General features: G+C 40.8%; 6 protein-coding genes and 1 long non-coding RNA gene across 14 annotated transcripts; 2 read left to right on the top strand and 5 right to left on the bottom strand.

The window, feature by feature from the left end:
* Positions 1-81,915: 81,915 nt before the first annotated feature.
* Positions 81,916-101,309, bottom strand: LOC122555957 (uncharacterized). 3 transcript variants are annotated; one of them, XM_087993561.1, is made up of 3 exons: positions 101,193-101,309; positions 87,895-89,728; positions 81,916-86,204 (listed from the first exon to the last, which is right to left on the bottom strand). In XM_087993561.1, the coding sequence occupies exons 1-3, from the start codon at positions 101,270-101,272 to the stop codon at positions 86,136-86,138; spliced, it is 1,983 nt and encodes a 660-aa protein (XP_087849687.1). In that variant the 5' UTR covers positions 101,273-101,309; the 3' UTR covers positions 81,916-86,135. The 3 variants fall into 3 exon arrangements, with proteins under 3 accessions (XP_087849687.1, XP_087849686.1, XP_043558198.2); XM_087993560.1 differs by lacking the exon at positions 81,916-86,204 and adding an exon at positions 86,211-86,599; XM_043702263.2 differs by lacking the exon at positions 81,916-86,204 and having other exon boundaries at positions 87,206-89,728.
* Positions 101,310-108,575: 7,266 nt separating this feature from the next.
* On the bottom strand, positions 108,576-120,087 carry LOC122555959 (uncharacterized). Its single transcript, XM_043702268.2, has 3 exons — positions 119,978-120,087; positions 116,239-116,344; positions 108,576-116,154 (listed from the first exon to the last, which is right to left on the bottom strand). The coding sequence occupies exon 3, from the start codon at positions 116,147-116,149 to the stop codon at positions 114,209-114,211; it is 1,941 nt and encodes a 646-aa protein (XP_043558203.2). The 5' UTR covers positions 116,150-116,154; positions 116,239-116,344; positions 119,978-120,087; the 3' UTR covers positions 108,576-114,208.
* Positions 120,088-129,785: 9,698 nt separating this feature from the next.
* atp13a3 (ATPase 13A3) lies at positions 129,786-322,148 on the bottom strand. Of its 4 annotated transcripts, XM_087993558.1 has the most exons (35): positions 321,636-322,148; positions 306,850-306,935; positions 301,068-301,241; positions 272,820-273,011; positions 269,806-269,876; positions 269,505-269,585; positions 267,719-267,788; positions 240,543-240,677; positions 237,411-237,483; positions 234,701-234,832; positions 232,833-233,015; positions 226,010-226,167; positions 225,301-225,489; positions 220,666-220,727; positions 219,657-219,807; positions 218,494-218,610; positions 211,954-211,971; positions 211,712-211,865; positions 210,905-211,025; positions 199,741-199,865; positions 189,974-190,149; positions 186,134-186,262; positions 185,963-186,042; positions 182,974-183,016; positions 182,783-182,892; positions 182,505-182,529; positions 173,841-173,899; positions 168,279-168,375; positions 168,061-168,133; positions 166,168-166,345; positions 157,847-158,028; positions 152,790-152,878; positions 149,506-149,586; positions 136,983-137,069; positions 129,786-135,239 (listed from the first exon to the last, which is right to left on the bottom strand). In XM_087993558.1, exons 2-35 carry the CDS (start codon positions 306,898-306,900, stop codon positions 135,039-135,041), a joined length of 3,867 nt encoding a protein of 1,288 aa, XP_087849684.1. In that variant the 5' UTR covers positions 306,901-306,935; positions 321,636-322,148; the 3' UTR covers positions 129,786-135,038. The 4 variants fall into 4 exon arrangements, with proteins under 4 accessions (XP_087849684.1, XP_043558204.2, XP_087849685.1 ...); XM_043702269.2 differs by lacking the exons at positions 173,841-173,899; positions 182,505-182,529 and having other exon boundaries at positions 321,636-322,147; XM_087993559.1 differs by lacking the exons at positions 173,841-173,899; positions 182,505-182,529; positions 211,954-211,971.
* Positions 322,142-513,740, top strand: LOC148148307 (uncharacterized). The gene is made up of 5 exons (XR_015759181.1): positions 322,142-322,159; positions 357,292-357,430; positions 479,057-479,132; positions 509,594-509,747; positions 511,714-513,740. It is a non-coding gene; the product is annotated as an uncharacterized LOC148148307 (long non-coding RNA).
* Positions 331,535-385,258, bottom strand: tmem44 (transmembrane protein 44). 2 transcript variants are annotated; one of them, XM_043702275.2, is made up of 11 exons: positions 384,468-385,256; positions 365,341-365,467; positions 362,404-362,497; positions 357,333-357,487; positions 352,259-352,345; positions 350,973-351,143; positions 343,243-343,386; positions 342,115-342,219; positions 339,387-339,563; positions 334,066-334,098; positions 331,535-331,855 (listed from the first exon to the last, which is right to left on the bottom strand). In XM_043702275.2, exons 1-11 carry the CDS (start codon positions 384,653-384,655, stop codon positions 331,592-331,594), a joined length of 1,545 nt encoding a protein of 514 aa, XP_043558210.1. In that variant the 5' UTR covers positions 384,656-385,256; the 3' UTR covers positions 331,535-331,591. The 2 variants fall into 2 exon arrangements, with proteins under 2 accessions (XP_043558210.1, XP_043558211.1); XM_043702276.2 differs by lacking the exon at positions 334,066-334,098 and having other exon boundaries at positions 384,468-385,258.
* Positions 389,464-414,203, bottom strand: lsg1 (large 60S subunit nuclear export GTPase 1). 2 transcript variants are annotated; one of them, XM_043702281.2, is made up of 14 exons: positions 413,672-414,203; positions 413,150-413,276; positions 410,619-410,739; positions 408,360-408,446; positions 406,889-406,975; positions 403,390-403,450; positions 401,442-401,618; positions 398,306-398,737; positions 395,895-395,996; positions 395,122-395,205; positions 393,029-393,143; positions 390,975-391,054; positions 390,244-390,420; positions 389,464-389,897 (listed from the first exon to the last, which is right to left on the bottom strand). In XM_043702281.2, the coding sequence occupies exons 1-14, from the start codon at positions 413,774-413,776 to the stop codon at positions 389,718-389,720; spliced, it is 1,935 nt and encodes a 644-aa protein (XP_043558216.1). In that variant the 5' UTR covers positions 413,777-414,203; the 3' UTR covers positions 389,464-389,717. The 2 variants fall into 2 exon arrangements, with proteins under 2 accessions (XP_043558216.1, XP_043558215.1); XM_043702280.2 differs by having other exon boundaries at positions 393,029-393,152; positions 395,062-395,205; positions 413,672-414,198.
* fam43a (family with sequence similarity 43 member A) lies at positions 426,055-430,305 on the top strand. The gene has a single exon (XM_043702283.2). The coding sequence runs from the start codon at positions 426,316-426,318 to the stop codon at positions 427,381-427,383; it is 1,068 nt and encodes a 355-aa protein (XP_043558218.1). The 5' UTR covers positions 426,055-426,315; the 3' UTR covers positions 427,384-430,305.
* Positions 513,741-576,716: the final 62,976 nt, after the last annotated feature.

Here is a 576,716-nt window from a genome sequence, read left to right as displayed (position 1 = left end):
TAGTTTTGCTCACCTTAGCTAAGGAAAGATATATAGGCATTGGAGGCAATCCAGAGAAGATTAACTTGGTTGTTCCTGGTATGGAAGGATGTTCTTATGAGGAGAGGTTGAGTAGGCTCGGCCTGGACTCACTAGAGTTGCAAAGAATGAGAGATGACCTTACTGAAACATACAGCACTCTTAGGAAGTTTAGCAGGGTAGATAAGGAGAGTTTGTTTTTGTATGGGAGAGTCTAGAACCAGAGGCATAATCCCAGAGTGAGGGATTCCCCAGTTTAGGAGGATATGAGGAAGAATTTCATCTTTCAGAAAGTTGTAAATCTCTGGAATTCTTTACCTCAGAGTGCTGTCAAGGCTGGGTCATTAAATATATTCACGGATGAGAGAGACAGAATTTTAATCAGTAAGGGAAAAGGCAGGAAAGTAGAGTTGGGGATTATCAGATCAGCCATGATCTCATTGAATGGTGGGGTGGATTCAGTGGGCCAAATGGCCTACTTCTGTTCCTATGGCTTTATGAACTTCTCTCAGATTCTTTCATTTATATTCTTTACCATCCTCCAAAGAAACAGAGTGAAGGGCACTCGTAATGTGCCCAGTTTCTAATTTTTGAAAGCAGCAAATAAAGATCGTGCATAAAAAAACAAAAATCCTGTAATCAGAAATCTAGCCATAACATTCAATCCTCACAGTATACCTAAACTTTGGCTGTCTATTTTACACAAGCAAGCTGATTATATAGGACATTCCCACCAGGAAAATAATCGTGGAAATTATTGTTCCAAGATATAATTTTCATATTAAAATGCAACTCTTTAATCAAGAATATCCCTGAATGGTCTAGTAATTGAAGCAAGTGCCCTGCAATTTCAACAAAGGCTGGAGACAGAAACAAATATGGCTGCAAAAACTCTATAGCTCTGACAGCATCGATGGAGAGAAAGCAGAGTTAATGTTTTGAGTCCAGTGACACTTCTTCAGAATGGAGGTTGGAGCATATGGATCTGTATCCAATTCCTCAACCTTCACTTGATTATTCGGGGCTAATTTGAGTGATCTTATCATTTTAATAATCTATCCTCATAAACACATCAATACCAAATTACAGCATCTGTGAACAAAACTTTACTTTGGTTAAGTCAAGTAATCAAGCTCAAAATGGCTAAGAGAGTACCATAAATGTTGAATGGTATATTGTTCTGAAACAGATCTATCTACAGTCTTACTGATTTTGTATTAGTCCATTATTATTTTACTTTGATCCAGTATTATTCTATTATATTTTACTTTAGATTAAAGTTAGATTCCATAATTCAATTATTACAGAGACCTATATTATTTTAATACATTTTCAAATCATTCAAAGATTAATGCTATCATCTGAAATTCTAATCAACAATATAATTAGTAATTTTACATCTGATATGTCAGAGACATTTCAATCTAATCTGACATTTATTGTGTCACAAAACATCTAGAAGACAATACTATTTAAAGTCCTAAATCTTAATTTTACAAAGTAAAGTTAAACCAGAAATCTAAATCATGATTCTGTTATCTCTTCCCCGTTCACTCTGAATGAGCTCAGTTATTGTTGATTTTCAATGTCCTATTTATACTTCATCAAACAGTGCAAGCCTGAGAACATTTCAAACAATACATTGATTATCCAAGTTTTAAGCAGCTGCTTGCATACACGCGAAAAGCCAGACATGGATACAGCAAAATGTAGAACAACTTGCATTACTCACAATATATTTTCATTCTATATATTATGGATTGTTCACTTTGTAAAAAAGACACAACAGAAAATACATTGTATTTTAAATGGTTTTATAACATATTAAAGTATCACTTTCCTTTAGTGGAAGATAGTTCAGGGCTGGAGCGATGTTTTGCTAACAGAAAGGTTTGAGTACTTTATAATTGCGTGCTGGTATTAGCTATTGTTAATAGGAACTCAGTCTTTAAGGAGTGCACATAATCAGTTAGTGATGCTTAGAGGGCATTACTAACTAGTTACACAATAGAAGAAAAAAATAAGTCAAAGCAATTCCAAAATGTTTAGGAAATAATAGCATCTGGAGCATAAATCTTATTGATGGCAGATAAAATAGCCACCACGAGTCCTGAGCGCATTAGCTGCCTTGTTATTATCGCAGAGTTTTTCATCATTCTGAGGGCAGCCCCTGTGTTTGATTTCTTTGAAGAGAGCAGCAGGTAGCTTTGGCAGCCAGGGTCAGTGCACTGACCGTCCTTGAGCTCCATTGTGCAGGCTGCTCGCAGCATGTTGGCTGCAGATGTGAAAGGTCACTCTCCAGCAGAGACTCCATACCTGAGCTTTTGTTACCAGTGCCAGGGAAGTCTGCAATCTGAATTTTCCTTTGCAGGCTGCTTACTGCTACTTCATCCAGAAATACTTAACTGTTGACATTCCACTCCAAAAATAACATTTTGTTTAACATCTGAAAGGACATGCTTGACTATTAATTCTACTTTTGTTACAAACAAATTGGGTATCAAAAACAGGAGCAACCTGTGTGCCCTATTTTTACAACGTAAACATTCGTATCCTTAGAAATTTCTCTGCCAGATATTGCCTAACATTTTAATATTTCTCACAGATTATATTAATGCAAATATTTACTAAGTTCTTTGCCATCATTTTTCAAGATGGATGCCAGGGAGAAATTGTTTCTTATCCTGTGCACACTTTATTTTTAAAGTCATTAGCGCTCTTTATTCTTTTTTTGTTGAATTCTTCCAACGGGAAAATAAGTTTGTTTAATTTCTTTAGCTTAATTAAATACACAAAGTGTTGTAATGCTGTGAGCAATTTGCAACCTGACATTTATTTTGTGATTCAAATTATATTCCAGAACTAAACCTTTACAGTTCAAGAGCATATTGAAATAAAGTGTAGATTTTATTTTGAAATTAATAGCAGCTCTTTCTTAGTGGCCTAATCAGAGGTTGCTGACTGATTGCAATGAACAGCATGAGACTCACATGAAGTGAACTCTCAGCGTGAGGAAGAGGAGAGGTTGTACGGAGGTTACAGGTACTTTTCATACTGCCAGGCGGGAAAGCTCCAACATCCTGCTGCTAGAAATTTGTCTGCGCTGCAGCCATCAAATTTTTCTCAAAAGCCAGACACTGAAGTCTGTGACTGAGGGAGATTTGTTGATATGATAACTTGATTAGTCCTGGACAGATGACACAGTGGCAGAAAGTAAGATCAAAGGAATCTGTGCTCTTAGCCCTTAACCTCTCCTCAGGAGATGACAAATTATATCTGTTAAATTTATCAGCCCCCTGGTATCAAACAAATAAGTTGTCTGTTAAAATATATGCCAATCATAGGACTGCAAACATGGTTGTTTAAAAATCCTTTATAGTTAGAATAAACAACTCATCTGAACTTCCATAATAATAATTTGTAAAATAAATGATTTACTTTAGGAATCTTCTCTGACTTATAAGATATTTGAGATTTATTTTCTTGAGAAGTCTGTTCTTCTTATTTTGAACAGAGTAAGGTTATTTTGGAAATTGCCACAAGTGAATGTAAGAAATTGTTATTGCACTACCACAGGAGAATATATAACTTCAGTTTAATTCAATGCCAGGCAAAGGTTACATTCTTCTTTGCTAGATTGAAGAACAATTTCCCTTATAAAATTTGATTTTATTGTCCTCATCCTGATCAATTTCCCAACTGAAACAGGAAAAACATGACTTAAATTCCATAACATTAGGTATATCTTCTTGCTTTGGTTTGCCAGATCTTTTTTCCACTCTTTAGGTTTTCCTTTCCTGTATGGAATCTCTTCCACTTATGGTTTTAAATAGGTTAAGAGCATGTATACTGCACTCAGATGTATATTTTCATGTACGTATCTAGGCAATAAAAACTACCATTAGTTATCAATTGGAGTTGATATCAGTACAACATTAATAACTTACATTTATATGTCATCTTCAATGGAATAAAAACATGTTAAGGTTCTTCACAGAAGTATTATTGAACAAAACTTGGCATTGATTTCATAATGAAAGATTAAGACTAGTGGTCAAAACGTATCCAAAGGAGTAGGTGTTAAGGAACAAGAAGAAAAAAAGGAGGGTTAAGGGGAGAGAGGGAGGCTGATTTAGGGAGCGCATTCCAGAGCTTGATGAAATATTACCTTCTGTGTTCCTTCTAGTTGTGGTCACTCCTCGTCGCTTTCAGACTATTTCACAGAGAAAGTTCATTTATAGGTTATGAAGAAACAGGGTGGAATTCATAAAACTCACCTTGACAAGAATCACACTTACTTTTGATTGATGCAAACTACACCTGACAAAGGGGCAATAACTTGTGATTTCAATAAAACTCTTGGACTATAAGCTGGCATCATTTGACTTCTGACTTTATCAAGCCCAGTCCAACACCAGCACCTCCACATCATTGATTGATACAAATAGCAGCTTTAATATCAGTTGAGATGGAAACTGCAGTCTATTTGCATGAAAACAAATGCAGAGGAGGTAAAATGCTACAAAAACCACAATGAAAAATATTCCAGACGTAAAGATGTACCTCTGGAATGATGTTTTTAATCTGTAAAATGAAATGAGCATCAGAACCCCAATTTCACAATACCCAAGGTGATCTTTTGTGTGACAGTTTTCTGAGACAGCTTGAAAAAAGAATGATAAAATATTTCTCCAGTGTCAGAATCTACACATTGTTTAATATTATTTAATTGGGAAAGTTTAAGAATTGAATGTCAAATATTAAAGTTGATAATCATGATCCAGCATTTCCAGTCAGAACTGATCCCTGTAAGGAATGTATATGAGAAGATTACAAACATACAACTAGTACAAGGAAAAGAAGCACCAACATTCTACACTTTTTGTTGGAGTAGAGATATCTCCATTAATGATGGGAATTTTTTCTAGCAGAGGTTCCAGTTGTGTGACGGCTCACTTTATTTTATCTACCAGCTACAATTGTTTTGTTTGTATGCTTTATTGCTATAAGATGTGGTTTTCTTTGCTGGATAGACATGCTAGTGAAATGAAGAGTGTAACTGGACATTTAGGTCTCTCCAAAGACAATGCCACCATCTACTACAAGTGTAACCTATTCCTGCTAAACACTACTCATCGCTGACACTCGAATCTGTTATCCACTTGTTTCTTTCACTCCCGTTGGTATTGCTTACCTCTTCCTGCTACCTGAATTCCCCTTGTCAAAAGTTGAACTAGCTCATTTAATGTGAGTGAGCAATGCTCCATACAAGCAATATGTTTACAAGAATTAAAAATTTTCAGACACTCCCCAAAATAGTGAATTAGAGATTTAGGGCAGGATGTTCTTTGGAGGGTCGATAAAGACTCAATGGGCCAAATGACCTCCTTCTGCACTGTAGGGATTCTGTAATCTAACAAACAAATGTTCTCTAATCTTAATGTTCAACATTAAATTGAGCCTTGAAGTACTTTCACTCACTCGTCACAGAGCTGTTGATATAGTCTCTGATGACTAAGATAACAAAGTCAGCCACAATTACTATTCAAAATCCCTTGAATATTCAAAGAATGAATGACATTAAAATAAAATCTCTCATAATTATTATTATCACTCACAAGTTGTCATGAACCTTGGGTGTTTGCCCACATAAAACCAATCTGCCATTTACAATAAACTTCAAAAATATCTGTCAGCCTGTTTATACATGGTCAAGAGGGTGGTATGGGTATGGAATGAGCTGCCAAAGGAAGTGGTGGAGGCTGGTACAATTGCAACATTTAAGAGGGTATGTGAATAGGAAGGGTTTGGAGGGAAGTGGGCTGGGTGCTGGCAGGTGGGACTAGATTGGGTTGGAATATCCGGTCAGCATGGATGGGTTGGACCGAAGGGTCTGTTTCCATGCTGTACATCTCTGTGACTCTCTCTCTCTGTGACTCTAAATATTAAACTGATCAAATAGAAACGAATGAATTCCAAGTGATAAGCTAGTATGACATCTCCCTTCACAATATGTTGAGGTGGCCCTTTTACTGGCTATTCTAGATATTTATATAGATCACAGAAACAGTGAGCTCAAATTATTATCCCTATTCTCATGGCCTGTAAAAAAAAACCCAATAAATACTTTAAATAAATTAAGAAATTATCCATTTTCACATATTTCATTTTGTCACAAGGTCGTCCCTTGTTTAATATCATCTTTAGTAATTTCAGACCCTCATCTACCAAAGTTGAAATTTGGTCATTCATGTTCACATACAGAAAAAAGTTGGGACTATACAGCGGAACCTCGATTATCCGGCATTCGATTATCCGAATTTTGGATTATCTGGACAAGATCGCAAGGTCCCAATGCTTGGCTAAACTGTGTTATCTGGCGTTCAATTATTCGCACATTTGATTATCCAAACAAAATAACCCCACCCCATGTCGTTTAGATAATCGAGGTTCCTCTGTATTCAGGAGCAAAAACAGAAATTACTGCAAAAATTCAGCAGGTCAGGCAGCTTCAGTGACAGAAAGCAGAGTTAACATTTTGGGTCCCGTGATCCTTCTTCAGAACACTATTATCAGGGGTTTAATCTCTGTTTTTACCTTCAAACATACATCAATTGACATGATTTCCTCTTTTGAAAACTGTGGTATTGGAAAAACACAGCAGGTCAGGCAGCATCCGAGGAACAGGAGAATCGACATTTCGGGCATAAGCCCATCTTCAGGAATGAGGCTGGTGTGCCAAGCGGGCTGAGATGAAAGGTAGGGGGGAGGGAATTTGGGGGAGGGAATTTGGGAATACGATAGGTGGAAGTAGGTGAGGGTGAGGGTGATAGGCCGGAGATGGGGTGGGGGCAGAGAGGTCGGGAAGAAGATTGGAGGTCAAGAGGGCGTTGCTCAATCTGAGGGTTGGGACTGAGATAAGGTGGGGGGAGGGGAAATGAGGAACCTGGAGAAATTTACATTCTTACCGTGTGGTTGGAGGGTTTCTAGGCAGAAGATGAGGCACTCTTCCTCCAGGCATCGTGTGGCCAGGGTCTGGTAATGGAGGAGGCCAAGGACCTGCATGTCATTGGCGGAGTGGGAGGGGGAGCTAAAGTGTTCAGCCACGGCGCAGTTGGGCTGGTTGGTGCAGGTGTCCCAGAGGTGTTCCCTGAAACGTTCCACAAGTAGGCAGCCTGTCTCCCCAATGTAGAGGAAACCACATCGGGTGCAGCGGATACAGTAAATGATATGTGTGGAGGTGCAGGTGAATTTGTGACGGATATGGAAGGATCCCTTGGGGCCTTGGAGGGAAGTGAGGGGGGAGGTGTGGGCGCAAGTTTTGCACTTCTTGCGGTTGCAGGGGAAGGTGCCGGGAGTGGAGGTTGGGTTGGTGGGGGGTGTGGACCTGACGAGGGAGTCGCGGAGGGAGTGGTCACTCTGGAACGCTGATAGGGGAGGGGAGGGAAATATATCCCTGGTGGTGGGGTTTGTTTGGAGGTGGCGGAAATGACAAAGGATGATACGATGTATCCGGAGGTTGGTGGGGTGGTAGGTGAGGACCAGTGGGGTTCTGTCCTGGTGGCGATTGGAGGGGCGGGGTTCAAGGGCGGAGGAGCGGGGAGTGGAGGAGATGCGGTGGAGAGCATCATCAACCACGTCTGAAGGGAAATTGCGGTCTTTGAAGAAGGAGGCCATCTGGGTTGTTCGGTAGTGGAAATGGTCCTCTTGGGAGCAGATGCGGCAGAGGCAGAGGAATTGGAAATATGGAATGGCATTTACAGCGGGCTGGGTGGGAGGAGGTGTAATCTAGGTAACTGTGGGAGTCGGTCGGTTTGTAGTAAATGTCTGTGTTGAGTCAGTCACCTGAGATAGAAATGGAGAGGTCTAGGAAGGGGAGGGAGGAGACTGAGACGGTCCAAGTAAATTTGAGGTCGGGATGGAAGGTATTAGTAAAGTGGATGAACTGTTCAACCTTCTCGTGGGAGCACAAGGTAGCGCCAATACAATCATTGATGTAGCGGAGGAAAAGGTGGGCCCTGGTGCCAGTGTAGCTGCGGAAGATGGACTGTTCCACATATCCGATGAAGATTTCCTCTTTCTCAACTTTTCCAGGCTCTGATAGAGATGTGCAGCATTTCAGCAAGAGACATCTTCTTGCCTCTCGTTGTGTCATGACTATAGGTCAGAATCCCAAAACACTATGTTTATTTTTCACCTATGTTTCTATGATGGAAGACTGTAACAGAAAATCCATGTCTGCAAATTCAGTGGCTGTCTGGCAAAGAGCTGTGTGAAGCTCATGGAATTTTGCAGTTATACATTCTAAAGGGAACTTCAAACAGAGAGCGATATTTTCGAATCAATCAATTCAGAGATATAATTACACACTTCTGGAACAGGTGGGATTTAAACCTTGGGCCTTCTGGCCCAGAGGTGAACACTACCACTACACCACAAGAAACCACACAGGTAAATTCATTTGTCAGACAGCCATGCCATAAAGAGGTCTCAGGGCAGTTTACTGTAATTGCTAAACCAGATCAACATGCTGCGGGTCACCTTCTCAGACAGATCAGAATTTGTTTGAGAAATAGCAACCAGGCATTGGAAAATTGGCCAGTGGAAAAATCAGGTTTGATCAGCCTATACAGTGCTGAAAATGTGTTGCTGGAAAAGCGCAGCAGGTCAGGCAGCATCCAAGGAGCAGGAGAATCGACGTTTTGGGCATGAGCCCTTCTCCTGCTCCTTGGATGCTGCCTGACATGCTGCACTTTTCCAGCAACACATTTTCAGCTCTCATCTCCAGCATCTGCAGTCCTCACTTTCTCCTAGGGCCTATACAGTGCCTAGTTAACACCACAAAGAAAAACCTATCTCGAATGGTCTCTTCTGCTTTTAAGCCTCTTCAAACTGACAAGCCTTCATCAATCAGGGTTATTTTAACAAATGCTTTAAACCCAAATAATACTGCTCAGAAAACTAAGCCCAAGCATCTTTCCAAATACCGGAGTCAGTTAATTAACTGCGAATCCGATTTAGTCTGCAGTAATTTTGCATTTACTTTAAATATGTGTGGTCACATCAAATTGATAGAAATGCAGGGAAAAATGGAACTAAATTCTGCACATTCACAATATTTATTAGGAATCAAAGTATAATCTATCATTATAATGGAAGATCTTTAAAAAATAATAAACTTGTGCACAGGTTATATCTTATGCTTTGTAACATTGTTCAATAGTATGTATTCACAAAAAGAGTACTATATGTTGTTACAGAATCACAGAGGTTTATGGTACTGAAGGAAGCCATTCGGTTTTGGGTGTCTGCTTTGGTTCTCCAAAGACCATTGTGAGTAATGCCACTCTCCTGCCTTTCCCCAGTACCCTTGCACATTGATTCTATTCAAATCATCATCCAATGTCCTCTTGGCATCTCAATTCAAATTCTGGGCAGAGAATTCCAACCCGTAATATTCATTGTGTGAAAAAGTCTTTTCACTTCTTCTGTAAATTGCTTTAAATTTGTGCCCTCTCGTTCTTGATCTTATTATGACTGGGAGCAGTTTCTCCTTATCTACTCTCCCCATAATAATTGAATGCCAGATAACACAGTTTAGCCAAGCATTGGGACCTTGCGATCTTGTCCAGATAATCCAAAATTCGGATAATCGAATGCCGGATAATCGAGGTTCCGCTGTATAGTCCCAACTTTTTTCTGTATGTGAACATGAATGACCAAATTTCAACTTTGGTAGATGAGGGTCTGAAATTACTAAAGATGATATTAAACAAGGGACGACCTTGTGACAAAAATGAAATATGTGAAAATGGATAATTTCTAAATTTATTTAAAGTATTTATTGGGTTCTTTTTTACAGATCATGAGAATAGGGATAATAATTTGAGCTCACTGTTTCTGTGATCTATATAAATATCTAGAATAGCCAGTAAAAGGGCCACCTCAACATATTGTGAAGGGATATGTCATACTAGCTTATCACTTGGAATTCATTCATTTCTATTTGATCAGTTTAACATTTGACCATGTATAAACAGGCTGATAGATATTTTTGAAGTTTATTGTAAATGGCAGATTAGTTTTATGTGGACAAACACCCAAGGTTCATGACAACCTGTGAGTGATAATGATAATTATGAGAGATTTTAGTTTAATGTCATTCATTCTATGAATATTCAAGGGATTTTGAATGGTAATTGTGGCTGACTTTGTTATCTTAGTCATCAGAGACTATATCAACAGCTCTGTGACGAGTGAGTGAAAGTACTTCAAGGCATGGTTTTTAAAAACTTCGATCAAGTCTTCTCTCAACATTCTTTTCTCCAAAGAGAATAGTCCCAAACTCTCCAATCTATCTTCATAATTTAAGTTTCAAAACTCTGGAACCATTCTTGCAAATCTCTTCTAATTCTGTTCTAATTGTTGTGAAAATGGATGATCACATTCACTTTTGTCATTCGACTTTATATCTAAGACTTCCAACACTAAGGAATTTGAAAAGGACATTACAGACATAAAATGGCTGCAAGATGCACTTGACAATTCCAAGAAATTCCCAAGGAACATATGAAACCTGCTGCATCAGAATCAACATTTTAATGAAGAAATACTAAAACTCAGTGAGGCAATAATAAATTTGCAACTCTTGTTTTTATCATGCTTGTACAACTTCACGTGTTGGAGCTGCAAGGTTACTGGCAATGTGTTCGATTTGATAAAGGACTAGACTTCAAATAATATTTTAGTAGCTTACTTTGAACAACAACGGAGAGCATAAGAAATATGGATTGGTAACAACAAAGATACTGAAAGCTCTTTGCTATCTCTCTCTTAATCTCAGAAATCTAAAAGTCAACTTGGAAAAGTTATCTTTTGCTGAGAAATCAAGGTTATTTGTAAACTTCACCACTCCTAACGAAACAGGACAGCATTCGAATTGCTGGGATTGAGATTTTACATTTGCAACTAAAGGATTCTAAAAATTTAAATTTAAACTGTTTCTGTTTATATAGAGACCCTTCTCCTTCCACATTTCTTTTTAAGCTTATTATCAGCATTGTATTTTTGTGTTAAACATTGCATTTTATTATTTTTCTTCAGTTTAGTAAGTAATAACACTTCACTCTATTTCACTCAATAAAGCCTTAGAATTGGCGTTCCATCATTTTTGATCTCATTAGCTAAATTTAATTGAGTGCGATAGTTACATGCTAAAAAGAAAATAAAGATTTCAGTTGTCTGACTAAAGAGGAGTTTTATAAAGAGAGGAGCTGATCACACCTCTTTATTTGGTTGTAACACTGTAGCAATTATATTAAGCCAAATGTGATATCGAAATTATCAAAGAAGTTTGAAAGATAAATGCAAATCAAAAGTTGTGAACAGCAGTTACTTAGGTAAGTCTTACTGAATGAGTTTAAGTACAGTTTTTCTTTACTGTTCTGGCATTATTTGTTAGACAGACAACTTTGAAATGTATGTAAGTGTGTATTTGGTAATATTGTCATGAGTTAATTAGGTAATTAGCAATTAATATATTTTATTCAAATTTCTCAAGAAAATATTTATCAAGTGGAAAATGCTGAGCATACTGTACTATACATTTTATATCATAGCCATCCACTGCATAAATGAATGTGAAATTGTTAGGTGACAAGTTCATAAAATAACAAAGTAGAACAACAACATAAAAATAATGAGTGGTTAATTAAGTGGCCTTACACCAATTTTCTTATTATTCCAGTCAAAGTTACATGGAAAAATCTCCATGCTATGCAACTAGAATGGAATTTATCAGAAATATCTATTGGCTGATTTTTAAACTATACATGCAGATGAAGTTTGTTACGAACACACAAACATACACCTACATACACTTACCATATGGAGCACGGGAATTCAGACAATTGAGTTCACATTCTGTGTTACTAAACAACAGGGAGTTTTGAGTTCAGTAATGCTGAGAAACAGAACGAAAACACCCTTCAAAATGAGGTTTTGAAAAGGTTCAAAAGGCAGAAAACAAAGGCGTTCCTCTGTGTGTTTGAAGATACTTTCAGTTTATTGTTGCCTTAAACTTTCCAAGGCCTCTGTGTAAAGAGAGGGGCTGCTAACATTGCAAGTGGGAGTTTTAATGGTCTCTGTGGAACAATGTGGGCACATTCTGTGCAACCTCATTACCGAATCATCTGAAATGGATGAGGAACATTCCCACTGATTATCATAAATAGCATAAAAAGGTCTTTCATTGCAAAAGCAGGTTCCATCTGCCCTTCATGTGTCCTCACCTTAACTTTAAATAGTGAGCCACGCCCCCATGACAAAGGAAGAATTTTCTGTATCTGAACTCTATGCATGTACTCTTGAAAGTTATTCACTACAATATAAACATGGTTACTGGTAAACTGAATGTTTATTCATTGGCCAACCCTCTTCTTTCATGAGAGTCTTTAGCAATTGTACATGCTTTGCCGTTTTTCTTTCCCATTTTCTATGCTCCCAGAGTAGTCTGATAGCAGTCTGAGCTTTGCAAGTAGGCGTTCCATATCAATAGGTTCCTCAATGCTTTTCCACGCAATACTTTATGTGTAAAATATTCTAGATTAGAACACTGGAGTTGACAGTGATTGAGATGCATCTTAAAAGATTTAGTTTCCAATGTTTTAGCCTACAGTGCAACTTTTGAAAAGTTCCCAAACACAACAGACTAGAAATTGAACCCCACTGATCAAAACAAGTACATGAGGGGTAAATAGGGTGGGCAATGTGATTGAGCTCTTCTTGTGCCAGAAATGTATCATAATGGTCGATTGTTCAGGAAAGTTCTAGAGTGGATGTTGTATATTGTTGTAAATGTGATTGTGCTTCAATTGCACTGTTGTAGCAACAAATCAAAAGCTGAACCAGTTTGAAGCCCTTTTGAACAACTAGACGACAAACGACAACAGCAAGAACCAAGAAGTATTAGTGGGATCATTGAAGGCTGCCCACCAAAAGATGAGTTTAAATATTTTGTGCAACCAGGAGAAGGCAGAGTGCGTGCTCCTCACCCCTTCTGTTTGCTTCCTGCTGCGTCTCTCCTGAGTCACTTAGCTGGCATTTGATCTGGGTTGTTTTACATCACTATCCTGTGGCTGCCTCTGAACGTTGCAATGGTGCAAGCAGCTCCCAGTTCCAATTCTGAATGGCCAGAGAACTTATTTGTCAAAGTCTTGTCACTGGCCTCATTCAGCATACATAACACACCCCAATGTGAGCATGATTTAATTTCTAGACAATTATTGGACAATTCTTTAAAGTTTTTTTTAGTGCCTGAACATACCAAAGATTAATATATTTGTGTATTTTCCTGAAATGTTCGAGCGAAACTTAAACGTTACAATAATACTGTATTTTTAGCTATAATAATGATCTGGGAGTAATCACCAACGATTACATATTTAAAATAATAACCAAGCTACTAGAAAGGAATAGAATGGTAAGGAAAATGATGCAGTGATTCAACTGGTGCTATAATAAAATGTGAATCAATGAAGCTGATGCAGAGAAATAAAAAGTTTTAGTCTGAAATAAACCAACTTAACAATCTTCTTCATTTGGTTTTAGTTTTGGTTATTAGCATTTGTAGAAAAAAAAGTACAAGTCAATTCATTGCAGTTCAGTATTCCACTCAGTTTAGAAATTCAGTGAAAACTGCTCAAAACAAGTCCATTAGTGTAACCAAACACGTTGTTCTAAAAGTCACAAAGGATTAAACAGCATTATATGAGACTCTTGCCCAGGTGTTTAATTATAGAACGGAATAGTGGTCAGAATTATAGCCAAAAACAGCATATGTCACCTTAAGTTATATATTTTGTTCCTAGTTACACTCGAAAATCAGTTCTATGCTGTGGGCTACGAATAAGAAATAAAATTCATTGGTGTTAAACACACATTCACATGCACACAAACAGAACAAAGGTTCAGTTTTGGGGGAAGGTGCAATTAAAAACAATTACAATTCTTGATTAAGGAAATAATGTGTTGAGTTTGATCTAAAGTTTCCAATGGGGATTTTAGCTGAACTTGTTTAATTATTCATCTGGATGTGATTGCATTGACCAGATTTCTATGATTAAAAATCTCAATATATAACTGTTTTCTTCCCAGCCTTATCACTTTTGTAGAACTGAGCACACCATTTCCAAAGAAAGAGCATCTTTTTCTCGATATTTCTAGATGCTTTTCATACCAAAACCATGAGTTCCAAATCATGGCTATTCACAGTAAAGTTTCCGATATGAATAATGGCTATAGGCCCACCATGTGGACAATCCATTCCCAACAAAGTCCTCAGGTCAGGCCAAAACTCAGAACCTCTCCACTGTGGTGACAATGTTAAAAAAGTCAGAATCCTAAGTCCTGCCTCCAAATCCATAACTTTCCTTTCTCAGCAGAGTGGGGTCAGGGATCCTTTCAGGGTCAGGTGCCCTTTGGAAATGTAAACATTGTGTATAAATGGCACATAAAGCCAGTAGAATTGTCCAACTCAACAATATTTGTCAAGAAATGGTCAGAAGTGAAGTATCAGTAAGTGTCAATTTGTCACAGGATGCCATAAAGTGTCAAGGCTTTTTTTAAGTGTAATTGCTTTTCTCAATGGAGTGTACTATTTGATATATAAAATAAATAATAAAACTGTGTTTTGTCTCCCCCTTGTGTGTGGATATTCAATGAATTGGCATGGAAGGTAAAGGGAAACGTCTGGTGTGTGAATATAAGTGCTAAGCTGTCATACATGTATATGGAGCCACAGAGATTGTGAGAGGAACATAGACAATAGGCAAACTGACACAGGGTGGCAAAGAGGGCATTAAGCTTCAAGGAAAATGGTAGATTGGCATGAGGTTATAAGGGGCTATGAGAATGGGTAGAGGGGTATAGAATGATTTGGATGCAGCATGGGGAGTGGGCAAGGTTAAGGGGGAATGAGTAGGTGGGATGGTTTATGCCTTCATTTTGATCGTTAAAATAGGGCAGGAGTCACTAGGCAGGTTTTATGCGTGTACACACACACACACGTACAGGTTGCCATTTTTAAAGCTAGAGTTCACTGAACTGACATTTCCCTACCTATCCAAGAATAAAAATTGGGACAAAAGAGTTTTCATAAGCCATTGTCAGATTTCCACTGTCATTTTGAAAATGATGGAAGGGGGTTATTGTTGGTGATGGCATTCAATCCTCTTTTTGCATAACAAATCTTTGATTTAAGCCTTTGTTCCACCAATACCTGTACTGGAGAAGTGTCATGCCCACAGACATTTGAAGATCTCACTGTTAGCTATGCAGACCAGATAATTATTTTTTATGTTCAGGTAATTTCCCCTTGGAAAGCTTTTTCAGGATGCATGAGGCAGTTTCAGCCATGTTTTTAAATTCCTGTCGTGCTTGGCTTTTGGTAACTATTTTAAAGTGTCCCAGCACATTTTTCACTTTTTTTTCCCCCTCCAACCAAAGTTCAAAGCTATTAACTTAGTTGATCAGTTTTAAATAGTAAACATTTGTATTTAACATCATCACACTGTATATGGGTTGACAATTTTGTTCCAGGGTGGAAGAGGGTCAATTAGCTCAGTTAGCTGGACAGCTAGTTTGTGACACAGACTAATGCCAAAAGTCAGGGTTAATTCCCATGCCAGCTGTGGGTTACCCACTTTTTCAACCTCTCCCCTTGGTTGAGGCATGGTGACCCTCAGGTTAAATCATCCCCAGTCATCACTCTCTGATGAGAGTGCACCCCTATGGCCTAGTAGGACTGTAGCAACTTCACCTCTAAATGAAAGAGTGTTGTTTTATTGGACTGTGGAACAATTAATGGTGAATGAACTAATTTCATATGAGAAGCAGCCATTTTAATGATGAAACTGTAGGCTGACAATGCACACTACATTAGATCCAAAATATCCACCAATTACAAGTGAAAATAGGGATGGAAAACAACCCCTCACAATTAATACACTCATATTTTTTTCATCATCATTTATACATTCATGAGATTTTGTGTTACTGATAGGGAACATCACAGAGGGGTGGTAAACATAAGGCATTCAATTGTTTTTATCAATAACCACGACATTCAGTCATGCTGGCTGTTAATTCATAATAAAGAAAAATAGCCTTCTTCACATAAACAGTATTTTTGATTAGTGGTACCTAAAAGTTGTTAGACTCCGTGGAAGGTGTATTCATCAACGTTCAGATTCAGATAGTATCTGACACAATAAACAGAACTTTATCTGAATCCTGAATGTATGTAATTTTCTCAAGAGTTAGCTACCCATTTTGTTGTGGAATTCAGGTTTGTCAAAGTTGTTCCTGCAGTGTAATTGGGGAGCTGCTCTTTGGACAACAGAACAGCTTCATGCTCCGATTTCAAGCAGGAAATTATTGCCAGGGAATGAAGTGCTAAATAGAAAACTGCCCAAGAATAGCTATGATTAGTTGGTCCAAGACAAACTACAGCAGTCAAGCATGCTTCAAATGTAATTTTAACCGAGGTTGGGTTTAGTTGTGATTTTTAATGTTGCAGGCAATTAGCTTTTTGTAGTGGAATAGACCCATCAGTTTAAAGGATTTAAAAATGTGTTTGTTATGGGAATTGAAGGATAAATTATTATTTCTCATTGAAAGTTCATCAAGGAATACACTTAATGCTGTGTAAAAACGTCAAATGAAAGTTCATTGGCTGTAGAGACATATCAGCAAATTCTTAAAAACTTAAAATATATAAATTTCCCAGCCAGAATACTTTCAAATCAGGTATAAAGGTTTAAAAATGAAAACAATACTAAGGCTATTTTGGACTGCTTTGCAGAACACTTATGTTCTGACAACCAAAAAAGACCCTGAGCTTCCAGTTGCCTGCCATTTCAACACACCACCCTTGTCCCCCAGCCAACATCTCTGTCTCAGGCTTGCCGCAGTGCTCCAGCGAAGCTCAGCACAAGCTGGAAGAGCAGAACTTAATTTTCTGCTGGGAACCCTGCAACTCTCTGGACTCAATACTGAGTTCAATAATTTTAGAGCTTTTTCCATGTCCTTAGAACAATCCCACATTTGTTACCATATGGGTTGTTAACACTACCAATCCATTACAGCATCATCCACTAAAGGTCTCCAATAGCAGATATCAGTCTGGGAGAATGAATCTTTATCCATTCCTTTGTCTACCCAATTGATTTTCCTCTCTCCCTGTGCTCCATCTCCACCTATCATTTACTCCAACCCTTCCCCACCCAATCTTCAACATACATACCAACCTTTTCCCAACTACAGTCAGTTCTGAAGAAAGGTCACTGGACCAAAATGTTAACTTTGCTTTCTCTCCACAGATGCTGCTATACCTGCTAAGTTTTCCCAGCAATCGCTGATTTTCTTTCAGGTTTCCAGCATCCATGATTCTGATTTAAAAAAAAACATTTATGTCATGCAACTTCTGAAATGAGACTGGGAGAACTTCTGCCTCTAATATGTTTAAACTAGGACCAAAGTTCGTCAAGCACAGTCAGTTTTGATTTGGATGAACACAAATATTGGGTCTGCTTTGTATTTGAGCTGACATTGCAAATGAAGGGATAATTCAGTTACAGAATCAAATTTGCTCTTCCTACTAAAATATCACCTTAGATTTAAATATTTATACATCACTGGGTTAATTGAAATTGAAGTGTAAAAGTGATTTCTTGATGTAACACTGCTAAAAGAAATTGTCTGGTCATAATCACATTACTGATTTATGAGACCTTGTTCTGCAAATTGGCTGTTGCATTTCACACATTATAGCACAGTTAAAAAGCAATCATTGGCTAAAATGTTTTGGGATTTCCTGAGGTACTGAATAATCTGTATAAAAGCACAAGGTTTTTGTTCTTTACCTGGAATAAAATTATTTTTATTAGCTTCACTGAACAAAACACATAGTATGGTTCAACACTACACAACAATTGTGCTTAAAGAGATGAAACATTTTACTTTTAGATATAAATTGAAGTTGTTGTGAAGATGTCTTAGAGATGAAAAGAATCATAATCTGCTAGTTATTATTTTTTTCATACATCTCAATGTGGCCTATGTCTTAAAGTCTGTTTGCAGATGGGCAGCACGTGTTCAACCCACATCTCCGTTATTTGAGAAGCAGATAAGCAAGCAGCACAGCACAAGTATGCAGAGGTCAGTCCACAGTGCAAGAGGAAACTGGAAGGATAACACAGCCGAGGCACGTGTCAGATTGAAATCTAATTACATAGTGAAACTGGAGCATGTGTGGGAGTAGACAGGATTTCCACAGAGATAGTTGCATGTGATGATATTACAGGCACTCTGGGATATGTTGTTACATTTAACTGTAATTGTGAACCTCCAGACAATTGCATATTTGCCTGGGAACAAGTTACAAGTTGCATGAAACATTGTAAAACAACCAACATCATTGATAATCATAGATTGACATTTGGAATCTCACAAGATCATAAGTTACTCGTCTTGAACTTTTTCACCAAGGTTGTCCAAACTGCTTTTCTGAACACATCAAATGGATGTGAAAGATTACATTTTTATCATGGAAAGATGAGCATAGGTGAATTTAGCTGCATTGTTTGACTGTTCATTGACGTTCTTGATTATTTTCTTGATTTAGAAGAATATTGCTCAAATTTTGTTCACTTCTACCACACTCATTTTGTTTGCGTGGTGGTATTCTTGGTTCATTAAATTGGTTGCTGAGTCTTTGTTGTTATAAAAGTAGTTGGTGTAGTAATAAAAGTTGCTTTTTGAAATGTGGTCTTCAATGTAAAGTTTAGCTTCCCTTTACCAATATGGCACAAATATGGAGTTGAATAAATGAAGGTATTTCTTTATCATGACATATGAAGGATTTCTCTAAGATCTATGAATAGAAGCGTTCTCAAAATGGCTTCACTGATAAGATTCAATTATCTTTTTAAACCCATCTAAGATGGCTGCCACAGCCAAATAATTATTGAATTTTATCAATGATTGCTGTAGTGACACAATTCATACTGATTATTTTCTGAATCTGACACCACATGGTCAGATTCATAGATAATTCTTTTGTACTTTAATTAATAAAATTGGTAAAACTTCTAAATTGCTGTGCAAAACTTTGAATTTATCAGTCAACCCATTTAAATATAAAAGAAGACTTCTTTCATTGCTGTATTACTGTTGAGACTTTGAATTGCAATATCAATTCTTACTCCTAATTTTTCTTTATTTTTCAATCTATTTTCTTTTAATCTGTACCTGAAGAATTATCTTAATTTGCTGTTCTTCATTTTTTCAGTAGGTAAATTATTCAGGAATTTATTAACACTGTTAGAAGTCTTATCTGTGCTCCTCAGCCTAGTTTTTCATTGGAAAATGAAACCTGGTTGTGCCTTTCCTTAATGATGTTCAAATATTTTGCAGGTGCTCAATTCTGATTTATACTCGTAGCGGTTAGTGGTATTTTATAGCTCTCGCTTATTTTTAAAGGCTGGCTTCCCCTGTTACTGTCTATGAAAGGCCTTTGAAGACTTAGATCATTCAGAGATGTTTCTTTTACAGCAGCTGTGCAGTGCTGTAGCATTTCTGGCTGCAAGCTGGCCTGAACGCTGCCTCAATTAGTTCTTTAAAAATATTTTTTTAATTCTTCTCTTCTCCAGATGACCTCAGGTCTGCTTCTTGATCTTTTCTACTGGCATAGCTTTCTAGCCATTGCTGCCACAATTTTCTTTTTGGGTGATTCGATGCCACGCTATGAGCTTGGTTTTAAGACAGACTGATGAAGGAGAAGGCAAATTCAAGAACTGTCTTCAGGCTTAGATTTTAAAGTAACATTAAACACAGCTATACATTTTAATAATTAGGCTCAAAGGGTCAAATGACCTTCTCCTGCACCTATTTTCTATACCTTTCTCACATTTTATGGTTACATCAGATAAAGACAAAAACAGAAAATTATGGTAGGAGCTCAGCGTCTGTGGAGAGAAAACAAGAGTTAGTGTTTCACTGGATTCTGGGTAATCCAAGATGGAGGACGGGAAAAATTTCTGGCTGTAATAGCTGCTCCTTTTTTGAGGTGTTTTAGGTGCTGGAGGTGATTTCCTCGAATTGCAGGAGTAGCAATTACTGTTTCATATGCTGTTGCATTGTTTTGGAACGTTGGGGGGAAAAAAAGTCAAAAACGACAGCAGTTTTAAAAGGGAGAAGAACAGACAAACAGACAAAGGAAGCACATGGTGATGTCATTGCAGGAGAGAGAGAGAGAGAACCTGCACAGTTACTGCCTTTGATGTTTGAATTAGTGTATTAGTAACCTTTCATCAGAATGTTCTGTTTGTACGCAAAAAAGTATTTCTGAAATCTCTTTGGATGTCAATAAAGTTATTAAAGTAACTTGTGGTCCATCTTGACTTGGAATTTCAGACCAATGAGGCAGCTTGCTAACTTTACACATTCCCTATGGCTAAGTACCTCTGCTCAATCTCAGTCAAAGTTCTTGACATGAAATAGACCATTTATCATGCTCCATTACTTGCACTTGAATAAGGAGTGTTCCTAGCCTTATGTATGATGTATCTGTGGCTATTACAGTGAATATTTACATAACATAATAATACATACATCTTAGAGGATAATGTAAACAAACAAAAGGTAGAAATTACCATAGTTGGCATTCATTTTCCATTTCTGTTTTATTAAATGGAAGCTGATGCCATTTGTAGCCCACAAAACATATACCATTGGTAAATTCTCCTGAGTCACATATCTTGAAATTAATTGAAGTATTCATAAGGCTACAATATCACAGATTATAGATATAGTCTGGGTTCTATGCTTGCTGATGTTATTGTACATTACATAACCAACTGACCAAAGTGATCACCCAGAGAGAGTGACTGAAGGCAAGAAGAACAATATTAAATTTTCTGAAGCTATATAACCATCTCAAAAGGTACATTGCCTGTTGGGCTTGGAAATGTGCGCTAATAGAATACCAATCATTCCTGTGTACCAGTATGTAGCTTACTGCTTTGTGGAAAACCAGTGATATCTTAAGAACAGTCCAATATGCACTTAGATTGAGAGAGCCAAGTTCCATTTATCATTCCTTATTTGTTGTAACATCAAATAGGAAACTTTGTGGATGTTGGGTGGTCTTTTGCATGACAGGTGATATACTGAGTTCAGCAACAACAGCCATTTACCATTTTCTGTGACAGCAAGAACCCAAGTACTGATGGCAATACTTCTGGAAAGCTGCCAGTTAAGCTCAACCTCAGATGAGCAAGTGGAAGTTGAAGAAGAAAATCTTGCTTGATACTTCTGCACCTTTTTCAAATTTCATCCATTCTCTTTAATAACATTGTTAGAACAAATTCAAAACATAAGCTGGAATATTGTTATATTTATAGGAAAATGAAACGTGAGCAGAAAAGAAAAAGAAAAAAAATAAAAGTAAGAAAAACAGGAGAAAATTAGGTACAAAGGTTTCCTAAAGTTTGAGTCTTCACATCAGTTTCCACAGAGGAGATCTCATTCAAACTCAGTCATTGTAAGTGGAAGTTAGAATTCATAACAGATGGAGAATGTATTATATGGAAACTGATGGATGGAGCAAGAAATTCAACTTCTAACATTTCACCTGTGAATATCATAGATTATCTCCTGACTCTGACAGTCTGCAGCGATAGATACCACATGATCACCATTAACTACAAATGAGCATTGAATCCATTTTACCCTCTCTCCATCAACCTTCCCATTTCTAACAATTGATATATTTTTCTTTCATTCCACTCAGTTACATTAAGAGCCTCATTTCTCTTCAAGTTTGAATCAGATGTGTGTATTTTCAATATTTTCTGTTTCATTTCAAATTTCTAACTTTAGCAGTTTCTATCTATCCATTCTAGTTGGGCAACAGTTTGTGGTTTGTTGTTTTACTTGATCACTTTCCAAACTGTATTCCGTAAGGAATAGTGTTGCTATCTGTAGCTTGTGAGGTATATTTTACTACATTTGAGAAACCTATTAACAGTTCTTCTGATTTTTTTTAGACAACATTTGTTACACCATGCTCTACATAATTGCACTCTGAGCAATTAAAGTGCACATTATTCTGGATTGTAATTTTGATGGAAGTAACATTGCTCAGGATTTCATTTGGTGGTTAACAAGCTCAACAACAACAGCCCGCATTCATATAATGCCTTTAACATAATAAAAGGTCCAAAAGCATTTAAAATTATAAATACGTACAGATCTTTATTTGATTATTTTATATTCTTGTTTATCTATGTGTAAATCACCTTCACAGACAGCCAAAATAAAACTATGAAGTGTATCCATCTGGTTAATTTATATTTGTTTTCTATGTCAGATGTTTCATGCAAATATATTTTATTATACAGCTAAGCCTTAAGATAACATAGAGTCATAGTCATAGAGTCATAGAGATGTACAGCATGGAAACAGACCCTTCAGTCCAACCCGTCCATGCCGACTAGATATCCCAACCCAATCTAGTCCCACCTGCCAGCACCTGGCTCATATCCCTCCAAACCCTTCTGGAATTTTCAATCACCTGAGTGCCACAGTCCTATACAGTGTCTGTTTAGCTCCTTGTAATGAGCTTGGGAAATCCCAGTATTCTACTACTTGTCAGACTCTTTTCATAACCGAGAGCAATAGAGTCATAAAGTCAAAGAGATGTCCAGTATGGAAACAGACCCTTTGATCCAACGCGTCCATGTCAACCTGATATCCTAACCTAACCTAGTCCCTTTTTAAAAGATTACTTACAGTGTGGAAACAGGCCCTTCGGCCCAACAAGTCCACACCGACCCGCTGAAGCGCAACCCACCCAGACCCATTCCCCTACATTTACCCCTTCACCTAACATTACGGACAATTTAACATGGCCAATTCACCTAACCCGCACATTTTTGGACTGTGGGAGGAAACCGGAGCACCCGAAGGAAACCCACGCAAACATGGGGAGAATGTGCAAACTCCACACAGTCAGTCGCCTGAGGCGGGAATTGAACCCGGGTCTCTGGCGCTGTGAGGCAGCAGTGCTAACCGCTGTGCCACCATGCCGCCCACTTTTTTAGATTAGGTTATTTACAGTGTGGAAACAGGTCCTTTGGCCCAACAAGTCCACACCGAACCTCCGAAGAGCAACCCACCCAGAATCATTCCCCTGCTCCTGCATTTACCCCTTCACCTAACACTATGGGGAAATTTAGCATGGCCAATTCACCTAACCTGCACATTTTTGGACTGTGGGAGGAAACTCACGTGGACACGGGGAGAATGTACAAACTCCACACAGACAGTTGCCTGAGGTGGGAATTGAACGTGGGTCTCTGGTGCTGTGAGGCAGCTGTGCTAACCACTGTGCCACCGTGCTGCCTTTGCCATATCTCTCTAAACTCTTTAGTTCTGGACTCCCCCATCCTGGGGAAAAGACCTTGTCTATTTATCTTATCCATGCCCCTCATGATTTTATAAACCTCTATAAGGTCACCCCTCGGCCTCTGACGCTCCAAGGAAAACAGCCCCAGCCTATTCAGCCTCTCCCAATATTTCAAATCCTCCAACCCTGGAATAATTCTGCAAGAGAAATATTTTTTATCCCGGTACTCTGATGGAATAGTGGTTTTCATTTATGCATTACACTTGTAGTCTATTTGAAACTGCAGAATAATTTTATTCATACCATGTTCATGCATCTGAAAATCTCACCCTCCATCGCCTGAAGTCAAAAATGGAATTAACATGAAGTGGAGAGAAGTTCAGTTGCTGCAAGGGTACAGTATACTTTTAATGAGGTAAAGATAGAGGGGGAAAAAAACAAACAAACAATCTCAATTATATAACAACCATGATACCAAGTTTACACCAATGTAAGGAAAAGATTAGAATTTTACAGCACATCTTACAATACAGCTCCAACAACAGAAGAAATTACTCACACACTAAGGATGAATTGTAGATTGTGCAGAGGAGATTACAGTAATTCAAATTGTTTTATGTTTGCACAAAGAGTAGAAACGAAAAAATGAAATTTTCCGTGGAAGTAGATTTTATTTCCATTATTTACATTAGTCTTTAAATTTTTTTTGTGAGATTTTTACATGTTGCTATTAATATTTGTTTAAATCTTGAGTCATTTGGACATGTTTAATTTCCAGTCATAATATAAGGCAATCAAGTTACAGATTAAGCTTAATAAGACTAATAACATCCTCAGGATTGGCCAGTGTTTTCTGATAAAGATGTTTTTGAAGTTATTAGAACATTTATTTGTGTCATAATCAGAGTCATATCTGGAAAATACTTAAAACTGGACTTGGATTTTTTTTAAAGACCATATAAATAATTCTCCTTTCTCCCCTCCACCCCTTAAAATGTATCTTTAGGGGCTTGAAGCAGAAGTAAGAGCTGTTTGCATTACTGCTCCCAATCTGACCCATGCCAATGTGGCAAATTTAAAATACAAAATGGCACAATTAAATCATTTTATCACACAATTGTTGTGGGTCATCATTACAAGAACAACAAACTCTGCACTGGAGTTAGAATTTGTAATGAAGTTTGGAACCGCTATTATTGTAAACTCCAAATATTTTAATTTTTGTTGAGGCAACTATGTACTTCACTTTTGCCAACTCTGTCTTGGTTCACCCTTCATCAAATTTAGGGAGGAACCAACTTTTTCCATGTAATTTATAAATAATGGACATTTCAAATGAAAAATAACACAAATAGGTGATTTTCATTTGCATGTTTTAAAAGTTAATGGTGCGTTATAACCTTAAAACAACAGTGTGGATATAAAAACTAAGTATAGGCTTAATCCCAGAACTACCATATAAAATATCTGGTTTGTTTTATAGACAATTTTCTTAACCAGGGGCATCGATTATAGTTAATGACATCCATATGATAGATGGTTTCAGACTGGACTTGCATCGTTCATGATTTAATCACTATGCAGTAAACATCATATAAAAATCAGTTGAATACCAGGTTCATAAAACAATGATAAATGTGCTGACTTAAATCCTTAAAATGGTTGATTATTCAAAGTTGTTTAAAGAACCAGAGAAGTTTTAAAAGACTAGTAAATAGAGGGATATTAAACTTTATTAAAACACTGCTATTAAAATACCCCTGTCTTTTTATGCCTAGTCTTTGACAGACAAACCCAGACTGCCAATGTTGGCTGCAGACTGCCAAATTGAAAAGTCTTGTTTATAAAAGAGCAGAGATCAAGACAGAGCTATTTGACCCATTAAACCGATTCATTTCGCAAGCTGTGTATAATTCACTCCGTCACGGACTGTGCACAATCCCCTAAAACAATGATCAGCAAATGTTTTCTCTGTTTCAAAAAAGTGCTTGCATTAAAGTTGCAGAACTGTTGTCTAACCAGTGTCAGAAGGTCAGGGGTGTAGGCTTCCTTTTAGCATTTTATATAGAATGTACAGTACAGCAAAAATCACTCAGACCAGCTAACCATGCTGATTGCACTTGACACTGCAGTACATATATAAGGGAATGCCGCATAATTGTTGGTCCCATCGTTTGGATGGACACGAAATTGATTCTTCTTCAAACATCTCATGTGAATGCTGTTTCCCAGAAGACCTGGTCAATATTTACCCTTCAAGTGTTTGTCACTAAAACAGATGACCTCTCATTTATTGTATACATTTCTAATATCTTACTGGGTGTAAATAATCTGTTATCTTACCCTACATTACATCAGTGGCAATACCTTAAAAATTAACTCATAGTGTTATGACCAAATGAAGAGGGGTGAAGTGACTCCCCTATTTTCAACCTCCCTGACTGGCCACAATAAAGATTTAAGTTCCTTTAGCATGTGCCTATACCTCCCTCCAATTAAAAACAAACTGCTCCACCAAAAAACAAAAACAAATTGTAAGGTTTTCTTAAGTGAAAGAAAAACAATTATCCGCTAACATTGAAAAAAATAAAAAAGTATGATATCAATCAATCATTCATCCATACAGGTATGAAGGTACAAAGGGATAATGTTGGAACAAATGAAGACAAAAGAAAAGTGTTATTTAAAGTTCTTAGCGCAAATTTAAGAAGTACAGTTTTAATCCGAGACCACAGTTGTTTAATTGTGACTTGGATTATTTGAGTACCTCTGAACACTGGGAAGTCAAAGGATACACATCATCAGGAGAATCTCAGTTCACTCATTTGGCTGGACAGCTGGTTAATGGTGGAAAGCAACACAAACAGCAGGGCGTCAATTCCTCTACCGGCTGAGGTTACAATGAAGGTCTCACCATCCCAGCATTCCCCTGTGCCTGCAGTGTGGTGATCCTCGGGTTAAACTTACCACCAGTCAGCTCTCTCTAATGAGAGTGCAGTCCTCTGGTCCTCTGGGACTCTGGAGACTCTATTAGAAAGTCTGAGCAGACTAAAGAGCTTAATATTAGTCCAGACACAAAAGTACCACTGAATATTATTTATATTTGATAGTGAGCTATAACAAACATCTGTTGAAACTTTCAATACCAGTATGTCTTCTTATTTTATGAAAGATAACATGCGCTGCTACATCATGTAAAGAGATCCTGCTAGAGGCAAAATGAATATCATTGTCAAAAGTGGTAGCCGTTTATAAAAATTGTTCAAGATCTCCATAACAGATTCTTGAAGATCGAATTGAAGATCAGCTAGATAACTGAACTTTATAACGTAAAAGGGTTTTCAACAATAAGGAGGCTTACCTTTATCCAAAGGTTGATTCATAGAACATAGAACATAGAACATAGAACAATACAGCACAGAACAGGCCCTTCGGCCCACGATGTTGTGCCGAACTTCTAACCTAGATTAAGTACCCATCCATGTACCTATCCAAATGCCGCTTAAAGGTCGCCAATGATTCCGACTCTACCACTCCCACGGGCAGCGCATTCCATGCCCCCACCACTCTCTGGGTAAAGAACCCACCCCTGACATCTCCCCTATACCTTCCACCCTTCACCTTAAATTTATGTCCCCTTGTAACACTCTGTTGTACCCGGGGAAAAAGTTTCTGACTGTCTACTCTATCTATTCCTCTGATCATCTTATAAACCTCTATCAAGTCACCCCTCATCCTTCGCCGTTCCAACGAGAAAAGGCCGAGAACTCTCAACCTATCCTCGTACGACTTCCTCTCCATTCCAGGCAACATCCTGGTAAATCTTCTCTGCACCCTCTCCAAAGCTTCCACATCTTTCCTAAAGTGAGGCGACCAGAACTGCACACAGTACTCCAACTGTGGCCTAACCAAAGTCCTGTACAGCTGCAACATCACTTCACGACTCTTGAATTCAATCCCTCTGCTAATGAACGATAATACTCCATAGGCCTTCTTACAAACTCTATCCACCTGAGTGGCAACCTTCAAAGATCTATGTACATAGACCCCAAGATCCCTCTGTTCCTCCACCTGACTAAGAACCCTACCATTAACCCTGTATTCCGCATTCTTATTTGTTCTTCCAAAATGGACAACCTCACACTTGGCATGGTTGAACTCCATCTGCCACTCCTCAGCCCAGCTCTGCATCATATCTAAGTCCCTCTGCAGCCGACAACAGCCCTCCTCACTGTCCACAACTCCACCTATCTTCGTATCATCTGCAAATTTACTGACCCACCCTTCGACTCCCTCATCTAAGTCATTAATAAAAATTACAAACAGCAGAGGACCCAGAACTGATCCCTGCGGAACTCCACTTGTAACTGGGCTCCAGGCTGAATATTTACCATCTACCACCACTCTCTGCCTTCGACCGGTTAGCCAGTTTTCTATCCAATTGGCCAAATTTCCCTCTATCCCATGCCTCTTGACTTTCCGCATAAGCCTACCATGGGGAACCTTATCAAATGCCTTACTAAAATCCATGTACACTACATCCACTGCTCTTCCCTCATCCACATGCTTGGTCACCTCCTCGAAGAATTCAATAAGACTTGTAAGGCAAGACCTACCCTTCACAAATCCGTGCTGGCTGTCCCTAATCAAGCAGTGTCTTTCCAGATACTCATAAATCCTATCCCTCAGTACCCTTTCCATTACTTTGCCTACCACAGAAGTAAGACTAACAGGCCTGTAATTCCCGGGGTTATCCCTATTCCCTTTTTTGAACAGGGGCACAACATTCGCTACTCTCCAGTCCCCTGGTACCACCCCCGTTGCCAGTGAAGACGAGAAGATCATTGCCAACGGTACTGCAATTTCCTCTCTTGCTTCCCACATAATCCTAGGATATATCCCGTCAGGCCCGGGGGACTTGTCTATCCTCAAGTTGTTCAAAATGTCCAACACATCTTCCTTCCTAACAGGTATCTCTTCTAGCTTACCAGTCCATTTCACACTCTCCACTTCTACAATACGGTCCCTCTCGTTCGTAAATACTGAAGAGAAGTACTTGTTCAAGACCTCTCCTATCTCTTCCGACTCAATACACAGTCTCCCACTAATGTCCTTGATCGGACCTACCCTCGTTCTCGTCATTCTCAGGTTTCTCACATACGCATAAAATGCCTTGGGGTTATCCTTGATCCTATCCGCCAACGATTTTTCATGCCCTCTCTTAGCTCTCCTAATCCCTTTCTTCAGGTCCCTTCTGGCTATCCTGTATCCCTCCACTGCTCTGTCTGAATCCTGTTTCCTCAACCTTATGTAAGCCTCCTTCTTCCTCTTTACCAGACATTCAACCTCTCTCGTCAACCAAGGCTCCCTCACACGACCATTTCTTTCCTGCCTGATAGGTACATACATATCATGGACACGTCGTATCTGCTCTTCGAAAAAGTTCCACATTTCCACCACATCCTTCCCTGACAGCCTATGCTCCCAACGTATGCTCCTCAAATCCTGCCTTACAGCATCGTAATTTCCCTTCCCCCAATTATAAAATCTACCTTGTTGTGCGCACCTATCTCTCTCCATAACCAAGGTGAAAGTCACAGAATTGTGGTCACCATCACCAAAATGTTCACCCACTAACAAGCCCACCACTTGTCCCGGTTCATTACCGAGTACCAAATCCAATATGGCCTCCCCTCTGGTTGGACAATCTACATACTGCGTTAGAAAAGCTTCCTGGACACACTGCACAAACACCACCCCATCCAATCTACTTGATCTAAAGAGCTTCCAATCAATATTTGGGAAGTTGAAGTCGCCCATGACTACGACCCTGTGGCTTCTGCACCTTTCCAAAATCTGTTTGTCTCAACAAATTCATTTTGTTATTTGTCTCTTCAGATCAGTAACAAAATAGAGGGAAGCTCAGATAGTATCATCAGCCCTTATTTAGCCAAAACATGCAAGTATAAGCCTACAACTTTTGACCTTCAAGGCAGTAGTTCTTAAGATAACATTTGTAAAAGGACCAAGGCAAGTAAAAGAGTGGCAACAAGAAAAATGAAAGGAAACAAAAGCAAGAAAGACAAAAATGGAGAAAGAAGTCAAATAAACAAACAAATATTTTATTGCACTACCTCCTTTTTATCAAGAAATGGAAGCTAAACACTTAGTTATGGATCAGTCTTTCTGTGGACGATCAGAAAGACCCAGAAAAGATATTTGAAGACAAGCTCAGAGGAAGAATTAACGTTAGAATTAACCTACTCTTACAGAAGTAATACATATAGCAATTCAAAATATCTAAGATGATTATCATTATATTGATATAATAGCCTGAAAGTAAAGACGAGTTGAATAAATGGCCATATGTCGATCTCAATGTAGAGGTCAAATTATTGGAAAATGTTTGAGCACATTTCTCATAAAATTCTGGGTAAGGAACCACTAATAAGATTACTGTCTACAAACTATTTCAACTGGGTGAGTAATTGAGTTATCCATTTTAGTTTGATTTTCATTTTAAGTAACACATATCAATACTCAAATTTAGTATCTATAACGCAAGGCCTAAAATATTTAATCAACAATTTATACTAGCCTATAGACATCGTAGTTTATTCCAACTTCTATTTTACTAAGTACAATGTGACTAACACTTTTCCCAGTTGTATGTGTACAGGCATTGCTCATCAGTGATGAAGTGGCACGAAATTCAACTGTCATACTGGTGATTTTGATATATGTTTATAAATGGACTATGTGATACATGTCAACTATGTCATATTACAGACATTTGAGGCCTGTCAACTGATACCTTTAGATGAAATGCAAACCATTTGATGTGTGATGCTATTGTAGTTCTGAGCTATCACACAACATGCCTGGAGCATGTTTCTTGTTCCATCAGCTTAGAGATCAATTCAATTCATGAGTGAGTTTCAGGAACAAAGAATGGCTCTTTGCTTGGCCCAAGCACATTTGTCTCCATTTGAACATCATTTGATGAAAAAGCTTGGACTAATCAGTGTCCTATAGTAACTGTAAGCTCAATGGTAAGTTTTAGCCTTAATTGCAGATGCCAATAAAACCGCCGTAGTAATTGATCTCCTGTGACATTGCCCCAAAACAATTTAACATAGAACATAGAAGAATACAGCGCAGTACAGGCCCTTGGGCCCTCGATGTTGCGCCGATCCAAGCCCACCTAAACTACACTAACCCACTATCCTCCATATACCTATCCAATGCCCTCTTAAATGCCCATAAAGAGGGAGAGTCCACCACTGTTACTGGCAGGGCATTCCATGAACTAACGACTCGCTGAGTGAAGAACCTACCCCTAACATCAGTCCTATATCTACCCCCCCTTAATTTAAAGCTATGCCCCCTTGTAATACCCGACTCCATACGCGGGAAAAGGTTCATACTGTCGACCCTATCTAACCCCCTAATCATCTTGTACACCTCAATCAAGTCACCCCTAAACCTTCTTTTCTCTAGTGAAAACAGCCCCAAGTGCCTCAGTCTTTCCTCATACGGTTTTCCTTCCATACCAGGCAACATCCTGGTAAACCTCCTCTGCACCCGTTCCAATGCCTCCACATCCTTCCTATAGTATGGCGACCAAAACTGCACACAATATTCCAGATGCGGCCGTACCAGCGTCTTATACAACTGCATCATGACCTCAGGACTCCGGAACTCAATTCCTCTACCAATAAAAGCCAGTACGCCATATGCCTTCCTCACCGCACTATTTACCTGGGTGGCAACTTTCAGAGATCTGTGTACATGGACACCAAGATCCCTCTGCTCATCCACACTACCAAGTATCCGACCATTAGCCCAGTACCCCATCTTTTTGTTATTCTTCCCAAAGTGAATCACCTCGCACTTAGCTACATTGAATTCCATCTGCCACCTTTCTGCCCAGCTCTGCAGCTTCTCTATATCCTGCTGTAACCTGCCACATGCTTCCTCACTGTCAACAACTCCTCCGACTTTCGTATCATCCGCAAACTTGCTCACCCAACCTTCTAACCCCTCTTCCAGGTCATTTATAAAAATGACAAACAGCAATGGTCCCAAAACAGATCCTTGCGGAACACCGCTAGTGACGGCACTCCATGAAGAAACTTTGCCATCAACTACTACCCTCTGTCTTCTTCCATCCAGCCAATTCCTAATCCAAACCTCTAACTCACCCTCAATGCCATATCTCCGTATTTTCTGCAGTAGCCTACCATGGGGAACCTTATCAAACGCCTTACTAAAATCCATATATACCACATCTACCGCTTTCCCCTCATCAACCTCCTTCGTCACCTTTTCAAAGAATTCAATAAGGTTTGTGAGGCACGACTTGCCCTTCACAAAACCATGCTGACTATCCTTGATCACATTATTCCTATCGAGATGTGCATAAATCCTATCCCTTACAATTCTCTCTAAGACTTTGCCCACAACAGAAGTGAGACTCACCGGCCTATAGTTACTAGGGCTATCCCTACTCCCCTTTTTGAACAAGGGAACCACATTTGCTATCCTCCAGTCTTCTGGGACTACTCCTGTAGACAAAGAGGACATAAAAATCAAGGCCAATGGCTCTGCAATCTCCTCCCTTGCTTCCCAGAGAATCCTAGGATAAATGCCATCAGGCCCAGGGGACTTATCTATTTTCACCTTTTCCAGGATTTCCAACACCTCTTCTCTACATACCTCAAAGCCATCCATTCTACTTATTTGTGCCTCAGTATTCTCATCGACAACAATGCCCTGTTCCTGAGTGAATACTGAAGAAAAGTATTCATTCAGTGTCTCCCCAATCTCTTCCGCCTCCACACGCAACTTCCCCCTACTATCCTTGACTGGACCTATTCCTACCCTAGTCATTCTTTTATTCCTAACATACCTATAGAAAGCCTTAGGGTTTTCCCTAATCCTATCTACTAAGGACCTTTCATGTCCCCTCCTTGCTGCTTTTAGCTCTCTCTTCAGGTCCTTCCTGGCTACCCTATAACTCTCAATCGCCCCAATTGAACCTTCACGTCTCATCTTGAGATAGGCCGCCCTCTTCCATTTAACAAGGGATTCCAATTCCTTATTAAACCACGGCTCCCTCGCACGACCCTTTCCTTCCTGCCTGACAGGTACATAATTATCAAGGACACTCAATAGTTGCCCCTTGAACAAGTTCCACATATCAGTTACACTCTTGCCTTGGAGTCTACTTTTCCAAGCCACACATCCTAATTCATGCCTCACCGCATCATAATTTCCCTTACCCCAGCTATAATTCTTGCCCTGTAGTACACACTTATCCCTCTCCATCACGAGTGTAAAAATCACCGAATTATGGTCACTATCCCCAAAGTGCTCACCTACCTCTAATTCTAACACCTGGCCTGGTTCGTTACCCAGAACCAAATCCAGTATGGCCTCACCTCTTGTTGGCCTGTCTACATATTGTGTCAGGAAACTCTCCTGCACACATTGAACAAACACTGACCCATCTAACGAACTTGAGCTATAGCTTTCCCAATCAATATCAGGAAAGTTAAAGTCCCCCATAACAACCACCCTATTACTGTCACTCATCTCCTGAATCACCTTCCCAATCCTTTCTTCAATGATTCTAGGACTATTAGGAGGCCTGTAAAAGACTCCTAACAGGGTGACCTCACCTTTCCTATTCCTAACCTCAGCCCAAACTACCTCAGATGGCAAGTCCTCATCCATCGTCCTTTCCACCGCTGTAATACTATCTTTGACAAGCAATGCCACACCTCCCCCTCTTTTACCCCCACCTCTGACCCTACTAAAACATTTAAATCCCGGAACCTGCAACAGCCAATCCTGTCCCTGTTCTAGCCATGTCTCCGTAATAGCCACAACATCGAAGTCCCAGGTACCAACCAACGCTGCAAGTTCACCTACCTTATTTCGTATACTTCTTGCATTGAAGTATACACACTTCAAGCCACTTCCCTGTTTACAGGCACCCTCCTTGGAAATTGATGCCATGTTCCTCACCTCCCTACACTCCAGGCCCTGCACCCTGAAGCTACAATCTGGGTTCCCATGCCCCTGCCGAGTTAGTTTAAACCCCCCCCAAGAGCACTAGCAAACCTCCCCCCAAGGACACTGGTTCCCCTCAGGTTCAGATGTAGACCATCCTGTTTATAGAGGTCCCACCGTCCCCAGAAAGAACCCCAGTTATCCAAAAACTGGAACCCCTCCCTCCTGCACCATCCCTGAAGCCACGCATTTAATTGTTCTCTCTCCCTATTCCTCAAATCTCTATCACGTGGCACGGGTAACAAACCAGAGACAACAACTCTGTTTGTTCTAACTCCAAGCTTCCAACCTAGCTCCCTGAAAGCCTGTCTAACATCCTCAGCACTCCTCCTACCTATGTCGTTGGTGCCAATGTGGACCACGACTTCGGGTTGCTCCCCCTCCCCCTCCAGGACCCGGAAAACACGATCAGAGACATCACGTACCCTTGCACCTGGGAGGCAACATACCAAACGTGAGTCTCTCTCGTTCCCACAAAACCGCCTATCTGTGCCACGAACTATCGAGTCCCCAATTACTACTGCTCTGCTCTTCTTCACCCTTCCCTTCTGAGTAACGGGGACAGGCTCCGTGCCAGAGACCTGAGCCCCGTTACTTACCCCTGGTAAGTCATCCCCCCCACAAGTATCCAAAACGGTATACTTTCTTTTAAAACAAATTCTCTTGCAGGATTTTATTGCTACAATTTCCATCCAGACATTAATTTAAACTAGCTGGCATTTAGGGGTGTTTTGGATGGATAATTAATACAAGCCAAATGTTCTCATGGATAATGATCTTTAGATTAACTGAAAATACCACAAAAGATTTAAAGACACAAATTTTGGGTATATTCATAAATTAATCCTTTTTGTCAAAACATGATTGAAATACCCCAACAATTTCTGTTGAGTATAAAACATAGGTTGCATGCTCAACATTTTCACAGTGTGGTAATTTTTTTTTGACCAGTATAATGTAGGCAGGTTTTAAAAAATCATCTATGAACTTTCAAAGCAGCAACAGAAGAAGTCTACAATCAAATTCCACACTTACAGGGCAAGTATCATAGAGCTAAGGCAAAGATCAGAACACTGCAATCTAAACTGACAATGGTTCCTACTCACGTGTTCTACACATGAATTACTTGCTCATTAGTATGGTCCCTCTTAATGATATCTATATGATATGAAACAAATAGCTGATCATGAGTTTCCTCAACAGGATATTTTACTAAATGTTTCAATGTTCATGGTATCTCCCATAACATAAGAAACTGGGCTTCATTGTGATGGAATTGAAGAAATCAACAGCCATTTATTGCAACTAACTGCTATGTACAAACATTATAATCTTCTGGCACAAAAGTATCCAGGTTAATGTTAAGTTACTACATTACAACAGAGACACATGCTTTCATTGGAATGTCATGCTGCAAAGGATCCAAGATAAGATAGGGCACATGCTGCGATGCACTGACAAAATTATTCTGTCGTCATGTCTTTTAAAGGCATTCTAACATATAACTGTGAAACATAACACAATACCTGATTTCATCTATTCAAATAATTTAATTTGAAAGATGAACTGCATGAAAACACAATTAAAACTATGCTCACCAATAATTTACCGAGAGATTTTACTAATCAGTAGTCATAATGGCTCTGGAAGATTGGGAGAAAACTTAGATAAATGCATTAAACTGAACTGCTGCTGATCTTTCAAAGTTAGAGTGGATGCAGTTGAGTCTCTGAGTCTGCAGTGGGACATAGACAGGTTAGAGCTGAAAATGTGTTGCTGGAAAAGCGCAGCAGGTCAGGCAGCATCCAGGGAACAGGAGAATCGACGTTTCGGGCATAAGCCCTTCTTCAGGCTTATGCCCGAAACGTCGATTCTCCTGTTCCCTGGATGCTGCCTGACCTGCTGCGCTTTTCCAGCAACACATTTTCAGCTCTGATCTCCAGCATCTGCAGACCTCACTTTCTCGACATAGACAGGTTAAGCAAGTGGGCAAAAACTTTGCTGATGGAATTTAACATGGGAATATGTGATGTTATGCCCTTTGGCAGGAAATTAGAAAAGCTGAATATTCTTCATATAGAGAAAGACTGCAGAAAGCTTTAGCATAGAGAGGTTTTGAAGTCCTTGTACATGAATTACAAAAGGCTAGCACTCAAGTGTAGTGAGTAACAGAAGGCAAGTAGCCCTTATTTTAAAGAGAATGGAGTATAAAAATGGGAAGTTCTTGCTAAATCTATAGCAGGCACAAGTCAGACAACACCTGGAATAGAAAGCAGTTTATCATCTTTTCAAAGAAAATATATACCGGCACTGGAAACAGTCCTGAGAAAATTCATATGGTTAATTCCAGCTAAGGAGGGATTTTCTTAGAGGAGAGGTTGAGTAAGTTGGGCAGGTATTCACTGGAGTTTAGAAGAGTGAGAGGCAACCTTGTTGAAACATGTAAAGTTCTCAGGGAGGTTGACAAGGTAGATGTGGAGAAGTTTTTTTTCCCTTTGGGGAGTGTCTAGGAGCAGAGAGCATAACATCAGAGTACAGAGTCACCCTCATAAGGTAGGGGTGAGGAGAAATTACTTCTCTCAGAGCAAATTTTTATTAGAGAGGGCTGTTGAAGTTCACTTGTTTATCTCAGCATTAAGAGCACTGTCCTTAAGAGGTTTTTAAATAGTAAGGGAATGAAAGGTTGTGGGGATAAGGTGAAAAAGTAGAGTTGAAGATTATCAGATCTTCTATATAGATCACATTGAATGGTACAGCAGACTCGAAAGGCTGACTAGCCTATCTCTACTCCTGTATCTGCTGGTCTTATGGAAATGCTTGGCAGTTATATTTTAGTTGAGTTTTTAAAAATTAAATACAGCTGTTCCCTTCATTAAATAATGTTGAGGGGAACATCCAACATTGACAATTTCAAACTGGTTTCATCAGTCATATTGACAGACTCTAGTTTCATTCAAGCTAAAGATGTTGAGTGGATACTGGTGGACTTATTGTCACCATTTGACAGTGGTCTTCCCTTCATTAATCAACAATTGACCAGAACTTTTAAAAAAAATTACAAGGGCCCCTTTCACTTTATACAGCACGGAAACTGATATACAGCACACGTGTAAAGAAGAATATTACTTTATTTTTTCATACCATTTACTGTTAAATGTTAGGAATGGAATATTCAAATTGGGTCAAAATGTGTGAAATACTATAATTGTCCAACTCATAGCCCCTGGATTCTCAACTCATTTTGTACCCACTTCCAGCAAGTTCAAAAAGTTGAGTGAAACTTTTTTTTATTAATAGTATGTAGACTTGTGTTTCTTTTTTTATCCTATATTTAGGTACATGATACACCTGGTCTGGAAAGTTGTGCCCATAACAATCTTTCAGATGCAAGTTTTGAAGCAAATCAGAGTGCTGCATTACTTAATTAGCTGCTGTAATTAGTTGCAATTCCTTGCAAAGGAGTGCTTTGTTTGAATTGTAATTTTAGCCATCACTTAACTGATGAGTGATCCACTCATGTTCCAGTCTAAGACCGCAACACAAAGAGCAGCTGATGACAGACACACTAATAACAGGTTTTTACTACTGGGGTTTTGTTATTACCTGCTGGTGGCAAATGGCCCCTGACCTCCATTTACCAAGCAACAGATTGTACCAAGTAAACCTTCGCAAAGTCTTACTGAGCAAAAAAAAAACAAATGAAGGAATTACCTGCTACCCAGGTTTCACCTCTGTAACCTGCTCATTATTGCACAGTGCAAGATAACTTAGCCGAATTAGTACCATGATTATTTTGTTGTGAATACTTAAAACACAAAAACTGATGTACCAAAAACTTGTGTAAAACTTTCAAGTTCCAATTAATCTAATTTCATTTCTTAATACTTAGCTTCAATCCATTGTTACAAACATAATGTAGCATACAAAAACAAGGTATAAAGTAAGTTTGTACAGTGAACCCACACTCTGTTCCATATAATGCTATTCTTGTCCGATACAGTGCCATACTACGGTATTGTTCTTAAATTTTTGGAAATGTTTACTATTTGTCAACTGTGACATTGTAAATAAGGCTGAATCTGATCATTATAGTTACTTAACAAAATAATCTGACATCACAATAACTGGACCAACCTGTAAGACAAAAAATGGCATGTCCATAAATCTGAGATCATGTTTTAGTCTCTTTGATCAATAGTTCAAATCTGACCTTCAACGACTTTCTATTGAACAAGACATACATTTGAATACTTTATTCAGAAGGTAAAGAGTAGAACTGAAGTAATGGAAATCAATTGCATTAATGTGGGTTTGCAATAGATGAAGGAGCGGCGCTCTGAAAGCTAGTGCTTCCAATAAAACCTGTTGGACTATAACCTGGTGTTGTAAAAATAAAGTATAATATAGAGTTCAAGGATAAATGGGGCAGTTAATGGAAAATAAGAGCAAAATGTAAACTTTTACAGTTAAGGACACCATAGCTGTTCAGCATGTTACAAACATCAATCTGATCCTACCTTATCGTTAAATTATACCTTAACTCACGAGCTAAACTTTACATCATACTTGCTTATCATTGTCACTTTGTGATATGAAAGAATTTGAAACTTAGAATGAATCATTTTAGACCACATAAATGACCTGCTATTTCCATTTGACATGATCTGATTTGAGACCAGTCAGACAATTCATTGACCTAAATTTGTCACTCAACATATTCCGACTCACTTCAGATGATACTTTGTGTTTCAATGAACATATAACAAGAAACTAAAGGAAAGCAAAGGTCTTCTCTAATCCAGTTCTGTATAATGAAAGATTATTTTGATACTGGCCAACTCTACTGTATCAGTTAGTTATTATTGAAACAATTATCTGGATATGAAATTGTGACCAGATAATTAATATCATTAGGTTCAAACATTGTTATATGTTCAATTGACTAATTTAAAATATCATACTTACAAAAAAAAAGATATGATTTAATAGTGAGGCTAGATTGGAATTAAACTTGTCAATCCTGTGAAAATATAGATTTCTCTCTTGTTTAGTATTGTCGCAACTTGTCCTGATGCTTTTTATTCAGCACAAATCTAACCTTAAGTAGCATTAATGTTGAAATAGCTTTTTTGATTTTCACCAGTTACAGTTACAATCCACACATGTCACAAAGTTGTTTAATGACAGCTCATAATGAAGCCCAAAAATAGTCTTCACATAAAAATTATTCTCAAAAATTATTGAAAGTAACAATATTTGAATTGTATTTAATAGATCAGTCTTACTGACTGAATCTTAATTGTTACCTTGCTGCATCTCAAAGTCATAGGGGATAAAGACATGAGACCTGAGATCTGAAGTACACAGTCTAAAATAATCCTTTCCTGAAAGAAATTCCAGCTTTTCCAAATTTTTGCCATCTATATTTAACTTAGCACACATTAGCTTCAATCTTAAATTAATCTTCAAGCTACTTTTTGTTGTTTCTAAGTTTTACAGTTATAAGAAATAATCATTTTCAGTATTCATTGAGATAAATGTGGGGGACTTGCATGTAGTACACTTTTAAAAAGACATAAGGAACATTTATTCTTGTTCAGTTTTAATTTTACTATCAGGTTCCTCTTTTGAACATGACATCTTTATGCACACAAGCTCTCAAAAGCATTCACATAAATGGTGGCAATCTTAAAATTTGGGAGACAAATAAAAGATGATCTTGCTCTTTGCAATAGGCAGTTCACTTTCAATAGATTTTTTCCTTTGGTTGCTTCACAACAACCAGTTGGTAAAAAGAACTTTGAAATTTTGAGAAAGAGACTTTAAAGACATTTTTTTTCCCAAACCACTGTGTATGTGTCAGCACGTATTTGTGTGTGCTAACCACCAAATGAGGTTACTTCCCCAGTAAGTAAGCCAGGAATTGGGACAATGATTTTACTCACTGAACCCACAGAACTCACTAAAGAAAGAATGCCTTCTGTTAGCTTTATGGATTCTGCTTTGTGAGGAGTTGCAGCCGATTGGTGGAAATAACCACTAATCTAAGAAATAGCAGGCCTTGCCATGCTGCCGACCAAGCCTGCTCTGCCATTCAATGACATCATGGCTGATCTTCCCCTTAAACATTTTCTTGTACTATCTTCGAAACTCTTAATGTTTTCAAAATATAAAATCTATCAATATCGGTTTGCAATGTACTCAATAAATGAACATCCATAACTCTCTGGGCAGACAACTCCATTGACTCACCACCCTGTGAGTGAAGAAAATTCCTCATTATCTCAGTCCTAAATGCTCTGCCACCTATTCTGAGACTGTGACCATTGGTTTTAGAACCCCAACAGGTACACCATAAGTCTCCCGCATCAACCCTGCCAGACCATATAAGAGGTTTGTATATTAGCATAAGATAACCTCTCATTCTTCTTAATACAAAAGCAAAAAGGCCCAATCTATTTAATCTTTTCAAAAAGAAAATCCTAACTTCCAGGGATTAGTTTGGTGAGTCTCCATTTCACTTTCTTTATGGTTAGTGTCGATGTTCATAGTTAAGAAGATCAAAACTGGATAAAATAATCCAGCTCTGGTCTCACCAAGGCTCTACATAATTGCAGTAAAACACTTTTGCTCTTATATTTGGGTCCCCTTGCAATAGAAGCCAAAATATCATTTGACGTCTTAATAGCTTGGTATTACCCACATGTTAACTTTTAATGGCTTATAGAGGTTTACAAAATCATGAGGCAATGGATAAGGTAGGCTAGGGGAGTCCAAAACTACAGGGCATAGTGTTAAGGTGAGAGGGGAAAGATTTAAAAGGGTCTTGAGGGGCAACATTTTCACACAAAGGGTTTATGTATGGAATGAGCTACCAGAAGAAGTAGTAACAAAGAAGATTGATGAGGGCAGAGCCGTAGATGTGATCTATATGGACTTCAGTAAGGCGTTTGACAAGGTTCCCCATGGGAGACTAATTAGTAAGGTTAGATCTCATGGAATACAGGGAGAACTAGCCATTTGGATACAGAACTGGCTCAAAGGTAGAAGATGGAGGGTGGTGGTGGAGGGATGTTTTTCAGACTGAAGGCCTGTGACCAGTGGAGTGCCACAAGGATCGGTGCGGGGTCCTCTACTTTTTGTCATTTACATAAATGATATGGATGCGAGCATAAGAGGTACAGTTAGTAAGTTTGCAGATGACACCAAAATTGGAGGTGTAATGGACAGGGAAGAGGGTTACCTCAGATTACAACAGGATCTGGACCAGATGGGCCAATGGGCTGAGACGTGGCAGGTGGAGTTTAATTCAGATAAATGCGAGGTGCTGCATTTTGAGAAAGCAAATCTTAGCAGGACTTATACACTTAATGGTAAGGTCCTAGGGAGTGTTGCTGAACAAAGAGACCTTGGAGTGCAGGTTCATAGCTCCTTGAAAGTGGAGTCGCATGTAGAAAGGATAGTGAAGGCGGAGTTTGGTATGCTTTCCTTTATTGGTCAGAGTAGAGTATTGAGTACAGGAGTTGGGAGGTCAAGTTGCAGCTGTACAGGACTTTGGTTAGGCCACTGTTGGAATATTGCATGCAATTCTGGTCTCCTTCCTATCGGAAAGATGTTATGAAACTTGAAAGGGTTCAGAAAAGATTTACAGGGATATTGCCAGGGTTGGAGGATTTGAGCTATAGGGAGAGGCTGAATAGGCTGGGACTGTTTTCCCTGGAGCTTTGGAGGCTGAGGGGTGACCTTATAGAGGTTTACAAAATTATGAGGGGCATGGATAGGATAAATAGACAGTGTCTTTTCCCTGGGGTCGGGGAGTCCAGAACTAGAGGGCATAGGCTTAGGGTGAGAGGGGAAAGATATAAAAGAGACCTACAGGGCAACGTTTTCATGCAGAGAGTGGTACATGTATGGAATGAGCTGCCAGAAGATGTGGTGGAGGCTGGTTTACAATTGCAACATTTAAGGGGCATTTGGATGGGTATATGAATAGGAAGGGTTTGGAGGGATATGGGCCGGGTGCTGGCAGGTGGGACTAGATTGGGTTGGGATATCTTGTCGGCATGGACAGGTTGGTCCGAAGGGTCTGTTTCCATGCTGTACATCTCTATGACTCTATGACTCTAAGTAGTGAAGACTGGTACAAATACAACATTTAAAATACATCTGGGACATGAATGGGAAAAGCTTTGTCAATGTGGGCCAAATGCTTGGAAATGGAACTAGATCAGTTTAGGTTATCTGGTCGGTGCAGACAAGTTGGAACAAAGGATCTGTTTCCCTGCTGTACAGCTCTACAACTCAATGACTTATGAAGGAGGCTACCCAAATCCCTTTGAACTTTAACACTTCCTACTTCTCATCATTTAATAAATATTCTGTATTTTTGTTTTCCTATCAAAATGGATTACCTCATATTTCCCTGCATTGCATTTCTTCTTTCAATTATTTTGTGTATTCACTTCGCCAGTCTACATCACCTTAAAGTGTCTTTTTATCAGCTCAGCTACTATGTATCGTCCGTAGATTTGGAAACCTTACTTTAATCTTGACGTCTGAATTATTGGCATAGAGTGTGACTAGCTGGCACTCCAGCACTCGTGCTACCCCACTAATTACAGCCTGCCAACCTAAAATTCCCTATATATTCAAACTCTCTTTCTCTCATTAAATCCACGCCAACATATTCCCCCAATCTCATATGTTGTAATTTTTGTTTACCAACCTCTCATATGGAACCTTATTGAAAGCCTTCTAAAAATCTACTATATACCTCATCTACTAGGCCCCCATCTTCTCTAGTTACTAATCCAATACACTGATTAAATATTGTTAAAGTGTGTTGTAATATTAATGTATCAAGCGTGCCAGGACGAACAGCTTTACAATTCATTTGATATAGCATCAATGATAGAATTACAAACACTGGTTGGGCGATATTGGTCAATGTTGTAAACTGTCCTTTGACGGTTTAAACGGTAATCACTTCAGCATTGCAAAGTTACACTCTGGCATCTCAAAAATGACTTTCTGTACTTACTCTGGGTTTCCTGGCCATTAACCAATCCTCAGTCCTCAGTATTATATAACCTCACAGCTAGTTGAATGCTAATTTTGTGTAACAGCCTCTTTTGTGGTTTCTTATCGAATGCCTTCTAAAATTTCAAAAGTTACTGTTACCCCCTCATCAAAAACCCTCATAAAAACTCTCAAGATTTTCAGTTTTCAGTCTCCCTCTTGCCTCAAGCTCCCAAGTCTTCTTTACAAGTCTCAAGCCACTGCTAATTACAGAAGGGCCCAAATATCCAGCTCCCCCAGATTCCAAACACTCCCTAACTACTGACTATTTACAATTCCTGACTCCAAACCTCAACCAACTGAGGTTTCAACAAGTTCAATGGAAAAAGCTGCTTACTATGAAGAATGCATAACTCATTTTGTCTCCACGGGCAAAGCTGATAGTGAGAATACATATAAATGTACATCATTTATACACACGAAAACCCAATATTTTTTATTTTGTGCTTTGTGCAAATGTGGAAGAATATCTGTGTTCATAAAGCAACAATGCTAAAAAGACATATTGTCAATAATTGATGTCTACCTGACTACCCACACACAGGAAGTATGGTACACTTTTTATATTTTTATAAAATAAGTAATTGTGCAGATTAGACAAGGAAAGCAGACCTATGGTCTATGGTCCAGGAATAGTTGATAAGAGCTATTCTTATATTTGTCAAATAATGTTTTCGTCAATTAGTTTTGAAGTTTTTGGAATTAATTCACAATAAAATTCTAACTGATTTGAATGCACTATCATCTCTGATAAGGCTACTTTCCACAATGATTGAATCCTTGCAGTATTAATTATTCTATCTATTTGACATTGGGTTAGATGTGTAAAAATATAACTCTGCCTAGAATTGGTTTGAGGATGGTTCAAAACATGTCAACACATAAGTTAAGTCTTCATTTTTGTATTTTTATTTTCTTTCTGTCATTGCTGTCTCATTACTAAAAGTTATCATTTCCTCTCAGGCAGTGTGGTGCACGATGCAAGAAAATGTAGGCAGTCTTGCATCCGTTGTTGTACGATTATGCTAAATTTCCAAGTTAAGTAACTAAACAAGTTGCAGCATGGTATCCAGGCAGTGCCTCGTCAGACATTATTTTGGAGAAGGTATGAAACATGGGCACATCATGATTTCGTCTCAACGCCTTCTATGCTTGCTTTGAGCAGAATTTCGGCAGAAAGGTAACACCTACTCCAACAGGTCCTGACAAACTGATCCCAACAGTCACTGCATCGAAGGTCAGATCAGTTTTCCTTCATGTGAATCCAAAGAAAGCAATGGGATCAGACAGAATACCAGGCCATGCATTCAGAGCATGCACAGATCAACTGGCCGAGGTCTTCTTGGATATCTTCAACCTCTCCCTGCAGCAGGCCACTGTCCCTGCCTGTTTCAAGAGGGCCAATAGCATCCCTATGCCTAAGAGGGCTCATGTCTTAAATGACTACTGCCCAGTGGCCCTTATTTTGCTGGTCATGAAGTGCTATGAAAGGCTGGTCATGGCATTAATCAACTCCAGCCTCCCCCACTACTCTTGACCCACTCCAATTTGCCTATCAGACCAACAGATACACGTTAGTTGCCATATCACTTTCCCTTCACTCCTCCCAAAAACAGCTATGTAAGAATCCTACTCATTGACTACAGTTCAGTCTTCAACACTATTATCCCCTCGAGACTGATTACTAAACTTAGTGATCTCAATCTAAGCCCCACTCTCTGCAACTGGATCCTCAGTTTCCTGACCCACAGGCCACAATCTGTGAAGATTGGGGACAATTATTTCACCCTCACTAACACTCGACACTGGAGCCCTCAGGGGTGCGTACTCAGCCCCCTACTGTACTCACTGTATACCCATGACTGCCTCACCAAATACCATTTACAAGTTCGCTGATGACACCACCATAGTCGGTCGAATCTCAGATGACTGCAGATGGCAGGTGGAAGACCTGGAAAATGGTGCACTGAGAATAACCTAGCTCTTGATGCCAGAGAAACCAACAAACTCATTACTGATTTTCAGCAGGATGTTACTCATGCCCCCCCTACACATTAACAGCATAGAGGTGGACCAAATGGAGAGTGTCCATCCACATCAAGCTTACTTGGACTCTTCTTGTGGATGCCTTGGTTACAAAGGCCCAACAACGTCTCTTCTTCCTCAGGCAGCTGAGGAAATTTGACATGATGGCGAATACCCTTGCCAACTTTTATAGCTGCACCATCGAGAGTATTCTGTCTGGATGTATCACTACCTGGTATGGTAACTGATCGGAGATGGTTACAGAGAGTGGTGAACTCGGCCCAGACAATCACAAAGGCCTACCTCCTATCTATAGAATCCATCTACCAAGCCCGCTTTCAAGAAAAGGCCGCCAGCATTCTCAAAGAAACATCCCACCCTGGCAATGATTTTCTACAATCTCTACCATCAGGGAGGAGGTACAGAAGCCTGAACACACACACCAGCCGGTTTGAAACAGTTTCTACCCTACTGTTGTTAGAATACAAAATGGACTCACAAACTCTTAACATTCACCTGTACCTGTGTTTTTGTTTTTGCTGCTGTTTACCTATTATTTACTATCTATGCTAATTAACTCTGTGATCTGCCTGTATTGCTCGCAAGACAAAGCTTTTTACTGTGCCTCGGTACACATGAGAATAAGTTCAATTCAGTCAGCACGTGGCACAGATTTGATACCAGCAGAATAATATTCAGACTCAATCCTCCAACTCATTGTTTTTTTAAGCATGCACTGTAGTAAATGGTACAGCTGGAGCCATCTTTACAATGCTTGCATAAGCATTTGTTTACGGAATTGCACTTTATAAACAAACACCTCTTAACCCAACAACTACAGTGTCAATCTGTCTCCCTTTACAGTGGCTCACAAGTGCATTCCTTCAGTTAATGCTCACTACCTGCGAACAACTAAATACAATTAATATGCAATTATACAATTAATACACAAAGCTGGACATTTATCAAAAGCAAGGAGCCTCCCTTCCCCCCTCCAGTGCCAATTAAGTTGATTAACAATGGCTTTCAGGCTAGTTGATGATTGATTTCTTTAGGCTGTTGCTGAGTTTGGAGAAAGGCTGTTTGTTTTGTAGTGTCACTTAAAGTCAGTGAAGTCTATAGAGAATGGTGTTGTCTGGGGTGAAGGATTTAGTTCTGACTTCAAGGGTTTTGCTCAGACAGCTTGCTCCTGGTCATGCGTGCTATAGTTATCAATTTTCTTGGCCTGCAGCAGAACAGAAAAGAAGCAAGGGAGACACAGAGGACAGCAAAGTGCTTGCATAGAGAGGGGCTCTCAGCAGGACAACGTATCCACCAGGAACATTTAAGAAGCAAATTATTTATCGCTCATCTTCAGAGTGTAGCAATGTGTGGAAAGTCACCATTTTTTGAGTAGGGTGAAATCAGCTATCTTTCCAAGCTGACCTGCAGCCTCAGAGTGGGAGGGGAGGGGAGGGGTGCTACCAGTGGCTGGGAAGTGACTGTTACCTGCCAGGATGGAACTGACAACAATGCAAACATTTCCCAGTTTAGCCATTAATTGTAAGGGTGATTATTGATACTCTTTGTGCCAGGAGTGTGGATGGTGCGCTCTCTGACCAGAAAAAGGAGTCAAGGCACCCTTACAGCTTCAACAAGACGACTGGCCTGTCCCATGGTGCAGGATGCCATTGACTGAATACATATTTCAATGCAATATCCACAGGGCAATGCTGGAATGTGGTTCAACTGCAAGTGTTCCACTTTCTGAATGTGCAGTTGATATGCAACCCTGGTCAGCACATAATGTAAGTAAATGCCCCACTTTTATCACAGAAGCTTTTATACCTTTTATACCAGTTCACTATTATTAACATTTGAGCACAACTCAAGCACACATGGGTAGCTTTCATAAGAATGAGAGCAATGCTGCCATTCACAACACAATCTAACTGATCACTGAGGAGCTGAGGCAATCCCAGGAATGTACTGCAGGACAAACTGCTGGCTTGCTGTGAGACTCTGAACGTCCAGTTGAATACCAGTATCCTAAACCATATGTTGACAGTCGTTTGTATTTGTATGACAACTAACTTAATTTCCATGACCTCAGTCTGAGCTGCCTGCGCAGCACTCCAATGTTGGGTTGATTCCCCTTGAGCTGCAATGGCAGCTCAGACATTGGCCACCATCTGCATCATGGTTCCTTTCAAGTGATAATGAGCTTGACTGTCATTCCCATACTAGAAAGAATGGATACCAAGTTCTGCGTAAAGCCATGTACAAAGTTGATATCAGATTCCCACATGTTCCTTGACAGTGACCACTGGCTTTCTGGTAGGTCTCTGAATAAACAAAGCACTTCTTTACACTTGCCCATCAGCAATTTTTTTCCACTTCCATGCTCTGTTTCTATCTGCTTCTTATGCAACAGAATTTGTGTAAAATATTTCATCCAGGGAGCTGGACCTGCATTCTACTTCCTGGTGCAGGCGACTTGTGCACATGTGCAGATCCCACCTCTGTGCTACCCTCCAAATTACATGCAATGTCAGTGCAGCAACTTTTTTTTTTACAATATTAAGTTCATAAAATAAAGATAAGAATGGATCCTATCTGCGTGTTTATAGAAGAGGAATTCCAACTGTATATGGCTGTAAGTTTCCAAATAGCAGAGTTCAGCAACTGATAGATGTGAAACCAATGCAACGATTTGTTTGGTTTGTGATCTAGCTTAAACCTTTCCAAATTTGTTATCAGTATGTGAACATCGATGCAGGCTCAATGATAATTATAATCACAGCATCTGGACACAGAACAAGAAGCAGCTTTCACTTGAATCTACAAACTAGCAACAATGATTTAATATGCTTTGGAAGTCTTCAATTCAACTGGGACATTGTGCTGAACCTTACCTTTTTTTCCATTAATTATGAGTTGCATTGAATATTTTTGGAGAGATTTCCACCACAAAGCTGAATGAGATTTCTCACCATATCTTACCAAACTCCTCGCATTAATGAAGTACCCCATCACTATATCAACCCTTATCCATTCTAGCCCCATCAACTTGTCACTCACTGAGAATCTACTGATGCACTAGTACTCCTTGCAGCCATGTAGTTCTGAAGAAGAGTCACTGGACTCAAAACATTAACTCAGTCTTCTTTCCACGGATGCTACCGTGCCTATTGAGTTTCTTTAGCTTCTTTCAGTCCTTTGCTTTATAACAGCATATTGCAAATTGCATTTGACAAGCATCTGACCCCTAAGCGTCTTCACTCTGTATGCATTGCAAATGGGTGATGAAATGATTGCATACTAAATGTAATTGAGTTTACAGAAGCTTGCTTCATGCATTTCTTGCTACAATGTCCTAGCATCCAGTAAACATGAATCCCATGCTCTCACTCATTGAACTGACATTTACTCTGTCCAGCCTGGGCATTGACCCAGTCATTTTCTAACATCACAAAGCATCTAGAGAGCAGGCAAGCGACGGCAGGGAGCACGGCTCGTGATGGACAATGTCAGCACCTAGTATCTCCTTGTTGCCAGGAAACCCCAGCCCCCCCCCCCTCTCAAAAGATTTCATGTCCCTTGTATGTTGCATTACCCCAAGCTCATTTCAACCCATCCAGTACATGTGAAGACTCACCACATTGAACTTTATTCCAACTGTCCTCCCTACCCTTGGACCCTGCCATACACCATAATAATGCCTAGCCTGCTTCTCTATACTATGTCTGTGTAGCCCATGGCAGTTGTCATTGCCACAGCATGCTCTTCCCCATTTCCATCAAATGTAGCCCCATGCACTTTGAGTTTCCTTCCATCACCACCCTTGTTCCCACCTCCACAAATCTGCCTCCCCCTTAGCCTTGACTTCTACACCACCTTTGGTAGTGATTTTGACATTCATTAAGATGTCCTCATGGCACAACCCAGCAGCATGTCTGTATGTCTGCACTCATAAACAACTCAAAGCTACAGTATTAATATCCTTTGTTCTTGCTTAAACACCGACTTGTTGAAAGACAACTATTTTACTCTGATCGAGCACTCACCATCGAAACAACATTCCTTATGGAAGGATCATCACCCAAGGAATGAGCAGCACCAGACAATCTGACACTAGTTCTATAGAAGGTTACCGAACTCGAAACGTTAACTCTGATTTCTCTTCACAGATGTTGCCAAACCTGCTGAGTTTTTCCAGCATTTCTGTTTTTGTTTCTGATTTACAACATCTGCAGTTCTTTCAGTTTTTAAACTGACACCAATACCCATCCAGGTCATTAAATGAGTTTAATGCTTCAGAAATAATTGATGAAATGCAAGTACAGAGTCTCTTGAAAGTGGTACAGTCTAAAATTAACAACATTGTTCATGAATAATAACTTTCATGTTGACCAGGTATATTGAGTGACATGAGAAATCCATAACTACCAATGACAGTGCATGACTTTATTTTTGTTTCTCTTGTAAAAATAAAAGAACATTTATTTGTACATCATGCACTAATCAGCTTACCATTGTCATATGGGTTCCACTCCTCTTGAAATTTGCTTTCACTTTAGTATGTGTCTGCCATTTAAACACATCATTTGGAGAAAAAAAAAATAAACACATCATTTGGAATAAAGATCTTCACAAGGTGTCAATTCTGGCCGGACATATGCCACGAGATGTAATCGTTATCACATGATCTCCCACTTTGAACTATTCTTGTCCCACATTCCTGCCATTGGTCCAGCCAAAATGTCAATTATCAAAGAGTTCCAGCTTCACATGGTCTTTAATTGGTGCCAGTTTTTGAAAAACTAGTCACCTCCACTTCACTGACCTTATCCATTCATAATTCACAGTATTTTAATTCAGTATCTCGGCAGCATGTTTCATTGAACTTTTTCTTAATTCAAAACAATACTTTATTCATAAAAAATCTTTATATATGTACACAGTTACTGAAACAGATCTGTATAGTCTTTGCACATGAATAATAAACAAACATTGGAATTTGGCAATCCATGCAGTTCCTGCTGCACCTTTGGAAGACACTGTGATAGATGACACTCTCGACACTACGGTCAGAGAAGTTTCCTCTGATATTGCATTATCTGATGACCATGTTTTCATAAGTTTCTGAAAATGCTTTCAGGATATCATTTTTATCTGCAAATCTTTTCTGAAGTAGATGCATTTTCTAATTCCAAAGTAAAGTTTGTAAATAATAAAGAGACATGGTTCACAATAATACAATTACATAGCAGCTGAATTTTGTTTTATATCATGTAACGCTTTTGCTAAAACTTTAAGTTGAAGACTTAGTCTCATTGAAAAGTCTGCACTCAATTTTGCTACCTTTATCCAGCATTATGATATTGAGCTGAATGTGAACTATGCAGACTTAGGGCATACAGTTCTCACGGTACATCTGTGTGCGTCAGTCTTTTGCCTGAATTTTTTTTCTATAAATTTCTACTCAGTAGCATTTCTTCAAATGATATGGAAAAACAAAAGAACAACTTGCAATAATTCTTTTTAAATGCGAGGCATAGTGTGTTCGAGCATGTGTGAGAGAATGAGAAAAACAAGTGATAATTCTGATCACAGATCTATTCATTTCAATAAGCTTCAAAAAGTGTATTAAATTGAGCAAGGAAAAGTGGACTAGCAAGAAAGAAGGTGTGTATGTGAGAGACAGAGAAAGAAACAAAGAGCACGTTTATACATACATAATAAATTGAATTTGAAACTGATTTTTCATTTATGTTTGCTATTGGAAACGGTAATTGTTAATTCTTTACACCTGGGAGATAGAGGCTTACACTGCAAATACTTATCAGAGTTGGAGAGCGCGAATAAGAGGTTTTATGTATTTACTATAATTAAAAATAGTCTTTCTGACAAAAATGTCATCTTGATTGAACTGTACAATAATCAAACAAAATTTATATTAAAATTTAATCTGAAACTAAAAGAGATCAGAAAACAAGCAGATCAATTGCATACGCTTCAGTTTGATTCACAAATGTAGCTCCTCTGTTTCAAATTAGTTAATTTCATTCTGAAAGATGTTTAAGTTAAATGGAGTGATCTGAATCCAAGAATGTTGGGAGGCATTTGTGTCTCTTTGTTCAAAGTTCCCAGTAATTGTAAACATTGCCAAATCTTTTTTTGTGTTTTTGTGTTTTGAAAAGTGGAATGTGCATATTCATAAAAGCTTGATCCTTTGTCTTCCTGTTTCCAGCCACATGATACATGGCCTGTCATGTAAATTAAATACATACATCACAGTCTACTTTATGTTGTTAACTATGTTGGTTAGTCGCTAAATGGTGACAGATTCGAATGAGGCTTAGATTGATGTGGAATGCAATTTCCCTTCTGAAATCAGTGGTTTAAACACATTACAGACAAATCTAGGCAACCTCTCTTTGAGTTCTTAATTCACTTTTATTTCATTGAGTAACATTTCTGGCAGCATTCAGTAAATAAATTCGCAAATCACAATGATCAAATACAGATAAATATATTAAGAGTAACTTATTGATGAAAAAGTGGTGAATATTTTCAAACTCCACCCACAGTGTGCAGGAAATGTACAGAGTTTCTAAACTGAACTGCGGTCGACTCACAAGATGCTCAAACCATTTTTAGGTGTGGGCTACATCATATGCAGCTAGTGAGCTTTGGACTCTAAAGTGAGCGCTGTTTTGTGAGTGAGTGGGAATCCAGCTGATATCCACCTTGAGGCAGGTGTCAGTTTGGACTTGGGGAGCAGTAGTTAATTTCAGATGGATTGAGAATCTGTCGGTAGGTGGGCTGCAGTATAACAGTAGATTCAGGATCAGATGTCTTGTACCCGGAAAACTAAAAGCAAAAGACTGTTTGGAAAACTTGTCAGGAGCATTCATCAGCAGGTCCCCTTAAGTTTGAGATTTGGTCCTTGACATGTATGTAGCAGAATCCTAGAGGCAGCTGCAAGAGGTGAACAGGGATGGGACAAAGCCTCTGTTGAAGTTAGCTTGGGTGGGTATTCAATATTGAAACCCAGTTGGCATATTGTTTTTTCACAGTTAAGTAGCTTACATTCCAAATAAACAGAGAAGCCTGTGATCTATTTAGGTGTACAAGCTACAGCCAAAGTTGGCTTTTCAGTTTCCCTACCAGCCATCTGATTCGCAGGTAAAAACAGAAATATATGTTGTATTTATATAGTGCTGTTCACTGTACACATTCTCAAAGTGTTGTAGTGCATCTCACATTAGTTATGGAAGTTTGATGATCAAACAGAGGAAGCTGTAATAGCTAATTAGGTTCATTAGAAAACAGAATCAAGACTATTGTCCTGTAATGAGGCTAAATGGCCCAAATTTTGTGTTATAGTCATAGAGATGTACAGCATGGAAGCAGGCCCTCTTTATGTTGAATTGTTTAATTTAAAGGTATAAATAGTATAAGTCTGAATTCACACCAACACCAAATATTATTAAAATTGAAACTCTTCAGTATCATAATAAGGGGATAAAGAACTGTCTTGTGGATCCCTTTCCGAACCCTTGAATATTGCCATTGATCGACTGCATTCACAGAGTCATAGAGGTCTATTGCATAGAACAAGCCCCTTCAGCTCATCATGTCAGTGCTGTATTAAAGCAACTACCTAACTATTCTAGTCTTATGCTCCAGCATTTGGCTGATAGCCTTGGATGACTTGGCCTTGCAGAATAACCAGATTATCACAGTTTGACATTCAATCCTTAAAGAAGTTATTGACCACAAAGTCAGTTACTTCAAAATATTTTACCTGAATATGGAGCTTTGTGATTCTGAGGATCTGAATGAAAAAAACAAAATATTTGTTACACAGAAAATGAAAGACAACTGCAATCCATTACGATCACATTTCACTTAATGACTTAATGAACTGTTGAATATATGAAAAACAAACATAATTATTTTACTATAGTAGATAATGAGAACTCAATTTATTGATTTTCTTGGAATTACTAAAATATTTACTTTACTACTCTGTAGTGGATCTGTTACAAATGTCTTTCACATTCTTTCAGTGGAGACATGAACCTCTCACCTGAACTCACCCTCAACTCCTTTATTTCTGGCAGCTCAGTATCTGGCTGATCATGAGAAATGCCTGTCAGGTCATAGAGACAGAGATATACAGCACAGAAACAGACCCTTCAATGGTCTGCCAGAAACATTGCATTTCTTAATCTAGAACACTTATATGTCTGTAGACTCATGGTTTAGAGATGAGTGTTTAATTTCTATTCATATGTAATTTACAGATTGTTTCAGATTGGTCTAATGTGAGGGTGTGAGACTTTACATTTTGAAATAATTAAATAAACTTTTAATCTAATGTAAATTGAACTTTAAAAATCTTCCTATAATGCTTCGTCTGCCCTCAAGTATTTTCTTCACTATGTGTATTCAATGTAGCACAAACAGAAACACATTGTTCCATAATTTTTGGAACTGATTGTGCGAGACAATCAACATAAAGTAAAATGTAATCAGGATGACTGAATCTACATTACCTCAGGTTTGAAAGTATTCCAGTTGTACATTCAGGATATTTTCCTGAAGATATTCCAACTAGTGTGTTATTTTCCAGGATACCATGGCTCATTACCAGATCGTGGTCAGTTCTTTTTTGGTGAAATCATTAAAAAGCAGAACTGTTATTTATTTCCAAAGTGTTTTTTATACTCATAAAGTTTCAAGATGTCAATGCTAGCAAAGGAAACATGGTCTTCTTTTGGACAGCAGTATGAATTCCCAGCTTGAGAGTAGCATTTCTATTCCCAAATGAATTTTCTTTTGAAGTAACTATAATTTATCATGAATAATGAACAGTTTTATCATGGGATCCTATCCATGGCTGAGTTTATCCAATTTGTACTTTGCATCCTCCAAGCAGAGAGGAAGTATTTTCAATGTTCTCCAATCCTAAAATGAAGACCAGTCCTGATCCATTGCATCAATCCATAAACTAACATATTATCCTGTTAAGCTCACATTTTTATTAATGGTCTAATTAGAACCAACTTCCTAAATTTAGAACTTCTTGGCATATAATCTGCAGGTGGACAAATAATCTGCAGTTGGAGATGACACATGCAAAGTTTCTTAGTGGGTATTTTTTCTTGTTCCTGCTTAACATATTCTAGAGTCAAATTAAATACAATTTGCTAACACTTCAAATAAGACTTGGGGTAAGTGGAACAAGCTCCCAAACGGATGAGAAAAGCTTCTTCCAACATTGAACTAAGCTATAGAGACCGAAGATTTGATCCCGAGAATAGAACAACTATAATTAATATGCATGAGTTAAGATGGCGGAGCATCAAAAGAAATACCTTCACCACATTGAACACCTGATGAAAAGTGGATGCTTGTGGATAGCAGGTGAGAACAGGATCAGGTTCAGTTATAGTTCACTGACAATACATTGTCAAAGAGCACACATGAACAATAACAGCGAGTGTGTGATTTTTGGAAAATGCTGCATTTGTGAACCTTAGCAACAGTTAGTACAGTCAAAATTGTTAGGAGAAAAAAAAAGGAAAGTAAGAAAATTAAATAAATAATTGCTATTGATGCAAATTAAACTTTATTTGAACCAATATGTGATTAACTGGAGTCTGAAATGTAAGCCAAATCACAAAATAGGAAATTCAAGTAATATTGATGCTGCATCCAGTGTGGATTTGAAATTGACTGGTCATCGCTGAAAAAAAGGTGAAGAATTCAAAAATTAACACTCATTTCCATTAATACTAGATTACACTTTTTGAAAAACAATGTTAGAGATGTTATGACTGTTAGAGGAATTGTGATTTGCCAGCAATTCAAGCCTCCATAAATATGATGCTAATTACATTTGAATCTCTTTGATCCAGAGAAAATTTGAGGGTGGTTTGTTCAGACCTCAAAAGTAAATTCTTGTGGCTGTTAAAATATGTTTTCAATGTAGATTTCAGCCTTGTGTCATAAATTATAATTTAATCCTCAAAGAAAACACTTATTAAAACATAAAACTTATCAAAATCAAGGAATTGCCTCTGAACTTTAAGCAATTTAAATGGATGAATATAACCTCCAGAGCAAAGGTAGCTGCATTGTACTAGAAATAAATAATCCTCTCTGCTATCCCATTAAATGTCTTGACATCTCATTAACCAGAATCTTTTTCACTGTGGCCCCATAGAGGCTTTGTGAAAGATTTTATCTGCGTGACAGCTGGCCCAAGTGTTGTAGCATGAGTACAATGCTCCTGAAATAGTCAACGTAGGCAGATTAAATTTAGGCTGCTTTTAAATTATTTTGGTCACACAAATGCAACAATGTTTAGGAACAATGCAGAAATATGTTGATTATTATCTGCAGACGTGTAAAAAATGAACTTTTAGAACTTAAAATGAACAAAATTAGTTAAAATAAGGAAGCTGATTTCTGCTATTCTGGCATAAACCTGGAGGGTAAAACCTGAGAGCCCATCCCCCACCCAAAACGAAGTATGGAGATTGTAATATAAGCTTAATTTGCACCCCTATATTCTGATGCATGCTGCATGCAAATATGCTATTCAGCGGCTGCACACTCAGCTCCAGTCCCAAGTTTGTGTGACTGAAAATTAACATTCACTATTTAATGCCTGTCTGGTCTGCACCTCTTAAAGCTAAAGAGTATTCTTGCTGTTGAAGGTGTGGGACGGTACTCGGAAAAATGACCAAGCAGAGCATAGAGTGGGCTTTAAAGTTCTCTGCTGCAGCACTGGGAGACCTGGGGCGAGAAGTGGACAGGAACAATGAGCTCCTTCATCCTCAGGGGCGAAAGAGCCCTCCAAACATATGCTGAGAAGGTAGGAAAAGCAGATTACACCGTTAATACCAGCAGTTTATGAGGTCATGAATGTTAGATTCAATTTGATTTGGTTTGATTTATTATTGTCACTTGTACTGAGATAGAGTGAAAAGTATTGTGTTGCCTGCTAACTAGACAAATCATACCTTAGGAAGTACATCAGGGTAATAGAACAGAATGTAGAATATAGTGTTACTGCTACAGGGAAGTGCAGAGAAAGATCAACTCTAATAATTGAGAGGTCTGTTCAACAAAGAAGAAGCTGATCTTCTAAAATGTGATCCTTCGTGTAGTTCAATGACCTCATGAGAGTGGCCAGCGTTCATGAATTCATCTTCCAGATGCTGCAGCCTATCACAGAACTATGAACAGCATAAGTTTTGTCATCATTGGTCATTATCAACAATTTTATCATTTTTTGTGTAAGGAAATGGTTTTGCAAGGGTTAATACTGAAGATTTGTATTAAGCTCCACCAAATCTGATGAAGTTATAATGATATGGGAAAGGGCAGGACATCTTGTAATTTCCTGAGGGACAGAGGGGTTGTCCTGAGTCACCAATGGTCTTTTTAACAATGCATATATTATCAATGTATTGTGTACTGTATTGCTATCGTGCAAGAAACTGCATCTTATTTAAGACAAGAACCTGTACTTATTAGACTACCTCATGCTTTCTTCTACTATTTTACACCAAATTGACCCTATAGGCACAGTCAGAAAAGGAGGATGGTGGCATCCTTCTGACTAGATGTTGGCAGTGATTGGCATCCCATGCTCATATGACATGGTAGGCAATGGTGTGAATTGGAATTTGACTTAACTGACTGAGTGAGTACCAGCAAACTCAGAAGAAACTTTTTGTTATATTTAAGGGCAAATTAGGCAGACAGTCAGCTGCACAAAGAACTGAATAGCCCTGCAGCAAACAAATTTAGGGCAAGTTTCCATAAGACAGAATCTACAGTCAGAAGGAAAAGACATTACAGTCCTGATAAGACAAGTGCAGAAGTGAGTGTGAAGTAGAAGCTATATGGAGCTGATACAGATGATATCAGATACCGATGAAATATTTGAGCCAATAGACGTTCAGCCAAAGAGAAGAAAGAGACATCAGAAGCTCCGTGAGTAAAATTAAAGTCTCAGCTGAGCAAGGGGAAAGATTTTTAAAATGTGCAATTACAGACTGGAAAGCACAGAAGTTAAAAAGATGTATTGTAGCTCAGATGGAGTGATGCCACTATAGAGGATAGATACCACAGGGCACAGGTACAGGAAGGGAAATCAAGGGCTATAATAGTAATTTAAACCAAAGATGCAGCACAGAGAATGTCACAAATGCAGAATCAAAGTGATACAGGTACAATTTAGAAAGCAGATACAGTATGATGGAAATGAAGGAGTAAGGAGACAAGTGAGGCTGCAATGAGAGCAAGTGGTTCATAATTGAAGCTATGGTAGGCAGAACTCAGGCCTTAGGCCTCAAAATTGAAATGGTCATTAAAGTGAATGGGATTATTTTCTTAAAATTGTGAGGTAATGAATATTATTAGAAACTCTGCAGACGTCATAAATCATCGAGGAATGATTTAAGCAAACAAATTTATCTTTAAGGATGCAGGAATTGTTTGCTAAAGTTGAGGAAAATGACAGAAATTAATTAATAGTTCACAAAAGACAGGACGTCATCTATTTTTCTAGCAAAAGCATGGGAAGTTTTCATTTTGGGCATAAAACCACAGAAAAATCCACCAATAAGCAGGACAGCGGAGAGGCATTTCTATAGTGCTTATCTAAAATACTTTAAAAGAGGAAAATAAAGCAGCATTGCTATTTTACAGGATTACAAACCTTTAAAGCAACAAAAGTAAAGCAGCAATGACACATTTTAGAATTGAAAAGCTTTTTAACTAAAAATATTGAATGATCACATTGGGATGAAATGGCAGGAGAAACAACATTGCCAGGAAGATTTAATTCCAGAGATAGACCAAATATAAAACTGACTTGCAGATCTTACAATTTTAAAATATGGAATTGCTTCCACACTAGTTGCTAAATCAGAAACTGAACAAGTAAACATGCTTTTGAATTTGATTTGAATTATTGCCGATGATATTAAAGTTAGCTAAGATATTAAAGAAGGCACAGATATTTTTGATGAAAGCTTTTAGCAACTACTTTAATCTGAGAATAAATGTAACTCTTGAAGGAGTAAGATTAAATGGCAGAGTTCAGAATACAGGGAAATGCATAGAAAAATTCATAAATGATTTCTACAATTGGAAACATACGGAGGAAAAATATGAATATGGATCTTTAAGATCAAAATTCATAAGAAACGGAATTGTTTTGGGAATTACTGATGAATCGTTCTCAGATTTATGACAGTACAAGGTAAATTTGACTTTGGCAAAGCCATTCAGATGATGAGGAAGTCAAAAAAATGCACAAGAAATCCTAAAAGAAAAAATTCAACCTTTTCACTGGAAATGTGTAGAATTCAATCAGTTTAGAACATATTAAAACCCTAAAGGGACACTTGATAAGCCAGCCCAAACAGTAGGCCAGACTCTTGATATTAATGTCAGAACTTTGGAACAAGGAGCCCACAGGCACCAGCGGTAACCAGCTACTTAAGAAATGAATACCATAGCTGTAAAGGAATAGATTACTTCCAGAAGATATGCAGAACTAAACCACAGTTACAAAATATCAGAAGCACATCACCATATAAATATGTTAGTGAGGTACAGTAAGCTGCAATAAAAAAGATATTGAATTATTCCTCTGGAAAAAATAGCTAATCCAATCAATTTGTTTTGATAAGAAACAATCTTTGCCAATCAACATCTCATTAATTTTAAGTTCAATACCAGGGAACATCTCTGCAGGAGTTCCTCAGGGTAGTGTCCTAGGCCCAATTATCTCAGCTACTTCATCAATGACATTCCCACCATCATAAGGTCAGAAATAGAGATGTTCACTGATTACTGCGCAATGTTTGTCACCATTGTAACTCCTTGAAACAATCCATCTTCGAATGCAGCAAGATCTGGACAATATCCAGCCTTGAGTTGAAAAGTGGCAAGTAACATTTGTGTCACATAAATGCCAGGCTATGACCATCACCAATAAGAGGCAATTAATCACCACCCCTGACATTCAATGGTGTTACCATAATTGATTCCTTTACAATTAACATACTCGGAGTTTCCATTGACCAAAAACTGAACTGAACTAGTTATATAAATACAGTGGCTACAAACCAGGCAAGAGACTAGAAATACTGCAGCAAGTACCTCACTTCCTGACTGTCCAAAGTCTGTTCCCCATTCAGAGGTTACAAGTCTAGAGTGTGATGGAATACTCCCCATTTGCCTTGATGAGTGCAATTCCAACAACACTCCAGAATCTTGACACCATCCAGGACAAAGCAGCTTGCTTGATTGGCACCACATCCACAAGCATCCACTCCCTCTACAGCCAATGCTTAGCAGCAGCAGCAGAAGTGTCTACTATCTACAAGATGCACTGCAGAAAATCACCATAGATCATCAGACAGCACCTTCCTAACTCACGACTACTTCCATCTGTAAGGTCGCACGCAGCAGATACATGGGAACACCACCATCTGCAAGATACTCCCAAGCCACTCACCATCTTGACTTTGAAATATATCGCTGCACTTGCATTGCCATTGGGTCAAAATTCTTGGACTTCCTTCCTAACAACATTGTGGTCTTGATACAGCACTGGGACTGCTGCTGTTCAAGAAAGTAGTTTACCACTACCTTCTCAAGGACAACTGGGAACAGACAATAAATGCTGGCCAGCCAACAATGCTCATATCCCATAATTAAATAAAAAATAAAATGGCCATCATGACCATCTAAATTATCCCCAGTGAAAGTCAGTAGATTTCCACCAATTACGATGTGGCCACACAGTGTCAGAACATGAGGATAAGCAAAATGGAACGCAGATGCAAAGAATGTTTATTTGATATTTGTGTGGAATATTGAATGATTCATTTAATACAATTGGTTCAGTGTGTTTGTTGTGACGTTGTTTGTATTTCAGCACAATGGCTGAGAAGATACCATGATGATCTGTAGGATGTGGATCTGATTTTAAATTGGGAAGGAGGATATGTTCACAGGTATTAACGATGAATGAGGAGGACATGGAGATCCTGTACTGGACCCTTCTCCCTCCTCTTCAGTAGCTTGCCATACCTGGATGCCAGGGATGTGCTTTCATGATTGGGAGGCTTTGCACCATGCAACAGGCCTTGGTGAATCATGCAACCTGCTCTGGAGTAAAGTGCAGGATTCCCCTGGAGTGGACCAGGCAGTGAAGTGCTGCTTTCTGAGTACTCTGAGGTCTGCTGTATGGCAATTCCTGTGACAACATGGCTTTTGATGTATATGCAACGGTCACATTGCATTGGTTGCGCACTGGAGTCCTGAGCCAAGTGGTCAGTCCATAGCATTTGATACCCAATAGCCATGTCCCAGTTTTTCATACCAGAGAAAGATAGGAGAATTTCTTTCTGAACACTCAGGATGGCTACAGTCACCTGCAGAGAGAGAATGTGTCCCCCTGTTCCACCTCTACCTTTGCCATGTTTACTCTCTGCTGTGATACTGCTGCTCATTCTCCTTGCTAGCTCATACATTAAGGTGGATAGAAAATAACATATAGACTGTAGGTGACATCTTGCAAAATGTCCATATTACAGAGGAGGAAGTGCTGGGTATCTTGAAATGCATAAAAGTGGATAAACCCCCAAGACCTGATCAGGTGTACCCTACAACTCTGTGGGAAGCTAGAGAAGTGATTGCTGGGTCTCTTGCTGAGCTATTTGTATTATTGATGGTCACAGGTGAGGTGCCGGAAGACTGGAGGTTGGTTAACGTGGTGCCACTGTTTAAGAAGGATGGTAAGGACAAGCCAGGGAACTACAAAACAGTGAGCCTGACGTCAGTGGTGGGCAAGTTGTTGGAGGGAATCCTAAGGGATAGGATGTACATGTATTTGGAAAGGCAAGGACTGATTAGGGATAGTCAACATGGCTTTGTGCGTGGGAAATCATGTCTCACAAATTTGATTGAGTTTTTTGAAGAAGTAACAAAGAGGATTGATGAGGGCAGAGCGGTAGATATGATCTATATGGACTTCGGTAAGGCGTTCGACAAGGTTCCCCATGGGAGATTGGTTAGCAAGGTTAGATCTCACGGAACACAGGGAACACAGGGAGAACTAGCCATTTGGCTACAGAACTGGCTCAAAGGTAGAAGACAGAGGGTGGTGGTGGAGGGTTATTTTTCAGACTGAAGGCCTGTGACCAGTGGAGTGCCACAAGGATCGGTGCTGGGTCAACTACTTTTTTTCATTTACATAAATCTTAGCAGGACTTTTACACTTAATGGTAAGATCTTAGGGAGTGTTGCTGAACAAAGAGACCTTGGAGTGCAGGTTCATAGCTCCTTGAAAGTGGATTCGCAGGTAGATAGGATAGTGAAGAAAGGCGTTTGGTATGCTTTCCTTTATTGATCAGAGCATTGAGTACAGGAGTTAGGAGGTCATGTTGCAGCTGTACAGGACATTGGTTAGGCCATTGTTGGAATATTGTGTGCAATTCTGGTCTCCTTCCTAACGGAAAGATGTTGTGAAATTTGAAAGGGTTCAGAAAAGATTTACAAGGATGTTGCCAGGGTTGGAGGATTTGAGCCACAGGGAGAGGCTGAACAGGCTGGGGCTGTTTTCTCTGGAGCGTCGGAGACTGAGGGGTGACCTTATAGAGATTTACAAAATTATGAGGGGCATAGATAAGATAACTAGACAAAATCTTTTCCCTGGGGTCAGGGAGTCCAGAACTAGAGGGCATAGTTTTAGGGTGAGAGGGGAAAGATATAAAAGAGACCTCAGGGGCGACTTTTTTATGCAGAGGGTGGTACATGTATGGAATAAGCTGCCAGAGGAAGTGGTGGAGGCTGGTATAATTGCAACATTTAAAAGGCATTTGGATGGGTAATATGAATAGGAATGTTTTGGAGGGATATGGGCCAGGTGCTGGAAGGTGGGACAAGATTGGGGTGGGATATCTGGTCAGCATGGACAGGTTAGACCGAAGGGTCTGTTTCCATGTTGTACATCTCTATGACTCTAATTCGCCTGCACAGAACCATTGATGTCAGAATCAATGATTTCACAACATACCGTACAACTCTGTGTAGACTGCAGCTAATTAAACTGGCAGAACAAACTTCAAACACTTCAATCACCATTACCTGCAGTTACTTCACTCTGAAGTATCTCACCCTAGTATATACTGATTGGCCAGAAAGCTGTCTGCAATGGCAGGTCTTTGAGCTTCCAAAGAAGAGTGATATTGGACTTGAAACATCTCACTCCGTAGATGCTGCTAGACTTGTTGGGTTTCTTGAGACCTTTTGATTCATATTTCCAGCATTTCCAATATTTTGCTTTTAATTTATTTGTTATTTTTCTTGAATAGTGAAAATACAAAACTGATATTAACCATTGAATTGTATCAGCTTGTATAATAGACTGCCTTATTCACATTGACAGGCCTTATTTAGATCTTTAGATTTTGCACTGAAAGATCAGATTTCTGCCCACAGCTTGTGTTGCACCCATTTAAAGCAGATGCTTCTAAGTCCTGGAACTGCTCAACTGAAGCAGAATTCATAATTTAAATTTATGTGATGGTTAATGGGCGATGTGGATGTAAGAATAATTGATCCAAGCTCATTTTGCTTTGTCTCCCACAGTTATACCTCTCGCCTCGAAGGAAGCCATTGCCTATATGTCATTGCTGCATTATTTTGAATATCTACCCACTGCTTTTTCACTCTACAGCTACTCTATTAGTGGCACACTGCAGGAGTTAAAGAACTGTTTCTTCAACAATTTATTTGTAGTTTCCCAGCTAGTCGTGCTATGTATCGAGCTCTCTGGGCTAATAACTTATTCAGAAAAAAGAGCAGGTCCCCGACTTAAATACTGAGTATAGCCTGCTTTCCGAATCTGCAGCACAGATAAGTTTAAATTGATCTCCAGCTTAAACTTTTGCCATTATCAGGAAATCCAAACCATAAGAAGAAACCTAACTTCCAAATGAATAATGAAATATTTTAGATTGAGATGTAATGCTGTGTGGTATCCTTTCAGAAAAGGTGAGGGCAAGATTACCTTTTGTTTTGTCAAGAAGCAGCCATTTTCTAATTCTAGTTCCAGGTTCAGTTGCAGTTTGTGTTGCCCATACAAGAATTAAATACTGAGACATGATCGAACTCTGTTCTGGAAAACAGACCTCTTATTATTGCCATATGCAGTTTCCTGCATGAACACACTAAAAAGACTTGAGGCATTCCAAGAATTTATATGTTTTCCTCAACAAGCTAGAGATTGTTGAAATTTATCCCTAGCTACTCAGCAATGTAAAACTCAACTTGACCATGCCCATGACTTATCGGGCAAGAATGTGTAAATTTGACTTGCATTCTTGGCAGAACACTAACAATTGTGGCTTTGTAAGTAACTAACCAAAAACTCTGATAAGTGTCTACTGAGAGGACTAAAGATTTAAATGCTAAAAGTGCTTAGACTTAGGATTCTATCAAAATATCTTGAATTCTCACACAGAATTTGGAAATTTGGCTTTGTGTTTTCTCATGGGCTTTGGGAACAAATGCGGAGTTCCTGAGCCCACATTGACTGACAGTGAAACCAACTGTGCAGTTATCTAGAAGGCAGCCACCTCTCGATCCGTCACAGTATACACCACCCTCTTAAGTATGGCAGGCGAGTTGTCAATTTTGCAGGCTTGGCCACAGGGTTTCCTCCACAGCCACACCCAGGAGAGGTGGACACTTCAGGGGCAGCTCAGAAATCACAAGGCCACCTCAACATAGAGACACACTCAAAGGCATGGATCAAAACCAAACTGATGAATGCCAAATCAATCGGCCATTCAGAGAGGAAATCCCTCAGGGGGAGTTAGTTCATCCACAGGTTTGGTCCTGCCCTGGGGACGTGGAGATTTCTGGCTTTGCTACACCCTCATCTTGTTGCAGCAACATGGTCTCCACTGATTTGGCAACTTCCACACACAGCATTGGCAAAATTACCTCTAAATTGGGGTTAACCAAATTAGTTGGCTGCCCACAGCCATGGAGTAAGCAGTGATTGTATTTGCAGCCTATCATAGGTAGGTTCTTCACAGCAGGTCTGCATTAAGGATCCACTTTATGTCAACTCCTACATCCATCTCCACCCCCGCTGCAGCGCCCCCCCCCCCCCCCCCCCCCCCCCCCGCCCCCAACCACCACCTCCTATCCCAACACCAATCAATTGGAAAATTCTAAGCTTGATATTTGCAGACTGATCAACCGGAAATATATCCTAACGATGAGAGAGTGCAGAAACAGTTTACTGAACCAATAAGAAGGATAAGTGACTCCAGTTCTGTGGAGAGTCTAGTAGCCTAGGGACATTCTTCTTTCAAGTAGAGAATGTTAAGGGAATATTTGGTAAAGATGTTCAAAATAATGACTGGTTTTAAATGAGGAGAATCATTTTCCAGTTGCTGGAGGAGCAGTAGCCAGAAGGTCCAGATATAAGGTGATTAATAATAGAACCAGAGATGATATAAGGAAATATTTCTTAGACAGTGGGTTGTGATCTAAAATGTGCAATGTGAAAAGCTGATAGAAGCAGATTCAACAGTGAGAGTTGAAAGAGAATGGACAAATGTTTTCAGGAAAAAAACAAATGACAGAGCTTTTGGGAAAGAATAGGGAAATGAGTTTAATTGGAAAATTCTCTCAAAGAGTTGACTCAGGCACAATTGGTTAAATAGTCTCCTGTATCTCATGTTTACGATTGTTTGATGCATTTCAGAAGATCGTATGTTTCCCTGAATTCTGAACACATTGCCCACAACTTCGTTGTTAAGCTGATTCATTTACATTATTCTTCTTTTTCCCAACATTTTCTCATTTACTATTACATTATCTGCATTTCCAACTAACTGCTAGACGTATTTAGGCCACAGCCAGCTCTGGGTTACATTATTTTTCTTATAGCTTTTCAAGAATGCTACAATTTAACAAATAAACAGCAAGCATCTGGATTTGATCTTTCCTATGTCATGATTTTGAAAAGTACTTTGTTACATGGATACTAATCCTGAGCAACATTAAAAAGATGGTTAACATTGCAAAGGTGTTTCTGAAAATAGTGACATGGCGACAAGACAGATAGGTATAGGAAATGGGTTCTAGAATGCTAGATATTATGACAGGAAGATTCACAGAGACCAGTGAAGAGGATGTGGCAGAAAATACATAGCAAGGTTGGAAAAAGTGGAAGTGCATGGTGACCTGAATAAAGTTGCCTTGGTAGAGAGATAGGGCAGCAAAATTCTCATGAATCTGCGACTTATGTCAAGTAGAATGGAAGAGGGTGGTAGGATAGTACTGAAGATCTTCAGATTAGTGAAGCCATGACGAGATTCGGAAATTATATCAAGGAATTAATGTCACTGGACGAGCTATTAGGAGTTAACGTTTTCAGGAGAATAGGGTTGATAGAGGTTTCAGAAGAGTGCAAATGGTACAAGACATGCAACAGAGTGGCAGGAAATTTGGAATTTGAAATTTTTGTTATGACTGTTAAAGAGACAGATAAAAAGAACATCATAAAAACAAAGTTATGAGGTAGAAGCGGTGTAGATGGAGGTTTCAGTGATGATGATCAAGCAGCAACATAAACAGTATGGTAGCAGATTTAGCAAAGCAGTGGTGATAGACTCGATGTTATATTAATGTTTGGTTCAGTTCTGTAAGATGACCAGGGATTGCCATTAGGTTCAACTTGATCGGGTAAATGAAAATGGGCATGGAGAAAGCAGCTTCATGTTTTCTTTCTAAAATGCTAAATTGCCCCATCAACATCATTGTCTTCAAGTTTTTTGCATTCAAATAATTATCTCTTAAATGAACACTGTTTCTTTACAAAATCTTGCTTTGAATCTGTTAGTCATCATATCTGTGTGTCTCTAATCCTCTGAAGAATAATCTAAGTATGGCTTAATGGAAAATTCAGTCATAAAGTTGAATATATATGCCTGTGTAGGAGATCAACCATCATGTCCTGAATCACAGCGAACACTGCACAGGAAGAATATTTGATAGCAGGGATTGTGATGAATATGAACACACCACAAAGCAGATCACGCATCTATTTTACAATAAAATATGCCAGTCATTTTAAATTTCAGCTATTGCAAGTGAAGGGTGTTACTGTTCACATGAGAACAGGTTGATTCAATTACCAAACTGTGGCGAAGTATGTAACATTTTGCACAAACCCCTTCCTAACATTCATTTGGAAGTTTCTAAACTGTCTCAGTTTATGCAGTAAGGTTGTTATGATACATATATATTCCCATAAAAAGGAAATTTCTGTATTGTTTAAAAGGACTCTTCTGATAGCCAACAAAAATAAATCAGAGTAGAGCTTGCGTTTAATCCAAAGATTTCAAATGCACAGTTTTTTTATGCACAGTTATTTCATAGCCTTTTATCTTTCTGCTTTCTCAATTTTTCTAAGATTTGTAATTCCTAGTAAAGATAAGAGGATTACATTGATGTTATTTGAAACCTTTAAAACCCTAATAAAATAGTTTTCTGTCACAGATTATTTCAAAAGAAAAGAACTACTTCTCCCTAACTGTGTGTCGGTGTGAAGTCATGTTTGTTGCTAGAATTATTCACCTTGCGTGAAACTTAAGACTAAAGTTACTCTTACACTTTGATTCGTACTCTTTAGTTTCATAATAAAGATAAAGCTGATGATCGGTATTAATTCAAAGACATCAAAGTAAAAGAATTGCACTGCAATCAAAATCTGCATTGATAAATACAAAAAAACTGTAGTGTTCAAATATCTTTGTACTGAATGCCTTTTCAAGAGTTTATTCATCAGCTTCTGCCTGTTTGAGTAAAAGGCCCACAGATGTTGACATTATTTTCAATGGTTTAAGATGGTTCCTATTGGCTTTTATTAACATTTGTTACTTCTTTATTATCCGAGAGTTTTTTTCATCATTTTGAAAGCCGTGCTTTTTGCAGCTCTGAAGAGAGCAGCAGGTAGCTTTGGCAGCCAGGGTCAGTGCGCTGACCAACTTTGAGTTCCATTGTGCAGCATGCTCACAGTTCATTCGCTGCAGATGTGAAAGGTCAGCCTCCAGCAGAGATTCCATACCTGGGCTTTTGTGTTGCCTGCCAGGAGATTCTCACGAAAAAATAATTTAACGGAAAGCAATCTGCAAAAATATCCGCTCTCTGCTGTGTCATCGAACGCCAAAGTATTGTACTAAAATCTACAATCTTCTAGCTACAAAAATAATCTTTGGTTCTCTTGTTTTATTTTCAAGCAATTCAGAGGCTAAAACTAAACAGTGAATCAATATGTGAAAAGTAACTTGCATTATTTTTCAAATATTTGCAGAAATTCCACTGCAAAATACGGTTCTTTAATCATTCTGCTTTTCAAAACTATATCTGACCATTAACTTGGAAAAGATAAAAGATCTAAATAATGAACGCTTACTAACAAACACAAGTAACTAACAAACAAAGAAACAAACACAAAAAGCTTACAATTTTCTGTATCTTTACACTCTCTCTTTGCCATCTTTTTGCAATAGAATCGAATATTTGTTGACCTTGGAATTGGGCGTTACAGATACACATTAACACTAGTAAAAATTATAGTTCTCTTTCTCTTGCTCATTAATGCCACACAGCCTCAAAAAGAAAGATCAGTAACTCGGATAAGAATTTACTCTCTTATGTTGATTGTGTGCATAAGTGGGAATTGAAAGAAAGATATAATTCTGGAAATCTACGAGTGCTCATTAATGACATGCAGTGCATTTACTTCCTTGATGATACTTGATACCGAAGTGTATTCTCAACTAAGTTTGGCATTGATGCAAAAGTGAACGAACAGATAATGTAAATAGCTGTCAGTATTGAGGCTCCATTTCTAATTAGATTCCAGTTGTCTTAAATTGGCACTTCTCATTTAATTTCAATGGGACATGCCATTTTATGACAGCTTAACCCTGAATGGAATTGAGCCTCTGGTCTTCAGAAGCTTTCAAAAAGACCCCAGGGTGGAAAGTTGTAATTAGCTGTTTCTGCAGTGCTAGTATTAAAATGTGAAGCCTTGTAGGAAACCCTTTGTGTTAGAGAAATGCCATTTATTCTTTCGTGTGGTTTTTGCGCTCTGCAATGCTTTTAGTTAGTGTCCGAAAAGACATTATAACTACTCATGGGGCCCTGATGTAATCAATGTTTAAAGAAAGAATGTCAATGCTTCACATTTAGGAGAGAAAAAACACTTACATGTAAATTTCCCTTATCACTGCATAAAATCAGAGAAAACAACAATAGAATTTCATGTTATTTTTCAAGTCCTCTAAGCTTAGCATCTCATTCATGGGATTCAATTGCAAAGAGCAAGGTTTTGTAACCAAATAGTTGTAGTGTATCTTAATCTGAATTGTATATCTGATGATGAATAGGAACAGCCCCCTCAATGTAGCTCTGGCTTAATCAGAGGTTGCTGACTGATTGCAATGAACAGCATGAGACTCACACGAAGTGAACTCTCAGCGTGAGGGAGAGGAGAGGTTGTACGGAGGTTTCAGGTACTTTTCATACTGCCAGGCGGGAAAGCTCCAACATCCTGCTGCTAGAAATTTGTCTGCGCTGCAGCCATCAAATTTTTCTCAAAAGCCAGACACTGAAATCTGTGACTGAGGGAGATTTGTTGATATGATAACTTGATTAGTCCTGGACAGATGACACAGCAGCAAAGAGCCAGCTCAAAGGAATCTGTGCTCTTAGCCCTTAACCTCTCCTCAGGAGATGACAAATTATATGTGGTAATTAGACTATTATTCTACAAGTGTCTTCAGAAAACTTTTAAGGAACATTGCCAAGAAACTACTAGTTTGTGCATTCCCGATGAGACTAAAATCATATTTAACATGTCTAAACCCTGCAAGAAGACAGAAGAATGCACATCAGGAGCATTTAGATATATACAAATCATTGCTAAAAATCATGCTCATGATTCAACTATTGTGTATTGATATTAAATAGAAATATTAATGCTTTGTGGAAAATCAGGGTATGGAGTGTGCATAATAGTAACAATATTTTTAATAAGTCAATTTAGTTTGATGTGGAATGAATGCTTTTGTTCACAATATATCTTGTTTCCTGTCTTTACAAAACTAGCAAGAGTTCTTATATTGCTAATTCCCAGAAGTAAGGAACATTTCTAGTTGCCAGGATCCTTACCGCTATATTGTATTTAAACTTGTTTGTATTATCTCTTAAGCTGCTAGCTGATGTAAGTTTGATAAATCAGAAAGTGAAACTTGCCATGAAGAACCTACTGGCATAATTCACAAAACTGTGGTTGGATTAGGACACAATGTAACAGTTTCAGATTATAGCAAAAAATGTATGATCCATTGGTTGTATTAGCATTCTAATCGTAATTTCTGCAAGCCAGCTAATTAAATGTTCAAACATGTCATGAACAGTGTAAAAATATGTTTATAGTATATTACAAGAAAATGTGGACAAATTCACCTAAAGCATGCTTTATTTGCAATTTCCCCATTACTAATCAAATGGAACAAATGAGGAAGTTGCTTGAAAACTTAAGAAAATGTAACCCAACTAGCTATCTTTTAGCAAGTAAACTTAATCTCAAAGTTAATGAACGATACTGAACAGAATGACCAAAAATTCTTTTAGCTAGGCATTTTGCAAGAAAACTGAAAATGAATGAAAGTTAGGTTTGATTTGTACTGTGCATCAACAGAGCAGAAACTGGGATATCTGAGATAACATTCAGGTCTTTACGGAGAACAGAAACAAGTGTGTTCAACAACTCTATGCCTTACAGGATGATTGAAAGGATTATGAATACGTCAAGAATGCTTAACGATGATTGCATTTTAACTATGTTCTTATAAAGTCATAGGCATTATACCCATCCTTAAAAACATCACTAGAATTGCTTACTTTGTGAAAAAGTTGCTCAACTATCTTACCTCAAAGAAATTGCCATACCGATCTGCATCAACAATAGAGCAATTAACTCAAAAGTATATTTCTATATGAAGACATCTGCAGCATTATAACATAACTGTGCAGAATGCTCTGAGAAGGTCGGTGCATGTTGTGTGTATGGATTTGACATCTGACACTTCTGAATAAAACCTCGATAGCCTGAAGAGGGAGATGCTTTAATTCAGTTGAATGCACAAATGGACAAGTCACAGTCCAGTGTAGCTTTTCAACTAATGCTCACATTTTCAATGGCTTTAAATATATTTAATCTGAATAAAGCTCAGCCCTCCCCACAACACTACAAATGCTGTTAAACCAACATAAATTGGGAGCAGCACAAAGGCGTTCTGCTCTGTCCAACGATACCTTCATTTTATTGTTGCTTTAAACTTTCCAAGGCCTCTATATAAAGAGAGGGGCTGCTAATGTTGCAAGTGGGAGTTTTAATGGTCTCTGTGGAACAATGTAGGCGCATTCTATGCAAGCTCATTACTGAATCATCTGAAATGCATGAGGAATGTTCCCACTGATTATCATAAATAGCATAAAAAAGTCTTTCATTGCAAAAGCAGGTTCCATCTGCCCCTCATGTCCCCTCACCTTATCTTTAAATAGAAAGTCACTCCCCCATGACAAAGAACAAACCTTTTATACTTTGATCTGGTTCATGTATACTTTATAAGTGAACACAAACATAATATACAATGTAGAGCACATCACTTATCAAGGAGAGTGGAAGGCTATTTTGTGGTTGAGAAAATGATATGACATGATCTAAGGCAGTTTTTGAAAAAGAAAATATGCACTTTGGTACATTAAGGTTTTAAACACACTTTCAACTAAATCTTTATACATTACCTTGCACAGAGATTCTCAGAGAGTCAAAGAGATGTACAGCATGGAAACAGACCCTTCGGTCCAACCTGTCCATGCCGACCAGATATCCCAACCCAATCTAGTCCCACCTGCCAGCACCCGGCCCATATCCCTCCAAACCCTTCCTATTCATATACCTCTTAAATGTTGCAATTGTACCAGCCTCCACCACTTCCTCTGGCAGCTTATTCCATACACATACCACCCTCTGCGTGAAAATGTTGCCCCTTAGGTCTCTTTTATATCTTTCCCCTCTCACCCTAAACCTATGCCCTCTACTTCTGGACTCCCCGACCCCAGGAAAAAGACTTTGTCTATTTATCCTATCCATGCCCCTCATAATTTTATAAACATCTATAAGGTCTCCCCTCAGCCTCCGACGCTCCAGGGAAAACAGCCCCAGCCTGTTCAGCCTCTCCCTGTAGCTCAGACCCTCCAACCCTGGCAACATCCTTGTAAATCTTTTCTGAACCCTTTCAAGTTTCACAACATCTTTCCGATAGGAAGGAGACCAGAATTGCATGCAATATTTCAATAGTGGCCTAACCAATGTCCTGTACAGCCACAACATGACCTCCCAACTCCTGTACTCAATACTCTGGCCAATAAAGGAAAGCATACCAAACGCCTTCTTCACTATCCTATCTACCTGCGACTCCACTTTCAAGGAGCTATGAACCTGCACTCCAAGGTCTCTTTGTTCAGCAACACCCCCATAAGGACCTTACCATTAAGTGTATAAGTCCTGCTAAGATTTGCTTTCCAAAAATGCAGCACCTTGCATTTATCTGAATTAAGCTCCATCTGCCACTTCTCAGCCCATTGGCCCATCTGGTCCAGATCCTGTTGTAATCTGAGGTAACCCTCTTCCCTGTCCACTACACCTCCAATTTTGGTGTCATCTGCAAACCTACTAACTGTACCTCTTATGCTCGCATCCAAATCATTCATGTAAATGACAAAAAGTAGAGGGCCCAGCACCGATCCTTGTGGCACTCCACTGGTCACAGGCCTCCAGTCTGAAAAACAATCCTCCATCTTCTACCTTTGAGCCAGTTCTGTATCCAAATGGCTAGTTCTCCCTGTATTCCATGTGATCTAATCTTGCTAATCAGTCTCCCATGGGGAACCTTGTCGAACGCCTAAAGTGAGTTACTTGCTGAAGAATACAAAACCTCTAGCCTACTCTTGCCACCATTGTATTTGGGTTGTCTAAGTTTCTAGTCAATGGTGTCTCCAGGGAGTTGATAGTAAGGATTTCTGCATTGGAAATTCCTTTGAATGTCATGGGGATTCTCTCTCATTGAAGATTGCCATTGTCTAGTAGTTGTGTGGCACCTATGTTACCTGCCCAGTATCTGTCTAAATCTGAATGTAGCCCAGGCTGTGAAATTCTTTATTTTCTGAGAGTTTGTAAATGGAATTGAAAACTGTGAAATCATCTGTGAACATGTCCACTTACAAGCTGCTGATGTAAGAAAGGAACTTGAAATAGAAGTTGAAGACAGGTAAGCCCAGGATATCACCCTGAGGAACTCCTTCAAAGATGTTCTGTAACTGACCTCCAACAACCACCGCAATGTTTTGCTGAGCTTGGTATGACTCCAAACAGTGGAGGGCTTTTCCTCCTGATTCCAATTATTTTCAATTTTTTAAAAGTTCCTTGATAACACACTTGGTCAAATGTTGCTTTGATGCCACTGGTCAGTCTCACCTCTCCACTAGAAATAAAGTCTTTTGTTCAAACAATGGTCGTGCGAGGTCCAGGACTGATTGGTCCTGGCAGAAGCCAAGTTCAGCACAATGAAGAGGTCCTTGCTTAATGATTCCCCCGATAATAAAGTGAATCACGTTGCTGCTAATTAAGTGTGCACTGCTGTGGCAATAATTGAGAGGATTGGATTTGGCCTGCTTCTTGGAGATAATTATTCCTGGGAGATTTTCCACTCTTTCAGGCAGGTCCCCGATTGTTGTTGTATTTGGACGGTTTGCCTGAGGAATGGAAAGTTCTGGAGCATAATAATTCAGTGCTACAACTAAGTTGTTATTAGATTCATTGCATTTGTTCAATCTGCCTTTAGATGTTTCTTGAAATCTCATGAATTGAATCAAATTATCTGACTGGATGGTATTTTGGTAGGAAAGAGGCTGAGTGGACAATTCACTTGGCACTTCTTGCTAAAGATTAATCCTTCAGCCTTACCTTTCACATTGAGTCTCGTCCTGCAATTAATTGAACAGAAGTTGATGCTGAGAGATTCTTAGAGAGTAATACTGGTCTCAAGGACTACAAGGGCAGTATGTCCTTGAGAGCACAACTCCTTGCAAATTCCCTCCTTGTGCTAACTGTAAACTTTATTGCTGTTCCTTTGTTGTTCCTTATCAGAATTCTTGGTGTGAATTGGATGGAATGGGTGGGCAATGTTATCCAGCAGCAGGCAAACTAACTGGAAAAGGGAAGTTAAGAGAAGAGAATGAGACTGTTGGGGTTTGTTACTAATAACGATGCAGCAGCACATGCATCAATGAGCCATTAACATGACCATGTAAAATTGTGTAATTCAAATCGTGTAAGTGCCTTATCATTGTATATCATGTGGATTCCCATGAAGCATTACCACCAACTTTACAAAAATCTACTAACAACAGGATGTCCATGTTTAGCATCACTTGAGTCCTGTTATGGATATTAACTTTCCTGAGTATTTGGAGATTTAATAAAAGGAATATTGTGCAGCTTTGTTGTTTTCACAACCAAAAGGCTCGAACAAACATAAAGTGTGTATGTCATGGAAAGAAAGAACATATTACAATGTCATGACACAAGACAATGGTTATGAAAACATCAACTAGAGAGAGAGGATTTTTGTGAAGGTTAAGACACTATTTTAAATTGTTAGACAACAGTTAGAATGTTTAAATGACAATGTTATAAAATATATGAGTTAGAAATTTGCACTATAATTTTAATAAATTTATTTTGTTGTTCTAAATGGTTCATGAATTTCAGAATTCAAAATTTCAGTTCTCATCTTAAATTCATGCATAAAGGTTGCAAACTGGATTTGTAAATAAGTTAATATTTTGCTAATCACCCAGTGGGTCTAGTTTGTAGCTGATATTGAGTTTACTCTGAATTCAGCTGAGATTTAGCTGGGTTTTGAACAAGTGGACAGTGGCTCACCCCTTCTCATGTTATGAATGAAACCCATATTATTTTAATTCCCTGTTCTCACTTAACTTCCTACTTCTAAATTCCCACCAGATATGGAAATTAAGTAATGAACAATTGCATATCCAGAAATTGTTCTCCAACACAAAATGGTGATTAAATAGGCTTCCGAGTTGACATGCAGGTGTTTCATCTGAGAGTAAGGGGGCTGGGGAGGTTGGGGGGTGGTGGGGAGGTTGGGGGGGGTGGGTGGGGTTGATCTGTGTCCTCACTCTAGCAACAGACAATTGAGCTGTCCTTGTGGTGGAGGATCAGGAGAGCAGTTTGTGCAGCATCACTCCTGGCATTGCGTATCTTAAATGAGTTTTGAAGGTTGAGGTGCGGCCAAACTATCTTGCTGTTGCTAATATTTAGTTTCGCAATCTTGCACAAATCTCTTTTTAGGTGTTCAGTAGAAGTTCTTGGTAATTAAGAGATTTCAGTCTTTATTTGCAAAATACGCTTGGTGTATACTCATGCATTCAGCTGGGGTGTGAACTGCTGACATGAATTTCAATGAAGAAAGAACAACTTCTATCGAACAAAGAGCAACAGTTTTATTTTTGCTCAACATCTTCTTGTAAAGAGAAATACAAATGTATTATTTAGCAAAAAGCTGTCCTATAACCTCTTTTCAAAAGATTTAAAGATACAAGATCCTTTTGTTGGCCAACTTGTTTCAATTGTAAGGTATGAGAAATGTGACACAGAAAACATTTTTTGAACAAACTCAATCTCTGTACCAAGTTTTTGTATCATTTTTTAACTTTGTTGATGATAACTCTCCTTAACCCTTGAAGGACTAGTCATCTAATTTGTAGCACAAAATTTACTAAACTTTTTTTATTTAGAAGCATTATTAAAATATGAATGCCTTTTTTGTTTACATTAGATTCATTTAGAAATGTACTGCTTTTAAATGCAATCTATAATTACACTATATAATTACCTACAACATGAGCCATTGAGATATTTAAAAGGTGGATCCTTTTCACTCTCTAGTAATTGGAATTTTTAAAAGTTTGACTGCTAAATGATTGCTTGAAGTTATCGTTAGCTTAGTGAGATTGATTTCATTTCATTTAAGTTACTTCACAATTGTATTAATTATCAGAAGGCAAGTCGAATTATCTTTACTGTTCAATTGGCAGGACACAATTAATATTGATGAGCAAAGCCCAGCATGAAGTGGGGATAAGAAACAGAATTACAGACAATAAAGTCTGTGGTCTTTGATTAAAACAGTGACTATGTGATGTAGAGGTCTGTTCTGCTTCAACAAGTTTCCTCCTATGATTCAGAAAGGACTTGTGTAGTTTCACAAGACTAGGACCTCTTCAGCTATTGGTTCATATCCTATACAAGGTGAATGAAGTGCCACAGCTGGGGGCAGAGGAGAGAAAATGGACTCAGATGTAGTCTGAATGAGTAAGAAAAACTAGTCACTCAGTCTCCATTTTTACCCTAATTAAGCAGAAAAGTTATGTGTGACCCAGCTCTACCACTTAATGGCCTTTCAGAGATCCAGGCTATCTTTTATTCTCGTGTTGTAATAGAATACCAGTTGATCATATTTTCTATTTCATTAAAGAGGCAGCAACTCTTGTTTCATTTGCCTGAACTGAGAAATGCAATATAAATGTTGTGTAGAGCATTCTTACCCATTTAACGTGAATGTTAAGAAGTTGAGTTAATCACTAACTGTCATGTATTAAATAGTGAATGAAGAATTATACAAGACAGCCGACAACAGTTTTTCTGCTGTTTTTAATGGTCAAAACATTTCTACTTTCTGAACAACATATTTCTAAATACTCATGTATTTAAGTAAGTTTCCATTGAATTTTTTTGATATCTTCTGCCAGATTCTGGTCATGATTTTATTCTGTGATAACATTATTTGAACAAATTAGAAAATTAAGGTATACAAATAAAGCAATCACTGATTTTTTTGTTAATGTGTCTGTAAATAATGTAATTCAGATCTATATCATAGATAATTTGGAAACAAAACTTCAAAACTAAATTAGTTAACACTTTCAAACATTTAATTGTTTTAAGAAAACAGAAGGATGTACATGCACAGAGCGATAGAGGTAGAGAGCCACCTGCAGGACAGTATGTAAGTTGCGCCAAAAAATGGCTCGATTCCGAGATGATTCTCAAAACAATGGGCTAAGTTTTCCAAGGAGAAAGTGAGTAAGCTTTCCAAGCCCTTATATAATGGAGGCAATGGCAAGTCAGTTGGGAGAAAATGGCAGAGATTGGAAAAATAAAGGCAGATACTTCTAGTGGCATGAGTGATGTGGGCTATGGCGAGATTTATGGTACGGTCAGGCAAAAAGTTGAGCAATCCACATTCTCAAAACAAGCTAGTAATCTATTCTCCAGCAGATTGGAAAGAGTGCTGAAACACCACATTGACTGGAATGCCAATGGTTCAAAAGATACTGTTCTTCTAATGATGACAACATTCATGCTCCTACCAAAGTCACTCCCTCATGTCCTTACTTTGCCTTTATCCAATCAACCCACCCAATTGGTACTGTCAGAAACTGGGCTCCCAAAGCCTAGAGTTCAGTGCATTAATCTTCCAAAACTTTCTACACAGTCTCCACCACAACAATAAGTGGCCTTCCACCAGCCATTTTGTTTCCACTGAGGGAGCATAGTATAAGAGGACTGATACAGGATGGTTGGCATGGCTTTGTGCGTGGGAGGTCATGTCTCGCAAACTTGATTGAGTTCTTTGAACAAGTAACAAAGACGAGGCAAGCTGGTTGGCAGGATTTGGTCTCATGGAGTGCAGGGAGGGCTAGCTGTTTGGATGCAGGGCTGACTCAGGGGTGAGGGAGTGGGGGTGATGGGTGGGTGGTTGTTTTCAGGCTGGAGGCCTGTGGCCAGTGGTGTGACAAGGGGATCGGCGCTGGGTCCACTAGTTTTCATCATTTGTATGGATGATTTGGATGTGAGCTTAGGAGGCGTGATTGGTGGGTTTGCAGATGACAGCAGGGTTGGGCTTGTGGTGGACGGCGAAAAGGGTTGCCTTGGATTGTGACGGGGTCTTGATCGGATGGGCCGGTGGGCTGGGGAGTGGCAGATGGAGTTTGGTTTGGATGGATGCAGGGTGCTGCATTTTGGGAAGGCGAATCTTGGCAGGACTTCTACACTCAATGGTAAGATCCTAGGGAGTGTTGCTGAACAAAGAGACCTTGGAGTGCAGGTTCATAGTTCCTTGAAAGTAGAGTTGCAAGTAGATAGGATAGTGAAGAAGGCATTTGATATGCTTTCATTTATTGGTCAAAGTACTGAGTACAGGAGTTGGGAGGTCATGTTGTGGCTGTACAGGACATTGGTTAGACCACTGTTGCAATATTGCATGCAATTCTGGTCTCCTTCCTATCGGAAAGATGTTGTGAAAATTGAAATGGTTCAAAAAAGGTTTACAAGGGTATTGCCAGTGTTGGAGGATTTGAGCTATAGGTAGAGGCTGAACAGGCTGGGGCTGTTTTCCTGGAGGGTCGGAGGCTGAGGGGTGACCTCATAGAGGTTTATAAAATCATGAGGGGCATGGATAGGATAAATAGACAAAGTCTTTTCCCTGGGTTGCGGGGGAGTCCAGAACTAGAGGGTATAGGTTTAGGGTGAGAGGGGAAAGATGTAAAAGGGACCTAAGTGGCAATGTTTTCACACAGAGGGTGGTGCATATATGGAATGAGCTTCCCAAGGAAGTTGTGGAGGCTGATACAATTACAACATTTAAAAGGCATCTGGATGGTTATATGAATAGGCAGGGTTTAGAGGGATATGGGCCAAGTGCTGGCAAATGGGATGAGATTTGGTTAGGATATCTGGTCGGCATGGCCAAGTTGGACTGAATGGTCTGTTTCCATGCTGTACATCTCTATGACTCTATGACACTAAGTTCTATCTTGACCTTAGGAGCAACTTGCTGCATCTTTTGTGTATCTGCCAATCAGCAAGGCACAACTCTCACTCTGTAGTGGTGAGTTGCCAGAGAAGGGAAATTATCGCTAATTAAACACCTTATTAATGCCACGTCTCACCTCATTAGTACTCAGCTTCTTTTCCTACCAAACAGGCCAAGCAAGCCAGATGTTGAAATTTCTCCACATGACAGTCAGAGGGAAACCTGATGGCTGTGGCCAGGATCTGTGTTGCTCAGTGTCTAACAGCATTGCAGGGCATGGCCTATGGCCATGAACTGCTTTATCCCTTGTCCATGGACTTAACATTTGCCCATCTCTTATGACTATCTGATACCTCTCTGATCCACTTGCAAGTTGCTTCAGAAGTATAGATCTGTATCACAGATTGCATCAGTAGCTAGCATTGAAATGCAGCTGCAAGGACACTTTGCATGCATGGACAGGCACCTAGCTACTGATCAGCCCAAGCTGCATCTCAGGGCTGATTGCAGGCTCTTTTAGCACATACTCATTTAGTGGGCCTGTCTCCACACTCAGAGCATCCATGCCCTGCCTTATCTTGCCTGTTAGCGTGTTGGAAACCAAAGGCTACCTTTACTGCTGCATTGAGATGCCCCTGTGTGCAGACAGACAGGCTGCTTGTCAAGCTTGTCAGTAGGGATTTAACTGGGTGGCAACATCTTGATGTACGGTCCATAAACATCAATCTAAAACCTACAGTGTATTCCAGCTGCTTATGCAATGCCACCCTGAGCAGATGCCTAAACATGGCTGAAGCCCACCACTGGTATTGGTATCAGCCCTTGACTAATCATTCTGCTCTCCCTCATTCAGATGCACCCCCCCACCCCCACCCCAGACTTCTCTGAGGCACACTCCCCTAAGACTTTGAGACCATCCAACTGCTTGCAGTAGATGCATTGGGTTTGACATGAATGCTGCTGCCACATGGTACAGGTGTGGAATAGGATGTGGCATACTGCTGTGCAGCCACCTTTAAAGTGCCCTTGACTGAAGATTGCTGAGCAGCATGACCAGCTGCCTGGTTATATGACTATGCCAATTTGCACTGTGGGACTACCGTTAGATGCCAAGTGAATGGGCACTAAGACAGTGTGTGAGCAGTGCAAGTAGGCAGCCTGGTCCAAGCCATGGGCTGGGTGTCTGTTCTTGTTAAATACTTGGACCGAATTCAACCATGCGCCACTGGTTGCTGGTGTGCCCCACAATGCAAAACTAGCCTTCCTGGGCACACTGCCAAGTCATCGGCAAAGTGCCAGCATGGTGGCGAGGATTAGCTGAAGGTCAGATGCTATGCCCATGGATGAAGGATATGTGTGTTTGGTGCCCATAGGGTATGCCCTGGGCTGCAGCTTGGCTGTGGGCAACATGGGAGTCGTTCGGACATAGTAGAGGGATGAATCCACCAGACACCCGCTTCAATTTCCATGCCAGGTGCTCCTGAGGGCTAGTTTATTGAGTGTATGATGAGAAGTAGAATTTAATTAGATGAGTTGGGCCATTAACATGGAGCTTATCAACAAGGGCCATTGTGACCACAACTGTCACCAACCTCATCACATCTGGGTATCTCCCCTGGACAGTCTCGCAGCTCATAGTCCCTGAATCCTGCACTGCTCACTTCTACCTACTCCCACCAACAGGACTGTCCAGGCAGACCAATTGTTTCTACTGTTCCTGTGTCATGGAATTTATCTTTTCCTATCTTGACTTGACTTTGTTTCTCCCAGTGTCCAGTTCCTTTCTATTTACATCTGCAGTTCTTCTGATGCTGTACATCAGTGTCAGACCTTCCAACAAGCGAGAGGTCATGCTTTCAAGGTGAGTGGTGGAAAGTTTAAAAGGGATACACACGGCAAGTACTTCACACAGAGGGTGGTGGGCATTTGGAACGCGCTGCCAGCAGAGGTGGTAGAGACAGGCACGGTAGATTCATTTAAGATGCGTCTGGACAGATGCGTGACGATGTGGGGAGCAGATGCTTAGGAATTGACCGACAGGTTTAGACAGTACATTTGGATCGGTTCAGGCTTGGAGAGCTGAAGGGCCTGTTCCTGGGCTGTAAATTTTCTTTGTTCTTTGGTCATAAACAGGCGAATATAATGCACTTCAAAATGATGTGCTGGTTGCCATGGGCACCATCCACGACACTAATTAAACACTTAGACAATCTTCAGCAAGCCCTGCGTCAAACATGGATTGATTGTGGGCAGCTTGTAAAGCAGCTATTCCCAGGGTTCCAAGCACAGAAATGGCCTTGCAGATCATATATTAACTCATTGGTTGAGGACGCTGATAGGCCAATCCCTCTGGTGTGTTAGAGTCTTAGAGTCATAGAGATGTACAGCATGGAAACAGACCCTTCGATCCAACCCGTCCATGCCGACCAGATATCCCAACCCAATCTAGTCCCACCTGCCAGCACCCGGCCCATATCCCTCCAAACCCTTCCTATTCATATACCCATCCAAATGCCTCTTAAATGTTGCAATGTTTGAGGAATTTGACTCTACAGCCGCTGAACAACAACTGCAGTATTGAGAAAAGTGACCCTTTGTTTTGAAAAGAGACAATCTGATATAAAAAAAGGAGCCACAGCAGAATCCTGAGGGAAAAGTGTGTGAAATGGAAAACTTCACCCTCAAGGCAGAGTAAAGCAGGAGGGAAAGAATAGACCAGGGTGCTCAGCTCCGGGGACAGGAGAGAAATGCTACAAATGTGACAAGAAGTGGCAGTTTAAATGGGCCTGCAGGGATCCAAGCAAAACTTCTCCAATAAATGGAGGAAAGGAAGAGGAGGTTTTGACTCTGAAAAATGGAGGAACTATGCTGAGAGGTAGCTGAACTCAGAGGGTCAATGGGGAAGGTCCCTGCCCAGAGTGGGAGAGAGGGAATCTCCTCCTCTGCCCTGCCTTTGGTGACATTCTGAAGGGGCTCTGCCCATCGCGAATTTAAGTGTGCCATGATGGACAACGAATGCAGAATTCCCTGTGCCCTGTGTGTGTGCGCGGAGGAATAGAGAACATATTGAGTCGACACTGGTGCACCATTCATCAAATCCACTGAAATTTGCAATGGACAACCATACCAACTGCAGAGTTTCACAGGTGACTTGGCCATTGGAGATAAATCAAAGTCTTTGAGACTAAGGATGGGGCCCTCAAGACTCAATACTACTGCATGTAAACAATATGGGGTAACTTTACTAAGGGACTGTGAGGTACAGATTGGCTCATTGCTCACAACAGTGAATGGGGCTGGATGTGGAGGCCCATGTGAAAGGATATTTGGTCTACCTATACAAGAACCCTGAATGCCTCCCCTCCCCTCCCAGATCAGGAAGATTAAATATGGAGTTTCACAAATGGTTATGATGATCCGTACAGATGGATTTTATTGGTCTTCTACCAATGACCCAAAAGGAAACAAGTATTGCCTGGTCCTGGTGGATAATTTTACAAATGGGTGAAGGCTCTTCCCTGTAGGTCTGCCTCAGCTGTGTGAACAGTATGAATCCTCATAAAAAAGTGCTTTAAAGGTGGGGTTTGCACAATATGGTGGAATCAGAGCAAGGAAGCCATTTTACGGACAGATGATGTGAATGACATTACAGTTGCTAATGATAAAGGACAAATGGCATATGTGTCACAATTCTCAAACTTTAGGAATAGTGGAGTATATGAACAGGACCATTTTCTCTCCTCTGACCTTAAAAATGTGCCCCTAGTTTTGAAATCCCCCATCCTAGTGTAATGATGCTGTTCCTTTAACAAGGTTATGTTGTCCTCGGCTTTTTTTCAGAGAGGTCATAAAGGGCACAGGTTCTGAAAAGTCAGAGTTGGATGGGTTTTAGGGCCAATTTAATTGTAGCTAACAGATACCGCCTCAGGCAAACAACTTCCAAGCTTTAAAAAAACACTTGTACAATGAGTATAATTACAAAGTTTAAAAGACATTTGGATAGATACATGAATAGGAAAGATTTGGAAGGATATGGGCCAGGAGCAGGATGGTGGGACTAGTTTGATTTGGGATTATGTTTGGCATGGACTGGTTGGATTGAAGTGTTTGTTTCTTGCTGTACGACTCGACGACTCTATAAAAGTTTATAAAATCACAAGGGATATAGATAGGGTTAATGGTAGGTGTCTTTTCCCTAGTATTATGTACTACCAGTTCGCCCAGTTCAGCTTTTTTCTGGTTTGGTTTGGTTTTAACAGTCTGGCTGTTCACTGAAAGCAGTCAGTCAGTTATGAGGCTGCTAGTCTAAGAAACAGTTACATGGAAGAAAGTATTCCATGCTGCCACCTGTCTCTGTCCTGTAAGACCCTGTGTTTGCTTTTACTTGTTGTGTCAAGGAGTTTTTAGGGAGATTGCTACAAGTATTTGGAACAGTATCATTAAGTTGGGATGATCTGTTGAGTTTTCAGACAGATTAAGTTAGTCTGTATTCTGATCACTTTTGTTTGTGTTTCATTTGGTAATCTTGTAAATAAATTCTGTTTTGTTTAAACCTAAGTAGTTTGACCAGCTACATCCCTCCTAAAATATCCACTCGACACCTGCTTAAAACAACTAGCAAAGTTAGAAATCAGTCTACTTTCTTGAAATGTTTTGAGGGGTCTGGTCTGGTTTGATCCATAATACTAGGGAAAAGACACCTACCATTAACCCTATCTATATCCCTTGTGATTTTATAAACTTTTATAGAGTCGTCGAGTCGTACAGCAAGAAACAAACACTTCAATCCAACCAGTCCATGCCAAACATAATCCCAAATCAAACTAGTCCCACCATCCTGCTCCTGGCCCATATCCTTCCAAATCTTTCCTATTCATGTATCTATCCAAATGTCTTTTAAACTTTGTAATTATACTCATATCCATCAGTTTTTCAGGAAGTTCATTCCATATGCGAACCACCCTCTGTGCAAAGAATTTTTCTCTGATGTCTTTCTTAAATCTCTCCCCTCTCACCTTAAAAATGTGCCCCCAAGTCTTGAAATCCACCATCCTGGGGAAAAGGCAACTACCATTCACTCTATCTCCACCTCTCATTACTTTATTAATTTCTGCCAGATCTCCTCCCAAACTCCTACACTCAAGTGAAAAAATAATCCCAGTCTATCCAGCGTTCCTTTATAACTCAAACCTTCCATATCCAGCAATATCCTGGTAAATCTCTTCTGAACCCTCTCCAGCTTAATAATATCCTCCCTACAATAGAATGGCCAGAACTGGATACAGTATTCCAGAAGACGTCTCACCAATGTCCTCAACATGACTTCCTAACTCCTATACTCAAAGGACTGAGCAATGAAGGCAGGCATGCCAAATGCTTTTTTAACCACCTTGTCTATATAGGACATAGAACATTAGAACATTACAGCGCAGTACAGGCCCTTCAGCCCTCGATGTTACGCCGACCAGTCATACCAATCTGAAGCCCATCTAACCTACACTATTCCATGTACGTCCATATGCTTGTCCAATGACGACTTAAATGTACTTAAAGTTGGCGAATCTACTACCATTGCAGGCAAAGCATTCCATACCCTTACTACTCTCTGAGTAAAGAAACTACCTCTGACATCTGTCCTATATTTATCACCCCTCAATTTAAAGCTATGCCCCCTTGTGCTCGCCGTCACGATTCTTGGAAAAAGGCTCGCCCTGTCCACCCTATCTAACCCTCTGATTATCTTATATGTCTCTATTAAGTCACCTCTCAACCTCTTCTCCCTAACGAAAACAGCCTCAGGTTCCTCAGCCTTTCCTCGTAAGACCTTCCCTCCATACCAGGCAACATCCTAGTAAATCTCCTCTGCACCCTTTCCAAAGCTTCCACCTCCTTTTTATAATGCGGTGACCAGAACTGTACACAATACTCCAAGTGCAGCCGCACCAGAGCTTTGTACAGCTGCAGCATAACCTCATGGTTCCAGAACTCGATCCCTCTATTAATAAAATCTAAAACACTGTATGCCTTCTTAACAACCCTGTCAACCTGGGTGACAACTTTCAAGGACCTGTGTACATGGACACCGAGATTTCTCTGCTCATCTACACTACCAAGAATCTTACTTTGCATTCCGGTTACTCAGACCAAAGTGAATCACCTCACACTTGTCCGCATTAAACTCCATTTGCCACTTCTCAGTCCAGCTCTGCAGCTTATCTATGTCTCTCTGTAACCTACAACATCCTTGGTCACTATCCACAACTCCACTGACCTTACTGTCGTCTGCAAATTTACTAATCCACCCTTCTACGCCCTCATTCAGGTCGTTTACAAAAATGACGAACAGCAGTGGAATCAACACCGACCCTTGCGGTACACCACTGGTAACTGGACTCCAGGATGAACATTTCCCATCAATCACCATCCTCTGTCTTCTTTCAGCAAGCCAATTACTGATCCAAACTGCTATATCTCCCACTACTATCCTTGATTGGCCCTAATCTTACTCTTGTCATTCTTTTATTCCTTAAATACCTCTAGAAAGTCTTAGGGTTTACCCTGATCCTATCCGCCAACAACTTCTCATGTCTCCTCCTGGCTCTTCTGAGCTCTCTCTTTAGGTCTTTCCTGGCTACTTTGTAGCCCTCAAACGCCCTGAGCCTTCACATCTCCTCCTAACATAAGCCTTCTTCTTCCTCTTCACCAGAGATTCCGCTTCCTTCGTAAACCACGGCTTCCGCTCTCTACAGCCTCCTTCCTGCCTGACAGGTACAAACTTATCTAGGACACACAGTAGCTATTCCTTGAATATACTCCACATTTCTAACGTGCCTATCCCCTGCAGTTTCCTTCCCCATCCTATGCTTCCTAAATCTTGCCTATGTGACATAAACTTCAAAGAATTATGTACTTTAATCCCTAGGTCCTCTGTTCTACAACATTATCCAAGGAGAAAGTGAGGTCTGCAGATGCTGGAGATCAAAGTTGAAACTTTATTGCTGGAACAGCACAGCAGGTCAGGCAGCATCCAGGGAACATTATCCAAGGCCCTACCATTAACTATGTAAGCCCTACCCTTGTTTGTTGTACCAAAATGTAATACCTCACATATATCCAGGTTGAGCTCCATCTGCCATTTTTCAGCCCACTGACTTATTTGATCAAGATCCCTTTGTAATCTTAGTAAACCTTCTTAACTGTCTACTATGCCACCCATTTTGGGTGTCATCCACAAAGTTTCTAACCATGCCTTCTATATTATCATCCAAATCATTTATATAAACAACAAACAAAAGAGAATCCAGAACCAATCCCTGTGGAACACTGCTGATGACAGGCCTCCAGTCCAAAAATCAACCCTCCACTACCTTTCTTTATTTCCTGCCGTAAAGCCAATTTTGTATCCAATTGGCAAGCTCACGCTGAATCCCATGTGATCTAACTTTACTATTTAGTCTGCTATGCAGAACATTGTCAAAGGCTTTATTAAAGTCCTCCATCAATCCTTTTGGTAATTTCCTTAAAAGAACTCAAACATTTTGTGATACACAATTTTCCTCACATAAAACCATGCTGACTATCCCTAATTAATTTTTGCCTCTCTAAATGCCCATAAATCCTATTTTTTATGATCTCCTCCAACAACTTAACCTCAACCGAAGTCAGACTCATAGGTCCATAGTTTCCCAATTTCTCCTTACAAACATTTTTCAACAAAAACACATTAATCACGCTCCAGTCATCATACACCTCATCCATAGTCATAGATGATGCAAATATTTCTGCAAGGGATCTCGCAATTTCCTCCCTTACTTCCCATAACATGCTAGGATACGTTAGATCAGGTACCAGAGATGTATCCACCTTTGTATTCTATAAGACCTGCAGAAGCTTCTCTTCTGTAATGTGAACTATTTTTAAAAATCAACGTTTATTTCTTCATGTTCTCTAGCCTGTCACTATCTGTTTATCATTTCCCCTATTAATACTTTGCTCTTTGCACTTAAGTCAATCCCTTGATTTTCCACATCTTCATGAATTTGACTCCTTGCACTCCCTATTCAAGTTAAAATCCTCTTTGCTTCCCTTGATATGCGATTGACAAGAACACCAACCCCACCATGATTCAGGTGGAGACTGTCCAACTTTCCCCAGTCCTTCTGTCTATGCCCCACAAAGCAGAACCCACTTCTACTGCACCCATCTTTGAGCCACACCTTCATCACTCTGATCTGATTTGTCCAATGTCAATTGCATGTTGCTGAAGTAATAGTGTGGAGATTATGACCTTTGAATCCTGTGTCTTAATTTGGCACCTTGCTCCTCAGAGTGACTATACAAAAGCTCCTTCTTTATCCTGCCCACATCACTGGTACATACATGCATCACAACAATTGGATCCTTCTCCTCCCACTCCAAGTTCCTCTTCGAGCGTTGAGCAGATGTTCTGAAGTCTGTTATCGGGCAGTGTTCAGTGGCAGAGAGAGAGAGAGTTAGGATGAGCTTGGAGAGGGAAAATGTGGCCACTTATCTTTGCAGAATGAAGAAGATCATTGACTTTCAGGCATAGCAGACCACCTGACCACACAGTGGGGGTGACACTGACCTGGGCAGTAGCCTCAGAGAAGGCTGGCAGGATCTGGTGACACAGCATCTTCTGCCAGTGCACAGAGAAGAGGACTGCCCTCCTCTACACCACTCCATCCATCAGGATGGCAGTGCCATCTTCCCCTTCTCTAGGATGTTCAGGTCCTGTTCATCAATGAGCAGGGAATCTTTGGAATGCCAGTGAGTCTAAGTGCATTATGGTGTTCGGGTGAATCTCCACTGAGTGGTAGGTTGGGTTGGGCTGGAAACAACAGATGATAAGATGGTGTAAAAATTGAACGTAAAAGAGATACCATCAGTATGTGTTAGTCACTTAATGTAATTTTAGAAAGATACACTGAGAGACATCACTAGGCCTCACAGCAACAAACCCTCCAGTAAAGTTAACACAACTTTAGCCAAAAAAATGGAAATCAGTGATAACACTTAATCAGTGATGGGAGACAATCTGGAGTAGAAAATATATTGAGTCAATGTGAAGAGTTTGTTGTCACTAGTGGGGCCATAAGACTGAGGATCATTAAAAGAAAATAGTATTGATAAACTAAATCTGAGATAAGGAGCAATGTTTGCTCTTAGGGAGCAGCTAAAATGTGGGATTTGTCAAAACAGGATGTGTTTAAGAGTCAGTAGCTTAGATGCTGTCAAAAATAAACAAAATGATAAGATGGCGTGTGTTGAAAGACTCAGATCAGAGCATAAATACCAGCACTGCCTGGTTTGGTTGACGGCCATTTCTCTGCTGTTAGTTTTGGAATTCTGCATCTTGGGAATGTATGTAAATATGGAATTGTCCACCTTATTCTTCAAAATATGAAGAAAACCTTCCAATAAAACCTGCAATATCTCGGTTTGTACATTTTTATTAGATCAATACAACACGGTATTGGTGTTCCAATTGTCCTATCCGTATTTGCATTCAGGAATGTTGTAATGCAGTTACATTGGAAAGAATATTGAAGACCAAGAAACAATTTTTTGCTGTTAAATTATTTACTGCGTTCTTGAATAATTAATTAATCTAATTGAGATCTTATTTGTCATTCCATTGAAAAGTGAATTGTAAATGTTGTATACAAACCACAGAAGAACTGATGTGAAGATTATTTGAAACACTAGCAGTGTTAGATATAATTGTGCTATTAACTTGCAGGTTCCTCTTTCATTGGAAACCATTGTTTTTCTTGGATAAGGCAATGGGATTGTATTTTTCCCACCAAATGTCTCGGTAGGAGTCAAACTGAAAACTGAACTTGAGGTGGTTCTTGTCTGCATGGACTCATTATCAGTTGGACTTCCTGGAGTGTAAGTACTAAGAATTATTGGAGTTGAAATAGTGGATGTATCTACCTGTGGAGCTAAAGTAGAGTGGTAGATTGTATCCATTGTAGATGAACCCACTTCCTGTGTACTCTCAGTCTCCAGTGAAGTGCTCCTTGGCACTATGGATGACCAAGGAATATGAAGCACAAAAGGTGATGATTGCTTGGATGTTATGCTGGTAGTTGTAAAAATCATTGTTGTGGCTGTACTCACACTTTCAGTAGCAGAAGTTATAATTTCTGGAGTAGTGGTCTGTTCTGTTGTCATTGCAGTACTGGGAACAGAAAATAATGTAGTCGCAACAGAAGTTGAAATTGCTGGAATCGTGGTCTGTTTTGTTGCTGTCGCTGTTGTTGTCGTGCAGGGGGTCGATAATATTGGAGTCACGGTTGGGAGTAAAATCTCTGTAGTCGTTAATAGCTCTGTTAATAATTCAGTTGTCACTATAGTAGGGGCTGTTGATGTCTTCATAGATGCAGTTGATGCCACCAAAGAGCTGCTCTGCTCTGTTGTGAACTCTGTTGTTAATGTGGAAATGGGAGTAGATACCCAAGTGGTCACACTAGAAGTTGAAATCTCTGTGGTGCTGAGCTGTTCTGTTGTCAATTCTGTTGTAGTTGTACTAATCCCAGTAGATGTCAACATGGCCGTGGTAGAAGTTGAAATTTCTGCAGTTGTGCTTTTCTCTGTTGTAGTTAGGCAGATTAGTTCTTCTTCCCTTAAAGAGTGAATAACCCTTGTAGTAAGATCATCAGGCATGTAACACTTCATCTCAGAATATGATTTCACTTTATTTTCATTCGACTTCATCCAATTTCTAAGGTACAATAAGTGACAGTCACAGACGAAATGATTATGTAGCAGATTGAGTCCAGATGAAGCCAGGTTTCTCAAATTATCAAATGTTCCATCAGGTACATCAGATAGTTGATTTGAAGCAAGGTCAAGCCTTTTCAAAAGGTGTAAGTTTTTAAAAATGTCTTTATCTAAGGTAACAAGTTTATTTTCATTCAGCTGAAGTTGAGTTAATTTCTCAAGGCCATTGAAAGCTTTCTTTGGAAGATGAGTAATCTGATTCTGGCTCAATATCAGAGTTTTTAAATTAGGCAGTTTACTGAGCATATCATCAGGAATAGTGCTGAGTTTGTTTTCAGTCAGTGAAAGTGTAATGAGATTTGGTGTTAATCCAAATAAACTAGTAGGAAGACTTGAGAGCATGTTAGATTCAAGTTTCAATTTAGATATTTTTGTTAAATTATGTAACAGTCCAAATGGAAGCTCTGTGATTCTGTTGTGGTTCAAATATAGTTTCTGTAATTGAAGCAGTTTGGAAAAGATTCCAGGTGGGAGATGTGTTACACTGTTATTTGTCAAAGAAAGTTCCACTAATTCAGGAAGATTATCAAAAATACCTTCCTGGAGATCAGTGAGCTGATTATGGGAAAGTTTGAGCTGCATGAGTTTGGAAAGATTTTCAAATATTCCCGAAGGCAGATTGCTTATCTGATTTTTAGCCAAATGCAGTCTTTTAAGCAGTGTCAATTTGTCAAATATCTGAGCAGGAAGGACTTGTATTTCATTCTCAAACAATCTCAGCTCAACTAAATTGGGAAGATTATCAAATAATCCACTATCCAGGATATTGATCTTGTTTTCAGACAGATAGAGGTTTTTCATTTGTGGAAAGTTGTCAAACATTCCCGTGCTCAATCTTTCCAATGGATTACCTGTTATCTCAAGTTGTGTCAGGTTTGTAAGATCATCCAAAGCTCCAATTTCTATTTTATGTATATTATTATCATTAAATGCAAGCATTGTCAGTGAAGCTGAATAATTCTGAAGGACTCCAGCTCTTACGACAGAAATATTGGTGTTCAAAAATGTTAATCGAGTTGTATTTGATGGTATAGTTGCTGGCATTTCGGTTATTAATTTGCCACTACAGAAAAGGACTTCTGAACTAAAGTCACACTTAGGAATGCAATTGGCAAAACCAAACAACTGAGTAATAAACAGGAAGCCCAAGAAATGTATCCAAGTCATTTTTCTGCAAAACAAAATAATGAAAAGTAGATTTAGAAAGTAAATACTTCCAATTTACAGAGCAAACTGCAAATAGAATAGAAAATTATGATTATCATAAATCAAAAGTTAAATGCTTTTAAGAAGTGAGCATAATAATTAAATTCCCTTTGAAGATCATGCTCAAAGGTACACAAGCAATAAACTGCAAAATATGCTCATTGTCCAATAATTTTGGCACTGTGGGATCAACACAGCATCCACAATGCTCATGCAAATTATATCAAAATTTAAATCAAATGTAAGTTTTGAACCATTATTTTCAAATTTACAGCCTCAAGTCACACCTCTTAAACACGTGCTCTGAAACAAAAATAGCATTCATTATTGCTAGTTAAAGAGGTTTCCTGATGATCAGTGTTCTGTTACAGACACAACTCCTCAGATACTGAAGCATGCAGCAGAGTCTAGACACCATTCAGACTTGGGTTGATATTGAGCAAGTAACATCTATGTTACATCTGCCAGGCAATGACTAACACAATTAATCCTGTCCATCATCTACAGACAAAACTCAGGTGTATGATGGAATACTTCAACTCCAACAACACTCAAGAAATATCATCGAAATATAACTCCACCAGTTAAGTTTCTGACAGACTGGGAAAAAAAGGTGTGTAGAATGGGCGGAGGTGTGTTTTTTGAGATGGTCCTGCTGGTTTGTCAAGACATTCAGCTTGTGAACTCGTCTCCAAACATTTTCACTTGCTTGCAGGAGATATAAGGTTTTCCTTCAATAAACTTGATTTTTAAAACAATTCTTTTCCATTTCAGTCCACAATCAAATATACAGAAAAAGTAGTAGCTTTGTTCTTTACTGCTGCCAGTCCTTTCTCATAATCTCTCTTTGCTTCTACTAGTCTTTTTAATTCAGCTTCCTTTTGATCATTTTACATGCAAATTGTTCTCCATGTATTTTTTTAACCTGACACGTATCATAAGCACACTAATAGATTTATACAGCATAGAAAAGGCCCTTTGGCACATCAAGTCTGCATGGACATAATTATCACTAAAAGTGCATTAATCCCAATTTCCTGCACATCTTAATTCTTGGATGATGTGAGAGTTGAAGTGCTCATCAATTTTTTTTAAAGATTGGAAGGTTTCTGGTCTCCATTACCTTCCCAGGGGCTGACCAGACCTCCCAGTCACTACCGATTTTAATTCCCCTTCCCACTCCCTTTCTGACATGACTATCCTTTGTCCACTCCATTGCCATAATGTACCAACCGTAAATTAGAGGAACAACACCTCATCTTCTGCATGGACAGCCTACACCTCAGAGGACTCAACAATGAATTTTCCAATTTCAAATAACCTCCCTTCCCAGGCCCTCCCTCTCCCTTCCACTCCTCTCATCAACTCTTCCTTCCAGGTACCAACCGGATTTATTCCTCCCATTGACCAATGAGGTCGCACCATTTACCTGTGTTCCCGTATCCCCACTTCATCCCCCTGACCCCCACCCCCCCCCCCCTTTATCTGCAGCTCCCCTTACACCCAAAGTCCTGAAGAAGGGTTATACCTGAAATGTTGACTTCTCCACCTCCTGAATGCTACCTGGCTTACTGTGTTCTTTCAGCGTCCTGTCTGTCTACCTACACTACCTTCCCTGGCCATGCATTTCAGACTCCCACTATGCACTGAATGAAAAAGGTTTTTGCCCAAATCCCCTTAATCACCTGTCCCTTACCATAAAACTATGCTGCCTCTTAATTGAACCCTGAAACAAGGGAAACTGCGGCTCTCTATTTACTCTGTCCATACCCCTCATAAACGTATACAGCCCAAACATTTACACCCCCACCCCCAGTCTTCTCAGCTCTAATGAAAACAATCCAAGTCTATCTATTACGAGCAGAGTATTGGTGTGGATAGAGGATTGGCTGAGTGAAAGAAAGCATAGGATTGTTATAAATGAGTCCTTCTCTGGATGGTGAATTGCAACTTGTGTGGTGCCTCGACCTTAATTGTTTACAATCTATATGAATAATCTGCAATCAGGGACAGAATGAAACATAGCAAAATTCACGGATGATAATAAAATAGATGATAAAACAGGCTGTGATGAGATGAAGAATTTACAGATGAATATTGACAGGCTTAGAGAATGGGACAGAAGCTGGCAAATGCCTATTTTGGCAGGAAAAATAAAAGGCAAATTATTATTTAAATGGAAAGCAGATTCAAACTGCATCATTGATGAAGGATCTGGGTATCTTTGAACATGAATCTCAAAGTAGGCATGCAGGTTCAGCGTATAATAAAATGGGCAAACAAAATTCTGGCATTTATTGCAAAAGGACTAGATTATAAAAATAAAGAAGTGTTGTTATAATTAAATAATGCTTTGGTGAGACCACACCTGGAATATTGCATCCAGTTTTGGTCTCCTTACTTGAGGAAGGATATGGTGGCACTGGAGGCAGTTCAGAGGAGGTTCAGCAGGGTGATTCCTGGGGTGGAAGGGCTGTCGTACGAGGAACAGTTGATTGGCTTGGGCTTGTACTCACTGGAGTTCAGAAGAAAGGGGTGCAGGTGGTGGGATCTGATTGAGGAACATAAAATGCTGAAGGAGAAAAAGATATACCTATAGCGTGAGAGGAGGTACGTTCAAAACTGGGATGAGGAGAAACTGATTCTCTTAGTGGATTGTGAATCTGTGGAACTCACTGCCTCAGAGTGCAGTGGAGGCAGATTAATTGACAGATTCAAGAAAGAAATATATATATATTTCTGAGGGAGTAGACTCAGTGGGCTGAACTGAAATACTCCCACATCTAATTCCTATGTTCTTACGTTGTTCCATCTGCAGTTCTTTAGCTTTTAGACACTGTTGATGGTTAGGGTTCGGTTGAGGGAGGTGAAGGCTTGCTCAATGTGTGGAGAGCAAGACAATAATGTGGAGATAAGACCGTAATCAGGTCTTGTTGATTGCCAGAGTCAGCTTGAAAACTACAGAGCAAAAAGTATAGTGCTGGAAAAGCACAGCAAGTTAGGCAGCATCCAAGGAGCAGGAGAATCGATGTTTGAGCATAAGCTCTTTCTCAGGAATGTTGGGGGGTGGGATGGATGTCGGGGGAGGGGGGCAAGAGGGCTGGGAGATAATGGGAGGGGTGTGAGGCTGGGGGGATGTTAACTGGGAATGCGATGGTTACATGAAGGTGGGGGGTGTTGGTGATAGGTCGGAGTGGAGGATGGACAGTTCAACAGGACAGTGCCAAGTTGGAGGGTTGAATCTGGGATAAAGTGAGAAGAAGGGAAATCAGGAAACTGGTGAAATCAACATTGATCCTGTGTGGTTGGAGGGTCCCGAGGCAGAAAATGAGGTGTTCTTCCTCTAGTCATTGGGTGGTGAGAATTTAGCGATGGATGAGGCCCAGGATTAGCATGTCTTTGTTAGAGTGGGAGGGGGAGTTGTAGTGTTTTGCCACAGGATGTTGGGGTTGATTGGAGAGTGTGTCTGGAGATGTTCTCTGAAACATTCTGCAAGTTGGTGTCCTGTCTCTCCAGTGTAGAGGAGACCATTGACATCAAAAGACACAGGAGATGAAATGTTTGGAGGTGCAGGAAAATCTCTGCTGGATGTGGAAGAACACATCCTGCAGAGTGACCAATGTTCTGCCAAACATTAAATACTCCCTCATCTTGTTTCATCTTCCAATCTTACACTTTTCCAGGGGAAATACCATCCCCCAGTTGTCTGCCCATCTGACCGAGACATTTATATCTTCTTGTAACCTACAACCACCTTCATCACTATTAATCACTACCAAACTTCATGTCATCTGCAAACTTCTTTAATGTTCCCCAACATTTCCATCTACATCAGTTATAGTATATAACAATAAGGGGCCCAATACTGCTGGACAAAGGGCTCAAATTACTCAAACAGCCTTCTACTTCTACCCTGGTGTCCTATGACTGAGCCAGTTTCTGATTCACCTCACCGCGTTTCCTTGTATTCCATGTGCTTTAACCTTCTCAATCAGTCTCCCACGTGGGACCTTGTCAAAACCTTTGCTAAAATCCCTACAAATTACATCAAATGAACTTCCCTCATCAACACACTTCTCCACATTTTCAAAAATTTCTAACTTATTTGTTAGGCATGGCCTCCCTCTGACAAAGCCATTCTGACTATCCCTAATTAACTCGTAGCTTTCCGATTGTGTATTAATGCACTCCTTCAGAATTTTCTCCAATACTTCACCCACCACTGATGTGAGACTCATCAATCTGTAATTTACTGGTTCATCTCTACCACCCTTCTTAAAAGGTGGAGCCACATTTATGGTCCTCCAGTCTTCAGGCATTTCCCTCATGGTCAGAGAGGAGTTAAAAATTTGTGTCTGGGCTTTTGCAATTTCCTGCCTCACACTCACAGCAGCCTGGGATCATCCAAGCCAAGGGATTTGTCTGTTTTCAAGCCCCTCAGGGACTGCAATAACTCCCAATTTCCTATGTCAAACTGTGCAAGTTCCTACCGTCCCTTTTCCTGAATTCTGGACATACATTCTCCTTTTCCACAGTGAAGACCAAAGAGAAGCATTCATTCAACACCCTTCCGATATCCAGCAGCTTCACACACAGGTTGCCCACTTGGTCACTAATGGGCCCTATTCTTTCCCTGGTTAACCTCTTCCCTTTAATGTATTTATAAAATATGTTAGGATTCTCCCTAATCCCTGTTCACTAGTCATTTTTCATGGCCCTCTTTTGCTCTTCTAATTGCTTTCTAAAGTTCCCTCATTTACTTCCTGTATCGCTTTAGGGTCACAGCTGAATTGTACCGTTTGGACTTGCTGAATATGCTACTCTTCTTCCTTACCCAGTGCTGAATTGGCCAGATATCCAGGCTTCTCCAAACTCATTGCTGCTACATTTCCCTCTGAAGGCTATGTGTTGGAACTCTATACTCCACAGCTCCTTTTGAATGGCCCCTCTTTTGCTCCGCTGTAGACTTACCCACAAGGAGCTGTACCCAGTCTACTGTGGCCAGGTCTTGCTTTATATTAATAAAATCTGCCTTTCCTAGTCATCTTATGCAGGCCATCATTTTTCCTTGTCCAGAATAAACTTGAATTGTACTGTATTGTGGTCACTATTGCGAAGATGTTCCCCACTGCCACAGCGAACGCCTGTCCAGCTTCTTTCCCCAGAACCAGATCTAGCACTGTGCTGCTACTTGTTGGGCCTTCTACAAAAATCTCTACTGGATAGATTTCAAGAAATCCATCCCCTCTTAACACTTAACACTATGACTATCCCAAATTAAGTTGGGAAAGTTGAAATCCCTGAGGATAAATACTTGATTATTACTCTAACACACCTCTGTGAACTATCTACATATTTGCTCTTCTATTTCCCATTGACTGACAATGCACTCCCAGCAAAAGTAGTTGTCTCCTTAACATTCCAGAGTTCCATGCACACAGCTTTGTTTGAGGACCCTTCCAAGGCACAATCTCTGCTTGTTGCAGTAGAGTCATAGAGGTGTACAGCATGGAAATAGACCCTTTGGCCCAACCCGTCCATGCCGACCAGATATCTCAACCCTATCTAGTCCGACCTGCCATCACCCGGCCCATATCCCTCCAAACCCTTCCTATTCATATATCCATCCAAATGCCTTTTAAATGTTGCAATTGTACTAGCCTCCACCACTTCCTGTGGCAGCTCATTCCATACACATACCACCCTCTGCGTGAAAATGTTGCCCCTTAGGTCTCTTTTAAATCTTTCCTCTCTTACCCTACACCTATGCCCTCTAGTTCTGGACTCCCCCACCACAGGGATAAAACTTTGTCTATTTATCCTATCCATGCCCCTCATACTATTATAAACTGCTATAAGGTCACCCCTCAGCCTCCGATGCTCCAGGGAAACCAGTCCTAGCCTGTTCAGCCTCTCCCTATAGCTCAAATCCTCCAACCCTGGCAACATCCTTGTAAATATTTCCTGAACCCTTTCAGGTTTCGCAACATCTTTCTGATACGAAGGAGACCAGAATGCACACAATATTCAACAGTGGCCTAACCAATGTCCTATACAGCCACAACATGACCTCCCAACTCCTGTACTCAATACTCTGGCCAATAAAAGAAAGCATTCCACATGCCTTCTTCACTATCCGATCTACCTACGACTTCACTTTCAAGGAGCTATGAACCTGCAATCCAAGGTCTCTTTGTTCAGCAACAATCCCTCGGACCTTACCATTAAGTGTATAAGTCCTGCTAAGATTTGCTTTCCCAAAATGCAGCACCTTGCATTTGTCTGAATTAAACTCCATCTGCCACTTCTCAGCCCATTGGCCCATCTGGTCCAGATCCTGTTGTAATCTGAAGTAACCTTCTTCGCTGTCCACAACACCTCCAATTTTGGTGTCATCTGCAAACTTACTAACTGTACCTCTAATGCTTGCATCCAAATCATTTATGTAAATGACAAAAAGTAGAGGACCCCGCACCAATCCTTGTGGCACTCCACTGGTCACAGGCCTCCAGTCTGAAAAACAACCCTTAATCACCACCTTCTGTCTTCTACCTTTGAGCCAGTTCTGTACCCAAATGGCTAGTTCTCCCTTTATTCCATGAGATCTAACCTTGCTAACCAGTCTCCCATGGGGAACCTTGTCGAACACCTTACTTGAAGTCCATATAGATCACATCTACCGCTCTGGCCTCATCAATCCTCTTTGTTACTTCTTCAAAAGACTCAATCGAGTTTGTGAGACATGATTTTCCCCACACAAAGCCATGTTGACTATCCCTAATCAGTCCTTGCCTTTCCAAATATATGTACATCCTGTCCCTCAGGATTCCCTCCAACAACTTGCCCACCACCAACATCAGGCTCACTGGTCTATAGTTCCCTGGCTTGTAATTGACCCCTTAGTTAATAGTGCTACACCACTAGCCTTTTCCTATCCTCCTCTGTCTTACCTAAAGATCCTCGACCCCAGAATGTTAAGTTACCAGTACAGTCCTTCCCTCAACCATCTGATGGCAAAAATATCATACTTCCATGTGTCAATGGAAGTACCTATTACACTGCTAACACTAAAGTAAAGACCATCTAGCCTTGCCTTCCTCACTTGACACTCAACACAGCTAAACTCATTGTGACTTATTTCCTTTGCTATATGATGATGCCTCTCTGTTTCATTAATATTCTGAATCCTTTGCCCTCTAGGCTAGTTTAAACACTTTCCAACTGCATTAGCAAACCTACCTGCAAGGATGTTGATCCCAAAGTGGTTCAGGTGTAGACTGTCCCTTTTGTACTTATCCCACCTTCCCCAAAAATGGTCCCAGTGATCCAGGAACATAAAACCCTTCCTCCTGCGCCAACTATTGGGCTACACGTTCACCTGTCTTATTTTACTATTTTTAAACTTGCTAGCACTCTATTTCTTAACTCACAGGCATTGGGAGTAATCTTGATATTACAACTATTCAATTATTGCTTTTTAATCTACTGCCTAGCTCCCTGAATTCTTGAAGCAAGCCCTTATGCTTCACCTTGCCTACATTATTGCTATCAACAGGTACCATGATCTCTAGCTCATCATACACCTGTTTCAGGTTCTTAATTTCTACCTCCTTTTCATCTTGGGAGCTCTGGTCTTGCTTGTCCTACCCTTCCCTTTTGAGGGTAAAAATCTTAACTATATCTGAACCATCTCTTATTGCAAGTTGCCCATTTTTAGTGATAGTCCTGCCAAAGCTTTCTTCCAATTGACTTAGCCCCGCTCCATCCTTGCCACATTGAAATTAACTCTTCCCCACTTAACTCTTACTCTGAATTGTTCACTGTCATTGGAATGGCAAGACTGCAGAAAGTAGCTCACTTATTATTAGATAATACAGTGAATGTTAGCATTCTTAGGGCACTTAGTCAAAGAAATAGGAATCACTGTTGATCGACAGAAAACAAAACCCAATAGAGAGTCACCCAAAGATGTCACAGAACTGCTGATGTTCATGGGAATGGGCTTTTTTTTAAATACACTTAACACAAATCAATAAAACCCTGATACAGCCTTTCAGCGAGAGAAGGGATGCTGCTGAAAACAGCAATATTAAGTAAATTCTGATCCTAGCTCACCATAAACCTCAGCTATTACTACTGTGTGGGTAATGAATCACCAAACAGACAGAGAATAGTTTTCGTCCAGATTTTTAAAAAATTATCAATGATTGGCTGACAATGCATCAAAGTCCTTAACTTGAACCAAATCCAGATTCTAATTTGGAAAACAAAGTGCTTGCAACAACGTGGACTGGCAATAAATTCTCTAACTATGTTGTGGCCAATGGGCTAAGCAAGGCCTGGTGAAATACAAACAGGTCAATGTTTCCACAAATCAGAATCCAACCAGGAGCAGCCTGGACTTATTTTGAACACAGATAGTCGGCTTCAACAATGGGAGAGTCAATATGACCCAAAATCATCCAGGGGTACTCAGCCAGAAGAATAAGGAGAGGCATTATTTTTGTGTACTCTCTAGCTTTGGACAGAATTCTTGGCAACATGGCATAATCATATCTTGAAAAGGGGTTGGGTACCCTACCAAAACCCGGCCTTACCTCATCTGGTGCTGTGACCCCTGCCTTGTGATCCCACAAAGCCAGAGAACATTCCAGAAGAGCACAGAAAGTGGGTAGAAGGTACAGTCATTCCCTTAGGGAAGACTTGGCCGATGAAGAATCTGTGTGAGACCCACCTTCGTACCAAGAAGACCCTGAGTACCCTGTCAATGCAGCCCTATCAAGTTCACTAGAGGGGGTAGTTTATGTGTTTGTCAGGCGCTCAACATAGTTTGTGAAAAAGTTAACTTAATTTGCTGTGTAAAATTGTTTCTTTAATTTGCAAGAGTTTTAACAAAACTAAGTTTGAACTGCAGTTTCACAAAGGAAGAGCATTTGTGTAAATATGTTTTTGAGGATTAAAATATCAGAAGTGTCCATGTGGAATATTTCACAGGCATCAATGATCTAAGATTGGATTTCAAGATTGAAGCCAATCATAAGGCACTAATGACTTTACAAAATATCACAGAAGGTGCCAACAGAGGTCCAAAGATTCAGATTGAGCGTGATCTGTTATGATATTATTACTGAGCAGATGCAGGGAAAAATACCAAATTACAACTGGCACTGACAAAAACACACACTTACTGTCCATAGCAGGAACAGAAGATCTTCATTGAAAAAGTAGAATCACTTACAGTCCTAAGTACAAACCACATGTCAATCATGTCAAGCAAATCCACTTGATTCAAAAATATGCAACATGTTCCAGTCCAGCAGCAGGAGGAAAAAATAAGATCAAAGAACAAATATGACTTTGGAGAATATGGATCCTTGACAACATCAGCAAGAACTTTGTGCAAGTACAGGGAGATTGGTGAAGTCATCACAAAGAGCAATGTTGTAGAAACAGAAGTTCGATGGAGTGATATATCAGAGGATGAATGGATATAATCTGCAGAGATAAGACATAGATGTGGTGGGTATGTAAGGTAAAGGGTTAACTCTGGCACTAACTAGTTAGCATGTACAGTACATCGGAAGCCATTATTAATGATGTCATGGGCATATGAGAACATAGGATCTCTGAGGAATTAGCACCAGCTCAAACTTCATGTTGCGCTAGAGTAGAGGGTATTACCCAGAAGTGTCTTCAGCTGAAAGCCAGGTCTCTTACACAGAGCAGCGCATTATGTAGCTTTGAAGATTTGCAAGCAATAAAATCTGTGTGTAAGGTTTGCAGCTGCATTAAATTTACATAGTTGCAGAAATGGTTTGAATGTGAAGTCTGAGTCAAACCGAATTAAGAATGTTGATAAATCGTGAAGGGCTGGGTAGGAGGTGGTAAATTAGACAGTGTGAGGTACTAGTGGTACATTTGGACATATGTGGCAGTCTCTGTCTTTGACCACAGATGCCAGGTCTCTAAACCTCTATCTGCATCCCATCCAAGTCCAAGGCCCTGGTAGGTCATTCTGGAATTGGCAGGGACGGTGCCTCACTAGAGGATGTCCTATGTAGATGGAAGACACCTCTTCTCCTATCCAGCTCTAACATCAAGAATTCTAGCACTGCTTCAGAGAAAACCCAAGCCTCCTGCCTGCAATGTTCTGCCTTTTCTGATCTATTTCCTGCTTAGACTTTTGAAGTCTTCCTCAACCACGTTCTGCACCATTAGCAATCAGAAGGTTTTTCCCCTTTCAGAGCTGCTGACTGTTTTTTTTTATTTGTCTAGGGTCAATTTAACTGGTGATGACCTTGTGCTGTACTGCTGTAGTCATGAGAAGCAGGAGCAGGTGTATGCCCTTCAGCACTTTGAGGCATTTGGAAATGCCAGAACGATTCTCATTTAATTACAGGAAATATTGCCAATTGGAGAAAGTTAAACATGTATTGCAGATGACCAAGTCTGCATCACTTCAGACACAGCCAGAGCAACCACTGGGGATGATGGGCAGTGACAGAGGCAAGTGAGAACTGCTAGTGAAGTCCAGACAAAGTTATAGAGACACGAACTGAAAGGAAAAATTTAACAAGCTGGAGATCCTTTGTATAGAAAACAGAAGGCTTCAAAATGCTATCAATCGTGGCCTTTAAGAATATAAAAGACTTTGTCACGATAAGTAAAGAGAATATGTGGGTGAGATGAAAAATGCAAATCAGCAAGCTTATATCTAATAATCATTTCTTTCCACAAAGATACAGATGTGTTTCAGAGAGAAAATCTATATACATAGACATTCCAAGAGTTTCTCATAAATGGCTTCCATCCTAATTCTGTTTTTCAAATGAATGTGAAATACCACAGCTCTTTCTATATTTTTCTCATGTTCTATCCTAAATAATGCAGTAAATACTAACACCTCTTTGGGTGGTATTTATTTAAGTTCACAGATTCCAACACAAATTCAAGATGTAACTAAAACTTGGAGCTAAAAGTTAGAATTTAGTTAATTATTGGATACAGGATGAAGGTTCAGGTGGACTATGGTAACTGAACATTCCAATTATTTGAAATATATCACTGAAATTACACATCCGCTCGAACAAACTTCATTCCAGCAGCATCCAAGTTCATAATCAAGACAGTTTTCTTTGAAGAAATAATCTTATTTATCTGGAAAATGTTGTTAAAAGTGACTGATCACTAAAGGCAGTACTCTGTCAGCTTATTAACACAGTTGAAAAACCTGACTTATTTAGAAATTTTAATTCAGTTGTCAAGGTGTTATATTCTTGGTGATAGCAAACTTTGAAAACAAAACAAGTGGCAATTGATTTATGATTATATTTGAGAAACTTATTTTCTCTAAACCACTAACCCCAATTAACAATTAAGAGACTTAAAACAACCATTAGTACATTTTAATATTCTACAACAAGACTTGCCTTGTTACTGAGTAATGTCCTGACGAAAAAGATTCAAAGACCATTGTTACAAATACCATCCACGGTTTTGAGAAAGACATGGAGTATGTTATCCTTTGCCCAAAAACTCATGGTGAAGTTGTTTACTTCATCTGCAATACATGCTGCCACACCCCTTAGCTAGATAAACTCATCGGCAACTAAAGATATCACAATCTAATCTAAACACCTTCATTTTTTGCTGTTAAAAGTTGTTTTCCTTTCTCTCCCTGCTCTCAAGATGGGATTGGATGGCTTCGCTGCTTGGTTCCATGTATTTCAGCACCTTTACTGATACTTTATACCTCTGTGTCTCAAAAAGAGATGGTCAAAAGGCAGTGATGTGTTGGCATAATGCCAGGGTCCAATTGATCGGGAGACCTAACTGTTGAATACAAATGCCTTGGCTGAGTTAAATAGCCACTGACAGAGTATTGTTTTAGTTTGTAGTTTCTTAATGCCCTGGTTGCTTCCCCTCACTCTGACAGGTATAAACTGTAAAATGCAGCCTGTTGGCTGTTGCTGGTGAATGATTCCAAATGTTTTAACAGCTCTCCTGTAAAGAGCTCATGATCATGATTCATTCTGAGTCTTAGAAATTTGGTGCTGAATTGTTTCAATCCCTCCAGGAATTTTGCATATCTCGCTGCAAAATCATGTTTAAAGATCAGGACGACCCTTTCCCCTACAGAAATGATCAGAACCACACCCCACACAAACCTTTTCCTCTGATGAAACATTTACCCTACTTACTCTGTGCAGTTGAAGGTCCATCCATCCATCCATCCGTCCATCCATCCATCCATCCAATAATATGTCCATCCATCCATAAATCCATCCAATAATACATCCGTCCATCCATCCATCCATCCATCCATCCATCCATACATCCATCCATCCATCCATCCATCCATCCAATAATACGTCCACATCCATCCATCCAATAATACGTCCATCCATCCATCCAATAATACGTCCATCCATCCATCCATCCAATAATACGTCCATCCATCCATCCAATAATACGTCCATCCATCCATCCATCCATCCATCCATCCATCCATCCATCCATCCATCCAATAATACGTTCATGTTTCCAAGTATTTTTTTTTCTTTTTTTTTCTTTTTTTCTCCTTTTTTAACCCCCACACTACCACCTAAGTGCGGTAGTGCTTTTTTTTCCCCCAGCACCCATGGTGTGTGCATGCAGGTGTGAGACACAGTGAGAGACACAAAGTGCACCAATCTTTATTCAAATTTCACTACCAGGAAGATAGGAAAACACCTGGTTGGCCAGTGACAAGTACTGTCCTTCACATCATGTTTCCAAGTATTAAGTGAAGATTCCTCATGAGGACCAATATCAGCAGTGCTTCTGTTCCAGATATCGCTGGGACTATTGAAGAGCTTCTAGTCTGATTGGCTGTCAGCTTCTAGGGGTGGGATTTCTGCATTGCTCGGGTCGTTTTTTTTGATAGAAAGCTTGATGCTGTCTGGGTAATGCCCGATTCTAACTAAATTCTTCTGTGACTGCCAATAATGCTGAGGTTCCTGTTATTTAAGGTGATTAACTCTCTCAGAACCAATGTGGAGGAGTGCACTAAGCACCGGCCAATATTATGATACCTTCTGGAATTGGGAAGACAACAGTTCTGGATCTTAAAGGACACAGACTACCATGTAGTTCCCCCCATAATAATGGGCAGAATTTTCAGCAATATGTCCAACTGTGAGAAATCTGGGACTAAAAATACCAGAATGTCAATGTCAGGAAAAAAAATGTTCCAATAGAACGCTTAATTCTGAATCTCACTAATAAGCAGCTATCACCTTATTTCTGCACATTTACATTTCATTATGAGCTCATCTCAACCCATTTCTATTCAGCTCACTGTCTCCTCTCCCAAACAACCAAATGGGCTAATTCCCGACATGGATATGGGATTACTGGTCTGGTAGCAGCATCAACCTGCTGTTTGTTTCTCTAAGCCATGAGGGCACAAAGTTCCTCAGTGGTTAGCACCGCTGCCTCACAGTGCCAAGGCCCCAGGTTCAATTCCAGCCTCAGGCGACAGTCCGTATGGAGTTTGCATATTCTCCGTGTTAGCGTGGGTTTCCCCCCCAGGTGCTCTAGTTTCCTCCCACAGTCCAAAGATTGCAGGTTAGGTGGATTCGACATGCTAAATTGCCTATAGTGTTCAGGGATGTGCAGGCTAGGTGGATTAGCTATGGGAAATGTTGTGTTACAGGGATGGTGTGTGATGCTCTTCAGAGGGACGGTGTTGATTTGATGGTTCAAATGACCTTCTACTACATTGTAAGGATTCTGTGACATCAGTGTTTCCACCAACACTACCATTTCCCTGCACGATCCATGGATGTTATTCCCTTCCACCTCCCTCCACATGAGTGGACAGCAGCAAACCATCAACCTCGCTATCACGTCACCTGATGACGCAAAGTAGTAATACATTTATCAATGCAGGCTCATCTCTCAGTGGCCCTCTTTGTAAGGCATTCAGCCTTTGAAATGAAGCAGGAACTTGAGAGTGATCAAGGATGGAAGCTTCACAGCAGCTTCTAGGTTATGTGGTACAGCCCTCTGAGATGGTGTATAGTTGACAACAGATGACGTGCATATTGACCTGAATGGAGTCCTTTTCCATTGATGGAGTCAGCCACTAAATGATATAGTGCACTCAGTGTGATGTGTGAGCAGTCTACCAAACCCTTCAGTTAGCTGGAACCTCCTACATTCAACCTGATCACGGGGAAATGAGATGAAGAGCGTGAATTTGAACAGCCTTGATACATTTGCCAATCTAGGTGAACTCATTCCTGCATTCCTATCCCACCTCCCTATCCCCCAAAGCTTTCTTTTTTGGAGTGTCTGTTGAAATCATCAGTTCTGAGTTTTCACATGTTCTTATCCATTTCTTTCACTTAAGTCTTCCCCAATTTATTTCACAAGCTCTAGATGTTTAGTTACAACACCATAGAAGCCAGGATGGTGGTGACTATTAATGGTGCCCCATTAATATCTGTCTATGCAAAAGGCAAAGTCAGACAGAAGTATTGCAATGCTGTAGGTTCTGAACAATGCAGCTCTGTGCAAAGATTCCAGGCAAGGCAGGGATGCCATGAGCACACTAATTGGCATGAAATAACTGAGCACTGAGAAAGCAGTGAAGCCTTGTGATGCACCCAGCTCCTTTGCATGAGATGGGTACCTCCCTGTATGTAATGTGGCCTGGCAGCAGCATTGCAATGAAAGATGTCAATGTGTACCACTGTGCAATATTGGACAAACTGAGTTCTAAGTGAGTTAGAGATGTGCCACAAAGATGTAGTAAGGCTTGTGTGATACCAACCTCCTTGGATGAAAGCTGCATGTATTCACTGCCCATTTAGCGTCCCCTGAGTCATTGGATGAATGTTTGCCAAGATGGAGCTTCAGAGGAGCTGTCAGATTTTCATGCCAGTAATTGTCAGCATCTAGTTTCTCCCTCTTCCTGGGAAAATAGCAAACTGAATGTAAATGAGGCCAAATTAGAGAATAATGAGATGTTAATACATGCAAGTAGACCTGTCATTGTTCACTAGCAGGATTCTCACTGTACTGGTAAAACCTTGAGTGGAAAGTCAACCTTTCTTTCTTGATATTGCAATTCTAATTTTTCCAATTTCACCAAGTTTTCCCAACTGACTCACCATTGGCCACCAGTGGCTTATCAGGAGTTGCGAGTAAACAAATATTATTAACTTAAAATGTATTACTTGATGTTGTTACAAAAACATAATGAATATGTCATGAAATATTGTAAGATGCCATTCTGTTAAAGGAAACATGATTTAATTTTGATCAAAAATTTTGAGGAGGTGATTGTATGTGTTTGAGGGTCTTCCAGGTGATGTAGTCAACATAGACTCCAGTAAGGCATTTTGACAAGGCCTCACATGGCTGACTGGATAAGACTCTAAGAGAAATGGAAACTGAAATTTCTGGAGAAATTCAGCAGGTATAACAGCAACTGTGGAGAAATAGCAGAGTTAATCGTTCTGGCCCAGTGACCCTTCTGTCCTGAAGAACAGAGTTAGAGATTTTCAGTTCAGATTTCCAGCATCCACACAGCTTTTTGTTAAGAATCTAAGCATCCTTAGGATCCAGGACAATTTGCCAAATTGGATTAAAAATTGACTTGCTGACAGGAAGCAGAAATTAATGCTTGAGGGGTGTTTTTGTGATGGGAAGCCTGTGTCCAATACCATGGGATTTGGTGCTGGATCCTATGCTGTTCTTTTTGTGTAGACTAATGACCTAGACATGAATGGAGGAGGTATGAACAGCAGTTTGGCAGATTACAAGAAAGTTGGTGGCATGATAAATAGCAAGGAGAAAAGTCATAGACCACAGGGTGATATAGATGGGCTAGCTAGATTGACTAAACATTGGCAAAATGGAATTTAATCTTGAGAAGTGTGAGGTGAAGCATTTTGGGAGCACTGACAATGCAAGGGCATGCACTTTGAAGGGTAGGACCCCAGGTAATACAGGGGAACAAGGGGTCTCAACTTTAAGGAAAGAAACTAGAAGTTTAGAGAGGAGTTGAGAAAACATTTTTTTCACCCAAAGGATGTTGCATGTTTGCAGGTGACTACCTAAAAGGGAGGTAGAGGTATTTCAGAAGTATTCAGATAAGGACTTAAAATTCCACTGCATTCAAGGCTATGGGCCAAGTGCTGGAAAGTGGGATTATAATGGGTAGATGCTTGATGACTGATGTGGACACGATGAGCAAAAGAATCTCTTTCTGTATTGTATTTTTATTTTTGTTCTTTTGAAGAATAAGATCCTCTGTAGCTCATTTTGTCCATACTTCTCTGTAATATATCATATTTACTGGACAGTTTTCTGTTAAAACCCATAATTAAGATATTAAACCCTTCCTCAGTCAATTGATTCCATTTGACATTTTAAACATTTGTGTTAAATTTATGAAAACTTAGAATGAGAACACCCAAAGACCGCAGCACAAACATTAACGCCTTGCCTATGCTGTCTCTGCTAGCTGCAGCCCACAGAACTAGCTTGATAATGTTTATCATTAAACTGGTGACCAGACTGTCTCTTATCTGTTTGTGTCACCCCACTTGTAGCTCCTGAAGTCCTTATTGTTTATCTCCAGTTGGATACCATTCTGTAAGGAACCAGAAGCAAAGATCATGTAATCATTAATATACTCACTCAAAGTTTGAGAAGCAAAAGGAAGAAATCAAATGAAAACAAGAAAAAGGATAACTGATGAATTAAGAGTTAAAAGACAAAGCAGAAATATTAAAAAAGGAAAACACCAACAAAAATAGAAAAATTGACAAAACAAAAAACAAGAAACAAAGAAGCTATAGTCAAGAAATGAGTTTTGTATAAGATTGGTCTAACTAGTTTGCTGACAAGTTGACAGGATGAAGTTTTATACCCTAAGGGTCTCATGGGAATTTATATTATAATTCTAATAGATTATTAATAACCCTGTTTTGAAAACTTATTCCTGTGGGTTACAGCTGGCAGAATCAGCACAGTCAAGGGTTGTAATGACAGTGCTGAGGTATTGTGATTAGACTGAGTGCCAGAGGAACCAGTGCTGATGGAAGTGCTTGAGATGGCATATATCACAGCAGGACATAATCAACAACTCGGCACCTTCTTAGAGTGTGGCAAGAATACAGCTTTGTACACTTGGAGTTTGGTTGGTGCAGTGAGGCTGTGTTTGCTTCATATTCACTTGTAGAGTCTGCTGAATGTGCTGCTTGCTTTAGAAAGTCTCGTGACCATTTCCTTGTGTATGGAGCATTAAATGAGATGATGCTCCATAAATAGATAACTTGCCTCATCACTTCCAGCTCAGTTTCCTAATGGCAATGTTTGGTAGTATATATTTGTTTTGAGGTACAGGCTGATGCAGAACCTCAGTTCTCTTTAACCTGATTTTTCATCCAGTGTTGTGCCACCTGAGAAAAACTTGTAAAACAGCAGGTCTGATTATCTATACACCAGAAAAGTGCAGACCACAGTGAAAAATGAATGAGCCTGAAGATGCCTGACATTGAAAAGGCCTCCATTAGTTCAGCAACAGTGTTCATAAATAGGAAAGGCTTAGAGGAATATGGGCAAATGAAGGTAAGTGGGACTAGTCTGGTTTAAGATTATGTTCGGCATGGACTGGTTGGACCCAAGGGTGCATTTCCATTCTGTATGATTCTCTGACAGAAAGGAGGTTGGTTCTATAATTGTTGAAGTTGTTTAACTTTTGCCCCTTTCATTATACAAGGTATAATGGCAACATAAAGATCCAATGGGAATTTCTGCAATGTTCCCAGCAAGCCATAAAAATCTCATGGACCTTGAAATGCAGAGCAGGGCTAAGGTGCTTAAAAGGTTCAAATAGAATTTCATCAGTGCTGATGGGGTCGACAAGCAAGAAATAAATATGGAGGTTGCAGGAGACCCTTTGATTACGTGAGCTTGTGACTCACTCTGCCAAGCATGAGCTGCAGTGCCTTCCATACTCATGCAAATCATAAATGCATAGGGGAATTGGAGGATTGTTGTGAGCACCCTTGAGTAGGCAGAGTAAGTGCTTTATTTCAGTCTACGCAGGTGTTCTATGCATGAGCAACATGAGGCTTTTCAAGAGGCAATTGTACAGATTGAAAGATCTGCTAGACTGCACTCATGTCATACTATGAGCACCTTATCATAATGTAACTGACCTCCTCAATAGAAAAGGATCCCATTCCAACATCATGGAGATCTGTGCCAAGGACCCTCGCAACTGCCTTGATGTCTATGCCCTTACAAACTCTCATGCTCCTGCTTCATTTCAAAGGTTGGACTCCTTATAAGGATGAAACAAGGTCTACTTTCTGCAACCATGACTGATGAATTTGTTGCACAACTTCCTGACTGAGTATAGATGCAATGCGGCCATCCTTCAACCGGGACTATCATGAAGTAGATAATGGAGCCACGAAAAGTGAGGCTGTGATGATTGGCATGTTCAGGAGGACCTTGTGGTTCACTGTGGACAGAATGTTCCATATAAATGAGCATGCTGTGCTCTACACAATTAAACTAGGCAAGGAGAGGCTGTGATGGAGGCTGAAGAGACGGGAGAGCAGCAGCAGTCTTCCTTGGAGGAAGATGAGAAATTGAGCAGGGAGATCATCACCTTCAGTGTCACAGAGTGTGACAGCTTCAGGCAGAGACAAGTTAACTGGCACCTGCTTCCAAAAGATGATGTTAACTATAAATAAAGGCTTTATTAATGTATATCAGTTGAGAAGTCAAAGAAAAACACCTTTTACATTTGAAAGCATTGGTTTTATTTTTCTAGCTGTGCATGAACAATATTCACAAGAGATTATATTACTGTTACAATGTGGAATGTTATACATTGCAGAACAATCATATCAGATAATCAAGCTTTTGGTGCACGTAGCAAGTTGCTGCAGCAGCTACTGGAAGTATTTTTTAAAACCGTATACTTGAAGTAGCATTTACAAATAACAACAATACAGATTGACTAGAATTGTAAATTACACATACAACCAGTTGGAGTTTGTTCCATTGCTACCTGTGAGGAATCCACCAATTATGAAGTCTTTAGAAGTTGACAGCATTTAACAAACCAGAAAATTTGTAATTTTTAACCAATACAACTATTCTAAAAATATTTGAAACATGGCTAGTGATGTGAAAGAGCAGCCAATGGGTTTAATTTTGAATTACTTAAACAAAAAGCTTGCACACAATGTAGGCAGGAGACAGGCAAATGTCAATACACCTGGAACAGAAGTATGCCTCCCAAGTAAATGACTCCTTAGAGGCTTTTTGGTTTTTTACCATTTTATGTCTGCTTTTTAAATTGCAACTCTGTTGCTGATGTGATCAGGTCCTTAACCTCTGCTACTCCCATTTCAGTTAAGAATTGACTACTTTGATACGTTGAAAAGCAATAAAATCGAACAGATATCGTAAAAATTGACAATAGAATTTTAAATACATTTTGACAGTGTTTTAATTACAGACTGTCATTTAATACATGTCCTCTGTGCAGATATGGAGAATGACAATGTTGACAAAAATCCATTGGATCATTTCAAAGGCATTCCCTTTCCTGCCTCAGAGAGTTTTGCCAAAGCATGAAGTTGTGACAAAAAGTCAACTGCATTTTACTGATACATCACCAGTTCAGTGCTATTTCTGTCCTGATTAGGAAATTATTATAGCAATGTCATACTCCTATAATATAAATGTAAGCGATGACTGGAATTTTCCAGTTAGCACACATTCTGAGGAAAGAATAGCACCTATTCAAAGAAACGAAAAAGCACTATTTCAAAAATCATATTGATCTCAAAACATTAACCATATTTTTCTTTCCACTGTTGCTAGAACTGTTGAACTTTTTTTCAACATTTTGTCTCCATTTCAGACCTCCAGCATCCACATTATTTCATTTTTACATTACTATCAAACAGAAGATTACACATTTTATTCAAAAGTTTCATTTAGGGTGACATTTAGTTCAATTGGTTTCAAATTAAACACTTACTTCAGATTACAAAAATTATCCTTTCTAAAATAAACTGGTTGACACAATATAATGACCTGACTGGTTTCAGTGGTGTGGACCTTTTTTTAATTAAATGTACTTCAGAATCAGCAGATGGAAAGCTTTTGCACAGCTTATAGATCTTGAGTTAATCCCAAGAGGTTGTCATGGACTTGTAGCAGCCAGCATTTCACAAAGTCCAGCCTTTGGAGCAGGAAGCACTTGGTCAAGTCATAAAACACTTTTGCTGTATGCTGCCACCAGAGGAAGCACTGGATGCTAAACAGCGGACACATTACTTTTAGAGAAATAACATTTGGCTGAATTGAAGTTACATTGTGTTCAGACAATATTCTTGATGTGTAATTGCTCAATGTTATAGAGGATGAAAGCTACATGATTTAAGTCAGTTGAATAAATCCAGTACAAGTTAATATTATTTGTTGATTTCCAAATGTTGTTGAGCATAGTTAATGCAATATTATACAAAGAGATTATTTGGTCAGTATCATTTTTCTGAGTCTGAGTGCTCTCTTTGTGCAAATTGGCCACTGTATTCTTTACAGTACAACAGTGACAGCACTTCAAAAGAATTTTATTACACTGAGCTTTTGGGTCAATCAAAAGACAGCATAGTTTTGAGATAAGGGGCAGTAAATTTGGGGCAAAAGGTTTTTCACTCAGCAAATGGTGGGAATGCAGTGACTGGGAAGGCAGTGGAACATATAACATAGAACATTATAGTACAGGTCCCTTTGGCCCTCGATGCTTTTATCCTACTCTAAGATCAAACTAACCTCCATGTCCTTCATTGTACTATCTTCCATGTGCCTATCCAAGAGTCGCTTAAATGTCCCTAATGTGTCTGACTCTATTACCACCACTGGCAGTACATTCCACGCACCCACCACTCTTGTGTAAAGGACCTACCTCTGACATCTCCCGTAAACCTTCCTCCAATCCCCGTAAAATTATGCCTCTTCAGGATAGCCATTTCTGCCCTGGGAAAAGTCTCTGGCTATCCACTCTATCTATGCCTCTCATCATCTTGTACATCTCTATCAAGTCACCTCTTATCCTTCTTCACTCCAATGGGAAAAGCTCTAGCTCCCTCAATCTTTTTTCATAAACCATGCCCTCCAGTCCAGGCAGAATCCTGGTAAATCTCCTCTGCACCCTCTCTAAAGCTTCAGCATCCTTCCTATAATGAGGCAACCAGAACTGAACACAGTATTCCAAGTGTGGTCTAACCAGAGCTTTTATAGGGTTGCAGCATAACCTCACAGCTCTTAAACTCAAACGCCCTGCTAATGAAAGCCAACACACCATACGCTTTTTTAACAACCCTATCAACTTGGGTGGCAACTTTGAGGAATCTATGGACATAGACCCTAAGATCCCTCTGTTCTTCCACACTGCCAAGAATCCTGCCTTTAACCTTGTAATCTGCATTCAAATTCGATCTTCCAAAATGAATCACTTCCCACTTTTTCAGGTTGAACTCCATCTGCCACTTCTCAGCCCATCTCTGTATCCTGTCAATGCCCCGTTGCAACTTACAACAGCCCTCCAACTCCATCAACCTTCGTGTCATCAGCAAACTTACTAATCCACCCTTCTACTTGCTCATCCAGATCATTTATAAAAATCACAAAGAGCAGAGGTCCCTAAACACCACAGGTCACTGAGCTCCAGGCTGAATACTTTCCATCTACTACCACCTTCTGTCTTCTAATTCTGTATCCAGACAGTCAGATTTCCCTGTATCCCATGCCTTCTTACTCCCTAAATGAGCCTATCATGGGGAACCTTATTAAACGGCTTACTAAAATTGATATACAACACATCCACTGCTCTACCTTCATCAGTGCATTTTGTCACATCCTCAATGAATTCAGTAAGGCTTGTGAGGCATGACCTGCCCCTCATAAAGCCATGTTAACTATCCCTATTCAAGCAATGCTCTTCCAAATAATCATAAATCCTGTCTCTCAGAATCCTCTCCAATATTTTGCCCAACACCGACGTAAGGCTGACTGGTCTATAATTCCCAGGATTATCCCTATTCTCTTTCTTGAACAAGGAAACAACATTTGCCACCCTCCAATCATCTGGTACTACTGTAATGGACAGTGAGGACACAAAGATCATCGCCAAGGGTGCAGCAATCTCTGCCCTCACTTCCTGTAGTAACCTTGGGTATATCCTGTCTGGCCCAGAGAACTTATCTATCCTCATGTTTTTCAAACTTTCTAGCACATCCTTCTTCTTAACATCAACTTGTTTGAGCATTATAGCCTGTTCATGCTGTCCTCACAAACGACAAAGTCTCTCTCACTAGTGGATACTGAAGCAATGTATTCATTAAGGACCTCCCCTACCTCCTCCGACTCCAGGCACAACTTCACTCCACTATCCCTGATCAGACCTACCTTCACTCTGGCCATCCTCTTGCTCTTTACAAAGTGTTGAATGCCTTGCGTTTTCTTTAATCATACCTGCCAAGGCTTTTTCATGCCCCCTTCTTGCTCTCCTAAGTCCATTATTCAGTTCCTTCTGGCTACCGTGTTACCTTCTGGATCCCTCTGTGATCCTGACTTCCTTAAGTAAGCTTCCTTCTTCCTCTTAATTAGATGTTCCATATCTCTTGTCATCCAAGGTTCCTTCATCCTACTCTCCCTTCCTTGCCTCAGTGGGACAAACCTATCCAGCACTCGCAGCAAGTCGTCCCTAAACAACCTCCACATTTCTGTCATGCATTTCCCTGCGAACATCTGTTCCCAAGTTATGCTCCACACCTCCTGCCTGATGGCTCTGTAATTGCTCATCCCCCAATTAAATACTTTCCCATACCATCTACTATAGTCATGGAGAGGGATAGGAGCAAAGTTGAAGAAATCCTGATCACTATCAACAAAATGCTCTCCCACTGAATGATTTGACACCTGACCTGGTTCATAGCCAAGCACCAAATCCAAGATGGCCTCCCCTCTCGTCAGCCTATCTACATATTGAGTCAGGAATCCTTCCTGGTCACATTTGACAAAATCTGCTCAGTCCAAACTATTTGCATTAAGGAGATTCCAATCAATATTAGGGATTCTAATTCTGAAAGTTGAAGTCACCCATGATAACAACCCTTTCCAAAATCTGCCAGAAACCTTACAACCTTTAAAAAAAAAATATTTGGATGAGCACTTCAAATATCATAACATTCAGGGATATGGGACAAATGCAGGAAATTGTGGTTAGCACACATTTAGTGATAGTCATGTCAGCGCAGACTCAATGGGCCAAAGGACCTTTTCTATGCTGTATGAATCTATGAGATATCCTGTAACCATGAAATGACAAGGCTTTCTCTCTTTCTGTACTTGTTGACTGATAGCAGCATACAAATTTTCACCCTTTGTAATAGGACAGCACCATCAGAAATATTACAAATCCTAACTATATTAATTGACCACCAATAGTTGAAGTGCCTTTTTAAATTTTCTCCTTATCTAAATCTGTAACTGGTCTCTGAGAAAAGAACAATGAGTTTGGATCCAGTGATAGGATCTGCAGTTGATTAGGTAAATTGGAAAAGTTGGTGAGGGTTGGTGACAAACGGTTGAGAGGATATTAGATAGGGATATTCAAAATCCAGGGGTCTCAACAGAAGAAGTAAAAAAATACTGTTTTTCACTGGCAGAAAGGCTAAGAACTAAACTACACAATTTCAAAGTCATAAAATATCTGTGACATGACAGCAAGCTGCTTAATGCACTCGTCACAGATTCACTTGCGGTTTTCAAAGTGAATATGATAAATACTGAAAGGAAAATACTTTTCAGGCCATGACAAAATGCAGGAAATGTTACTAGCTGCAGTTCTCTTGCAGAGATCCTGAACAACGCAACTGGATAAATGGCCTCCTTCCATTTTGCAACCATTCTATGATCGCTCTGAGGCATCCTTCCTGTCTAGCTTTATCGTTCTTCCCTACCGATAGAAAATGCTTCCCAATTTCTCAGAATAGGTCATTCTAAAATCAATGTCACAAAACATTTCAGGACATTGCAAGTGGGCAAAAAAATGCTTGTCGAATGAATGGCTGTAGAAGAATATTTGGAAATACCAATAACAAAAGCAATAATTACCTCATATCTGCTCATTTAAATTACTTACACTTACAATGACAAATGTAACAACTGCAGACACCTACGTTTTTATGTTAACAACATTTAGAGAGTCAATTTCCAACATCTAAAACATGAAATTGTATTGCTTTTCAAATTATGTAGTAATAGTTCTGTTAAGAAAGGGCTTTTGTGTGTCCATCATCTGCCATACATGAGTGAAGGCCTATTGTACAAATTCTTCATCCAAACCTGTCATAAGTTATGCCTCATTCACACCTAAGTAATTCTGTCCTGTGGCATTTGGGAAACTTTCTGAAAGCCTCAAAAGAACAACAGGTACAGTGAATGTGCTAATCTGATAAAACAGCATTTTTCTAACAGCAAACACAACATATAAAGTTATAAGTATAAAGCATAATTGTATAGCACCCAGAACAATATACAAAAGCAAAATTATTTTACAAGGGATTCTTGCAGATCCCAGATTCTTGATCTTCTTCATTTTCTCAATATGGAATATTGTTATTTTTGTTGAGTTGCTGTTAATTACCACAGCTGAAGAAAGATCATGTGCTGCGGTAAAGCTCATTGTCTTTATAGAGCTATCTTCCCTGGTGAGTTTGGTAGAATCTGTAGCTTTCTGAATGGATGCCAATGTCACAGCTCCTGTTTGCAATGATTTTGATTGTACAGTGCGCATAGAACTATGCTGTTTTGTTGAGGTCATGCTTGTTTGAAGGTAAACATCCAGTTTTGATGTAACATTTGTCAGTGAAAAATTGCAGCTCAACTGGCTTTCACTCAATGTTAGAATAAGCTGATTATAGAAATCCACCGGAGTTTTACATCTTAATTCATTGAGCTTAGCAACCTTATTTTTGTTTTCCAAAATCCAATTTTTCAAATAAAAAATCCAACAGTCACAGTTCCAAATATTATCGTACAAGCGAACTTTCTCTATATTTGGTAAGAAATCAAACAGTCCTTGTGGGATATTTTGCAACCTGTTATTATCTAACAGAATGGTGGTCAGCTGATTCAGGTTGTTAAAAATGTTTCCAGAAAGACAGTACAGTTTGTTAGAAGAGAGTGAGAGGCATTTCAGTTTCTGAAAGTTACTAAATACATTGTCACTTAAAAAAGTAAGCTGGTTGTTATGGAGGTAAAGCTCTTGAAGGTCATTAATGCCATTAAATGTATGCATTGAAAGGTTGGCAAGTTTGTTTTGGTTCAAGGACAATAATTTTAAGTTAGTCAAATTGCAAAATATATTATCTGGAAGAGTGATGAGCTGATTATCATGTAAATACAATTTCTCCAATTTCTTCATCTTACCAAATATGCTGTCTGGAAGTTGCACCAATTTATTAGAATACATTGATAATAGACGAAGATTGAGCAAGTTATGAAAAATTGTTGGTTGCACTTCAACTATTCTATTTTTGGCGATAATTAATTTGTTCAGATTCTGCAATTGAGAAAAGGTATCACTAGAAAGATTTCCAATATAATTAAACTGAAGTAAAAGTTCAGTGAGATTTAATAGTTTATCAAAGAGACCTGAAGGAATGTAATTAAGTTGATTTTCATATAGTCTGAGAATTTGAAGATTTCTTAGTTTGTCAAATATGTTTGCTGGAAGAACACTAATTTGGTTCCCCCCTAAATGCAATTTAGTAAGACACCCAAGATTGTCAAAAATGCCATTGGGAAGAGCTTCTAATTTATTTCGATATAAATAAAGTTCTTCTAGGTTTTTAAGATAATCAAATAGATCCGGATCTACTTTGGCCAGATTACTCTTAATTAAATAAAGTTGTTTAAGATTAACCAATGTGTCCAGAACTCCAAGAGGCAATACCTCCAGTAAACTGTTTGCCACCATTAGTGATTTAAGATTGTGTAGGTGTTTGAAAGCTCCTTCCGAAACTTCTGTCAGGAGGCTGCCATTCAACACAAGTTGCTTCAAAGCTTTTTGCCCTGTAAAACTGTTGTCTTCTAGCTTGGCAATCTGTGTGTTTACCAAGAACAGTGACGATACATTTGCTGGTAAAGGCCCAGGTACTTTTGTGAGTATCTTTCCTCTTTGTTTTCCACAGGTAGCTTTAATCGTGGAGCAATCACATTCTTCAGGACAGCCAAAGTATTGATTGATCACTTGCAAACTTATGAAGAGATATAATAACAGTACTGTAGCCATTTCACCTGCAAATTGAATGGATGTCAATATTCCAGTAAGAATGCCTCAGTAAAATTGAGGAGATTTTAGTATCTTTTTTTAGTTGTTACCTGGATATGATAATATAAAATGAGATTGGGAGATGCAGACAAGCACCAGTCAGAAATGTAGTGAATTTCTGGAGTATTCTGGGATAGTTTCCTACAGCGAGATGTCCTGAATGCAAGAAGGGGACAAGAAATGTTTAATAATGAGTATTGAGCTAGATTTAATTAGTAACCTAATTGTACACAAACATTTATCAAATAGTGATATGCCCGAAAGTATAAAGCACGAATCAGCTGCTTGTGTCTTTGATTCAGGTAAGGCAACTTTAACAAGATGAGACAGAGACTGCCCACAGTAAACTGAGAAAATCTGCTGATGGGCAAAACAACTGAATGACAATGGAGGACGTTTAAAGAAACACTTAGCATAAAACAAAATCAGTTTGTACCCTGTGAGGGAGAAACAGCCATGGACAACTAAGAGATAAGGAATAGAAACGCAAAACCAGGCACAGAGTCTGCTGAATGGGAAAATACAAAGACTAACAAAGGGCCACAAAGCAGCTTATAAGAGCTACTAAAAGGGATGATGAGAGGAAACTTGCCAGCCAGATCTAAATTGATAAGAAAAAAATGTATAGTTACATAAATGGAAAGCATGTGGTCAAGAGCAACATTAGACCATTAAAGTGTGATATTGATAATGACAATGGGAAAATGACAGATATTATAAAATAATTACTTTGCCTCAGTATTCACGGTAGAAAAGAAGGATAGCTTGCTGGAAGTCCCAAGGAAATTAATAGTGGATCAGACACAGGGACCGGATAGAATTACCATAAGTAAAACATTTTTAATAAAGACACTTATGGAATTAAAGAGTGGCAATTCCCCAAGATCTCATACTTTCCATCTAAGGATGTTAAAGAATATAAGTTGAACACATTGTAGATTCCCTAACCATAATCTGTCAAAGTTCCCTAGATACAGCAGCTGTCCCTCTAAATTAGAAAATTGCACATCACTCCACCTTTTAAAAAAGGTGAAAGAAGAAAACCAGGGAATTACACATCATTAGTCTAACATCTCTAGTGGGGAATTGATTGTGGCCCTTATTCAAGGATGGGGTAACTGAACACCTTAAAAATATTCAATCATGGAGAGCCAACATAGATTCAGGACAGGTCATGCCTACAAACCTCACTGAATTTTTTGAAGAGATGACTGAGGTGGTGAACAGGGAATGTCTATGGATGTTGTTTATATGGACCTCCAAAGACATTTGATAAAATCCCACATAAGAGACTGTTAACTAAGAGTCCACAGACCTGAGGGCAAATTACTGACATGGCTGGGAAATTGGTTGAGTGGCAGGCAGCAAAATGTAGGGATAATGGATAGGTACTGAAGTTGGCAGGATGTGGCCAGTGGTTTCCCACAATGATCTGTATTAGGTCTGCAATTATTCACGTTAATTATTCATGACTTGGATAATAGCATGGAAAGTCAGATATTCAAATTTCCTAATGACACAAAGCTTGGTGGCATTATAGACAGTGAAGATGATAGTATAGTACAAAAAGATATTGGTAGAATAGGTGAATGGGCAAAACTGTGGCAGATGGAGTTCAATATAAGCAAGTGTGAGGTTATCCATTTTAGATCAAGAAAGAATAGATCAAAGTATGTTCTAGATTGCATGAAGTTAAATACAGAGGATGCCCAAAGAGACTCGAGGGTTAAGGTGCACAAATATTTAAAATGTCACAAACTGGTGTAAAAAATAATCAAGAAAGCTAATGATATGCTGGCCTTTACATCTAGAGAAGTGTAAGGATGCAGACGTTGTGCTGCAGTTACTTGGAGTACTGTAAGCAGATCTTGGCACCACTCCTTAGGAAGGAAATATTAGCTTTGTAGGGAGTACAATGTAGACTTACAAGAATGATACCTGGATCTCAAGAGTCAAGTTACGAGGAGACTTTATACAAATTGAGCCCCTTTTCTCTTGAATTTGGAAGGTTAAGGGGTGATCTGATCAAAATCTTCAAGACATTAACTGGAAAAGGCAGAGTAGATAAAGAGAAACTATTTCCATTGTTTGGGGTTTCTAGGACTAGGGGTCATTGTCTGAGAATAAGAGTCGGACCATCAGAAGAGATGTTAGGAAGCACGTTTACACACAAAAAGTGATTGGAAAATCTTTAATGGCAATGGATGCAATGATAGTTGTTAATTTTAAATATTAATACCTGCATTCCTGTTCCGTAAAGGTATTAAGGGACATAGACCAAAGGCAGCTATGTGGAGTTAGGCTACAGATCAGCCATGATCTTGTTGTGTGATGGAATGGGCTTGCAATGCTAAACTTCCTACTTTTATTCCTACAAGAAAATAAACTTACTGCTCCAATGCAGATTTGTAAGGACAAGTTAAACGCTGAGTTTGAACATTCACAGAAAAGGAATTGAAGAGGCTGAAGGTACCTCATGGGAGAAAATTTAAAATTTAGTCAATATAAATATGGATCCACAAAACTGCAATTGCTACAAAATAATGCGTTTCACAAATTTGAAAAAAGTTTTTTTATTTTCATAAAAGTTTTTACTTTCACTATATATAATTGTTATTTGCTGGAAATCATAATCTGAGTGGAGAGAATAGATGAAAATAGATGAAAATAGAGGAAGTTCAGTTGGTGGAAGGTGTTCTCCTTAAGATATTCCTCTTTAACTTGTTCAGGGATAGTCGAATGCAGCTTTGCAACAGGTGGGACTTGAACCTGTCTCGCTTGTGTCAGGGTACATACACTACTACTACAAACCTGGAAAGGTGAAGTTTGATTAACCTCATGATTCTCAAGTGACAGCATCAATTGTGACTTTTTTTTGGTTATGGAGTAGGTCTGCTATTATTGTTCCCAGTTTTTTAAACCCTTAGAAACTGAATATAGGTTACATCTTCAATTTTTTTTCCCTGATGCTCCTCTGTAAGAACAAAGGATTATTTCAAACATGCCTAACCCTCGCTCCAGTGAATTGTATATATTTTTCTTTTTAGAAGTCACCTAATTTTGTTTTTGATATTATGGCCATTTTCAAAACTTTAACAGAAATTGGCAGTTTTGCCACAATAGCTCAGTTGGACAAATGTTGCATCTACATTTGAATTGAGCTCTGCAGGGTGGAAAAGGCAAATAGTTACAGTGTCATATTTGTATTGACATCTCATTCCAGCCAAAATGATTAAAGGGTCATGATAACTTTAATGCCTCTATGTTTGGGAACAAGTGGTAGTGGAGATGTGAGGGAAAGCGACTGCTGTGTGACTTCCAAACCAATCGACTAAAATTTCTAGTATTGCAGTTTGGGAGCACTCCAAATTATTAGAGTTCACAGACGATACTAGATCAAATTCTATTTTAAACATGTTTCAAATAGCTTTCTCTCCACCTGCATAACAGCATTGACAGCTCCTGAGACGTTGGGCTCTTTATTATAACCAGTTGTGCCAGAATCATTAAGGTAACTTTTTATTTTCACTAGGAATAACAGTTTGCTCAGTGTTTTCAATTTGCTTTTAATTCAGATTGTCATCACTTATAATTTATATATTTCCTGAAGAATTTTGTTTCCTGTCTCAATGTACTAAACTTTTATTCTATCTGGCATGTTTTATTGCAGCCATGTCATTTTTAGAAGTTATTTGAATATTACTCTCCCCTAAACTGTTCGTTTGGACAGAAGCTGTACTTTCCAGAAATTTTATATTACATTACAAAAGTAAAATTTGAATGCCTTACCTCCACTTGAAAGTAGGTTCAGTTCACAGAAGAGTGAATCTATTTTAATAAATGACAGTTCTTAAACAAGCAATATAAGGCAATCCAAGTCAATGACTTTGTAAGTTTCAAACGGATGTATGGTTTTAACACTCATATAGTCATAGAAACATGATAAAGAAATAGACAGGAAATCTTGCAAACAAGGAATTCGCTATGCACAACATAAGAGATAAACAGTTGTTTAGCCCAAGCTATTATTACAAATACATAGCAGGGTGGTGGGGGAGGAATTTATGAAGTTACAGAGAGGGTAATGTGACATGCAAGGTGACTGAATTAGCTATGAACTGATATTTTGGTTTTCTTAACAATAAATTGAGGTTCAGAGATTAGTGTTTGTGAAGAGTTGGGCCTCCTGGTAGTTTCTCACTCATGTTGTCTCCCTCTAGCTCAGCAGCACAGGGGGCATTAGCAATGTAAGATGGCAGAAAGGGTGAGTCTGGGAGGGAGAATGTGCCACTTGGTACCACAAACGCTGCAGCTGGCATTCATTGCTTGTAAATTTGTTGTCATTAAAAAGGCAAGTAACTGCTATTTCATCTTGAAGCAAATGCAGTTTACTTTTGGTTAAATAACTCAAAAGGAAACAAAAGAGAACTCCACAACTTCAAAGCATGACTTTTGTCCTCTGTCCCACTGTAAACCCCACACCCCAAGTCATGTCTTCTTCGAGTCTTATTGACTTTATGCTCAGCAGAGTGCATCCATTTTCTCGTTTTCACATTTGAATAAAGGCAAAATATTGCAGATGCTGGAAATCTGAAACAAGCACAGAAAATGCTGAAGAGAAGCAGCAAATCTGGCAGCCCAAATTTCTCAGCCCCCAATGCCTTATCTTCACCATGGACATCCAGTCCCTATACAGCTCCATCCCCCATCACAAAGGCCTCAAAGCCCTCTGCTTCTTTCTTTCCCACTGAACCAACCAGTACCCTTCCACTGACACCCTCCTTCAACTGACTGAACTGGTCCTCACTCTGAACAACTTCTCTTTCCAATCCTCCCACTTCCTCCAAACCAAAGGAGTAGCCATGCATCGATGACTGTATCGGCGCTACCTCGGGCTCCCACGAGGAGGTTGAACAGTTCATCCACTTTACTAACACCTTCCACCCCGACCTCAAATTTACCTGGACCGTCTCAGACTCCTCCCTCCCCTTCCTAGACCTCTCCATTTCTATCTCGGGCGACCGACTCAACACGGACATTTACTATAAACCGACCGACTCCCACAGCTACCTAGATTACACCTCCTCCCACCCTGCCCCCTGTAAAAATGCCATCCCATATTCCCAATTCCTTCGCCTCCGCCACATCTGCTCCCAGGAGAACCAATTCTAATACCGAACAACCCAGATGGCCTCCTTCTTCAAAGACCGCAATTTCCCCTCAGACGTGGTTGATGATGCTCTCCACTGCATCTCCTCCACTTCCCGCTCCTCTGCCCTTGAACCCTGCCCCTCCAATCGCCACCAGGACAGAACCCCACTGGTCCTCACCTACCACCCCACCAACCTCCAGATACATCGTATCATCCTTCGTCATTTCCACCACCTCCAACCAGACCTCACCACAAGGATACACTTCCCTCCCCTCCCTTATCAGCGTTCCGGAAAGACCACTCCCTCCGCGACTCTCTCGTCAGGTCCACACCCCCCACCAACCCAACCTCCACTCCCAGCACCTTACCCTGCAACCGCAAGAAATGCAAAACGTGCGCCCACACCTCCCCCCAACTTCCCTCCAAGGCCTCAAGGGATCCTTCCATATCCGTCACAAATTCACCTGCACCTCCACACACATAATTTACTGCATCCGCTGCACCCGATGTGGCCTCCTCTACATTAGGGAGACAGGCCACCTACTTGCAGAACGTTTCAGAGAACACCTTTGGGACACCTGCACCAACCAACCCAACCGCCCCGTGGCTGAACACTTTAACTCCCCCTCCCACTCGGCCAAGGACATGCAGGTCCTTGGCCTCCTCCATTGCCAGACCATGGCAACACGATGCCTGGAGGAAGAGCGCCTCGTCTTCCGCCTAGGAACCCTCCAACCACAAGGGATGAATGCAGATTTCTCCAGCTTCCTCATTACCCCTACCCCCACCATATCTCAGTCCCAACCCTCGGACTCAGCACCACCTTCTTGACCTACAATCTTCTTCCCGACCTCTCCGCCCCCACCCCCTCTCCGGCCTATCACCCTCACCTTAACCTCTTTCCACCTATTGCATTCCCAAATCCCCTCCCCCAAGTCCCTCCTCCCTACCTTTTTTCTTAGCCTGCTTGGCACACCTTCCTCATTCCTGGAGAAGGGCTTATGCCCGAAACATCGATTCTCCTGCTCCTTGGATGCTGCCTGACCTGCTGCGCTTTTCCAGCAACACACCTTTCAGCCCAAATTTAGCCTTGCTCATCTTTTTCTTTTCACATACCAATAGCATCTTTGAACAGTCATTCCTTTGTGTTCCTTGATAAATTCAACCTAAGTTATGATTTTCCTCTCCTGATCAATGTTCACCTTAGCCACTCTTTGTATATAAAGCAGAGTGGTTAAGGTAAACATTTGTCCTTTAAAGAAGGAGAAGAGGGATTTAATGAGAAATGGCCAAGGTGTTGAACAGGTATTTTGTGTCAGTCTTCACAATAATTGATCACAAAGAGACTATGGCAGATGAGGACCTAGAAACCATCATTACCACTAAAGAGTTAATGTTGGGCAAGGTAATGGAGCTAAAGGTAGGCCAGTCTCCTGGCCCTGATGGGATGCATCCCAAAATACTAAAAGTACGACAGGGGAAATAGCAAATGCCCTTGTGGTAATTTACCAAAATTCACTGAACTCTTGGGCAGTTCTAGTAAATTGGAAAACAGCAAATATGACTCTGCTGATTAAGAAAGGAGGTAGACAAAACATAGGTAACCACAGGCCCATTAGCTAACTTCTGCAATGGAAAAAGTGCTTGAATCGATCAAGAAAGAAATAACGAGATATCTGGATTTAAATTGTCCCATTTGCAGATGCAGCATGAGTTCATGAAACATAGATTATGTTTAACTAATTTACTGAGATTCTTTGAGGATGTCACGAGCGCAATGGACAATGGAGAACCGGTGGATGTAGTCTAACTGGATTTCCACAAGGCATTCGATAAGGTGCCACACAAAAGGCTGCTGCATAAGATAAAGGTGCATTTTGTTATGGGTGATGTATTACCGCAGATAGAAGATTGCTTACATAACAGAAAGAAAATTGTGAGGATAAATTGGTATTTTTCTGATTGGCTATCAGTGGCTAGTGGTGTAATTCAGGGATCAGCATTGGGACTGCAATTGTTTACAATTTACGTAGATGGGTTGGAGTTGGGGACCAAGCATAGTGTGTCAAAATTTGCAAACTGCACTGAGTGGTACAGGAAAGTGTACAGAGGACACTGAAAGTCTGCAGAGGGTTATAGACATATTACTCTGTGGATTGTCACCTTGTCATTGTGGAGAAGCTTATGTGGTCCTGAGAACTCGTGAGCGATGCCATCTGGAGTTATGCTGGTCTAGATTAGAATGGTGCTGGAAAAGCACAGCAGTTCAGGCAGCATCCAAGGAGCAGTAAAATCGACGTTTTGGGCTAAAGCCCTTCATCAGGAATGCAGGCAGAGAGCCTGAAGGGTGGAGAGATAAATGAGAGGAGGGTGGGGGTGGGGAGAAAGTAGCATAGTGTGCAATAGGTGAGTGGGGGAGGGGATGAAGGTGATAAGTCAGGGGGGAGGGGAGTGGAGTGGATAGGTGGAAAAGAAGATAGGCAGGTAGGACAAGTCATGGGGACAGTGCTGAGCTGGAAGTTTGGAACTAGGGTGAGGTGGGGGAAGGGGAAATGAGGAAACTGTTTTCAACCCCAGGGCATCAATGTGGACTTCAACAGTTTCCTGATGAAGAGCTTTTGCCCGAAACATCGATTTTACTGCTCCTTAGATGCTGCCTGAACTGCTGTGCTTTTCCAGCACCATTCTAATCTAGACTCTGGTTTCCAGCATCTGCAGTCATTGTTTTTACCATGGCAGTAAGGTGGAGGATGAAGTCCCTGACAAAGAACTATAGCCCATCCTGTCTGGAAAGCCACGTCCAGAGGAATCACCATTATGTGGTCAGAAAACATCGAGATGTGAAACTATGGAACTTGGAAGCTGGAATATACGAACTCTGATGGATAACCTAAACTCAGACCGGCCAGAGAGAACTTCTTTTATTGCTCAGGAACTCCAAAAATTCAACTTTGACATTGTTGCTCTGAGTGAGACCCGTAAAGCTGAAGAAGGGCAACTAAAGGAACAGCAAGGTCAATACACCTTTTTCTGGAAAGGACTTGATCCTGAACAACCGAGGATCCATGGATTAGGTTTTGCCATCCAAAACAGCCTACTTCAGAAGCTGACAGAGCAACCACTGGGAATCTATGACTCTGCGAATCCAGCTCGTCAAGAACCAGCATGCCGCAACCACCATCAGCACCTACGCTCCAACTCTGGGTGTTGAAGACGAAGTAAAGGAGAACTTCTATGCCCAACTTGATGACATCCTTTCCTCTGTTCCCAACAACGACAAGATCATTCTCTTGGGTGACTTTAATGCCAGAGTTGGGAAAGATCCGAGGCTCTGGACTGAAATAACAGGCAAAGAAGGAATTGGCAAGGTCAATGTCAATGGAACAGTCCTCCTCACAAAATGTGCTGAACACAATCTGGTGATTACAAACACCCTATTTCACCAGAAAAACAGGTATAGAGTCTCCTGGCAGCATCCACACTCCAAACACCGGCATCTTATCGACTACATTATCATACGATCTCGAGACCAACAAGATGTACTAATAACAAGGACTGTTACTGGTGCTGACGAGTGCTGGCCAGACCATCGACTCATCTCATCCACCATGAGAACGAAACAGCAAAATCAGAACACTATCAAAAAATTCAATATTTACATCCTCCCAGACATCAACCATGTACAGAAGGTTCAACAAAATCTTCAAGAACAACAGCCTCAACAAATCCCAGCATCTGTAGTACTGGAATCACTGAAGAACGCTATCATCACCGCCTGCAAAGAAACAATTGGGTTCAAGGCGAAAAACATCAGGATTGGTTCGATAATAATGACAAACTATTCCAACAACTTATTGATGAAAAGAGAAAAGCTTTCAGCACCTTCCAAAATGACCATTAATCAGCTACCAAAAGGAAACGCTATCAGGAATGCATGGCTGAGGTCCAGAAGAGCACCCAAAACCTGAAAAACCAAATGGTGGAGGAAGAAAGCTCAGGAAATTCAACAACCAGCAGACGCCAATGATACTTGAGGCTTCTTCAACACAACTGAAGCTATCTTTGGCCCATCCACTCATGGTCAAACCCTTCTCAAAAGCAAAGAAGGTTCAACCATTCTGAAGAGCAATGCTGACATTAATTCTAGATGGAGGGAGCACTTCTAAGATCTTCTAAATCAAACCGTCCCATTTGACAGGAATGTGGTCAACAACATCTCAAAACAGTTCATTGACAACTCCCTAAGCAAAGTACCAACACTTGAAGTAGTCAGGAAGCCATCAAAGCCTGAAAAACAAGGCTGCTGGATTTGCTGGAATACCAGCCGAGGTCAACAAAATTGGAGGTAACCTGCTTCATTACTAACTGCATCAACTTCTCATCCAGATCTGGATAAATGAAGACATACCACCAGACTTTAGATACTCAGCAATCATTACCATCTACAAAAGGAAAGGCAATCGATCTGAATGTAGAAACTATTGTGGAATTTCCCTGTTGGCAACAGCAGAAAAGAACCTCACTCGCATCATGAACAACCAGCTCAAGCCTTTAGCCAAGAAAGTAGATCATCACGTAGAACAATCTACATGATCTTCACTATGCGACAACTACAAGAAAAATGTCATGAGCAACTTCAACCTTTGTATATGGCATTCACTGACCTTATCAAAGTATCAAGGGAACACCTATGGATGCCCTGAAGAGTACATTTGAATCCTGAGACTCTTCCATGATGGCATGCTTGCCACAATTATGGAGAGCAACAGTAACTGTGAGACTTTTCAAGTGAGAGCAGGAGGAGAAGAGGGATGTGTGATTACCCCAACTTTGTTCACCATCTTTATTGTGTCAATCATCCACATCATCAAGGACAGCCTATCCTCAGGAATCAAAATTGTCTACAGAATAGATGGCTGACTTTTCAATCTTGCCCATCTTAAGTCCAAAAACAAGACATCTATGAGTTCCCTTGTTGAGATCCAATATGCAGATGACAATTGTTGCAGCTCTCTCAGAAAACCACCTATAACAGTTTCTGACTGCCTTCAACCATGCATACACAAAACTTGAACTTACCATCAATTCCAAGAAACTTGACTATCAACTGTCACCAAATGAGACAAATTGGACAGAACCGTCAATTCAGCTTGGCGAAACAATCCTGGAAAACGTGGACTACTTTCCGTATCTTGGAAGTCACTTCTCCTCCAATGTCGACCCTAATGATGAGATCCAACATTGTCTTAAATGTATTGGAACAGCTTTTGGACGTCAAGAGTCTTTCATGATCATGACATCCGGACAGGCACCAAAATGTTAGTCCACAAAGCAGTGGTGATCCCAATGCTCTTGTATGCTTCAGAAACTTGGGCAACGTACTGACGACATCTGAAGGCACTTGAAAAGTTCCACCAATGATGCCTTCGAAACATCTTGAATATCAGCTGGGAAGATAGAAGGACCAACATCAGCGTGCTGAATGCAGCAAAAACAACAAGCATTGAAGCCTACATTATCAAGAACCAAATAAGATGGAGCGGTCATATTGTTTGGATGTAAGACGAATGTCTACCAAAACAAATCTTCTACTCCCAGCTTAAAGAAGGCAAATATAAAACAGGCAGACAACAGAAGATATTCATAGCCATTTTAAAAGTCAAAATGAAGAAATGTAACATCGACATCAATAATTGGGATACCAAGGCCAAGGACAGGAATCTCTGGCAAACCATCATCTGAGAAGGAACAGCAACTTTCGAAGCCAACAGATGTGAAGAACTCGAAGAAGAGAAGAAAATGGAAAGTGAGGCAGCAACCACCAAAACCCGATCTGCTATCTGGAACTAGTTGTCCAGAACGCGGAAGAACTTTCAAAACCAAGATTGGACTCATAAGCCACCTGAGAGCCCATGAATAGATTAGCAGAACAAATACCATCATTCTTAAGGGATAGCCACTATGATAGATAGGTTAAGTGAGTGGACAAAGTTCTGACAGATGGAGTACAAATTTGGTAAATGTGAGACCTTGAGACTTTGGAAGAATAACAGCAAAATCGACTATTATTTAAATGGTGAAAAAATGCAGCATGCTGTTGTGCATAGGGAACTGGGTATCCTTGTGCATGAATCGCAACAAGTTGATTGGCAGCAGGCAATTAAGAAGCCAAATGGAATATTGTCCTTCATTGCTACAGAGATGGAGTTTAAAAACAGGGAGGTTATGCTGCAGCTGTATAGGGTGCCGGTGATGCCACATCTTGAGTATTGTGTAAAAGTTTTGGTCTCCTTACTAGAGAAAGGATATACTTGCACTGGAGGGGGTGTAGATGAAGTTCTCAGAGTGTGTGGTAAAGGGGGCAATCCTGTAGTTATTACCCTCAAGGTCTAACTTTCAATTTACTCCCTAGCCTCCGGAAATGTCTTTTAGGACGTGATCTCCTTCTTACCTAAGTCATTAGTAGCAATGTGAACCACAATCTCTGGCTATTCACGCACCTCCACGACAATATCCTGCCACTGCTCTGACATCTTTTGCCTTGATTCTGGAGTCACATCTACAGTGATAGAAACTGTCTGTTTTGCTAACCAGGCCTCTGCTATCACTAATACTGTTCCATGCTTCTTCTCTTGTGCAACTGAGACAACTGTAGCACCATGGACATGAACTTAGACAATTGGCTGCACTTCTGTGAGGAATCATTGCCTTGACCAGGATCTAAAGCAGAATCTCCTTCATGAGTGGCAAATAGAGAAGATATCAAATACATCAAAATGACCAAGAAATTGACGAAGTGAAGATAGAATAAGAGTAAACAAGATAGATACACAAAACAGATAATAAAACGCTCTATAGATGTATAGAAGAGAGATTAGTAAAAGGACCACTAAAGATGCGAAATTATAATGGGAAATTGAAGGAATTATAGATATTATGTTAAATAAATAAATAGGATAAAAGACACAAACTCATCTAGAAAAACAAATAGGTCTAGTTCAAGAAATTGTTTCACCATCATTTTTCCAAGGACATCAATTTGGATTGTCAGTGACATTTATATGAATTAATCAAATAATTTATAAATTTATTTCTAACTAGACCTATTAGTATTTCAAGATGTTTTTCTGTCTTTTATCCAAGCAAACATCACCTCTTCAAAACATTCCAGCACTGGATAGTTTTACATAAAGAAATCTGTGCTTGCTGTCTTTAATTAATTAATCCACATTTGTTTGTGGGACTGATAATTCTATCCAATAACCATTGTTTTATTATAGCCAGGTCCTCAGTTTTCTGCCATGGAGCTTAATATAACTGAATAGTCGATTCTTGAATCTCAAATCTTTGCATGCATGGAGCGGCATTTCCCAGGAGGTGGGCAAGTTATTGCCATCTTGAATGATTGGCAGAAAGCCTGGCCCAGTGATTAATGTGTATATTACTATACTTCAAGGATAACTTCAGAATACCCCTGAAGCATTCTGTTTGTCCTCTCTGGAACAGTGGAAACAGGATCTGGCAGGTGAGATACTTTTTGGCTATCAAAAGTGTCTGGTCCATCCAAGTTGATGGCAAATGAGTTTTTTCTGAACCCATGTGGAGCTAGCTTCAAGGTCAGTATTTTTTGACACTGAACCCAGAGGATGCTGCACTGATATTACTGATACATCAGACAACTATAAAAATTGTATCACAGAAATATAGTCCAGGTTTCAGTAAGTATAAAAATATGATAATGTCAACTGTGTTAAACATTAGGACTTCTGTTGACTTTTTTTTTAAGATTATCTAAAGTGTGGAAACCCACGCAGACATGGGGAGAATGTGCAAACTCCAAACAGACACTTGCCCAAGGCTGGAATTGAACCTGGTACCATGCTGCTGTGAGGCAGCAGTGCTAACCACTGTGCCACCCCTGTGACGATCTTGTAGTGATCTTTGCTGTTAAACAATTACAGCTGGAGTTTGTAAAAGGTTGAGCTAACACAGCTTATCCAGTGCTGAATCATTTTGTCAATGGCAGCCTCAGAGAGGTGACTGCCAACAATAAAGGAAATACTCAACACATTCCCAAGTCCCTTTCTCAATACAATTGAGGGATAGATTATTTAGCTTATGGGTAAATTAATAATGAAGCTTTGTTTTGGCAAAATTCAAGGACAGATAGTTTCTTGCATGGAGAATTGAAGAGTTTGACAATGGTGTGCACATATGATTCAGATGGGCAAGGCAACAAAATTGCAAACTATCTATACCCATAATGGAGTATAACTTTGGGACAGAAGTGACCAAAGTTGAAGAGTTTTCCTTCTATCTTGAATATAATCCAATACTGTTAAAACACTTTTACAAAATTAAGATGAATGCATTGTCTTTGTCAGAGTTTAAATACATTTCTTTCCCCACACTGAAATAAAAAATAATCTAAAGCTATGGTCACAGATTTGTAAAATGTTTATTCTTTTGTAATAAACCATAAGAATAACTTAGAAGATTTGGGTCATGATCAGAATAGTGTGACATGACGTAAGGGCACACTATAATGAAACTGAATGAATGTTAAGAATTTACATAAAGGAAATCTACTATCAAACATATACATCACAATTAAGATCTATGCAAATCAAAATAAATAGAATAAATTACAGATAGAAAATGTCATCTTATATACAAAATGTTGCAAAAAGTTAAAATGTTCATTTTAAGATAGCACATTTGGGAAGCTAGAATGTCTTACTTAGATAAATATTTTCAGGCATAGTTTGTATTTTAGAATTTTCAGCACGGTATGAATTTGAAAGCATTAAAATAATTAGATTTTTAAACAAAAAACAACAGTCCTACAACTGACATATCCTAAAATAAAAATTTCCCTGAGGAATAAGGTTTAAAAAATCAAATTACAAAACATATTTTTACTCAAAATTGAAATGATATTTTGTTCTTTGTAAAATGATTCCTACATCAGTGTATTATTGGCTCCCATTATCACCCAAATAAACAAAGTAGTTTCAATGGTTAATTGCCAAATTAGCGCATAGTAGGTAATGCTCTTATTCAAATATATATATATTTATCAAAAAATACAGCATTCCAAGATTTTAACATAAAACAAACAAATTATTGAACGTGACAGATTCCATCAGGATGAAACTGATACGCATGCAAAGTTGGGTTTCTGCTAAAAATCTTGAAATCACTTTGAACTTAAAAAATAAACATACTACTGTTTAACTAACTGCTTACTCTATTTTTTAAAAGATGTTTCTGCAGCATAGAACTGATCAAGAAACAGAAACGAAACAGTAAATAGTTGTCTATTGTAAGTCAGCACATTAAAAAAGGTTAAATTATATATTTCATGTAAAGATATCCCATTTTATGACAACTAGTTTTAAAGATAACATAAGGCTTGACTTTTATGACGTTGTCTCAAAAGCACTGAAATAATTTCACTTTCTAGAAATACTTATTGAATGTGGAGTGTTGCAACTTAATTAAACAAAATTTTATACCAAGCCACAAGATATAAACACAGATAAACAAATTGGTTAAGAAAATATGTCTAAGAAATGTCTTCAAGGCAAACAAGAGAGGTAGCAAGGTATTCAGATTGAGGGAAGGTACAGCAGAACCTACAGTTTTGGTAGAACCTACAACCTTGGGAGTGTACCAGATTAGCAGGCTTACATTTATTCTTCTGAAGGGAAATCACTCCGGACTGACTCTGAGCCAATCTCTTATTACAGCGAATGGAACAATTCCAAGACACAAACAGCAACAACACACAACTTAGATCAAAAAATGACAAAGGATGGTAGCATCGCAGATAGGCCTGGTCAATTTCTATTAAAGGTACACATATTTGTAGCTGAGGAGCTATTTTGCATAAAATAGTTATTTTCACAGGACTTCCTCACTTCCATTTTATATTGGATCAAAATCTTTGATAGACAAATAATAAAATGTATTTTTATGAAATTAAAATGCATTCATTGTTTTAAACATGAACTGTATTAAGTCAAAACATGAAGTTGCAGATAAACAGTGAACATTGTGCAACATAAATACAAAAGACTTGCTCATGGAGGATTGATTCCTCAGCAATGAGTTATGTAAGATGCAAATTTATTAAAAATAAAATGGGCACTTGCCTCTTTCAAGACGTTTTCAGTGTATTCTGTTGAAAACCTCAGGATAAGGTCAAATGAAAACTGACACACAAAAACAAGTGTTGAAATTGTAAATGGCAGGATGGGTAGAGGTGGGAATTAATGCATGAATCTATATTTGTTCATTATGATTCATGAATGACTAACAATAGTGATATATAAAACAGGCGAAACTACACACCTGTCTTGAATCTATTTGAGCATAAATATAATTAATCATTTAAAATTTTAAAAGTTAATAAAATACTAATAATAGGATAGGTTGCATAAATTCCCCAAAACAATTTTGAACTGCATGTGTTTGAGATTAACCAAATAGAAGATTATAGAATGCTTTGTTTTTGATCCACAATCTGAACAAATTTATGTTATCAATCCTAATGATGAAATTCATTTTAGCAGTGACCAGTCTTGGACCTGGTCCAACAGAAGAGAAGCTGAATTTATTAATAATAGATCATCTTGATCCTGTGATAGCAATGAACAGTTGTCCCCCTGAAATCTATTTAGTTTTATCCTATAAGGAACAGATCAGAAAGATGCCATTTCAATTTCTTGAACTAAACTGAAATCAGATGCTACTTTAGTTAAGAATCCTTATAGGATATCAGGATAGGAAATCGATTCTCAGTGAAAATTGTTTAACATTTCCTACATTGTCCTTAGTTGCACTTCTTACCATGTTTACATATATGAAAATTTTGACAAAAAAAACTTCCTTAATTCCTTAATTGCTACTAGTTGCAACAATCTTAAACACTGAATCTACCTGGTATATACAAATCGTTTAAGCCAAATTGATGGGATAATTTAAAAGTTACACTGCAAATGCATGTTGACATATCTATCCTCTATCATGATAAACAGCAAAATGAAACAAGTGCTAATTAGTCAAAGAACTCTAAATTTACTGTTGCAAAGAGTTTAAAGAAATATAATCAATACAATTTTATTTTGTACATAGTTGATTTTCACAATTTGGAAATAGAGTAGTTGATAGGTATTTTTACCATATTAACCTCTTCTCACTCTAATTGCTTCTTACTACTCTTCCCTCTGCATCATTTTATTACCACTACCTCGTGAGTGAATCCAACCATTCCTAGCCTGCATCAATGATGTCTGTTTCAAACACTTGCAGTAATATCACACCTCAAATGCAAAAAAAATCCCAAAGTAGTTTAGAGAAATATAACCAAATAGAAACTAACACCACACCAAAGTAAGAATAAGTGACCAAAAGCCTGATCATAAAGGAAGAATATAGATTCGGAGGCTTAAGGAGATAATTTCAGAGAATAGGGCTTGAATAGCAGAAGGCACTATTGGCATAGGTGGAGAGAAGGATGCAGTGCAATTTGTGGTTAGGGAACAGATTTTCTGGCACGGTCAAAGACATAATCATCCCACCCACTGGAAGAGTGAGTTCTACATGTTCATAATTCATTATGAGAAGGAATTTCTACTAAATTCTATATTTACTTTGTCAATAGCTAACATTTATTTATGACTCCTTGTTCAGGACTCACCATAAATGTTCTTCATTTTGACTGTATCAGCCTTTCAGAATTTTAATTTTATAATTTACTATGAATAGGTTATTCTTAGATAACATGCGTTCCAGCAGCACTGTATGCTTATAACATTGCTGAGGAATTAATGTACAGGAGTTTTAAGAACGCTTATCTCGGTTTGCAAAAGTATGATCCCAGTTTTGATTGTTTCGCACGCTTCACTCTGCGCACACACCAATGTCCGTGCCAAAGTCTCCGCGAATGCACCGATGTCAGCGCCAGTATTTGTGCTGTTCTGCGCATGTGCCAGTGTCAGCTGCCAACAGAGCAGCTTTCTGAAAGAGATACTGTACAGGGAGCAGCTTTCTAAGAGAGATACATTGAGCAGCTTCCTGTGAAAGGTACTCTACTCTTGGATTGTCCCTGTTTTTGAAAAAATGAAGAGGCATAGTGACAAGAATGTTAGCAAGAAGTGGTGTGGTGATAAAATTGCAGGTGGTAAATGCTAAAGAAAGGCTATAACACTGGAAGAGAAGCTAGATATTCTAAAGTGTTTTGCATGTAAGGAGACAATAATGTGATATAGCTAGCTTAACAGGAGTAAAGGAGTCTACCTTACACATCATGATGACCATCTGTCCCTGCACTAACAATATTTTTTTTAAATGTACTGTGTTTAATTTATTTTTGTTTCATTGATAAACATGATTTCTACCTTCATTCAGGCTGTGCTATACTTTGTGTTAGACTTTTGGGTGATTTTTGAATGATCATGAATGTTATTATTTTGCTGATCTGCCCCCAACCCAACTTTTCCCATAGTCCCCATTATTTATAATTAGTGATTTTCTATTAAGAGACAATTCGGCAACTACGGCATTACAGGAGAACTACCTGTACTCTATTAGGTACCCTCCTAATGCTCTTTCCCAGATAAAATATGGCTTGACTAACACAATTTCTGCAAGTTATATTCTTTCAATACTGGTAACTTCTTCTAAAAAAAAATTTCTGCACTAAACATTTGTATTAAAACATTTGCATAAATTTTCCAAGCATCGTTTGGATGCATCTCCCTGATGGCAGGAATATAAGTCCAATAAACCATTCTGAGGAAGTAGGAAAAGTACTTACTCATTTGCTCTTTGCACAAGAATTTCACTCACAGAAGCACCTATTGAGAAATTATGTGTCCCTTACTTAACTCTCAAGCCATGAAAATTCATGCATTAAATGCTGTGGACTCCTTGCAAGTAAGCATCTGTACTACATTACTTGATTGACATAATTGCAGCAAACGTTTAAATCTATATAATTGTAAAACTCCAATACAATACTGTTGATTTTAGTTTGGATTCAGTAAGGAAAGCCAGTAAGAAAATTTGGCTTTCTGCTGCAATTAGTTTTCATAAAGTGTAGCTTTTTTGTAAAGGAGAAAGAAATCTGATGTCCAATATAATAGGTTTTAGTTTCTAATAACGTAATTACTTTTTCTTATTTGATTTTTACAATGTGGAGAACTTGAATTGGTGTTTAGACACTGGTTGGCTGAGTTGCATACATGCAGGTCAGTACACACAAGAAGCTTTTCCTTCCTTCAAACAACTGTACAACCTTGCTTGCTTGCTACAATTATTATTAAAAATTATTAAAAATATATATTACTTTTTGGCTTGAACACAATACTAATGAAAATAATTCCGTTATGAAAATTGACCAATTGTTACATAAAATATTCATCCAATTTTTTTTTAAAACAATACTACTTTAAGCTTATTTTAAAAAATATATTAAAATTGCTTCATCTCCACCTCAAATTTATTTTTGAAAACATGCTTCTGCAAAACCTCGAAGTCCCTCAACCCCAACAGGTAGAATTAATTGCTAAATTACAAATGCTTCAAATATAGTTTACATAATCTTGGCTAATCACTTTGCCCTTTCTCATTATTGTTATATCAGACTATGATGTCAAAATATTGTGTTGTTGATTGAAATCAAAGTACATTTTATTCATCTACAGTAATTATTTGGCATGCATTGTTCTCGTGGAATTTTGTTATTGCTTCTGTGGTTGTTCTGGGCTTTGGAGGCCAATCAGGATCCAGCAATAATTCCTGGGCTACATTCATATACTTGGCCTTTGGTCTTCGTTTATTAGAGCAGAAGACAAACGATAAGCATCTCTTGCCTTTCCGATCAAGGATCTCCTTTAAGATGCAAAATAAAATGCTAATATTAAGATGTTTATTTAATTAAAACATTAAAAAAAAAGTTGTATTTACTTCATGGTAGCAATCTAAGGCTTGTACTGATTTTCATTTCAATTGTCTCCATGAACCATGATTAGCCATACCACAAATTCCAAAGTTTCTAAAGCCTTGTTCTATCATCAGCTCTATTTACCAAAAATTTATCCAGGATGAGTTATACAACCTTACGAAATGAATATAATAATCCATAAGGGGTTTGTTTATCTGGCTTAACTGTCCTCAATCCAACTGGGATCTTTATGAGGATTGTGCCTTGAACAGTACACCATAGAGAGAGAATGTTAGCCAAGTTGTTGGTCAAAGTGTTTCTTATGTTCAAACTGAAAGACACAAAATGTACCAGAGCAAAAGGTTCTAGTTGTTTTCCATTCATATTGTTACTGCTCCAATATCTAACAATGTAATACTGCAATTAAGGACACTGTGATGTGATTTCTCGCATTCTCTTCAATTTGCAGTAGGTAGGACTTCACTTTTTTTTATTCACTCATGGGACATGGGCGTCACTAGTTGGTCAGCATTTATTACCTGCCCTCAGTTGCCCTTGAGAAGGTAGTAATGGTGAGCTGCCTTCTAGAACTGCTGCAATCCATATGCTGAAAATTGAGCCACAATGCCCTAAGGGAGAGAATTCAAGGATTGTTTTGAGGAAGAGCCAGTAGATCCAGAACATTGGCTCTGCTCTCTCTCCGCAGATGCTGCCAGACCTGCTGAGTTTCTCCACAATTTCTGTTTTGCTTTCAGATTTCCAGCACCTGCGGTTCTTTGGTCTTTGTTTTAATCACATGAAGCACACGACTTTTTGTATATACTTATTTTGCAAGGAACTGGAAGGGTTTGCCACAATGGTATTTAGATGCAGGTCTGTCAATAAAACTCGGTGCCACATTTTCTTCCCTAGGGTGTGCATCTCAAGAAACTATCTTTGGTTATTTCCAAATGGGGGTATCCTGGCAAAAAGCTCACGGAGACAGCTGGAATTAGTCATCGTTAATCCACGTGCAGTGGTATTCCACACAAAAGAATTCAAGACTATTCAGAACATATATGGATATTTTTGTTAAATTCAAATACCTGTACATTTTTCTTTAAAACTACTTGCACCACCTCAAGCATAGGTTTATTCTGAATGAAAAAATTAGCTTTTTTCTGACATGCACACACAGACTGTATAAAATAGTTGCAAATATGATCACACAATAACTGAATTGGCAGCAATACTCACATCCTATGAACAAGGAAACAGTAACTGCCAAAATGAAAGTGGCAAAAAAATTAAATAAGTTTCAATTATTCTACCAATGTAAAACTGAACACACGAAACTGTCAAACATTGATCAGAGATGTTTGACAGTAAAAGTAGAGATGTTGAAATTTTTAAAAAGTCCAAAATACAAACACCGCTTTGAAATAAATTAGAAGTGCATCCCAGCTCTCTCAATGTTTTACTTGTAAAGTGAAGCTTAGTTTTTCATAAAAAAACAAACAAAATGACTAAGTCCTTCAAGTGTGATTAAACTGGTTAGACGAGGGGATCTTCTAGCAATGTAACTAAAACAACAAATAACAGGAGAGGGTAAAAAGCAGACAAAAAAAAATCATGCTTTTTCTTTCAAGGATAAGTAATATGGAGTTATGTACTGAATTACAGGAAAACAACAGGAGAATGTAAAGTCCAACCTGTTCATAAGTGGCTGTGAAGTGATTAGGTTCGAGTCCCTGTCTCTTGAACACAAGTTTCCACAGGACCAGGTCAAGTAGAATAGTCTGTGACATATTGCAGGAGGTGGGAAGAATTAAGACTAAGTAAAAATTAATTTCAGCATGCAAATGATCAATGTGTAACATTCAATTAATAGCAACAGTGTAAATCATTAAGCAAATGCTGGCAGTGATTTCTAAGGGTTTGGGGGCCAGAATTTAGCTACCAAGGCAGGTAGCTCAAGTCAGGATGCGGAGCAGATCAGAGATTGTGTGTGAGCTGAAGAAGGTTGTTTAGAAGGCTCACAAAGGTTCTTTTGGATTTTGTACCATACTGTCTCTTACATGTCCATATGGTGCCTCATCCACTAAATTTACCATCATACCTTCCATGCCATACTCATGCCAACGCAAGCCTCCATCATATTTCAATAAATCCCAATACAGTATCCACATGGGCAGACCTCAGGAGTCATAGAGATGTACAGCATGGAAACAGATCCTTCATTTCGTCAACTCCTCCTCGCCGACCAGATATCCAAAACCAATCTAATCTCATTTGCCAGCACTTGGCCCATATCCCTCTAAAGCTTTCCTCTTCATATACACATCCAGGTGCCTTTTAAGTGTTGTAATTGTACCAGCCTCCACCACTTCCTCTGGGCAGCTCACTCTATACACATACCACCCTCTGCTTGAAAATATTGCCCCTTAAGTACTGAAGAATTCCAAAATAAAATAAACTTAACTATCTACTACAGCTCTCACTTCTACTTACTTGAAGTCAGGGAAAAAAATCCTACTCAAAAAACCCATTCAGAACTTTTAAATCTCGAGTGGTTAATCTCTAATAAAGCCAAACTTCTTTTCAGGTCCAATAATGGTATCTAATCCTTTTGCAGGCTCTTCACATTCTTAACAAATTGTAAACACAACTGCTTGCTGATATAAATAGGCTTGTTTGAAACTCAGCCAATCATTCATAATCGCATAACAATAGCCCTTAGAACTCCAACTAAATTACATGACTAGAAACTAACTTACAATGTCTAGATTAGAATGGTGCTGGAAAAGCACAGCAGTTCAGGCAGCATCCGATGAGCAGTAAATCGACGTTTCGGGCAAAAGCCCTTCATCAGGAATACAGGCAGAGAGCCTGAAGGGTGGAGAGATAAGTGAGAGGAGGGTGGGGGCTCCACTTTCTCCCCACCCCCACCCTCCTCTCACGTATCTCTCCACCCTTCAGGGGCTCTCTGCCTGTATTCCTGATGAAGGGCTTTTGCCCGAAACGTCGATTTTACTGCTCCTCGGATGCTGCCTGAACTGCTGTGCTTTTCCAGCACCACTCTAATTTAGACTCTGGTTTCCAGCATCTGCAGTCATTGTTTTTACCTAACTAACTTACACTGTCAATCAAAACAGTGCAACAGAAATTATTTACTGCTCCAGCTTACTTTTCTGAAGTTTAAAGAGTGGATCATTTAAAAACTTCAGATCATAGTAAGTACGCAGAACTTTGGGATTTCCCCCAATGTGAGTCATGTCTCATCCCCTTTACCCTACAGAAATCAAAAAATAAGATCTGTTATAAATTGGGGTGGCATATCCACTTCTGGGTTCCGCTTGCACTTCTGAAAGATTCTGGAGTTTCCCTGACTCTGCTAAAATATGGCCCAAAGTGTACATATCAATTTATAGTTAATAAATATTGAAAAAAAAAACAAAATGATTTTCAACTGTTGATATGACAATGTCTAATTATAATGTTCAAAAATACTGCAACCAAAAACAATCACAGAAATCACAAAGGCATTAGTGAATGTGATATTAAGGGATAATCTGTGAAATATTTACTATGAGACATTGTAAGTAATAAGAATATATCTTTATTTTAAGAGCTATTTAGCTCTAAAGGAGAAATTAAATCAAAGAAAGTGCATTCTTCAAAACAACTAGCTTCATTGCATCCAGAGAAAATCTTGACGTATTTGGTCAGGAAATACAGTTGTTTCACAGATTCAGTGCTATTCAGCAAACTGCACTTGATAATCAACTGTACTATGATTCAACTTACAGGGAAGGATTGTTCATGTCCCCGAGAGCTCCATTTACTACATTAAAGACTAGTACATCAAATAATCCTGATATCCAATAAGGAGTCATGTATAAGATGAGCGTATTGCAATACCAGCCGCTAACCTAGTTGATTAGGCAGGTTGTGAATGCTTCTCTCCAAGACGGTAAATGCATCTGCTTATGTTTTATACAATATACATAGCAGAGCAACAGAGAGGAAAGAATGAATGTTGAGTGTAAGAGATTGTACTTATACTACAAAGATTATACTTCAACAACCCTCTGTTACTTCCAAAAGATCAGATAAGTCAAATATGATCATTCTTTAGAACCAGACACAACATGACAAGGGGGACGCCTGCCATGGGAGGGAAATCTGTTCATCAGTACTGGGAGCTGCTGGAAAGGTGAGCAACTGTATTTGTAAGAAGGTGATATGGTACAGCATGGATGGGTGCAAGGAAATGCAAGGAAAGGAGTTCCTTGTAATGCAAGGAAAGGAGTTCATCTACGATCAGAAGCAAGCTGGCTTCACAGAGGAAATTGTGTATGATCACATCTGGATTGGTCAATTAATTTGCCAGGGGCTGGGGGGAGAAATGGTGTGCAGATGAAGACTAATGTAGACAGGTTGGGTGGGAACCTGGGGAGGTGTGAGGCCTATGGGATTCACAGAAAGGGCAATCACAATTTACGAATGAGGGGCCTGTACTAACATGAAGCCACGTACTGAACAAGATACAGACCTGAACAATCCCCAATGCCTGGTGAGCCTAATACTTTGGCTCCATGTAAGCATTACAGCTCCCTGAACAAGACAAGGCTGACCACCTCCTTCACACCAACACCTTTAGGGAATCTTCAGAACAAGGAGCAGTGGTGTAAGCAGAACCCATAGCCCGATATATGCCTTGATCGTCTTGCTTCCATTCGTTGGAGCAGCCTCTCAACACAGAATATCAAGCCATGGCACATCCTGAACAGATTAAGCACCATGTTGGCACAGTCATATTTGGGATTATACTAAGTCACATAGATTGATGTATTACAAAGACATTAGAAAATACGATACCTAACAGCCTGTATAACATCACCTATTCCACAAAAGTGCCCTCAACTGGTTTTCTTCTTGCTCTGCATAGCAATATATCTCAGTGCTGTCTCACATACTGTAGCTGGGGTGGAGTGAGCATGCTCATTCTTTTGGGTCTTGGATTTTTGTCCTTGAACGTTTGTTCTGGACACTCCAGACACGCTGAGGATCTTGTAGCCAGATGTAAGTGAATCCTCTGTGGCTGAAAGTCGAGGTGGATGTGGAGGGCCTCGCCACCTCTGGAGTGTCCTGAGCAGAGACCTCTGAGGGGATGAGAGTCTCTTGGCACCTGAGGAAGGAGCACCTGGACTGCTCACCAGGTTCCCTGTACACCTATCACTAAGTCTTTGGTTTTGAATAACAATGGTTAGGGTGATCCAGTGTTGCCGCATGTTCCTCTCCAGGAGACCAGGAGTATGCTGGACCTAGCTCTCCATCGCAGCAGCTAACTTATCTATAGAGGCAGGCAGACGGTCACATGCTTGGGCAAGTAGATCCCCATAGCGTAGCAGCACACCTGCCACCTCCAGGTAATGAGGGCCACTGCCTATCAAATACCTATCTGCCATTCTTGTCCCTCCCTACACGTGTGGGTAAAGTCCCTGGCTGCCAATGCCTGCCTGGGGCAGAGCAGGTGGCTGGTTTCTATCAGACCCAAAATGCTGGTGGCCTTTCTTTGACCCACTGCAAACAGAGTAATCTTTCTGTTAATAATGAAACTTGTTTGAACTGCCTTGATCATGAATGCCACTCAATCAGGCAGGCTGATCACCTTGATGGTTTAATTGGGTACTAACACAATTATTATGACTGGTGGAATCGTGAGGCTAATGGGTGCACTCTTCCCAGTTAAGTCATAACAAAATTTTGAGGGCTCAGGATCCAGGATCTTTAATTGAGGACAATGTCAGAATAGATGAGAAGTAAGGGTTATTGGTAAAGAATAAAAGGTCAGATGCCAGATTAAAATACAATTTAAAGGCAAAGTCATCATAGTCTGACCAGACCACAGGCTATGCTCTCATTAGGAAGAGACAACTCGTGGTGGTTTAAACTGAGGGTCACCATGCTTCAGAGAAGGGGAGAAATTGAGAAGCAGGATCCTTCATGGTAACCTCATCCAATGTCAGAATTTAAATCAGAGAGCAGTAGATGCAGCTGAAACCATCCTCAGTTGGAAGAGTTATCCCTGATGGATTTACAGGAATTAACAAATGCCAGATAGAACTTGCAAATATGTTAGAGGTGGAATTGCCTGCTGGCAGGATGAAGAAAGCAGAGATAACTGAAACATTTGCAAAGTATCTAGGACTGGAGGAAAAGAAAACAGAAGGGACTAGGTACACTGAATGGTGAGTCACTTGCTTTTGCAAGAATTCAATGGCTGTTGAAGTTGTTTGAAATGAATAAGTGTTTCTGAGAGGGGAAAGGACACAAGAAAGAATATAAGAGCCACAGAGAAAAGTATAAAAGGTAAAAGAGGAGAGGGGAAAGGAATACACATTTAAAATGAGGAAGGGAGAAAGAGAGACCAGATGGCAAAGGATGAGGAAAATCCCTGTCAAAATCTAAGACCCTGTAGGGAAATGTTTAAATTTGTACTGGCCCAGTGAAAGTTGAGAGTCAGAGTTGGACAGCATGGAAACAGAGCCTTCGGTCCAATTCGTCCATGCTGACCAGAAAGCCTAAATTAATCTAGTCCCATTTACCAGCATTTGGCCCGTATCCTTCTAAACCCTTCCTATTCATGGAACCATCAAATGCCTTTTAAATGTTGTCGTCATACCAGTCTCCACTATTTTCTCTGGCAGCTCATTCAATACACACACCATCCTCTACATGAAAAAGTTTCCCCTTTGGTCCCTTTTAAACATTTTTCCTTCTCACCTAAAACCTTCACAAATCTTGCTAAAACCTATGCCTTGGCTATTCACTCTATCCATTCCCCTCACCATTTTATAAATCTCTCTAAGGTCACGCCTTTGCCTCCAATGCCCCAGAGAAAATAGCCCCATCCTTTTCAGGCTCTCCCGATACATCAAACCCGCCAACCTGGAAATATCCTTGTAAATCTTTTATGAACCCTTTCAAGTTTAACAACAGCAGGGAGACCAGAATTGAGAGCCATATTCCAAAAGTGGCCTAACCAAAGTATTGCACAGCCACAACACTCCTTTACTCAATGCACTGACCAACAAAGGAAAGCATACTAAATGCCTTCTTCACTACCCTGTCTACATGCAACTTCACCTTCCAGGAACTATGAACCTGCACCCCAAGGTCTCTTTGTTAGGCAACACTCCCCAGGACCCTACCATTAACTGATTAAGGCCTGCCCCGATTTGCCTTACCACAATGCAACACTGCATATTTAAATAAATTAAACTTCATCTGCCAGTCCTCAGCCCATCTGATCAAGGTCCCGTTGTACTCTGAGATGACCCTCTTCACTGTCCACTATACCATCAACTTTGGTATCATCTGCAAATTTACTAACCATTCCTCCTATATTCATATCCAAATTGTTTACATAAATGACAAAAAGCAATGAACCTAGCACCGATGCTTGCAGCACACAGCTGGTCACAGGCCTCCATTCTGAAAATCAACCCTCCACCACCACTATCTGACTTCACCTCCACCACCACTACCTTCAAGCCAAATGTTGAGGAAAAGAATATGGAGGCATTTCATGTCATTTGAGAAAGTAGGATAACTAATGAAGTGGAATAAATTGATAGGTAAAGCAAATGAAATTTTTGCATTATTTTCAAAATGAGGTTGCTATGGGTTATGATGCTGGATAAAAGACTACACTGCGTGCACATTAGTTCCTGGAGTTGGCAGGATGAAGTTTTAAAATTTGAAGAAACAGCTAGGCAAAACCTATATTGGATTTGAAAAGGGAAATCAATTTTAATAGGTTTATACAGACAATAGGAGTAAATACCACATATGGAACTCTGAAGGATCATTGCATCAAACCCTGTGTAGCAATTCATTCCTGTAAGTTTATCAATTTCAGCTGTATTATCTCTTGTATTAAGACATATTTCAATCACAGGCTAGTCTTTGTGTTTTTTCTCCCTCCATCTAATTCCTGTCCTTTCTATATTAGTTATCCTGTTGTTATTTATCCTTTCTTGGTTTCTATGACCTTATCTCTCCTCTACTGTAAGGTACCCCTTCCACAAAATTTAAACTCTCCTGACAGTGCTAGTTAACTTTGGTCTGAAGGCATTCCTCCTATTCAGGGCAACCAAGCTTGTACACTTTCCTCTCACCCAATAACTGTTCTTAATACCCCAGAAATCTGATGGCCTAAAAATTAAAACATATTTTATGGAAGAAAACACTTAATTTAACATAACCATGTTACAATGAACAGGAGTTTTGGTTGCAGTACTTTTAAAATCCACAAGAGGTTTGTGTTCATTACAGAGTTAGATTCTTAGATTAAAGCATTTTAGAATTTTTCTGAGATTAATAAGAATTAAAATAGTATTTCTGATTTTGATTAACTAAAGAAGTTGGAATAAAAGGAGCAAGATAGACAGACCTGCACTTACTGATCTACATGGCAATCCCATTGAAAAAAAGGTCTAACTTTGAGATTGTAACGACAGCAAATTGTCAATATGCATTATCATTTTACTATGAAACTTGCAGCAGCTCCTGACACCGGACAAATGCAATGAAATGTGAAAATCCAAAAGCAGTCACTGACACCCCAATGCTTCTCAAAATGCACAACTGAATTTCTCACAGGTGTAAATCTTTAGGAAACATTGGACTGACGCGAACATCCACTTCTTGTGCATTATTTTCACTGTATCCTTCAAAATGTTAAGCCTTTTTGAATAAGGTGCAACGGAGTTTCTAATGTTAAACATTTCTGAATGACTTCAGTTGGTGTTAAATTATAACTTTATACTTGCAGAAGGTCAAATGTCTTCATTGATAAAACTTTAAAACTGTTTTTGATAATAAAAGATTTTTTTATAAAGTTTATTTACAATATTCCACTTTTAAGTATATTTCCTTATATACATCCCAAATGTTTTTTTTTTGCAAAATCTGAAAAGGAAAACTCTCCTTGTTACTCTCTGCTTCCTCCTGTGTGAGAAAATTTTTCACTGTGTTACTGTTTAGTATATTTCCTGGCATGGCAGTTCGAATTACCTACAGCTCCCACTGAAATGAAATTAAGATTTGGAAAAATTAAATTCCTAGCTTTGTGCTTGCTGGATCTATATTAGCGGTTTTCTTTAAAGTCACTTTGCTGTTGAATGCAAAATCGGTACTATAATTTGCATTATTCAAATACTTATTCAATTCTAAACAGGAAAATACAAGCTTAACCTAGGTGGCAACACATATTTAATACATTTGTTCATGTTCCATAAAAAATGGTGAATAGATAGAAATTGATAAATTGATTCAAGTTTCACGATATTCCTGCTTCCCACTGAGGATAAATTGATCAGCTGTCATATTATTAAATTTAGAATCATAGAATTTCTACTACAGAAGCAGGCCATTTGGTCCATTGATTCCAGACAGAGCTCCAGAGAGCTCGCACCCAGACCTACCTTATCCCCGTAATCCTGAATTTCCCAAGGCTCATCCACTTAGCCTGCACATCCCTGGACTCTATGGGCAATTGAACATAGCCAGTTCACCTAACCTGCACATCTTTGGACTGTGAGAGCAAACTGGAGCATCCAGAAGAAATCAATAAAGACACAGGGAGAATGTGTAAGTTTTACATAGACAGTTGCCTGAGGTTGAAAGCGAACCTGGATCCATGGCACTGTGAGGCAGCAGTGCTAACCACTGAGCCACTGTGTCTCCCCCAATTTAGAAATATTCTACATGCACTTCTCCCTCTATCTTTTTTTGTAAAAAGTAACATGACAAGTTCTTTCAAATCGAGCAATTTTTATTGTTTGGTTACACAGGTCCATAGTAGGCAGAGTATTGCTGAAAATGCAACTTCCAGGTCTTCAGGGTCAACATTTACATCAAGAAAGTACAATTAATCTATTAACTGAGAAAGCAATTCTTTAAAATCATGTAATCGTTGCACTCATCACCTTGCAAAATAAATAATACCCTTGCTTAGCCTTTGACAGCTGCACAGAAGAGCAAATATTTGTGTCAGGGTGTAAAATTTTAAAGTGGGGGCATTGTCATTTTACACCTGAGTTATGGATTTCAGCTGATGAACATCACATATTGGTAGCGGCACACTGCACCTTCCAATAACTTGTGTTTTGCTTCAATACTTGTGACATGCTGAACATAGAGATGGCCTTGTGTCACCCTATTTCAACCTACTGCGAATCCTCTTACAAGGATGCCTTCCTTGAAGAAGCTCTCTGCCTCTCTCTACAAAGATTTCAGTGAGTCCCTCTCTCACTGCACACCCCAGGTCATCTCCTCTGCACAGAAGCTCTTCAGCCACATTCTGAAGCAGACTCGTTACCACAGCCATATCTCCTTTCTCAGCACCTGCCTACGGAACCGACTGATCCCCCATGGACTCCAGATCACCTTCCGACCAACACAATTTGGACCCAACCAGGACTACCAGTACCTGCAACAAATCCGCAGCCTCCAGCAACGGACCTCCCTCCGGATCCTCCACTCCACGCTTGCAGCCATGCGCCGGTACCTACATTCCCTGCAACTCGACCTACCCCAGCTCAGGACAACTCTCTCACAGACCTGTAAAGGACCTCTACTGTTCTTCATTTACAGAAGAATCCATAGACTGAACAAACAGTTCTTTCCAGCCATATCGGAAATTAAAGGCAGTAAGTACCAAAAACTTTCATGCACTTACCCCCAAACTCCGGATTCCTCAACCGTTCCAGAAACTTCCATCGGCCTCCGAAACCAGTCCGGCGCCATTACACACGCGGCCGCTACAGCGCCCGCGGCAATAGCCGCAGACGCCGCCGACGATGACGTCAGCAACCTACATTTGGACCACATCGCCGCATGTGTCTCCGCCCCCCCGCCGCGTTCCGTCACCACGCCTAACCCCGCCCCCCCGCCGCGTTCCGTCACCACGCCTAACCCCGCCCCCCCACTGCGTTCCGTCACCGCACCTAACTCCGCCCCCACGCCACGTTCCGCCACCACGCCTAACTCCGCCCCCCGGCCGAGTTCCGTCACCGCGCCTAACCCCGCCCCCCCGCCGGTCTCCATCACCATGTCCAACTCCGCCCCCACGCCGACCTCTGTCCCCGCCCCCAGGCCTAACCCCGCCCCCACATCCAGCTCCAGTCCCACACCAGGTCCTAGCTCCCCGTCCTGCCGTGTGTTCACCATCCCTCCAGACTTGCCCCTCTCTGAGGATGAAAGATCAGTCCTCAGCAGAGGTCTCACCTTCGTTCCCACACGTTCTCTGGTCAATGAATTCAATACACGGAGTGACATCGAACAATTCTTCCGCCGCCTTCGCCTCCTTGCCTTCTTCTTCAATCAAGACTCTCGCCCACCCTCTGACGACCCCTTCTCCCACCTCCAACACACCCCGTCCACCTGGACACCCCGTGCTGGCCTCCTACCTGCCCTCGACCTCTTCATAGCAAACTGCCGCCGCGATATTAACCGCTACCTGAACTCCCACACCCCTCCCACCCACTCCAACCTCTCACCCTCAGAACGCGCAGCCCTCCACTCCCTCCGTTCCAACCCCAACCTCACCATCAAACCAGCTGACAAGGGAGGTGCAGTAGTAGTTTGGCGCACTGACCTTTACACCGCTGAGGCCAAACGCCAGCTCGCAGATACCTCCTCCTACCGTCCCCTTGACCATGACCCCACCCCCCACCACCAAACCATCATCTCCCAGACCATCCATAACCTCATCACCTCAGGGGACCTCCCATCCACCGCCTCCAACCTCATAGTCCCACAACCCCGCACCGCCCGTTTCTACCTCCTGCCCAAAATCCACAAACCTGACTGCCCCGGACGACCCATCGTCTCAGCCTGCTCCTGCCCAACCGAACTCATCTCGGCATACCTCGACACGGTCCTGTCCCCATTAGTCCAAGAACTCCCCACCTGCGTTCGTGACACCACCCACGCCCTCCACCTCCTCCAGGATTTCCGCTTCCCCGGTCCCCAACGCCTCATCTTCACCATGGACATCCAGTCCCTGTACACCTCCATCCCCCATCACGAAGGACTCAAAGCACTCCGCTTCTTCCTTTCCCGCCGTACCACCCAGTACCCTTCCACCGACACCCTCCTTCGACTGACCGAACTGGTCCTCACCCTGAACAACTTTTCTTTCCAATCCTCCCACTTTCTCCAAACAAAAGGAGTAGCCATGGGCACCCGCATGGGCCCCAGCTATGCCTGCCTCTTCGTAGGGTATGTGGAACAATCCATCTTCCGCAACTACACTGGCCCCACCCCCCATCTTTTCCTTCGCTACATTGATGACTGTATCGGCGCTACCTCGTGCTCCCACGAGGAGGTTGAACAGTTCATCCACTACACTAACACCTTCCACCCCGACCTCAAATTCACCTGGACAGTCTCGGACTCCTCCCTCCCCTTCCTAGACCTTTCTGTTTCTATCTCAGGCGACCGAATCAACACGGACATCTACTACAAACCAACCGACTCCCACAGCTACCTGGACTACACCTCCTCCCATCCTGCCCCCTGTAAAAACGCCATCCCATTCTCCCAATTTCTTCGTCTCCGCCGCATCTGCTCCCAGGAGGACCAGTTCAAAATACGTACAACACAGATGGCCTCCTTCTTCAAGGACCGCAATTTCCCCCCCGACGTGGTCGACGGTGCCCTCCACCGCATCTCCTCCACTTCCCGCTCCTCCGCCCTTGAGCCCCGCCCCTCCAACCGCCACCAGGACAGAACCCCACTGGTCCTCACCTACCACCCCACCAATCTCCATGTACAGCGCATCATCCGCCGTCACTTCCGCCACCTCCAAACAGACCCCAGCACCAAGGATATATTTCCCTCCCCTCCCCTATCAGCTTTCCGTAGAGACCACTCCCTCCGCGACTCCCTTGTCAGATCCACACCCCCCACCGACCCAACCTCCACTCCCGGCACCTTCCCTTGCAACCGCAGGAGGTGCAACACTTGCGCCCACACCTCCCCCCTCACTTCTCTCCAAGGCCCCAAAGGAAACTTCCATATCCGCCACAGATTCACCTGCACCTCCACCCACATCATCTACTGCATCCGCTGCAGCCGGTATGGCCTCCTCTATATTGGGGAGAGAGGCCGCCTACTTGCGGAGCGATTCAGAGAGCACCTCTGGGCCACCCGGACGAACCAACCCAACCACCCTGTAGCACAGCATTTCAACTCCCCCTCCCACTCCACCGAGGATATGCAGGTCATTGGACTCATCCACCGCCAAACCACAACAATGCGACGGTCGGAGGAGGAGCGTCTTATCTTCCGACTAGGAACCCTCCAACCACAGGGGATGAACTTGGACTTCACCAGTTTCTTCATCCCCCCTCCCCCCACCTTGTCTCAGCCGAATCCCTCCAGCCCGGCACCGCCTTCCTGACCTGCAGTCTTCTTCTTGACCTCTCCGCCTCCATCCTACTCCGACCTATCACCCTCACCTTGACCTCTTTCCACCTATCACATTTCCAACGCCCCTCCTCCAAGTCCCTCCTCCCTACCTTTTATCTTCTCCTGCTGAACACTCTCTGCTCATTCCTGAAGAAGGGCCTGTGCCCGAAACGTCGAATCTCCTGTTCCCCGGATGCTGCCTGACCTGCTGTGCTGTTCCAGCAATAAAGTTTCAACTTTGATCTCCAGCATCTGCAGACCTCACTTTCTCCTCACCCTAGGATAGGCCTTGGTACTTGTTGCTTGGAAAGGTGCCCAAAGTAAAACAAATAGATGTCAATTTTTGTGTACTTTTGACTCAAAGATTTGAAACTTAATGATCAGAGATTTTCTTCTAGTTCTATGCTGAGAATTTGAGGGAACAGGAACTTGTCTTGTAAACAAGCATTCATAGCACTCATTTTAGAAAAACTGAAATCCAGTCATATCCATTCAATACATGGTCAAAAACTGCCAATAAATGTCACCAAACTGACATCAATGCAGATTTATCCTTAAATATACAAAACTCTGTAGTACAGAACTAAGGCAATGGATTGAAAAACTAGTCGCTACACGAAATAGGCAAAGATATCCCTACTTTAAACAGATTTCCTATTTTATGATAACACAGAAATTAAGCAGAAAAATATTGCAGTTAGAACTGAATATTATTAAAGTATGAAACTTTAAATCACATTGTTTACTTACCTCAGTTAAGAAAGAGACAACTGCATTTACTAGTATTAAAAGGACCATTGTAAACCTCCAACTATAAGGAACACAAACCAGCTGTAAAGCAATACAAATTATTACATTTGATATTGCCATTAACCATTTCAATTTACTCTCAACCTATTTCTATTTAATCAAATACATTTTAGTTTTAATGATTTTGAAATGTTACTTCTAAATACATTATAATTAGACATTGCATATGAGAGATTGCATATGAAAGATGATAGATTATAGTGCAGATATACAACACATTTTCTCTTTGTTCAATACAAATTGCTAATGTTAGCATCAGCATTCATAAGTCACTATAACATGAAACTTTTTAAATTAATTCAATTTCCCTTGATGCTGAGATGCTCCATTTATAATGCAGATTTGACACAATGGGACATTTATACAGTTGCAATTAGTTAACTATGTAGATATCTGAAACAGTTTTGCTTCATTAACTGAAACTATTCAAGATTTAGAATAATTGTCAAATTTCTTCTCAATCCTTTTTGGAAAGAGAACAATTCCAACTTCCCCAATATCTCAGTATAACTGAAGTTACTCATCCTTTGTGCCATTCTCAATTATTTCCTTGACCTCTTCTGATGCCTTGTCAACCTTTCGTAAAATATGATTCAACATAATTCAAAATAATATTCCAATTGAGGTCAAGGGTAAGCTGCTCACTGAAGCAAAGGGTATGGCAGAGGTACTAAATGAGTACTTTACTTCTGTCTTTACTAAATTAGAAAATGATGACAATGACCCAATTGAAAATATGGGTGTTGAGAAAATGATCAGTATATTGATAGATAGAGATGCTAAAAAGGCTGGCAGCACTCAAAGTAGAGAAGTCAGCAAGCCTAGCTAGAATATATCCAAGATTGCTGAGAAAGGTAAGGGAACAAATTGTGGAGCCATTGTTAGAAATTCTCCAGGCCTCTCTGAACACAGGATTAGTCTGGGGGACTAGAGGATTACGAATGTGACACTGTTGTTTAAGAAAAAGGCAAAAGTTAACCCAGGAAACTACAGATTTATCAACTTGACATCGATAGTGGGAAAACTGATGGAGGGATAAGATCAATATACACTTAGAGAAAAAAAACTAATACTAGACAGTCAACATGGCTTTGTCAAGGGCAGGTCATGTCTGACATATTTAATTGAGTTCTTTGATGAGGTGACACGGGCAGAGGATGAGAGTAGTGTTGCGGATGATGTGTATTTTGGACTATCAAAGTATTTGATATGGTGCCACATAGAAGGTTGGTTAGCAAATTATAAATGTTTGGAATTGATGTATCCTTTGCAGCATAGATTAGAAGTTGGCTAAAGATAATAAACAGTGGGTAGGTATAGATGGGCATGTCTCACACTGGATTGTGTTGCAAGTGGTTTTCCCCAGGGAGTGGTGTTGGGATACTTGTTTTTCCCAATTTTATATAGACAATTTGGAGATGGGCATTGAAGGCAAAATCTGAAATTTACAGATAATACTAAGCCAGGGAGAACAGCGGATTGTAAGGAGGATGCTGAGCGACTTCAGAGGGACATGGAATGCTTAAATGGGAAGAAACTGGCAGATGAATTTCAACGTAGAGAACTATAAGGAAATGCATTAATAGAAGAAAACATGGAGAGACAGCCTTAATAGTACAAATTTGGGGGAGATACAGGAGCAAGGGTATCAGGGTTCAACTGCATAATTCTCTGAAGGTGTCCAGGTCAGTTGAACAGTTGTTAATGTGGCTTATAGGATCCTTGGGTTTATAATTAGAGGTATAGAGTACAAAAGGAAGGAAGTGTCATGAAGCAACACCTCTACAAATCATTGGCCAGACCACATTTGGAGAAGTGTGTTCAGTTTGGGGCAACTTACTTAAGGAAGGATGTTAGAGCCTGAGGGAGAATGCAAAGGACATTTACTAGAATAATACCAGGACTGAGGTATTTTAGATACAAGGAAAGATTAGAGAAATTGGACTTTACCCTTGGAGCAGAGATTAAGAAGTGAGTTTATTTAGGTACAGTCCTTCAGTGGCATTACCCACAAATATTGAGGAAAGTCTGAAAGATTATGGTCAGAACCTCTGTAATTTCTATTTATACCTCCCTCAATAACTTGGAATGAACCCATCTGGATTATGTGGCTTTTTACTTTAATTATTGCCAACCTTTCACATGCCTTTGCTATTTTTATCTTTTTAAATTTCAATTCTACCTCCTTTACATCTATATTAGCATCAATGCCTCCTCTAGTGAAGTCTGATGAAGCGTATTTGCTTAGTAACCAAATCAGGCATCTTAATAAGATTTTCTTTTTACCACAATCAGCCCAATAGCCATAGAGTTATACAGCATGGAAACAGACCCTCCGGCCCAACTCATCCATGCTGACACGATATCCTGAACTGATTTAATCCCATTTTCCGGCATACCCCTCTAAACTATTCCTATTCATGTACCATCCAGATGACTTTTAAATGTTGTAATTGTACCAGCCTCCACCACTTTCTGTGGCAGCTCATTCCATCTGTGTGAAAAGGTTGTCCCTTTTAAATCTTTTCCCTTTCACCTTAAACCTACAATCTCTGGTTTGGGCTCCCCTACCTTGGGGAAAAAAACCTTGGCTAATCACCCTATCCATGTCTCTCAAAGTTAAAAATCACACAACACCAGGTTAAAGTCCGACAGGTTTAATTGGAAGCACACTAGCTTTCGGAGCGTCGCTCCTTCATCAGGTGGTAGTGGAGGGCTCAATCCTAACACAGAATTTATAGCAAAAATTTACAGTGTGATGTAACTGAAATTATACATTGAAAAATTGATTGTCTGTTAAGCCTTTCATCTATTAGAATACCATGATAGTTTCACTTCTTTCATGTGTAAATCACAAAACCTTTTTTTAAAAAAGTTGCATTCTTGGGTTAGCTGTTAACAATGGTGATAGCTAGACAATATGTTGAAGGTGTTGACCTGGTGTGTTCTCTGTCTATGCTATGATGTTTAGATTGTTTCTAATCTAAAAAGTGAGATAATGGAGTTCTACATGAATGCATGCAGTTTTTGAGCAAAGTACTTGCCATTGGAGGGACCAGAAAAATCCTTATTATTGACATCACTGATATCAAGTACTTTACATGACAGGATTTTCAATGAAAATATTGCCAAAAATAATGCACAAGACACATCTTAAAATGATAATGTCAAGTTACTTTAAATAATAGTATTCTTTAAAACTCAGAATTTAAATTGACTCTTACCTGTAGAGCTTGATCAATCACCTCAATTCGAAAAATCATTATGAAAAATATAAAGGTATAAAGAAGTACCAGTGTGACCACAAAAGGATCTGTTAGGACAACAAAAAGTACTTCATACAACAATTCTCATTTATATCGGACATTAAAGTAGTAAAGATCACAAGACTCTTCGCAGAAGCATACATAGGCAAAATTTGGCACTGCACCAAAGGAAACAGAACAAATAGCAAAAGGCTGGTCTTAAAGGAGAAAGAAACAGAAAAATAAAGAGTGTTAGGGAGGGCCTTACAGAGATTAAGAGGCCTACAGGACTGAAAGTATGGTATTCAATACTGGAGTGAAATAAGTGATTGAGCAAGAATTCACAACTGGAAGTAGTGAAGTCTTTGGAAGGTTCTGGGCTGGAAGTGATTATAGAAATAGAGAGGGTGCAAGGGAATGGATGAATTTAAAGACAAGTATGAAAAGTGGGAGCATTGAAGATATCGCAGTCGACAGCAAACAAATGCAGAAGGTGGGTGGCCCACAACCTCTCTGCATTGTCAAATATATTAACTTTGCTACTGACAAAGCATCACTTTCACAACATCACCATGGCTCAAACTCAAATTCATGTCATGGAGTTGATCATTATACAGCAGAAAAGGCCACTTGTCAGCCAGAAACTATGAATGAGCAAGATAGACAAGTGATGCAAAACAACAATATTTTTGTGGATCATATATAAACTACAACATACATATACTCATGTAACTGGTAATCTTGAAACTTCCTATTTGTGTATGGAATAAACTGTGCTATCAGTTCCAATAGAGGGTGGCTGCTCAAATACCTGTTCTGACTACTGAGTTGGTCTTGATTAATAAAATCTGGGTTTTGAGCCCATGACAGTCTTGCCAACAACTGCCTTATCTGCAATTGTGTGGTGACAGACTCAGACACTGCAGCACATGGCTGTACTTGTTGTACTGACCAAAGTGATGTCAACTGATGAGAAAGGAAGCACTTTGTACTGACTTCTCAGTTATATGCTCCTTTTCATCACTATCCCATTCAACTTTCCTGCAATTTGCTGCATGAGCACAGTCATGCTCAAGATGGACTCCTCCAACTTCTCTGCAACGATTCAGTGTGGTTGGAACACATACAATACACTAGAGTTTATTTGCTGCTATTTAAAACAACCTGTTCATCAATGATTTGCCAGGTATATCATCTGTTCCAGCAGAGCAGAGATTGGAGAATGCTGCACCCTCTAATGAAGAGTCTCTCTGAAGTCTTTGAGTTTATATTCTTCATAAATCCTGTGACCAAACAACCTCCAAGGACCGATCTCCTTGAGGAGTTGGTAACACTGGCTGTACCAGTTTCTGCAGGATAAGTGGAGGTCTTGTAGAATATTGGGTAAAAAAAAATCAGATCAAGTTAGGAATGTCTAAATCTACCATTATACCTGATCATATTTCACGCATTGTTGACAAGAGGTCAATACAATCCTGTTTCAATTGCGTATTTATTGTATTTAACTGTAAGCATGTGGTGGGCATTCACTGGTGTCTACAAAGTAACATAAATTGCAACTGCAGTTACTGATTTTGAAAATGTGTGTTTGTAATCAAATAAGTAAATGTTTCAAAAAATGTTTAAAGTTAGGCAACTGTTATGTCCTGCTGACATTCAATTGGCATTTTGGAATATAGTGCTAGGCACTGAATGTATGAGTCATTGGTCACTTTCTATTTCTTATCTACGAGTTGCCCCTTGGCAACAGCATCAGAAAGGACAATCTTAGTTTTCACAAACTTCACATGTAGCTCTAACTCACTACTGCATCTTTCAATTCCTTCACATGTGTTAAGTTGTGAAACAGTTCAGCCACCATCAAGTACTGATGATCAGAATTTCCTCCAATTAAACACTGGGAAGACTCATGTCATTGTCTTCAATTTCCCACTCACCAAATCCATTTCTCTCACTATCATCATTCTGAGAATGAGACCTCCTATTTCCAGGTTTGTAACATTATCCAATGCCACTATTGAGTTCATCTGCTGCTGAAACCCTGATTCATGCCTTCATTACCTATAAACCCAACTATTCTAACAAACTCTTGGCTGGTCTCCGACACTATAATCCCCCATGGGTGGCACAGATGTTCAATGGTTAGCGCTCTTGCCTCACAATTCCAAGGAACCAGGTTTGATTGCACCCCTGGGTGACCAACTGGGGACTTTGCAAGTTCTCTCTGTGTCTGTGTGGGGTTCCTCCAGGTGCTCCGGTTTCCTCCCACAGTCCAAAGATGTGCAGGTTAGGTGGATTGTCCCAGCTAAATTTCCTATAATGTGTAGAGATATGCAGGCTAAGTGGAGTAGCAAGGGGAAACACAGGGTTACAGGGCTGGGGTACGAAGTGGGTCCAGGTGGGATGCTCTCCGGAGGGTCAGTATAAACTTGATGGGCCTGCTTCCACACTATATGGATTATATAATTCTACGAGTTGGCACACAAAACACTGCTGCTTTTCTCTAAATTTGCAGTATGTTCCATTCTCCCACTCTGTGTTTCCGACCTATAATGGCTACATGGTCGAAATGATTTTGAAGCAACTTGATTGTGAAATCCTTGTCCTTATTTTCAAACCCATGTAAGACCTCACGAACCCACTCCCATCTCCTCAAGCCCTAGAACCCTCTGAGATATCTGTACTTTTCCGATTCTGGCCTATTAATCATCTTTGATTTTAATTGCTCCAAACTACTGGCCATGCTTAAATTTCATAAGCTCCAAGTTCTGGACCACTCATTCTATATATATCCAACTCACCTTCTCCCTTTGAAAGGCTCTTTAAAATCTCTCTTTGACTATGCTTTTGATCATCAAAACTAATTTCCTCCATCTGGAGCTGTGTCATCTTTGTTTTATTGTGCTCCTTTAAAAAACACTTTGGAACCCTTCATTAAGGCTCCATAGAAAATGTTGTTTTAGCGATGTTGATTTAATGACAGCAGTTGAATTCATCTATGATGTTTTACTTACTTCTGACTAATATCAATGGAGCTCCGTTTCATGTAACACACAGAGAAAATAATCTCAAGACAGATCTTGTTATGATGATGATGAAAAAAGTTAAATATTATAGAAAGACAAAATCACAAAATACATGTGATTTATCTGAATTTTTAGAGACTGAAACCACAAGGAGGAGGATATGGAAGATATAGACTGTAGGGAAATAGATGGTGACATCTTGCAAAATGAATGTCTTGAAACGGGTAAAGGTGGCTAAATCCCCAGGACCTGATCAGGTGTACCCTAGAACTCTGTGGGAAGCTAGAGAAGTGATTGATGGGCCTCTTGCTGAGATATTTAGTATCATCGATAGTCACAGGTGAGGTGCCAGAAGACTGGAGGTTGGCTAACTTGGTGCCACTGTTTAAGAAGGGTGGTAAGGACAAGCCAGGGAACTACAAAACAGTGAGCATGACGTCAGTGATGAGCAAGTTGTTGGAGGGAATCCTGAGGGACAGGATGTACATGTATTTGGAAAGGCAAGGACTGATTAGGGATAGTCAACACGGTTTTGTGCATGGGAAATCATGTCTTACAAACTTGATTGAGTTTTTTGAAGAAGTAACAAAGAGGATTGATGAGGGCAGAGTGGCAGATGTGATCTATATGGACTTCAGTAAGGCGTTCAACAAGGTTCCCCATGGGAGACTGATTAGCAAGATTAGATCTCACGGAATACAGGGAGAACTAGCCATTTGGATTCAGAACTGGCTCAGAGGTAGAAGACAAGAGGGTGGTGGTGGAGGGTTGTTTTTCAGACTGGAGGCCTGTGACCAGTGGAGTGCCACAAGGATCGGTCCTGGGTCCTCTACTTTTTGTCATTTACATAAATGATTTGGATGTGAGCATAAGAGGTACAGTTAGTAAGTTTGCAGATGACACCAAAATTGGAGGTGTGGTGGACAGCAAAGAGGGTTACCTCCGATTACAACAGGATCTTGACCAGATTGGCTAATGGGCAGAGAAGTGGCAGATGAAGTTTAATTCAGATAAATGCGGGATGCTGCATTTTGGGAAAGCAAATCTTAGCAGGACTTATACATTTGATGGTAAGGTCCTAGGGAGTGTTGCTGAACAAAGAGACCTTGGAGTGCAGGCTCATAGCTCCTTGAAAGTGGAGTCGCAGTTAGATAGGATAGTGAAGAAGGCTTCCCTTTATTGGTCAGAGTATTGAGTACAGGAGTTGGGAGGTCATGTTGCGGCTGTACAGGAAATTGGTTAGGCCACTGTTGGAATATTGCATGCATTTCTGGTCTCCTTCCTATCGGAAAGATGTTGTGAAACTTGAAAGGGTTCAGAAAAGATTTACAAGGATGTTACAAGGGTTGGAGGATTTGAGCTATCGAGAGAAGCTGAACATGCTGGGGGTGTTTTCCCTGGAGCGTTGGAGGTTGAGGAGTGACCTTATAGAGGTATACAAAATTATGAGGGGCATGCATAGAGTAAATAGGCAAAGTCTTTTCCTTGGGGTCGGGAGTCCAGAACTAGAGAACATAGGTTTAGGGTGAGAGAGGAAAGATATAAAAGAGACCTACGGGGCAACGTTTTCACACAGAGGGTAGTACGTGTATGGAATGAGCTGCCAGAGGAAGTGGTGGAGGCTGGTACAATTGCAACATTTGAGAGGCATTTGGATGGGTATATGAATAGGAAGGGTTTGGAGGGATATGGGACGGGTACTGCCAGGTGGGACTAGATTGGGTTGGGATATCTGGTCGGCATGGACGGGTTGGACCGAAGGGTCTGTTTCCATGCTGTACATCTCTATGACTCTATAACTGTACTTAGAAAAATCTAACACACGGTGAAATTAACACATAATAGCAAATTTCCACATAAGGAAGAATTCCAACAGAAAAATGTAGTGCTATTCTCTGGTCTCAGGTTTAATATAAATACTTTCTTAACTAGCAGAAAGCACAGGAATTCTGCTGTGAACTTCACTCGGGGAAACACAAATCGTGTAAATAAAATATACAATTAACTTACAGTTCTTGTAACTAGGTTGTCGAAATGGTTTTCCTTTAGAAAACACAATAGCCACAATGAGGTACTGAAAGCATGAAATAAAAAACACCGTAATATTTTCATAGTTCTTAATATTCTTTTCATCGTGAGGATATGTATCATTGTGCTCCAGCGTGAAGTTCAATTTTGACGAACTGCAGGCACTGAAATAAAACAGTAACAAATATGTAACCTCTACAAAGCTTTTCAAAAAGAAATTAGTAATTCAGCATAGTGTAATCCAAATAATTTATCTTTATCCCAACTCTGACTTTGATCATTTCATCAAGATGACTTTTTTCAGAATAACAGAAAGATCGATGAAATAGTTTTGAACTTGCAGCGTTGGTTGGTACCTGGGACTTCGATGTTGTGGCTATTACGGAGACATGGCTAGAACAGGGACAGGATTGGCTGTTGCAGGTTCCGGGATTTAAATGTTTTAGTAGGTTTAGAGGTGGGGGTAAAAGAGGGGGAGGTGTGGCATTGCTTGTCAAAGACAGTATTACAGCGGTGGAAAGGACGATGGATGAGGACTTGCCATCTGAGGTAGTTTGGGCTGAGGTTAGGAATAGGAAAGGTGAGGTCACCCTGTTAGGAGTCTTTTACAGGCCTCCTAATAGTCCTAGAATCATTGAAGAAAGGATAGGGAAGGTGATTCAGGAGATGAGTGACAGTAATAGGGTGGTTGTTATGGGGGACTTTAACTTTCCTGATATTGATTGGGAAAGCTATAGCTCAAGTTCGTTAGATGGGTCAGTGTTTGTTCAATGTGTGCAGGAGAGTTTCCTGACACAATATGTAGACAGGCCAACAAGAGGTGAGGCCATACTGGATTTGGTTCTGGGTAACGAACCAGGCCAGGTGTTAGAATTAGAGGTAGGTGAGCACTTTGGGGATAGTGACCATAATTCGGTGATTTTTACACTCGTGATGGAGAGGGATAAGTGTGTACTACAGGGCAAGAATTATAGCTGGGGTAAGGGAAATTATGATGCGGTGAGGCATGACTTGGGATGTGTGGCTTGGAAAAGTAGACTCCAAGGCAAGAGTGTAAATGATATGTGGAACTTGTTCAAGGGGCAACTATTGAGTGTCCTTGATAATTATGTACCTGTCAGGCAGGTAGGAAAGGGTCGTGCGAGGGAGCCGTGGTTTAATAAGGAATTGGAATCCCTTGTTAAATGGAAGAGGGCGGCCTATCTCAAGATGAGACGTGAAGGTTCAATTGGGGCGATTGAGAGTTATAGGGTAGCCAGGAAGGACCTGAAGAGAGAGCTAAAAGCAGCAAGGAGGGGACATGAAAGGTCCTTAGTAGATAGGATTAGGGAAAACCCTAAGGCTTTCTATAGGTATGTTAGGAATAAAAGAATGACTAGGGTAGGAATAGGTCCAGTCAAGGATAGTAGGGGGAAGTTGCGTGTGGAGGCGGAAGAGATTGGGGAGACAATGAATGAATACTTTTCTTCAGTATTCACTCAGGAACAGGGCATTGTTGTCGATGAGAATACTGAGGCACAAATAAGTAGAATGGATGGCTTTGAGGTATGTAGAGAAGAGGTGTTGGAAATCCTGGAAAAGGTGAAAATAGATAAGTCCCCTGGGCCTGATGGCATTTATCCTAGGATTCTCTGGGAAGCAAGGGAGGAGATTGCAGAGCCATTGGCCTTGATTTTTATGTCCTCTTTGTCTACAGGAGTAGTCCCAGAAGACTGGAGGATAGCAAATGTGGTTCCCTTGTTCAAAAAGGGGAGTAGGGATAGCCCTAGTAACTATAGGCCGGTGAGTCTCACTTCTGTTGTGGGCAAAGTCTTAGAGAGAATTGTAAGGGATAGGATTTATGCACATCTAGATAGGAATAATGTGATCAAGGATAGTCAGCATGGTTTTGTGAAGGGCAAGTCGTGCCTCACAAACCTTATTGAATTCTTTGAAAAGGTGACGAAGGAGGTTGATGAGGGGAAAGCGGTAGATGTGGTATATATGGATTTTAGTAAGGCGTTTGATAAGGTTCCCCATGGTAGGCTACTGCAGAAAATACGGAGATATGGCATTGAGGGTGAGTTGGAGGTTTGGATTAGGAATTGGCTGGATGGAAGAAGACAGAGGGTAGTAGTTGATGGCAAAGTTTCTTCATGGAGTGCCGTCACTAGCGGTGTTCCGCAAGGATCTGTTTTGGGACCATTGCTGTTTGTCATTTTTATAAATGACCTGGAAGAGGGGTTAGAAGGTTGGGTGAGCAAGTTTGCGGATGACACGAAAGTCGGAGGAGTTGTTGACAGTGAGGAAGCATGTGGCAGGTTACAGCAGGATATAGAGAAGCTGCAGAGCTGGGCAGAAAGGTGGCAGATGGAATTCAATGTAGCTAAGTGCGAGGTGATTCACTTTGGGAAGAATAACAAAAAGATGGGGTACTGGGCTAATGGTCGGATACTTGGTAGTGTGGATGAGCAGAGGGATCTTGGTGTCCATGTACACAGATCTCTGAAAGTTGCCACCCAGGTAAATAGTGCGGTGAGGAAGGCATATGGCGTACTGGCTTTTATTGGTAGAGGAATTGAGTTCCGGAGTCCTGAGGTCATGATGCAGTTGTATAAGACTCTGGTACGGCCGCATCTGGAATATTGTGTGCAGTTTTGGTCGCCATACTATAGGAAGGATGTGGAGGCATTGGAACGGGTGCAGAGGAGGTTTACCAGGATGTTGCCTGGTATGGAAGGAAAATCGTATGAGGAAAGACTGAGGCACTTGGGGCTGTTTTCACTAGAGAAAAGAAGGTTTAGGGGTGACTTGATTGAGGTGTACAAGATGATTAGGGGGTTAGATAGGGTCGACAGTATGAACCTTTTCCCGCGTATTGAGTCGGGTATTACAAGGGGGCATAGCTTTAAATTAAGGGGGGGTAGATATAGGACTGATGTTAGGGGTAGGTTCTTCACTCAGCGAGTCGTTAGTTCATGGAATGCCCTGCCAGTAACAGTGGTGGACTCTCCCTCTTTATGGGCATTTAAGAGGGCATTGGATAGGTATATGGAGGATAGTGGGTTAGTGTAGTTTAGGTGGGCTTGGATCGGCGCAACATCGAGGGCCCAAGGGCCTGTACTGCGCTGTATTCTTCTAGTTTAATCCAGATTCCAAACTGAAATTCTTAATGTTATTATTTACAACATCAGACAGGGGTAGGTGATGGCTGAGTGGTATTATCACTGGACTATTAATTCAGAAACTTAGCTAATATTCTGGGGACCCAGGTTTGAACCTTGTCACGTCAGAAGGTGGAATTTGAATTCAATAGAACAATCTGGTATCAATAATCCACTGCTCACCATGAAACCACTGTCAATTGTCAGAAAAACCAATTTCATTCACAGATATCATTCACAGAAGTAAATCTGTCATCCTCACCTGGTCTGGCCTACATGTGATTCCAGACCTACAGTAATGGGGTTGACTCTCACTTACCTCTGAAAAGGCCTAGCAAGCCATTCAGTTGTATCAATTGCTAGAAAGTCTCAAAGAAATTAAACCGGAAGGATCACCTGGCATCGATCTAGACATGGAAAAAAACCCATGGCAGAAACAGCCCTGTCAACCCTGCAAAGTACTCTTCACTAACATCTGAGGGCTCGTACCAAAGTTGGGAGAGCTGTCTCACAGACTAGTCAGAGACAAAAAAAAACTGCAGATACTTGAATCCAAAGTAGACAGGCAGGAGGCTGGTAGAATACAGCAAGCCAGGCAGCTGGAGAAGTCAACATTTCGGGTATAACCCTTCTTCAGGACTGGGGGTGGGTTTAGGGGGACCTGCAGATAAAGGGGGTGGTAGAGGCATGGTGGTGAAGTGGGGATAGGTGAAGACAGATAGAGGGTACAACCTGGTATGTCAATGGGAGAAGTGAATCCGATTGGTGGTAGGGAGGAGTGGAAGGGAGGTATAGGGGCTGGGAAGAGAGATTATTTGAAACAGATTAGTTGAGCAACAGCCAGAGGTAGTTATACTCATGAAATCATACCTTACAGACAATGTCCCAGACCACCATCACTATCCCTGGATAATGTCCTGTCTCACCGGTAGGACAGACCCAACAGAAGTGGCAGCACAGTGGTATACAGTCATGTGGGAGTCACTCTGAGTGTCTTCAACATTGACTCTGGACTCCATGAAATCTCATGGCTTCAGGTTAAACATGGTCAAGGAAACCTCCTGCTGATTATCATGTATCATCCTCCCTCGCTGATGAATCAGTGCTCCTCCATCTTGAACAACACTTCGAAGAAGCATTGAAGATGGCAAGGGCACAAAATGTACTTTGGGTGGAGGATTTCAATGTTCACCACCAAGAGTGGTTCGGCAGCAGTATTACAAATCAAGCTGATTGGGTCCTAAAGGATGTAGCTGCTAGACTGGGTCTGTAGCTGGTGGTGAAGAAATCAACAAGATGGAAAAACGTACTTGACCTCAGCCTTACCAATCTGCCAGCTGCAGGTGCAACTGGCCAAGGTAGTACCCAAGGTAGTGACCACCACACAATCCTTGTCGAGACTAAATCCCACCTTCACATTGAAAATAACGGCCATCATGTTTTGTGGCACTATCACTATGCTAAATTGGACAGCCTTGGATCAGATCTAGCAACTCAAGACCGGACATCCATGAGACACTGTCGGCCATCATGGGCAGCAGAATTGTACTCCAGCATGATCTGTAACCTTATGGCCCAGCATATCCCCCACTCAACCATTACCATCAAGCGAGGGAATCAACCCTGGTTCAATGGAGAGTGTAGGAGGTCATGCCCGGAACAGCACCAGGCATATTTGAAAATAAGGTGTCAACTTGGTGAAGCCACCAAATAGGACTATTTGTATACCGAACAGCAAGTGATAGAGCTAAGTGATCCCACAACCAACGGATCAGATATAAGCTCTGCAGTTCTGCCATATCCAGTCATGAATGATAGTGGACAATTAAACAACAGACTGGAGAAGAATGCTCCACAAATATCCCCATCCTCAACAATGGAAGAGCCAAGAATATCAGTGCAAAAGAGAAAGCTTAAGCTTTCACAGCAACCTTCAGGCAGCAGTGCCAAGTGGATGATCCATCTCGGCCTCCCCCAGTGGCACCAGCATTACACATCCCAGTCTGCAGCCAATTCAATTCACTCCACAAGAAACAGCTGGAGACACTGGATACTGGAACGGCTACGGGCCTTGACAACACTCTGGAAATAGTACTGAAGACTTGTCCTCCAGAACTTGCCACTCCCCTAGTCAAGCTGTTCAAGAACACTTACAACACTGGTATTAACCTGACAATGTGGAAAATTGCCCAAGTATGTCTTGTACATTAAAAGCAGGGACAAATCCAACCCAGCCAATTACTGCACTAACAGTCTCCTCTCGCTCATAAGTAAATTGATGGAAGGTGTCACCAGTAGTTCTATCAAACAGCACATGATCAGCAATAATCCGCTCAGTGATTCCCAGTTTGGGTAGCACTGGGATCACTCAGCTCTGGACCTCATTACAGTCTTGGACAAGAAAGGTGAATTCCAGAGGTAAGATGACAGTGACAGCCTTTGACATGAAGGCTACATTCAACTGAGCATGGCATCAAGGAGCCCCAGCAAACCTGGAATCAATGGGTATCGGGGGCAAACTCTCCGGTGGTTGCAGTCATACCTGACACATAGAAAGATGTTTGTGGTTGTTGGAGGTCAGTTATCTCAGCGCTAGGACATCTCTGCAGGAGTTCCTCAGAGTAGTGTCCTCAGCCCAACCATCTTCAGCTGCTTCATCAATGATCTTCCCTCCATCACAATGTCAGAAGAGGGGATGTTCACCAATGATTGCACAATGTTCAGCACCATTCATGACTCCTCAAATTCTGAGATACTCAGATACTACAGATACTCAGATACTTCTGTGTTCAAATGTAACAAGAATATCCAGGTTTGGGCTGACAAATGGCAAGTGACATTTATGCCATACAAATGCCAGACTATGCCCATCATGAATAAAAGACAAATCTAACTGCTTCCCCTTGGCACTCAACAGTGTTATCATCACTGAGTTCCTGACTATCAACATCCTGGTGGTTATCATTGACCAGAAACTCAACTAGACTCACCAGATAAACACAGTGGCTACAAAAGCAGGTCAGAAGTTAGGAATAGTGTGGCGTGTAACTTACCTCCTGACTCCTCAAAGCCTGTCCAAGATCTACAAGGCACAAGTCAGGAGTGTGATGGAACACTCCCCACTTGCTTTGCCTTGATGAGTGCTACTCCAACAACACTCAAGAAGCTTGACACCATCCAGGACAAAGCAGCCTGCTTGATTGGCACCACATCCACAAGCATCCATTCCCTTTACCACCAATGCTCAGTAACAGCAGTATGTATTATCTACAAGATGCACTGTAGAAATTCACCAAAGATCCTCAGATATCACCTTCCAAACTCACAACAACTTCCATCTAGAAAGATAAGGGCAGCAGACATATGGGAACACTACCACCTTGAAGATCCCTTCCTAGACACTTACCATCCTGATTTGGAAATATATCACCATTCCTTCACTGTTGCTGGCTAAAAATCCTGGAATTTCCTCCCTGGTAGCATTGTGGGTCAACCCATAGCAGATGGACTGCAGCGGTTCAAGAAGGCAGCTCACCACCACGTTCTCAAGGGCAACTAGGGATGGGCAGTAAATGCTGGCCAATCAGCAATGCCCACATTCCACAAATGAATTTTTAAAAAAACAGAAATACTTCAGGCCCAAATGATTATCTCAAGTGTTAAATTGTTCAAATGCAGTCAGTAGATAACTTTGGCAGCCAAATGACACAATCACAAAACCTCCCAAAAATAAATGAGCTTTAGTTTCCATTCCAAATTGCTATCCAATGATCCTTGCTGCAAATTTGTACATAGAGTCAGTCATAGTGATATACAGCACGGAAACAGACTCTTCGGTCCAACCTGGCTTTGCTGACCAGATATCCCACCCCAATCTAGTCCCATCTGTCAGCACCCGGCACAGATGTCCAAGCAACATTTAGACCATAAGACACAGGAGTGGAGCTGGAGCTGGACACGCTCCACTGCCAGTATGTCCTTCTTGAGGTGCAGGGCTCAAAATTGGACTCAATATTCTAAATAGGGCCCAACTAGAGCTTTATAAAGTCACAGTAGCACATTGCTGCTTTTATATTCCAATCGTCTTGAGATAAATGACAACATTACATTTGCTTTCTTAATCACAGACTCAACCTGCAAGTCAACCTTTAGAGAATCTTGGACTAGCACTCTCAGATCCCTTTGTACTTTGGCTTTATGAATGTTCTCACCGTTTAGAAAATAGTCCATGCCTGTATTCTTCTTTCCAAAGTGCAAGACCTCGCATTTGCTCACTTTGAAATTCATTAGCCATTTCCTGGACCACTCTCCTAAACTGTTTAAATCTTTCTGCAGCCTCCCCACCAGCTCAGACTACCTGTCTGTCCGCCTAACTTTGCATCATCGGCAAACTTCGCCAGAATGCCTCCAATCCCTTCATCCAGATCACTAATATATAAAGTGAACAGCTGTGGCCCCAACAGTGAATCCCGCGGGACACCACTTGTCACTAGCTGCCATTATGAAAAAGAACCTATTATCCCAACTCTCTGCCTTGGGAGAAGGTTGCCTTGGGATCTTTCAAGGACAGGGTCCTTGCTTTGGTTTGATGACAGCATGAAAACCATGCTTTACAATCCAAGTTCATGCATGTTAAGTATGAGATGGCTATTGTTGTATGAAACGTCATATCTGATTAGAACATTTCATTTTCATGAAGAAAGAACTAAAAGATGATAACTTTAAAAAGAATAAGAATAAAATGCTACTTTCATATTCTTAATTCTGAATAAAACTTGAAACCCCTGCTGGTTCACATACTATTCTCCTGTAACTTGCAATTGCAAATCCAGTAAGTTTAGACTGATGTCTTCTGATTTCTCAGTTAGTGAATTTAATAAACCTGTACAGACCAGCAAGGAAGAGGTTAATTTCCTATTAGTCTTAGGTAAGTCAAGGAATGTTAGCAGTGACGCTCTCCATGTTCCTAGATTAGAGGAGAAAAGTCCCTGAAGAGTTGCACTCTTGATCACAATTAAAAATTCCAAGTAGATGTGTGCATTTACTATCAAATACTCAAAGTACCATAAAGCAACTGATGCCTTTGGAACAGCAATGCAGTCCTGGATCCTTTTTACAAAAATATATCACTTAAAGAAATGCAATTGTTTTTGAACTTACTCAGAATTTGGAGTCCATACTTCATACCAGGTTTGTTGCTTCACCAAAAGAAATCCTGTTGTCTGGAACACAGCACTGATAACAATTTGAGACAGTACTGAAAATATCAGTGAAGCAGAGATTAGGCCGGATGGCAGTTTCTGTGGATCAAGATCTTTCCATGCAGTATTCAGACTCACTAAATGAAAACAAGAACAATATATTTCCTATACAGTTGTGAAGGAAACAATCCACAATTATGTGAGAAAAAACTTTTTTTTGTGATTTAATCAATTAGAATTCCTTTCCGATACTTTTTTTTCCCCTACAGTGCAAAATGGATATCAATGACCCTGTTGAACAAATCCTTTGATAAATTATAGATGGGACACATGTTTACCCATGGTCATTTCATCTAAATAAGGCAATTTATGAAAAATCATACAGTAATTACAAATGAGAATAGTAATTCAGCTTACTTTGGTTCTGCCATCTAGAGTAGCTCTAAAGATTCCCAATTCTACATTATTATAATTTATGGTGGTTATAAAATTATCATAGATTGGGACTGAAACTTTAAACTGAAGGTAATTGAAGAGGCTTGTGTGAATTGCCGAATTTGCCCCTCAGTATATCTGGGTTATTTAATCTTTAAAAATCGAAGTAAGACTCAGATTATTTTCATGAGGACAGTGCCACTTAAAGGCAATGCAGCAATTTCTAAAGTCTACAAGGTATTGTAATTATAAAATTGTAAAAGTTACACTGTAAACTATTCCTTCACTTCTAAGGTGAAATGATGTTGGGATCAAAGATAACTGATTAGCACTTTTACTTAAATAAAAATGGCAGAGAGAGTTATTTTGAGATCAGATTATAGGCTTCCCTATATAGGATCCTAAAGTAGAAATTATCACAGAGAGACACAATTGCAGCTTCGACTTGTGAATCTGCAGCTAAATGAGAAGTATAGCATTTGAGATGGAATTGGCTAGTGCTGCACCTACAGCATAGAAAATGCTGGTTCTTATCGTTTACCAAGCAGAAAGTAGGGAGGCTCTTGCACTTGGTTTAAAGACCAAGTTTGTGAGAAGTTTAGAGAGGCTGTTAGATAATCTAGCTTGAAGCTGGAGGAAAATATCCAGAGAGGCTTTCAGTGTTATACTATTTGATTGTTAAATAATTGTCCAGTATTTGCTTCTACTGCTACATGAAACTCCATTCAATGTACCGTTCAGTCTATGAAATAAGAATTCTCTTTTGATTTTTGCTAATTTGAACCTTTGGTGTCTTGTCCTATTCTTGGCAATTTAAATTAAGCTTCCGCATTCATTATCTTCCATACCATATTCTATCTTTTATACTTCTGTTAGAATGCTTTGGTTATTAATTTTCAAATGGTGCCATGGTCTCTATTACCTCAACCCATAGGGCAGGTGAGGATCCTGATTTAACATCTCAACTGACACATAAGCACACTGTAGTACAAAACTAATGTCTCAACCAATTTCCTTTTGTGCTCAAGTGTCTCGAGTGGGACTTTATCCAGCATTTTATTACTCGTGTCAAATTACAGACCATTGATCCATTTTAAATAATAGAAATCTAATTTTATTTGAAATGTGTCTACTGAAATGATGCCAACACCAAAGAATATACATATGAGAGTTTGGTCCAGCCCAACTGATTACCATTTTCTGATCCATATAATTAAAATCACAATAAAATATTGGAGTTTACACCACATTCAATAAAAAAAGATGTTGGTAAGTGATGCACATTCATCAAAATATGTACTAAAGTTATAAGTACATAGTTCTGATCTACTTCACCACACAACACAAGCTATTAGACAGAACACCAACACTAGGCATATTTTGATAAACGTGTTGCTTCAACAGTCTCAACACTTACTTGTAAAGACAATGGATAGAATGATAGCCAAGTCGATGAAAAGAAATTGTAAATCTCCAAGATTACTGAGTATCTATAAAGGGTTAGAAAGGACAATTATATAAATTATACAATCAAAACTAATATCAAAGAAAAGTACTTGTACCTATTTTGAACTTAACAAGTTTACACGAACAAATTAATGCTTAAAGTTAACTTAAAATAAAACAAATACTTACAGAATACAGTAAGGTAACGGTTAGATACTGGATTATACTGTACAGTGCCATGAACTTGAAAACACAGAATGATGTCATCAAAGCAGCTCTTCCTTCCCTGTTTGACATAAAATAAAGTTTTATCTTCATCTAAATAGTTCAAAAAGAAAATCATCTTAATTTAGATTCATTTTTGCAACTCCAATTACAGGCTACAGAAATTTACTACAGTCATTCATCACTAAACAATAAGACCATAAGAAATAGGAGCCAATTGGCTTCTCAAGCTTACTCTGCCACTCAATAAGATCGCGGCTGATAATACAAGTAAAATAGTTATATTTAGCATACCATGTTGTGAGTATTTACATACTAATTATTTAAATGTGTAATCTAGCAAATTATGCTTTCAAATGTATACTAGAATGGAAGACAGCATCACTTTTGAGGTTTACGTTAGCAGAAGGATTAAGTTAACACTACAACATGAAACAATGAAAATCACCTTGTTTGCTACGTAATAAGAATCAGACACAAGTTTGTTTGCATTAAACATGTAGACAATAGGACTGCTCACAATGAGATTCAGATGCCTGAACCATTCAGGTGATGTAGAGTAATATACCTACAGATGTAGTTTCCCATATCATCGCAGTGTGCTGATGTCTCCACAATCTCACTTAGCAAAGTTAGGGGAGGGCAGATGTACATCTTGGGAGAGGAAGAGATGAAGGACTCAGTGGCATCCTCCAATGAAGTACAGAATGACAATGGTCACTTAGTGAGAGGAAGGAGGTAGGGCAGTGGCTGACAGATGTGAAAACTTTACTAGGAACAAATTCCAGGCCGAATGAGCCAAGAATAATTGTTTCTTCTGTTATGATTTAAAAACCTGGTCATTGGGAAGCTCTTACGTACATTTATTACATTGAATGAGGAGATGTAATTCAACTTCCCTCTTTTTAATCCTCTCAGTCAATCGCAATAAATACTTTTGGTTCTTTTTAGTATGCAGCCATATCACAGACTAACCAAAACCAAAGGTAATCAGATTAAAAAGGAAGGAGGCAATGAGAAGGCTTTCCGAGGTGAAAAAAAAATTTATTACCTAATCCCAGGAAAAACAATAAAAACATTTCAACAAAAGCATGTAATAGATTTAAAAGGGGATGAATGGCTTGAAGAATTAAGACTATCTATGTGTGGAACCAGAGGTGATAGGCAAGAAACTAAACTATTGGTTTGCATCAGTATTTATTATGGAGAACTTAGGGAAATAAATAGTGATATCTTCAAAAGTGTCCATATCACAGAAGCGGTAGTGCTGGACACCTTAAAATGTATAAAGGTGGATAAATCCCTGGGACCCAGGTGCATTCCAGAACTTTGAGGGAAACTAGGGTATAGAGATTGCTGAGCCTTTTGCTGAGATTTTGTAATTGATAGCCGGAAGACTGGAGTTGACTAATGTGGTGCCATTATTTAAGAAAGGCAGGAAGGAAAAGTCAGGGAACTATGGCGAGTCTGAAGTCGATGGTGGGTAAGTTGTTGAAGGAAATTGAGGGACAGGATTTACATGTATTTGGAAAGGCAAGAGCTAATTCGGGATAGTCAACATGGGTTTGTAGATGGTAAATTGTGTCTCACTAACTTGACTGAGTTTTTTGAAGAAGTGACAAAGACAACTGATGACGGCAGAGCATTAGACATTACCTATATGGACTTCAGCAAGGCGTTTGACAAGGTTCTGCATGGTAGACTGGTTAGCAATATTAGATCACATGGAATCCAGGGGAGCTAGCTAATTGGATACAAAATTGGTTTGAAGGTATGAGATAGAGGGTGATGACGGAGGGCTACTCTTTGGACTGGAGGCCTGTGACCAGTGGAGTGCCGCAAGGATTGGTATTGGGTCCACAGTTTTTTGCCATTTATATAAATGATATGGCTCTGAATATAGAAGGCATTCTCAGTAGGTTTGCAAATGACACCAAAATTGGTGGTGTAGTGGATAGTGAAGAAAGTTATCTCAGAGTACAAGGGGACCTTTATCAGATGGACTGACAGGCCGAGGAGTGGCAGACGGAGTTTAATTTAGATAATTGTGAGGTGTTGCATTCTGGTAAGGCAAATCAGGGCAGGACTTATACAGTTGATGCTAGGGTACTGGAGAGTGTTGCTGAATAAACAGGCCTTGGAGTGCAGGTTCATTGTTTTTTGAAGGTGGAGACAGAGGTAGACAGGGTAGTGAAGAAGGCTTGCCTTCATTGGTCAGTGCATTGAATATAGGAGTTGGGAGGTCATGTCATGGCTGTACAGGATATTGGTGAGGTCAATTTTAGAATACTGCATTCAAGTCTGGTTGCATGGATTGGAGAGCTTGAGCTGTAGGAGGAGCTGAATAGCCTGGGGATTTTGTCCCCCTGGAGCATTGGACGCTGTGGGGTGATCTTAGAGAGATTTATAAAATCATGATAAACTTCTTCTTTCCTAGGTAACGAGAACATTAAACACACATTGCTGATGATATGAGACAATAAATGGTGTACTGATGTCAAAAAAGATCTAAGGGGAGGACTCACCACCCATGGTTAAATAAAGAAGTTAAGGAAAACCCATTCAATTGCAGAAAGGTGAATGGCAGAAGGTCAGTTGATTGGACAGAAAGTAAAGAACAGCACAGAATGACTAATTTATTTTTCCTGATTAATCTTTTAGAATGCAAGAGGAAGCTAGCTGAAAATGTAAAATGGATAATAAGAACTTCTTATGATATTTAAAAAGGAAAAGAATAAATAGAGAGAGTGTTAGTCCAATAGAGAATGAGAATGGTGAATTAACAGTAGATAATATAGAAATGATGAAATGAACAAATATTTTGGTTCAGTCTTCACTACACAGGATATAAAAAACTTTGGAGTAACATAAAGGAAAATACATTCATAAGAGCATTGACTGGCTGGCAGACTGGTTGAACTCTGGTGGAGAATTACCATGGAATGCACAGTAGAACGTATACTTTTGGGTTCCTTGAGAAATGTATCTTCAATGAAATGATCCTTACATATTTCCATTATGTAAGATAAGTACATTTGATACATTTAAAAGCACAGCTGAATGTTGTGGTCCTGTTAGCCGAGCTGGGAATTTGTGTTGCAGACATTTCGTCCCCTGTCTAGGTGACATCCTCAGTGCTTGGGAGCCTCGTGTGAAGCGCTTCTGTGATGTTTCCGCCGGCATTTATAGTGATTTGTATCTGCCGCTTCCGGTTGTCAGTTCCAGCTGTCCACTGCAGTGGCCGGTATATTGGGTCCAGGTCGATGTGCTTATTGATTGAATCTGTGGATGAATGCCATGCCTCTAGGAATTCCCTAGCTGTTCTCTGTTTGGCTTGTCCTATAATAGTAGTGTTGTCCCAGTCGAACGCATGTTGCTTGTCATCAGAGTGTGTGACTACTAAGGATAGCTGGTCATGTCGTTTCATGGCTAGTTGGTGTTCATGGATGTGGATCATTAGCTGTCTTCCTGTTTGTCCTATGTAGTGTTTTGTGCAGTCCTTGCATGGGATTTTGTACACTACTGGAACTGACAACCGGAAGCGGCAGATACAAATCACTATAAATGCCGGAGGAAACATCACAGAAGCGCTTCACAGGAGGCTCCCATGCACTGAGGAAGTCGCCTAGACAGGGGATGAAACATCTGCAACACAAATTCCCAGCTCTGCGAACAGAACCACAACAACGAGCACCCGAGCTACAAATCTTCTCACAAACTTTGAGCACAGCTGAATGTTAGAATTTCTTTATACATCTTAATGAGCTCCAACCTGTGCTTAAATTTACGTTTAAAATGAAGCAGCCTAATGTGTTCCCTTATCCCAGTTGAGAAATCAGCTAGGAATTCTCTAGAACTGTCTACCAGAAGCCAATTTTCACTGGTTAACAAACACACTGGGATTCTCATAGTTTCACATCACAATACTTTTGTAAACAGTAACCCCATAAGTCTTGAACCATTCGTTCATCTTGTAAGCGTGATGCTGAAGAGGATACATCAAAACCATCCTGCGGGATAAAGACTATCCCAATCAGATGATTTCTCCCTGTATATCACACAACTCATGAACAGGCCTAAGACTATCACCTTTGGTCCTGAAAATGCCCAGTCTACCTCAGAATACCATGGATAAGATAACTCAAATGTTTAGCAACAGGTGAAACTGTTTTAGGTTGTTCCGATGCAATAGCAACCCAGGTCAAGTTTGCTACCAAAAGGATGCCACGTACAAACAGACCCTACCATCAGTGATACATTTCTCTCCCCAACCCTATCTGCGTTCAGTAAAGACCATTCCCTCCAGGACTTTCTTGCCAGGTCCCCCCACTAACCCACTCTCCAATCCTGGTACCTTCCCCTACCACCGCAAGAATTGCAAAACCTGTGCCCACACCTTCTCCCTCACCTCTGTCCAAGGCCCCAAAGGAGTCTTCCACATCCATCAGAGATTTTCCTGAACTTAACCACACATCATTTACTGTATCTGTTGCTCCCAATGTGGTCTCCTCTACACAGGGAAGACAGGAGGTCTACGTGCGGAATGCTTCAGAGAACATCTCTGACACACGCACATGAAGCAACCCCACTGCCCCGTGGCCAAACACTTTAACTCCCCCTCACACTCCCCTAAGGACCTGGGCCTCCTCCATCGCCAAACCCTTACTACCTGTCGCCTGAAAGAAGAACACCTTGTCTTCTGCCTTGGGACCCTCCAACCATATGAGATCAATGTGAATTTCACCAGTTTCCTCATTTCCCCTCCACCCACCTTATCCTAGTTCCAAACTTCCAACTCGGCACCACCCTCTTGAACTGTCAATCTTCCTTTCCACCTATCCGCTCCACCCTCCTCTCCGACCTATCACCTTCACTCCCACCTTCATCTACCTATCGCACTCCCTTTACATTTTTTGCATGGCCATACATGTGGAATAACTTAAATAGTTGACATGTGCATGACTATCATCATTTAGAGGAAATAATATGTGATAAAACTCTTGTCTCTGGGTCAGAAGATCATGTTTCACTTTAGGATCAGAGCAACAAAATCAAAAATGACACTCCAGTACAATGCTGAGGGCGTGCTGCATTGCCAAAAGATGCCATCTCATAAATCAAGTGCTAAAACAAGGTCCCAGCTGCCCTCTTAGGTGGGAATAAATCATCTCATTACATTATTTTTAGGAAAAGTAGAAAAGATACTCCTAGTCATCTGGCCAATATTCAAAATGTAATTAAACTACTAAACATATCTACTCATTATTAGACTGTTACTTGTGAGTAGATGTCACATGTAAATTGGCAACCCATTTCCTTTATTACAACAGTGACTACACTTCATTGGATGCAATGCACTTTGGGACATCTGTGGTCATAAAAGACTCTGGGTAAGAGCAAGTATTTCTTTGGTCATGCAACTTGTCCAATGGAGTTGCCAGAATAATAGTCAACAGAAAGCCAGAGCTCCTCACCACCTGGGAGAGCAACCACCACATTAAGTAGAGACAACATCACCCAGTTCACCTCATGCAAGTACCAATGTTGCAATTCACTGCCAGGTGAACTTCCAAATCCACTGTTTTCTGGAAAGATCAAAAGAAAATAAGAAGGATCCATTTAGTCAGTGGAGTCTGACAAAACAATAACTTGCATTTATATAGCCCCTTCGATATAGTAAAACATCTCAAGGTACTTAACAATTGCTTGTTTGAAGGGGAATGCTGTTGGAGCATCAAGACATCAGTTTCCAGCAAGAGCAACATACATGGCTTCTAATGTATATTTAGTATCTGTCTTCACAAAAGACAGGCACTATACAGATATTGTGGTTAAGGAGGAGGACTGCGAAGAACTGGATATAATAAACATAAGCAGAGTAGAAATCTTAATGAATTTGCGTCTCTGAAAGCAGATAAACCACAAGGGTCAGATAAAATACATCACAGATTATTAAATGAAACCAGGGAGGCAATAGCAGAAGGTTTGACCATTACTTTGCAATCCTCACTGGATACAGGTGTAGCGCCAAAGGATTGGAAAGTACTGGAATTGATCAAATAATTTCAGGCCAATAGAGGCACCTCAGTACAGAGCAAATTACTGTAATCAGTTCTAGGAGATGAGATAAGCCTAAAATGGCACGGATTAATCAAGATTGTTCAGCATGGATTTAGTAGGGAAGATGATGTATGACTAACTTGAATAAATGTTTTGAGAAAGTAACAAGGAGGATTGATGAGGGTAGAACAGTTGATACGGCCTACTGAATTTTTACAAAAGTTTCTGAAAATATCCATATGGCAGACTTGTTTTAAAAAAATGACATCCAGAGTCAAACTGGATACAAAACTTATCTTTTGCAAAAAAACAAAGACTAATTGTTGATGGCTGGCTTTTAGGTCTGGAGGACTTTGCAGTAGCGTTCCACAACAATTAGCTTGTCAGTTTCAGTTAGTTAACGATTAAAATTTGAACGAATGATTTTATTTCCATGTGTATTTTACAGTGAGAAAAACAGTAAAATACAGTGAGAAAGCTTTTCCAAGGTTGTCACAATCCAGTGCCATTTTAAATAGTTTTAAGAATAAGAAAGAAAAAGAAATAAATAGCTGAAAGACAGTCTTTTAGTCCTGAGCCAGCTCATGATCAATGACACCTGTGCCGCCATCCCTCCTCCACCTCCTCGCCATCATCTACACTGGACCCAACAAGCATTGCAGTCACCACTCTTCAGGCACCATCTTTCGCCAATGGTCCAATTCTCCTCTGCCACCATCTTGCTGCTACCTGAGCTGGACTGACGAACATCGCAGTTGCAAGTCTCATGGATGCGCTCACCCCAATGTCGTGGTGCCCTTCTGCCACCACTTTGTCGCTGCCAGCATCGGGTCCAATCAACAATGAATTCGCAATCCTCAGGCGCCATCTTTCGCTGCTGGGCCTACCTCACCAACATCATCTCTGCTGATGTAGCAACCACTGATTCCAATGCCAGGTCCCGTGCTCACCCTGGAAAAGTACAATTCAAATCTGCACTGAACTCACTAACTGCTGCCACAAGCCTGTGTTAGGCTCACTCGCCGCCGCGGGGTCTGCGCTGGGCCAACTTGAGTCCGTGCTAGGCTTCCTCACCGCTGCCATGAAGTCGTCACTGGGCTCACTCGCGACCAGGCTGGATTCCATCACCATTGAAATAAGGTCTGTGCTGGGCCCATTCGAGTTCATACTGGGCTCCCTCACTGCCACCACGTGGTCCACACTGGGCCCAATGGCTGCCACCATGAGGTCTGCGCTGGGCCCACTGGCTACCACCACAAGGTCCATGCTGGGCCCACTCACTGCCACCATGACGTCTGCATTGGGCTCCCTCACTGCTTTCATGAGGTTCGCACTGGGCTGGCTCCCTTACCACTGGCATGAGGTCCATCGTGGGCCCATTTGAGTGTATGCTGGGCCCTCTCAAGTCCATGCTGCGGTTCTTTGCAACTGCAATTGCTGTTTAAGCTCAGGACAAGAGGTAAGCATAAAGAAAAAAAGATAAAAGTAGTCAGCAGATGACCTTGCTCAAGAGCCCTACTCTGCTGCCATCTTGATGACACTTCAGCCAAAGTGGTTTTAAGTAAATAGGACAATGTTGAAGAACCACAACAGGATAGGGATGGGAACACAGCAAGCGCAGGGGTGCAGTGATAAGTTAGTAATAAGATGTCTGGAACAGCTAGGCCACACAATCAGGAAAGATAAAGGCAATCTTGGGTAAATATAAACCGCCCATTGCATGCATTGTGGGAAATTAGTAAACTGCGACATTTGTCAATGTACATTGCAAATTGACCTGATAAAGAATTGAATATGTAACCTGTTATGTATAAAATCCAGAAACCTGCAGACTTTATAGAGTTTGGTCTTAGATTCATTTGGCTTGCTCTCCTTACATTTCCTTAAATAAACCATCATTGACCTTGCAATCACAGTCACAGCGGCCAGGTTTCTGGCACTGAGCCTGGCTCTATGACTCAGAAGGAAAGGGGAGAGAATAGGAGAGTGATAATGATAGGAGATTCAATCATGGGAGGAACAGACACATAGTGATAGAAGATTCAATCGTGAGAGGAACAGACAGGAGATTCTGTAGTCTCAGGCGAGGCTCACGGATGGTATGTTGCCTCCTGGTTGCCAAGATCAGGGATGTCTCGAATCGAGTCTACAGGATTCTTAAGTGGGAGGAAGAGCAGCCCGAAGTTGTGGTACACATTGGTAACAATGACATAGGTAGGGAAAGGAAGGAGGACCTGATAGCAAGTTAGATTGGAAGCTAGAAGGCAAGACAAGCAGTGTAATAATCTCAGGATTGCTACCAGTGCCATGTGCTAGTGAGGCTAAGAATAGACAGAGAGTAAAGATGAACGTTTGGCTGCAGGGCTGGTGTAGGAGTGAGGGCATCAGATATATGGATCATTGGGATACTATCTTCTGTGGAAGGCAGAACCTGTACAAGAAGGATTGATTGCACCTGAAGTGGAGGGGCACCAATATCCTGGTCAGGAGGTTTCCCAAGCTCTTTGGGAGGGTTTAAACTAGATTGGCGGTGGGGGGGGGGGGGGGGGGGGGGTATGTCCAGGAAGAGTTCCTGACGCAATATGTAGATAGGCTGACGAGAGGGTAGGCCATTTTGGATTTGGTGCTTGGCAGGTATCAAATCTCTCGATGGGAAACCATTTCGATGATAGTGATCACACTTCCCTGACCTTTATTATACAGATGGTTTGGGAAATTGGGGGAAGGGGAATTACAATGCTATTAGGCAGAACTGGGATGCCTAAATTGGGAACAGATTTTCTCAGGGATATGCACAATAGAAATGTGGAGGTTGATTAGGAAGCACTTGCTGATAGTGCTGGTCAGGTTTGTCCCACTGAGGCAAGAAAGGGATGGTCGATTGAAAGAATCTTGGCTGACAAGGGATATGGAACATCTAGTCAAGAGGTAGAAGGAAGCTTATTTGAAGGTTGAGGAGGCAAGGATCAGACAAGGCTTTTGAGGGTTATAAGGTAGCCCGGAAGGAACTGACAAATGGACTTAGGAGCGCTAGAAGGGGGCATGAAAAAACTTTAGCGGGTAGGATTAAGGAAAACCCGAAGGTATTCTACACTTGCGTGGGAAACAAAAGGATGGCCAGAGTGAGGGTAGGGCCATTCAGGGACAGTGGCGGGAAATTGCGCCTGGAGTCGGAGGAAGTAGGAGAGGTCCTTGGTGAATACTTTGCTTCAGTATTCACTACTGAGAGGGACCTTGACATTTCTGAAGACAGTGTGAAAAAGACTGATAGGTTAGAACAGGCTAATATTGGAAGGAGGATTTGCTGGAAACTTTGAAAAACATGAGGATAGAAAAATCTCCTGGGCTAGACGGGATATACCCTAGGTTACTACAGGAAGAGAGGGAAGAGATTGCTGCATCTTTGGTAATGAACTTTGCGTCCTCACTGTCCACTGAACAGTGCCAGATGATTGGAGGGTGGCAAATGTTATTCCCTTGTTCAAGAAATGTAATAGGGATAATCCTGAGAATTACATACCAGTTAGTTTTACGTCAGTGGTGGACAAAATATTGGAGAGGATTCTGAGAGACAGGATTTATGATAACTTGGAAAATCATAGTTGATTAGAGATAGTCAGCATGGCTTTATGAAGGGCAGGTCATGCCTCACAAACCTTATTGAATTCTTTGAGGATGTGACAAAACACATTGATGAAGTAGAGCAGTGTGGATGTGGTGTACATGGATTTTAGTGTGGTGTTTGATAAGGCTCCCCATGGTAGGCTCATTCAGAAAGTAAGGAGATATGGGATACAGGGAAATCTGGCTGTGTGGATACAGAATTGTGGTTCCAGAACCGCTCCATACAGAACACCACTGGTCACTGAGCTCTAGGCTGAATACTTTCCATCTACAACCACCCTCTATTTTCTATGGGCCAGCCAATTTAGAGGAGATGTCACAGGTGGGTTCTTTACACAGAGAGTGGTGGGTGTGCGGAATGCACTGCCAGCAGTGGTGATAGAGTCAGATATATTAGGGACATTGAAGTGAGTCTTGGATAGGCACATGCAAGATAGTACAATGAACGGTATGTAGATTAGTCTGATCTTAGAGTAGGATAAAAGACCGGCACAACATCGAGGGCTGACAGGCCTGTGCTGTATGTCCTATCTATACTTGAGTCTCATATTAATTTGTCAGGCTAAACAACAAGTGGCTGCAGTAGTTGGCATGATCTCGTGTCACACACCTGGTACCGGCACTGCATTCAGGTATGTTCTAATTTACTACCCATAATCAGGAAAGAGGGGCGCACCAGACTGACATGGATGAGACCCAAAGGATCTGAAGGAAGACTCAGGGCAGGAGATGACAGATAAAGAGGCCAAACCATGCTGGTGGGACGGGAGAGCCAAACTGCACAGATAGGTCAGACTTCTCGGAGCCCGTCACAGAGCAGATGAGCTAAAAGCTATGCCAGTCAAGAAATTAAGACCGCTGGACAGGCAACTATCTTTGAAAAAGACAAGATGTGTTTTCTGGGGAGAAGTCAGAAAGCAATATTTACAATAGAATTTGTTCAAGGTCACAAAATATTTTGGAATGTACATGAGCTACTAGGTTTATCTGTGTATTCTTTGTTCCTTTTCCTGGGCAACCATCAAAAACAAAATCAAGAAAAAGAAATAAAAGAAATAATAATTGAGTCCAGTCAACCATACATGGATAATTTTAATGAAAACAAGTTCAGAAGAATAATGTAGGTTATATTGAAGGGAAAATGCAGATGAAATTGCATTGGGACATTTGAAAGCTTGGGAACTATAATAAGAATAGTAAGGAATATCTGTAAACTGGATACCGTTTAAGAGAACTTTAATATCTTTTAGGTCATTTGATTGGGAAGTTAAAAAATTTGTGTCTAAATTCCAACAATCAAGAATTGTGTAACAGAATGATATCAGGTGACTTAAACAGTAGATGGGCAAAACTACCACAGAAATGGAATGAGCAGTTCTGATGTCTAGTATCCTAATGGGACTCAGTGGAGCACTCAGTTTAATAACAATGAAGTAGGGGCTGTGAGAGAATTAAACGATTTGTGAGAAAATTGTGCAAGCATCAGTATGGACTGAGAAAGAGAGTTAGGTATGTTCACATCAAATATGACATGGAAGTAGAGGTAGGAACAGAATAGGTTGAGGAGATAGTTTGGAGATTTTAGGAGATAAGATCATTTTAGGAGATAAGATCATGGCAAAGATTGTGCTGGAGAAGCTTGAATTCATGGCAAAGTAGATAGGACCTTATGAAGTGAACATAATTAGTGATACATTTGCCTATATAGACACAAAAGGAAACAGGTACTTGGGAGCAGTGGTCACAGTTGAAACTTATTACTAAATGATTTTGTTTATTAGCATTGACCACAACCAATCTGTGACAACTGGGAGGTCATTTACTTACTGCCAGCAGCATGTTCGTGTACTGATGGCCATGGATATGGTGGCAAAAAACAGAGTTCAAATGGCATTCATCAAGAAACAGGACCTCCCAGGGGAAAAAAAAGATGGCCTCACATTCCAGACTAGTGACTGGGAAGAATCCCAGAGTACTGGACAAAGGCCTTGGCCCATTAGAACATCAAACCATTACACCACACCACATCACAACAGTATTAACTACGAAGAAAAAGATGCTGAGACTACAAATAATTGACCCTCACCTTCCAGCTTTAAACCCAGGACCAGAAAATGGACTGGTGTTGGTTAAGTATGATAAAATTCTATATATTACGTCATGAACTAGTACCCATTGATCTAAACATCTCCAATACTAGGTTTCTTAAGTGATTTCATACTCAAGCATGAAATACAGCTTTGGTAAAACAAGTGACAACACAGGTGGCTTGGTTTAATGGTGGAGATTTAATAGCTGCATTCTGTTCGAGGAAACAGTCGACTGAAACACAGCCTGGTCAATGATGTCACGGTAACATTTAACACAGGGATCTCAGTAGTAAATTTTATTGAGTTGGCAACAGAGGACTAAAAGGTTCATAAACTTAAGAAAATTCAGGAAAAAGGACAATGGATTCAGAATATTCAACCCGATACAGACTAAAAGCTGATATACATAATTCAGAGCTTGCCTAGAGAGAGTACTAGAGAGTCATGCAGGGACCATTAATAGATTGATTAATATACAGGAAAATCTTTCAAACTATGCAGTCAAGAATGATGTCTGAGCACTCATGGATCATGGATTTTCAAGCAGACAAGGAAACCCTGAAAAAAACTGATGAGAGAAAGATACTCCTGTGGATAATAAAGGTGTGTTTGTTTAGTTTGTCATGGTACAGGGAACATGGCCTGTTCCACTGCCCTTTGAGGGGTTTAATGTCAATATAAAACTGACATGGACCATGTCATACATAATAATATGTTAATCAACATTGTTTTGGCAATCTCAGTTATTCCAGAATCACCACTTACTAAAACATTATATAGAGGAGAGAATATTAGAGTAATTAGAGGAGATTGTTATTTGAGTTATCGCAATATACTGCCATTTGCAGCAGACACAGAAGGTAATATAAAAAGCATCACTTTAGATAGTTGCAGTGTAGAAGCTACTTTTGCAGTGTGCCCACATTTGAAATATGAGACAGAAGAAGCAAAGTTTGGTTTAACACAACAGCAAACTGTACAATGGAAGTTATATGGGCTGCAATGGAAACAACTTACGTTGTACATTGCACAAGGTTGTGTTCATACAGGGAGATATAGCATTGTCACATCACAAAAGTACCACCAATAAGGAAATATTCGATCCTGTTTTATAACCAGCCCTGTGACCTGTCAATACCCACAGGTTCTAGCTGTGTGGGCAAGATAGAACTGGTGGAAATCTACTGGAGAGACGGCGCAAAGACAGGATAGATTAGACCCGGTCTCCTTGGCACAAAAAAGACTAAGGGAAGATTTGATTGAGATGTACAAAATTGTAAGGGTCCTGACTAGAGTAGACAAGGAGGGCCGCCTTTGTATCTTAGTTGAGTGGTCAGTAACTCAGGACCTAGATTTAAGATGATTGATAAAAAGGTTGGAAGGGAGATGAGGAAAAGTGTTTTCAGCCAGAGAATGGTAGAAGTCTGGAACTCAAAACTTGAATAGGTAGTTGAGGCAGAAATCCTCGACTCATTTCAAAAGTGCCTGGATATATGTCTCAAGTATGACAGCCCAAGGGCTATAGACTAAAATGCTAGAAAATGGGCTTAGGTTGAATGGTATGCTTTTCAACTGACAGAGGCATGATGGGGCAAGTAGCCTCTTTAGAGACATAAATCCTCAGATTTTCTATGTAGATTGCTGATGTCTAAATCTTCCTCAGCTATAGAATCTTCATAGGTGATGGTGTAGTTGAAAAACAAATCCAGAATTTTACTATAAGACTTCTGTTAGAACAACAAAAGAGTATGTGGAAACGAAAACAAAAAGGAGTCAGAATGAGATTAATCTGCTTATCCAACTGCTTTTTATTTAACTTTAACAACAAAACACATGTATGAAGCAAACTGTGGAGAGTTCTACGTAAGTGTTTAGGATTTGAAAGAAAGTTTGCACAAGAGGCTACCAGTTAATTCAAAGACATTGAGATTCAATGTAAAATTTAGAACTGAATACAGAATTATTAGAGGAATTACCTGACAAGAGTGCATTGAGTGGAGTTTCCAAGAAATCAGTTTTGGACTGCTGTTGTTTTTCATTAGCATTGACAAATTTAATTCAGAAACTGAACAAAAGTTGCTTCAATATGCAAACTAGAAAAGGCAGGCAATTCTACAAAGTGCTCATGATCATGAAAAAAATTGATAATTAAAATGTGTCAGCGAACAAAATATCTACTGAAACTGAACATGGTCAAATCCACAGTATAGCACATAACAAAAAAAATATGTACAACGTAAGTACTCCATAAAATATGTCAAAAGAACTAACAATAAAGGTGAGCAACATGAAGAGCCGTTGTTTAAAATATCCAACTACTATGAATCAGCAATCAACAAAGCAAGTAAGGTGTTAAACTCTACAGGTCAAGCAGCAGTGCAGACGTGCATATGCGAAAGCCAAATAGTTTTCTTACCTTTGTCAAGAAACATGATACCAGCCTTTTGATTAATAAAAAAGGCACAAGTAAAATACAGAGGAAGGAAATCTACTAAAACAATATAGCTAAAATAAAGGTAGGAAAGCTATTTGGTTTTAGCAGTGAGAGTAGAACCCTAGCAGATAATTACAAAATTCCATAAGTTTAAAACAAATTTTGATGATATGTGGCATACATTATTGAAACAAAAGGATCAAGTAATCTACCATGTGTAAAGATTCTAGAGCTCTAAGGATTAAATAAAAAAAAGTTACCTGATCAGGTTTGGTACACATGCAATGTTTGGAGTTTTTGATGTGAATGGCGATGCTACGGAAGCCTCTAATTCAGACAATGAGATGCCACTGTGTGCTCGCTTTAGTGCCTGTAAATCACATTTATGTTTTACACATTTCCAAAATAGTTAGGAATGTTAACAATCTAAAAATGATAAAAAGAAACTTACACCACAATCATTGGCACCATCTCCACACATTCCCACGTAATAGCTGTCAGAACAAGGATTCAAACAAGATATTAAATATTACTCTTCAGTGTATTACTGTTTTCTAATGTGGTGAACTAAATCCACAAATATAATTTCTAAACAATGTTTAAATTATTGCTAACCTGTAATAATTTGGTATTGTGGTGGTATTATTGTATGAGGAATCCAGTGAAGGCTAACCATTTAGGGGTTTGGGTTTGAATCTCATCATGTCAGATGGTGGAATTTCAATTTAATTAATAAATCAAAAATTAAAAACTAGTCTAATTGTGAGCATGAAGCTATTATCAATTTTCATGAAAGCCCATGTAACCCACCAAAGTGATTCAGAAAAGAAAAAATGTGACATTCTCCTCTGGTCTGGCCTACATATGATTCCAGATCCACAACAATGTGGTTGACTCTTAACTACTCTTTGTAGAAGTCTAGTAAGCTCAACTGCATCTAACAATTATGAAGTCTAATAAAAGGACTGTAACGGTGCATAACCCAGTACCGAACAAAGCGCTGGAAAGACAATGGCATACTGTCCTGTTAATCATGCAAAGTCTTCCTGCCCTACATTCAGGGGCTTGTGTCAGAATTGGGAGACTAACACATATATAAGTCAAGAACAATCTGACATAGTCATTTTCAAAGAACCACACTTTACAACTTCCCAGACACCATAATTAACATCCCTGAGTATGTTTGTCCCACCATCACAATAAACAAAGTGGCAGCACCATACTATAGGGTTGAGAAGGAGTTCTTCTGGAAGCCATAGAATCCCCACAGTGTGGAAACAGGCCACTTGGCCCAATAAGTCCTCACTGAACCTCCAAATAGTAACCCAACCAAACCCCATTCCCCTACCCTATTACTCTGCATTTACTCCTGACTAATGCACCTCACCTACACATCCCTAAACACTAGGGCAATTTAGCATGGCCAATTCACCTAGCCTGCACATCTTTGGACTGTAGGAAGAAACCAGAGCACCTGAAGGAAATCAATGCAGACATGAGGAGAATGTGCAAACTCTACACAGACAGTCAAAGTCCTCAACATTGACTTTGGATCCCATGAAGTCTCATGGCATCAGGACAAAAATCAGCAAGGAAACCTCTTGCTGACTGCCACTGACCACTACCCTACCAGGGAATGAGAATTGTGGTGAAAACTCTCTTCTGGTTCAAGGCATACAAGGCATAGCGCAAAGGAAAATGGTTATAGCTATTAGTTAGTCATCTCAGCTCTGGGACGTAAGTGCCATGTTATTGATGGAGCAACTGGAGATGCTTGGGCATAGGGCATTCCTATGCCCAACCATCTCCAGTTGCTCCATCATTAACATGGCAAAAGTGAGTACTGCAGATGCTGGAGATTAGAGTCAAGAGTGTGGTGCTGGAAAAGCACAACAGGTCATGCAGTATCTGAGGAGCAGGTAAATTGAGATTTTGGGGAAAAGCCCTTCATCCTTCAATAACATGCCCTACATCATAAAGTCAGAGATGGAATGTTTGATAATGATTGAACAATCTTCAGCACTACCTATAACTCCTCAGATATTCAGCAGTCCACATCAAAACACAGCAATCTGCACAATATTTAAGTTTGAGCTGATAAGTGCCAGGCAATGACCATCTCCAACAAAAGAGAATCCAATCATTATTCCTAAGATATTCAATTGTATTACCATTGCCGAATCCCCAATACCAACATCTTAGAGGACTATCATTGACAACAGCTGCAATGGACAAGTCAAGTAAATACTATGGATACAACAGCAGGTCAGCGTCTAGGGTTCTGCACATTGACTCACCTCTTGTCCACCATCATCAAGGCACAAAGCCATGAGTGCTAATGAAAACCGGCCACTTGTGTTGATGAGTGTGATTCTAAACAAAACAAAAGAGATTTGCCACTACCCAGGACAAAGCAGACTATTTGATTGGTACTCTATCTATTAACTTGAACATTAACTCACTCAGCCACCAATGTACAGTGTGTACCATCTACAAGATGTACTGGAATAACACAGCAAGGTCCTTCAACAGTGCCTTCCAAACTGGGGATCTCTACCACCTAGGACAAAGGTAACAGAAACAGGCAACACCAGAACCTTCAAAATTCCCTCCAAACCATACACCATCCTGCTACTTCACTGCTGCTGGAACAAAACCTTGGAACTTCCTTTCTAATACCATGACAGACATACCTATGTCACATCGACCCCAACAGTTCATGCAGACAGTTCATCACCATTCTCAAGAGCAATTAGGGATGAGCAATAAATGCTGGCCTAACCATCAAAGCCTACATCTCATGCTTTGTGATAAAAATAATGATCAAAGTATTTCTGGAGCAGAAAATTCTAAAAGGTAGTACTTTTTGTCTGAGTCACGTATTCTGGGTTCAAGTCCCACTCCAGGATTTGAGAAAACAATTAGGGCTGACTCTTCAATAAAGTATTATCGCATGTAATATTGTTTGGATGAGACTTTAAATCAAAGTCCCTTCTGCCTGCTTGGATGAATATAAAAGAATCCACGGCATTATTTTCAAAGAACAGCACAGGAGTTACCCCTGGTATACTGCCTAAAATTCATCCACGATTCATTATCACATTATTGCTAGTGGGAGTTTGCCCCAAGCAAATTGGCTACCATACCCCCAATATTACAAGTGACCACTCTTTAATGTGCTTCATTGGTTATAACAATCTTTGAGAGGTTTAATGGTCCAGAAAAGTAACATATTAACGCAGGTTTTATAACCTGTCAAGGAAAGAAATACATTACTATTTATGCACTTGTGCATGTAAAATGAGAACGGTAACAACATTAAACGAGCAAATTTAATTCTGAAATTTATCATAAATGTATTAAAAGTATATTGAATTATTATTCCTCTTTGCCCACCTGTCTAATATTTTCCAAATTGAAAATAGCAATTTAGTACTCACTCTACATTTTGAAATGCTTCTACCAGCTGTGTTTTTTGATCTGGAGCCATGCGAGCAAATACCGTCCCATTTAGTATCAACTGAGATGAACAAAAGGACATTTTAGTTGTGTATAGTCGAAAATATCTATAGCCAAAGTTATTCAGAAAACATCAGTTGCCAATTACTGACTTTTGAAAGCAGATCCTGAAAATGTTCATTTATAACAGAAAAGGATTTGCCATCCATTGCAAAATGATAATGGTTCATCTGATGGAGACCATCTCCAGAGCCCTCATTTTCTGCTTTAATGTCGATGGCCTATAAAGGGAAGATAGTTCAAATCAAAAACAAAATTAATGATTTAAAACCAACATATTTATCTACTTGCAAAATGAACAAAGCATCTATATCATGTTACGCTGGAGTCCAATTGGCCTATCATGTCTGAGTTCACAGTACTCTTTGATTGGAGCCTTGGAGCCCCCATATTAATTTCACATCACTTCTTTTAACTCCACCCCCAACCCTTCCACCCCACAAATTTATCTTCTTGTTCTTCCTTTTGATATATCATCCAATTTCCTTTTATGTTACTTCCATTTATAACTTGTTTGGTGCAGAAGAGACAGCCATTTGACCCATTGTGACCATGCCAATAAACAAATATCTGACTACTCAGCAACTTAAGTGGATTTTTAAAGACTGTTTAAATGTTCAGTGTTTCTGACTCAACCTTTCAAATAGTGAGTACTAGACTCCCACCAAACTCAGTAAAAAAAATCTATTCTTCTCTACTTTTAACCTTCTACTTTTTAGATAAATCTTATTCAGCATTTTCTCCTAACCATATGCCATCCAGGCCTCTCAATTGAAGAGGAAGGCACTGAAGTTTGGTAAACTAGAAATTCGATGTTCTTAGTCAGGGTGTTATTGTGGAGCCGAGATCTGGCATTTGCCTTCCCTGTCAAACCAAACTCTTTGCAGGTGTAAGATAGATTGCCCATTTGCAGCTGAAGGTGCTCCTTGGTAGTGTGACATCATCAAAGTACAGCAACTCACTGATGAGGATTTGGTGCAACTTTGTCTCAGATCTCAGATGAGCAAGTTTGCATTGTGGATGTTTTGATATGTAAATGGACACCTTTGCAGATTACCTGATGCATATGAAGCAGAAAAGGCAACATGATTCTTTTTAAGTTCTCTGGCAATCATAATGGGTTCTGAGATTTCCTAGTCATTGCTGACCTTACCCATTATCTTTTCATGGAAACCCAAGTTCACACTGAGCAGCTTCAGCAGGTGACCAAATTTTTCTAGCATCTCAAATACACTAACTCTGCTCACATTGATCAAATAAAGTCATAGAGCTATACAGCATTGAATCAGACCCTTCGGTCCAACTCGTCCATGCCGACCAGATATCCTAAATAATGTCTTGGTAAGCAAATATAGTTGTTTACATTGTTCACAGCATTTCACTTATAGCTACTGGACCGAGATCTCATCAACTGCAAATCTTTCAGTTCTGAGAAAAGCACACTGGGATTCAGGTTAGATGTGTTCAGCCAAAATGTGCAGTCTGACAAGGGCAATACAGGCAGCAACTTTCCCAACAACTATTAAAATGTCCAACTAATCTTGTTAGCCTTCTGTCAGAGATACCAAAAACAACAAGAGAATTTATAAAATTGCAATATATGTGCCTATAGTGAGGGGGTTCCACTGACAAATATTCAGTGCAGCTAAGTATGAAGTAATCTGCTTTGGACTGAAAACATAGTACATCCAAATAACAGAGATACAAAGAGATTGAGCAGTACATGTACATATCGCATGAAAATAAAGTAGTCATATACAAACAAATAATCATAAAGAACTACATGCAGGACTGACTAATTCAGCCCCTTGGACATGCTCCTCCATTTAATGTAATCGTGGCTCATCTCATCTCGGCCTCAACTTTATTTCCTTGGTCATTTCCAATGACTCTTTAATCCTTTGCTAGGTAAAAATCTGTCTAAGTCTTCCTCAAATTTATTTAGTGTCTCGGTGTCTATCACTGTCTGGATAGTGAATGCCATAGATTCCCACACTTTGAGAAAAGTACTTCCTCCTCATCTGTTTTACAACTGCCACCCCTTAACTTAAAATTATGACTTCACGTTCTGGATTGCACCACAAGAGGAGGCAATGGCCTAATGGCATTATCTGTGGATTTTAATCCAGAGACCGAGGTAATGTTCTGGGGAACCAAGTTTGAATCCCGCCACCGCAGATGGTGGAATTTGAATTCAATAATAAAATAAATCTGAAATTAAGAATCTAATGTTGACCACAAATGCATTGCTGATTGTCGAAAAAACCCATCACTAACATCCTTGAGGGAAAGAAACTGCCATCCTTACCTAATCTGGCTTACATCTGACTCCAGAACCACAGCAATGTGGTTGACTCTTAACTGCCCTCTGGGCAATTAGGGATATGCAATAAATGCTGGGCTAGCCAGTGGTGCCCTCATCCTGTGAATGAATTTAAAAATCCATTCCATGTCTATTTTGTCAATTGCCTTTAGCATCTTATATACCTCAATTAGATCTTCTCTCATAGTTCTAAACTGCACCCAAAGCTGCTAAATCTCCCCTCATAAAACAAACTTTTCAACTCTGAAATTAATCTAGTGAACCTTTTCTGAACTGCTGCCAATGCAATTACATTCTTGAAATGTTAGCTTTCATAATTGGATGGCTAGAATATAAAAAGTAAGTAGTTTTACCAAGCTGCACAAGCCTCAGCTAGAAATATCTGTGGTACTGTGAATAGCTCTGAGCTTTAGAAAAGAGATATTGGCTTTGACGAAGTGTTGCACAGATTGACCAGTCTGATATCAGCATTCCAAAGGTACAGTTTAAGGTGTCACAATATGAACTAATTTTGTATTACATAAACATGCACACTATTTATGGGTGATTTGATTAAGGTTTTTAGGATTTAGAAGGAAAGTGACAGAAGGAAACTTTCCCTGCTGTAGTGGTAACAGCTGAGCTACCAAAACATGCAATGCTTGTAACTGCTGGCTTTCACTAACCGAGCAGTTTCTAGATTGCTCCGGCATCTCTTGCTGCATGCCTGACAGATTGAGGTGCAATCAGGTGAAATTACAACGATTTTGCTAGAATGTGATTACTTGAGTCTTGTTTTGCTGGCATTTTAACAATTGAGAGCAGGTGTACCTGTCTATTCACCGGATTTCCAATTTACACTCCAGTTGGCCAAAAAATTCAAACAGCAAACCGTGTCCTTTGCCATACAAAAACTTTCAGTAATTTTGTTATTCTTTCAGCAGCTGAGATTCAGCTTGCTGGCTGGCGAGTTCAAGTAACAACCTATCTACCAAATGACCCACCATCTTCCCCACAATTCTGTTCCATTCTCAGTGGTTCGTCATCCATTTTGCTGAGACCTTCCATCCTTCACTCTGACAATCATTGTCAACATTGTTGTTCCTAACTTTGCCCTGAACATTAAGATTATGGGGAATAAGTTAGAAGGGTACCTTGGTACATGAATAGCACAAGATTATGTACAAGTATGTCAAATAATTTGGAACATTAATAGAATGTTATCATTTACCATGAGAGGAACTGAATACAACAACAGGGAAGTTACACAGAGCATTGTTGAGGCCACAGCTGGAGTATTGTATATCATATTGCTTTCCTTATTTAAAGAAAGAATTAAATGTGTTGGAAGCAGTTCCAAGAAGGTCCCTAGTATAGACTAGTAAAGAGACTACATCTTTTAATTTTTCTGTATTTTTGATTGTGGACTGCAATAGGTAAAGGGCTCTTCAGAACCAAGGATTGTGGAAGAAATTGCTGTGCTCAATGTGTCTAAACAATCAATAAATAAGCAATTACGCAGATTTTTCTCACTCATTTAAAAAACTCTACATTTTTTATTTGATCGAAATCCATACAGATTCTTCTATAACCTTTATTTACCAATTAAGAAGAAAATGGGATATCATACCTCTGAAGCTGCAGTGGATATATCAAGGTGTCTTGGAGTATTATCTGCATACAGCCAATGTATTTGTGCATTCTTTCCATCTTTTGGAGGCAAAGCATCTGCAATAATTACTTTATCCTGAGGTAAAATCATCCCAGAATTTCTGGCTACAGAAATTGCTGTAAGCATATTATCTCCTGGTAGAACACAAAAGTATAATTAAGCAATGAATATGCAATAGAATCTTTCCTTTTTCGATTATGGATAAAATCAATTCAAATTTTTCATTTTATTCTTTTCAGGTTTAGAAACAGAACTAAATTTTGATTGATGTTGTTATAGCTTTGATGAATTTACCCTCACTTCTGATTAAAATTTACACAAACAGGAAAATACTTAATACTTTAGGAACCCATCTCTAATCTTATGACCAGAGTCAAGAGTGTGTTGCCGGGAAAGCACAGCAGGTCAGGCAGCATCTGAGGAGCAGGAAAATCAACGTTTCGGGCAAAAGCCCTTCATCACCTGATGTGCTTTCCCGGCAACATACTCTTGACTCTAATCTCCAGTATCCACTGCCCTCACCTTCGTCTAATCTTATGACATCTGTACAATGCAAATCAATGACCAATCCTTTGACACATAAATTATAACACAAATTATTTGTATCGATATACTAATGTTCGCATCTGAAACAGAATCAATTAACTGCACTGAAATTCCTTGTGATGTCACCCACAACAGTGAGTCAATGACCATGCTACAAGTTAAATAATTTATTTTTTCACTATGACTTGATGGTGGGAGCATTCCTCAGGCAAACCGCTTATAATTATTAGCAGATACATTGAAAAAAAACCTTCAGTGTTTGATTCTAATATTACATATGAAGTGAAATGTTCTGTTTCTATATAGTGGTATTCTTTGATTTGTAAGGAAAAAGAAATTTAACAAAAATAAAATCACAAATAATACTAAATATAAATGGTCATTTAAATGTTCTTGAAATGCAGACACAAATATTATAAGTGATAGGTGATAGATGTTTTAGCTCATGTAATGCCAGCTTATATTTCCTAATTAGTCTTGGATTTTTTTTACATACTTTCCCTCATTTTAACGAAGGACATGACACCATTTTTTTGTCAAGATTAACCCCATAAGACCATAAGATGTCACAACAGAAGCAGCTCATCAGGTCTGCTCTGCCATTCAATTACATTTTGGCTGAAATAATCCTTAGATCCACTTTCCTGCATTTTCACCATAACCCTTGATGCTCTTACTGATTAAAGACCAATCTTTTCACAGCCTTGTATATACTTAGCAACCCAGCCTCTGTATTAAAGAAATCCACTGATTCATTACCTTCTGAGAGAAGAAAGTCCTCATATGTCTTAAAAATAATTATGTAATCTGTTTGCAGTCACTCCTACAAGGGAAAACAAACTCTCAGCATCTACTCTGTCAAGCCCCCTAAGAATCTTGCATTCTTCAATATCACCTCTCATTCTTCTAACACCCAATGAGTACAGGCTCAACCTATTCAACTTCTCATGAGAACATCTTTCTATACCTTGGACCAATCTAGTGAATGTTCTTTCGACTGCCCCCAATGCTACTTCCTTAGATGTGGTCTAACTTGTATAGTTTCAGTAAGATTTCCCTATTTTTATATTCAATTCCCTTTGAAATAATGGCCAAGATTCAATTTGCCTTCCCTATTATCTCCTGAACTTGGACATTAGCTTTTTGTGATTCATGCACAAGCACCCCCAAATTCTATGCTGCAGCTTTCTGAAGTCTTTCTCCACTTAAATAATACTTAGCTTTTTGATCCTTCCTGCCAAAGTGCATGATTTCATATTCCCTACATATTCCATGTGACAAGATGTTGCCACTTTCTCAACTTGTCTATATTTTTCTGTGGATTCTGTGTCATCTTTACTACTTGCCTTCAGACCTATTATTCATCTGCACATTTGATATATGCACTTACCTCATCCAACTTATGAATAGATAACGTACTGTGGCACCCCATTAATTATAGGTTGCCATCCTGAATTTGCCTCCCCTTCTCATCTTATCTTTTATTAATTAGCTAATCATCGATACATGTTTGAATCTTATCAAATGCCTTTTTAAAATCCAAATATACTACATTTTCTGCTTCCCATCTATTTATCTGCTAGTTAATCCTTCAAAGAATTCTAATAAATTTATCAGATATGATTTCCTCTTCATAACTTTGCTTGATTATATCAGGCTGAATTTTCTGAGGAGTGCAAACTTCCTCAAGTTGCCAATCCAGCCTTTCCTTCTTAAGAAAGATGGAGGCTCCACATTTCTAAGAGGAAATTCTTCTCAACGCTCCCTCAGAAGTACATAAGTGTGATGATAGGGTGGTAGGAGGGCAGATGGGTAGGAGAGAAGGAAGCCTACAGTCTGCTAGCTGGGAAGGGTACCAGCTGGGGAAGGAGCAGGTTGCCAGGGGTACAAAGCAAATGAGTATGGAATAGGATGATGGGTTTGTAGGGTGTCATCTGGGAAGTGGTTGGGATATCAGATGGAGTAGAATGTCAAGTGGGGAGAGGGGGAACAAAGTGCCAAGTAGTAAGAGAGATAGGGTGCAAAGTACTAATGCAGAGTTGAGGGTAGGTTGGTGTAGATTGGTAGGAGATTGGGAGGGAAGGGTGGCATTGGGAGGGAAGGATGCGAACTAGCTCTGGGGATTCTGACCTGGGGGCAGGAGCTCCTTTTTGGGGTTGGGGGCGTGCAACATTACAGAAGGGTGTCAGTTCTGCTCTGACAGAGACTTAAGTTGAATAGGGTTAACCCCAGCAGGTGGCAGTGTCAGTGCACAGTAGGTTCAGGGTATTGGGTCAGGGTCTGGTGATTTAACAGATCTGCAGTTGCCTAGTTGAGCTAAGTTAAATAGTTCCTCAGGAGTTTATAACATGTTAGTAGTCTGGCATTTCATGAGTATCTATTTTGGTCAGCACCCTCCCATGTCTTCGATTTAAACAGACACTTTTGGAGAATGCATGGTATGGATGAACTGCCCAGTGGAAAATTTGATTGGGCATTCTGCAACGTCTACATGCATACCCCTGATCTACAACGGAAGCATAACAGAAAATCCAGGCCATTATGTATTTCTAAATGCTCTGCTATCTTTCTCAATTTCAGATGTTAAGCTAACTGGTCTATAGTAACCATATCTTATCTTCCTCCTTTTTCTTAAAACAAAGTGCTACATTAGCAGTTTGCCAATCCTCTGGAACTGTTGAGAATCTAAAGATTCTTGGAAGATAGCAGTTGCCCTGTTAATTATCTCCTAAATATCTTTGGATGCAATTTGTCAGGCCCAAGGGCCTTTAGATCGGTTAACTCCCTCATACTCCTCTTCTAGTGTTAGTTGCTGAATTTATTTCCTCTACTACGCACTCCCCTCCCAGCTGCCTTTTGTCCCTTAGTTATTTAATAGAAGCATCTTCTACCATGAAGACTGGTGCAAAGTATTCATTCACCTCGTGTTATTCTTTGGGTCTCCATTGCTTTTTCCCCATGCCTCGTTCTCTAACGAAGTTAAGCTCATTTTGGCCTTTCTCTTCCTTTTTCTGCATTTAAAAGAGCTCTCCCTGTTCATTTTGATATTACTTGCTCATTTACCCTCAAAGTTTAGTTTTGTCCATCCACTTAACTTATCTGTCACGAATTACAGCTACGTCAGTGTTATGTGATCTGATGTTATCAACAACATTCTTCACTGATGTGATCTAAATTATCCCAGAAGAGCAAACTTTTTTCGTTGCATAGTCCACCAGTTCGTAAATTCCAAACTTCCTCCATCCATTTTCCACGTCCACCTTCATCCACCTAGCCTTGTGAATGCACATGGATGATAATTCTTTTTGGAAATTTCTCCTTTGGCAAAGTTTTTCCCTTAAAAACAACCATCAGTTTTAACTTAGTGCCATCAGCCATACAAGAAAGAACTAAAGTAAATCTATCTTTCTCATGGTCAGTGGTTTGCACTAATACTGTTTTTTTTCTCCTTTTTGGTTCACAGTTCGATTCTCCAACATGCCTAGAGTAATAGGCGTATTATCCATGTTTCCAATGCACTGTAACCTTTTGCCAATTTCTGATTACAAACTGGTGAACCTGTAAGATCTTTTGGTCGGCGGCTTTTGAGCAATCTTAGTTCTCTGCCAAAATAGAAAGCCATGCTTCTCATGAATCTTGTGCACAATCCAGCACTTGCCTTATAATTTGAAATCTCATCCTTCTTTGATTTGTGTCGTGCATGGATTTGGATGACTTCATGACTAATACAATCTTCCATTTTGATGATTTTCAAGTACCCACTCAGCAATTTTTTTCCCCAATTGCAGCCACTCTGTTGGCACACTTATATTTCAGCATTGTCTGAAGTTGGTTCGATATCTTTCTCCGGTCTCCCTCAAGTTTCTCTGAAATATAAAATTCTCTTGCTGCTCCAGAGTTATTTGTCTTCTCTGCAACTTCAATAAATTTCAGTTTAAATGCTGCTGCATATTTTTTGTTTTTTTCCAGAGGGCATTTTACATAAATGATGAAGAAATTTCAAAACCTCAACTAGGTATACAACTATCCCATGAGGTTGGTTGTCACCTGACTCTTTCGCGCTGAATTGGTGTAAATTGTAGAGTAAATCACACAGTAAGACGAAAAAAATCCATTTCCTCATCCTAACATTTTCGTACAGGATATTAGCTTGACTCACAAATGTTGACCTGTTATCTGTGAAGAACTGGGATTGACTTTTACATGAGATATTTGGAAAATTCCACATCTTCTGGTCAAAAATAGGGGGGGGTCGACTTTTATATGAGATCGACGACAACTTGAGTACGTACGGTACAACCCAACATTCTCAATGTTTTTTCTAAGATTTTGGACACTCTCAGTCTGTTGAACACTGCCAACTATAAATACTTTGATTTGGAGATGCCAGTGTTGGACTGGGGTGTACAAAGTTAAAAATCACACAACATCAGGTTATAGTCCAACAGGTTTAGTTGGAAGCACACTAGCTTTCAGAGTGCCGCTCCTTCATCAGGTGGTAGTGGCGGGCTCAATCCTAACACACAGAATTTATAGCAAAAATTTAGTGTGATGTAACTGAAATTATACATTGAAAAATTGATTGTCTGTTAAGCCTTTCATCCGTTAGAATACCATGACAGTTTTACTTCTTTCATGTGTAAATCACAAAACCATGATGTTTAGATTAATTCTAATCTAAAAAGTGAGATAATGGAGTTTTACAGACACACGCACAGACAGACAAAGACCCACATGCACACATATACTTTGTGGGGTGAATTTGTACTTGCAGGGTTACATTGTACTTTGCTCAAAAACTGCATGAATTAATGTAAAACTCCGTTATCTCACTTTTTAGATTAGAATAAATCTAAACATCATGGCACAGACAGAGAACACAGTGGGCTAACACCTTCAACATATTGTCTAGCTATCACCATTGTTAACAGTTAACCTGAGAATGCAACATTTTAAAAAAAAGGTTTTGTGATTTACACATGAAAGAAGTGAAACTGTCATGGTATTCTAACAGATGAAAGGCTTAACAATCAATTTTTCAATGTATAATTTCAGTTACATCACACTGTAAATTTTTGCTAAAAATTGTGTGTGTTAGGATTGAGCCCTCCACTACCACCTGAAGGAGCGACACTCCGAAAGCTAGTGTGCTTCCAATTAAACCTGTTGGACTATAACCTGGTGTCATGTGATTTTTAACTAAGTAAATACTTTGCACCTTCTTCCCAGCAAAACAAGCTTAACTCCCTCTAAATTTCTCACAATTTTTCTTTTAATTCACTTGAGACTTGGGAGTTGCTGGCTGGCCAGCACTGATAGTCTATCCCTATTTGCCCTTGAGAAAGTGGTAGTGAGCTACCTTCTTGAATCGCTGCAGTCCACTTGCTTTGGTTGACCCACAATGTTGGTAGGGAGAGAATTCCAGGATTTTGACCCAACGACTGTGGTATATTTCTGAAGTCAGGGTGGTAAGTGGCTTGGAGGGAAACGTGCAGGTAGTGGTGTTTCCAAGTACCTGCTGCCCTTGTCCTTCTAGGTGGAAGTGGTTGTGGGTTTGGAAGGTGCTGTCTAAGGATCTTTGGTGAACTTCTGTAGTGCATCTTGTAAATAGTACACACTGCTGCTACTGAGCGCCGGTTGTGGAGGGATTGCATGTTTGTAAATGTGGTGCCATTCAAGCGGGTTGCTTTGGGCTGGATGGTGCCAAGTTTGTTGAGTGTTGTTGGAGCTACACCCATCCAGGCAAGTGGGGAGTATTCAATCACACTCCTGACTTGTGCCTTGTAGATTGTGGATAGACTTCGAGGTGTCAGGAGGTGAGTTACTCGCCGCAGTATTCCTAGTCTCTGACCTGCTCTTGTAGCCACAGTGTTGATGTGGTAAGTCCAGTTGAGTTTCTGGTCAATGGTAACCCCCAAGGATGTTGACAGTGGAGAATTCAGTGATGATAATACTTTTGAATGTCAAGGGGTGGTGGGTAGAGTGTCTCTTTTGGTGATGGTCATTGTCTGGCATTTGTGTGGCGCGAATGTTACTTGTCACTTGTCAGCCCAAGATATTGCCCAGATCTTGTTGCATTTGAGCACAAACTGCTTCAGTATCTGAGGAATTGCAAATGGTGCTGAACACTGTGCAATCATCGGTGAACATTCCCACTTCTGATTTATGACAGAGGAAAAGTCATTGATGAAGCAGCTTAAGATCGTTGAGCGTAGGACACTAACCTGAGGAACTCCTGCAGAGATGCCCTGAAGCTGAAATGACTGCCCACCCACAACCATAACCATCTTCCTTTGTGCTAGGTATGACTTTAACCAGTGGAGTGTTTGTCCCCTGATACCCATTGAATCCAGTTTTGCCAGGGCTTCTTGATGCCATACTTGTTTAAATGCGGCCTTGATGCCAAGGGCTGTCACTCTCACCTAATCTCTGGAATTAAGCTCTTTTGTCCATGTTTGAACCAAGGCTGTAATGAGATTAGGAGCTGAGTGACCCTAGCAAAACTCAAACTGGGCGTCACTGAGGAGGCTGTTGCTGAGCATCACTTTACTGATGTTGGAGAGTAGACTGATTAGGCGGTAATTGGCCGGGTTGGGTTTGTCCTGCATTTTGGGTACCGGACATACCTGGGCAATTTTCCACATTGTCAGATAGATGCCAGTGTTGTAACTGTACTGGAAGAGCTTGGCTAGGGGAGCAGCAAGTTCAGAAGCACACCTCTTCAGTACCATTGTCAGAATATTATCAGGGCCCATTGCCTTTGCAGTGTCCAGTGCCTCCAGTCTTTTCTTGATATCACACTGAGTGAATCGAATTGGCTGGAGACCGTGATGCTGGGGACCCTGAAGGAGCCAGAGATGGATCATCCACTTGGCACTTCTGACTACAGATGGTTGCGAATGCATCAGCCGTTTCTTTTGCACTAATGTGCGGGGCTCCTTCATCATTGAGGATTGGGATATCTGTGGAGTCTCCTCCTCCAGTGAGCTGTTTAATTGTTCACGACTGGATGTGGAAAGACTGCAGAGCTTAGATCTGATCTATTGGTTGTGGGATCACTTAGCTCTGTATATCACTTGCTGTTTATGCCATTTGGCACGTACGTAGTCCTGTTAGGCAGCTTCACCAGGTTGACACCTCATTTTCAGTTATGCCTGATGCTCGTCCTGGCATGCCATCCTGCACTCTCCATTGAACCAGGGTTGATCCTCTGGCTTGATGGTAATGGTTGAGTGTCAGGCCGTGAGCTTACAGATTGTGCTGGAGTACAGTTCTGCTCTGTTGATAGCCCATAGCGCCTCACAGATGCCCGTCTTGAGCTGCTAGATCAGTTCGAAGTCTGTACCATTTAGCACGGTGATAGTGCCACACAACACAATGGACGTTATTCTTAATGTGAAGGCAGGACTTTGTCTCCACAAGGACAGTGCAGTAGTCACTTTTACCTATACTGTCATGGGCAGATGTTTCTGCAGCCAGCAGGTTAGTAAGTTTGAGGTCAAGTATGTTTTTTCCTCTTGTTGATTCCTTCACCCAGTCTAGCTGCTATATCCTTTAGGACCAAACCAGCTCGATCAATAATGCTGCTACCGAGCCACTCTTGATGGTGGACATTGAAATCCCCCCACCTGGAGTACATTTTGTGCCTGTGCCACCCTCAACATGGAGTACTGAATCATTAGCTGAAGGTGGACAGTACGTGGTGACCAGTAAGAGGTTTCCTTGCCCTTGTTTAACCTGAAGCCATGAGAATTCATGGGGTCCGGAATCAATGTCAAGGACTCCTAGGGCAACTCCCTCCTGACTGTATACCACTATGCCACTAGCCAGTGGGACAGAACTTATCCAGGGATGGTAATGATGGTGTCAGGGGTGTTATCTGTAAGGTATGATTCCGTAAGAATGACTATGTCGGGCTGTTGCTTGACTAGTCTGTGAGACAGCTCTCCCAATTTTGGCACTAGCCCCTAGATGTTAGACTTCGCATGGTTGACAGGGCTGTTTGTGTTTTTGCCGTTGTCTTTTCCAGTTCCAAAGTCGATGCTAGGTAATCCATTTGGTTTCATTTTTTTGTTGTGACTTTCTAGCGATTGATACAATTGGGTGGCTTGCTAGGCCTTTTCAGTGGGCAGTTGAGAGTCAACCATATTGCTGTGGCTCTGGAGTCACATGTAGGTCAGACAAGGTAAGGATGGCAGATTTCCTTCCCTAAAGGACATAGTGAACCAGATGGGTTTTCCCAAATCATTGACAATGGTTTCTTGGTCATCAGTCGACGATTAATTCCAGATATTTTTTATTGAATTGAAATTCCACCATCTGCCATGGCAGGATTCAATCCAGGTCCCCAGAACATTATTCTGGGTTTCTGGATTAAGAGTCAAATAATCTTACCCCCAAAGCTAACTCAAGCCACAAATCCTCTTCGCGTTACTTTAAAGGTAGTCCCAAAACATAACCTTATTAAATGCACAAGTGTATCAATCAACTGTTAGCCTTAGAATGGTAAGTGTAGTTTCATTATATCGCATGCAGAAATACTACAGCAGCCAGCCAGAACAGCTGCATTCAAACAAATATACTATCGCAAATCTTTTAATTGTTGCATTAAGCCTTTATTAATTGAGCAGCCAATGGACAGCTACGAAATGAAAGGCATTTACTCCTCATGCCTATAACTCTTATATTGTCATTCGAATGAAAAAGATCACGGTGGCTCACAGCACCAGGGTCCCAGGTTCGATTTCAGCCTTGGGTGACTGTCTGTGTGGAGTTTGCACATTCTCCCTGTGTCTGTGTGGGTTTCCTCCGAGTGCTCTGGTTTCCTCCCACAGTCCAAAGATGTGCAGGTCAGGTGAATTGGCCAGGCTAAATTGCCCTTAGTACTAGGTGCATTAGTCAGAGGGGGGTGGGTTACTCTTCGGAGGGTCAGTGTGGACTAGTTGGGCTGAAGGGCCTGTTTCCACACTGTAGGGAATCTAATCTAATCATAGCACTTTGTAGACTGCTGCAAATGCTAATAATACTTTGCTAATAATTATACAGGGCGATTGCCACTACAAAAGACAGCATGTGATAAATATGGAAGGGCTTTTAAAATTCTATAAAGCAATTATTGAAATCCTGGCAAAATATGAAGTACTCATACAATTGCAGCTGCTGTAAATAAAAGACATTACCTGTAAGCATAACTGTGCGAATATTGGCTTTTCTCAGTTTTTCAAGGACACTAGACGAATCAGGTTTTAGCTTGTTTTGCATTATAATAAAGCCCATAAACTCCATGTTGCTTTCAATGACATCCCTGTCAAGAGCAAGGTTTGTTAAGTATTCAATTTCACAATTCATTACTGCACAATGCAAATAACTTTAAAACTGCATAAGCCATAGATAAGATGATGTCAATAACTTAGCGTTTCAGTGTCACAGATAAAAAGTATGAGGCTCCTTTGTCCCCCTATGATCAGTACATATTATGATGAAAGAGACTTTGTTTTATTACCCTGAGAGTGTTGGATGCAATTAAATAATTCCAGCAGTGAGCTTTTGTGAGTTTAACGGAAAGCTATTTTCATATACTTACCCTGAGATTTCTCCATCTCTTTTTCTTACACACACACAGATTAGATACAGATGAAGGTAATATATCAATACAACTTATGATTATCTGAATTTCTTTCACGGCAGATCTTTACTGTCAGATGAATCAGATATTTTAAAGTTGATCAAGGGTCTTGTAAAAGTGAAGGAGTTTCAGCGGTTTGTGCAGCTTAATTTTTAATAAGTTAGTTCACGACTGAAGCCGAAGTTGGAATAGGTTGAGAGAATCCTTCCTTCTATTGTGAGCCCTGATTACAAAGTATTGCTGTCAACTAATTTGGCTATTTTATGACTTAGTTAATTCAACAGCTTTTGATGGAAGTTGCGTGCACAAAATAACTTCTGTTGATTTTAAAAGCAGACAAAAAGGAAGGCTGTCTCATCATGTGATATTTCACATGCGCAAAGCTCTGTTCCAAAAAAGATGAGTGGGCTATATTGATAACTTATTCTGTGTTATCACCTTGAGTGCTCAAGATGGTTAGAGTCTTTGTACTTTAATGACACATTCAATTTTATGGTTTGTTTTCATCTAATCAACCTGTTCAGGAATGTTATTACACACGTCTAGAGCAGGTGAAATTGAACATAGGCCTCCTAGCTTAGAGGTAGGAACACTACTACTGTGCCACAACAGTCCTTTCAATTTGATGATCAAACCATCTTGCATTGGTTTCAGGGAAAGATATTGATTAATAGCAGTCAGAATTGTTCAGGAGAATGATTCCAATTCACATAAGAAACCACCTTTTGCAGTCTTTTGTAGATATTAAAATAAGTTGAATTTCAGAATGTACTGATATATTGGTATGACATAAAACATGCAGAGAGACTTTGCAGCAATCCAAATTAGAGAAAACAATAAACCATTAATAAAACAAGTTACGCTAATCCTTCCATTAAATTTAAATATATGCAGCATGGTGGCTCAGTGGTTAGCACTGCTGCCTATGAGTACCAGGGAGGCCAGTTCGATTCCACCCTCAGGCGACTATTTGTGTAGAGTTTGCACATTCTCCCAGTGTCTGCATTGGTGTGCTCCAGATGATTCAGTTTCCTCCCACAGTCCAAAGACATGCAGGTTAGGTGTACTGGCCATGTTAAATTGCCCATAATGTCCAGAGATGTGCAGGCTAGGTGGGTTACCTATGGAGAATGCAGGGTTACTGGTAGGGTCAAGGGTTGGCTGGGATGCTCTTCGGAGGGTTGGTGTGGACTCGATGGGCCAAATGGCCTGGTTCCACACTCTAGGGATTCTATGATTCTACGATATTCAATATGATAGGTTAAATCATTCTAATAAAACTGCACATCTGAAGCTTGCATTATAATTTGCTCTATAATTTGATTATTTCATTAATATATTTTTGAATAAAAGTGCTTTCATTACTGTAAAGCTCTAGAATGTAGATTTATTAAACAAATGACTAACAAAGGCAAGGAGACAAAAAGCAGGAAACTATGGGCCTATCAGCTTTGCATCTTTCATAGGGAAGATGTTAAAAGCTAAGAAGCTATAGCAGGGCACTTAGAAAAGTACAAGATAATCAGGCAGCATCGACATGGTTTTGTGAAAGTAAAATCATGTTTAACCAATTCATTGGAGTGCTTTGAGGAAGAACCGGTAGATGTACACTCAGATTTCTAAGGCATCTGTGAAGGTGCCACATCAATGACTATTGCGCTCAAAGCAGATCAGAGAAGGTTTGCTAGACTAATACCTGGAATGAGTGGGGCTGTCTTATTAAAGGTTGTATCTACTGGAGTTTGGGAGATTAAGAGGCAACTTGATTGAAACATACAGGATCCAGATAGGTCAAGATAGTTCATGTCGAAAGGGTATTTCCTCTTACAGGAGAATTAGAAACTAAGGCTTCAGTTTCAAAATAAGGGATTGACCATTTATGAGAAGTAAGAAGAGGTTTTTTCACTAAGTGAATTATGAGTCTTTGGAACTCTCTTCCTCAAAAGGTGCTGCAAGCAAAGTCTCTGAACAATTTTTGAGAGAGATAGGTGTAATTTTTATAAGCAAGGAGTTAAAAGGTCAATGAGACCATGTAAGAACATGGAATAATTTGATTGGTTATGATCCTATTGAAGGCTCTGCTTCTAATTTGTACATTCATAAAAATAGAGAATCAATAGCCTAAAACATTCTGGTCTGCATTCAGGCAGACCTGGCACAGATTTTAGCAGGGATCCAATGAGAATATTCTCCTACATATTTGCCTGACCCATAAAGTAAAATTTGGCATTAAATAACTGCAAGTATAGCAGCATTATCTTTCATTCTGATTTCTACATGTTAAATGGATACACAGGCTTAAATTGATGTTGTTTAAAAAACATTCTAGTAAAATGTTGGGCGGCACGGTGGCACAGCAGTTAGCACTGCTGCCTCACAGCGCCTGAGACCCGGGTTCAATTCCCGCCTCAGGCGACTGACTGTGTGGAGTTTGCACATTCTCCCCGTGTCTGCGTGGGTTTCCTCCGGGTGCTCCGGTTTCCTCCCACAGTCCAAAGATGTGTAGGTCAGGTGAATTGGCCATGCTAAATTGTCCGTAGTGTTAGGTAAGGGGTAAATGTAGAGGTATGGGTGGTTTGCGCTTTGGCGGGTCGGTGTAGGGCCTGTTTCCACACTGTAATCTAATCTAATCTTTGTGGGCGGCACGGTGGCACAGTGGTTAGCACTGCTGCCTCACAGCGCCAGAGACCCGGGTTCAATTCCCGACTCAGGCGACTGACTGTGTGGAGTTTGCACATTCTCCCCGTGTCTGCGTGGGTTTCCTCCGGGTGCTCCGGTTTCCTCCCACAGTCACAAAGATGTGCGGGTTAGGTGAATTGGCCATGCTAAATTGCCCGTAGTGTTAGGTTAAAGAGGTAAATGTAGGGGTATGGGTGGGTTGCGCTTCGGCGGGTCGGTGTGGACTTGTTGGGCCAAAGGGCCTGTTTCCACACTGTAAGTAATCTAATCTAAAAAGGGACAAGAAAGACTGAAGATAAAAAAAGTCTGAGTTTTTTTTTAAATAAGTAATTACGTACATATTTTGGCAAAAAAAGCAAAGACATAGTGTGAGGAGTCAGAAAGTATATCATTTCTTAGGATCTGTGGTGATATGGTTGGAATTGTAATGGGTGGAATTGTAAAAGTACTGTGATTTGACTACAGTTAGCTCATTTCTAAACTTGAGATCTACCAGCTTCATTAACTGGCTAAGATGCTGACATTCCTGTTATAAAGGCACAGAATGTAGGCCTAACCAAAGAAATCGGTCACAGGGCAATGGGGGGTGCCTAGGAAATGGGCAGGAGCTGGTGAAAGCTGGACCGGAAATTGGAAAGCAGAATGGGACCGGAAAGGCTGGCAGTAAATAGGAGTGGAAGAAGGGATTGGACAGAGGAAGGGAAAAGAGAAGGGGAGAGAGGGAAAGAAGGGTCCAAATTTCTGCTGAGTCAAGTTGATTGAACTTTCAAACTTTTACCAGGTCTTTCAAGAGTGACAATGGGTATGAGCTTTAACAGCATCCAAAATGGGAAATTCTTAAGATCTAATGCCTGGCATTAGAGACTGATGATTTTAAGAAGATCCCCAATGTGCTTGCACCCTAAACGTGAAAATAGCTTATCAAGATGCTATGGCCAAAAGCTCATTCAAGGAACTACAGGATGAAATAATGGTCCTGGAAGAAGAGGATATAATTTATACCAGGTATCATTTCATATCAAACTGTCCAGCACCAAAATTCCAAGTCCATTTGCAGACAATCTTCATTACTTTTACCAAAAGGTTCAGTTGGAAAAGGGAAAGGAACCCAGCTATCAGTCCACAGCATATTTAGTATTTACAAGAGTAAAAGAGTGGGCCCGAGTTAATCTGTTATGCCACCAAAGCCTGGGGCCAGTATATAATCCAAACAAATACAGAGGCTAAGGTGGCAGTAATACAAAGAGAGGAGTCTGGTCTGCCTAAGAAACTTGCAAATTTGTTGTATCCAATACAATTGGCTAAATATGTCCATGATTGCCATAGTAAGCATGGAGAGCAAGAGGCTGACAAGGAGAGCAAGTCCCCATTTCCCACCATCTCTGTCTGTATACAAATAAGCTCCAACCCACAAGAACAGTGTCCAAAGAGGAGTCAGTGGTAAAAACCATGAGGATTGGATAGGTAACTAAAAGGGTAGTTATGGTGGCAACCCAACATCCCAAGCTAACAAACCAACTCCACTTTGACTCCTAACAGCCTCTAAGGAAAAGATAGTGCTCCCTCTCCAGCAATAACATGGGAGACTGTTAGTTTGGAATGTTGATAGAGAATGTTGCCAGTAACTAACACTGGATGTTTACTATAAACCGACCGACTTCCACAGCTACCTAGACTACACCTCCTCCCACCATGCCCCCCTGTAAAAACGCCATCCCATATTCCCAATTCCTTCGTCTCCGCCGCATCTGCTCCCAGGAGGACCAGTTCCAATACCGTACAACCCAGATGGCCTCCTTCTTCAAAGACCGCAATTTCCCCCCAGACGTGATCGACGATGCCCTCCACCGCATCTCCTCCACTTCCCGCTCCTCCGCCCTTGAGCCCCACCCCTCCAATCGCCACCAGGACAGAACCCCATTGGTCCTCACTTACCATCCCACCAACCTCCATATACAGCGTATCATCCGTCGTCATTTCCGCCACCTCCAAACGGACCCCACCACCAGGGATATATTTCCCTCCCCTCTACTATCAGCATTCCGAAAAGGCCACTCCCTCCGTGACTCCCTCGTCAGGTCCACACCCCCCACCAACCCAACCTCCACTCCCGGCACCTTACCCTGCAACCGCAAGAAATGTAAACCTTGCGCTCACACCTCCCCCCTTACTTCCCTCCAAGGCCCCAAGGGATCCTTCCATATCCGCCACAAATTCACCTGCACCTCCACACACATCATTTATTGCATCCGCTGCACCCGATGTGGCTTCCTCTATATTGGGGAGACAGGCTGCCTACTTGCGGAACGTTTCAGAGAACACCTCTGGGACACCCGGACCAACCAACCCAACCACCCCGTGGCTCAACACTTCAACTCCCCCTCCCACTCCACCAAGGACATGCAGGTCCTTGGACTCCTCCATTGCCAGACCATAGCAACACGATGGTTGGAGGAAGAGCGCCTCATCTACCGCCTAGGAACCCTCCAACCACAAGGGATGAACTCAGATTTCTCCAGTTTCCTCATTTCCCCTCCCCCCACCTTGTCTCAGTCAAATCCCTCAAACTCAGCACTGCCTTCCTAACCTGCAATCTTCTTCCTGACCTCTCCGCCCCCACCCCCACTCCGGCATATCACCCTCATCTTGACCTCCTTCCACCTATCGCATTTCCAACGCCCCTCCCCAAGTCCCTCCTCCCTACCTTTTATCTGAAGTCGTGGTCCACATTGGCACCAATGACATAGGTAGGAGGAGCGCTGAGGATGTTAGGCAGGCTTTCAGGGAGCTAGGTTGGAAGCTCAGAGTTAGAACGAACAGAGTTGTTGTCTCTGGTTTGTTACCCGTGCCACGTGATAGAGAGTCGAGGAATAGGGAGAGAGAACAGTTAAATGCGTGGCTACAGGGATGGTGCAGGAGGGAGGGATTCCGGTATTTGGATAACTGGGGTTCTTTCTGGGGAAGGTGGGACCTCTATAAACAGGATGGTCTACACCTGAACCTGAGGGGCACCAGTATCCTTGGTGGGAGATTTGCTAGTGCTCTTGGGGGGGGTTTAAACTAACTCTGCAGGGGCATGGGAACCCAGACTGTAGCTTTAGGGTGCAGGACCTGGAATGTAGGGAGGTTAGGAACATGGCATCAATTTCAAAGGAGGGTGCCTGTAAACAGGAAAGTGGTTTGAAGTGTGTATACTTCAATGCAAGAAGTATACGAAATAAGGTAGGTGAACTTGCAGCGTGGGTTGGTACCTGGGACTTCGATGTTGTGGCTATTACGGAGACATGGGTAGAACAGGGACAGGATTGGCTGTTGCAGGTTCCAGGGTTTAAATGTTTTAGTAGGGTCAGAGGTGGGGGTAAAAGAGGGGGAGGTGTTGCATTGCTTGTCAAAGATAGTATTACAGCTGTGGAAAGGACGATGGATGAAGACTCGCCATCTGAGGTAGTTTGGGCTGAGGTTAGGAATAGGAAAGGTGAGCTCACCCTGTTAGGAGTTTTTTACAGGCCTCCTAATAGTCCTAGAAACGTAGAAGAAAGGATTGCGAGGATGATTCAAGAGAAGAGTGAAAGTAATAGGGTGGTTGTTATGGGGGACTTTAACTTTCCTGATATTAATTGGGAAAGCTATAGCTCAAGTTCGTTAGATGGGTCAGTGTTTGTCCAATGTGTGCAGGAGGGTTTCCTGACACAATATGTAGATAGGCCAACAAGAGGTGAGGCCATACTGGATTTGGTTCTGGGTAATGAACCAGGCCAGGTGTTAGAATTAGAGGTAGGTGAGCACTTTGGGGACAGTGACCACAATTCGGTGACCTTTACTCTAGTGATGGAGAGGGATAAGTGTGCACTACAGGGCAAGAGTTATAGATGGGGGCAGGGAAATTATGATGCTGTGAGGCATGACTTAGGATGTGTGGCCTGGAAAAGTAAGCTTCAAGGCAAGGGTGTAATTGATATGTGGAGCTTGTTCAAGGAGCAACTATTGAGTGTCCTTGATAAGTATGTGCCCGTCAGGCAGGGAGGAAAGGGTCGTGTGAGGGAGCCGTGGTTTAATAAGGAATTGGAATCCCTTGTTAAATGGAAGAGGGCGGCCTATGTAAAGATGAGGCGTGAAGGTTCAATTGGGGCGATTGAGAGTTATAAGGTAGCCAGGAAGGACCTGAAGAGAGAGCTAAGAGCAGCAAGGAGGGGACATGAAAGGTCCTTAGTTGGTAGGATTAGGGAAAACCCTAAGGCTTTCTATAGGTATGTCAGGAATAAAAGAATGACGAGGGTAGGAATAGGTCCAGTCAAGGATAGTAGTGGGAAGTTGCGTGTGGAGGCTGAAGAGATTGGGGAGACACTGAATGAATACTTTTCGTCAGTATTCAATCAGGAACAGGACATTGTTGTCAATGTGAGTACTGAGTCACAACTAAGTAGAATGGATGGCTTTGAGGTATGTAGAGAAGAGGTGTTGGAAATTCTGGAAAGGGTGAAAATAGATACGTCCCCTGGGCCTGATGGCATTTATCCTAGGATTCTCTGGGAAGCAAGGGAAGAGATTGCAGAGCCATTGGCCTTGATTTTTATGTCCTCGTTGTCTACAGGAGTAGTGCCAGAAGATTGGAGGCTAGCAAATGTGGTTCCCTTGTTCAAGAAGGGGAGTAGGGATAACCCTAGTAACTATAGGCCGGTGAGTCTCACTTCTGTTGTGGGCAAAATCTTAGAGAGAATTGTAAGGGATAGGATTTATGAACATCTGGATAGGAATAATGTGATCAAGGATAGTCAGCATGGTTTTGTGAAGGGCAGGTCGTCACAAACCTTATTGAATTCTTTGAGAAGGTGACTAAGGAGGTGGACGAGGGGAAAGCAGTAGATGTGGTGTATATGGATTTTAGTAAGGCGTTTGATAAGGTTCCCTATGGTAGACTACTGCAAATAATACGGAGGTATGGCATTTAGGGTGAGTTGGAGGTTTGGATTAGGAGTTGGCTGGCTGGAAGAAGACAGAGGGTAGTAGTTGATGGCAAAGGTTCATCTTGGAGTGCCGTCACTAGCGGTGTTCCGCAAGGATCTGTTTTGGGACCATTGCTGTTTGTCATTTTTATAAATGACCTGGAGGAGGGTTTAGAAGGTTGGGTGAGTAAGTTTGCGGATGATACGAAAGTCGGAGGAGTTGTAGACAGTGAGGAAGGATGTGGCAGGTTACAGCGGGATATAGATAAGCTGCAGAACTGGGCAGAAAGGTGGCAAATGGAGTTCAATGTAGCTAAGTGTGAGGTGATTCACTTTGGTAAGAGTAATAAAAAGATGGGGTACTGGGCTAACGGTCGGATACTTGGTAGTGTGGATGAGCAGAGGGATCTTGGTGTCCATGTACACAAATCTTTGAAAGTTGCCACCCAGGTAAATAGTGCGGTGAAGAAGGCATATGGCGTACTGGCTTTTATTGGTAGAGGAATTGAGTTCCAGAGTACTGAGGTCATGTTGCAGTTGTATAAGACTCTGGTGCGGCCACATCTGGAGTATTGTGTGCAGTTTTGGTCGCCATACTATAGGAAGGATGTGGAGGCACTGGAATGTGTGCAGAGGAGGTTTACAGGATGTTGCCTGGTATGGTAGAAAGATCATATGAGGAAAGGCTGAGGCACTTGGGGTTGTTTTCATTGGAGAAAAGAAGGTTTAAGGGTGACTTGATAGAGGTGTATAAGATGATTAGGGGTTTAGATAGGGTCAACAGTGAGAATCTTTTTCCACGTATGGAGTCAGCTATTACAAGGGGGCATAGCTTTAAATTAAGGGGGGGTAGGTATAGGACAGATGTTCGGGGTAGGTTCTTTACTCAGCGAGTCGTGAGTTCATGGAATGCCCTGCCAGTAGCAGTGGTGGACTCTCCCTCATTATGGGCATTTAAGCGGGCATTGGATAGGCATATGGAGGATAGTGGGCTAGTGTAGGTTAGGTGGGCTTGGATCGGCCCGAAGGGCCTGTACTGCGCTGTATTCTTCTATGTTCTATGTTCTATCTTAGCCTGCTGGACACACTTTCCTCATTCCTGAAGAAGGGCTCATGCCCGAAATGTTGATTCTCCTGCTCCTTGGATGCTGCCTGATCTGCTGGCTTTTCCAGAAACACATTTTCAGCAGTAACTAACACTACTTGACTCTGGCTACCCCCCCAACCATTATCGATGACATCTGCCCAGGGGCCACAAGAGGTTCACCAGAAATCTTGATAGGTTTCTGCAATTCAGCTCAGAATACAGGGCTCCAAATCCAAAGTAAATTTTAGACAGGATCCAAGTCACCAAATCATCCAAATATACATTGCAACTGATAAAGAATTTAGTGAAATATTTAAAATTCCTTGGGTGGAAGGTACCCAGTGTGCAATAAATTGAGAGTATGCTCGATAGGCAGTCCAACAGAGAAATATGTTGGAAAATCTCTGGAGTGGGTAAACTGCTGTGCTTCAGTATGGACTTTATACTATGTCCAAAGCATAATGCAGCTCCAAGAGTGTACAGCTGTGGTTGAGAGACAGGATAAAGAATTCTGACAACTAAAACGTATGAGGCGAGAAAAAAGAAGTTATCTTCGCCTCCTGTTTTCAATGCCAAAGCAAGTAAAAACTCACAACGTGAAACAGAATTCTTCCCAAATTTAGCTAAACTTGAACCAACCCCACCAGGCAGAAATCTGAAAACAGGTCACCAGCTGAAATTACTTTCTTGAGAAACAAGGCAAGTGACCTTGGAATTCCTTGGGGCTGAGAGAGGAAGCAATTCCTTCCATGATTCCAGCTGATTTGGAGCGTAGTCGAAAATGCTTATCCCCCTGCTTCACCTCTCCAGTCGAGCAAGGTGGACTGGCATGCAAATAGACCCAAGAAAGAGTAAGGACAGAGGGAGAAAGGGCTGGCAATGCTATTTTAAGCTTGCTCAAATCCCTTTCTCCCAAAGAAGTTAAAGAATTTCTCAGTAGAAATCAGATTGTATTTGCAGGGAGATTCCAAAGAGCATAACTTAAATTCGATTTAAGTCATTGCTAAAAAAAAAGGTGCTGTTTACAAACACTGGATTGAGAAACAAGTTAAAAAGTTCACATACACTTGAAATAATCTGAAATGTTGTGACTTTTTGTGCCATAATGTCTGAGAAATGTTGCAATTATTTCTAAAATATAATGCACGTGGTTTCGATAGAAATCCAATTTGAACTCGGAGGTAGAGAAGAAAGACAAGAGATATGGGAAAGATACCACTCCTTTCTACAATTAGTCCACAAGACTGTAGCATAGTTTTTGTTTAAACTTGTGTCCCTCTTTAATTCTTCTGGTCTTAGAATCCTGATTATCATAAAAATCTTGAGTGAGAAATATAAAATGCAAAAAGGTTTTGAGGCAACTGGAATATATTGGCAAAGTCAAAGATAATGATTTTTTAAAAATTAAATTTTCTTCGAAGTCCTTTGCTTCTTAGAGCAAAATAACAAAATTATGACATGGCATAATTTGGTGAATGCTTTGTCACGCCACTTTCAGATCATGAAGTTAACTCTAAAGTCACCTTAGTCACAATAGGGTTGCTATAGAGACAAATGGTGGTGAGTTTAACCCGAGGTCACAATGCCTGAGGAGAGGGATGAGATTGAGAAGGTGAGACATTCATGATGACCTCGTGGCCTCTTCAGGTATTCATGAAGAAAGACTCAAGGAAATAGAGAATAGCTCAATCACACTGATAACACTTCACACAGGTTTAGTGTTTTGTTCAAAACCAAGTTCAGATTAATTTTTTTATTCCATTATTTTGAACATATTTCTGATTGTCCGTGCCTGTGGGACCCTGTGACAGCCTCCTTCCACCCAAATATTTGCCCACATCTATCATTCCTGCAAGTTTCAGGTAGGAATTCAAATCAAAATATGTAAATTATGCTCCAACACTAAAATCTCACTGGGGTTCATTGTGTGCATATGCCTCTCCTCCTAATCACACTCACATGCCAATCTCAATTTGAAGTGCAAATAATCAGAAAATTAGCACTATTACCTGCTGACATTCTGCACTTTGTGCCAAGTTAGTTTAGACCCTAATTTCCTGTGTGCAAGTGCTATGACTCGGAGGCCTTGTTTTGTATAATTCTTCAATACATCAGAAAAACCTGGAGGAACTGGAAAAAAACCCAACAGAAAAACCATTGTATGAACATCAAATAACAAGAAGAACAAACAAATTATAAGCATGATGTAATATAAAGGCCTTGATATACTCATTAATTTCCTTCCTCTGCTGGCAGCATGGTGGTTCAGTGGTTAGCATGACTGTCTCACAATGCAAGGGACCTGGGTTTAATTCCAGCCTTAGGTGACTCTCTGCATGGAGTTTGCACAATCTCCCTGTGTCTGCATGTGTTTCTGCCAGAGTTTCTGCTCCAGTTCCCTCTCACCTTCCAAAAACTTGTAGGTTAGGTGGATTGGCCAGACTAAATTGCCCGTAGTGTCCAGGAATGTGCAGGCTAGGTGGATCAGCCATGGTGAAAGCAGGGTTACGGGGATAAAGTAGGGGGGCAGGTCTGGGTGGGATACTCTTTGGAGGGTTGGTGCAGACTCAATGGGCCAAATGGTCTCTTTCTTCATGTATGGATTCTATCTTAAAGAGATGTCAACCATTTAAAATAAATTCTGTTCATATTTCCCATTTGATAAGGAGAAGTGGAATTTGACAGGAACAGGTTTGAACAGTATTCTTACAAATGTCAGGAAAGCATTCTACTAAAACATATTTCAATTTAGTACCATGTACAATATACAGCATTATTCATTAAAGAGAAATAGTAAATTGCACGTATTACTTTACCTGTCTCTGCCTTGCATAACTTAACAACCATCTCAGGTGCACCTTTTAAGTAAGCATCCATGTGTTTTTCACCCAACACTCTGACTATGACACTCATTCGTTGTAGAGCAGAAGAAAATGGAAATTGCCTTACAATACCTATTTCATATGATGCCTGGACAGAAATTACATGAGTTAATACTCAACATGGCAACTGTTACTGAATAAAATAGATCTGAAATCTTTCCAAAATTTGTACTTACAGGGAGGTCATACATTTCCTATTTAAAAAAACAGAATATTAAATACATTATATTTTAATTTTCCATTTAACTACACTATACACTAATAACATTAAGAGTATGCTTTCTAAACTCCTATGCAAGCTGCTGTGTATGTTAGGACCGACATTTCAACACTGCAAAATGTTTTGTGTACTGTACTTCTCACTTAAGATCTATTCTACATGTTACAATTAATAATTACAAATTAAATAGAAAAACTGTTTCAATTTAATAAAATGGGAAAGGTGACTGACCATGGTTAACAAGGGCAATTAGTGGGGAAAATTCTAAAGTCTATTATGAAAAATTCAATAGCAAAGCATTTAGAAAACAACAACTGGAATGGACAGAGTTATTATGGATTTAGGGAAGTGAAATCATGCTTGACTAATATTATGGAAACTTTTGAGGATGAATTAATGGAATTAACATATGGGAGCCAGTGGCTAAAAGATTAATATGTAAAATTAAAATGCACCAGATTGGGGTAGTGTACAGACATGGCAGGCAGAAAACAAACAGTAGGAATAAATGGGTAATTTTTCCGAATGGTAGGCAGCGATTAGTGAGGTACCACGAGGATCAGCATTATTCACAGCTACTCAAAATAAATATTATGATTTAGACAAGAGAATTTAATGTAATATCTCCAAACTTGCAAAGTTGGTGAAGGGTAAATTCTGAGGACACAGGAATGCTCCAGTGCGATTTGAAGTTGAGTGAGCGGCAAGTACATGGCAGATAAAGTATGATGTTATGTTGTTATCTACTTTGATAGTAAAAACAGGAAGAAAGATTATCATCTGAATGGCAATGGATTGGAAAAGGGGGAAGGTGCAACAAGACTTGAATGTCCTTCTACCAGTCTCTGAAAGTAACTAAGCAGGCAGTGAAGGTAATAAATCATATGTCAGTCTTCATAATGAAAGGATTAAAGGGGCCGGAATGTCTTGCTGCAATTGTACATTGCATGGTGAGAATACACCTGGAGTATTGTATGCCGTTTTATTCACCTGCTATATAAAGGAGATTCTGGTTACAGAGGAAGTGCAACGAAAGTTTACCAATCTGAGTTGTGGGATGGCAGGACTGACGTATGAAGAGAGACAGGATGAGTTAAGACTATATTCAATGGAATTTAAATAAATTAGGAGATTCTCGTAGAAACTATAAATTCTGACAGTACTAGACAGGGTCAATGCAGGAAGGATGCTCAGAGAGCATTAAGAGATAAGACTGAGAGGTAAAACAATGGAAGGTGGGACAAGAGAGAAAGGGTGAGAAATGGCATTGATATTCATATCACAGAGAAAGCAGTCTGGAGAAACAACATAAAAGATTTCAGAGATGCAGTGAGATGACAAAATGCTTTAAGGACAAGTGCAAGGATTTTTAGAACTGGTTTCAAAAGCTAGTCCAGATGAAGGCAATCAGGAGAGATAGACAATTGGGGTTTCATACATGCCATACATGTAGCAGAGTTTGTGATAGATAACATGCTTACGTTTTGGGCAATTTAGAGCTTCTGAAAAACGATGAATGAAAAATCTACAAGGAGATCATAACAATAACTGATGAAAGAAGTGACAATCAGGGAGGAGGAGCTGTGTGGTAGAAGGGCTGTTCCAGGTGGAAAAGGTTAATATTGGTCTTGTTGTAGACTGGATATGTAATTTATAGCTCAGCTCAGAATCACAAGTTCAGAACAATGTAGAAAGCTTTATTTAGTGGTTTTACTATAAAACATACTTCCAGTAACAATGGAAATGATTTGAAATGCAAACAGAAATAATGGCTCTGTTCTTCACTATATTGAGCTGTTGTAGTTTCTTAACGAACAGATTAGACCAAAGACAGCCAATGGATGTTATCTACCTGGACTTCAAGAAGGCCTTTGACAAGGTTCCGCGCAGGAGGCTGCTGAGTAAGATAAGGGCACATGGTGTTAGAGGCAGGGTGCTAGCATGGATGGAAGATTGGTTGTCTAGCAGAAAGCAGAGAGTGGTGACAAAAGGGTCTTTCTCAGAATGGCAGCTGATGACAAGTGGTGTTCTGCAAGGGTCAATGTTGGGACCACAACTTTTCACTTTATACATTAATGATCTAGATGAAGGAACTGAGGGCATTCTGGCTGAGTTTGCAGATGATACAAAGATAGATAGTATTGAGGATGTGGGGAGGCTGCAGAAGGATTTTGACAGTTCAAAGTTTGTGAGAAGATTTGTAGCTCGGGTGCTCGTTGCTGTGGTTCTGTTCGCCGAGCTGGAAGTTTTTCTTGCAAACGTTTCGTCCCCTGTCTAGGTGACATCCTCAGTGCTTGGGAGCCTCCTGTGAAGCGATTCTGTGGTGTTTCCTCCGGCATTTATAGTGGCCTGTCCCTGCCGCTTCCGGTTGTCAGTTTCAGCTGTCCGCTGTAGTGGCCGGTATATTGGGTCCAGGTCGATGTGTTTGTTGATGGAGTTTGTGGATGAGTGCCATGCTTCTAGGAATTCCCTGGCTGTTCTTTGTTTCGCTTGCCCTATAATGGTAGTGTTGTCCCAGTCAAATTCATGTTGCTTGTCGTCTGCGTGTGTGGCTACTCGGGATAGCTGGTCGTGTCACGAAACTAGCCACGAAATGACACGACCAGCTATCCCTAGTAGCCACACACGCAGACGATAAGCAACATGAATTTGACTGGGACAAAACTACCATTATAGGGCAAACGAAACAAAGAACAGCCAGGGAATTCCTAGAAGCATGGCACTCATCCACAAACTCCATCAACAAACACATCGACCTGGACCCAATATACCGGCCACTACAGCGGACAGCTGAAACTGACAACCGGAAGCGGCAGGGACAGGCCATTATGAATGCCGGAGGAAACACCACAGAAGCGCTTCACAGGAGGCTCCCAAGCACTGAGGATGTCACGTAGACAGGGGACGAAACGTTTGCAACAAAAACTTCCAGCTTGGCGAACAGAACCACAGCAGATTTTGACAGGTTAGGAGATTGGGCAAAGAAGTGACAGATGGAGCACAAGCTGGGAAAGTGTGAGGTCATTCATTTTGGTAAGAGTAATAAAAGTGCAGACTATTTTCTAAATGGGGAGAAAATCCAGAAGTCTGAAGTGCAAAGACACTCAGGATCTCTAGTCCAGGATTCTCTCAAGGTAAACTTGCAGGTTGAGTCAGTAGTTAGGAAGGCAAATGCAATGTTGGATTTATTTTAAGATGATTTGAATATAAGAACAGGGATGTACTTCTGAGGCTCTAGTCTGAGTCGAGAGTGTGGTGCTGGAAAAGCACAGCCAGTCAGGCAGCATCCCAAGGAGCAGGAGAATCGACATTTCAGGCATAAACCCTTCATCAGAAAGGAGGCTTGTGGGCCAGGGGGCTGAGATATAAATGCGAGGGGGTGGTAGCTGAGAATGTGGTAGGTAGATGAAGGTGGGGGGAGAAGGTGATAGGTCAGAGAGGAGGGTGGAGCAAATAGATGGGAAAGGTGATGGAGAAGTCAAGAGAGCAGTGCCAAGTTTGAGTCTTGGGACTGGGATAATGTGGGGGGAGGGGAAGTGAGGAAACTGGTGAAACTCACATTAATCCCATGTGATTGCAAGGTCCCAAGGCGGAAGATGAGGCATTCTTCCTCCAGATGTCGGGTGGTTAAGGTTTGTCAATGGAGGTGGTCCAGGACCTGCATGTCCTTGGTGGAGTGGGAGGGGGTGTTGAAGTGTTCAGTCACGGGACAGTGGGGTTGGTTGGTGCGGGTGTCCCAGAGGTGTTTTCTGAAACGATCCACAAGTTGGCGTTCACTCTCCCTGATGGAGAAGAGACCACATCGGGTGCAACGGACACAGTAGATGACATTGGTGGAGGTGCAGGTAAATTTCCTTTGGGGCCTTGGTCGGAGGTGGGTGGGGGGGGCGTGCAGGTTTTGAACTTCCTGCGCTGGCAGGGGAAGGTGCTGTAAGTGGAGTTTTGTCAGGTAGATGGTGTGGATCTGACGAGGGAGTGGTGGAAGGAATGGTCTCTATGGAATGCTGATAGGGGTGGGGAGGGAAATATATCCATAGTCGTGGGTTCTGTTTGTAGGTAGCGGAAGTAGCAGAGAATGATGCAATGTATATGGAGGTTGGTGGGTGGAAAGTGAGGACCGGGGGTTCGGTCCTTGTTGATTTGGGAGGGGTGGGATTCAAGGGCAGAGGTGCAGGAAGTGAAAAAGGTGTGCTGGAGGACATCGTTGACCACGTGAGAGGGGAAATTGCAATCATTGAAGAAGAAGGCCATCTAGGATTTTCTAAGGTGGAATTGATCATCCTGGAAAAGATGCGGCAAAGGCGGAGGAATTAAGTATAAGGGATGATGTTTTTACAGGAGGCAGAGTGGGAGGAGGTATAGTCCAGGTAGCTGTGGGAGTCGGTGGGTTTGTAGTAGATGTCCATGGTTAGTCAGTTGCCAGAGATGGAGAGGTCCAGGAAGTGGAGAGAGGTGTCTAAGGTAGTCCAGATGAATTGGAGTTCGGTCGCAAGGTGTTAGTGAAGTTGATGAACTGTTCAACCTCAATGAGGGAGCACAAAATGGCCCCGATATAGTCATCAATGTAGCGGAGGAAAGGTGGGGGCTGGTGCCAGTGTAGCTGCAGAAGATGGATTGTTCCACGTACCTTACAAAGAGGTAGGCATAGCTGGGCCCATGAGGTGCCCATGGCTACCCTTTGGTTTGGAGGAAGTGGGAGGATTGGGAGAAGTTGTTAAGCATGAGGACCAGTTCAGCCAGACAGATGACGGTGTCAGTGGAAGGGTACTGGTTGGGACAGTGTGAGAGGAAGAAACGGAGGGCTTGGAGGCCTTCGTCATGGCAGATAGACATGTACAGGGACTGGATGTCCAGATGAAGATAAGGCATAGGGGGCCGAGGAAACACAAGTCTTGGAGTAGGTGAAGGGCATGGGTGGTGTCCCGAACATCGGTGTGAGTTCCTGGACTAAAGGGGAACAGGACAGCGTCAAGGTATGCAGAAATGAGCTCAGTGGGAGAGGAACAGGCTGAGACAATGAGTCGAGCGGGGAAGTCAGGTTTGTGGATCTTCCGTAGGAGGTAGAATTGGCCAGTGTGGGGTTCGTGGACAATAAGGTCGGAGACTGTGGATTGGAGAACCCCAGAGGTAATGAGGTTGTGGATGGTTTGGGAGATGATGGTTTGATGATGGGAGGTGAAGTCATGGTCAAGGGAGCAGTAGGAGGAGGAGTCTGCGAGTTGGTGCCTGGCTTCTGTGGTGTAGAGGTCAGCGTGCCAAACTACCCCCCACCCCCCCTCACCTTCTGGGTTTAATGGTGATGTTGGGGTTGGAGCGGAGGGACTGGAGGGCTGCTCGTTGTGAGGGCTGGAGGTTGGAGTGGGTGATGCGGGTGGAAAGGTTGAGGCAGTCAATGTCACGGCGGCAGTTAGAAATGAAGAGGTCAAGGGCGGGTAACAGTCCAGTACTAGGTGTCCAGATGGATGGGGTGTTTTGGAGACAAGAGAAATGGTCCTCAGTGGATGGGCGGGAGTCTTGATTGAAAAAGTGGGTCTGGAGGCAGAGGTAGACATTTTCCAGCACCACACTCTCAACTCTGATCTCCAGCATCTACAGTCCTCACTTTCTCCTAGTCTCTGGTCAGACCACATTTAGAGTATTGTGCACAGTTTTAGGCCCATATCTCAGGAAGGATGTCCTGGCCCTGGAGTGAGTTCAGAGGAGGTTCACGAGGATGGTCCCAGAAATGAAAAGCTTAACATATAAGGAATGTCTGAGGACTCTGGGACTATACTCATTAAAGTTTAGAAGGATGAGAAGGGGATTCTAATTGAAATGCTCAGAGTACTGAATGGCCTGGACAGAGTGGATGTTGGGAAGATGTTTCGTTGGTAGGAGAGACTGGGACCAGAGGGCACAACCTTAGAATAAAGGGAAGACCTTTTAGAACACAGATAAGGAGAAACTTCTTCAGCCAGAGAGTGGTGAATCTATGGAATTCACTACCACGAAGGCTGTGGAGTATATTCAAGACAGCAATGGATAGGCTCTTGAGTATCAAGGGGATCAAGTAGGAGAGAAAGTAGGAGAATGGGGTTGAGAAACTTATCAGACATGACTGAATGGCACAGCAGACTTGATGGCTGAATGGCCTAATTTCTGCTCCTATGCCTTATGGTCTTAACTGCATATACAAAGTGTATACAAATTACTGCATGTTTTTCTTTGTATTTTATCAATAATAGTGCCCTACAGATTCCACCTCAATAAGTATGTGCTTCTGCCTGCCAATTGAGGGCCTAAAAGGTCACTTAGCACACAAGAAATGCGCTTTGGATAACAATTTCTATGTTAATATTCTCTGTAGTCTTTTACAATTATTCTGAAAACTGAACAAAAGTAAACATTATGATATGGTTAGAGTTTATAAGATTAGGAAAGACAAACATTGACTATCCTGCCAGTTATAGTTAAAAGTAATTTTAAAAATTTAAAGCCTTTTTTAAAAAAAAGGTACCATGTCATGATCTATCACTGCCTCATTTGCAAGGAAGAGTTGTTTCGTAGGCCGAACTACAGTGGGCATGATTGGATTATGTAAAGCAGTTTCTTCCTCAGTTGCTTCCTCAAGAACCTTTAATAAATAACATAACAAACAGTATTACGCTTATGACATCTTGTCAATATTACTGCTACAAAAAGCCCATATACTTCTGATGCCAAACTGAACACTGACTTAAATTTGAAGACAGTGGTGAACAAATTTTTCCAGCCATTTATTTTAGTTACATCATCTGTGGGCATTCACACTAACTTGCAGTAATTAGAGATTTAAAACAGTGCTGTGTCTTCCACAAAAGTTCTAGGATGTGTGTGAATAAGGCAAACTATATTTTGTTTCCTTAACTGATCAGAATTACTGAGGGAATGCAGAATTTAAGCCAGCAAGCACAAGTTATAATATCTAATTTAATGACAAATTAAGTTTAGAAATCCAAAGGAAGAAATGAGGGATAAACAAAAAAATTTAAAAGTAAAGGGAAAGCATATTTTTAAAAATCCTGAACAAATCACTGAAATCTGAAAGGAGGTGGTTTCTTAAAAATACTTTAAAAAACTTAAAAATAAATATTCAATGCCAGGGATTGTTTAGCAACAATTAGCTCACCTTACCAAAAAATTTACTTATACATGATGGACTTAACCCAACTTCTTCTAGCACATTTAGTGAGTGGCTAGTTGACAACTACTGCAACTTCGCGCCTCATCATGTATCTGAATGCCAAGTCTCTCCACAATATACAGAGGAATGATATAACTTGGACAGCAACTTTTGGATTATTGTCCTTCTATGGTTGTTTGATGCACTCTGAATGGGAATGCTGATCATCTCATCATTACTTTAATAGTAAACTCAAGGTCAATGTGATTAAACCAACTCACTTTGTCATCCTACTGAATATCAACAATATGTTTTGAATACTACAAAGCACAGCTAATTAAAATGCCAAAATAACTTTGTCAATATTTCTTGGTAAAATACCAGGCTTGTGAGCAAAATTTGGCAACAAGCACTTATTACTGTTCGATATATTTTAATTGATTCAATTTGCTAATAAGCCACATGAAAAAGATTGCAGTCTAAAATATATACTTAGTTATTGAATAAATAAAACTCACCCAGCCAGTCTCTTCAAACATTTTTAAATCCAATGGATCACCAGATAACTTTCCATCAATTTTAGTAAGTGTGTGGCATGTTGCCATGCAAGCCATAAAGTGTGACTTCACCAAGCTTTCCTTACAAACACTTTGTTCAGATGGCAAAAAGCTAAAATTAGAACAAAACATGCTTCAAATCTCTCACTATTTTTGAAATGCATCAATATGGAAGATTTTTCAAATAAAGTGAATGCAAATTTCCATAATCCGATAAAAAAAATTACAAAATTGTTTAGAGTGAAAGTAATTGTTCTTGACAATGATTGTATTTGATAGTAAATTTATTTAAGGATTGCTATTGCTACAGTACCATTAAAACACTAAACCTTAATAGGTATTGAATTAATCTCCTCAGTCTCAATTTATCCATCTCGATTAATTATAAAAATGTCACTAATATTTAACACCAATTTCTGATGCCTTTTAAGAAGCAATCTTATCCTTAGTTCTAAACTGATAAAACTCCTATCTAATGATCCAATGATCAAACTAAGTTACAATAATTTCAAACATTTAGGGATGCTGAGAGAATGAAATTGCCGAAACAAACTTAATTTCTGAGAATGCTGTGTACAACTAGCTCAGTTGGCAGGATGTCTGATTTGTGATGCAGAGTGATGCCAACAATGCAGATTCAATTCCCACACCAGTGAAATCGCAATGAAGGACTCTTCTTCTCAACCTCACCCCCCACATGAGGTGTGGTGACGCTCAGCTTAAATCACCACCAGCCGTTTTTCTCTTTCTCTCTAACAAGACAGCAGCCCTACAGTCAAATAAGACTATGGCAACTTTATGTTTACAACTTTAGCATCCAAACTTTGACTGACAAGCGAAAGACTTGAAATATTAACATCACTCATACTCTCAATAAAAACTTCCATAACCTGTGCCTATGCCATCAGATTAAGATTTTGAGTACTGTAAGAAGGCTGAATATTATGTATATAATAATGATGCTCCAGACCTATTATCTTTTACTCTTTGTATGCCCCAAATGTCCAGGCCATCTTCAGTAAGTGTTCCAGTCTAAAGACAAGAAAGTATATGTTATAAAAATTAAAATTAACTTTACAAAAACCTATAATGCAATTATTAGAATTGTAATAGAAAGTGCATCATTTATATATATATATATATATATATATATATATTGCTGTGGTTCTGTTCGCCGAGATGGGAGTTTTTGTTGCAAACGTTTTGTCCCCTGTCTAGGTGACATCCTCAGTGCTTGGGAGCCTCCTGTGAAGCGCTTCTGTGGTGTTTCCTCCGGCATTTATAGTGGCCTGATCCTGCCGCTTCCGGTTGTCAGTTTCAGCTGTCCGCTGTAGTGGCCGGTATATTGGGTCCAGGTCGATGTGTTTGTTGATGGAGTTTGTGGATGAGTGCCATGCTTCTAGGAATTCCCTGGCTGTTCTTTGTTTCGCTTGCCCTATAATGGTAGTGTTGTCCCAGTCAAATTCATGTTGCTTGTCGTCTGCATGTGTGGCTACTAGGGATAGCTGGTCGTGTCACAAAACTAACCACGAAACGACACGACCAGCTATCCCTAGTAGCCACACACGCAGACGACAAGCAACATGAATTTGACTGGGACAACACTACCATTATAGGGCAAGCGAAACAAAGAACAGCCAGGGAATTCCTAGAAGCATGGCACTCATCCACAAACTCCATCAACAAACACATCGACCTGGACCCAATATACCGGCCACTACAGCGGACAGCTGAAACTGACAACCGGAAGCGGCAGGGACAGGCCATTATAAATGCCGGAGGAAACACCACAGAAGCGCTTCACAGGAGGCTCCCAAGCACTGAGGATGTCACCTAGACAAGGGACGAAACGTTTGCAAGAAAAACTTCCAGCTCGGCAAACAGAACCACAGCAACGAGCACCCGAGCTACAAATCTTCTCACAAACTTTGAATATATATATATTAATAACACATCTTAGAGTTTGTATTTTGAACTGAGGACATGTGGGCTTTAGTCAATGCATATGAGAGGATTTAATCATGGTCAATCTTTCTTGAATCAAAAAGCACACAACACCAGGTTATAGTCCAACAGGTTTATTTGGAAGCACTAGCTTTCGGAACACCACTCCTTCTTCAGGTGGCCGTGGAGATTAAGGTCATACTCACAGAATTTGTAGTCAAAGGAGTCCATGGTCATGGAGATGTGATATGGTAAACAATCTTAGATTAAAACTTTCATCTTTTATAATGGGATATGCTGGTTTCTGTTCTTTGATATGTAAATCCCAGAACTTCCCACAAGCTCACTCTCATATGCACATACATACACCCCCTGCACTCTCACTGACACACGCACCCTCTCACACATACCCCACTGCACTCACACACAGACACACACACTCTATCACGTGCATACACACCCAGATGCACCATTCACATGCACACTAAATCTCTTACATGTGCTCCTACATGTGCACACGTAAGCTTATGGGGTGAATTTGTTTTTGCAGAATTACATTTTATTTTGCTCAAAAACTGCATGAATCCATGTAAAACTCTGTAAAACTATACAGAGGCTTTGTCAGTTTGACTTAGCATTGGGACACAGACAGATTTCACACCTATTGTTTAAAAATCTGAACTATTTTGAGAACATTATTTAAAAGTAGTTCTGGGATTTACACATCAAAGAACAGAAACCAGTATATCCCATTATAAAAGATGAAAGTTTTAATTTAAGATTGTTTACTGTATCACATCTCCATGACCATGGACTCCTTTGGCTATAAATTCTGTGAGCATGATCTTAACCTCCACAGCCACCTGATGAAGGAGCACCGCTCTGAAAGCTAGTGCTTCCAAATAAACCTGTTGGACTATAACCTGGTATCGTGTGATGTTTAACTTTGTCCACCCTAGTCCAATATCGGCATCTTCAAGTCATGGCGACAATCTTTCGTGAGCTATTAATTTAAAGCAGTATATGTCAGACTATGAGAAGGGAGACTCCTGAAGTAATGAGAATTTGTTTGTATTATGAGAGGTTTAAAACTGGAGAATACTAATATTGAAAGGTGTTTGTTTGCTCAACTGAGAGTCACAAAGTGATTTTTGCTTGGAAATAACCCACAGATTACCGAGGAACCTTGATTACCTGAAAGAGATGGGCGAGCACCATCTCGATCAGATAATTGCTTATTCGGTTAATTGATTCAATACCTCTCCTCTGGGGCTGCGTTTTCTGAAGTCTCCTCTTTCCTCGCTCTGCCTGCTTAGCTCCCTCTCTCTGTATCAGAGTTTGTTTCTGAGCAGCCACACACTTCTGTGTAAGGGACCGGCAGCATTGCTAAAGCCTCCTGCACCCCCCATCAGTTCAATGGGATTGACACAGCGAGCATTTGCTAAGTCCGCGCTCTGTTCAAGAGACTAGGCAGCAGCATACCGTGCGCCCCCCCAACCCCCCCCCCCCCTCCCCGGCCAACCAACCCCCATGTGCCCCACACACATCAGCACCCTGTCTGCCCCTTCCCCCATTTGCCCCCCTTCCCCTCCCCCGTCCACACCCCTCCCCCTCTTCAGGGCAGTCAGACTGGACACCAATAGTAAGACCGCTGCTGCCTTAGAGGGGTGAGTCTCAAAATAGCATACACAAAAACACAACCACACACACAACTTTTTACTGCAACGCTTTGACAAGTTCCACCTTTTCCTGTACAGGACAATGTTGCAGAGCTTATCTGGGGAAGGGAGGTTTAGGGTACACACCCGTGTAGAACTCCAGGGAAAGTGTTGGAGGAGAGAGACAGCGAGAGAACGCGAAAGACAGAGCGAGCAAGAGCGGTCAGTCATTTGAAGACAGTGCCTGGGCTACCATCAATATCAGCATTTCAGTAAGCCAAGTTCATTTTTAATCATTGTCAACAAACGGCACGCTCAGTGTTGGAAATATCTCTCTGATGTAATGTTTCTATCGGGACCTTGAGATCTTCTTCGGATAATCCGAAATTCAGATAATTGATATTTGGATAATCGAGGTTCCTCTGTAGCAAATGTTTGCTGTCAGCTAACAGAAGAACTTGCTGCGGTCAAATGTAAGAATATAGTATCTTCTGAAAAAATAAGTTCAGAATGGTTAGGAAATAGATTACCCCAGTGTAAAGGTTTTAGTTTGAAAATTCCAAACAGAAGTGTTTGGCAAGAACCCTGGAGTTATTTGAAGCTAAAAAAGTTTAGGTTCAGTTTTCTGAATAATCAAGAAAGAACTACCAAACCCTCAAGTTCTATTTTAATCTTTAATTTTGTGTGTAATAAACTTCTGTTTTATTGTTAACCATTTTTATTGTTATCTGCAGCTTTGCATGATTACTTTTCAGTGAATGCTCCCATTAAATTTTTAAAAAGCTATCAAGCCAGATTTTTACCTGGGATCTGACCAATGGTAACATCAGCTTGGATTGTAATGCTATACAAAACAACATTGTTAACCATTATTGACTCTGTGGATAAATGCCTTAAGCTTCTGAAGGGTTATTCCTTAGTTTCAATATTGAACTTGCATTTATATTTTGTCTTAGAAAGTGTAAGATCATTCCAATAATAAGAATGAAAAATGCTGGAAATTCACAGCAGGTGAGTCAACAATGAAAAGACGTTATGATCTTTACGGATTTCAGTAGAACTGAAAGATAAATTAGCATTTCAGTCAAACTCAAAAAGTAGGAAACTGTAGAAACAGATACAATTGTACTTACATAAAAAGTTTAAAGCAGTAAAATGTCCTAAGTGCTTCACCGGGCTGTTAAGCAAAACTGAATACATGTCACATAAGGATGATATTAGAATGGGTTGATCAAGTAGGTAGGTTTTAAGGAGTTTCTCAAAGCAAGCAAGAAAGAAAGGGAGTGTGGTTTGGGGAGGAAATTGCTGATTTTAGGGCTGGAGCATCAGAACGTACAACCCCTAGTGGTAAGGATCAAAATCATGGAGGCTGAAGAGGCCTGATTTAGAGAAGTACAGATATCTTAGGTTGTATGGCTAAAAGATATTATAGTGACAGGGAAAAAGGAGGCCCTGTGAAATGTGAAACCAAGCACAAGAATTTTAAAAATGAGTTCAATCAGGAACCAATGCAATTCAATGAGTACAAGGGATGTGGTTAATGTGACATGGTACAAAGTTAGGATACGGACAAGTGAATTTTTAATTTCAGAGAATTAATTGGTTAAATGGCTGCAAAATGAATAACAGGTGACTGATACTGAAATACTGGTTTATCTTCCAATGTTTTAATACTAAAGAATACTTAAAGAGTCATTTCTCTGTTCTCTGCAGATACTGAACCACTGTTTGCATAACTTAAGCATTTCATGTTCTTGTTTTGGATTTCTAACCTCTGAATTTAATTAATTTTTTTAGCATTGATTAATTAATTTAAAACAAACAACCCACATAGTGCAAACAGATAGCTTTTTAAAGATAATAAAATATTTTTGTTACCTACAAGATGTTCTGTGCAGCACTTTTCTATGGAATAGCTCATGTCTATTTTAAAATTGCAATGATGTATTCCCTACTCTTTGTCAATATTATTAATTGAGGGTATGAACTTCACAGTTCCTAACCTTGTCAAAGCAGATCAGATTAAGTTGTCCACAGATGTTTATTCTCTGAGGACTGGTGCAGGAAATGCCCAATGTCTTTAATCGACGTTGTGCAAATACAATACCAACAGTCAATGCTGCTGGAAGAGCAGGTGGAACAGTAATAGTGATGATGTCAAGTGACTCAATAATGATTGTGCCAACTCCAACCTGCAATATAAAGGAAACAGAAAAGAAATAATGGAGATTATTTTGAAGCATATCATGAAAAAATAGAATTTTGAGAGGTATGAGTGGGCAAGATTCTTAGTGTTTTTTGTCATTGTGCCGATTAATTGCAGATTTAAAATGTCTGATTTAAATTATCATTCAACATTTATTTCTGGTGAATAGCCTCTATTAAAACAATAAAATAAAGGGTACAAAGAGATATGTATCAATGCACAATTTAGAATCTGTTGGTTTTGGACATAAAATTAAGCATACAAGTTGCCCTTTCATAGTACCAAAGCCGAAAAAATTTTAACATTATGTTAAATTAAAATTTACAATAATATAGCTTTTGGTTTGATCTTTAATTTTAAAATAATTAATCTAGCAGGACTTATATTTTAATGAATAGCGTTTTCAGTTATCGAACTAAATATAAAGCTCGCTAACTAAATTTGGAAAACACATGATTTTCCCTTCCTTTAAGAAGTTCAACTCAGAAAAAAGAGCAAAGACATACCCCGTTCAAAACACTGTTGATAACTGTGTATAAAAATCCAACCCCTGCTATACCAACAAGGCAGAACAGGAAGAGATAAGCATCTCTGTAAAGTTTAAAATCTGTTGGTTTTGGATACAAGATTGAGCGTACAAGGTGTCCTTTCGTAGTACCAAAACCTTTAAAAAAAAATTGAAAATTATAAGTTATACTGCAGTACTTTATATGAATAATCCTCCTTTATATTTAATAATTTGGGAAGCACTAACTTAAATGTAAACCTATTTTGCAGAAGGTGACTTTCTGAAGTTATTCTATACACCAGCATATACTTGTGTAAAATTTGACCCCACGATTTTTTAACAGGTATATTTTTTGGGACAAACAGTAAAATCTTGTGTATTACATGTAAATAGACAGAAGATTAAACAGGTGAAATAACAAACTCTGCGAATTTGAAACTTCTGAATACAATCATAGTTACATTAATAATGTTCCGTGTTGTCAAAGGTTGAAAAAATGACAAGATGTCCAGAAGAAACATGCTGTGCTGAACATTTCTATTTGGACCATAATCCTACATGGTAATCAATTTCAGTTTGAGAACTCAGAAAGGAGGCGCAATTTCCAATTAGTAACAATGGGCAGACCATGGAAATAGGAGGCTCAATAAAAGAGCTCAGAGCGATGGACAGCCAAAAACCCAAGTACATGAGATGACCACTGTTGAAGGAGGCAGGAGACCACGGCAGTGCCTCAAAATGGAAGTCTTTTCATGGAATTGTGAATATTAAAAATTGTGTATGATACAGTTGCCAGGCCATCATAGTGGTATTCCTACAAAGAATTGGGCCTGATGCCATTGTTATGACCTTTGTTTCACTGCCCCATTGACAAGATACTGTAGCTCCATGCAGGGATGATCAAAAGGATAGGTCCTGACCCTCAGCCCAAAAACAGGAAGCCATCTTCAGTTACTGCTGGTGGCAGCAATGGTGGGCTGGGATTTGCAACAATGGTAGTGTCATCAAAGCTTCTTCAAATGGATCATTAATGGCTGCCAGGCAGGTAGATAAGTAACTCTAATTACATTGACCATGGGCAGCACAGTGGCTCAGTGGTTAGTACTGCTGTTTCACAGCGTCAGGAACTCAGTTTGATTCCAACCTTGGGTGACTGTCTGTGTGGAGTATCTACATTCTGCCCATGTATGCGTAGTTTCCTCCAACAGTCCAAATTTGTGCAAGTTAGGTGCATTGGCTATGTGCAATTACCTATGGATATGCATGAATATACAACCTTTGCTATAGATCTCACATTCCCCCTCCAATCGTAGACAGCTGGAAAAAGAGTCCAAATTGGTCCTGGAGATTTGTTTCAGATGCAATATCTATCACAAACTGGGAATTGGAGGTGGAGTTAAAATGATAAAGTATATTTGTTCAGGGTTACATTTGTGAAAAAAACAGAACTGTTCAACAAAATTTATCACTTAAGAGTACATTGTGTCACACATGGTTGTGCAGCCCTGAAAATTGGTTGGAATAGATGAATGTGTAGGTGTTGCAACTTCTGCATTTGCATGGAAAGGCCAATTCACAAACGCGAAAGAAAGTTCCTATGTGAAATGGCACAGGAACAGGAAAACATGTGTGGCAGTGGGGACTGATATCCACGACATCACCAAAAGCTTCCACCCACAGAATCATCCACACTTTAGACAGGAGATATCCCAGCTATGCTTTTATCGTTTCTAAACTTAACTATTCAAAATCTTTCCTGGTCCCTTCCATTGCCACACTCAACTTATCTCAAGATTGACAGCAAAACATTCCGTATGCATCAGCAACTTTACATCCAATACCATTATGGATGGTATTGGATGTAAAAATTCTTAGCCTAAAATGGTTCTCAATATTGCAATGCCTGAAATTTAAAATTCCCACCATTGTGCTCCATGGCCTTGTCCCTCCTTCCCTCCCAATTTTTGAAATCTCCTCCATTAAACCAACCCTGAGATTATCTGCACTGCTCCATCTCTGCCCTCTTTTCCATTGCAATTTCCTTTTTCCTCAATTTGCTGTGTGCCTCCAGTCATCTAGATTCTGAGCTTGCAAATTCCTCCCATAATCACTCCAATTCTTTAATATGGTCCTTCAAATGTACTAGGAGAAAGTGAGGTCTGCAGATGCTGGAGATCAAAGTTGAAACTTTATTGCTGGAACAGCACAGCAGGTCAGGCAGCATCCAGAGAACAGGAGATTCGACGTTTCGGGCACAGGCCCTTCTTCAAATGTACTGTTTTGATCAACATTGGTCTCTTATCCTAATATGTAGGGCATTGTCAAATTCAACCTGCTTATCTGCTTGCAAAATATTTTGGACATTTTATTATATTGTATAGTTTTGCTGTGGGTAACAGAAACAGTAGATGAATATGCGATGAATACTGAGGTTTTTAAAATGGAAAGAACGAACTGGGATATTCCATTAGGGTTGTTGGTGGGGGCTAGGGAACCAAGTTAGGCAGTCAGTATTAGGGGAAACACAAGAGTTGGGATTTTTCCCAAAGGTTATGTTGATCATTGCAGAAGGAAATTCTTAGCTGAAAAAAAATTGACACTTTTACCTGGTGTTAACTTTATTCTAAAGGGAAAATACCTACCAGAAATGAGGCATCCTTAATTGGTATGTTATTCACTGAGCCTGTAACATTCCAGCGTATTAAGTTAAATTTTCAGCTTAAACATCATGACAAACAAACACATCATATCATTATATAATAACACAAGAAAGGGATTTGTTGCTCTACACAGTCTGTAAGGAGCACAATTCTGAAAGAGACTTTAGCTGAGTGAGATGAAGGCCAAGCGAGTGAACTGGAAATTTGGTTCAAGTGGGAATTTGATACAAAGGGGCAGAGCTGCTTTAACTAAGAATGACTACAAGATGTAAATTCTCCAGAATCAGAGCAAGTCAGAGAGGTTAGCAAGTATGGGATCAAGTGGCCTACCTGCAGTTAGACAAGTGTCAAAGTGACATCACAAAATAAAACATGATACTAGTACATGTAAAGATGAGTAGGATTGGTTAAGATTTCTAGTCTTTAAATTAAAAATAAAATCTTCCAGTGTCGTTCTTTTTTATTTACTAAACAATAGCTAGTTAACTATAAGAATGATTTTGGTGATTTTTTTTTAATAAATATGTAATTACAATAAAGTGTAAAGAGCAGGGAATCTGAAATAATTAATTTATTATTTAAACCAATATGATAACGATGGCAGGATTGGTGATGTGTTGATGTACTGTATGTGGAAGCTGCTGGACTCCAAGTTGCTCCAGAGGTCATACAGTTCAGAAACTAGTCCATGTTGAACATAATGCCAAACAACAGTAGAGCCCACCTGCCTGATCCTGGCCCATATCCCTCCAAATCTTTCCAATTCATGTCCAGAGGAAACTTGATTATTCGAAGGACATGAGCGATAAGTATTTCAATCGGTTAATCAAATTCTGGATAATCGAATGCCAGATAACATAGTTTAGCCGTGCATCGGGACCTTGCAATCTTGCCAGATAAGCCGATATTCAGATAATGGAATGCCAGATAATCGAGGTTCCTCTGTACTTACCTAAGTGTCTTATAAATGTTGTAACTGTGCCCACACCCACCACTTCTTCAGGAAGTTCATTCCAAATACAAGCAACTCTGTGTAAAAAATTTGCCCCTCAAGTCTTTTTTAAATCTCTTTGCTCTACTTGAAATCCCCCATCCTCGGGAAAAGACACCCACCATTAACCCTATCTTTACTCCTCACGATTTCATAAACTTTTATAAGGTCACCTCTCAACCTCCAACTCTCAAGTGAAAAGGTCCCAGCCTATCCTTTCTTTGTAACTCAAACCTTCCATACAAGGCAACAGCCTGGTAAATTGCCTCTGAACCCTCTCTAGCTTAATAGTATCCTTCCTTAATAAATAAATAAAGAGGACCTTTGAATTCAAGCTGAAGAGATGCAGTCTGAGCTGCAGACATTGTGCCACATCAGGGAAGGGAAATTTACCTGGACACTTTGCTCCAGAGAGTGGTCATATCCCTCAGACTAGGTAATTCAAATTTGTGAGTAGGGAGGGTGTAGCTGCAGGCGAAGCGGCAGGTCAGGACATGGGGTTACCTTCGAAGAGTCTTGGCCTCTGTAATTTTCCAACAATTACTAGGTTCTTGCACACTGTGTGGTGGATGAGGGAACTGACCATGGCCCCACTGTAGACAAGAGCCATTTAAATGGGGTGAGGAAATAGGAATATAGTAGTGATAGCAACCAATATAATTAGGGGGATAAATTCTCTACTGTGCAGCCATCATTCTAAAAGACAAAAACTGTGTTGCCAGAGCAAAGGATATCCTCTTGGGGATGCCAAACTTGGCATGGGAGAGTATGGGTCCAGTTGTCACCATCCAAATTAATACTGGTGACATTCACATCTTTAGAAAGGACAAAATGAACAGTTAGGAGCTAAATTAGAAAGCAGAACCTCCAAAGCAATAACTTCTTGATTCCTATTCAAGCCATGGGCAAAGTGGCATATATAAATAAATTCAAGGAATTAAGTGCATGGCTCAAAAACTAGTGTGTGAGGAATGAGATTTGGTTCACGGAATACTGGCATTAGTACTGGAATAGAAGGGAGGTCTTCGAGTGGGACCAGTGCCTTGGCAAACTAAATAATTAGGGTTGCAAAAAACGGGCTTCAAACTAATTTGGGTTGGCGGGGGGACACTGAAGGGCTCAAAAGGGGGGAAATGTAGGTTTGCCAACAAAAGGTTCAGGCAGCACTCTAGACAGCTGTTTGAATAAAGATATCCCAGTGTGGAACATACAGGGACAGTATACAATCAAAAAATGAGCAATAAATAAAGTCCATGGGAGAAAATTGATAAAAAGGCAACTCTAATTGTTCTTCACTTGAACATACATGTTACTTGAAACAAAGTTAATGAAATAAAGGCAAAACTGAAAGTTAATTTAGATGAACATATAGCCATTACAGGTATGGTTACAAGGAGATCAAAGCTGGCAACTAAGTATTTTGGATATGTGACGTTCAGAAGGGCAGGAAGGAAGAAAAGTTTATTAGTACACGATGGATAAAGTACATTAGCAATAAATGATCCTGTATTGGAAGAAGTACGATTCGTGTGACTGGAAGTAACAAGAGGAAGAAGGGGTAATCTACAAGTACTTATAGGACAGAGAGTAAATCAAGAGATACTGAGGGCATGTAAAACAAGCTGTATATAAATCAAGAGCAACTTTAATCTTCACATAGATTGCAAAAATTAGATTGGCAGAGGGAGCCATGAGGAAGAATTCATGGAGTGTACTCAGGACATTTTCCCAGAACCATATGTTGTGGACCCAACCAAGGCTCAGGGCATTTTGGATCCGGTGATTTGTCATGAGGCAAACTTAACAAATGATCTCGGACCAGATTGAGAAAATCTTAGCTGGACTTATACATTTAATAGTAAGGTCCTCGGGAGTGTTGCTGAACAAAGAGACCTTGGAGTGCAGGTTCATAGCTCCTTGAAAGTGGAGTCGCAGGTAGATAGGATAGTGAAGAATGCGTTTGGTGTGCTTTCCTTTATTGGTCAGAGTATTGAGTACAGGAATTGGGAGGTCATGTTGCAGCTGTACAGGACATTGGTTAGGCCATTTTTGGAGTATTGCATGCAATTCTGGTCTTCTTCCTATCGGAAGAATGTTGCGAAATGTGAAAGGGTTCAGAAAAGATTTACAAGAATGTTGCCAGGGTTGGAAGATTTGAGCTATAGGAAAAGGTTGAAAGCGGCTGTTGCTGTTTTCCCTGTAGCATCGGAAGCTGAGGGGTGATCTTATAGAGGTTTATAAAATCATGAAGGGCATGGATAGGGCAAGTAGACAAAGTCCCTTCCCTAGAATGGGGGAGTCCAGAACTAGAGGGCATAGGTTTAGGGTGAGAGGGGAAAGATATAGAAGAAATCTAAGGGGCAAATTTTTAACGCAGAGAGTGGCACATGTATGAAATGAGCTGCCAGAGTAAGTGGTGGAACTAGCACAACTGCAACGTTTGAAAGGCACCTAGATGGGTATAAGAATAGGAAGGGTTTGGAGGGATGCGAGCCGGTGCTGGCAGGTGGGACTAGATTGGGTTGGGATATCTGGTTGGCATGGATGAGTTGAACCGAAGGCATATACCGTGCTGTACATCTTATGACTCTATGACCAGATATTCCCATAGGAGATAGTAACCATAAGATGTTAGAATTTGCCATTTGGTTTGAGAAGGAGAAACTTGGGTTAGAGCAACTGTGTTCAAATCACATAAGGACAATTACAATGGATAGAGAGCAGATCTAGCTGGAGTGGCCTGGGAAAGGAGCTTAACAGCAAAGAGAGTTGAGGAAAGTCCATGACTCATGACAAAGATATATTTCAGTGAGAAAAAAAGGTTTGAGGTTTCCTGATACAACAGGAAAAGCATTTTTCTTCCCTGAAATGTAACTTGTGTCCTTTGTTCCCATATGCCCTCTTCCTCTTCACTTTATCATTATAATTTTCCCTGTAATTACTCAAGTCAAATTCATTTCCACAATTCTGCAATAAACCTATCACTAATCAGGTATTATTTATGTGAATGCGCTGCAATTGTTTCAAACATGTCAATCTTTCACAAGTAATGAGTTACAGCAATTATATACATAATCTCTATTTATACATAAAAAGTCATCCACACAAATTTTCTCTCAGTTTATACAATAGCTGGTTTCTAACCAGTCTACTTGTGAAAAGTAACTTACCTGTTCTGACTACAATAGCTCTGACAGGTTCCCCAGTATAAAACCGTGTCTGGATTACAGTACTACCACAGAAGAGTGTGTACCGTTTGTGCTTTTCTGGATTGTAGATTTCGTCTTCTTCTAGACCTTTGAAACTGTTATTTGGATTTGGTAAATTGATTTTTGTTACAGGAACACTTTCACCTTTATTAAAAGGAAAAGTAATGATCATCTGTGTGCCTTTACCATATTTCACATCAGTAATTGAACAACAGCAGCCAATGTTGTATTAATGTGCCAACAAGAAGTTGGGCTGAATGTGCTAAAACTAATTTCAGTCTGAGCTGAATTCAACCCCAAAATGTTATGAATAAATATAACAGCTAACAGTTAATGGCAAAGCATGAATGTTTCTGAAGGACTTTGCACTCCAACTATAACTGAACTGATATTCATGCAGGACAATTTATCTTCAAAAGTATAAACTAGAAAAATGGTTATTAAACGCTTGGTCTGAATTGCATTGAAACATGAATCAGTTATTCAGCCCGTTGAACTTGCTCTGATATTCAACAAGGTAACTGTTGATCTGTACCATAACTCTATTTATCAGCCTTTGATTGATAATTCAGTGTCTATATAAAACAAAGCATTCTGACAAATTTTGTTGTTCGATCAGATGGGATATTGAGAGCCAATGAAGTATCTGTAATTCTGCCACATTAAAAATCTCAAAGAAAAAATATTTGTCTATTGCTAAATTAAGCGGTAATTTAAAACACAATGGCTCTAGGGATTTAAATTTCTCAAGAATACATGCATCACTGTATACTATCTGAAAAACATCTACAATAACTAGAATATTAATAATCAGAAATGAAGTCAGTAAATTAGCAGTATCATTGAACGACCGGTTTTCAATATTCTTTCACAGATATGGTGTTACTGGTTAGGCCAGCATTTACTGACCATCCCTAATTAGGGATGGTCAGTAAATGTTGGTGGTAAGTCACCTTTGTGAACTGCTGCAGACTATATGGTACAGGTACACCCACAATGCTATTAGGAAGGGAGTTCCAGAATTCTGATCTAACCACAGTTAGGGAATGGCAATTTGGTTCCAAGACAAGTGGCTTGATAAGGAACCTACAGCTGGTAATGTTCCATATATCAACTTCCCTTGTCCATCCAGGTGGTATTTTATTTAATACTTCATTACAATTATTTAAAACCCTGTTTCTGCTGTATTTTAGGCATATAAAAATGCAGGTTCTGAAAATCTTCTAAAGCGGACTTGACCAATGACAGAAACTAAAACTTTTCAATCAACCACTTCTTCAAATATGTTGCCAATTACTGTAAATCTTCCCCACACTGTTAGGTGCCATTGCTTCCCTGTCCAACACCATCACCAATCCTCTGTACAAAGCCATTAGTAATAAACTGTGCTGTATCTTTGGCTTTCTCCTCTGCTTGAACCATTTCCTTGGTTTTAGAGCTTGTGTCAATGTGAAAGATATTACAGGTTATTCTGCTACAATGCACGTTTCATGAACGCAAATTCGCTGGTAATTTGACAGACGAAGTGGGGACAGTTTCTAAAGCGTGAACTTTTAAAATGTGTATTGGCTGTGCGCAAATTCATTGCCAACACTTTAAACACTATTTCTGAAGCGCGATTTTACTATACATGCGAGGTTGTACAACAACGCAATCATCAAATTATAGAAGAACTATCTGTGTTAGAGCTCAATTTCACTACTCCTATTAAGAATAAGGAAAAGCTGAATGATATCTTCCTTCAGAATTTAACGGAATGCAGCCATTATTTTCAGAATTAACCACAGAACCATGCACAATTTAATTCCACGCATTGCATAATTAATTACCTGTCAACATGCTTTCATTGACAATGCAAGTGCCATTAAGCAGTACTGAATCACAAGGCATTATGGTCCCATTCGTTGGAATGACTATAATGTCACCAGGCACAAGATCTGTAGACAAAGTTTCTTCTATTTCTGAAAGATTTAATAAACCAGGGAATTTTATTTCCCATTGTTTGTGCAACAGCAAAATACAAATTACTTACTTTAAATTTTATGCACAAATTCAATTAAACTAGATGAATTAACATGCATTCTACAGAAGCTTTTTAATTCCTTCTGTTCCACATTTCCCAATTCATCTTTGCTGCTTTGGATATAGGAATAGAATTAGGATATTGGTCCATTGAGTCTGCTCCACCTTTTGATCATGGCTGATATGTTTTTCAATACCATTCTCCTGTCTACTCCCCGTAACCTTTTATTCCTTTACTAATCAAGAACCTATCTATGTCTTAAACACACTCAATGACTTAGCCTCCATGGCATTCTGTGGCAATGGGTTCTACAAATTCACTATCCTCTGGCTGAAGAAATTCCTCATCTCAGTTCCAATGGTCATCCTTCATTCTAAAGTAGTGTTCTTAGAACCTAGTCTCTTCTACGAGTAGAAACATCTTCTCCATATCCACTATATCCAAGCCTCTCAGTATTCTCTAAGTTCCAATGAGATTCCTCCTCATCCTTCTAAATGCCATTGAATGCAGATCTAGAGTCCTCAACTGTTTCCTCAAATGACAAGCTCTTCATTCCCAGGATCATTCTTGTAAGACTCTTCTGGACTCTCTCCAATGCCAGGAGATCCTTTCTTAGGTACAGGCCCAAAACTGCACATAATATTCCAAATGAAATCTGTCCAGAGCCTTATGCAGCCTCAGCTGTACACTTTTGCTTTTGAACTCGAGTCCTCTTGAAATGAATGCTAACAGAACCCGCATATTAACCACAAGAGAATCCTGAACTAGGACTCCCACGTTCCTTTGTGCCTCAGATTTTTGAAGCCTATCCCCATTTAGAAAATAGTCTACACCTCTATTATTTTTATCAAAGTGTGTAACCTCACACTCTCTCACATTTAATTCTATCTGCCACTTTTTGCCAATTTCCTAGCCTGTCCAAGTCCTTCTGCAGCCTCCCTACTTCCTCAACACTACCTGCCCCTCCACCTATCTTTACGTCATCTGCAAACTTAGCAACAATTCTCTCAGTTCCTTTGTCTAGATTGTTAATGGTGATATGAGCAGTACTTCTGTACTTTATTTCGTATGGTGTAGATATTTTGCAGCATATGCAACTTAAAAGCTGTGATTAATATGGCTAGGAAAAATGCAGACTTCTGTGGAATTGGTGACCATTAGATTCTAATTGGCTTACATAACAGATGTCAATGACATAAATAAACGAGGAAACATCTGTCCAAACTAGATTTATTTGCTCACTGCATTTGATCAGGAAATAATTGTGTCAAAAACTCATTTAGTGGTTGGGGTGGATTACTTCAAAGATTAATTGTTGCAGACTGACCATGGTATAGAGAAAATTAATACTGCATCTACCACCACAATACTGGAAAGCCATGTATCTGCTGCTATCACAGGATCTAACTGAATTGATTTGAAGCTTTGGGAAAAAACACTATCACTTGCCACCACATGTGAATCGCAAGTTAGTAAAGCTGACATCATCATTATGAGCCTCTACTCTCAAAGTATCTTTGCATTGTTCACAATTACATATAGTCTTAATTGATAACACAGGTGGATGTCACAGGCACAGTTGCTGCAAACATAGACTCCCAACTGACAATGACCTAAAACAGACTCAAGCTGCCATCATTCAATGGTTAGCATTTACCTAACTGCCAATCAGATGGACAAAAAACATGTTTTACCTAATATGGTACAAATCCAAGCTGAAAACAGTCTATGAAATAAGGCTTTGTAAGACGCTAAGTGTGCCATCATCAAGAAGAGAAAACAGAAGTTAGAGTTCAAACAAGAGACAAAGCATGAAAGTTAACCATAAGCTTCAGATTAGTGTTCCATTGTGAAGGTGACTGCTGACCATTGCCCTTTGTTGAGTGTTGCATAATATCGCGTTTATTGTTGTCGACTTAATAAAGCCCATGAAACTTGTGAACACTCAGATACGTGGCATGGTTTTGTAGCAAGAGCTTCAAGTTCCTTTTGGATTAACTCTCCCAATTTAGTCTGTAATTGTAATTTACCCAAGTCTTACAATTATGTTAAAACAAACCCTAAATCTTATATAACCAATATAAGTTGACCAGGTTAATTATTATATTTGGAAATGCTAATCCATACAGGACACATAGAATGGTATTATTTAGATCATACAGCACTGTCTGGTAAGAGAAGCCACATTTTATTATGGACATGAGGAAAAACCATTAGGTCTTTTCCCAGCATTCACATAGGAGGTATTCAACCACAGTTGACCACTTTAAACTAAAAATATCTAAAAGGACGATTTCCACTAAAGCACCTCTGATTAATCCTAGCAACTGGACTTGACCCACAATTTCAGGCACTGAAGGATATATATGTAATAAATATTTCAAACTTATTTCCTCAGTTTCAAACAGGAGTGTGGGCTGTAAAGATCTTTTATTCCCAAAATATAAACTCAGGTATTTTAAATTCTTATGTTAATTAAAGCAATCCTCTTTCAAGGGTTTTAAAAACTCACTTACCATTATTTGCTCTGCACACTGAAACTCTGATAATGCTGTGAGCTGCGACCATGTCATGCAACATCACATATTGCTAGAAAACAAATCAAAACAATTAAAATTCAACCAATCGTAGTTACAATTGTATCTGCAAACATAACAAAACTCTCAGTTGCTGGGCTAATTCATCCAACCCAGAAGAAGCAGGTTGGCATGATGGCACAGTGGTTAGCACTGCTGCCTCACAGCACCAGGGTCCCAGGTTCAATTCCAGCCTCGGGTCACTGTCTGTGTGGAGTGTGGAGTGCTCCGGTTTCTTCCCACAGTCCAAAGATGTGCAGGCTAGGTGAATTGGCCATGTTAAATTACCTGTAGTTTTAGGTACATTAGTCAGAGGGAAATGGGTCTGGTTGGGTTACTCTTTGGAGGGTCGGTGTGGACTGGTAGGGCCGAAGGGCCTGTTTCCACACTATATGTAATCTAATCTAATCTAAAAAGCATTGTCCATCATCATCTAGCAAATCCTAAAGCCCAACAAATTCACTTTACTTTATGTGGTCACCCGACATAATTAGTGTAAAACAACACTAGAATGACATGAGGAAAACCCCACAGGATGGAGAACTTTGGAATTCAGGAGTTTAAAGTCACCTGTTCTTTCTGAATACGCTACAATTAGCATACATTGGGTAGTCAACTAAGTCTATGGTGCTGATATTGGAACCAGAAAAGTGCAGCATTTCCATTCGCTTATTACTGCCTCCCTCCCACCCACCCATGTTCATCCCTGGGCACATCGCTACAGCATCTTGACTACCTCCTTCGAAACATCTGTACAGGAAGGAGTGAACTTACTCTTCGCCACAATCTGGAGTCCTGTCTTTTGAAACACCCAACCCAACCCTACCGCCTTCGTGAAGTCTCACCTTACCTCTTCATCCCAGACTCACTACTGTGCATGCTTCATAAAGCTATTCAATTGCACAGATCACTTCTCCACTCAGAGCTATTTCTCTCCTACACTTGCCACTCTTAGACTCACTGGTGAGAAATGTCTCTGTTTGGAAGAATATCTCTTTGCAGAATCTTCCACTTATGCTTCTGTATTTGGAATCCAAGTCACAGGCCAAAGAGCTCCCCTTTGTGGGTCACACTGTGCTTCCTGACCTGCCTGTTGGATTAGCCTGCTGAAGACCATGTAGCACAAAACAGAACATACAACATACAATGTTACAGCCCAATATAGGCCCTTCGGCCCTCGATTTTGCACGACTTGTGAAATGAATCTGATGCCCATCCAGCCTATACTGTTCCATTACTATCCAAATGTATGTCCAATGCCCATTTAAATCCCCTTAATATCGGTGCGTCTACTACTGTTGCAGGCAGGCCGTTCCACACCCCTACTCTCTCGGAGTAAAGAAATGACCCCTCATATCTGTCCTAAATCTATTAGCCCTCAATTTAAACCTATGTCCCCTCGTGGTATCCTTCACCATCTGAGGAAAACGGCTCCCAGTGTCCAACCTATGTAACCCTCTGATTATATTATACATCTTGATTAAGTCACCTCTCAACCTTCTCTCCAACGAAAACAGCCTCAAGTCCCTCAGCCTTTCATCGTAAGATCTTACTTCCATAACAGGCAACATCCTACTAAATTTCCTCTAAACCCTATCTAAAGCTTCCACATCCTTCCCATAATGCGGTGACCAGAACTGCACGCAATACTCCAATACATTGTCCTGCAGTTAAAATAAAATTGTGTTTCAGGTAGCATATAAATTTTAATATCAGTCTAAAGTGTACAATTGCCTTAATCACTTAAAATATAAACGGTTACCCATTAGATATGATTTGGGAAATACTTTGTGTTAGAATAACTGACTTTGAAATGTCTTGCTTAGAGTCATAGAGTCATAAAGATGTACAGCATGGAAACAGACCCTTTGGTCCAACCCGTGCATGCCGACCAGATATCCCAACGCAATTTAGTCCTACCTGCCAGCACCAGGCCCATATCCCTCCAAACCCTTCCTATTCACATACCCATCCAAATGCCTCTTAAATGTTGCAATTGTACCAGCCTCCACCACATCCTCTGGGTGCTCATTCCATACATATACCACCCTCTGCGTGAAAAAGTTGCCCCTTAGGTCTCTTATATCTTTCCCCTCTCACCCTAAACCTATGCCCTCTAGTTCTGGACTCCCCGACCCCAGGGTAAAGACTTTGCCAACTTACCCTATCCACGCCCCTCATAATTTTGTGAACCTCTATAAGGTCACCCCTCAGTCTCCGACGCTCCAGGGAAAACAGCCCCAGCATGTTCAGCCTCTCCCTATAGCTCAAATCCTCCAATCCTGGTATCATCCTTGTAAATCTTTTCTGAACCCTTTCAAGTTTCCCAACATCTTTCCGATAGGAAGGAGACCAGAACTGCACGCAATATTCCAACAGTGGCCTAATCAATGTCCTGTACAGCAGCAACATGACCTCCCAACTCCTGTAATCAATACTCTGACCAAGAAAGGAAAGCATACCAAACGCCTTCATCACTATCCTATCTACCTTCGACTTCACTTTCAAGGAGCTATGAACCTGTACTCTAAGGTCTCTTTGTTCAGCAACACTCCTTAGGACCTTACCGTTAAGTGTATAATTCCTGCTAAGATTTGCTTTCCCAAAATTCAGCACCTCGCATTTATCTGAATTAAACTCCATCTGCCACTTCTCAGCCCATTGGCCAATCTGATCCAGATCCTGTTGTAATTTGAGGTAACCTTCTTTGCTGTCCACTACACCTCCACTTTTGGTGTCATCTGCAAACTTACTAACTGTACCTCTTATGCTCGTATCCAAATCATTTATGTAAATGACAAAAAGTAGAGGACCCAGCACCAATTCTTGTGGCACTCCACTGGTCACAGGCCTCTAGTCTAAAAAACAACCCTCCACCCTCTGTTTTCTACCTTTGAGCCAGTTCTGTATCCAAATGGCTCGTTCCACCTGTATTCCATGAGATCTAACCTTGATAATCAGTCTCCCATGGGGAACCTTGCCGAACGCCTTACTGAAGTCCATATAGATCACATGCTTCCTTACTTTAAAAATAATTAATAACAGTCTATCACTATTATTTGTGAATCTTACCTTTCTGATGGTATGCAGGGAGGTCACTATTGATACAAGTGACATTATAACAATTGCCACGCCATAATAATAATAACCATTAAAAGTCCAAAGAATAATACTGAAGAGTTGAAATATGTAGAAAGGATTAAGCACCTGAAAATAGAAATACAAATTACACACTATTAACTACATAGTCACCAAAATTAGACCTAGGTACTGTTAAAGCACCTATTCGAGATGGCTCAGGGAATCCCTGATGGACTCGATTTGTAAGCCTCTCTTGATTCATCCCGGAGATCGCATCCTATGGTAGTCTGGAATATAAAACTCTTTCAGACAGTTTAGTTTAAATTATTACCATTATTTACCAATGGCATCAATGTTACACTATAACATAGATACCTACAAGCCAGGCTTGAGCGAAGGTTCTAAAACCATTAGCAGAGTAGCAGCGTCAGCTCTTACCCCTAAGAGCTCTCTCAGCTACTCCCCTTATTGCTGCAAACAAACTGTCTTGACACAGAATTTGGTATTAAAATTACAAAAACACATGATGTCCTTAATCAGATAAGCAGCAATAAAATGGCAGAAGTTTGCAGAGAAAGAGAAACTCATTGACAGGTCTGTGTACGCTTGACTAATTAAGCTACATGCACATCAAAGTGGGAACCCTTGATCAAGCCAGTCCAAATGGTCAATTGCTTTGACTAGTACATCATAACGAAAGACTAGTCTAAACTATATGGAAAAGATCATGAGGTAACCTCACTCAGCTAACATGCCCAGTATCATTGTCCTACGAATGGCTTTTTCTTTTAAAATCATCTTAGATTCCCAGAATGCAAATTAAATTCATAACATTCCCAGATCTCGAGCTCCAAGGAACAACACACAAACATCTAATCCATGACAAATCACTGTTCACTCAAATCAGATCATAAAGAGTTAACCTTTCCACCAGCTTCCGACCTGTCTCTCTCTCTCTCACTCTGTGTCCCTTGAAACTTTCGGTCAGTGAATATAATTTACAGAAGTATATTTTCTCTCTCTCATTCACACATGAACATCTTCCAACTTTCTTGCTATGTCCATTTTAGCTGTTGTGGTTTCCTAGCTTGGACGGGTAATGAAACATTCACCTTCCAGAACAGTCAAGATTAGGGAGCTGAGCTTCATAAATTCAAATCTGTTCAGTGTGGTATACATGAAAATGTATCAAGCTTGTTCAATTATATGCATATTCCATTAAGTTTATTAAATTACAAGTTATTTTCCTAATGAGTATGAGTTTTATTAAGAGTCTTCAATATAAACCAGAAATTCAATTATGCATCATCCAACTTTGAAATATGGCAATCTTCCAGCCTCCGGCATGAGAAGCAAGTACTGCCACACATTCCACAAGTGAACAAATGTAATCATCCTTTTTATACTGTCAATGAATCGGTAAGAACAAATGACACCGCCCCCCCCCAACCCACCGTGGTCAAGCACTTTCCCACATATCCTGTAGCAAACATGTCATATGTAAGGCTACAAGCTTTCTCAGTATTTCATAGCTGTAAATTTAAGAAGCCTCAACTCTACCTAAATATATCAACATAAAAACAACCTCAATCACATTTTTTCAATTCCAAACAACTAAACTCAGGAGAATAATTTTTAATCAAACCACTGGAAATTGACAAGAGTTTCATATGTTAAAATGTTCCAAGTACTTTACAGGATAAAGTACTTTTAAGAAGTTATTAATTTTGTAAGTTTGGAAAATATAAACATTTCTATAAGCATATAATATACCTGTCTGATACACACATCATTTAAATCTCCAAAATTAGCAGGCAAAAGGAATAAACTGCCTCAGGCCTGGCAATAAATTAAAAAAAATTGCAGGCCTGGAGTTCAAAAGTTTAGTTTCTACACTCTTAATTTGCATCCAGAGGAATTTTTTTAGCCAGTGACAATCAAACAAGACTGTTCTGGACCTAATATTTGGAAATGAGCCCAAGCAGATGGTTGGCACGTCATTAGGGATAGTTAAAATAATTAGCTATAGGATGGCTACGGAAAAAGACTAGGATAGGACAGGAATAAAAAGTTCTAAACGGAGGTAGGATAATTTTACTAAGACAAAAGACACTTGACCCAAGTGGAGCAGAAGCAGCTAGTTGCAAATAAAACTGTGTTGGAGTAGCAGGAAGTATTCAAGAAGGAAACAGTGCAAATAAGGGACAAATAATACTCCTGTAAAGACAAGTGATGGGACCAAGATCAGAGAATCCTGAATATCAAGGAAAGTTGAGATTAAGAAAAGAAGTGAAGTTTATTGCAGATACCAAGGGCTCAATAATGATCTCCTTGAGGAGTACAAAAATTGTAGGGGGTAATCTCAAAAAGGAAATTCAGAAAGCAAAGCGAATGCACGAGAAAGCGTTGGGTAGAATAGAGGAAATCCAAAGAGTTTTTTTTAAAATAAAGAGCAAGAGACTAAAAAAATGTTCCATTAGAGATTACAGAGGTAATTTGTGTGCGGACTTAGAAGATGCACAGTACTCAATGAATACCTAGCATCTGTCTTCACAATGAAAATGTATGATGTAGGTTTACACATCAGGGTAGAGGACTGAAATATTAGAAGAAATTAATATTGAGAGAGGAGGGGCTTGAGGATTTAGCAGCCATAAAGTGGATAAATCTGCAAGCCCAAATTAGATCTATCCCAGGCAGTAATGTTCAAATCTTGTCTATCCACGGTTGAGGTGTCAGTAGACTGGAGGATTGCTAACATTGTTTCATGGTGTGTTGCCTGCCCGGTGCCAGGGTGCGAGACATCTCCGACCGTCTTGAAAGGATATTGGAGCGGGAGGGGGAGGATCCAGTTGTTGTGGTCCACGTTGGTACCAACAACATAGGCAAGACTAGGGTGGAGGACCTGTTTGGGCATTATGAAGCACTAGGCAGGAAATTGAAGCACAGGTCCTCCAGGGTCATAATCTCCGGATTACTGCCCGAGCCACGTGCCAATTGGCATAGGGACAAGAAAATTAGGCAAGTAAACACGTGGCTAAGGGATTGGTGTGGGAAAGAGGGATTCCACTTCATGGGGCATTGGCATCAGTTTTGGAACAGGGGGGATCTGTACCGTTGGGACGGTCTCCACCTGAAACGATCAGGTACCAATGTTCTAGCGAAGAGGATAAATAGGGTGGTCAGTAGGACTTTAAACTTCTGAGTTGGGGGGAAGGGAAAGTGAAAGCAACAGGGAGTATGGAGGTAAATGGCAAGATTAGCAGCAGGATAGAATGTTTCCAGGCGGATTTAAAATTGAGGCAGACTGAGAATGCAGTAAAAAGCAAGGATAACTTAGGACATATGACTTCCAACATCTCTAATGATAAGGAAGTTAGCATTAAGGCACTTTACCTGAATGCTCGTAGCATACATAACAAAGCCGATGAACTAATGGCACAGATAATAGTGAATGATTATGATGTAGTAGGCATCACAGAGACTTGGTTACAGGGGGGTCAGGACTGGCAGTTAAACCTCCATGGTTTTTCAACTTATCGAAAAGACAGAGAGGTGGGCAGAGGGGGTGGGGTTGCCTTGTTAGTTAAGAACAAAATTAAATCTATGGTATTGAATGACATAGCGTCGGATGATGTGGAGTCTGTGTGGGTGGAATTGAGGAACCACAAAGGCAAAAAAAACATAATTGGAGTTGTCTATAGACCTCCTAACAGTGGTCAGGACCAGGGACGCAACATGTACCGGGAAATAGAGAAGGCATGTCAGAAAGGCAAGGTTACATTGATCATGGGAGACTTCAATATGCAGGTGGACTGGGTAAATAATGTTGTTAGTGGATCTAAAGAAAGGGAATTCATGGAATGCTTACAGGATGGCTTTTTGGAACAGCTTGTCATGGAGCCCACAAGAGAGCAGGCTATTCTGGACCTAGTGCTTTGCAATGAACCAGACTCCATAAAAGATCTTAAAGTAAGGGAACCCTTAGGAAGTAGCGACCATAATATGATAGAGTTCAGTCTGCAGTTTGAAAGGGAGAAGGCAAAATCGGATGTAATGGTGTTACAGTTGAATAAAGGTAATTATGAGGGCATGAGGGAGGAACTGACTAAAATAGACTGGAAGCAGAGGCTAACCGGGAAGACAGTAGAGCAAAAATGGCAGGAGTTTGTAGGTATAATTGAGGACACTGTACAGAGGTTCATTCCCAAGAAAAGAAAGATTAACCGGGGAGGGATTAGACAACCTTGGCTGACAAAGGAAGTCAGGAAATGTATTAAAGAGAGATCCTATAAAGTGGTTAAGAACAGTGGGAAATCAGAAGATTGGGAGGGATACAAAAGCAAACAGAGGATAACAAAGAGTGTAATAAGAAAGGAGAGGATCAAATATGAAGGTAGGCTAGCCAGTAATATTAGAAATAATAGTAAAAGTTTCTTTCAGTACATAAGAAACAAACGACAGGCAAAAGTAGACATTGGGCCACTTCAAACTGATGCAGGAAGCCAAGTGATGGGAGATAAGGAAATAGCAGGAGAACTTAACAAGTACTTTGCGTCAGTCTTCACAGTGGAAGACATGAGTAATATCCCAAAAATTAAAGGGTGTCACGGGGCTGAGTTGAGTATGGTTGCCATTACGAAAGAGATAGTGCTAGAAAAGTTAAAAAGTCTTAAAATTGATAAATCTCCTGGCCCCGATGGGATACACCCTAGAGTTCTGAGAGAGGTGGCTGAGGAAATAGCAGAGGCATTGGTTGAGATCTTTCAAGAGTCACTGGAGTCAGGAAAGGTCCCGGATGATTGGAAGATGGCTGTTGTAACCCCCTTGTTCAAGAAAGGATCAAGGCAAAAGATGGAAAATTATAGGCCAATCAGCTTAACCTCGGTTGTTGGTAAAATTCTAGAATCCATCATTAAGGATGAGGTTTCTAAATTCTTGGAAGAGCAGAGTCTGATTAGAACAAGTCAACATGGATTTAGTAAAGGGAGGTCATGCCTGAAAAACCTGTTGGAATTTTTTGAAGAGGTAACAAGTAGGTTAGACCAGGGAAACCCAGTGGATGTGGTCTATCTAGACTTTCAAAAGGCCTTTGATAAGGTGCCACACGGGAGGCTGCTGAGCAAGGTGAGGGCCCATGGTGTTCGAGGTGAGCTGCTGGGATGGATTGAGGATTGGCTATCTAACAGAAGGCAGAGAGTTGGGATAAAAGGTTCTTTTTCAGAATGGCAGCCGGTGACGAGCGGTGTCCCGCAGGGTTCGGTGCTGGGGCCACAGCTGTTCGCATTATATATTAACGATTTGGATGAGGGAACCGGGGGCATTCTCGCGAAGTTTGCCGATGATACGAAGTTAGGTGGACAGGCAGGTAGTACTGAGGAAGTGGGGAGGCTGCAGAAGGATCTTGACAGGTTGGGAGAGTGGTCCAGGAAATGGCTGATGGAATTTAACGTGAGCAAGTGCGAGGTCTTGCACTTTGGCAAAAAGAATAAAAGCATAGACTACTTTCTAAATGGTGAGAAAATTAATAAAGCCAAAGCACAAAGGGATCTGGGAGTGCTAGTCCAGGATTCTCTAAAGGTAAACATGCAGGTTGGGTCCGTGATTAAGAAAGCGAATGCAATGTTGTCTCTTATCTCAAGAGGGTTGGAATATAAAAGCAGAGATGTACTACTAAGACTTTATAAAGCTCTGGTTAGGCCCCATTTGGAGTACTGTGTCCAGTTTTGGTCCCCACACCTCAGGAAGGACATACTGGCACTGGAACGTGTCCAGCGGAGATTCACACGGATGATCCCTGGAATGACAGGTCTAACATATGAGGAACGGCTGAGGATACTGGGATTGTATTCGTTGGAGTTTAGAAGATTAAGGGGAGACTTAATAGAGACGTACAAAATAATACATGGCTTGGAAAAGGTGGATGCTAGGAAATTGTTTCAGTTAAACGAGGAGACTAGGACCCGTGGACACAGCCTTAGAATTAGAGGGGGTCATTTCAGAACAGAAATGCGAAGGCATTTCTTCAGCCAGAGAGTGGTGGGCCTGTGGAATTCATTGCCACGGAGTGCAGTGGAAGCCGGGACGCTAAATGTCTTCAAGGCCGAGATTGATAGATTCTTGTTGTCTCGAGGAATTAAGGGCTACGGGGAGAACGCTGGTAAGTGGAGCTGAAATGCGCATCAGCCATGATTGAATGGCGGAGTGGACTTGATGGGCCGAATGGCCTTACTTCCACTCCTATGTCTTATGGTCTTATGGTCTTATTACTTTAAAAAGGAGAAAGGGATATACCAGGACATTGCAGGCCAGCTGGTCTAATCTCAGTGGTAGGAAGTCATTAGAAAGAATTCTGATGGACAAAATATATCAGCACTTGAAGAGGCATGGATTAACCAGGGATAGACAGGCATGAATCTGTTGAAGGTAGTGTTCTTTTAGACAAACTTGATCAAATGTTTTGAAGAGGTAACCAGGACATTGAAGAGTCATTTGATATGTTATACATGAAATTCTTCTGATAAGCCCTCACGTCAGGGTGATCAAGAAAGTAAGAGTCCATGGGATCTAAGGCAAAGCAGATGCTGAATCCAAAATTGTCTAAGAGGCAAGAAACAGAGGACAATGTTTAAGGGATGACACTGTGACTGGAAATCTGTTTCCAAGGAATTCCACACGGCTCAGTGCCTGCACCCTTGCCATTTGTGGTTTACATCAGCAATGTGGACTTAAACAAAGCGGTTATGATTTAGAAATTCACAGATGACATGAAAATTGATCAGGCAGTAAATAGTGAGAACAGAATGTATAAACAGAAGGTAGAATATTGATGGACAGCTCTGGCAAGGCAAGGGATTAATACTATAAATGGTAGGTCCCTGGAAAGTACTGAAGACACGCTAGTGTGTGTAACCAGAGATTCCTGAAGGTAGCTGGGAAAGTAGATAAAAGTGGTTAAGATGACATTTGGGATATCATACATGAGTTGAGGTATTGGAGTAAAAGAGCAAGGAGGCTATGCTGAAGCTGTATGAAATGGTGGTTAGGCGACAATTGAAATACTGCATGCAGTTCTGGTCACCACATTCTACAAAGGACATGACTACACTTAAGAGTGTACAAAGTATATTTACCAGAATGCCACCTGTGCTGGAGGATGAGAGATATGAGGGACGACTGGTTAGGCTGGACTGTTTACCTTGAATGTTGAGAGGGCACCTTAATCTATACACCTAAGGGAAGCATTGATACAATGGATCGGAAAGCAGATTTTCCAGTAATAGAGGGATCAATAACTGGGCATTAGCATTTTACCTCTTACCTTAAATCTAAGAGAAATGTTGAGAGCTTTTTCTCCACTCAGAGAATGGTGGGAATCTAGACTCTCATTACATTTAAACAGCATTTCGATATTCACTGTGTTGCCATTGCCCTCAGGGATATGAGATTATCTAGATAATCGATTCGTGTGGCCAGGTCTCTGTTGACTGGCATTGACATGATGGGCCAAATGGTCCTATTCTGTATTGTCAACATCTAAGAGTCTATGAATCGGTGTGTTTCAGCTGAGTAACTTGCTATAGATGAACATTGACAAATCTATGCATAATCTTCTAGCAGAATTTTATCTTAAAGTCAAAGGAGTTCAGGAACTTCCAGTGGCTTCTAATTCGAATTCTAATTTAAAATTTGTTAAGTTAAAATATTGATAGTTTAACCTTTTAAAGTTTTGTAAAGTTACAGTTTTATCAAGGATGAAGCCAGCAAATATTTTGCATCAGCCTTCACAGTAGAACACATTAATAGTGTTCAAAAATTACTATATAATGAAGGGGCTATAATCAAAATATTATATTATCACATATGTTGAAATGAAGAGAAGGGTCAAAGTGGGTATAGGCCCTTTAGAGAATGACATCAAAGAAATAATAATGAGGAACCAGGAAACATTGATGGAGCTGAATAAATATTTTGCATCAGCATTCATGGTAGAAGACACTGATAGCATTCCAAAAATACTAGAGAATAATACAGAGAAGGTTCACCAGATTGATTCATTTATGCAGGGATTTATTTATAAGGGTTGAGTAGCTCGAACTTTTACTTATTGGAGTATAGAAGAATGAGATGAGACCTTATTAAAACATGCAAGATTCTTTGACAGGGTAGATGAAAAGAGATTCTTTCTACATGATCTCAGAGTAAGGTATCACCCATTTACAACAAAGATGAAAAGAACTTTTTTTTTCCCCTATCCGAATAGTTAATCTGTGGAATTCTTTAACATAGACAGTTGTCTAGGATGAATCATAAAATATATTCATGACAAACTCACATTTTTATTTAGTAAAGCAATCAAAGTTTATGGGGATAAGGCAGGAAAGTGAAGTTGAGGATTATCAAATCAACCACGACCTCATTGAACTAGATTCAAATTGCTGAATAGTCTACATCTGCTCCTACATTTAATAGTTAGTTTAATGTGCACTGTAAGCTACCCGATGCTTCCAGATAAAACAACAAACTTAGAAAAGGCCAAGTAAAGTTTTCGAGGAGATGAAGGATCAGGCTTACGGCCCTTAATTACTGGAAAACCTGGTTTTGAAAGGCTTGAGGCCCTATGATAATAACTGCCTAGTAATCGTTTCTGCATTTAATTTTAGATTCATATGTATGGAAAGGCTCTTCAGCCCATCAAGTCTGTACTACAAAATATACCGCGACCTACATTAGTCCCACTTTCCTACACGAGCATTGAATGTTGTAACACTTCAAGTGCTCACCTAAGTGCTTTTTAAAGGTTGTAAGGTTTCCTACCTCAACTACCTTCCATGTAGTGCATTTCAATTACTCACTCTGGGTGAAAAGGTTCTTCTTCAAATCCCCTCTACATCTCCTACTTAAAATCATGCCCCTCTTGTTCATCTAAGGGGAACAGCTGGTTTCTATTCATCCTGTCTATATCCCTCATAATCTTATAAACCTCTATCAATTCTCACTCAACTTTCTCTGCTCCACCATTACAGCCACATCCTGGTGAAGCCTCTATGGGGTTATTTCAGCGGTAATGAGAGTAAAGCATGATGCTGAAGAGACTTGCTTGCAACAGTTATCTGAGTTGGGGTAAGCATTTCTTACATTATGCCTTTGTTTGGGAAGTCTGACCCACTTGACACTGGTGAGTTTCCTTCGCACCCCCTTCTATGCAATCACACCCTTCCTCTAGTGTGGTAACCAGAACAGCAGAGTACTCCAGCATGACCTAATTTAAGTTCTATATCGATTCAACATGACTACCCGGCTCTTATAATCGATGCTACAACTAATAAAGGCAAGTGTCCCACATACCTTCTTAACTGTAGCCATCTGGACCTCAGTATATAAATTCCCTGATTAGGGTTGTTAATTCGGTCTAATCTGATTTGGAGATGCCGATGTTGGACTGGGGTGTACAAAGTTAAAAATCACACAACACCAGGTTATAGTCCAACAGGTTTAATTGGAAGCACTGGATTCAGTGCTTCCAATTAAACCTGTTGGACTATAACCTGGTGTTGTGTGATTTTTAACTTGGTCTAATCTGGGTGTTCTGGCTCATAGATAAAAAAGTGAGTGTCAGAGCTACTGACACTCAGAGTCGACTCAGAAGAGGTAGTACTAAAGCCAAGGACTGTTCATATGTACATAAAGAGTGAATTGATGATAGGATACCGGCTTCTTCAGCATCGTGCTTTACTCTTGTCACCACTGAGAGACTTGTTTGCAACAGTTGTCTTTCAGTTGGGGTAAGCATTTCTTACATCGTGCCTTTGTTTGGGAAACTTGACATGTTCAACCCTGCCGGGAGAAAGTGAGGACTGCAGATGCTGGAGATCAGAGCTGAAAATGTGTTGCTGGAAAAGCGCAGCAGGTCAGGCAGCATCCAAGGAGCAGGAGAATCGACGTTTCGGGCATGAGCCCTTCTTCAGGAATCAACCCTGCCGTCAAGGATTGCACGCAGTATGTGAAACGAATGCATTACTTTTTCTGGGCAAGCAACATTTGCAGATGAAAAGCAATAAATAATTGTCCAGGTAGCCTGTGTAGCCGTAGCTTTTTTCTGTCAGTAGGAGCCTAACTTAACCCAAGGCACCAGAAATTAAAACCTTCCAAGAACTGATGGACATAGTTAAGAAATATTAAGATCCCAAGCCTCCTATAATTCTGAGATGCTATTATTTTTACTTGGCAATTCAAAAATCAAAGGAATCCGTATTCGGATTTTTTGTCTGGGTTAAATGACCGGCAGAAGCATGTGACTTTGGCTTAAAACTTAATAAGATACTTAGAGATCATTTGATATGTGGGATTAATGATGCAACTATGCAAAAGTGCCTACTAGCTGAAACCCAACTGTACTTCAAGCAGGTGCTACAACTGGCTTTATCATTAGAAATGTGGCAGGGAGAGCATATGAGTTGCAGGGTATTCCGATGGAAGCAGACACCCTCGTCAGTCTGACTGATCTCTCCGAACATCACTTGAATGAAAGCAATTGCATAGCTTCGCTCAGGACATATCCTGATCAGAGGAACTCTAGGTCGGCCAACAGCAAAACCCCAAAAAAAAAGCCAAGCCTTGGCCAAACAGTTAATATTTTCTTCAGGATCCTGACTGGCAAGTCATTATAGTTGCTGCCAGAATGTGGACCTGAGACAGCGAAAGAGGTATACTAAATTGAGTAACTCATAGACCAGTATCAAGGAGAGTTCATACCTGCAAAGTCCACTTACATCTGGTTTAGAACAACTACATTGCTTTGCAAAATCCAAATCAAAACTAATCAAAGCAAATGTCTGGTTAAATGGTTATCAGTTTCTAATGGAGGTCGATATCGGTGCAGCCCGTATTGGTGATCACAGAACCAGCTTTAAACAAAATTCACTTTGAACATCAGCTCTTAAGTTTATACAAAACCTTAGCTAAACTGAGAATCTATACTGGGGAACCCTTACAGATTAAGAGTACCATGTCTGATCTCTTATGAAAAGCAGCTAGTTCAGTTATCAGTGATGTAGCAAAAGACTCAGGCCCAAGCTTGACGAGGCAAAACTGAAAGATTCACCTAGATTAGGTTACCATTTTTCAACTAGAAAATGACTCCTTGAGTGAAGTTCTAATCAAATACCTGCAAGTCTTCCAGGAAGATCTAGGGACAGTCAAAAGGAGCTTAGAACATCTTGAATGTTGACCAGGAAGCAATTTCACAATTCTGCAAGGTCAATATTGCCTGTTCAATATCTCAGCAGATGAGGGAGAACATTTTGCAAAAGGTTGAACTATAACCTGGTGTTGTGTGATTTTCAACTTTGCCATTTTCCTAGATGACTTGCTAGTAACAGGGAAAACTAATCAGAAATACTGAGAGAAGTTGAATACAGTTGTAAGGCATTTTTCCAAGTGGGTGTATGCCTACAAGACAAGGCCCGCCAAGTGACCAACTTGGGCTACAGTTGACAATACTATGTTACACTCATTGGAAGATAAACTAAGGGTGATCAAAGATGTCCTGGCTCCCACGTCTGTTCAGGAGCTTAGGTCATTTCTTGAGCTGGCAAATTATTATGGAAAATTCATACATAACCAAGCCTCTATCCTAACACCTTTGCATCAACTCCTAAAAAAGGATCAGGCTTGGAAATGGTTACATGGGCAAGCCTCCTCTAAGAAGTGAGCACATTACGATCCCAAGAAAGATCTGATTGTGACCTACAATGCTTCCCCACAAAGCGTCAGGCCGGTATTAAGTCACAAGTGGCCCAATGGAGAGAACATCCAATAATGTATGCATCTAGAACTCTGGCAAAGCGTAAATACGCCCAGACAGAGAAGATCTGATAGTATTATTTGGAGTCAGGAAGCTCCACCAATATCTTTATTGGTGAAAATTTGCAATAATGATAGATTAGATTAGATTAGATTAGATTCTCTACAGTGTGGAAACAGGCCCTTCGGCCCATCAAGTCCACACCGACCCTTCAAAGAGTAACCCACCCAGATCCATTTCCCTCTGACTGATACACCTAACACTATGGACAATTTAGCATGGCCAATTCACCTGACCTGCACATCTTTGGACTGTGGAAGGAAACTCGGAGAAAACCCAAGTAGACACGGGGAGAATGTGCAAACTCCACACAGACAGTCGCCCAAGGCTGAAATCGAACCTGGGACCTCACAAGCCCCTACTTGGTCTGTTTAAAGAGGACAAGACAGTGCAGCCATAACTTCGGGCGACATTTAGTAGTGGTTCTAAGTGCTTATAACTACAAGTCACAACATTGTCCAGGAGGCCAAGTAGCGAATACAGATTTATTGAGTGGCTTCCCATTAACAGATACACCACCGGTGATATGCCTAATGGAAGACCCATTCCTGATGAACGGCTTTTGCCCAAAACGTGGATTTTCCTGCTCCTCAGATGCTGCCTGACCCTAATCTTGCCCCTAATGGAAGAGTCTGTAATAATTATATTTGCTGGACACATTCCCCGTCACAGTTGACAATATCAAACTTTGGATACAGGAAGATCCAGTCCTTTCAAAACTGAAACAACATGGTGATAATGGGGGAAACCAAAGGGCTGTCACAATTAGAACTGAAACCTTTTTGGACCTGGAGAGACCATATCACAGTAGAGAATGGCATATTATTGTAGGGAGCAAGTGATTGTTCCTGAGCAAAGGTAGTCATCAAACCTGAAAGTAAGAGCCTAACAGTGACTGTGAACCTGTTGTCAATTGCTAGGAAAAACCTATCTGGTTCATTAATGTCCTTCAGGGAAGGAAATTGCTATCCTTATCTGGTCAGGCCTATATGTGACTCTAGACCCAAAGCGAATGTGGTTGACTTCCTGCTGGCTTGGTCAGTGATGCCCTCAACCGATGAATGAATTTTTAAAAAATTGGCTGAATTGAACCAAGGTTTCCAAAATGAAGATGTTGGTGAGATATTCTGGGGGCCAGGCCTAGAGAATCATTTTTTGGTGGTGGTGGTGGTGGTGGGGGGGCAGTGCCCAGAATGCAGAGAAATACAAAAATTACTGCAGCAGCTCCCTGACATCCATGGGACTGACCAAGTAAACTTTGACTCAGTTGCACGTCAATTAGGCAGCTCCTTTTATGGGTTCAAAGTTCTTAGTCATGATAGGTGCCCACCCAAAGTGTTTGGACATGCTTGGATCCACGCGTCAAAAATGGGGACAATGATAGAAAAACTGTGTAGATCTTTTTCAATGCATGGAATCTGGAAGTGTTGGTCACAGATAATGGGCCATCATTTACCAACAGGGCTTTTGGCTATTTCCTAAAGTTGAATGAAATTTGACATATAATGACAGTTCCATACCACCTATCATCCAATGGCCTAGCAGAAAGAGCAGTCCAAACTTTGAAGGCTGGATTGAAGAAACAGCTTACAGCCTCGCTAGGTATCACGGTTCTTATTTGATTATAAGACCATACCACATGCAACTACAGGGATAGCACCAGTAGAATTGTTAATGGGTGGAAGACACTACACTCATCTTCCTGGGCCTTTGTAAAGGAAGGGAAGAGGTGAAATGGTTTTAGAAACGCCAATGCTGGACACAAGACTCCACCAAGCAAGATGCAGTTTGATACAGGGAATGAAGCTTTGTGCGAGAATCATAAAAATTGTCATACGTGGGTAAGAGGCATGGTTGAAGCAAGGTCAGGACCAGTGATGTATAAAGTTTGGATAGACTGACAGTGTTTAACAAGCATGCGGACCATATGAAAACTGCAAATTCGCAAACAGTGTGGGAGCAAAACGTGCCCTGCCCTTGGAACAGTCAGAAGGGCTAACAGAACCAATGAGTTCACCCTCTCCATCAAGCGTTGTCAAATGCTTGGAATTGGAAATGGACATGATGGATGTAGCCGCCTCAATACCTTAGTCACAGGAAGAAGAGACTGAAATTCTACCAAGGCAATCCAGGTGAAAGAGGTAAGCTTCCTCGCATTACACACCAGCCTTAGCAGACACCAAGTCAGAGGAATTTGACCTGGTGCTAAAGCGCCCCAGGAAGCACTCCAAGAAAAAGGACCAGCCTAAGTCCTCAGAGTCAGAAGTGGAGGGATGATTGCAATGTGGTTAGTCAGCTGGACCTCATAGAATGAGTTTCCTGATTGGGACTGCTAATCTGGTCCAATTAGAGTGCCCTGAGTGACAGATAAGAAAGGGAATGTTATTTCAATAAAGATTCGTGCACTTTGTGTCTTCCACTGTGTCTCACACCTGCACACACACACCATGGGTGCTGGGGATAAAATAAGCACTACCGCACTTAGGTGGTAGTGTGGGGGTTAATATAAAAAAAAAGAAAAAAAAAAATAATTCAGAGGAAGGGCAGTGTTTGTCACTGGCCACCCGGGTGTTTTCCTATCTTCCTGGTGGAAAAAAAGAAAAAAAAAGAAAGGGAATGTTCACACAGCACTGCCCTTTGATGTGAAGGGCAGTGTTTGTCACTGGCCACCCGGGTGTTTTCCTATCTTCCTGATGGTGGAAATTGAATAAAGATTCGTGCACTTTGTGTCTTTCACTGTGTCTCACACCTGCACACACACACACCATGGGTGCTGGGGATAAAATAAGCACTACCGCACTTAGGTGGTAGTGTGGGGGTTAAATTATTTAAAGAAAAGAAAAAAAAAGAGAGAAAAAAAAGGGGGAGTGCCACCCTCCCCTTCACTGTTTTGATCACACAGCACTGTCCTTTGATGTGAAGGGCAGTGTTTGTCACCAAAAAAAAAGAAAGGGAATGTTCACACAGCACTGCCCTTTGACGTGAAGGGCAGTGTTTGTCACTGGCCACCCAGGTGTTTTCCTATCTTCCTGGTGGTGGAATTTGAATAAAGATTGGTGCACTTTGTGTCTTTAAAAAAAGAAGAAAGGGAATGTTCACACAGCACTGCCCTTTGATGTGAAGGGCAGTGTGTGTCACTGGCCACCCGGGTGTTTTCCTATCTTCCTGGTGGTGGAAATTGAATAAAGATTCGTGCACTTTGTATCTTTCACTGTGTCTCACACCTGCACACACACACCATGGGTGCTAGGGAAAAAATAAGCACTAAAAAAAAACAGGTGTGCTCGCCCTTTGAGGTGAAGGGCAGTGTTTGTCACTGGCCACTTGAGTGTTTGCCTAATTTGAGTGTATGTGCAAGGACTCTCCTTGAAGGTGACTATCCCTAGACCAGCTGCCCTACAGGAAGAGAGGAGAAGGAGAAGGAGAAGGAGAAGGAGAAGGAGAGACCAGCACTCCCACTGCTGGTGTCTGGGACCCCGCCCAGACTTGCCTCAGCTGTTGCTGCTTGGGGCCTACCTCATTGCTGCTGCCTGGGACTAAAAAAAAAGGGAATGTTCACACAGCACTGCCCTTTGATGTGAAGGGCAGTGTGTGTCACTGGCCACCCGGGTGTTTTCCTATCTACCGTAAAAAAAAAGAAAGGGAATGTTCACACAGCACTGCTTGTCACTGGCCACCCGGGTGTTTTCCTATCTTCCTGGTGGTGGAAATTGAATAAAGATTCGTGCACTTTGTGTCTTTCACTGTGTCTCGCACCTGCACACACACACCATGGGTGCTGGGGAAAAAATAAGCACTAAAAAAAACAGGTGTGCTTGCCCTTTGAGGTGAAGGGCAGTGTTTGTCACTGGCCACTTGAGTGTTTGCCTAATTTGAGTGTATGTGCAAGGACTCTCCTTGAAGGTGACTATCCCTAGACCAGCTGCCCTACAGGAAGAGAGAAGGAGAAGGAGAAGGAGGAGAGACCAGCACTCCCACTGCTGGTGTCTGGGACCCCACCCAGACTTGCCTCAGCTGTTGCTGCTTGGGGCCTACCTCACTGCTGCTGCCTGGGACTAAAAAAAAGGGAATGTTCACACAGCACTGCCCTTTGATGTGAAGGGCACCGCTTGTCACTGGCCACCCGGGTGTTTTCCTATCTTCCTGGTGGTGGAAATTGAATAAAGATTCGTGCACTTTGTGTCTTTCACTGTGTCTCACACCTGCACACACACAACATGGGTGCTGGGGAAAAAATAAGCACTACCGCACTTAGGCGGTAGTGTGGGGGTTTTAAAAAAAAGTGTGAAAAAAAATTAAGAGGAGTTAGCATTGCCAAAAAAAAAACAGGACTGTTGATCACACAGCATTGCCTTTTGTGAAGGGCACTGCTTGTCACTGGCCACTCGGGTGTTTTCCTATCTTCCTGGTGGTGGAAATTGAATAAAGATTCGTGCACCTTGCGTACAAAAAAAGAAAGAAAAGAGAAAAAAAAGAAAAAGAAAAAAAAGGGAATGTTGGCAGTGCTTTTTTTTCCCCAGCACCCATGGTGTGTGTGTGCAGGTGTGAGACACAGTGAGAGACACAAGGTGCACAAATCTTTATTCAATTTCCACCACCAAGAAGATAGGAAAACACCCGAGTGGCCAGTGACAAGCGGTGCCCTTCACATCAAAGGGCAATGCTGTGTGATCAAAAAGTGAAGGGGAGGGCAGGGACTAAATCAAAATAGAATTGGAGGGGGAAATAATGCACTCCACTCGCTGCGGCACCCACCTCTCCCTGAACAACTCCAGGGTGTTGGTGGACACCGCGTGCTCATTCTCCAAGGACATCCGGGCTCTAACGTAACCGCGGAAGAGGGGCAGGCAGTCGCCCTGACGACCTCCTTCACGGCCTGCTGCCTGGACCTGTTGATGGCCGGTTTGGCCAGGCCCAGGAGCAGACCCACAACATTCCCTTTCTTTTATTTTCATTAACCCCCACACTACCGCCTAACCGCAGTAGTGCTTATGTTTTCCCCAGCACCCATGGTGTGTGTGCAGGTGTGAGACACAGTGAAAGACACAAGGTGCATGAATCTTCATTCAATTTCCACCACCAGGAAGATAGGAAAACACCCAAGTGGCCAGTGACAAACACTGCCCTTCACAAAAAAGGCAATGCTGTGTGATCAAACAGTGAAGGGGAGGGCAGGGACTAAATCAAAATAGAGTTGGAGGGGGAAATGATGCACTCCACTCCCTGAGGCGCCCACCCCTCCCTGAACAACTCCAGGGTGTTGGTGGACACCGTGTGCTCCTTCTCCAAGGACACCCGGGCCCTAACGTAACCGCGGAAGAGGGGCAGGCAGTCGGCCACTCGGGTGTTTTCCTATCTTCCTGGTGGTGGAAATTGAATAAAGATTTGGCGGTAGTGTGGGGGTTAAATAAAAAAATATATAAACTAAATAAAAGAGAGAAAAAAAAAAAATTTAAAATGAAAGAAAACAATATAAAAAAAAGAAAGGGAAGGTTGTGGGTCTGCTCCTTGGCCTGGCCAAACTGGCCATCAACAGGTCCAGGCAGCGGGCCGTGGAGGGGGTCGCTAGGGCTGACTGCCTGCCCCTCTTCCGCGGTTACGTTAGAGCCTGGGTGCCCTTGGAGAAGGAGCACGCGGTGAGCACGCGGTGTCCACCAACACCCTGGATTTGTTCAGGGAGAGGTGAGCGCCGCAGGGAGTGGAGTGCATTATTTCCCCCTCCAACTCTATTTTGATTTAGTCCCTGCCCTCCCCTTCACTGTTTGATCACACAGCACTGCCCTTTGATGTGAAGGGCACCGCTTGTCACTGGCCACTCGGGTGTTTTCCTATCTTCCTGGTGGTGGGAATTGAATAAAGATTTGTGCACCTTGTGTCTCTCACTGTGTCTCACACCTGCACACACACCATGGGTGCTGGGGAAAAAATAAGCACTACTGCAGTTAGGTGGTAGTGTGGGGGTTAAAAAAAAAGCAAAAAAACAAAAAGAAAGAAAGGGAATGTTGCTTGCAAATGTACCTGCTGTAATAGTCTATAACAATCTGTCAAGGTTTCTTAAAGTCTTGTACCTGCGACAGTTAATAATATTTAATAGTTTAACTGCTTCATGGTGATATGTAGAACATAAATGTTGTCTAACTTCCAGTCCCACTTGTGAATTGTGTACAAGTTGCACTAGGTGGGCTGCTAACAATGCTATATTGCAGGAGATTAAATGTCAAGGTAAGTCCTTAACATGGGCATAGTACACTGGAAGGAAAATGCAGCAAAGCAAAAATGGTTTTGCAAGTTTGAGAATTAATGGTTTTTTTTGCAGTTTAATTTGATCAAGTTACTAATTGATAATTGACTGAGTTCCATTTCTGAGTATGATTGGTCTGAATAGCTTGGGCTTGCATGTTCAAAATTTCTGGAATATTAGTGTTTTTGAGTATAAATTTTTGTTTGCCTTGATGTCTATCTTTGAATCTAGTGAAATGTGTGTAAGTTGGTTTGTCAATAAAATGTACCCTAAATCCTGTCTCAAAAAGAAAAAAAAAGGAAAGGGAATGTTTTCAGGGAGAGGTGGGCGCTGAGGGAGTGGGGTGCATTATTTCCGCCTCCAACTCTATTTTGATTTAGTCCCTGCCCTCCCCTTCACTGTTTGATCACATAGCATTGCCCTTTGATGTGAAGGGCAGTGCTTGTCACTGACCACTCGGGTGTGTCCTTTCTTCCTGGTGGTGGAAACTGAATAAAGATTTGTGCACCTTGTGTCATTTACTGTGTCCCACACCTGCACACACACAACAATGGGTGCTGGGGGGAAAAAAAATAAGCACTACAAAAAAAAGGGAATGTTTTCAAGGAGAGGTGGGCGCCGCAGGGAGTGGGGTGCATTATTTCCCCCTCCAACTCTATTTTGATTTAATCCCTGCCCTTCCCTTCACTGTTTGATCACACAGCATTGCCCTTTGATGTGAAGGCCACTGCTTGTCACAGGCCACTCGGGTGTTTCCTTTCTTCCTGGTAGTGGAAATTTGAATAAAGATTTGTGTACCTTGTGTCTTTCACTGTGTCTCACACCTGCATACACACAACATGGGTGCTGGGAAAAAAGTAAGCACCACCACAGTTAGGCGGTAGTGTGGGGGTAAAAAGACGGAAAAAAAATAAACAGGAGTAAAAGAAAAAAAAAGAAAGGGAATGCCAGAGATACTAAACATCCTGAGAGGTGACTCCGAAGAAGCAGTACTAAAGTCAAGAAATGTCCATGTGTAAATAAAGGGTGACTTAGTGACAAGACACCAGCCTCCCTAGAGTTATTTTATTAACCTACCTATTGACTTCAGGGATCTGTGGACAAGCACCTTAAGATCTCTCTATACCTCTGAACTTCCTAGTGTCTTGCCATTCATGGAATATTTCTTGTTCTTCCAAGTGCATCATTTCACATTTATCAGGGTTAATATCCATCTGCCACTGATCTACCCATCTGACCAATTTATTTAATTATATCCTTTTGTAATCTAACAGCTTTCTCCTAATTCTGGATCAATGGTGCTGGAAGAGCACAGCAGTTCAGGCAGCATCCAAGGAGCTTCAGCAAAATCGACGTTTCGGGCAAAAGCCCTTCATCAGGAATAAAGGCAGAGAGCCTGAAGCGTGGAGAGATAAGCTAGAGGAGGGTGGGGGTGAGGAGAAAGTAGCATAGAGTACAATGGGTGAGTGGGGGAGGAGATGAAGGTGATAGGTCAGGGAGGAGAGGGAGGAGTGGATAGGTGGAAAAGGAGCTAGGCAGGTCGGACAAGTCAAGGGGATTGGAAGTTTGAAACTAGGATGAGGTGGGGGAAGGGGAAATGAGGAAGCTGTTGAAGTCCACATTGATGCCCTGGGGTTGAAGTGTTCCGAGGCGGAAGATGAGGCATTCTTCCTCCAGGCGTCTGGTGGTGAGGGAGCGGCGGTGAAGGAGGCCCAGGACCTCCATGTCCTCGGCAGAGTGGGAGGGGGAGTTGAAATGTTGGGCCACGGGGCGGTTTGGTTGATTGGTGCGGGTGTCTCGGAGATGTTCCCTAAAGCGCTCTGCTAGGAGGCACCCAGTCTCCCCAATGTAGAGGAGACCACATCGGGAGCAACGGATACAATAAATGATATTAGTGGATGTGCAGGTAAAATTTTGATGGATATGGAAGGCTCCTTTATGGCCTTGGATAGAGGTGAGGGAGGAGGTGTGGGCACAGGTTTTACAGTTCCTGCGGTGGCAGTGGAAAGTGCCAGGATGGGAGGGTGGGTTGTAGGGGGGCGTGGACCTGACCAGATAGTCACGGAGGGAACGGTCTTTGCGGAAGGCGGAAAGGAGTGGGGAGGGAAATATATCCCTGGTGGTGGGGTCTTTTTGGAGGTGGCGGAAATGTCGGCGGATGATTTGGTTTATGCAGAGGTTTGTAGGGTGGAAGGTGAGCACCAGGGGCGTTCTGTCCTTGTTACGGTTGGAGGGGTGGGGTCTGAGGGCGGATGTGCGGGATGTGGACGAGATGTGTTGGAGGGCGTCTTTAACCACGTGGGAAGGGAAATTGCGGTCTCTAAAGAAGGAGGCCATCTGGTGTGTTCTGTGGTGGAACTGGTCCTCCTGGGAGCAGATACGGCGGAGGCGGAGGAATTGGGAATATGGGATGGCATTTTTGCAAGAGATAGGGTGGGAAGAGGTGTAATCCAGGTAGCTGTGGGAGTCGGTGGGTTTGTAAAAAATGTCAGTGTCAAGTCAGTCGTCACTAATGGAGATGGAGAGGTCCAGGAAGGGGAGGAAGGTGTCAGAGATGGTCCAGGTAAATTTAAGGTCAGGATGGAATGTGTTGGTGAAGTTGATGAATTGCTCAACCTCCTCGCGGGAGCACGAGGTGGCGCCAATGCAGTCATCAATGTAGCGGAGGAAGAGGTGGGAAGTGGTGCCAGTGTAATTACGGAAGATCAACTGTTCTACGTAGCCAACAAAGAGAAGGCATAGCTGGGGCCCATACGTGCGCCCATGGCTACCCCTTTGGTCTGGAGGAAGTGGGAGGATTCAAAGGAGAAATTGTTAAGGGTGAGGACCAGTTCGGCCAAACGAATGAGAGTGTCGGTGGAAGGGTACTGTTGGGGATGTCTGGAGAGGAAAAAACGGAGGGCTTGAGGCCCTGGTCATGGCGGATGGAGGTGTAGAGGGATTGGATATCCATGGTGAAGATGAGGCATTGGGGGCCGGGGAAACGGAAGTCTTGGAGGTGGTGGAGGGCGTGGGTGGTATCTCAAACGTATGTGGGGAGTTCCTGGACTAGGGGGGATAGGACAGTGTCGAGGTAGGTAGAGATAAGTTCAGTGGGGCAGGAGCATGCTGAGACAATGGGTCGGCCAGGGTGTCAGGCTTGTGGATCTTGGGAAGGAGGTAGAACCGGGCAGTGCGGGGTTCCCGGACTATGAGGTTGGAAGCTGTGGGTGGGAGATCTCCTGAGGTGATGAGGTTCTGTATGGTCTGGGAGATGATGGTCTGGTGATGGGGGGTGGGGTCATGGTCGAGTGGGCAGTAGGAAGAGGTGTCCTCGAGTTGGCGTTTGGCTTCAGTGGTGTAGAGGTCAGTGCGCCAGACTACCACTGCGCCCCCTTTTTCCTCTGGCTTGATGGTGAGGTTGGGATTAGAGCAGTGGGATTGGAGGGCTGCGCGTTGTGAGGGTGAGAGGTTGGAGTGGGGGAGGGGGGTAGACAGGTTGAGGCGGTTAATGTCCCGGCGGCAGTTGGAAATGAAGAGGTCGAGGGCAGGTAATAGGCCAGCGCGGGGTGTCCAGGTGGATGCAGTGTGTTGGAGGTGGGCGAAGGGGTCCTCGGAAGGTGGGCGGGGGTCCTGATTGTGAAAGTAAGCTCGGAGGCGGAGGCAACGGAAGAAGTGTTCGATGTCACGGCGTGTATTAAATTCATTGATGTGTGGACGGAGGGGGATGAATGTGAGTCCTTTGCTGAGGACTGATCGTTCGTCCTCAGTGAGTGGGAGATCCGGGGGGATGGTGAAAACTCGGTAGGGCTGGGAGCTGGGATCTGGTGTGGGTGTGGAGCTGGGAGTGGGGTCGGAGCCAGTACCTGGAGTGGGTGTGATGGTGGGGGGAATGGGGGTGGAGGCATGAGCAGGGGTAGTGCTCCCCTCGGGGTTCTGGCGGGTGGGGATAGTGACAGTGGGGTCTGTGGGGGGCGTGTCAGCAGAATGCAGGTGAGTGGCGCTGGTGGGGGCGGAAGTGGTGGCAGACACGGCAGTAGGGGTGGCGGAAGTCACTGAGCATGTGGCATCGGCAATGATGTGAGGGCCGGAAGTGGCTGTGGGAGTGGCCATGATGGGGCGGAAGTGACATCATCAATCAGCATGGGGGTGGTAGCTGCATCAGCTGCATGGCTAATGGCGTTTCCGAGGCCAGGGGAATCTTCTGGAATGTTTGAGGAGCGCTGGTTATGGAGGTGGGTAGATAAAAATTTGTTGTACTTACAGTTTTTGATGTTGTCAACCAGCCAGTCAATCTTTGTATCATTCACAAATTTACTTATCATCCCTCCCACATTCTTATCTACATATATCACAAACAATGAGGGACCCAGCACTGGTCTCTGTTATATGTCACTGCACACTGGGCTCCAGTCACACCAATAGCCTTCTATCACCACCCTGTCTCCTGTCCCTAAGCCAATTTTGGATGCAACTTGCCAAGTTTCTCTACTTCCCATGAGCTTTTCCCTTCTTTACTAATTTTGCAGGTGGGACATTGTCAAAGACCTGGCTAAAATACATATAAACTACATAAACTACCCTTCCCTTCTCTGAAAACTCTCAAACATTTCCACTAGATTTGTTAGGAATGACCTCCTTCTGTCAAAGCTATTCTGATGATCCTTGATCAAGCCTTGCCTTCTAAATATAGATTAAATTTCTCTTTCACTATTTTCTCCAATAGTTTGCCTTCCATTGATATTCGACTCACTGGTCCATAGTTCCTTGGTCTATCCCTACCACCCTTCTTGTAAACTGAAATCATATTAGCTGTCCTCTGGCACCTCCACTGTGACGAGAGACTATTTCAAAATTTGATCAGGGTCTTAATAATTTCTTTGTGCATCTCCTAGAGCAGCCTGATAAACAATACTTCCAGACCTGGGGATTTGGTCAGAATTTTCTGTTTTACAGACTTGAGAGTCAGTAAGGAAAACATACCACAAACCTTTCCAAAGACCAATATTTCTGACTACCTTGTAAAACCAGAAAAACTGGCTCCCAAAGACTAGAAGAAAGAGCAGAAGAATCGGGCAAAAGCCCTTGAATGCTGCCTGACCTCCCAAAGACTAGGGTCTAGGTCGACTGCAACTAGAACTGTAATTTGGCCATCATTCTACAGATGTCAGTAATTCAATTCTGGCAGAAGGAAACCCAGTAAACTGAAAAGTATTGACATTCTAGATTATAATTTTTGGCCAACTGAATTATTTTCCCCTTTAGCCTGTTCTTTTACTGATTATCCCAGCAGAGATTGTAGTCCGTTTTGAGGTGTGTCTACGTTTAGAATTAAGGAGATGTAATTTTAATTCTGGTTGATAGCTCAGCAGTTAACCTGTGTTGCTCACTTGTGCTAAGATTGTAGTTTATGTTACCATAAATTGATTACTTTGACTTAATCAAACAGCCCTAGTGATTTTTTGTTTTACTCTGGACAGTAGCACAAATAAACAATTAATTTTAAATACTGAATCAACACTTTTATGCTAATGGTGTGACTGAAGGAGTTGCAGGGCTTAATTATCAATACATTAATACAGTTTTAATTTAGCAGAGAAAGGCTCTATGGTACAACTCATCAATACACTCCCTCAAAAATACTGTAGAGAATTGGAACCAAGACTATGATGGTACTGATTCCTGAACCTATTGTCTCCTCAAATGGTTCTTTATTTACTTTCACACTTCATTAATAATTTTGAAGTTTCATTCTAATTTGTCACTAAAATCCTGCTAACTGGCAACTACAGCATCATCATTGTCCATTCTCTCAATTAACTCTTCAAAATTGAGTCATCGATCCAAAGTTGCACAGCACAAGAACAGACCTTTGGGTCCAACTTGTCCATGCTGACCAGATATCCAAAACAATTGACCTAGTCCCATATGCCATCATTTGGACCATATCCATCTAAACCCTTCCAGTTCATGTATCAATCCAGGTGCCTTTTTAATGTTGTTACTGTACAAGCTTCCACCACCTCCTCCAGCAGCACATTCCATACACACACTAATTTCCATTCCTCTGCATGAAAACGTTGCCCCGTAGATCCCTTTTAATATCTTTCCCTTCTCACTTAAACCCAAGCCCTTTAGTTTTGGACTCCCCTACCTTGGGGAAAAAAAAATTGACTATTCACCCTATCCAACCCCTCAGGATTTTATAAATCTAAATAAGGTCACTCCTCAGCCCCCGATGTTCCAGGGAACATAGCTCCAGTCTATTGAGCCTCTTCCTATCACTCAAACCCTCCAACACCGACAAGATCCTTTCTTTTCTGCATTCTTTCAAGTTTAACATCTTTCTTATAGCAGGGAGATCAGAACTGAACACAGTATTGCAAAAGTGGCCTAACCAATGGCCTGCACAGCCACAATTTGACCTCCCAACGCCTTTACTCAATGCACTGACCAATAAAGGCAAGCCTACCAAACGCTTTCTTCGCTACACTGGGTACCTCTGACTCCGCCTTCAAGGAACTATGAACCTGCACCCCAAGTTCTCTTTGTTCGACAACAGCCCCAGGACCCTACCAATAACTGTATAAGTCCTGTCCTGATTTGCCTTACCAAAATGCAACACCCCACATTTAACTAAATTAAACTCCATCTGCCACTCCTTGGCCCATCGAATCAAGGTCCCGTTATACTCAGATAACCTTTTTCACTGTGCACTACACCACTAATTTTGGTGTCATCTACAAACTTACTCACCATTTTTTCTATATTCGTATCCAAATCATTTATATAAATGAGTAAAAAAGATAAGACTGAGGCTGGTACAGCTGAGAAGAGGAGTAAGTCAAATAGTCAAGGCAGGCAAGATCAAGGCAGAGAACGAGGTAAGACTGATAAATTAAACTACATTTATTTCAATGCAAGAGGCCTGACAAGAAAGGCAGATGAACAGATGATATCTGCCTTTTTGACTGTATAATCTAATTGTTATATCTCTATTGTTAATTGTGGTATTATCCAGTCTATCATTTAGTGGTCCTATTTCCATCATAGCCTTCATTTTTTGAATCAGACATACAAATATAGAAGTTGGGAAAACAATACCTGATGTGGTTTAATTTAACAAAACGCAGAAAATTATAATCTACACAAAGAATGGCAAAATATGTGGCATGGAGTAGATCATCAAAGATGGTTAGGAATTTTGGTACCATATAAAAGCATTCCTTACTGGATAATATTGAAGGTGATCGTTATGTAGTCTTGTATTTATTTTTATGCCCTAATTCAACCACAAGACATTTTCACTAAGTGTCCTGATATATTGCCAAATTGATCTTCTTCACCTAGATTAGATTAGATTAGATTACTTACAGTGTGGAAACAGGCCCTTCGGCCCAACAAGTCCACACCGACCTGCCGAAGCGCAACCCACCCATTCCCCTACATTTACCCCTTTACCTAACACTACGGGCAATTTAGCATGGCCAATTCACCTGACCTGCACATCTTTGGACTGTGGGAGGAAACCGGAGCACCCGGAGGAAACCCACGCAGACACGGGGAGAACGTGCAAACTCCACACAGTCAGTCGCCTGAGTCGGGAATTGAACCCGGGTCTCTAGCGCTGTGAGGCAGCAGTGCTAACCACTGTGCCACCGTGCCACCCTGCATATTATTAAAAACAATTGCTATACCATAAATAACAATTCTAAAAAGACTAGACATGGTAAACACAAGGAGGATGTTCCCAATGAACGGGAAGTCCAGAAGCAAGAGTCACAGTCTAAGATATAGTGTAGGCCATTTATGAGGAGACTTCAATGAGGAGAAATTACTTCACTCAGAATGATGTGTCAATGGAATTCTTTGCCTGAAAGCAGTTAAGACAGAAACATTGAATATTTCCAAGAAGGAATTAGATATAGTTCTTGGGGCTAAAAGGATCAAAGGATATGAGGAGAAAGCAGGAACAGCCATGATCATATTGGCTGAAGAAAGCCCGAAGGGCTGAAAGTTCCACTCCTGCTTCTATCAGATATGATTTGGAGATGCCAGTGTTGGACTGGGGTGTACAAAGTTAAAAACCACATGACACCAGGTTATAGTCCAACAGGTTTATTTTGAAGTACTAGCTTTTGGAGCGCTGCTCCTTCATCCACCTGATGAAGGAGCAGCCCTCTGAAAGTTAGTGCTGCCAAATAAACCTGTTGGACTATAACCTGGTGTCGTGTGATTTTTAACCTATTTGGTATGATTCTCTATTTCTTATATTGACAAAAGTCATCAAAAGTTGGCTTATTAGTGTAGAATGTTCAATGTAAGCTTAAGGAATGAGTTGAGAGTAGTGCAAGGTAGACTTCTTTTGTACTATTACATTCAGTTTTTGGGACTCTATTTTCAAAAGGATATCTTGACATTTCAGAAAGTTCAATCAATAATAATGATGGTGATACTAAGAGTGAGGACTGAGCAATAAAGACTAGATAAAACTTACAATATAGAGCCTGAAGACGATTTAAGGTGTTTAAAATGTCGTAGGTATCCAGAACAATGCATTATCTTAGAATGTGAACTATTTGAGTGGAACTACAGCCAGTTCTGCTATAACGCAGCAATTCCATTCTCGTGCATTCCCGTCTTATGAGAAAATTGCGTAATACCAGCACCATTTAAACTAACGTGGCTAGAATCGTGTTATAACCAATACGTGCATTAAAACATTGCGCTTTAGAAACAATGTCCCCAGTTGGGCAATCATGTTATAGCAAATTTACGTTAACGAAACGGGTGTTATAGTAGAACGATCTGTATACATCTGGGAAAAATAAACATATTTCACACAAACAGTTGAAAGCACATGGAATATGCTGTTAAAGGAAGCTAAATATACATTTCAACCAGGTGCCTAAAATTGAGAAATACACTTATTTAGAAAGCAAGGACATCAAGAATATGTAAAAACACAGGAAAATGGGAAAATAGAAGGTACTACCAGAGCTAAGATTAAAAATATGGACACTTGGAATGGGGAAATCAATGGAAAAGTCTCCAATATAGTTTTTTTTAATGTATACTCACCTCTTTAATTAAGAGTTTAAAAACAGAAGGCACTTTGACTTCAACTTCGTTCAATCCAAAAAACAGTTTCCTGCACAGAAATAAAAGTCAAACATAAAATTTAGTCTAATAATAAATAAGTATCCATAAACTCTCTAACCAATGCACAAACACAATTTTCTTTCTGTTCATTTAAAGCTCGTTTTCAAGAATTCAAGGCCAATTTAGATTCAAACATTTTGGGTGTATACTTAATGCACTGTAATTCAATTTTCTTGACAAAGATATTTTTTGTTCACCTCAGCACCAGTAGATATAATTTTTCAACTTTGAATAACCCCTTACAGAAGGAAACTTTATGAAACAATTCACAAAATTAAAATATACAAATAAACCAAATAAAAGCCTGTATTTTATGAAAACATTATATCTGGACATATATAAATTATAGTCTCATGCGCAGAAGAGTGAAAAAATGTTTGGATAGTTTTGTTATGCAGAGGGAAATGAATGTATATAATACATTGCAATTTCTGCTCTGTCTTTGACATTGTCTTGGGTCCACTGACCCCACAACCATAGGTCTTGCATGCAGGTCATACTGTGCCATATCTCAGCAGACAATAGCTTAACCTGAGATCTAACAGTAATCCCATTAAATCAAAATTGGATAGTTTTTCATATCTATCCTTAAGTTGTGCTCTAAACTTTCAGAACACAGAATGAACAGATCCTAATGAGATGAAGTCAGTTATGCAGCATTAAGCTACTTTACATTACATTTAATGATAGGTCATGGATCTGAAATGTTAACTCTGCCTTCCTCTATCCTCAGGTGCTGCTTGACCTGCTGAGTATTTTCAGTACTTTTTGCCTCATTCCAGATTTCCAGCATCAGCAACATCTTGCTTTTGTATAAGTTAAATGAATGTCCAGTTCATCTGTTTCCACCAGGGTATTTTCAAGGACAGGAATTCTGTCCAAAGCACAGGTGAATTCCTAACACTTTGAAGAATACCATTGATTTGTATATCAAGCGAACCATCAGAATAGACATCATCTCAAAACAGCACCAACACAAATAAGTTAGTTGAGTTGTTTCAACATTTTTAAAAAAACAATTACAGGCATTTTAATAAATTGTTCCTGGGATGTGGGTATCTCTGTCTCAGCTGGCAGATATTGCCCATTGCCAAGTGCCCAAAGGGCAGTTGAGAGTCAACTACATTGAGAGTCCCAAATAAGTCAGCCAGGTAAGAACAATAATTTCCTTCCCTAAAGGGACATTAGTGAACCCGATGGATTTTAAAAATGAGGGATGGGGCAATAAACATTGGCCTATCCTGCTATATCCCCAGCCAGAGAATTAATGTTTTAAAAAATTGACAATGGCTACATGGCCACCATTAGATTAGCTTCTTTAATTCCAGATTTTAAGTGAATTCAAATTTCACCATCTGTCATGTGGGTTTGGAATCCATGTTCCCAGAACATTAGCCTGGTTTTCTGGATTACTAAACCAAAAGAAAATGTTGGCATCATTGTCCTCAAATTTGTGGTGCATTCTCTGAAATGCTATTATTTTTCTCACACCAGCCAATGCATAGTGCAGGTGTAACTTGCTCAATTAGACAGTGCAAATACACAAAATATAACTAAGGTGATTTAAAGTAATCCAGGAATGCAAAAGTAAAATTACAACTGAGCATGTTAGTACAAAAGAAACAATTCAAAGAAATAAATCTAATTCTTAAACATGTTGAAGATGAACAGTATGGAATCACAAGTGTATAAATGGATAGTTTACCGATATTCCTCAAGTTCTTTATTCAATCCTTTACTATGTTGGCCATGAATAGCAGACCATGAAACACCCTCAGCCAGTCCCCTAGGAAATAAAAATGTGATTATAGTTTCCATCATTGATGCATTTATTAAATAGCTAAAAACATACAATCTTGTAATTGCAGTTCACTCCATAATCATATGGAGAAAATTTAATATTTTATCGAAAAAAGGTCAGTTCAATCTACTAAACCAAGTAAAAATGCTGTATTCTGTATAAGAAAATGTTCACGATTACCCCTTCATTGGTTAAATGGTCTTACTTTAGGTCTTTAAAATTTTGTAAGAAGCTGTTCCAGAAGTATGTTATGCTGTGATGTACAAAATATCGAACCTGAAAATCAATATTGACATTAAGTTTAATAAAGTATGATGTTGCATAACAAAACTACTTAGACTTCTATAACAGTTGTAATGTAAGAAAATACCTTTAAGACACTTTAAAAGTATGCTAGAAAGCAAAATTAAACACTGAGCCACATAAATCAATATTAGGGTAGAAGGCCCTAAGTTTGATCAAAAAAGGTAGGACCCAAGGCTGCATTTCAGGAAGGAGGAGGAACAAAAGAACATGATTCCCCCAGTGGTGCAGCAATTAAAATGGGGTATTCAAGAGGTTAGTATCAAAAGTGTACAAATATCTCACAGCAATATAGGACTGACGAAATTAGAAGCAAAGATCAACGAGGCTGAAGGAGGTTTTGCGGCACTGTTATAGCCTCTAAGCTGGAAGCTTCAGATTCCTGCCTAACTCCAGGATTTGATGTCCATGGAAAGTGTATTTATAACGTAGCTTAACAGATTGATTGCCAGCCTGTAGGTTACTCCAACACGCCAATAGTTAGTGGTAAATGTAGAGAGCTTTCTGACCAGCCAAGCTATAATTTCCAACCACAGATAAAGGTAGAAAGCTAGTGTCAGGAAAGACCTCTGGCTGTAAAACCAGCTGTCAAATCTAAAATGATGGTTGATACCAAGGTGAACTACTTGTACTGTGGTGATACCTCATAATATGGGAAAAGCTGATAATACAGTGGGATGAGGCCATGGACAAATTTAAAAACAAGAACACAATTTTAAAATAAGGTGTTGCTTGACAGAGTCAATGTAGATCAGTGAGTACAAGGGCAACACGTCAAAAAAAACACAATTTGCAGAGCTTTGGATGTTTACAATAGGCAAAACAAGAGAGACTGCTAAGGAATTTATTGGAATACTAAGTCTAGCAGTAATGGAGAGATAAATGAAGGTTTCAGCAGTTGAACTGAGGCAGGGGCAAAAAAAACTATAACAATGTTAAATACACAACAGCAGAGCACTTAAAGTACATATTTATAAATTGTTAAGGATTGTTCCAATAAAGGGCAAGTAAACATTTAACATGCATACAACTGACAGATTATGAAAAGGGATTCATTCAGTAGTGGGTTGTGTTATCATCTAGTAGGATCTGGCAGGAATGCCTAAAATTAAACTGAATTTGGGAACAGGTATTGATTATACCTTAAATAAGAAGACTGAGTGTGTATTTATGTCCGTGGGATACAAGTAATCAATGTGTTGGAGTGAGCTGGTGATTAAGGGAGGGAGAAGAGCGATTGAGTGAAGAGGAGAAAGCGTGAGAAAAAGGAGAGAAGATTGAGCAAAGGGGAAGAGTGAAGGGAGCGTGAGGAGGAAAGAGTGAGTAATAGGGATGAGGAGGAGAGAAGGGACTGTGTGTTAGAGGAACAGTAGGAATGAGATGGGGAGTTTGTGGGTAGGAAAGAATGAGTGAGGAGGAGTATGAGGGTAACGAAGGGAGGAGTGAGTGGCAGATTAAGAATGTGGGAGAGGGAGTGAAAGGGTAATTATGGATATAGATTTGCTCGCTGATCTGGAAGGTTCGTTTTCAGATGTTTTGTCAACATACTAGGTAACACCTACAGTGAGCCTCCGGATGAAGCACTGGTGGTGTAGCCCACTCTCTATTTATGTGTTTGGATTTCCATGAATTGGTGATGTCATTTCCTGTGGTGACATCATTTCCTAGGGTATCTATATGGGTGAGGGAAGGGGTAAATGAGGTGTATGAGTGTAGGGGCCAGGAGGGAGAAAGTAACAGAGTTTGTATCTGTGATGAAGTGAGAGCAGGAGTAATGACAACTGGGGAAAGGAGGGAGTAGGATACGTGCATGTGTGTGTGCGTGCGAGAGAGATAGAGAGAGACAGACAGAATAGAATGAGAGTGTGAGAGGGAATTAAGTGCAGCAGGGTGAGAGGATAGGTAAGAATGTGAGAGAATACAGAGATGACTCACCTACCTTTCCCCACCTTCTCCTAAAAATCTATCTAGAAAGCAGACTGAGAGAGGGTGAACAACCCAGGCTGAAAGGCATCCTGCTTCCAATTCACAATTTCATACAAATTCCTTAAAAGGCCATATTAAAATGTTTACCATCAGAAAAAAACCCAGTATTACATAACCCAACTCCTTAGCAGGATCTCGTCGCCTCCCCTTTCCTGGTGATCAGCAACGGGGGCTGATCAGTGTCTATTTAGGTCTACTTCTGAACTGAAAGAACAGCGAAATAAGGTTATTAATTAGTTCTGCTGCTTGGGACTTTTAATTGGCATTTTTATTAGTTACACATTAATTTTAAATATCAACTAACTGTTTAGAGTTATTTTTAAATTCATGCTTACTAATATGCCAAACCTCATCTTTATGGGGGAAGAACTGAAATGTGGTTCCACAGGCAAAAAGTTGAACAAGCCTGCTTTAGTAGCTATTAAAGTACAGACAACAATATCTATCAAAGTAGGTGTATTCAGTACTGAAAAAAATATACAGGGAAATAGCATGTGTCAAGTAAATGGGTTATGGTAGACGGCACGGTGGCACAGTGATTAGCACTGCTGCCTCACAGCGCCAGAGACCCGGGTTCAATTCCCGCCTCAGGCGACTGACTGTGTGGAGTTTGCACGTTCTCCCTGTGTCTGCGTGGGTTTCCTCCGGGTGCTCCGGTTTCCTCCCACAGTCCAAAGATGTGCAGGTTAGGTGAATTGGCCATGCTAAATTGCCCGTGGTGTTAGGTAAGGGGTACTTGTAGGGGAATGGGTGGGTTGCGCTTAGGCGGGGCGGTGTGGACTTGTTGGGCCGAAGGGCCTGTTTCCACACTGTAAGTAATCTAATCTAATCTAATCTAATCTAACTCCAATCAAATGTTAACACAATTTGTATGGGCCCAATTAGTTTTTCCTATGCTATAATATAAACGAGTCTATGATCTCTTCTTACCAGCACTCCTTCAGACTCTGCTATTTTCCCCAGCAGCAGCATTTTGTTTCGGTCGATAGAGCGCAGACTTGTGTCATTTTCATTTCCATTTTCCATTCTGTTAGTTATTTGGGATTCCAAATTCTCCATTGGATCAGTTCCAGGTGAAAGCAATTTGTGAACCTTTGCCCGAAACCATGTCTTATATTCATCCTAAAACAAATAAAATTTTTGAAAAGCTCTGACCTAAAAGCTTTGACATGGGTTAATATATTAACATGTAAGTTGGACTCAATTATTTTTAAAAGATGTTTGTAAACAATCAGGCTGCTATCAAGACACAATGGACCAATAACTTCTAGAGAGGAAGAGATGCCCCATGTGTTGCAAACTACCTTGTTTTTGTCCGATTTGCAACTTTTTGCTGTTAACTTTGCATCAAACTGTGGTTTTCATGAAATTGCTAAATGCATGAACTGTCCATTATAGTATCCTTAGAAAAATAGACTTAGTGATAATTATTAATGATTTCCAATTAAATTTTCATGTCGAGAAGAAAAAATTATTTATGTGGTCACCTGTTTTAGACATTGTGGGTGGCACGGTGGCACAGTGGTTAGCACTGCTGCCTCACAGCGCCAGAGACCCAGGTTCAATTCCCGCCTCTGGCGACTCTCTGTGTGGTGTTTGCACATTCTCCCCGTGTCTGCGTGGGTTTTCTCCAGGTGGTCTGGTTTCCTCCCACAATCCAAAAATGTGCAGGTTAGGTGAATTGGCCATGCTAAATTGCCAGTAGTGTTAGGTGAAAAGGTAAATGTAGGGAATTGGTCTGGGTGGGTTGCGTGTTGGGCCGAAGGGCCTGTTTCCACACTGTAAGTAATCTAATCTAAACATTAAAACCATAAAATTTGAAAAATACTATTCTTCCCTACCATTGTGTGTTTCTTCACTCTCTTCAATCTCATCTTTATTTCTTTTCAGAGCCTTGAATTCATCTTTCCAATTCAGCCTCCTCTGTCTTTTCTCTGTTCATTTCTTAATCGTTAAATCTTATAGGTTAACAATATACAATGTTTGTCTTATTGTACAAGAAGACAGATGCCCTGCTATACTTTGGACTGTCATCAGCTGCAATTCTGGTGAAAAGCTAAGAGAGTCATAGAGATGTACAGCATGGAAACAGACCCTTCGGTCCAACCTGTCCATGCCGACTAGATATCCTATTCATATACCCATCCAAATGCCTCTTACATGCTGCAATTGTACCAGCATCCACCACTTTCTCTGGCAGCTCATTCCATACACGTACCACCCTCTGCGTGAAAATGTTGCCCCGTAGGTCTCTCTTATATCTTTCCCCTCTCACCCTAAACCTATGCCCTCTAGTTCTGGACTCCCCGACCCCAGGGAAAAGACTTTGCCAATTTACCCTATCCATGCCCCTCATAATTTTGTAAACCTTTATAAGGTCACCCCTCAGCCTCCGAAGCTCCAGAGAAAACAGCCCCAGCCTGTTCAGCCTTTCCCTATAGCTCAAATCCTCCAACCCTGGCAACATTCTTGTAAATCTTTTCTGAACCCTTTCAAGTTTCACAACATCTTTCCGATAGGAAGGAGACCAGAAGTGCACGCAATATTCCAACAGTGGCCGAACCAATGTCCTGTACAGCCACAACATGACCTCCCAACTCCTGTATTCAATACTCTGACCAATAAAGGAAAGCATACCAAACACCTTTTTCACTATCCTAACCACCTGCGACTCCACTTTCAAGGAGCTATGAACCTGCACTCCAAAGTCTCTTTGTTCAGCAACACTCCCTAGGACCTTACCATTAAGTATAGAAGTCCTGCTAAGGTTTGCTTTCCCAAAATTCAGCACCTCGCATTTATCTGAATTAAACTCCATCTGCCACTTCTCAGCCCATTGGCCCATCTGGTCAAGATCCTGTTGTAATCTGAGGTAATCCTCTTCACTGTCCACTACACCTCCAATTTTGGTGTCATCTGCAAACTTACTAACTGTACCTCTTACTCTCGCATCCAAATCATTTATGTAAATGACAAAAAGTAGAGGACCCAGCACCGATCCTTGTGGCACTCCACTGGTCACAGGCCTCCAGTCTGAAAAACAGCCCTCCACCACCACCCTCTGTCTTCTACCTTTGAGCCAGTTCTGTATCCAAATAGCTAGTTCTCCCTGTATTCCATGAGATCTAACCTTGCTAATCAGTTTTCCATGGGGAACCTTGTTGAATGCCTTACTGAAGACCATATAGATCACATCTACCGCTCTGCCCTCATCAGTCCTCTTTGTTACTTCTTCAAAAAACTCAATCAAGTTTGTGAGACGTGATTTCCCAAGCACAAAACCATGTTGACTATCCCTAATCAGTCCTTGCCTTTCCACATACATGTACATCCTGTCCCTCAGGATTCCCTCCAACAAATTGCCCACCACGACGTCAGGCTCACTGGTCTACAGTTCCCTGGCTAGCCCTTACCACCCTTCTTAAACAGTGGCACCACGCTAGCCATCCTCCAGTCTTCCAGCACCTCACTTGTGACTATCGATGATACAAATATCTCAGCAAGAGGCCCAGCAATCACTTCTCTTGCTTCCCACAGAGTTCTAGGGTACACCTGATCAAGTCCTGGGGATTTATACACCTTTATGCGTTTCAAGACATCCAGTACTTCCTCCTCTGTAATCTGGACATTTTGCAAGATGTCACCATCTATTTCCCTACTGTCTATATCTTCCATATCCTTTTCCACAGTAAATACTGATGCAAAATACTCCTTTAGTATCTCCCCCATTTTCTGCAGCTCCACACAAGGCCACTTTGCTGATCTTTGAGGGGCCCTATTCTCTCCCTAGTTACCCTTTTTCCCTTAATGTATTTGTAAAAACTCTTTGATTCTATTTGCCAAAGCTATCTCATGTCCCCCTTTTCCCTCTTAAATATACTCCTCCTTCCTTTATACTCTTCTGAGGATTCACTTGATCTATCCTGTCTCTCCCTTAAATATGCTTTCTTCTTTTTCTTGACCAAACCTTCAATTTCTTTGGTCACCCAGCATTCTCTATACCTACCAGCCTTTCCTTTCACCCTAACAGTAATATACTTTCTCTGGATTCTCGTTACCAAAACGATTTTGCATTGGTCATGCATCAAAAAAATCTAAGTTACTATTCCAGCTGCAAGTTTTTCTAGTTTTAAGAGCATTAAGAAATCCTGTAGTCTTGAAAATGCTATATAAATGCAAGTTGATTCAGAGGGGATCCCCAATCCAGCAAGGCAAAGAGGAGAACTCAAACACCAAAGGCAGCATTACAAAAAAAAAGAGGGAAATCAAGGAAAAAAGTGAACTGAGAAAGCTAAGGAGCTGCAACTTCTTGTTGACAAATATGATACCCAGGCTTTCTTCAGGTGGTGCCACAAAAGGTAATATATGAACCCAACGGCTGCAAACTAGTTTGAGTAAGGATGGAATCCTTTTGAGACACAGAATACATCAGTCCTCAATGGAGAAAAACTTGAAAGAACCCCTTAATCACGATACAATTATCAACAAGAGCACGTTCTGAGAAAATCCCCCACTCCTCCTCAAAGATGATCTTGGACTTCCACCTACTATGGCAGAAAATGAAATTGCCATTAGACACGTGAAGAAAGGATAAACCACAAGAGTAGTTGAGATTATAGCAGAGATTTTAAAACTTGGAAGAGCGAACCTTGCCCATCAACTCTGTCAACTGTTCTTGAAAATCTTGGACAAAGAATAAATCTCTGCTGATCTCAGGGATACTGCCATCACCACCGTCATCCAAGAAAGGAGACAAAGTAGACTATGGGAACTACCATGGATCCATCACCAGGAAGATCATCACGCAAATCCTTGTTAGACATCATCTCTCAGTCTGAGGAAATCCTCCTTGAAAGCCAATGTGGTTTCCAACTATAATGAAACTACAGACATGATTTTCACTGCTTGACAACTCCAAGAGAAATGCCAGAATCAATACAACAACTATCCGGCCTTTGCCTACCTGACCAAGGCTTTTGACTCAAGTCAATCAGGAAGTGCTATGGAAGACTCTGTCAAGGGCCAGCTGCCCAGTGAAATTCATCAACATCCTATGTCTCTTCCACGGCAAGATGTCGACTAATGTGATATAACAGAAATCTTTGCGATCAGGACAGAGGTCACGCAGGAATGTTTCACTGCCCCACTCTTCACTTCCACTCTTCACCTCGTCAAGGACAAGCTTCCAGTAGTGTGAACTTTGTGTACTGAATAGGCAGAAAGTTTCTGTTTTCAGCAGCAGCAGCAGCACGAAGGGCGGGAGCTTGGACCAGGGGCTTGCCGAGAGCAGTGAGTCACTGATTTGAGCTTTTATATTTGAAATCAGAGAGCAGAGGTTTCTGGGAAAGGAGAGACCTTTTTTTCCTTCCAGCTACAGAAGTCAGTGCTTTCTAAACCTGAGACCCGACCTTTGTAGGGTCTCCCACCCAACCACCTCCTCTAACCTTAAAGACCAGGGATACATGAGGTAAGCGTCTCTTCTTTTTTACTTTCTAATAAGGGAACTAGCAGGGATGGCAGTGCAGGGAGAGAAATGTTCCTCCTGCGTGATATTTGAGGTGAGGGACACCATTAGTGTCCCATCCAAGTACATTTGCAGGAAGTGCACCCAACTCTCGCTCCTCCAAGACCATGTTAGGGAACTGGTGCAGGAGCTGGATGAACTTCCGATCATTCTGTGATAGATAAGGGTTGTGATAGATAAGGGTTACAGGGAAGTAGTTACTCCTAGGCATGAAGAAAGCTGGGTAATTGTTCGAAGAGGGAGAAAACAGTCGGTGGAGGGATCCCCTGTGGTCGTTCCCCTGAAAAACATGCATACCCTTTTGGATACTGTGGCGGGGGGACGACTTACCAGGGGTATGCAGTGGGGCCCAGGTCTCTGGCACAGGGCCTGTCCCTGTTGCACAGAAGGGAAGGAGGGAAAGGAGGAGAGTGTTAGTCATTGCGGTCTCAATAGTTACAGGCTCAGATAGAAGGTTTGTTGGGAACGAGCGAGACTCGCAATTGGTGTGTTGCTTCCCATATGCCAGGGTCCGTGATGTCGCAGATCACATCTTTGGGGTCCTGAAGGGAGATGGTGACCAGCCCCAAGTCGTGGTCCATGTAGGTACCAACGACATAGGTAGAAAGAAGGATAGGGATGTAAGGCATGACTTTAGGGAGCTAGGGTGGAAGCTGAGATCTTCGCACAAACCTTGAAGCTGAGAGCTAAAACAAACAGAGTAGTTATTTCTGGTTTGTTACCCGTGCCATGTGATGGCAAGGCAAGGAATAGGGAGAGATATCAGCTGAACACGTGGCTGCAAGGATGGTGCAGGAGGGAGAATTTTAGGTACTTGGATAATTGGGGCTCATTCTGGGGAAGGTAGGACCTGTACAAAAAGGACAGTCCTCACTTGAACCAGAGGGGTACTAATATCCTGTGTGGGAAATTTGTTGGTGCTATACGGATGTGTTTAAACTAGCTCAGCAGGAGGATGGGAACCTGAGGTATAGTTGCAGTGCATAGGAGGATGAGAGTAGGAAGGACAGGGACAGGATTTCACAGTCACAGGAATGTGCTGGCAGACAGCAAGCTGGTTTGACCTGTGTCTACTTCAAAGTCAGAAGTATCCAAAATAAGGTAGGTGAGCTTGCAGCATGGATAGGTACCTGGGACTTCGATGTTGTGGCCATTTCAGAGACATAGATAGAGCAGGGTGAGGAATGGATATTGCAGATTTCAGGATTTAGATCTTTCATTAAGAACAGGAAAGGCGGTAAAAGAGGAGGAGGTTTGGCCTTGTTAGTCAAGGATAGCATAACGGTGGTTGAAAGAACTTTTGATGAGGGCTAGTCTACAGAGGGAGTGTGGGCTGAGGTTAGAAACAGGAGAGGAGAGGTCACACTGCTTGGATTTTTTTTATAGGCCTCCCCAGAGTTCCAGGGAGGTGGAAGAGAGGATTGGTGAAATTATTCTGGGTAGGAGTGAAAGGAACAGCATAGTCATTATGGGAGACTTTAACTTCCTCAACATTGACTGGAAATGCTATATAACTCTCGTACATCAGATGGATCAGTTTGTGTCCAATGTGTATAGGAGGGTTTCCTGACACCGTATGTCGAAGGGGCCGGCAAGAGGGGAGGCCACACTGGATCTGGTGCTTGGTAATGAACCAAGCCAGGTGTTTGATTTAGTTGTAGGTGAACACTTTGGAGAGAGTGACCATAATTCAGTTACGTTTAGTTTAGTGATGGAAAGGGATAGGTACATGCCACAGGTCAAGAGCTATCGATGGAGATCGGAGAGGTGCTAAAACGAACATTTCTCATCGGTTTTCACCGAGGAGAATATTGTAGAGGAGCAGAAAGAGATCTGAGATATTAGACTAGAAAGGATCGAGGTTAGTTACGAGGAGGTATTATCAGTTCTAGAAGGAGTGAAAGTAGACAAGTCCCCTGGGCCGGAATGGTGTTATCCGAGGGTTCCCTGGGAAGCTAGGGAGGAGATAGCAGAGCCTTTGGCTTTGATATTTGAGTCATCATTGTTTACAGGTTTAGTACCAGAAGACTGGAAGATTGCAAATGTTGTGCCCTTGTTCAAGAAGGGCAGTAGAGATGACCCAGGTAATTATAGACCAGTGAGCCTTACTTTTGATGAAGGAAAGGTTTTGGAAAGGATTATAAGAGAGAAGATTTATAATCATCGAGCAAGCAACAATTTGATTTCAGATAGTCAACATGGTTTCTTCAAGGGCAGGTCATGTCTCAAAAACCTCATTGAGTTTTTTGAGAAGGTGACCAAGCATGTAGATGAGGGTAGGGCAGTTGACATGGTATACATGGACTTCAGTAAAGCTTTGGATAAGGTTCCACATGGTAGGGTGTTGGAGAAAATGCAGAGGCATGGGATTGAGGGTGATTTAGCAGTTTGGATTAGAAACTGGCTTTCTGAAAGAATGCAGCAAGTGGTGGTTGATGGAAAATATTCATCTTGGAGTCCAGTTACTAGTGGTGTGCCACAAGGATCTGTTTTGGGACCAGTGCTGTTTGTCATTTTTATAAATTACTTAGATGCAAGCATAGGTGGATGGATTAGTAAATATGCAGATGATGCTAAAGTCGGTGGAGTAGTGGACAGTTTGGAAGAATGTTACAGGTTGTAGGGGGACTTGGATAAACTGCAGAATTGGGCTAAGAGGTGGCAAATGAAGTTCAATGCAGCTAAATGTGAGGTGATGCACTTTGGGAAGAATAACAGGAAGGCAAACTACTGGGTCAATGGTAAGATTCTTGGTAGTGAGGATGTGCAGAGGGATCTTGGAGTCCATGTACATAGATCCCTGAAAATTGCCACCCACGTTGATAGTGCTGTTAAGAAGGCATACGTTGTGTTAGGTTTCACTCGTAAAGGGATTGAGTTCCGGAGCTGCAATATCATGCTGCAACTATATAAAACGCTAGTGCGGCCGCACTTGGAATATTGTGTACAGTTCTGGTCACCGTATTTCAGGAAGGATGTGGAAGCATTGGAAAAGATGCAAAGGAGATTTACCAGGATGTTACCTGGTCTGCAGGGAATGTCTTATGAGGAAAGGCTGAGAGACTTTGGTCTGTTCTCATTGGAAAGAAGAAGGCTATGAGGGCATTTGATAGAGACATACAAGATGATCAGAGGATTAGATAGGGTAGACAGTGAAAGTCTTTTTCCGAGGATAATGGTACGAGGGGCATAACTACAAATTGAGGGCTGATAGATTTAAGACAGATGTCAGAGGCAGGTTCTTTACACAGAGAATGGTAACGGCGTGGAATGCCCTGCCTGCCAATGTCGTTAACTCAGCCACATTAGGGAGATTTAAACAATCCTTAGATAAGCACATGGGTGATGATGGGATAGTGTAGGGGGACAAGCAACATTGAGGGCCGAATGGCCTGTTTTGCACTGCATTGTTCTATCTTCTATGTTCAAACCTCAACCAGTTAAAATCTAAGAAGAAAACAACCCTGACGTTCCTTGTGAAACTTCATATGTGTATGACAATGTAATCTCTGCTCTCTCTGAACAGAAATTTCAAGACTCCTTAATGTCTTCGTGGAAGCACATTAAGAATTGGTCTCAGCCTCAACCTGAATAAGATTCAATTCCTTTACAAGCTTGGTCGGAGGTCAGTTTCCAGTCCACCCCTATATTGGATCAACTGAGAAATCCTCCAAAACTTCTCTTACCTGAAAAGCCACCTCTCATCCAAGTCTGCCATCAATACAGATATTCAACATCACATCCAATCTGTGAACACCATCTTCGGATGCCCAAGAATGCAAGTCTTTGATATTCTTGACATCTGTTCTGATATCTAAATCCTTGTGCATATGGCAGTCATCCTTCTAACTTGTTCTATATGGCTCTGAAACTTGGACTAGGTATAGATGGTGGGCGGCACGGTGGCACAGTGGTTAGCACTGCTGCCTCACAGCGCCAGAGACCCGGGTTCAATTCCCGACTCAGGCGACTGACTGTGTGGAGTTTGCACATTCTCCCCGTGTCTGCGTGGGTTTCCTCCGGGTGCTCCGGTTTCCTCCCACAGTCACAAAGATGTGCGGGTCAGGTGAATTGGCCATGCTAAATTGCCCGTAGTGTTAGGTTAAAGGGGTAAATGTAGGGGTATGGGTGGGTTGCGCTTCGGCGGGTCGGTGTGGACTTGTTGGGCCGAAGGGCCTGTTTCCACACTGTAAGTAATCTAATCTAATCTAATCTAATCTAATCTAGATGCCACTACAAGACTCTTGAGAAGTACCACCAACGTTCTTTGAGATGGATCCTTCCCCTCACTTGGGAGGTTTAACAAATCAGCCTCACTGAAGCAGCTAACAGCATCAGCATCAAGGCAATGATCATCCACAACCAACTCCGTGTGATAGGCCACATTTAGGATGCCTGAATTCTCATTACCAAAGCAAATTTTTTGTTTTTTGTTCTCTTCATTCATGGGATGTGGACATTACTCGGCACATAATTCCTTATTGCTAATTACCTAGTGGGCAGTTGAGAGAACCACATTGCTGTGGGTCTGGAATCATAATGATGTCAGACCAGGTAAAGATGGAAGATTTCTAACAGACATTAGTGAACCAGATTGGTTTTTCCAACAATCGGCAATGGTTTGATAGTCATCATTAGACTTTCAATCCCAGTTTTTAAAAATTGAATTCAAATTCCACCACCTGTCATGGGGCAATTTGAATATGGGCCCCCAGAACATTACCTAGGTCTCTGGATTAATAGTCTAATGAAAATACCAATAGGCCATCATCTCCCATATACAGAGGAACCTCAATTATCCGGCATTCGACTATCCGAATATCAGATTATCCAGCAAGATCACAAGGCCCTGACGCTTGGCTAAACTATGTTATCCATCATTCGATTAACCGAACAAAATACTCCCCTCCTGTGTCCTTCAAGTAAAGGGGAAATCTTCTTCAACCAGCTCAAGGAAGACACTTGTATGAAAGATAGATGAAGGAAATGTTCATAGACTGCTGTATGGCTTCCCTCAACAATTGCAACATAGTCATCAATGCATGGAAGACCCTTGTTCAGAAGAAACTGGCTTGGAGGAAACTCCTGTATGAAGGGGCATAATTCTTCAAGAACTCTCATCAGCAAGAGGAAGTACAGACAAGAAACTGGAGAAAGGAATGCCAACACTTTCAAGGTCAAGGACCACTCCCACCTTCCAGAAACACCTGCCAAACATATGGTCAGAGGTGCAGCCTTAGGATCAGGCTCATCAGCTTTGCAATGACTCACAAAACCTATGACCAATGACATGGAATTTTCTAGGTAGACAATCACATTCATTAGCGAATGGTTCCGATGACAAATGCAAGTTTATTCTTTACTTGTCATGATTTGAAATTTGAACATATTTGGAATCTCCACCTTGCTCTTCTCAATAATTTCCATAAATAAAAGAGAAAATCTCCAAATTCAATATCAAATATTATAAATCCACAATTCAACCACTGTAATTGATACAGTAAAATAGTACACTGCGAATGACTTTATGATGAAGTCATTCAAAAATCATAGTTAATTCCTATTAGCTAAATACAGAATGGCACTGCCAGAAACCTGTTTGTCCTACAAGTTATTCAGAAAAATAACTGGACAGGAAACTGCTAGAGGCTGAAGAAAAACATTTGAGCATTTCAGCTCTCTAAATACAACCCAGGAAAATGCATATATTACAGAAGTTCAGACTATACAGTAGCATTTAGATAATACAGTCAACAAACCTGGGTAAAATATCAAGTCGGAATTGGAAGAACCTGAAGACTTCCAAGTAAATCCTGTCATAAATGCATTAGAAGATGAAAAACAAAACTTACTGGATCAGTATAAGTATATATTCTGAAATATATAATCATTTGAAATGCTCTTTTTCTTTAAAATTATATCTTAACAGAATTGCTAGTTAAAGAAAAGTAGTGACAAGTGATTTTCAGCAAGCACTTTGGTTAATTCTGGGTAAGATGCCACCCAAATTGCAAGATATGTGACAATTACAGGTCAACGGTATCATGTAACATTGGAATTTCGACAAGAAACTCATATACACAGTTTTACAATGCAAATGGAAGAAAGAGTTTGAGAAAATAGCATATATAGTACAAAATAAAACTGGCAGATTCCAGCTGATATTGTACAATTGCAATTGTACGACACAGCTAATTTACTTCAGAAGCTTGCTTAACAATTACCTAGTTCATAGGACTCGAATGTATGATAGCTGGCACAGCAAACATGACACAACTATTTAGATTACCCAAAATTCAAGACAATGGAATTAAGTTTTGTTTACAAGTTTACACTTAATAGAATATTTTTGAGTAACATGGGACAAGTGAAATAAAACTTCAATGAGATAAAGCACAAATATTGCAATGATAAATTTTATATATTTACCTTTTGGCTGTATATGCTTACTCTCTAAAGTAAAAATTAGGCTTTTTTTATAAGCAATGTTAATATCGAGCACTGATGTTGTACTCTCCATTAACAGAGGATCCTCGATTATCCGAATATCAATTATCCAAATTTCGGATTATCCAAACAAGATCGCAAGGTCCCAATGACTGGTTAAGCTGTGTTACCCGGCATTCGATTATCCAAACAAAATACTCCCTGCCCATGTCATTCGGATAACTGAGGTTCTTCTGTACATAGCAATGATGTCTTCACATAGTGCATAATTTACCTTATTGTCAATTATTTATATAAACTATTCTTGAAGGTGTCTGGGTCACATTGCTAAATTCAAGTTAAATTCAATACTTCCATATTATGGATTTATGATGTCCATTCTGATTTCATTTTGCATGCTTTATCTATGTCTTTCTGAAAGCTATCAAAAATTCAGAGGCAAGTGAAGAGGGCACTAATACAGTGCATACATCTCCCATGCATTTCCCTGTCTGGGTGATGCTCTGCAACTGCAAAGCTGAAAAAAAAATCTTTTTATTAAGAGCTTCCACCACAGTGAGGAAACTTCAGACTAATCCACATTTAACATACTGCTCTGAAATCTCTGCTCATATTTTGACAGCTTTGACAAATATCACGACAACACTGGATACAATCGACAATTTTCTAAAATAATCCACAAATTCTAAATCAAAGAACCTGTTAGCTCAGTTGGCTGGATGGTTCTTTTGTGATGCAGCGTGACACTAACAGCATGTGTTATATTCCCACACAACTAAGGTTACCACAAAGGACTTTCCTGCTCAACCTTTTCCCTCACCTAAGGCTAGCAAACCTCAGATTCAACCACCACCAGTATCTCTCTAACGAGCAAGCAGCACTATTGTATCATAAGACTATGGTGACTTTACCTTTTTCAAAAAAAATGCACAAAAATTTTTTAAAGAGTAAATTAGTGCAAGGAAATTAGTCCTAAGGAAATTTGACATTTTCATGATGTGTAAGTACTTATAAGAGCTTGAATGGACTGGGTAGGATGGATGCTTGGTTGATGTTTTCACTGCAGGGACAGACAAAAACTACGGAACATAATTTAAAAATAAGAGCTCTTCCCTTTAAGATGGAGATGAGGTGATATTTTTCTCTCTCAGAATCATGAAAAGGTGGAATTCTCGTAAAATATAATGGAGGCGGAGTCATTAAAGTTTATTCAAGGCTGTGTTAAATCATTTTTTGATAGACAAGGGCATCAAGAATTATGGGATACAGACAAGAAACTGGAAATTAGACCACAAACAGATCAGTAATAATCTTATTGAATGGTGGAGTAGATTCAAAGAGCCAAATTATCTACTCCTGACTCTAAGTCCTAATTTTCTATTCCAAGATCTAGGTCTGCATTTTCTCCAAAAAAAACAAATCAGTTCCTCACTGGGCTTCCTCACTTTGCAGCAAGTTTTGTTAAAATCTGTCGATCGCTTTTTTTGAGATGTGACATTTCCAAACTAACAAATAGATGCAAAAGAATTACCTCCACCTTCCAGGGGCAAAAGTAACTAGAGATGACAGAGGCCCATTTAGCAAGATTAAAAATAAATGGAAAATTGGAAGCACCAAAACAGTAGATTTTTGGAATACATTCATTCAAAGTTTCCCTTTCTATGTAAAACTTTAACGAGTTGGCAGCGCATCAAGGTAAAGTGTTGTGATTGCTGCACAGAGCCACCAAGTGGCCTCAAGTTGTAACTATATAATCATAACCATTGTCATTTCAAAAGTGAATCAAACATATGGAAAAAGTTAACACAAAAGTGTGACCAAATACATAACAAAAGAAAACAAGAATTGAAAACATGGAACAGCAGTTCAATAAAATCTCTAACTCTTCTGAAAATTCAAATCAAGTATGGACTTCTTGTAAACTCAGAGCCGGAACTGAACCAGAAAGCATTGATGCATTTAAGCCCCTATTTCAAGATTTTACATTCCATTTTAAATTAAAAATCTTATCTGTGCACATTATTTCCATAATAAATTTCCACATATACTTTTATAATAGAAATTGCCTAATAAACCACATCAATAGGGTAGACTGGATGTAAAAGTTAAGTTTTAAATTGGAGAAAGGCCAATTTTAATGGAATTAGGTAAGAACTTTCAATAGTTGTTTGGGGGGGGTGGATGATTCAGGTAAAGGTATGGCTGGAAAATGGGAAGCCTTCAAAAATGAGATAACGAGAGTCCAGAGACAGTGTGTTCCTGTTAGGGTGAAAGGCAAGGCTGGTAGGTGTAGGGAATGCTGGATGGCTAGATGTTGGTCAAGAAAAAGAAGGAAGCATATGTCAGGTATAGACAGCAGAGATTGAGTTAATCCTTAGAAGAGTATAAAGGCATACTAAACAAATAGTTTGCATCGGTGTTTACTGTTGAGAAGGATATGGAAGATATAGAATGTGAGGAAATAGATGGTGACATTTTGAAAAATGTCCATATTACAGGTGTTGTTGCTGGATGTCTTAAAACGCATAAAGGTGAATAAATCCCCAAAACCTAATTAGATGTATCCTAGAACTCTGTGGGAAGCTAGGGAAGTGATTATCTGGCCCCTTGCTGAGATATTTGTATCATCAATAGTCACAGGTGAGGTACCAGAAGTCTGGAGGTTGGCTAATGCGTGTGCCACAGTTTCAGAAAGGTGATAAGGAAAAGCCAGGGAACCATAGACCGGTGAACCTCACATCAGTGGTGGGCAGGTTTTTGGAGGGAATCCTGAGGGACAGGATTTACATGTATTTGGAAAGGAAAGAACTGATTAGGGACAGTCAGCATGGTTTTGTGCATGGGAAATCATGTCTCACTAACTTGATTGAGTTTTTGAAAAAGTAATGAAGAGGATTGACAAGGAAAGAGCAGTGGACGTGATGTTTGTGGACTTCAGTAAGGCATTCGACAAGACTCAATTCTATGGTTAGATAACATGGAATGCAGGGAAGACTAGCCATTTGGATACAGAGCTGGAAGATTGAAGACAGAGGGTCTTGGTGGAGGATTGCTTTTCAGACTGGAGGCATGTGACCAGTGGTGTGCCACTAGGATCGGTGTTGGGTCAACTGCTTTTCATAATTTAGATAAATGATTTGGCTGTGAAGATAGAAGATATAATTGTTAAATTTGCAGATTACACTAAAATTGGAGGTGTAGTGGACAGCAAAGGAGGTTACTTCAGAGTACAACAGGATCTTGATCAGAGGGGACTATGGGCCAAGGAGTGGCTGATAATTTAGATAAATGGGAGATACTACATTTTGGAAAGGCAAACCAGGCTAGGACTTATATGGTAAGGTCCTGGAGAGTGTTGCTGAACAAAGACACATGGAAGATATGGACTGAAGGGTCTGTTTCCATGCTGTACATCGCTATAACACAATTCTTCCCCTTACAGAAGCACTGTGGATAAAGAAAAAAATGACTGAAATTTTTCAGCGGAGTTTCACAGATCGGACAGCAAATCACAAAGCAGTCAGTAAGTGCAAATGCAAAGTCACAGTTTTACATTAATTAAATCATCTGTAAATATGGATTGAAGAATTTTTAAATAAAAAACAAAAAATGAAGGCAAGTGTTAACATGATATTTAATGATATAGAACGGTGTGTACATAACTAGCTTTACATTTGGTCTTAGGGCAAACACAAACAGTTTTAATAAATCAATGAAATAGTGACCTTCAAGTTATAAGCTCCAAAACTATTGTTCCTATGAGAACCAGAGCAGGGTGATAGAGGAAGAAGAAACATGCATAGGAATAAAGGACAGAAAGGTAAGCAAAAGGCAGAAAAAAATAGGGTGAAAGAAAATGGAGCCATTGTGCAAAATAAAGTCAGAATTACCAGAAAAGCTAAAAAGGAGAAAGTGAGGACTGCAGATGCTGGAGATCAGAGCTTAAAAATGTGTTGCTGGAAAAGCACAGCAGGTCAGGCAGCATCATAGGTACAGGAGAATCAACGTTTCGGGCATAAGCCCAAAGATTCCTGAAGACCTGCTGCACTTTTCCAGCAACACATTTTTAAGAAAAGCTAAAAAGCCAAGTCTCAAAACTTGTGTCTTTATGCACAGAGCATTAGGAGGAAGGTAAATAAACCGTCAGCTCCAATATACAGGTATATAGATTTAGCACAGCTTTGGTGGTAGAGACACAATGGGTTGCTTTTGCACTGCATTATTCTATAATACAGTTGTGATTCCAGAGACATGGCTGCAGAGTTACCCTGGATGGGAACTGAACCTCAATGGATATTCATTATTTAGAAAGGACAGACAAAGAATGTAAAGTTGGTGGGGTAGCATTAGTAGAAAAGGATGAAATAAATTTTTTTAGTGTTGGTGCATGTATGGAATGAGCTGCCAGAGGAAGTGGTGGAGGTTGGGACAATTAGAATATTTAGAAGGCATCCGGATGGATATATGAATAAGAAGGGTTTAGAGGGATATGTGCCAAGTGCTGGCAAATGGGACTAGATTAACTTAGGATATCTGGTCGGCATGGCCGAGTTGGACCGAAGAGTCTGTTTCCATGCTGTACATTCTATGACTCTATGACTATAAATGCAATAGTGAGGAAGGATATTGGCTCAGAAAATCATGATATGGAATCGGGTATGCCCTGTACACCAACCCCGCTAATTTACATCTTATTACACTACTCTTAATCATCAGTCAAGTGATGAAAAGTGTCATCAGCAGTGCTATCAAGTAACACCTGACACCCAGTTCGGGTTGCACCAGGACCACTCAGCTCCTGACCTCATTACAGCCTTGGTTCAAACATGGAAAAAAGTGCTGGATTCTAAAGGTGAGTGAAAATGACTGCCTTTGACATCAAAGCCGTATTCGACTAATTGTGGCATCAAGGAGACATGGGGTAAAATCTCTGCTGGTTGGAGCCTTACATGGTACATTGGAAGATGGTTGTGGTTGTTGGGGATCAGCCATTTCAGCTCTGGGACATCTCTGTAGGAGTTCCTCAGGGTAGTGTCCTCGACCTAATCATCTTCAGTTGCTTTGTCAATGGCCTTCCCTCAATCATAAAGTCAGAAATGGGTTGTTCACTGATGATTGCACAACGTACACCATCATTTGCAACTCGTCAGGCATTGAAGCAGTCCAAGTTCAAACACAACAAGATGGGGACAATATCCAGGCTGACAAGTGGCAAGTAACATTCATGCAATTCAAATGCCAGGCAATGACTATCTCCAATAAAAGATAATCTACCCACCACATGTTGACATTCAATGGTGTTGCCATCATTGAATACGTGATTACCAACATCCTGGGAGTTACCATTGACCAGAAACACAACTGGACTCACCATATAAATACAGTGGCTACAAGTTCAGGTCAGAGGATAGGAATACTGAGGCGAGTAACTCAGCTCCTGACTCCACAAAGCCTGCCCACCATCTGCAAGGCACAAGTCAGATGTGTGATGGAATGCTCTCCACTACCAATGCTCATTAGCAGCAGTTTGTCTATCTACAAGATGTACTACAGAAATTTTGCAAAGATCCTTAGATAGTACCTTCCAAACCATGACCACTTTCATCTAGAAAAACAAGAGTAGCAGAGTAGATTTTTTTTAAGATTAGATTCCCTACAGTGTGGAAACAGGCCCTTCGGCCCAACAAGTCCACACCAACCCTCCAAAGAGTAACCCACCCAGACCCATTTCCCTCTGACTAATGCACCTAACACTATGGGCAATTTAACATGGCCAATTAACGATGTGTGGGAATACGACACCTTCAAGTTCCCCTCCAAGATACTCTCCATCCTGAACTGGAAATATATCACTGTTCCTTCAGTGATTCAATATACTGAAATTTCCTCGCTAAGGGCATTGCACTACATGGTCTGCATTAGTTCAAGAAGGCAGTTCATCACCATCTTCTCAAGTTCAACTAAGGATGGGCAATAAATGCTTGCCAGCCAGAGACACCCTGGACCTACAAATAAATAAATGAGAATCTGTTGGATGGAGAAAGAAAACATTATGGGGCTGAAAATGTTCTTGGGGTTTGTGTACAAGCACACAAACAGTAATGAAGATGCAAGGGAAGGCAGTAAACAAGACATCAGAGATGCACGCAACAACTGCAATCATGAATAACTTTAGTTTTATATATAGATCGGATAAAGCAAAATAACAGCTGTATTGTAGAGGAGGATTCCCTAGATAGTGTACACAATGAATTTTAAGGCCAATACATTGAGGAATGAATGAGAAAACAGGCTATTCTATATGGTGTACTGAACTATGAAAGAATTAATTAACAATCTTGTGAGACGTTCCTTCGGGAAGAGGAGGTAGCTTATGATGGACTTCCTCATAAAGTGAATGTAAATAGGGAAACTATGAGGTAGGAGGCACAAATTGGTCTGGCTGGATTGGGGAATCTTATTAAAGGGGTTATAGAAGTGTCCAGTACAGAAAAAGTCTCTTCGGCCCATCATGTCTACTCCAGTCACAAACAGCCACCTAACTATTCTAATCCTATTTTCTATCACTTGGCTCTTTGCCTTGTATGCTTTGGCATCACAAGTGTACATCTCAATACTTCTTAAATATTTTGAAGGCTTCTGCCTCTGTCACCATTACAAGTAATGAGTTCCAGATTCCCACTACCTTCTAAATGAAAAAAATGTTTTCTTCACGTATCCTCTGAACCTCCTGCCTTTACCTTAAATCTATGCTCCTGTTCGTTGATCCCTGCACCAAGAAGAAAGGTTTCTTCCTGTCTACCCTGTCTATGCCCTCATAACTTTATACATCTCAGTCATATATCCCCTCAGTCTCCTCTGCTCCAAAAAAAACATATGATATCGGCAATGGTTCACATTTAAAGAAGTGCAGATGAACTACAACAATTATTCGTTCCTGTTTGGTGCTAAAATAGAAGAGGACAGGGGTTTCAATCCTGGCTTACAAAAGACATTAGGGATAATATTAGACCAAAGAGGATAAAGTTAAAAGTGCCAGATAAAGCAACAAGCCTGCTGATGAGATGCTAGAGATGTTAAAATGGATCAAGTAGATAAATCCTCGGGACTTGATCAGAATATTGCGGGAAGCTAAGGAAGGGATTACGGAGCCTCTTGCAGAGATAGGCGCATCATTGACAGCCGTGGGTGAGGTTCCGGAAGACTGTAAGGTGGCTATTATCATTCCATTACTTAAGAAAAGCTGCAAGGGAAAGGCAAGGAACTAAAGACCGTTGAGCCTGAAGTCAATGATGGGCAAGTTGTTAGAGGAGATTCTGAGATCCAGGATTTATATGCATTTGGAAAGACAAGGATAGTCAACATGGCTTTGTGCACGGAGGATCATGTCTCACAAATTTGATCGAGTTTTTTGAAGAAGTTACCAAGAAGGCAATATCAGGTCCTTATTCATGAAGCGTAGTGCTGGAAAAGCACAGCTGTCAGGCAGCATCCGAGAAGCAGGAGAGTCGACGTTTCAGGCATGAGCCCTTCATCAGGAATGAGGCTTGCTCATTCTTGATGAAGGGCTTATGCCTGAAATGTCGACTCTCCTGCTCCTCAGATGCTGCCTGACCAGCTGTGCTTTCCCAGCACCACACTCTTTGACTCAGATCTCTAGCATCTGCAGGCCTCACTTTCTCCTCATTGAAGAAGGGCTGCAAAGAAAAACCTTGGAACTATAGACCAGTAAGCCTACCACCTGTGGTGGTAAGTTACTTGAGAATATTCTGAGATAAGATATACATGCATTTGGAAAAACAGGGTTTGATTAGGAGCAGACAGCACAGCTTTGTGCATGGGAAATCATACCTCTCAAATTTGTTAAGAGGTCTTTGATGAAGTAACTAGGAAGTTTGATGAAGGCAGGGTAGTAGGTGTAGTCTATATGGATTTCATAAGGATTTTGATAAGGTTCCACATGGCAGGCTGCTCTGGAAGATTAGATCACATGGAACCCAGGGGGAGCTGGCAACTGGATAAACAATTTGCTTGATGGTAGCAAGCAGAGGTGAAAATGTGTTGCTGGAAAAGCACAGCAGGTCAGGCAGCATCCAAGGAATAGGAGAATCGACGTTTCGGGCATAAGTCCTTCTTCAGGAATGAGGAAAGTGTGTCCAGCAGGCTAAGATAAAAGGTAGGGAAGAGGGACTTGGGGGAGGGGCGTTGGAAATGCGATAGGTGGAAGGAGGTCAAGGTGATAGGCCGGAGTGGGGTGGGGGCGGAGAGGTCAGGAAGAAGATTGCAGGTTAGGAAGGCGGTGCTGAGTTCGAGGGATTTGACTGAGACAAGGTGGGGGGAGGGGAAATGAGGAAACTGGAGAAATCTGAGTTCATCGCTTGTGGTTGGAAGGTTCCTAGGCGGAAGATGAGGCGCTCTTCCTCCAACCGTCGTGTTGCCATGGTCTGGCGATGGAGGAGTCCAAGGACCTGCATGTCCTTGGTGGAGTGGGAGGGGGAGTTGAAGTGTTGAGCCACGGGGTGGTTGGGTTGGTTGGTCCAGGTGTCCCAGAGGTGTTCTCTGAACCGTTTCGCAAGTAGGCGGCCTGTCTCTCCAATATAGAGGAGGCCACATCGGGTGCAGCGGATGCAATAGATGATGTGTGTGGAGGTGCAGGTGAATTTGTGGCGGATATGGAAGTATCCCTTGGGGCCTTGGAGGGAAATAAGGGGGGAGGTGTGGGCGCAAGTTTTGCATTTCTTGCAGTTGCAGGGGAAGGTGCCGGGAGTGGAGGTTGTGTTGGTGGGGGGTGTGGACCTGACGAGGGAGTCACGGAGGGAATGGTCTTTTCGGAACGCTGATAGGGGAGGGGAGGGAAATATATCCCTGGTGGTGGGGTCCGTTTGGAGGTGGTGGAAATGACGGCGGATGATCCGCTGTACATGGAGGTTGGTGGGGTGGTAGATGAGGACCAGTGGGGTTCTGTCCTGGTGGCGGTTGGAGGGGCGGGGCTCAAGGGAGGAGGAGCGGGAAGTGGAAGAGATGCGGTGGAGGGCAACGTTGACCACGTCTGGGGGGAAATTGCGGTCCTTGAAGAAGGAGGCCATCTGGGTTGTACGGATTTGGAACTGGTCCTCCTGGGAGCAGATGCAGCGGAGACGAAGGAATTGGGAATATGGGATGGCGTTTTTACAGGGGGCAGGGTGGGAGGAGGTGTAGTCTAGGTAACTGTGGGAGTCGGTTGGTTTATAGTAAATGTCCGTGTTGATTCGGTCACCTGAGATAGAAATGGAAAGGTCTAGGAAGGGGAGGGAGGAGTCTGAGACGGTCCAGGTGAATTTGAGGTCGGGGTGGAAGGTGTTGGTAAAGTGGATGAACTGTTCAACTTCCTCGTGGGAGCACGAGGCAGCGCCGATACAGTCATCGATGTTGCGGAGGAAAAGGTGGGGGGTGGTGCCAGTGTAGCTGCGGAAGATGGACTGTTCCACATATCCTACGAAGAGGCAGGCATAGCTGGGGCCCATGCGGGTGCCCATGGCTACTCCTCTGGTTTGGAGGAAGTGGGAGGATTGGAAAGAGAAGTTGTTCAGGGTGAGGACCAGTTCAGTCAGTCGAAGGAGGGTGTCAGTGGAAGGGTATTGGTTGGTACGGCGGGAAAGGAAGAAGCGGAGGGCTTTGAGTCCTTCGTGATGGGGGATGGAGGTGTACAGGGACTGGATATCCATGGTGAAGGTAAGGCGTTGGGGACCGGGGAAGCGAAAAGGAAGCAGAGGGCAATAGTGGAAGGATGCTTGTCGGACTGGAGGCCTGTGACCTGTAGAATGCCTCAGGAGTCAGTGCTGGGTTCATTGTTGTTTGTTTACTATATCAATGATTTGGATGAGAATGTACAAGGCATGATTAGTAAGTTTTCAGATGTCATTAAAATAGACAGTATCGTGGACAGTGAGGAAGGTCCTCAGAAATTGCAGCAAAACCTTGATCAACTGGGGAAGTGGGCTGAGAAATGGCAAATGAAGTTTAATATAGATAAGTGTGAGGTATTGCATTTTGGAAAGCCAAATCAAGGTAGGAGTTTCATGGTGAATGGTAGGGCTTTAATGAGTGTAGTGGAACAGCGGGACTTTGGAGATCAGGTGCACAGTTCTCTGAAGGTGGAGTCACAGATAGACAGGGCAGTGAAGAAGGCTTTTGGCACACTGGCCTTCATCAGTCAGGGCATTGAGTAGAGAAGTTGGAAAGTTATATTGCAGTTGTACAGGACATCGGGTGCAGCGGATGCAATAGATGATGTGTGTGGAGGTGCAGGTGAATTTGTGGCGGATATGGAAGTGTCCCTTGGGGCCTTGGAGGGAAGTAAGGGGGGAGGTGTGGGCGCAAGTTTTGCATTTCTTGCGGTTGCAGGGGAAGGTGCCGGGAGTGGAGGTTGGGTTGGTGGGGGGTGTGGACCTGACGAGGGAGTCACGGAGGGAGTGGTCTTTTCGGAACGCTGATAGGGGAGGGGAGGGAAATATATCACTGGTGGTGGGGTCCGTTTGGAGGTGACGGAAATGACGTCATTTATCCGAGCATCAAAGATCCGAAAAGCTCTGAAAACCAAAGGTTTTCATGGAGCGTCCAGCATCAGTCATGTCTGCATAACATCACGGGATTTTCTTAGTGGGCGAGGGCTGCAACCACTCGACTCACGTGGTGGCATGGCCCAGCACTCGGAGGCGTCAGTTGTGTATTGTATTTACTGTGCTAAATTGTTTAACTTTAGAGTGAAAATGTCAAAAAGAGGTGCAGGTACATCCATGGCTAACAATAATATAAAGAAAAGGAAGCATCTGACATTATCAATAATGCAGAAAGCAGAGTTATTGCAGAAGCTTGAACATGGTGTGGCTGTGCGGCATCTTATTGAGGAATATGGTGTCACTGTCTATGATTTGAAGAAACAGAAAGACAAGTTTCCGAAGTTTTATGGTGACAATGATGACCATAAACTAATGAAAAATAGTAAAACACTGCACAGGGCAAAAAATGAAGATCTTAACCGTGTGTTGATGGAATGGATTAGACAACAAAGAAGTGAACGTATGCCACTGACTGGTTTGATGTTCATGAAACAAGCTAGAAAATATCATAAAGAACTGAACATTAAAGGCGAATGTCAATATTCAGAAGGTTGGCTGCAGAAATTCAAGAAGTGTGATGGTGTGAAGTACCTGAAAATCTATGACAAAAAGGCTTCTGCTGACCATGAAACAGCTGAAAATTAGGTTGGTGAATTTGCCAAGCTGATATCTGACGAAAGCCTTAGTCCTGAACAAATTTACAATGCTGATGAAACAGCTCCCTACTGGCGCTATGTCCCGAGAAAAATATTAGCAATGGCTAATGAGAGAGCACCAGCAGGTTTTAAGAAAACTAAGGACTGATTAACTATTCTTGGGCGTGTCAATGCTGCAGGCAGTGATTGGGAAAAGCAAACATCCAAGATGTCTTAAACGTGTACGCAATTTGCCTGTGCATTATTATGCAAACAAGAAAGCGTGGGTAACCAGAGAAATTTCTTCTGACTGATTCAGTGAACACTTCGTACCAGCAGCACAAGCTCATTGCAGACAAGCTGGACTGGAAGAAAAGTGTAAAGTTTTATCATTTCTGGACAACTGCTCCGCACATCCCCCTGCCCAACAGCTTGTGAAAAGTAATGTTTTTGGCATTTACTTGCCCCCCGAATGTGACATCGGTATTACAGCGTTGTGACCAAGGAGTTTTGCACTCAGTGAAGAGCAAGTATAAAGACTATTTTTTAAACAGTGTGCTTGCTGCAGTCAACAGAGAGGTAGGAATTCAAGACTTCCTGAAAGAGTTTAGTCTTAAGGATGCCATTTACGCAGTTGCTAACGCTTGGAATGATGTTGATAAAGCAACATTCACAAATGCTTGGCACAGACTCTGGCCTACAACGATGTTTCTTGTAAATGAACCTGCAGATGAAGAGTTTGAAGGATTTCATGTCGCTGAAGAGAAAATTTAATCAGACGAAAGTGTAAATAAATTACATGAAGCTGACATCAAAGAAATGCTGAACATTGACAATGATGTGGCTGTCATGCATTCCTTGAACGATGGAAACATTGCTAAAATGGTTTTAAATACGGGTTCCTGTACAGATAAGTGCGAGGATAGTAGTGATGATGATGATAATGATTTATGATGATGATGATGAGTTAGTGAACACAGTTGAAAAGGTCCCCATTGACGATATGGTGAAAATGTGTGATCAGTTAATTGCTGGCCTTGAACAACGTTCATTTATCAGTGAACAAGAGATTATGGTAATTTACTCAATTAAAGAGAGATTGCTTAGACAGAAACCTATGTTAATGAGACAGATGCCTTTAAAACCGCCGCCTGCCATAGCGCTGAAGCTGTGTATGTTTGAGTTTTACCGAATGTTTTTATTGTAATGATTTTTATGGAAATAAAATGTTGCTGAATAGTTATACTCGATGTATTTCACTTATCAGTATAAATAAAGTGTGGTAGTACTTCTAGTCCACATTTATCCCACTTAGTGTCAGTATTCATACATTTTTGCTGTAGTATAGTATTTATGTTTGATTATGGGTTGCTGCCCCGCACCCTACAGGGGACACTACATTAGTTCCGAAAACCGCAAAATTCCGATTTCCGCAAAGCAGCTGGTCCCCAGTATTTCGGATAAAGGGATACGTACTGTAAAATAAAGGAAAATCAAAAGATATAGTACATTTAAAGTTGCAGAAGGCTATTGATGAGGTCCCTCATAAGAAGTTAGTGGGGAAAGTCAAAGTACATTGAATATGGGGCAATATATTAGTTTGGAGGAGTTGACAGAGAGAAAACAGAGAGAGAATAAATAGGGCTTTTTCCGAGAGGCCGGCAATGACTAATGCAGTACTGCAAAGTACAATGTTTAGGGCCCCAGCTATTCACAATCTATATATAAAAATGACCTTGATTAACCAAATGCCACACTGCCAAGTTGACTGGCAACACAAATCTGAGCAGGATTGAGAGTTGACTGGAGGATTCAAGATAATTCACATAAGTTGAGTGAATAGGCATACACAACACTACAATGTGGCTAAATGTAAAGTTATACATTTGTGTCAAAGAAAGAAAATGTATTGTTTAAATAATGATATTTTGGGAAATGTGGATACGCAAAAAGATTTAGGCATCCTTATACACAATTCAATGAAAGTAGACAGACAGGTTCAGCAAGCAATTAGGAAAGCAAATGATATATCGTTCTTCATTGCAAGAGGATTTGATTTCAGATATTGTGACATCTTACTGCAGTTATACGTGGCCTTAGTGAGACCACACTTGGAGTACTGTGTGCATTTTTGGTCTCTCTATCAATTAAATCCTTGCCATGAAGGGAGTGCATCTAATTTCAGGGTTGGCAGCACTGTCCAATGAATAGAGTTAAAAATCATACAACACCAAGTTATTGTCCAACAGGCTTAATGGAAGTACAAGCTTTCGGAGCACTGCTCCTTCGTCAGGTAGCCAGTGGAGCAGGATCACAGGACACAGAACTTAGAGTAAAAAACCAAATGGTACTTCCAAATAAACCTGTTGGACTATAATCTGGTGTGTGATTTTTTGCTTTGTCCAAGCAGTCTAACACTGACACCTCCACATCAATGAAAAGGGGTTAGTTTGACTGAGACCAATTCACAAGTTTAAAAGGATGAGAGGGGATCTGATTGAAACATATAAAATTCTAACAAGCTTGGTTAGACCATTTTCCCTATTTGGAGAGTCCAGATCCGGGAAGGGGTCTCAGGATATTGGGTAGACCATTTAGGATTGATCTGAGGAAACATTTCTTCATTCAAACGGTCGTGAACCTATGCAATTCTATGCTACGGAAGGCTGTGAAAGCTAAGTCACTGAATATATTCAAAAAAGAGTGCACCAATTTTTGGATCTTTAAAGTGCCGAGGGGTGTGGTGAGAAAGCAGGAATATGACATTGAGATACAGGATCAACCATGATAATACTAAGTGGCAGAGTTGATTAGAAAGCTTAAATGGCTTGCTCCTGCTTCTAGTTTCTATGTTCACTTTTTTTTTCAAGGAAGCACCCTACCTAACTCATTTTAGAGACAGAACCTATCACGAATTTTAATATCACAGTTAGTAGTAAAGAAGACTAATTAAGAAAAATGAGGAATCTCGGTTACCCTAACTTTTACATCAATTGGCATGTAATACTCTAAAGTATTGAAGATTTTTAACAAAACAATTGTGCACAACACAGAACAATTAAACATAGGAGACTAAAATTGGCCTTCTGCATCCATTGAAACTGTAAGAACAATTCAGTTGATCGCATTCCCTCACTTTTCCTTATAGCTCCGCAACTCTTTAATTAATCTGCAGAAAGTCAAAGTTTTTTTTGTACAAGGTGATTTTTGACATAGTTTTATTTTTAAAAGTTACCATAAGCTTTCATTTTATTTTGTTGACCATGTAAACTGGTACCACCACGAAGTACATCATCTGACCTTCTGTGACTTTCAGTGAAATTGTTTACAAACCTTTTCACTGCACAGTTCAGCTGTTGGAATATCAAAATTCATGAGCATTCCATTCATGTTATGGATATGATATTATAGGCTTTCATTTTTGATTTGTTGGAGAAATGTTGGAAATTGATCAATCTGCCAGCAAGTTCTTGCAGTCTTGGAGCAATCCATGTCCTGTTTTCATTCTATGAAGTGGCAACACCAACTAGCTGTTGTGCTGAAATCTTTGCTGGCTCAGGTGTGAATTGGCCCATGTAACACATCACATGCTTCAATTTCTGGTGATGACCAACCATCCTGTTTGCTTTCAAGCCCCATTCTAATGAATCTTTCTCATGATCAGACCAGTGGCTAATTACTGTTTTTATGGTGCACTTCAGCCTTCGGCGTTTTCTTCGCAGAAAATTCCTCACTTTTCTATTCACTCATTAGTTTTTAATTAGTACCTAATTCCCTCAATGCAACATAGTTTTTTAATGACTCAACAAATATTACAACTTTTAACTTGAGATAAGCTGCACACTTCATTCTTTTTTTCCACAGGACCAATTTCTATTGGTCATTCACCACATATGATCTTGCCGTGCAAGTAATTTTTCAGCCCCCATGCATCTGCTTGGTCCCATTTGCCAACTATAAATGTAAGTAAAATACAGGACTTATACACTTAATGGTAAGGTCCTGGGGCATGTTGCTGAACAAAGGGACCTTGGAGTGCAGTTTCACAGTTCCTTGAAAGTAGAGTCACAGGGAGATAGCTCAGTGAAGAAGGTGTTTGGTATGCTTGCCTTTATTGGTCAGTGCATTGAGTATAGAAGTTGAGAGGTCGTGTTGCAGCTGTACAAGACATTGGTTAGGCCACTATTGGAATTCTGCAAGCATTTCAGGTCTCACTCTTATAGGAAGGATGTCATCAAACTTGAAAGAATTCAGAAAAGATTTGCAAGGATATTGCCAGGGTTGGAGGGTTTGAGCTGTAGGGACCAGCTGAAGAGACTGAGGTTATTTTCCCCTGGAGCATCGGAGGCCACGGGGTGATCTTATAGAGGTTTATAAAATCATGAAAGGCGTGGATAAGATAAATAGGCAAAGTCTTTCCTCGGGGTGGGGGAGACCAAAACTAGAGAGCATATTTTGAACGTGAGGGGAAAGATTTAAAAGGGACCTAAAGGGCAATTTTTCACACAGAGGGTGAAGCGTGCATGAAATGAGCTGTCAGAAGAAGTGGTGGAGGCCAGTAGAATTACAATATTTTCAAAGGCATCCGGATGGGGAAATGAATAGGAAGAGTTTGTAGAAGGATATGGGCCAAATGCTGGCAAATAGGACTAGATTTATTGAGAACATCTGGTCGGCATGGACGAATTGGGCCGAAGAGTCTGTTTCTGTGCTGTACATCGGAGGGTGACACCGCCAATGCAAGTATCCCATTTCTTTAAAGGATCTTGCTTATATGTCATGTAGAGCAAAAGATATTGTTTTGGCACTAAAAAGATGTAATAATTTTATATAGTGAGTCAATGTACATACTTCATGCATGATAACCTCTCTCTCTCTCTGACTCAAAGGATGAACGGCTCACTCCTGCTCCTAGTTCATACGGTTGATGTTTTGTTTCTAATTAAGAACTGCAAGTCTAAAAGGTAACAGTAAAGTTTTCATAAGGGTCGCACAGGTGCAATGACCAGAATTTGTACATACAAAACTCTGTTAGCACATATCATCTCTCCCCTTGTCAAAATGCTGATGTCATTTTTTTTTGACTGATTTCACAAACCAGTAATCACTTCTCTATATTTTGGACAAATACTTGGCTTATACATTTCAGTTTGCAACTACATTACAAGCAAAGCCTTCATTTTCATAATTTCAACAACTAATTTTCTGGATGTAGGTTTGCTCGTTGAGCTGGAAGATTCATTTCCAGACGTTTCGTTACTCTACTAGGTAACATCTTCAGTGGGACTCCAGGCAAAGCACTGCTGATGATTCCTGCTTTCTATATATATGTTTTGGTTTCTTTGGGTTGGTGGTGTAATTTCCTGTGGTGATGTCATTTCCTGTTCTTTTTCTCAGGGGTGGGTGGTAGATGGTGTCTATCTCGATGCGGTTGTTGATAGAGTTCCAGTTGGAGATGAAGATGTTACCTAGTAGGGTGACGAAACATCTGGAAATGAACCTTCCAGCTCAGCAAGCAAACCTACATCCAGAACCTCAAACTGAGCTCCAAATCTTCTCAAAACTCGCTAATTAATTTTCTGTTGATTGGAGAACAATTTGGCTTTCAAATTCAATAGCAAAGTTATGAAAAGACTAAATTTAACAAATTACATGTTGTGAACAGAACTGAAATGTATCTCAATACAGCTTTCTAATAACTTTCAACAGAGAAGCGAGGATACAACAGAACCTAACTCTCATGGTTTCCCCAGCAGTACAAGTTGGATCAGTGTATTAGAAGCGAAATGTAGAAATCACTAATTTTAAAAAAACAAGTCCCTTACTCTTATCTACTTGAAAAATGTTCTAATATTACAAACTTTATTTGCGGTGAGCTTTTCCTTGATATAGATTTTGCATTGTTACTCGATTGTCTAAAGTACAAAATGCAAATACACCAATGACAGTTTACTTTTACTATCTGCATACTCACTGTGGTCCTCAATAGCACAACTTCAGCCTCCTTGAGAGATGTCTGGGTACATGTTGCCTTCACACTCCATTCAGGCATCCAATAAAGTAGCAGGAGAAGGAAACCACCAGTGCAGATAACGCCAATTGCAACTAGAATCAGCTTCCAAAGGCATTGTTTATAACCATAAATCTCCTGCAACAAACAAAGTAATTAGCTGCTTATAGGGAACATTATTCGATATTCAACATTAGCATGCTGCAAATCTTTTTGAAGAGATCTAAAATTCAGCATGTTTGAAACTGAAGCCATGTCAGTTTCTAGATGCTCCAGGAGTTTGGATTACTCATAAAATTTTCATAAAGTCCATGCTGCTCCGCTTTGAATACTTGCTCCTAAGTCCAACTAAGTACTCCCATCTTTGATCTTAACCTTCATAAAAGTTTGGAAAGAATGAACATTTACAAACTAAAGTGGACAAGGTACAGGGAACCGAAACATAGAAAACAGATGCAGGAGTAAGCTATTCGGACCTTTGAGCCTGCACCATAATTCAATATGATTGTGGCTGATCATGCAATCTCAGTACCCCATTACCGCCCTCTCCCATACCCCTTGAATCCTTTAACTGCAAGGCCACGTCCAGCTCCTTCTTGAATATATCTAATGAACTGGCCCCAACAGCTTCATGTGGGAGAGAATTCCACGGGTTCACATCTCTCAGTGAAGAAATTCTTCCTCATCTCAGTCCTGAATAGCTTACCCGTTATTCTTAGACTGTGACCCCCAAGTTCTGGACTTCCCCAACATCGGGAACATTCTTCCTGCATCTAGCCTGTCCAGTCCCGTCAAGACTTTATATGTTTCTATGAGATACCCCCCTTATTTTTCAAAATTCCAGTGAACACAAGGCCAGTCGATCAGTCTTTCCTCATATGTCAGTTCTATCATCCCAGGAATCAGTATGTGAAATGTTCACTGGACTCCCAAAAGACAAATCAGTACTATAGTAATTGTAGCTCACACCATTAATTCCCACATACTGGACAGTTGCTGAAGACTGGCATTTGAAGGATGTTACTTAGTGTGATAATATACAAACTGTTCTCACTTTCCACCCTGCTGAACTCTCCATCCAAAGGATAAGAAGCTGTCATTTCCACCGTATCCAGCAAAATCCCAGATATATATTCCCGGTCTCTCAATTTTTAGCATTTCACAAAGACTATTCCTTTTGGAACACCCTGATCCACTCCTCCTCCACTCCCACAGCTGCCCTGTCTCTCTCTCCCCTACAGACCCATACTTTCAGGCAGACCCTCTCTCATATGCTCACACATGCACCCTCTCACAGACTTATACCCCTTTCCACTCACACTCATACACATACACACACTCTCTCACAGACACTCATAAAACCCCCACATGCACACATACACATATGAGTTTGTTGGGTGAATTTGTACTTGCAGAATTACATTTTACTTTGCTCAAAAACTGCATGAATCCATGTATGATTCTGTAAATCCATTTTTTGGATTAGAATCAGTCTGACCATTGTGGCACAGACAGTCTCACACAGGGCAGCTCACACTTTAACTGCATTATCTGGACCGACATGACAGCAATTGTTAAAGTTCACTTGAGAATGTAACTTTTAAATGTTCTGCGACTTAAATATGAAAGAACTGAAACCAACATGTTCATTCTAAAAGATGAGACACTTAACAAACAATCCAGGTCTCTTTCAATATATAATTTCAGTTACATCACACTGTAAACTTTTGGTATAAATTTTGTGTCTTACAACTTTATACTCCACAACCACCTGATGAAGGAGCAACGCTCTGAAAGCTAGTGCTTCCAAATAAACCTGTTGGACTATAACCTGGTGTTGTGTGATTTTTAACTTTGTGCACCCCAGTCCAAAACCGGCATCTCCAAATCATGACTTTCTATTTTGGTCTCCTTATGCCTGGCTTAGGAATCTGCTGCATACAACAGTTCGGCTGTTATCTGCTGCACAGAACTCCAAGAGCCCTACGAAATGTTTCAAATGTTCCACATTTTCTGCCTAACCAATAGGTTAACTCCAGTTTACAAATGATGAACAACAGAACCCAAAGGACCTTTTCATTCCCCAGGATCATGTGCCTCTTATGGCTTGCACTAGTCAATCAGAGCTCCATCATTCACCTGTCTGTGGGTACTTTCTAGCTGATCTCTGCGAAAAGATGGCCACATGCTTTACTGCTTCGTGATCTCCCAAATCTCCATAACTGGTGTGCGGAACAGGTGAGCTTACCTGGCCTTCAGTCACTGGTACAAACATAGAAATGTCTCCATGTCAATGCCCAAATCTGTGAGCCTAATGATTCACCAAGCTGTGGAATTCCACCAACCAACTCAGTCTCATCACCAAGCAAACACAGATTGATTCACAAAAAAAAATAGAAATTGCTGGAAAAAAGCAGCAGGTCTGAAAGCTCCGGTATAGAGAAATCAGAGTTAACGTTTCAGTTCTAATGACCTTTCTTCGGAACTAGTCGACTAACAACAGATTGACATCGCTGTTCATAAGAAAGATAGTGTTACTTTTGGTCTCATTATTTAAACTGGGATATCATTACATTCAAAGCAGTTCAGAGAAGATTCACTTACGTTGATTCTGAGGATGAAGAAAGGTTGGATCTCAAGTCATTGCAGTTTAGAAGAATGAGAGGTGATCTTATTAAAACAAATAAAATTCCAAGGGAGAAGATGCTGAGGATCTTTCCTCTCACAGAGAAATTTATTACTTGGACTCACAGTTCAAAAATAAGATTAGGACAGCGATAAGGGTGGATTTCGTCTCCCATAGCTTTATTCATCTTTAAAATTCACTTCTGAAAAGCAATGGAGGCTGGGTCCTTGAATAGATTTAAAACTGAGCAAGAGTTCTGATTGGCAAGTGAGTTGGGGATAGGCAAGAAAGTAGAGGTAATGCCGCAATCGGATCTGCCATGATCATATTAAATGATAAGAGCAGACTCAATGGGCAGAATAGTCTACTCCAACTCCTATTTCCTTTGACCTTATATTCTAAATACAAGTGGGAGAAATATTAAGCTTTCAGTTCACCACAGTGTGAATTGCAAGAGTGTGCTGTGCAACAGATGGTTGAGGTCCTCAATGAATATTTCTCCTCTGTTTATCATGGAGAAAGACATGAAGATTTGGGAACTTGGGGAAGTTAGTGGTCATTTCTTGGGAACAGTCCCTATCACAGTAGAGGTGGTGTTGGACGTATTAAAATGTATGAAGGTGGATAAATTTCCTAGTCCTGATCAGATACAGCCTAGAAAACTGCAAGAGGCTAGAGAAGAAATTGCGGGGGCCTTGGCTGATATTTTTCTTCAACATTAGCCACGGGTAAGGTCCTGTAAGACTGGAGGGTAGCGAATGTTGTGTCCTTATTCAAGAGGGTTGCAAAGAAAAACGTGGGAACTATAGATCAGTCAGCCTAACAAATATACTGGGTAAGTTAATTGAAAAGTTTCAGAGCTAAGATAGACATGCATTTGGAAAAATAGGGTTTGATTAGGAATAGTCAGCATGGCTTTGTGCATGGGAGATCATACCTCACAAATTTGTTAAGAGGTCTTTGATGAAGTGACCAGGAAGGTGATGAAGGCAGGGCTGTAAATGTAGTCTGTACGAATTTCAGTAAGGCCTTTGACAAGGTTTCACATGGCAAACTGCTGGAAGATTAGGTCACATGAAATCCAGGGGGAGCTGGCAAATTGGATGCACAATTGGCTTGATGGTAGGACAGTAATTGTGGAAGGATGCTTGTTGGAATGGAGGCCTGTGACTAGTGGAGTGCCTTAGGGATCAGAGCTGGGCCCAATGCTGTTTGTTGTCTACATCAATGATTTGGATGAGAATATACAAGGCATGATTAGTAAGTTTTCAGATGACACTAAAATAGGCGGTATCGTGGACAGTGAGGAAAGTCATCAGAAATTGCAGCAGGAAGTGCTGGGGAAGTGGGCTGACAAATGGCAAATGAAGCTTAATACAGATAAGTGTGAGGACTTGCATTTTGGAAAGCCAAATTAAGGTAGGAGTGTCATGGTGAATGGCACGGTGTTAAGGAGTATAATGGAACAGAGGGACTTTGGAGTTCAGGTGTACAGTCTCTGAAAGTGGAGTCACAGGTAGAAAGGGCAGAAAGTAGGCTTTAAGCACACTGGCCTTCATCAGTCAGGGCATTGAGTACAGATGTTGGGAATGTATGTTGCAGTTGTACAGGATGTTGGTGAGGCTGCATTTGGAGTATTGTGATCAGATTTGGTCACCTTGCTATTAGAAAGATGCTACTAAACTGGAAAGAGCGCAAAACAAATGTAGAAGGATGTTGCCAGGACTCAATGGTCTGAGTTATAAGGAGAGACTGGACAAGCTAGTACTTTATTTTACAAGCATAGGAGATTGAGGGAGGATCTTATATAAGCGTATGAGATCATGAGAGGCCTGGATAGGGTGAATGCACTCAATCTTTTTCCCAGGGTTGGGGATTTGAGAACGAGAGGGCATCAGTTTAAAGTTGGAGGGGAAAAAATAAAAAAGCTGCTAGTACGCATGTGGAATGAGCTATCAGCGGAAGTGGTTGAGGCGGGTACATTAACAACATTTAAAAGGCATTTGGACAAATACATGGATAGGAAAGGTTTAGAAGGATACGGGCCAAGTGCAAGGAAATGGGGTTTGCGTGGACGGACATTTGAGGGGTTAAATGTTCTTTTCCTATGCTCTAATTAGCATGTAAACTAAAATTGTGTACAAAGATATCTTTCTCTGTACCATAATAAGCAGAATTCACTGATTCAGTAAACATGTTCACTCAATCTACTCACGAAGTGTTGTGGTTTACAAGCAAAACATGACTTTTGATTGCAACTATTATAAAGAGAAAACGACAAGGGAAAGTGGTCTTAAGGATAATAAGGACTTTAAAAATGTAATAAAATTGTCAAAGTCCATTGGGCCAGAACTTAAGTAGAGGGAAGTTTTATGTGTTTTATGTGTTGGATGAAATGCATTTAAAGTGATAGAATCCAAATTTCATTCTACATTCAATCCCACTTACAAACAAATTATAGCCAAATAGTACAAAAATGTGCTCAAGACAGGAAACTGCAAATCTGAACTATAAAATCCTATTTGGAACAGAACAGTGTGTGTGAGAAGTCCACTAGAATAATTTAGTGTTACGTGTTATTACAAACAGTTGCCTTTCGTAGTACTAACATAAACTATCAACATACAACCTCATAAAAATGCCATAAATAAGAAATCAAATGAGGTTACTATATCCCCAATTAGAATGTAAACACTGTAACATGAATAGCTGCAACCTTTCCCTCGTCAATTCTGCCCCAGGTTTCGAACCTATTCCTCCTTATAATTAAGATGTACAAAATCACGTGAATAATTGGAAATAATTTAATACAAAATTTAATAAAAAACAATGCCTTCAGTCCATAGAACCGATTTACAAATTTAATCACTGAGCAAAGATTTTACAACAGTACTCACATACCTAAAATCCACAAGTTTATATTAGAGGCTTCTAAAAACGAAGAAGAACCAGTGAAATTACACCTTAGAAAGTGCACAACTGTGAACTTTAAATTGATTTTTTTTTAAAGTCAGTTAAAATGTATAATTTGTTCCACAGACTTTTGAAAAAAAAGTTATAAGGAGGAACATAAAAAAGTCAGAACCTGAATAGATAATGAACTATCACTTTTTTGTTTACCATCTCATCTTCTTTCTCTTTGTTGATAAAATTCTTCTCTTCTTTAGCCATTTTGTTTCATAAACTCAGCTTCTCTTATTCGATTACTGTTAAAACAAAAAAAAGTCCAGAATATTAATGATGGAAGTTTTGCATGCTAAAATACGTAACTGGTTAACTAAAATATTATAAGATGAATACTATACAGAGAATGAATAGATCCATATTCCAAGTTACGGATCTGATGTACATCCACAATTACCATAAAGTCTGTACAAGTTTACAAATAGCTTTATGTCTTTGGAAAATTAAAATGCATGTATAGTTCAAATATGTCCTATCCTGAGCTAATTAACAAAAATCATTTTATCTAACCAAATTAAACATTCCACATAACAGCAAAATATCTACTGTTTCAAGACATTCAAAAGTTGTAACAATATCATTTATTCATTGCCATACCCTATTGTTTACCCCATTGTTCAGTTAACATTAAGAAGTTTTACATTGTTGGCTAAACTATACTTCAACAGCCCACTTGCTGGACAATTTACAACAGTATGTATATCCCATTTCCCCCAGCTGCCAAATCCTCTCATAATTAAAAAGATGTGCAATAATTTACCTTTGAAGTAGCTTTGCAAACTGAAACTAAACTGCTAATAATAATTGAAAGAAATGTAATCTATGGTTAATTGCTACTTACAGAAATTTTAGGTTCATATAAAGAACGTTTTCATTCTTCAGATAGTTTAGCTACACTCACAGTTTGAGGCTACATGTATTCTGCTTGATATCTGAGATCAAACATTAGCTATACTAAGTACTACCACAAAGTAGCTGCTTTGTAAGACTGGTTTTCTCTTTAACTCATTTCAAACACAATAGGAGCACTACATTTGGCAAAGATGTTTCAAAGATTCAAACAATATATGTCAACAGTTACAATTATACAGAGGATGTACTCCAGTCTTATTATACTCTAATGGAGCCTTCCTTATTCCTTGATGCATGCAACACCACAAAATCAATGATACAGGTTCCGTGGGCATGAGGTCAACCTGATTGTATCTGTAAACTGATGGCCTATAGGTTATATGTTTCTGACCAAGCCCTTCCTAGCATTTTAAGTAATCTCATTTGCACAGTACTTCATATTTTATTGTAAAACAAAAGCAACTTATTCCTTGTAGGAGAGGGAAAAATGGGAAGCGATTCAAATTAACCAAAACACACCAACAGAAAATGACTACAACATTTCCAAGAATCAGTATGCCACATTATATTTTTACACATGAATTTTATGCTTAGGTTGTGGGCAAGTTTATTGCTGGGAATGGCATTGCGTCAATTATAAGCTAACATCTGAACCAAGGTATCCTTTGGTTAAGTACAGGTTGCTCTGCTATAATTAATTCGCATTTCTTCAATGCAAATTCGCTGTAACCTGATTGATGAATTGGGGACGCTGTTTGTAAAGCGTGAACTTTTAAAACGTGCTGGCTGTAGTGCGATTACATCGCCAACACTAAGCACTATTTCCAAAGTGCGATTTTTCTATAACGCGGGACTGCACAAGAACTGACTGCACGCAGATTTTGCTCAAATCCAGAAGTATTTGACCTTTCTGCATCAGTGCCACATTTGCCAATTCAAAACCTGTTTATCCCATTCCCTGTCTTGATGAAAGAGCCAATTTTGTGCAGATGTAGTTCTGCGCCAATATAGCTCAGAATTTGATGAAAATTAGTGGTGCTGGAAGAGCACAGCAATTCAGGCAGCATCCGAGGACAGGCAAAATCGACGTTTCGGGCAAAAGCCCTTCATCAGGAATAAAGGCAGAGAGCCTGAAGCATGGAGAGATAAGCTAGAGGAGGGTGGGGGTGGGGAGAGAGTAGCATAGAGTACAATAGGTCAGTGGGGAAGGAGATGAAGGCGATAGGTCAGGGAAGAGAGGGTGGAGTGGATAGGTGGAAAAGGAGCTGGGCAGGTCGGACAAGTCCGGACAAGTCGAGTTGCTGGAGGTTAGAAACTAGGATGAGGTGGGGGAAGGGGAAATGAGGAAACTGTTGAAATCCACATTGATGCCCTGGGGTTGAAGTGTTCCGAGGCGGAAGATGAGGCGTTCTTCCTCCAGGCGTCTGGTGGTGAGGGAGCGGCGGTGGAGGAGGCCCAGCACCTCCATATCCTCAGCAGAGTGGGAGGGGGAGTTGAAATGTTGAGCCACTGGGCGATTTGGTTGATTGATGCGGGTGTCTCTGAGATGTTCCCTAAAGCGCTCTGCTAGGAGGCGCCCAGTCTCCCCAATGTAGAGGAGACCGCATCGGGAGCAACGGATACAATAGATGATATTAGTGGATGTGCAGGTAAAACTTTGATGGATGTGGAAGGCTCCTTTAGGGCCTTGGATGGAGGTGAGGGAGGAGGTGTGGGCACAGGTTTTACAGTTCCTGCGGTGGCAGGGGAAAGTGCCAGGATGGGAGGGTGGGTCTATCCATTTGTCTAATTTTTCTGGTCACACTTCAAGTTCATTGGAGATAACCAAGGAGAAATCCACTCAGCACAGAATAGCCTGTCATGTTTTCCATGATACTTGCTGCCTTATTTCAGGAGTTAAAACTCCCCAAAACACTTTCACAGTGATCGAGGCAAGTATACATGGTACATGCGAAGCTAGTATGCCCAGTTCAGTTTCTAAGAGGGCAGCATGTCAGATGATTGGGACAAGACATACAAGGGGAAGTATGGCATCAAATAGGTAAGAGGAGTGTGCCGATTGGATTTGAGGGTCTTTTTTGCAGGGGGTCAAACAGATCCAGCCAGGTGAGCTGGCAAGAATCAAGTCAGGGAGTGCAGACCATCCTTCACTTAGTGGAAGCATAATTGGTGGAATCAATGATGTACCAGGAGGGGGAGATTTTTAAGTTAGACTAAGCTTTTAATTCTCTAGCTTTTCCTGGGTAAGTATCAAGTTTAATTACAAAGTCATAGAGATGTAGAGCATGGAACAGACCTTTGTCAACTGTCATACTGACCAGACTTCCCAATCTGACCTAGTCCCATTTGCCAGCATTTGGCCCATAACTCTCTTAAACCCTTCTTATTCATATACCTATCCAGATGCTTTTTAAATGTTGCAATTGTACCAGCTTCCACCACTTCTCTGGCAGTTCAATCCATACATGCACCACCCTCTGCATAAAAAAGTCGCCCCTCAGGTCCCTTTTAAAATTTTTCCCTCTCACCCTAAAGCTATGCCCTCTAGTTCTTGACTCCCCCACCCCAGGTAAAGGATCTTGGCTATTTACCCTACCCCGCATGATTTTAGAAACCTCTATAAGGTCACCCCTCAGCCTCTCTCGCTCCAGGGAATCTCCGACTTAATGGACAATATCGAAGAGTCGCAGAGCAAGGGGAATTGTCCAACTGGAAAATTCGATTTTCTGGGCATCTCCCATTGAGTTAGCTGTACCAGAATTCTGCACGGTCCTGATGTGCAATTCTTGCTTGTCTTGCTTTAATAATTCCCTGGCCTTCAAAATATATAAGCCAATGTTTCCTGTAAATTTTGAGGCTTAAGGTCTCACAGATGAGATGCACGATTCAGTTACTTTAAGTAACAATATGTGCATGGCAGCAAAAAGAAAATCTGAAGGAGCTACATAATTGAACCGGCATCCATGTAAAACATTAGTGGAGTGATTGGCTCCAGTCCCTAGCATTTTGCAGCATACACCAATAATGTAGACTTAAAAGTTGGATGAAGTCAAAACGTTTGCAGAAAATACAAAAATTGTGAGGAAGAAATCTGTATGCAGTAAGAAAATCTCAGATTGGTCAGTTGGGCAAAACATCATTTCTGAAGAAGTGTGAATAATGTTTTGGGTGATGACAGACAAAGTAAGAGACCATATAATGGCAAATTTCTGAATTGTGTATAGGGACACAGGGGTTTGCAGCGCATGTCCACAGATCCCTAAAGGTAGCAGAATAAGCAGATATAATGACCAAGACTATATATACCTTCCTTTATTGTTGAGGCACAGAGTATAAAACAGGGAGATTAAACTAGAATATATAATTAGTATTTAGGCTACAGATCAAGTAATATATATAGTTAAGGTCACCATGTTGCAGAAAGGATGTGAATGCACCAGAGAGGGTATAGAACAGATTTAAGACGACGATGCCAGACATAGAAAAGTTGTAACTATTAGGGAAAGTATATATTACATTTTCCATTTAGGGGGAGGAAGAGAAGGGTAGATTGAACACTAGTGTTTGAAACTAAAATAAAGGCAATTACAGAGCATGAATACATAGCTTGTTTACATTAACTGGGAGACTAGGTTAAGAAGTAAGCCTGTAGAGATCAAGTGGCAGACATTGTAGCATAACATGTTGTATAAGTTAATAGTTCTTAAAAGGCTAATACTGGAGACCACTTTAAGTTGTACCCAACCTGATGATAACATATAATCTTCAGCAGGGAATATAACTCTGGATCTCAAAGAGATCTATGTCACCTATGTCATCCAACACATTAGTAACAGTGTCTAACTAGATAATGTATCTTGTATCGAATTACTATCATGCAATAAACTAAAACTTAAGAGCCTCTTTTTATTAAAACTCACTGTGGTTGGTTCTCTGCAATGGAAACTAAATAGGCCCTAAGACCAAGTCAAGGAAAGAGGAATGGTGGTAGCAAACTTTAACCCATAGATACCACAGCACACACCATCCATGGCTAAGTAAAGAAATTAAAGATAGTATCAAACTGAAAGAAAAAAGCATATAAATTCATAAAAGCCCACGACAAAATTAACCCACCTACATGCCTCTGTTTTAAATCCAAATTCTAAAAAATGTATTGCACACGCCTCTCTTCACAATTGTTGAGTAAAATCAAAGACCAGAGACATCTCAAAGTTCACAAGGATGGTGTTAGAACCACAACAAAAAAATAGTTTTCAGAATATTAAGAACATGTTGATGCCCATGGATGTCCTGGACCTCTACAATCTGTCTATTGCAATCATAACATCAGAACGAGGCACCCTGTGCCTCAACAACCATATTCTGATTTAATTTTACATACAGTTTGAAAGGGAGAAGATTGGATATAAGACTAACATGTTTAATCTAAATTATAGCAACTATGTGGCCTTGAAAGCTGAGCTCGCTGAAGTGAAGTGAAATACTAGACTAAGAGATGGACCAATAGAGATGCAGTGGCAGATATTTAAGAAGATATTTCCAAATACTTAAATATGTTCCTACTTAAATATGTTCTTTTAAAACAAATATTCTAAAGGGAGGACCTACCATCTTGTGGTTAACTTAAGTCGTTGAGTTAAACTTGATGAGAAACCATTTGACTGCACAAAGATGAGTGGCAAGTCACATAATGGTCAGAAGATTTTAAAAAATCGAATGACAAAAAAAAAATCAGAAGGAATAAAATACAGAGACAGGAAGCTAGCTAAAAATGGTAAAAATCAATAGCAAGAGTTTCTTCAGGTGTTCAAAAAAGAAAAGTTGTGAAAGTGAGTGTTTGTCCTTTATAGAGAGAGTGCAGAGTTAATCATAGCTAATAAGGAAATAGCACATGAAATGAACAAATATTGGGCTTGTCTTCACTATGGAGGAAACAAAAATAAATTACAGTAATATCTGTAACTAAGGAAGAGAGTGAAATGATAATCATTAGAAAAGTGATATTATGCAAACTGATGGAGCAGCTGGCTGACAAATCTCTAGATCTAGGCAGATTGTATCCTACAGTCTTAAAAGACATAGGTAAAGAACCAGTTGATCCATAGATGTTAAATTTCCGTAACTCCCTAGATTCAGGTAAGGTTCCATTAGACTGGAAAATAGCAAATATAACCCCTCTATTGCAAAAGGATTGGAAGAGAGAGGGAGACAGAAAACAGGCAACTGTAAGACAGTTAGTTTGATGTCGATATTGCAGAAATGTCATTAAAAATGTGGCCAGGCTGTGGAGGAGCCAGTGTAGTACTTGGGTGGGCAATGTTAAAAATCACACAACACCAGGTTATAGTCCAACAGGTTTATTTGGAAGCACTAGATTTCGGAGCGCCGCAATCACCTGATGAAGGAGCAGCACTCCAAAAGCTGGTACTTCCAAATAAACCTGTTGGACTACCATGTGGTGTTGTATGATTTTTAACATTAAAAAGGTTATAACTGGAATTAGAAAAACTCAACATAATCAAGAACATCCAGCACGTTTGTGAAAGGGAAATCATATTAAACGAATAGTTTGTGCTGGATAAAGGGCAGCCTGTAGACATGTCATCCTTTGATTTCCAGATGCATGTGATAAGGTGCCACATCAAAGGCTGTAATATAATAGCATAAACAAAAGATTGGCTAGCTGGCAAAAAAGAGAGTATATGCAAATAAATGGGTCTTTGTGCAATTAGCAGAATATGACAAGTGGAATGCTGAAGGTTCTGTGCTCGGGCATCACATTTTTATAATTTATATCACCAACTTGGGCGAGGGGAGAGAACACTTGGTAGCCAAATTTACAGATGACACAAAAATAGGTATGATGTGGAGGTGTTGGTTTTGGACTGGGATGGGCAAAGTTAACAATCACACAACACCAGGTTATAGCCCAAAAGGTTTATTTGGAAGTACAAGCTGCTCCTTCGTCAGGTAGCTAGTGGGGCAGTATCATAGGACACAGAAGTTATAGTGAAAGATCATAACGTCATACAACTGATACATTGAACAAACCTAGATTGCTGTTAAGTCTTTAATCACTCAGAATGGGTTGCAGGTTTCGATTTATTAATAGGTAAATCCCAGAACTTCTTTCAAGTACATTCCCAAGATAACTTAAGGTTTTATAAAAAAATGTCTCAGTTCAGACAATGCGCTAAAGGTTAGAGTCTGTCTGTAGTCCAACCTTGAGTCAGACCAGTTCTACTTCCAAAGTAGGAATTTATAAAATGTCACATGGACTGACAGCCTACTGTGTGCTTTTTGAGCAAAATAGAATGTATCTGCAAATACAAATCTGCAAATGAAAATTCAACCCATAGACTTATGTGTGTGTGTGTGTGTGTGTCTACATGCGTGAGGGAGAGAAAGTGAGAGAGAGAGAGAGAGAGTGTGTGAGTGTGTGAGTACGTACACATGCGTGCGCAAGTGTGACAGAGCACATGGCTATGAGAAGGTTTGCGTATGAGAGTGAGTGTGCGGGCATGTGTGCGTGTCTGAGGGAGAACATGTGCATGAGGGAAGGTCTGCGTGAGTTTGATCATGTGTAACAGCGTGTGTGTGTAGTGTAGTGGGGTCACATGTAGTGTGGCATGAACCCAAGATCCCAGTTGAGGCCATCCTCATGGATACCAAACTTGGCTATCAGCCTCTGAAGGTCGACTCTGCATTATTGCATATCCCGAAGTCTGCCTTGGAAAACGGTCACCCACAGATCCTAGGTCGAATGTCTTGACCGCTGAAGTCTTCCCCGACTGGGAGGGAACATCCCTGTCTGGCGATTGTGGCGCATTCATCTGTTGTTGTAGCATCTGTTTGGTCTCGCCAAAGTACCATGCCTCGGGACATCCTTGGTATGAGATTGACAACATTGGCCGAGTCACATGAGTACCTGATGCACATGTGGTGGGCAATGCCTCTACGTGCAATAGTAATATCCATGTCCACACTCTAATACATTTTGCAATGGTTACCATGACAGGGTTGTATGGTGTTGTGGTTAAAGTCCTGAAGGCAGAGCGGTTTGCTGTTAACACTGGTCTGTTTAAGGCTTGGCAGTTGTTTAAAGGCAAGAAGTGGAGGTGTAGGGAAGATCTTGGCGTGGTTCTCATCCTCGTTAGAACATAGGTAAAAACAATGAATGCAGATGCTGGAAACCAGATTCTGGATTAGTGGTGCTGGAAGAGCACAGCAGTTCAGGCAGCATCCGAGGAGCAGTGCTCCTCGGATGCTGCCTGAACTGCTGTGCTCTTCCAGCACCACTAATCCAGAATCTCGTTAGAACATAGAACAGTACAGCATAGTATAGGCCCTTCGGCCCATGATGTTGTGCCGAGCATTAATCTTAATCTAAGATCAACCTAATCTGCAAACCCCTCAATTAATGCTGTCTATGGGATTGTTGAGCAGTCACTTAAATGTCCCTAATGTCTCTGACTCTACTATCACCAGTGGCAATGCTTTCCACGCACCCACCATTCTCTGCGTAAAGAACCTACCTCTGACATCTCCCCTATATTTTCCTCCAATCACCTCAAAAATTATGATTCCGCATGACAGCCATTTCTGCCTGGGGAAAAGTGTCTGGCTATCTACTCTGTCTATGCCTATCATTACCTTGTACACCTCTATCAAGTTACCTCTCTTCTTTCTTCTCTCCAGTGCTCACTCAACCTTGCTTCATAAGACAAGCCCTCCAATCCAGGCAACATCCTGGTTAATCTCCTCTTCTTCCTCTCTTAAGCATCTGCATCCTTCCTATAATGAGGCGATCGGAACTGGACATAATATTCCAGGTGTGGTCTAATCAGGCTTTTATAGAGCTGCAGTAAAACCTCGTGGTTCTTAAACTCAATCCTCCTGTTAATGAAAGCCAAAATACCATACGCCTTCTTGACAACCCTATCAATTTGGTGGCAACTTTGAGGGATCTATGTACGTGGACTCCAAAATCCCACTGGTCCTCCCAAGTGACAAGAATCCTGTCTTTAACCCTGTATTTAGCATTCAAATTCGACCTTCCAAAATAAATCACTTCGCACTTATCCAGGTTGTACTCCATCTGCCACTTCTCAGCCCAGCTCTACATCTTATCAAGGTCTTGTTGTAGCTTGCAATAACCCTCAATACGTTTTTCCTGTCCATGAGCAGCGGGAGATAGAGCGGTGACCAGAAGGTTGCCGGGAAGGTAAGGACTTAGTATATAGTTATCAGCAGCTGAACCCAAGATACTACATGTGTAGTATCTCCCTCACGCACCCCTTCCTCTAACCAGAAGAAAAGGACTCTGTAAAGTAAGGCTTTCTTTTCCTTTTCTTTCATATGTTGAAGTGCATTGTTTAGTTTTAGTTAGTTGATATAAAGCTAAGGGGACTTCAGACCCGTGGCATGAGTCTCTTGCTTGATGTGGGAGCTCAGGGACAGGGCTGACATCCCTGACTCTTATACTCGCAAGAAGTGTGTCCAGCTGCAGCTCGTGTTTGACCGCATGACGGCTCTGGAGCTACGGATGGACTCACTGTATAGTATCCGCGATGCTGAGGAAGTCGTGATAGCACATTTAGTGAATTGGTCACACTGCAGATTAGAATTGCTGAGGGAGACAGTGAATGGGTGACCATAAGGCAGAGAAAGAGTAGGAAGGCAGTGCAGGTATCTCCTGTGGTCATTTCCCTCCAAAACAGGTATACCGTTTTGGATACTGTTGTGGGGAGATGGCTGACCGGAGAGGGCAGCAGTTGCCAGGATCATGGCACTGTGGCAGGCACTGCTGTTCAGAAGGACGGGAAAAAGACTCATAGGGCCATAATCATAGGGGATTCTATTGTAAAGGGGGTTCTGTGGCTGAAAACGAGACTCCTGGGTGGTATGTTGCCACCCAGGTGCTCGGGTCAGGGATGTCACTGATTGGCTGCAGAGCATTCTGAAAGGGGAGGGTGAACTGCCAGTTTAGCATTACCAAGGGGAAGAGTAGGCAGAGAGCAGATGAATGCAAAAGAACTGGCAGCCTGAAGCGCATATCCTTTAATGCAAGGAGTATAGTGGCTAAGGCAGATAAACTTAGGGCTTGGATTGGTGCCTGGGAGTATTGCGATCACAGAGACTTGGTTGAAGAAAGGGCATGATTGGCAACTAAATGTTCCAGGATACAGATACTTTAGACAGGACAGGGAGGGAAGTAAAGGGGGGTGGGGGGGGTGGTTAGACAAAGATGAGAGCAGTCCAATTATATCAAAATTCGGCAGGAGCTGGGAAATGTGGATTGAGAGCAGCTATTTGAAGGGAAGTCCACGTTTGATATGTGGGAGGCTTTAAAAGCTAGGTTGAAGATAGTGGAGGATAGGCATGACCCTTTGAAAACAAGGGATAGGAAAGGCAAAATTCGTGAACTGTGGATGACAGGAGAAATCATGCAACTAGCCAAGAGGAAAAGGGAAGCGTACATAAGGTCCAGGCAGCTAAAACAGAACGGGCCATGGAGGAATATCGGGAGAGTAGAACAAATCTTGAACAAGGAATCAAGCAGGCTAAGAGGGGTCACGAAATAACTTTAGCAAGCTGAATTAAGGAGAATCTCAAGGCCTTTTTTCATATATAAGAAGCAAGAGAGCAACAAGAGAAAGGGTTGGTCCAGTAAAGGAAGGTTGTGTGTCAAACCTGAGAGAATGGGTGAGATTCTGAATGATTACTTTGCATCAGTGTTCACTGAGGAGAGGGACATGGTGAATGTTGAGATTACAGATAGATGTTTGTTTACTCTGGATCACATTGACATAAGGAGGAAAGATGTGTTGGGTAGGTTAAAGGTTATTAAGGTGGAACAAATCCCCAGGACCGGATGGGATCTATCCCAGGTTGCTCAGGGAGGTGAGAGAGGAAATAGCAGGGACCCTGACAGATATCTTTGTAGCATCCTTAAACACAGGTGAAGTGCCAGAGAACTGGAGGGTTGCTAAAGTTGTCCCCCTGTACAAGAAGGTAGTAGGGATATTCCAGGTAACTACAGACCATTGAGCCTGACACCAGTGGTGGAAAAGTTGCTGGAGAGGGTACTGAGGGATAAAATCTATTCATATTTGAAAAAATATAGGCTTATCAGTGATAGGCAACATGGATATTCCAGGTAATTACAGACCACTGAGCCTGACACCAGTGGTGGAAAAGTTGCTGGAGAGGGTACTGAGGGATAAAATCTATTCATATTTGAAAAAATATAGGCTTATCAATGATAGGCAACATGGGGGAGATCGTGCCTTATCAACTTAATTGAGTTCTTTGAGGAAGTGACCAAGTTGGTAGATGAAGGAAGGGCTGTAGATGTCATATACGTGGACTTTAGTAAGGCGTTTGACAAGGTTCCCCATGGTAAACTAATGGAGAAAGTTAAGTCACATGGTGTGCAGGGTGTTCTAGCTAGGTGGATAAAGAACTGGTTAAGCAACAGAAGACAGAGAGTAGTAGTTCAAGCGAGTTTCTCAAAATGTAGAAAGGTGACCAGTGGTGTTCCACAGGGATCAGTGCTGGGACCACTGTTGTTCATGATATACATAATTGATCTGGAAGAGGGCATTGTTGGTCTGATCAGTAAGTTTGCAGATGACACAAAGATTAGTGGGGGAGCAGAGAGCACAGAGGACTGTCAAAGAATACAGATAGACTAGAGAGTTGGGCGGAGAAGTGGCAGATGGAGTTCAATCCAGGCAAATGTGAGGTGATGCATTTTGGGAAGTCTAATTCTCGAGTGAACTATACTGTAAATGGAAGACCCTTGAGAAAAGTTGATGAGCAGAGAGATCTGGGAGTTCAGCTCCATTGTACCCTGAAGGTGGCTGCACAGGTCAAGAAGGCATATGGTATGCTTGCCTTTATCAGACGGAGTATTGAGTATAAGAGCTGGCAGGTCATGTTAAAATTGGACAAGACTTTGGTTCGCCGCATTTAGAATACTGTGTACAATTCTGGTTGCCACATTACCAAAAGTATGAGGGTTTGGAGAGAGTGCAGAGAAGGTTTACGAGGATGTTGCCTGGTATGGAAGGTGCTAGCTATGAAAAGAGGTTGAGTAGGTTAGGATTGTTTTCATTAGGGAAAAGGAGATCGAGGAGGGACTTGACTGAGGTCTACAAAATCATGAAGGGTATAGATATGGTGGATAGAGATAAGCTTTTTCCCAGGGTGAAGGATTCAATAATGAGAGGTCACGCCTTCAAGGTGAGAGATGAAAAGTTTAAGGGGGATACATGCAGAAAGTACTTTACACAGAGGGTGGTAGGTCCCTGGAACGCATTGCTAGCAGAAGCAGTAGAGGCAGGCATAGCAGATTCAATTTAAGGTGCGTCTGGACAGATGCATGAGTAGGTGGGGAGCAGAGGGATACAGATAGGAATTGAGCGATAGGTTTAGACAGTGGATTTAGATCGGAACAGGCTTGGAGAGCCGAAGGGCCTGTTCCAGGGCTGTAAATTTTCTTTGTTCTAATACTATCTATAACACCACTGACCTTTGTGTCATTGGCAAACATACTAACCCACCCTTCCACTTCCTCATCCAAGTCATTTATAAAAACTATAAAGAGCAGAGGCCCAAGAACAGATCACTGTGGGACACCACTGGTCACCGACCCCCAGGCGGAATACTTTCCATCCACTACCAGTCACTGTGGTCTTTTGGCCAGACAATTCTGCATCCATACAGCCAACTTTCCCTGCATCCCATACCTCCTAACTTTCTGAATGAGCCCACCGAGGGGAACCTTATCAAATGCCTTACTGAAATTATATACATGACATCCACTGCTCAACCTTTGTCAACTTGTCTTGTCACATCCTCAAAGAACTCAATAAGGCTTGTGAGTTATGACCTGCCCCTCACAAAGCTATGCTGATGATCTTTAATCAAACTATGTTTTTTCCAAACAGTCATAAATCCTGTCTCTCAGAATCCTTTCCAATACCTTGCTTACCATAGACATAAGATCAACTGGCCTGTAATTCCCAGGGATTTCCCTAATCCCTTTCTTGAACAGAGGAACAACATTCACCTCCCTCCAATCATCCAGTACTACTTCCGTGGAGAGCGAGGATACAAAGATCATCACCAGAGGTGCAGCAATCTCATTCCTCACTTCCCATAGTAACCTTGGATATATCTGGTCCGGTTCTGGAGACTTATCTATCCTGATGCATCCCAGAATTTCCAGCACGTCCACTTTCTTAATGTCAATCTGTTCAAGCCTATTAACCTGGTCCACGATGTTTTCACTGTCAACAAGGTCCCCCTCTCTAGTGAATACTGAAGCAGAAAACTCATTTAGGGCCTCCCCAGCTCTTCAGACTCCAGGCACAAATTCCCTTCACTATTCCTGATAGGCCCTACCTTCTCTCGATCATTTTCTTATTCCACATGGAAGTGTAGAACGCCTTTGGGTTTTCTATTATCCTTCCCGCCAAAGCTTTTTTGTGTCCCCTTCTAGCTCTCCTCAGTCCATTTTTGAGTTCTTTCCTAGCTACCCTGTAATCCTCTAAAGCTGTGCCAGATCCTTGCTTCCTCAACCTTAAGTAAGCTTCCTTCTTCCCATTGATGAGAAACTCCTCTTTCTTGTCACCCAAGGCTCCTTTACCTTACTATTCCTTGCCTGTCACAGTGGGACAAAGTTATCCAACAATCACAACAAATGCTCCTTAAACAGCCTCCACATTTCTGTTGTGCATTGCCCAATTTATACTCCACAGCTCCTGTCTAATAACAGTATAATTTCCCCCTCCCCCAATTAAATACCTTCCCATACTGTCTGCTCCTATTCCTCTCCATGGCTATGGTAAAGGTAAGGCAGTTGTGGTAACTGTCATCGAAATGCTCTCCCACCAAGAGATCTGACACCTTGCCTGGCTCATTGCCTAGCACCAAATTCAATGTGGCCTCCCCCCAGTCAGCCTATCTACATATTGAATCAGGAATCCTTCCTGGTGAACCTGACAAAATTATTTCCATCTAGACCATCTGCATAAGGAGGTTCCAATCAATATTGAGGAAGTTGAAGTCGCTCATAATAAGGACTCTGTTACATCTACACCTTTCCAAGATCTGCTGTCAAATCTGTTCTTTCATCTCTCTGCTGCAATTGGGGGTCTACAGAACACACCCAATAAAATGACTGCTCCTTTCCTGTTACTGACTTCCACCATACTAACTCATTGATGTGTTGCAGACTGCGAAGAATATGGCATTGTTTCTCCACTCCCAGGAAGTACTGGACAACAAAGGATAACCTATTGGTCATATCACGTGTATGTCTCCTGAGGAGGTCATTACGGTTTCTTACTGTGACATTACATCAGTTGTATGACACTTTGATCTTTTACCATATGATCCTGCCCCACTAGCTACCTCATGAAGGAGCAGTGTTCTGAAAGCTTGTACTTCCATATAAACCTGTTGGACTATAACCTGGTATTGCGTGATTTTTAACAAAGGTAGAATAGCATGTTGCAAAGGAAACATAATGTATTTGCAGATTTATATAGACGAGTTGAAAAAGTGGACAAAAATCTGACAGATGGAATATATGTAGAGGGAAAATGTGATTAGTTCCCTGTTCTTGTGATTAATTCACACACAGTAAAGTTAACAAGTACCAAATGTCAACTCAAGGCACTAAATCAAAATTCATACCAGTATAATAAGAAAATACTTGTCTTTTTAAAACAAAGCAAAATTATATTAAGGAATCAGTTATTCATTTGTACACAACTCAGATAAAACAAAATAAAAACTGAAATAACTGCAGATGCTGTAAATATGAAACAAAACAGAAATTGCTGGGAAAGCTCAGCAGATCTTGTAGCATCTGCAGACAGAAAGTAGAGTTAACGTTTCTTCAGAATCCTCTCTCATATGCTGCCTGACGGGCTGAGCTTTTCCAGCAATTTCTGTTTTTGTTTTAGATTTAAAAAAAGACTTTGTGACAACTATTGATTTAATATCTTGCTTTATGATCGGCAAAATAACCCCATCTTTGATTTGCAATCGCTTAAAGCCAAAACCATACAAACCCAAATACGGATCCAAAGGTTGCAGGTAATGCATAGGAGTCCAGGCAGAGAATGGCTCATTGACTTGGGGACATAGTGCATCCTTTATCTCATTACAAGCAACACAGCCAGCAGTATTGGCGACTCAGCACTGGAGATCATTACCTCGACCACAAGCTTTTTGTGTGATTAATTCCCGCTGTTTTAAAGCGGCGCACATAAATTGCAACGTGGTTTAAGTGAAATGACAGTTGGCTCTAGACGGTTTGCCACAGCAGCAACAACGCGCCACTGAATTTAACCACCAGCCAAGGCATGAACAATTAGCCAACCTCCCGCAGGGCTGTTGCCGCCAGATCAAGCTGCCATGCGAGCAATAAGGAAGATCTCACCGGGAAGCGGCTCCTTCTCTCACCCGCGCGACCGATAACCGTTAAACCGCACAGCGACCGCCGCCGGAACTGACGTCACCGGAGAGCGCTCGAGGGAAGAGAAAGGGAATGTTAAGGGAACTGAGAGAGGAATACCCGAAGGCATGGAAGAAGGTATGAGGGAGCGATCGGGGACTGAGAGGGAGGGAGGGAAGTAGCGGGAAGCGGGGGTAGGCAAGTTGTGGGAGTGGCGAAGAGTGTGGCGCTGGAAAAGCACAGCAGGTCAGGCAGCGTCCGAGGAGCAGGAGAGTCAACGTTTCAGGCATTAACCCTTCATTGGGAATGGGGGGGTTGGTACTTGGGAAGGCCATAGGTAGTTGCACATTGGGGGGGGACAGTTTTTGGTTAGTCATACAAAAGAGATAATTGACCATTTTGCTTATTGGATCAAAACATTGACAATAGGGTGTTAACTGATGGAATAGTGGATCTTGATGATCACAGCATTTCTCCTGACTAAGTCGTAGTGTTGAAAACTAGTCATGTCTGAAAACTGGATATTTTCACAATCTTTCATGTATCAATTTAAACTGAAAATAGAGGAAAAACATACTGGGACAACTTTGTGAGGTACCACATTGGCATAACCTACGTCACATGTTGTTTTATCTGTATTCCAAGAAACTCTTGACCTTGCTTGACAGGATTGACCCACAAGTGGACACTCACTCTCCACTTTGCATTGTGGAACACCACAGATCTGTCTATAAGCATGACCCAGTTGCTTTTCAGTTGAGTTCTCCAACCTGCTCTCATGGTGATATTTCTGTTTATCGTCTGCTACTGTGTTTCAATAAAGCTCAATGCAAGCTCAAGGAATAACACTTTATCATTCAACTCAGCACTGAAGTCTGCCTTCTGATTCAACACTGTGTTCAAAACTTTAGATCACAACATCTGCTTCCATTTTGTTTTAAATGTTTTTTGCTGGTTAGTTTTTAACATACATCTCTTTCTTCATCCCTTCATATTGCCTTCAGATGGTTTTAATATAGCAGTTCTCAGCCACCTTTCCCCCACCCAGTCCCATTTATCTCTCAGTCCACTGGCCCACAAGCCTCATTCCTGATGAAGGGCATATGCCCGAAACATCAATTCTTCTGCTCCTCGATGCTGCCTGACCTGCACCACACCCTTCACTCTGATCTCCAGCATCTACAGTCCTCACTTTCTCCATATAGCAACTCATGCCTCATTTGGACACAACCTGTTTCCTCACTTTATTCACTACTACTCTTTTTGACAATTATATCATGAAATCTTTAATAATGTACTCTCCCTTGGCCTCTGCTCTGTCACACATCTTTGTGCCTTCTGCCTCTCAAGCATTTCCACTGCCTTAAAAATTCAGGTTTCTAAAATGTTAACTTGCTTTATCCCTACAAATGCTGCCTGACCTGGTGAGCTTTTCCAGCAATTTTAATATTTCAAAGTTTGTTTTGTGTGAGAACTTTAAAATTGTGAAACCATGGCGTTTTGATGATTCACTGCTAATAAATTCAACCAATGCAGAACAGAATTAATTAGAACGTAGGTTGCCTCCATTTGCTGTAATATGACCACTGTCTTCTCATGGCTAAACCTAATGTACTGTGATATCCTTTTGCATGTCTTTGAACTCATACTAATGCTTCCCTGACCACCCACTCACCTTGTAGATTCCATAAGCCAGAGCTCATCCAAAATTGCTGCCGAAATACCAACCTTCAAGGTCAGCATTCCCACTGTGCTTTATGGTATGCATTATCTTCCTGTCTGAGGATATCTTGATTTTAAAATTGCTAATGTTGCTTTCAAAATATTCAATAACTTCTATCTACATCTGTAACCCCCTCCAATTCTACAACATTCCAAGGTATGTGTGTTATTGTAATTTCAGACACTTGATCGTCAGTGGTTTGCATTGCTCTAACATTGATTGCCAGCTTTCAGCTTCTGCCTTTTTAAGCTCGTTCATCAAGCTTTTCGTTACTTGTCTTAATATCTCCTTTGGGTCTCATTATTATGCTGCTCTCTTGCCTCTTTTCATTCGTAATAAAGATGGTGGCAAAGTAGGCAGCATCCAGGGTCCTCAGCCCGAAGCTTGCCAGTCTGCTTTTTCTTTTCTTTTCCTTTTACTTTGCTCATCCTCCCTTTTCTTTAAGATTTAAAGTTTTTTTTTAAGAAAGAAAACTTATCTTGGAGAGGCTGGAGACATGGAGCGGAGCAGCTAGTGACATAGAGCAGAGCAGGATGTCCAGTGTGCCTGGAGCAGAACAGGGATGGCTGTTGGATTGGGGACTGATGCAGGCGGTCAGCGGCTTGCTACCCCAGTCAGAACGTGTGGAAGCCCCCTGCGCCGATCTACTGTAATGTAAATGTTTACATGTAATATGCTTATCTGAGAATGTTTATCCTTTTTAATTTTTATTTATGTTTATAACTTATTACAAATCACCAAGATAATGTAATTTTTTTTTCTTTTATTTCTGAGTTGTACCGAGGTACTTAGTACCTAAGATGGCAGTGTACAGGATGACATTGAAAACTTTTCATTGTATTCCTTGTCACTGTACTTGAATACACATGACAATAAACCTAATTATAATCCATTCATAAATTATGATCATTAATTTAGAGTAAGATCATTTTGGCAAGTTTGAAGAGATTTGAAAGTAGGAAGTAAACTTCAATGTTCCCAAATTCTCACCCTTTTAATGGGATTTTGTTTTACCATGTCATTTATGAATCTTTAAACACATGTTTTGTGTAAATAGTCTGGCTTATTATAGTTTAACATCTTTTGCATAAAATATTTCCATTTTATTAAAAATAATTTTTTTTTAAACAATAAAGTATTTTGCGCAAAAAAGACAAAATAGAATCTATCAAGCTAGATTTCAGTCTGGGGTCTGGCTAGGGACTCTTGGTGGGATTTGAATTTGCTGGATTTAAGAGGAGCCCTGTGCCTTTCCCCATAATACAATGATTATGCTGTGGTTCTAGATATAAAAAGCTGTGTTTTGATGGGGTTTATTGCACAGAATTTTAAGATGGCTTTGAATGTTTAGAGTTTTCTGGACATGAGGGATGTAATAGTGATTATTTGAAAATCTTTGACTAAAGCTAAACAGAGTTAGCAGATAAACTGAAATTAGAATAAAAAGCAGGATCTCATGAGGATAATATGCTTTAAGTTATTATCCAAAAGAATTGGAAAGAAGAAAACTTGAGTTTCATGGCTGGTGTTAGCGAAAATACAGTTTTTTAAAAATGAGAAAAAAGCTGGACTTCGTACAAAAAAAGTGAATTGAAGAGAGAGACAAACAGAGGGAAATGGAATTTTAAAGAAACTTGAACTCCAAAGAGATACTAAAATTACTGAACATAGTTGGCCCTGGACCAGCTTAGAGCAAAGAAGAGGTACTCATTTTTGAGAACAAACAAAACAACACTAAAATAGAAAGCATAGAACCAAACAGTGATATAAAGTAAGCATGCATCCATTGAAATAAGATGGCATACCAAAGCAATTGCTTAAAGTTAAATGGGAGACTAATTGCACTTGTAGGAATGTCTAAGGACTTACCAGGAAAGAAAGTATTACAAAGTGAATATGTTTCCTTAGAACTTATTGAGAAGGGAAAGATAGGACAGTATGAAAAATTTTAACCAACAAGGATTTCTCCAGCAAATCTGGCAGCATCCATGGATAGAGAAACAGTTAACGTTTTGAGTCTGATATGTCACTTCTTTAGAACTGAAAGGGACTGGAAGATGGTGGTACTAATGCTATTTACAGAGCAGGAGGAGCAAGTTGAACAGATGGTCAGAGCACAAAGACAAACAGTGCGCTAATGGAGGTAAAGGAGAGGGAGAGATGCAAGAAAATTATTCCTAACAACCAGGGAGTCCAGAACCAGGAGTCACAGACTAATGGTATATCTCATTAAGACTGTGACGAGAAATTTCACCAAGAGATTAGTGAGCCTATGGAATTCCCTGCCACAGAAAATAGTTGAGGCCAAAATATTGAATGTTTTTGAGGAGTTAGATAAAGATTTTTGGGCTAAGGGAACAAATCATATGAAGAGAAAGCAGGAACAGAATACTAAGATGAGCATATTGAATGGTGGAGCAGGTGCTAAGGGATGGTGGCCTACTCTTGCTTCTATTTTCAACATTTCTGTGTAAAATAGGTGTGAATGCTAAGTGGAAAAAGGAGAATATAAATCCACTCTGCTGACAGCAAAGTCACTGAGGCAGGTGGGGGGGATAGTGTATTGCCATCAAAATGGAGGACAAAGGTCATATTCTGAAGTCATTCAAGTCAGTGCTGAGTTCTGAAGGCTGTAAAATATCTAAGCAGAAAATATAGTGCTTTTCCTCCTGTTTGTATTGAGCTTTATTGTAACACTGTAACAAATGCTTGCATGGGAGCAAGATGATTAATTGAAAAGGCAAACAACTGAAGGGTCAGGATCATTCTTACAGACCGAGTAGAGATATTCTGCAATGCAGTCACCCAGTCAGTATTTGGTCCTGCCAATGTAAAGAAGGCTGCATTGCACGGAGTGAATACTACATTGAAAGTGTGGTGCAGGAAAAGCACAGCAAGTCAGGCAGCATCTGAGGAGCAGTAGAATCGACGTTTCGGGCATAAGCCCTTCATCAGGCTTATATCAAATCAAAACATCTATTCTCCAGCTCCTCAGATGTTACCTGACCTGCTGTGCTTTTCCAGAACCACACTGTCGACCCTGATCTCCAGCATCTGCAGTCCTCACTTTCTCCAAGATTGAAAGAAGTACAAGTAAAATGCTGCTTTACCTGTAAGTGTGTTTGTGGCCTTGGACAGTGAGGAGGTGAAAGGATACATGTTATACCTTTGTGTAATATGGGGGATGTGAAAACACAGTAGGAGTGGTGGTAGAGTTGCCTGGGCTGTCATGGAGGGAACAGTCCCTGCAGAATGCTGACAGATGAGAGAAGGGGAAGATGTGCTTGGTGGTAGCATCCTGATGGAGGGGGCAGGTATGGAAGCAGATGATCCTTTGAATGCAGAGACTGGTGGGGTAGAAAGTGAAGACAAGGGAGGTCCTATCATTCTGGGAAAGAGGGCAATAAATACAGTTGAGCACCCTCTCAACCATAGTGGGGGAATTCTGATTTGAGACAAAAAGAAACATATCAGAGGCACTCTGGTGGAAGGTGGCATAATTGAAATAGATGTGATGAAACAGAGAAACTGGGAGTGCGGAATTATATCCTAGCAAGAGATAAGATAATGAGGAAGTGCAGTCAAAGTAACAGAGTTAATATGTTTATGGTGGATATTTGTAGACAGCATATCTCCAGAAATGGGAACAGCGAAACCAAGGAAGAGAATAGTCTGAGCTGGACCAGAGGAACGAGAGAAGAATGGAAATTTCAAAATGATTAAATTTTTTGAGTTCAGGTGAGAGCAGGAAGCAGTAGCAATGGTATCAATGACAGTCTGAAGACTGGAACAAGGCATATTCCACATACTTAACAAAGGGACAGATATAACTGGGACCTACGCAAGTATCCATAGCCATACCTTTGACTTGGAAAATGTGAGGAGTTAAAGGAGATGTTCAAAGTAAGAATGAGCTCTGCCAGGCAAAGGAGGATGAGAACTGTGAAGGACATTTTTCAAAGAAGAAGCAGAGAGCCTTTAGACCATCCTGATGAGGAATAGACATGTAGAGGAACAACACATTCTGGGTGTAGATGAAAATTGGACGTCTTGATGTCTGGGTGTTTTATCTCAGAACTGCAGTTATTTCCTTCTACTTTGAATCCAGGGAGGTAAACTAATAAATATATTGAAAGACACTGGATAAAGTCAGTCACTGTGTTGACTGATGATACTATTGTGTTCCATAGGGGTTAATGAAGGAGAAAATATTAATTGAAGGTATCCATGGAGATTGTAAATCCGTCCCATTATAGAGTTGCGTTAAAAAGTGACTTGGTAATTCGATTAATTGTTATAAGTGAAACAAATTCCTTCAAAAGGAATTGACCTGGTTTTGGGAAATGACATGGCAGATTCAAGAATATTAGCCTCAGTAAGGCTGGTGAAACAATCAGTGAAGGTAAAAATAAAAAGCTGAAATGTTTCAAGAGAAACATCCTGCATTGTTTCCTGACTATGTTGAGACTAAATCCCTGTCTATTAGAATTCTAACAGGAATGAGGAGTCCATGAAATGGGAAGATGATTCCAAAATTCAGTTATCAGATATAATTTTTGAAAATTTAAAGGATGAAAGAACAGAGAATGAGGTTGATATGTTTGTCCCACCTTCTTACTTTTTTTGTAAACACATTAAAATACAATTCCATATTCCCAATAACACTATTTTACAGTACTCAAGAGATAATTTGCCTTTCAAGTCTGTGAACTTAATTTAAATGTAGCTTCAATTCCCCATCTTGCGAATCTAATAGCACCTTCCTTGATTTGGCATATAACTGAGTTTAGAATTTCTCAGTTCCACATCACCTGTTCAGAGTTTTAAGCAAATACTTCTGGTCTGGAACGTTTAAAACTGAATTCCTTACATGGAGGTAACCTCTTTCTCAACAGTACTAAACTACTTCCTTTTCTCAAGAATAATACTTTACATATCTAGCTTCACCCTACTCTTAAAAACCCCAAAACTGAAGCTAAAAAGCTTTATTCCTCCCAAACTATGGGTGTTTTCCTTAAGACCCCCAAAAATCCCAGAATCTTCTATCTGAAAGTTTAGTGCATTACGCTCTTTACTTTGTTTGCTTATAAATTCTCCAAATGTAAACAAAACCACATTACTCTCTCGGCAGTATTTCTTTAATACTGAGCTTTAAAAAAATCACTGAAGATATAGAAATAGTTACCCCCTTCAGACATAGAAAATCTATATGCTACTCATTCAAAATTGAAAAATCCCAATAAAATTATTTTTAAATGACCCACCTTACATCATGAGATGTATGCTAACACTCTGTATACAGACCATAAGACAAATGAGATACATAAAAATTACAAGAACGAAAAGATCTCTAAAGCGTATTATCCTGAAAATTATCAGTAATTTATCCATTTGATCAGAGCCAAGTAACAAATACCTTCTCGAAGATAAAAGTAAAGTGCACATTTATTAGTCAATACATGCTGGGATTCTTACAGTCCCATGTCCTGTAGGATCAATCTTATTGGCAACTCATTGAAGAAGAGCCAAGTCATCTGTTTACTGTGTAAGCCTGACACTGAGATAAGGATATCAAAACTATCCTGCATGATAACAGAAACCTTGATCAAAATTCCCACACCAGCTGAGGTTACTACGAAGGTCTTTCCCTCACCCCTTGCCTGAGGCAGGATGACCCTCCGGTTAAGCCACCACCAGTTATTTCCTCCGAGTGAGAGAGCAGCCCTAGTAAGACGCTGATGACTTTACCTTTATCTCACTGTCACTCACTATTGTGAAAACTCATGAGAGAGCCTATATCTACCATCTTTGATGACTATTACCTGAGCAGTGTCCAATCTACACCAAACTACCCTAGAAGGACTTGATACCTCAAAAATATAAACAGGTGAAGCTAGCTGTCTCACACTGCTATTGTGTAGTAAAACCACAAATGGCTTTCTCCCACAATGTAACAGTCGAGCCAAATAGACAAAATTCCTCCCACATAAATGAGTAATATGATACTGGTTTCTGTACTAGTGTTGTGCCAGCTATGTCGACCATGCATTGGAATGGAAATACATCCCTTCGACCATTTGTAGTGTGCAGCATGCCAATGCGCCTATGCTTGTAAGACTCAAAAAGGTATATTCATTATTAGATGTGTTTCTGCAATTCTACCCCATCTTTTCCTGTTAATATCTTGAAGACTTCAATCAGATAACCCTTTAGACTTGTAAATTGTAGAGAAAACAGGTTTATTAACAGATATAATCTCTCATAATTTAACTCCTGAAGTCCAGGTATAATTCTTGTAAAGCTATGTTGTACTCTCTCCAAGCCAATGTATCCTTCCTAAGGTGTTGCCCAGATCTGTTCACAATACTCCAAGGTTTTGTAAAACTGCCCCATAACTTCTGCATCCTTATTCTCGATTCCTCTACATATAAAGGCCACCATTCAAATAGCATTCTTGATTATTTTTGCACCTGTTTGTGGCATTCAAATGATCTATGCATTTGAACCTCCAAGTCTCTTTGGATATCCACTGTACTTAACATCATCCCATCTAGAAAGCATTCTGATCTATGCTATCTTTATGGAAGGAGACGATGCTTATGGATGTCGTGCCAATCAAGTGAGCTGCTTTGTCCTGGATGGTGTGTGAATAATGCAGAGTCATGGAATTAAACTTCCAAAAGCATTAACAAATGTCCTAAGAGACAATTTATTTGCAATGTAAGTTAGCTTATTCAGTCATTGCAAATCAGTAATCCAAATGTGATCACGTACATAGGATAGACATTCCTTTGTTATAAAGCAGCATCGGCTCCAGATCATCATGAACACCACAAACAGAAAGCTGCCGGTAAAATATGTTTGAAACCTGACACGAAAAAAAGAAAATCACTATCCAAATAAAAGTACTGCATTAATAATTTTGGACAGTACAAAGATTACTTCAAAAATGTTAATTTATGTTACAATTAGTTTCAGCATCCCTGGACCAAAAGAATCAAACAATTCAATGAGGTTTGTACTTCTCTTCGCTGTCCAGTCATCTTGTTTAGAATATAGAAAGATGATTGCAAGGTGAAAATAGGATCAGGCTCAATTGTGACATAGTTCAAAGACTAACAGTGGACTAACATGGAGAATGAATTTTCCTCATTGGCGATATGAACGTCAGTGGCTATAGTTAGCAATAGTGTGGTGTGATGAGACTTTCATTAATATTTACCTTTCAGAAATTTGTCAGGCAAGAAATGTAAAGCATTTCATAGATCTGTCTTTGTCCAAAGACAGGCCATGCATGTCTGCATTTTTGGTTAAGTATATATTCATTCATGGGATATGTGCTTTGCTGGCTCAGTCCCATTTATTGCTCATCCCTAATTTCCCCTTAAGGTTAGGGATGGGCAAATAAAATGCTGGCCAGGTAGCAACACCCAAGATTCACAAGTAAATTAAAAAAAATTCAGGCTGAGTTGACTTCTTGAACTGCTGTAGTCCATTTGTAGATACACCACAATTCCTTTAGAGAGATTTAAGATATTGACCAGTGACACTGAAGGAACAGTGACATATTTCCAAGTCAGGGTGGTGAGTTGTTTGGTAGTTTTCCTATGTATCTGCTGCCCTTGCACCTCTACATGATGGTGGTCATGGGTTTGGAAGGTGCTGTCTAAAGGATCTTTGGTGAATTTCTACAATGTTTTCTGGTAGATGATGCACAATGCAACTGAGCATCAGTGGAGGAGGAGTGAATGTTGGCAGATTAATATATTGAATACCAGATAATCAGTTAATCATGTAAACATTTTGACGTCTTTATTTAAAAATGTAAAAAAAAAATCACAATTACATCAAGATAGTAAAGTCTTTGCTAATCGTCGTTCGGTCCTATTGACCTCTTCCTCATATTGAGCCAAAATTGCAGAGGTTCTTTCTTCAGTCATTATCGTTTCAGTGTCAGAGAGGCAAAAGCCAGCTGATGGTGTACTTGTAGCAATACTGTTAGGGAAGATGTTCATGCTGATCGTTGGACTGTGATCTGGAAGATAGTTTAGGTTATGTTCTTGTTGCTTTCCAGTTATTTTCCATTCTTGAGGAATGTCTTCAAAGTCCCACTGTGAAAAGGACACACAGCCTTTTTCAGTAAAAACTTATTAGATGTTTCTGTTACTTATTTCATATTAGTAGAAAATATTCTTTATGCCTCCTTAAAAATAAAAGTGAGCAGTCACTTTTTATAAATAAATAGCTTGAGGGTTAAGGTGCCAATATCCTTGCCACTTAAGGGACAAATTTTTAAAAAACCAAAAAAAAAACGCAGGTTGTGGGTTGGATGGACAGTTAATGTTGTAATCTGACTCCCAACAAAAATCCGCATGCAAACTGACCATGACCGGTTTTAGCTATGGCTGTAAATGAGTGATTGAACAACGAACTTCAAGGAGGCTGGTTGGTGCCTTTTACATGACAATGAGGCTACGAGACTCAGTATTAATCTACTTTCCAACACGGACTCTGGTCATTTGGGTTTCTAAACGTCCCACAGCCTCAAACTGCACATTTTGTCAGATTCTTTTCCCTCCCAAATTCTGATCCCATCTTAACTCCACCCTACAACCACCCCACTTGGCCTGATCCTTAAAATTGGCACAGTGGTAAGACTCCACAGCACTTGGGATAGCCTGGATTTCTGGGTTCCCACTTCATCCCAATGGCACTGCCGCATCCCCTATCCCCCTCAGCAGCTCACGTGAGTAAATTCAGCTCAAAACATACTAGATTTAAGGTGCACTATTGCATATAAAATCAGTCAATTAGCAATGCTAATTATCCAATTAAATAAAGGTTGGTTTCAAAGATTGTGGTGTCTAAAGTAATTTTGTCCAGAAGCAGCTGAACGCGCTCACTAGTTGTTCTATCAGACGCTAATCAGCCCCTAGCCCTTGTTACTGTGCTAAATTAAACTAGAATGGAAATGTGAGATGTTCAGTGATTGAAAGGATGAATGCAAGAAATCAATATTAAAGCAGTGAAGTTACATTTACAGGTACAATTTCATACCAATGTTATTGATTTTTCAACATGAAACAACATTTATTCCAGAGTTTCAACGATTCTGAGATTGCTGTTGGACATGACACACTGACTGTATGAGCTAAAAAAGTTAAAACGCTCATTCAATTAATTTCAAGTTTTGTTGAACCAACAACCCCAGCAAATAGTTAGCTGTATCAATGGTCTGAATTAATTCATTTTTCTTTACTAAAATAAGCCCTTTCCAGACTTAATGTAATCTTATGCTGCAGTCATGTGGAACATTTTTAACAAAAAGATACAAATATACAACTCCTTGGAAATGAATCAAATGTGCATTCACATTGTAAAGCTATAACCAAGGCATGTAAATTGACCAGAAGCATCAAAGTTAAAGTCTTGGTTAATGTTACAAGTATAATTGTTAGTTCAAATTCTGCCGTTATCACATGACACTGGTACATTGGTGGGACTGGCTTGAAACTACTAATTTGATTTTTCACAAAAAGATACATGTATAAGCAGTTATCACACAAAACATTTTCAAACTTTAGCAGCATTTGTTAATTATACTGCATTAATATTTGCATAGATTAAAAGTAAAGTTGGAATAAAGTCTTTGAATATATGGAGCGCTGTTTTTAATAGTGCACATCTGAATTTAACTAATGACATACAACTGAATTAAATGATTCAAGTAGGACAATCATTTAACAGTAAATTTCAACAATTAGGTTAATTGAAATATTGATGAGGTTTTTAAGTTGCTGTTGTTAAAAAGTCCATTCCTGACCTTAATTTGAGCTGAATAAAATGGTAGTTAAGAAGATTACAAAAAATAATTTTGTGTACCTATATGTAAATCAAGAAGTTATAGAAATAGACAAAATAGCATTACAATGAAAGTTTAAAAACTATTTTGTCTCATATATTACACTGATGTCCACACACCTACTTGAAAAAATGTAGGCCTTGTTGCTGTTGTGGCTACTTAATAGATTTGTTTGCAACTTCAAATATATAACTACTGGTGAATTACAGAAGAGCATCTCCTTTTTCTGGGCTGCATCAATTGTATATGCAAACCAAACAGATAATACAGTACATTTAAAATGTCAAACCAGATCAAATGTTAATTGTATTTTGAAACCTGTCACTTTTGAACAAACATTATTCAAAAATTAATTAACTTCTTTTAAAATCAAACAGATACAAAAGGACATGGATAAACTGCGCCCATCCACCCACCCCTTGTTAGGTTAGTATCAAATAAAGTAGCTTCAGTCCATACCTGTTCTGAGTTTAAGGCTTCCAAGTACTTTTGCTGCAGGGTAAAAACACAGATCAACAGAACTAAACAACTATGTTCAACAATTTCACCCAGAATCAGAGTTTCTTATTGTGACACCAATTGTATCAATTTATTTAAAAATATTTAAAGTCAGCACAGTTACTTCAAATATAAACATAGAAAGCAGCCAAAGCCCAGTTTATGCATCAACTCTGGGAAACAGAAATTCGTCTTCATTCTGATAATTTGAAACAAATATTTTCAGTTTGAACCTAGATATACCTATTCAAGCAGCAATCAGATGCCCATACCTCATCCAGTTACTGAGGTGATTTTCCTATTAATAGGGCAATATTACTCTGAACAGAGTACAGCTCAGCAAATGTACATGCGGAGATTAGATGCAGAAGGTAGTGGGATTATCGAGCAGAAAATATGGCACAATTCCTAATATGCATTCCTACTTACACTAAGTTTTGAAGCAACAGCATACAATAGTAGTTTGAGGTATTTAAAGTTAAACAACTTGCCTTTAACACATTCACCTCCCAAAACAACTCATAGTACTGACAGCAATGGGTTATTTTCAATCTACAGAAACCCATTTCGTAGGGAAGCTCCAAACTTAGTCAAGCTAATTAAGGTAAATAACTGAGTATTTATCATGATTCAACTGCAAGTTTAGACTAAACTTGTTTTTATAGCTGTGGTTACAATGAAAGTATAAATGCTGGTTTGAAGAAAATCCTGTTTTCCTTCACTATTATGCAAACTGTTTTTCCTATTGACTTTATCAAGGGTTTTGTTAGATTCTGAACATGTAACATTGAAGTTTTTAAATTCTTGTTTGCATGTGAACATCAATAATTCCTTACCTCCAGCAAACACCTTTGCAGATTCTAAAATAACACTTCTTAACAAATATCTTGGAGAATGTTCAAAAGGCAATTCAGATTTAACGGCTTCATAGAGAGAGAAGGAGGGACTGGAAACAGACAACCGTTTAAAAATAAGAGGCTCTCCCTTTGAAGGTGGAAATAGAGAGGAATTATTTCTCGAAGGGTCATGAATCTTTGGAGCTCTTTTCCAGTAATAGAGGCAGGAGCATTGAGTACTTAAAGGCAAAGGTAGATAGGTTCTTCACAAACAAGGGAGTCAAAAATTATTGGGGGTAGATGGGAATGTAGAATTGAAGTCATAATTCAATTAATTAATAAATAAATATAAAATAAAATATTCATTTTGCTTTCTTATTGCAAACTTACTTAACAGAATCGCAGATCTATTAGTGTAAGAAGCTGTTTTGCCCATCTGGTCTGCACTGACTCTCCAAATAGTCATCATGTCTTGTTACCTTCCTCCTACCCTTTCTCATAACCTTGCACATTATTGCTATTTAAATAATAATATAATGCTCTCGAGTGCCTTGAGTTGATTGAATGTGCTTTCATCACACATTGACGGTACATTCCACACCCAAACCACTTAATTTGTAAATGCTTCCAAACATTTTAAAACCTATGTTTCTTTGCAGCATCTGCATACTCTTCACAGCTTGCATGCCACCTCACATTGGATCAGCAAACTTTAAATTGAATACATTACCCTCAGTCTCTTCATCCAAGTCATATAAGCCCCAGTACTGATACTTGCAAAATTTAGTTACAACCTACCAACTTGAGAATGCCACTTTTATCTGGCAGTTTTATAGATGCAGCCATTGATAACACTGGCATCAAGATGCCATTCAGGAACCATACCTGCAGCTGCACATACACCCAGCTATTGGATTTTCTACCTCTTTAGCTTTTCTGACCTTCCTTTTCTCCTACAGCACTCTCACTCCTATCAGCCATTACTCATTGTGCCATTAATCTAACTGTTCTCCCCAAATCTTTCTGGAACAAAACTAGATAAAGGGTCTACCTATAAGATATTTCAGACAGTATGCTTGCTGGATAATTTTGGCTCACTGATGGAAGATAAGTGACAGGATCATTTATCCTAAGGGCTGAGAACCATTCAAGTGAAATCAAAGTGAATGAATGTAGCCTTGAGTTCATGGCAGCCTGCTGACCACCAGGAGTGCAGGGATAGCTTCAGCATCATTCTTCAAATACGTTGGCACTGGGCTGTTCTGGTGGGCCTTTGTCCTCACTTGCCCCATGGTTTTACATGCGGTTTTACAGAATATGTATAAGCTCTCAGGCCTGTTCTCCAGTTCAGAACAGCTGCCAGTCCCTTTGGCCTTCTGATTGGGTCAGTAGCACTAAGAGGAGGGGAAACTCTTTATGCCAATGATTGAGAGCAATGGCAGCTACATTCCCTGTTTGCAGCCTGCTCCTTATGTATAAATAAGGCTGCTGTTTGGAGGCAAGCTGCATCCAGCCAATAGGTGGCAAAATAGACCCTATACAGGGTCTTTCTATATTGAAAATGGTATTCTACCTCCTTGTGGTGAGGACTGTCTGAAGCCCTTCCCATCATCAGTAAAATTTCCCAACAGCAAACTGCGGTTTGCCACAGCTTCCTGCAATTTTAATGGACACTCCCACATCCCCACTGCCTCACGTAAGCCAGATAGATTCTTCCCATCATGACTGCTGCCTGTGAACCAAGCATATAGCTCTGAGAGGTACTTCCTGTGATCGCAGGCCAACTGGACTTTAGACAAGTAGAAGCCTCTTCTGTTCAGCAACCTCATTGGTGCTTGGTGGCTATATTGGTACAAGTTAACAGCTCCTAGGACCCAAGGGAATGACTCTGGACCCATCTGGCCATCTAATTCAAAATGGGTTTACATTCATCTAGAACGGAATGTCCATGGCCTGCTGAATGATAGTATTAGTAGTTACATTGAAACACAGAAAATAGCAGGAATAAGCCATTCGGCCCTTCAAGCCTGATCTGCCATACATTGTAATCATGGCTGCTCATCCAATTCAATGGCCTGTTCCTGTTTTTCTCCCAAATCTTGTGATCCCTTTAGCCCCAAGAGCTGGATCAAACTCATTTAAATGGTACAATGCTTTGACTACAACGGTAAGTTGCCATCTACATCTGCAGCTGATCCCTGGAATGTCACAAATGCATAAAGTTTCAGTGCTTCACTGATCTCGAAGGCAGCATATAGCAGACTGCCATGGAAGCAATTAAGCATCGTGTATCATGCATCATAGAGTCATAGAAATGTACAGCTTGGAAACAGACCCTACGGTCTAAGTTGTCAATGCCGACCAGATATCCCAACCCAATCTAGTCCCACCTACCAGCACCTGGCCCATATCTCACCAAACCCTTCCTATTCATATACCCATCCAGATGCCTTTTAAATGTTGCAATTGTACTAGCCTCCACCACTTCCTCTGGTAGCTCATTCCATACATCAGGTCAGAAACCAACTTGCTAGATGATTGCACACTTCAATAGCACTGGCATTTTATCATTTGCAGCTGGATGATTTTTCAGCAGTAAATAGACTAAGTGGGTGTACTGTCTTCCTCTTACAGTCTCTGACTGTACTCCTTCTAAACCAGGAAGATGCATCTACTGTTGCTCCTCTTCACTGTTCCCTTCGATATCAGTTTACGCTGCTTCCATCTCAACTTCATGTTGATTATTAGGGTTTCCTCTCCGCACATCAACTGTCTAAATGATGTTAATAGTTTCATGTCTCCCTCAAGAGTTCAGTCACTCCTCACAACGACAAGCCTCTCAGCATCAGGAATGGTAACTCTGTGCTACTGAGCTTTACCTCCCATTTTATTCAACTTTTGCACACTGCCATTATTGTTTCCCCAGTAAGTTCCCAAACATTATGTCCCAGTGAGTCTTTGACCTCATGTTTCCTTGTGCTTCTCAACTGAAAATTTCAAGCTGTTGTTCCCCAGATTCCTAATGGGATCTACAATGAGCTAGAGTTGATAAAATGTGGAGCTGGATAAAGCATAGCAGGTCAAGCAGCATCTGAGAAGCAAAAGAGTCAACTTTCCACATCGGTGCCTTTCATCAGGATTGCTAAGCAAGCTATTAATTGGAAGCATCCAAGTTGCCAGTTCCTCATTCTTTTTGAAAATTGTATTGTTCCCCGAAGGATCGGGAGCAACTAACTTCAATCATGTGACTTTTCACGACAACCCACACATGAATCACCCTCCATGTGAAACTGGAAATTCAGCCTTTACACCAGTATTGGATTTCTTAAGTCACCTTGGCACTTTAAAAAAAGCCCCTATGCATTTAAACTAAACATGAATGAAGGTGAATGAGGAAAAACATGCACAGCCTTTTCTGCTATCTGATAAAATGCAAGTTGACTGTTCTTTCTTTACATTCATTAGATTGTGCTGGAAAAGTTAAATGGTTAGCTTTTATTTGATTTTAGCCTTTATCAGCAAAAGCAGCAGATTCTTATCGTCAGAATAAAATAACATTTTTTAAAGTTGGCACTGACAGAGATTGAACTCGTTCACAGGTGATTTCATCGAAATCACAAAATAATTGTTAATGTGATGTAAATGAATTATTAAATATCTCTGAATTACAAATGTAACACTTAAAATCTATCACAGTTATAAATTTAAGAAATGGGAATAAAATAAAAATTCCTGCAGACTTTTATCAAATTATACATGGATTGAGTCCATTTGTATTTGGGAGAATATTTTTAAAATTTATTTAGTTAAAAAAATGTCAACAAGTCTTGTTACATGAATATGTGAAATGCAAAGTTAAGTTTAATTAAGATAAAATGTAAAAATTCATAGCTCAAGATGAAATATGAAATGATAATATTCTTCAAAGTTATTACCATGCAATTTTAAAAGAAAGAAAGGCATTTTGGTTGGTTGGGTTTTCACATTGATGCAAGGATTCATAACAACTTATACTTAAGGCCACATAATACAAATCATAACTGACCATTTTCAATATCACCAAAAATCTGGCAAGCTCTTACTTCAGATGAAAATGTAAAAAGAAACGAGTTTCCGAAGAGTCACTAGACTCGAAACATTAAATATTAGTCTCTCTATAGATGCTACCAGAATTGCTGAGTTTTTTCAGCACTTTGTTTTTATTTTAGATCTCTAGTAGCAGTAATATTTTGATCGTTGTAAAAATATATGTTAATGCTTTCCACACATCCTACTGTGAAACCTCAGCACTAAGCAGTTTCTAGATACAGATAAGGTGTACAACTGAACCATGACTATGGAAAATCTCATGTACAAAAAACGTACTCCTGTCAATAGATCAATGATGATGATCAAGTAGGATTTAATACTCTTGTAGCCTTAACACAGAATGCATATTCAACTTACCTCTAGTTCAGAGTTTATGGAAGTAACGTCTGATGAACTACACGAGGACACATTTGCATGAATAACTTGTTTTGGAGGGTACATTGGGGGATCATGGACTAACTGGATATCGACTCTTTTTCCTCTCTCTGTACAAGTCTGTCCATCTCCAGGTAATCTTTTAACACCAAATCCAATCTATAATTACAAACAGATACAGGATACACAGCTGAAGACTGAAATTGTGAAGTTGAGTATCGGAATGAAAACAACTCGTCCACATTCACCTAAAAACATTTGTAAGTTTCTTGAATAATTTAAAGACTGCTAATAGTACTATTTAACAACCCAATAGAGATAAACTTTAAACAAACAATCTTAGACCATTTACATTCAACTAAATAAATTTCAAAACCACAGTTTAATAGCAGACATTGTTTATTTTAATATTTTTGCATCCAATTCCATTGAAATCAACTACAATATTAATATTAATGATCAGCCATTAACAAAGTCATTTAAGGAAATTAAAAATGATTTCTGACAAAGCAATACAATACAGTTCCCAGTAAAACAATATTATTGGAACGGAGGTAATTTCCCAAACAATTGCAAAAATGGAAAGTAATGAAAGCACTTATTTATATCACACAGATATGAAGCCTTGCTTTCTAGCAATATCTTCAAAGGAACTCTGCACTATTTACTTAAGTTTAAACAATCCAGCAGATCTAATGTACAAGGTGAAAACCTAGAAGTGTCTAAACTTCTACTTTAATTCCTCCTTGCCCAGATAGCTAGCAGCAATCTTTTATCCAAGTTAATTTCCAGCAGCACGACTTAGGATTACTATAAATGACAAATTAATTATAGGTACAAAATATTTTAAATACTTGAGGTGCTGTGTTTCCTTTAGCCTGGGCTGCCTGGAGGATAAGGCAATATATGTTCTAGAGAAAGGGAACAATCAAAAACCTCATTTACTCCCTCATACCTGCTGGATGCACAAACAGATACAAAAGAAACCTCTCGAGCAGGTCATAGAGATGTACCCTAAATAAGGGAATTACTAGAAACTATTCTGTTTTCTTTAGCACTGTAAACAAGTGGTTAAGACCAAACACAATACTTCGGCAAATCGGTGTTAGAGGGTGGAGGCATAATTGGACCCATACTACCCAATAGTGCAGATCAAATGTGAAGATGCAAATTGACCTCAAAGCAAAGCACAGTAGATAAAAGGCACTTTACTCTGTTTCAGGTCCAGCCCTTACTGAACTCATTTCTTTTTCCGCAATGAATATGGTGGTGTCAAAAGACATTTCCGGTGTGGGCAACGCTATTGATAATGATCCTACGAATTGAATTGCAGAAATTTACATTTATTTTCTGCTCATACATTGATTAAACTTGCAGAGAATGCAGCCATTTAATTACCTTTTTTTTTTACATATCAGCTTTGTAATTTAATTGACAGGTTCCATCCTCAACTTATATAAAGCAATATTCCCCAACAAAACAGAGGGACAGCTTGATATTAAACAGTTGTCCGTATTGGATGGAATTATTCTAATCCCTCAAAGTCAACAATATTTCAAAATTTACATTCAATTGTATTTTTGAAGGCAATTCAAGTTCAGAAATAAATACACCATCTCTACAAAAGAATCAAAGTAATAAACAAAATAAACAAGAACAAATGATTAGCCCAGATTCTCTTGCAGCAGCAACATCAACACTTTAAGACTATTCATTTGACCATGTTGTGCATCGTTACTAATTTCCACAAGTATTTCCTGCTTTTGTGACAACAGGGAATACTTAGACATGGTGTTACCATTTCTCCTCAATGATTTCTAAAATACATTAACGGGACAATACTCACATCAGAAATTATCTTTTAATCGGAATCTAAACTTTGATATTCATTAAAAGTGCTACCCTTGGCAAGCCAGTCTCTTCTCATTGGAATGGATTGGCATGCTTGAGCCAAATGTTGTACCATTTTAAAAGAATTTTTGAAAAAACATTACATTATGGTACACATTGTTGTCAGATCACCAGTGCCTGGATTTTTAAACATAAGCGTCAGTAACAAGAAAGATGGCATGGTGGCTTGGTGCTGCCTCACAGTGCCAGGGACCCGAGTTCAAATCCAGCTTCAGGTGATTGTTAGTGTGGAATTTGCACATTCTCTCCATGTCCGTGTGGGTTTCCTCCAGTGCTCTGGTTTCCTCACAAAGTCCAAAGATGTGCAAGTTAGGTCAATTGGCTATGCTAAATTGCCCGTAATGTACAGGGATGTGTAGGTTAGGTGCATTAGTCAGGGGACATGTAGAGTAGTCGGGTAAGGGAATGAGTCTGGGTGGGGTCGGTGTGGACTTGTTGGGCCAAATGACTTGTCTGCACACTGTAGTGATTCTATGATTACAGCAGACTCATCCTTGCCATTTTTTCCAGGTGTGGACAGAGTTCTGAAAATTAGTTTCTAATTACTATTGACATGGAATAATTACAGAGAAACACAAGTCAAAAAAATAGATTAGCTATGTAATGACCAAATACACTGCAACTTCCTCTTTTGAGCTGTTCAAGGTTCCCAATTTTATACATCTGTTATTACAATGACTTACATGTCCTAGGCCAATATAGCTACAGGAACATTTCAACGTGGAATAGCAAATGGATTGGCTGAATCCTCTCAGTAAATGAAGCAGTGTTTACATTTTGGCACCAATTATAGCTTTACCTCTTGTACTGGTTCAATGCTCAAATCCATATAGTGGCCTATTTCTGCCATCTTGCGCAAATATCTGTTATTCTGGGGTATGTTCAGTGGCATCCAGTTTGAACTCTAAAAGAGATAATTAATATATTTATTTAAACACAACTGTAATCAATCACCTTAGTGAAATAAAACTGTTAAGTTAAATTGTGCTGAGAAAACTATTTATATTAATTAAGCCCAAACATGAGAAAGGAATGGTGATCTACTTCAAAGCTGTCAGAAGTCACACAACACCAGGTTATAGCCCAACAGGCCCAATACCACTGCTCCAAAAGCTTGTGATTTCAAACAAACCTGTTGGACTAAACTTGGTGTCATGTGACTTCTGACTTTGTCCACCTCAGTCCAACATCCGAACTATCACATCCTGACAAAGTTCACAAGAATGGTCCCAGGAATGAAAAGATTAACATATGAGGAACGTTTGAGGATTTTGGGTCTATACTTAATTGGAGTTCAGAAGGATGATAGGGGATGTATTTGAAACTTACAGAATAGTGAATGGCCTGGACAGAACAGATGTTGTGAAGATGTTTCCATGGTAGGAGAGACTAGGACTGAAGGGCACAGCCTTACAGTAAAGGGAAGATCTTTTAGAATGGAGATAAGGAGAAACTTCTTCAGCCAGAGAGTGGTGAATCTATGGAACTCACTGCCACAGACAGCTGTAGAGGCCAGGTCACTGAGTATATTTAAGATGGAGATAGATAGGTTCTTGATTTCAAGGGGATCAAGGGTTACGGGGAGAAAGCAAGAGAATGGGGTTAAGAAACTTATCAGTTGTGATTGAATGGCAGAGCAGACTCAATGGGCTAATTTCTGCTCTTATGTCTTATGGTCTTAAGATGGTTCAGACCTTTAAAGGGAACTTAGAAATGGTGGTCAGCAGTCACAGGTTGCATCAACAGTTTTGAAATATTACTAAATGTGAAAGAGGGAATTAATTCTCACATAATCACATTATTATGTAAAAAAATGAATAATTTACAAAAAATTGTTTAATATATAAAAGCAAGTTCTGTATTTTGATAATGCCTTAACATATTTTCTGAATATTTTCCCTAAACAATGGGAAGGACTTTATGATACCTGTGCTTCTTCTTGAATCTCTTCTTCTTCCACATCTTGTTCCGGAGACTCCAACAAAGAGAGAGTATCAGATTCTAATACCACTTCCAAACCCCACTGCTGGCGAGTAGTTTTATGCTTCAGTAAACATGATAAGAACAGTATCTGATTGAACATTGTTAAAAAAGTAACAAATGAATTGGTTGTCCAAGTAGTTTTAACAATAATTATTCACAAATTTACAGAGGTCTTGTGGCTCTGAACTAGAAGCTCCGGGTTCAAGACCTAATCTAGTACTTACTGGCCATAGAAAGAATGATAATAATGTGACCAAATAGGTAATCAACCTGCTAATGTGTCCAACATGCCTATGGCAACAGGATGAGGAGAGATACCTAGTGAGCCATGTTTGAAGCAGTGTTGTATCTCTCAAACTATAACCACTGGTGTTTCTCTAAAACTGAGCTGCCAATGGTCTCTCACAAATTGCAACAAATTTTGGCAAATAGATTTAATAATTTGCAGAGAATGATCTTTCCTATTATCATGATCCTGGTGGGAATAGCACACCAGAAATGAAGCCTATTATTCTACAAGTCATCACAAAACATGACCAATTTGATCTCTAGGATAGTTAATGCCTGACTGTGATCACGACCAAAGATTAAAAAAAAAGCAATTTTCATCAATGAGCAATAAAACCAATAAATTATAATAGAGAGAGAATATCATACAGCACAAAGCAGACCCTTCAATCCAACTCATCCATGCCAATCAGATTTCCCAAACCAAACTAGGTTCATTTGCCTACATTCCCTCTGAACCTTTCTTATTCATATAACTGTTCAAATGGGCTTTTAAATGTTGTAATTGTACTCACTCCCGCTGTCAATTCATTCCATATACATTACCCTGTGAAAATGTTACCTCTCAAGTCCCTTTTAAATCTTTTATCTCAAGTCTGTGTGCTCTAGTTTTGGCTTCCTCTATCCTAGGGAATAAGCCTATTATCCAACATATAGCTAAAATTGAATATTAATAGTTATATGCAAATTTAAACTATAACTCCATCAAATCAAAACATATAAATTCATTCACACATAAGATGGACAAAGTAAAAGGTTTCAAGAATATTGTGGGTGTGGGAAATATTTGGCAGAAAGGCACAAATTCTGAGGATGTGTATTCAATCCAAAAAGGAAAATGAGGTGTATTTTTTTTTGTTTGTTTTGGTATTTGGCAATGACATCACATTGTCAAATGCCGTGATCGTCAATTGGGAAGTTGGTTCGATGGACTGAGGTCTTTCTTTTTGCAAATACTTTTGGTGTTATTACTATTCAACTTCTAGAGAGCAATTGATGAATTTTGCTTGCTGGCAGGCTTTCTCTCTTCTCAGCTTTGTGTCATGACACTACTTTAAGACGTCCTAAGTTGTTGCTGGGCAGCTGTTTCTGTTTCCAAAGATACCTAGTGCCAACATGACCCTCAGAAGCTTTAAGATCCAGCTTGCTGCAAAAGGACATCATATAGCTCCATTTTTCCGTGAAGTTATAAAAACAGAATCTAATAATTCAAACTTTAATTTTCCAGTTTATATTTCCAAATAAGATAGTTGTATTCCTTATAACAGGATGGAATTAAGACCCACCAGAAAAGACAGAATAAGCGATCATTGCTTTTGATTGGAAAGAGAAGACAGATAGATGACTTGATAAAGATCATTAAGGATTTGAAAGGATTCTAGGATCAATGAAGATGTTTCCACTTGCAAGCCCAAGGAACTAGGGGCCATAAGCACCAAACAAACATAGTCACTAATTAATTCATAGCGAATTTGAGTGAAGCATTTGTAACCAGTGAATGGTTAAAAGCTGGAACATACCAACACAATAAGTAATTAAGGTGAAATTAGGTAAACACGAGAGAAAATGGAATTACATGATCTGTTGGTAGAGTTTGATGTAAGGAGGAAAGAGGCTCAAATGGAGTGTAAACACAGCCATGGATCTGATAGGCCAAATGGTCTATTCAATGCTATAATCTGAATTTGGCTCAAGATTTATTCTTGATGTACAGATTATCTGATGTCCAAACAGGAGTCTTCTTTTCCTGCAACCAAGTTTATTTCCTTCTCAATCTTTAATCTACCCCACATCCAGGGTTAGGGAATGTCAAGATACTGTGAGACACAATTGCTCATTGTCAAGTGAAAGAAAGTACGTGCATTCAATTTATCTGTCAAGATTCCATTTGGAACTTTAAGGAAATGTGAACTCTTCCACAATGCTAACTGGTTATGTCTGGGAGGAAATCATCAGCAACATATTTCCATTATACCATACTGGTGGATATTCCTGCAGGAGGGCAGGCCAGGAGTAACACAACGAATACCTAAAAATGAGGGGTCAACCTGTAAAAGCTGAATAACAGGACTATTTGCTCACCAACTGTCAAAACAGCAAATGATAGATCTGGTTTAGCCATCCCCAACCAATGAATTAGATCCCATTTCTACAAACCTGTCACATGGCAGTGACTATTAAACAAGTCATTAGAGGAGAAGTCTCCACAAATATCGCCACCTTCGATGAGGGGGGGGGGGGGGTAACCATTGCAAAAGACAAGGCATTTTCAACAATCTTCAGTTAAAAATGATGATTGGTGACACATTTCAGCCTATTCCACATGATACCAGGAATCGGTTGATCACTCTGGATACTGCAAAGGTAATGAGCACTGACAACACTCCAACAGCACTACTGAAGACAAGGCTCCAGAATTAGCCTGACACTAGCCAAGCTATACCACAGCAATAACACTGATATCGGCACCACTAAGTGGAAACATTCCAAGGTTATCTCTTTTCCAAAAAATGCAGGATGAAACCAAGCCAACCAATTATCACCATATCATACTACACTCAATCATTATCAACCTAACAGAAGGGATGGTCAATAGTTCTATCAAACAGCACTTGGTTAGCAATAACCTGATCCTCACATGAGTTCTGACAGGGCACTTCAGATTCTGGCCTAGCTCGGAATATGAACAAAAAAGACAAAATCCAGAGATTTTGAGGGTGGGAGTAGTGGGGCTCTCACACAGGCAAATAATAGAACATAGAACATTACAGCGCAGTCCAAGCCCTTCAGCCCTCTATGTTGTGCCGACCTGTGGAACCAATGTGAAGTTCATCTAACCTACACTATTCCATTCTCGTCCATATGCCTGTCCAATGATCATTTAAATGCCCTTAAAGTTGGTGAGTCTACTCCTGTTACAGGCAGTGCATTCCTCGCCCCTACTACTCTCTATGCCCCCTTGTGCTAGCCATCGGCATCCGAGGAAAGAGGCTCTCACTTCCAACCTATCTAACCCTCTGATTTTCTTATATGTCTCAATTAAGTTGCTTCTCAACCTTCTTCTAATGTCAACAGCCTCAAGTCCCTCAGCCTTTCCTCGTAAGACCTTTCCTCCATACCAGGTAACATCCTAGTAAATCTCCTCTGAACCCTTTCTAAAGTTTCTACATCTTTCCTATAATGTGGTGACCAGAACTGTACGCAATAGTCCAAATGTGGCCGCACCAGAGCTTTGCACAGCTGCAGCATGATCTCATGGTTCTGAAACTCAAACCCTCTACCAATAAAAGCTAACACACTGTATGCCTTCTTAACAACTCTATCAACTTGGGTGGCAACTTTCAGGAATCTATGTACCTGGACACCAAGATCTTTCTGCTCATCTACACTATCAAAAATCTTACCATTAGCCTGGTACTCTGCATTCCTGTTACTCCTTCCAAAGTGAATCACCTCACACTTTTTCACAGTAAACTCCATTTGCCACCTCTCAGCTTATCTATATCTGTCTGTAACCTATAACATTCTTCGTTAGTAGCCACAACTTTACCGACCTTAATGTCACCCGCAAATTTACTAACCCATCCTTCTATGCCCTCATCCAGTTCATTTATATAAATGACAAACAACTGGGGACCCAAAACAGATCCTTGCGGTACCCCACTTGCACTCCAGGATGAATATTTCCCATCAACCATCACGCTCTATTTTCTTTCAGCTAGCCGACTTGATTCGATTACTGTGTTGCAGTTAATGGAAAAGTGTGGCATCAAGGAGACCAAGCAAAAAAAGGTAGAGTCAATGCAAATCTCAGGAAGGTCTCCGTTGGTTGGAGCAACACCTAGCACAAAGGAAGATGATAATAGCTGTTAGGGTTCAGACATCTTACTCCCAGGATATCACAATAGGAGTTCTTCAGGGTAGTATTAATAATAATAATAATAATAATACTGCAGAGCAGGTCAATGGGCTAAATGGCCTCCTCCTATTCCTATACAGTGTCCTAAGCCCAATTACATTCAGCAGCTTCATTAATGACACTCCTTCCATTGTGAAAGTCATTTGGTGCTGTGCATTGATGATTGCCCACAGCTTCTCCGATACTGAAGCAGTCCATCTCAAGATGCAGTGAGACCTCGACAATATCCAGGCTTAGGCTGATAAGTGGCAAGTAACATTTGTTCCACCTAAATCCAGGCACTGACATTTCCAACAAAAGAGAATCTTAATATTACCCCATGAGATTTATGAATCCCTCACCTTGAACATCCTAGGAGTTACCCTTGATGACAAACTGAACTGGACCATCCATATAAACACTGCAACAACAAAAGCAGGTCAGGAATTCTGGAGTGAGTATCTCACCTCTTGTATCCCTAAAACCAGTCCAAAAACTTCAAAGGAATAACTCCAAAGTACTTTCCATATGTCTGGATTTATGCAGCTCCAACAACATCAAGAAACTTAGTAACATAGAGGACAAAGGGTTTGCTTGATTAGTAGACCCATCCACCACCTTCAACATTCACTCTTTTCAACATTGATGCACAGTGGGAGCAATGTGCCCCATTTACAAAATGTACTACTGCAACAGAGGCTCGTTTGACAGCATCCTCCAAACTAAGAACCTGTACCACCTAGAAAGAGCAAGGCAGATGATGCAGGAGAAAACTACCATCTACAGGCTCTTCTCCAAGGTGAACATCATCCTGTCTTGAAACAATATTGCTGCTCTTTCAGTTTTGCTGGTTTAAAATGCTGAAATTCTTCGCCACAGCAATGCATGTTTCTCTACAACTCAGGACTGCCATAGTTCAAGAAAGCAGCTCACCACTAACTTCAAGAGTAATGAAATACAGAATATAAGTGCTAGCAGCGATACCCACATCTCACAAACAAAAAAAAATCTAGTCAGCTTACGAAAGCAACCTTAATTTGTAAGTAGATTTGAGATGCTTTCAATTGGTATGAAGAAAGATGGCAAAAGACACTATGCAGTTTGGCTGAGGGTAAACATAAACATTGAACTTTTGAGTGTATTTGCAATTATTCTTCCTTATATAAATGTATTTCAATGCAATAAAATCAAAATAATGATTGGAAGTAGAACTGGCAATATGGGTAACATGGTGGCTCAGCGGTTAGCACTGCTGCCTCAGACTGCCAAGGACCCATGTTCAATTCACGCCTTGAGCAACTGTCTGTGTGGAGTTTGCACATTCTCTCTGTGTCTGCATGGATTTTCTCCAGGTGCTCAGATTTCCTCCCACAATCCAAAGATGTGCAGGTTAGGTGAATTTGCCATGCTAAATTGTCCATCGTGTAAGGTGCATTAGTCAGGGGTAAATATAGGATAGGTGATGGGTTACTTTTCAGAGGGTCGATGTGGACTTATTGGGCCAAAGGGCCTGTTTCCATACTGTTGGGATTCTAATCTAGTCTACAGTGACAACTACAGATTTATTGGTTGTGATATTCATTTATCAGACTCAGTAACATCAAAGAATTCCAAGTTAGGGTCTGTCAAAGATCAAATCATTTTAATATAATTTATTGTATCTTTGTTTTTGAGTTAGGAACCTATGGGTTTTCTCTGTGTCTGAATTTTGTAATTGTAAATATTTCTGTAGCTATGGTAATTTTTAAACTGTTTTTGAAACCTAGTTTTAGAAGTAATGGGTTTTGTCTACACTGGTAAAGTTTTATGACCGATTAAACTAAATAAGATTCAGGTTAGAAGACCAGGATTTTTTTAAAAAATTAACAGCAACACCTGTGAGGAAGAGGGAGGGCTTTTTAAATTAGTTTCACTGAGTTGTGAGATCTCACTGCAACTTCAAAAATGTCCCACACTGAGTTGGCAAAATGCCAATTATGAACAGTGGTATTATTTTCTTTTTAAAAGTATGATCTATTTTGATATATGTTGATATAATTCCAGCTGAGTTAATACTGGAAACATCAGATCCCAGTCTGAAACCCGGTTTAACAGATTAGACTGTGTTTTGTTTGCATTTTAATGAAGTGGTCTCTTGCTAAATATAAGCCTGTAATTTTACAGATTTTGTTTTAATAATAAACTGAAGTTTCAATAAACACAAGTTTAATTTTTAAGAAGTACTTATAAACAAATTAAAAGATTTTTAAACACAGTAAATGTATAATTCAACTAACCCTAAAATACTCCTTTATAAGCAGGAAAGAAAACAACAGCTTTTGTATAGATCTCAACACACATCCTGTACAGGACCCAGAAACACAACTTATCCAGTATCCACACGAGATTCCCTGCCTCCTTGACAGGTTTAGATCACTTGTGACTTTAACTTATAGACTGGAACTGCAAACAGCTTCTTCCTGGAGCTATCTATATATCTCAGTTTAAGAGCATTCAGCTTGAAGCAGCCTCGTCAGCATTTAATCCCAACACGTTTGATCTGGGACTAATTTTAACACTTTAATATAATCTGTATATCAATATATCCTTCCCTTCTCAGAAGCACAGATCCACACAAGCATCTTAATTGAAGGCTTTCACAGTACTGCCAAAACTCAGTGAAACTAATTTAAAAAGCCCTCTCTCTTCCTCACAGGTGTTGCTCTTAATTTTTTTTAAAATCCTGGTCTTCTAACCTGAAGCTTATTTAGTTTAATCGGTCATAAAACTTTACCAGTGTAGACAAAACCCATTACTTCTAAAACTAGGTCTCAAAAACATTTTAAAAATTACCATAGCTACAGAAATATTTACAATTACAAAATTCAGACACAGAAAACCCACAGGTTCCTAACTCAAAAAAAGATACAATAAGTTATATTAAAAATACATAAATCTCTCAGTATACATCACATCATCATATTTGAAAGTAAACACATTCTTCAGATATTTAGATAAATTTGGAACCTGAATTGCAATATTTTTTTCTAATGACATTCTACTTGGATATAAGGACATTTTCAATTTACTAGTTTCTGTAACTTAATGCACTAGGTGTCGTGGTCTTATTTACAGCTTTTGACATTTACAAATGAAAAGTTCTTGGTTGCAGAAATGAGCTCACTGGCAGATTCACTTACTTGTCATAGGTGAATCTGTGTCACAGTAGATGGCCACACAATTGATTTGTTTCTGAAAGGAACTTAAGCAAAAGCCAAGGTTAAAACATGGCATAATTTGGTTCTTGTAGGACATTTCAAGTATGACCAACTATTTGAAAGAATAAAAATCAAATAACATTGGAATTTTAGCTAATTAAAACTTCATATTATTGTGTTAAACCAAAAATGATCAAATGCAGAAGTTGCAACAAATCTATTTCTCAGAATGCATCCTCGGTTACTTTCCTGGATCTTAAGAAACAATACCTACTATTTGAAAAAGGATACAGAAAGATCTATAGCTGCACCACCAAGAAAGATAAGCAGCCATGGTAAAGCCTGCAGGATAAACTCAGGAGTTTTCTCATGTGCCAGAGTTGCTGCAGCATATAGTAAACCTCCCAAAATTGAAAGTATTAAAGCCCATTTCTCGAGAATACAATCAATCTTGCCCCGAGACTGTAAAATAGAAAAACAAAATTAATAACTTTAAAATGCTTCAAGATCTATTACTTTTGATTTGACTATTTCAATTTAATGCTGGTAGCCTCCCAATTACAATGATCTGAAAACCTAAGGTCATCCAACTAAAATTCTACAGTCTGACAGTACAGTGACTCAGAGTTAGATAATACAACTATTTTAAAATTCTTCTCCTGTTTTTTAAATCCCCCTCTGGCCTCATGTCTCCCTATCTCCATGATCTATGTCAACCCAAAAACCTTCTAAATATCTCACGTGAGCCCTCTAATTCCAGCTTCTTCTGTATTCCCAAATTTAATTACTCCATAATTTTGGGCTGTGCCTTCAGCTGCTAATACCATAAGCACTGGAATTCACTGTAAAACACTCGGCCTCTCTAAGATTTTTTTACATCCACTTTTTGATCAAGCCTTTAGTCATAAGACCTTTTTTTTTAATATGTGGCTCAGTGTCAAATGTTGTTTTACAATAGGCCCAGGCATTGCTTTGGGACATTTCAATGTGTAAAATGGTGCTATATATTGTACTAGCAACACATTGTTGCTATTGTTGTTCAATAGAAATAAAAAGAAATCAGGCAAGATACTATAATGGGTGGTCAATCCAATCACAATGAATCTCTCTTCTCAGAGCTCATACATCAAACAACTTTGACTCAAGTAGCTTTTGGGTACAAAAGGAGGTGAGTCCTTCTCTCACTGAAACTGGATGCAACAAGACAATTCTAAACACTGACACAGAAATCTTTTTCCAACAGCCAAATGAACAAATGAGTAAATTACCTTCACTCTGTCCACTTGAAGCTAGAAAGCAAGCCACAATGGAGGATAAAAACTGTTTTTACCACAGCCATCAGCTCCAGCACATTTGGAATCACTTCATAACCAGAATTTTATGCAAACATTCAAGTAATACATTAACTAAAAATTTGAAATGCCATGGTATTTCTTTCACTCACTTCTTCCTATCTCCATGATATCTGTCCTCCTCAGAACCCTGCAAACATCTGACATGGATCTTTAATTCTAACCTCTTAAGTGTTCCCAAATTTAATTGCTCCACAATTGGTAACTGGGCCTATTATTACTTACTGCCTTTAAAATCAGAGGAAACTTTGACGTCCAGGCAATAAAAACTGCAATCACCCCCAATGCATAGCCAATGATTTCTGTGTTATCCTATAAAAACAAGAAAGTTTGAAAGAATGAATTGACTCATAGATGATGACCATGTCGTAACCAAATGTTAGTGAAATTTTCCAAGGTTTGCCACCTGCTAACATTAACATAAAGAAACAGATTTTAGGAAGCAACAAGAAATGCCTTGTCTGCGACAGGTTAATGATTTGCATATATGGCAAAGGTATAGCAAACAATGGATTAAAAAAACTCATGCCTAGGTGTATATAGTATCAGATTCAAAGCAAACTGTGAAGCTTGGCAAAGAAAAGTCAGATCACATCTGTGATATTATCATAAGGCAGTTCAGAGAAGGTTCTCTCGGATGATCCCTGGAATGGAGGAATTGTCTTTTCAGCCAAGTTCAAGCAGGTTGGTACTCTAGTCAGTTTAGAAAAATGAGAGATTATCTCATTGAAACATATAAGATTCATCAGAGACGTGACATGATAAATGCTGAGCGGATATTTGCCCCTCATGGGAGAGTCTAGGACCAGACAGCATTGGTTCATAATTAAGGGGTGCCAACTTAATACTGAGATGAGGGGAAATTTCTTTCCTGAGGGTTGAGAATCTTTGGAACTCTTTGCCACAAAATGCTGGAGGGGCAGAGTCCTTGCGCATATCCAATGCTGAGATAGTAGGGGAATCAAGGGTGAGAGAGAAAGGGTTGGAAAGTGGATGTGAGGAATGTCAGCTCAGCCGTGACTCTAATGAACGGCGGAGCAGGCTCGAGAGGCTGGACGGCCTCCTCCTATTCTTATTTCTTATGGTCTTATGCTTCAAGTGATTTGGGTTAAGACAGAACAAAATATTTTAAACTTAGGTCATGTGCTAAGAAGTGATGATATCAACAGCACATCTCTTCAAGGCATATTGACATATAGTGTCTCTTGAAGAAATATTAACTGTAAGGCGTAACACAACAAGAATAAAGCCAGAGAGATCATTAATATGAACATGGTCATAAATCTTGTGAGTGCAAGAAGCCAAAGTCCAGGATATTACACTAGCTATAAGAAACTACCAAGGAGAGAAGAAGCTAATAGTACTTCATATAAATTTTTAGAGTAATCCAATTATGGACATGAAGGTCTGTTTGAGCACAGGCATTTCTTGTTGACTTTTTGCTTATCAAACAGAAACACTACTTGCAACTCTCTATTGTTTAGCAAAAGAGGGAAACATAAGGTAAATTATGCTCAACTAGTGCAATTGGTACAGGTAAGACTATATTAAATCAAGCCACAAGAAAAGGAGCTTCTCTGTAACGTGAAATTCCATCATGTTCATCAGTTCTAGAAAAGCAACTCATTTAGCCCCACTCTACTGTTCTTTTCCCATACCTTTACAGAATGTGTTTTTTTCCAAAGTATTTATCCACTTTCTTTGTTAAAACAAATTATGCATGTTGCTTCCATCACTAGTTCTGGAAAGGAATCCATGTCCTAACAACCCTCTACAAAAAAAAATCAATTGCTCTTTCCCTTAATTTTTTGGTAATAGTTTCAGATATATGTCTTCTAGTCAGAACCAGTGGAAACACATTTTTCTGAATCATAAATCAGCATAATGAACTTGTGAATATACAAGTGTAAGGTAGGTTACTTTTAGTCATTTAGTAATCATTTTTTACAGAAATCAAGCATTGATGAGAAAATACATTTTATGCAGCTCTTTGCCTTGCACTCATCAGGCCATGGCTTCCCATTGGTAACAGTCCTATCTCTGAGCTGCAAGGTCCAGTGTTCAAGACCGTCATCAGAGCTTCAGCAAAAAGATTAAAGCAGACATCTCCAGTTCAGCAGAAGTGCTGCACTTTGGATCCAATGTTAGAACAAACCCCATTAATCTGTTTGAGTGAATGCAAAAACTCCCAGGCACTGTTCTGCCTCATGCACTGCCCAATCCTTCAGTCTTGAAACACAGATTTTCTGGTCATTATCATATTGCTATTTGTGATAACTTGACATGCTTTCCACAGTGAATATAGGAGGTAGGGTTAGTAAGTTAGGTAGTCAATGGACAGTAAGGAAGGTTATTTCTGAATACAATGAGACCTTGAGCAGATGGCCAATGGGCCAAAGAGTGGCAGAAGGAGTTCAATTTAAATAAATGTGAGATGCTACATTTTGGTATGGCCAATGAGGGCAGGACTTATACAGTTACTGGTAGGGTTCTGGGGAATATTGCTAAACAAAGATCTAGGGGTGCAAATGCATAGTTCCTTGAAAGTGGAGTCGCAAGTAAACATGATGGTGAAGAAGGTGTTTAGTACAACTGCCTTCATTGGTCAGAACATTGAATTTAGGAGTTTGGACATTTTGTTGCAGCTGTACAAGACATTGGTGAGACCAGTTTTAGAATATGGTGTTCAATCCTGGTATCCCTGCTGTAGGAAGGATGTTGTTAAACTAAAAAGGGTGCAGAAAAGATTTAAAGGATATTACCATGACTGGAGAGTTTGGGCTATAAGGACGGGCTGAATAGGCTAGGTCTTTTTTTCTCTGGAGTGTCAGAGACTGAGGGGTGATCTTACAGAGTTGATAAAATCATGAGGGGTATGGATAGAGTGAATAGCCAAGATAATTTGTATTAGAGTTGGGAGTCCAAAACTAGAGGGCACATGTTTAAGGTGAGAGGGGAAAAGTTTAAAAGGGACCTAAGGGATGACTTTTTCACATAGGGGTGGTGCATGTCTGGAACAAGCTGCCAAAGGAAGTGGTGGAGGCAAATATAATTACAACATTTAAAAAGTATCTGGATGGGTATGTGAATAGGAAAGGTTGAGAGGGATATAGGCCAAGTGCTGGCAAATGGGATTAGATGAAATTGGGATGTCTGTTCCATGGGGAAGAGTTGGATCGAAGGATCTGTTTCCTTGTTCTGTGGCTTTATGACAATTTACTAGAATACTAATTAAAATGTAAAACCAACAATTATTCTGTGAGAGTGGAGAGTACTGATTGGTTGGCAATTGGACATATTAGAATCACATCCAGTGCTGACTGTCATACAGATCACTGGCTCATTCATTCAAACTGAGTTTCTATTTTAATTCCACGTCCACGAACAGACCTAGAGGAAACCCATAAAAGAAATAACAGTTCAGCAGCATGCAAACATCATCAAGCAATCTTAGACCAGACTGGAACACACATCTCACTGTATGGAAGTTATTATGGCAGTAATGCAGTTAACTTATTGTTGTAATGTATGCCTGGCATCATGTTACAGGGCTCCAGTAACAGGTAATGGTAGTGCATTGTGATGGGTTAGTTAAATCACTGGGAGATGAGCTAAAGCCAAAGATGATGGTGTTGTAATATGATTGGTTCCCTCCATCACACCTAACCTGTGTGGCAAACGATGATTAGTTTAGAAAGACAAAGCAAGCCAGCATGATTGGCTATGCTAGTGTTATCTGATAAACGCAGGACCAATAAATTGTATAAACTGGAGGAGAATAAAGAGCTTACGGGCAGTCAGGGAAGACACTTCTCTGGCTGCCACAGCTTTGATTTTGCAAGATTAAAGTTTAATTTCGTGAAAGATTTTGTGTCTCCTGGTAATTTTTTATGGAACATTGAGTAATTCTTCCACAACAACTGCTAACTGCACTAAAGAACTCTGGGAACATGCAAAGCTGGGATACCTCAAATGAGATCTTTTGATTTGGCACCATGAAGAACAGGGGCTGGATTGATGAAAATGAGTAAGGAATCTAAGATCTAAAAGCAATAAAAAGATTAGCTCATCATCTGGCTCAGCCAGCCAGCCAAGAGAGAATGGCAGCCGAGTGTCAAGAATACAGCACACTTAACTATTAAAATGTGGAATGTCCAAAATGACCGATGCATCATACTTAAGAAAAAACTTCAACTGTACTTCAATACTGCTGATGTAAGAGCTTGTAGAAGCTTCAAAATCAATGAACAAGCATTGCAAATGAAAAGCACTGTACACTGACAATGAGTCAGTCCTGAATCTCTATTCAGAACATTTTGAAACATTCTTCAGTACCTGTTGCACAGTGCGTTATCCTTTCCACCATTAGGAAGATCCTAGCTTTAATATTTCTGCATTGGCTTGGATCTTCCATCTCAGAAGAAGAAAGCCTTCCAAAGAGCCAGTGTGGTTTCACAACAGTTAAAGCCACACTAACACGGTACTTTGGCAAATACAAGAAAAGTATTCTGAGCAAAACAGAGGCCTGTACATTACTTTTATAGATTTCACCAAGACATTCAACAATGCGAACAGAGATAATGTTTGGAAAAGCCTTGAATAATCTGGAGCCCACCCAGACCCCTAAACATGGTAGAGCAGTTTCATGAAAACTAGACGTAGGAGTAAATTACTGTAGATGCTGGAATCTGTCCTGAAAACAAAAAAATGTTGGAAATCACAGTGGGTCAAGCAACATCCATGGACAGACAGCAAGCTGACGTTCCAAGTCTAGATGACTTTTCATCAGAACTGACATGAAGTGTGGAGGGAGCAGCACTTATATAGTCTTTGTGGAGGGAAGTGGAATGCTAGGGGAAAAAAGATGATACTTAAGTGATCCCATTCCTTCCCTTTCTTTTAGCTTTACTTGTTATATTGTCTGTTAGCATGTCCACTCTCCCTTACCCCCACCCCAGTGGGAATGTCTGTTCTTTACGGTTTGGCAGTTAGACTACCATTGTCATGTTCCAATCACTTAATTTGAACTATTAACAACGCCCCCCCCCCACCTCCAAACAATTACATAAATGGCCAAGGATGGTCATATAATTGAATACCCCGAAGCACAACAATTGAAGCGATTCGGTTGTATTTTCAAATGCTGATGAACTTCAATCAGGTTAATAACTGGGGACTCACAAGGTTGAAGTGAAAGACTTTAATTGAAAAAAGCCTTTCCTCTGATTCTGTAATTTGTCCAAATGATTTTTGTTTAGGTTAAATGATCAGCCAACAGACCACGTGAGTACTATTTTACCTGAAGTAATGTGGTAAGCAGTCTCCTTCTTGGTCCACGAATATCCATTTGAGGAACAGGAGAAGCCCAGAAGTAGTAACTTGTGCCCAATGCGAAAGGTAAGCAAGCCATGAACATGGCACTTGTTCTTCTTTTATTCCTCTGTCTTGGCCGACCTGTTTATAAATGACAAACAGTATGCCAACCTTGAAGATGTACACAAGTACACTCTTTCTTAAAGAATATAAAAGGTACGCAGAGTTTTGGATGACATAGTGCTTACCATCTTCTCCTGGGGCTCACTTTGAGCACCTTTGTGTGTTGGAAAGGAACTTCCCAAAATTAGTTTTGCCCTGAAATCGTTTAAAGGTTCTTTCCTTCTACATTTTTGCCCACTCTCAGGAAATTACATTGCTGCTACAGGGTGGGGAGCACCAGCGGTTCACAATGCTTAACTTCTAAAATAACTATCGGACAATTCTAACAGACCAATGTAAAAACCAAATCATTTTGGTTTCTACTTGTTCATCGAAAACTAAAATGCAAAAAGGGCTATTTTTTACAATGAAGGACTGGGGAAGGAATTGCCGTACGTCTGAAAACATGTTAGTGGATCACCAAGAGTTGTATTCATACAGTTGCTTTGCAAGCAGTGGGGAAGGGAGATAAGACACCATATCACCAAATGTGTGTTCAGAGCAAGATTCAACCAGCAATAGGCAGCTGATTGGTTTGTGTAACAGTGACCAGTTGTGGAGTTGAAGGTCATCAGCATGATCTCAGCTCTCTGACTGACTCCTAGGCAGGTGAGAATCTTGGGAGTTTATAGAGTGGAGCAAGCCTCTGGCTTGAACAGCAGGATCTGTGTTTCTATCTCTTTGCTGTAAAAGTCATTGACACCTGAAAAAAAATTCTCTCCTCCTACAAGTTGCTGTATGCTATTGCCTTTCACCAGGAAATGAATGAGTTTGTAATTAGTGTACCAATGGCCCTGTTCCTCCTACAATGTTAAAGAACCTGGAAAAAGGAGATTCAAAAATTGAAGGACTTGGGAAGCAAAAGGAACATCTCATTGAACTCTGTGGATTAGTGTTATTGAACTTGCTTCCCAGAATTTTTCTCCCTCTATCCATTGCACCAATTTATTTTTGTTTGTCTGTAGGGGTTTTAAAAATGGGTTTGAATTTCAACTAGTAAAATGAATTATATGTTGATAGCTCCTAGTTGTGTTTACCTATGGCTGGAACTTATTTATTTGGAACAACAGTAATTCTTGTCAAGAAACCAGCCTGTAAAAGTGATGAGAGACCTGGGATCATTTATATTGCTGCAATAGCTTTGCTGATTTCTCAGAGTAAAGCGATCCTGTAATGTATGTGTGTATGTATCGATGTATGTATCCATCAGTTGGAGCCTTCAAATAAATTGAATTTGCATAAAATTGATCATCCAGTACATAAGAGTGATGAGTTTGTATGAAGGCACCAGAAACAATAAGATGGCAACAAAAATACCAGAGACCACTGGAGCTGACAGGATTTGGTGCAATACAGATGTTTTATATGCATTGAAATCCTAAGCACTAAGTCCCTCTCCAGACAGTACTTTGCAGAACAGTAAGCACATGATTTATGGGACAGCCAGAACCATAATTTATCAGATGCTGATGATCGAAGCTTCCAGAGATAAAGAAACAAAAAAAGTCACAATATCGGCACACTTCTAGAAGATGGCAGAAAATGAGAAGATATTGGCTGGATGGCTGGATAACACCACCTGCAAGCATGGGGTCAAACCAGCAGTATTAATGCAGTAAACAAAACTCAGATCAAGTAAGCATTATGGGAAACACAGTTCACTGCACCAATTGCAAAACTGACCTGCCTTCCAAAACCTTTGCAAGGTATGCATTGTCAGAGGACATGGACTCGCCAAAGCAGGAAATTTGATTCCAGGGATGTACTGAGGAGGTTATAGTAACATACTACCAAACAAAAAGTGTATGCAGAATATTAACATCAATAAGCATGAACTGGAGACTCATACCAACACAATTACATACACAAGCTTAATAGCCATCAAGGCGACAGGGCATAAAGCAACATATGATCAATCAGTAACATTGTTGGAGTTCAACAATTGATGTGAATAATGATAATTGCTGAATCCCCATAATAAACCTGTCTGTTGATCCATCCTCGATTTTTAAAAAAATCAGTATACACATGAATTATAATCTTCCAATTAATGAAACCTACTTACGGGTAAAGTCTTTCTCTATACCATACCATAAGGTTGCTCTGTCATTAAAGAGAGATGGTTGGTGATAATTTAAGCCAAGGGCTACCATATCTCAGCCTAGGAAAGAGGGTGAAAAGGAGAGCTGTTCATGATAATCTCAGCTTGTGCAGGAATTGAACTCTTGTTTGCACCATGTGGAGAGGTGATGACCTAATTGTATTATTACTGGACAGTTATTCCAATAATTCTGGGCACCTAGGCTCAAATACCACCACAACAGATGCTGGAAATTGAATTCAATTTTAAAAATCTGGAATTAGAAGTCTAATATGATCACAAACCCATTGTCAATTGTCAGGAAAAACCGATCTGGTTCACAATGTCCCTTAGGGAAGATAACTGCCATCCTTACCTGGTCTGGCCTACATGTGACCCACAGTAATATGCTTGATTCTTAACTGTACTGTGGGGAATTAGGAATGTGCAATAAAGGCTGACCTCACCAGCAATGCCCTCATCCTGTGAATGAATAAAAAAAGTACATCGCAAACCAAATAACTAGCCAACTCAGCTACAGTTTATCAATCAAGTGAGAATGTCGAACAAGAACATAGAACAGTACAGCATAGTATGTGCTGAGAAATGGCAGATGGAGTTCAACCTGGAAAAGTGTGAAATGATTCACTTTGGAAGGTCAAATTCACTTTGGAATGCAGATTACAGGGTTAAAGGCAGGATTCTTGGCAGTGTGGAGGAACAGAGGGATATTGGGTTCTACATTCTTCTTTCTGAAGAAGGGCTCATGCCCAAAATGTCGATTCTCCTGCTCCTTGGATGCTGCCTGACCTGCTGCGCTTTTCCAGCAACACATTTTCAGCTCTACATACATAGACCCCAAGATCCTTGATGTTGTGCTGATCTTTTATCCTTTCATTTTACTATCATCCATGTGCCTATCCAAAAGTCACTTAGATGTCCCTAATGTATCTGACTCTACTAACACTGCTGGCAGTGCACTCCATGCACCCACCGCTCTGTGTAAAGAACCAACCTCTGATAACTCACCAAAGCTTCCTGCAATTACCTTAAAATTATGACTGAAAATGTGTTGCTGGAAAAGCACAGCAGGTCAGGCAGCATCCAGGGAACAGGAGAATCGACGTTTCGGCATAAGCCCTTCTTCAGGGATCCTGAAGGGTTAAAGACAGGATTCTTTGCAGTGTGAAGGAACACCGGGATCTTGGGGTCCACATATACATCCGCGTCCAAAGTTGCCATCCATGTTGATAGGGTTGTTAAGAAAACGATGGTGTGTTGGCTTTCATTAGTAGGGAGATTGAGTTTATGAGCCGTTAGGTTATACTGCAGTTCTATAAAGCCCTGGTTTATAGACCACACTTGGAAATTGTGTTCAGTTCTAGGCCTCATTATAGGAAGGACGGGGAAGCTTTAAAGAGGGTGCAGAGGAGATTTACCAGGATGCTGCCTGGATTGGAGGGTATGTCTTATGAAGAAAGGGTGAGGGAGCTAGGGCTTTTCTCATTGGAGAGGTGAAGAAGGGCTTATGCCCGAAACGTCGATTCTCCTGTTCCCTGGATGCTGCCTGACCTGCTGCGCTTTTCCAGCAACACATTTTCAGCTCTGATCTCCAGCATCTGCAGACCTCACTTTCTCCTTTAAAATTATGACCCCTCATGACAGCCATTTTCATCCTGAGAACAAGTCTCTGCCTCTCATCATGTTATACACCTGTATCGAGTCACCTCTCCAATGAGAAAAGCCCTAGCTCCCTCAACCTTTCTTCATAAGACATACCCTCCAATCCAGGCAGCATCCTGGTAAATCTCCTCTGCACCCTCTCTAAAGCTTCTCCGTCCTTCCTATAATGAGGCAACTAGAACTGAACACAATGTTCCAAGTGTGGTCTATAAACCAGGGCTTTATAGAACTGCAGCATAACCTAACGGCTCTTAAACTCAATCCCCCTACTAATGAAAGCCAACACACCATCGCCTTCTTAACAACCCTATCAACATGGTTGGCAACTTTGGACGCGGATGTATATGTGGAGCCCAAGATCCCGGTGTTCCTTCACACTGCAAAGAATCCTGTCTTTAACCCTGTAATCTGCATTCAAATTCCACCTTCCAAAGTGAATGACTTCTCAATTTTCCAGGTTGGACTACATCTGCCATTTCTCAGCCCTGCTCTGCATATTGTTAATGTCCTGTTGCAACCTACCACAGGCCTCCACACTATACACAACTCCACCAACCTTCATGTCAACGGCAAACCTACTAACCCACCCTTCCATTTCCTCATCCAAGTCATTTATAAAAATCACAAACAGCAGAGGTCCCAGATCAGATGAATGCAGAACACCACTGGCAAAATTGTGTGAAGGAGCCAGAAATACAACATAAGTTGAAATGACCTTTTGCAAATGAGAGTGAGTAGGAAAGATCCTCAAATCTTAAAACGTACAAAACTTTAAAATCGTGAGGACAAGTTAGGAAAAGAACATTAAGGATTCACAGATTAGAGTAACTAGCTCTACTTTCATTGCAGAATACAAAGTTAAGAAGAGTTCAGGTGGAGGTATTCAAAAAACAAACAGTTTGGCAAAAGGGGTAAAAAAATGACAGAGAAGCTGTAGCTTCTTGCAGAGCCAGTAGGGACAGGTAAAGTGATCTTTACTGTGCTCAATAACATACATAACTGGGAGAAAATGTTATAACCACCAACAATTGATATACATAATGAAATATCTATTATCACATAATTATTAGAAAAAAAGGATTGCTTAATGATGCAGGGAATATAATACGTTTGAACCTGACAATGTTTCTACCTGTTTTTGATCTGGATCTTGAACCGCACACAGGAAACAGGATTAATATAAACTGAAGAATATCCACTGCAGCCACATAAGCTGCTGTAAAAACCTGGGGATACATAAAGATATATAATGTGAGACTTTTCCCCTTGAGTGTTCCTTACTGTTGAATTCTTTGGCAATCTTTTAATTGATGGAACTGTTTGAATTGACCAGTGTGGTTCTGATGGTAAAACCTTTCCCATTTTGTTAAGCTACCCCAATAAAAGACATTTTGCCACTGGAACAGAAAATGCACAAATTCCCTATAATCAGAATTGTCGGGTCAAGATACATAAAACATTGCTCAAGCTAAATTTAGCATGTTAAACCAGAAAAAAAATTTGAATTTTGTAGATGTTATTTCAACCTGGGTTAATATCTAAGATTTATAGTTTGTCTCTGACCAAATTATGGACTTTGTAAATCTGCAAATCACATCAGACAAGTAACATAGGTAAACTAAGGAATGATATGTAAATTAAGGTTTGGATGCTTTCTTCATGTAAAAATAATTAGATTATCAAGATGAAAAGTACATGATTAAACACCATCAGTCTAGGGACTGGTTCCATTACAGGCAATTAAAAAAAATGTTCATTACCAGTTTTCATGTCAGCAACACAAAAGCAACTAAAATCTCTTGGTCTTTACATTCAGCAATATTGCCATTCTTTTTTTAATTTCAGTCATTAAAATATTGTTTGCCTTGCCTTCAGTAAGACCACAGTTAACGTCTAAAGTTTCCTGTTTAAGTCAAGGGCCCTATTTCCACCACAAAAATATCTTGGTGTATCTCTATTGTAACCACGTTTGGTTTGTCATAAAAAACCTACTCGTTCCCAGATGTCTTTAAAAGAAAGAAATCTGTCATTCTTACCTGGTCTGGCCATCATGTGACGCCATTCAACACCAGTATGTTTGGCATATGTAACTAACTGCTTCTGGTCAATTAAGGATGGACAGTAAATGTTGACTTAGCCAATGACACCCATATCCCACAAATTAAATCTTGCACTATGACAAGTAAGTAGATACCTAGCTGTTGGGTGAGGAGGAAGAAAAACATAATTGCAGATAGGTGTTTCTGTAAAGTTTCTGAAAATTGTCATGATGAAACTGCCATAGCAAAGGCAGCAGCGTTGTACTTCAAGGAACAATTATTTATGGTGGTACAGAATGATGATGATCTTGTATCAGAGTTATGGGAACAATTGCTTAGAAAAAAACCAGAAAAAAAGATGTAAAAAAAAACTGAAATGAGGATTTAACATTCAATTTGGTTAAGCATTGGGGGGGGGGCATGTTGAGTGAGGTATTATTTAAATGGAGAAGTTTATGCAGTTCTTTGCAGAGAAGGAGTGTTGAAGTTGTGGAAATGTCAGAATGAAAAAGATATATAATAGACTTGGTCAGATAAAGCCAAGGCAAACAATATTTTGATGATTAGGATTTTAAAATAAGCTGTAGGTAGAAAGTTCAGTTTGGTGTTGAGAAGTATTCTGCTGAATGTAACAACCAAGAGATTTTAGTACTCCTAGAAGTTGGAGATTATGACTTTTGTGTTGCTGACATTAAAACTGGAAATGATATTAGATAGACTTCTTTGTCACAATATATTGGAAAGGATTACTAACAACTCGTACGTTTTAAATAAAAGGACTTTTCCCAATGCAGACATCATAGCTATTTTTATTCTATTTCTGTGCAATTAATAACACCTCTTGTAAATAAAGTAATAAGTTTAGCCCACGTTCAGTATTCTGTTAAGATAATATTACTACCTCCCCAGTGTATAGAAGAACATGGCATACAGCATATTTAATACCTGGTATTTAAAAGCTTTGTAAAAGTCTAATGTGACATGCTATCCTATTCACTTCCACATAATACAGGCAAATTTTTGCTCCTAGTAGACACTGAGCAGCTTAGAGGGACTATCTTTCTGATGAAAACTCAGCTTTCAAGAGATTTGCTTGATAATATTCATAGCCAAGGATTATATTTAAAAAATCAAATTGTTCCAAATGTTATACATTACAATATTAAATTGCACCAATTAGCTTCAATTTGAAACAGACAGCATGGCAGTGTACTGTTTCTCAATGACCAAAAGAAGCACTGAATGTTAGGTAAAGTTTACTTTGGGTGAATAATAAAAGTATTAAGCCATTTCTTCATAGAATCCCTACACTGCAGATAGAGGCCATTCAGCCCATTGATTTGCACCGACTCTCTGAAGAGCATACCATCTTATCCCCATAAGTCCACATTTATCACAGTTAATCCACCTAACCTGCACACTATTGCATATCTTTGGACTGTGGGAAGAAGTCGGAGTATCAAGTGGAAACCCATATAGACACAGGAAGAATGTGTAAACTCCACACAATCAGTCACTCAAGGCTAGAATCGAACCTAGGTCCCCTTCTCTGCAAGGCAGCAGTGCTAACCACTGTGCTGCCCATACTGAATTAATCAATTCTGTACTTCAGTACCCAAAACATTAGCAGATCAAATTCCAGAACTGGGATGTTACAAGGAAGTTAGTGCATTTTAGATGACAAGATGTCTCAGGAAAATTCAAACAGTAGAAAGAGCCAGGAAAAATATCATAGAAAGCAAGAAATAGCCAAACAATTGAAGAAGTAATAAGGATCCATAAATATCAAGATTCCTGACGGCAAAGAAGATGGAAGTCAAACGAGAGATAACTTCTGAAAAATCTGGAAGAAAGAGAAAGGATGAAAGTGAAGGAGATCGTGGGGAAATTGTGAGAAAAAAAAACACTTTGAGAAACTAGCAAGGTAATGGTTGAGAAAAGCAGGTGTCAGAACCAAAGGGAAATTTGAAGTTGAAGTAATGAAGAGACAAACTACAGTAAAATAGATTCAATAAACCAAAACGACCAACCTGAATACTCAGCTGTTTTGCTAGAAGTGCACCAAACATGTTGCATATATCTCCCAAAAAAGTATAGATGTTACAAGATAAAGATACTTCTTTCCATTTTCTCCATTTGCAACGCCAGTAAAAGAGTCTGAAAACAAAATACAAACAAATGAAACACTAAATGCAATGGCTCTGATATTTCAGAATTCCAGAGTAATGCAAATGATCTTCAAAGGATTGAATTTCAGCTTCCAAAAACCGGATGGTTGGGGTAATATCAGAGATTAAAATTTAAAAATAACGATCAGAAATGGAAACTGCCCAGTTCCAGTTAATGGAACAAAGAAGAGTGTTGGTTGTTCAGTCTGCGACTAGAATGGGTTGGTCATTCAAATATTAGAATGAAGGCAGATGGCTTCATTGCCACAGTTTTCCCATATCAGCCAGAAGGGATGAAATCTCTCAGTAAATTTCTTTAAATCACAATTAGCGACCAGGAGGAACTGAAGTGTTTCCTACAGCTCCAAGTAAGCAGTCTGTTAACCGCAGCTTTGTGATCTGTTGGCTACCCTGACCAATACTAGCTCTACTTCCATCCCCAGTCCCTGAAATCAGGGCCCTTCGATCATCAGCGGCACACCCTACCAACTCACTCCTCTACAAATTAATCTGCCTGCCTTTTAGTCCTGTGAAATATATTTCCAGTCCAAATGACTGCTGATCTTCCACTCAGGCTGCCCATGGCCAGGGACCACAGACAAAAAGCAGAGCTGCAATTAAATAGTCCAGGTCATTTGGGAACCCATCATTTTGGTTTTGCCGACCTCCCACACAGAACTCACCCACAGATCAGAATCAGGAATAAAATCAGAAACATATTCATCATGCAAAATCAGAAAGGTGTAACTCTTTAAATGACTCATTTCAAAATATACCTATCCTTCATGCACCACATACACAGATAAATTGGTATGTCCAAATTAGGAGCAGAACCAAGCCATTTGAACCCTCAAACTTGCTCCACTATTCAATAAAATCCTAGCTGATTTTTGAGCTCAGAATTCTAAATTACTATCTGTCCCTGATAATCTTTGACAACCTCAAGAATCTACCAAACTCCATCTTAAAAATACTCATTAGACTTGATCATCTGCTGCACTTGCATACTAACTCATGCATGACAACAACTTGTTCTATCTGCACCATGGAATTCTGCAGTCATTTACTGTTTAAAATTTACAACTTCTTTATCCTTCTGGCCAAAGTGAAAAAGTATTTTGGGTAATGCAAGATGGAGGATTGGAAAAATTTCTGGCTGTAACAGGCTGCTACTTTTTTGAGGTGTTTTGGGTGTTGGCGGTGATTTCCTCGAATTCCAGGAGCAGCAATTACTATTTATATGTTGTTGCATTGTTTTGGAACTGAGGAGAAAAAAATGTCAAAACAATGGCAATTTCAAAAGGGAGAGGAACAGACAAAGGCAGCACATGGTGAGGTCAGTGCAGGAGAGAGAGAGAAAGAAACCCACATTGCTAACTGACACAGCAGTGAAGCTGCACAGTTACTGTCTTTGCTGTTGGATTCATGTATCAGTGGACATCAGAGTGCATCTAGGAAAATTAACAAACAGTGAAATTCACAACTAATCTTGGAGGAACCTGTTTGAGAGAGGTCACAGCATAGACACAGAAAAGGAAATAGCGTGGCCTTGCTGTAATTCTGCAGTAGTGAATAGAGTGGGTTCTTTCTTGATTATATGTTTTACTGAGATAGGTCACTTGATTAAACTTAATAATATAAGCCATCAGTATTAACTTAGCCTGGAACAGTGTTTTGTAGAGGAAGAAGACAATGCTATTTTCTGGGTCTGCAGATTGAATGAAGCAAAAATGGCCCTTAGTAGAGTGATATGCTCTTCTTGTCCAATGTGGGAGTTTAGGGAGAGTTTACGTGTTGCTGAGCATTATATCTACAATAAATGCCATTGGTTGGAAATCCTATCCGATCGAAAGGATTGGTTGGAGCGACAGTTAGAGGCAGTGTGGAATTTACAAGCACAAGGGGTGTGATGGATGGCAGTTATAGGAAGGGAGAAAAGTCGCAGATATAGTCACATCGATGGGTTAACTCCAGGAAAGGTAAGAGAGGTAGGCAGGTAGTGCAGGAGTCTTCTATGGCTATCCCCATTTCAAACAAATATGCTGTTTTGGCAAATATAGGGGGTGATGGATTCTCAGAGAAATGTAGCATGAACAGCAAAGTTTCTGGTATCGATGTTGTGGCTCTGTTCGCTGAGCTGGGAATTTGTGTTGCAGATGTTTTGTCCCCTGTCTGGGTGACACACTCAGTGCTTCGGAGCCTCCTGTGAAGCACTTCTGTGATGTTTCTTCCGGCATTTATAGTGGTTTGTCTCTGCTGCTTCCGGTTGTCAGTTCCAGCTGTCCGCTGCAGTGGCCGGTATATTGGGTCCAGGTCGATGTGTTTGTTGATAGAATCTGTGGATGAGTGCCATGCCTCTAGGAATTCCCTGGCTGTTCTCGGTTTGGTTTGTCCCAGTCGAATTCATGTTGATTGTCATTCGCGTGTGTGGCTACTAAGGATAGCTGGTCGTGTCATTTCATGGCTAGTTGGTGTTCATGGATATGGATAGTTAGCTGTCTTCCTGTTTGTCCTACCTGGTATCGAGACTTGCTCTAATGCCATGAGGGGTACGTCGGGTTCCAAGAGATCAATTGTGTTAGGGGACTCTCTAGTCCGAAGCACAGACAGACGTTTCTGTAGCCACCAGCAAAAAAATCAGAATGGTGTGTTGCCTCCCTGGTGCCAAGATCCAGGATGTCTCAGAGAGGATGCAGAATGTTCTCAAGGGTGACAGGGACCAGCAGGAGGTCATTTTACACATAGGAAGGGAAAAAGGTGAGATTCCGAAGAATATATAAAGTTGGACAGGAATTTAAAAAGGTGGTCCTCTAGGGTAGTAATATCTAGATTACGCCTGGTGCTATGAGCTAGTGAGAGTAGGAATAGGAAAATAGCAGGAATAGGAGGATAGAGCAGATGAATGCATGGCTGAGGAGCCGGTGTATGGGAAAGGAATTCACATTTTTGATCATTGGAATTTCTTCTGGGGTAGAAGTGGCCTGTACAAGAAGGATGGATTGCACCTGAATTGGAAGGAGACTAATATACTGGCAAGGAGGATTTAAACAAGTAAGGTGTGGGGGGGAGAGAGAGAGATACCAAGGGACATAGTGAGGAACGAGATCAATCTGAGACTGATACAGTTGACAAAAGAAGCAAGTCAAACAGTCAGAGCTGGCAGGAACAAAGCAGAGAACAAGGTAGGACTGATAAATTAAACTATTTATTTCAATGCAAAAGGCTGAAGAGGGAAGGCAGATGAATTCATAGCAATTGCATATCATAGTAATTATAGAAACATAATGGATGGGCAGGACTGGCAGCTTAATGTTCCAGGATACAAATGCTACAGGAAGGACAGAAAGGGAGGCAAGAGAGGAGGGGGAGTCGTGTTTTTGATAAAGGATACCATTACAGCTGAGGGAGGATATTCCCAGAAAGTCATCCAGGGAGGTTATTTGGGTGGAAGTGAGAAATAAGAAAGGGATGATCACCTTATTGGGATTGTATTATAACCCCCCTAATAGTCAGAGGGAAACTGTGAAACAAATTTATGAGGAGATTTCAGTTATCTATAAGAATACTAGGGTGGTTATGGAAGGGAATTTCAACTTTCCAAACATAGACTGGGACCGCCATAGTGTTAAGGGTTTAGATGGAGAGGAATTTGTTAAGTGTGTACAAGAAAACTTTCTCATTCAGTATGTGGAAGTACCTAGAGAAGGTGCAAAACTTGACCTACTCTTGGGAAATAAGGCAGGGCAGGTGACTAAGGCGTCAGTGTGGGAAAACTTTGGGGCCAGCGACCATAATTCTATTAGTTTTAAAACAGTGATGGAAAAGGATAGACCAGATCTAAAAGCTGAAGTTCTAAACTGGAGAAAGGCTAATTTTGACAGTATTAGACAAGAACTTTCAAAAGCTGATTGGGGACAGATGTTCGCAGGTAAAGGGATGGCTGGAAAATGGAAAGCCTTCAGAAATGAGATAACAAGAATCCAGAGAAAGTATATTCCTGTTAAGATGAAAGGAAAGACTGGTAGGTATAGGGAATGCTGGATGACTAAAGGAATTGAGCATTTAGTTAAGAAAAAGAAGGAAGCATATATCAGGTATAGACCGGTTAGATCAAGTGAATCCTTAGAAAAGTATAAAGGTAGTAGGAGTATACTTAAGAGGGAAATCAGGAGGGAAAAAAAGGGAACATGAGATAGCTTTGGCAAATAGAGTTAAGGAGAATTGGCTTTTACAAATACATTAAGAACAACAGGGTAACTAGGGAGAGAACAGGGCCCCTCAAAGATCAGCAAAGCAGCCTTTGTGTGGAGCCGCAGCAGATGGGGGAGATACTAAACGAGTATTTTGCATTAGTGTTTACTGTGGAAAAGGTCATGGAAAATATAGAATGTAGGGAAATAGATGGTTACATTTGAAAGATGTCCATGTTACAGAGGAGGAAGTGCTGGATGTCTTGAAACGCATGAAGGTGGGTAAATTCCCAGGACCTGATCAGGTGTACCCTAGAACTCTGTGGGAGGCTAGGGAAGTGATTGCTGGGCCCCTTGCTGAGATCTTTGTATCGTCGATAGCCACAGGTGAGGTGCCAGAAGACTAGGGGTTGGTTTACATGCTGCCACTGTTTAAGAAGTGTGGTAAGGACAAGCTAGGGAACTATAGACTAGTGAGCCTGACGTCGGTGGTGGGCACATTGTTGGAGGGAATCCTGAGGGGCAGGATGTACATGTATTTGGAAAGGCAAGGACTGGTTAGGGATAATCAACATGGCTTTTTGCGTGGGAAATAATGTCTCACAAACTTGACTGAGTTTTTTGAAGAAGTAACAAAGAGGACTGATGAGGGCTGAGCGTAGGACATGATCTATATGGACTTCAGTAAGGCATTCGATAAGATTTCCCATGGGAGACTGGTCAGCAAGGTTAGATCTCATGGAATACCAGGAGAACTAGCATTTTGATACAGAACTGGCTCAAAGGCAGAAGACAGAGAGTGGTGGTGGAGGGTTGTTTTTCAGACTGGAGGCCTGTGACCAGTGGAGTGCCACAAGGATCGGTGCTGGGTTTACTTTTTGCAATTATAGAAATGATTTGGATGTGAGCATAAGAGGTGTAGTTAGTAAGTTTGCTGATGACACCAAAATTGGAGGTGTAGTGGACAGCAAAGAAGGTTACCTCAGATTACAATGGGATCTTGATCAGATGGGTGCATGGGCTGAGGAGTGGCAGATTGAGTTTAATTTCGATAAATGCAAGGTGCTACATTTTGGGAAAGCAAATCTTATCAGGATTTATACGGTTAATGGTAAGGGCCTAGAGAGTGTTGCTGAACAAAGAGACCTTGGAGTGCAGGTTCATAATTCATTGAAAGTGGAGTCGCAGGTAGATAGGATAGTGAAGGCGGCGTTTGGTATGCTTTCCTTTATTGGTCAGAATATTGAGTACAGGATAAATGGATGAAGTCTTTTTCCTGGGGTGGGGGAGTCCAAAATTAGAGGGCATAGATTTCGGGTTAGAGGGGAAAGATATAAAAGAGACCTACAGGAATACTTTTTCATGCAGGGGGTGGTACGTGTATGGAATGAGCTGCCAGAGGAAGTGGTGGAGGCTGGTACAATTGCAGCATTTAAAAGGCATCTGGATGGGTATATGAATAGGAAGGGTTTGGAGGGATATGGGCCTGGTACTGGTAGTTGAGAGTAGATTGGTTGGGATAACTGATCAGCATGGACGGGTTGGTCCAAAGGGTGATTCTGTGCTGTACATATCTATGATTTTAACTTCAAATTTTCCCACATTTTACTCCATTTGGCAGATCTTTGCCTTCTCAGTTAACAAGAATGCAGACTGATATTGAGACCTGATGTTATCTTCACAACATTCTTTCCAACCTAACTTATCATCTGCCAGTTTAGCTATCTTAGCTTCATTCCCCTCATTTAAGTCTTTGCTAGGCCAATAACTTTCTACAATTTACATCAAAAAGACTTCAGGTCTTTACTTGTCACATCCTGCCAATCAGTCAGAAACCCAATTCTGCATACTCTGTTTCCTGCCAGCCAGCCAAACATCTATTCATGCTAATATGTCATCCCCATTTACTGCAATTTCATGTGGCACCCTATCTTATCTAAGTACAGTGTGTCTATAACACATGCTACTCTTTAAGGAGATTCCAATAAATTGGTCAAATATAATTTCCATTTCATAAAAAAGACAGAAAACAGAGGGTTGAGATAAATGGGTCATTTTTTGGATGGTGAACTATAACTAGTGAGGTGCCGCAGGGTTCAATTTCTTAGACCTCAACCATTTATAATCAATGTAAATGATCTGCAAGCAGACACAGAGTGTAAAAGCAAAATCTGTGGATGATACAGAAAGAGGTGGGAAAGCAGACAGTGTTGAGATAGAGTTTACAGTTGAATATTGATAGTCTGGGAGAATGGGTCAGAATCTGGCGGATGAGGCTGAATGTGGATAAGGGCGAGGTTGTCCATTTTGGCCGGAAAAATTAAAAGGGCAAGTTATTACTCAAATGGGAAACAGATATAAAATGCATCTGTACAGAGGGATATGGGTGGCTTTGTGCAGGAATCACAGAAAGTGAGTTCCATGCTGTACATCTCTATGACTTTGACTCTATGCACATGCAGCACATAATAAGAAAGGCAAATGGAATTCTGACATGTATTGCAAAAGGACTAGATTACAAAAGTAAAGAAGTGTTGTTACATTTAGATAGGGGATTGATGAGACCATATCTGGAATAGTGTCCCGTTTTGGTCTCCTTAGTTGAGGAAGGATGCGGTGGCATTGGATGCAGTTCAGAAGAGGTTCACAAGGTTGATTCCAGGAATGGAAGAGCTGTCATCCGTGGAGTGATTAAATACCTTGGGCTTGTTACTCGCTGGAGTTCACAAATGGGGTGGGGGGGTGGAATCTGATTGAAGTGTATAAAATGCCAAAGGGGATTGATAAGGTGGATAATGAACAAATCTTCCCCTTGTAAGACAGTCTCAAACAAGAGATCATATATAGAGAGTGAGAGGAGGTAGGTTCAAAACTGCAAAATAACTTCTCTCAGAGGACTGTGAATCTGCAGAACTCACTGCCCCACTGGTGGAGCCAGAATCAATCAACAGATTCAAGAAAGAAATAGATATGTTTCTAATGAAAAGCAGGGTAAAGGGCTATGGGGAGCAGGCAGAAAAGTGGAGTTCACACCAAGACAAGATCGGCCACAATTGTTGAAAATGATGGAGTGGGCTGAAAGGGCTGAATTGCTTACTCTTGCTCCTAATTCCTATGTTCCTGTGTTGCTTATACTCCCATAAAACCATGCTGTGTTTTTCTAAGTGCTCAGCTGTAATCTCTTTAATGATCTATTTTTTACATTTTCCCCACACAGACATCAAGCTAACTGGATTTGTTTCCTGTTTTCTAGCTCCTTCCCATCTTGAATAAAGTAGTTATATTTCACATTTTCCAGTCTGCTGGAACCTTTGCTGAAGCTAGAAACTTCAAACACCAAAACACCAATGTATCTACTAACTCATTAGCGACTGCTTTTAAAACTCTAAAACAAAGTCCTTCTGGATCCATAGACTTGTCAGCCAGCTGTTTGCTGAGTGCCACTTCCCTCATGATTGTAATGTTACTAAGTTCTTTTCTCCCTTCCACTTCCTAAATTATAGCGATCTCTGGAGTGTTTTGTTTGTATGTTTGATATTGAAAACAGAAATAAAACATTTGTTCATTTCATCCAGCATTTGCTTATTATTCTTGATTAACTTTCTAGTCTCACGTTTTAGAGAATCAATGCTCATTTTAAGAACTATTTGCCTTGTTGAAACTCTTGCTATCTGCTTTACTTCCTCCTCCTGATTAACCTTTTTAGTCATTCTCTGCCATTCTTTATAATTTGGTCAGTCATCTGACCTGCCACCCAGTTTGCACAATCATACTCTTTTTCTTCAAGTTTGATACCTTTCCCTTAATTCCTTAGTCAGCAATAGATGGTGAATCCACCCTTTACAATTTTTCTTTATCGAGTAGTATTTTTAAAAACATTCTGAAATATTCCATTAAATGTCTGCCACTGTATCTCTATTGATCTATCCCCTAGCCTTCAGCTGACTCAGATTTCATGCTGACATAATTACCCTTATTTAGGTTTAAAATACTATTCTCAAACCTAATCTTCTCTTTCTCAAACTGGAGGTAAAATTCAATCATACTGAGTTCATTCCTAACTAAGGATGCCTTAGCTCTGAGGTAATTAGTTAATCTTGCCACACTACACAATACCAAGCATAGTATAACCTTCTCTCTGGTTAGTTCACAGAGTCATAGAGATGTACAGTATAGAAACGGTCCAACCCATCCATGCCAACCAGATATCCCAACCCAATCTAGTCCCACCTGCCAACACCCAGCCCATATCCCTCCAAACCCTTCCTATTCATATACTCATCCAAATGCCTTTTAAATGTTGCAATTGTACTAGCCTCAACCACCTCCTCTGGCAGCTCATTCCATGAGCCTCTGTGTGAAAAGTGCCCCTTAAGGGAAAGGTATCAATCTTGAAGAAAAAGAGTATGATCGTGCAAACATGGTGGCAGGTCAGATATATCTTTCCCCTCTCACCCTAAACCTTTGTCCTCTCATTCTGGATTCCCCGACCCCAGGGAAAAGACTTTGTCTATTTACACTATCCATGCCCCTCAATTTTGCAAACCTCTATAAGGTCACTCCTCAGCCTCCGACGCTCCAGCGAAAACAGCCCCAGCCTGTTCAGCCTCTCCATATAGCTCAAATCCTCCAACCCTGGCAACATCCTTGTAAGTCTTTTCTGAACCCTTTCAATTTTCACCACATCCTTCTGATAGGAAGGAGACCAGAATTGCACACAATATTCCAAAAGTGGCCTAACCAATGTCCTGTACAGTCGCAACATAATGTCCCAACTCCTGTACTCAATACTCTGACCAATAAAGGAAAGCATACCAAATGCCTTCTTCACTATCCTATCAACCTGCAAGGAGAAAGTGAGGACTGCAGATGCTGGAGATCAGAGCTGAAAATGTGTTGCTGGAAAAGCGCAGCAGGTCAGGCAGCATCCAAGGAACAGGAGAATCAACGTTTTGGGCATAAGCCCTTCTTCAGGAATGAGGAAAGTGTGACCAGCAGGCTAAGATAAAAGGTAGGGAGGAGAGACTTGGGGGAGGGGCGTTGGGAGATGCGTCAGGTGGAAGGAGGTCAAGGTGAGGGTGATAGGCTGGAGTGGGGTGGGGGCGGAGAGGTCAGGAAGAAGATTGCAGGTTAGGAAGGCAGTGCTGAGTTTGAGGGATTTGACTGAGACAAGGTGGGGGGAGGGGAAATTAGGAAACTGGAGAAGTCTGAGTTCATCCCCTGTGGTTGGAGGGTTCCTAGGCGGAAGATGAGGCACTCTTCCTCCAACCATCGTGTTGCTATGGTCTGGCGATGGAGGAGCCCAGGGACCTGCATGTCCTCGGTGGGGTGGGAGGGGGAGTTGAAGTGTTGAGCTACGGGGTGGTTGGGTTGGTTGGTCCGCGTGTCCCAGAGGTTTCTCTGAAACGTTCCGCAAGTAGGCGGCCTGTCTCCCCAATATAGAGGAGGCCACATCGGGTGCAGTGGATGCAATAAATGATGTGTGTGGAGGTGCAGGTGAATTTATGGCGGATATGGAAGGATCCCTTGGGGCCTTGGAGGGAAGTAAGGGGGGGAGGTGTGGGCGCAAATTTTGCATTTCTTGCGGTTGCAGGGGAAGTTGCCGGGAGTGGAGGTTTGGTTGGTGGGGGGTGTGGACCTGACGAGGGAGTCACGGAGGGAGTGGTCTTTTCGGAACGCTGATAGTGGAGGGGAGGGAAATATATCCGTGGTGGTGGGGTCCGTTTGGAGGTGGCGGAAATGACGGCAGATGATACGCTGTATATGGAGGTTGGTGGGGTGGTAGGTGAGGACCAGTGGGGTTCTGTCCTGGTGGTGGTTGGAGGGGCAGGGCTCAAGGGCGGAGGAGCGGGAAGTGGAGGAGATGCGGTGGAGGGCATCGTCGATCACGTCTCGGGGGAAATTGCGGTCTTTGAAGAAGTAGGCCATCTGGGTTGTACGGTAAGGTCCTCCCTACCTTTTATCTTAGCCTGCTGGACACACTTTCCTCATTCCTGAAGAAGGGCTTATGCCCGAAACGTCGATTCTCCTGTTCCTTGGATGCTGCCTGACCTGCTGTGTTTATCCACTTTCAAGGAGCTATGAAACAACACTCCCTAGGACCCTACCAGTAAGTATATAAGTCCTGCTAAGATTTGCTTTCCCAAAATGCAGCACCTCGCATTTATCTTAATTAAACTCCATCTGCCACTTCTTAGTCCATTGGCCCATCTGGTCAAGATCCTGTTGTAATCTGAGGTAACCTTCTTCGCTGTTGACCACACCTCCAATTTTGCTGTCATCTGCAAACTTACTAACTGTACCTCTTATGCTCGCATCCAAATCATTTATATAAATGACAAAAAGTAGAGGATCCAGCACTGACCTTTGTGGCACTCCACTGGTCACAAGCCTCCAGTCTGAAAACCACCCTCCACCATCACCCTCTGTCTTCTACCTTTGAGCCAGTTCTGCATCCAAATGGCTAGTACTCCCTGTATTCCATGAGATCTAACTTTGCTAACCAGTCTCCCAGACGCCTTACTGAAGTCCATATAGAACACATCAACTGCTCTGCCCTCATCAATCTTCTTTATTGCTTCTTCAAAAAACTCAATCAAGTTTGTGAGACATGATTTCCCACGCACAAAGCCATGTTGACTATCCCTAATCAGTCCTTGCCTTTCCAAATACATGTACATCCTGTCCCTCAGGATTCCCTCCAACAACTTACCCACCACCAACGTCAGGCTCACTGATCTATAGTTCCCTGGCTTGTCCTTACCACCTTTCTTAAACAGTGGCACCACGTTATCCAACCTCCAGTCTTCCTGCACCTCACCTGTGACTATCGATGATACAAATACCTCAGCAGAAGGCCCAGCAATCACCTCTCTAGCTTCCCACAGAGTTCTGGAGTACACCCAGATTCTCTGGGGAACGTAGCACGAACAGCCAAGTTTCTGGTATTGAGTCTGGCTCTAATGCAATAAGGGGTACGTTGGGTTCCAAGAGATCAATCGTGTTAAGGGATTCTCTAGTCCGAGGTACAGACAGATGTTTCTATAGCCAGCAGCGAAGTTCTAGGAAGATTTTTGTTTAAAAGCAGTACAATCTCAAAAGCATTCTAGAAGCTCCTCATTGAGGCTATTCGTTCCCATCTGATTTTCCCCTTTTATGTGCAGTTTAATGTCACTCATGATTATTGCTATCACTTTACCACGAGCTCCTTTGTCCTTGTGCTTACTATTTGGGTGCCTATAGATTACTTCCACTAGAGACCTCCACCCCTACTATTCCTCATCTCCCCCTAAACTGATTCTACATTCCAATCTTTGATTAGGAACAGAGCTGCTTCAATACTATGTCAATATCAAATACCCTCAATCTTCAAAATTCAGTCCCTGCCATTCTGCAGCCACAAATCCATAATGATTATCAGATCATATTTACTCACTTCAATGTGTGCCATCAACTTATTCACTTTGTTATTGAATGATATGGACATTCAGATATAGGGCCTTCAGTTTTGTTATTTTTGTAGCATCTAGTTTTGATTGATGGTAAGTTGTAGGCTCTCTGTCTCTTCCGGTTATTATCTGATCTTCATTTTCCACATTAGTATTTTGCTCTCCTGCCTTGACTCTATCCTTTTACTTGTTACTTTTAACTAAGCTTCATCCCTTCTCTTCCCCACCTTCCAAGCACAATTCATGAATGGACCGTCCAACCACACAGAATTCACTTTCCCCAGTACTTCCTCTAGTGCCTCATGAACTGGAACCCAGTTCTCCCACACAGTCTTTCATCCACAAAATCACTTTTCTAATTGTATATATTCTTTGCCAATGATGACCTCAAGTTTTCTGCAGATATGAGTTCATGTCATGACCACTCAAATTTTAATCAGATTTTGCCCGAAAAATGTCTTCTCCTGTATTCATAAGGATTGAATAAGGAGCCAATGTGGTCAGCCAGAAGACACTAAACATTAAATCATTAAACATGTCAAGCTACAAAGAACTTAAAATTGTATGGGTGTGTTACAGGATATCCTGGTAAAAGACAAAGTAAGAGGTCTGAGTACAACTCTTTCTTGCCAAAGGACACGGTGATTTTATTTATACATGATGATAATATAACACAATCATAATTTTATTATACTTACGAACTCTCTCACGATATGAAACTTCCTGGAAATGATATCCATGAATAACAGTGGCAGTAACAAATATCAATAACATTAATAATACAAACTTATATGGCAAAATTCAAATGCTGAATTCCTGTCATAATCAGACTTTCCTATCAGTAACAATTGGTTACTCTAAACAAAATCACAAATATACTGTTAGCTGTTACTACCTTTGGCAATATAAGAGCAATAGAATTTTAAAACAATTAATGAATTAATTGTGCAGCAACTTGGGGCAATGATTTAATATCAGGTATAGATAATTCTTAATTAATTTATTTAATGCCACTTAAAAATTTTAAGCATACTTTATGAACAAACATGGGTGCTATTTTGTGCAAGCAACATCCTACGAGAAATCACAGATGATTAAATGACATCTTATAAACAGTTTTGCTTGACCAAACACAAATGTTGGTTTGGGATCTGATTATTCTCATTTTTTTCAAATACTTTGCAGCGATCTTTAACTGGCAGACAGATGTCAGATTAGGAGATCATTGAGAGGTTATCCAGTTTGGTATGAAATAAGAGCAGGTTATTATTTAAATGGAGTAAGACTACAGTTACTGTAGTAGGGAGATCTGGGTATCCTCATTTTTGAATTACAAAAAGGTTAACATGTCAATAAAACAAAAACTGTGGATGCTCGAGATCTGAAGCAATGCTGGAAAAGCTCAGAACAAAGGATCACTGGACTCAAAAACATTCACTGTTTTCCTCTTCACAGATGAAGCCAGACTTGATGCATTTAGTCATAGAGTCACAGATGTACAGCACAGAAACAGACCCTTCGGTCCAACCCGTCCATGCCTACCAGATATCTCAACCCAATCTAGTCTTACCTGCCAGCACCCAGCCCATATCCTTCCAAACCATTCCTATTCATATAACCATCCAAATGCCTCTTAAATGTTGCAATTGTACCAGCCTCCACCACTTCCTCTGGCAGCTCATCCATACATGTACCACCCTCTGCACGAAAACATTGTCCCTTAGGTCTCTTTTATATCTTTCCCCTCTCACCCGAAACCTATGCCCTCTAGTTCTGGATTCCCCAACCCCAGGGAAAAGACTTTATCTATTTATCCTATCCATGCCCCTCATGATTTTATAAACCTCTATAAGGTCACTCCTCAGCCTCTGACGCTCCAGGGAAAGCAGACCTAGCCTATTCAACCTCTCCCTATAGCTCAAATCCTCCAACCATTGTAAATCTTTTCTGAACCATTTCAAGTTTCACAACATCTTTCTGATAGGAAGGAGACCAGAACTGCACGCAATATTCCAACAATGACCTAACCAATGTCATGTACAGCCACAACATGACTTCCCAACTCCTGTACTCAATACTCTGACCAATAAAGGAAAGCATACCTTGCTAACCAGTCTCCCATGGGGAACCTTGTCGAATGCCTTACTGAAGTCCATACAGATCACATCCACCGCTCTGGCCTCATCAATCCTCTTTGTTGTTTCTTCAGAAAACTCAATCAAGTTTGTGAGACATGATTTCCCACGCACAAAGCCAAGCTGACTATCTCTAATCCGTCCCTCAGGATTCCCTCCAACAACTTGCCCACCACTGACGTCAAGCTCACTGGTCTATAGTTCCCTGGCTTGCCCTTACCACCTTTTTTAAATAGTGGCACCACGTTAGATTTCTGCAATACTTTCTACTTTTGTTAAAAAAAATTAACATGCAGGATTACAGCAGGTAACTAGGAAGACAAATGGAATATTGCAAGATGCATTATACATAATCATAGGGAAGTTTTCTTTTAAGTTCCTTCATAGGATGTAGGTATAGCTGGCTGGGCCAGTACATATTGCCCATTTTTACTTGTCCTCCAGCAGACGGTGGTGGTCTACTTGAACCTTCTGCTGTAGGAAGACCCACAATGCCATTAGGGAGGCAATTCCAAGACTCAGGAACACTGAAGGAACAGAGATGTATTTCCATGTCAGGATTATGGTTGGCTCAGAGCAGAACTTGCAGGTAGAAGTGTTCCCATGTACCTGCTGCCTGACCCTGTGCTTCTGGAGGAGTGGTTACGGGTTTTTAAAAGTGCTGTCTAAGCAAACTTGGTCAATGTCTGGAGCACATCTTCTAAATAGTACATATTATACTGAACATGGGTGGTAGAAGGAGGAGATGCTTGTGAATGTGCTGCCAACCAATTGGACTGCTTTGCTCTGGATGGTATCAAGCTTCTTGTGTGGTTGAAGCTGCACTCATCTAGGCAAATAGGGAATATTCCACTACATGCCTGATTTGTGCCTTGTGGGAATCAGGAGGGAAGTTACTCATTGCAGTCTCATTTCTGACCTCCTCTTGTTGCCACAGTTTTTGTATGATCTGAGCAGATTCTCTCCTGCTGGAGATGGCCATTGCCTCAGTTGTGAAGCAGAAATGTTACTTGCCATTTTTAGCTCAAATCCAGATATTCACCAGGTCTCACTGTATTTGAACATGGACTGCTTTGGAGAAATCAAAAACAAACAGTGCTGAACATTGCTAATGACTGCACAAACATTCCCATTTCTGATCCTATAATGGAGGGAAGGTCAGTAATGAAGCTGCAGCAGAAGATGACTGGGCCCAGGACTGAGGAACTCCTGCAGAGATGACCTGAAGCTGAGGTGATTGACCTCCAACAACCACAACCATCTTCCTACGTGCCAGTACCACTTCAACTAGTGGAGAGTTCATCCACCTCCATCCCAGTTTTACTGAAGCTCCTTGGTGCCACAGTTGGTCAATTCTGACTTTAATATCACTCTCATCGCACCTCTGGAATTCAGCTCTTTTGTCCATGTTTGAACCAAGGCTGTAATGAGGTCAGGAGCTGAGTGGCGTTGGCAGAACACAAATTGGGTGTCACTGAGCAGGTACTGCTTTATAGTAAGGTTAATGACACCTTCCATCACTTTACTGATAGTCAAGGGTAGACACATGGTGCGGTAATTGGATGGGTTGGATTTGTCTTGTGTGTATAGCACATACCTGGGCCATTTGCCCTAGTATCAGGCAAATACCAATGTTATAACGGGACTGGAACAGCTTGGCTAGGCGTGCAGCAAGTTCTAGAGCATGTCCCTTCAGAATTGTTGCTGGAATGTTGTCAGGGCCCAAAGATTTTGCAGTATCCAGTTCCTCCAACCATTTCTTGATATCATGTGGAGTGAATCAAATTGGCAAAAATTGTATACCTGAAATGTCAAAAGTTTACTACCTACACAGAACTTTGGTGAGACCATACCTAGATTTTTGTACCTTATGAAAGAGGCAAACACTTGCATTTGAGATACAAAAACTTTGTTTTAACAGGCACTCTCATAAACTGGCAAAAATTGTATACCTGAAATGTCAAAAGTTTACTGTATTATTGTGATCTCCATGATTGCCAAGTAGTCAGCTGAGGGTGCAAGTGAGAAGGCTCTCTGCTGATAAGGTTTATTGAAGGCAAAGTTGCATTATTGTTTAAATGGTTTAATGCTGTAAATAAAGTATAACAATGATGTATATACCCGCTGCGTTACATTTCTATTATTTAGAGAGCGTTTAACATTGGTCACGCAGTCCACATCACCGATCAGGATAGTTGATCAACTGGTGCTGTTTACTAAAAGTTTGTTTTCATTCAAGGAAGGCTCATTTGGCTGGTCCCAGGAATGAATAGGGTGTTATATGATGGAAGGCTTAGTAGTATTCATTGGAGTTGAGATGTTAATTTATTGAAACATATTTCCAAGGGAACATCTCAGGAGAGATGCTGAGAGGATGTTTCCTTATTATGAAAATCTGGAACAGGCAGGGGTGAGGAATAGAGTTTCAGCATAAGAAGCTGCCCATTAGGTTGGAGAGGAAAAGGAATCTCTTCCCTCAGAGAATTATCAATCTTTGTAATTCTACACCCAAATAAACTGTGAGGCTGTGTCACTGTGAATGTACTCAAAGCCAAGTAATTTTGACCGACAAGGGATTTGAGAGTTATGGGGGCAGGCAAGAAAGTTGAGACAACACTCCAATTAGCCACGACCTTATGGAATGGTAAAGCAGACTTAAGGGACCAAATAGCTTACACCTGCTCCTTTTCTTATATTCTCATGTGCATTGATACCTTAGCAAAAAAGAGTACCTTTGATAATGCAGCTTTTCTTTAGTATTGCAGTGATTGACGGATGCCAATATGCAAAATTAGTCACATGAAATAAATAGATAGAAAATGATATTAAATGTTATTAAAATACAATTTAACCACATCTTGAAGTATCCTGTCCAAAACATCGACTTTCATGCTCCTCGGATGCTGCCTGACCTGCTGTGCTTTTCCAGCACCACTCTAACCTTGAAGTATCAATACCCTAGGATATTTATTCATGCTATTTTTGTAACAGCTTCAATTGTTGGTCTACAAAATTCACAGATAAAGTCTGAACTGTCAGAACAAGTGTTTTAAAATACATTATTTGCTCAGAATGGCCAATTAGAGCTTTACAATCAATAGTTTTGAACTAAAGTCCCTCATGTTGCAAGAAATGTAGGTATCTATAGACAACAGACCTTACAAAACAGCACATGAATATAATATCCAGAAATGTATTTTTGTTCATGTCTTAGTGGACAAAAATCTAACAGATACCAGGAGATCCATTTGTTTTTCTAATAGTTCCATGTGCCCTTTTATCACTTAAACATATACAAGGGGCTTCAGTTCATCTGATCTGAGAGATGCACCCAGTGACAGCCTGACTTCTCTGAAACAGTGTGGCATTATTAGAGATTCCCATAGACAACAAAAGGAGGCATTGAGAAACATTCATTTGAGCTAGCACTGAGGAAAATTCTCATTTTGTCAGCCTGTCAAACAAATGCATGACATATATCAGCTCCCCGTTCGTATATTTGTAAAAGTTACTCGGTGCATCGGGACTGCACTGCCATCCCGATTACCCCACCTCCCCACTTACCCCTGATAACCTTTCATTCCCTTGATAACAAGAATCCTGATAAAATCATCCTAAGAATCTGACTTAAAAATATTCAATGACTATTTTCTACCACCTTGGATGGAGGAAGAGATGTCCAAAGGCTCAACTCAGAGATCAAAATTCTTACCTCGGTCTTAAAACTCCTCTTTAAACAGGGACCCCTAGTTCTAGAATCTCCCACAAGATGAACCATCTTTTGCACATTTACACTGTCAAGTCTCATCAGGATCTTCTTTATGTTTCAATCGAATCAACTCTTACTTTTAACTCTAGTTACAAGCCTATCCTGTGCAACCTTTCCTCAAATGACAACCCAATCATTCCAAGTATTAGTCTAGTAAACTTTCCCTGAACTTTTTTGTTCATTTACTGTATGTGGGCCTCACTGGATGGAGAAGGTGGTGATGAGCTGCCTTCTTTAACCACTCCAGTCCATTTGCTATAGGTGGAGCCACAATGTTTCCTACACATTTATATCCCCTAAATAAGGAAAATAATGTTGTACACAGTACACCAGACATAGTCTCATCATTGCCCTGCATTACTGAAGCACAATGACCCTCCCTTTGCATTTATTCCATTCACAAATACTATCATACTGTAAAGCATTAAACTTTCTAACCACCTGCTATACTTACAGATTAATCTTGTGATTTCATACACTAAGCCACCTCGATCCCTCTGCATCTCAGAATATTGCAATTTAGACCATTTTAAGAAAAATGCTTTTTTTAATCTTTCCAGCAAAAATGGACTTCAATTTTTGTTCATATCATAGCTCATTTGCCAGATCTTCATACGGTGACTTCACCCATGTGTATCCTTTTGTTTTACAACCCTTGTGATCCCCCTCCACAACTTACGTTCCTACCCATCTTGTCCCATCAGCAAATTATCAGCCATGCCTTCATGCAAATTAATTTATACAATTATATACATTGAGTCTCCAGCATTGATGTTTGTGTACATTCAACTCAATATATTTTGTGAGTATTTAGACCTTTAGAATAATTTCATCAGGATCCAGGGACTTGTCAGTCAGGTCCAACAATTTGCTCACTACCAATTCCTTCGGGATTTTAATTTTCTTGACATTCTCTCTTCCATTTCCTGACTTACAGCTATTCCTGGGATGTCTTGGACTTAGTCCCAGTAATGCGGCACTCCCTCAGTAACTCAACTGTCAGCCTATATTATGTTTAAATCCACAACTTCAGGAACGAAAAAAAAAGTTTGAAATAAATGTAAACATGTAGCAGATAAAGCTCTCCGATTGACACAGGATCCCTAAATTTACAGACCAAGCCATGTACTTCCAGCGTCCTGACCTGCAAGTGATTTTTTTCGCCTTAAGTTCGCAACAAGAGAAGCCAACAAAAAGCTGCCTGAACTCAATACAGCCCCTCCCTTCAGTGCCTCAAATCTTTCACAGCTTCCTATCCAAATCATTTTAAAGGGCTCGGGAATTGATGCCATTCTGATCTGGCTGGTGTTCAACAAAAAAATCTTTCAGCTCCCCTCCCGCAGTCGGAGGCTGGAGGGAGGGGAAAATGGCACCACTCCAGCAAACTCTCCCTTTCTGATTATTGGTGGAGGTGGGCTCCTAATACAGAAATATTGGTTATACTTACATAATGTGAGCGATTGCCCAAAATAGCATCGATAAAACCCAGAGCGCAAAGGAAATGCAAACTTTCTCCTGGATGAAACAGTTGATCCAATAATTCCAATTCCATAAGGAAGATGAATCAGCCAGAATGCTTTCGGCCTGAGTTACTCCTTCCAGTTGACTCTGATTGTTGTCGACCGGAGAACTCATCTTGACTTCACACTTTGTTTAGAAATTCACTGACATCGACATGCCGAACGCTCTTACTCACTCAAACGTTTGTTAATTCTCAAAATAAAAATCTACCTCTAAGCACCAGACTTTCCCGGTCACTGTGAAAGATTCAAATAGCCTAATTTGATTATAAGTGGCCTCCGAATGGGCACCGGGATAGTTTGATTCGCCACTCTCACTCAGTAGAAGGGGACCGCCAGTTTCAGCCGCCGTCTCTTCCTGCTTTCAGGAGACGTAACAACTCTCCAGCCCCTAAACTATAATACGTTCAGGCAAAGAATGGGCGCAGTCTCAACACAACTTTCCCAGTAAAAACTTCAGCAATCTCAACACGGAACTATTGTAGTTTATCCAAAAATAAAAAATTCCCCATAGGAACTCATTAACCCCAAATAGCATTGCCTTCTTCACGCTGGGCTAACTTATTTTTTAAAAGACTGCAAGTTGTGTACACGGAAAAACCAGGCGCATAATCAAAGCTCTTAAGGTGCAATGCCCTCCCACCGCAGGATCTTTGGAAAACGTCTACGTTTTAAAGTACTTTTAATCAATGTTTCCGATGTGTTATGGCACACTTCAAGGCTTCAAAACAAATCAATTATTCCCCTTTCTAAAAATGTCTTCAAGTGTTTGTCTAATTCATGTTTGTCCCTCCAGGTGGATCGTTGTAGTTTTACCTCTTTCTATGCAGACGGAGGTCTACACAAATCACAATCCTCATGGAGACGCTGTGGCTTAGTTCCTCTTAGAAAAGGCGTGCTTAACTTCCCGTCTGTCTTACCACGACACGAGCCATTCCTCATGGTCAGAAAGCAAAAGCTTAATTTCAAGCAACTCGGGGGCATTTGCAACACGATATAAACGCATTATGGAGTTTTCACATGGCACAGAAATTAGAGGCAACGATTCTTAACTGACGCGTCATTTTGATTGTTCGCCTAAAAAATTAGACTTTAAATATTTTATGTTTTTTGTAGTTTACTCCTAGGTAGTATTTAATTCTTGATGCTTAACTACTTAAAATTCTGTTTGGATCTTAAGATCCTAGTTGATGTTAATATGGGTAAATTCAGATTTCAGCATGATCTGGCTTGATTGTCCATAAGTTCTATTTTGGCAATTCCGTTCCAAGCGTTACCAAGAGGCTGGCAATGTACTCTCAGCAAAAGAACAAAAATGACTACACACAAAGGTGGGGGGGGGGTCAATAACTAGTTGAAATAGATTTATTACTCTTATCAAAAGTAAAGATTAAACCCTTTTACCTCTAATTGAAGGAGTTAGGAGTTTTGTTACACAAAAGCAAATGCACTTTTTGTCTTAAGGTTAACTTCTGTTAGTGGGTAAATAGTCAAAAAGGATTATACAGTTCCAAAACTAATCATTTTACCTAGCCCACCTTGTAAATATTGATCACTATCCACTTTACAGAGCAGTATGGATTTTTAAAATGCACTGTAACTTTTCTCTAATGAAAACAAAGTGCCAGAGAAATTCAGGTCTTGAAGTCAGGTATTGAGACAGACCTACTTATGTCTCCATTACTGTTACAGATCTCCAGCATCTGCAGTCTGTAGTTTTATTTTAGTGTAATTTTCTGTATTAGCTTAATATTACTTTGTACAAAGTTTTAAAAACATTGCATGTTATTTACAAGTAGTCATTCCATACACAACTGGCACAGTAAACATGTCACCCAGCAGGAGGCCTCTAAAAAGCATTGAGAAGTCACTGATCTGATCAACATTACACACAAATCCAGCAAGATGTGTCTGATTTAACTAAAAATACGCACAAAATGAACAGTCTACAAAGCTAAATCTGACTTCCTCTCCTGGAATTGGTATCAGGTGATCATGCATGCCCCACTGAACCAATTGAAGCCTAATCACATGCTGCCTGTATGAGGAAAACTCAAAGTGAGGTCAGGGGTACTCTGATAATGCCGATGTCCCTCCTTATTAAGTGTCATTCTTTCTGAATTTGTCCTGATAACTTCATATATTTGTGAACCTTGTCCAAACACATTCGTACCTGTAGGTGGTCTTGTATGTGGTCAGACCCTGGAGGCTTACAATTAGTGTTAAATTGGGCCTTTACGGCAACTTTGCAGATACTAACTTGAAAAGGTCATCCTGCTACCAATTCAAAGCTCCTTGTTTAGCTTGTATGCTGTTTTTGTCTGTTTCCCTATAAACATCTGCAATCAATGCTAATTAACTAAATAGAACCCCAAGACTCAAACTAAACAGATCACTTATTTCTTGGAGGAGTTTCCAAAACTCCTCTTCAACAACCTTCTGTTATAAAGATCTAAATCAATGAGGGCTTCATTTCTTATGCCCTAATCTGGGGACTGAACTTCCCTGCTGCTAGTACATGCCTTTTTTCTCTAGAAGAAACTCTCACTGTCCTGGAAAGTCTACCCACACACTGACTTTCCAAGTGGTTTTGTCTTTCTAGAAGAATGTATTTGTATCTGTTGCACAAGACACCTTATACAACAGTGCACCTGTGTTGGTTAGGCACTGGACCAATCACATAAAAGATGTGTAAAAGCTCTATTTAGATGCATGCAAAGAAAACAGTGCAGTTCCACTCTCAGGACTTTAAAAAAAAAATCAAATTGGGCCCTTCCCTTCCAAGCCAACACAATATTGAATTACAAATCAAAATCATTGCTATGTGGTTCTGTCCACTTTAGAACCAAAGTTTCCAAATAATAGCAAATCAAGAACCTTCACAAAGGCAAAAGTAGACTGTTTACAAGCTTGATATACAGAGCAAGTTAAGCTTCTAATCATATTATGGTCATGAAGACTGTCAATTTACATCATTATATCAAGTTTACCCCACCTGCAACTCATTTCTTGAAATTCTCATAACATTTCTACCTCTATCTAAATGCATTCCACATTCTACCCTCCCTCAACTGGAGGTCATCAAAAACTTTGCTGCATGAATCTTTACATTCAAATTTCTTTGCACACTCACTCAAACTGGCTCCCAGTGAAGCAATATGTACATTTGAAAAATTTCATCATTTTAAAGTCCCTTTGTGGTCTCACTATCACCATAAATAACCACCACACCCTATCTCCAAATCCCTTTAATCTCTTTCTGCACTATAGCCTTGAGATATCATTGCTCCTCCAATATCTGCCTTGAACCACCTGTTTTAAATTGCCCTCATGTCTATAGACGTCAAAGCACTATGCATTGGATTTTTCCTCTTTCTACCATTTAGATATTCCCAAAATCTACCTACTTGATCAACCATTTGATCATCCTCTTTGAATAGTATGTGTAGGGCTGGGCATCAAAAGTTGCTTCATGATGCCCTTGAGAAATACTTTGGGATTGTTTTGTATGTAAATACAAATTGCTCTAGTGATCTCCCCTCAAAAAAAATACTTGTGATCCCTTGTACCAATAGAAAGCCATCATTATTTGCATTCTGCCTTTCCTCTAGAGTATCACTGGATCACTTGTTACTTCCTGAATCTGTGTCCACCTTTCCCACAATTCCAGCTTGGAATCCATCCGATCAGGTATTAAAATTACCCAAAATCACAAACATCATTTCTCACTGCAAGTACGATAGATTACCCCCTTTACAACTCCCCTACGAATCATCTTAATTAAACAATCATTCCATCACTGCTCACTGTTGCCCAGTGCTTATATACAAGCTGTACCCGAACAACATCGCAATGTTCCTTTAATGGCACATTCCAAATAACAAACTTATTAACAAACAAGGGTCTTTAGTGTACAAGAGCACAATCACTTGTGGATTCCCCTCCAAAGGACAAGCCATTAAATTAGATTAGATTCCCTACAGTGTGGAAACAGGCCCTTCAGCCCTCCAAAGAGCAACCCACCCAGACCCATTCCTCTACACCTAACACTACAGGCAATTTAGCATGGCCAATTCACCTAAATCTTTGGACTGTGGGAGGAAACTGGAGCACCCAGAGGAAACCCATGTAGACACGGGGAGAACTTGCAAACTCCACTCTGACTTAGAAAAGTACCACCTTTCCTTCACTGCTGCTGGGTTAGTTACTGTGAACTACAGAGCACTAACTTTCCTGTGGATGTACCGACACATTAACTGCAGGTGTTCAAGGTTGTTCCCGACCACTTCCTCAAGGGCAATAAACATTTGCTCCATCAACAATGCTCACATCCCATGAACAAGGAAAACAACTATTAAACAATATCAGAATTACTGCACAAATAATTCACTTGCAGCTTATTCACTTTTTAGAATGTTTGGTATTTATGGTATAAACAGAATCATTCTCATTACACACCATTTGTGTAACCCCAATTCCCTTAAATCTCTTCCCACCTCTGAAATGTCATTTGTGCACAACTTTGTTTAGTTTTAGATGCATCATATTAGAATCAATTTCACAAAATGTCATCCACATCATAATGTGGATTCTTAGAAAACAACATTTCCATTCTTTCTCTTCCATTCTCTACTTGCTTCTAAAAACCTGGTATTAAATTTGTACAGACATAACTAGCAACATTTACTCAACAAGAATAAACAACATGTTGAGTGTCAGCTAAATCTGACATTCAATACCACAACCTCCAGATATGGTGCACCGCCCCATGAGCCTCGCAAAACCAGTTTGAAAGCTGGTGACACTCCATTCCATTGGTGATCACAAAATGTGGAAAATTTTTGGGGAAAGAAAATCATTTCAAACACAATCCAAACAAATGTCATTATCTATTCTCAATTAGTAAATAAATGCCAAGTGATACTACATGTACTTATTTTATTCTTTTACTGCAGAATTCAACAATGGAATCACACACATCTTTAGAAAAGATTAAAAACTCATACTGTAACAAAGTCTGCATAAATTCCAAGTGAATTATACTAAATTAGTTCAAGTACTGCAGTGTATTCTATCAGGTTGCTGACTCTTTCTTTCAGCGTACATTGAAACACATTTATAACTGAGCAATAAGTAATTAGGTCAAGTGTCCAACTCCTGAGAATAACAAGTGAAGTTCACCCATCCAGATGTTTATACATTCTCCGTAATTTTTCTTTCTTATGCCTATTGCCATGCTTTTTCCATGGTTTTCCTGCCACATTTTCCATGCTGGCTCCAGTCATCGGTGTTGAGCTAATGCCATATTTTAAGCCCATTGCTGACTGAATTCCTTTTGTCAAAGCACGCATATTCTCCTTTTATAAAATATAAAATACATAAGTCAATTTCAAACACACTGTAAATCTTACTAAATCTGGATCAATTTCCAGAATAAAGCTCTAACACACAAAACAGTGAAGAATAACATTATAAACGTCCAAGTTTCAGGATTATTGGGATGAAGGGACTCTTCCACCAAACCCCAACCACCCAAATCTACAGTATTTCGAATAAATTTAAAGGAACATGTGAATAATTTCCTTAACAATCCTGCTATTGTTACTTGCATTCCAGTTTTTGACCTATACCAAGCTTTTGTCACTTGAAATCCATTCCACAAGAATAACACTATCTTGCATTCTACTTGTTGTGCTTCTTTACCTGATGAAAGAAGCTTTTGTCCACATAATTTTCAATTCTTTTCAAATTATGCTGCTTCCTTTTGAAATTTGTACCATTCTCATCACATACAACACCACATTCTTCAAGTTTAGCATGCTGGAATTGGAAATGAGTAGGATCAATGCCAGGTGGAGAGTGGCAGTACAACAGCTTGCCCTAAATTTAGAAGCAGAAAAAAACATTAAAATATCTATTCAAATCTAGTTATTCATTTTATACATAGATTCATACAGCATAGAAAAGGCACTTTGGCTCAAGTCTGCACCAACGTAACTATCACTAAAGGATGCTAATCCTAACTTCCTGCATGTTTGACATGTGGGAACCAATTTCTTTTCAATGACTATTTGCTAATTTTCCAACTTTGGGTGTTTTTTTTTGTAAACTTCATTTCAATATCCAGGACTAACAGCAGAAATACTATACAGCCAAACTTTGGAATAGAGTCAATCCACATCATTTATAATCAAAAATACTGGTTTGAATACTGAATATCACTATGTTTCTCTCTAATCTGGCACCCTGTTCATCTCTATCTTTTGCACTTAAAACAACTCAGCCACTATTGTGGCTAAACAAAAACCCCCAGTCCAATGGTTCTTCCAAATAATTTTCTTCATAATTATGAAAACAAAACAGGATTCACTCTCAAACAATCATGCACTCAGTGCAAAGACTACAAACACTGTACAGTCAAACAGTTTACTCACTGTAACATAATCTTTTAAAATATATCGAGCTGCTCTAGGTTGATCTGGTTGTCCATGGGCAGTCATAAAACCTCTCATATCTGCAAGATAGCAATACATTGGTTAAAGAGATGACTGAATTCATTATTGGACTTTTCCAGCATTAAGAGCGTGACTTTCTGAAAGAAAGAAATTACGTTTGCCTAACCAAGCTGTGCTACTGAAACAAAAAATACAAACATGATTGTGGAATGTAGCTTCTAATAAAGGTTTGGGCACAATATTTTTGGCTAAGAGACTCATTTTTTTCATCCTTCAAACAGAACAAAGATGAGAAGGTAAATGTCACAGGAAATCAGTGTATAAAATCACCATCCAAAAAGCAGGTGTGCACATTTAGGACAATCCCAATTGCAATACATTCTACTCTCCCTCATTGGAATATTGGGAAGTCAGGCCACTGATAAAATGATAAAGCGTCAACTTTGGCCTATGTTTTCTAGTTGTGCAAGGGTACAGTCTACAGAAGAATTCAAATAAAAATGGTTATGATGCAAAAATATTGAATACTGGAAATGATGAATCACACTAATATTTTGGGACAGGGCAGCATGGTGGCTTGGTAATTAGCGCAAATGCCTCTCAGTGCCAGGAAGCTGGATTCAATCCTAGCCACTGTCTGTGTGGAGTCTCTACATCCTCCATGTGCCTGCGTGAGTTTCCTCTGAGGGGACCCAGGTTTCCTCCCATTGTCCAAAGATGTGCAGGTTAGCTGGATTGGCTATGCTAAATTGCCCAGTGTCCAGGGATATGTAGGTTAGGTGGATTAGCTATGGAATGCAGGGTTACAGGGATAGGGTTGGGGCAGTGGGTAGTGAGGGTCTGAGTGGGATGCTCTTCGGAGGGTCGGTATGGACTGGATGGGCCGAATGGCCTACTTCTACTCTTTTGGGATTCTATGATCGAATTAGCTTGAGAAATGAACCACTCAGGGACACTTAGATAGTTGTCAAGAGTGATGACGCAGCCTCATAACAGAATCAGGTACCTCGGATAAAGAGCCAAAATGACACATTTTAATTTTGTTCACAAGTGCAATTCCAATTACCCTACAGCTCACTACTTGAATTTCCCCTTGACTTCCTGACACTGTTCTAATCACCGACATGAACACAGATTCATAATATTCAGTCTCCCTCATAACAAGATTCTGCTCACAAATGAATGAAGAAAGAGAGGAAGGAGAAACATATTATTGCGACATGGGGTTAATTTTGTTAATTTTAAACCAGCAACACAAAAAAGATTTATCCCTAGCTGTAATCTGTGAAAATGGGAGGCCAAGAACTATTTAAAGTAAAAATTAACAACTTTATTCTTACTTAAAAGTCTAACAGAGAATAATTAACTAACAACTATTCCCAACTCCTTCCTCTAACCTATCTTTTACTTTCCCTTCTATAATACTAGATAAAACCGATAAAACCCTCGATTAAGATTTACCAAAAAACCCTCGATTAAGATTTACTTGATTGGAGTTTGGTATTTTTGAGGTATAATTTAAACTGATTGGCTGAAGTTGAATTTGTTTTGTCATCTCCAGGCAACCCAACTGATCTAGCTGTTCGACAAATGTTACACTGTTGCCTTATTCAGAACAGTTGGTGCTGCGTCAGGTAGTTCTGCCAGCTTTTAATTCTCTTAAAGGTACAGTACCCCTTACACCTTCATAACAATATTCCTCAACAGCAAGGGAAATGTAATGGCATAACGCAAAACACTAATATAATTAGCTTTACTCTTACATCTTTTCTGATGGTCTATTGCAAATGAGGCAGTAGATTACACCTGACCTCCCTCAAACTCAGTGGAGCCATGGTTAGAACGGAAATCATGATGAAAAGCAAAAACCAATGCCTGTACTTCAAAATTCCAGAAAATAACATTTTTAATAATTATTGTTACATTAAGACCAGACTACTAATTGTCCTATAAAGCCAGACAATAGCACAAGTGAACATTGTCCACAAATTAAATACAGTATGAATAGAAATAGATACACTTATTAGACTTACACCCATAGGCAGTTAATAATTCCTCATAAGTAGGTTGTCTATTTGGGTCTTCATCCTCTCTGGGCCGGATAATATTAATTCCATATGTGGCTTCCAAAACATGCCTGGGAATATGCTGGCAAACATAGTTCAATCAAGGATTTCAAACAAATGTGTCCTTTAAAAATTGATGGTGATAGCTGCAACCCACAATTGTGTTACATAGAGTCAGAGAGATGTACAACATGGAAACAGACCCTTGTCTAGTCTGCATTTGTTTCCCAGAGCATAGAGGCACCAAATCTTCTTTCTTTTTAGTGTTGATATGTCTGAGTAAATCCATTATTTTGTGTTTATATAATCACACCAGAAACTTGGGGTTTTAGTATCACAGTAGGAAATAGTTTTATTGTAAAATTATAGTAGTAGAAACTCATAGTTGCACCTCATATAAAGAATATGGCAAGTAAATATGGTGATTATGTAGTTTCTAAAGATTGGCACCACCGATAATCTATTTGAACGTGACGAGAAAAAGGAAAAAAATTTGATTTCAGGTTGTTATTTCAGAATCTTTGATACCACAGTATTTTATTGTTGGTTGAATTTATTTTTTAAAGTGCCGATAGGAAATTACTTTATTACTTCAAAACAAATGTAGAGTGATACATCAACGTGATAGGATTTGGTGGATCTAGAGTTGTTGTTGCAAAGTTTTATGATAATTGTGGTAATGGTTGGGAACGGGGAAGTGGTGATGGAGGAAGAAGTGAGATGGGAAGAGGAGAAAACAGCGATTGTGAAGACAAAATCACGTTAAATAAATAGACAAAACAATGAAGCATTTAAAAAATTCTACATTCAAATTTTCTCATTTCACAGCTCAAAAACATGGTCTTTAAAATTATCATACAAATTAACCTGTGACGTGCAAAACTATATATATCAAATCTCCTGAATACAGAATGACTCAATTCCATTTTCCAAATTCATGTTGCCAATTTATTGAAATGGCGTATGTGGTGTCAGAAAGAATAAAAATTCTATGCGTTATGTTCACAGTAGTTAGAAAGCCCAGCCTATCTTTAAGAACTTGCCAACATTGGGCCTGTTTTCAACAATATATAACTACTTAAGATAACCTGAACATGGACAACACTGCTGTCCATCGCATAAGTAGTAGGAACAAGAGTAAATAAGGTGCTTTCTAGTCTTTTTTCAATGCCTAGATCCAATTTGAAAACATTTTTGATGATGGGACAGCTGAGAGGATATTGGAACTATTGCTCGAGACCAGAATCCTGGGGAGCTGGTTTCGAAATTAAGGCAGGAAAGCACAGAGCTCACTAGATCTTTGCAGACTGCTTTAAGATTTCAGGCGACCACAAAACACAGGCCGAATAATGAGTAGAAAAGAAGGAAGGAAATACAAAAGGGATTCTGATAATCTGAAGCCTTAATTCAAAAGATTTTAAAATTTTCAACGTAAAGAATCTAATTTAATTAGACAAAGCCAGAAAAAAAAAATTGCCTACATAGTATTACATATCTGTTAAGACAAAGTTGAGAATTAATTTCTAAGTAAAAATATCTTTTGGGAGAGGAGGGGCAAGAAACTGAAATTCCAGTGGACCCAAATTTTAACAAAAGCTAAAGATATTTCCTAAAAGCTGTACTGCTAAAATCTCAGGACAGTATTAAGGAAACTCTAGGTGGTACACCTCAAGTACAAACTTTTTATTTAAATCAACTATCATTTGTGTAGAATATGACAAGTTCAACAAACTTCCAATGCTACAAGTAAATCAATTCCGCAGTTTAATGAGTTTGGAAGAAATGCATTAAAAATTGTTTAATTGTCATAATTTGATGGCCATGAGGTAGGAGTTGCATTTTTAACTAAAGAGAAAGCTTTCCTCTTGTTGAAGTTCTTCCCAAGTGCATTGGTACTCTTAAGAAGAAATAATGTTGCCAAAGAAACAAGATTCTTAATTAACATATTAACACAGTGTAAATTCAACCAATTATGACATTTAATTTTTGAAAAAGGATATTAAAGAGATAGGTGGCACATGGTCTCTCATTTGGTCTATGGGTAAAATTCCACTACAAACCATTTCTGCTTTGGTAGAAACAAAGGATGGCATCACTAGGCCTGGACAGTCACACAAGCATAAACCTGGCTCCACGTATAACGTCTAAAAGAAAATTCAGTATTAGAGATCAGCTGAAGTTATTTTTAGATTGGATTCAATATTTTACCCAAAAGATGACACATTAACTGCTCATACTGAGCCAGAATCTATTAAATTTCAAAATTAGTTGTTTATTAAAAATATTAACCAGAAAATGTTGAAAAAAGTTATAATGAACCCAATTCATAAAGTTATCAGAAGATGAAACATTGCTCATCTTCGGACTGTGCCTCTGCAGTTTATAGACTGAAGGATAAAAGCTACACCACCCCATAACTAAAACTATTCAGTGAATTAAGCGAGTATGAATTTAATTCTTTAATTCTTTGTTTAAATTTTTCCTTATTAACCTGCTCAGAAATGTTATTTTGCACCTCTAAAGCAGGTGGGATTCAACAGTCCTACTGCACCACAAAAGCCCCATTTAAGTCATTGTTTATCATGTTAAGTGAATTAGCAGACATGCATAGCAACAAATTATAATATCATAATTGTGCAATCAGCCTCTAACTGTCATATTCTAATTGATGTAGGTGCAGCTTTACCCTACAGTTAACTTAACCAATCTATAAATGTTTGATACTGACACGCGAACAAGGAAAAAAAACATTCCATTTCAATTCTTCACATCTATTCAAAACATTTTAACAAACAAATTGATGAGTAAAAATTCAGCACGAAAGACAAAGTACCTGAAAGTGTTTTGTATGGCCTGGAGTTGCAGACACAGAAACTTTCTTATTTTGAAGAATAGTATTGATTGTTGAACTTTTGCCTACATTTGGATATCCTACCTATTAAATGAAACAAACCATGAATACCAACCACAGACATAATGTAACATTCACAGATGATCTATTTATACATTCCCAGTTTACACCATTGGGGTTCCATTTTGGTGATGCATGAAGTGCCTGACACATTGCGTTTATAAAGTAAAAGACTACTGGCTCCCAAAAATAAAATGTTCAAATAATAACAGGTAAAAATACAAGAGTGCACACAGGGATTGAGGCAGGTCCTTATAAAACAAAAACCAAATGCATTAAGTCTTAACATCTCATGTCAAGGATTAGCTTTAACTAAGGTAATCAGTGTACAATGACAAAGTTAAAAATCACAACACCAGGTTATAGTTCAACAGGTTTATTTGGAAGTACTAGCTTTCGGAGTGCTGCTCCTTCATCAGGTAGCTAGTGGGGCAGGATCATGGGATACACAACTGATGCGATATATTGAACAAACCTCGATTGCTTTTAAGTCTTTCATCTTTTAGAATGGATAACAGGTTTCAGTTCATGAATATGTAAATCTCAGAACTTCTTTCAAGTCACATTCCCAAGATTTTATTAAAAAAAAAATTGACATCTCAGCTCAGTCAATGCATTAAAGGGGAAGAGATTGAAGTCCGTCTGAATTCCAATCTTGAGTCAGACTGGCTCTACTTCCAAAGAAGGAATTTATAAAATGTCATTTGGGTTGACTGCCTACAGATTGTGTGCTTTTTGAACAAAATAGAACGTATCTGCAAATACAAATTCACCCCATAAACCTATTTGCACGTGCATGTGAGGGAGAGAGAGCATGTGCATGCCTGATAGTGTGCGCGAGCAAATGTGACAAAGTATGTGCCTGTGAGAGGGTGTGAGACATTTTATAAATTCTTACTTTGGAAATCAAACTCCTGACTCAAGGTTGGAATACAGACAGACTCCAACCTTGCAACTTTAATGCATTGTCTGAGCAGAGATGTCAATTTTTTAAAAATAAAATCTTATCTCAGGAATGTGACTTGAAAGAAGTTCTGGGATTTACATATTAGTGTATCGAAACCTGCAACCAATTGTAAAAGATGAAAGACTTAACAGCAATCTAGGTTTGTTCAATATATTTCATCAGATGTGTGGCACTATGATCTTTTACTATAAATTCTGTCTGATCCTGCCCCACTAGCTACCTGATGAAGGAGCAGCACTCTGAAAGCTAGTACTTCTAAATAAACCTGTTGAACTATAACCTGGTGATGAGAGATTTTTAAACTTTGCCCACCCCAGTTCAACACCAGCACCTCCACATCAGTGTACAATGATCTCGCTGAGCTGGGAGGTTCATTTCTGCGTTCTATTTATAGGTTTAGATTTCTTTGGGTTGGTGATGTCATTTCCTGTGGTGATGTCATTTCCTGTTCTTTTTCTCAGGGGGTGGTAGATGGGGTCTAACTCGATATGTTTGTTGTTAGAGTTCCGGTTGAAATGGCATGCTTCTAGAAATTCTCATGCGTGTCTTTGTTTGGCTTGTCCTAAACCCAAACATACAAATAGAAAGCAGGAATCATGCACACTGCTTTGCCTGAGGACCACTGAAGATGTTACCTAACAGGGTGATGAAACATTGGAAATGAGCAAACCTACATCCAGAACCTCAACCTGAGCTACAATTCTTCTCAAAACTCGCCAGTGTACAATGATATTTTGTTTTTATTTCTATTGAAAGAAAGCATCAATATAAAGATGTCATCTATTTGAGGCTTGACCTTTACAAAGTCTGCCTAGTAAAATCTAAAGAAATGGAAATTTTTTAAAAGGAAGCTAACTACAGGTTTTTTGTTGAAATCTAAAATTTGCTCTCCATCGGTTTTCCAGCTTTCATGAACCACATGCTCTGATCACTTCATGGCTGCTTCTTTGTAATCAAATTCTTGTCTTGCCCACCCTACCTTCCCCACAATTGGAATATATCCTGTTTATTCCACTTTTGCTTCTACTGTCACATTATTTCCTTCTTTGATATGGAAGTTTATCCCATATTTTCTTTAAGCAACCAAAGCACAAAGTCAAAGCAACAAAAAAAAAACTAGAATGAAAACAGTGGAAAAATGGGAATGAAGGAAGAAATACATAAATAATACATCATAGAAAAAATGTAAATGATTTAAAGAAAGGAAACAAAAACATGAAACAGAATATGAATCAAACAGAATGCCAGTGAGAGAGACTAAATGCTTTTTTGTCATCATACCATTCCTTTTTCAAAGTAATAAACGGGCAAAAATACAGCAGAAGGTGGACGAAAAAATATCAAAGTTACTTATGTATTCACTCACTAAGCCCACTGTTATTTCATCATCTTTCACACGCTGTCCTTCGTGCAAAGTTCTAAAAATCTTCAACAGTTCATTTCGCTGCATCAGGTGGCTTGGGTTATTGACACATTTTTTCGTAAACGCTGTTGTACTGGAGCTTGAACTACATGTAGGCTTGTCATTTCCCTTGTAGTAGTGCTCACAATGGCCAGCGGAGGTAGGATTTATGTTAATTGGACCAGTCGGGTTCTCAATATCAGAGTCGATAATATTTTTATTCTCTTCTCCTGAACAGGTTTGCCAAGAGTCATCTTCATAATCTTCACATTCACTAGAGTCACCTTCATCTGCATCATAAGCAGGCCACAAGCCATCTCGAGCATCAAACGGAGTAACTGATCCTCTTGAACCTTCTCTTTCACTCACTTCACTTTGTCTCTCTTGTGCTTCTCCCTAAACAATGAAAATTAGAAGCATTGAGGCTGTAACATGATTTTTGTGGTAGTTGTGCAATAGGACTGAGACAGTAAATTTTATGCCAATGAAAACACATGTAAAAATGAGAGGTCACCTTGTTTAACAGAAGCCCAAGTTCAAACAAGACAAATATTAAATTTAGTTTTAGTATTATATCGCAACATTCAAATCTCTGGCATTGTTTAGTGTTGTGATACTATCAAAACATCAAGAAACAAATTCCAGACTAAATCAAATAAAGAACCAACAGAAAATGGTTTAGTTTTACCAAAACAAAATAAATTTCAACACTCAAAATGGACACAAACATTACAGTTTAAATACTTAACTATTTAATTCTGATTTCCCTCCCCAGTTTCTTGCCATTTCTTTTTCAGATCAGCCTGAATCTTTCCCAATTCAAGTTCAGTATTAAAGTGCTGAATATAAGTAATATTCCTGGTGTTGGAGCCACCATGCTCCCACCGGCACTGAAGGTGTGCAGCCGTTGCCCAACAAGCAAAATTTCACAATGGCGCAGAGGCTGAGGTAGAAGGTTCATAGGTTCTACATCTATCACTGAGGGCCTGACAGAAGTAGTGAAAGAACAAAAACAGAAATTGCTGGAAAAGCTCAGCAGGTCTGGCAGCATCTGTGGAGAGAAATCAGAGTCGAGTCGAATCGAGTCGAGTCACCTTTCCTCAGAGGTGGTGAAAGTAATGTCCTGTACCCACAGGACCAAGTATACACCAACACAATGATGGGGAAGGTGATTATCCATGCATTGAAACAAGTCAAGATCTCTGTCCTTGGGACATGTTGCAATGCAGCAAACAATGTAACTATTTGACAGAGATCAGGGTTACAGCCTATCTCACAATACCACTGCTTATTGAATGGCATCGCTACCAGTGCCAACCTCACCAAATTTCATCCACAATCTAATTTTTCACTTGCATTCATAAAACCCAACGACTACACTGTGCAGCACAATCACTCTTCAACCAGACAAGGAATCATACACAAACACATCTATCAATACACTGCTGTCACTTCAGGATAAGATAGCACAAGGACCTGGCTGTTAGGTGAAATCAGTCCCCCGAAGAGGCAGTGTTGCCCATCATCACGCAAAGACTAACAGAGGAGATGGCCAAAAAGTAGACAGATTGCCCAGGCGTATAGTGTCTTTATGTACCTATCTAAAAGCATTCATCCTTGCTCAAGTTCCATATGGTCTCATCACAAACACCTCCTTACAGTAGCCACAGTGCATCCTTACCTTTTACATTTCTCACTGTAGGGTACTAAGAGCAAGATCCTTCTTCAGCCCTCAGAAAAAAATGGAAGGGAATAAGCTTCTGCATGCCACTCCTACCCAAGGAAGTTGAGGAGGAGAAAAGCAAGGAAGATAGCACTGTCTCAATTTTTACAACTGTCCCAGGCACCTGTTTAGTGATCAACACCAAATGTGACTTCGAACTCAGTGAAGAACGCAGACCTTCACACTGGGATACATTGAGCACTACCGGACATCAGCCAAACTCAGTGAACAGAGCACAACAGGGGCTACATTGCCAATAAGTTAAGATTTGCTGTAGAAAAGTTCATGAGAACCACAAGATCAGGGTTCAAAAGATTATCAGTTTAACAAATTAAATGTTTGGTGCAAGGAGCAGTTTGCTTGAATCTATGGATTAAATAGGGAGATGAGGGAGTAGATGTTCAACTGGCACACTGCTTAATGCAGAGTCTGAAACCAACTCTCTTCAATGTAAAGAGAGTGGTTAGTTCTGTCATAAGATCTGAGGGGTTGACATCACACAGCTTCCGATAACCAAGGTTGCGGAGTTGACTAGTCAATGCAGTTTCCAAGGAATGTCAAACTGCTTGCAGAGATTGAAAAGTGCAGCAACTGAAATTCAAATAGCTTCCAATATACAACTTTCATCTTCTACTTGAACAGCAAGGTGACAAAATAAAAACAGCTGTCATGGTGACTCTGGGTTACTCAGCACAACTTACAAAATTATCTGCCTATATAGATCTCTATCATTCAGCATATCAAAAAGCTGACTGAACAGATATGCTAAGGTAGTGGCATGAGAATCACAATTCCTGCTCCATGGTACTCAAAAATTGCACTGTGCTGACATTCAGATAACCCAGACACTTGAGGGTCATAAGACAGAACATTCTGAGGTGGTCCAATAAGGCTTGCAGTCTAGAGTGAATCTGAGGAAACTGAACTTCAGAATCTCAGCAATCATCCACAAGCAATTTTAACAAAAACAATTCAGTGTTTTATTTTAGCAGCATTGTTATCACCAGGAGATCTATAACTATGACTGCAAATAAATTTACTGCTAAGTAATCTTTCAAGTGTTTACCAGAAACCAGTTCTAAACCAGCTCTAATTTTTAGTGGACTAAAAATTGCAATAAAGTGAATTAAGTAGATTATTCTTAAACATATTAAATATTACAAAGCATATTCCTCAAATATTGATTTAATTTTCTCAAGATGCTAGTAGTTGTAGAATAAAAATACTGGATTCTCATTGCAGTTTCGGTCTGCAATACGATAATTAATATGCTAGAAGGATGATAATCACTGAGCTAAAATGTCCTTTTCATTCATTACTGATTTTCCTCCTGTTCCTATTTTAAACATGTCAAAATAGCTTTCGTTAATGGCTTACCTTTGCTTCAGCATCCAGTCTTTTCCCTTCTGCAGTGGCTGACCAGAATACAATCTGGATACCTTCTTTATCAAAATATCTTGCCCAGGCTTTCCGTTGTTCACATGTCAGCAAATCAGATTTATTTAGGAGGATCATGTTGTCTTTATCTTTCTGGACCTCCTTCACATAGCGTTCCTGGGAATAAACATAAGATTCAAGGAAAAAAGTAGACATTAGAGTTCAGCATATTCAAGGATGAACTGCATAATTATTTTTTTTTACAATATTACCTATTGTGATACACAAAGGGTTTGATCTTTCTAAAGTGCATACCTGTCGCTGCTGGCTTTTGTTGATTTGCTAATTCCCTTTCCCACTCATGTTTACTCTTCTGCACACTTAATATTCTTCCACTTGTCTACCCTAGATTGTCTAAACAATGCAACTGAAATACTCCTATACTTCAAATAGAATAGTTTTTCAGTCTGGGGTCAACTGCTGCAACTTGTTAGACCAGTGAATGTTGAAATCTGTACTCCATGACATAAGATAAAAAAATTGGGATGAGGCCTGGCCACAAGTACTTCTCGAAGTATAGTCTATAACTAAAGCACCAATAAATCTAGAAACAGCAAAGAGCAAGATCTTAAGCATGTGAGGCTGGAGCTGAAAGCAGAGAGTTACTGACAAGGCAGTTTGATAGAATACGATTTGTACATGTAACTGTTTTTGTTAATAGTTACATTCAGCTAGAGGAGAAATAGCATCATACAAGACCAGCAGAAAGATCTGCACATGATCAAGAAGTGCAATTGTCTTAAAACGGAACAATTTGTGAGTTGTAATGTTTTTCAAAATGCAAGTGGTGAGACCATGAAAAACGGAAACTAAGCAATAAAAAAAGTAGAGAAAATGCACAGGTTATTTTAATATATCAAGAACTGTTACAATGTAACCACTCTTACTTCATCACAAGAATTCAGCTCTTTTACCCTTATATGGGTGGCACGGTGGCTCAGTGGTTAGCACTGCTGCCTCACAGCACCAGGGTCCCAGGTTCGATTCCACCCTCGGGCGATTGTCTGTGTGGAGTTTGTACATTCTCTCAGTGTCTGCGTGGGTTTCCTCCAGGTGGTCCTGTTTCCTCCCACAATCCAAAGATGTGCAGGTCCAGTGAATTGGCCATGCTAAATTGCCCGTAGTCTTAGATGCATTAGTCAGGGTAAACATAGGGTAAGGAATTGGGTCTGGGTGGGTTACTCTTCGGAGGGTCGGTGTGGACTTGTTGGGCCGAAGGGTCTGCTTCCATACTGTACGAAATCTAACCTAACCTAATCTTGAAACAATAGTGTAATAGGATCTGGAGCTGATCCTGGTGGAATCTAGACTGAGCATCAGTGGGCAAATTACTGATAAGCAAGTGCTGCTTACAGCACTGTTGACGACACCCTCCACCACTTCATTGAGGATTGAGGGTGGACTGACTGGATTTGTCCTGCTTTTTGCATTGAGGATATACCTGGACAAATTTCTATACTATCAGGTAGATGTCAGTGTTGAAGAAATTCTAGAGCACATGCCTTCAATACCATTGCCGGAATACCACCTGTATTTGCAGTATCCATAGTATTTGCAGTATCCAGTGCCTCCAGCTGTCTCTTCATATCATGTGGACTGAATCAAATTGACTGAAGATCTACACTGGTGATGCTGGTGACCTCCGGATGTGGTGTCATTTAGAATCAGCTGTCAAATCTTGGGTTATAACATTCTAAAGAAAATGTGGCCTATTTAAATGTTAAAAAAGATACTTTAAATGTGACAACACCATTTTAACTTGGGTCTAAATATGGGTAGAAGAACCAATAGTTAAAATCCTCATTTGAGTTTGAAACCATATCTACACTTCAAATGAGATGAGGCATTTTATTGCTAGCAAAAAGAGTTTAAATAAGCTTTTACTTACCAAGTCTTCACAGCGGAAAAGCAGTGGGTTTCTAGCATCAACAATCTGAACAACTATATCACTGCAGAAACAAAAAATAATTCAGTAGTTCAATTATGACACAATAATTTAATAGAATAAAGTTTTCAACTCAGACTAGGCAAGCAACATTATCTCGGAGTCATACTTTACACATGTCCCAAAAACATCACTAGTAGAGGTGACTGTAGAAGGGAGGAAACTGTCCTGGGAGTCTCCAATCTTGACTCCAGACCCCACGAAGTCTGATGGCATCAGATGAGATGGCCAAGATAATTTTCGGATTAGCATGTGCCGCCATTCCTCCCTCAGTTGATGGATTAGTACTACTCCATGTTGAGCAGTACTTGGATGAAACACCAAGGGCATGTGTAGTACTCTGGGTGGGGGATTGCAATGTCCAGCATCAAATGTGGCAAGGTAGTACTACGGACCAAGCTGGTCAAACAGCTGCTGGACTGAACCAACAAGAGGGAAAACCATACTTGACCTCATCCTCATCAAACTGCCTGCCACCGGTGTATCTGTCCCTGACAGTAGTGATAACAGTGACTACTGCACAGTCCTTGTCTTCACATTGAGAATATCCTCTATTGAGTTGCATGACACTATCACCATACCATCACACCTGGTATAGCAACTGTACTATTCAAGATCGGAGATGGTTACAGAGAGTGGTGAACTCGGCCTGGACAATCACAAAGGCCAACCTCCCATCTATAGAATCCATTTACCAGGCCCACTGTCAAGGAAAGCCTGCCAGCATTCTCAAAGATCCATCCCACCCTCGCAATGTTTTTCTACCACCTCTACCATCGGGGAGAAGGTACAGAAGCCTGAACACGCACCAGCCAGTTTCGAAACCTTTTCTACCCTACTGTTATTAGAATACTGAATGGACTCACTAACTCTTAACATTTGCTTGTATCTGTGTTTTTGTTTTTGTCACTGTTTACACATTATTAACTTATCTATGCTACTTAACTCAGCGATCTGCCTGTACTGCTCGCAAGACAAAGTTTTTCACTGTGCCTCGGTACACATGACAATAAATTTAATTCAATTCAATATAGCAAAATCAAGATTGGGCACTCATGAGACGCTGTGGCAGCAGAACCACACTAACATAACCTACAACTGCACAGCCAACATATCCCCCACTTTACAATCAAGCCAGGGAATCAACACTGGTTCAATGAAGCAAGCAGGAGGGCATGCCAGCAGCAACACCAGGCACATGCTAAAATGAAGTTCCCATGCAGCTACAAACAAAATGACCTTTGTGCCAAATAGCCTAAGTAACAAGTGACTGACACAGCTCAGTGAATCCACAACCAATGTATTCAACTTAAGTTCTGCAGTCCTGCCATAACTAGTCAGAAATGTTGGGGGACAATTAAACAATTCACTAAAGAAACAGCTCCATAAATATCCCAACCTCAAAAACAGGGAACCCAACACATCAGTGGAAAAGGTTAATGCATTTGCAACAAATCTCAGCCAAAAGTGCCAAGTGGATGATCCATCTCCATCTTCGTCCAGAGGTCCCCTGCATCACAGGTGCTAGCACTCAGCAAATACAATTCGCAACGCGATATCAAAAACAATTGGAGGCACTTAATACTACAAAAGCTATATGCCCTGACAGCATTTCAGCAATACTACTAAAGATTTGTGCTCCAGAACTTGCCACGTCCTAGCCAAATTATTCCAGTACAGACCCAACACTTGCATCCTCCTTGCAATACGGAAAATTGTCTAGGTACGTCCTGTCTACAAAAAGCAGGACAAATACAACCCAGCATCATTAATCATTAACAATGTGATCTAAAGTGTTACTGACATCACTAACAAGCAGCACTTGCTCACAATAACCTGTTCACTGACACTCAGGAGTTTCCTCAAGGCCACCCTGCTTCTGACCTCAGTACAGCCTTGGTCCAAATCTGGACAAAGAAGCTGAACACCAGAGATGAGACAAGACTGATGCCCTTGGAATCAAGCCACATTTGACTGGAGTGTGGCATCAAGGAGCTTAACATAACTGGAGTCAATGGGAATCAGAGGGAAAAGTCTCTGCCGATTGGAGTCATACCTGGCACACAGGACAATAGAGGAGGAGGACAGGAGTCAGTCATCTCAGCTCCAGATCAATTCTGCAGACATTCCTCAGGATCATGTCCTTGGCACAACCATCTTCAGCTTCTTCAAAGACCTTTTTCATCAAGTGGCAAGTAATGTTCATACCAGGCAAGTGTCAGGAAATGAACATTTCCAACAAGAGAGATAGTCAAACCATCATCCCTGGTCATTCAATTGTATCATCCATGGACACCCCACCATCAACATCCTAGGTTAACACTGACCAAAAACTAAACTAGGCTATTCATTCAAGTGCTGTGACTACAGCAACAGACCAAAGGCTAAGAATCTTGCTGTGACTAACCCAACTCTTAACTCTCCAATGCCTGTCCATCATGCATAAGATACATTTAAGAATGTGATGGAATACTCCACACATGCCTGGATGAATGCATCTCCAACATTCAAGAAGCTTGGCACAATCCACGACAAAACAGTCCACTTTATTGGCACCACACCAGCAAACATTCATCACTCTACCATTGATATTTAGTATAAATGCATTATATTTGCAAAGTGTACTGTAGAAATTCACCAAGGCTTCTTCAAAAGCACCTTCCAAATCCATGACCACTACCATCTCGAAGGACAAGAGAAGCAGATACATGTAAACACCATATCTGGAGGTTCCTCTCACAACCACTCACTGGCTAGACTTGGATATGTATCTTTCAGTGTCACTAGATCAAAATCCTGGAACTCCCTGGAGCTTATGGGTGTATCTGCACCAGATGGTCTGCAGCGGTTTCAGAAAAACATTCTCAAGGCCAACTCAAGTTGGTGATAAATGTGGCAGTAATGACCACATCCCGTGAGTTTATATAAAAAAAACTATGATGAGTTGGAAAAGGTATCCTCCAGAGGTAGTGCAACAGAGATAACACATGACAACTGAACTTTTCATGCTCTGTATATCAATTCTGCAAGTTGCAAAGCATCATTGGACAAGTTGAAAATGATGCCACTATAGAAAAAATATTAACTTTAAAATATGGCAAATTAACACCATAAAGCTGAACACCCTGTTGAGTCTGGATCAGGCAAAGGATGGAGGAAGAATACCCAGGTGCATTTAGACAACTTTCTAAATTCAACAGAAACCATAAACCCCAAACAATAAAGTAAGGATTGTTTCACAATAAATACTGAATTGCTTTATCTAAATTTAACTAAATCCATAAGCCAAGATAGATCTCTTATAGTTATAAAATACATCCCAACTAAGTGCCTATTCATCCACATAGATTTAAATATTCTGCTTAGTATTCCAAGTTTTTGACAGCAAAGTAAGATGATCTAGATTGTGATTTTAAAGGGATGTTAGTTCTACATACCATACCTTCTTTCAATCACTCTCCATAGTTGACGCCAAAACTCTAAATTCCTTTCGAATGGTGTCAGGATCAAGTTGCGTTCTTCTTCCAACCTGGAGATAAAGAGAGAATAATAATTGATTTTTAAAAAATTGTTCCTGGAAGTTTTGGTGCAAGATAAATGCATTTTGTCCAGAAGCAATTTGCACTTTAGGAGAAAATGGTGTTAAACCTTTACAAGATTGCTTTCTAAATAAAGTTCAACAAGTGCTGAAATTGGCTGATCAGTGATCACTCAGTTTGATTGGGACAATTCCAAATTTTCTGGAGGGGGATTATTCCACACATTTGTGGCTTGAAAGCAATATTGTTGATTTTCATGCTGTTAACATTTGTGCTTCAGATCATGGTAAAGGGGTGGAATTCTGTGCAACTAAAACACAATTTTGTCACGTGTGGACTGTGGATCTGGATTGCCAGTTGCAGGTATTGCAGATATTGCACTATATTATGGTAATGCCATAATCATACCTTTCACATTGCCTTATGGTGGGAAAATTGAGCCCAAGCAACTTCCAAGTCATATATAAGAACATTAGAATTAGGACAGGAAAAGGCAACTCAGCCCCTCAAGCCTGGTCCACTATTTAATCCAATGATAGTTGATCTCACCTCGACCTCATTTCCATTTTCCTGCCTGCTGCCCATAACATTACGATTTAAGTCTGTCTATCTCCTCAAATTTATTCAGTATCCAGCATTCTCTGCGGTCTGGAGTACAGAATTCCATGGGTTCATAACTCAGAGGTAATTCCTCCTGAGCTTTGTTTTAAATCTGCCACCTTTTAATCTAACACTACAACCTCTTGTTCTAGATCCCCCCACACAGGGAAACATCTTGCTCATATTATGGGTATTCAGGGCTGTTATGGAATCAGTTGCAGATGAAAGTTTGCTTAACTAGTAAGGTAAGATGATGAATGAATATGTTTTAAAAAAACAAGACTTTTGGGAAAAGAGATGCCAAGCTACATCAGAGTTCGCCTATGCCTACTCACACTTAACCCAATTCTCAATTACAGGATTTTGTCTAACACACACTGTTACCATCACAGAAGATTTAAATGAGACTCCAGGCATTTTTACTGAAGGGAGGGACATATTTTTTTTTGCCTACAATTACAATTCTGACTCAGTTAAAAATCATAATTCTGACAATCTTAATTAAGACATAAGATCTTCAAAACAAGTCTCTAGATTCTTTTGGATGAGTGAACTCTATGACAATGACACTTCAAGCAACCAAAGTTAAAAGCCCATTGAATTAAAGTTGTAAGATGATTAAGGAAACATCCAGTGATTCATAGTTGCCCTCATGTGCTTCAAGGTCTTAGACCCAAAATCACAAGACTCTTTTTTTATATATTAAATAAATTTCATACCCATTAGTATTTAATTTACAAAAAATGTTAATCACATACAAACTGCAACACTCACCGAGCCAGCTGTCTTCTCCATTCCAGGAAGTTTTCCCGTTCTGATTGTTGCAGTTCTTCAGCTGCTGTGTTCTCATCCCAATAAGGCCTACATAAAAGGCAACCAGAGTCATAGAGATGTATAGCATGAAAACAGAACCTTCGATCCAACTCATCCATGCCGACCAGATATGCTACATTCATCTAGTCCCATTTGCCAGCATTTGGCCCATATCCCTCTAAACTCCTCCTATTCATATACCCATCCAGAAGCCTTTTAAATATGTTGTAATTGAACCAGCCTCCACCACTTCCTCTGGCAGCTCATTCCATATATGCAACACCCTCTGCGTGAAAAAGTTGCCCTTTATGTCCTTTTCAAATCTTTCCCCTCTTACCTTAAATTTATGGCCTTTAGTTTTGGACTCACCCATCCCGGGGAAGACCTTGTCTACTCACCCATCCCAGCCCCTCAATTTTATAAACCTCTGTAAGGTCACCCCTCAGCCTCCGATTCTCCAGGGAAAATAGCCCCAGCCTGTTCAGTCTCTCCCTATAGCTCAAACCCACCCAATCCTGGCAACATCCTTGTCAGTCTTTTCTGAGCCCTTTCAAATTTTACAACATCCTTCCTATGGCAGGGAGACCAGAATTGCATGCAGTATTCCAAAAGTGGCCTAGCCACAACAGGACCTCCCAACTCCTATACTCAATGTCCTGACCAATAAATGCAAGTACACCAAAAGCCTTCTTCACAATCCTGTCCACCTGCAGTTCCACTTCCAAGGAGTTATTAACTTGCACTCCAAGGTCTCTTTGTTCAGCAACACTCCCCGTGACCCCTACCATTACGTGGATAAGTCTGGTCCTGATTTGCCTTTCCAAACTGCAGCACCTCACATTTATCAAAATTAAACACCATCTGCCATTCCTTGACTCATTGATCCATCTGGTCAAGATCCCGTTGTACTCTGAGGTAACCTTCTTCACTGTCCACTACACCTCCAGTTTTGGTGTCATCTGCAAACCTTCTAACTATATCTCCTATTTTCACATTCAAATCATTTATATAAATGATGAAAAGCAGTGGACCCACCACCAATCCTTGCGCCACACCACAGGTCACAGGCCTCCAGTTTGAAAAAGAACCCTCCATCACCACCCTCTGTCTTCGAGTCAGTTGTGTCCAAATGGTTAGTTCTGCCTATATTCCATTTGTTCTAACCTTGCTATCCAGTCTACCATGAGGAACCTTGATGAACATCTTACTGGATCATTAGATCACATCTACCACTCTGCCCTCATTATGAATTTTCATGTTAAATAAATTTCATATCCATTAGTATTTAATTTACAAAAATGTTAATCACAAACTGCAACACTCACCAAGTAACACTGTTCCTTCTTCAAAAAAACTCATGTTAGTGATATACGATTTCCCAAGCACAAAGGAATGTTGACTATCCCTAATCAGCCTTTGGCTTTCCAAATACATGTAAATCCTGTCTCTCAGGATTCTCTCCAACAACTTGCCTATCACCAATGTCAGGCTCACTAGTCTATAGTTTCCTGGCTTTTCCTTACCACCTTTCTTAAATAGTGGCACCACATTAGCCAACTTCCAGTCTAATTGAGAAAAAGATTAAAACAAAACTTTTAATTGGCCCAAATACAGGGTGTGACTTTACATTTAGTAGAACTTGAGTCAGAGAAAATTGATTCATCCAAAATTAGATATCTGACATTCAGTTTAGCAACAGACACAAGAGAGATGGAAGCTGGAAGATGGGACAACTGGATGTTATCTATATACATTTGGAAACTGACCCTAGCTCCACAGAATAATGTCGAAAAGGTCAAAAGGATTGATTCAAAGGTAATTCATTGGAAAACTGAACAAGTGCAAACTTCTAATTTTAAAAAAAAAAGTAAAAAAAAAAATTATCTTTCAACTATGCCTTAAAATCAAAGTACATTGGACATAAAGTTTGTATTTTAGTTAATCAAAAATAATTTTAATATACTGAAACATTAAGGATCTTTCAGATAATACAGAAATAAGTTATTTCAGGTGCAGTTTGAAATTGACTCAGGACAGAAAGTGAGCAGTCTGCAGAAAATCAATTATTAGAAAAGGAAATCGATTAGAATTATAGAATATTATTCGAGTTATCTGCCGCAGAAGAATTTCCAGCATTAAAATATTTCATCTTTCCTGAACAATACAGCTGTGTTCATAAATCAAAATCTTTAAAGAATAAATATTGGAATACTTTTGCACCTTCTGGGAATGGAAAGAAACTGCTTATTCTCTTCTTGAATCTTTTTAATCTTTTTGCTTTCCTCTGTTGTCAGTAAACCAGTTCTGTCCTCAGCAGAAATAATCTTGACATTCAGTTTCTCTATCAACACAGAAATTTAAAAACTTTGTTATGAATACATACTAAAACTTCTTCCACAGATTTCCTCTCAATTACAAACACTGCCATAGTATCTCAGGTATAAACACTTGTAGGCCATCAACAAAGTAATGGTTTATATTAAAACATACTTCCCACAAGTATACAGTGGACATACACGATAAATGGACAGCACAACTGACACAAATCGTGCAATAAATAAACAAAAATCCTGAATGACTGTCATCTATACTGCATTAAACATCAACTAATTTTTATCACTCATTTCATCACACTCTTGATTCAACTGCCTTCGGAACCAATATCTATCATTGGGAAAATATTAAGAGTCAATTTTCTTTCATAGGTAGTATATGTATGTGGCTGGGTCAGCATTTATTAACCATCCCTAGATGTCCTTAGGAGGTGGTAATGAGCTACATCTTGAACCACTGCAGTCAACTTAGTATAGCTAAAAGTACAATGTTATTAGGGAGAGGGATTTCAGGATTTGTGCGAAGATTTGTAGCTCGGGTGCTCGTTGTTGTGGTTCTGTTCGCTGAGCTGGAAGTTTTTGTTGCAAACGTTTCGTCCCCTGGCTAGGCGACATCATCAGTGCTTGGGAGCCTCCTGCGAAGCGCTTGTTTGATGTTTCCTCCGGTGTTTATAGTGGTTTATAGTGGATTTCAGGAGTTTGACCCGGCAAGATTGAAGGAGTTGTGACATACTTTCAAGTCAGGATGGTGTGTTGTTTGGAAGGGAACTTGCAGATGGGTTCTGTTCGCATTTATTTGCTGACCTTGTCCTTCCAGGTGTAGCGACCATGGGTTTGGAAATGCTGTCTAAGGAGCCTTGTGAATTCCTGCAGTTCATCTTGTTCTTGATGCTACTGGGTGTTGATAGTGGAGGGTATGAACAAGTGACAATGTTGGCACCAATCAAGAGAGCAATCTGGATGGCATCAAGCTTTGAGTGTGTTGTTGGAGATGCACTCATCCAGGCAGGTACGAAGTATTTCATCACACTCCTGACTTGTGCATTGTAGATGCTGTACAAACTTTGGAGAAATAGAGGGCATTACGAGCTGCAGTATTCTTAGTCTGTGATTTGGTCTTGTAGCCACAGTATTTATATAGCTAGGAGAAAATAAAGACTGCAGATGCTGGAGATCAGAGTCGAGAGTATGGTGCTTGATCAGCACAGCAGGTCAGGCAGCATCCGAGGAGGAGAACTGACTTTTCGGGCAAGGGTCCTTCATCAGGATTGCTCATCAAGTTCTGTTTCTGGTTAATGGTAACCCCAGAATATTGAAAGTAATGCCACTGAATGTAAAGGTGTAATGGTTAGAATCCCTCTTGTTGGAGATGGTCATTGTTTGGCACAAATGTCACTTGCCACCGTCAGTCCAAACTGGATATTGTCCAAGTCCTGCTGCATTTGGATATGCTTCAGTACATGAGGAGTCGTGAATTGCACTGAAATTTGTGCAATTTCAACAAACATCTCCAACTCTTTACGGTAGATGGGAGGAAGACCTTTGATGAAGCAACTGGAGATATTTGGGCTGAGGATACTATCCTGAGGAGCTCCCTGAAGCGGAGATGACTGACTTTCAAAATGGTCTAGAACAGTCTACTTTTATGATTTTGCATGTTCTTAGGGTTAGTGGATTTCAGATGGAAAATCAGGACATTGCATATTTTAAATTTGAAATGAGAACAGCCTGCCGAAAAATCTCTTAAGAGAAAAAAATTGAGTAGCCTATCTAAATACACTAGTGAAAATTGACAAATTGTGCCATCATGATAGGAAAAGACCTAGACAAGGTAGTCAGAATAGTATGCAGAATCAGAAAACATCTCTAAACGTTAATAATTTATTTAAACAGAGAAGAGGTGTATTTAAACAATAGAGAAAGAATACTGGTAGCTATTGGTCCAGTCATGTTATCCTCAAGATAGCAAGGTTAATAACAAAGTACAAATCTGACGACAATACACCCTTGGCATCAGTGGGAAGAAAGCAGATTAATGCTTTGAGTCCAGTGACTCTTTATCAGAACTGTTTTCTTCCCACAGATGCTACTAGACCTGCAGAGTGTCACCATCAACTTATGTTTTTGTTTCCCTAGTATTCACAATACTTAGTTTTATTCTCTTGGTATCAGTGCCTGGAAATAAAACTCAATGTTGAAAATTCAGATTATACCCAAGTGCTGATGATTCAGACAGACCTAAAACAATGATTATTTACCTGGCCTTTTCATAAAAGAGAAATGTAGGTTTTCAAATATAATTGAACTAGAAAAAAATGAAAATATCAAAATGGATCTTAATCAGAGCAAGATAACAAAGGACAGTGCATTGATGGAACCACACACCTACAACTCTGAACAATTTTCAAAATATCTTACCAGCTACAAACTCTGTGCCTGCCAGTTCTGCAGTTGCAAGGAATTCATCTAAAGTGCTTTGTTCTGTTACAGATTGCAAATTGAGCCGGCCCCAGTTATAGCCATCATTCAGTTCACTTGTGTGAAGCTACGGGTGATATAATCGAAGTAGATCCAGTTATTACAACGATGTCAACGATATCAACATTGAAGCAAGAGTGTTTCATAAATTCAGTTATTGTAGAGGAACTGACAAGTGTTGCAGTGGGGCAGAAGTGGCAGGGTGGGGCGGGGCAGAAGTGGCAGGGTGGGGCGGGGCAGAAATGGCAGGGGTAATAGGAAGGGGGTTGTGGGGGGGGGGAGAGAGGGGGTCGTGGGTAGTGGGTTGGTAGGCACAGAGTGGGTAGTGGGCAGGGAGTGCATGGGACTGTGAGATGGGCAGTGGGAGGAGAAGGTGGCAAAAGAGGGACTTTGGGGCATAGGTAGTGTGCAGGGGTTTTAGGTGGAGTTGGAGGGCCCGAGAAGATGCCTGACCAGTCTCACCCAGCTGTCAGTTTTCCGCAATCTCCCCGAAGACTGGTTCTTCTCTTTGATGATAGCTCGGCCCAGGCCGCCGCCGCCGATACTGCTGCTTTTCTTCTTGCCCATGGTCTCTACTCGAGGAAACTCCTCCACGTGACCAAACCGTCAGGTTGAGCAGCAAGAATCTATTTCCCCCCGGATCCCGCGGCTCCGACTCGAAGGTTCCGGTTAAATTCAAAGTGAAAAACAGAAACGGTCAGATCAGAGAATTTTTTAATTGTACTTTTATTAAGATTACACGAGTTATAGATGTTTAATTTACTTTTATCCCAACCAATTTATGTTGATTGAATAAATATTATCGGCACTAATCTTTTTGAAAACTATTTTTGAAAAACCAATGCATTATTGCATCAAACTGTGATTTTGTGATCCATAAGTGGACCCGAATATTTGTTGTACTATAAAGTATTTTTAATTAAGAGAAGAAAATATGCTTTTTTATGCAAGTAAAATTTAGAATAATTGGAAATGTAAAACAGATGGAGATAAAAACATGACAAGACCATATAAACTCTGGAAAGTACTTGCTCTGTACCTCAGTTTATCAGTCTTTGATTCGTATTACTTGATATTCCAGCCCAAGGGGGAAAAAAATCTGTTGATTAGTGTCCATATGTAATTGTAAGGTTGTGTTAATTTCATTGTTCTTTTAGTGATTGTAACGAGGTCAGGCAAATGGACTTCATAGAATATAAGTTCTGTGATTGGAGCTGTTAACATGTTCCAGTCAGGGAGTCCTGGCTGACAGATATAAACAGGAGTGTTGGCTCTGAGCTAGCTGGGTCAGCATCATGTACTATGCACGTGTAAATAAAGGGTGACTTGGTGACGAGATACCAGCCTTTGTGGAGTTATTTCAGTTCGGATTTCGATCACAAAAATGAATACTTGATCTGCACCTTCCTTCTAGAATCCTTTTATGCTTATAACATTGCAATCTGTCAATCTCACATAGTCTGCTTTGTCTCCAGCTGCAATGCATTACAATTGTGGTGGGACTAGAGGGACAAATGTGTAAGATTGTCTTTAATTTGGCTGTACTGCCTTAATCACATATTCCTATTTCAGCTATTACTCAAGAAAGATGGTAAGGAAACGTCAGGGAACTATAGACTAGTGAACTTGATATCAGTGGTGGGTAAGTTGTTGGAGGGGATTCTGAGGGACAGGATTTACTTGTACTTGGAAAGCAAGGATTGATTAGGATAGTCAACATAGCTTTGTGTGTGGGAATTTGTGTGTCACTAACTTGACTGAGTTTTCTGAAGCAGTAACAAAGAAGACTGACGAAGGCAGAGTAATGGACATTGTCCATGTGGACCTCAGCAAGCTGTTTGACAAGATTCCACATGTTAGACTTGTGAGTACAGTTAGATCATATGGAATCCAGGGAAAGCTAGCCATTTGGAGACAAAATTGGTTTAAAGGTAGGATACAGAGGGTGGTGGATGGTTGCTTTTCAGACTGGAGACCATGACTGGAGACCAGACCAAAGTGGTTTGCCATAAGGATCTTGCTGGGTCCAATGCTTTTTGTCATTTATATAAATGATTTGGATATGAATGTAGGAGATATGGCTAGTACGATGACACCAAAATTGGTGGTGTAATAGACAATGAAGAAGATCATCGGTACAACAGGACCTTGATCAGATGGGCCAAAAAGTGGCAGATGGAGTTCGATTTGGATAAATGTGAGGTGTTGCATTTTGATAAGGCAAATCAGGGCAGAATGTATGTATTCAATGGTAGGATCCTGGGGAGAGTTGCTGAACAAAAGAAACCTTGGAGTGCTGGTTCATTGTTCCTTGAAAGTGAAGTCACAAGTAGGCAGGATAGTGAAAAAGGTGTTTGGTACGCTTGTCTTCATTGGTCAGTGTATTGAGTATAGGAGTTAGGATGTCATGTTGCAGCTGTACAGGACAATGATTAGGGCATGTTTGGAATACTGCATTCAATTCTGGTCACCTTGTTATAGGAAAGAATTTTGTCAATCCTGAAAGGGTTCAGAAAAGATTTACAAGGATGTTGCCGTGGATGGAGGGTTTGAGCTACAGGGAGAGACTGAGAATAGTCTGAAGTTATTTTCCCTGGAGCATCTGATGCTGAGGGGTGTCCAACTAGAGGTTTATATAATCATGAGGGGCATTGATAGAGTGAATAGCCAAGGCATAAGTTTAAGGTAAGAAGGGAAAGATTTAAAAGGGACCTAAGGGTCAACTTTTTGACATAAAGGGTTGTGCATGTTTGGAATGAGCTGCCAAAGGAAATGGTCGAGGCTGATAAAGTATAAGATTTAAAAGACATCTGGGTCGATACATGAATAGGAATGGTTTAGAGGAATGCTGGCAAATGCGACCAATTTAGGATATCTGGTTGGCATGGATGGTTTGGACCAAAAGGTCTGTTTCTGTGCTATAAAACTTTATAACAAACCGCACAAAACACTGAACATAGTATCAAGTGTCTGAGAACAGGCAGATGCTAGCCACCACATACACATGTGGGGCTCCTGTAATTGCAAGGATATCTGAGATCCCCAAAAGGATCACAGCCAACAGCTCTCAAATTCTTGAGGCATTACTCCACCTCTTATGGCATGGCTTAACATTAAAACTTTGCTGAGTGGAGCACCATTGTTGTGCAGGCTTTCAAATAAGTTATGAAAGCTTACAGCACAGACCTTACACTTCAGTCTAGATTTCATGCTCAATCCCTGGACAAGATTGAACAATCAAACTCCTCACTCAGGGGCAAAAGTCTGGCCAACAGACATACCTTTCAGCTTACTATCCTCACATATGCAGTATAATTCTTCCTTTTGGGGAATAATGTGGAAATATTGGAAGGATGAGCAAGCCCTTTTTGAACAAAGTCTTGGACACTTCCTCTGAGGCCAACATGACTTGCAGTGAAACTTGAACCCCCAAGCTTCTAATTCAGAAGTTCCACATAGAAAAATGAATGGTGTTCCCAAGGAAAATGATGCTGTCATCAAGCAGAAAAGGTGTTCTGCTTATCATTAAGAGTAGTATAGTAATATATGAAATTCTGTGCCGATATGATACTAGGTATGTTGCTGTGGTTCTGTTCGCCGAGCAGACAACAAGCAGACAACACACGCAGACAACAAGCAACATGAATTCGACTGGGACAACACTACTATCATAGGGCAAGCCAGACAGAGAACAGCCAGGGAATTCCTAGAGGCATGGCATTCATCCACAAACTCCATCAACAAACACATCGACCTGGACCCAATATACCAACCACTACAGCGGACAGCTGAAACAGACAACTGGAAGCGGCAGGGACAGACCACTATAAACACCGGAGGAAACATCAAAGAAGTGCTTCGCAGGAGGCTCCCAAGCACTGATGATGTCGCCTAGCCAGGGGACGAAACGTTTGCAACAAAAACTTCCAGCTCGGCGAACAGAACCACAGCAACGAGCACCCGAGCTACAAATCTTCACACAAACTTTGAATACTAGGTATGTCTTCTATATATACAAAAAACTAAAGATCGTATTGAACAGCAAATGTCTTTGGGTGTTCTCTACAAGCAAGGTGCAAAATGCATCCAACTCACAATTGCAAAATCCACAACACAGTGTCCCAAATTAAATGGGATTCATAATTGGACATTATTTGCATAGCGTGCAAAGTATTACACTGACATTCAGGCATACAGTGTGATAAGTGTACTTAGGTGTACTAGAAACTAAATATATGAATGCACAAGACTGTTGTTTGCAGAAAGAAAGAATATGTAGGTAAACCGCAGCTGTTACAACTCAAAAAAAAGGTGATAAACACTCTCTGGTAAGGGGAGTGGCCAATAAGGGGTAGGCCATTTAGAACAGAGTTGAGGAGAAACTTCTTTACCCAGAGAGTAATAGATATATGGAATGCTCTGTCCCAGAAGGCAGTGGAGGCCAAGTCTCTGGACACTTTCAAGAAAGAGATGGATCGAGCTCTTAGAGATAGTGGAATCAAGGGTTATGGGGATAAGGCAGGAACAGGATACTGATTGTGGATGATCAGCCATGATCATAATGAATGGTGGTGCTCGCTTGAAGGGCCAAATGGCCTACTCCTGCACCTATTGTCTCTTGGTTCATTTACTAGGGAAATATTTTGACCAATAAAGAGTCCACTCAGCAGGTTTAAAATTTCAACAAAGCTTGGCACTCAACTGTCAGTGATTATTAACAAGTGCAATTTCCATGGCAATGCTCTACTAATTAAAGCCCACTTGTCAACCAATCAGCAATCTCCCCTCATAATCTATATAAATGTTGTTTTCCCTTTCCTTTAGTATTCTTGCAAATTGTCCTGAGGAATGCAAGACAAAAGCCTGAATAAAATGTGTCTTCTTTCAATAATACTTGAGTTCTGTGCTACCAAACAACTATAGATACTAGGAACAAATTATGCAGATGCTGAAATCTGTATTGAAAACAACAAATACTGGAGATCACAGTGGGTCAACCAGCGTCTATGGAAAGAGAGCAAGCTAACGTTTCATGTCTAAATGACTTTTCATCAAAGAGTCATTTCTTCTACTCCTTTTTTATGTTCTTCTGTTTAGCAGTTATATATTCTTCTTATCAAATCTCCTCCTAGCATTGCTTTTCTACAGTTAGTCAGTGTTAAAAAGAAGTCACTCCAGTAAAATTAGTCTTATTTTATTCAAAGAAATGCAAGTTGTTTTGTTGAACTGTGTGATGTTCTAATTATTTAAGTTTCTATTACATGTGATTTATGTAATTTGACAACTTACAATATTTTGAATTAAAGTTTATGTAATATCATTATGGACTATTATTGGAAACATATAACTAATAATGTGATTTTTTTTAACAAGTATTGCACCTTATTTGAAAGATTTGCAATTTCTTGTCAGAGATGAGAGGTGGCATCTAGCTTCTACAACCATCACCACCTTGGGAAATTATTTCCTCTGCAGTATTGTATAACAAAGTCATAAGTCCAGCCTTTATAAATTTGTTTAATTATATGTAACCTATAAACTCTTTTATTTTGCCTGTGCATTTTATTTCTGGATTTTAAATTTAAATGGTATATTTATATGGAAAAGGGACTGATTTCAGTGCTGTGTGGAAGTCAGATGGGCACAATACCTGCTAATTACATCGACACTGAATAGATAATTAGAGCTGAATAAAACTGTTAATGACAGCACAAATGGTTGAAAACAGTAGAGGTTGATTTAAGGCAGACAAGAAATTACAGCAAAACAGGAAAAACCAAGCCAATGGAAGACCACTTGGGAATATGCTAACCAACCAACAGCTGAACGTACACCCAATTAACAAATCCACATCCAGAAGGGAATTGTGGTTGTGCTATTTCAAAACCTGTGTATTCTGTGTGTTAGTCCCTGAAACTGACCCACACAGTAGCACACAAGAAAGACAGAAGAGATGTATTGTTAAGAATGATCTTGTGAATAAAGCAGTCAGAACTTGGTCAAACATCACTCCACCTGATTAATCACCTGAAGGATGACTGTGTGATTTAATTGCAACTATTTTCTCTAAAATTTTCAATAAACATGTTGGATTTTATATGAGGTTGCGTTAGTTGTAATTATTGGTCTCCAAACTTAAATTAAAAGACTGTACTGAAACATAAAGAAATCAGGTCAAGAGTATGAGATGTAAAGCTCATTCTGTAGTCAAATGTGACACCTGCTTAATCTCAGAATGCTGCAAGAGGAGGAATGAAATTAATAGTCATGAAACAGTTTGAGCATGAGTAGAACTTCAGCACATAGTGATAATTAGTGTTTGAATAGCTTGGGATCACACAGAGCTTGATGCAGCCATACACAAAGCAGCCATCAGGATGAAGGTAACCTTAGATACATATTTTCTCCCTTTCTGTAGAGATTTGGACATCGTGTACCAGTAGATTAAGTCTAATTTTGTTCTTAAGACAATGCAGAAGGTGTTTCTGGTAAGCATTATGGAGCGGGAGCAGATTATGGGCCAGACTTGCACCACACAAAGCAACACTGAGATTGCCTCACAGCTGATGTGCAGATTCTCAGCTGCAGTGAAGAGGGATCATCCTTTCATCATGCCCAGTTTCTATTTCACCATGGCTACCCATTCCTTTCAGTTCACAGGCCTGATCTTCCCAAACCAATGCCTTGGTATCTTCAGTTGGATAAACCCAACAGTGAAGGGACAAAGGATTGATGAGCCTATTTCCTAAAGAACATCACTTCACCCCTGCTATAATTCATTTTGACTCCCAAGGCTACTCTGAACTGGACACAATTGCCCACCATTTGGAAATTAAGATCAGATCTGAGCAGCAGATGGAGACATTTTCCATGTTACAATTGTTGGATCCTGCCACAATGCTGTGCAATGCTCCAATTAATTCAACAGTGCTGTATCCTGTCTGATGATTTCCTTTGTAGACTGTCAAAGTCATATGGCATAATGCTTCATCACCAGTACTTGCAAACATGTACCAAAATTAAATTTGGCTGGTGATGAACAGAGTCCTCCTATCAGATCCTTCCTGCACTCTCACCCTGCTCTCAAGATGATTGTGGTGGAGAAGAGACCATTGTCCACCTCCTTTCGGAATGTGTTTTCACAAAGCCGGTCTGAAAAAAAAAAGCAATTGCTCCTATGAAGTTCATCCCAAACAATTACAAAACACAGAACTTTCAATGGTGCATGCCTATCTGTGTCCATCATCCAGGGAGCTCTGGTTTTGATTGTCGTGTTTCCCTTCAGAGGGATATACTTTGACTGTATCTGAAGCATCATTTCTTTCAAGGCAAATCACTTTGCTGAAAGATTGAAAGGAAAGGTTAAAGGTTAAGGCAGGACATATTGCTGTGACAAATTCCATAAAATCCATTGAATGCAGTGTAAGGAAATGACTTGAAACAACATCACCTAAAGCAGGATAAGAAAATACAGATCTAAATAAAGTTGTAAATATCTACAAAGTACATTCCTCCAACTGAACTCAAACCCCATTCTCAACATGTAATCAGTTTTTGACTTGAATTCTAAAATATTATCTGCTGATATTTTAAAATATTCCTGTCTCAGAAATCCGATTAGCCCATACTGTGAGCACATTAACTGTCACATTTCCCAATTTAAAAAAAAAAACTGCTTTAAAAATACTTCATTGAAAGTGAAGTGGTTTGGGATGATTTCCAGCCATGGAAGACCCTATATACATGTAAATTATGAAACTTTATTAGAAGCTTATGATAACCAAGAAATTAGTAGAATTGTGAGCAAAAACATTAGGTATTTTAGAAGTGAATTCTCTGAAAAAGGCAACTTCATCCATCAAAGCACTAACATTCCATTTCTGTGAATTACAAGCTGTTTATTTTCATATTCAACATGAGTTGAATAGAATTTGAAACATATGGTAATGATTTTAACAGCTCATTTCCTGGTGTAACCTCTATTAACAGGCCATGTATTCTACTGAAATGTTGTCCTTATTATGACGAATGTTTAGATACTTTTAAAAAAAAGACTAGATTAGCAGTAAATGAAAAACTGCACCAAACTGTCATTTGAGTTACTCAACTAATTGTGCTGAGTAGAAATCGCACATTATTTTAACTCACCAGTTTTTGACATGCACTTTTGTCACACCAATTTTCATATTGATTAAACACATTGAGCAATCATTGTTTGAAGGTTATAAGCCTACAAAGTATAAACAAACATTTGAATGTGTGCTGTTATTGTCAATAGGTGGCGGCCTTTCACCACATCCAAGTGTTCAGGAAATAATGACAAACTCAAAAGTTAATCTCATGTTCCTTTCTCCTGTAAAATTGAAACGATCAATCATTTAACTTCACACACTGATCTTTCTTATTGATTTAAATCTGGCAGCTCCAGACCTTTGTATGATATGATGTTTTCAATCAGGAGAAAATGCTGCATTCAGTAATAAGCCAAAGCAAAACAAAAGGATCTTAGAATCATAGGATAGTTACAGCCCAGGTGGCTACTCAGTCCACAGTCTCTGTACTGCTTCCTGAAGGATCAGTTCACCAAATCTCACATCACATCTTCTCCCCATAGCCTGCACATGGATTTGTTCCAGATAATAAATTAATTCCCTCTTGAATGCCTCAAATGAATCTGACTTCATCACATTCCTAGGCAGCATATTCCAGATCCTAATCACTTACTGCATGAAAAAACTTTTCCTCATATCATCATTACTTTTTTTTCCAATAGCCTTACATCTGTTATTGATTCTCTATCCTTCCACCACTAAGAGCAGTTTGTCTTTATCTATGTTGTCCAGACTCCTTGTGATTTTAAATACCTCTATCAGATCTTTCTCTCAGCCTTCCCTTCTCCAAGGAAAACAGTGCCAACTTCTCCAATCTATCTCCGTCACCACTTTTCAAAGTAGGGGGGTCATGACCCTCAGTGAGGTTGTGAGCTGAAATTTTGGAGCCGAAAGCTTCAAGGCAGTGATGGTCAGCACAGAGTTCCATCCCTTGCCCCCACTCTCACACGTCTTCTCTCCTCCATCATCCAGTTTCTTATTTCTTACTGAGGGTTGATGACAAATTTCAACCCTTGAAATGGAGTTATAGTGGGATTTTTTTGGAATTATATGGCCTATTGATAAAACCCAGTTAATTTATTAACCACTCTCTCAACCTATTGTGCCACTTTCAGTGACTTGCACGTGTACACTCCCAGGTCCCTCAACTGCTGCACCCCATTTAGAATTGAGCCTTTTATTTTATGTTGTCTTTTCATCTTCTTCCGACCAAAATGAATCATGTTACACTTCTCTACATTAAATTTCATTTTCCAGCTTGTCTACCCATTCAACCAATCTGTCTTCAAAGCTCTTTGAAATTCTGCCTAATCCTCCTCACAGTCCACAATATTTTCAAGTTTGGGTACCATCTGCCTACTTCACTAAGACCTAAGTCATTAATACATATCAGGAAAAGCAGAGGTCCAAACATTAGCCTTCCTTCAGACTGAAAAACATCAGCAAATCACTATTTTCTGTTTCCTGTCACTCAGACAATTCTGTGTCACATCTCCTTTATTCTATGAGCTCTAACTTTGGTCATAGGTCTGTCATTTGGAACGTTATTGAATGCCTTTTAGAACTCCATTTAGACCGCATCGGGAGCAACGGATACCAACAGCATGTGAACTCTCATTGTTACCTTCTCAAGAATATAAGCAAATTGGTTAAATATGATTTACTCTTAAGAAATTTGGGATAGCGTTTTTTGCATATTTGGCCGAGCAGCTATTAATTTTGTCTTGCAATGCAAATTGTTTTGCGTAAAAATATTTTACACTGGTATTTCTGTAAGACGCTCAATATTATAATGAAGCTTACCATCCAATTAATTCAATGGAGAGATAGATTTTGCCATGTTGGGTTGTAACAGAAATAGTTCCATCTTAAATTATGTTCAACAGCAAAAAACTTGATTGGTTGCCAACAAATTTACACAAAGAATTTGATCAATTATTTTATGCAATAATACATTTGAAAATTAAACTAAGACAATGGTAAATGAGAGAAAGATGAGTACCAAACTGCCAACTCTGAATGCACCTTCATGGAATAAATAACATTCTGGATTAGAGTGGTGCTGGAAAAGCACAGCAGTTCAGGCAGCATTCGAGGAGCAGGAAAATCGACGTTTCAGGCAAAAGCCCTTCATCAGGAATGGAGGCAGGGAGCCTGAAGGGTGGAGAGATAAATGTGAGGAGGATGGGGATGGGGAGAAAGTAGCATAGACTATAATAGGTGAATGGGGGTGGGGATGAAGATGATAGGTCAGGGAGGACGGTGGGGGAAGGTAGCAAAGAGTACAATGGGGGTAGAATGAAGGTGATAGGTCAGAGAAGAGGGTGGAGTGGATAGGTGGAAAGGGATAGGGAGATAGGACAAGTCATGGGGACAGTGCTGAGCTGGAAGTTTGGAACTGGGGTGAGGTGGGGAAGGGGAAATGAGGAAACTGGTGAAATCCACATTGATGCCCTGGGGTTGAAGTGTTCCAAGGCGGAAGATGAGGTGTTCTTCCTCCAGGCGTCGGGTGGTGAGGGAGCGGCGGTAAAGGAGGCCCAGGACCTCCATGTCCTCGGCAGACTGGGAGGGGGAGTAGAAATGTTGGGCCACAGAGTGGTGTGGTTGATTGGTGCAGGTGTCCCAGAGATGTTCCCTAAAGCGCTCTGCTAGGAGGTGTCCAGTCTCCCCAATGTAGAGGAGACTGCATCGGGAGCAATGGATACAATAAATGATATTGGTGGATGTGCAGGTAAAACTTTGATGGATGTGGAATGCTCCTTTGCAGCCTTGGATGGAGGTGAGGGAGGAGGTGTGGGGGCAGATTTTGCAATTCCTGCGGTAGCAGGGGAAGGTGCCAGGACGGGAGGGTGGGTTGTTGGGGGGCGTGCACCTGACCAGATAGTCACGGAGGGAACGGTCTTTGCGGAAGGTGGAAAGGGGTGGGGAGGGAAATACATCCCTGGTGGTGGGGTCCGTTTGGAGGTGGCGGAAATGTTGTCGGATGATTTGGTTTATGCGAAGGTTGGTAGGGTGGAAGGTGAGCACCAGGGGGTTCTGTCCTTGTCACGGTTGGAGGGGTGGGGTCTGAGGGCGAAAGTGCGGGATGTGGATGAGATGTGTTGGAGGGCATCTTTAACCACATGAGAAGGGAAATTGCGGTGTCTAAAAAAGAAGGCCATCTAGTGTGTTCAGTGGTGGAACTGGTCCTCCTGGGAGCAGATACGGCCATGGCAGAGGAATTGGGAATACGGGATGGCATTTTTACAGGAGGTAAGGTGGGAAGAGGTGTAATCCAGGTAGCTGTGGGAGTCGGTGGGTTTGTAAAAAATGTCGGTGTCAAGTCGGTCGTCATTAATGGAGATGGAGAGGTCCAGGAAGGGGAGGGAGGTGTCAGAGATGGTCCAGGTAAATTTAAGGTCAGAGTGGAATGTGTTGGTGAAGTTGATGAATTGCTCAACCTCCTCATGGGAGCACGAGGTGGCACCAATGCAGTCATCAATGTAGCGGAGGAAGAGGTGGGGAGTGGTGCTGGTGTAACTACGGAAGATGAACTGTTCTACGTAGCCAACAAAGAGACAGGCATAGTTGGGGCCAATACGGGTGCCCATGGCTACCCCATTGGTCTGGAGGAAATGGGAGGATTCGAAGGAGAAATTGCTAAGGGTGAGGACCAGTTCGGCCAAACGAATGAGAGTGTTGGTGCAAGAGTACTGTTGGGGACGTCAGGAAAGGAAGAAACGGATGGCTTAGAGGCCCTGGTCATGGCAGATGGAGGTGTAGAGTGATTGGATATCCATGGTGAAGATGAGGCATTGGGGGCCGGGGAAACTGATGTCTTGGATGAGGTGGAGGGCATGGGTGGTGTCTCGAACTTATGTGGGAAGTTCCGGGACCAAAACGTCGATTTTCCCGCTCCTCGGATGCTGCCTGAACTGCTGTGCTTTTCCAGCACCACTCTAATCCAGAATCTGGTTTCTAGCATCTGCAGTCATTGTTTATACCTCTGGAATATATAACAGGCATGATGTAAGTCAATTATCTGTCTGGAGTCTAAAAACCAGAGGTGGAATATTTGAACTATTTTGTGATACCTGAAAGTAGAATATCCTATTCCTTCAATACAACTTTTCATAAACCCAATCAGTGTAATCAAGCTAAAATCTTCCAAAGACAGACGATGTAACAGTCTAACTAATGATGGTTCCCCTTGTCACTGAGTTTCTCTGAAGTCAGCCCTTTCAGGGAACCCATCATTAATCTGGGGCTGGGGGTTAGTCGGTAAGGTTTCTGACTGCAGGTGGCAGTGCAGTCAAGTCCTGATCGAATATCTTCCAGCTGAGCTCATTCGAACCGGGATCAGGAAGCAGGCTGCCGCGTTTCATTGCTGCTGCTCCGGGCGGAGATAAGCTGAAACAGGCCATCTTTCTGCTTCTGTGGAACTCAAACCCTAAACTGCATGAAGCCTTGGGGGCACCCTCCCCATCCCCTTGGGAGCACAGTGCAATCTAGTGATGGAATCCGTGCTCCTCCCCTTTTCGCCCAGTTTAGGAGCGCAACATTATCATGAACAATTCACACGCTGTACTCCCAGTTGGTCGTACTCCATTCAAGTACTTCCATGAACTGAAACATGCGCTGGCAATGTCTCGAATCTTATTACATATTAATCACATTGAAACGCAAAGTGCATTTTTTTTTAAAATTAGATTCATTGTGCCCTGTTTGGGGGATAAATCAATGGTGATAACTTCCTCTATGTGAGGCGGTGTTGCTCCTCCCCGCTCCAGTGACTGGATGGTTCACTCCACTCTATATTTACATCTCTCAGCCCGGGACTGTATCAACTTAACATCGAGTCAGTGTCAGAAACATGAGAAGTGCAAGAGATCTGAAGGCAGCTAGTGAGCGGTCACCGAGGGGAAAGCCGGCCCGGATAATGGACAATGATGGGGGGCGGCGCTAATTGCCCGATCGTCCTAAGATTTTAACAATCCAAATCTCCCGATACCAGCGATGTTACCTTGGAAGAAAAACAAATTGGACTTGGTCGAGAAGCGGCAGCCGAAGCAGCTCGGTTACTCGGTGAGTCTGAACTACAGCAGTCTGACTTCCTTCACCCGTGCGTGCCCGGACCTGGTGTCAGAGAGCGCTCTCAACCGAGTCTGCAGCATGTTCAAATCCAGGAGGAGGAAGATCACCATCACCGGGGAAGATCCCACCTACACAGTCTTATACCTCGGCAATGCCACCACCATCCAGTCCAAAGGGGAAGGCTGTGCCGATGTGGCCGTGACCAAAATCTGGTCCAAAAGTGAACAGGGTAAAAACGGTACCAAGATGAAGCTGACCATCAGTTCTCAAGGAATCCGCATGGTCCATGTGGACGGCAAGGCGAAGAGACCCGGCCATCTCTACCTTTTACACAGGATCACCTACTGTGTGGCGGATCCCAGATCGCCCAGAATCTTCGCCTGGATCTACCGACACGAACTGAAGCACAAGGCGGTCATGCTGAGATGCCACGCCGTGTTGGTCTCCAAAGCCGAGAAGGCGAAGGCGATGGCCCTGCTCCTGTACCAGACCACCAGTAACGCCCTGGCCGAGTTTAAGAGGCTCAAGAGGAGGGACGATGCCAGGCACCAGCAGCAGAAGCTGATCGGGGAGCAGACCATCCCCCTGGTGCCCCTCAGGAAGCTGATGAACGGTCAGTGCAGTTACAAGCCCCCGGTGGAAAGGAGCCGGAGCGCCCCGAAGCTGGGCTCCATCACCGAGGACCTGGTGGGAGAGCAACAGGAAGAGAAAGCCGACCTGGAGCTGAGTCTGGAGTACGAGGACATTCTGGACACTGTGGAAGCCTCAGACAGAAACGAGCAGCAGGACCTTTGTGAAATGATCAGTGATCTGGGCCAGCTGACTATAGGAAACGATGTCCAGTTACTGAGAGCTGATCTGAGAGTGACCAGGTTACTATCTGGGGAAAGTACGAGCAGCGAGTCATCCCTGGGAAGCGGGGCGAGTGATCAGGAGCCCGTGGTTGCGACGGATGGCAGTGAAGACGGCGACTTGCAAGAAATGGGATAATTGTACAATTGCTTCAAGTTTTCTTTGCGGTCGGCTTCCCATTACAACACGAACTGACAGTGTGTTATTCCCCCCACCCCTATCTCACCATTACACTAACAATAAGATGCTAAAAGAGGGGAAAACCATAACTGTGTACAGTGAAGAGAAAGGAAAAGCACAGAACAGACTTTTTTTAAAAGGGCACTAACCGGCTTACGATTTGTGTCGACTTTAATCGTTGCTTTAATCAGTAAGTGGAGAGTTTAACATTTAGAAATGGAAGTTGCGATTTGTGTGTGCCGGTTTGCTCCCTGTTTACAAGAAACTTCCCGTGGAAGCCGGGACCCTCTTGAAACTGACCAGGCGTTGATCCAGCTCTCTCCGCCCTATTCACTGCAACATCTCGCACAGTGGCTGCTATTGACCATTTTAGCATCAAATTCCCTCTCCTCACGCATCTCCCTCCAAGCCACAACTACAGTTTGTAAAAGGACGGGCAGCACCGCAGTGTTATTCCTGTGCAGTATTTCAGTAATGTGACTGGCAGATAAACTAGAAATAGATGGATCACCATTATCAAAGGTTCTGCCATACTTAGAGTAATTGGCTGGTCTCAGCTGTGCAAAGTAAAACATCACATTTTGGCAAATTCATTAACGTTTTCCAATAGTAACCACATCCCACAATGTAATCATATGTGTCAGATCTGACAGATCATACCTCATTTTGAGAACTTAATTTCTCATACCCTTTGGTTTCAGAACTGGACCTCATTTCCTTGTTTTTCAGATCTAATTTGATCGGACTATGTCTAGGGGTGTCTGAAATGTATTCAACACTATTTTGGCTCAGGCTATATTCTGGTGTCCCTAGCATCCACCTTAAACTTGAGTTAACGTAATGACTATTGAGGAACCTAATTCCTATTTAATGTTCCTGCCCTGAAACTGGTCAAAAATTAGGCAGAGTTGACACTGCAGAAGTTCTGATTAGTTTTACCAGAACTATTGCTACCTAAGCAATGTTTTTTGAGGGAATGGATGGAGGTCACCAATACTAGGACAAGCAAACTTGTTTTTACTTAATGTGGAGCCAGAAGAAGCAGTAGTCTAACTCTTCACTACACCATTGAAGTTAGCAGCCACATTACTTTGCCTGATCCCTTTCACCTCCACCCTTAGACCTACTATAGAGCTGTTTCTGACCTCTGAGCTAGCCAGTCTTGTTCTGGGTTGGACAGGACAGGTGAACTTCACTGGAATGCCCAGTTGTCACTTGGCAATCATCGGTTTTGTGGTAATGAAATCCATTGACGAATTCCCAGTAAATCACATGCTTTCCTCTTAGGGAACTCATGTTACAGTCAGACAATGTGACCTGTGTTTGTATTCAGGCATGAACCAATTTCTTCCCCAAAGAATATGTTTCAGTCATGATTGTAGCTACTACCTAGTGTTTTGCCATTTCATTATGTTAATTTGCAATAGTCTTAATTGTTAAGGAAAATCTTAATGACAATTTAATTAATTGTTCTGTCTTTACGATTTAATTCCTCCCCTCAGTCAGTTCTTCATCTTTAGCTTTAATGGCTTCATGATGGCTTGCTCTTTTGAAATATCAGTGGTTACTTTCTCCCTCATGTCGTTGTCTTTCATTTGATTTCCCTTTGTGCTGATGGAAGAAGTTGTTGGTTTGAATGTCCAAAATCTGAAGCTTTCCTCAGAGACACACCAAAGTTATACATAAAGAATCATGTTCCCTGCATTTTCTATTTGGAAACATTATGTTTTGAGACACTTGGCAAGTCCCAGAAAAGACTATTGATTCAAAGGAGATCTTTGAAATCTGTTGAAAGATATTTTGTATTAAATACACATTTTGAAGACTGAACAACATGTCTACACACGTTAACACCTCTTATCCAATTCAGCTACTTTGATTTCAGAAATCTAGAATGCATGTTAAAATCAGAAGGGAAACCAAAAAATGATTTTTGAAAGAGGACACATCTGGTATCTTATACAGACTTTGTGTATGAAAAATCATAAGTTTAAATCAATGAGACACTCTATATTATAGTATCAATTTAACATAAAGGTCAGCACTGTGAAAGTAATTACTGCACTATTAGGAACTTTTGCCATTTAGATTAATGGCTCCATAAAATTCTATCGATGGTCAAAGATATCTAATTAACACACAATATTTTTGCCACAGAGGTACAATAATCTGGTAAAATAAGTTGGGAGTTGCAATCAATGCTGAAGGAAATTATGTAATGTCTTCTTAACAAACCATAGAGGTAATGTTGATTTTGGATGATGGTGTAAAATGGCCGACAATGAATTATCTTTACACTGACTGTAAAGTCAATAGAAACAAAAGATTGTGAGAGCTGAAAACCTGGCTGCCAACTTGCTGTCACCCATTTTAGAGTATTGCAACTTTATCAGAGTGTGTTAAGACAAAGAAAAACAATCTATATTACATTGAAGTTATTATTGGATTTGACTGAATAGATTCTCATCAATGTATAGAATGAATTCTTTACATTTGTAATTTCTCATTATGGAATGAACACTATTTTTCACATTCAGTTAAATACCATGTTTAATAGTCTTAAGTATTTGTTTACAACCTCTTAACTGAGTCACAGAATTTATCCTTGCCTGTTACGCTCTGTGGTTTGTATATTGCACTGTTGTGACTTCTTAACCAGTGTTTTATTGTCTGTAAATAATTTTGTCATCAGATATAATATCATTTCTTTGCTGTGCGAATGAAGGATGCAGCAAGCATTGGGTGTCCTAACCGTACTGTACATACTGAATGTAAATCTGTACAAGCAAGATAGATGTTATTTTTTTGAATATTTGATGAAAAAGTGTCCATACTTTTTTGTTGACACAAACTCAAACAATAAAGTCAATGTAAAAATGAGATGTACTAGAATTTTAAGGTATAGTTCTAGTATGCATGATTATATCAAGATCTATGAATAATAATAGCAGTATGCTATTGTAAAGTAGGAAAAAGATTTGCAAACTAAAATTCATATACCTACACATGTACCCACGGTTATTTATTATGGACTTATTTTGATCCTGTCCTTCTAGGCTAAAGTTCCATATACCTTTTGATCTTGCAAACCAATATATAGTGAAAACAGCTAGGAATGTTAGTCAAATACAGATGGAAGTGATTTCTGATATCCTTCCATTTTTAGTGATAATTTGTTTTGATAATTTGCTGTATGCGTTAAATGTCTTCTCATGAATTTATATACCGAGAAAAGTTGATACCAGTCTGATAAGTGCGTATTAATGGAAATCAACTACAGTGTTGTAAAGGATTCAAATTGAACTTGTTCCCTAGCACTCAAGTGGTGGTAAAAAAAATTATTATTTAAATCTACATTCAGATTATTTAACCTGATGTATTTTGATGAAAAATGATTTCAATTAAAAGTCCCATCCTCAGCTTTTTCTTTTTGAAACCTTATAGGCAAAGTATGGCTGGTCGCATGAACTGATTAAATCTAGCTTATCATGATTCAGCCCAGCTTAAAATATGGCATGTAAAATATATTGTAAATTGGATCACCAGAAAGTGGCATCCCAATACATTAATGTTTGAGACCTAAACATGTCTGTGAGAAAAGACAGGATTAGAGATAATAGCAAGTTCCTTCTGTCATGTGGCAGTAACAGATGGTATTTCAAACACAACAATTTAGTTCTGAGAAAATATGCCGTTGGTGTTTTGTAAGAACTTAAAGTCTTCTTGTTGTGTACAATCAACGTGTGCACTCAAATCTCTTTGTTTCTGCAGTTGTACAGTGGTTGTATATGTGATCGTCCTGATCATTATAATGATCTATCTCAGGGCTGAGATGTCAGAATATATTGGAGCAAACACAACCGGGAGATAAGTGAGGTGTTCGTGTTAGGCAGCACACAAAGAAAGGAAGTCGAGACTATGATTCATCTGCTAATTCCCCTTCTCTTTCTCCCTGTGGAGGAGTATCTGCCTTTTACACTCAATCTGCAACTATATATTTTTGTAGTATTTCATGTTCATATTGTACAATGTTATATGGATTCAGTAAAATCTGGTTGATTATTAGATTTACGATGTTTCAGGGGTGATAACATCAGCCTCCCCAAGAATAGTGCAAAAATGAGGCATCTCTCATAAAGTCATAGAAATGTACAGCACGGAAGCAGATGCTTCAGTCCAACTTGTCCACGCCGACCAGATATCCCAACTCAATCTAGTCCCATTTGCGAGCACTTGGCCCAAATCCCTCTAAACCCTTCCTATTCATATACCCATCCTGATGCCTTTTAAATGTTGCAATTATACCAGCCTTCACCACTTCCTCTGGCAGCTCATTCTATACATGTACCACCCTCTGCGTGAAAAAGTTGCCTCTTAGGTCTCTTTTATGTCTTTCCCCTCTCACCCAAAACCTATGCCCTCTAGTTCTGGACTCCCCCACCCCAGGGAAAATACTTTCTCTATTTATCCTATCCATGCCCCTCATGATTTTATAAACCTCTGTAAGGTCACCCCTCAGCCTCCAGCGCTCCAGGGAAAACAGACCCAGCCTATTCAGCCTCTCCCTACAGCTTGAATCCTCTAATCCTGGCAATACCCTTGTAAATCTTTTCTGAACTCTTTCAAGTTTCACAACATCCTTCCGATAGGAAGGAGACCAGAATTGCAAGCCATATTCCAAAAGTGGCCTAACCAATGTCCTGTGCAGTTGCAACATGATGTCCCAACTCCTATACTCAGTGCTCTGACCAATAAAGGAAAGCATACCAAATACTATGAACGTGACTCCAAGGTCTCTTTGTTCAGCAACACTCCCCAGGACCTTACCATTAAGTATACAAGTCCTTTTGAGATTTGCTTTCCCAAAGTGTAGCACCTTGCATTTATCTAAATTAAACTCCATCTGCCACTCCTCAGCCCATTGGCCCATCTGATAAGAGCCCATTGTAATCTGAGGTAACCTTCTTCGCTGTCCACTACACCTTCAATGTTGGTGTCATCTGCAAACGTACTAACTATACCTCTTATGCTCACATCCAAATCATTTATATAAATGATGAAAAATCTGAAAAGCAACCCTCCACCAACACCCTCTGTCTTCTACTTTTGAGCCAGTTCTGTATCCAAATGGCTAGTACTGCCTGTATTTCATGAGATCTAACCTTGCTAACCAGTCTCCCATGGGGAACCTTGTCGAACGCCTTACTGAAGTCCACATAGATCACATCTAATGCTCTGCCCTCATCAATCCTCTTTGTTATTTCTTCAAAAACCTCAATCAAGCTTGTGAGACATGATTTCCCACGCACAAAGCCATGTTGACCATCCCTAATCAGTCCTTGCCTTTCCAAATACATATACATCCTGTCCCTCAGGATTCCCTCCAACAACTTGCCCATCACCGATGTCAGGCTCACTGGTCTATAGTTCCCTGGCTTGCCCTTACCACCCTTCTTAAATAGTGGCACCACGTTAGCCAATCCCCAGTATTCTGGCACCTCACCTGTGACTATCGATGATACAAATATCTCAGCAAGGGGCCCAGCAATCACTTCCCTCACTTCACACAAAGTTCTAGGGTATACCTAATCAGGCCCTAGGGATTTATCCACTTTTATGTGTTTCAAGACATCCAACTGTAATATGGAAATTTTTCAAGATGTCACCATCTATTTGCCCACATTCTATATCTTCCATGTCCTCCTCCACAATAAACACTGATGCAAAATACTCGTTTAGTATCTCGCCCTGCGGCTCCACACAAAGGGCGCCTTGCTGATCTTTGAGGGGCCCTATTCTCTCCTAGTTACCCTTTTGTCCTTAATGTATTTCTAAAAACCCTTTGGATTCTCCTTAAGCCTATTTGCCAAAGCTATCTTATGTCCCCTTTTTGCTCTTCTGATTTCCCTCTTAAGTATACTCCTGATTACCTCAATTGGATTTACTTCCATGCAAAAATAAAATTGTGTTTTGTACAGCATCATGATTTTGAATTTTTAAAAATCTTTCTGTTTTGTACATTCATTATATCAGTGAACTGTCTGTTTTATTGTACAGAAAAAAAAACAATCCTAGTCTCTGCCGGGAGCTCAATTCAGCCAGGCAATTTTTCTCGAGAAAGCTGTCTTGAGTTAGTATCCGCTTCATTATTTCCCCCAGACGCCAAATATACATGTTCTATCTTCCGTGCTTCACAATGTTCTAATGGCAGTATTGATTCGCTACAGCTTTTCGCACAAACAAGAGAAATGACATTTACAAAGTGAAATTAAGTATTGGCAATTTCAGCTGACAGAATTATATTTAGCTATCAAACTGGGACAAGGATCTAAACATTTTAAACACATAAAGCTCCGTGATTACGTTTGAGCCCAGGTGTCCCTGGAGAAGGAGCATGCAGTGTCCACCAACACCCTTGAGCTGTTCAGGGAGAGGTGGGCACCGGAGGGAGTGGAGTATTTTATTTCTCCCTCCTACTCTATTTTAATTTGATCCCCACCTTCCTCATCACTTTTATGATCAGGCAGCATTGCCTTTTGTCGAGAAGGGAACTGCTTGTTACTGCCCACTCTGGTATTTCCTTTCCTCCTGGTGTGGATTATAAATAAAGATTTACGCATTTGTTATTCTTCACTGTGTCTTACACCTGCACACACATGACATGGGTAATGGGGAAAAGTAAACACTACCGCTGTTAGGCAGTAGTGTGTGGGGGAAAGTCAAAAATAGAAAAAAAAACATATACCTGCTCATGATCGAATTTTAAAAAATGAAACCTAAAGGTTTGACAAAACAATTTCAAAATATGGTTTATTATTTCCAGATGAAGAGCCATGAGTAACTTTCATTTCCATTACCCTGAACCTTGACTTTGTTTTCCCTTGTAACCATTTGATAGCCATCACATTCTTAACGTTGAAGACATTGTAGTTCAGTCTTGAAAACATTTTAGCATTCTGCTAAAGCTTTCAGTTGTTCTTCATCCATGAGCATGAAGTAATTTGACCTTGTGAAAATTTGACTCTTACACAGATGTTTCCCATTCAGTCTATGAAAATCCTGTTAAATGCAAGCTGTCACTTTATATGTTACAGTACATGTTAGTAACCAAAGGTGACATTCCATCCATTTACTCTCCACTTCACAACATTGATTACTGATACTAGTACTGTTAATTCCTTTTTAAAAGCATCAGACTTTTTTGTTTAATCAATCAAGAGCATTTATACCTGAAATTGCTCCAATCAGGAATTCAGCTTTCTAATTTACCTAAATGCAGTATTGGAGGATAAGTTGTTGATACTTGTTTTTGATAAAGATTCAGTATCAGCACTCATTTTTAAAATGGAAGGTAAATAGACTTATATGAGTTCAATATTATGTTTGTTTCTTTTAATGAGATCTGTATAGAACCAACAGGGAAGATAAGATGGCAATTCAAGAGTTTTCGGTTTATGATAGGGTGTGCAGATTTCAAAAATGGCAGATCATGATTGAACAGTGAAAATTATTCTTTTTTGAAGAAGTAATAGAGAATTTTCACGAGCAAAAGCAGTGAATATTGTCCATACAAGTTTAAGAAAGTATTTGACAAATTATGACAGTTAACAAACTTGAAGCTCATGGAACAAGAAATTCAATGTCAGCTTGGAAAGAAGTATGGTCTTAAGGACAAAAAACAGCGAGTCATTAAATGTTATTTTTCAGATTGGAGGTTAGTTGTGTCATCCCATTCCCCTTCCCCGCACCCCCTTCAGTCGAAGCAAAACTCCCAGAGACACAGTATGGGTTTACCTCCTTCATCTTTATTTCGGGCTCTGGAGGGAAAGAGAACAATCACCGAGACATGAGTTCATGGTCTTCTCTGGAACAGCAGTTTCTCAATGAACTATATAGACATTTTACAAGGAGGAGCATCCAGATAAGGCAACAGACATATTAGTTGGGTGACCGTTATAATCAACAAATATCAATAGCAGAGACCAAGCCCTTTACTGTTATACAATGAATGTTCTTAAACTTGTTAACTGGGTTCACATAATGGATACTTTTCCCCATGTTAGCTGACCTTGCATACTGAATGCTTCTAACATTGTTGAATGGCTCTACATAATGACTGCTTTTCCACCTTGTTAACCCATTATCCTTGCTTCCAGCACACCATTGTTAACTGTAAGTTGATATCTGATCTGAGTTATGCTCAGCCGAACCTCTTGTTTCACAGAACTCAGAACTTAGCTCTTTCCCTGCCTGCTTCTACCCTATACACATTTTCAGTTGTAGTCCTCAGGGATCAGTGCTGCAATCATTTCATTTTTAGTATATATAAATAACTTGTATATCAGCATACAAAGTAAAATTTCAGAACTTGCCAATAATTCCAAACTTGAAGGTTAGAATCAACGGCAACAGGATATAGTTGCATCAACAGAATCGGCAGTCAAATGCCAGATTGAATTTTAAACAAAATCTGTGAAGTGATGTGGTTTTGAAGAAGGAGTAGGAAGAGACAATAGAGACTTAACTGGTCAATTCTAAGGAGTGTACAGGGACGGAAGATCCTGGAGATTCGTGCACATCAATCTTTGAAGGTGGCAGGACATAATGAGAGAGCAGTTAGTAAATTATGCAGGGCCAAAACTGGACTATTGCACAAAAGCTTTGGTCATCACCCTTTTGGAAGGATGTGAGGATTTCGGCTGCGTTTAAAGAAAATTTACCAGAATGCTTCGATGGCTGGGGGATTTTCGTTACAAGACTACGTTGGAGAAACTAGGATTCTTTTCCTTGGTGGAAATGAGATTTATCGAAGTGTACACAGTTATGACAAATTTAGAAAATGGAGAGTAAGAAAATGTTCTCCAATTGACTGATGGTACAAGGAGTAGGGGGTACAGATTTAACTAGTTTGAGTTTGAGCAAGAGACTAAGGGAGATGTGAGAAAGCAGATTTTTACTCAGTCAGTGGTAGTGACCTGGAACATATTGCACATGTGGTTGGTGAAAGCAGTGACAGTGAATGATTTCGAAAGGAAATTACATGGACACTTGACAAAGTAAACTTACACTGATCCAAGCTACTGAGGAGTATTCTATCACATTCCTTAATTGTGCCTTGTAGATGGGAGGGGGCATTGAAGTGGAACCCATTGCCTTAAGTAGAGCCAACAGGACTTGATGGACTTAATAGTGTCTTTCGGTGCAAAGGTTAAACTATTGCTTCCAGAATAGTAAAGTTATACAGGATCAGCAGTAAGACTGAAAGGAAAAAAATGTTTCAGAACTTACAGTATGATAGAACTGAATTAAAATTGACATATGAAATTACTAACCTGGCCCACTTCAACAATCCAATCATTTCAACCTTGCATGCACTATTTTTAAAAAATTTGCTCATGGGACTATGGTCGCCTTGACTTAGCCAGCTTTTATTTCCTATCTCTAGTTAATTCCGAGAAAGTGGTGGTGAGCTGCTTTCTTGAATCACTGGAAGTGCATTTTGATGTGAGAAGGGTGAGTGACTTGGCATGGAACTTGCACATGGTGGTATTGTCATGTATCAGCTGCCCTTGTCATTCGAGATAAAAGTGGTTGTAGATTTGGAAGGTGGTGCTAAGGATCTTTGATGAATTTCTGCAATGCATCTTATAGATGGTACACACTGTTGCTATTGAACATTAGCAACATAGAGAAGTACAGTATGGTAACAAACCCTTTGGTCCAACTGGTCAATGCCGACCAGATATCCTAAATTAATTGAGTTCCATTTGCTAGCACTTAGCCCATATCCCTCTAACCCTTCCTTTTTATATACCCACCAAGATGCCTTTTAAGTGCTCAATTGTACCAGTCTCCACCACTTCCTCTGGCAACTCATTCCATACATTTGGTGATGGTGATGGAGGAAGTAGATGTTTGTGAATGTGGTGCCAATCAATCAGCTGCTTTGACCTGGATGGTGTCAATCTTCTTGAGTGCTGCTGAGGCTGCATTCATCATGCAAGTGGGGAGTATTTCATCAAACTCCTAACTTGTGCTTGTAAATGCATGGATGGGCTTTGGGAATCAGGAGGTGAGTTATTTGCTGCAGTATTCCTAGACTTTGATAGCTCTTATCACTGCTATATTTAAATGGCAAGTTTAGATCAGTTTCTGATCAATGGTAAACTCCCAGGATGTTGATTGTGGGAGATTCAGGGATAACAATGCCATTAAATGTCATAGGGTGATGATTAGATTATCTCTTATTGGAGATGGTCACTGCCTGGCACATTTGTGACATGAATGTTACTTGCCACTTTTCAGCCCAAGTCAGGTTTGCTGCATTTGAACATGGGGGGATCTGCTTCAGTATCTGAGGAGTCATGAACAATGCTGAACATTGTGCAATCATTGACCAATATCCCACTTCTGATCTTATAGCGGTGGGAACGTCATTGGTGAAGCAACTAAAGATGTTTCAGCCCAGGACACTAACTGGAGGAACTCCTGCAGAGATATTCTGGAGTTAAGGTGACTGACCTCCAAAAATTACAAACATATTCACAAATGCCAGGTATGATTGCACCAGTAGAAAGTTTTCCCTAATTCATATCAATGTCAGTTTTGCTTGGTCTCCTACTCTTTCGAATGTTGTGTTAATGTCAAGGGCTGACACTCTCACCTCACCTCTGGAATTCAGCTCTTTTGTCAGCTTGAAACAAACTGTAATGAGGTCAGGAGCTGAGTGGTCTTGTGGAACACAAGCTGGCTGTGAGTGAGCAAGTTATTATTAAGCAGGTGCTGCTGGATAGTTCTGTTATACGGTCATAATGGTATACAGCACAGACACTGACCATTCAGTCAACTCATCCATGCCAACCAGATATCGTAAATAAATCTAGTCCCATTTGCCAGCATTTGGCCCAATACCCTCTAAACCCTTTCTTTCAAATATCCATCTAGATGTCTTTTCAATGTCACTGTCATTTTAATGTAATTGCACCAGCCTCCACCTGGTAATATTTTTTCTGGCAGCTCATTCCATACACGCACCACCCTCTATGTGAAGATGTTGCCCCTTAGGTCTCTTTTAAACTTTTCCCTCTCATCTCAAAGCAATAACTCTAGTTTTGGACTCTCCTACCCTATCCATGCCCTTTATGATTTTATAAACCTCGATAAGATCACCCCTCAGCCTCCGTTCTCCAGGAAAAGTTGTCTCAGTCTATTCAGCCTCTCCCTATAGCTCAAACACTCCAACCCTGGCAACATCTTTCTAAATCTTTTCTGAACCCCTTCACATTTCACAACATCATTCCTATAGCAAGGAGACCAGAATTTTATGCATTATTCCAATAATGGCCTAACCAATGTCCTGTACAGCCTCAAAATGATCTCCCAAATCCCTTTCTCAATGCAATGACCAATAAAGGCAAGCATACCAAATGCTATCCTATCTACATGTGACACCATTTTCAAGCGACTATGAACCTGAACTCCAAGGTCTCTTTGTTCAGCAACACTCTCCAGGACCTTACCATTAAGTGTATAAGTCATGCCTTGATTTGCCTTTCCAAAATGTAGCACCTCACATTTATGTAAATTAAACTCCATCTGCCACTCCTCAGCCCATTGGCCCATCTAATCAAGATCCCATTGTACTCTGAGCCAGTTCCGTATTCAAACAGCTAGCTCTTTCTGTCTTCTATCTGATCTAACCTTGCTAACCAGTCTACCACAAGGAACCTTGTCAAATGCCTTACTGAAGTCCATATAGATCACGTCTACCACTCTGCCCTGATCAATCCTCTTTATTACTTCTTCAAAAAGCTAAAGTTTGTGATACATGATTTCCCACGCACAAAGCCATGTTGACTATCCCTAATCAGACCTTTCCTTTCTAAATACATGTAAATCCAATCACTCAGGATTCCCTCCAACAACTTACCCACCATCAGGCTCAATGGTATATAGTTCCCTGGCTTTTCCTTATCTCTTTTCTTAAATAGTGGCACCACGTTAGACAACCTTGAGTCATCCAGTGCCTCACCTGTGATTATCAATGATAAGAATATCTAAGCAAGGGGCCCAGCAATCACTTCCCCAGCTTCCCACAGAGTTCGCGGATACACCGGGGGTTTATCCACCTTTATCTGTTTTAAGACATTCAGCACCTCCTCCTCTGTACTATGGACATTTTTCAAGATGTTGCTATTTATTTCCCCAATTCTGTATCTTCTATATCCTTCTTCACAGTAAATACTGATGCAAAAGATTTGTTTAAAATCTCCCCCATCACCTGTGGTTCCACACAAAGGTAGCCTTGCTGATCTTTAAGGGACCTGAGCTCTCCCAAGTTACTTTGTTTTGTCCTTAATGTATTACAGAATCCCTTTGTATTCTCCTTAACTCTATTTGCCAAAGCTATCTCATGTCCCCTTTTTGCCCTCCTGATTTTCCTCTTAAATATACTTCAACTGCTTTTATACTCTTCTGGGGAATCACTCAATTTCTTCTGTCTGTACCTGATATATGCTTCCTTCTTATTCTTAATCAAAATTTCAATTTCTCTATTCATCCAGCATTTCCTACACCTACCAGCTTTGCCCTTCACCTTGACAGGAACATACTGTCTCTGGACTCTCATTATCTCATTTCTGAAGGCTTCCTATTTTCTAGCCATTTGGGAACATCCGCCCCCAAATCAACTTTTGAAAGTTCTTGCCAAATACTGTCAAAATTGGCCTCCTCCAATTCAGAACTTAAACGTTTAGATCCAGTCTATCCTTTTCCATCCTATTTTAAAACTGATAGAATTTTGGTCACTGACTCCAAAGTGCTCCCCCACTGACCCTTCAGTCACCTGCCCTGCCTTATTTCCCACAAATAGATCAAGTTTTGTTCCTTCTCTCGTACGTACATCCACATACTAAATCAGAAAGTTTTCTTGTACATGCTTAACAAATTCCTCTCCATCCAAGCCCTTAACACTATGGCAGTCCCAGTCTATGTTTGGAAAGTTGAAATACCCTAACATAACCACCCTATTATTCGTACAGATAACTGAAATCTCCTTCCAGATTTGTTTCTGAATTTCCCTCTGTCTATTGGGGAGTCTTTAGTACAATCCCAATAAGGTAATGATCCCTTTCTTACTTCTTAGTTCCACCCAAATAACTTCCCGAGACATATTCCCAGCAATGTCCTTCCTAAGTACAGTCATAATGTTATTCCTAATCAAAAACACCACGCCCCCTCCTCTCTTGCCCCCCTCTCAATCCTTCCACTAGCATCTATATCCTGGAATGTCAAGCTGCCAGTCCTGGCCATCCCAGAGCCCCGTCTCTGTAATTGCTATGATATCCCAGTCCCATGTTCCTAACCATGCCCTGAGTTCATCTGCCTTCCCTGTTTGGCCTCTTGCATTGAAATAAATGCAGTTTAATCGATCAGTTTTACTTCGTTCTGTACTTTGTTCCTGCCTGCCCTGACTGTTTGACTTACTCTTTTTCCAAACTGTACCATCCTCAGACTGATCACTTTCCTCACTATTCCCTGGGTCCCACACCCTCACTAGTTTAAATCCACCTGAGCACAAGTGGCAGCAGTGGGAAATGAACCCACACTCCTTAAGAGACTGGGACTTGAATACAAGGTCTGAGAACGCTTGGCCATGCTAGCAGACACTGCTGTAGGAATTCTCCTTGCCAGTATATTAGTCCCCTTCCGATTCAGGTGCAATCCATCTCGATGCCAGAAGACATTCCAATGATTCAGAAATGTGAATCCTTCTCCCGTACACCAGCTCCTCAGCCATGCATTCATCTGTTCTATTCTCTTATTCCTACCCCTCACTAGCTCATGGCACTGGGAGTAATCCAGATATTACTGCCCTCAAGGACCTCCTTTTTAAATTCCTGCCTAACTTCCTATTTTCCCTCCTCAGAATCTTATCCTTTTCATTTCCTATGTAATCAGTTCCAATGTGTACAATGATTTCCTGCTCCCCTTTGAGAATATTCTGCACCCTCTCCGAGTTATCCTTGATCCTGGCTCCAGGGAGGCAACACACCATTCTGATGTCTCACTATTAGCTGCAGAATCATCTAACTGTGCCTCTAACTAGAGAGTCCCCTATCACAATCGATTGCTTGGAACCTGGCATACCCCTCGTTACATTAGATCCAATCTTGGTATTAGAAAGCTGGCTGTCAGTGCTACATTCTTCTGAGAGTTTACCACCCCCTAAAAACAGCATACTTGTTTGAGATAGGGATAGCTACAGGAGACTTTGCACTACCAGTTTCCCTCTCCTACCTATCCTGGAGGTAACCCATCTAGCTGACTGTATCTTTAGTTTATCTCCCTTCCTGCAACTGCCATCCTCTAACTGCCACTCCAATCAATCCATGCGCTCTGATAGGATTCGCAACCAAACACATTTCCTGCAGACATAATCAGCAGCAATATGGAAACTCTCCCTAATCTCCCACTTCCAACAGAAAGAGCACATCACTCTACTAAATTAAAAATCACACAACACCAGGTTATAGTCCAACAGGTTTAATTGGAAGCACACTAGCTTTCGGAGCGACGCTCCTTCATCAGGCGATTGTGGAGGGCTCGATCGTAACACAGAATTTATAGCAAAAATTTGCAGTGTGATGTAACTGAAATTATACATTGAAGAACTGATTGTCTGTTGCACATATCGACACAGACATCAAGAATTCTGTGTTACGATCGAGCCCTCCACAATCACCTGATGAAGGAGCGTCGCTCCGAAAGCTAGTGTGCTTCCAATTAAACCAGTTGGACTATAACCTGGTGTTGTGTGATCTTTAATTTTGTACACCCCAGTCCAACACTGGCATCTCCAAATCATGACCACTCTACTAAAGGCTATCTCTGCACCTTAACAATCCACAGATCCAGAAAATAGCAGTCTTATTGTTCTAAAAACACTGCTCCAGGCTAGCTTAATGTCTATATTTTTATATTTTTAAAGTTTAATCAAGAGACAGATCTCAATAACAACATATAATCAAAAAAACCCCACTCTACTCACTACTGTGGATTTTAAAAAGAAAATCAGTAAGGTTTCACTTTAAAAAGCCACTTAACTGCTCCCCTGCTGGGAGCTCCCACACACAGGTTTCTCCAAGGTCAACTGTGAATTTTGCTGTTTGTTTATTTTTCTTAAGACCAATTTCAATATCCAGAGATACTTGAAAACAGACAGCAAAGGCAGCAGCTGTGCAGTTTAGTGCTGGGTCAGACAGTAGTGTAAGTCTCTTTCTCCATTTCAATCACTGCCCATGTGGTCACTGCCCTTTTCTGTCTTCCTCCTTTTTAAAATGCTGTTGTTTTGATCCTTTCGTCCACAAAGTTCCAAAACAGTACAACAGCTTGTTAAACAGTAATTACTGCCCCTAAAATTTGAGGGAATCTGCTCCAACACTGAAAATACATCAAACAAGGACCAACTCTTATAGCCACAACTTCTTCCCGTCCTCCATCTTGGATTACCCAGAATCCTTTTTTTCTATTGATGACACTTTCCATCACTTTAATGATGATTGAGAGCAGACTGATGAGGCAATAAATGGTTGGGTTGAATTGGATTGGGATTTGGAGCTTCTTATGCTCAAATAGTATCATTAGACTGTGTGAATCAATATATTCACAAAGTAGTAGAAATTAATCAGAATAAAAGATCTTGGAAAAATAATCAAATGCACTTTAACTAGGGTATTTAGATGGGAATATTGATGAATTACATACTGTTAGAAATTTAGACCACAATAACAACAACAAAGAGGATGTAGGGATCTGGTTTATGAAGAGTGATATTATGACTGATACAGTCAAAAATCTATGCTGTGATCTGCTGGGTCTCTTCAGTATTTTGCTCTCTTGAAAGTTAGCAAATATATCCAAACAGTTGCACATGTTTTAAAAGATATTCTCCTTGAATTAAACAAACTTGGTTGTTCTTGTATGTATTACCCTGAGTCATAGTACAGTTTATCTCACAGGAAGCAGTTTTTGGGGATTTGCCTCATAGAATACCAACACAATGCATAATCCATTTTGTTGTAAGGTTGTTTGATTTTTGTGGACAGGTCTTTGTTAATGTAATTTGTCTATGGTTTGTGATCAAAGTTACATATTTCTTATTATGGTTCCATGTAACATATTTTAGAAATAATCAAGGGCCAGAAGACCGCGAGTGCAATTTTTGTCAGCATAAATTCAAGGGTAAAGTCTGGTGATACTGACTATACTCATTCTGAGACAGAAACAGCATGCAACTTTGCTCACCCACACATAAATGAGATGTCAATGTGATATTCACGTTTTGCATAGCTAATTGCTGGAAGAAGCACTGACAGAAATATAAATTGTGTATGTAAAGCAAAAGAATAACTTATCTCACCTGGTAAGTTTTTTTATAGTAGAGCTTCCCTACTGAATATTGTTACGATCAGGTGAGGGCTTGAAGGGCTCCTGTTTTTCTCTCTCTTTCCTTGACCATAATAGGTTCTTTTTAGATAAAGCTATCTTTGCCAATTTATTTATTATCTACTTAGCTATGCATATGCTGTAATGATAAATAACTAGTCAAATAGGTTTTCCTTGAGCTTTAACAAAGAAATAACTTAATTTTATGATGCTAAAACGAACTTGGAAAAAAAATAAAAGTAAACTCTGATGTTCAAATACACATGCACACACACTTATATTTGAAGTTCATACACACAAATATAGGTTACAGAGGAGGGGAGAATAGATCTGGCCAAATTATATTTGGTAAAAATAAGTTCATAACTCATTGCCTGGAGTCTCTACCAGCTGCATGCAGACTCTACTGACCTCATTCTCAATACTTAGGCAGTTTAGAGCTGTAGCTGAGCTTTAATCTTCCTGAAGATGCTGCGCTGGAATTGAATTTTTCTTATAAAAGCCTCTGGCTACTGTAAAATGGACACAAAGTCAAACTAATAGTCAGGGTTGAAGCTTGTTAGTGGGTTGGAGATTGTGATAGAGACGATGTTCCCTTTAAACCAAACCGCTAGTCCACCTCTTCAGAGAAAAATCAAGTGCTGAACTACACATAAGAACTCTCCAACTGCCAGTAATTTAAACATAATTGAATATTCCAAATATAAATTGTTTAAATCAAGACTACAATGTCCAAGCAATCAGCCTTTGCATGGGTCATTTTCAATTGTTGAACACTGTAGGTAACATCCATAGATCCCTTACTGATAACGAAGGAAGGAAGGTTGTTTACAATCCCCAGGGGAGCCATCCTCTTTGATATATTTTGCAGACTTACTGTCTCCTCCCAGAAGGGCTGGAGTTTGGAAAACATAGTCATGTAAATTAGAGTCAGCAATCTGGTTGTGAGTTAAAATCTTTTATATCAACAACAGTCTATTTCAACTTCATGCATCCAACCAGTGAACCAATATTCAATATAAAAGACATCTTCATTACATTGTGGACGCCTGTTTAGAACAGAGTATATATTCTGTAAATGAAAATGTGTAAAATGACATTGTGACCAAATAATCAGACTACACTCATTTATGTTTTACTCTGGGTACTTGAAATAACTCAGTAATTGGATGAGAAGAATAGTCACAAATCTTATCACAAGCAAACTCAACACCTTTATCATATTTGCATTCCACTGAAGTGGGGCAGAGCCAGAGACCCTCCTCTGCCCCACCAAATCTACATGGTTGAACATCCGTGAACAAACTCCTTATTTCTGGAGTTATCAATGGAAGGATTATGTGTGGAAATCACTCCTACTGAGTTCAAAAACCACACAAACTATTTACTAATTATTACAAACAAAAATAACACTTTCTCTGATTTTATGGACAATGTGGACAATATAGACAGAGGTATAGCTGCCACTTGTCAAAGTTGGCTGCCAGGGTTGTCACTCGTCAATTCACATTGATTCATTCAATAATTGATTATGAAAACATAAATGATCACACACTAACAATTACAATTAATAATAGATTATGTTAAACTAACTGCTTTAGAATCAGAGGCTTAATAAATATTTTGATCATGTCCAAACGAAACCTAAAAAATCTCCACAAATGGCTTTCTAATAAAAATACTGTATTCTTTTACCTTGATACGATCCATTCTGAAAACATCTCAGCAATGAACCTGTTTCAACTGAATACTTCCAGCCAAATCACATAATTGATTATTTGTTATGTCAATGCAGAGCTTAAAAAACATCAAAGTTATATCATGCTGTGAAATAGCAAGTTGGAGCTGCCTGTTTTGCTCAGTGAAATTAACTATGACATTTTTAGCTGGTAATAATGTTCTGCTGCAAATTCAGCACTGCAATGCATGTTGCTTAAATTGGCCAGTTAGCTTGTTGTAGCACTGAAAGGTTTCTAATTCAGGAAAAGGGGCCTATGGTTCATTGCTGAAACTGTTGATTTTGACTGGTACATTTCCTATAATTTATCATAATGTAGCTTTCATTGTGCCAGTTCTATAAAGTACAATAAATAAAAATCATTTTTCAAAGCTCTAACTTTCTGAGTAAATCTGTATTAAAAAATGAATGCTGATTGGCGCACAGCATTAAAATTGGGCCCTCTCCCTTTTGTGGTTTTGATTGGCAAGTAACACGTTTCTCGTAAATTTACTTTTTAAAAGTTCAATAAAGAAACAAATTATAGATGCTCTTTGGTTAATCTGACTTAAAGTTTGATTGATACTGTTCCACAAATCAATTGTTCTGAGCAGGTCTGTGCTGGTCCTGACCAGAATTTTGATCAGGATAAAAGACTGTTTTTGTCAATAATTTTAGAGTTGCAATTCAGAAGTGATAGTTTATTAAACAAAACAGGCTGAACTCACGATCTGCTTACAACCTTTAATATAATGTTGTTTTATTTGTCTCAGAGGTATACTCTGCAGCTCTTTGAAGGAGAGTTTAATTTTGAACAATGCTGCTCCATTCTTGTCACTATAGTAACAGCTTATCCTTTTCCAATCTGTTACCATCATTATACTTTGTTTCTGATGAGATACTGATGTCCTTTGAAAGAGAAACCTGGAAGACATCTTAACTTATGTTACTTAATAACCTGGCACAATTAATTTCACCTTAAAGATCATAGGCACTCCTTTAGGAGAGTTTTGAGGCAGATCCAGTTTCTGGGACAACATGTCCTAAAAGCTCAATTTCACAACCTACAACAACTACTGCTAACACTCCGACCTCAGAGTGATCTATTCCAATCTGAATATTCTTAAGTATTTTCCAAACCCCTCCATCTTGGCAATAATTTTCTCTCCTCCCTGTTCTTCTTCACAGTTTGCTTGCTAGATGTTTTATAAGCACTTCTTCACACATCCAGCTTGCCAAATATGTAACTGTACCCATCATCCCAAGCTCTGAAATCTGGTTATCTGGTCATGTCTTTCATTGTTGCTAATGTGGGACATGCAGTGTACAATGTACTGCCTGGGAGGGTAGTTGAGGTGGGTAACCACATAAACTTTAAAAAGTACTTGGATGTCAAACATTCAAGGCTATGTGCCTAGTGGTGAAAGGTGGGACTAGTATAGGTTGTAGTGTCCTTTTGGAGTACACTGAATAGGCTAAAGGACCTTCTCTATACTGTGTCATTCTATCATTTTAAGCTGTTTGCCATATTTCCCCACATAGCAACAGGACTTAATTGACTGTGAAACACTTTAGGATGTTGAGGTCATGAAAGGTGCCAAATAAATGTTTGACCTTTCCTTTGTTCCCTTAATGCCTCCTTCAATATCATTAAAAGAAATATTGAAGTGTAATAAATTTAATTTGCTGTGGAACTCCACAAATAATGAAGCATTAATGGCAGGCCTGTTATCATAAATAATGCCAATGTGAATATTTGAGATGGAGGAGGAGCAGTAGAATAAATTGCAATCTGGCACATTTATGTCAAGGAACAAGGCAATTCCTTCACCCTGACAGCAGCATCATTTGGGGTTTATCTCCCAATGAAGGCCAACGAGTGAGTGTCGCCTGAGCCAACTTGATAAATGTTTTTACGTTAACAAGATTAGAATAAAATTACGTTTTAGTTTAAGCTTCAATCAGGATACCTGCAAGCTTCTGAATAATTAAACTAATCCTTTCTTAATGAATCATTAAGGAAGATTTCAGATAGTGTTATGCACTTAATGATCAGTTGTTTAAAAAAATCAAAATTCAGGGGTGAAATCAGATACATGAATATCTAATGTATATGAAAATATGAAATTAGAGTTACCAAGCAATCTAAACCACAAATCATTGATGCACTGACTTCCATTAGAAAATAAGTAGCCTGCATACCCTTTATATCAGTAATTTATGAGTTCAAATCCCAGGCCAGAATTTTCAATACAAATCGAGGCCAGCACTCCAGTGATGTATTGAGGGAATGCTACACTGCTGGACGTTGTCACCTTTCAGGTGAGATGTGAAACTGTAGCCCTGTCGATCTATTCCGTTGGATGTATTTATTCACATAGGCTGTTTTTTGTTGGGCCAATGGGTTCTCGCCCACTGGAATCCCCATCAGTTCCATGGGAAAGCCTGATAGAATCAAGTGTCTGTCAGGCACTTAAGAGACATCATTAGGCATCCTCAAACCTTCCCATAGTCCAGGACCCCAGCAGGGGAAATCCCACCAGCATCTATGCTTTGTTACCAGTACCAGCAGGTAGGTATTTAATGAGGCAAGTTTCTCCTGTGAAGAAACCCTGCAAAACAAAATTAGTGCAACTGGCTCATCATCAAAGGAACATAGAATTCAGCCCTGAGTATTACATCTAGCAGTAATCAGAGCTCAAAGGTTCTATTATTGAGATTATTGTTACATGAGGTTGGTGACAGTTAAAAGCAATTTCAGTTTCCACTCAGTACTCATAGCATAATTCTTTTATTTACAATTGTTTCCCTATTATCAGCTGTCAAAAAGCACCTTCTTTTTAAAAGGCAGCGGCTGTCTTTAACTGATATTAGAGACCCAGTCCCCAAACAGGTAACAGTATCCATATTGCAGGCTGCATGCCAGATCCATGACAACGAACAGACACCATAAATAATGTGTTGCCTGAGACACTGATAGGCATGTGCCGAGTGCATGCTGCTCCTTTGTATCTGGTTTTTTTGGGGCAGAATTGAATTTCTAGGCCATAATTATCACTTGGTTTTCATCAACAATCAATATTACAAAGTCTTCAAATCAAGTTTGGTTGGTGGAAGAGAACTGGAGATTTCCCAATATATATTGGGATTTTCTAATAAACCTTTTCATGATGATTTAAGAATAAATCCCTAATACCTTCTGGGGACTCCATTATAGGTGAAGTTAAATTAATGGATGAAGAATTTCCTAACTCAAACTTATTGCTTTTTTCAAGTATCCTTTTCTAGTCAATTGGATTAGTCTTAGACTTCAGTGAGCTGTTAGAACCTGAGCTGCTGGCTTGCAATAATAAAGCTGGCATTATTTTCAGCACTCCAGAATAGATATCACTAGAGTGAGCAGCTTGAATTTTTTTTAAGAATTTTGTTTTGCACCAACTACTTCTGCAATTCTTTTCTTTTCCCTCTCCTATTTCACATGTCACTCCTATTCTGATTGATCACACTTCTCCAAGTCTTCCTGTCAGACACCGATGTCTCTTCCAATCCCACTTTGTTTAAGTCTTTCACCCCAAGGTCTCCTAATTTAGCAACACACCCCAAGACCCTACCACTATTGTATAAGTCCTGCCTTGGTTTGCTCGAACAAATTCAACATCTCACATTTATCTAAAATAAACTCCATCTGCCCCTCCTTGGTCCATTGGCTCATCTGATTAAAATTTCATTGTACTCTGAGGTAATCTTCTTCACCCTCTAATACACCACATATTTTGGCGTCACCTATGAACTTAATAACCATACCTCCTATATTCAAATGCAAATAATTTCCATAAATGATGAAAAGCAGTGGACCCAGCACCAATCCTTTTGGCACAAGCCTCCAGTCTGGAAAACAACACTCTACCACCACCCTCTTGTCTTTTACCTTCAAGCCAATTTTGTATCCAATTGGCTAGCTCCCTATGCATCCCATGTGATCTAATCTTACTAACCAATCTACCAAGTGGAACCTTATCAAAGGCCTTGCTAAAATCTACATACATAACATGTGACACTCTGCCTTCATCTATGTTCTTAGTCATGGGGCAGCACAGTGGCTCAGTGGTTAGCACTTCTGCCTCACAGCACCAGGGTCCCAGGTTTGATTGTGCGGAGTTTGTACATTCTCCCCTTGTCTGCGCGGGTTTCCTCCTGGTGCTCCAGTTTCCTCCCACTGTCCAAAGATGTGCAGGTCAGGTGAATTGGCCAAGCTAAATTGCCCATAGTGTCAAATGCATTAGTCAGAGGTAAATGGGTCTGGGTGGGTTACTCTTCGGAGGGTCAGTGTGGACTGGTTGGACCAAAGGGCCTGCTTCCAAACTGTAGGGAATCTAATCTAATCTAATCTAATCACCTCTTCAAAATCTCAATCAAGTTTGTGAGATAGGATTTCCCACATAGTAAGACATGCTGACTATCCCTAATTCGTCCTTGCCTTTCCAAATGTAAGTAGATCCTGTCTTTCAGAATCTCCTCCAAACATTTGCCCACTACTGATGTCAGGCTCATTGGTCTGTAGTTCAGTGGCTTTTCATTGCAGCCTTTCTTAAATAAAAGCACAACATTACCCACTCTCCAGTCTTCCGGCACCTCACCCATGACTCTCCATAATAGAAATATCTCTGTTAGGAGCCCCGCAATTTCCTCCCTAGCTTCCCACAATGTTCTGGGATACATTTGATCAGGTTTGGGGGATTTATCTATCTTTATGCATTTTATCCAGCACCTCCGCTTCTCTAATGTGCACTCTTTTCAAGACATCAGTATTTATTTCCCCATGTTTCCTAGCTTCCATGTCTTTCTTCACAGTCAATACTGATGAGAAATATTCATTTGGGATCTCACGCATTTAAGGGCATGGAATACTTATTTTAACTTCATCTAATTTTGATTTAGTTACTCAACTGTGTAATGTGTTTGGAGACCAGTGCTTGAGGCCTGGACACTGGCAATATTCTAGATGGTGTTAACTTTGTGATTACTTACACTTTCTTATTGCAGTGATCTTCAGGACTGGTTTTCCATTTTCAGGAAATGGTGCATTTCAGCTTCATTATTCAATGCTGGCAATGGGGAGGCAATGGCCTAATGGTATTATTGCTAGACTATTAATCCAGAAACTCAGCTAATGCTCTGGAGATCTGGATTCAAATCCCAACATGGCAGATGATTGAATTTGAATTCAATAAAGAATATGGAGTTCTAGTGATGACCATGAATCCATTGCCGATTGTTGGGAAAAACACATCTGGTTCACTAATGTCCTTTAGGGAAGGCATCCTTACCTGGTTTGGCACACACACGATTCCAGACCCACAGCCATATGGTTGACTCTTAACTGCCCTCTGAGCAATTAGATGGTCAATAAATGCTGGGGCCTTGGAGGGAAGAAAGTGGGGAGGTGTGGGCGCAAGTTTTGCATTTCTTGCGGTTGCAGGGGAAGGTGCTGGGAGTGGAGGTTGGGTTGGTGGGGCGTGTGGACCTGACAAGGGAGTCACGGAGGGAGTGGTCTTTTTGGAATGCTGATAGGGGAGGGGAGGGAAATATATCCCTGGTGGTGGGGTCCGTTTGGAGGTGGCGGAAATGACGATGGATGATATGATGTATATGGAGGTTGGTGGGGTGGTAGGTGAGGACCAGTGGGGTTCTGTCCTGGTGGCGATTGGAGGGGCGGGGCTCAAGGGCGGAGGAGCGGGAAGTGGAGGAAGTGGAGGAGGTCAGGAGGTCACCCAACCTCCACTCCCGGCACCTTTCCCTGCAACTGCAAGAAATGCAAAACTTGTGCCCACACCTCCCCACTTACTTCCCTCCAAGGCCCAAGAGATCCTTCCATATCCACCACAAATTCACCTGCACCTCCACACACATCATTTACTGCATCCGCTGCACCCGATGTGGCCTCCTCTATATTGGAGAGACAGGCTGCCTACTTGCGGAACGTTTCAGAGAACACCTCTGGGACACCCGGACCAACCAACCCAACCACCCCATGGCTCAACACTTCAACTCCCCCTCCCACTCCACCAAGGACATGCACATCCTTGGACTCCACCATCGCCAGACCATAGCAACACGACGGCTGGAGGAAGAGTGCCTCATCTTCCACCTCGGAACCCTCCAACCACAAGGGATGAACTCAGATTTCTCCAGTTTCCTCATTTCCCCTCCCCCCACCTTCTCTCAGTCCCAACCCTCGAACTCAGCACCACCTTCCTAACCTGCAATCTTCTTCCTGACCTCTCCGCCCCCACCCCCACCCCCACTCCGGCCTATCACCCTCACCTTAACCTTCTTCCACCTATCGCATTTCCAACGCTCCTCCCCCAAGTCCCCCCTCCCTACCTTTTATCTTAGCCTGCTTGGCACATTCTCCTCATTCCTGAAGAAGGGGTCATGCCCGAAATGTCGATTCTCCTGCTCCTTGGATGCTGCCTGACCTGCTGCGCTTTTCCAGCAACACATTTTCACCTAATTTACTGGAGCCTATTTATGATGTATGTATAATTCTGAAATAAATATAAAAAAATCAGGTTGAAAATTTTCAGCACATAGCCATCTTTCTGACTTCCAAACACCACCAGAGAAAAAGTAACCAGCTGACATACAATCCACCTGAGAAGTCTCCTTTCATTTTTGAAACTTGTGTTTGAATTCAGTCAAGCCTTAAAAGATAAAAGCTTCTCCTCTTTGATGCTGTAATAGTTCTAAATAAAATTGATACTAGTCTGTCTGACAGATTCAGAGTTTTTCTTCTTTTGTTTGGTGTCATCCTCCAGTTCGGGCAAATCTAGGTCTGGGGTGACAATGGCCAAGGTCGCCATTCTTGCCTGTCAGTGATTAAAGCCTTGAAATGTATAAACGATGATCACAAAAAAACCTGATCCTGCAGCTGATACTATGAGCTCAGCAATTTCTGGACCTGTTGCTACATAGGAAACATGTCAAATAATTTTCTATGGACTACTTGTTATCTCTTGGTGGGGTTCTTTCGCCAAGGCCAAAGAGACAGGCCCAGGGTCAAAGACAGAGCAATGTGAGGGCCACATTCTATAGGCCAGGGAACAGAAGGCACTGTCCAGGGTTGGGAATGGGGCTGAACTTGATGGACACACAATTGTGAAAAGGTGTCCATGATCCGGGATCCCCCCTTCACTTTTCTTCTGGGGCTCAAACAGCTTAACTTGCTGGCAATCTTCCCCAAAATCATCCAGTCCCAGTCCCTGAACTATTCCCATCAGCCTGAAAATTGCAGCTGGATGTAAAGCTGCCCTTAGCTAACCATTAATTGGTCACTTAACCAAATTAATTGAGGTGAAGATAGGCTGGCATAGAGCTTGCTTTGCCTTTGTAAAATTGCCAGAAGTCACACAATGCCAGGTTATAGTCCAATAGGTTAATTTGAAATCATAAGCTTTCAGAGTGCTGCTCCTTTAACACTTCACCTTACAAAGTAGCAGCAGTTCAAAAGCTTGGGATGTCAAATAAAGCTGCTGGACTGTAACCTGGTGTCATGTGACCTCTGAATTTGTCCACCCCAGTCAAACACCAGCAACCCCACATTTTTGTAAAATTGCTGCCCAGGTTGTGGGTTGGCATGTAGGCAGCAGGAAGGACACTTGTGGAACTTTACAGGGGTCCCTCCACCTAAAAATCCACTAGTGAGGAACCATGATATTTTTGTCAATAGTTCCACAAAAACCTGTACCAGAGTACATTCAAATTTTGTTGCCTGTAATGTTCAAACTCTGGAGTTGCTCTTCATAATGTAGATGCTTTTGTTGTAGAATGATTGTTCTTCTTTGCCATCAATTTCTTTCCAATTCTAATTTTTTTAGAAGTAGGGGCTAAAGCCTTTTCTCCAGGGTAATGTTATCTGAGAGTACAGTATAGAATATACTTATTCTGTAGCCTGCAGCAGCATTTGGAAGTAGAGAGTAGCATTTCTGTGAAGATATTATAGAAGGAGGAGGAAGTGATAGGATGATATCATCTTTTAGAATCTCTGCCAACTCTCACTCTAACTCCAAAACCTCCCACACCCAGTAAAACAAGGTCTGAGATCAGGATCTCACCTTTGCTGACATGCCACTGATTTTCTTTTAAAAAACTAATTACCCAAAGACATTGGGAGAAAAGGTTAAATGCTTAAAGTGCTCTGAAGAATTTGGTTTAAGCAGCTTATCCACTTAACTGTTGCAATGATAACCCTCACTGTGACAGAGATATTGTTGCACCAAATGAAAAAGTTATGGACAGCTGCCAAAACCATGTTGGTGATCCTGATGGGATTTTCCAAAGAGGCTGCAATCAAGCAAGTATGAGGAACGAGTTTCTGGAGAGTTATGTGGGAGGGAGAATTCATGTATTTACTCTACATTCCATATGGGTCATGCGTGATCAATCCTGCTGAACCACGTCCTACAAAGAAGTGTAGAAACTAATTCCTTTTTGGGCTTTTTCACTATTCTACTGAATTGATGGGAAAGCTTGAGTTACAGTTCTTATCAGGGCAGAAATGATAATGCATATGGACCCATATTTATATATTTAAAGCTGCAATGGACAGGATGCAAATGGCTCAAGGACAAGGTAAGTAACATAGGCAATTGAAACTGCTTATCTCCTGTGTTTTCCCTAAGTGGACAGGATTAAAATCACCGAGGTGAAAACAATGACTGCAGATGCTGGAAACCAGATGCTGGATTAGTGGTGCTGGAAGAGCACAGCTGTATTCCTGATGAAGGGCTTTTGCCCGAAACATCGATTTTTCTGCTCCTCGGATGCTGCCTGAACTGCTGTGCTCTTCCAGCACCACTAATCCAGGGTTAAAATCACCTCCATCTCCCACCACCCCTGCAATCTGAAAACCAAAGATAATAATGGTCTGGTGTGCGCGGAAAAGAGAACAGAAGGAAGGGATGTTGAAAGACAACTGATGTGCCAATAGTGAAAGATATTTGGCTGAATAATCTCCAGACTGGTTAATTGAGAAGTGGAGGCCTTATTGCAGGTTGAAATGATCAACCCAGTAGTGTAAAGAAACACAACATTATATATTAATAGAGGAAACAGTAGAAGCCTCACACAAGAAAAACGATGAATAGTACCATTTTTCTCACTAATTATCAAGTAATTAATGCATCAACTGCTTTCCTCCTCCCTTCATGCTTTGATTTGATTTATTGTAGTCACATGTACCTAGGTATAGTGAAAAGTTTTGTTTTGCAAGCAGTACAGGCAGATCATAGCAAAAAAAGGGCATACAGTTCATAGGGTGCTTAGACAGAGCAAGGCATACAAGGTTTTACTGCTCCTCGGATGCTGTCTCAACTGCTGTGCTTTTCCAGCATCACTAATCCAGTTACAAGGTTATGGCTGCACAGGAAGTACATAAAAGCAAGGTTAACATTATCAAGATCAACATTAGCAAGATCAACATTAGATTTGAAGATAGAGAGATCTATTCAGCAGTCTAATAACAAAAGGGAAGAAGCTGTTCTTGAACCTGTTGGTGCTATGTTTAACCTTCTGTATCTTCTGCTTGGTGAAAGAGGTTGGAAGAGAGTATTACTAGGGAGGGAAGAGTCTTTGATATTGGCAGTCTTTTTGTAGCAACATGTGTAAATAGAGGCCATGGGTGGGGAATTGGCTTTTGTGATGGTCTGGGCTGTGCACACAATTTTCTGTAGTTTCTTACGGTGCTGGGCAGAGTAGTTGCCACTCCAGGCCGTTATGCACCTGGATAGAATGCTTTCTATGGTGCATCTACAAAGGTTGGTGAGAGTCCCTATGGACATGAATTTCTTAAGCCACCTGAAGAAGAAGAAGCTTTGTTGTGCTTTCTTGACCATTGCATCTACATGGGAGATCCAGGATATATTGTTGGTATCATCACTACCAGGAACGTGATACACTCGACCCTCTCCACCTCATTGATGTAGGTGGGGGGTGTGTTCTCCTCCTTTCTTTCTGAAGTCAGTGATCAGTTCTTTTGTTTTGCCAAGAACGAGAGAGAGAGATGGTTATCATTGCACACAACACTAAACGCACAGTCTCTGTGCTGTATTCTGACTCATTGTTGTTTGGTATCCAGTCTATCACGATGGTGTCATCAGCAAACTTGTGGATGGCTTTCATGCAGAATTTGGCTACACAGTCGTGGATGTACAGGGAGTACAATAGGGGGCTGATTATACATCCTTGCGGGGTGCCAGTCTTCAGGATTATCATAGAGGAGGTGCTGTTGTCTATCTTCTCTGATTGTGGTCTGTGGGTCAGGAAGCTGCACAGGGCAGAGCTGAGACTTAGATCTCAGAGTTTTAAGTTTAGTCTGTTCTGGGTAATGGTGTTCATCCCTTCCATCAAGCTAAAGATTTCACACTTTTCATATCTCATTCTGCTGAAGTGTTTCGCACATGAAGCGTGAACTTGTCTTTTCTCTTTACAGATACCGATTCACCTATTTGATTTATAAGTTATTCTTTTCTTCCTTTTAATACTTTGAATAGTAACCAGGAGTGAGTGAACATATGTGTTTCAGTTACTGCTGTGCAGTTGGATTTACTGTTGTAACAAAGACCAAAATAGATATGTACGTCACTGTATGGAATTGAGAACATTTCAGGGTGGGACAATGATAGAAAGCTGAAATATAAAAGAAAGTCATGAAACAACAGATGAAAGCCACAAACAAGACCCGGTAAAAATGTTCTGATGTGCATAAGGATACAGAATGCGAAGAGGGGCCGAGTTATGGATGGAATTTTCCAGGCCCACCAGGAGCTTTTAGAAAGGAGGGAAACTTAGTTGGGAAGGAGACAAAAATTATTTCCTAACTGTGTGTTAACATATTGCTATTAATCTCTAATAACCTGTGTGGCAGGTTCACTTTCCCGACCCTGATAGACTGAAGAGTCCCTCACATTTCCAACAGGTCTCCATCATCCTGCTGTAATTGGCTTTCTATTGCTATGTGCTCACTTGCCAGAACCACAATATCAGACAGAACTTGGTCAGATTTCTCTGGCCGTACTCCAATTTGTATATGATCTCTGGCACCTTAGTCAGATGTATAATTGCTTGCCTGTCCAATTAAGTCACCTTAGTAATGACCAAATCCAGAATGTCATCGTCACTACTGAGCTCAGCAGGCATCTGTTCTCTGCAGACCCTCGGCTGTCTCCTCATTCTGTAGCTATCGGCCATGTCAGTGTTGTACACACTAGAATATGAGCCCGAACATAATCTAGATAGATTTCCTACTGAGGTGAATGCCTCTGCACTCATCGAGGGTGGGGACAAAGGCCTCAATGGACTGCTCCCTACCCCCACCACCTGAGGCTTATGACTGTTCCTTCTCAGAGATGTGTTTGGAAGGTCGGCGTAAAGCCTGGGAACTGGGGCTCTTCTTGTTGTTGGGGCTTGGATGTTGGATTCAAAGGCTGCAAAAAACACATGAAGATGTTTTTGTGTTGTGAGCTGCCACCCTTACCCAAGGTTACATTGAGATGTTGGTGTTTGATGTGCAGTTGATAGTAACAGATTTGAGACTTTCTTACCAGATGCTGTAGATATCCAATCAGCCCTTTATCATAGGTATGGTCTCCTTTCTCTTGTGCCAACTTAGTGACCTTCTCCTGGTGTCAGGAGCCCTATGTCTGGCATTAATACAACCACCACCCCAGCCCTAATACCATTCTGGGAACATTGATTTATTGAGCATGTCCTTCCCCTGTGGAAGGAGAGAAGCATGAAGAAACATTAACATGGATAAATGAGCAGTATGCCAGCACTGGTAGTTGGAGATAGAGGTGTGTATGGATATCTTTGAACTAATTCTTTTGCTTATTTAACAAAGTATCCAACCCTGAAGGAGAGCTCTTGTGGTGCAGTGGTAATACCCCTACTTCTGAGCCAGAAGGCCTGAATTCCATTCCACGTCTGTAGCAATAGTGTCTGCCTCAGACAAGATTACCAAAACAGGCAAAACGTGTATCATCCAGGCAGAAGGGTAAAGTCACCTCAAGACAGGTCTTTGCAAATCTATCAGCCCAAGGATGCTCAATTACATCACTGCTCTCAAAGTAGCCCCAGTTAAGATGAAACTTTAGGTAAATAGTCACCCCCTAGATATGGAGGTAGACACAGGTCTATTGTTGGGGGGCAAACCTTTAGGAAACTCCAATAGGCTATCTTGGCTTTAAACCTGTGAGACACCAAGACTAGATTGGCAATGGAGAGTCTTTAAATATTATTTGGACTACTGTAACCCTGGTTACGCAGGGACAACAGACAGTCTGATTCCCATTAATGGTGGTGAAAGAGCCAGGTCCCAACCTTTTGGAAAGGGACTGGCTCCAGAAAATATACCTGGATTGGTAACAAACCTTTAAAATGGATACCATGATCGATATGAAGTCATTGGGAAGTACCTTAAAGTGTTTCAAAAGGGCTGCTGGAAGACACATTGTGCCAGGGCCAGGATTTATATCAACCCAGAGGTCTGATCTGAAAACTTCAAGTCATGGCCAGTCCCAATGCCCTATGTGCCTCACTGGAATGTCTGGAGGAGCTTGGCATCATACGCCCAACACAATTTGCTGAATGGGCAATGGCAGTGCTCCCAGTTGTAAAACCTGACAACTTGGTCCATTTCTGTGGCCGGTTTATGAGTTGACAGGCATCAGAGTTTCCCACTTAGACAGGTATACATGAAAGACTTGTATGAAAAGCTGGCTGGGAGTCACATTTCCAAAATTGAATATAAGCCACACCTACCTTTCACTGGACCTTAAGGTGTTATCCAGGAAGTATTTACTATAAATACTTACTAAGGACTGACTCACTTGCCCTTTGGGTTTCATCAACTTGCACCATCTTTCAAAGGTCAATGGAGAACATCCTCCCAGAGTGGCAGTCTAGCTGGGTGACATTTTAATCTCAGGAGCTACTTCAAAGGAACATTTGGAGAGATTGGAGGAGATCTTATGGCATTTTTCTGAGGCCATCTGGCTATAAAGGGAAAAATGTGTATTCCAGATAAATGAGATAATGTACCTTGGGTACAGAGTCAACAAGAACAGATTATACACTGTCAGAGAGAAGGTGGATGCCATAAAAAGGGACTCCAACTGCAAGGAACATATAGAAATTGAAGATTTTAAAAATTACTAGGGGGAGATTTAGTCCCCAAAAGGAACTTCAGTGACGGCTCCCCAAGGTATCTGCGATTTTTTCTTAAAAGAAGAGGGACCAGTACAACACTGTACATGGTACATATTTTGTAGATGGGCAAAACCAGGGTGGTATCATAATATACGTCAACCACCTCTGGTGGGACCCTCCACAGAGGCCATTAATTCAATGCTACACAATCAAAGACAAACCCCCTGCAGTTTCTCTTTGATGGTCTTCCTGGAAGAGACATTCATCCACTTGACCAGTCCCAGAAAGCAATAGGAATGGGGCAATGGATAAAGTGACACAGGAGGCCCCATCATCACAGAGCAAAAAAGATCCCGCGGACTCAGAGGTGGGGGATTTAGTAACACCTACAGGAACCCTGGTGAATCACTAAGTAATCTCTCTGTGGAGCTTATTGAGTATGAGGTAACAGGCAATGATCTGCCCAGCCAGAACCCATCACCTGAACCCTTCACAAAACAGACCCAGGTCTCATCCCATTCTCCCTAATTTGCCCTCACTTTTGATAGTTTGCATTGCTTATAACAGGCTTTGATTGTAAATATCCAACTGGCGACACAGGTGATTTACTGGTGATTCCCAGTAGTCCTCAAAAAGCTTACACTGCATTATTTCAAGACATCAATGTAAGTCATAAAAATAAACATTCCAGATCTAGCTTGCATGTAGCTAGGTGGTTAGTAGTTAAAAATATACAAAAATAAAGTCACGGTGATTTGGGGTAGGAAAGCCATTCGGTTTGTGTGATAGTACTTCTTGATATAGATATGCAGAACTATACATCCTGGGCTGGAACAAGCCTGAGTATGCCGCGAGCAGAGGCTCTATCTTGGGGTTCAACAATAAATGATGCTCCAATGCAGTCGGGCTTCTTGAGTCCTTCCCTCTTATATAGCCTTCACGAGAACCTCTCAGGAGGCATTGCTAAAGTGTGGACCCTACATTCTGCTTGATATCTGGCATTTCTAGGGTCATTGTGACTGATGAACAAGGGTTGAGTGATGCTCCTGAGTTGCAAACATTGTAATGCTGTCTGTGTTCCTTTCAAGTTAAGTCCATGGAAGCAGAAACCCTGATAGTTCTTCTATTGTAGGAGAAGGGTGGGGCAGATCCTCCCGTCTGTCTGTACATAACATTTGATGTTTTATCAGTGCATGCATGTGTAATGAACCAAGAAAACCTGGCCGACTGTCAAGTACCTCTGCTATTAGTTTAACGTCCATGTTTAGTCTCAAAAAGACGAGATTCAGCCCAACCTTTCAGTCAACTGCGAACAGTTAACACCACCATTAGAAAAGGCAAGACATGCACATCAATGAAAGGTCTCTAAAAATACTTCAGAAATTGAATAGTTCTCAAAACAGTGCCATTATTTAATGAAGCAAATCATTGCAATCCAGTGTAATTCGTTGGTAAGATCACAATGTCAATGTTGCATGCAATTTACAACATCCATGGATGGAAATCCCTGCAGCAGCCTCTGGAAAGTAGTCTTGGAATTCTTCCAGATAGGAAGTGGGCTGATAGTATGTTAATGAGACCCTGGAATTTAAATTTCCACTGCAATTAATGTGCTTCCAACTCACTACCCCAAACTTGGCCATCAAAAACATCCAAACTTAAAATCAGGGCCAGGCTTTACACTTAAAATATTAACTCATCTTTTCTCCTTACAAATGTTGACCTGTATTTCCCATTATGAATTTAATCATAAGTGCTATATGCAATGAATATTCTGTATAGAAGTACAGAATCTGCATCACAGTATTGCTGCTGAGCTTAAAATGGGCCATTTTGGTGATACCTCTTGCCAAATCAATACTTCAACATTAAACATTCCCCGCAAGTAGTTGCCAGCTCCTACATAGGCAATCTCAAACAAAAACAGAAATTGCTGGAAAAACTCAGCAGGTCTGGCAGCGTTTGTGGAGAGAAAGCAGCGTCAACATTTTGGGTCCAGTCACCCTTATTTTATTATTATTTAGGTAATCATAGTCCTTTAATGAAAATGCAAAGTAAAATCAATTTCCTTATCAGCAAACTTTGCAAATCCATCCTTGCTACATGCAAGTTAGATCTGAGATATTTATTTTTATGACTTATGTTGATGTCATGAAATAATGCAGTGTAATCTTATAGAGGAATTACCAGCCCATATCATCCAGCATAGGGAACAATGGATCACCAGTTACACTATGACTTCCATGCCCAATTAGTACCCAAGTGCTGTTGGAATTTGAATGATCACCCCAGCACACTGAATTCCAAAAGAAAACTAAAGGACTCTGAAAGACTCCCTTGTGTAGACCTATCAAGCACCAAGTGAAACCTTTTTGAATGGCTTGGCAGCTAACACCTTCTTGACATCATTTGTTTACAGAGACCCATATTGAAACTGAAGAAGCAGGTCACTATTACGTCAAAGATTTTGACCTACTATGCCACACCCTCATGCAAAACATAATTGTGCCACCTACATCTGATCTGATGTTGCTTCTGCTCATTGTGTATCAGCAACTGTATTCTGTGACACAGTTCGGTTCAGCAGTTTCCATATTCCAAACATGTAGTAATCTCCAAGTGTCAGCTGGGAACAGGAAGATTTGTTAATAATGTCCCAGCCAGCCACCAACAAGGGACACTTCTCCACTCATCACACTAATTAGGGTCACTCAGTACCAAACAGAGATGTTGAACAAGTCCTAGATTGGGCCTGAAGGACTATTTGCACTCAAACTCATGTCCCCAAGCAATGGCGAATTACCATTCAGCCAATGGGGTTGTCCACCCTTACTCAATACAATTCTTAGTCCGAGATGACTTCTCATATCATCAACACAGGTCATTATTCATTCACATTGCTCCTTGTCTTCCTGTTATCAACAGTCCAGGAAGATGTGATAGCACTTCCTTAAAGCAGATTGGTGAAAATGCAGAATGACCATAGACAGTATTATTATAATTATACCTATTCAAAATATACCTGTGGAAGAAGTTATAAGTGCTTTTGTTGTGCCATCCACACAGTTGTCACTCTATGGTTACCAACCCACTTCCATCCCATTCCTTCATATAGAGAGTGTAATACTCTTCAAGGAAAGGAACTATCATCTTTACCTGTGACTCCAGACCCACCGCAGTGTGATTGACCCTTAACATCTGGTAATAAATGCTGGCCTGGTCAGTGATGCACTTGTCCCATGAATGAACAACTAAAAAGAAGTCCACCTTGCTATTACTTGTAACCAGAGCAAACAATAAAGAGCTTGCATTCAAAACTCTCTCATTTTTCTCAATTTAAAACAGCATAGCAGATTTTTAACTTTCAAAACAACCCCACCCCCCACCCCCACAGCTCCTGTTGGTGAGTAAATTGAAATACACGTTCATTGTGACAACCCTTAAAACTGCAAAGCAAATGCAAATCCTTTTTGTCAACAAAACCCAATAATACTATAAAATCAAATTCACATTCATTGGTTCAAATGATCAAGAGATTGTTCAATGTTTTGGAATTTTTAATTAATTAGTAAGTAAAATAATAATTATTCAATAGACATTCTTGTCATAACATGACTTCTTTTGCAGCAGCCATGTCAGGTCAAGATTATTTCATGCTGTAATCTCTTGATATATTTTCTACTAGTTGGAATGGTAATTTAGATCCTCATTCTTTGGAGTGTTTAATATGTATGAGTTTCTATTCTTAGCTGCAGCTTTCTACTGCTAAAGTATGGTCTTTCAATTATTTGAGGCTCCAGGGTCATAAAGTATTGCAGAAAAACTGAAAGGTATCTTCACATCTTAGCAATCACCTCCAATTTTACAATTTCAACAACTCATATTTTTAAAGTACCTTTAACAAAAGGCAATGCATAAGAATGTTACCAAACAAAATTTGACACTAAGCCATATAAGGTAATATGAGGTAACTTCCACGCTCTCTACCACCAATGCTCAGGAGCAGCAGTGTGTAGTACTTTCGACAAGATACACTGCAGAAATTCATCAAAGATCCTTAGACAGGAATTTACAAACCCACAATCACTTCAATCTAGAAGCACATGGGCAGCAGATAAATGGCCTTCCAAGCTGCTCATCATTCTGACTTAGAAATACATTTCTAGCCAGGAAATATATGTCTATTCCTTCACTGTTGCTCAGTCAAAATCCTAGAATTCCCTCTGTAAAGGCATTTGGATTGCAGCAATTCAAGAAGGCAGCTCACCACCACCTTCTCAAGGTCAATTAGGGATGGAAAATAAATGTTGGCCCAGCCAACGATGCCCAAGCCCCATAAGTGGATGGAAAAATGATCCAGAGGCTGATAGTAAATTCAGCTTTTAAGGAGTACTTTGCAAGAGAAAAGAGAGGGAAGAGAGGTAAAGATGCAAGGGGTTTACAAAGGGATTGGAGATCTTAGGATCCTGGCAGCTAAAAGCAAGGCTGCAAATGGTCAATGAAACAGTAAGAGATAAAGTTACCATAGTCTTACTGGGCCATGGCTTCTCTCTCTCTCTCTCCCTTGTTCTCTGTCTGTCTCTTTGTCCTCTCTCACTGTGTCTCTCTGCTTCTCTGTCTCTCTCTCTCTCTATGTCTGTATCTCTCTCCCTCTCTGTGTCTCTCTGTGTGTCTCTCTCTGTCTCCCACAGTCTCTCTCGCTCTCTTGCTCTTTCTCTCTCTGTGTCTCTCTGTCTCTGTCTGTCTCTCTCTCTGTCTCTGTGTCTCTCTCTCTCTCTCTCTCTCTCTCTGTGTCTCTATCTGTCTCTGTCATTCTCTCTCTCTCTCTGTCTCTCTCCTCTCTGTGTTTCTCTCTCTCTCTGCGTCTCTCTGTCTCTCTCTAGCTCTGAGTCTCTCTCTGTCTCTCTCTCTCTCTGTGTCTCTCTCTATCTCTTTGTCTCTTTCTTTCTCTCTCTCTCCATGTCTCTCTCTCTCTCTCTCTCTGTCTCTGTGTCTTTCTCTCTGTCTGTCTTTCTGTCTCTCTCTATGTGTGACTCTCCCTCTGTCACTGTCTGTCTGTGTGTGTCTCTCTCTGTGACTCTCTGTGTATCTCTCTCTCTATGTCTCTCTGTCTGTCTGTCTCTCTCTCTTTCTGTATCTCTCAGTCTCTCTCTTTCTGTCTCGCTCTGTCTGTGTGTGTGTGTCTCTCTCTGTCTCTCGCTCGGTATCTGTGCGTGTCTCTCTCTCTCTCGGTGTCTGTGTGTGTGTCTCTCTCTGTCTCTCTGTGTCTCTCTCTGTTGCTCTGTCTGTTTCTATCTCTCTCTGTCTCTCTCTCTCTCCCTCTCTGTGTCTCTCTGTCGCTCTGTGTTTTTCTTTACGTCTCTGTGTATGTCTCTCTGTCTCTCTCTCTCTGTCCTTCTTTCTGTGTCACTCTCTCTGTCTGTGTGTCTCTCTGTGTGTGTCCCTCTCTCAGTCTTTCTCTGTCTCTGTGTGTGTCCCTCTCTGTCAATCTCTCTCTCTGGGTCTCTCTGTGTGTGTGTGTCTCTCTCTCTGTGCATGTGTGTGTGTCTCTCTCTCTCTCTGTGTCTCTCTGTGATTCTCTTTCTGTGTGTGTCTCTCTCTCTCTGTCTCTCTCTCTCTGTGTCTCTGTATTTCTCTCTCTGTCCCTCTCTCTCTCTCTGTGTCTTTGTGTGTCTCTCTCTCTGTGTGTCTCTCTCTCTCTGTCTCTCTGTGTCTGTGTGCGTGTGTCTCTCTGTGTTTCTGTGTGTGTGTGTGTCTCTCTCTGTCTCTCTCTCTGCCTCTCTCTGTCTCTCTCCATCTCTCTGTGTCTCTCTGTCTCTGTCTCTTTGTCTCTGTGTGTGTATCTCTCCCTCTCTCTCAGTCACTCTGTGTCTCATCTCTCTCTCTCTCTGTGCCTGTGTGTGTGTGTCTCTGTGTGTGTCTCTCTCTCTCTCTCTCTGTGTCTCCCTTCTCTCTGTCTCTTTCTCTCGCTCGCTCTCTCTGTCTCTCACTCTCTCTGTGCATGTCTCTCTCTCTCCCTGTCTCTCTCTCCGTGTCTCTCTCTCTCTGTCACTCTCTGCGTCTGTGTGTGTGTGTCTCTCTCTCTGTCTCTCTCTCTCTCTGCCTCTCTCTCTGTGTGTCTCTCTCTCTCTGTGTCTCTATCTGTCTCTGTCATTCTCTCTCTCTCTCTGTCTCTCTCCTCTCTGTGTTTCTCTCTCTCTCTGCGTCTCTCTGTGTCTCTCTAGCTCTGGGTCTCTCTCTCTGTCTCTCTCTCTCTGTGTCTCTCTCTATCTCTTTGTCTCTGTCTTTCTCTCTCTCTCCATGTCTCTCTCTCTCTCTCTGTCTGTGTGTGTGTCTCTCACTCTCTCTCTCTCTGTCTCTCTGTCTCTGTGTCTTTCTCTCTGTCTGTCTTTCTGTCTCTCTCTATGTGTGACTCTCCCTCTGTCACTCTCTGTCTGTCTGTGTGTGTCTCTCTCTGTGTCTCTCTGTGTATCTCTCTCTCTCTGTGTCTCTCTGTCTGTCTGTCTCTCTCTTTCTGTATCTCTCAGTCTCTCTCTTTCTGTCTCGCTCTGTCTGTGTGTGTGTGTCTCTCTCTGTCTCTCGCTCGGTATCTGTGCGTGTCTCTCTCTCTCTCGGTGTCTGTGTGTGTGTCTCTCTCTGTCTCTCTGTGTCTCTCTCTGTTGCTCTGTCTGTTTCTATCTCTCTCTCTGTCTCTCTCTCTCCCTCTCTATGTCTCTCTGTCGCTCTGTGTTTTTCTCTACGTCTATGTGTATGTCTCTCTGTCTCTCTCTCTCTCTGTCCTTCTTTCTGTGTCACTCTCTCTGTCTGTGTGTCTCTCTGTGTGTGTCTCTGTGTGTGTGTCTCTCTCTCAGTCTTTCTCTGTCTCTGTGTGCGTCCCTCTCTGTCAATCTCTCTCTCTGGGTCTCTGTGTGTGTGTGTCTCTCTCTCTCTGTGCCTCTGTGCATGTGTGTCTGTGTCTCTCTCTCTCTCTCTCTGTCTCTCTGTGATTCTCTTTCTGTGTGTGTCTCTCTCTCTCTGTCTCTGTATTTCTCTCTCTGTCCCTCTCTCTCTCTCTGTGTCTTTGTGTCTCTCTCTCTCTCTGTCTCTCTCTCTCTCTGTCCTTCTTTCTGTGTCACTCTCTCTGTCTGTGTGTCTCTCTGTGTGTGTCTCTGTGTGTGTGTCTCTCTCAGTCTTTCTCTGTCTCTGTGTCTCTCTCTCTCTGTCTCTCTGTGTCTGTGTGCGTGTGTCTTTCTCTGTGTTTCTGTATGTGTGTGTCTCTCTGTCTCTCTCTCTGCCTCTCTCTGTCTCTCTCCATCTCTCTGTGTCTCTCTGTCTCTGTCTCTTTGTCTCTGTGTGTGTATCTCTCCCTCTCTCTCAGTCACTCTGTGTCTCATCTTTCTCTGTGCCTGTGTGTGTGTCTCTGTGTGTGTCTCTCTTTCTCTCTGTGTCTCCCTTCTCTCTGTCTCTTTCTCTCGCTCGCTCTCTCTGTCTCTCACTCTCTCGTGCATGTCTCTCTCTCTCCCTGTCTCTCTCTCCGTGTCTCTCTCTCTGTGTCACTCTCTGCGTCTGTGTGTGTGTGTCTCTCTCTCTGTCTCTCTCTCTCTCTGCCTCTCTCTCTGTGCATGTCTCTCTCTCTCTCCCTGTCTCTCTCTCCGTGTCTCTCTCTCTGTGTCACTCTCTGCGTCTGTGTGTGTGTGTCTCTCTCTCTGTCTCTCTCTCTCTCTCTGCCTCTCTCTCTGTGGCTCTCTCTGTGGCTCTGTTTCTCTCTCTCTAGCTCTGCGTCACTCTCTGCATCTCTGTGTGTGTGTCTCTCTCTGTCTCTCTCTCTCTGTGTCTCCATGTCTCTCTCGCTCTCTCTGTGTCTCTCTCTGTCTCTCTCTGTCTGTGTGTGTGTGTCTCTCTCTCTCACTGTCTCTGTCTCTGTCTCTCTTCTCTCTCTCTGCATCTTTGTGTGTGTCTCTCTCCCTGTGCCTCTGTGCCTCTGTTCATGTGTGTATCTCTCTCTCTGTGCCTCTGTGTGTGTGTATCTCTCTCTGTCTCTCTGTCTCTGTATGTGTGTCTCTCTCTCTCTCTCTGTGTATATGTGTGTCTCTCTGTCTCTCTTTTGGTCTCTGCCTCTCTGTGTCTCTCTCTCTTTGTCTCTTTGTCTCTCTCTGCCTCTCTCTGTCTCTCTCTGTGTCTCTCTGTCTCCGTCTATCTCTCTCTCTTTCTGTGTGTGTGTGTGTGTGTGTCTCTCTCTCTCTCCATGTGTGTGTCTCTCTCTCTCTGTCTCTCTGTGTCTTTTTCTGTCTCGTCTCTCTCCCTCTCTCTCCTTGTCTGTGTGTGTGTGTCTCTCTCTCTCTCCGTATGTGTGTGTCTCTCTCTGTCTCTCTCTCTGTCTCTTCTTCTCTCTCTGTGTCTCTCTCTGTCTCGTCTCTCTCTCTCTGTCTGTGTGTGTGTCTCTCTCTCTCTGTACCTCTGTGCGTGTGTCTGTCTGTCTCTCTCGGTTTCTCTGTGTTGCTCTCTCTGTCTCTCTTCTCTCTCTCTGTGTCTTTCTATCTCTCTCTCTCGCTCACTCTCTATTTCATCTCTCTCTCTGTGGATGTCTCTCTCTCCCAGTGTCTCTCTCTCTCTCTCTCTCTGCGTCACTCTCTGCAACTCTGTATATATGTCTCTCTCGCTCTGTCTCTCTCTCTGTGTCTCTCTGTGTCTCTCTCTGTGTCTCTCTGTGTATCTCTCTCTCTCTCTCTGTCTCTCTGTCTGTCTGTCTGTCTCTCTTTCTGTATCTCTCAGTCTCTCTCTTTCTGTCTCGCTCTGTCTGTGTGTGTGTGTCTCTCTCTGTCTCTCGCTCGGTATTTGTGCGTGTCTCTCTCTCTCTCGGTGTCTGTGTGTGTGTCTCTCTCTGTCTCTCTGTGTCTCTCTCTGTTGCTCTGTCTGTTTCTATCTCTCTCTCTCTCTCCCTCTCTGTGTCTCTCTGTCGCTCTGTGTTTTTCTCTACGTCTCTGTGTATGTCTCTATGTCTCTCTCTCTGTCCTTCTTTCTGTGTCACTCTCTTTGTCTGTGTATCTCTCTGTGTGTGTCTGTGTGTGTGTGTGTCTCTCTCAGTCTTTCTCTGTCTCTGTGTGTGTCCCTCTCTGTCAATCTCTCTCTGGGTCTCTGTGTGTGTGTGTGTCTCTCTCTCTGTGCCTCTGTGCGTGTGTGTGTCTCTCTCTCTCTCTCTCTCTGTGTCTCTCTCTGTGATTCTCTTTCTGTGTGTGTGTCTCTCTCTCTCTGTCTCTCTCTCTGTGTCTCTGTATTTCTCTCTCTGTCCCTCTCTCTCTCTGTGTCTTTGTGTGTCTCTCTCTCTCTGTGTCTCTCTCTCTCTGTCTCTCTGTGTCAGTGTGCGTGTGTCTCTCTCTGTGTTTCTGTGTGTGTGTGTCTCTCTCTCTGTCTGTGTGTCTCTCTCTGCCTCTCTCTGTCTCTCTCCATCTCTCTGTGTCTCTCTGTCTCTGTCTCTTTGTCTCTGTGTGTGTATCTCTCCCTCTCTCTCAGTCACTCTGTGTCTCATCTCTCTCTCTCTCTGTGCCTGTGTGTGTGTCTCTGTGTGTGTCTCTCTCTCTCTCTCTGTGTCTCCCTTCTCTCTGTCTCTTTCTCTCGCTCGCTCTCTCTGTCTCTCACTCTCTCTGTGCATGTCTCTCTCTCTCCCTGTCTCTCTCTCCGTGTCTCTCTCTGTGTGTCACTCTCTGCGTCTGTGTGTGTGTGTTCTCTCTCTGTCTCTCTCTCTCTCTCTGCCTCTCTCTCTGTGGCTCTCTCTGTGGCTCTGTCTCTCTCTCTAGCTCTGTGTCACTCTCTGCATCTCTGTGTGTGTGTCTCTCTCTGTCTCTCTCTCTCTGTGTATTCCTGTCTCTCTCGCTCTCTCTGTGTCTCTCTGTCTGTTGCTGTCTATCTCACTCTCTCTCTGTTTCTCTCTCTGTCTCTCTCTGTCTGTGTGTGTGTGTCTCTCTCTCTCACTGTCTCTGTCTCTCTCTGTCTCTCTTCTCTCTCTGCATCTTTGTGTGTATGTCTCTCTCCCTGTGCCTCTGTGCCTCTGTTCATGTGTGTATCTCTCTCCCTGTGCCTCTGTGTGTGTGTGTGTGTATCTCTCTCTGTCTCTCTGTCTCTGTGTCTCTGTGTGTGTCTCTCTCTCTCTCTGTGTATATGTGTGTCTCTCTGTCTCTCTTTTGGTCTCTGCCTCTCTCTCTGTCTCTTTGTCTCTCTCTGCCTCTCTCTGTCTCTCTCTGTGTCTCTCTGTCTCTGTCTATCCTCTCTCTTTCTCTGTGTGTGTGTGTGTGTGTCTCTCTCCATGTGTGTGTGTCTCTCTCTCTGTCTCTCTGTGTCTTTTTCTGTCTCGTTTCTCTCCCTCTCTCTCCTTGTCTGTGTGTGTGTCTCTCTCTCTCTCCCTATGTGTGTGTCTCTCTCTGTCTCTGTCTCTCTCTCTCTCTGTCTCTCCCTCTCTCTCTGTGTCTCTCTGTCTCGTCTCTCTCTCTCTCTGTCTGTGTGTGTGTGCCTCTCTGTCTGTACCTCTGTGCGTGTGTCTGTCTGTCTCTCTCGGTCTCTCTGTGTTACTCTCTGTGTCTTTCTATCTCTCTCTCGCTCACTCTCTATTTCATCTCTCTCTGTGTGGATGTCTCTCTCTCCCTGTGTCTCTCTCTCTCTCTCTCTGCGTCACTCTCTGCAACTCTGTATATATGTCTCTCTCGCTCTGTCTCTCTCTCTCTGTGTCTCTCTGTGTCTCTCTCTGTGACTCTGTCTCTCTCTCTCTAGCTCTGTGTCTCTCTTTGTGTCTCTCTCTCTGTCTGTCTCTCTCTCTCTCTGTGTCTCTCTTTCTCTCTCTCTCTCCCTCTCTGCAGCTCTGTGTCTCTGTCTCTCTCTCTGTGTCCCTCTCTCTGTCTGTCTCTCTTTCTCTGTCACTCCGTCTCTCTGTGTCTCTCTGTCTGTCTGTTTGTCTCTCTCTCTCTCTCTTCCTCACTCTCTCTCTCTGTGGTTCTCTCTCTCTCTCTCTGTCTCTCTCTTTGTCTCACTGTCTCTCTCTCTCATGTCTATATATCTCTCTCGCTGTCTTTCCCTATCTCTGTCTATGTGTGTATGTGTATGTCTGTGTGTCTTTCTCTCTATCTCACTGTCTCTCTCTCTCTCTTCTTTCTCTCCAGCTCTGTCTCTCTATGTGTGTCTCTCTCTCACAGCTTCTCTCTCTCTGTGTCTCTCTTCTCTCTCTGCATTCCTGTGTGTGTGTGTGTCTCTCTCTGTGTCTCTCTCTCTCTCTGTCGCTCTATCTGTTTCTATCTCTCTCTGTCTCTCTCTCTCTCCCTATCTGTCTCTCTGTTGCTCTGTGTTTTTTTCTATGTATCTGTGTGTGTGTCTCTCTCTCTCTGTCTGTCTCTCTGTCTCTCTGTGTCTCGCTGTCTGTTGCTGTCTGTCTCTCTTCCTCTCTCTCTCTCACTCTTTCCGTCTCTCTCTCTGTCTCTCTTTGTCTCACTGTGCCTCTCTCTCCATCTCTCTCTCTATCTGTCTCTGCCTATGTCTCTCTCTCTTTCTCACTGTGTCTCTCTCTGTCTCATCTCTCTCTCTTTTTCCCTGTCTCTCTCTCTCTGTGTCTCTCTCTATGACTCTGTGTGTATCTATGTCTCTTTCTCTCTCTCTCTGTATCTCTGTGTTTCTCACTGTGTTTCTCACTCTGTGTTTCTCTCTGTCTGTGTCCCTCTCTCTCACTGTCTCTCCCTCTCTGTGTCTCTCTTCTCTCTCTCAGTGTCTGTGTCTCTCTCTCTCATTCGCTCTCTCTCTCTGTCTCTCTCACCGTGTGGGTGTCTCTCTCTTTGTCTCCCCCTGTCTCTCTCTTTCGCTCTCTCTCTGGGTCACTCTCTGCGTCTGTGTGTGTGTCTCTCTCTCTGTCTCTATTTCTCTGTGTGTCTCTCTCTGTCTCTCTCTAGCTCTGTGTCTCTCTTGTCTCTCTGTCTCTTTCTCTGTGTTTCTCTCTCTCTCTTTCTGTTTCTCTCTGTGTCTGTGCATATCTGTCTCTCTGTCTCTCCCTCTCTGTTTCTATGTGTGTGTCTCTCTCTCTGTTTCTCTGTCTATCTCTCTCTCTTTCTGTCTCTCTCTGTGTCTGTGCATGTCACTCTCTCGGTGTCTGTCTCTCTCTGTGTCTCTTTCTCTCTGTCTCTCTGTCTCTCTCTCTCTGTCACTCTCTCTCTCTGTCTCTGTGTGTGTGTCTCTCAGTCTTTCTCTGTCTCTGTGTGTGTTTCTCTCTCTGTCTCTCTCTCTCTCTCTGTGTCTCTCTGTCTCTGTGTCTTTCTCTTTCTGTCTCTCTCTCTCTGTTTGTCTCTCTGTGTGTCTCTCTCGTGTCTCTCTGTGTATGTCTCTCTCTCTTTCTGTGTATCTCTCTCTGTCTCATCTCTGTGTGTGTGTCTCTCTCTCTGTGCCTGTGTGTGTGCGTGGGTTTATGCGCGTGTGTGTCTCTCTCTCTCACACTGTCTCTCTCTCTCACTTGCGCTCTCTCTCTCTCTCTCTCTGTGGGTGTCTCTCTCTCATCCCCTCCCACCGCTGTCTGTCTCTCTCTCTCTCACTCTCTCTCTCTGTCACTCTATGCACCTCTCTGTGTGTGTCTCTCTCTCTATCTCTGTGTCTCTCTCTGTCTCTCTCTGTTTTTCTCTCTCTCTCTTTTTGTCTCTCTCTGTGTCCCTGCATGTCTCTCTCTGTCTTTCTCTCTCTGTCTGTCTCTCTCTGTCTCTCTCTCTCTTTAGCTCTGCGTCACTCTCTGCGTCTTTCTGTGTGTGTCTCTCTCTGTCTCTCTCTTTGTGTCTCTCTCTCTCCAGCTCTGTGTCTCTCTCTGTCTCTGTGTGTCTCTGTGTGTGTCTCTCTCTGTCACTCTGTCTGTCTCTCTCTCTGCGTGTCTCTGTCGCTGTCTGTCTCACTCTGTCTCTCTCTCTCTCTGTCTCTCTGTGTTTCTCTCTCTGTCTCTCTCTGTCTGTGTGTGTGTCTCTCTCTCACTGTCGCTCTCTCTCTGTCTTTCTTCTCTCTGCGTCTCTGTGCGTGTGTCTCTCCCTGTGCCTCTGTGCGTGTGTGTGTCTCTCTCTTTCTCTCTCTCTGTGTCTCTCTCTCTGCCTCTCTCTCTGTGTCTCTCTCTCTGCATCTCTCTCTCTCTGTCTCTCTGTCTCTCTCTCTCTCTCTCTGTGTCTCTCTCTGTGTCTCTCTCTGTCTCTCTCTCTCTCTCTCTGTGCGTGTGTGTCTCTCTCTCTCTGTGTCTCTCTCTCTGTGTCTCTGTGTGTATGTATGTCTCTCTCTCTGTCTCTGTCTCTCTGTGTGTCTCTCTCTCTGTGTCTCTCCATCTCTCTCTGTCTCTCTCTCTCTGTCAACCTCTCTCTCTCTTTGTCTCTGTGTGTGCGTGTGTCTCTGTCTCTCTCCCTGTGTGTCTCTCTCTCTGTCTCTGTGTGTCTCTCTGTCTCTGTCTCTCTCCCTCTCTCTGTGTCTCTCTCTGTTTTGTCTCTGTGTGTGTGTGTGTGTGTCTGTCTGTCTCTCTCTGTGTTTCTCTCTCTCTGTCTCTCTCCCTATCTCTGTCTCTCTCTCTCTATTTCATCTCTCTCTCTCTGTCTGTCTGTCTCTCTCTGTGTTTCTCTCTCTCTGTCTCTCCATCTCTCTCTGTCTCTCTCTCTCTGTCAACCTCTCTCTCTCTTTGTCTCTGTGTGTGCGTGTGTCTCTGTCTCTCTCCCTGTGTGTCTCTCTCTCTGTCTCTGTGTGTCTCTCTGTCTCTGTCTCTCTCCCTCTCTCTGTGTCTCTCTGTTTTGTCTCTGTGTGTGTGTGTGTCTGTCTGTCTCTCTCTGTGTTTCTCTCTCTCTGTCTCTCTCCCTATCTCTGTCTCTCTCTCTCTATTTCATCTCTCTCTCTCTGTCTGTCTGTCTGTCTGTCTCTATCTCTCGCTCGCTCTCTATTTCATGTCTCTCTGTGGATATCTCTCTCTGTCTCTCTGTCTATCTTTCTCTGTCTGTCTCTCTCTGCGTCTCTGTGTGTATGTGTCTCTCTCTCTCTCTCTCTGTCTCTCTCTCTCTGTCTCTGTGACTGTCTCTCTCCCTCTCTCTTGCTCTGTGTCTCTCTCTGTCTGTCTTTCTCTGTGTGTCCCTCTCTCTATATGTCTCTCTCTCTCTGTGTCTCTCCGTGTTACTGTGTCTCTCCGTCTTTCTGTGTCTCTCCGTCTGTCGCTGTCTGTCTCTCTCTCTCACTCTCTCTCTCTTTGTGGGTCTCTCTCTCTCTTTCTCTCTTCGTCTCACTGTCTCTCTCTCTCTCTATGTCTCTCTATCTGTCTCGTGTCTCTCTCTCTCTCTTTCCCTATCTCTCTCTCTTTCCCTATCTCTGTCTCTCTGTCTCTCTCTCTCTCTCTGCCTGTGTGTGAGTGTCTCTCTCTGTGCCTGTGTGGTTTGTGTGTGTGGTGTGTCTCTTTCTCTCTCTCTGTGTTTCTCAGTCTGTGTTTCTCTCTCTGTCTCTCTCTGTCTGTCTCTCTCTGTCTCTCTCTGTTTTTCTCTCTCTCTCTTTTTGTCTCTCTCTGTGTCCCTGCATGTCTCTCTCTCTCCCCCTCTCTATGTCTCTCTGTCTGTGTGTGTGTCTCTCTCTCTCTGTCTCTCTCTCTCTCTGTCTCTCTGTCTCTCTCTATCTCTCTCTCTTTCTGTCTCTCTCTGTGTCTGTGCATGTCTCTCTCTGTCTTTCTCTCTCTGTCTGTCTCTCTCTGTCTCTCTCTCTCTTTAGCTCTGCGTCACTTTCTGCGTCTTTCTGTGTGTGTCTCTCTCTGTCTCTCTCTTTGTGTCTCTCTCTCTCCAGCTCTGTGTCTCTCTCTGTCTCTGTGTGTCTCTGTGTGTGTCTCTCTCTGTCACTCTGTCTGTCTCTCTCTCTGTGTGTCTCTGTCGCTGTCTGTCTCACTCTGTCTCTCTCTCTCTCTGTCTCTCTGTCTCTCTCTCTCTCTCTGTGTCTCTCTCTGTGTCTCTCTCTGTGTGTGTCTCTCTCTCTGTGTGCGTGTGTGTCTCTCTCTCTCTGTGTCTCTCTCTCTGTGTCTCTGTGTGTATGTATGTCTCTCTCTCTGTCTCTGTCTCTCTGTGTGTCTCTCTCTCTGTGTCTCTCCATCTCTCTCTGTCTCTCTCTCTCTGTCAACCTCTCTCTCTCTTTGTCTCTGTGTGTGCGTGTGTCTCTGTCTCTCTCCCTGTGTGTCTCTCTCTCTGTCTCTGTGTGTCTCTCTGTCTCTGTCTCTCTCCCTCTCTCTGTGTCTCTCTCTGTTTTGTCTCTGTGTGTGTGTGTGTGTGTCTGTCTGTCTCTCTCTGTGTTTCTCTCTCTCTGTCTCTCTCCCTATCTCTGTCTCTCTCTCTCTATTTCATCTCTCTCTCTCTGTCTGTCTCTATCTCTCGCTCGCTCTCTATTTCATGTCTCTCTCTGTGGATATCTCTCTCTGTCTCTCTGTCTATCTTTCTCTGTCTCTCTCTCTCTGCGTCTCTGTGTGTATGTGTCTCTCTCTCTCTCTGTCTCTCTCTCTCTGTGTCTCTGTCTCTCTCTCTCTCTCTCTAGCTCTGTGTCTCTTTCTGTCTGTCTCTCTCTGTGTGTCCTTCTCTCTATATGTCTCTCCGTCTCTCTGTGTCTCTCTGTCTGTCGCTGTCTGTCTCTCTGTCTCTCTCTCTCTCTCTCTCTTTGTGGGTCTCTCTCTTTGTCTCTCTTTGTCTCACTGTCTCTTTCTCTCTGTGTCTCTCTATCTGTCTCATGTCTCTCTCTCTCTGTCTTTCCCTACCTCTCAGTCTTTCCCTATCTCTCTCTCTCTCTCTCTGCCTGTGTGTGAGTGTCTCTCTGTGCCTGTGTGGTTTGTGTGTGTGGTGTGTCTCTTTCTCTCTCTCTGTGTCTCTCTGTGTTTCTCAGTCTGTGTTTCTCTCTCTGTCTCTCTCTGTCTGTCTGTGTGTGTGTCTGTCTCTCTCACTGTCTCTCTCTCTCTCTCTGCATCTGTGTATGTGTGTCTCTCTCTCTCTGTGTCTTTCTCTGTGTCTCTCTCTTTGTCTCTCTCTGCGACTCTGTCTCTCTAGCTCTGTGTCTCTCTTTGTGTGTCTCTCTGTTTGTCTCTCTCTCTCTGTCTCTGTGTGTCTCTCTCTCTCTGTCTGTCTCTCTGGCTCTCTCTGTGTCTCTCTGCCTGTCGCTGTCTGTCTCTCTTTCTTTCTCTCTCTCACTCTCTCCGTCTCTCTCTCTCTCTGCCTGTCTCTCTTTGTCTCACTGTGTCTCTCTCTCCGTCTCTCTCTATCTGTCTCTGCCTCTGTCTCTCTCTCTCTGTGTCTCTCTCTGTCTCACCTCTCTCTCTTTTTCCCTGTCTCTCTCTCTGTGTCTCTGTGTCTCTCTGTGTTTCTCACTCTGTGTTTCTCTCTGTCTGTCTGTGTCCCTCTCTCTCACTGTCTCTCTCTCTCTGTGCTCCTCTTCCCTCTCTCAGTGTCTCTGTCTCTCTCTCTCACTCGCTCGCTCTCGGTCTCTCTTTCTCTCTGTGGGTGTCTCTCTCTTTGTCTCCCCCTGTCTCTCTCGCTCTCTCTCTCTCTCCGCATCACTCTCTGCGTCTGTATGTGTGTCTCTCTCTGTCTCTCTCTATCTCTCTGCCTCTCTCTGTCTGTCTGTCTGTCTCTCTCTTCCTGTGTCTCTCTGTCTCTGTCTCTCTCCAGCTCTGTGTCTCTCTTTCTGTTTTTTTCTCTCTCTTTTTCTGTCTCTCTCTGTGTCTGTGACTCTCTCTGTCTTTCTCTGTGTCTCTCTCTCTCTGTGCCTCTGTGTGTGTGTGTCTGTGTGTCTCTCTCTGTGTGTCTCTCTTCTCTCTCTGTGTCTCTCTGTCTCTCTGTCTCTGTGGATGTCTCTCCCTCCCTGTCTCTCTCTCTCTCTCTCTCTGTCACTCTCTGTGTCTCTGTGTGTATGTCTCTCTCTGTCTCTCTCTCTCTCTGTCTCTCTCTCTCTAGCTCCGTGTCTCTTTGTGTGTGTATGTGTGTTTCTCTCTCTGTCTTTCCCTGTCACTGTCTCTGTCTGTGTGTGTCTCTTTCTGTGCCTGTGTGTGTTTGTGTGTGTACGCGTGTGTGTGCGTCTCTCTCTCTGTCTTTCTCTCTCTGTCTCTGTCTGTGTATGTGTGTCTGTCTCTCTCTCTCTCTCACTGTCTCTCTTCTCTCTGTGTGTCTCTGTCTCTGTCTCTCTCTCTCTGGGTCTCTCTCTCTCTCTCTCTCCCCGTGTGTGTCTCTCTCCTTCGCTCTCTCTGTCACTCTCTGCGTCACTCTCTGCGTCTGTGTGTGTGTCTCTCTTTCTCTAGCTTTGTGTCTCTCTTTGTGTCTCTCACTGTGTCTCTGTCTTTTTCTCTCTCTGTCCCTGTGTCTCTGTCTGTCCCTCTCTCTCTCTGTCACTCTCTCTCTGTCTCTCTCTCTCACTCGTTCACTCGCTCTCTCTCTGCCTGTCTCTCCCTCTCTCTCTCTGTCTCTCTGTCTCTGTGTGTGTGTCTTCCTCTCTGTCTCTCTCTCTCTCTCTCTGGGTCTCTCTGTCTCTCTGTGTCTTTCTGTCTGTCTCTCTCTGTCTGTCTCTCTCTTTCTCTTTGTCTCTCTGTCTGTCTCTCTCACTCTCTCTCTGTCTCTCTTTGTCTCACTCTGTCTCTCTGTCTCTCTCTCTCTCTCTGTCAATCTCTGTCTCTGTGTGAGTCTCCCTCTATGTCTCTCTCTCTGTGTCTCTATGTGTCTCTGTGACACTCTGCCTCTCTTTTTCTGTCTATGTGTGTGTGTCTCTCTCTCTCTCTCTCTGTATCTCTCTGTCTCTCTCTTGTGTGTCTCTCTCTTTCTTCTCTTTGAGAGTCTCTCTCTCTCTCACAGAGAGAGGGTAACAGAGAGAGACACACACACAACTGGTAGTAATTTAACTTGAGAGTCCCCACCTCTGAGGGATTGAGAAAGTGAGTCTTTCATGGTAACCTTAGCTGGAATTTTAGAATCAATTATTATGGCAGTACAGTGGTTCAGTGATTAGCACTGCTGCCTCACAGCTCTGGGAACCCAGGCTCTACTCTGGCCTCGAGTGGCTGTCTATGTGGAGTTTGTATGTTCTCCCCATGGTTGTTCATGTTTCCTCCCAGTGATCTGCTTTCTTCTTACAGACCAAAGATGGTTAGGTGGATTGGTCATACTCAATTGCGCATAGTGCCCAGGGATGTGCAGAGTAGGTGGAATAGCCATGGAAATGCAAGGTTACAGGGATGGGGTGGGTCTAGATAGAATGCCCTTTGGACAGGCGGTGTGGACTCGGTGAATTGAATGGCCTGTTTCCATGGTGTGAGGATTCTATGATTAATTGTATTTATTTAAGTTTATTCTAATAAACTGGGACTTGTTATTATTCGGTTTCTATTGTGGCAGCCATGTCAGATAGGTTGTCTTAGAGTATAATTTTCATGATATCTGGCAGGGGAAATGGATGGATGCAATGGGAAGGAAACGGGAACTGAGGAAATTAGTGTCACCCTTCCCATTATTTACTTGAAGGAAAAGTTTGCCTATCCGCTATCAAATGTCAGACAAGCAGTCTGTTAATTTCTGGACATTGATGGAGTGGAAAGAAGTAATGGTGAGTTGGAGCTGAGGTGACCCAGCATACATGTAGAAACTTTTGCCATGTTTTTCAATGATGTATCTGAGGGCAGCCTGTAGGTAAGGAATGGAAGGGATTCAAAGATAAATCCACCTGATGAAGGAACGAAAAGCTAGTGCTTCCAATTAAACCTGTTGGAGTTTAACTTAACAAAGATAAATCCAGAATAACACAAGAGATAAAGGACAGGTGCAAGAGGAGGAGGAATAGATAAGAATTAAACACCTGTATTCTATTGGAATATTTTACTGTTCAATATAAATTTAGCATGACCATGATTTTTCCGATCCCCATTTGGTAGAAACTGTCGGGCCATGCTGTGGGTGTATGTGTGCACTTTATCTGTAAAAATAAAGTGAACCAACTTTGATTCCACTGCCTTCCTATTATGTTCCAAAACTGACCTCCTTTCTGAATGTCATCAGGAGCCTGTCTGCAATTTCATTCTGAAGCCTGAGGAGGTTAAGAGGCAGTTACACATCATGTAAACCTGGCCTGCACCCCCAATCCCTGCCCTGCACTTTCTCTCCTCCCTGTCCGATAGCAAGGCAAAAATGCATCAAAGTAATTCCAAAGAAAAGTCATTGGAAAGTTTTGAATTAACCTCACAGCAATGATTTGTACAACAAAGCCAAAAGTGTGACATAACTCTCAGATTGAGCCCCCTTTCCTGGAAGCCTGTGCTCCGCCCTGGTATTGACCTGGCATTTCGAGTCATGGAAAAACCAGCACCAGATACACAAATTTTGTCTGAATGACACCCAGAGGATGGATCAGTTCTTCCTGTGCAGGATATTCATTATACAGCAACACTGTTTACAAGTTGGTCTCATGTTGACCTCAGATCAGCTGAGAGTATAAAACAAAATCTGCCTGCTTGCATGCAGAATGATGACATCTGTCAAACATTAGAAGTCTGACTGAGAACAGGGAGCTGAAGGTTGAGGGAACCTGGAGCATGCTGGGAGGCTGGGAGTGGGGTAGGTCGGTTAGGGAAGTAGTGGGATTGCCTGCGACACTCTGTCGCTCTGGCATTTTGCCAGCATCAGGCAATGTGGCAGGCAGCCCATCACCCGGAGGTCAATCAAAGCTCTTGTGACCCATTAAATGCCTCCTTAAAGGTATTTTTCCACTAACATCATTGGTATTTCACCAGGTGTGTTCTTGTGGACATTTTTCTGGGCTCATGGGATGGGCTTTCTTGAATGGGCATGTAGCTGTAGCTCATGCTGGGTTCCCCCACAATGGGAAGAGACATCCTTGTGGAAACACTCTTCTCAACAAGCATCTCCCCATTCCACTCCCCTTCACTGACCCCACCCCTTCAGGGTGCACTTAGTTGGCTTCTGGGGCCTTCGCCATTGTTGCTTCCTTCAACTGGCCAGCAGCTCTTAAAAGTATGACCTCAACCCCGAAAAGGAATGGTAGCCTTGATGGCAGGCAGTTACTTGCCTACTGCAGGTAAAATTGTGTTGGGTTGGACCTGACTGCCTGCCCCTTACCTATGGTCATATCTATTTCTGGCAGTCCATGGAGAGGGAGTATGTAGTATGCTTAGGGCATGCGGTGACTGACTGGCACCACGGGGGTCTAAAGTGCATTATTACCCCAGGGAATGGTAGTTTCATTTAAATCTGTAACATTTCTGTTGGGGTTTTGATTTGTGTTCCCTATCTCTTTCAGGAGCTGTCACAGTTTATTCACTGGTTAACCGAATCAATTTGATTTCATGGACCTCCCATAAACAGCCAAGATGAAGGTACCTTCAAATTTCCAGCTAGTGGATCAGGAGGGCTCATGCCGTGAAACCCCTCCCCTGTTTGTAATGTGTATTTTGCATCAGTCTATTGCAGTAATTTCCGATCATGTTAAAGTCAGCACAGAGTATCTGCATCACCTAATGTACAATGACTAATGCGGAAACATTAGCATGCTGACAAACATGCTAGGCATCTAAATACAGTCACCACGTTGGTTGCTTCTAAATTTGTATGAACTATAAGGGACAGGAAATTACAGGGGCGGAGCGGTCAGTTCACACTCCCCCACCCCAAGAAAAAATAGTTGGCAGTGAGCCAACAGACACAAACCAAGACTGTTCTGCAGCCAGAAAGTGGTGTAGGTGGGTTAGGTTATTGCAGCCTGGGACTTCATCCTCTCTGTGGCAGGATTATTTGGATAGAAATTGAATTCAGGGATATGGAGATCAGGCAGGAGATTGGCTCCAAGAGTCAAAGAGTCATAGAGATGTACAGCATGGAAACAGACCATTCAGTCCAACCCGTCCATGCCGATCAGATATCCCAACCCAATCTCGTCCACCTGCCAGCACCCAGCCCATATCCCTCCAAATCCTTCCTATTCATATACCCATCCTAATGCCACTTAAATGTTGCAATTGTACCAGCCTCCACCACTTCCTCCGGCAGCTCATTCCATACACACACCATCCTCTGCGTGAAAAAATTGCCCCTTAGGTCCCTTTTATATTTTTCCCCTCTCACCCTAAACCTATTCTCTCCCTGGTTGTCCTTTTGTCCTTAATGTATCTGTAAAAGCCCTTTGATTCTCCTTAACTCTATTTGCCAAAGCTATTTCATGTCCCCTTTTTGCCCTCCTGATTTCCCTCTTAAGTGTACTCCTACTTCATTTATACTCTTCTAAGAATTCACTTGATCTGTCCTGTCTATACCTTACATATGCTTCCTTCTTTTTCTTAACGAAACCCTCAAGTTCTTTAGCTGAAAATGTGTTGCTGGAAAAGCGCAGCAGGTCAGGCAGCATCCAAGAACAGGAGAATCGACGTTTCGGGCATAAGCGCTTCTTAAGGAATCAATTTCTTTAGTCATCCAGCATTCCCTATACCTACCAGCCTTCCCTTTCACCCTAACAGGGATATATTTTCTCTGAATTCTCGTTATCTCATTTCTGAAGGCTTCCCATTTTCCAGCCGTCTCTTTACCTGCGAACATCTGCCCCCAATCAGCTTTTGAAAGTTCTTGCCTAATACTGTCAAAATTGGCCCTTCTGCAATTTAGAACTTCAATTTTTAGATCTGGTCTATTCTTTCCCATCACTATTTAAAATCTAATAGAATTATGGTCGCTGGCCCCAAAGTACTCCTCTACTGACACCTCAGTCACCTGTTCTGCCTTATTTCCCAAGAGTAGGTCAGGTTTTGCACCTTCTCTAGTAGGTATATCCACAAACTGAATCAGAAAATTTTCTTGTACAGACTTAACAAATTCCTCTCCATCTAAACCTTTAACACTATGGCCGTCCCAGTCTATGTTCGGAAAGTTAAAATCCCCTATCATAACCACCCTATTATTCTTACAGATAACTGAGATCTCCTTACAAGTTTGTTTCTCAATTTCCCTCTGACTATTAGGGGGTCTAGGAACAGAACCAGTGTAAAAATGATGGACCAAATGGCGTCCTTTTGCATTGCAACAATCCTCTGATTCTGTGAAGAAGGAAGATGGTTTCAATCTTCTGTGGTTAGCACTGCTGCCTCACTGTGCCAGGGACCCGGGTTCGATTCCAGCCTTGGACGACTGTATGTGTGGAGTTTGCACATTGTCCCTATGTCTGCGTTGGTTTCCTCCGGGTGCTCCAGTTTCCTCCCACAATCCAAAAGATGTGCAGTTTAGATGAATTGAGCATGCTAAATTGCCAAGTCAGGGGTAAATGTAGGGTAGGGGAATGGGTCAGGGCGGGTTACTCTTCAGAGGGTTGGTGTGGACTTGTTGGGCCGAAGGGTTTGTTTCCATACTGTAGGGAATATAATCTAATCTAATCAATGCATCCAATGGACAAAGGGCATGCTCCAAGGATATTACTCCTGCCCTCCTGCCATATTAGACCCCCTTAAAATCCTGCCCATGCCAACTGCATTATGCCACTGGCAGGATAATTATTTATTTATATGAGGTAGGCTGGCCACTCACTTCATTGTCCAGTCGCTCTCCCTACCATGTGCGTGAACTTGGCAGTGGGTGACAAAGTGATGGGCTGGGCATCTTCGATATTCTGTATATCTCACACACTAAAAACATACCCAGCAGGGGCATGTAGTATCCAGCCCAAAGGCAATACAGTGACTTCCAAATTTACAGGTATATTCAAACAAGGCAGATTCCTATTATTTCTGAGAGCAGTAGCTTATTTAGATCACTGTGAATTAAGTGGTTTTGCTCTGTATGTCAACATTAATTCTTATTTTTGATATAGAAACATCAGCACTCCAACAAGTTCCCAAGAGGCAGATCTGCACCATTGACACAGCCAGTACTAATTTGAGTCAACTGTATTTTTGTTACAAAACCACTCATCATTGCTGTATAAATAGGAAATAATTTAAGAACATGTAAAAGACAAAGATTTAAGTGCAAGCTACTTCAATTAATTCAGCCTTGAAGATAACATGTTCTGGCACTTATTCTGTCTAGGAGGAACTACAGGATTATAATTTTACTTCTGAAGACATTTTTATCTCTTAGTATTCTCTAAGGACAGGTCAGGATTCAAGAAATGGAACAAGTTCTTAGTGGTCTTATAACAGTGGTCTTATGAGTCAAGGCATGAGATTATATTGTGAAAAATTGTCTTGTGTTCAGTTTAAATTGTTAAACTGAGGTTTGAATGGTAATGTGCCATGACACTCATAAATTCTTGGATTATAGTGAGCTATTGATGCCTATCTTCAATATATTTCAATCTCTCTTCAATTACAATTTGAGTAGTGCAATTCTCCACAGATTTCATGAGGTCAAGGAGGGGAGGGAAAAGTCAGATAATAACTTGTTGTGAGTAGAAAAGAAGAACAGCCAGAAAAATTATTGCTTTGAGGTCAGTGTCAGAGGAAAATAAAGTCTTGGAGTTAGATTTTCTTCCAGGCAAGTTTCTTTTAGAAGTAAGTTACTGGGGGTTGGGGGCTGCTCCTTGCTTTATTTGCAACCTCTATTGGTAACCTTGGGGTGGTTGGTGGGAGAATGGGAGAAAGGAGACCCAGCAATGTTTCCATGACTTTGTGGTTGTAGCATTTAAGACACTGACAATTTTCTGGAAAAATATACTGGAATACTGATAAACATGGAGCTATATTTGAAAGTACTGTCACAGCTTATCTGACTTGGAATAAGACGTTTTATTGCCCCAAATTAGAGAAAGAGGACAGGAATACAGCAAAGGAGGTCAATCAAAGGCATGGTGCAGATGCAATGAGTATATGCAGCTTTTTTACTCTACATTCACATCACCAACCTACAACACATGGGCTGCAGCAGTTGAAGAAGGCACCACCTTCTCAAGGGCAAGTGGGGCATGAGCAACACCATCATCCCATGAATGAATAATAAAAACATGGCAACTCTGGGTGCAAGTATTCTATCTTGCAACCAATTCACTGTTGAATACCACCTAACGCTTACCAAATATAGCCAGGATGTTCCACAAAATCCTTCGCACATCCTTCTATTTGCTGCAATGGTATTTGGCTTAATCCTCAAATGAAGGAAGACAGTGGAAGCCTTACTTGATGACCTGGATTCCCTTTCTCCTTAGATCCATGTTGTGGTGGGTGCTCCTATTTGCCAGTAATGTGAAATCACCTCTATCACTCTGTAATTTTGTCCCAGAATTTTTCATAGCCATGAAGGAAAGGCTAGAATATCATTCTGCATTAGATGTCTGCTGATAAGGACAATACAGTTCTGATATGGCATATAATGGTTCCAGCTGAAAATGTGTTGCTGGAAAAGCGCAGCAGGTCAGGCAGCATCCAGGGAACAGGAGAATCGACGTTTCGGGCATAAGCCCTTCTTCAGGAATGAGGAAAGTTGTCCAGCAGGCTAAGATAAACCTGGGGGAGGGGTGTCGGAAATGTGATAGGTGGAAAGAGGTCAAGGTGAGGGTGATAGGTCAGACTGGGGTGGGGGCGGAGAGGTCAGGAAGAAGATTGCAGGTTAGGAAGGCGGTGCTGAATAGATGGATTTGACTGAGACAAGGTGGGGGGAGGGGAAATGAGGAAACTGGTGAAATCCGAGTTCATCCCTTGTGGTTGGAGGGTTCCCAGGCGGAAGATGAGGCGCTCTTCCTCCAACCATCGTGTTGTTGTGGTCTGGCGATGGAGGAGTCAAAAGACCTGCATATCCTTGGTGGAGTGGGAGGGGGAGTTGAAGTGTTGAGCCACAGGGTGGTTGGGTTGGTTGGTCCGGGTGTCCCAGAGGTGTTCTCTGAAACGCTCCGCAAGTAGCCGGCCTGTCTCCCCAATATAGAGGAGGCCACATCGGGTGCAGAGGATGCAATAGATGATGTGTGTGGAGGTGCAGGTGAATCTGTGGCGGATATGGAAGTTTCCTTTGGGGCCTTGGAGGGAGGTGAGGGTGGAGGTGTGGGCGCAAGTCTTGCACCTCCTGCGGTTGCAGGGGAAGGTGCCGGGAGTGGAGGTTGGGTTGGTGGGGGGTGTGGATCTGACGAGGGATTCACGGAGGGAGTGGTGTTTACGGAATGCTGATAGGGGAGGGGAGGGAAATATATCCTTGGTGGTGGGGTCCGTTTGGAGGTGGCGGAAATGACGGCGGATGATGCGTTGTACATGGAGATTGGTGGGGTGGTAGGTGAGTACCAGTTGGGTTCTGTCCTGGTGGCGGTTGGAGGGGCGGGGCTCAAGGGCGGAGGAGCGGGAAGTGGAAGAGATGCGGTGGAGCCCATCGTCGACCACGTCGGGGGGGAAATTGCGGTCCTTGAAGAAGGAGTCCATCTGGGTTGTACGTTTTTGGAACTGGTCCTCCTGGGAGCAGATGTGGCGGAGTCGAAGGAATTGGGAGAATGGGATGGCGTTTTTACAGGGGGCAGGGTGGGAGGAGGTGTAGTCCAGGTAGCTGTGGCTCAACACTTCAACTCCCCCTCCCACTCCACCAAGGATATGCAGGTCTTTGGACTCCTCCATCGCCAGACCACAACAACACGACGGTTGGAGGAAGAGCGCCTCATCTTCCGCCTGGGAACCCTCCAACCACAAGGGATGAACTCGGATTTCACCAGTTTCCTCATTTCCCCTCCCCCCACCTTGTCTCAGTCAAATCCATCGAATTCAGCACCGCCTTCCTAACCTGCAATCTTCTTCCTGACCTCTCCGCCCCCACCCCAGTCTGACCTATCACCCTCACCTTGACCTCTTTCCACCTATCACATTTCCGACGCCCCTCCCCCAGGTCCTTCCTCCCTACCTTTTATCTTAGCCTGCTGGACAAACTTTCCTCATTCCTGAAGAAGGGCTTATGCCTGAAACGTCGATTCTCCTGTTCCCTGGATGCTGCCTGACCTGCTGCGCTTTTCCAGCAACACATTTTCAGCTCTGATCTCCAGCATCTGCAGACCTCACTTTCTCCTCAAATATAATGGTTCCAGCCAGTTAATGGGCAACATAATATTTCAACATGATGGCATAAGGAGAAGCAGTCTCTGGGAGGTCAGCAGCTGGATGAATCTCCAGTCTGTCTCTGGAGGTGCAACAGAAAGGACCCTCACATATTCATAGTATGCATTTAGGGAAAATGTGCATAACAGTAATTTTTTGTCTGTCAAACAATAATGTGTGCAACAAAAGTCACTGAAAGTCAGCTGTGGATGGACTATCATCACTGAATGCCCTGAATGTATAAAATTGTATTCTATAAGATAGATAGTGGCAGAATTAGGCCATTTAGCCCATCATGTCTGCTCCACCATTCGATCATGGCTGATATGTTTTTCAACTCCATTGTCCTGCCTTCGTCCTGTAACCTTTCATCCATTTTTTAATCAAGAACCTACTTCTGTTTTAAGTACACTTTAATGACTTGACCGCCACAGCCTTCTGCAGCAATGAGTTCCACAGATTCACCACTCACTGGCTGAAGAAATGCCTCCTCAACTCAGTTCTAAAAGGTCATCCTTCACTCTGAGCTGTACCCTTGGGTCCTAGGCTCTCCTACTGGTGGAAACATCTTCTCCACATCCACTCTATCTAGGTCTCGCAGTATTCTGTAAGTTTCAATCAGATTCCCCCTCATCCTAAACTCCATTGAGCACATTGCCAGGGTTGGAGGATTTGAGCTACAGGGAGAGGCAGAATAGGCTGGGGCTGTTTTCCCTGGAGGCTGAGGGGTGACTTTATAGAGGTTTATAAAATCATGAGGGGCGTGGATATGGTAAATAGACAAGGTCTTTTCCCTGGGGTGAGGGAGTCCAGAACTAGAGGGCATAAGTTTAGGGTGAGAGGGGAAAGATTTAAAAGGGACCTAAGGGGAAACCTTTTCAAGCAAAAGGTGGTGTATGTATGGAATGAGCTGCCAGAGGAAATGGTGAAGGCTGGTAGAATTACAACATTTAAAAGACATCTGGATGGGTATATGAATAGAAGGGGTTTAGAGGGATATGGGCCAAGTGCTGGCAGGTGGGACTAGATTGGGTTGGGATATCTGGTCAGCATGGACAATTTGGACCGAAGAGTCCGTTTCTGTGCTGTATATCTCTATGACTCTATGAGTACAGAACCAGAGTCCTCAACTGCTCATCATATGACAAGCCTTTAATTCCTGGAATCATTCTTATAAACCTCCTTTGGATCCTCTTCAACATCAGCACATCCTTCCTTAGATATAGGGCCCAGAATTACTCACAATATTCCAAATGTGATCTGACCAGAGCCTTGTATAGACTCTGCAGTTCATCTTTGTTTTTGTACTCTAACCCTCTTGAAATGAATGCAAACACTGCATTTGTTTTCCTAACTGCCAACTGAACCTGCATGTTAACCTTAAGAGAACCCTGAGCTAGGAATCCAAAGACCCTTTGCACTTCAGAATTTGGAACCCTTTCCCCATTTAGAAAATAGTCTAGACTTCTATTCTTCCTCTCAAAGTGCATAATCTCATAATTCCCCACATTGTACTCCATTTGCCACTTCTTTGCCCACTCTCCTAGCCGCTCCAAGTCCTTCTGCAGTCTCTCCATTTCTGCATCACAACCTGTCCATCCACCTACCTTTGTGTTGTCTGCAAACTTAGTTCCTTCATCTAGATAATTTATATATAAAGTGAATAGTTGTGGTCCCAAGAAGAACCCCTGCGGAACTCTACTGGCCACCAGATGCCATTCTGAAAAAAGACATCTTTATCGCAACTCTCTACCTTCTGTCAGGCAGCCAATCCTCTATCCATGCCTGTACCTTGCCCCTAACACCATGGGACTCTTATCTTATTTAACAGTTTCCTATATAGCCACTTGTCAAAGGCCTCAAAGAATTCTAGCAGATTTGTCAGGTACAACCTCCTCTTGATGAAGTCATGATGACTCAGTCCTATTTTACCATGCACTTTCAAGTACTCCACAATCTCATCCTTAATAATGGACTTTAACGTCTTACCAACAACCAAGGTTAGGCTAACTGGTCTATAGTTTCCTGTTTTCTGCCTCCCTGCCTTCTTAACCGGGGTGCTACATTAGCCATTTTCCTCAGGCATCCTTCCTGACTCCACTGATTCCTGAAAGATCACCACCAATGCCTCTAAACATTCCTCAGCGATCTCCTTCAGAACTTGCGTGTACTCCATCTAGTCCAGGTAATTTATCCACCTTCAGACCTTGAAGCTCACCACCAGTCTGATAGTTCTGCTTGATGTCTTACTCAGGTAAATGCTGCCATGATATTCTGTTATGCTGACTAATGCAAAGTTCCTATTCGGTTCCTCTACAATTACTTTTTCTCCAGCCTTATTTTCCACTGGTCCAAAGTCCACTCTTGCCTTTCTCTCTCTTATCTTATAGATTGCTAAAGAAAAATTCTTAAATCTTCTGTTATAGTTTTAGCTACCTTATCTTCATGTTTCATTTTCTCTCCCCCTTTTTTGTTATCCTCTGCTGACTTTTTAAAGATGTCACAATCTTCTGGCTTCCCACAAATCTTTACCACATTGTATGCTTTTTCTTCCTCTTTTATGTTGTCCCTGACTTCTCTTGTCATCTATGGTTGCCTTGTTCTCCCCTTACATGTTTCTTCTTCCCTAGGATGAATTTCTGCTGTGTCTCCCAAATTATCCCCTGAAATTCTTACCATTGCTTCTCCATTATCTTCCCTGCTGGGCTCCCCTTCCAATCAACTCTGGCCAGCTCCTCTCTCAATGTTTGTAGTTACCTATTTTCAATTGTAATACCAGTAGATCCAATTCTAGCTTCTCCCTCTCAAACTGCAGGGTGAATTCTATCATATTCAAACCAACATACAAAAGTATAGGTGTCCCTGGATGTGAGAATGTGATTGGAGGTGTTCTGTCAAGATAGATTTGGTCAAGGTAAGTGATTATCTGTAGGTTATCTTCCTGTGCTTTTCTAGATTATTGCAATGCACATACACTCAACTGCTCTTCTTAAAGACAAAAAAAAAGTGTTGAAAACTAATCAAATTTTCCTGTCAGTCACACAAGGAATGGCTTGAAGTTTGGGGCAGTTCTAGTAAATCTATCCTGGGATTTTGTGTGTGCAAGATCCAGTACAGAGGTCCTGTCCTGAAAGAAATTAATTAAACAATCAAAATACTTTTCATTGTGGAAAGATACTGAGAACTTGAGGAGAAGGACCCCAAAATGGAAGAAATTGAGTCCAATCCTCCATGACGAGGAAATGTTATTACCCTTGGCTGAGAATCCGCAGCACGCAATGTCATAGCTGAGGAACAATGATATTGGCCTAGGTAGCCTCGACCAAATTAAATCTTTTCAGCCCCAAAACACAACTGCAGGAGTCCTCTGCAGAGCATTCCTTGCACAGACATATTCAACAGCTTCATCATTGTATTCCTTCCAGGAGCTGTTTGCCTCAGATTTCTTCACAATCATGGCCTGGTATATTAACATATAGGAGAAAGTGAGGTCTGCAGATGCTGGAGATCAGAGCTGAAAATGTGTTGCTGGAAAAGCGCAGCAGGTCAGGCAGCATCCAGGGAACAGGAGAATTGACGTTTCGGGCATAAGCCCTTCTTCAGGATTCCTGAAGAAGGGCTTATGCCCGAAACGTCGATTCTCCTGTTCCCTGGATGCTGCCTGACCTGCTGCGCTTTTCCAGCAACACATTTTCAGCATATTAACATATAGGCTTAGAGTAATACATGGCAGGTAACATATGTGCCACCTGGGATTTTAGGGGCATGGTATCATAAAAAACAATGGCCTGTGAGTGTTAATTTCACACGCAGGCATTTTATAATGTTTTGCTGCATATGGTTGCGATAATGGATAAATGGGAGGAGTCTACAACCCCCTATCTTCACAGACTGCAGGAATTTCTTTCACAGCATGCAAAAATACCTTGAAGTCTATGACAGCTGAAATTGTTGCAATGTCAGATTGTCTGACCAGGAGCAGAAAGACCTTGTAAGGAAATCAGATTTTTTTTATAATAGCAGCTAAAAGTCCTGCAATAGGACAATTTTACAGGGCTTATTGGTGCTATTCATCTGTAATAACACTAACCAGTAACAATTCAGAGTTTGTGCCCGGCTACTGTAGATTGCAAAAATTGTGTGCAGATGTCGCTACTTTGTTAGAGAGCAGCAATAAATTAATTCCTTAATGTTACCTTTGGGCCAAAAGTAGATCTCGGCAGGTTTGGCAGGAGTTCAAGGAAATTTATGAAATGAAGCCCAACTATTAAATCAGTTAAAGATCATTGTTTACAAGTGTGGCACCACTTCAGAGATCAGTTCTGCATTTTCCACTGCACATCCCAATCCCCTGCATGACCATTAAAATCAGAGCTACTGTGTAAAATTAGTAAAGGTAGAAAAATGGAAAAGCAAAATACTGCAGATGGTGGAAATTGGAACTAAAAACAAAATCTCACAGACCTGTTAGCATGTGGAGAGAAACAGAGTTAATGTTTCATGTTGACGGCCTTTCACAAAAAAGCAAATCTGACAGCACCAGAAGCAATGTTAAACCGATTAGAAACGTTTCAAAAGATGGATTGCTAATTCTGAGAGGCTTGCAGCAAGGGAAGGAACCTCATTGTTGTTCATTAATAAATCGTTTAAGCTGCTTGTCTAGCTAAGCTCTTCAATACAGCAATAAGCTTGACACTGATCTCACAATATAGAAAACTGCCTGCAAATATCTATCCATAAATAAATGTGATGAAGCTTAGATAGCTAATTATTGCCTTATCTGCCTTCTCTGAATCATTACTGGACAGATAGGAGTCTTAATAATGCCATCAAACATTGCATACTCACCAATAAGGTGAATAAGCAAGGTCTGAATGTCAAAGGAGATATATGTAGCTGTCCTTAATATCAAAGCAGCATTTAACTGAGCATGGCATCAAGCAGAATTATCAAAGTGGTGGGAGGAGGATGTCAAACCTTCCAATCACAGGAGTCTTACCCAAGAATAAGTGATTTAGGTTGTCAAAAATCAATTGACACAGCCTTAGAATATCACTTCTCTGAGAAGCGCTCTTGGTTCAACCATCCTTAGTTGCTTCATCTTTGACTTCCTTTCATCATAAGGTCAAGAATAATAATGATGACTCTATGTTCAGCTCCATTCACAGCATTTATTACAGAGCCTTGCACATAAACACACAGGCTTGGGTTGATAAATGGCAGATTACAAGTGCCAGATGGTGACCTTGTAAAAAGAAAGCTCAGCCAACTCCCCCTTCTTTCAAAGGCACCAACATTACCTTGTAGAAATTGACAATGACCAGAAGCTTAACTGACCCAGTTAAATTTGCTCAGGTTGCTTACCTGCTCTCGAGCCATGGGAGTTGACAATTTACAATTTTAAAAAGCTACTGGTGGTTTAAACTCATTTTAAAAAGGAACCTACAGAATTAAAATTACATTGGCCTGGATTTTCCAATGTTCAGACATTGATTTTATTCTAATGTCGATGGGAGTTAACCTGGGAAGTCTGCAGAATTCCTATTATAGTGGAATCCAAAGGAATTGGCTGGAAAATTAAAAATTCCAGTGGGGAATTCCTCTTTGCTTGGAAACCACCAAAAGTTTCCACGGAAATCAAAGAACTTGGAGGGTTCTGATGAAATTAAATAAATAGTTAGTCAGGGAAAGGTAGCCTATTAAATACAGTCTCACTTCCCTGAGTAACTATTAAGCTGACCCTGTACTTACCCCATCTGCTGACCTGACAGCCCCAGGATCTGATCCCTCAGCCCTGCTCTGGATATGTTCTCAGCTGGAGCTAATCCCATTCACCCAGCCGAGATCTGCTTTCCCCTTTAGCTGCTCCACACCTGTTTGTCATGCCTCTCACCAACTAGTCCCCTTCCCTTCCCATGCCACCAGAACCAGCCCCGAACCCCAAACCAACACTTACCTTCCCCTATCTTTGCTAAACCTGATTTCTCTCACCCCCACCCCCATCTTAATATAAATATTATATCACTTACCTGGTTCCCTGGCTACCTTACACCCTATCAATTTGACACCCTATCACCCACTGAACTGGCCACGTACTTACCTGGCACCCTACCCAGATGGCACCCTATTTACCTGACATCCTCCTCAGCTCGCACCCTATCCCACTCCCACACTGCTCCTCCCACCTACCACACCATCTGTCCCAATTCCATTTTTTTATTGATTTCAGATTTCACCACTTGTCACGGTGGGATTTGAAAACAAATCCACAGAACATTTCCTGGGTCTCTCAATTACTTGTCTAGTGATAATACCCCCTGGGCCTCCCCTGCCCCATCACCTTCAGTTCCTTCCTTTGTAGTTTGAGAAATGTTGGCAGCCAATATAGAATCTGATTATTTAAAGAGTATACTTTATCTTTTCTATTCCAATTAATTTTCAAGGGATTGATGTTTTTTCCTTGACTTTTATAAATAAGTCACATTCCTCATGCTGAGACAGAATTTAACTTTCAGCATACAAGGCATACAGTACAGGGAGTATGTTTGATTTAAATGCACATTGGGGAAGTGGTCTGGTTACAAAGTATGTTGGTGTCAATAAGTCACTACCACAACACCGTGGAACACATGCCCATTCCTGTTGTTGCCTCAATTACAACTCCTTGACTTCAGATGGATGTTGACAGGAGGAAAGAATAGTCAAAAGGATGTCCTTATCTATTCAAAAGGAAGGAATAATTGGAAAACTTAATCATTTTGCATCACACCCATATACAAGCTATCATCCAACTCAACTTTGTCATTAAGAGAAAGTTCCCAAAAACCCATTTCCCCTTCTCAGTCAGCAATGATGCATGGTCACATGGTCTGAATATCCTTTCAGATCACACTAGCTCTGCATCTTTAAGGTCCTCCTTAAAATCCACTTTTTTTTTGCCAAAATGGTTTTTTCTTTAATCACACTAATACCCATTTTATTCTTGGGCTCAGTGCTGAGATTTTGATTGCACTTCTTTGAAGCACCTTGACGTTTTCCTAAAACAGCTGCATGAATGTTTAGAGTGTTTAGAGTGTTTAGAATTTCAGAGTGTTACAAGGCGACATAAATTTAAGGTGAAGGGTGGAAGGTATAGGGGGGATGTCAGGGGTAGGTTCTTTACCCAGAGTGGTGGGGGCATGGAATGCGCTGCCTGTGGTAGTGGCAGAGTCAGAATCATTGGCGATCTTTAAGCGGCAATTGGATAGGTACATGGATGGGTGCTTAAGCTAGGACAAATGTTCGGCACAACATTGTGGGCCGAAGGGCCTGTTCTGTGCTGTATTGTTCTATGTTCTATGTTCTATGTTTAAAGTAGTAGAACATCTGGAGGCACTTCACACCAGCACTATCTGGAAAAATTTACATCAATCTACATAAGGACTGATTAGATCAGATGACCGTTAGTTTCGTAATATGTAGAATTCAAGGAGTTTTTAAAGAAGTGGAGAGGTTTGGGAGAGAATTCCGGAGTTTATGTCTTAAGCATTTGAACGTAAGACAAACAATGGAAAAGTAATTAAAGCTGGCGATGCGTAAGTTGTCAGAATTGGCACTGTGCAACAGTCTAGAAGGTTTTTGGGACTGGAATAGATTACAGCCTTGAAGGTATTAAAAACATAAGTGATTTTGGTGATAGTGAGATGTGTGACAGAATCAGATGAGTCCAGCGAGGCCCATCACGACATTGGGATCTTTTTCTACCCATTATGCTTTCCACAAGCGGCTTGGCGAGTTTCTCACTAGGCAGCTGAGCAGTCAGTGAGGGGATTATTGCCTCTTAAATGCCTGGTTGGTGGCTCAATTCACCTAATTACTTTTAAGTTTCCTCCAACATCCATGTTGTATTCGGTATAACTGCAACCGAGGCCATGGACACCAGCTATATGCTACCCTCATCCACAGACATTCCTTCTGGTGTCTGTCATCTTGATGCCTCTCTGATACATTTGCAGGGTGGTCTGGAAGCACAGACTTGCATTTCAGGGTACACCAGCAACTAACATTGAAAGGCTCCACATGAGCAGGAACTCAGTTCATACACTGGACAATATTTCTTCTCAGGGCTACTCACTTGCTCCCTTAATGCTTGCTCACTCTGCATCTATCTAGTTGTTTATGTCATACATGTCTAGCTTTACCTTGCCAATTAGAACAGTCACAAAACCAGGCAGCTTGCCTTGCTGGTTGACAGTCCATCGTCATGCATGTGGACAGCAGCGTGCAACATCAATCTCATATTTGCACCACTTGCCAGCATCTTATGCAGCAAACATACTGCATGGGAGTCCAGCAGGCAGCCATCTCTCAAAATCTTAGAGGAGTAGTAGACCTCGCTGAAGTCTATGTCACTTGTCAGTCAGAGAGTCCTGGCACAGTAAGTCAAGGGATCAGCCTCTGATATCAATCTCTGGGCTTGATCACTGTCAGATTTCTGCTTGGGGTAATCTCGGTCAGGGAAGCCTGTGCCTCTGTAGTCCAGAGAGTGGGTCATGGTCAGTCCAAAGGCTAAATAATGTCCAATCTGAGGGTCAAGACTAATCCAGTTGGTGGAATGTACAGCTGCCAGGTCTGCATTCTTCTCATCTGGGAGATGTACATTGAGGGCACTCAAGGGAATGAGCCTTGCTCAGTCAGTTAGCTCTGATCTACAGACAATAAAAGGAAGGAGGCGCTGAGACTTGGCAGGTTAGTCTTTGGGATGGGAGATTGCAGGCTGGGGAAGGGGAGGGAGAAGGATAATTGTGAGGGGGGGTAGGCGCAACAGTATCCACAAGGAGCAGTAATGGGGGTAGTGACAGTGTATGACCACATCAGGCATGGTCACCTGATATATGAGGGGCTTGGTAGGCAGCTACAGGTTAATTTAGATCGGTTAGGTGGGTGGTGAGAAGTCTATGGGGTTTACAGAAAGGGCTACCAGGAAGGAGATCTGGAATTTTTTTTAGTTCATTTTTGGCATGTGGGCATTGCTAGAAGATTAACATTTACTATCTGCCATGGTTTGCCCTTGAGAAGGTGGTGATGAGCTCCCTTTTGGGAGGAAGGGTGGAAACTGGAAGCTTCTGGTTAAGGAGCACTCACTGTCTCAATCCGTCCTGCTGAATAGTGAAAGTGCACAGTGGAGGAGAAAATGGCAGCACCCAGGTTTGGAGTGGATGGGATAATTGAGAGAAGGAACTGTGGCAGCCATGGACATTAGAGGATTTAAAGGGAAAGATCATTCCATGTACTGTACAGGGTACAGACTTGTGACGTCCCTATTTCCTGGCTATCTTAAGGCTTTGCTCTCCTCTGTATACTGTACTTCCCTGTCACAGATATTGCTAAATGCTCATGGACAACATACACAGTAATTGATGTCAGACAAGGAGCAACATTGTGAAATCGTTGAGCTGCTGTCAATGGTGTGCAAATTTGTTTTCAGATGATGTCACTGAGGAGCAGCATGTGGATGAGAAATGGTAAATGACTGAGTGGAAGGGTCCAAATGCATTTTCTCTATCAAATCCTTGGAAATATATCTTAGTCCTTTCACTTTCCTTCCAGTCATGTTTGCCAAATGCACTTGTTTTCATCCTTGTGAGAAGTGTATGCAAGTTTTAATTTGCATTTTAGAACATAGAACAGTATGGCACAGTACAGGCCCTTCGGCCCTCAATGTTGGGCCGGCCTTTTATCCTACTCTAAGATCAGACTAACCTACATACCCTTCATTCTACTATCTTCCATGTGCCTATCCAAGAGTTGCTTACATGTCCCTAATGTATCTGAATCTAATGCCTGTCCCTAATGTATCTGACTCTGTTTTAGAATTGTTCATAAGTTGGCTTCTGTTTGTAACTTTCTTTCTCTCAAATTGACTGGTATATCTCCGAGCTCTTGTACATTTCTTCCATTGTAACCTGGCAACCTTCTGAAAGCAAATGGGTCTTTGGCTTGCCAAAATGCAATAAGTGTTCCAAGCTATCGAATGAGAATGTGGAATTGTGAACTCTCTGATGTTTACTGATGATGTATGGTGTATTAATTCTGTAACATTATGGCATTGTGACAAAACCTGAGCAGTTAAATGTGGAGTGCTTCCATTTTACATCATTCAAGTTACAGTAAATTAAATCCTAAGCTGTGGCAATGATTGAAATGACACTAGTGATTGTCGGGGACACAGTTACAAAATGGTATACACAGTACTTTGGCTGCAGACATATTTGGAAAAGATTCAATTCTACAGCTAACAGCCAAAATATATTTTATAAACGTGTCCATTTTTGAATGGCAGTTTTGAATCTCGATTTAAAAACTGCAGTGTTCACAGTAGAATGGCATTTCATCATTAATTTTCAAGTGTTCTATATTTGGGTTGCATTTAAAAAAACAAATGTGCTAATTGAACCGTAAGAACTTGTTCTGGAATTTAGTTTTTTAAAATTCTTTAATTGGAATGGGCATTACCCATCCCTAAGTGCCTTAGAACTGAATGGCTTGCTGGATTATCTCATAGGGTACTTAAGTGCCAATCGCAACTACATAGATTTGAAGCCACATGTAGGCCAAGCCTTGATCTGAATAGCAGACTTCCTTCCATTAAGGGCATAAGTAAAGCAGATATGCTTTCACAGCCTTTCACAGATCGGGTTGGGTGACTATCAATTCAGTTCTGTAATTGCCAAGGTGAGTTTGCATAGTGGTAGGAACATTACAATTGGTGTCAGGAGTCTGCACATAAGGACAGGCAGAGACAGTAAGCCCTGGAATATATTATGCCTGACATTCACCTGCAAAAATGAGTTACACATGAACGAGATAATGTTAGAAAACTGCTCATTCTTAACTTCTTAATAATTTATAGGCTAGGTATTGGCTTGCCCTGATTTTCATGAATGCTGATCATGCTTTGTACTTTGACTACAACCAATTAGATTGTAGTGGGCAGCATGTACATTTGGTTCAAACTCTTCTGAAATATTGTTGCATGCAACTGAGTATGTCCTGAGTATGATGTTGTGTTCTTTTTAACATTGCTACCTGCCCCTGTGCTGTTCAGAGTAGCCCAGCAACATTCCTCACCAACATTCCTCATTCAACTTGGCACTTCAAGCATGCTTCATCATTCATTATGATCGTGGATGATCATCCAACCCAGTAACCTGTCCTGCTATCTCACCATACCCTTTAATCCCTTTCATCCTATGAACTATAACTAACATATCTTAAAATAATGTTGCACTGAAGAATAATTCTGGAACTTATTTTATAACAAGTAAATACTGTGATGGAAAGGGGATTCCAAGATGATAGACAAAACAAATCACAGCATTAATGGTGGAGGTAAATCAGAGGGCAACCTCAAGAACAACTCTCAGAAAGCAATGAGAGAAGGTGGGCAGAGAGGTCAGCTCCTCGAGTTTCAAATCTGGAGAGTTGGTAACAGTGCCTGAAGAAGTATGATGACTTCATCTGGGAGGTCAATGTCAGTGAAAGCGATATCTTGTACCCATCACACCACTGAGCTCTCACATTGCTCAATGCACCATGCATTCCTCAAATCATATTCCCAGCAGCATTCCTGATATACAAGATTCATGCCTAACATTTAGATTCTCTAGGAGAAAGTGAGAACTGCAGATGCTGGAGATCAGAGTCGAAAATTGTGGCGTTGGAAAAGCACAGCAGGTCAGGCAGTCAAGGAGCAAGACAGTCAACATTTTGTGCATAAGCCCTTCATCAGGAATGTGGGGTGGGGAAGGGCACTGAGAGATAAATAGGAAGGTTGGGGGGAGGTAGCTGGGAAGGCAATAGCTAAATGCAGGTTGGGGGTGACAGTGATAGGTCGGAGGGGAGGGTGGAGTGGATAGATGGGAAGGAAGATGGAGAAGGAAGGATAGTTCAAGAGGGCTGTGCTGAGTTGGAGGGTTGGATCTGGGATGAGGTGGGGAGAGGGGAGATAAGGAAACTGGTGAAATGGATGTTGATGCTGTGTGGTTTGAGGGCCCCAAGGCAGAAGATGAGGTGTTCTTCCTCCAGATATCGGGTGGCTTGGATTTGGTGATGGAGGAGGAACAGGACTTGCATCTCCTTGGGGGAGTGGGTTTGGGGGGTGGGGGGAAGTTGAAGTGGTTGGCCAAAGGACGGAGGGGTTGTTGGGTGCATGTGTCCCAAAGATGTTCCCTGAAATGTTCTGCAAGTTGGCATCCTGTCTTCCCAGTGTAGAGGAGACCACATCGAGGACTTGTATGGAGGTGAGGGGGAGGTGTGGGCGCAGGTTTTACACCTCTTGCGGTGGCAAGGAAATTCCACTCCAGGGTATCCCAGATGGCCGTCTATTTCAAGGACTGCAATTTCCCCTCTCATGTGATCAACAACACACCTCTGCCCTTGAACCCTATCCCTCCAACTACAACAAGGATAGAACCCCCCTGGTCCTCACTTTCCACTTCACTAATCTCCGGATACAGTGCATTATTCTCCTTCATTTCCCTCCCCACCCCTATCTATCCACAGAGACTTCCCTCCATGACTTTCTTGTTAAGTCCACACCTTCCAATAACCCACCCTCCACTCCTGGCACCTTCCCTTGCCAACGCAAAAGATGTAAACCCTGCACCTACACCTCCCCCCTCACCTCCATCCAAGGCCCCAAAGGGTCTTTTCACATCTGGCAGAGATTTTCCTGCACATCCAAATATCTCATCTACTGTGTCTGTTGCTCTCAATGTGGTCTCCTCTACTTTGGGGAGATAGGAAACCAACTTGCCGAATATTTCAGGGAACATCTCTATGACACATGCACCAAATAACTGAGTGACTGATCACTTCAGCTTTCCCTCTCATTCTCCCAAGGACATGCACTCCTGGGCCTCCACCACTGCCAAATCCAAGCCATTGAACGACTGGAGAAAGAACGCCTCATCTTTTGCCTTGGGTCCCTCCAACCACATGGCATCGACGTTGACTTCACCAGTTTCCTTATCTTCCCTCCTCCCACTTCATCACAGATCCAACCCTCCAACTCAGCACAGCCCCCTTGAACTGTCCTACCCGTCCATCTTCCTTTCCACCGATCTGCTCCAACCTCCCCTCTGACCTATCACAATCAACCCCCCACCTGCATCTACCTATCACCTTCCCAGCTACCTTCCCCCACCCTCAACTTTCTATTTATCTCTCAGCCCCCTTAAACCCCCCCAACATTCCGGATGAAGGGCTTATGCGCAAAACATCGACTCTCCTGCTCCTCAATGCTGCCTGACCTGCTACCTTTTCCAGTGTTATATTTTTCGACTCTAGATTCCCTACCTCACCCTCACACATTTACCAATACTATTTGTCTCACAGCCACTTCTCACACTCTACATATGCCTCCCATTCAACATTACTCAAATGTGGTTTCACATATTATTGACATTCTAACATTTTTCTTGCAAAACCAGCTAGCATACAATTAGTCGGGCACAGTAGAATTAATGAGAGATAACAATGTCTACAGCTGCTGAATTCTACAGGAAAGCTATGGGATTGTCCATAACAGGTTGCTACACCAGCCCAAGGAAGAAGAGATTCAGGAGGTAACAGTACCATATTGAAGATCTGACACTTGCAGCATCAGCTCAGATACCACACTGGATGTATTTTGGAGGTGAGTATCGACTTCTGATCAGCAAGTTGCGAGTCAAGCAAGAGATAAAGATAAATGGTTGGATAGTCACTACAAACGAATCCTGCCGCAGAGGACTTAGACGAGGGCATGGTGCCACACTGGAGAGCACTGATAGGCGTACACACCAAGATGTTGTGTGCATTGGTTAACCAGCCAACAGCTGGAAGGATCAGAACATGGAGGACTTCAACTCTATCTTGGCCAAACACACCTGCTTCAAGTCCCTGTTGTTCTGCATTATTAAAGGTATTGCTACTGCAGCCCCCATTTTGCAAACCTCATGTGTACCATTAATTGACAGCTCACCTTCTCTTTGCAACACTGCCTGTCAAATCTGGGAACTCATGACAAGACCTCTAAAGGCAATTCAAAATACTTTCAGACACGCTGAAGTGGAAAACATTCTTAAAAATCATGTTACCTGCAATTTGTATGCTCGCCCCATAATGTTAGTACTGGAACCATAATTCACATTTGAGCATTTGATCTACAAATTAGGAATCCAGGCATTGCTTTAAGCTGTGATATCATATTCATGGGTTCTAGGGCTCTGAGCTCTTTGGGATATTCTTGCATGTACCTTTATCCACAGAGTTACAAGAAGTGGCTGGTAGTATGAAGTCTCCCACAATAATAGTGCTAAGCCTCTTAAATGTTATACAAGTCAAGTTTAGAATGGTTATTTGTCCTGCTATACCATTCAAGTCCTTCAATTAAACATCAGACTCTTAACACAGATCTTATTATAAAAAAAATTACCTTCAGGCACATTATAAAATATCTTTCTTGTTGTCTTCTGGTTTTGTTGTTCTCTTTCATTCATTCTACAGTTGACTATGATTCTTTCATGGCTAAGTGTAAACAATGAATTCTGACATCTATTTGACTGGAGAAAATAACAAAAACTGTGCCCAATCCTATGCTTCCAATGCAGGTTGGTGAATTTCAATCAAGACTCAATAGTTTCCCCCTCAACCTGGGGAAACCACAGCTACAAATGAGGAAAATCCAAGATTAAAAAAAAAGACAACTGTGCACCAAAGAATAACAACTTGCATTAATTGAAAAGAAATCAGAACATCACTGATAGTAATGAAATACAGGAGAGCGGCAGGACTAGGTAAGATACCAGTAGAAATATGGACCTGTTCAGATGACTATGAGTTCAACTCCAGAACAAAGTATTCAAATGTGTAATCATAAGGAGGGATATCCCAAGAAGAGGAGGCCAAATTTTTTCACACTTATACTTAAAGAAAAGAGAGTCATTCAAAGTTGCAAGGACTACCAAGGAATTCAACTCTTATCACATACAACTTCCAAAGACTGAAAAAAATAATGGAAATCTTTGCAGGCGAATGAGGATTCTGGAAGAAACAGTATCAATGCCAGTTTTACTTTAAGACAAGTGATAGAGAGTTTTGAAAGAACAATGCAGATGAGGATTATGTTCATCGATTTAGGAAAATACTTATGACAAGGTGGCAGGGGAAGAGGTCTGGAGATGCACTAGGCTTCATAGAATTCCGAAGAAGATTGGACAATGATTGTAAAACATTTACATGGAGTGCTGGACTAGAGTAAGAAGCAGCATGGAGAAGAGTGAGAATTCAAAAGCCAACAATCACTGCTGAGTTCTTTCCTGTTCATGATTGTCATGGATTTCTAACTGAGCAACTAGGGTGGGACATATCATGGTCAATGATGGTTGCAGATGACATTAAGCTATATGACAGAATAAAGGGAACATGATTGTGTATCAGGAAAATTGGGAATAAGCATTGGAAGATTTGTGTATGTAGATCAGTAGACTCAGGACCCAAAGTATGGTTGCTGAATTTGTGCCTATGGAAGGGAATCAAAGTGAGAGTTTAGAAATTCTTGGTGAACATTTGGGGAAAGCAAAGAGTTTCAAATATCTGGATGCAGTGGTGGCAATAGACGAAAGTATGGAATTGGAATTAATCAACAGGTTAGCTCTGTTGGAGTAATTGGAAGAAATTCACTAGAGTATCTGTGGGGAAAAAATATCGCTGAAACTGAAAGGAAGACTTTATAACACAGCTGTGAAACCAGCCCTGTTTTACAGTAAAAAAAACCTGGACAACATCAAGATGAGAGTACAACTACTGTTACTGATGAGATATGGATATTGAGATGATTATTTATGGAGAGGTAAGAAAGGACAAAATCAGGACCCAGCACATTAAGGGGTCAGTGAAGACTGCAGAAGCATTGAAAAGAGATTGAAATGATGTGATTATCTCTTAAAGAGAGGGACAAAGGGCATGTGGTGAGGCATGTGATGCAGATGGGACTGCTATCCTATTTGTAAGAGGAGGAGACAGGCATAAATCCAGATAGAAATGTGTGGTGGTGAGAGATTTGAACACAAGGAATTGGAAGAGGAATGGATGACTGACAGGGAGGGAATCAAGAGGGGTGATCAATCAATTTAGTGATAACTCTAAGTAAAATGAGAGCAACTGAAATTTCACTAATGTTCTTCAGGGGAACAAGACTGTGTCCTCAAACTGTCCGGCCCCCATGCGATTCAACACAGTAGTAATATGCTCGACTCTTGACTGCCCTCTGAAATGACCTATATAGCAAATCACCCAATTGTAAATGACTCACCTTCACAAGCCCAAGGGAAGTTATAGATGGGTCATTCATGCTGGCCTTGGAATGAATGTTTATATACAAGAATAAATACATTAAAACAAACAAGTGTCTATTATGAGAAATGTCTTAAGAGAACCATTGTGAAGAATAGTTTTGCTGTTGAGGAATGTCAGGATCAGGGAATCAACGCTATTCAGAGTTTCTGTTTAGAATGATCAAACAATGGTTTCTAATATCATTGTAAAAACTTGCAACCATCCCCGTCCCCAACTTTAGCTGTGTGACATTTTAAATCCCTCAGGTCTGACTCAAGCTATTTTGAGTGAGGCCACCCAATTACACAATGGACTTATGTCAACTGGAAGATGAATTGAAGCCATGTAAAAATCATCACATACTGTGGAAATTACATGTCAAATCTGCCTGGTTGATTTAAAGCCCAATTTATCTCTTACCCGTGCAAGCACAAAGTTGTATATTGTTCCTTACATTTTGAAGGTCGGACCTTAGCATCTGGAATTTCATTGCTGTACCTCTCATTTTGGTATCAAAATGATGACCACGTCTTGCTCTCAACTTCTAGCATAACTTACACTAAATGACGAATTATCAAGGGGGAGAGCACAGGAGCCAATAGCCTGAGGCAGAGGTACACAGAGTAGCTAGATTGGCTGTCAGTCAGAGAGTAATGCTGAATTGATGCCAGCCATGCCATTCTAGACCACAGCTCCAGATAATGTGTTCTCTTAACCTCAAACAGCTGAACCTGTATCCCACAGTAAAGAAGAATTTCATTGCCCCAGCAATGCGTTTTAAAGGGATCATGTAACTCTTCCAGGTTAGTTGTAGATGGTAAATAACTAGCTTGATTTAAATTTATGGCAGTGATATTTTAAGGAGTCATTGAAGTATTTGGGGACTGCTGTTGCACACAGCGAATCCTTTCATTGTGACTTCCAGGGTTCCGGGCACATTGCTGGCGTCAAGTCATGTCTGCTAGACTTGCAAGTTCCCTTGGGGTATCGCATCAGAAAAAGATGGAACAAAGGCAATGATGAGGAAAAGCTTCTCATTGAGGAAGGAGGAAGAAAGACTTTTAGCAGGAAGCCTTTAACGCCTCTGATCTTTCATGATGTATGTGCAGGGTCTGTGCTTTAGGAAAGGACGTTCTCACAGAACTCTGCAACTAGAACTACAACCTGAGAACAACGACAGCCCTTAATAATGGCTATGAAGGTGACAGGGATCTTGGTTTCTTCAGGACCAGATCTTTCCAAGTTGGAGCAAGCAACAAATCTAGTATTCCTAAGTTCACGTTCATGGCTGCAGTTGAGAAGAGATTGATGCACTTTTGGCAGGGAGAGCGCTATTCATTGTGTTTTCTGTGAACATTGAGAAACAGGCAAAACAAGCATGTAGCTCTGCCAGTGTAGTGGAGTGCCCCATGGTGCAGGGTGCTATCGACTGGACACACGTAGCATGACATGTGTCAAGTCTGAAATGAAATACTGCATCAATCTTGGCCACACTGCAGCAACCAGATGTCGGACTTCTTCTTGTGCTTCAGTAGATACTGAAACATCAACCATCAAATGCTGTATCATGGTTCAGTCTGCAAGTGTTCTTATGAGGTTTGCATGACTTCTATATTGGAAAGAGTGGATTTCAAGCTACCTGACTTCTTCATGCTCCTTGACAGTGGCTGCAGGCTGTCTGCCAGGTCAGCCAATGCATCAAATATTTCTGTGCACAATGTCTTTCTTCATAATCAAAATTCTCTGTCGCAGAACTAACATGTGACATTGACCTGAGAGGACAGATACCTCCACTATTTTTTATCACCAGCATGCACCCCCCTCCTCCCCCCCATCTCCAGATGCAGATCCCTCATGCTCACTTTTGTGCTCCATGCTGTGCATCTGAATTTCAGGCTGTATAGGAGGTTGAATGACATGTTTCTTCATTATTAATGTATTGGTGCCCTGCACCTTTTTGCCTTCCCATTCCTGAACCAGTGTCTGACCAGGAAGAAGTCTTTTTTTTAATATCTACAAAGAGCAAGGTGAAGGGTTTGGTGAAGGAAGGGAGGATAAGTAAGTTAACATACTCAAACTATTTGTTAATTGTAAATCAACAGGGATTCTGGGATTAAGGCAAGTAACATACAAGAAGGAGGATTAAGTTTGCACATCGAGGATATTCTATGATCCTAGCCCAGTTATGCCCACAGACTCAATGGCAGTCCACTTACAGTGCCCCCATCTTTTCAGATGTGGATAAAGACATGCAATTGTGCCTATTCCTTTCTGGTTAACTATTGTTATCTCTGCTTTGCTTTTGCTCCACGTTGAACTCCAGGGGAGAGGGAGGTTTCTCAGTGGATTTTCATGATAGGTGAAGTGCTTGGGCACTAAACCTGCCCTGGTTGAATAGCCACCTGTGAGTTCAAGCTGTGAGAAGTGGTCATGAGTGCTAAGTTTATGACGTTTAGGTAAAGCCATGATCATAAAATATTAAACGCGTTGGATATATCAGATGAGGTGAGTGAAGTTGGGATGAAGAAGAATTAAGTAGTATGTGAGGCTAGTGATTCAATTTAACTTTGTATAGTACTGGTCTTATCCAGGCCCTCAGGACAATATTGTTCATACTGACCCCTGTAGCTTTCTACTTGATCTTTCAGCCCAAGCTGTTTTCCCCACATCTTCAGCAGCAGCAGATTCTATGCAGCAAGCTGTGTATTTTCTATGATAGGTGCTAGAAAGTGCAACTTGACACCTCAATAGGTTTTTGTTTAACTTTCTATTCTTTTGTAGCTCCTATTTCCATGGCAACCCAAAGTACCTTGGACATTTCTCCAAACTGGGGTGGTTAGCTGGGAATTCCAATAACACCTTTTCCAAAATTCTCTTTCATTTTCACTTTAAAAGAACATTTTCAAACATGAGCATCTTGCAAAGTTCAGCATTTATGACAACATAGTTATATTGTTCAAGATAAACATCAAAGGACACACTTAAGGGTATGAAATCCCAAGGAGAGACTCAGGCAGTTGTAGCCAGTTACAAAGTGGCACAATTGTTAGTTATGAGAGACAGAGAAATAACAAAGAAAAACCTGAGAAAGCAAAAGAACATTCCAATGAAAATGAAAACAATGGTAACACAGAAAGTAGTAACAAAAAGTCAACAAGAGTTATAAACAGTACTGAAGATGATGTATGGTTATAAAAAAGCAAAACAAAAGGCCTTTTCCAAGCCATAACTGATGGCTAAGTCTGAGGATATGACATGACTGCAAGAGCCGTTCGTGATTTATTTTCAAGAACTTCCCCTAAAGAAAGTTTCAAGGCCATTTATAATGGCTTTGAAAAATTGGCTCTATGTTAATGATGAAGCAGTTATAATAATCTGATCACAGTAAACATACAGAATCAATCAACTAATTATCAGTATGATAGGTTCTTACAGCATTTCAGAAGTATATTTGATGTGCTGTCAGCTACTAAACATATTATTTTCTTTTATTTATTTGTGGGAGGTGGGTGTCACTGGCTGACCAGCTTTTCTTGCCAATCCTTAGTTGCCCTTGAGAAGGTAATGGTGAACAGCCTTCTAGAACCATTGCAGTCCAAATACTGTAGGTTGATTAAGCCATTGTGGGCTGGAAATACTTTTTGGATATAATTTTTTAAAAAATCCTTAACTGAGCTTTCTTTCATACAATCTTTTTTATTCACTTGTGGAACATGGGCGTTGTTGGCTGGCCAGCATTTATTGCCCATCCCTTGCGCAAAAGGCATTAAAAATACCCACGACTGGTTTGGATCCAACTATACAACAGTACCAACAACACATAGAGAAAAATAATCAGCAAAATTGGACTTGATTATGCTACTATTTTGGGGCACTATGACTGTTTTTCAGTTCCAAAATGATGGCCTAAGGCTAAACACACAAGGAAACAATTTTAAGAGCAGTGAGCTGGGTGGTAAAGCGATAAGCTCACGGTCTCAGTGTTTGCAGTGCTGATTCGATGCTAATGCTGTCATTTTAGAGCTCCACGCCACAGCTGTCACTGTGCTAACATCATACAGTTGAAAATATGTTAAGGGCAATTTGGGATGAGCAACAATCATATCCCAGTAAAAAAAAACTTGTTGAAGTATTTAAAAGTATTCAACAAGTATTTAAAAGTGATCATCAATTATCGACAGATACATTGCTGGCTTATTTCTTCAGGCTGTTGCCACAGTTTTACATATTTTTAGTGCTTTCTTTAGTTTTAAAAGTCTGGAGGAAGTGATGCGGCTGGAGCTGAAGTTTGTTTTGCCAGCTTCAACATTTCTGCAAAGCAATTGCGGATTAGTAGACTTTTGTTTTGGAATCATGTGTGATTGGGAGGATAAACAGAGGTGATCCAGTAGAAGAAGCAATTTGATAATGTTGAAAAAGGAAGACGTTAAAGGAAGTGAACCCTGCCAACCCAGGGTACTCAGAGGTCAATTTTCCAACTTGAACCTCATCACAAATTAATGTTTGAGACGTTATGCTTTATTAAGGAGGTCATCACTGAAATCTACCAATGATTGCAACCATAGCTGCTTGCCAGTGACTAGGAAAGTGATCATAGTCCATGAACATTACCATGTCTGATTCCTGCAGATGCTGGGGGTGTTAACAATGTCCTGCATTTTGCAGTGAAGTATTGCTTGAGGGAAGTCACTGAGGCTAGCTTTTCAAAGCAGGATAATTTGTCTTGATTATTTTCTAGCCAGAAGCAAACAGGTAGAAGGAATGAATGGGTTTTCAAAGAATGCAGCCTTCTCCACGATGCATTGTGTCATTCACTGCATGTGCATTGCTTTGGTGTTCATGTCAACTCTGCCACAAAGGCACTGAAAGAAATTCCACACGTCAATGTGTCCCTGGTGTGTTAAAGTACACACTGTTTTATGCAATGGCTTGGACACTTTTATTCCAGACAAAATGTCTTCATTCTACAGTAGTTTGCAGTGCCACCTCTATTGCAAATGCAACTGAGTGTCGAGGGCTATCTATTGATAATCCTTAATGTCACAGTTTATGACTTTACTTCACAAATGTATGCAAGTGGGCAACGTATGCATACGTAGAGTAGTGCTGCCACAAGAATCATGGAATCCCACAGTATGGAAGCAGGCTATTTGGCCCATCGAGTCCACACTGATCCCCCAAAGAGCATCCCAGCCAGACCCACCCCCCTACTCTATCTCTGTAACCCTGCTTTTCCCATGGCTAATCCACCAAACCTGCACATCCCTGGATAGTACAGGGCAATTTAGCATGGCCAATTCATCCAGCCTGCCCATCTTTGGGCTGTGGGAGGAAACTGGAGCACCCCAAGGAAACCCACACAAATACGGGGCAAATCCAGAGGCTGGAATCAACCCCGGGTCTGGGAGGACAAAACTGAAAGAGCAGACAGTGGCCATGTTATCATTGCCTGGGTCACACTGAAAGAGCCCTGCAGCATTCAGCTGAGCAGGTCTCAAGATTTATGGTGGCTTTATGCACATTATATGAACATCATAAATATATAAAGAAGAATTCTGACTAGGTCATTCAATCCCTTCACCATGCTCTGCTATTCAATAAGATCATGGCTGATTTGATAGGAATCACAAATCCACAGTCCTGCCTAACCCCAATAAACTCTCACCTCCTTGATGAACAGGAATCGTACCCCTTATGCTTAAAAATATTCAAAAATTGCTTCCACCACTTTTTCCAGAAAAGAGTTTCAAAGATTCTCAACCCACTTTGGAAAATAAAAATCATCTTATCTCTGTTTGAAATGAGAGAGCCTTTATGTTTAAACAGTGATCGTTATTTCTTGATTATGCCACATCAGAAAACATATTGTCCATCTGAACTTTGTCAAATTGATAGATCTTGAGGATCTTACATATTTCAAACAAGGTGCCTCTTACACTTCTAGCCTGTCCAAACCTCTTTCATAAGACAACACATCCATGCCAGGTATTAGTCTGGTGAACCTTCTCTGTTGTGCTTCCATTGCATTTACATGTTTCCTTATTGAAGGAAGTGTGCACTGTACACAGCTACGTGGGTGTGGTCTCAGCAGTGCCCTCTATAACTTCAGCAAAGCTTCCCTACCTTTGCTTTGAATTTCTTTGGCAATTAATCACAACATTCATCTGGGTTTCCTAATTCATAAACAGAAATTGCTGAAAAATCTCAGCAGGACTGGCAGCATCTGTGGAGAGCAGTGTTAATGTTTCAGATCCAGTGACCCTTCTTCAGAACCCATCTTGATTCAAACAGTAACTCTGATTCCTCTCCACAGATGCTACCAGCCCTGCTGAGATTTTCCAGCAATTTCTGCTTTTGTTTCGGGTTTCCAGCAACCGCAGTTCTTTCTGTTTTTGTCTAGATTTCCTAATTACTTGTTGTCCTGACATATTAACCATTTATGATCAGTGCACAATGACACACAAATCCCTCTGCACCTCAGAGCTCTGAAACCTCTCACTATTTAAATAATATGCTTCTTTTTTATTTTATCTGCCAAAATGAACCACTTCCCATCTTCCAACATTGCACTCTATAGTGCACTATGTTCACTTGCCTAACCTTTTCTTCTGTAACCTCCTTATATCCTCCTTACTTTCCTATATATTGAGTCATCAGAACATTTAGCAACAAAACTTTCCATCTCTTCATCTAAGTCATTTATGCAAATTGTAAACTATTGAGAGCCCCTGTGGCACACCACACACTGCATTCTGCCAACCATTTATACTATTTTCTGCTTCCTACTGGCCAGTCTTTTATTCATATCATTAGCTTACCCCCGACACCATGAACTTTTATTTTCTAACCTTTGATATGACAATTTATTAACTGTCTTCTGCAAATCTAAACACAGCACATCTACCAGTTCTAGTTTATCCACAGCATAAGTTACTTTCTCAAAGAACTCCAAAAGATTAGTTAAACATGATTCTCCTTTGACAAAACCATGTTAACTCAGCTTGATTACCTCGAGCGTATCGAAGTGCCCTGTTATAACTTTGTTAGTAAAAGCTTAGAACATGTTCCTTCTGACAGATATTAAGTTATCTGGGCTACAGATTTCAGCTTTCTGTCTCCCTCATTTATTGGCTAAAGGATTTCAATTTGCCATATTTCAATCTAGTTGGACATTCTCCAAATCCTGAGAGAGTTAGAAAAGTAAAAGCAATCCATTAAATGTCTCACTAACCACTTCCTTTAAGGTTGAATCTGGGCACTTGTTAGTCTGAAGTTCTAACAAGTTACTTACTTCTCTGGTGATAGTAATTTCTATTTTCTGGTTTATATCTGCTTCTGGGCTGTTACTTACATTGTCCAATGAATTTTGAAGCAAAATATCTGTTCAGGTGATCTTCTATTTCTTTATTCTCCATTATCATTTCTGCAGACTCACTTTCTATCGGATCACATTCTTTTCAATAGCCACTAATATCAATCCTTCCACCTTTATTATCCCCTAGCACACTAAATTTTTTTCTACTCCATGCATTTGAATGTTCCATGGTACTGTGGTCATTTAGCTCATCCAGCCTCTGTCCTCACTGTCATCCAAAAAAGCCGAATGAACCTTGCACATGTTGAACAATTGCAAAAGCTGTGGATTCTCTGGTACTGCCTCAGGTTCCCTTTAACTGCCTTTCTACAGTCACAACATTCTGCCCCTTAAAACTGACCATATGTAAAAAACTTTGTTATAAGAGGTATAACAACCCCTGGTACCAAGAATGTAGGTAACTTTTCCTTCTCTGGTGTATCACAATGTCATTAGTTCTGCCTTCAGTTCAGAAAATCTGAGCCAAACCTGCATAAATCTCAAACATTTCCTGCAGATCTGTTTGCCCAGATTCACATTGATATTCAAGAGCTCCCGCCTGCTGCAGCAATACAAATCAGCTATCCAGCCATACTTAATGTGTCTTAAGTAACTACTTAATTATTTAATTGAATCTTTTTATTATTTGATTAACTTTATCACCAGATATTGTACTAATTTGTACCTTAATAATTGAATATATTTTAGTCACTTACCAGATATTTGCCAAATAACTAGGTTATTTTCCAGTAGCAGAATAATAACCAATTCAGAGACTCAAGTATTTAGGAAAAGCAGAAATAAAAACAAAAATACACATGTTTTCTTCCATCAATGTCTACGCCCAATTGTAAGTTGCACTAAGTAGGTTAGTTCTAGTTATATGTTCTTAACACAAAAGAGCTAGTTGACCTAGTTAGTGAAAAACTTATTTCAGCCTTCTTTTGTAGCTTGTTTCAGCAAAATCCCCATTTGAATCTTCTGCAGCGATCACATCCTTCATTGATCCAAACTTCCCCCCCCCCCCCAACCCCAACCAACCCTGCAGCAGTGTACTTCTGTTTACTGGCCCAATCTCATGCAGGTCTTACCTCTTTGCAATTCCCGATGATATATGTGACGTCATCATCAGAGCTGGTGACTGTGAATGGAAAAGGAAATGACTATGAATCTTCATCTGATCTAGCAGGTTGCAGTTCTTGGTATCTGAAAGCAAAATGGACAATAGTAATCTTGTGGTAAGTACTCAAGCAATTTGTAAGAAATGTACTCTTGCTTCAACTGTAGCTTTTAAATCAGAATAAATTGTTGGATGAGGGGTAAATGGGATATGAGACGAAGGTTGTGTCATTTTCAGTGCATTCAACCTCAGAATACAAGATCTTGATCAAATGGGCTGAGAAGTGGCAGATGAAGTTTAATTTAGATAAATGTGAGGTGCTACATTTTGGAAAGGCAAATCAGGGCAGGACTAATGCACTTAAAGGTAAGTTCCTGGGGAGTGTTGCTGAACAAAGAGACCTTGCGGTGCAGGTTCATAGTTCCTTGAAAGTAGAGTCACGTGTAGATAGAATAAGGATGAAGGCATTTCATTTGCTTGCCTTTATTGATCAATGCAGTGAGTATAGCAGTTGAGAGGTCATGTTGCGGCTGTACAGGACATTGGTTGGGGCATTATTGGAATACTGTGTGCAATTCTGAGCTCCCTGCAAAAAGAAGAATGTTGTGAAACTTGAAAAGATTCAGATAGGATTTACAGGGATGTTGCTAGTGTTTGGGGGGGTTTGAGCTATTTGCGAGGGGCTGAATTGATTTGGGCTATTTTTCCTGGAGCATTGGATGCTGAGGGGTGACTTTATTGAGGTTTATAAAGTGAGTGGCACAGATAGGGTAAATAGACAGGGTCTTTTCCTTGGAGTGGGGGAGTCCAGACCTAGAGAGCATAGACTTAAGGTGGTAGGGGTAAGATTTAAATGTGGCCTAAGGTGCAACTTCTTCATGCGGGTGGTATGTTTATGGAACAAGCTGCCAAAGAAAGTGGTAGAGGCTGGTACAATTACAACATTTAGAAGACATTTGGATGGGTATATGAATAGGAAGGGGTTAGAAGGATACGGGCCATATGCTGACAAGTGGACTAGATTTATTTAGGATATCTGGTTGCATGGACATATTGGACAAAATGGTCTGTTTCCATGCTGTATACTCAATGACTCTAGTAATGGCCTTTCCCATAATAACTTTATTGGTCAGAATATTGAGTGTAGGAGTTGGGAGATTACGTTACGCCTGTACAGGACATTGGTTTAGGCCACTGTTGGAATATTGCGTGCAATTCTGGACTCCTTCCTATTGGAAGGACGTTGTGAAACTTGAAAGGGTTCAGAAAAGATCTACAAAGATGTTGCCAGGGTTGGAGGATTTGAGCTACAGGGAGAGGCTGAATAGGCTGGGGCTGTTTTCACTGGAACATCGGAGGCTAAGGGGTGACCTTATAGATGCTTATAAAAGCATGAGGGGCATGAATAAGATAATTAGACGTTCTTTTCCCTGTGGTGGGAGAGTCCAGAACTCAAGGGCATCGGTTTAGGGTGAGAGGAGAAAGGTAAAGAAGTGACCTAAGGGACAACTTTTTCATACAGAGGGTGGTGCATGTATGGAATGAGCTGACAGAGGAAGTGGTTGAGGCTGGTATAATTACAGCATTTAAAAGAAATCTGGATGGGTATATGAATAGGAAGGGTTTGGAGTGATATGGGCCAAATGCTGGCAAATGGGATTAGATAATGTTAGGATATCTGGTTGGCATGGATACGTTGAACTGAAGGGTCTGTTTCTGTGCTGTACATCTGACTCTATAACTAACATCCCTGTGGGTTTTGGGACATGGAAGTACTCCTCTCCTCTCCAGTTAGCTCCAGCTGCTTTCAGTTATTTGTAAGAAAGAGGCAAGCATAGAATGGAGTATGGCATGTAGCTGATATGTTTGAACAACTGGTAGTTTGTGCAAGCTGTGAGATGTGGGTGTGACACTTGAAATTGTGTTCAGAGTGATAAAGTAAGGTGAGGCCTGTAAATGTTAAGTATTTGGCTTAATTGATTGATATTGTTAGGAGGTGAGTGATGGGGTGTGGTTTTATTTATTCGTTCACTGATGTGGGTGTTACTTGCAATACTAACATTTATTATCTATCTCTATTTCAGATGTGATTGGGACCAGTGTTGTAGGTATTGGGATATAGCATTTGAAGAAAGATTCACTGACGTCAACCATTCATATGACATCACTCAACTTCTTGTCGTACTGCAATCAGAACCTAAGAGCTAAACTCCTGTCAGTTACCTCCACAACCGTCTCTTATCATCATTGTATATTGGTGTGCTTCATCCTACTCTATAGATATAGGAAAAGTCCCTTCTTCCCACCTTGTCCAGTAAGATCACCATAGCAGTCCCATAAAACCCTAATGCCCAACCATAATTTATTGTTGCACAACATTTTCCCAAATGAACTGAGTACCTCCAGCAATGACAGTGTACAATCTCTTTAAGAGATACAGGCTAGCTTGATATATGCTTTCCATAAACAGGACCGTTAGAGTTGACTGTGCTGCCCAATTATTATAATAATTGCTGATTGCAAAGATGGCACATGCTGCATGCTTTACATTGACAGATGCAGGATAGTGTGCATCGCGATACCAGCAATTATATTTTACCCCCTTCCCAATTTAACCCTCATGCATTTTAAATGTTATTCTTGGGACATGGAAAACTCTGCAATTATTATATATCCTAACTGTCCCATTTTTTCCATTAACTATTGCATTCCTTGTGCTGATTGTATCGTGTACACTGTCACTGGTAGACCTTTATCACATGGACAAACTGCTTACTGGGAGAAGGCATGTATTGCTGTTGGCCCACTTTATGGAGGTGGATGTGCCCCTGATTTTCTTAGAAAGGTAATATAAAATAGGGATCTGTTTGTGAGGTGTGAAGTTAGGATGATTGAGGGCTAAACAGCATGAAGGAAGCCTTCACTCATGACTGACAAGTGGCAAGTAACATACGTGCAACACAAATGCCAGGCTATGACCATCACGAATAAAGACAATCTAACCATCACTCTTTGGTATTCAACAGTGTTACCATCACTGAATTTCCAACCATCAACATCTTGGGAGTTTTCATTGACCAGAAGTTCAACTGGACTTACCACATAAACACATTGGCTACAAGAGCCAGTCAGAAGCCAGGAATACCGCGGCGAGTAATTCACCTCCTTACTCCTCAAAGCCTGTTCACCATCTACAAGGTACAAGTCAGGAGTGTGATGGAATACTCCCCACTTGCCTCGATGAGTGCAGCTCCCACAAGACTCAAGAAGCTCAACACCATCCAGAACAAAGCAGCCCATTTGATTGGCACAACATCCACAAGCATCCACTCCCTCCACCACTGACGCTGAATAACAGCAGTGTGTACTATTTACAAGATACACCATAGAAATTCACCAAAGATCCTCAGACAGCACCTTCCAAACCCATCACCATTTCCATCTAGAAGGACAAGGGCAGCAGGTATATGGGAACACCACCACCTTCAAGTCCCCCTCCAATCCACTCAGCATCCTGACTTACAAATAAATCTCTGTTCCTTCACTGTTGCTGGGTCAAGACACTGGTGTTTCCTCCCTGATAGTACTGTGGGTCAACCCACAGCAGGTGGTCTGTGGCGGTTTAAGACAGCAGCTAATCACACCTTCTCAAGGGCAACTAGGACTGGGCAATAAAATGCTGAGCAGCCAGTGATGCTCACATCCCACAGATTAATTAAGAAAAACAAAGGGAAAAACAATGGCAAAATTGCATTTTATAGCCAAGATGAGGCATGCATCACTCTGTTTAGGGCAAATGCTGTTGGATTGATCAAAACTATAGAACGCACAGTTTTTTTTTTGTTGCTAGGAGTAAAAACTGAGAAAGTGAAGGATTCTCACACTCACCAGTGGTAACCTAAGCAACCTAGTGGGATCTATAATGATGTAAGTGTTTCATGACCTTTCATGGCCTCCAGTAGGTCAGAGATAAACAGAATCAAAACTTATGTTGGAGCTCACTGTTTTGGAAACGGTTTTCACATCTTAATCAGTTAGATCCAAGCAAAATACTTGTAATTTATGCAACATTGGTTATTGTACTGAAGTTTTAATTACATAAACAACTATTGTAAAAAGAAATTGTTTTGTTGATTCTTTAAAAAACTAAGGTTTCACATTGTGAAGTATTTTTCAGGCAGCTTTGAAAATAATGTTGATGGCTTTTTGGGATCCTGAGACATGTTTCATATAGAACTGATGAGCAGCAAGGCCGACTGGTCTGGCAGGATATGTCAAGTTACTTAATAGGCTGCTTAGGTCTTTTCCTGTTTCCTGGTACATTGTTGATATGTCAGCATCTCTGGAATCCAAAGAATGACAAGTCGCTCTCAGGAAAGCAATATTTTCTCAGATGTGTACTGCCTCACAGCGCCAGAGACCCGGATTTGATTCCAGCCTCGGGCGACACTGTCTGTGTGGAATTACCACATTTTCCCCATGTCTGAGTGAACTTCCTATGGATGCTTTGGTTTCCTGCCACAGCCCAAAGATGGTTAGGCCCATTGGCTAAGCTAAATTACCCATAGTGTCCAGGGATGTGCAGACTAGGTGGATTAACTGTTGGAAATACAAATTTACAGGGATGGGATAGGGGAGTGGGTTTGGTTGGATGGCCTTCAGAGGGTTGGACCCAATGGGCTGAATACCCTGCTTCCACACTGTAGGGATTCTATATATAAAATATATATTCAGAACAATTCTGTACAGGGATGTGGATATTATTTTTCTTTAGGCACTTTCTTTTGCCGCTCAGCCTTTAATATCACTATTTGCTGTTTCTTGTGTAGGTAGTGTTCAATTTGCAGCAAAGGCCTCCTAAACGTGTAGGTGGGTGATGATAAGTGGGTGAACAGCTAGAACATCAGTCATTTTTACTCAGTGCTTAATTTGATCACTGAAAGGACATCTTTCTTTGGAGTTGTCAGTAAAGCAACAAGCTGGACCAGTCTCATTTTGAGAGGCAGGAGCTTTATTGTGTATCTCAGTCAGCGAGGTGTGGGGGATTGGTTTCTGAAATGGGAGTCTCTTGTGTAGGATGCTGAATCATGACAAATGCCCAGTAAATGGTGCCCAGATTTTTTTCTCTCTGGCACTCTCCTCATACCCAGAAATGGTCCTGAATTTGGTCCAAGTGAGATGAAATTATGAAAGGATGAGATTATGAAACTCCAGCTCATTGTGAGAGAATAGTAGTGAATAAATAATTTATTTGACTATGTTTAAGGCAGCAATATCTAGAACTGGACAAATGGTTGCTATTTTTCTATCCATGCTGTTGTATTGTGACTAGTCATATTTTACACACAAATGGAGTAATTTTGATTAAAACAGGTGACAGCTTTTGGGTAACTTGTTAAGATCTCTCCCCCTTATTTTGGATTTCTGTATTCATTTGTGAGATACAGAAATGATCAAACACAATGATTTAGTAAATGAGCATAAGGAAATACGCAGTTAATACATGCAGGAAACAATACTAGTCTCTTGAGGAAACTGAAAAGTACATTGTTTTTTCTAGCTTAAAAACAACATTCATTATTTGTTGTGTGAGAAACCAGATCCTTAAATGACTGTGCCCTGTAGCACAGTCCAATGAGTCTAGCCCAAGTGCTTTCTATAAAGATGTCAATCAATATGACCAGGTATGTGTCAGTCATCAGCAGTACCTTTTTATTCAAGAGCAGATGATTGTCATGAGACTAGAAATATTTGTTAACACCTTTTACACTGTAAACTCATTTCCATTTTTTCTGCAAGAGAAGCATGCTACATTTGCAACCATAGTCAGAATAATGGAGAGGCACTATGCACAGAGATCCTTTAGCTTTGAAAGGAGGGAAATAGGAGTTGAGCTTTCTCAGCATTATTAGCAGCAATATTACAAAAAAGAATCAGAAATACAGAAAATCTAAAGGAAATTAAACTTAATTATAATTCTTAATCACTGAAGTCCAGATTTGCTTTTTAATAGTATACTTTCTACTGATTGCATAATATCCACCAGCTGTTAATGACTATCACCAAATAAAACAATTTCCACAGTACAACAGCTGCTTATTATGACTTACCCCTGAGGGTGGAATCAAATAATTAAGGCAGATTCATCACATTAATGCATTCTTTTCTATTTTTAGACGACTAGAAACCGGAAGGCCAGCTAACATTGATAATTTAATTTGTACTCAAGGTTCAAGCTGTATTTTTAAATAGAATTTTGAGGTGCAAAGGTATAAGAATATATGTGTTGTTTGCTGCAGCATGACTTCCACTTCCTGCTATGGCTTCCTACAAACATTAACAAATACAATATTGTAAATTCCTACATTCTTGAGGCACAGTTTCTACAAGATTGCTGGCAATAATGATAAACATAGCAACTTGAAATGCACTTGGCAAGTCCTATTATTCCAATTTATGCCATATTAAGGCTACTTTTCTGTAGTAGACTTACCACAATAACATTTTTTATCAAGATTGTCCAAAATAATTTTCTATAGGCTTCTTTCAGGTTATGAAGAGACTTTAATTTCATTAAATCCAGAATCCAATGGGATCGTAGGGCAAAGTTTTAGTGACAGTGCTATGCAAAAACCTACCTATGTATATCTAAATGATACTAATGAAGATAGATTCCGAAATTATTACTAATTCAGTGTATACAAAAGATGACTGCAGACAGGGCTGAGAATGAATAGGAACATTAATGCCTTCTGGCAGTAAGTGAATTTTTTATCATAAACTACCTGTCATTTATGATTTTACACCTTAAGTATTAAAATTAGTTATTTCAAATGGAGTAATCTTTTTATACACTTCATAAGTGACCAGGAAAATAACAAATCAATTCTATCACTAAATCTTACAATCATTAGTATATTAATCTTAATACAGCTTTATTCATGATGATTATTATATTTTTCACCACAATTCCTTGGAATTTCTGAGATAAACTTAAATGCAATTTTTTTTGACCAAACTGAGTTAACATATATTTGTGTGATTTTTAAACTTGACCAATCAATGCTCAATATGATCATTAGTTTCAGATAATTGAATTGTATTTATCATTTCTACATACACAGTTTCACTATCACATTGAATTGTTACTTAAGATAATCCAGTTATCTTAAGTGGGCGGCACGGTGGCACAGTGGTTAGCACTGCTGCCTCACAGCGCCTGAAACCCGGGTTCAATTCCCACCTCAGGCGACTGACTGTGTGGAGTTTGCACGTTCTCCCCGTGTCTGCGTGGGTTTCCTCCGGGTGCTCCGGTTTCCTCCCACAGTCCAAAAGATGTGCAGGGTCAGGTGAATTGGCCATGCTAAATTGCCCGTAGTGTTAGGTAAGGGGTAAATGTAGGGGTATGGGTGGGTTTCGCTTCGGCGGGTCGGTGTGGACTTGTTGGGCCGAAGGGCCTGTTTCTACACTGTAATGTAATCTAATCTAAAAAAAAAGTTAGCTTAATTTTGGTAAATTGCTGGAGTCTTTGATTCTGGACTTTTTGGAAAAAATTTCAAAATTATTTCATTTGTTGTACAGTAGCAAACCACATGAATGTTATCTTTATATGGCAATAAAATAATGGCTTTATTGGTTCAATTTTGTAATTCAATCCATTTGAATTTAAAATAATACCGCTGGAAGTTACATTGTTGGTGGATGTATGCTGTCATTTTGGCATGACAGACAATATTAAGAGACATGTACATACTTGGCAGATGTAGATAATGTTAAATGATTATAACATTTAGGTGAAAGTTCATTAGACATTCTACAAACTTTGTTATGAGGCTGAGAAAATGGAGCAGGTTTATGAACCTAGCATCATTTTAGGAGGTTGTTAAGTTAATTATATCATTCTGCATGACAAAGGTAAATTGCTTTTCCTTTTATAGCTCAACCCACACAACCACCACCACCACCACACCCTGCCTAATATATGCACATACCCCCACACCCCCTCCAAATAAACACAAACAAAACCTCCGCCACCTAATACACACATAAAAGACCTCCCCCCACCTAACACACACACACACATCCCCTCCAAATAAACACACACATCACCTCTGCCTAATACACACACCATCACCCATGGCTAACTGAAATTGTGCTTTTCAGTGAAAGAACAAACACATTGGCTCCCGAAGAAGGAAATGTTTAATAATCATTGATCTTACGCAATTGTTCTTTTGACATATGGGTGTGGGTAAATATTCCATAGTTTCGAGTACAATTTTCTCCAAGAGGAAAACCTTTAAAATCCTGGAGAAATTAATGTTATTGACCCTGTTACATTATTTAATGCACTCATTCTAAAATATTCCAGTAATTTAACTCATTTCAATCTCAAGGTGATGGCTCAGCAGCTGTATTATCAAAGTTAGATCCTTAAGTATTTAGTTACACTGTTGTTACACTTTTTAACTTTTCTATTAGTATTAAGTAACTTAATTAAAACAAAGACAATTCAAAGCTGTATTTCACAGCATTTAACTCAAGATGATGTTTTTGCTGCAAGTAGCAACACCAATTTTCTCCTTATTTTAATGAAGTGTACCATTCGGCAGATCCATGGAGGCAATTTTAATCTAATGTACTGGCCGGGAATCCGTTGGGGTTAGGTGGGTTCACCCTATCCAATGGCCCAATTTTATCTTACTCTCCCATCAGGAAACTGACAAAATGTATTGCAATTTATGTTTTAAACTCCATCCAATTGAAGTTAGTGAATCTGGAAGGTGTAAAATCCACCTGTTCCCATGGTTTCCTATTGGTTTAGAGAGTATCCTCAATATCCTTCTTTCAATAAGGACAGTGAGATAATTCAGAGGCTTGGCCATTATGGGCTGAATGTGTTTTTTTGGAAAAATGTGCATTGGTTTGAGTTTTTTATCACCACTAGGCCCATGAAGATTTCTTGCTTTATCTTATTAGGTATATCCCAACAATGGCAGGTGCTGGATTCAGTAAAAAATTACACACTTTGGGAATTCAAGATGCAAAAAACCTTCTTGGGGTCTCAGAAGAATCATCAGTTGCTTATCTTACAGATGTGAGCTATACACACTCATCCATACAGTGAGATGTTCTGCACCCAGATAACAAGGCAATGTCTCCATCTTTTATTCAGCTTCAGTTTGAGCATGTGCACCAATCGGTGAAGGTGCTGCACTGGATGAATGACCAGCATACACACATTACATTAAAACAGCATTGACCTTTATTCCCCTTCACCCTGTGTGCTCTGCAAATGTATAGCCAAGTAAGTGCATATGAAACATAGCTCAGGTTTGCAAACTGCTGCTTTTTGTATTTACTCCTTCAAAGTACTAGCATCCTGCAAATCTATATCCTACACTTTCCACGTAAAGTGACACTGACTCTGGCATCCTGGATATTTTCTATTAGTACTTCACATCTGAAGAAAGGCAAATGATGGACAGACCCCAACTGGCACTGGACAGTGTCAATATCAGGCTCTGTCTGGTTGTCAGGCATCTCCCCCCTCCCCAAAGTGCCACCGTGCCCTTTCACTTTGCTCTACCCCAACAACCCATTTCCACCCAGCTCCCATCTCGAGGGAGGGATGCAGAGCAACAGCATTGAACTTCACCTTCACTTATCCTCATTGTGCCTGAACCCTCATATTGCACCTTGATAACGCCCAAACTCTCCCCTATGCTATCATGGTTCAGCATATTGCCAGTAATCCCATCACATAGCGTACCTAGCTGTAATGCTGTTCCACATCTCTCCCATTGCCTGCTGCCTTTGCAGTTCCCCGACAAATATTTGCAATTGACCTGACTTCTGGTGCTGGCCCCACTGGACTGGCTGCTGCCCACTCCCCAGTCTGTAGTTAGATGTATCCCCTGACCATGAGGAGGCAAAGCAGATAACTGACAATAGTCAAACCCCTGAACTGAATGAAGATTTTACCCATGACTGACAGTACAGGGACTCTCGTGGCCAACAGCGACCTTGCCTGGACTGGGCTGAGGACTGCTCCCTCAGCCCCCATCTCAAGTGCAGACATGACTATAAATGTATAGTGTGTATGCCATGCAGGAAGCTGGCACATGCTGTGCATGCTATACTGACATCACAGTGTATGGTATAGCAAGTTGATTTCCACCCCTGCTCTCAAACCACATATGGATAGACCCCCACTGACAGGCTTGACTAGCAGCCTGGCTGTGTCTGTACTGGACTTAGCCAAAAATAGCAAAAGATTCAGCTCCTAGTATCTCATCCCTTGTTGAAATCTGGGCCAGCTTTTCATTAACATGTCGATAAACATGAGTTGGGAAATTTCCTAATTTGGCAGGCCAGTCTCCACGTAAATGGTTCCTACTTGCACTGTTTTAGTTGTGGGAGACAGGCATGGGGGCTGGAATTGAGTCCAACCCATCATCTCTGGATGTTGATCTGTGGTAGCCACACAGAGCCAGGCTTCAGTTCTTTTGACTTTGTTCTTGATTTATTAAAGGTTGTTATGTCCCTCACTCCTCGCATCCCTCCACCAGCCCACCCCAACCAATCCCAATGTCCCCTCCATATCTCTGTGCCCAAGCCATTTCTGTACCTCCATGCCCTTTTAAAATAACATGAATTGTATAAAGACGTGAACCAAATAAAATCAATGGCAAGCCTTAACATGCTCATGTTGCATACACCCACTCAGAAATCATCTTTGTAAAATACTGCTGCTCTTAAACCTTTTACAAAAATGTCAATAAGACAAAGCCATTCATAGTTTTAGTTAAAGAATTGAATCCCACTTACATCTTTAGATTAGATTAGATTAGATTAGATTACTTACAGTGTGGAAACAGGCCCTTCGGCCCAACAAGTCCACACCGACCCGCCGAAGCGTAACCCACCCATTCCCGTGCATTTACCCCTTTACCTAACACTACGGGCAATTTAGCATGGCCAATTCACCTGACGTGCACATCTTTGAACTGTGGGAGGAAACCGGAGCACCCGGAGGAAACCCACGCAGACACGGGGAGAATGTGCAAACTCCACACAGTCAGTCGCCTGAGTCGGGAATTGAACCCGGGTCTCTAGCGCTGTGAGGCAGCAGTGCTAACCACTGTGCCACCGTGCTGCCCACTTTTAGATTACAGTGTGGAAACAGGCCCTTTGGCCCAACAAGTCCACACCGACCTGCCGAAGCGAAACCCACCCATATCCCTACATTTACCCCTTACCTAACACTACGGGCAATTTAGCATGGCGAATTCACCTGACCCTGCACATCTTTGGACTGTGGGAGGAAACCGGAGCACCCGGAGGAAACCCAGGCAGACACGGGGAGAACGTGCAAACTCCACACAGTCAGTCGCCTGAGGCGGGAATTGAACCCGGGTCTCTGGCGCTGTGAGGCAGCAGTGCTAACCACTGTGCCACCGTGCCGCCCAATCTAATCTAATCTAATCTAAAAAATTCTCTATAGGTTGTTTAAATAAACATGAAAACATTGAAAACAATGCTTAAAGAAAGAGAAGCTTACAATAGTTGGATATTACACAACTTGAGTTTTGAACTAACATATTTGGTTAAAGGTTTTTCTATTGCACTCATCAGGACAATTTGCAAGAAATGCCCATGTAAAGACAAAATAACATTGATATTGTATGGGAGGAGAGTGCTGATTGGTTACTAATGAATAATATACATTTGGTTCTGCAATAATGCACTTTTCTTCAACACCTTTAATGCGATTGAAGAATTTAGACCGTTATTTGTAGAACACAAACTTTCCTTACCTCTGTTAGCTATAACACAGTTCCGGTCCCATTATTTTAAGTGGAATGGCTATTGTGAGATTTTCTTATAATGCAAGATCACATGTGAACTGAATTTTCATGTTATTATCGGAACCTAATGTACTATGTAAGTGTGCTAATGTGATGCTCAGGGAATCTAAGGAATGCTAGGGATGCTAAGGATGCTAGGGAATCTAAATAAAAAGTTGGCAACACATCCCAAAGATGGGTGAATTGTATCAAACACCATGTTCCTTAAGCTGTTTGCAATGTGCAAAGTACTGACCATTCCCAGCCAGCCAGGTGTTACAAAACTCAGCGACCATCATTAGATGTGATTCAATGACTGGAGAATATTTGTGAAGTTCCCCTGACAACAATTATGCTGACAACAAATTTAGGATTGTCAGTTGGGCTCATAATGAGGTGCACTGCACATATGGCAGCTACATATATTAATACACAGGACCTGTTCTTTATATGTACATGCACTGCAGATGATTCACTCAAACAAAAGTGATAGTTACCTATGGTTCATTTACGAGAGCAGTGCCTTGATCAACCTGAATCAACACCCCCTCCTGATTTAAAATTTAAACAAAGCTTGATGGTTAACTGTCAGTAACCATCTAATTACTGTATTTTTTTCACCAATGCCTCTGCCAGAGTCCACTTACAAACTAATCAGCATTCTCGGAGAAAGTGAGGACTGCAGATGCTGGAGATCACAGCTGAAAATGTGTTTCTGGAAAAGCGCAACAGGTCAGGCAGCATACAAGGAGCAGGAGAATCGACGTTTCGGGCATGAGCCCTTCTTCAGGAATTCCTGAAGAAGGGCTCATGCCCGAAACGTCGATTCTCCTGCTCCTTGGATGCTGCCTGACTTGCTGCGCTTTTCCAGCAACACATTTTCAGCGCTAATCAGCATTATCCTCTGGTATTGGAAAGCTGCCTTCTTGAACTATCCCAATCCACATGCTCAAGAAGGCAGCTTAAGGGCAAACACCTTTTCAAGAGCATTAAGGACAGACAATAACTGCTGGCCCAACCAGCAATGCCTATGTCCCATGAGCAAATAATAGAAAACCCAGTCCCTTTCCCAGCTCCTCAGATACTGAAGCAGTCTTTATCGATATGCAGTAAGATTTGAATGACAGACAGGCTTTGACTCATGAGTGGCAAGTGGCACTCACAACACACAAGAGCCAAACAATGACCATTACGAAGAAGAGAGAATATAACCAACTCTCCTTGACACTTAATGGCATTATGATTGAACATCCTATTATCAAAGTTCTGGGGTTACCATTTAGCAGAAACTGAACTGATTGACCATATAAATACTGTCTTAGAGTCATACAGTGAGTGATTCAGCTCCTGACTTCCCAAAGCCTGTCCACCATCTCAGTACACAAGTCGGTTGCAGCAGACGCTGCCCACTGAGATGCTGGTGACTCTGTCCAACCTGGAGGCCCAGAGGAGCATCATGAGCTGATGTCACCATGTCCCTGTTTTGACTTTCATGCTGACAGTGATGAGGGGTAGTTGCAACAGACCTGCCCACTGAGCCTGTTCTGAGATGCTGGTGACAGAGGAGGAAGTGCAGGAGGTCTTGAAACACATAAAAGTGGATAAATCGCCAGGACCTGATCAGGTGTACCATAGAACTATGTGGGAAGCTAGGGAAAGTGTATGGAATGAGCTGCCAGAGGAAGTGGTGGAGGCTGGTACAATTGCAACATCTAAAAGGCATCTGCATGGGCATATGTGTAGGAGGGGTTTGGAGGGATATGGGCCAGGTGATGGCAGTTGGGACTAGATTGGGTTGGACAGAAGGGTTTGTTTCCGTGCTGTACATCTCTATGACTCTATAAGTGATTGCTGGGCTTCTTGCTGAGATATTTGCATCATCGATAGTCACAGGTGAAGTGCCGGAAGACTGGAGGTTGGCTAATATGGTGCTACTGTTTAAGAAGGGTGGTAAGGACAAGCCAGGGAATTATAGACCAGTGAGTCTGATGTCGGTGGTAGGCAATTTGTCGGAGGGGATCGTAAGGAACAGGATATACATGTATTAGGAAAGGCAATGACTGATTAGGGATAGTCAACATGGCTTTATGCATGGGAAATCATGTCTCACAAACTTGATTGAGTTTTTTGAAGAAGTAACGAAGAGGATTGATGCGGCAGAGTGGTAAATGTGATCTATGTGGACTTCAGTAAGGCATTTGACAAGGTTCCCCATGGGAGACTGGTTAGCAAGGTTAGATCTCATGGAATACAGGGAGAACTAGTCAGTTAGATACAGAACTACCTCAAAGGTAGAAGACAGAGGGTGGTGGTAGAGGATTGATTTTCAGACTGGAGGCCTGTGACCAATGGAGTGCCACAAGGATTGGTGCTGGGTTCACTACTTTTCATCATTTATATAAATTATTTTGGATATGAGTATAAGAGGTATATTTAGTAAGTTTGTTGATGACACCAAAATTGGAGGTGTAGTGGACAGCAAAGAAGGTTACCTCAGATCACAACAGGATCTTGATCAGATGGGCCAATGGGCTGAGAAGTGGCAGATGGAGTTTAATTTACATAAATGCGAGATGCTGCATTTTGGGAAAGCAAATCTTAGCAGGAATTATACATTTAATGGTAAGGTGTTGCTGAACAAAGAGACCTTGAAATGCAGATTCATAGCTCCTTGAAAGAAGAGTCGCAGGTAGATAGGATAGTGAAGAAGGTGTTTGGTATGCTTTTCTTTATTAGTCAGAGCATTGAGTATAGGAGAAGGAGGTCATGTTGCTACTGTATAGGACCTTGGTTAGGCCACTTTTGAAATATTGCACGCAATTCTGGTCTCCTTCCTATTGGAAGGATGTGAAACCTGAAAAGGTACAGAAAAGATTTACAAGGATGTTGCCAGGGTTGGGGTATTTGAGCTATAGGGGGAGTTTAAATAGGCTGGGACTGTTTTCCCTGGAGCGTCAGAGGCTGAGGGGTAACCTTATAGAGGTTTTTAAAATCATGAGGGGCTTAGATAGGATAAATAGACAAAGTCTCTTCCCTGGAGTGGGGGAGTCCAGAAGTAGAGGGCATAGGTTTCAGGTGAGAGGGGAAAGATATAAAAGAGACCTATGGGTCAACTTTTTCATGCAGAGGGTGGTATGTGTATGGAATGAGCTGCCAAAGGAAGTGGTTGAGGTTAGTACAATTGTAACATTTAAAAGGCATCTGGATGGGTATATGAATAGGAAGGGTTTGGAGGGATATAGGCCTGGTGCTGGTAGGTGAACTAGATTGGGATGGGATACCTGGTCAACATGGCCAGGTTGGACCAAAGTTTCCGTGCTGTACATCTTTATGAGTCTATGATTCCTGTCCAAACTGGAGGCCCAAAGGAACATCATGAGTTGGTATAGCCATTTACCTGTTTTGATATTCATGCTGACATTGTCACTATCTAGCTTCTTTCCGGCAGGCGGGTGAGTGGGAATATACTCTCCATTCAGCTCCAACAACAGTTAAGAGGCTTAATGACATTCAGGACAAAGCAACCTACTTCATCAACATCTATCGAGCACCATAAATATTTACCCTGTTCATGACTGAAACAAAGCAGTTTATTTAATCCACAAGATGTACTGCAAAACTCACCAAGGCTCCTTTGATATCACCTTCCACCCATTCCTCTCTATTCTGATTGCCAAACAAGAAAACACAAACTGAAACCTATTGAAATCAAATGACAGTAATTCACAGCTAAAAAACATCAACATTTTGAGGCACAGGATGAGATAAGCTAGAAACAATTGGAAAGAGGTAGAGTAGCTACTGCTGTGGATAAGCACAAGGACTATATTATAGAAATGACCAAGCTCGATGCTTGAGAGTTTTTGCCCTCCATTTTGAAGGGAGTCGGACAAAATATGGACTTTTTGAGATATAATAACCATGAAGTCACTGAGATGAGCTTGTTGATGAAAATCAGATCTCGAGGATTCCGGCTGATGGGAATAATTTTTGAAGATTATTGGAAGTTTTGATTTGACATGTTAGGAAATAATGAACCTGATGGAGAGGTAGGAATTGCTTTAGACTCATTCCTGTAATGATACACATTTGCCAGAGGTTCTACACCTCAAGAAAAACCATATCTCACTTGCAGTGGTTAATTACTTTAAAAGTACATTTACGTTTGTTATATTGGTTACCTGGTAATTCTCCAACATCTGCAGTCCTCACTTTCTCTCCTACCTGTTAAGAAATGTTTGATCTCTGCTGATTTTAATTTATTTGATAGTATAACATTTTTCAAAATGTGAATTCTATTTCTCTTGCCCATTGTTTGGGAACTTTCTAAAAATGATCAGTTTCAATGGGTACTTGAACAAAGGTGTGCAAAAGTTCATGGTGAGCCCACCTGAAAACTGATCATTAAATGTGTTAGATTGTATCTTACTGAATTCAGTATTTTTAAGATGAAAACAGCATTTACTCAAATTAATATGCTGACATGAAATGCGCTGCACTTCACTGACATGGAGAAAGAAGTAAAATTCTCAGTTCTCCTTACCTGCTGCAATGTAAGTTGTAAAGTGTTTCACTTGCCTCACATTTAAACATCGAGTCACAGAGTCATACAACATGGAAACAGACCCTTTGATCCAACTAGTCCACCACAAACATGTTTCCAAACTAAACTAATCCTACTTGCCTGCTCCTAGCCCATAACCCTCCAAACCTTTCTTATTCATGTGCTTATTCAAATGTCTTTTAAATGTTCTAATTGTACCTGCAACCACCACTTCCTCTGGTAGTTCATTCCATATACAAACCACTCTCGTGTGTGAAAAAAACTTCTCCTCATGTCCTTTTTATATCATTCTCCTCTCACCTTAAAAATACGCCTCCAATTCTTGAACTTCCCCACCTTAGGGAAACAACCCTTGCTATATTCACCTTATCTATGGCTCTCATGATTTTATAAACCTCTATAAAGTCACCCCTCAACCTCCCACATGTTCCTGTACTGTGCTGTTTGGCAGTGTATAACTGTGCCATTGAATTAAATGAAGTGTAACAATTATATAAGAGAATTACTGTCATCATTATTTATGAAATGGAGAGGAGTAGTGCAGACTGAGTGCCAGAGACCAAGGTTCAAAATTAAAAGTGTGTGCCAGCACAAGCTGGGTAAATGCAACAATAAGTGAATTAATAAGGAGTATGAGCACAGAACAGGTCTAGAGGCATTAATTAAAATCATTGGTTTAAACAAGGTACTAACTAGATTCTAAAAGAGGAAATAGATTTTTTTAGATAATAGTTGGGCAGCTGAGACCTGTTGTTTTCAATTTCTGCACCACAAGAGAATTCCAAGATACTTCATTGTTATCATTTAATAAGATCTGAAGAGATGCCTGAGACCAAATGGAATGAGAGAACATTTGTTAAGAGTTAATTTGTTGATGATGGATATATTTGTTCAGAGTTAATTGGTATGAATTGGTGTATAAATAGGGGACATCACCAGTCAGAGTTTTATGAAGTGTAGTTCCAATAAAAAGAGACGAGTGGATTTGGATATTGGTTATAAACAGTTATCCTCTAGCGTGTAACGTTAATGTGTTTCAGGGAAACCAATGTCTTTAGTTGCTTGATCTTAATTTCAGTATTTTTGTTCAAGTGTTTATGAGTGTTTCTGTGGAGTATTAGTGAGCATAAAAATTGCTGATCCCTTGCTCTCCCTGAGGTGGGCACTGTTTGGATCAGGAAAGTTTGAGATGATGGGTGGGTGTCACTCAGTGCAGATGATGAAAGGAGTGCTGATGTGCTTAAAGAATGTAGTCCTGACTATGGCATTAATACATAAAAGACTGCACAAGAGAAACATTCTAGAGTTAAGTGGACATAGTTCCTTTAGTAGCTCTTTTCTCATCTTCAGAAAAGATAAAGGAGGTGGAGTGGCAGCACTGACTGGAAAAAGAGTGGCATTGTACTATTGAAAAGAGGATGTCCTTGAGGAAGCAAGTGCTGAATTCATTTGGCTAGAGATGAATTAAGAAAAAGTATGTTCAAGCTCCATGTAATGAGTGAGATGGAGGACAGAAAAGCAAATCTGCAGAAAAATCACCAAGATTTGTTTTTTCTTCAAGTGATGTGAGTATCTCTGATAGGGCCAGTATTTGTCACCCATCCTTCCTTGCAATGAGAAGGAGTTGGTGAATTGTTTTCTTGAGCCTCAATGCTAACATGTACATGAGCTATTGGATGGTAATATTGGGAGATTTTAATTGGCCAAACATCAATTGGGATACACTTGAAATGCAATAACACTACAGTGCTGGGGAAACTCAGTAGATCTGGCAGCATTTGTAGAGAGAAAAACAGTTAATGTTTCAAGTCTAGTATAACTCTTCAGAGGCTGAGCATGAACTCACTCCATAAAGGGCTATACCGATGTTGTCTTCCACCTTTATCGCGATTGTACGTGATCTACAATCTTTCTGTGTGTCTTTAAAGGATTCAACATATATCTTGATCTTGGCACTTATATGCAATGTCCAGCAGAGATGTCCCATTGCCTTTGGCTTGAAGGTTTCCCAGTGTTTTAAAGATGATATTTGTGTGCGCTATAACTGCTAAATGACCATGGTACGGAGGAGTTGCTTTGTTTCTGATATTGCTGACATGGCTCATTGTAATTATTCCCAGTAGATCTCGATACAAGTCCTGTCCTTTGGCTGCTCCATTGAGAGTCTACAACAGTGAATACGTAACACATGCTTCTAGAAGTCAAGGAGTAATGGATGTGGAGCCATCTCCTAATGTGAATAGGTGCCTTCACGAGGTGGCAAAAATGCAAGAGAGCCACAGTCGCTTGTCACAAAATACTGTGCATATGAGAGAGGGGCAGTGGTACTATATTCTGTATAGAGGAAGCAGCCAGATGGCCATATCTTGGTGTTCACTGTATCTACAATGTCACATCATCTTCCACAGGGGCCAATGAAAGCCATAGAGTCATAGAGACATACAGCACGGAAACAGATCCTGTGGTCCTAATTGTCCATGCTGACCAGATATCCCAACCCAATCTAGTCCTACCTGCCAGCACCCAGCCCATATGCCTCCAAACCCTTCCTATTCATATACTAGCCTCAACCACTTCCTCTGGCAGCTCATCCCATACATGTAACAACCTCTGCCTGAAAAGGTTGTCTCTTACATCTCTTTTATATCTTTCCCCTCTCACCCTAAACTATGCCCTCTAGTTCTGGACTCTCCCACAACAGAGAAAAGTTTTTGTCTATTTATCCTATCCATGTCCCTCATGATTTTATAAAGCTCCATAAGGTCACCCCTCAGCCTCTGACGCTCCAAGGAAAACAGCCCTAGCTTAGTCGACCTCTCCCTAAAGCGCAAATTCTCCAACCCTGGCACCATCCTGTAAATCTTTTTGAAACCCTTTCAAGTTTCCAATAGGAAGGAGACCAGAATTGCATGCAATATTCCAACAATGGCCTAACCAATGTCCTGTATAGCCACAACACGACCTCCCAACTCCTGTCTTCAATACTCTGACCAATAAAGGAAAACATACCAAATGCCTTCTTCACTATCCTATCTACCTGCAACTCTACTTTCAAGGAGCTATGAAACTGCACTCCAATGTCTCTTTATTCAGCAACATTTCCTAGGACCTTCCCATTAAGTGTAAAAGTCCTGCTAAGATTTGCTATCCCAAAACGCAGCACCTCGCATTTATCTAAATTAAACTCTGTCTGCCACACATCAGCTCATTGGCTCATCTGTTCAAGATCCCATTGTTATCCGAGGTAACCTTCTTCACTGTCCACTACACCTTCAATTTTGGTGTCATCTGCAAACTTACTAACTATACCTCTTAAGGTCACATCCAAAACATTTATAGAAATGTTAAAAAGTAGTGGACCCAGCACCGATCCTTGTGGCACTCTACTGGTCACAGGCCTCCAGTCTGAAAAACAACCCTCCACCTCAACCACCCTCTGTCTTCTACCTTTGAGCCAGTTCTGTATCCACATGGCTAGTTCTCCCTGTATTCCATGAGATCTAACCTTGCTAACCAGTCTCCCATGTGAATCCTTGTCAAGCACTTTACTGAAGTCCATGTAGATCATGTCTACTATTCTGCCCTCATCAATCCTCTTTGTTACTACTTCAAAAAACTCAAGTAAGATATCTCCTCCACATTAGGTTTCATGCAGATTGTGTCTGGGGTCCTTTGCAGTACAGAGGCAGACAGACACCAATTAATCTTGCATCATTTGCAGGATTAAATAGGGGTTACGTGATGGATGAGGATCCATGAGGACCTTCATCAGAAAGAGCTTACCCTTGGCATCCTACAATGCAGCTGCAGTGGCCAAAGCAATGCAGACATGGCTTTCTTTGTCAACGTCATCGCATAAGTCTGAAATGCTTCGCTGGAAAAGTCAGCATCCCCTGTTAATTCCAATTGCCATTGCAGCTGACTAGTTTGATCATTTTGTTCTCTCCTGCTGGTTAATAAAAGTTTTAGGTTACAACCAAATGGAAACCTTCACAACATCATCTGCTTTCTCATTCATTCATGATAAAATTTCAAGTAAATGGGCAGAATGAAAAGACTAGCTATCATTCAGACAGGGTTAGTACATCATGTGACATCAAGGATGGTTAGTTTCTCTAGCTTCGTTTTTTTTGTTAGAGCAAAAGTGACAGTTACTTCCACCAGCTGAGGGTGAAAAATGAACATATATCGATAAATGTAATATATTTACAAAAAGGTTTTATCTGTGTCACCCATGTGCCCTCAAAGCTTTCTTTTTCCTTTCCTTTCCACTGCATTTTAGATGGAATCCCAGGGTCTGCAGCTGGGGCAGAGAGACCCTGGCCCACACTGGAGCCTGATTTTGGAACTCAGGGGAATTTCTAGCCAGAAAGTGCAGATATCCTGAAGATATCCTTCCTGAATGCGGATTCACCTCCCTCTGCTTGAAGTCCCACAGGGTTGGAGATTGCAGGCAGACTGGAGGTGAAAGGAATAGGTCTATTTTCATCCATTAAATTCATTATTACCTAATCTTGTCTCATTGTGTGATTTTCCCATTCTCCTGTCTGCCAGATAGAAACCAGATAGTGACAATGTCCGCATAAGAGTAAAAACAGGCACATGGTGATACCAGCTCATGATGCTCCTTTGGGCCTCCAGTTTCGTCAGGAGTCACCAATATCTCAGAACAGGCTCAGTGGATAGCATTTGCTGCAACCAACCCCCATCCCTGTCTGCCAATGTTGGCATTGTACATGTGAAAACCTATCTGTAACCTCGAGGCACATCTCTGATCCATGTACATTACAGTTCTGTACATAAAAGCTGCACCTTGGAGCACACCAGTATCTTCTATTGTAATATTGCTGCCAGGATAGTTTGCATGCAAGGACAGGCATGCAACTCAAGGTTTAGGTCAGGGTGCACTTCTGGGTACCCCACCGGTCCCTTACCTCTCATTCACTTTACACCTACTTGCATGCTCACAGCATCTCTGCCTTGTCTTGTCTTGCTTTTTGGCACTTTGCCCCCTCAGCAGAGCTTAAAGGCTCAGTACTTCTGCCTTACCGTGGTGTTTAGCACTGGTGCCTAAACTAGGTAGGCTGTCCAGGTTATCTGCAGTTATCTGTCAAGGTGGTAGACATGTTGCATTCTGGGATAATGCTATATCAATCTTACATCTGCACCACATGGCAAACCACTGTATGTGCTTCAATCTGATGATCATGTCACAGAATCTACAGGTGTAGTCTTCAGCGAGGCTAAGGGACACTGCCTTCAGTCAGGAATCATGGCACAGTATGTCAAGGCGCAGCCTTTGATATCAGTCCAGGGACACGAACACACTCAGTCAGTCATTGAGGACAATTCAGGTCAAGAGTCCCAAATCACTATAGTCTGGAGAGTGGGCCACAGACAGTCTTGCAGGTCCAACTCAATGTCCTGGGAATCAAGGCAAATCAGTTGATCTCAACAGGAATCAGTCAAGGGTCTGGTCAGCCATCACTTGTGGTTTTCTGTCCAAGTCAGTCATGAGGTGAACCATGGCCATTCCTGGTGGTCAGGTGAATGCAAGTCATGAGGATTTATCAGGAGCCATTGCTGTGATAGAGATTCTGGGAATTGGAGGCCGCTGGAATGCAGGTGGAACAATCTGCACTGGGGCAACTGAAGCAGAGTGAGAGATGATAGTACATTAGCTGCAACCACCCTGAGTGGGCAGAGTAAGTGGGACTTTTCTGTCTGAGTTTGTAAGCTCTACTCATGAGCAACATGAGGTCCTTCCACGGGTAATTCCGTTAAAGAGCCACTTTCATAGTACAGGTTAAAGTCTTTTGTGATCAGATTGCAATGCATGTGAAATACCTCCAGTGCCCATCTGTGAGGGTTACAAATCCTAGTCAAGGTTGTTGCGACCATGTCATTGGCCACTGCAGATTGATCATAGTCAGTGCTGACACAGGAGGCATCACTGATGTCCTTGTCTTTTTTTTGAATATGTCACCTGCAGACCACATTTCACAAATCCAAGATCCGATAGGCTGCACAAGGGCATGGAACTGATTTCCTCTTACCTTGAATTTTATATGTAACTATTCACCAATCTGCTTTTATATGCAATGTTGAAGAGAAGGGAACTGAACCAATAGAACTTCTGAGATTTTAAGATCAAGAACTTTGCCAAGGTGAGTCTTGATGGTGGTGGTCAAATCTGGAAAGCTCCAGATGAGTGGAATACATTTAGAAAGATGCCAAGTGGCAGGGAGAATTGAGCCTTCTGGAGAACTGTAGAGCAGGAAAACAACTTTGGAATAGTGCTCGTCATGCTATACATCTGCCAGGAGTGTGCGACACAGCAAAAAGAGTATCTCAATTGTTATTGCAAAAATGTTTTTTTGAGTTCACATTAGCTGCCAGTTAATGTTTGATCTTTGTTTGAAAATGTACTCCCAGCCTTTTGGTTTATAGTGAAATCTTGGCATAGTTCTATTGTTCAAGTTGTTTGGATTTCTTTATAAATATTAACAGTTCCTAACAAGATCATAATAATGGCTTAATTTGAAATAACTCTGCAGAGGCTGGCTTGCTGTCACCAGATCACCTTTTATTTACATGTACATAGTACTTGACACTGGTCTGGGTTCTTCAGAGACAGTTGTCTGGAGTTCTGACACTCCTCTTTTTATCTGACTGTCAGGGCTCCCTTATTGAGGCTGTTAATCTGGTCCAATCAGGGAACTCATATTTTGAGGTCCACTTGACTGACCTCATTACAATCACTACAGATTAAATCGATGACTCATCAGGACTGAAATTTTTCTCTTTCTTTATCTCACTAAAAGTTATGTTGACAATTTCTAATTACACACTGTCTCTTCATTTCAGAATAACCTTCCATGAACAAATTGAAAATGCTATACTGACAATACCATACATGGTAAAAAGAAACTATTCTTAAATACTAATTGACCTCCTGAGGTGTTTTGTGACAACTGGGATCATGCGATGTGCAGTAACTATAATTCATTGCTCGTGAATTCAAAAACAACGTAACTCAAGAAACACCCAGTTTGAAACTTATCCAGTTTGTATTTGCTTTTGAACACAGTGAGAAGTGAGCTTTTCAGTGGCTATGAAAATGACCATTACCTTGTACATTGTGGATGTCTGGTTCCTTCCAGACTAATGTGGAACTTTTTGCAGCATCTCAGAGTCTGGTGCTATTGTATATGGAACGTCTTGTGGCTCTCAATACATTGCATGCTAACTACATTCATCATTCTTTCCTTACTGGAAGCCAGCAGATTGAGTGAGCAGATGGCTTCATCAGAATAGCAGGATTTTCTACTGCTGCAGGAATCCATTCAGTACAAATCTCATCTCATTCTGTGGGTGCCATAGGTCAATTCTGGCCGATACCAGAACCGAGCTCAATCAATACCCAGCTGGCGTGTGATCACGGATAGCAAAGTCAAACAGATCAAAACACCAGTAACTGGGTAGCAGTCATGATGGCTTCCTTCTGCAACAGTCCATTGTGCCAATCATGTCTGAGCCACCACAACAACCAAAGGATAATGATGAGCTATTTGCTAATAACTCCAATGTTGAAGCCACTTGCTTGTGTGAAGCACACATGTAATGAAAGCCAATTTTCCACAAGAAGTCTGGTGGGCATTGGTGTGGTGAAGCACTTCCACCTAATGGACCACACTGGAGGAGGCATGTAGCAAAGTGGGTGTCAAACTCTTGTCTGCTACGTGCTGTACAATCACGCCATGATGGGGATGACCCTTTCCACAAGCTACAAAGTAAACAGTGGTGGAGTAGGAGCATGAGGAGGAGGAAATCAAGGCAGATTCTCTGTTCTATTCTAAAGGAGTATCATATTGGACTCAACGTTAATGCTGTTTCACTTTGCACAGATACTGAAAAACCTTTTGAGTTTCTCCTGCTCTGGCTGTCTATGCAATTAACTTGGCTTAGTCTAACACCAATGATTCCAACCCTAATGTCCTCTCTCTAACAGTGCCACAATCTTACCTTCCCCCTATCAATGACCAGCATCTTGGCCACAATGCAATGAATTGACACAAAGTAAGCATTCCAAACCAAACTTAAATGAATTTCTGGGAAATCTGTTCCAATTCAGTTAGTGGAATCTTTGGCTTACTACTGGATGTCTTGTGTTCCACTCGAATTCAACAGTTTATTTCACAATATGACATACAATGTACGTAAATACTCAATACCTCACATTTAAAATTACTCTTTGTGTATCAATTCTTTCATTGCCTCACCCTTCGCTCTGTTCCTTACTTTCTCCAGTTGTTCTTACCCCTTCTGTGAATTGTCTCCTCCACTGACTTCTTTTGCACTCCTCCATTGTTGATACACTGAGATTTGACTAAGCTCCTGGCCGTTCTCTTTTTAAAACTATTCACCTCCCTGTCCTCTTTTCAAACCTGACTTAATCACCTCCTAATCAATGTTTTGATCACCCCGTTCAATATTTCATTCTTTGGTTCAGCAGCATATTGAGGATGCTATACAGTGTAACCTTTGGGAGGACCAGGCAGCACTAATTTGGATTTTGGACACTGTACTGAGAGTACTCTGCAAGATTTTTCCACTTTGATTGGTGAATGCTGGGCTCTCTATCTTTCAGAGAGAGTATGATCTATTTCATATAGATGATGTCATGGGGCCCAACAATGGTATCAACTTTAAACTGAGTAGGTAAGTTGCTGTGACTTTCGAACCGGCTGAGCCAGCATGGTGAGGCCCTTCACAAAATTGCTTTTCAAAGACTTTTGGGGCCAAGAAGACTGTTTTTTGGAGTACGGTTGTTTTCTAAAGTATTTCTGTTCAGTTAAAATCTACAGAAAATTTTATCAAATTTTATGAATCAGTATCTGTATGATTGATTTTTTTTCCTACTTTTCAGTGGGAAACTTACAGTTCTTTATACTCTGTGTACTGTGATTTAGTTCAGATAGTAATTCATCTGACTTAAAATAAAAATATTATTTAGTAATATTATATTCTGAACTGTGCAATAGATTTCATCAACTAGTAACTATAATCAGTCAAATGAGGATTCAATCTCTTTAAATCATATGTGTATTACACAAATAGAATCCCTACAGTGCAGAAGCAGGCCATTCGGCCCATTGAATCCACACCAATCCCCAGACCCACACCCTACCCCATCTCTGTAGCCTGTATTTTCAATGTTAATCCATCTAACCTGCACATCCCTAGACACAATGGGCAAATTAACATGGCCAATCCATCAAACCTGCACTTCTTTGGACTGTGGGAGAAAACCAGAGCAGCTGGAAGAAACCCATGCAATAAGGGGAAAACGTGTAAACTCCAAGCAGTCACCCAAGTGTGGAATCAAACCCAAGTCCCTGCCGCTGTGAGGCAGCAGTGCTAACCACTGAGCCACATGGTATCATACTTTTAGAATTGTGAAATTGAAAGACTACAAATGCTGCTGAGAGCTGAAATTGAAGTGAAAGCATCAATGATGATACTCACCCTTCGTTGGGGTAGAGGTCTGACCTTTTCTTTGCCCTAAATTATGGAACAAAGGACCAAAACATTTGTCACTGGATAAAACCATAGTCAATGCTTGCACTGCTTTCCACACCATGTTTGTTGTGCTTTGTTCCTTTGGCTTTTTATAGTGAAGTTTCACTAACAATCTCATGCAGATCTTGTACCATGATATTGTTTTGAGAAAAGCAGCCTGTGATTTATCATTCATTCACTTAAACAGTGCGGAAATAGGTAGTACCATTTTATACAAATGAGCTGTGAAATGGAATTATTGCCATATAACATGATTGTGTTAGAAACCCTGCTTAACTATATAACATCTTCAATTTATATGTCTGTTTTTCCCATAAAATTTAAAGCAGATTTATTTATTTGTGAAATTAACAAGAATTGCTGCTCATTGTATTCTGAATTTTTTTTTTGGCTATGCGTGGGCGAAGCATAACAAATATCCAAACATGTCTGGAGTTAACCCAGTTTCAAGAGGAGGTATGCTGCCGGGGTTGCTAAGACTACATGAGATCATGATCTAATTGATCCTTGTTGCTTGCCAGTATCTCCAGTTTGTTGAAATTACAATGCATGGATTTAGACCCTAATGAATTGTTTGATTGTTACAAGCATTAAAAGTCTGTCATGACAGATACAAATTCCAATAGGTTATGCTTTTCAAGTCCAGTTTTAGAAACACAGATAATGAAGAGGTAGTAGCTTACATGCCAGTGACTTGAATGTAATTCTGATTATTTGCTTGTTGAGAACAAAGCTAGATGTTATTCAAATGCACAAACCCAGTATAAATGGATTGATTTCAGTTAGGATTTGGAGATGCCGGTGTTGGACCGGGGTGTACAAAGTTAAAAATCACACAACACCAGGTTATAGTCTAACAGGTTTAATTGGAAGCACACTAGCTTTCGGAGCGTCGCTCCTTCATCAGGTAGTAGTGGAGGGATCAAGCCTAACACACAGAATTTATAGCAAAAATTTACAGTGTGATGTAACTGAAATTATACATTGAAAAATTGATTGTCTGTTAAGCCTTTCATCTGTTGAAATACCATGATAGTTTCACTTCTTTCATGTGTAAATCACAAAACCTTTTTTTAAAAAGTTGCATTCTCGGGTTAGCTGTTAACAATGGTGATAGCTAGACAATATGTTGAAGGTGTTGGCCTACTGTGTTCTGTGTCTATGTCATGATGTTTAATTGATTCTAATCTAAAAGTGAGATAACGGAGTTCTACATGAATGCATGCAATTTTTAAGCAAAGTACAATGTAACCCTGCAAGTACAAATTCACCCCACAAAATATATGTGTGCATGTGGGTCGTTGTCTGTCTGCGTGTGTGTGTGTCTGTTTGTCTGGGTTGAGGGTTGTGAGTGTGAGAAATTGTATGTATGTGTGTGTAGTGAGTGCAGAGTGTCTTAAGTCTGTGAAGGGGTGCGTGTGTGAGTGTGGGAGTGTGTGTGTCTGTAAGGGTATGTGTGGGTGTCTGTGTGCGCATCTGTGCATATGTGTGTCTGTGTGTGTGTGAGAGTGTGTGTGTAGGAGTATCTGTATGTGTGTGTATAGTGCATTGGTGGTCACCTGTAATGTGACATAAATCCAAGGTCCCAGTTGAGGCCCTTTCCCTATGGGTACCGAACTTAGCTATCAGCCTCTGCTCAGCCACTTTTCTCTGCTGCCTGTCCAGAAGTCCACTTTGGAGGATGGTCACCCGAAGGTCCGAGGCTGAATGTCCTGAGCCACTGAAGTGTTCCCCAACTGGGAGGGAAGACTCCTGTCTGTTGATTGTTGTGCGGTGCCCATTTATCCGTTGTCATAGCCTACGTTGGACTATAACCTGGTGTTGTGTGATTTTTAACTGTTTTCAGTTAGGATATCACAGCCTGGTAGTTAATAAGGGCTAGCTGGAGTTTACACGTTCCCCCCATATTGCACGGGTTTCTCCTGCCTGCTCTGGTTTCCTCCCATGGTCCAAAGAAGTGCAGGTTAGGTGGTTTGGCCATGTTAAGTTGTCCATAGTGTCCAGGGATGTGCAGGTTAGATGGATTACCATCGGAAAGACAGGCTTTCTCTATTTTACTACTTCCTCCTTTTCGGGTATTTAAATTTCACCCTGTATTAGAAAACGTACCCTCTGTGTGGTTTGTTATATGAGTTATCGAGACATACCTGGAAGTTTATTAACAACTATGCATATTAATATAACATCTCAAGCTTACATATACAATCTGTGCTAATTTAGATCATGTTACATAAATAAGATTCAGGCAGACTGGCTGGCTCAACATACAGAGGGAAAGATTGAGACCTCTTATACTACAGCATCACCTGCTGTGATATCAACCAGTTGTATTAGATGCTTTCTGAAATCTGTGCAATAATTCAAGAGCTTGTAAGTCAGTCTTGACTGATAAAATAGTCAAGGTTTCTTATTGAAGTTCCCAACAGCTGTTTGTCTTCCTGAGAGTTAAAGTTTCACCTCTTGTCAATATGAATGGAACATCATGGTGGACAGTTTAGTTTTACTTTATATGGAAAATGTAATTTACAATAAACATATTTACTTCCCACCAGGCTATGAATTATAATTTTTCAACTACTGTTACAAAATTAAAAATGTTCTTATAGCATCCCAAGAATGTTTGGCAGTACAAGGTTCTATAGGAACAGAGCACTTCACAATTTTTGGGTTAGAAATGGAATCAAATATACTTGAGGGGCTGACTAGTCTACTCCTGTTTCCTTATCCTGATATTCCTAATCTATTAGTATTATGCCACTTTTGTTTTGCAAGTCCCTTCATTTTTTAAAGAAATAATTATGGGATATGTGCAATAACAACATTCTCCACTGCAGTAATGTGTAGCTGTAAATTCATATTGCTGTAGTCTTACACTGTTAGCTGCATGCAACTACTCAAAAAAAACTCATGTAAAATCATGGAACTTTGTTAGCATCTTGTACCCACAGAATTGTTGAGCAGTTGTTCATCTCTATCAAATAAACCACATAGATAAAAGGTAGATCACAGTTGTTAGAATCAGGTACATACCAGGAGTCAGACTGTAGATAATTAGAAGCGAGTTAAATTTTCAATTGATCGCTTCGAACATGCACACTGTTGCCGGTGATGCCCTTATCACATGATTTTACTGAACCAGCAGCTGCCTCTATCACTTTCTTGATTAAATTGAGTTAAAGCAACTTGTAACAAGACCTGATTTGGAGGTGCTGGTGTTGGACTGGGGTGTACAAAGTTAAAAATCACACAACACCAGGTTATAGTCCAACAGGTTTAATTGGAAGCACACTAGCTTTCGGAGCATCGCTCCTTCATCCGGTGGTAGATGAAGGAGCGACACTCCGAAAGCTAGTGTGCTTCCATTAAACCTGTTGGACCTGGTGTTGTGTGATTTTTAACAAGACCTGGTTGTTAAAATTATCTAAACCTGCTTGTTACTACTCCTGGACAGCAAGTATCATTCACTTTGCCAAGTTCATGTCTGGAAGTTAAAATCAAGCCCACAGTTACAAAAAAGATGTAAATCTTGATCTTGAGGAATAGATGGAATATAAATGATACTATGCACTGAATTTTACCTTTAATCAATAACCAACTATTTGATGTTATCTTCTGCATTCTTCAGTAAGGCTTTGCTAATATTGCTACCACAGCACCTTCACTGAAATTATTGGAAACACTAAATATAATCAGCTATGGTGTCTTGAGGCAGAACTCATTTTAAATCAGCAGCAATTTGACAATCAATAGCTTTCTTCTGATTATGGTTATTCTTACTTCTGATTAATGCTTATGCAATATGCATCTCCACTGTTTATAACTTCACACACTTTTCAAAAACCCTGACTTGTGGAAACAAGCTGTGTAAATCTAATATCCACACTTTACCTGCATTGAAAGTTTTCCAGAAGTAGTTCAAAAGTGAATAATAATTTTATTCTAAAAGAAAATCACCCCTGGAGCAAGAAAATAGGCTAGAAAAGAACAAAAGCAAAAACATTGAACTGAGTTATTTGTAACAGTAAATCCAGACCTCAGGGATAGGTTTAATAGCAGATTCAAAATTCAAGTTAAGCCAGATTTAGTTGACTCAGTCAGACTGAGCTGAAAACAATTTATTCCTCAGTTAACAAAGATAAACTGCTATGAAGGGTTTCCATTCACAAAATTTAATTCAAAGTTCATGCTTGACAATTGGTCTTTGTTGATGTTTAATAGTCCTTAAGTTCTAAGATAACAAAAATTCTAATTACTTGGAACATTTTTACCAATCAGGTTTTGACTGGTCATAGTAGACCATCTTAGAGACTTTTGTAAAACTGCTTACCAGTTAAGACAGTATTCATCTTAGATTCCTACGATTGTAGGATTGTTATCTGCAAGATATCAATTATATAATTATCAGATTGTGAACTAATCAAATGATATTGTTTGTAAATCAAGTGTGTATCTTTTCAGTGAAGACATACTCTGTTATGAGAGTCTTAGCTCTGTAAGTCAGGTTGAATCATTGGTTTCTCAACCAGCATAACTGTTTAAAATAGCTACAAGCATTCCCTGGAATAAGGAATGAGAAAAAGTAGTTAAAAGCTTTGATATGCTTTGTTTATATAGCAGGTGAAGTCAGGATTAGTTTGGCTGTGATACATTCTTCAGTTGGATACATGGGCACAACATTTAGAACCACGGGAACATAGAGGATGGGGGCAGGAGTAGGCCATTCAGCCCTTTTGAGATGCTATCTTCACTTAATCTTCACTGTTCAACTCAGACCCCTGTCCCCATTTACTCTCTGTACTCATTGATCCTTTTAGCCTGAAGTATATCTGAGTCCTCCTGGAAAATATTCAGTATTTTGGCCTCAAATACTTTCTGTGGTCAAGAATTCCACCAGCTCACCACCCTCTGGGTAAAGAAAATAAATTTCTCCTTATCTCAGTACTACCTGACCTATTCCATATCCTTTGATTGTAACCCCTAATTCTGGACTTATCAGGCACATTCTTTGTGCATTTACCCCGTCTAGTGCTATTAGAATTTTGTAGGTTTCTATGAGATCCATCCTTATTCTTCTAAACTCCAGGGAATACATTCCTAACCAATTAGTTTCTCCTCATTTGTCAGTCCTGCCATGCCAAGGATTGGTCTTGTAAATATTCATTATATTTCCTCCATAGCCAGAACATCCTTGGGTAAGGAGACCTAAATAGCACACAACATTCCAGCTGTGGTCTCATCAAGGCCCTGTTCAATTGCAGAAAGACATCCCTGCTCCTGTACTCAAATCCCCTTGTTACGAAGGTTATCATACTATTTGCTTCCCTGACTGCCTGCTGCATCTGCAAACTTATTATTAACAACTGGTGTACAAAAGCACCCAGGTCTCATTCAACATGCCCCCCTCCCAACTGTAACCACCTGACAATACTCTGCCTTCCTGTTTTTGAATGGCTTCATATTTATCCACATTATACTGCACTTACCATGCATTTGCCCACTCATTCAACTTGTCCAAACCAAACTGAAGCATTTCTGCATCCTCCACACAGGTCATCCTCCCACCCCGTTTTGTATCATCTGCAAACTTGGAGATATTACATTTAGTTCCCTCATCTCGATCTGTAACATATCATGTGGATAGTTTGGGTCCAAGCAGTGAACCCTGTGGTATCCCATTAGGCTGCCACTTGGGAAATGGCCCATCATTCCAACTTATTTCCTATCTGCCAACCAGTTTTCAATTTATGTCAACACATTACCCCTAATCTGACATACTTGAGTTTTACATGTTAATCTCTTATGTGATACCTTATCAAAAGCCTTCTGAAAGTCCAAGTAAACCACATCCACTGCCCCTCCATCAACTCTTTACATCCTTGAAAAATTTCTGCATCATTTTCCTTTCATAAATCCATTCTGACTCTATTTTCCAAGTGCTCTGCTACAAATTTTTGAGGATGATAAATCTTTTGTTAGTCTAGCATTTTCCTTACTACCGATGCCAGACAAACTAGTCTATAATTCACTGTTTTCTTTTCACCCTCTTTTAAAGTACTGGGGTTACATTAGCTACCCTCTACACCAGAGGAACTGTTCCAGAGACTGTAGAATCTAGGCAGATAACCACCAAAGCATCCACAATTTCTAGGGCAATTTCCTTAAGTATTCTAGGATGTAGATCTTTGGGTACTGGAGATTTATTGGCCTTTAATCCATCAATTTCCCCAACACCATTTCAATATTAGTACTAATTTCCCTCAGTTCCCCTTTCTCACTAAATCCCATGTATCCCAAAATTTTTGAGACATTACTTGTATCATTGTTTTTAAAGACAGAACCAAAATATGTATCTAATTGATCTGCATCTCTTTGTTCCCCTACTTTTGTCTTCACTCAATCTTTTCTCTTCACATACCAATAGAATATTTTATCAGTTTGTATATTCCCCACAAAGTTAATCTCATACTCTATTCCCCCACACCCCCTCATCCCAATCAAACCCACTGACCTCCTTTGAAATCTAAACTGTTTCCAATTCTGACGTCTGCTGGTCTTTTTTTCGCCAATTTGTATGGCCCTTCCTTGCATCTAATACTGTTGTTAATTTCCCTTTGTTAGTCATGGTAAGTTCACCTTCCCCATTTTGTGTACCAAACAGAATGAACAATTATTGCAGTTCCTCCATGCACTGTCCAAGTGTTTGCCATTCCCTATGTGATTATCATCCCTTTAAGTAATATTGCCCAATTTATCATAGATGGCTTGCAGCCCATATCATCTTAGTTTCCATTATTTAGATTCAGGACCCCTGTCTCGGAATCAACTACTTAGGAGCACTAGTCAGCCATTCTGTCCTTTTTTGAGCCTATTCCACCATTCAGTGGTTCATGGCTAATCTGTTTGCAACCTCAAATCCAGAGTGTCCCTCCTCCTGTATAAGTAGATTGCCAACGCTGACTGTGTTTAATGTGAAAAATTGCCACCGGGGGACAAGTGAGAGGTTTGCTGATGTAATCCTATCAGTAATTAAAGTGCTGCCCAAAAGCCCATCACTGGCATGTATATAAGACAAAAAAAAGGGTGTTTCTGGCTCTATGGTGTCCATGAAGTGTCTGGACCAAGAGTGTCCAAGAATCTAGTATAGGCATTCTACTTGTTGTAGTCATCCGACATTCTCTACATGGAAACAGACCCGATCTAAAAGTTAAAGCTCTAAATTGAAGGAAGGCCATTTGACAGTATTAAGCAAGAATTTTCAAAAGTTGATTAGGGTCAGATGTTTGCAGGTAAAGAGGCGGCTGGAAAATGGGAAGCCTTCAGAAATACAATAATGAAAGTCTAGAGACAGCATGTTCTTGTTAGGGTGAAGGGCAAAGCTGGTAGGTATAGAGAATGCAGGATGACGGAAGAAATTGAGGCTTTGGTCAAGAATAAGAACATATACTCAGCTCATTTTGAGTGAATCCCTGGAGGTGTACAAAGGCAGTACGGTATACATAAGAGGGAGATCAGGAGGGCACGAAGGGGACATAAGATAGCTTTGGCAAATAGGGTTAAGAAGAATCCAAAGGGATTCTACAAATAAATTGTAGACAAAAAGGTAACTAGGGAGAGAGTAGGGCCCCTCAAAGATCAGCAAGGTTGTCTATGTGTGGAACCGTAGGAGATGGGATACTAAATGAGTGTCTTGCATCAGCATTTACTGTGGAGATGGATATGGAAGATATAGAATGTAGTGAAATAAATAGTGACATTTTGAAAAATGTCCACATTACTGAGGAGGACGTGCTGGACGTCTTAAAATGTGTAAAGCTGGGTAAATTCACAGGATCTGATCTGGTGTACCCTAGAACTTTGTGGGAAGCTAGGGAAGTGATTGCTGGGCCCCTTGCTGAGATATTTGTTTCATCGATAGCCACAGGTGAGGTGCCAGAAGACTGGAGGTTGGCTGACTTGGTGCCACTATTTAAGAAAGGTGGTAAGAAAAAAGCCAGTGAACTATAGACTGGTGAGCTTAACATCAGTGGTCAACAAGTTGTTGGAGGGAACCCTGAGGGACAGGATTTACATATATTTGGAAAGGCAAGGACTGATTAGAGATAGTCAACATGGCTTTGTGCATGAGAAATCATGTCTCACTAACACAACTGAATTTTTTTTTGAAGTAACAAAAAGGATTGAGGGCAGAACGGTGGATGTGATCTGTATGGACTTCAGTAAGGCGTTCGACAAGGTTCCTCATGGGAGACTGGTTAGAAGGTATGATCACATGCAATACAAGGAGAACTAGCCATCTGGATGCAGAACTGGCTTAAAGGTAGAAGACAGAGGGTGGTGGTGGAGGGCTGCTTTTCAGACTGGAGGCCTGTGACCAGTAGAGTGCCACAAGGGTCCACTGCTTTTCGTCAATTATATAAATGATTTGGATGTGAACATATGAGGTATGCTTAGTAAGTTTGCAGATGACACCAAAATTGGAGGTGTAGTGGACAGTGAAGAAGGTTGCCTCAGAAGACAATGGGATCTTGATCAGATGGGCCAATGGGCTGAGGAGTGGCAGATGGAGTTTAATTTAGATAAATGTGAGGTGTTGCATTTTGGAAAGGCAAATCAGGTCATGACTTAAACACCTTATTGGTAAGGTCTTGGGGTGTGTTGCTGAACAAAGAGACCTTGGAGTGCAGATTCATATTTTCCTTTGATAATGGAGTCACAGGTAGACAGGATAGTAAAGAAGGCATTTGGTGTGCTGGCATTTGGTGTGTTTGCCTTTGTTGGTCAGTACATTGAGTAAAGGAGTTCGGAGGTCATGTTGTGGTTGTACAGAACATTGGTTAGGCCACTTTTGGAATACTATATGTAATTCGGTCTCCCTGCTATTAGGAAGGATGTTGTGAAACCTGAAAGGGTTCAGAAAGGATTTACAAGAATGTTGCTGGGATTGGTGGGTTTGGGCTATAGGGAGAGTCTGAATAGGGTGGGGCTATTTTCCCTGGAGTGTAAAAGGCTAATGTTTTATAGAGGTTGACAAAATCATGAGGAGGCTGATGTTTCATAGAGGTTTATAAAATCATGAGGGTCATGGATAAGGTGAATAACCAAGATTTTTTCCCTGGAGTGGGGGGAGTCCAAAATTACAGGGCGTAGGTTTAAGGTGAGAGGGGCAAGGTTTAAAAGGGACCTAAGGGGCAACTTTTTCACGCAGCGGATGGTGAGTGTATGGAATGAGCTGCCAGAGGAGGTTGGTACAATTACAACATTTAAAAGGCATCTGGATGGGTTCATGAATAGGAAATATTTAAAGGGATATTTAAAGTGCTGGCAAATGGGACTGGATTAATTGAGCATATTTGGTTGGCATGGACGAGTTGGACCAAAGGGTCTGTTTCTAAGCGGTACATCTCTATGTAAACGTAAATCCTAAGTTTTATTCAACACTGCTTTTACTAGAATCTTCCAGCTTCTTCAATGCCAGTCCTTTTTAATAACTCTGATCTTATTGGTAAGTTCTTTCTATTAATGTAATCCCGTCAACATGCAAAATTAAGCTATATAAAATTATATCATTGACCTTTCACTTAAGTTTTGGTTTATGTGAAACAGATATCAGTAAGATTAGTTGAGCACCAGGATATATCCCTGAGGTCATTTGATTAAAGTGAAAACTAGATATTGTAACCTTGTTTAGGTCATTGGCAAGTTGGCAAGGCCACATTTGTTTGAATGGAATTTTGTTAATTTTAAAGTGAAATAAACTAGTGGGAATGGATTTACCAAGATCCAAACACATCTCACATGATGCAGGTATCTAAATTATTGAATGCAAAACTGAGAAAAGATTGAAGGGACATATTTCAGGTTTTCAAAAGGATGGGAAGGGTAACATGAGTATGGAAAGAACAAAACTGAGTGCAAAATGAGAAGACGTTTGTTTTCACTCACTGTAATAAACACATGAAACAAAGTCCTAGCAAAAGGAATCAACCATAGATTTCTTGGAAATAATTGGATAAATATGGCAATGTGAATGTAAAGCTATCGGGCAAGGCTATATCTAGATAATAAATAAAACTTCTGAGTTTTTTACCTAAGTAGATCCAAATCTCTCTAATCTTAATTTTAACTCCCTGACAATAGCACGGGAAAGTGACCAGTCTTCCTTTCCTTATCCAGTTAATGGTGATTGGTTCTTGTGGGTATTTGTATTTATGCATATACCAGAATAAACTATTTTAGTAAAATGTTAATTTTTTCATACTTGCATACAGTTCAGTCTGTTCTGCAAAGATATTGCATATGGTGACAAGGATGGGTTTGTGTATATTCCTAGCCAATCAATTTTGAGTTTGTGTGAGCCGGTGGAGATTTGAGATTCTCCTTTTGCTGAGAGTTTGTCTTAAAAGTCAAGTCTTCATGGAAAGGTGCTTTCTAAACATGGGTGGACTGACTTCCAAAGTTGGCTGCATCAAGAGGTATTAGTGGGACACTGGGAGAGTATAGTCACGATCAAGAGTTTAGCAGCAAGGAAAATGTTTTCCACTGCCAATAACATCCTGAACATTCCTGATATTCCAGCTATTAATCAGGTAATATGGAAAAGGGAAAGGGCATTAGTTCTGACTGAAGGATGCTCAGAAAACCATAAGACATGAGCTGAAATAAGCCATTCAGTCCATTGAGACTGTTCCAGCACTCAATGAGATCATGGTTCACCTAATAAACCTCAACTATAATTTCCTGCCCTTTTCCTAATAATCCTTGAATTCCCTGCTGATTTAAAGTCTGTCTATCTCCAGCCTTGAATATACTTAACAAACCAGCCTCCTCAGCTTGCTGCAGTATAGAATTTCACATTCACTATCCTCCTGAGAGAAATTCCTTTTTGCCTTAACTGGGCAAACCCTTACTCTGAGATTACACTTTCTGGTGCTCGACCTTCCCACAAGGGGAAACAACCCCTCCACATGCACCCTGTCAAGACCGTTAAGAATCTTTTGGTTTTTTTTAATGGCTGTTTCTCATTGTTCCATTTCTCTCAATCCCTCCATACCCCTGATCAATCTTGTGAACTTTCTCTGGTATTCCTCCAAGGCCAGTATATCTTTCTTCAGATAAGGTAACTAAAACTGTTCATTATATTGTGTGTGGTCTAACTAGTAACTTGTATATTTTTAACAAGGCTTCTCTATTTATACTCCATTTCCTTTGAAATAAAGGCCAACATTCCATTTGCATTCCCTAGTACCTGTTAAACTTGTGTGCTGACTTTTTATGCTTTACACACAGGGACTCCCAAATCCATCATTGCTGTAGCTTTCTGCGGTCTTTCTCAATTTAAAGAATATTCAGCTCGTCTATACTTCCTGACAAAGTGTATTACTTTATATCTTCCCATGTCATATTCCATCTGCCATACTATTGCCTTCCCACATACCCTGTCTATTTCCTTCAGTAGATTCCTTGCATTGCATTATCCTCACCAGTTGTCTTTCTACCTATTTTGTATCATCCTCAAGCCTGACAATAGAATGTTCACTTCTCTAATCCGAGTCATGAATATATATTGTAACTATTTGTGGTTCCAGAACTGGCATTCCCATAGTTACAGAGGCACGTGAATTTACTTGATCCTGCTGAGATGCAAGATGCACAGCGGTTAGGCATTTTGAATAGACTTGAGCAGTCACACAGTTCTAAACCATCAGATACTGTGAAATCTCTTGGTTTGGAACTAGGGATCAGTTAACCAGTGCAAATATTAAAGTTTATCATGGTTATGGTCTGGCTATCAACTTTGGAGAATTTCAACAGAGAGCATTATGGGATAAGTTTGTGTGTAGTTTAAGAAATGAATGAAGTGCTGAAAATTGTTGATATTGCCATACTTTACCTTCAAGACAATTCACAATTGCCAGTTGTCTGCTGATGTAAATAAGCTGCTGATGGGTAGGACAAAGGCCCTAATGAAGGCAGTTGTGCAGACTTTGTTACCAGTGCATGGGTTAATATTGGATGTAGAATTGTCCATTTTCAAAGGCAAAGTTGAACAGCTGCAAAAGGGTCATCCCACAGAGGCATATTGGAGGAAGGTACAACATGGAAATGCAGGTTGAAGGAAATGCTATTCACTGCAAATGATGGTTGAACAGCAGCACATTGATGAGGGATTATTCGCATCTTTACACTAAGAAGTAAAGGATAACCAATGAGAATTCACATTGCGGATCACGTAAGATTGGATTAGCCAGACTGGAGTTTGACACAAGGGCATCAGTCAATGTGAGTCCTGAATTGCCATACAGTGAAAAATTGATTTCAGCATCAGTTAGAGAACTGCTACTACAGCAATACCTGTCCTCCACATGCATCAGCACTCACAGCTGTATCACCCACTTGCATCTTACTCATTCATCCCCTTTATGTCTTTACAGGAGAAAACATCTCCTAACAGGATGGAGTTACACTGTTTGGAGGGATGCTGCCTGATATCCATATTCTTACCTGTACTAGGAGAGGGTCATTGCACTTGCAGAAAGGACTGGGAGTGTTCCTGAAGGGAAGCAGAGACATCATTGTCCCACCAACTGAGTAAGTACATCTTGTCATTGCACAGAGTCACTGACATTAACTATCTATCCTGCTATTCCTTTAGGTATTTTGTAGTAGTTTTCAATAAGATTGCCCATTAATCTTTGAGTCTGTAAAGAATACTGGCCCAGTTTACTCAATCTCTCTTCATAGGATAGCCCAACGTTCCTGGAAAATGAACTTTTTTTTACTTCCCTCGATAACAACAGTTTATTTGCTGAGATGAAGAAATCAAAACTGCACACGTACACCAAGCTCCCAAACAACTGAACAAAACTTCATTATTCCTGTACTCAGAATCACTTGTGAAAAAGGCTAACATTCCATTAGCCTTCTAAGTTTTTGCTGAATCTGCACGTTGATTTCCAGTGACCTACTGAGAAGGACACCTAGGTCCCTTTGTACATCTTCACATTTCAACCTTACCATTTTAAGAAATGATATACTGTACATGTCTCCCTTTCCGACCAATGTGGATAACGTCACATTTTATCAGTAACCTCTGCCTTACTGATAAGTGACAACGCCACTATGTCACCACCTAGCTGTTCCTTTCTTTTTTTAACAGAAAACAAGCATTCATCTTTGCTGACACAAAACAGATCACTCTGCTCTTCACAGCATAGCTGATGCTCCTCTACACAGCAGTAAATCCTTTATCACTTTGACTGTGCTTCAGCATCCGAAAATGAGCTGTTTCTTTTCTGTGTTAAGGTGTGAAAATGATCATTTGATTTTCAGTAGGATTCAGTTTGGATTATTTTCCCATGTCTCCAGGCAGAGTTACTATGATCACCAACCCCTTACATAGAACATTCACATTTACCTGACATTAGCAGAAACATTTCAAGACATACCCATCTTGTAAAGTTCAACATTCGGAATAACACTTGAAATCTTTAGAATTGATGGCCTCTAGTTCAATAGTGTATCAGCTGTGACTCTGCTTGTAGCTTTCTTGCCTTGGAATGAGATCATAGTCCTTTGTAAGGACTTCAAAGCAACAACAACAAGGCTAAACTCTAGTGCAGTACAGAAGAAGTAAGATATGCCATCTTTTGGATAAATTGTTTAAAAAAAGCATTGTACAGACATCGTGGTAAATTATTCCACTTGCTTAATCTCTTACCTTTTTCAGCTTTGGAAAAAAAAATTAACTGCCAACATATTGACTCAAGAATCTGAGAGCTGTGATCAATACATCTTGCCCCTGTGCTACAAGAAATTGGCTTATACATAATCTTTTCTTAATCTTCCTTTCTCAGCTTGTTACAGAAACATTTAGCCAGAAAGAATTGTTAAAAGAGTAATGGAACTAACGGCAGTCTTTACTACTTATATACCAATCACACAGCAACTCTGGGTGAGGATAGTTGTGTAAAACTCTGGATCTGCAGTCTGAGATACACTGCTCCATCACTGGCTTCGCATAAAAGGCATCTCACTGTTCAACTTTACTAAGATATGATGAACTTCCTGCATTTGCAAAGTAGAAACAAAGTAAATTTTCCACTTAGGCTGGTGTTTGTTCATTTCAGTTTTGTCACATTATAAAACACTGCCAAACATACTATAATCCACCAGTTTGGAAGCCCATTCTTCTGCTTTTAATTGCTAACCAATAAGAAAGATTATAAGCAGGGAAATGAAAAAAAGAGAACTGATTAATTTTCATTAGTACAATAATCTACTTACATTTTGCCACCATTTGACGCTGAACAGCACAAGAATATGGCTTGTAATTTGTCCTGTATTCAAACCAAAGACACACGGATCATTTGAAGCTACAAGGGAGGACAGGTGTAAGTGCATATGGGGTACATCAGGAACCTATCACAAAACCACTAGTTTTCCCAGTAACTGATGAGTGTGTCACGTACATGGTGAAGAGCTGTGTAACAGGTTGGCAAATTCAAATATGCAGAAAAAGCAATTGAGAGAATCTTGTATTCGGGCTTTATCTGCAATGAGTTTTGGAGCTCTCTGAAAGGTGCTGACTCAACAAGATGACAGAATCATGCGCATTAACATGACTGTGACATTGACAGTCTGGAAAGCTTTTAATTATCGAGCTATGACTGCTTCCTGGTCTAAGTAAAAGGATTTTTTTTCTGAGAGTCTGATGACTTCAAATACCTTTTGAAGTAATTTCTGGATATTTTGGGATTTGTTTAGTTTAATCTGCAGCACAGCAGCTTTAACAGCTCTGCGTGGGGGTGGCAGCAATAGAAAGAGCAGCAGTGGTCTTCCTCAGGTAGCCACCATTCATGAGTAGAGAACAGAAGCCCTGTCTCCCAAATCAACCTGCAGCTCACAAGAGGTAACACCCCGAACACAGGGTACACCAACACAGGGCCAGCCTTCTGTAAGTGACTGAACAATAGCGCCTCAGCCTCATTGCTGACATGCACTGCTGCTGGAAGGACATCTTGCTCAGTGAGTAGGTGGGCACGCAGTGAAGGCCACTGCAGCCATTTAATTTCTTCACCACTGGTTCCTTCTGAGGATTTACTCATGAGATGTGCAAGATTCTACAACCTGATGTCCATCTGGGTGACTGATGCATATTTGCCACTTGTGTCCACTATGCCATTGATGCTGGTGAGATAAGAGGATCCTTAGATTTGCTGAAATGACTCGATTCACACGAGTCCTTGGTTGTGCCCATGAGACGATCAATATGTCCTTAGATCAACAATTGTAAATGGAATTTTATATTTACTCTATGAATATTGAGCATGTATGAAAGAGCTATATCTTAGTGACAGCACTTCCTGTGGAACAATAGCCTGGGCCTGTGAGGTTGTAAAAGCATGTCCTCTCCTACCAAACCTTGCAAACAGTAACAGAAATACAGTTTTTAAAGTTTTAACAGGAATACAGCTTTTAAAGTTCACTCATGAGAGCATGGACTACACATTTCCACATAGGGGTGGGCGGGATATTGAGAGATAGCAACTCATTATGAAAAAGAGATTAACTGCAGAATAATTATCATCTTTTGAATAAGAATTAGAGAAAAATGTAGAGTAAAATTTAGATTGTAAACCCTTAACATCTCTGCAGTCTGATCTTTCAGATGAAATTAAGTCTGCTAGGGAGGTGATTGATGCTGTTAAGTTCTGCTACCGTCTAATCTTTTAAATCTGTAGACCAGATTATTGCAGAAAATCTTCCAAGGGATCCCACTCCTAATGAATGTATCCCTGAAGAGCCATTTTCAGTCTTTCTTTTTTTCGCTGTGGAGTGATACCCCACTTGATTCTGGCAAACCGGAACTTTGACCTATACAAAGAAGCAGCCTTTAAAGAACAGTGAGTGGTAGTCATACTTAATAAACAAGCATGGATATTTTGATTTTATTTATAGTCATAGAGATGTACAGCATGGAAACAGACCCTTCAGTCCAACTCGTCCATGCCGACCAGATATCCTAACCTAATCTAGTCCCATTTGCCAGCATTTGGCCCATATCCCTCTAAACCCTTCCTATTCATATACCCATCCAGATGCTTTTTAAATGCTGTAATTGTTCCAGCCTCCACCACTTCCTCTGGCATTATATAGACTCCATCCTCTGCATGACAAAGTTGCCCCTTAGGTACCTTTTATATCTTTCCCTTCTCACTCTAAACCTATGTACTCTAGTTCTGGTCTCCCCCACCCAGGGAAAATACCTTGTCTATTTATCCTATCCATGCCCCTCATGATTTCATAAACCTCTATAAGGTCACCCCTCAGCCTCCAAGGCTCCAGGAAAAACAGCCCCAGCCTATTCAGCCTCTCCCTCTAGCTCAAATCCTCCAATCCTGGCAACATTCTTATAAATCTTTTCTGAGCCCTTTCAGGTTTCACAACATCCTTCCAATAGGAAGGAGACCAGAATTGCACACAATATTCCAAAAGTGGCCAAACTAATTGTCCTGTGCAGCCACAACATGACGTCCAACTCCTATACTCAATTCTCTGATCAATACAGGAAAGCATACCAAACACCGCCTTCTTTACTATCTTATCTACCTGTGACTCTACTTTCAAGGAACTATGAATCTGCATTCCAAGGTCTCTTTGTTCAGCAACACTGTCCAGGACCTTACCATTAAGTGTATAAGTCCTGCTCTGATTTGCTTTTTCAAAATGCAGCACCTCACGATATCTAAATTACACTCCACCTGCCACTCCTCAGCCCATTTGCCCATCTGATCAAGATCCCATTATACTCTGAGGTAACCTTCTTCGCTGTCCACTATACCTCCAATTTTGGTGTCATCTGCAAACTTACTGACTATACCTCCTATGTTCACATCCAAATCATTTATATAAATGATGAAAAGTAGTGGACCCAGCACCGAACCTTTATGACACACCAATGGTCACAGGCCTCCAGTCTGAAAAGCAACCCTCCACCACCATCCTCTATCTTCTATCTTTTGAGGTATTTCTGCATCCAAATGGCTGGTTCTCCCTATATTCCACGAGATCTAACTTTGTTAACCAGTTTCCCATGAGGAACCTTTCAAATTCTTTACTGAATTTCATATAGATCACGTCCACTGCTCTGCCTTCATCAATTCTCGTTGTTATTTTTTCAAAACATTCTATCAAATTCGTGAGGTATAATTTCCCACAAACAAAGCCATGTTGGTTATCCGTAATCAGTCCTTGCCTTTGAAAATACATATGTATCCTGTCCCTCCAGATTTCCTCCAACAACTTGCTCACTACCGACGTCAGATTCACTGGTCTATAGTTCCCTAGCTTGTCCTTAGCACCTTTCTGAAATAGTGACATCATGTTAGCCAACCTCCAGTCTTCTGGCACCTCACCTGTGACAATCGATGATACAAATATCTCAGCAAGGGGCCCAGCGATCACCTCCCTAGCTTCCCACAGAGTTCTAGGGTACACCCGAACAGGTCCTGGGGATTTAGCCACTTTTATGCATTTTAAGACATCCAGCACCACCTTCTCTGTAATGTGGACATTTTTCAAGATGTCACCGTCTATTTCCCCACAATCCCTATCTTCCATGTTCTTCACCACAGTAAACACTGATGCAAAATACTCATTCAGTATCTCCCCATCCCCTGTGGTTCCACACATAGGCTGCCTTGCTGATCTTTGAGGGACCCTATTCTCTCCCAAGTTACCCTTTTGTCCTTAATGTTTTTGGAAAAACCTTTTGGATTCGCCTTAACCCTATTTGCCAAAGCTATCTCATGTCCCCTTTTTGCCCTCCTAATTTCCCTCTTAAGTATACTCCTACTGCCTTTATACTCTTCTCAGGATTCACTCGATCTCTGCTGTAAATACCTGACATATGCTTCCTTCTTTTGCTAAACCAAAACCTCAATTTCTCTAGTCACCAGCATTCCCTACACCTACAAGTCTTTCTTTTTACCCGAACAGGAAAAGTTAGGGTGTCTCTGGATTTTTGTTATCTCATTCCCATTTTCCAGCCATCCCTTTACCTGCAAACATCTGCCTCCATTCAAATTTTGAAAGTTCTTGCCTAATACCATCCAAATTAGCCTTCCTCCAGCTTAGAACTTCAACTTTCAGATCTGGTCTATCTTTTTTCCACAGGTGCTGTATTTTGAGATCTTGAGAAGAAAGAAAGGAGCAAGACATTCTTCCATCCATTGCTGTTACCAACTCATTTTATTTCTCTGGGTCTTCTGCTCTGCCACCTAGCTACTGAAAAATGGCTCACTTGTGTATCCTAGACTCTGACTCCATTGTCTTTCCAAGCTTGCAGCCAACTTTTTTTTATGTCCAACGTGTGCAACTTTTCATATATGTAAATTAATACATGAGCCGTGAGTTTCTTTCATTTGATTTCATTTGACTAGTTTCAATGATTTTATATAAAATGGTAATTTCAGTTCAGAATTTAAATTATTCTACAGCAGTTTTCTGAATTTATCTTAATCTGTGGCTGTGTGATCATTAGAGGCTTTTTAGGGTTTTGTGGCATGGTGGTGTCCCTACCTCTGAACCAAAAGGTCTATGTTCAAGTCCTACTTCCTCGGAAATGTGCAACAATATCTCTGATCATGTTAATTAGAAAATATCTGTTGGAGTCTTTTTAGGTCCGTGTTTCTTTATTTTAAAAATGTATCGGGGGCTTCCGTAATGGCAGCGATCTAAAAAGATCGCATTGCAGAGCTCTGTACCACATCACAAGCGGGACGAATTCGTAACCCACCCTACCCAATCACCACGATATCCTGGGACTCTGGAAAGGTCGTGGAGTCTCAGGAAACTGTCAGTAAGCAACTTACCTTGGTTTTCACCATCCAGGGTTGCCAAAGAAGGGAGCAGGTACGTCCGAGGTCAGGCCCTCAGCCCAGCCTGCGGGATCCTTTGGCTCTATTTACTACCAAGTCCTGGTAACAGAGCTCTTGAAATTTCATGAGATGTTGGGTAAGCAGATAGAGGAGAAGCTGGGCCCGATCTCTATCGTGCTATAGAAGCATGAACAACAGCTAGGAGACCTCGAAAAGGATGGATGAGGTAGAATGCAGAGCCACAGTGGTGAAAGCTGATACCAATTTCCCCAGGGATAGGATCCAGGCCCTGAAGATGCAGATTTGTAATTTGCTTGGCCAGGTTGATGACCTCAAGAACAGGGGCAGGAGAAAAAATATTCGGATCGTCGGTCTGCCGGAGGGAAAGGAAGATGAGTGACCAGTGGAATTCATTGAGGACTGTTTGCTGAAATTCCTTAACTTGGAGACTGGAATGAGAAGCTTGAAGATTGAGAGGGCTCACTGGGTCACGGCACGGAGGTCAAGTCTGGACCAATGTCTTCATCTCATCTTGGTGCGGTTTCATCATTACAAAGATAAGGAGAGAATCGTGGAAGCTTCCAGGGAAGGATCCAAATGACCTAGTTTACGAGGGCTTTAAGATCATGTTCATCCAGGACCTCTCAGTGATGGTGATCCAGAAAAGAAAATCCTTTGATGGTATCAAGAAAAGACTTAGGGAGCTTGGGATCCAGTACTCTGAGGTATACGGCGGTGCCTCGGATCACCTTAAATGGATCTGAACATCTCTTTGACACGTTGGAGGAGGCAAGAGACTTTGTGAACAAATCAACTTATTCTGAACAATTCAGTAAGTATAAATAGTAGTGTTGTTTGGATATATCAAAAAAAAGGAAATCCAGTCAGGGCTTTCTTTTCCGATTTTTTGTTGGTAATAACCTGGTCTAAGTGATGCTCGGGGAGGTGGCTGGGATGTTTACTTTAAATTTCTAAGTTAAATTATATCAAAGGATTAGTGGGGTACTTACTTTTTTCAAAATTTCCTTCTTCACATTGTCGTTCCATGGTGCATTTTCTTTCTTTGCTGCTTGTGTTTGTGGTGTGGCTCTAGCTAGGAGGAGGGAACATGGTTGGGATGGCTAGATGCATACTTACGGGCAGCTTATACCCAGTTCAGGTATTTAAATGTCCGGGCTGCAGCACAGGCAGCGGATTGGGAAGTTGGGTTTTGGGCAAGCGGGTGAATTCCCCCATTCAGCACCATTGGCGCTCTATATGCTGGTTTTTTTTTGGTTTATGTTGTATATAGTCTTTGATAGCTTTGTAGGTTTGTTAACTGCAGTGGTTTTAGTTTATGTAGCTTTTATGTTCGATGGATTTTGCAACACTACAGCTTGGCAATTTGTAATGAGTCCTGCCTCTCTGGAATCTAAAAGTTACTGCAGAAGGTTATGGATAATGACTTTATTAAATGGTGTACCTGGAACATCAAGGGGAATCACTCACCAATTAGGAGGAAAAAGGTACTTTCAAGTCTTAGAAAGGAAAATGTAGATCTTGCTTTATTACATGAGACACACTTGAATAATAGGGAGCATTTGAAACAACAGTAGAATGGCTTGATCGGGTTTACTTTTCACCTTTTAATACCAGAAGTATAACCAGTGGTTATATTGGTTAGGAGGGATCTCCCATTTAAGTTAGTAGAGTGTGTTAAAGACACACACAGGAGGTTTGTAATCCTCAAAGCCCTGATAAACGGGGAAGAATATGGGGTTTTAAATGTTTACTGCCCTCCAGCCCATCTCCTCAAGTTTCTGGTAGATGCATTCTCTAAATTGATCAGTCTCTAGTTTTGGCATAGCATCATAGCAGGAGATTTTAACTGTCTTGTGGATCCCATGGTAGACAGGTTGCCCAAAGGCCCCCCAATACCCTCTGTACAAATTAAACAATTCGTGTATATGTGTGTGGAGTTAGGGTTGGTGGAAATCTGGAGACATCTCCACCCTACAGGCAGGGATTTTAGTGGGCCCGAGGCACTGGTGAATGGATCCCTTTATCCTTAAGGATGTACGTTTCTGGAGTATTTTTCTAAGAAATTTAGGGCGTCATAGACATTAATTCAAGTTCGGCTAGTAGCCCATCTGTCCTTTGGGAAACTGCCAAAGCCAAGCCAAGGGGTTAGTTATTTCCTACCTTGCCAGTAAGAGGCAGCAGAAGGATGAGCAACAATATCTCCTCAGCACAGTTGAAAGCAGCTGAGATGGCTTACTTTGACAGGTCCTCATTGGCCAAGCTACAGAGGATTATGACTCTGCAGTCTGCATTGAATTCTGTGCTCATGCAGACAGCAAAGAAGGCGCTTATATTCACAAAATAAAGGTTGTATGAGCATGGTGATAAACCAGGCAAGTATCCAACATATCTCGCCAGGAAAAGGAGTGCCTCTCAAGCCATTACGTCAATTAGGGAAGATGCTGGGAACCGAACATGTGATTCTAAAAGGATTAATGCAGCATTTCAGAGATTTTACTCTGAATTAAACCAATCTGAGGGTTGTGAGGAGGGCTGGGCCAAGATGGAGTCCTTTCTCAAGGATCTGAAGCTCCCGGGTGTGACCCCAGAACAAGACTCTTTTCTCAATGTCCCTTGTCACAGCAAGAGGTGCAGGAGGCAATGATGCAGCTTCAGAGTGGAAAGGTACCCGGTCGTGATGAATTTTATGAGAAATTTTAAGCCTATTGTCAGGCGTTAGCTCAACATGTTCAATGACTCGTACAACCATGCTCGTCTCCTGCCATTCCTAGGAGTGACCAACAGTTTGCTTATTCTTAAAAAACGAAGTGCCCCTCTTACTAGCTTGCTGCTTTTGGACAAAATGAGGAAAGTTAAGAAATATTGCCATAACCCAATAGTTATCAATACTGTTAAAACATGGAGAGCAATTCGGCAGAGGGAAGGCAATACTGGCAAAATATCTTCTCTTACACCAATAGTGGATATGCCAGGTTTTCAACCAGGGATGATGGATTCAGGATTCAAACATTGGGCAGCTAGGGGTGTGTCTTGCATGGGTGATTTATTTGAGGTCGACACAATGATGTCTTTTGATCAGTTAGAGCAGAAATGTAAGCTATCTAGCAGGGACCTCTTTCGTTTTTCACAAGTTAGGGATTTTATTTTAAAAAAGACTGCACTTTTGACTGATCCCTCCAAATCAAACACAGAGAAGAGGGTGCTCAGTGCTAAGAGTACACTTTCTGGCAGCACTCAGCCCCTCAGATGAGTTTGATCAGCTTTGCAGGGTGTGGGAGAGAAAGCTAGGCACTGAGGTCTCCTCAGAAGCATGGGAAGATATTTGGGAAAACGCAAGAAAGCTATCAATTTGCAATAGGACTCACGCTTTATAGTCGAAGATTTTCCACAGGGTCCACTTGGCTCTGGATCTTTTGTCAAAATTTAAACCGGGGTATCTTCAACATGTCCCAAATGTAAAGTTAGTAACGGCACTCTTATCCATTGTTTCTGGTCCTATGGCACATACTGGAGCGCTGGGGCGGGTGCAAGGGAGAGGAATTTGGTTGTCTTAATTGAAAAGTACCCGATCTCTCCTCTTCTTAGCCTGTCCAGTGTGTTCCCTGTAGATGTGCATAAGAAAAAACTTTTCAACATCCTCACTTCCTGTGCAAGAAAGAATATCTTGTTAGGTTGGGTGTCTGAAAATCCCCCGGGCCGGTCGGGTTGACGTAAGATTGTTATGGAGCATATCTCATGGATTTTCTCATAAGTATGGTACACCACAAAACTGAGAATTCCTATAAAACATGGCCTTTTTGGACTACCTGGACACAGATTTGTCTGCCACACTAATAAGGGCTTTTATATAGCCATTACAATTGTGCTTTACGTGTCCACTATCCGAAGAGGGGGGACAGTGAACATATGTATATGTGAAAATTAATGCTTTTGATATTCGAGAGTTAGCATTTTGTTTTGCTGAGCTTTATTATTATTATTTCTTAGTTTGTTGTTAGTTATTATTTATTTAGTTAAGTACTTAGTTGGGGTTTTTATATTTTTATATATATTTATATATTTGTACATGAAGGCGGTTTGGGCTTTTAAAATTTTTTTGTTTCTTTTCTATTGTTTTGAATTGTGTGGTTTTGTATTTGTAATATTTAAAAATCTATTTTTCAATTAAAATATATTTTTTAAAAATGTTTCAGTCCATGAGTGATTTAGTTATTAAAATCATGGAAGTTGTAAATTTATAGTCCATATTTTACCACTACTGTGACAGAGTAAAGGTGGAGTAAGTGAAAGCGGTAAAACAGAAATCCATATTAAGTTTCAATAAAACAATCTCAAATACCAATTAACCTCTGAAGGAACGTAACTATACATCTATAAAATGAATCTTCAAGAATCAGACAGATTTTTGGCAGTAATGATTACTTACAACGGCAAAGAAATTCACCTATACCAGTGCAACATTTTTATAATTTGGAGATGCTGGTGATGGACTGGGGTGCACAAAGTTACAAATCACACAACACCAGGTTATAGTCCAACAGGTTTATTTGGAAGCACTAGCTTTCAGAGCGTCGCTCCTTCATCAGGTGGTTGTGGAGGGCATAATTGTAAGACACAGAATTTATAGCAAAAGTTTACAGTGTGATGTAACTGAAATTATACATTGAAAAATACCTTGATTTTTTGTTGAGTCTCTCATCTGTTCGAATACCATGATAGTTTCACTTCTTTCATGTGTAAATCGCAAAACGTTTTTTCAAAGTTACATTCTCAGGTTAACTGTAACAATTGGTGTCAACGCAGATAAAATGTTGAGATGTTGAAGGTGTTAGGCCCCTGTGTCCTCTGTCTGTGCCATAATGTTTAGACTGATTCGAAACTAAAAGGTGAGTTAACAGAGTCGAACATGGATTCATGCAGTTTTTGAGCAAAGTACAGTGTAACTCTGCAAGTTACATTGTACTTTGCTCAAAAACTGCAGAGTTACATTGTACTTTGCTCAAAAACTGCATGAATCCATGTTCGACTCTGTTAACTCACCTTTTAGATTAGAATCAGTCTAAACATTATGGCACAGACAGAGAACACAGAGGGCTAATACCATCAACATCTCAACATTTTATCTGCGTTGACACCAATTGTTACAGTTAACCTGAGAATGTAACTTTTAAAAAAAGTTTTGTGATTTACATATGAAAGAAGTGAAGCTATCATGGTCATTCTAACAGATGAGAGACTTAACAAACCTGAAGGTATTTTTCAATGTATAATTTCAGTTACATCACACTGTAAACTTTCGCTATAAATTCTGTGTCTTACGACTATGTACTCCACAATGACCTGATGGAGCAGCACTCTGAAAGCTAGTGCTTTCAATTAAACCTGTTGGACTATAACCTGGTGTTGTGTGATTTTTAACATTTTTATAGCATCTCGAGTGGGGAACTGTATATCCAGAACCTCAAGTACACACAATTGTATGTATCTGAATGCCCAGTTTTTCTGCAAGGACTACAACAATGCATTCTGGAGGAGTGGAGCATCTTGGCAGCAATTCCAAGACTTCCAGATTTAAATAATTATATATGAATACATTTGTTGCTGTGCAATGTATTCCATATCACAGTGACTGCTCCAGGCCAATATTTTGCAAACAAATCATAGTTAGCTTGCATATATTTTAATACTTGTCTTTAAAAAATCCACACAAGAAAGTATTAATAGCATAGTTAAGCATTTAAGATTTTCAGTATTTGGAGAAGCCAAGACATAAAACATTCAATTCAAAATACGTTTCTGCAAGATACTAATGCTAAATAAATGTTCTCTGGATAGTCATCTGGAGCAGAAACTAGTTTCGTGTGCTGACATCATGATATTTGTTGCCACTTCCAAAAGTTAACTGTTTCAATTGAGATCATTGAATGTGAATCTGAGCTGAGTTAATATGAGACCAACAGCTTTGTGAAGCTCAGTATCACAGGATCTGTACCATCTTACCACAAAGCCATTTGGGAAGTTCAGATCACAGTTTGAATGCTTTTCTAAACGTCTTTTTATAATTTGGCTGATATGTTTGACACCACAGAGAAAAGCATCTTTTCTGTGAGGAAACATTTGAGTCTAAGGACCCCCACTATGGTGATCGACATCCATGCTTTGAATCTGAAATTTCTATTTCAACATTCAACAGAATAGGTTATGGAGGTAGTGACTGAAAGGTCATATTTAACACAAATAACTTCAAAGTAAAGAGCATTGATCTATCCCAGCCTCAAATCTATTAAGAAATACAGAACTCTATTGCATGATATCATATTTCATTATTTAATGTCCTTACATCTTTAGTACTTTCTCAAGACTTAATGGCCATGGGCTGACTCTTGTGTTTTTTTTGGCTGAGCCCAATTTGCATCAAGTTTTTGAGTTTTACACCATAAGGCTAAGCTGGCTTTTTTCCCATATCTTACCAAACTTGCCTCATTAACTACTTACCTCACCACAATGGCATCTGTCATATCTGATTCTAACCCAATCTTAACATGCTGCATTCCCAGAACAACCCATTTGCTGAAAGCCTGGCATCCTTTGCATCTGCACCATTGTTTTGAGAAGCTGATGTGCATCCAGGCAAGCACTGTCCATCCAGTGTGCTCCTCAATGACAGCATAGTGCGATAGCAGCCACAAAACCATACTATTCACCACACATAGCACATACAGCCTGGCTGATGCTCCCTTGCACATGCAATGCCATTCTCTCACCTGAGTTTCCATTTAAACCTCACACCACATAATTGACCCATACTTTGATAAATCCCATCTGAAGACCCTTTCTGAGACCTCATTTCTTTTTTTCCCAATGTGCAGTGGTCACTCATATCTTGTCACTATCCATCTGTTTACGTTATTGCCATTAACTATCACTTGCTTCACTGAGATGAGTTTGCTAGTTATCTGTGATGCTGCAGGACCAGATGTTAGGAATGCTATGGTGAGTAACTCACCTCCTGACTCTCCAAAGTATGTCAATCATTTACAAGGCACAAGTCAGGAGCGTGAAGGAACACTCTCCATTTGCCTGGATGTGTGAAGTTCCAACAACACTTAAGCTTGACACCATCTAGGACAAAGCAGTCCGCTTGATTGGCACCACATCCATAAACATGTAGTCCCTTCACAACCAATACTGAGTAGCAGCAATGTGTACTTTGTACAAGATGCACTGCAGACATTCACCAAAGATCTCACACAGCACCTTCCAAAGCCATGACCACTTCCAACTAGAAGGACAAGGGCAGCAGATACATGGGACTACCACCCAACTGCAAGTTCTCCTCCAAGCTACTCATCATCCTGACTTTGAAATATCTCAATGCTCCTTCATTGTTGCGAGGTCAAAACCCTGGGATTCCCTCCCTAAGGGTCTACCCACAGCAGGTAGACTGCGGTAGTACAAGAAAGCAGCTCGCCACCATCTTCTCAAGGGCAACTATGGATGGCCAGCCAGCAATACACCATGTCCCACAAATGAATTTTAAGTTTATTTAGTGCCAATGGTATGGTACAATCTTCCTTTAAGTAACACTTGACCCATCAGCATGTTCACTCTACATGCACTGCATATATGCAGAGAAATGTTTTACAAATGAAATGCAGCTGAAATTTGCGAACCCATGCTTTGTGTATTTGCCCATTCCATGTTCTATTGTCCAATTCTGGAGAACCTCATCTTTTTATCTATTAACATGATGCTGTCTCTGTCCAGCTTGGGCATTATTCCAGCATTTTTCAATTGCAATTTGCACCTAGAAAATGGCAAGCGATGGCAGAGAATGCAGCTTTGCAGTGGACACCATCAGCTTGGGCTCTGCCTGGTGGCCAGATATCTCCATTTTCCTGACCCCCGAGCCTTTCTGTGCCTTTTATCTCATAGTGCCCTGACAGCCCCAACCACCCAAGTGAAGACCCACCACATTGAAGTGTGCCTCCAATTGTCTTCCCTACCCCCTTGAACTCTGACATTAAATCTTAATCATGTTCACCTTGCTCCTTTTATGCTCTTCCTGAGGAGACCAGGAAGGTGGTCATTGAATCCTGAGGTCATTTGTTAATAAGCTCACCCCCACCTCCCTTAGCCTTACCTGCCGTCTGGCGTCCCAGATAACCTGCCCTCCACCCCCCCATGTACCTTGCCTTCCAACCAACCGCTCTCCCCCAAACATTACCGTCCTTGCTCCCTTGCTCCCAACTCCACAATGTTTCCTCTACCACCCCCTCCAGCCTTGAATCCCCAACCCTTTTTTTGCAGTTATCCTCTCGCTGATCCTAAAGGTCACCCCAACACCTTCCTAATGATCAACAGACAGTCTTTGCCCGGATATCTGACCTTTTTGGTGAGCAGCCCCTGGACATGGCTGAGCAGACCGCTGACCACTGTCTTTACAGTTCCCTGCCTGACACCATTCACCTGACCAATGCAGCAGCTGGCCCCTTGGAGGGACCACTCCCCACACAGCAGTTGGACAGATCCTTGACCATAAGTATCCCAAGCAGAAGATTCACTGTGGACAAGCCCCTGGACTATAAGCAGGCTGTGTCCTTGACAGACAGCAGACCCCTGGACTGGAGTGAGGGCTTGACCCCACCCAAATTACCATAATGGTCATTTGATTAAATATATTTGCCGTGCATTTGTAGTACAAGCTATAAGTGTTAGATTGACATCTTGATATGCTGTCCATTTAAGGTATCAACCTTCTCCCTCCACCTCACCAGACCATACTCAACTGACAAGCAGCCTGTGTATGAGTCTGCACTAAAGGAAACATTGGTGAAAGTGAGAACTGCAGATGTTGGAGATTAGAGTGAGAGTGTGGTGCTGGAAAAGCACAGCAGGTCAGGCAGCATCCGTGGAGCAGGAGAATTGATGTTTTGGGCATAAGTCCTTCATCAGGAATGAAGCTGGGAGCCTAGGGAGTGGAGGGATTATTGGGAGTGGGGTAGGGCTGAGGGGAAGGTAGCTGAGAGTGTGATAGGTGGATGGAGGTGGGAATAAAGGTGATAGGTCAGAAGGGAGGGTGGAGTGGATAGGTGGAAAGGAAGATGGGCAGGTCGGACAAGTCATGAGAGTGGTGCCGAGTTTGAAGGTTGGAACTGCGATAAGGTGGGGAAGAGAGGAAATGAAGAAACTGGTGAAATCCACATTGGCATCATGGAGTTGGAGGGGCCCAAGGTGGAAGATGAGGTGTTCTTCCTCCAGGCCTCAGATGGTTAGGGACTGGTGATGGAGGAGGCTCAGGACTTGTATATCCTTGGCGGAGTGGGAGGGGAATCTGAAGTGTTCATCCACGGGGCAGCGGAGTTGGTTGGTGCGGGTGTCCTGGATATATTCTCTGAAGCCCTCTGCGAGTAGGCATCCTGTCTCCCCAATGTAGAGGAGACCACATCGGGAGCAGCAGATATAGTAAATGACATGGTGGAAGTGCAAGTGAAACTTTGATGGATGTGGAAGACTCCTTTGGTACCTTAAACGGAGGTGTAGGCACAGGTTTTGCAATTCCTGCGGTGATAGGAGAAAGTGCTGGGAGGGGAGGGTGGGTTGTTGGTGGGCGTGGACCTGACGAGGAAGGCACAGAGGAAACAATCTTTACAGAAAGTGGATAGGGGTGTGGAGGGAAATATCTCTCTGGTGGTGGGGTCCATTTGTGGATGGCGGAAATAGTGGAGGATGATGTGATGTATACAGAGGTTGATGGGGTGGAAGGTGAGGACCAGGGGGTTTTGTCCTTGCTGTGGTTGGAGGGATGGGGTTCAAGGACAGGGGTGCAAGAAGTGAACAAGATGAGCTGGAGGGCATCATCAACCACTCGGGAGGGGAAATTACAGTCTTTAAAGAAGGAGGCTATCTGGTGAGTTCTCTGGTGGACCTGGTCCTCAGTCCTCCCAGAGGCGCCCACACTTTCCCCGCACCTCTGTCCAAGGTCCCAAAGTTTCACCTACACTTCCACACCATCATTTACTGTATTCATTGCTCCTGATGTGGTCTCCTCTACACTGGGGAGCCAGGACACCTACTCATAGAGTGCTTCAGAGAACATCTCCGGGACACCCACACCAACCAACCCACCGCCCCTTGGCTGAACTCTTCAACTCTTCAACTCTTCCTCCCACTCTGCCAAGGACGTGCAACCTGGGCCTCCTCCATCGCCACTCCCTCACCACCCAACACCTCATCTTCCACCTCGGGACCCTCCAACCCCAGGGCATCAATGTGGATTTCACCAGTTTCCTCATTTCCCCTCCCCCCCACTTTATCCTAGTTCCAATCTTCCAGCACAGCACTGCCCTCATGACCTCTCCTACCTGTCCATCTTCCTTCCCAACTATCTGCTCCACCATCCCCTCTGACCTATCACCATTACCCCCACCTCCAACCACTTATCGCAATCTCAGCTACCTTCCACCCAGACCCACCCCTCCATTTATCTCTCCCAGCCTCATTCCTGATGAAGGGCTTTTACCTGAAATGTTGATTCTCCTGCTCCTCAGATGCTGCCTGACCTGCTGTGCTTTTCCAGCAAGGAAACATGCATACAGCAGTATGATAGTCTTTCTCTGTCTCAAAGTTTGGCTCTGGTTGAAGTGTCAATGCGCTAACAGGCAATATAAGACATGGATGCTGTGTTTGTAGGCGCTAAGTGAATGAGCACTAACAGCTCAAGTGAACAGCCCGGAGAATCAGCCTGGTCCAATCCATGAGCTGAGTGCCTATCTGTGGGTGCAATGTAAATCTGCTGAAACCTTTCAATGCCATTTGCCAGTGCACTCTCTTAGACTTTCCTGAAGAAGAAAGTGAGGACTGCAGATGCTGGAGATCAGAGCTGAAAATGTGTTGCTGGAAAAACGCAGCAGGTCAGGCAGCATCCAAGGAGCAGGGCATGAGCCCTTCTTCAGGAATGAGGAAAGTGTGTCCAGCAGGCTAAGATAAAAGGTAGGGAGGAGGGACTTGGGGGAGGGGCGTTGGAAATGCGATAGGTGGAAGGAGGTCAAGGTGAGGGTGATAGGCCGGAGTGGGGGTGGGGGCAGAGAGGTCATGAAGAAGATTGCAGGTTAGGAAGGTGGTGCTGAGTTTGAGGGATTTGACTGAGACAAGGTGGGGGGGAGGGGAAATGAGGAAACTGGAGAAATCTGAGTTCATCCCTTGTGGTTGGAGGGTTCCTAGGCGGAAGATGAGGCGCTCTTCCTCCAACCGTCGTGTTGCTATGGTCTGGCAATGGAGGAGTCCAAGGACCTGCATGCCCTTGGTGGAGTGGGAGGGGGAGTTGAAGTGTTGAGCCACGGGGTGGTTGGGTTGGTTGGTCCGGGTGTCTCAGAGGTGTTCTCTGAAACGTTCCGCAAGTAGGCAGCCTGTCTCCCCAATATAGAGGAGGCCACATCGGGTGCAGCAGATGCAATAGATGATGTGTGTGGAGGTGCAGGTGAATTTGTGGCCGATATGGAAGTATTTCTTGGGGCCTTGGAGGGAAGTAAGGGGAAGGTGTGGGCGCAAGTTTTGCATTTCTTGCGGTTGCAGGGGAAGGTGCCAGGAGTGGAGGTTGGGTTGGTGGGGGGTGTGGACCTGACGAGGGAGTCACGGAGGGAGTGGTCTTTTCGGAATGCTGATAGGGGAGGGGAGGGAAATATATCCCTGGTGGTGGGGTCCGTTTGGAGGTGGTGGAAATGACGACGGATGATACGCTGTCTCTGGAGGTTGGTGGGGTGGTAAGTGAGGACCATTGGGGTTCTGTCCTGGTGGCGATTGGAGGGGCGGGGCTCAAGGGCGGAGGAGCAGGAAGTGGAGGAGATGCGGTGGAGGGCATCGTCGATCACGTCGGGGGGGACATTGCGGTCTTTGAAGAAGGAGGCCATCTGGGTTGTACGGTATTGGAACTGGTCCTCCTGGGAGCAGATGCAGCGGAGACGAAGGAATTGGGAATATGGGATGGCGTTTTTACAGGGGGCAGGGTGGGAGGAGGTGTAGTCTAGGTAGCTGTGGGAGTCGGTCGGTTTATAGTAAATGTCCGTGATGATTCGGTCGCCTGAGATAGAAATGGAAAGATCTAAGAAGGGGAGGGAGGAGTCTGAGACTGTCCAGGTGAAGTTGAGGTCAGGGTGGAAGGTGTTGGTAAAGTGGATGAACTGTTCAACCTCCTCGTGGGAGCAAGGGGCAGCGCCGATACAGTCATCGATGTAGCGGAGGAAAAGGTGGGGGGTGGTGCCAGTGTAGCTGCGGAAGATGGACTGTTCCACATATCCTACGAAGACTTTCCTGAAGTCCAGCCTATTTGGGGCATATGTTAAGACCCCTATATAAGATCCTGTCAAAAGACAACAATTTCTGTCTATTGCAGCTTCCAATCAATGAAATATGTTGAACATATGATCGTCAGTAACACTTCACCCTCTCAGAATTCAGAAAATAAAATAGTGCTGATAAATTAAATGACTGAAATGAAATAAAATAAAAATGACCACAGTCAAATTCTGATATAAATAAGTGTATTTAAAAACACTTTTTGCTCTCTTTTATTACTCTGCAATTAAATGCAACCCTGAGCACTACAAGTTAGATAAAAGTAAAATAAAATCCTCTGTCACTCTTTCTCTTTTTCTTTCCGAAGATGTTCGAAGGAAAAGATGTTTCAATTAGAAGCACACCAAACATCATTACCACTCAGAGATCTAATGGAACAAAACATAGGTATTGAAAATGGAATCATATATGCAGTAGGATGTGTCTTTGACCAGTACATGATTTTTCATATTCCACTATTATATTGAAGCTTCTTAATTCCGTCTTTGAGTTGAAAATGTGAGAATCACTGAGAATAAAAGATTTTTAAAAACTTTATGGGTCAGAATTTAAACTTGGCCCCATGACCTCACCCTTGTTCTGGCAGACCTCACCATGAAGCCCAGTGAGATTTCTTGCAGTCTCTTACCAAATGTGCCTCAATAAATAAGTACCTCATCTAATGGCATCCCTTGCGTCCAATTCTATCCCATATTACCACACACTACTCCCAGAAAGCCTCACCACTTCCTGGATATCTCTTGACCCCACGCCATCTTCAAAAATCCATTGTACATCCAGGCAAGCACTGACGGTCCAGAGATGTCTTGCACATTCCTGACATTTACCCTGAGCATGGTAGATTTGGAGAAATTGGCACCCCACTTTGTGGGGAGTGACCTGGGGACTCTGCTGGATAGAATGGTTCAGATGTAGGGTGTCCTCTTAATGAAGGAGAAAGTGAGGCCTACAGATGCTGGAGCTCAAGTCGAGAGTATGGTACTGGAAAAGCACAGCAGCTCAGGCAGCATCCGAGAAGCAGGAGAATCAATGTTTCGGGCATAAGCCCTTCATCAGAAATGAGGGATTACCCCCGAAATGACCTGCTGCACATTTCCAGCACTACACTCTTGGCAGTAATCAAGGCCACACGGCCGGATCATGCCAGCCTGGTCCAAGATTGCAATTCGGGCCAAAGCAGTACCAGCTGTCTGGACGAATGCAAAGCATTGTAGAGAGAAGACCAATGACATTCACCACTCTGCCAGCATGAAGTGACATTTTCTTGCGATGTCTCACACTCGTCTCTGATACTGTACACACCTCCACACTTCAAACTCTGAAACCATGATACATTTGTCGACGAGGATGTATTTGAAGAAAGTCCTCAATTTTCCCCTCAAAAGTAATCTTGGACTCCCACCATGTGTGGCAGAAATCGAAGCCATCATTGAAATGTATGGAGAATGGAAATGCTGCAGTGATAGATGGGAATCCAGTGGAGATTTTCAAACTTCAAGGAGTGAAGCTTCCCCGTCACCTCTGTCAACTGTTCTTGAAAATCTGAGGCAAAGAAGAAATCCCTGTTGATCCAAGGGATACTGCCATCACCACCGTCCTTCCAGAAAGGAGACAAAATGGACTGTGGGAACTACCATGGATTCTTCCCACTCTCCATTACCTGGAAGATCACCATTCAAATCCTCACCAGGCATCTTCTCACAGTTTCTGTGGAAATCCTACCTGAAAGCAAATGTGGTTTCATGCAGGCTGAGTCTCCATATCAGCTGCGTGGACAGGCATCTATGAAGCAGCTAATAGCAGCAACATTAGGGCCATAATATTCCAAAATCATCTTCAGTGGGCCACTCGCTTGCTTCGGATACTTGAGTTCCCATTATCAAAATTAATCTTCTTCGTTCAGCCTAAGGAAGGCAGTTAAACAAGAGGACAAAACAAGCATTTCAATGACTCCCTTAGGGCTTCCCTTAAGAAACGCAGATAGATGTGAATGTGCAGGAGGCCCTTAGAAGAAACTAACTTGGAGGAAACCCATTGTGAAGGGACACCATTCTTTGAGAACATCCAAGCAGAAGTATGGAAAAGGAACCAGAGAAAGGAATGCAAAGAATGACAAGGCCAAAAACCCATTCACCTCCTGGGAACAGCTGCCAAATGTGTGGTCAGAAATGTAGTTCTAGGATTGAGCTCATCAGCCATGCAAAGACCCACTGAACCCATGACCAGTGACACAGAATTTCCGGGAGGCCAATCGCACTCAATAGTGAACGATTGCTGAAAATGACCTACCATGGAACAACACTTACTATTGCTTGCAATGTCTTCCTCACTTGTTCTTATTTAACCTAAATCTACACCACTAACACTGCAAACCCTCTAAACCGCCTACTCACCCACTTGGGACCGCTCCCCACCCCCACCAACAGTTAACAGGCATGCCCCTCTCTCATTCCACAGTGAAAGCAACTCACAATAGGGCTGCAGTGAGGGATCTTTTGAACAGTGGTAGTGTCTCTACTTCTGAGCCAGGAGGCCCGAGTGCCTCTTGCTCCAGAGGTGTGTAATAACCTCTCTGAACAGGTTGATTTAGAAAATATCTGAAAGGTACAGCGACTTGCTCTTGACTTTGAGATTCACCTCACCAGACTCTCTTGCACGATTCTGTCCCAAATTTCACCATAGCCAATGTCACACTCACTCTGATAAGATTCCACCCTTTTTTTCCAATAGTAATTGTCGGGATCAGAATTGAAATTTCTAGTTCCCACAGGTACATGGTATGAAAATAGCCATGGTGTGGGCATCTACTCAAAGGGGTGAATACAATGGAAGGTATCGGAAATAATTAGCTTCATTGAATTTACTGGCAATGATCTCTGTACATATGTAACACTGTGTGGGCTAGGCTGTACCCTTCCCTTAAAGATATTAGCAAATCAGTGTCAACTTGATAGTTTTCATGGCAACCATTATGGAATCAGCCCATAAATTAGCAGGCATACTAAAATTTAATTTCATGTCATTTTGATTGCTTCTTAGTTCTTCTTTGTACCATAGCCAGCAGACTAGCATATGCATTTGTCAGATTCCACATAGGAGAAAGTGAGGATTATGCCTGAAACGTCGATTAGTCATTCCTGAAGAAGGGCTTATGCCCGAAACGTCGATTCTCCTTCTCCTTTGATGCTGCCTGACCTGCTGCGCTTTTCCAGCAACACATTTTTAAGCTCAGATTCCAGATATCCAATGATTCAATTCAAATATTTTCATGCTCAACTGGCTTTTCTTTGGTTTTCCCCTTAACAGAGGCTTATGGTATTCTATCATGTCCTCATTAATTGTGAACTTCTAATCACTCTTAAGTTTCTACAAAATTTTAATAATCATTTTGGGCGGCATGTTGGCCCAGTGGTGAGCACTGCTGCCTCACAGCGCCACTGACCTGGGTTCGATTCCAGCTTCAGGCAACTGTGCAAACTTCACACAGCCATTGTCCATGGGTGCTCCAGTTTTCTCCAACAGTCCAAAAAAGTGCTGGTTGGATGCATTGGCCATGCTAAATTGCCCATAGTGTCAAGGATATGCAGGCTAGATGGATTGGCCATGGGAAATGCAGGGTGACAGGGATAGAGTAAGAAGGTGGGATGGTCTTTGAAGAGTCGGTGTGGAGTTGATGGGATGAATGGCCTGCTTCCACATTGTAGGGATTCTGTGATTTTAAAAATTATGTATGTTGAGTCTTTAAGCAAAGTAAAGCAATGTGAGCCTATAAAATGTGAAGGTTATAACATAGTACATTCAGGAGAAATGGCATAGGTTCTGCAACATCCAATATCTATAGTTTACTGTTCTAAGCCACTTCTGATGTCGAACATCTTCTTCCAGAACTAAACACAGTGCCAAACACTGAGTCCACTTTCACAGGTCACCAGTTATTCACGTTCAATATGCAAAGTTCTCCTTTTTATCAGTTTAACTCAACTTTGTTCTGTGTTTTTTGCTTCAGCAGGTCTCCTGCTCCTAGTCGGTTTTATTTTTTTCTCAGAATCCCATGAGCAAGACTCATTGCAGAGCTGTCAACCTTGTGGAAATGTGCGATTTATAATCAACGAGTGAAACAGATTACAAATGCATTTCGAAATAAGGAAGTGCGATTACTTTTAAGACTGAGATACAAGAAAACTGGTGATATTTTTAAACCAAAATGAGAGGTCTGACCAGAATGCAGTAACCATAGAAACGATCTAAAAGATTCTCTATAGCAAGTCAGCCTCTAATACTGTTGCACTTGTGAGTGGATCTTGTCTTTGTGCAATAAAGTATAAAGTTAAAAATCACACAACACCAGGTTATAGTCCAACAGGTTTAATTGGACTATAACTTGGTTTTGTGTGATTTTTAACTTTGTACACCCCAGTCCAACACCGGCATCTCCAAATCATGCAATAGAGTAAACTCTGTGTTATCATATCAGCAGCTTCGGCGCTCTCCCCTTGTTTTTTATTTCTACTGGATCTATCCCAGTTGTCAAAATAGAGTGAAGTGGTCACATTAGAGGGGAGGGAGTAATTGGATCGATACTGTACAGAGCTGTGAGGAAGGGAAAGGAAAGGGTCAGGCAGGAATAGAAAATACAGAATGGCAGACTGATAAGAATGGAATTGTGGAAAGGATGATGAAGGAGGAAAGGACAGGTTGAATGGAGGGAGGTTGGAGGGAAATAATTAAATTTTTTTTCGAAGCAGACACACCCACAAAAGGGGAGATGTAGGGATTAGAGCAGGGTGTGAGAGTGTATGAAAATCCTTCGATGGAGATTGCCAGAAAATGAATTCAGCATCACAGAAGGGAATGCAGTTATTAATTCTCCCGTTCCACTGATGATGTCTTTCTTTTTACTACTTACTTGCCTGTATTTTTAACAACTTTCACTACTCCTGTTCATTTTCACAAATCCAGTGACTACCCCAATCTCTGTTTAATACAGTTACTTACATTTTATTGTCCCTGTCTGGGACTGCTGCAGTTACCAGCTGCTGGAAATGACCATGGAAAATAAAGTAGGAGCTAAAGGATGCTGGGTTTCAGCACGTTGGATGTCCTCATCATTCCTCTCTGCCAAACACTCAATCAGCAAAAGGTCAGCTTTGAGAGTGCAAAATCTATCTTTCACTATCTAGCTAACACACAGATAACAACATTATTGGTGCCAGTGTGATGTTTTTGGAGCAAACAGGCAGGCAAAGAGCCAGAAAATGAGGAGAAAGTTAATTTAAAGAATATTTCGTATGTTTATTAAGTTATACTCTGCATTGTAGAGTCCAGCAACCTTTCTTAAAATATTATACATGGAGAGCTCCAAAATGACACAAGTTTAAAGAATTCCTTCAATCTGTATGCAAGGTCTGTGGTAAGGATCCGTTTAATGAAAGATGGCTCGAGAATCTGTAAACTGAGTGGAACATCAATGCAGACTTGTGCACTGGAATTTTACACTGAAGCCATGACCTTGCCCCCTGTCAACTGAAAGGTTTGCGGCTGTTTGCACCCTGTCTTGGCTGGGTCTCCCTGTTGTGATTTGATGGCAGTCAAGCTGTTAATTGGATCGAGGCATAACTTCCACCTGATAACGAATGAGGACATCTCATCTACCAATGTTATCAGCCAGTCAAATGGCCAGCAGCTCTCTTGTCCCAGTAGTGCCACCAGGAGTGGTGGTCCCTGCTGGGATTTTGGGCAGCCCTCAAAGAAGAGATGACTTGGAACTGCACTTAAAAGTCAACTCGGAAGTTTTCCAGGACCAGACCAACAGATGTCAGCAAGTGGGGGAGGAGTTTGTTATCTGGCTCACCAGAAAATGAGGTACCCCTAGGTGGGGGATGGGGGGCTACCATTGCAGATGCCTTGGTTGGGTACAAGGTGCTTGAACAGAGGGGGTGTGCTCATGCCCTCAGCTTCGTAAGAAAGCTGCAAGTGGGCACTTGATGCTAGTACCCGCCACTGCAAGTAAAAGCACAGTGGTAACTGAAGGAGGTCTATAAGTGGCCATTAACTGGGTGTCTGGGGGGGGGGGTGCATTGCTTACAGTTGCCACCATTGTTAGTGGCACTGATGAGCAATGGAAATTTACTGGCCTCTGATAGGTCAGCCGAGCTCAGCAAATCGGATTTCCATTTTTGGGTGTGATCCTCAACCTCAGGGAATTCCGGACAGCAGATACTGAACCTCCACCATAGGTCTAGCAGGCTGCCCCATTGGTTCCCTACCAGTGGACAAGACCCTATCAGATCAACTCCACTCAAATTTATTCACTTAATTCCAATTTGTATCTACTTCTAATTTATTCTCATGTCCCCTCCTGTCTCTAAGAAGAGCCAGGAGGGTACATGAGAAGTCATTGGCAGATTGGATCAAGGAAAACCCTAAAACTTTCTATAGGCATATCAGGAATAAAACAATGACTAGAATAAGATTAGAGCCAATCAAGGACAGCAGTGAGAAGTTGTGCGTGCAGTCTGAAGAGATAGGAGAAGTACTAAATGGATACTTTTCATTGGTATTCTCACTGGAAAAGGCAATGTTGTTGAAGAGAATGCCAAAATACAGGCTAGTAGACTAGACAGAATTGAGGTTCACGAGGAGGAGGTGTTAGCAATTCTGGAAAGTGTGAATATAGATATGTCCCCTGGGCTGGATAGGATTTATCCTAGGATTCTCTGGAAAGCCTGGGAAGAGATTGCAGTGCCTTTGGCTTTGATCTTTATGTCACATTGTCTACAGGAATAGTGTCAGGAGACTGGAGGATAGCAAATGTTGTCCGCTTGTTCAAGAAAGGGAGTAGAGAAAGTGACCACACAAGTGGATGAGGGTAAAGTGGCTGATGTGGTGTATATGGATTTCAGTAAGGCATTTGATAAGCTTCCCCACAGTAGGCTATTGCACAAAATGCAAAGGTATGCAGTTTAGATCAGAAATTGGCTAGCTGCAAGAAGACAGAGGGTGGTAATTGATGGAAAATGTTCACCCTAGAGTTCAGTTACTACTAGTGTACTGCAAGGATCTGTTTTGGATCTGTTTTGGGTCCGTTGCTGTTTATCATTTTTATAAATGACCTGGGTGAGGGCATAGAAGGATAGGTTAGTAAATTTGCAGATGACACTAAGGTTGGTGGAGTTGTATGTAATGCCGAAGGATGTTGCAGGTTACAGAGCGACATAGATATGCTGCAGAACTGGGCTGAGAGGTGGCAAATTGAGTTTAATGTGGAAAAATGTGAGGTGATTCACTTTGGAAGGAGCAACGGGAATAAAGAGTACTGGGCTAATGGTAAGATTCTTGGCAGTAGATTAGATTAGATGCCCTACAGCATGGAAACAGGCCATTTGGCCCAACAAGTCCACACCCACCCTCCGAAGAGTAACCCACCCAGACCCATTCCCCTACATTTTCCCCTGAATAATGCACCGAACACTAGGGGCAAGTTAGCAGATACATGGAACAAATACCACCTGCAACTTCCTTTCCAAGTTACTCATCATCCTGACTTGGTAATACATCACAGCTGCTTGAATGTCACTAGATCAGTACCGTGGGATTCCCTCTCTGATAGTTTGTTGGTCTGTCTAAAACCAATGGACTGCAATATTTCAAGAAGGCAGTTCACCACTTCCTTCTCAAAGGCTATTGGTGTTGATCAATAAATGATGGCGTAGCCAACAAAGTGCGTATCCTGTGAATGAATGAAGGAAAAAAATGCATTGTGGATTGCATCTTTAAAACACATCTTTGTCTGCAAGAGTGTCTCAGTGCAGGGTTGGCCTCCTTTTAAATTCAATTTATGCATTCATACTTTAGTTTATCAACATTTGTAAAACTTAAATGTTAATTTTAACAGCAAATGTTGGTCACATACTTGGAAAAATTACTCACAATTTAATATTTGGGTGGAGGAAAATGTGATTTATTATTTGAAAGGGTCAGCAGGATTATTTGCAAACCAAATGATACCAAAATAAAACATTAAAAGTGGAACCATATCATCTTACTGTGGAAAGAGCTCCTATTTTATAAAAGCGCATTAAAGAGTCACAGCCATTAGCATACAAGGTCAAAATATGTTTGAGTGCAATTTGTATTTGAAATATCCTTTAACATTATCAAAAAACAAGATGAATAAATTGGCAAATATATTTTGCTGATGAGGATTGAAGGTCTGTAAGCCTTATACAATTGTTTAAAAAGGTGTGGCAAACTCTCAGTAATTATGAACCACTCAGTTTTGACTTGGTGATGTGCAAACTATTAAAAATAATTGTGGGTTAGTATAAACTGTCAGTTAAAAGGCACAGATTAATTCGGGATCAGTAGCATATATTTGTCAAGAGATGGCCATCTCCTATGAATATAATTGACTTGTTTGAGGAAATAACTTGTGAACGTTATCTACAGTTTTTGGTAAGGATTTTCAAGGTCCCACATAGTAAATGTAAGTAAAGGAAAATTTGGACTATAATGTGGAAGGCATGATTGGGAACTTTGCAGATTACATAAGAATTGGCCATTGTAATTGACAGTGGAGAGGATAGCTGTTGACTCCAGAATGCTATCACTAATTGGTTGAGTAGGTGGAGAAATGGCAAAAGGAACTTAATCAATAAAATAGGCAGTAAAAGAGAGAATGTTGTGAGGGATAGAGATTGAAAGTGGTTGACATACATGTCCACAGGTGATTGTAAGTAATAGAAAATGTAGATGAAGTTTTCTTTTTATTGGACAAGGTATACAATTTAAAAGCAGGGTGTGATACTGGAATTGTATAAAACATTGGTTTAGTGACAGCTGGAGATGTGTGTACAGTTCTGGTCACCACAAAACAAGAAGGAGATAATTGCACTGGAGGAAATACAGTGAAGGTTCAAGGTTGTCAGACCTTGAAAATTGTAGCTTTTAGCCAGAGTTGGATAGGTTGGGTTATTTTCCATTGAACAGAGGATGATAAAAGATGACGTAATTGAGGGGTGCAGAGTTGTGAGGGGCAGAGATAGAGTAGATGGGAAAGACCTACTTCCAACAGCAGAGATCTCACTCACTGGAGGTACAAATTTAAAGTGATTGGTAGAAAGTTTAGAGAGGAGATACTTGTGGGTGTGTTTGGAATTCGCTGCCAGGTTTGATGGTGGATGCAAAAAGCCTCAACTCTTATAAATGGTCGCTGGATCTGCGTTGGGAGAGGTCAAAACTGTAAGGCTACGAACCAGGTGCTGGAGGGTGGGATTGGAATAGTCAGCCAGTTTTCGCCAATGGTATGTATAATTGAAGGATAACCTCCCTCCTCTTGTATTCAATTCCTCTCACAATAAAACATTACATTCTATTAGCTTTCTTCATTACGTTTTGTACCTGCATACTAACTTTTTGTGATTCATGCACTATGATACCCAGATCTCTCTGCATCTCTGAGATCTCACCATTTTGATAATATGGCTTTTTATTCTTGCTGATAAAATGGACAATTTAACATTTTCCCAGATTATACTCCATTTCCCAGATCTTTGCCCACTCACTTAACCTCTCTAAATTCCTTTGTAGGCCCCTTATGTCATCTTCACTACTCACTTTCCTAACTATCTTCAAATTTAGCTACTATACCTTTGGACCCTTCATCCAAATCATTTACATAAATTGTAAAGAGCACGCCCCTCATGGCACCCTGCTAACCTGAAAAAGACCCATTTATTCTGACTCTCTGGCTGGCCCACAGGAAGCAATTTTCTATCCCATGCTGACCTGTTACCCGGACACCACACGCTTTTAATTTTTCCAATAGCCTTTCATGTGGT

This window comes from Chiloscyllium plagiosum, unplaced genomic scaffold (genome assembly GCF_037043375.1).
Source record: "Chiloscyllium plagiosum isolate Xiang-an unplaced genomic scaffold, Cpla_swu_hap1 HiC_scaffold_13, whole genome shotgun sequence".
Lineage (NCBI taxonomy): Eukaryota > Metazoa > Chordata > Chondrichthyes > Orectolobiformes > Hemiscylliidae > Chiloscyllium > Chiloscyllium plagiosum.
This window is presented reverse-complemented; position numbering and strand designations above follow the sequence as displayed.

What these genes read in the sequence shown, in the direction of transcription:
- fam43a (XM_043702283.2), top strand. Translation starts at nt 426,316, where the DNA reads ATGTTACCTTGGAAGAAAAACAAATTGGACTTGGTCGAGAAGCGGCAG.
- tmem44 (XM_043702275.2), bottom strand. Translation starts at nt 384,655, where the DNA reads ATGAGTTCTCCGGTCGACAACAATCAGAGTCAACTGGAAGGAGTAACT. An exon ending in TGGGCAATCGCTCACATTAT is followed by an intron (nt 365,468 to 384,467) that starts GTAAGTATAACC and finishes TTTTGTTTTCAG; the next exon opens with ACTCTTTTACTGGCGTTGCA. An exon ending in GTGCAGCTATAGATCTTTCT is followed by an intron (nt 343,387 to 350,972) that starts GTATCCTTTTTC and finishes ATGTTCAATCAG; the next exon opens with ATACTGTTCTTATCATGTTT.
- atp13a3 (XM_087993558.1), bottom strand. Translation starts at nt 306,900, where the DNA reads ATGGCTAAAGAAGAGAAGAATTTTATCAACAAAGAGAAAGAAGATGAG. An exon ending in TTGTGCTATTGAGGACCACA is followed by an intron (nt 273,012 to 301,067) that starts GTGAGTATGCAG and finishes TATTTGTTTTAG; the next exon opens with GATGAATATAAGACATGGTT. An exon ending in TTGTCTCTTTCTTAACTGAG is followed by an intron (nt 137,070 to 149,505) that starts GTAAGTAAACAA and finishes AATATGTCACAG; the next exon opens with ACTATTCTACTTGACCTGGT.
- lsg1 (XM_043702280.2), bottom strand. Translation starts at nt 413,776, where the DNA reads ATGGGCAAGAAGAAAAGCAGCAGTATCGGCGGCGGCGGCCTGGGCCGA. An exon ending in AGGCACAGAGTTTGTAGCTG is followed by an intron (nt 410,740 to 413,149) that starts GTAAGATATTTT and finishes CTGTGTTGATAG; the next exon opens with AGAAACTGAATGTCAAGATT. An exon ending in TTTCTTTCCATTCCCAGAAG is followed by an intron (nt 408,447 to 410,618) that starts GTGCAAAAGTAT and finishes CCTTTTATGTAG; the next exon opens with GCCTTATTGGGATGAGAACA.
- LOC122555957 (XM_043702263.2), bottom strand. Translation starts at nt 101,272, where the DNA reads ATGTCTTTCTCAAAACCGTGGATGGTATTTGTAACAATGGTCTTTGAA. An exon ending in GGACATTACTCAGTAACAAG is followed by an intron (nt 89,729 to 101,192) that starts GCAAGTCTTGTT and finishes TTTGTTTTGCAG; the next exon opens with AAAAATGACTTGGATACATT.
- LOC122555959 (XM_043702268.2), bottom strand. Translation starts at nt 116,149, where the DNA reads ATGGCTACAGTACTGTTATTATATCTCTTCATAAGTTTGCAAGTGATC.